The 576,716-nt window shown below is 41.0% G+C and overlaps 1 protein-coding gene and 1 non-coding gene across 4 annotated transcripts; one reads left to right on the top strand and one right to left on the bottom strand.

Annotated features, from left to right (window-relative positions):
* Positions 1–57,201: 57,201 nt before the first annotated feature.
* Positions 57,202–424,757, top strand: LOC136864037 (very long chain fatty acid elongase AAEL008004). Of its 3 annotated transcripts, XM_067140558.2 has the most exons (12): positions 57,202–57,355; positions 138,880–138,895; positions 268,362–268,417; positions 315,397–315,464; positions 336,376–336,566; positions 354,959–355,039; positions 362,805–362,888; positions 389,026–389,082; positions 390,701–390,806; positions 395,302–395,438; positions 402,608–402,775; positions 422,590–424,757. In XM_067140558.2, the coding sequence occupies exons 4-12, from the start codon at positions 315,407–315,409 to the stop codon at positions 422,776–422,778; spliced, it is 1,071 nt and encodes a 356-aa protein (XP_066996659.1). In that variant the 5' UTR covers positions 57,202–57,355; positions 138,880–138,895; positions 268,362–268,417; positions 315,397–315,406; the 3' UTR covers positions 422,779–424,757. The 3 variants fall into 3 exon arrangements, with proteins under 3 accessions (XP_066996659.1, XP_066996657.1, XP_066996656.1); XM_067140556.2 differs by lacking the exon at positions 354,959–355,039 and having other exon boundaries at positions 57,210–57,458; XM_067140555.2 differs by lacking the exon at positions 354,959–355,039 and having other exon boundaries at positions 57,210–57,355.
* On the bottom strand, positions 260,747–260,901 carry LOC136865014 (5.8S ribosomal RNA). Its single transcript, XR_010859414.1, has one exon. It is a non-coding gene; the product is annotated as a 5.8S ribosomal RNA (ribosomal RNA).
* Positions 424,758–576,716: the final 151,959 nt, after the last annotated feature.

The raw sequence follows: 576,716 nt of genomic DNA on the forward strand, positions 1-576,716 counted from the left end.
TGCTGGCCCCGTGGTGTGGGAGTAGCGTGCCTGCCTCTTACCCGGAAGCCCCGGGTTCAATTCCCGGCCAGGTCAGAGATTTTTACCTGCATCTGAGGGATGTTTCGAGGTCCACTCAGCCTACGTGATTACAATTGATTAGCTATCTGACGGTGATATGGCGGCCCCTGTCTAGAAATCCAAGAATAATGGTCTTGCTGACCACACAACACCTCGTAATTTGCAGGCCTTCGGACTGAGCAGCGGTCGCTTGGCAGGCCATGGCCCTTCGGGGTTGTTGCGCCATGGGGATTTTATTATTATTATTATTATTATTATTATTATTATTATTATTATTATTATTATTATTATTTTACAACAGGAGAGGAGGAGCAGCATCTCGCCCAGGCGCCTTCATCTGCTATATTGGACAGAGTTCTTGTGGGGGATGGGAAAATTGCCTGGAGAAGAAGTGGAAGACCACGGAAAATCACTTCTAGGATGGCTGCAGTGGGAATCAAAACCCCTCTACTCAGATGACCTCCCGAAGCTGAGTGGACCCCGTTCCAGTCATCGTACCACTTTTCAAATTTTTCGTGGCGGAGCGGGGATTCGAACCCGGGCCTGCGTGCGTGAAATCTAATCACACTTACCACTACACCACAGAGGCGGACTGTCACTAGCAAATTATTCCAACACAGTGAAAAATAAGTCCAAGACTACTATTGCTGCTGTTTTATTCCTCACAGTCCAAGGTAGACAGTTTGTTTGTTTGTTTGTTTGTTTGTTTGTTTGTTTGTTTGTTTGTTTGTTTGTTTGTTTGTTTGTTTGTTTGTTTGTTTGTTTGTTTGTTTGTTTGTTTTGAACATTATCTGACCAGGTCTGTCTTAGACGTAAGTCCTTTGAGAGGAGAAGTCAATTTCGATTCCCACCCTTGCCTATCCTATAGCGTCTTGCTTCAATATTGCGTGCTGGTCCCGCTGTCTAGGGGTTGTATGCATGCCTGGCACCGGGTTCGATTCCCGGCCAGGCCACTAATTTTTACCTGGACCTGAGGGTTGGTTCAAGGTCCTCTCAACCTACGTGATTAAAATTGGGGAGCTATTTGAAGGTGAGATGGCGACCCCGGTTATGAAAACCAATATTAACGGCCGAGAGGATTCGTCGCAATGACCAACCGTCACCTCTTTATCTGCAGGCCTTCGGGCTGAGCAGCGGTCACTTCGTAGGCCAAGGTCCGTCAGGACTGTAGTGCCATGGGGTTTGTTTGTTCGTTCGTTTGTTTGTTTGTCTTTCTGTTTGTTCAACATTAAGCGAACGTACCTAACATACGGACCACGGCCCTTTCCTTACCTGCCCCAGTTCCATTTAATTATAAGTGTGCACATCAATATTATACCCTGTTAAGACATTGTACCTCAAAGTAAATGTAAGAATAGTGACTTACTCCTTGTCACTGTGAACGCTTCAGATACTTATCCCAGTTCACGGCAGTGTTCTTCTACGAGGGTAACAAGACTTCTCGTTCTCACTACGTAAAAATTACACACCTACGTACACGTATAGTACATATCGCTCATTTGTGACAAGAGTGTCACAACTCAAAATTCATGATTTTTCAGGAGAGACTTGTAAATGTTTAGAAGTGCTATAGCTTATTTAGGTAGATATTTCACAATACTTGTATTGTATAATTTAATGGAATGGAGATTTACAAGTATTATTCTATACAATTATAGCTGAATAAATAGATGTGTCATCTCCCAGAGTCCTTTATAATACCCTCTGTCAGACTTGTGACAGTTTTGCTGCAAAGTTCATAGACAAGTTAAGTACTATTTTCTAATAGGACGTTATTGTCACTAGACAAAATTCGTTTACTTCAAACTGTGTCGATATAGAAACATTGAAATATAAGCAATATACATTTTATGGACATTTCTTAACCATTTAAGAGAAAATTTAAATATTACAAAATACCTTTCCGACTTGTATCTCGTCACCAGAAACTGTCATAGAGAGGCTAGTAGTACTTCGAAATGTAATTTTTACGCACCAAATCCACCAGATCGCTTTTCTTACATCCTCTCAGGTTCAGACATTTTTACAGCTCCCAGGTTACTTAGACCAGTGCCCAAATGCAAATGCTTCATGTCATAAAATTCATCATAGCACTTCTAATTTAAGTGGAGCGATTGTCCAAACTTTCTTGCAGTTATAATCGCCGAGATAATTGTTTCTGGTGAGTATCTATATACTCGCTTTTCAATAGACTTTTAACGTTTCATTCTATCAAAGAGTGGGCTGAATCAGCTTCGTTTTGTGCGTGCCCTGTTATAAGGTATTTGTGCATAATACTTTTAACATTCAGGAACTGGACTGCGTAGAACTACACGGCAATTATACTTTATCGCCCTTAGCAATTGTCAGAGTAAAATAAAAAGCACTTCTCCCTATTTTCGCTATATTTCTCTCTCAAGTATCGAAGTACACACGTCCCCAGTTCATTTAGACATCTATGTCCAATGTTTTCATCCCAGGCATAACTCTCACAGGAGTTGTTTTGCAAATTGTAGATAGTGAAGTTCAGAATATTAATTTCGATTTATAATAGAAGACTGGTATGCCACCTTTCGGCAGTTTCATAACTGCTTGCAACTCATAAACTGCAACAATTGTACTGTATCTTCTGTCACCACTTCTTTATCTGTTCTCTTTTCAACCATCGACGAAGTGTTTGGACGTGTTTCCTGTGGTGTAGTGGCTCTCAGTGTTTGGTATAGAGTCAGTGAGTTGTGTGATTCCTTCTGTTATAGTTTCGTCGATTTTTGGCTGCTTAACATGCTTCCCTGGTTTATCTTCTTCCATAAGAATACCTGCAACCTTGTTCTGTTTCTCTAGCACTGTACGTGTAGGACGACTGTTTATGTCTAAAGTACTCACAAACAATAGCTTGGAGACTCGGACATGTTTGCCATTTAGATTAAAATAAATCGCCATATTATTTCTTCGCCGAGGTCTTTTCCTGCCTACACGCACATATCGACATCAGGGATTGATCTCCTGCATACTGTTCTTAATGATTTGTCTCTGCTTATCAATTTTGCCCAGTGCCCAATATCCAGAAAATAGTTTCAAGCGAACCCCCTCACTGAACTTCGTCGAACATCTTAACATACATCTATCTGAACACGCAGGTTTAATTTTTCTTTCCTCCCTTATATTCTTGTCCTTCGCATTTTGTATGCTTTCGCAGATTTTCTAGTGTCTTTTCAAATATTCTTGCGCCAATTTTTTTCATTACGTTTGTGTTTTGTACCCTTTTTCAATGGACTAGTCAAAATCTTCTTATCACCCTCTCAAACTGGAATTATATTTCCTCCAGGTTTGAGTACTAGATGAGGAAGAAATCCCACTCTCAAAAGCGACCGGTATATCAGTCGTTATGGTATTAACACTAAGACCATCTTCTTCACATATCTTACTGTCTTCTTGCCGCTTGTACGCCGCATCACCAATTAAATATTCGCAGTCATCAGATGATCATTTTCTGCTGCTGCTATCACCGTCTGAGGACGAAGAACCGGATGATGATGATGATGAGGAGAAGGAGAAGGAGGAGGAGAAAGAAGTACTGATGGATGCCATCAAATGTTTAATCCCAGAAGCTGAAAATTTCTTTGTTAGCATCATGAATGACGCCATCATTTACTTCCTGGCCGAAATCTGCAACATTTTCTGAGAAAGGGTGAAACTTCATTGTAATATAAACAAACTGGTCAATCATCGCTATAAAAAATTAGAGTTAACAACATTAATTATACTTGACATACAATTATTTTGCGAAAGTTTTTCATGTACAACGGATTCCAGGGCAATTTTTTCTATCTTCTTTCCTCGGCCTCTCATGATTACATAGGAATCAAATTGATCGGTTGATAAACACCGTCTTATGTAGAAATAGTGTTATCTAATTTGTAACTATAACGTCACACATCAGGATATTACAAACTAGTTTCTAAAAGTCCACAATTTATTTTCAGCAAAAGTGTCATATTCGTGTATAGTTCAAAGCTAAGGTTTCGATTGAATTACAGGATTTGTTGGAGTAACGTCATAAGTAAAGATGGTAGGCCTACAGCAGACGTGAGAGATATTTTGCTGCAAGCATGTCACATTTTGAAATGTGACTATTTCGGCTGGCATTATCTTAGCTGCAAGAACGTCATTCTTTTATCAGTGGCGGTTCGTGAATGAAGGGCTTTTGGGCGCCGCCCCACCGCCTTTTCAAAAACACTTAACATAATTTCACTCTATGACTGATTGCATGAAGAGATTGACAAATGTAGCGAAGTCGAACTTATGGTGGTGTGCTATTCAGTTATACAACGTTATGTTTATTATGTAGGCTGTAAAGATTTCGCTTTATTATTTTCAAAGATATGGCAAAAGCTGTCAGACAGTGGCAGTCGTTCAGCAAGCACGATGTTCTCTCTTTAGTCGTGAGGCGGTCGGTCACTGGCAGGAGAGCCCGTAGTTGGCTTCTAGAGTATAGGAAGTGTGCAGGGTGCGGAAGGAGCCTGGAAGAAAGATATGGGCTAGTCAGGGGAAGGAAAAGTGTAGGCGGGTGTATGGCCTGTCCGGCGGAGCCCGCAGCAATATTCCCACGCCCACGCCTTACATTAACATTTTTTAGAGATTAATTCCAATACATTGTACAAAACTATTAATTCCTTCATACTGACTATTTAAACAATTCATTTCTATAAAGAAACTCAAATAAAGATTCAAAATGTAACCATAAGGTGACGGCACTATTTGTAGGTTGTTCACATTGTTCATGCTTTGAGATTTAGACAAGACGAGAGCGATTCGGCGGTGCATTGTTCATTTGTTTTCGTGAAGGTCGTTTCTGTCGCTTATGATTGTGATCAGTGAAATAGTGCAGTGCCATAGTAGTCGTGATTGCAGTAACTGTTAGCTTGTTAATGCGTGTGTTTAAATGCCATTGTAGTGGCATTGTGGTGCAACAAACTGATTTTCATTCAGCCATTGTCATCGGCTTATTATTATTATTATTATTATTATTATTATTATTATTATTATTATTATTATTATTATTATTATTATTATTATTATTATTATTATTATTATATTTCATCTAAAATATCGTGATGCTGGTCGGTGAAAATAGCCCTGCCAGAGTAAAATACCACGAACCGCCACTGACTTGTATTTGTGACTATCTTGCATTCAACATTCAGCTACCCACTTATGATACATATTGAAATATTGGATTATTTGATATTGGAAGTAAAGAAGGATGTGGAAAAAGCCCAGATGAACTCAACATTTTTTTTGCTAGGGGATTTACGTCGGACCGACAGAGATAGGTCTTATGGCGACGATGGGATAGGAAAGGCCTAGGAGTTGGAAGGAAGCGGCCGTGGCCTTAATTAAGGTACAGCCCCAGCATTTTCCTGGTATGAAAATGGGAAACCAATGAACTCAACTGACACCGCGGACAGAAACCTCTATAGGAAAAATGTTAATGGATGGAAAGTGCAACCAGAGACCGAAGTGAAAAAAGAAGACTGGAGCAAAGTGGACAGAAGAACGAAAAAGGATCTACGGAGAAAGGATGAGAGCTGTTTGGCAACTCAGAAAACAGAATCGTTAGAGCTTTGCGTGATCCATTGGGTCCATAACCACATAATAATAATAATAATAATAATAATAATAATAATAATAATAATAATAATAATAATAATAATAATAGCGGCAAAGTCATTTATGAGCGTACTAGGCTGAATGAGGCTTGATGTTATCGTACAGTAATAGAACGTCCGTCCGCCTCTGCGGTGTAGTGGTTAGTGTGATTACCCGCCATCCCCGGAGGCCCGGGTTCGATTCCCGGCTCTGCGAAGAGCCACGAATTTTTTGAAAAGTGGTACGAGGGCTGGAACGGGGTCTACTCAGCCTCGGGAGGTCAACTGAGTAGAGGTGGGTTCGGTTCCCACCTCAGCCATCCTGGAAGTAGGCTATTTTATTTTACGTCGCACCGACACAGATAGGTCTTACGGCGACGATAGGATAGGCCTAGGAAGTGGAAGGAAGCAGCCGTGGCCTTAATTGAGGTACAGACCCGGCATTTGCCTGGTGTGAAAATGGGAAACGACGGTAAACCATCTTCAGGGCTACCGACAGTGGGGCTCGAACCCACTATCTCCCGATTACCATCCTGGAAGTGGTTTTCCATGGTTTCCCACTTCTCCTCCAGGCAAATACCGGGATGCTACCTAACTTAAGGCCACGGCCGCTTCCCTCCCTCTTCCTTGTCTATCCCTTCCAATCTTCCCATCCCCCGCAAGGCCCCTGTTCAGCACAGCAGGCGAGTCCGCCTGGGCGAGGTACTAGTCATACTACCCAGTTGTATCCCCGACCCAGAGTCTGAAGCTCCAGAACACTGCCCTTCCGGCGGTAGAGGTGGGATCCCTCGCTGAGTTCGAGGGAAAAACCGAACCTGGAGGGTAAAGCGATAAAGAAGAAGAAGAAGAAGAAGAAGAATAGGACGTCCATTCGAACCAACTCAGGTCGTTTTCTCCTACTTCTTTGGTTAATGATGTGCCCTTTCGGCATAAGGAGCTCATCACTACTACGTATATCGAAGCTTGACCATTCTCTTGGCAGTCCCGACATCTTACACTTGATATTAGGACAATATTACTAATATGAGAGCCGGCCTGGGACTCAGACGGTTGAGGCACTGGCCTCCTGAACCCAACTTGGCAGATTCGATCCTGGCTCAGTCCGGTGGTATTTACAGGTGCTCAAATATGTCAGCCCTGTGTCGGTAGATTTACTGGCACGTAAAAGAACTCCTATGGGACTGAATTCCGGCACCTCGGCGTCTCCGAAAAACGTAAGGAAAGTTATTAGTGGGACGTGAAAAACCAATAAGATTATTATTATTATTATTATTATTATTATTATTATTATTATTATTATTATTATTATTATTATTATTATTATTATTATTATTATTATTATTATTATTGTTGTTGTACCGGGTGGTACACCTCCACGCCGCTAATTCAAACTTTGCGCCAGTTGAAACTCCTCTACTGGAGGAAGTCTGAACTTTATCTACTGTGTTAATTTTCTCGTTTCTCAGAAGATGTCACTACTTGTAAATTTTGAAGTTTCTGAACTGGGTCGTTTTCGATGTATTTTTGCTTTGCCTGTAGTAAGAAGTGTGGACATTCTCTTCCAGATGGCACTACTGAAGAAATACAATTATGCACCCTAGTGCGAAGTGAAAGAACTATGTTTTTGAAGAAATTTTGTGTTCATAAGTTTGTTCTTTGTTAAATTTCTTTCAGTTATTGTTTATGTTGGCAATATTAACCCCTTCTTTCCGCCAGGTTTGAATTTAGCCAATCCCGAATTTCTTTAATTAATTTATGACCAATCAGGTGTATCTTCTTCAACTTGGATATGTTGCTTAACCCTAGCCAATAAAATTCTTGTGGGAGGGTGTTCTCATTTCTGAAACGCCTCGAACTTTCCGCGAGGGTTTATAAACTGCTGATTTTCGGGTCTCCGCGCCACTTCAGTAACACCTATCTTTGTGTAAAGTACGTAGCAGGGGGCGGGAAGCGCCTCTTTCTTCGGGCAGCAGTTCAGCCACCAGGTAATGGCCGTTTAATAAATTCTTTTCTTGCTAGCTCAGCAGTTTAACTCTCGGGGCAGGTCCGAAGCCGCTCTACCATGTAACTTTTCCCCTAAAATGTAAAGACACTTAGTATCTATTCTATCTTTTAAACTACATATTGGGATAGAGAGTGCTTAACCCTCTCGAGCTCCCACTCATATTGCATTGAGGTGAACTTATTTTCACAACCGTTTCTTCCTTAACGTAATGTAAATTGTTTCCTTCTAAAAGTCACCTCTTTAGTATGGGATTAGCCCTTGCAGTAACGGCCTAGTGCCAAGTAGGTTTTATAAAGTGTATTAGGAGTGCAAGAACGCCTCTTCTCAAGTTGGTATTTTAGAGGCCATATAATTGACCTGTTTCTTTACTTAATAGGCCTCAGTAGGTTGGATATTTTTACCCCTGTTTTCATGTCCTTCGAGGACAACTTGAAAGTGGAGTTTGGTGTGGCCTTTGATAGGCTCGAACCTAAGAGCAGGTAGCTCTTTCTTAAATTTTGTTTCTGCGCGCCTCGAGGAGGCTTTACGGTGTAATTGGGAGCAAGTGCTCCTGGGCATGATTGGGGTCTTCCGCCCCTTTGTTGAATTGTGTATATTGTAAAGTTGGGCTTATAGCTCAAGAATTGTGTGTCTGGCTCTCGGAGCCCAAATCCTGTAATCATTGTAATTGTACATTTTCGAATTGTGATTCGGCTACTGAGTACCTATTCTATTTGTTATTTCTTAATCTTTAAAAGAAAATATAACCTTGTTAAATTTTATCTTAACTTTAATTTCGTATTTTGGGACCTGTTCACCCCCGCACCTTCTTTCACCTCTGCCGTTCCACAGATACCTCGGAACAATTATTATTAATTTGTTTACCATCCAGGGTTGGTTTTTACCTCGGACTCAGCGAGGGATCCCACCTCTACCGCCTCAAGGGCAGTGGCCTGGAGCTTCAGACTCTGGGTCGGGGTATACAACTGGGGAGAATGACCAGTAACTCGCCCAGGCGGCCTCACCTGCTATGCTGAACAGGAGCCTTGCGGGGCGATGGGAAGATTGGAAGGGATAGACAAGGAAGAGGGAAGGAAGCGGCCGTGGCCTTAAGTTAGGTACCATCCCGGTATTTGCTAGGAGAAGTGGGAAACCACGGAAAACCACTTCCAGGATGGCTGAGGTAGGAATCGAACACACCTCTACTTATTTGACCTCCCGCGGCTGAGTGGACCCCGTTCCAGCCCTCGTGCCACTTTGCAAATTTTCGTGGCAGAGCCGAGAATCGAACCCGGGCCTCCGAGGATGGCAGCTAATCACACTAACCACTACACCACAGAGGCGGAATTATTATTATTATTATGAATAATAATATAAGATGCAATATAATGGATGCTGGGTTACCTCCTCTGGTTTGGCTGGAATTTACTATCTATTAGAGAACAGTGCACATGTGAGTGTTCATGTTACCTTACTGATTGAAATATCTGCAGTACGTAGGATGAAGCTAGTAACTTCGCACGCGAGAAAAACTTCTGAAATATTCTTCCATCTCGTAAATTGTTATGATGAAAGTTTAGCAATGATTCATAAATTCCTGATATCTGGCGTCCGTTATGTGTTAATGGGATATTAAACATACGCAAAAGTGACAAACAACAGGAAATGAGAGTCTAACAATTGAGAGAAAAATAGTAATAATGGAAGGCCCATTAACTGCTAATGGTCTTCAGAGTGGTCAGGCTTCGGAATATTTTACTGAAGGAGTTACTTTACATGTTGTTAATTCAATCGATACCAGATTTTCAAGTATAAATAAATAGATTGAGTTGAAATGAATTTTTCAATCCGAAATTTTGAAGACCAATTCTTGACCAGCTGTGCCACTCGACCCCACATGGCGAAAGGAATTACAGAAATTACATTTCGAACTTTTTGTCAAAATTCACGAAGTGTGGACAAGACAGAAGAGAAGAAAGTAGTAAATAAATACCGAGCGAGTTGGTCGTGCGGTTAGGGTCGCATAGCTGAGGGCTTGCATTCGGGAGATGATGGTTTCGAATTCCACCGTCGCCAGCCCTGAAGATGGTTTCCCGTGGCTTCCCATTTTAACACCAGGCTAATGCCGGAACTGTACCTTAACTTGTTGTTTATATTATGGGTTATGGACAATGAAGTCAACAATCTCATGGGCTTAGCCTGTGCTACAACTGTCTTTGCGTGTGTAGTGATTCAGTAGACATCTGCATAAGGCGAATAACTCCAAATCGTGATTGTTATATAACTCAAGTGCGAGTGCACTACAATAAGCAGCGGCCATTTTATGATTTGGATGAAAGAACCGAGCTTTACTAGTTCACAAAGTTGCGTGGGTTGACTAGTAATCGACTATTACAATAATTATTCGGTGATAGTGAGCTTTACTTGTTTCATATAGATTCTTGGATTTGGCTTCAAAACTGATAGCAAGGAATATAGATACATTTAGTAAACAACTAGGTATTGCAATAATTGTTCAGTGACAGTCTCGCTATAACTGCTCGAATTGCCACAACACAGTTCGATATAACATTCATCTTGCGACAGGACATTACACCTAACAGTTATAGCATGGAAGCGGTAAAATGCTCAAAGTGTAACGTCCCTTTCACAAAGGACGACAACGCCGTGGGCTGTGATGGATGCCCCCTCTGGTTTCATAATACCTGTACCCCATTGGGAGTAACAGAAACCAAGGCATTAAATTCCAAAAAAGGTAATCTACTCTGGATGTGTGACACTTGCAGGTACAGACTACACAACTATGGGCTGTGTAAAACATCTCCGGAAAATGCCGAAGCCATCACAGAAAGCATAAAGTCCTGTAAGCCTGTAAGGAGCTGAAAGAAAAAATGAATGATGTCGCTGAGACTTTGATGCAGAAAATGTCCCTTATTCTAGAAGCTCAGTTACAACAAACGGAGCTACTGACGACAGTAAAGGAAACTGCAAAGTTATATGATGAATCCGTAATCCTAGAGCAGAGAAGCCTTGAAGCTCACAACAATTCTCACTCCTCAATCATTAGAGAAAGGCGGGAAAACACGTTAAGCAAGGAGCAGAACAATCCAGGAGATTGAAAAATGTAGTGTAAATCCGTCAACAGAGCAAGTTCATGACAAATATAAAGTGGAATTTAGGGAGGGATACCAAGAGGTAACTAGAAGGCAACAAGGAGTCAGAAAGGACAGTATTGCCGTTGTGGGCACCATGGACCCTTCAAGTACAGAATTACAAGCAGGAGAAAGACGAGCCTGGCTTTACGTGGGAAAGTTACATCAGGATACCACAACTGATACACTTAAAAGGCATATGCAGAAACAAGGTATAACAGGTGAAGTACAGTGTGATGAGCTGCAAAGTAAAGGCTACGTTAAAGCTTTAAAAATTGGAATACGGTTCGATGAACTAGAATGAACAAGCTCACCTGCATTCTGGCCTAAAGGTGTGCTCGTAAGACAGTATCGGTTTCGGAGTACGAGAACTGAGGGAATCAAACTTGACCTGCAGTAATTATGTTGCAAATAGTGGAAGCCAATGCACAGGATGCACCACACAGATACAAATTAGGACATTACTTTGGAATATAGAAGGCCTGACAAATGCAAGCAATATGCTCCCTGATAACTTCTTCATGACTTACGATATTGCTATTTTAACTGAGACAATGCTAACATATGAATAGTCCACAAAAGGCATGTATACAATCCATAATTTCGCCTCTCAGGAGCATGTAGGCAGACCAAAAGGTGGAATCACGTGCCTATTAAAATGCAATTTCTCACCTTTTCAAGTAATACACTCTTCAGAGCACATCTTGTTTATAAGAACTAAAAGATGTTCAATAGCATGCCTATACTACCAACCACACTCTCCAGTGAATGACATAATAGAAGGATTAGGTACTATCTTAAACAAGTTGGACCCAGATGAACCATTGTTACTTGCTGGTGATATGAATTGTAGAATTGACAAGCCAGACTTTAAAACCACGTGTGTGATGGAATATTTGGAAGAAGAGGGCTTAAAATTAATCAACCAGCGTAATCAATTTACATACGTAGCATATAACGGGAGGAGTACAATAGATCTTGTATTTACGAACATGCAAAACATCCATCCAACGCACCCTATTGCTATTAGAAAACATTTGCCAGTAGTAACAAACTTTAATCTTTTATTGCAAGATGGCAAAAAGAAAATGCCAGCACTCTACCCCATAAGGACACTTGACTTTGCCAAAATACAAGAAGCAAATTTTGAAATAGTACAGGAACTGATCAGGCACGGTATGTTGGACGAAGCTGTTCTAGAATTAGACCGCCAGATGCAGGAGGCTATACAGTATACAGATCCATACAAACGGAAAGCAAAGCCCTGGTTCGACTAAGACTGCTATGTTGCTAGGAAAGAAATACTGAATAAATTACACATTACCTTGAATTCTCCGTCTCCAGAAAACCTTGAAATATACACACTCTCTCGTAGGCTCTATAAGCAGCTAATAAAACAAAAGAAGAAAGAGTACCAAGAAATGCTAGATATAAAGAAGGTAGAAACTGCTGAACGACATCCTTATAAAATACTGATCCCAAGGAAACCAAAATTCCCTAGGGACATACCAATAGAAACCTGGTAAAAACATATGTGTCAAGTGCTTCAGGTTAAAGATACTCGACCGCTACAGACACATTCAGAAGATGAAACTGAGTTTTTGCCTGTAACAGTAATTAATATCGAGGACGCTATACACAGCATGGGAAATGGAAAGGCTTGTGGACCTGATCAGATTTACTACGAACATTTAAAAATGGTGACTCCAATTTTGAAGGAAACGTGGTCTTATTTGATGAACGAATGTCTTAGGAGAGGTAGAATACCAGATAGTTGGAGGAGATCCTACATCAAAATGGTATACAAAGGCAAAGGGGACATGGGAGATCCAGACTCGTACAGAGGTATCGCACTCGAATGCACTCTTTTTAAGGTAATGACCAAAATTCTCACTGATGGGCTAACAACACTTGTGGATCAATATATACCAGAGCAACAGTTTGGTTTCAGAAGAGGGAGATCTACCCTGCAAGCGGTGGAGTGTTTAAAACAAGATATCGAGGAAGCACTAAGAGTACCAGGTGGAAAGCTCCACGCAATCTTTGTTGACTTCTCTAAAGCTTTCGATAAGCTCAATAGGAACATACTCCTGACAAAGTTGGAACAATTAATTGGTAAGAGTCACTACTTGACGGTCATAATCAGAGACATTCTCTCCAACAATACAGTATCTATACAGGATAACATATCAATATCAGATGCAATAGCACAGACCAATGGTGTACTACAAGGAGATCATCTAAGGCCTCTTCTGTACTCAATAATAACTTCGGATGTGACACGATGCATCAAAGATGTTGTAAAGTTGTATGTATATGCAGATGATATGGTTCTCGCTGCAGAACCTGCTGGAGGACCTCAAGAGTCCTTTGATCTTCTGGCAGCATGGGCACATGAAATTGATCTCAGCATAAATGACCAAAAGACTGTCTACATGATTTTCAGAAAAGGGAGAAGGCCAGCAGTGACTGACAGAGTCCATTACAATGGCAAAGAACTAACAAGGGTTAGTCACTTCAAATATCTGGGAGTCATATTCCAAACCAGAGGTGATGTTTTCACAAAACACATAGAGAATAGGACAATCTTAGCATTTAAAGCAGTGAACGAAATCAAAGATTTACGTAAGATGTCAGTTAAAGCAGCGGTACAGCTCTTCAATATTAATGTTGTGCCTATAATCACCTATGGTCTACAACTCGTCTGGGAATACCTAAATGTTAATAGTCTACGACGAATAGAGAAAGTCAAAGCCGCATACTTAAAGAGAGCTCTGGGGCTTTCGAATTATACACTATCTCGACTTGTGTATGTTCTGACGAGGGAATCCTTCCTGATCGAAGAGCTACGCTTCAAGATGTCACTACCATCCACGACAAATTACGATCGTCTACTTACGGAACTGAAGCAGAAAAGAGAAGACATTTGTTTAGATTTCTATGCAACAGATGCTATGACAACGCGGGGATGGATGGAAGCGAACTACGAATTAAGACATACTGTAATTAGATTGGCTGTTCATGGTTTTCACTTTAAGCTTTGCAAAACCAAAACATTTCATGAACCTGAATTCGGATGCATGTGTAAATTGTGCGATCGTGAATGTGATAGATACCACGTCTTAACATGTCCTAATAGAGGGAAATCGTTGATTAAGTTCTGTTCAGAAGAATGAGACCTATGTGGCTTGGAAATGTTAAAATTAATGTACTTAATTACTTGGCCTATTATTTACAACTGAGAGGCTGTGTTGTCTCAGTTGATTGTAAGTTTGTAATCCACTGGGGTCAACACTGCGAACCAGCGTTCAGACCACAGTGAAAGAATCGATGGTGATATATAGAAATAACTTGGGATATATGTGCACTGTCCGGCTCCGACTTCTAATCCCCACGGGATTGAGTGTTAACGTTCGTTGCTTAATTCCTATGGCTCGGAAACTGGGTGTATGTGTATGTGCCATTTTGAACATTAAATTTCATTCTAGATAGGGCCCCATTATCACAGACGCGCAGGTCACCCATGGGTGTCAATTTGAAAGACCTGCTACAGGCCTCTCAGGATTGTACTGCACCTCTTCCTACGCAATAATAATTGTCGGTTACACTGTTGTGGGATTTGTAATAGTGTATGTAACTAGCTGATTATGTCTGCGATGCCACAGAATTTGTAATAAAGTTATTTTTTTTTGTTAGTTGTTTTACGTCGCACCGACACAGATACGTCTTATGGCGACGATGGGACAGGAAATGGCTAGGAGTGGGAAGGAAGCGGCCGTGGCCTTAATTAAGGTACAGCCCCAGCATTTGCCTGGTGTGAAAATGGGAAACCACGGAAAACCATTTTCAGGGCTGCCGACAGTGGGGTTCGAACCTACTATCTCCCGAATACTGGATACTGGCCGCACTTAAGCTACTGCAGCTATCGAGCTCGGTTTGTAATAAAGTAGAGAAGCGAAGCCATGAAGGCCTTTGGTGGAGTGCGAGGTTAAGGTTTCCACTATGTGCGACCTCGACACTAAGTGGAATAGAATAATGAGCTCTATGGCCGGTCGCCTTTGCCCCCAGAAATTAACCTGGTACTCATTTTTTGGTGTAGGTCGAGTGAACCTCCGGAAGACGAAAAATGATTCTCTAATTTTTCGACACCCTGACAGCGAATCAAATTCACGTCCTTCTGAGTGAACCGAATACGCCTTTACCGCCTCGGATAGACAGCAATCATATCTATATATATAAAATAACTTGTCCTGACTGACTGACTGACTAACTGACTGACTGACTGACTGACTGACTGACTGACTGACTGACTGACTGACTGACTGACTGACTGACTGACTGACTGACTGATTCATCATCGCTGAGCCAAAACTACTGGACATAAAGAAATGAAAATTTGGGGATGTCTTCATATTAAGATGTAGGTGCTCGCTAAGAGAGGATTTTTGGATATGCCGTCGCTAAGGGGGTGATAAGGGGAGTGAAATTTTAAAATGAGTGCATCTATATCTCGAAACTTTAAAAGTTTACACATGTGAAAACTGGTATTTAGAATCTTTTTTTAAAAACAAGGAAACACGTATTTTTTTGTTTTCAGAAAATCCCAATAGGAGGGGCGAAAAACGGTGAAAAAGGGGTTGAATGCCTTTAATCAGGATACCGGTACTTATACCTCAGAAACTGAAGATATTACAGACTTGAAAATTGGTACTTTTGATCGCTTTTAAAAATAAAGAAACACGTATTTTTTTGTTTTTGGAAAATGCAATTAATGGGAGGGTGAAAAGGGGGGATGATTTTTAAAATGAGTGCATCTATATCTCAAAACTTTTAAAGTTTACAGATGTAAAAATTGGTATTTAGAATCTCCTTTAACAATAAAGGAACACGTATTTTTTGTTTTCGGAAAATCCCAATAGGAAGGGTGGAAAAGGATGAAAATGGGGTTGAATGGCTTTAATGTGGCTACTTATATTTCAGAACCTGAAAATATTACAGACCTGAAAATTGGTGTTTGGGATCTCCTTTAAAAATAAAGAAAAACGTACCTTTTTGTTTTTGGAAAATCCAATTAATGGAGGGGGGATGAAAAGGGGGCGAATTTTTAAAATGAGTGTATCTATATCTCAAAACTTTTAAAGTTTATAGATGTAAAAATTGGTATTTAGAATCCTCTTTAAAAATAAAGAAACACGTATTTTTTGTTTTCGGAAAATCCCAATAGGAAGGGTGGAAAAGGGTGAAAAAAGGGTTGAATGCCTTTGATGAGGATACATATATCTCAGAAACTGAAGATATTACAGAACTGAAAATTTGTATATGGGACCTCCTTTAAAAATAAAGAAACACTTTTTTTTTTTTTTTTTTTTTTTTTGCTTTTGGAAAATCCAATTAATGGCGATTAAACAGGAGTGACAAATTGGGGTGAATTTTTTGAAAGACTATATCTACAGAATATCTGAGAAACGTAAAATGTTACAGACGTAAAACGTGGGTATTTGGAATCTCCTGTAAATGTAAAGAAACATAGGTGATTTGTTTTTGGAAACCCCACTTAAGGGGAACTAGAAACGGGTGAAGTTTTAAAATGAGAATTTCTACAGTATATATCAAAAACTTAACATGTTACAGAAGTGAAAAATGGTATTTTTTTATCTCTATTAAAAATAAAGAAACGTGCATTTTTAGTTTTCGGAAGTACCACTTGGATGGAGGGAGGGGGGGGGGGGGGTAAATGTGACTGAAAATGGTGTTGAATTCTTTTAAGTAGGCTACTGATATCTCAAAAATGAAGATGTTACAGACGTGAAATTTGATATTTGGAATCTGCTTTAAAAGTAAAGAAACACGTATTCTCGGAAAATCCAATGAAAGGGGGGGGGGTGAAAGAATTGAAAAATTAATTGAATTAATTGTATGAGAATATATACATCTAATAAAAACTAAAGTTGTTACAGACGTGAAAATTGGTATTTTGATCTCCTTTAAAAACAAGGAAAAACCGTTTTGGGGGGGGGGGAATCATCTTGGGGGCCGGGAGTGAAAAGGAGTTAAATTCCTTTCATGAGGACACAAAATCAAAAACTGAAGAAGTTAGAGTCGTGATAATTGGTATTTAGATGATCCTTTACTATTAAAGAAACAAGTATTTTTTCCCGGAAAATTCACTTTGGGGGAGGGGGGGAGAGGAGTGTGAAAGGTAGTGAAAAAAGTGAATTTTTATGGGGATACTTATATTTCAAAACTGAAGGTAATAGACGTGAACATTGGTGTTTAGAATAAACTTAACGGCGGTCATTCATTAATCATTGTCCCAGAGGAGTGCGACAGGCTTCGGCAGCCGGCACAGTTCCTATCCTCACCGCTACCTGGGGTCTTATTCATTCCATTCCTGTCCCGGTTGAATGACTGGAAACAGGCTGTGGATTTTCAATGTACTTATTCTGATCATAAACCGATCATTTTTAATCTTTCGTGGGTTCGTTTTCAAGAGCCATCTTTTACTTTGGAGAACCTTCTTAGATTACAGTAGATTCTTCTGGCATATAAATAAAAATTTAAACATATTTGAAATAAACGATAGGTATAAGATTGACCGTGGAATTGTTCACTTCCGTAATAAGGTCAATAATACACGGAAGTATATCATTCGTATTGCCAGAAGTCCTGCGCACTTGCCTACGGGCGACAATGGTGCTGGTCATACTTTCATCAATGACAATGGCAGCAGATGTAATTTACCGCCAAGTAGAGGTCTTGCATCTTGCTGTGGGGTCCAGGACAATAATAATAATAATAATAATAATAATAATAATAATAATAATAATAATAATAATAATAATAATAATAATAGTAATGTTCTGGACCGTCGTCAAAATGTGCGGATCGTGCTGGAAATGGGTCCTGGACGGGTAATGACTACGATTGTAGTCCGGCCGCCGGTTCAGTACCACCAAGGCACCAAAGACGACACCACGCCGGATCTCCTCAAGGATTTGATCCACATTAAACATGCTTATAGAAAAGATGGCAAAGATTTAGGGACCCAACTGACCGGGTGGAATACCTGGACCTTGCCCGGGAAGTAGGAAATCGATTACTGGAAAAAAGATTAAAAAATGGGAGGAACGTTGCCGTAATCTCTCAGAAAACGAGTCAGATCGCTAATATCGGCAGGTTATATATAAAGCGATAAGCATTAAATTCTAAATTTCAGTATAATACCGTAGCGAAGCACGGGTATCTTGCTAGTTAGTAATAATCGTGTGGCTTCTGCAACCAAGCGCACGCATTTTAAAATGTTTTTGAAAGGTCGCCTGCGTGTCAACTTCGACGTTCCGTTATATTCTAACGGATGGTAGTACCGGGCGAGTTGGCCGTGCGGTTAAGGGCGCGCAGGTGTAAGCTTGCATCCGGAAGATAGTGGGTTTAAACCCCACTGTCGGCAGCCCTGAGATGGTTTTCCTTGGTTTCCCATTTTCACACCAGGCAAATGTTGGGGCTGTACCTTAATTAAGGCCACGGCCGCTTCCTTCCCATTCCTACGCCTTTCCTATCCCATTGTCGCCATAACACCTATCTGTGTTGGTGCGACATAAAGCAAACAGCAAAAAGAAAAAAAGGATTGTAGTGCTGGGCGATATATGGCTGAATTTTAATTAATTTTGTACGTTAAACTCCAAATGTGTCATCAGACATGGCTTTACAGGCCGACATCTACGACATGGATTCCCGAATCGACTTTCTTCCAGCCTTTAAAAATCTGGGTACCTATGCCGGGTTACAACCCACGATTTTGGAATCGGGAGACCAGCACTCTACCACTTAGAGGGTGATGATGCTTGTTGTTTAAAGGGGTCTAACATCTAGGTCATCGGCCCCATCCGCAGAGGGAGCGTGGAGTAGGATAATATTCCTAAACGAGTGTAAATAAAATTTCACGGAATACCACGCTCAGCATACAGGAGGAAGAAATTGACATCAAATTTCTCTCGATAATCCTAGAAAAGATTTATCATGTTTCCACACTCCAAACCAGTGGAACGCCGTGATGGTATCAGACACACAAGCCACTGACCTTTCGTTCGCTATCCTAGAGATTTTTACAAAGATACAGTTTTGTTTTTGCTTTTTACAATTTTGCTCACGGCGACTGTGGGATAGGAAAGGCCTAGGAGTAGAAAGGATGTCGCCGTGGCCTTAATTAAAGTACAGCCTTAGCATTTGCCTGGGGTGAATATGGAAAACCATTGGAAACCATCTTCAGGGCTGCCGACAACGGGGTTCGAACCCCCTATGTCCCGGATGCAAGCTCAGAGCTGCGCGCCGCTAACCGCACGGCTAACTCGCCCGGTGTATTTGTACTCAAAAAATAAAACAAACTCTCATTGCTTATACAGAACATTAAAGGCATTCACATGCCAAGACGAATGTTGCCGACCGGGCGAGTTGGCCGTGCGGTTAGCGGCGCTCAGCTCTGAGCTTGCATCCGGGATATAGCGGATTCGAACCCCACTGTGGGCAGCCCTGAAGGTGGTTTTCCATTGTTTCCCATTTTCACACTAAGCAAATGTACCTTACCTTACTGTAAGTTAATTAAGCCTACCACCGCTTTCCTCCCGCTCCTAGGCCTTTCCTACCCCATCGACGCCATAAGACCAATCTGTGTCGGTGCGAGGTCAAACAAATTATATATAGGCCTACATAAAAAACGATTGTTGCCCAGCCTTCACGTATTGGAGTCTTGCTTGGTTGTTGTAACCGTCTCGTTTTTAGAATATATTTATTGCGCTCTTTCGTTTGTGCTTGACCATAGAAAACTCTTGCATGAAGTTCAAACAATGTCCAGCTAACATATTCTGTAATGACGTGCAAGTGTTTATTTTCATTGCAGCATAGCAGCACGCATCGTCTAGTTCACATGCGCAATATTAACTACTAATTGCGAAACTCGCCCACTGGTGAACGATGCAAATTCTACCTTTATATTCTGCACATCTGCATTTGAATAGCAAGGTGGTCTATAGGTGACAGGAGTTGCATTTCATAATGTTCATAAATTACAGCTCATTAGATAATCAAATTCCGCCTCTATGGTGTAGTGGTTAGCGTGATTAGCTGCCACCCCGGAGGCCCGGGTTCCACTCCCGGCTCTGCCACGAAATTTGAAATGTGGTACGAGGGCTGGAACGGGGTCCACTCAGCCTCCACTAAGTAGAGGTGGATTTGATCACCACCTCAGCTATCCTCGAAGTGGTTTTCCGTGGTTTCCCCACTTCTCCTCCAGGCAAATCCTGCTATGGTACCTAACTTCAGGTCGCAGCCGCTTCCTTCTGTCTTGGTAGCCTATCCCTTCCAATATTCCCATACCAGGCCCCTGTTCGGTATTAAATTGTAATGTAGCCTGGGCGAGGTATTGGTCCTCCTCCTCGGTTGTATCCCCGACCCAAAGTCTCACGTTCCAGGTCACTGCCCTTAAGGTGGAAGAGGTGGGGTCCTTCGCTGAGTCCGAGGGAAAAAACTAACCGTAGAGGGTAAACAGATTAAGAAAGAAAGAAAGAAAGAAAGAAAGAAGAAAATAATCAAAGCAAACTTTGAACTTGCAACATGAGCAGTGAATGAAGAACGAGTCACTGCACTGATAACTGAAATTCACTTCATCAAAATCGGAACCAACGCCTTTCTTGTGATAGATGAACCGCCCAAAAAGCCAAAACCAAAACCCATGGCGCAACAGCCCCGAAGGGCCTTGGACTATTAAGCGACTGCTGCTCAGCCTGAAGGCCTGAAGATGACGAGGTGTCGTGTAGTCAGCACGGCAAATACCCTCGGCCGTAATTCTTGCCTTTCTAGACCGGGACTGCCATCTCACCGTCAGATAGCTGCAAAATTGTAATCACGTAGGCTGAGTAGACCTCGAACCAGCCCTGAGATCCGGGTGAAAACTTTTGACCTGGCCGGATATCCAACCCGGGGCCTCCAGGAAAGAGGCAGGCACGCTACCCCTACACTGCGGGCCTGGCTAGATAAACCGACCAGGACAATCAAATTTCTTCAACGTCTTAATTCAATGCCAGCCCGTGGTCTAGGGTGAGCAAGCCTTCGTCTTATCCGAAGGCCTTGGGTTAGATTTCGTCCATGTCAAGAATTTTGACCTGATCTGAGAGCTGGTGCAAGGTCTACTCAGGCTAAATCAGAACTGTTGAGGAGATATCAGACGGTGAGAGAAGGAAGTAAATGGCCGTAGCCCGTATATTTGGCAAGCATCCTCGGAGTTGAAGTGAGAAATCCAAAAGATGCTTCTAGGATAGACGAAAGCTGGAATAGAATTAGCTTCTCTTCTGAGCTGTCTTAATTAGAGCCCATTCAAACACTCTTGCTAGAGTTTAAAGCCGCAAATCGAATTCGGGCCAACCGAGTTGGAATCAAATATCCAAAACCCAGGACCACATTCAGATCTGCAGTGGATGCATTTTAAATAATGATTCACAAAATTCTCCATAAAATAAACTCAGTCTGTCGAAGTACAGTTTCTCTGTCTTCTAAACTACGTACAATGCACTTCGGATCACCAATAAGAAGCATATTTTCTAGCCACTTTCAACAAGGATCTCAAAAATTGGTTCCTTTAGATGACAGCAGCTTATGTCCTAGGTATTTTCAAAAATGGTCTCAGGATCTGGTCAGTTTTGAGGATAGCAGTATCACTCCTAGATGCTCTTAATAAGCGTCTCAGGTTTGATAGCAGCAGCATCTTTCCTAGACACTCTCTTGAAGCATATCAACGACTGATCACTTTTAATGACAGCAGCATCTCTCCTTGGTACTTCCAACAAGGGCCTCAAGGATTTCGTCAGTTTTAATGACAGCAGCATTTTCCTAGGCACTATCAAGAAGGATCTTAAGGACTGGTCAATTTTAATGACAGCAGCATCTCTCCTTGGTACTTCCAACAAGGGTCTCAAGGACTGGTCAGTTTTAATGACGGCAGCGTCTTTCCTAGGCGCACTCAACAGGGATAAGGACTGGTCAGTTTTGATGACAGCAGCATCTCTCCTTGGTACATTCAACAAGGGTTTCAAGGACTGGTCAGTTCTGATGACAGCAGCATCTTTCCTAGGCACTATTAACAAAGACCTCAAGGAATTTTCAGTTTAGGTGACAGCAGATACTTGCCTGTTCCGAGAAGTGTGTGAAAGGCTGGTCAGTTTTGATAAGAGCAGCATCTTTCCAAGACACTATGAACAAGAATCTCAAAGACTGATCAGTTTTAATGACAGCAGCATCTCTCCTTGGTACATTCAACAAGGGTTTCAAGGACTGGTCAGTTCTGATGACAGTAGCATCTTTCCTAGGCACTATCAACAAAGACCTCAAGGAATGGTCAGTTTAGGTGACGGCGGATACTTTCCTTGCCTGTTCCGAGAAGTGTGTGAAAGGCTGGTCAGTTTTGATGACAGGCTTTAGTTTCGCTTTAGTTTCGCACAAGGTGACCTGTCATGTCAGTGTACGAGAAGTGTGGTCCTGGAACTCCACACCTTCTGACCTTGTCACTCTTGACAAGGGTTACAAGGCCTGACCTGATAGAGAGACAGGTTATTGTTTCGTACAAGGTGACCTGTCAAGTACCTGTACGAGGAATGTAGTCCTTGAACCGCACACCCGCTACCTGGTTAGTACTTTTATGAACCGCTCAAGGCAATAAACCCTACTTTTATGAAAGCTGTCTCATCGACAAGAAATAGGACGACGGTCGCTCGTTTTATTTTTTCCATATACATGAATAATTATTCAACCACACAGGATGAAATAGGCCAAAGCATTTACTGTGACTAGTAATAAAATGAAATGAAATGAAATGAAATGAAATAGCGTATGGCTTTTAGTGCCGGGATGTGTCCGAGGACCATGGCTCGCCATGATTTGACTCCCGCAGGCGACCTGCGCGTCGTGATGAGGATGAAATGACGAAGAAGACGTCACATATTACAAGTCCCCGTGCCAAGGGAATTAACCATTTATGGTTAATTTTCCCAACCCTGCCTGGAATCGAACCCGAGACCCTGTGACCAAAAGCCAGCACGCTAACCATTAGCCATGGAGCCGGACAGTAATAAAACGATTTAGTTGAATTGTATTTCTGTAAAATCAAATATTTTTAAGCGAAGTCGAGCAGGAATCTTATGTCACATGAAAAAAATTGACCAATTTAAAGCTCTTTGTAAGAGTCGCTTTGTATTTTAATATGTTTTACGTCGCACCGACATAGAGAGGTCTTACGGTGACATTGGGATAGACAGGGCAAGTAGTGGGAAGGAAGCGGCCGTGGCCTTAATTAAGATACAGCCTCAGCATTTGCTTGGTGTGAAAATGGGAAACCATGGAAAAACCATCTCCAGGGCTGCCGACAGTGGGGCTCGAACTCACTATCTCCCGCATGCAAGCTCACAGCTGCGCAACCCTAAACGCACGGCCAACTCTCCCGGTATATCTTTGTACTTCTCATGTCAGACAGTCCCTCAAATGACCTCGTGAGTTTGAGAAAAAATCGTTCCAGCACTCAGTTTAACGTAAATTGAAATCCCGGGACAGAGCGAGTTGGCCGTGCTTGCATTGGGAGATAGTGGGTTCGAACCCCACTGTTGGCAGCGTTGAAGATGGTTTTCCGTGGTTTTCCATTTTCACTCCCGGCAAATACAGGGACTGGGCCTTGATCAAGGCCACGGACGCTTCCTATCCACTCCTAGCCATTTCCAATTCCAACGTCGCCGTAAGACCTAAGGTGCGACGTGAAGCAACTTGTAAAATATATTTAAAAATTCTTGGACGAGCCGGAGACTGGGTTCGAGGCGAACTTTGGGATAGAATCAGATTGGATACAACCGCTCCCTTTCCAGCCGTATCCCCAGTTAATTACAAATTCCAGTACTTACCATACACCAGCGCCCAGCCCCTTAACGAGCCTGACTTTTACCCGAAGGCATTCCATACCTTCTATTCCTCAACTTCAGCTTAGTTGATAACAAAAGTTTTGAATATGGCTCCGCTTATTTCACAGACGAGAGGTTTATTGTTCTCGGCTCGGTGCCTGTAATGGGGCTTGACAACACTATAATTTACCATGTGGCGTAGTGCTTACCGGAATCTGTAGTCGCTCAAAAACGTATGAGCGCATGGTATTGTATGTTCCTCGCATATACTATTTTATTTGGCTTAAATTTAATTACTACCAACATACACTAGTGTCCAAAAGTTAAGCATAAGTTGCGAGTAAGAAGGGCAACAGGAAATAGACCGCAAAACCGCACGACATATGCACCTACCAAGATTACGTGTTCGCTCTGTATAGGAAAGGAGTGTTCCCTGCTTTGACTAGCAATCACTACTGATCTGCATTTAGGGAAGATGCCCAGGTGGCAGATTCGCTATCTGTTGTTTTCCTAGACGTTTCTTAACTGATCGCAGAGGATTTGGAAATTTACTGAACATCTCACTTGGAGTTGGAGAGTTTGAGGGAGATAATTAGGATTCTCTCAGAGGACAGGAAGGAAAGTAGGCCTCCCTCAAATAATGTACAGGATACAGTAGGTGTAAAGGAGGGATGGGAAGGAAATGGGGGAATTGTAGAAGGCAGGTGGTCTAATGTTTTAAGGGGAAGGAGATTGCAGGCTAAGGGCTCTGTTCAGGATCAGAATTCAGGACAGGTGTCTGTGAGAAATCGGTACGAGTCACTGCAGGTAGAACAACCGAGGGAACATGAGTAACAGGGAACAGTTGCTGAGATGTGGAAGTAGGAGGAAGGGAAAAGGTAGGAAAAGGAAATGTAGTGCAGTGGAAAGGAAAAGACAGGTGGAACAGGGTCATGGGAGGGAGAAAAGGGAGGAGGAAGTAGCTTCTGCAGCAGTGAGAGAAGATAGGACTGACAACGAGAGGAGGGGATCAAATGAGGTGGGTAGGGTTGAGGCTCTGGTCATGGGGGATTCCATGGTTAGACATGTGGGGAAAGTGTGTGGAGGAAAGGGAACCAGGGTAGAGTGTTATCCAGGAATCGGGTTGAGACAGACGTTGAGGAAAGAAGAAGAGAAGGAAGAGGGAAAGGAGAAGGTGATAGTTTTTCACGTTGGTACGAACAACGTAAGGCAATCAGGTATAAGTACGAACATAGCTGGGGATGTGTGGAATCTGGTAAATGCAGCACGGATAAAGTTTAAGGAAGCGGAGATTGTTATCAGTGGAATACTGTGTAGGACGGACACTGACTGGAAGGTGATTGGGGATTTAAATGAGACTATGGAGTGGGTATGTGGAAAACTGGGAGTGAGATTTATAGATCCTAATGGGTGGGTAGGAGCCAGGGATCTGCGCTCAGATGGCCTTCACTTAAACCGCAGTGGCACATATAAGTTAGGAAACTTGTTTAGAAGGGTTATAGGCAGGTACATTCAGGGAAACGGGGTGGCCTAGGGAGCGGTATTAAGCGAACAGGGAACTGGAAATGAAGTAGGGATGACAAAAATGTTAGTGCTCAACTGTAGAAGCCTTGTAAACAAAGGAATCGAATTAAGTAATTTAATAGATATATACTTACCAGATATTGTAATAGTAGTTGAATCATGGCTGAGAAATGAGATAATGGATGAAGAAATATTCTCATGGAACTGGAGTGTGTAGCGTAGACATAGGATAGGAATGGTAGGAGAGGGAGTATTCATTCTGCTGAAAGAAGAATTTGTAAGCTACGAAAAAGGTAAGGATGAAAAACATGAAATTCTGGCTGTAAGGATCATCTCTAAAGATAATAGGCAACTTGATGTTTTTGGAGTGTACAGACCGGGAAAGGGTAGCGCTGACGCTGATTCAGAATTATTTAATAAGATAATCAGCTATGTTGGAAATTATATGGAAAGGAATGTGATAGTAGCAGGTGATCTCAATTTACCAAATGCCAATTGGGAAGGTAATGCGAACGACAGGAAGCATGAATAACAAATGGCAAATAAGTTAATATGGTAAGGGCAGCTGATTCAGAAAGTGATGGAACCAACTAGAGGGAAGAATAATCTGGATGGTGCTGATAATACCAGATGAGCTCTATAGAGAAACCGACGTAATGGATGGTATTAGTGATCACGAAGCTGTTTCTGTCGTAGTTAAAAATAAATGTGAAAGATAGGAAGGTATTAAAATTAGGACTATTCGGCAGTACCATATGGATGATAAAACAGGCATGAGGGAGATTTTAAAAAGTAAATATGATCGCTGGACAATGGTAAATAAAAATGTAAACAGACTCTGGGATGGGTTTAAAGCAATTGTTGAAGAGCGTGGAAATAGGTTTGTACCTTTAAAGGTGGTAAGGAATGGTAAAGATCCACTATATTATAACAGAGAAGGGAAGATACTAAGAAGTAGGTGCAGGTTGGAATGAAATAGAGTTAGAAATGGTTATGGAAGTAAGGAGAAATTCAAGGAACTTACTAGGAAATTGAATCTAGCAAAGAGGTCGGCTAAGGATAACATGATGGCAAGCATAATTTCTTGCTCATACAAATTTTAGTGAAAAATGGAAGGGTATGTAAGGTACTTTAAGGCAGAAACAGGTTCAAAGAAGTACATTCCAGGAATCATTAATGAAAAAGGGAAGTGTGTGTGTGAGGATCTTCAAAACGCAGAAGTATTCAATCAGCAGTATGTAAAGATTGTTGGTTACAAGGATAATGTCCAGATAGGGAGGGTGAGTAATACTAAAGAAGTATTAAAATTTACCTATGATAACAATGACATTTACAGTAAGATACAAAAGTAGAAAAATAGGAAAGCAGCTGGAATTGATAAGATTTCTGGGGATATACTAAAGACAATGGGTTGAGATATAGTACCATAACTGAAATATTTATTTGATTATTGTTTGGTTGAAGGAGCTATACCAAATGAATGGAGGGTTGCTATAGTAGCCCCTGTGTGTAAAGGAAAGGGTGATAGACATACAGCTGAAAATTACAGGCCAGTCAGTTTGACATGGATTGCATGTAAGCTTTGGGAAAGCATTCTTTCTGATTATATGAGACATTTTGCGAAATTAATAACTGGTTTGACAGAAGGCAGTTCGCGTTTAGGAAAGGTTATTCAACTGAAGCTCAGCTTATAGGATTTCAGCAAGATATAGCAGATATCCTGGATTCAGGAGGCCAAATGGACTGTATTGCGATTGACATACGTAGGCATTTGATAGGGTAGATCATGGAAGACTACTGGAAAAAATGAGTGCTGTTGGACTAGAAAAAAGAGTGACTGATGGGTGACTATATTTCTAGAAAATAGTACTCAGAGAATCAGAGTAGGCGAAGCTTTATCTGACCCTGAAATAATTAAGAGGGGAATTCCTCAAGGATGTAAAGGAGAGGGCATATAACTCTCTAGTAAGACCCCAAATAGAGTATGGTTCCAATGCATGGGACCCTCACCAGGATTACATGATTCAAGAACTGGAAAAAATCAAAGAAAAGCAGCTCGATTTGTTCTGGGTGATTTCCGACAAAAGAGTAGCGTTACAAATATATAGCAAAGTTTGGGCTGGGAAGACTTGGGAGAAAGGAGACGAGCTGCTCGATTAAGTGGTATGTTACGAGCTGTCAGTGGAGAGATTGCGTGGGAGGACATCAGTAGACGAATACATTTGAGTGGTGTCTTTAAAAGTAGGAAGGATCACAATATGAAGATAATTTTGGAATTCAAGAGAACAGATCGGGGCAAATAATCGGTTATAGGAAGGGGAGTTAGGGATTGGAATAACTTACCAAGGGAAATGTTCAATAAATTTCCAATTTCTTTGCGATCATTTAGGAAAAGGCTAGGAAAACAACAGATAGGGAATCTGCCAGCTGGGTGACTGCCCTAAATGCAGATCAGTATTGATTGATTGATTGATTGATTGATTGATTGATTGATTGATTGATTGATTGATTGATTGATTGATTGATTGATTGATTGATTGATTGATTGATTGATTGATTGTAACTTATCCCAATCCCTAACCCCTTCCGATAAACGAATATTTGCCCCAATCTGTCCTCTTGAATTCCAGCTTTATCTTCACATTGTGATCTTTCCTACGTTTAAGTACATCACTCAAACATATTCGTCTACTGTTGTCATTCCACACCATCTCTCCACTGACAGCTTGGAATATACCACTTAGTCGAGCAACTTGGCTCGTTTCTCCCAAGTTTTCCCAGCCCAAACTTTGCAATATTTCTGTAATGCTACTCCTTGTCGGAAATCACCCAGAACAATTCGAGCTGCTTTTCTTTGGATTTTTTCTAGTTCTTGAATCAAGTATTTCTGGTGAGGGTCCCATACACTGGAAACATACTCTAGTTGGGGTCTTACTAGAGGCTTATGTGCCCTCTCCTTTACATCCTTACTACAACCCCTAATTACCCTCATAACCATGTGCAGAGATCTGTACCCTTTGTTAACAATCATATTTATGTGATTACCCCAATGAAGGTCTAGGTACTTACAAGGATCCCCAAAAGGAACTTTCATCCCATCAACGCAGTAATTAATACTGAGGGGACTTTTCCTATTTCTGAAACTCACACTATCGAGGTTACCCTGCAGCCGCTCACAAGCTTGTAACTTATTTATTACTCTGTACAGAATAACATCATCTGCAAACAGCCTTATCTCTGATTCCAATTCTTTATATCATTGATACATATAAGAAAATATATAGGTCCAATAATACTGCCTTGAGGAATTCCCCTCTTAATTATCTCAGGGTCAGATAAAGCTTCGTCTACTCTAATTCTCTGAGCACTATTTTCTAGAAATATAGTCACCCATTCAGTCACTCCAATAGCACTCATTTTTTTCAGTAGTCTTCCATGATCTACCCTATCAAATGCCTACGTATGTCAATCGCAATACAGTCCATTTGGCCTCCTGAATCCAGGATATCTGCTATATCTTGCTGAAATCCTACAAGCTGAGCTTCAGTTGAATAACCTTTCCTAAACGCGAACTGCCTTCTGTCAAACCAGTTATTAATCAAATGCCTAGGTATGTCAATCGTAATACAGTCCATTTGGCCTCCTGAATCCAGGATATCTGCTATATCTTGCTGAAATCCTACAAGCTGAGCTTCAGTTGAATGACCTTTCCTAAACGCGAACTGCCTTCTGTCAAACCAGTTATTAATTTTGCAAAATGTCTAATATAATCAGAAAGAATGCTTTCCCAAAGCTTACATGCAATCGATGTCAAACTGACTGACCTGTAATTTTCAGCTTTATGTCTATCACCCTTTCCTTAACACACAGGGGCTACTATAGCAACTCTCCATTCATTTGGTTTAGCTCCGTCATGCAAACAATAATCAAATATGTATTTCAGATATGGTACTATATCCCAACCCATTGCCTTTAGTTTATCCCCGAAACCTTATCAATTTCAGCTGTTTTTCTAGTTTTCACCTTTTGTGTCTTACTGTAAATGTCATTGTTATCGTATGTAAATTTTAATACTTCTTTAGTATTACTCACCTCCTCTATCTGGGCATTAACCATGTAACCAACAGTCTTTACATACAGCTGACTGAATACCTCTGCCTTTTGATGATCCTCGCATACTCACTCCCCTTGTTCATTAATGATTCCTGGAATGACCTTCTTGGAACCTGTTTCTGCCTTAAAGTACCTATTCATACTCTTCCATTTTTCACTAAAATTTGAATGATCACCAATTTTTCTCGCCATCATGTTATCCTTAGCTGACTTCTTTATAGATTCAATTTCCTAGCAAGTTCCTTGAATTTCTCCTTACTTCCACCCAGCGATTTCTAACTCTATTTGTTTCCTACCTGCACCTCCTTCTTAGTCTATTTAATTATCTGTTATAATATAGTGGATCTTTACCATTCCTTACCACCTTTAAAGGTACAAACTTCTTTTCACATTCCTCAACAGTTGCTTTAAACCCATCCCGGAGCCTGTTTACATTTTTATTTACTGTTTTCCACCGATCATGGTTACTTTTTAACAACTCCCTTATGCCTGTTTTATCAGGCATATGGTACTGCCTAATAGTCCTAATTTAATACCTTCCTTTCTATCACATTTATTTTTAACTACCACAAAAACAGCTTCGTGGTCACTAATACCATGTATTACTTCAGTTTCTCTATATAGCTCATCTGGTTTTTACCAGCACCACATCCAGGATTTCCCTCTAGTTTGTCCCATCATCTTCTGCATCAGCTGCTCTTCCCATATTAACTTATTTGCCATTTGTTATTCATGCTTCCTGTCGTTCGCATTACCTTCCAAATTGACATTTGGTAAATTGAGATCACCTGCAAATATCACATTCCTTTCCATATCGTTTCCAACATAGCTGATTATCTTATCAAATAATTCTGAATCAGCGTCAGCGCTACCCTTTCGCGGTCTGTACACTCCAAAGACATCAAGTTGCCTATTATCTTTAGAAATGAACCTTACACATTAAATGTCATGTTTGTCGTCTTTAACTTTTCGTAGCTTACAAATTCTTTTTTCACCGGAATGAATACTCCCCCTCCTACCATTCCTATCCTATCTCTGCGATACACACTCCAGTTTCGTGAGAATATTTCTGCATCCATTATATCATTTCTCAGCCATGATTCAACTCCTGTTACAATATCTGGTAAGTATATATCTATTAAATTACTTAATTCGATTCCTTTCTTTACAATACTTCTACAGCTGAGCATTAACATTTTTATGTCATCCCTACTTGACTTCCATTGCGTAACCGCAGGGTAAACACAACCATTGCTTGCGCCCCATATTCCCTCAGTCATGTTTGACCTGTTATAGTGTGCGGAGTGTAGCCTCGTGGTGAACGTGACTATATAATGGCACAACGACGCCATTTGGACCCCGTTTTGCAGGGTAGAATACTCGGCCACCTGGAAGCAGGCCAGACACAGACCGAATTCGCCGTATCCTTGAAAGTGTCACAAAGTGTCATTTCCAGGCTTTGGGGACGATTTCGAGACACATGAGATGTTAGTCGTAGGCCAGTACCAGGTCGACCAAGGGTAACCACTCCAAGGCAGGCCCGATAGCTGGCCTTAACCGGCCGACGAAATCGGATTGCACCTGCAAGACAATTGTCGGCGGAGCTTGCAGCCGTCTCAGGGGTTGCCGTTTCCCGGCAAACTGTGTACCGGGGGCTCAGATCAGTAGGTATGTTTGTTCGGCGTCCAGCGGTGTGCGTCCCGCTCACTCTAGTGCAGAGACGGGCCCTTTAACTGTGGAGCCGTCAACATCGAAACTGGACCGTGGAGGCATGTGCTCTTCACAGATGAATCCCGCTTCAATTTACAGGACGATTCCCGTGGCACATTAATCTGGAGAAATCCGGGTAGCCGATACAACCACAGGAACATCGTGGAACGGGACCAGTATGGTAGTGGTGGCGTCATGGTGTGGGGCGGCATCATGTTGAATGGCCGTACGGACCTGCACATCTTCATAGGTGTACCGATGAACACTGTTAACGCTCGGAGATACAGGGATGAGGTACTGAGACCACATGTTCGACTCTTCAGAGGTGCGGTTGGTCCAGACTTCCTCTTAATGAACGATAATGCCCGACAGCATCGCGCTGATCTGGTGGATGAATTTCTCGCTGGGGAAGACATTCATCGCATGGACTGGCCAGCGAGGTCTGTGGATCTGAATCCTATAGAACATGCCTGGGATGCATTGGGGAGGCGAATTGCATTCCGTCAGCCTCCACCAAGGACCCTCCAAAACCATCGCATTGCCCTTTCGGAAGAATGGGATCGACTGCCACAAGAGCTCTTGGATCATCTGATAGAGAGCATGCCACGTCGCTGCGAAGCATGTGTGGCCGTTAGGGGTGACTATACACCCTATTAACACCAGATTTTTTTGTGGAAGACATTGCCAAGTTTTGTTAGTTGTGGTCAAAGGTTTACCTTAGCTATCAGAACCTTTCTGACACAGCTTTCTTTTTGGACAAGTTGTGTAACATATGGTGTGTGATTCAGCTACTGTTTATTCAGCAATCCGTCTGACATTCCTATCAGGTCGTATGGCCTCGTTTACTGATTATGCTTAACTTTTGAACACTAGTGTATAATTCATCTCCCATACTGATACAAATCTGTGGGTACCCACAACAATCATTATATCTACAGATTCAACTGTTTCTGAGAAAAGTGTACCTGTGTAGTATATATAATAGCATGCGCTCATTTTTTGAGCAACTGTACATTGATACGTTATGTAGGTACCCCTCAACCGTATGTACCTCAATTTGCAGAACTTCTATGCTAAGAATATAGTCTGTCCATGACAAGTCTAAAAGTGCGACTATATTTGTGGAGTGTCTGTTCAAAAGGTGCTATTTCTACTTCCAAGAATAAATCAGTATTGCGTTTACATGCATGACAGTAGTTGAATATTTTCCCGACCAGGAAAATGTAATTTCCTAAAAGCTGTATCAATCCCGATCATGAGTACGTCCCAAGTGCCTTTTATTTTCCGTTTGCGCTTTTTCCCGCAACTTTCTTAAGGTGGAAATATCACCTTCTGAACCTACACTCCCCCTTTATTGACAATGAGGGCTAACTCACGGTGGATTCCTAAATAGTTCTGCTATTAGCTCCTGATACAACATAGCCCAAGAGGGGTTTTGTGGTTTCTGATGGTCTCGCGACTTATCACGTTGATGGACTTATCGAGATAACTCGTAAGAACGGGAACCTCAACAATGTACAGGCCCCTCAATTATTACCAGCTTTTGATATCTTGCTTTGCTACATAGAGAGAAATTTCCCTTTACTCTTCTGATGTGAAGGCTCTCCTGACGTATGAAAGTTTTCAGTCAGTGCCTCATTGATGGTCATCACATCACTACTCTCTCCAGTGAGGAATTTGGGGAGGTGCACGCAGACACAGGGGATTTCTCTAGCATAGCGATGTTAACCTTCGAGTATATGTAGAAAAGAAATCCTGAATAACTCTACTATTATTGCATTAACAAATCACTACGTCGATGCATTAGATTATTCTGTTCTCTGAAGTAATACAAAATAAATCCGAAGGAAATGCACCACCTCGTGCGCACACAATGGATGAGCTTTTTCTGAATATTTTGTAGTTACTTTGTATTTCTTTTTAACCTTCTCCTGAATAAATTAGTTTACTATGAGCAATCTGCGAAAGTCCTTGGGGGAGTGGAAAATCATTATTTCTATCAGCGTAATGTCATGTACTTCTGTGTCATCCCCATTATATTTCGGCATTATTATGCTATATAGAATATTCGCGAACTTCATATCGTCGACTCCCATTTACTTTACATATTCAGCACATCACAATACATTATCTGAAAATCCCTAAGTATAAAACTGAGTTTCATTTACCCCAGAACCTCTTTGCAAACCATGTTAGTGGCTTTCCTTTAGCCACATAGAACTCCACATACGAGAAACAGTTCTCTCTCAAGTCGAAAATTTTTAAAAAATGTTTACTTTACTTTTAAAGAAGATTGTAAATACTTATTTCCACGTACGTAACGTCTTCAGTTTTTGAGATATAAGTATCCTCATAAAAAATAATTCAACCCCTTTTATCGGTCATTTTCTCCCCTTAAAAGGATTTTCCGAAAACAAACAAATAGGTGTTTTTTAATTTCAGAAGGAGATTCCAAATTCCAATTTTCACGTCTTTAATATATCCAGTTTTTGAGCTTTAAGTGTCCCAATTAAAGGATTCTACCACTTTTTCTATCCTTTTCACCCACCCCTTAGTGGGATTTTCTGAAAACAAAAATATCGTGCTTCTTTATTTTTAAAAGAGATTCCAAACACCAATTTTCACGTCTGTAACATGTTCAGATTTTGATATATACTATAGATACATTCATTTTAAAAATGCACCCCCTTTTTCAATATTTTTCATCCCCTTAAGCGGTTTTTCCGAAAACAAAAATTAAGGGTTCCTTAATTTTTTAAAAAAAATCCAGATACCAATTTTTACGTCTGTAACAACTTCAGTTTTAAAGATATAAGTATCTTCATTAAAAGGATTCCGCCCTCTTTTCAATTATCTTTACCCTCCTGAAGTGGATTTTCCGAAAACAACAAAATAAGGGTTGCTTTATTTTTAAAGGAGATTCCAAAGACCCATTTTCATGTCTTTTAACTGTTAAGTTTTTGATATATAGATATACGCATTTTAATAATTAGCCCACCTTTTCACTCTCTTAGCGACGAAATATCCAAAAATCCTTCCTTAGTAAGCACTTACACTGTACATTTATCCCCAAAATTTCATTTTTTATGTCCAGTAATTTTGGCTCGATGATGATCACTCAGTCAGTCAGTCAGTCAGTCAGGACACGCGGATTTGTTTAATTGTTGTTATAGAACTTGATTTAAAGTTCATACAATAAATATGGATTTTCAGCTGTCTTCACTAGAAGGAAGAATATTAGTAGAATTATTTGTATTCTCTCGATCATTTGTATCTAGAGGCCAGAAATATTCATTTCAGGCAAGGAAACATGTACAGCCCTAAAAACCTCCCAGTACCGGCTTACACTCTTGCTCATTGGTCAGAGATCCAAGCGAACACATGCACACAAATGAAGATCGAAGATAAATAAGTTGACTTATCGAGGATCAAATTCTCTTGTTTCTTTGTAATACTCGTGTAGCAGAACGCAATAGGCCAGTTTAGAGGTCAGTCTTGTAATATCACCACCAATAGAAATGTTCCTTATGACCACTTTCCGCACACAAAATCTCTATGCCACAATGCACGTATCTGTTTTCGGGCGAGGTTTAATTTTGCTTTCTTATTTCTATAATCCTTTGTCAAAAGTCAGTTTCTAGCCATTAACACGACACTATTTCTGCGTGTATTCTTTTTACCTTGGCGAAATGAAATGGCGTATGGCTTTTAGTGCCCGGAGTGTCCGAGGACAAGTTCGGCTCGCCAGATGCAGGTCTTTCGATTTGACTCCCGTTGGTGACCTGCGCGTCGTGATGAGGACGAAATGATGATGAAGATGACACATACACCCAGCCCCCATGTCAACGAAATTAACCAATTATGGTTAAATTTCCCGACCCTGCCGAGAATCGAACCCAGTAACCCCTGTGACCAAAGGCAAGCACGCTAACCATTTAGCCATGGAGTCGGACTTTACCTTGGTATAGAAGGCAGAGGACGCAGTCCATTGTCTACGCAGCGTTCTTTTTCTTTTTCCAAGTTGCTTTACGTCGCACCAACACGGATAGGTTTTATGGCGGCGATGGGATAGGAAAGGGATAGGAGCGGAGAGGAAGCGTCTATGGCTTAATTAAGGAACAGCACCAGCATTTGCTTGGTGATAAAATGGTAAACCACGGAAAACCATCTTCAGGGATGCCGACAGTGGGTTTTCTTTTTTTTTTTGATAGTTGCTTTACGTCGCACCGACACAGATGGGTCTTATGGCGACGACGGGACAGGGAAGGGCTAGGAGTGGGAAGGAAGCGGCCGTGGCCTTAATTAAGATACAGCCCCAGCATTTGCCTGGTGTGAAAATGGGAAACCATGGAAAACCATTTTCAGGGCTGCTGACAGTGGGGTTCGACCCTACTATCTCCCGAATACTGGATACTGGCCGCACTTAAGCGACTGTAGCTATCGAGCTCGGTGACAGTGAGGTTCGAATCCACTATCTCCCGAATGCAAACTCACAGCTGCGCGCCCCTAACAGCATGGCCAACTCGCCCGGTACTCTATGTAGCGTAGTACGTGGAATATCATAGGACTTTGACTCTTCTGAAGGATTCAGTCGACCGGATCTTACAGTACCTACTGCTTCCCACCTTCCTTCTATATCCAGCTCTGGCGCTGCGTTGTTCTAGCTCTCATTTTACACGTCTATAATATCAAGCACCAACTTAAATTACTTCTTTCAATACGTATTTGTAACGTTTTAGAATTTTGCAGTGCATTTCACTCTGGTCATAAAATATGTCTGTATAATCCTATCGAAGAGGAGCAAGATTAGAGGAATACTGAAGATATTTCATACTACTGTATATTACAAAATAAATTCTAAACTGTATGTAACATATAAGCATATATATAATTCAATGCAAATTTGAATGAGTCTTGTAATGCTGGCCGTATTACAGGATGACACGCTTCCCAAAACTTCATCAGCTAGTTCATAATTGGTAGCAAACGGAATCATATTCGCTACTATTGTACGCAATGCTTTCATTAATGGTATACGTCTTCTCTAATATAAACATAGTAGTGACATAATACAGTGAAACGTCGATATCTCGAAACACTCGAGAGCTAAATTTTATTTCGAGTTATCGAAATTTCGAGATGTAGTGAATATCTCTTTTAGCATGTATAGCACATAATCAAATCATATGTATCTAAGGGCTTATACTGAATACATTATTTTTAACAGTACTTAAAAATATACAAACTCTATTTTAAGGCATCATTTTAATTATAACCCTCATTATAGTAACTTTTTAGAAGACAGAATACAAAGGGCACTAGGAAAGTTTTGCAATACGCAAAAACGGTTGGCTGGACACCCTTGTTATGGTGAGGGATGAAAAGAGAGGTGAAAACCGGTCTAGAAGACAGCAAGGTGCGACCTTCACACCAGTTGTTACCAAACAGTGGGAATGAAAGCAAGTTAAGATGTCAGTGTGGTCTAAAAGTGAATATCGTGCAATTATCCACTACAATTTTGCTCGTGGATTAACTGTTGATCAGTGCCTGGAGAAAATGACTCCTGTGCTGGGGAAAGACTGTCCAGATCGGACAACAATTTTCCGCTGGTACAAAGAGTTCCAGAAGGGAAAATTATGGGGTTGAAGACGATCCTCGTTCTGAGCGACCGTCTGAGTCAGTGACTGAGGAAAACATTGAAGCTGTAAGGAAAATGTTGCAGCAAGAGAGGCTGTTGACATATCGGTAGGTAGAAGAGACCCTCCACATCCCTGCACCAACTATTCATTCATTTCTACACGACAATCTCCATGTTAGAAAGGTTTGTTCCCTTTGGGTGCCCCATTCACTTTCAGAGGAACAAAGGGCACATCGAGTGAAATGGTGCCGAAAAATGCTAAAACAGTTTGTAAATGAGACTTCGCGTAACGTCAATAGCATCGTTACACGTGACGAAACTTAGCTGTATTATTACGATGTCCTAACAAAATCCCAGAACAAGGTGTGCCTGTTTGAAGATGAGGGTACTCCTGTGACTGTGCGAAAGTCAAGGTCAGTGAAGAAAAGGTGCGGTATTCTTCACTAAACGGGGCATCCTGACTCGGGTTGTGCTAGAAACACAGAGGACAGTTACCTGTTACTGCGAAATAGTACAGTGAGACTTGTCTGCCTCAGGTCATCCAGGCTCTCAAGCAGCTCCGTCCAAAGTCACGGCTCAACACTTGGCTCTTGCATCACGACAATTCTCCAGCATATCGTGCTAATGTAACAATGTTTTTTTTTTTTTTGTCAGATCAGGGTTAACTGTGCTTGATCACCCTCCATACAGTCCTGATCTTGCAGCATGTGACTTCGCACTCTTCCCAGAAGTGAAGATGAAGCTGAAAGGGCGGCGTTTTGCATCCGACGAGGAGCTCCTGGCAGCGTGGGATCTAGAGTGTGAAAATGTAACCGAAGAAAAGTGGCAGAGTTGGTTCAGTGACTGGTTTGGACGTGTGGAGAAGTGTATTGAGTGTGGTGGAAATTATTTTGAAAAAGTCTAAAGCGTTCACTCAAATTGCAAAACTTTCCTAGTGCCCTTTGTACAGTACATTCACCGGGCGAGTTGGCCGTCGTGCGGTTAGGGGCGCGCAGCTGTGAGCTCGCATCCGGGAGATAGTGGGTTTGAACTCCACTGTCGGCAGCCCTGAATATGGTTTTCCGTGGTTCCCCATTTTCACGCCAAGCAAATGCTGGGGCTGTACCTTAATTAAGGCCACGGCCGCTTCCTTCCCATTTTTAGGCCTTTCCTGTCCCATCGTCGCCATAAGACCTATCTGTGTCGGTGCGACGTAAAGCAAATAGCAAAAAAAAAGTACATACAGTAGTGAAACAAGAACCATACCTCCGTCAACACCTTTGGAAAAAAGTCTGTTAGTCTCTTCTGTTTGTTACTGTTAACCTTTCCTCCCTTCACTTTGAAACTTCTCGTCAATACCACGCAGATGTGATTCGTAATTGGAGCTTGTCAACCGCGACTTCGGGGGTTGCTTTCTTACGTGACCGGTAATGAATTCACACCCGAGAAACAGTGAGGCTTCGCCGATTTTCCGATCACTAGAAATTTTAGTTTTTCGGTTCCCGTCAAATTAGCTCCCAGCATTACTGTAACCCTTTCCTCACTTAACTGTTCCTCACGAACCACAAATGCCGTATTGCACAGTTAATGTTGTACAAAATTCGAGTTACTAAGTATTTTTTGCTTCGAGGGAGGGAATGTTCTCTTCGAGAAATCGAGAAATTCGTGTAACCAAATTTCGAGTAATAGAGAAATAAATACACGTGAAGAATAGGACAAACAGTCGGGAAATTTAAGTTACTTCGAGATACTGAAAATTCGATTTAACGAGGTTTGACATATCGAGGTTCAACTGTAAATTAAGTTCCCCATACTCTGAAGAGTGGGCCTGCCTGCCGTGCTTGGTTCGCACGGAAGGACGTGGGTTCGAATCCCCGTCAGGAAGTCGTAAAATTTAAGAAACGAGATTTCCACTTCCGGAGGTGCATATGGCCCTGAGGTTCACTCAGCCTACACCAAAACTGAGTACCAGGTTAATTCCTGGGGGTAAAGGCGGCCGGGCGTATAGCCAACCACCCTACCCCCATCACGTGCCGCGGTTAACAATGGTGGAAGCCATTCCTCCAAGGGCCTTCATGGCCTGTACGGCCTGTACGGAAGTGTCTTTGTCTTTACACTCTGAAGAGAAAATGACGTCGTCAGACTTATCTTTCAACATGGGCTGTGATATATTCCAAAAGGTGGAGAGAGCTAACGCACAACTGAAATGAAATGTCGTATGGCTTTTAGTGCCAGGAAATCCCAGGACGGGTTCGGCTCGCCAGGTGCAGGTCTTTCTATTTGACTCCCGTAGGCGACCTACGCGTCGTGATGAGGATTAAATGATGATGAAGACAACACAGACACCCAGCTCCCGTGCCATTGGAATTAACCAATTAAGGTTAAAATCCCCGACCCGGCCGGGAATCGAACCCGGGACCCTCCGAACCGAAGGCCAGGACGCTGACCGTTCAGCCAACGAGTCGGACAACGCACAACTCAACACACGTAAAATAAATACGGTGATGATTTTGCAGTCGTTTCAGTCGTCAAGTAGGAAGGTCGGCAGATTTCAAGCAGGTTCTCTGGCCGTCTTACAAAACCGGCCGTATTACAAGACTTGTCTCTATGCCCCATTCAGCTGAAAGAGGAGGGGTTGTATGTCGTAAAGAAGCCAGTTTCACCATAAGTTCCACGACAGACTAGTCGCATTCGGTTTCATCCCATCACTCTTCAACAGTCCTCGTCACCATGTTATACCTATATAATTTTCTATACATCCTATAAGAGTGAATTCCTAGCTGAACGTCCTGAGCATTTTACAACTCCAACGATGTTCGCCTTTGATCTTGCTGGTGAGAACATTTATTATCACTGTGTTGCGCCATTTTTCATTCTTTGCGCATGCTGCAAGTTAAAGTTCTCTTATTTTTTTGCAATTTGCTTTACGTCGCAGCGACACAGATAGGTCTTATGGCGACGATGGAATAGGAAAGGCCTAGGAGTGAGAAGGAAGCGGCCGTGGCATTAATTAATTTGCTTGATTTGAAAATAGGAAACCACGGAAAATCCATTTCAGGGCTGCCAACATTGGGGTTCGAACCCACTATCTCCCGGATGCAAGCTCACAGCTGCGCACCCCTAACCGCACGGCCAACTCACCCGGTTTTAAACATTTTATAAACATCCATCATGTCCATGTTGTGAAGTGTACCAAATACTCTTTCGAGAATGTGGCTCTTTTACCTCCCGGACATCCATTTCCTGTCGTCCTCCCGTGTACATAGTGAGTCATTAGCATTTTGTTCTCACTATTGTGAGTACTGACACTTTTGAATAGTCCTAACTGGACACTGCACTTGCGACCTCGCACTCAAGTATATTCCTTGTAACATTTGTTCGTCCTCATAATGATGATTTACACACTCAGAAATTATCAAATGAAAAATGAGAGAACTAATGGTTATGGTCTGCAAATAGGTCTTATCTAGCATCTGCCTGAAGTTGACACGAGAAATCACTAAAGATTACTCCCTGGACGGCAAAATCCAGTTATCTCTCACACTTAGGCATTCAAAGCTGAAACTCATACTTAGTCTATCCATTAGTTAATATAGTGTCTGTTAACATCTATCGCATTTCATATCATCTGAAGCTTACGATATCGTCTCTGCCCGCGAACATTAAAGAAGTAGTTTCTCACCGGAAGTTTAAGATGACTTGCCTTGATCGTTTGTTGAATGGATCCCACTGATTTGTTCGATGTATGATGAAGGAATGAATGAACAAATGGACTAAGAGTAGTTGATTTTGTTTAAGCGTGCCTTAAGATAGCGAATTTAAAATAAGAAGAACAATATCATAATTAATTATTGTTGTTGTTGTCGTCGTCGTCCTTGTTGTTTCTGTTGTTGTTGTTGTTGTCGTTGTTGTTGTTGTTGTTGTTGTTGTTGTTGTTGTTGTTGTTGTTCAACCCATCACTGACTGTTTCTCCATTGATCGACATTACTTTTACTCTCCAATAACTACTTTTACGGTTTTGGGAGACGTCAAGGTGCCGGAATTTTGTCATACACGAGTTATTTTAGTCTCTTTATTTCTCTATTACAATAAGGTGAGTCCTTACCATTCCTTACCACCTTTAAAGGTACAAACCTGTTTTCACATTCCTCAAAAATTTGCTTTAAACTCATCCCAGAGTCGGTTTACATTTTTATTTATCGTTTTCCACCGATCATAGTTACTTTTTAAAAACTTCCTCATGCCTGCTTTATCAGCCATATGGTACTGACTAATAGTCCTACTTTCAAGACTTTACTTTCCATCACATTTATTTTTAACTACGACAACAGCAGCTTCATGATAACTAATACCATCTATTACTTCGGTTTCTCAATAGATCTCATCTGGTTTTACCAGCACAGCCAGGGATCTCACCTCTACCGCCTCAGGGGCAGTGTCCTGGAGCGTGATACTTTGGGTCGCGGGATACAGCTGGGAAGGATGACCCAGTACCTCGCCCACTCAAATCAAGTCATGTTGACCTTCGTAAGACACACAATGTTGATTATCTTCATATTTTTCCACTGTCATGCCACGTGGATACTAGGATAGTATGGTTTTGCAACTTTTCAGGCACCTCATCTAATCCAAGGTCCAATATAATTGAGTTTCCTGCACGAATAGATGAATCATAATAATACACAGTATCAGGCAGATTAACGCATACAATCGTGCATAGGAATAATGACCAAACATGTTCCTCGCACTTAAATGAGTAAAACTATCCTAACGTCAATCAATCAATCAATCAATCAATCAATCAATCAATCAATCAATCAATCAATCAATCAATCAATCAATCAATCAATCAATCGTCAATGGTCTGCATTTGGGGCTGTGGCCCAGACGGCAGATTCTCTATCAACTGTATCCCTAGCATTTTCTTAAACTTTTTCGAAGAACTTGGAAATTTATCGAAAATTTCCCGTGATTAATTATTCCAATCCCTTACTCCTCGTCCCATAAATTAATATTTGCCCCAATTTGTCCCATTGAATTCCGCCTTTATCTTCAAATTATGATCTTTCCTACTTTTAGAAGCTCCGTTCAAGCTTATTCGACCGGGCGAGCTGGCCGTGTGGTTAGGAGCGCGCAGCTGTGAGCTCGCATCCGGGAGATAGTGGGTTCGAACCCCACTGCCGGCAGCCCTGAAGATGGTTTTCCTTGGTTTCCCATTTTCACACCAGGCACATGCTAGCTGTACCTTAATTAAGGCCATGACCGCTTCCTTCCCATTCCTAGGCATTTCCTGTCCCATCGTCGCCATAAGAACTTTCTGTGTCGGTGCGACGTAAAGCAACTAGCAAGCTTATTCGTATACTAAAGTCATTTAACGCCATCTTTCCACTGACAGGTTGAAACATACCACTTAGTCCAACATCTCGTCTTCTTACTCCAAATGTTACGAGCCAAAATTTTGTAACACTACACTCCTATGTTGGAAATAATTAACAAAAATTCCCGTGATCCTTCAAATATCTTTAAAATTGCATTAATAAACTGACTTATTCGAAGCCACACTTTTCAGTGTTCACAATGCGAATGTGCTATATTATTTTTCCAGACGGTGTGGACTGTTGGTCTCGGAATACCTTGCTTATGCAGCAATCAATCTACCGTGTAGTTTTCTGCGTGGCTGTTTATGTCGTGACCACAGACAAATTAGCTTATTCTGCAGTCCCTGACGTACAGCATATCCTCTCTCTCTGTGCCCCACCTAACACGCGTGCTGGTTACTACACGTGCTCCACCCTTGTATAAACCACCCCGACCCGGGAACATTTATTTACCCGTGACACGCTGGTAACATGACGAGAAGTCGCTTCGATGTGGGGTAAGATGTGCGAGGCTGTCGCGCATGCGCCTATCTCAAGTCTCAAGGTCTGATAATAAACATCGGTTCCGTCCGCGAAATGAGGTGGTGTCATGAAGTTTCAAAGTGGTAATGCAATTGTCCTTAAGTTATGCAGTTACTAAAATTAATAAGTACTGCACAATGAACAGTTTAATAAGGAATATGTGGGATGTCTCATTGTCTGTCACGACTAATGTTTGTAGCTGGGAGTGTAGTATCTATTACTCGTGCCGTACCTACAAGCTGCCGCGACTTCTCGTCAGACGCAGATAGTACAGTGTGCTCGGAAACAACGTGAACCGGGTATATGTGCTTTAGAGGGTTGGTCATACTGATAAATAATTTGATATTTGTCCTTTTATCAGATGTTGAAGTCAGCCAATCGGATCGCTTCAAGAGCGCAATGAAATGGCCTTTTTGAGGTGGTGTTGCTGAATCTGTACGTGATTTAAGATCGGCTTGAGAGCACCACTCGAAGAAAAACTTCGCCTAGGAAGCGATCTGAACATGGACCTTCGAGCTGACAGGATCACGCCATAACCAGTACTCTACGGAGACCGCCTGAAACCCACGGTGTGTTTGTCTTTGATGCTGATTTCTCGAAGCTGTGACACTTGCACGGAGAGATATTTGCACTGAGATGGAATGTGTTTACATTTGCACAGAACGCCGAACATTCCAGGAAATTACTAAGCATGGGATTTTAAACAGTGACACTTGCACGGAGGCCCAAGGAGGGTTGGAATTCAGAAGCAGGAGAGGCGAAGGTCCACCCGGTATGCAGAGTTCATTACCACAGTTGATAATGTGTGACAACTAGTGTTCGTGTTGAACTGGTGATACCGATAATTGTTCTGGAGCTATGGAGACCCACAATTGTTGACTTACAATGTACATCGGTCTATTGAGGACTATACCGATAAAGACCAACTGACTTATTGGTGGTGCGTAGATTTGAAGAAAGGTAAATGTAAAGGAAGAATAACAACAAAAACAATACAGTTTTAGGCGAGGTAAGTCATGTTTGCATTTCAGATGAAGCGGTGAATGAAATGAGAAAAAGGGTAGTAAATGAAAAGAAGAAAAAACCTGCAAGCGAAACAGACAGTATGATTACCGCATGTCCCCCTAGAAATGACTGATGATGATTGGCTGTGTTTTCAAGAGAGCACGCCTGAAAACCAGAATCTACAGGTGTTCTATGACTATGTCGTCGATCAATAACTGAATAATGAGCATTTGTCAAGGAATATGTGGAACTGTTGTGGAAGGCAACACCTGACCAATAACGTTTGTGAAGGCTGGAACCAATGAATAAACGTACCCCAATATATATTCACTTATCGAGACCCTTCGATATGGCGCAGAGTCCCAAATTCGACAGGATAGTTTCGAATCTCGGCGGAAAACGGAGGATTACATCAGTAGTGAAGATCGATGAGAGAATTTCAAAGCCATTAAGAACTTGAAGTTCATGGTAAACTAACATCCTTTTATCCTTACACTGATAAACTGCAGTGAAACTATAGTTGGAATATTACTGGACTAGTAAATCACGTAAATCATGTAAATATATAAATATTCTGAGCCGGAATAAAGAATAAATTGACTGGATAATCATGTAAATATGTGAATATTTTGAATCGATATTTTAAAAAAAGAAAGACTTGACGAACTTAAATAAGGTGAACAAATATAACTATGGAGAACGCAGAAAGACTACCTTCCCGTGGTGTTCCCTCAAAACGGTACAAAGTCGGCTAAATATCCCTTATAATTTATAAAATTAACAGCTACTTATAAATTGTATCTAAACTCACTACCGTGATTACAAGAACATGATGTACCGGTACTGTACCTCTCTATTAATACCGGAGTATGTGAAAATCGCGGCTTCGTGCAAGTGTCACTCCGTACAAATATCCATCCTACTTCTGACTCACCAAGTACTGTTAGGTAAAGTGAAAGGCTCCGTGCAGGTGTCACTTCGTGCAAATGTCACTCCGTGCAAATGTTCCAACCCCTTTCTCTCGGCATGGCTCTCAAGCTGGTCTTAAGCCACGTATAGCTTTAGCAACACCACCGCGTAGAGCCCACTTAAATTCGCCCGCGCAGCGATCTGATTGGCTAACTTTAGCAGCTGGTAAAATGACAACGGTGCGATATAATGAATTATTTTTTTCAAATTATTTATCACTATGACCAATCCTCTAACGCTCATATACCCTGTTATCATTGTTTCCGACCACTCTGTATAGGACAAGTCTACAGGCTCTCCGTTGTGTCTCCAACGTCAGAATGGGAAAAGCGGGTGATCTCTCCGAATTTTATGGCATGGCGCGTTGGTACCAGCACCTCTGAAACGGCGTGGTTTGATTGTTCCTCTTGTTCCGGTCTTGTGAGCTCATGAACTGGTGTAATGATGGGCAAACAGCGACACGTCGTCCAGTCATGTGTCGAGAGCGGCTCATTGATGCCAGAGGCCAGCGGAGGCTGCTGCGCATTGTTCACTGCGACCGCAGGGACACATAGAGAAATCGTCCAAATGTACGACAGAGGTGATCAGGGCAGCACATAGTTCAGCAAACACTGCTGCATATGGGACTGCGGAGTATAAGACCCAGTTTAATCCCAGACATGACTGCACTCCACCGACTGCAAGTGCATAAAATCGACACAAAATCGACACTGGACTATGGATAATTGGAAATAGATCACCTGGTAAGATGAAGCCAGACTGCTGGTTCAGCACATCGACGGTCGAACGTGTGTACAGCGATTACTATCGGAGACTATGGCACTTGATTGCACTGTTGGGCGGAGACATGCCGGTGTTGGGATTGTTTATGCTCTGCGAGGTGTTTTCATGGCACACACCTGACTCATTAATCCGGTACACCACTCCCTGACAACTGTCCGACATGTGAATATTGTTGGGAGCCAAGTTCATCAGCATCCGTTCATGTCAACAATATTCCCTGCTGGTGATGGCCACTCCCAACAGGACAATGCGCCATGCCACACTGCACTGCCAGGATTGTGAAGGACATGACAGTGAATTCGGTTTAATGCCGTCCAACGGAAAAGCTGTTGTTGCACCTTGTAGTATGACCTACCCCAGGATACCTTGCGTGGCTGCGCTTCTGTGGGCTACCGGTGGACCTACACCGTATTAGGTAGGTAGTTCTAATGTAATGGCTTACGAAAACTTTCTAACAGTAGTAGTAGTAGTAGAATAATTACAACATACGCTTTCTACTTAAATGGAAAAAAATAGCTTACTAGCTGGAATTGCAGGTTCGTGCGCAATTGTACTGATATTAATGGGCACATGAAAAAGTGCAAATAACATTATTTTCAAGGGCTTAAAATTCGAGAGGAGTATACTTCAGCAACTTGTAAAAAGAGTTCCCAAATAAAATGTGACTACATATCACTCTCCACTCGCCTGGCAATGTTCTGTTAATAATCTAGGAAAACCGTTCCACAGCGTTCTCTAATGCATTTTGCTTTCCTTGAACAACGATTGTTTGATCTGGTCAATGACATATTACAGAGTGCTGGAAAAGGAGGGAGGTCCATATCATCAAGGGTAAAACTGCCCTATGAGTGATGAGATTATAATACAACATTTCTTTCGTTCACTCGACAAAACAAAACCATTCGCGACTGAAGCAGTGTTTTCACCGCGCACTCCGGCCGGCAACGATGGCGAAACAGGGCCTACCTAGCGACCCACTTGGCATCTTTGTGACATATAGACAGCAATAGCGACATCCAAAGCTGTAGCGTGAGCGACCCACTCGTCATGTTTTCATTCTATGGGAGCTCTGGGACCACTAGAACTTTACAAGCCTTCGTTAATACTGTATATTAGTTCTCCTGGTTATTTACTGGGACTTCAGGTGCTTCCGGAGACTATAAAGAGTAATCGCAAAAGAGTATTCGCTGTATGTAGAGTTACACATTTTTTAAAGGTGATTTTATTTTTATTTCGTATAATTTGGGGAAACCGGATATGTACACTTAACCGGAGAAAAATTGGCCGTCACAGAAGATGACTTTCTTTCAGAATCCTTTGTTTGAAATAGGAAGAACATATTGCGCAAGTGGTAGGATTCTAAGTAGCATTCCTAATCCATCTACACGCCCAAAACATGTTACTTTCTACTGCTCTAGATCAAGAACCCAACAACATAGTAATTCACCAGTGAGGAACTCAATGAAAATATTTAAAAAATATGGCAATGAGTACAGACTAGATATATTTACAACTACATACACGTCCATACTAAAACAATGTAAACAAATAACTTAACTCTTTTCTGTTCTAAGTTAAAATCTTACTTTGCTGACTCCTATTGTTAAGCTCATAACTTTAGTTATCTTTCTAGTTTCTAGTTATACCATCTACCTCATAATCATTATTTTCTTCGATAACATCACTACCATCATGTATTCGTTTGTTCGTTCGTTCGTTCGTTTGTAATCTGTTTACCCTCCAGAGTCGGTTTTTCCCTCGGACTCAGAGAGATCCCACCTCTACCGCCTCAAGGGCAGTGTCCTGGAGCTTCAGACTCTGGATCGGGGGATACAACTCGGAAGAATGACCAGTGCCTCGCCGAGGCGGCCTCAACTGCTATGCTGAAAGGGGCCTTGTGGCGGGATGAGAAGTTTGGAAGGGGTAGACAAGGAAGAGGGAAGGAAGCGGCCGTGACCTTAAGTTAGGTACCATCCCGGCATTTGCCTGGAGGAGAAGTGGGAAACCACGGAAATCAACTTCCGGGAGGGAATCGAACCCCCCTCTACTCAGTTGACCTCCCGAGGCTAAGTGGGTCCCGTTCCAGCCCTCGTACCACTTTTCAAATTTCGTGGCAGAGCCGGGAATCGAACCCGGGCCTCTGGAGGTGGTAGCTAATCACACTAACCACTACACCACAGAGGCGACCATCATGTATAATTACAGTACTAATGTAATTTTAAAGCCGTTCGTAAATCATTTTAACTGTAATATTTTAAATGAAGCATGTTGGTAAACACAGTACATTTCGTGCATGTCGAAGTGCGCCACACTAAAAAAAATAATTACTGAAATGACATACCCATGTAACATAACTTATGTAATAAAAGTAAACATTACAAACACGCCTGTGGTACTGACAGGTATTCAAGGCTATTTAGAACAGAGTAAACTAAGTCCACAGTAGATCCGTACCTTATTATTGTGTTTTGATAGGTATTAATCAGAAAAGTCACCACTATTAATGCCAAACATCTTCTTTGCTTTCTTCCCAGCTCGACTTTAGAGTCCTTAGGCCGTTGAGGAGATATGTTTAGTGATAATTGAATTCCGTTAATTGTTTATGTAACGTACATACTGTGAACATTAATATTCTTATTTCATTTTCGTAGTGTGTTTCACGCGGCGCAGGGCACAAATGTGAAAACTTACAGGAATTGACGCTTTAAATTTATTTTTCCGGATGCCCCGCTTGTCCACTCCCTTCCCCTACATGTGTTGAGCCACGCAAAGCACACTATTGTATTGTTTACCAACTGCACGGCACATGTAAACAGCTGATACCGTGCGTTCTTTAGTCACGCACTCATGTCTGTACTTCGTTCGCTATAAGAGATTCTGATCATTTCTGCGTACCCCACGCATTATCCTTGGGAATTTTGAATGCTAGTATTAATACTCTTCATTCTATTGCGAATTCAGTGCTCTACATCGCAGGACATAAAAGATATGAATCAGTTATCCCTGGTGATTATCTAAGGGGTGTACGTAGAAGTGAATGACGAATCCTCTCTGTTATGCCTATACATTTTCCGTAACTTATTGTCAGACACTCTGTATATTGTTATAATGTTATTGTTTCTACTTCCCAATAACTACTTTTTGACGGTTTTCGGAGACTCCGAGGTGTCGGAATTTTGTCCCACACAAGTTCTTTTACGTGCTAGTAAATCTACCGACACGAGGCTGACGTATTTGAACACCTTAAAATATAACCGGACTGAGCCAGGAATGAACCTGCCAAGTTGGGGTCAGAAGGCCAGCGCGTCAACCGTCTGAGCCACTCAGCTCGGCGATTTATATATTGAACAGATTCTTTACATTTATTAACCTAATTATTATTAATAATAATAATAATAATAATAATAATAGGCCTAATAGACTAATAATAATAATAATATAAACCTACAAAAGGGGAGAGTAACCTACGGGAAATAATAATAATAATAATAATAATAATAATAATAATAATAATGGCGTATGGCTTCCGGAGAGGCCTGCTGCGGGTCTTTTTCTCGTAGACGGCCTATTAGGCGACCTGCATGTCTGTGAAGATGAGGGCCCTACCTAGGATGATTTGTAATGCTGAATACACCACGCACACCCAGCCAACGTGCCATTGGAATTAACAAATTAAGGTTAAAATCCCCGATCCTGCCGGAATCGAACCCGGGACCCTCTGAACCGAAGGTCAGTACGGTGACCATTCAGCCAACGAGTCGGACACCTACGGGAAAGAAAGAATGAAAGAATAACAATATTATGTTAGTGCTCGCTATTTATGAGGTGGCTGAGCTTCTCGCCCATAGCAGTGTTTCTGTATATCTGGCTCAATATTCGTTTAATTCAGTCTAAGGTCGGCACATACATTAAGTCGGTTTCTGTATTCTGTTTTTATTTGAAGGGGCGACGAAAATCCTTTTTCACAAAGATAGGTTGTTGAAAACGTCTTGACAAATTTTGATGCTTTTTCGGATAATTCGGTATATTAATTTGTCACTGAAGGTGAGGTCCGTAATCGAGTCAAACCAACTACACCGAAATAATTTTAAGGTGTCTGTCACTTGAAATCTCAATAAACTGTTCTTTCTTCGATAGTGAAAGATTATTCTGGTAACTGTAAACTTGAAATTTCTCATAAACCTGAAATTGATCATTGATCATAAAAGTTAGTTGGAAAATATGTTTCAAATTTTGTCTCACAGTTTTTAGGTGGTTATAAATCCTGTTAAAAAACTCAGATTCGTCACAAATACCATTTTCCACTAAAAATGATTCCAATGTTGAAAAAGGTGCAAATTTCTAGTCTTTTATGTAAGTAATCCATAACACCAGGTTTTTTTCTGGAATGCCTCTATTTTTTTCGTAGGCATCAAGAACAGTTAAAGACTTTCTCTGAAGAGACAGGATTAGTTCACTTATTTTAGGAAAAATCTGAAAGGTAGGATAATGCTAGTAACCATGCTTCATCAACAATGAGTGATGCAAAATCAGAATTTTGTTCACTTACGAACAATAACACCTCGTGCCTTAAATGAAGTAACTTTGTTAATACTTCGCCGCTGGAAAGCCATCGAATTTCAGAATGAAGCAAACGTTGTGTGCATTCATCGCGCATTTCATCGCACGATAAGTAAAATAAGAATATGTTTTTTAACGATCGAGCTATAATAAAATTAACTAGCTTTACAGCGCTCTCTAGCACAGTTTTAAATTCTGGTGGCATTCCTTGGGAAGCCAATGCTTCCTTGTGTGTGAAACAATCCACGCAATTCATATCTGGAGCTACTCCCTTGACCATAGAAACAACCCCACTGCGCCTGCGAGTTCCATCTATACAGAAGCCCACACCCTTTTCCCCTTTTTATATAACTATCAAGAGACTGAAATATTCCTTCTCGAACTGTTTGAGTTGGAAAAGTTCTTTCTTTCTTTCTTTCTTTCTTTCTTTCTTTCTTTCTTTCTTTCTTTCTTAATCTGCTTACCCTCCAGGATTGGCTTTTCCCTCGGACTCAGCGAGGGATCCCACCTCTACCGCCTCAAGGGCAGTGTCCTGGAGCTTCAGATTCTGGGATACAACTGGGGAGGATGACCAGTACCTTGCCCAGGTGGCCTCACCTGCTATGCTGAACAGGGGCCTTGCGGGGGGATGGGAAGATTGGAAGGGATAGACAAGGAAGAGGGAAGGAAGCGGCCGTGGCCTCAGGTTAGGTACCATCCCGGCATTTGCTTGGAGGAGAAGTGGGAAACCACGGAAAACCACTTCCAGGATAGCTGAGGTGGGAATCGAACCCACCTCTACTCAGTTGACCTCCCGAGGCTGAGTGGACCCCGTTCCAGTCCTCGAACCACTTTTCAAATTTCGTGGCAGAGCCGGGAATCGAACCCGGACCTCCGGGGGTGGCAGCTAATCACACTAACCACTACACCACAGAGGCGGACTGGAAAAGTTCTACAAAACAAAATATCGTCACGTATGTCGTCACCATGTGCATATCCAACGTAACATATTAAGTGGGTGTCATTTACAACATCAGTAGTTTAGTTTATTTGTTAATGCACAATAAATGAAATGAAATGAAATGCGTATGGCTTTTAGTGCCGGGAGTGTCCGAGAACAAATTCGGCTCGCCAGATGCAGGTATTTTGATTTGACCCCCGTGGGCGACCTGCGCGTGGTGATGAGGATGAAGTGATGATGAAGTCGACACATACACCCAGCCATCGTACCAGGGGAATTGGCCAATTATGGTTAAAATTCCGGACCCTGCCGGGAATCGAACCCGGGACCCCTGTGACCAAAGGCCAGCACGCTAACCATTTAGCCACGGAGCCGAACGTTAATGCACATTAAGGACTCTAAGAAGATTCCTCCTTACCTGCCATATCATTAATTCTACGACCGACAGTGTCATTTGAAGGACGAATGAAATCAATATCTGTTAGTAATTTGTTGCCAAACATAGTTTTCACCATATCTTTTATCGCTGGAAGAAGTAAATCGTCCCTGATAGAATGAGGCTTCCCTATTTTGTTTATGCACAAACTTAAGAAGTAGGATGCTTCTATTGCTTTGCTTTAATCGAAAACATGGACAAAACTTTATCTTGCCCATAATTCAGTGTTCATAAGTGTCGCTGAAAAAATCGGTTAGTTTATTCTTTACATCAACATGCTATGCTTCTAAATGTGGTCGGAGTTTTCCAGGCTTCATGCTATCGTTCGACAATACTTCATAACGCAAAACACACTGTGGTTTCTGTTCGCTTTTATCACCGCTCCAAGTAAATCCTAATTGCAAATACGAACTGTCACATTTCCTGCTCTATCCGTTTTTGAATTAATTGTTTACTTTAACTTTAATAGGAGACCTAACACATTTACAGCACACGTTTCATGGCTAGAATTAGCATCGCATTTACTACTTGTTTTTCTTTTCGAAGTCTCTGTTCTAAGCGTCTCCTCCATTATTAGAGGCGTTTTCGAGAATAAAACGTTAAAACTCGAGTTAACTCACGACATCGGCGGCCCCGGGTTCGATTTCCGGCTGGGACAGGGGTTTTTAATTGTAAATGATTAATATCCCTGGCCTTGGGACTGGGTATTTGTGTCGTCCTTAACGTTCCTTTCTTCAAATTCAACACTCTACACATCCTCCATCCCAATTACACACAGGTTCATATCACATGGTGCAAGTAGGGGCAAAAGATCTCTATAGGTCGATGCCCCGAACAAAGAGCTTTTAATTAAAAAATATATAAAAACTCACGACATATTTTATCCAACTATAACTTAACACTTGTGAAGATGTACTGAGTTTTAATTGAGAGAGCAAAACCACCAGATATGGAAATATGGACAACACATAAAACAACAAGGGAAAGCGGGAGCAATACGCTGTTGTTTACTTCAGCGCTCTTATGTTAGCTGCCCTACCAATTGTTATCGGCACGTACTGCGGTACCTTAAGGCGTACACCTACACCGAGACCCTCGTAAAACGGTCATTAACTTAATCCTTAAAACAATGCCTCTCTATTTAATGCTGACTGGAAGCATATTCAGTGAACAGACTATTAGAGTAACAATGCAGTCATATCCTCATACCCTGGAAATACCAGATTTTTGTCTGGTCGTTCAAATACTCGATTTCCACTTCCGGAGGTGCACATGGCCCTGAGGTTCACTCAGCCTGCACCAAAAATGAGTACAAGTTTAATTTCTGGGGACAAATTCGACCGGGAGTACAGCTAACCTCTCTACCCCCAGCAAGTGCCGAGGTTACGCATAGCGGAAGCCTTTACCTTCCACTCCTCCAAGGGCCTACATGGCTTGTACGGAGATGAGTTTGCTTTGCTTCGTTGAAATACTCACGGCTAGAAACGGCGTATAGTACGAGTTCGGTATCCATTATTATGGGAACAGTTCTTACTAATTTATTACTTACAAGAAAATGCATACCGAGCTCGATAGCTGCAGTCGCTTAAGTGCGGCCAGTATTCAGTATTCGGGAGATAGTGGGTTCGAACCCCACTGTCGGCAGCCCTGAAGATGGTTTTCCGTGGTTTCCCATTTTCATACCAGGCAAATGCTGGGGCTGTACCTTAATTAAGGCCACGGACGCTTCCTTCCCACTCCTAGCCCTTTCCTATCCCATCGTCGCAATAAAACCTATCTGTGTTGGTGCGACGTAAAGTAGCTTGCAAAAAAATTACATGTTTCTTTATTTTTAAAGGAGATTAAACACCAATTTTTACGTCTGTAAACTTTTAAGTTTTTGATATGTAGATATCCTCATTTTAAAAATTCACCCCTTTTTCACCCCCTTAGTGACGGAATATCCAAAATTCTCCCTTAGCGAGCACCTACAGTACATGTTTATATGAATGTAACCCCAAAATTTCATTTCTCCATGCCCAGTAGTTTTGGCTCGGCGAAGATGAGTCAGTCAGTCAGTCAGTCAGTCAGTCAGTCAGTCAGTCAGGACAAGTTATTTTATATACATAGATGATATTTTTAATTCGATTAGAATTTCATTTTAAATTCTGCTTACGGACGACCTGTCCCATCTTCGCGAACCACATGCTGAGGAAAGCTGGTCTAGACAATTACAAACAGTGCTGCTATCTGCTGAGTGTTGCAATTCAGGGAGGTAAATAAATTAAGTGGGGAGAGTTCTGACGTCCTCCTTACACTTGAGCAACCGGTATGTGTGCCACGAGGTGTATGTAGACTTAAAGCTACATCGGTGCGGTACCACTCCTCACATCGTCCGCGCTGCTATGTTGCCGAAGTTATTTCTTTCTCACCGAGCAAGTTGGCCGTGCGGTTAGAGTCGCGTAGCTGTGAGCTTGCACTCGGGAGATGGTGAGTTCGAATCCCACCATGGACAGCCCTCAAAATGGTTTTCCGTGGTTTCCAATTTTCACACCAGGAAAATGTTGGGGTTGTACCTTAATTAAGGCCACGGCCACTACCTTCCCAGTTCTATCCCATACTTGCGTCACTGAAAACCTTCAAATGTGTTAGTGCGACGTTAAACCACTAGCAAAATAACAAAAGTATTTGAAGGTGCTCAAATACGTCAGCCTCGTGTCGGTAGATTTACTGGCACGTAAAAGAACTCCTGCGGGACAAAATTCCGGCACCTCGGCGTCTCCGAAAACCGTAAAATAGTTAGTGGGACGTAAAGCAAATAACATTATATTAAAATAACAAAGTAAAAAAATCACACCCATACGGGACTGATGACTGTTTCGCCATTAACACCAATCTTCTTCTTCTTTTTCTTCTACCGCTTTTCCCACACCTGTAGGGTCGCGGGTGCGAACTGTGTCGCACATGAGGATTTGGCCCTATTTTACGGCCCGATGTCCTTCCTGACGTCGCCATTAACCTCAATGGCGCGTAAATAGTAAAAGCAGACTGAAAAGAGGACTGATAGTGACATGCTATTCGTGGCTAAACATCGCATATGTACCATTTAAATATATCATTACAGTACTTTGATTCCGTATTGGCATGCACCGCCCAACAGCTTGGCCGGCTACAAGCTGCACAGGCTAACACGGACGTCGCTCATGATTGAACTTACATTTCTTCGTCGATTTTCCAGTGAACTTTCACTAGGAGGAAATTTAAAAAAAAACGCAACAGATCGATTTTTGTTTCACAACAAAAATTTCCGCAACTTATTTTCAGACATCCTGTACAAATTACTTTTAATAATCCCATCAAACTTGGTAACTGTGTTTCCGTAGGAATTCAAAATATGCTTTTAGATTTATTATTATGTTATAAAAGTGCAATACAATATGTCCCAAATGTTAACACATAGGTAAAAAATTCGGCTCGTACATACAAGTTAGTGGTCTGTAGGGTTATTTCTAATATTTTACTAGTCTTCGGATTGAAAAAGGTTGAAACTCTGCTCTAGACAAAGTACAGGTCGCCAGAACTAATATGACACCACAATCCCGCAAGACACCGCCAAGTTGATGTTTTGTTTAACACTGTATTGGCCTAGGATGTAAGAAAGGAAAAGCTGAATGTCACACAGAGAAATCTCATACAAGTAATGGAGTCATTTCTTAGACGGGAGTCATGATAGCCGACTGGTTAAGCACTGGCTTTTCACCAAAGCAACCACGGTTCAAATCCCGGTCAGTATCTGTGGAAGTTTCGAAAAGTACGTAAAACAACAAGCTTGTGAGTGTTTCTTAACAGGGAAATGTAACGTATTTACATTATGAATATTCTAGTGTACTGTAGTAGCAAACACCGCTTGTTGGTAACATGTTTCTTTACTGAAATACTCTTCTTCTTCATCTTCTACTTCTTCGTCACCGTCGTCTCCTTCTTCTTCCTCTTCCTTTTTCCTTCTTTCTGCACCGCTTTTACCATGCCCTAGTGGGATCACGGATGCAAACTGTGACGTATCTGTGGACTTAGCCCTGTTCTATGGTCGCATGCCCTTCCTGACGCCAAACCTTTCAGGATGGTTATACTGTATGCACTATTGTGTGTTCCTGTGGTGGTTGATAGTGTGTTATGTTGTGTTGTATTGTTTTGTGTTGTGTGTAAATGAAGAGATGTGTATTGAGACGATCACAAACACCTAGTTCCCGAGCCAGATAAATTGACCTGGCGAGGCTAAAACCCTGATTCGGTCGGTAATCAAACCAAGAGCCGTCTGAAACGAAGGCTGCGAAGCTGACTACTCAGACAAGGAGTCGGACTCTTTACGGAAATAATAATACATTACTGTTTGCTTCAGTTGTGGTAATGTATATATATATATAAGGAGGTGTGTAATTAGGCAAACACAGACATCCAGTCCCCAAGCCAGAAGAACTAACAAGATGACGCTAAAATTCTAAACAGTTTCTGTTACGGGTTTAACGTCATACTGAAACATCGAAGGCTATTCTGTGACGCATGCATGGGAAAGGACTAGGACTGGGAAGGTAGCAGCCATGACCTTAATTACGGTACAGACCCAGCATTTGTCTGATGGAAGAATGGAAAAACATCTTCAGGACAGCCGATAGCGAGATTCGAACTCACTATCTCTCGAATGCAAGCCCACAGCTGTGTGATTCAAACCGCGTCTCCAGCTCGCTCAGTAGCAATTATTATTATTATTAGCTAGTAATAATGTTATTGTTTTTACTTTTCAGTAAATACAGCTTAATAGTTTCTCGGAGACGCCGAGGTGCCCGAATGTTGTTCCGGAGGAGTTCTTTTACGTGCTCGAAAATCTACGACACGATGTTGACATATTTCAGCGCCTTCAAATACCACCGGACTGAGCCATGATCGAAGAAGAAGAGTGTCGGTTATTAGGTTTTGCACACTGAAGTATATTGAATTAACGACCAAATATTTCCCTTGCCCCTATAATACGAATTAATAGTAGTTTTTAACACTACTTTTCGAAACTATAAGTTTTACTCAGAAAAGCGTAAATAGCCCCTTATTAGAATACTTTTAGTCGATCAGCACCCAAGGAATATGCAAGCCACCGAACATGTGGCCGCGCGGCTTGGGTCACGTAGCTATCAGTTTGCATTCGGAAGATAGTGGGTTCGAACCCCCACTTTCGGCAGCCTTGAAGTTGGTTTTCCGTTGTTTATCATTTTTTGCCAGTTGCTTTACGTCGCACCGACACAGATAGGTCTTATGGCGATGATGGTATAGGAAAGGCCTAGGAAGGGGAAGGAAGCGGCCGTGGTCTTAATTAAGGTACAGCCCCAGCATTTGCCTGGTGTGAAAATAGGAAACCACGGAAAACAATTTTCAGGGCTGTCGACAGTGGGGTTCGAACCCACTATCTCCCGAATGCGAGCTCACAGCTGCGCGCTCCTAACCGCACGGCCAACTCGCCCGGTGTTTATCATTTTCACAGCAGGCAAATGTTGAGGCTGTACCTTAATTAAGGCCATGGTCGCTTCCTTCCAACTCGTAGCTCTTTCCTATCCCAACGTCGCCATAAGACCTATCTGTGCCGGAGCGACGTAAAAGAAATTGCAAAAAGAAAGTCAAACTTGAAGACTGGGCCGTAATGTACATAGTTAAATGTCGATAACAGCAAGCCTCACTGGACGTTGCTATTATCTGATTGTGCAGATCATTGTATTTTTGTAGATGTACTGTCAAGAATTCCGAGTCAGGAAGGGGAAATCTCAAGTCCCGATGGCTTGTTTATTCCCAGCGTTGATCGAAAAGACCCGCGCAATCCGTGTCCCACAACCTCGCTGCGCCAGCAGTCGAAGCGTGGTGGGATGAGAGTAACGCATGCGCAACTGCGGGGCGTGCAGCAGAGTTAAGCACTTACCGTCACTTTCACTTGTACTGGTTCGCCCAACAGCGAGTGGTTGAGAAGTGTCAGTCGTCGCCTCGCTTCGAGAACGCGAGCAGCGTACTTTACTTGTTGTCACCGTAGGTAAGACACAGTGAAAGTTTTTATCAGTTTTTAGCATAGTGTTATCCAGAAATATATTTCGTCTTGTTGGCTGCAGACATCCCGTGAACCGCTGTCCGTGAAGGTAAGGAAGAAGCCTGAAGTGTTTGTCAAAGGCTTATGCTGTAACACGCTTATGTCGTAAGGTAACGTGCCACTACCGTTAATGTGGTCCAACTTTCTCCGCGAATTTCCATTTCACTGACCTCACTTTTTTCTAGATTTAGTCGACACCAATATGCTGTATTAAGGAGCAGCCAGTTCTGATGTGTTATTTACCTCCGTAGAACAGACCTTTTTTTCGTGAATGTTATATTTTAGTAGATTTCACTTCTTTCAATAAATACCAAGTTGCAACTTTTCCATTTAATATTAAATATTTGCTGATCTTATCCCAGTTAAATTATTTCGAACTTCGTCTTCACAACTTAAAATTTCCGAGCACCAAAATTGGATAAAACTAAATGGGGCGAGTTTTTCCAGTAAGTCTGTAATTACCACTCTAGGTTTCGATGTCCAATGGAAAAGAAAGGTTCCATAAATGAATGTATAATTGGGGATATCACAATAGGTCAGTCAGATGCGTCTGGCAGAAAGTCTGCATGGTTCTCTTAACATGGAATATAGGCACTAGGTTAACTGGCCGATTGTGTCTAGTCTACAGCCTTTGGCAGAAATGAGGCTGACATAATTCTGAATACCCTCAAATCACTGAAACTGTTTTACTGGGAAGATTCTTAAACTTGTGTTGTTTCTTTGGGTTATCTTGATATTGTTCGTTTCATTACTACTATAATTTTTATTTATTACTTTAGATTCACTACTGCCAACATAACTAAAGAATAAAATTATTTATTTTATGTAAGACATTAATTTCTCTCTGAACAAATTCTTACTACGTAGCCGTCTTCGAAAGTAAACATATTAGGTCTCGTTCCTTGACAGGTGGTTTTTTTTCTTCCTGCTGGCCGTGGGCGAGGCGTGAGTGGGTATAAACATTCTACACGAGTTCTGGGGAGAAGTTCTTGCATTCGAGCTGAGCATGAGCTTGGACTAAGGAATCTGCTCGGAGAAAGCTGTCGGTGTCTGAGCGTTTTCCGCAGGTTCGTGTGAATTGAGAGGCTCTGCTCCCTGTTCCTTTGTAAATGTTAACTTAGGTTTTTTATAACCACATTGTAAGATTTAGAATTCATTCATTCACTCGCACGTAGTTTTGTCCGGTAGACTTCAGTCTGAACACTGAACAGTAGTTCTCCTAATCCCCTATGTATGTTGCTAAATGTTAGGGTGTTAGAAGTGATAAAGCATGTATTTCATGCAACTATATAGTCTATATAACACTGGTTAGGTTCTTAAAATACATAATAATAATAATAATAATAATAATAATTATTATTATTATTATTATTATTATTATTATTATTATTATTATTATTATTATTATTATTATTATTATTATTATTATTATTATTATTATTATTATTATCTATTCACAATATAATATTTTAATCAAATACAAATGTTTTGGTGAATATCTCGCACGAGGAAGCTTTTGTGTGGGCCTGTATACATTACATATATTGGATCATAATGACGTTAGTATCAGAAAACAGTCGTTAAAATAACACGAGTAGAAGTAACAATTGAAACGATAACAGAACTAGAAGTAGAAGAATTCCTCTAGTTTTTGTTAAGAAGAAAGCCATACTTTCCAGTGTCGACTTAGTCAATTGGGACATAAATCTTTCCTGTCTGTCAAGCACACAATTTTAATATAAATTATAACACTATAAATATACCTGTAAAAAGTACAAACTACTATACAAAGAATGACGTGTTTCGTTCTGAGGATGTTCTTGTAGAACGAAACATGTCATTATTTGTATAATAGTGTGTATTTGTTACCGGTATCTTTAGTGTTATTTATATTGAAATGTTGTGTGTTTGACAAAGCTTTTATGTCCCTTCCCTTAATTCCTCTCGACATAACCGATGCTTTTCTCGATGTATTTAAGATTATTCAGTACTATTATGCAATATTAGGGTAGGATTAGCGACATATTACACGTATTGTAATATTCGGTGGGTTAAAATTATCGATGTCTCTCGTTGTATATTACTGTCCAATCGACTTCTATCGACCGCCACAAACTGTTGCTGCCGCCTTTAATGCTACTGTCTAAAGTGCGTGTCCCGTTTGTAAATAGCTACTCCTACTTGCCGCGAAGTTTGTCTAACTTGAAATGCTTTGAGATTACTTATTTACTTGGTAAATGACTTAGTCCCTGCGCTAAAAGGAAATCATGACATTCACGTTAGAATGCATAATTTGAGACTGCAAGTAAACAGAGAAAATAGGACAAATGAAGAACAAGGCTTTGCCCATTGCAAGGGGATAATCAGATAAATCATTTTAAATCATTACCGTGAGGTACGCTCATAAATAATTATTCGAGAAATGTACCTGTTTTCGCGTGCAATGTTCTCAGATAAAGTGAAGCTCGACGAATACATCGTAACTGGCAACCTTGGGCACACGAAAGTGAATGGAGCCGCAGGAGAAATGCGAGAAGATAGCATTACGCAATCTTCTACTTTCCTTTGATTGAGGCAGATTACAACCTGACCTACATTCTAAAAATCTGAACCTTGTGTGTTGTAATATACAGTATCCCAGTCTCTACATCCTAGATACTTTAAGAAATGGTTCGTCCCTTCTTAACGGTCAAGGGCGGAGGGAAGGTGTTAAATGACCTTGGTGATTGTGAGCGATTTATACGCTGTTGTGAGACCTTTGTAACTCATTGTCCCGGGACTTGTTGGTAGGGGTGGAGAAATCTGAGAGAACTTGACTTTAAACAACACCTGTCTGCATCGGAATTTGGACATGGAAATCAAACTGCTTCCCAGTCTAACAGCGGAGTATTTGGTTTTGATCGAAGAAAAGTGGTGAACGACGACTGACCTTGAGATTACTTCCCATAAGGGTGGGTTTAGTTCATATTCTATCCCAGCGTTGATTTAGTCATGCATTTCGACGGGAGCAAACTGAACAAAACTCTTTACCACTCTTATCCTCAATCGCAAATTCAGTGCGCATATATCTCTTATCCTTGGTTCACTTAGTGTTAGCGATTTCGGAAGATGCCTGCAAAGCAGGTTGCTAGCCTTACTAGCACAAGGTCCCAGCGAGCTCAGAGACCACCTAGTGGGCTCTTTAACTCTTGGCAACTGAACAGTAGGAGCGGCCACCATTAAGGATTTCCGCACCTTCCTCTGAAGACGTTGTGCTCTCCGTTAAAGACTGTTAACACAGTTCAACTTTCAGCAGTTCAACATCGGATACTGAAAGTTGAAGGTCTCAGTTTCTTGGAGTTGCAATCTCAAATTCTCCTTTCGTGCATCATTAAAATGTTTTTCGTATTTCAAGTCCGGGCAAAAGTAGGACTGGTACTGAAAATTCAGGCCGCAGCTGTTTTCTTTCCAACACTAGCCTCAGTTGATAATAAATACGTACTATCAGCCGCGTTACACAGAACACTATGCGCTCTCAGTTCTCGCAGGCTGCTTTGTTGTCGTAAGACTCTAAATGAAACTGTAACAAACAAAAAAACACTCTTCGTCCCTTCGGTTCGAATTTCACGGGAAAAAATGCGGTCTCGTAGCTTTGGTGTAGGGCGTGATAGCGGAGTGACATAATTGCTGGTTTCTCACAAAGGTAGCCGCAGTTGGAATCCTGGTCAATGCATGTGAGATGTTTTTAAATAAGTCGCCCTCTGGTTCGGATTCCACGTACAACTGGAGGCTCCGTGGCTATTATCACGATGTCAACAGTTACGTGAAACTAAAAGTGCTTGCTTCCTTCCTTGCTTGCGTGCAGTATTTGGTCATGTAAGACCGCAAGCTTGCTTAATCTTCCGTGTCAAGTGCTGGATGTTTCCTTTTATACATCGTCGCTGCGCCTTAGGCACACCGCTATGTGATGACATTTCAGCTTAGAACTCGGACCAGAACTCTAAGGTTCAGTAATGAATTTTCGTTCTAAGTAATACATGTGCTGCGGATCAGTATTCCTCCCCTCAACATTGTCACATAACGGTACTTCGCGGCCCAACGACGATAAGAGTTAACTTTTTGGCTCTCCATTCTGTTAACCTGAGTTCGATATAAAGCTCTGCCATTAAGGATACAAAATCTACAAAACGATCCAGACTGGATCGGAATACGGCCACCTTTGTTAAGAATTTTATTTGAAACACTAACACGAAAATGTACTTAATAAATTTCTCTTCAACTCGGGAGAATCTCAAAATGTTTAACTTATTGGCCACGGCAGTATTCTTCGCAGTCCTAAACTTCAGCTGCATAGACCAGTGCAGACAATACACACGCAGGTTAACATGGATTTCAGTCCCACAAAACATCTGGGGCAGTTGATCTACGATGTTCGGAGTTTCTAAAATCGAGAACCTACATTTACTAATTCGCTGAATGAAAGATTAACTCAATCAATACTGATCTGCATTTAGGGCAGTCGCCCAGGTGGCAGATTCCCTATCTGTTGTTTTACTAACCTTTTCTTAAATGATTTCAAAGAAATTCGAAATTTATTGAACATCTCCCTTGGTAAGTTATTGTGCCTTGGCCCTACTCGTTCAGTTTCCCTTAGTTTGTAGGAAGATTTCGGCTTATTCAATGACACCTTTTCTGCAGAAGACTTATTTTGGACATTCCAAGTACGTAGCCATGGACTTGAGTGTAACATAATTTCACAATAAATATATACACAATTTGTTTTACATCGCACCGATACAGATAGGTCTTATGGTGACGATAGGATAAGGAAGGTACTTGTCTGGTGTGAAAATGGGAAGTTACAGAAAACCATCTTCAGAGCTGCTGACAGTGGGGTTCGAACCCACCACCTCCCGAACTCAAGCTAACAGCTACGTGACCGAAACCTCGCAGCCACTCGCTCGGTACACAAAATATCTAATAATTTAAGTTCACACTCATTTAGATAGTATTCCGCGATCATAGCGTAATTCTGTCGTAACCATGTCATTATAAACCAGACTTGAGCACAACTTTACCACGAGTGTAACTTGACTTTACTTCGGACATCCTATTGTTGGACCTTCAACTAAAGCACTAGGACATTTTACTATTATCCCACTTCACAGGGGTTATATTTGACCACTTGCATAAAAGCAGATTTTGTAGCTTCTTAAACCCAAACTAATCTGTCCGTACGTAACTCTGATATATTAATTTTAGTTTTCGAGCTTCTCGAACGTCACTGTAGTTGGTGAAAATGAAAATCTACAGCCTGTTTCCAGTCATTCGACTGGGTCAGGTATGGAATGAATGAAGCCCCCATCCAGCGGCGAGGATAGGAATTGTGCCGGGTGCCGAAGCCTGTCTCACTCCTCTGGGGCAATGATCATTAATAATGATTAATGACTTACAGATGAAATGAAATATATTGGAGTGTGTTGCTGGAATGAAAGATGACAGAGAAAACCGGAGTACCCGGAGAAAAACCTGTTGCGCCTCCGCTTTGTCCAGCACAAATTTCACATGGAGTGACCGGGATTTGAACCACGGAACTCAGCGGTGAGATGCCGGTGTGCTGCCACCTGAGCCACTGAGGCTACTGTAGGTGTTTTAAAACTTGACGGAAGGAGTACCTACCTATATCTGAAATTACGTTAGAAAGCAGAGGTTTACCTTCAAATAACGAGTACGTATTTATTTTTCATTCCAAATTGGGCTATAGCTAATCTCTTGAGTTAATTTACCACCGCAGTTATCATAGTCTTATTCAGTATTAGGCCTATTGACCTGTGAGTCTCTCCACCATCTCTTCAGGGTCAAGCAATACATCTCCTGCATCTTGGTATATAGTGTAGGATCTGCCTTGGTATTCTGGACCATTCCATTAAATGGACATGCTGAAGCCAGTTCTGTCTTTACTGTTTGTGTGTCGTCTGATATGGGAGCTATTTTGCGTTCTTTGATGGTTTCTTATTGTTTTCGTGATGTAATCAACTGTAGCCTGCGGTTTTTCTCAAATTTAATCTCGGCTGTTAATCCTATTTCTGAAAATTCCGCTGTAAACTACTACTACTACTACTACTACTACTTCATAAAATGTCAACCAGGATAACTCGTCACCTTAGGATTAACGCCATAATAATTAGTATCAGTCAACTCTGATAGTTGGATTCGAATTCCCCCAATTGGTTTTAGTCATGGTCTGAAATTTTGTGATTTCCACTCGAGAGACTTAAGACTATTTTGCATTCTTTCCTCTATTAATTACGAATACACTCGCTAGTAAAGATAGTGCCTCTTCTTGGCTGGAAGGTCAGCGTACTGGTATTCGGTTCAGAGGGTTCCGGGTTTGATTACAGGCCATTAATGGCGTCCGGTTAATTCGTCTTGCTGAGTGTTCAGGTTTGTTTCAACACATCTCTCTTAACCTACAAACAATACACCACACTACCAACCACCATATGAAGGCTGAATAGTGAATAACTTACATCCTTCAATACATATATAGTTGGCGTCAGGAAGGGCATCAGGCTGTGAAATTAGGCCAAATTCACATCAAGCGCCGACTCCAATAAATTGAGGGAAAAGGCCAGCAAAGAGACTCGTGTATGACAGTAAGATAGGATATCAGAATTTCATCCCCATAAGTGAGCGAGGCTCCATAACGCTGAAGGAAGCAGGTCCTTAGACTATCAACTATTACTGTTAGGCGTGTTTTATAGGGTAATCTCCAATCAGCTAACACGTTTAGCGTAATGCCCGTTCACTTTAAGGTGGTAGTTGAATTTGATAAAAAATATACTGGTGACATAAAACCCCAATATAAAATCCTATACCTCAATCGACCATCACTGATCTGCTGTCGCCCCGGTGACAGATTACCTGTCAGTTGTTTACCTAGACTCTCCTTAAATTATTTCAAAGAACATGGGAATTTATCGAACATTTCCCTTGATAAATTACTCCAATCCCTAATTCCTCTTCCTTTAAATGAATATTTGACCATATACAAAGTTGGGAAGTAATTGAATTACTTGTAACGAATATTTTTAATTTTTACTTGTAATTGTTACATTCTAGTAATGTGTCTGCGCAGGCCCCACTTATTTCTTGTAGATCTCAGTTTATTTCCACAAACGCCGAGCAAGTTAGCCTTGCGGTTAGGGGCGTACAGCTGTGAGCTTGCATCCGGGAGATAGTGGGTTCGAACCCCACTATCGGCAGCCCTCAAGATGGTTTTCCATGGTTTCCCATTTTTCATACCACGCAGATGCTGGGGATGTACGTTAAGGCTAAGGCCGCTTCCTTCCCAGTCATAGCCCTTTCCTATCCAATCGTCGCCATAAGACCTATCTGCATCGGTGCGACGTAAAGACAATTGTAAAAACAAAAAGTATTTCCACAAACCAATTGTGGCGGTTTTTCAGGGATAGTGCTAGGTTAAGATTCTTTTTCATCATTTTTTTTTTTTTGCTAGTTGCTTTACGTCGCACCGACAGATAGGTCTTATGGCGACGGTGTGACAGGAAAGGGCTAGGAGTGGGAAGGAAGCGGTCGTGGCCTTAATTAAGGTACAGCTCCAGCATTTGCCTGGTGTGAAAATGGGGAACCACGGAAAACCACTTTCAGGGCTGCCGACAGTGGGATTCGAACCCACTATCTCCCGCATGCAAGCTAACAGCAGCACGGCCAACTCGCCCGGTCATAGAATTTTGATCGCCTTTTTCTAATTGTATCTTGATTTTTTTCTGTTATGTATTTTCTGTGGGTTTTTTCATCCAAATTCCAGTTTCGTATTTTGGTCCTAGGATTTTTTTAGAATTTGTGTCATGTCTTTAGATTTTTTATTTGTGACCTGCCGCCAGTTACCAGGTTTTCGGATGCATAAAGTGCCTGTGGTTTAATGACTGTTGTAGAGTCATAATTGTGCATTCTTCATATATATTTTTGTTACATCTGTTCCAGATATATATATATATATATATATATATATATATATATATATATATATATATATATATATATATATATATATTTAGATCTTTGCAGTTTAGCTGTACTTTCTTTGCTTCCTTATTAACCCTGCTGATTGAATAATTTCGTCCAGATACTTGAATTTATCTACTTGGGAAGATTATTTTCCAAATTTGGTGATCAATGGTTGGTTGTCAAATTTTGATTTTCACCGATTTCAACGTTAAATAAACGGCACTGGACACATACGGTTTTCACTTTAGAAATTTAAAATAGTTCAGCTAACCATATTGGAGCCTTTTTTAGGGAATCTGAGTGTAACACCTCGAAGACCTCCCTTGTTAGAATTGTGAAAAAGCGCCTCTCGTACGTCGGGTGTAATTATGGCTTCAGGTTGTACCTTGGATGTTAATAGAGGCGCTGGAAGTGTTTTTCACTATCAAGAAAGAAAGAAAGAAAGAAAGAAAGAAAGAAAGAAAGAAAGAAAGAAAGAAAGAAAGAAAGAAAGAAAGAAAGAAAGAACTAAAAACTAGCATAGTAGGGGAATTTATCTTGCTTTGCTCTCCGTGTGTTCTGAGTGTTGCTCTGTCGAATGTCAATCCTGCGTCGACGCGACGGTTCGAATACTTCCGCTGCTGTTTCAGGAGAAAGTACGACGCGAGGCATTGCGTAACCTGTACCGGATAATACACTGGAACCCCTCTCCTTCGTATTAATACGGTAACGCATCTCCTTCCATTAATTACGAAAGATTTAACCTCTAGGCCTTCTTCAAGTTGTCGGAACTTCTTTGAAACACAGAATGGAGTATGCTTCAAAAATTTATTTTAATTACAATCCGTTGTATTATAACTGTTACATGAATTGTTATACAACTCTTCGTTCCCCGTGCGTAGCGGAAGTTAGGTAACCTAAAACATCCCCCCCCCCCTCCCTTCATCGTACATTGAAGTATAGAGCTATATTGTTTCAAGATGTCTGAAGCGCGATGATGATTCCGCCAGATAAATTTATCGCTTTATGGTAAAGGGATATTTTCGTAGCAACAACCTTTCTTTCCGGGGCAGTGGAAGGAACACTCCAGGTGATAGAAAGGCACAGAAGAAATCACCTAGTGAGTTGGCTGCGCAGTACGGGTGATGGTAGGTTGGAATACCACCGTTAAGAACCCTGAAGAGCTGAGAGCGTGATAGTAGAGTAGTATCGTCATTGGCTTCTCACAAAGGCGGCCGCGGTTCGAATACCGTACAATACTTGGGAGACTTTTGAAATGAAATGTCACGTTCTTTTGGTTCGAATTCGAAACTGAAGGTCTCGCAGCTGTGAACACTGTTTCAACAATCACGTAACATTAAAAGCTTGGTTGTTTGGCTACTAGCTTTTGAATGATTTCCCACTTTCACACCAGACTGAAGCTGAGGCATTACCTTAGTCATAGAAACCTTTGCCGTACTATCGTCGCCGAAAACTCGTCAGTTTTTAGTAAGACTTCAAACTACTAGCAAGAAAATAAAGGGGATTCAAAGGGATTCAAATTACTCCGTTATCCGATACAATCCTGACAGTACCATAGAACAGATCAAGCTAGAGGTGACGATTTTTCGTAATACCGATATCTCTCAAAATGCTTATAAAGACTTGTACTTCCGTATTTTCTTGTTTCACTACCTGTAAACTACTTTTTAATGTAGCTTAAACTCAAAATTATGCTAAATTGGCTGAAACCCTAGAGCCTATACTAAAATGCTACATAAATGTGAAATAAGTTATTTTTAAATAACTTATTTATTCTTCTGGAAACTGAAACAGGAGTTTGTGCTCGATTGGACTGCGTGTAAATGCTGTTGGCTCTTATACTCAAATACCAGGAGTTGGCCAACCCGGTTTACAATGTATTTGGGGGTCCTACTAACAGTGTAGATGCTCAAAGATATTTCAGTACATAGTTTAATGTGACAGGACACGATTGACAGAACAAAATGCTCGGGTATCTTCTGTGGCTTCCTTCAACGGTATCACGGATTCATGAACATTGCTCGCGTGCCTTTCGTATGTTTTTTAATGGTGCATCGGTGTAATATATTTCTACGTCTGTTTAAAATACATTTACAATTCCATTCTACTTAATGCATTTTTATGTTACTATTAGCTCTGTGCAAATGCAATTTTAATTGCTCATAAGTATTAAGACATTAACTGTTCATCGGAATTAACACATATTCTATGTATTTCTTAAAAAAACATATCAAATGCTAAATTAGGAATATATAAAGGCTACAGAATGCTAAATGTACAAATCAAAATATTAAATTCTACTTTCAAAACTTTTAAACAATCTCTACCGCTAGTAATAGCGCAGGAATAGCAGCTCTCGAACCAGTTGAAATACATTTCGTCACAATCTACTCCTGCTGATCAATCCAACTACTGATCATGCGTAACATTGCATAACGGTGGAGATTCCACCGGAACCTGAGTACAAACATGACCAGATCGTTACTCATGTGTTTCGACATGCTTGCGAGTATCCTCTAAGTAGGTTAATCTTAACACCGCAGCCATAATAGAAATCGATGATGATGATGATGATGATGATGATGATTCATACTACTACCTACCTTCATATTTTTCGGAAACATAGGTGCCGAATTTTTGGCCTTGTGTTCTTTTACGTGCCGATAAAACTTTTGAACACCTTGAAATGCCACTGGATTGAGCCGGGATGGAAGTCCCAACTTGTATTCGGGAAACCACCGCTCTTCCGTCTGAGTTTCTCAGTCCGGCATTAGAAATCTGGATGACGTAGGACTCTTTTCCTTTGTTTAGCTGTTTCATTCCAAAATGACAAGAGGCTGCCTGGCCAAGGCGGTACAGACGTGCTGTCACCCGGAAGGACGTGGGTTCGATTCCCTGTCAGGAAAGTCGAAAAATTTAAGGAACGAGATTCCCACTTTCGAAGGTGCACATGGCCCTGATGTTCACTCAGCCTACTCCAAGAATGAGTACCAGGTTAATTCCTGGGAGCAAAGGCGGCCTCTACCCCACAACGTGCCGAGGTTAGGGACAGTGGAAGCCTTTACATTCCACCCCTCCAATGGCCTTAATGGCTTGTCGTAAGGTTATGACTTTGCTGTTTTTCTTTCCTTTTTATTCCAAAACTGACGGCAACAAAATTTAAATAAAATTTTCACTGACTGTATCAATCACATTTTGCCTTGTTTCTGCCCTTAGTGGTAATGCTTTTTAATTCATAATAAGATGGCTTAGGACAGAGTGGTTTATGTTCTGGTTTCGATATCGTGGTCAGCAATCCCATGAACTTACTGCGTATGAAGTCCTTCTGGTCTGCGTCGTTTTAATGCCCACATCATCATCTGAATTTGCAATTAATTGTGGCTAGTATTGGGAAGGAAGTGGCTGTGGCCTTCGTGTTGCCACTTCGGCTGCCATTCGTATGCGAGTGTAACGGGAATCCACGTGTAAAGTTTCATAATAGGCCTACTCCGCTTGTAAGACACTTCTTAGTCACGTGGATTCTAGTGACGTATAAAAATATATGCTAAATTTAACATTTTCTCGCCTGGTTGAACAACTCAGACGGTGAAGCGCTGGACTTCTGAGTAAAAAAGTTGGTGGATTCCATCCCAGGTCAATCCGGTGGTATTTGAAAATGATCAAATACGCCACCCTATTATCCGTAGTTGTACACGTACCTTAAGGAATTTCTACGTTGGATGTTTCGAATAAGGAACTATTGGACTATCGAACAATTTCTGTGCGGTTTTGACTGACGTATGTTTTAGATTTTCGTACAATGAATTCCATTTCTTGTGAGATGCAGTGTGGATTCTCTCTTCTGGTATCGGCTAGATTACTTTTGTACCATTTTTCAGTCTGTTTCGTCCTCGAATTTGACGATATTAAAGTGACTGAGATATGGGTATTACTAGTAACACCATTCGTTATGAAACCAATCCCTGTGGTATGGTGCGAAAGGGTTATCCATAGGGTCTGTTGGCGTAAGCTAATGGTTTTTCAATTTGCTTTACGCCGTACAGATACAGATTTTATGGCTACGAGTGGAAAGGAAGTGTCCGTACAGTATAATGTATAGTTTCCACATTTGCTTGGTGTGAAAATGGAAAACCATCTTTAGTTCTGCCGACAGTGGGGTTCGAACCCACTATCTCCTGTATGCAAGCTCCTTCTGTCAAAGAGAACTCTGAGGTTCCCGGCTGGGTTCGAGCCCCACTGTCGGCAACCCTTGAGATGATTTTCCGTAGTTTCCCGTTTTCACACCAGGCAAATACTGGGGATATACCTTAAGGCCACGGCCGCTTCCTTCCCATTCCCAGGGCTTTCCTATCCCATCGTCGCCATAAGACTTACAGTATGTGTCGGTGCAACGTCAAGCAAATTCTAAAAATCTTCCCGGGTTACCTTCCTTTCTTAATCTGTTTAACCCTCCAAGGTTGGTTTTACCCTCGGACTCTACTGCCTCAAGGGTAGTGTCCTGGAGCGTGAGACTTACGGTCAGGGATACAACTGGGGAGGAGGACCAATACCACGCCCAGGCGGCCTCTCCTGCTATGTTGAACAGGGCCTTGTGGGGTGGGGGGGAGATTGGAAGGGATGGACAAGGAAGAGGGGAAGGGAGCGGCCGTGGCCTTAAGTTAGGTACCATCCCGGCATTTGCCTGGAGGATAAGTGGGAAACCACGGAAAAACATTTCGACAATGGCTGAGGAGGGAATCGAACCCTCCTTTCTCACTTGACCTCCCGAGGCTCGGTGGACCCCGTTTCAGCCCTCGTACCACTTTTCAAATTTCGTGGCTGAGCCGGGAATCTAACCCGGGCCTCTGGAGAGTGGGGTGGCAGCTAATTACGCAAACCTCTACACCACAGAAGCGGTCCCCGGGCTACCTAATAATAATAATAATAATAATAATAATAATAATAATAATAATAATAATAATAATAATAATAATAATAATAATACAGTGGTTCATTGCTTGGTGTGCTAGCCGCTTCTACCCTTGATGGCGAGTTCGGTGCTGCCCGTGGTGGTGGCTCACTGAAACCTTCTCCATATTGTTTATTCTAGAGTACATGTAAAGGATTCTAGTGATCATCATCTCTCTCCCCACCACCACCACCACCAAACCTCTGGAAGGCCTTACGGCCTCGTTCATTTTTTTTTTTTTTTTTTTTTTTGGTACTGTCTGTGGCAACCTGCAGTTGCAAGGATACTAAAGTATATAAGTATAATTAATTCGTAATATTATAGGCTGAATTATGTTCAGTTTGCCCCACCCCCCTCCACCCCAATAAAATTCTTGGTGTCGTCCCTGGTAAATAAATCATTAATCATTTCAGCGCCATGTAGCCAATCGTGGCCACGTTTTGTACATTTAGCACATACCAGTAGACTATAATCACCATGCTAAGAAATGCTGGGCTTGATTTGCGCTATCAGGAAGATTAAGGTGAAAATATAAACTCCGTGACAAGAATACTGAACATGATTGTAGATGGTTCTTATAGTAATTGATTTTCATGGCGACGCTAGATTAGTTAAATGATGCTATTGACGGCTGTTCTGCCAGTTGTTCTAGCAGACAACGGGATATATACTAGTAATATTGCCCACTGGAGTTACCTTCACGTGACTAAAATAAGACTGAGTTGTCTCATTTAAATGCCACTGATCTCAGCCTGGTAGTGGAAGGGACGTTTGGTGCATAACTTGATTAACATATAAGAGCTTAGTTGGAACACACAGTCTGCAAATTAATTGTAGATATATATATACTTAATACAGGCCTGAATTAATACTTGTTGTGACCGATATCTCTAATGAAATAACTGTCAACTGTTCATGAAGAGGTGATACTTATAACAATGGAACGAAATCAGCAGTACTCATGATTTATAACAACAATGGCGTGCATATGAGGTATGAGATCACCTTATCAAGCAACATAATTCTCCATTCCGCTTCCGTCTGTTTTCTTACTCTTACGTTAAAGTGCAATCATTTTGTGTTTGGATACTTCGGGGGGTAGGGCCATTCCGGCCCCGCGGTCTATGGGTAGCGAGCATGCCTCTCAACCGAAGGCTCTGGGTTAGGTTCCCGGCCAGGTCACCGATTTTTAAACGGATCAGAGGGTTTATTCGAGGCCTACTCAGCCTACGTAATAACTATTTAGGAGCTATCTGGCGGAAATAGCGGCCCCGATCTAGAATCCAAGAATAACGGCACAGGATTCGTCGCGCTGACCACACGCCACCTCTTAATCTGCAGCCCTTCGGGTTGAGCAATAGTCGCTTGGTGGGCCAAGGCTCATTAGGACTGTTGCACTAGGAGTTTGGTTTGGTACTTGAGGGGGGACGAGGACGGAAGAAATAAGTGTATCAGGTTTGATCACGACGTTACATCAGAATATTACATAATGTTCCAATGCTAGGTTAGCATAACATGCATTTGGCGTCCTATACAAAAATTCTGTATTTACTGATGGAGAGTAACCCTCGCCCAAACTGTTCACCGAGGATCTTTTGATGGATCTGCTCCTTCCGGATCGTTAATACTCTTGTACACAGTACAAGAATCAATCAAGGACTGATACACGTTTACAGTAATTAACTGATTGTTGTTAAATTGTTTTCATTAATATTAGGCGTACTAAAAATGAATCCTTGTCCATGATTTGTCCTTGATTTGCTCCGGATTCCTTCGTTTAGGTGAACACTCGTGCAGTATGCAATGAAGGACCACAGATTCGTAAAAAGAAATTCCTATAAAATGTGGAGACGTCAGATTTGTTTCTATATTCCTCCCTTCTATTTGAAAATACATTCCTGAGTGGAAAATCTTCTCATCTTTAAAATATTCGAAGTGACTCACACCAGGATTACTTGATACGTGAATTTGAAAAAAATTCTAAGGAAAGCAGCACGATTTGTCCTGGTTTATTCCGACAAGAGTCGTGTTACAAAAATTTTTTAAACTTTGGGCTGGGAAGACTTCGGAGCAGGGAGACGAGCTGGTAGACCAAGCGGTATGTTCCGAGCTGTCAGCGGAGAGATGGCGTGGAATGACATTAGTATACTAATAAGCTTGAATGGAGCTTTTAAAGGCAGGAATGATCATAATATGAACATAAAATTGGAACTCAAGAGGACAAAGTGGGGCAAATATTCATTTATAGGAAGAGGAGTTGGTGACTTGAATAATTTATAAATGGAAATATTCGATAAATTACGAAGTTCTTTGAAATAATTTAAGAAAAGGATAAGTAAACACATAGGATATCTGCCACCTGGGTGACAGCATTAAATAAAGATCAAAGATGACTGAGTGCTTGGGATGGCCGCAGTCATGTTACAAGTTAACGAACTTCTTCGGTTTTAATTCATTCATTTCTAATGACTCGAAGCTTTCGCCAGTCTTATCTTAGCCATAGAGTTGTCCTCTCTTAAAAATACACATTGGGTTTGCAGTAGTACTGTTTGTAAACATACGGTGGGATATATTTGAACAACTTAAAAGGTGACAGCTTGAACTCTGTAAGCCCACACTTTACCATCAGAGCCACTCTGCCGACAAAATACTTATTCATCGTATCATAACATCGTCAGAAACCACTTACGTCGAATTCCTCAGTGTCTTTAAGAATGAAAGTGAATTTTCATTTTTTACTTTGACCATGAACATTAATTTGGGGCTATTTGTAATAAGTGTCGTCATGCGGTTAAATTCACATCTTGTGAATTGCTGAGAATTCTAGTGGGACCTTCTAGGCAGCGATCAGGAGTTGAAATAGACTACACGTGTCGTGCGCAGGTCAGGTACCTTACCACTCGGGAATAAATGAACATCCTCAGCCTGTTTGTCATTCGATCGGGTCAGGTATGGAATAAATGAAGCTCCATCTAGCGGCGAGAATAGGATTTGTGCCGGCTGCCGAATTCTCTCTCTCCTCTGGGGCAATGATTAATGAGCAACAGATGAAATATTGGAGTGTGTTGCTGGAATGAAGTATGACGGGGAAAATCTTGTCTCACCTCCGCCTCTCATGGTGAGACTTGTACCACCGAACCCAACGGTGAGAGGCCGGCGCGCTGCCCCTTGAGCTACGGAGGCTCTACCTTACCACTCAGGAAATCAAGATTAAATAATTCTAAATTGTCGGGGTGAGTGGCTCAGATGCTTGAGGCGCTGGCCTCCTGACCCTAACTTGGCAGGTTCGATCCTGGCTCCATCCGGTCGTACTTGAAGGTGCTCAAATACGCCAGCGTTCATGTCGGTAGATTTACTGGCACGTAAAAGGCAACTCCTGCGATACTAAATTCAGGCACCTTGGCGTCTCCGAAATTGTAAAATTAGTTTGTGGGACGTAAAGCCAATAACATTATTCTGGAATATTATTCAGTGGGCCCTATAACAATTAGTCTCCTAGAACAGATTTTTCTTTAATTATGAAAGAGTTAATAAGCTTCTTTTTAACTTTACCGAGTGAGTTGGCCGCGCGGTTAAAGTCGCGTAGCTGTGAGTTTGCATTCGGGAGGTGGTGGGACAAACTGGGGCAAATATTCTTTTATAGGAAGGGGAGTTAGGGATTGAAATAACTTACCAAGGGAGACGTTCAATAAATTTCCAATTTCTTTTAAATCGTTTAGGAAAAGGCTAGGAAAGCAACAGATTGGGAATCTGCCACCTGGGCGACTGCCCTAAATGCAGATCAGTATTGATTGATTGATGTCGGTTATAATTCTTTTGCATGGACTATGTTTCTCAGTAGGTGGCAGATTCCACATTTACTCAGGCTTTAGAAAACTTATTATTATTATTATTATTATTATTATTATTATTATTATTATTATTATTATTATTATTATTATTATTATTATTAACACATACATTGCAAACGGGAAATACACCGGTGGCAATGGTTACTTAGTCATTTAATAATAAAGTAAAGTTAGCATAATTACAAAACAACGAACAAGCAAACAACAAGAGTACAGCAAGCAAATATATGAAAAGAAAATATTTCAAGAATTAAAATTAGTTTTACATTTTAAATCCAGCATCATATACAAATTCACACACAACTTAAGTATTTCCAGCACTTACCACTACTAATTGCAATACTATAGAGATTGAACTTACTACTAGCTTAACACTTTAAGTTAAAAACTACTACCCAACAACAACAACAACTCGAGTACGTAAAGCAACTCCATGTAAAAAATTATTACAAGAAATACTATTAGTTTAACATTCTAAATCCTGCATTATCGTATAACATTTCATACACAACTTAAGTATTTCCAGTGCTTAACACTACGGCCAACGGTACTCTAGGTTGAGCTTACTACTAGCTTAATATTAAAATGTTAATAAAATAATGTTAAACATAATTACCCTACAAGAACAACGGTACAACAAGCAAATCCCTGGTAAGAAAATATTACAAGAAATATTACTTGTTTAAATTTAAAATTCTAAATCCATCATAATTTAAACGCAAAGCACATTCTTAGCAGTTTTAAAGACCTTGCCACTGAATCTAGGTATCACTACATCACGTCAAATTCTATCGAAAATCACACCCAAATGCTGAAGTAAAACTAATAAATAACGAATTAAGTTAATAAACTTAAATTCCAAGGAATACGAGTATAATCATTTGACTGCTTATAAACAGGAAGCGGCCTTATTCCACAGCCTTCTTACTAAATACTACAACAATTCTGAGTGGCTGCCAGTCACAGTTGGCAAAGAAATCTGCAGAAAGGAAAAAAAAAATACCACAAAAGGTGGGCATGCCTTCTGTGCACTCTTCTACGTATCATATTTGTCAATTATAGACTCGCTTGTGAATTAAAGCTTCAGAATTAGATTTCACACATACAGGACTAAAACTTCCGCATACAGTGATCTACGATTTTTGTGAATTTTTTTAGAGTAAGTTAATTGAAAATTACTCTCCCTCAATTATTTTCTATTATTATTATTATTATTATTATTATTATTATTATTATTATTATTATTTGTTGGTATTTTCAAACTAGACATAAGTCAAAGGAAATATGTTTAAAATGTGTAGAAAACTTTGCCCTGTATGGCGTATCATGAACCAGGTATTTTCTGAAGTGGACATTTCTATCCGCGCTAAATCTCTTCACTCCAAACATGATTTAAAACTATAAAAATATTCGATATTGCCGCAATGCTACAACAAAACTACTGACACCAACACTAAAATTATCACGTTGCATGGCGCTCTTATGGATATTCTGTACTCGGACGAAATTAAAAGATTCTGCATTGCATCATTGGATTGAGAAGTGTTTCAAACGTCGTGGTCTTTAAGCTTTGAGAAATTCAAACCTCCCCAAGTGAATCAGTTCATCTAATCCTGATGCAGACCATGCGAAGTTGGACTTCACTGAAGTCCTCACTCATTGTCAGCCTCGCCCATTCTGTGACGTCACTACAGGCTGATAATGAAGTGGCTCAGTTGCGTAGCTATACAGAACTTCCAAATTGCAGTAACCGATTCTCGCTGTTGGGAAGGAGAGGAGAAAGTGCAAAGCAGCGATCAAATTCTCTGCCAGCTATGAGAACGTGGAAGTATTTTTATTGGACAGTGAGGAGGAGAAACTTAAGGATAAGCGCGGTAAATGTATATTATTGCACTGAACTGATAATGTCCCTTCAAACCAGCAATGCAGATACCTCGCATAATAATAATAATAATAATAATAATAATAATAATAATAATAATAATAATAATAATAATTTAAGAAAACTCTTAGCTTAATGTCACTCTGCACGGAATGGGTCTGGGCGGTTTCGTAGAATTAGTCGAAATAATTTTCTTCCAGTTACAGGAATTGCCACTTGCTTGCTTCTAGCACCAGTTTATTGTGTTAAGTGCAACACACGACAGCTCAGAAATTACCTGCACCAAATTATTTACAAATAATTACAGCAAATGCCTTTGTTGGCGGGACCTAGTGTTTTTGCAGTGCACTATGTTTTATGGTATGGGCTAAAGCAATTTTGTTACTTTCATTGACCTGTCTGTCTTATCCTTGGCTTTGACGATATGAAAGTGACTGAGGTATGAGCGATGCTAGTAATGACATTCCTTATGCAACCAGTCCCTGCTATGAATGGGTCTGAAAATGTTGCTCATAGGGCCGGTTGGTGCATGCATTTCAGTGGGCTTGGCAGACTGATATGTAATAGCAACTTCTGGCTCGGTGAGGAAAGCAACGGGAAACTACCTCACTCATTTCCGTAGTACGTCTCTTCAGTGATGCCTAAGCAGTCTGACAGGTGATGGCGGGGCTGTTTGAGGATCCAACCAGCCTTAGGGGGGAAGACCTGAACATACATACAATTACAGCAATGAAAATGAATACCAGAATACATATTTTAGTTAGGAAATGGTACTTTGATGTGTAGTATACCTGAGATCGTATTATGCACAAATTTCGCAGAACAATTAACTTTTGTCACACAATTGTTCGACAACAGTGTGTAATAACAATAAGTTGTAACAATCAGTTAACTCAGCTGCGAACGAGCTCACTTCGCACGGAATTAATAGCCTTATCAATTGTGCGGTTTGATATTTTTCAAACTTTATTTGAACAGTTTTTGATTTAATTTTGTTCGTATATTTTTCTGCGTTATAATAGAATGAGACTTCGGTATCTGTTACAGAGTATAGTTCTGTAGTTGCTGAAAAATGAAACCAGTTAGTTAAGCACGAACATCTAAGTGGTTCATGGTTGGCGCTTCAGCAGCTTAGCCATTAAACCACGGAGGACCGGGCAAGTTGGCCGTGCGGTTATGGGTGCGCAGCTGTGAGCTTGTATCCGGGAGATAGTGGGTTCGAACCCCACTGTCGGCAGTCCTGAAGATGGCTTTCCGCGGTTTCCCATTTTCACACCAGGCATATGCTGGGGCTGTACCTTAAGACCACGGCCGCTTCCTTCCCACTCCTAGGCCTTTCCTATCTCATTCTCGCCATAAGACCTATCTGTGTCGGTGCGACGTAAAGCAAATAGCAAAAAGAAATATATAGGCCTGTTGCTTTACTTGTACCTGCTGTAATGAAAATGATATTAAGCTAGTCCTAGGTCTTACATGTCATTTGATGGGGCCCGAATTTTTATTTTTGGCAGGCGGTGCCGTATTACATTCGTTACCCTCCTGCTTCAAACTGTTGATCAGTTCTGTGTGTATGAACATAAGCATTCCACGGGGAACGCAGTGAGCAGGTCAATCACAAGGTCGTCCCCAAAGTAAAGCATGCCTAATATAGCGATGATTCTCAGCGTAGCCAGACAAATGAGAGAGAGTTGCTTGCTGGCTGTTCCAAGGTAGAGCAGCAAAACTGAAGGAAACTGAGAAGGAAGACAATGGTGAACTCTTGTGCATTGCGGATCGCAACATCGCTTCATTTCAAAACATAAAATGAAAGTTAAATGTGCACTCTGATACATGTTTGACGTATGCGACTTTCTGGAAGAAAGGTGGGTATGCGGTAGAGTAGGGGCAATCTGCGATGGCTGTGATGTATTAAATGGGTAATTGAGGAAAGAATGCCAAAACTATAAAATTACATTTGAATGGGAGATGAGACTGAGGATGGCCCAAGACTGGGGCAGAGGTTACCCTGACCCACTGAATCTGGATAAAAGGCCTTGCTACTGACTGGTCGGAGTCTTGGCCTTTCGAGTTTCGAGGTCCCAGGTCCGATTTCTGGTTGGATCGTGGGATTTTCACCTCTAACTGTTAATTCCCTTGGCCCGTTTGTGCTGTCTCAAAATTCCTGTAATCGCACACCACATAACATTACACTCAAACAAGGTTTCCTGTACAAAACTGATGCCGCTTACCTTCGTCGAATAGTCTTCCTTAGCCTGCAAGTGAATAATAATAATAATAATAATAATAATAATAATAATAATAATAATAATAATAATAATAATATCGCTATAAATTGGGTAACATTTATATCAAATCATCTACTCTAAGTACTGTAATTGAAAACTTTGACGATGGAAGTTGAACGGCACATCCACAGACCGGATATGATATACGTGTGTAACTAAAGATGATAATCAAACCAGAGATAGAAAGCTGCAGAGCTGATTAATAGCTGAAATATTGCACACTTTCTCCATGTGAAGTTATCTATCAATATTATAAATGAAAAGGTTTAAAATCTGTTTACTTGCCAATATAAAACTTCTGACTGCGCGAAGTTGAAGTTACGTATGCTGTTACACTCCCGGGCGATGTGCTAACTCAGAACACAGACTTCTTCGTTTGTAGTTCCAAGTAGAGCTACTTCAAGGAAGTGTGTTCACTGCACACACTAATCTTTCCGACAAACAGTGAAATATTGACACTATTTTAAGTCGTCGTAGACTAGGTTCGTTCAAGGATTGTGCAGTCACAAAGTCAAACCACTACTAAACTATTACAATGCAAATTCCACGTCATTGTTGAGGGTTTGTTGGGCCACTGTCTGTGACATAATAAAGTGTGGAGCAGTAAGTGTCAAACAAGAGGGCAAGGTTGTTAGATTCTTGCGAACTGATCAGTGTGTAGCCTAATTCTGTGAGTAAAGGGGACTGGAGGACAGTTTAGTCCTAAAGCAAGTCAGAACTAACTTTTGTCTTACCTCACGTGGACTGTAAGCTACAGTAGAGACTTCCTCTCCTTCGTTTCTATGATGTATGTTGAGTATTGAGCCCGAAGGTTGGTTTGATCCTCTGCAGCTCCACCAACAGCTGTCATAAATAGCCTAGGCGTTACTGAAGAGGCGTACTAGGAAAATGAGTATGGTAGTTTCCCGTTGCTTTCCTCATCGAGCCAGCCGTTGCTATTACATGTCAGTCTGCCAAGCCCACTGAAATGCATGCACCAACCGACCCTATGAGCGATATTTTCACACCGTTCATAACAGGGACTGGCTGCATAAGGAATGGTATTACTAGCATCACTTTCATATTGTCAAAGCCAAGGATGAGACTGAGACAGGTCAATGAAAGTAACAAATTTGATATAGCCCATACCAGAAGACATAGTGCACTGTAAGCACCTCATCCCGCCAGCAAAGGCTCCTTTGTATGATACTGTAGTTATTTTCAGTTACTGCTTCTGACACATGCAGATGTTTCAGGTTATAGTTCACTGTGCACGATGTCAGCACTCTCGTGTTTGACATTTACAGCAGCATGTTGTCCGGCTCCATGGTTCAATGATCAGCGTCTTGACCTTCGGTCCTCGGGATTCCGGGTTCGATTTCCGCCAAGTCCATGGATCTTAATTTTAACAGTTCATTACTGTGGCTCTAACTTTGTACTGCCCCGACATTCCTGCAACTCTTATCACATACAACAGTGTCTTCGAACACAGTAGCACGAAGTTTCCTGTACACAAGAGGTGCTGCTCAGACTCCACGGAGGGCTGCTTCACAAGGGCTGCACCAGTCTAGTATAGCCTAACGAAATTATTATTATTATTATTATTAGTATTATTATTATTATTTTTATTGATACCGCGTTTTTGTGGATCACAGAGGTGTAAGAAGGTGCGGCCATGAGTGGGTGGATATACGAAAATCGAAAGATTGATTTAAATCTTTTAAAAATTGGCAGTTTTCTTTTCTTGAACGTTCCTCTTGGTTTTTTCTTTTAAATCTTAATACTTTGCCAAGTAATAAACAATTAGTTACAAAAGTTAGCTCGTAATCTAGAAAAAAACCTTTTAGAGAGGTCTAAAACAACCAGATAAATTTACAGGAGAAGCTTGAAGCTCCCAATTACAATTACACCACTAATAAGGTGATCTTGGGCCGATGGCCTTCGATGTTAGGCCCCTTAAAACAAGAAGCATCATCAAGAGCATCTTTGCTCTACAAATTTACACTTAGGAATCTATTTCCGAAAATTCACACTTCCCAGGCCTATCAAAGTCACAACCTACATTTAACAAAATTAAACAGTATTCATTGTCTTAAATGCTCAATAGTCTGATATCTTAAACAAGAAAAGAATGAAATAGTTTGGCAGGGGTAACAAGTACCCATTCCACAAGGCCTTTGGTAAAAAAAAGGTTAAATTTACTGGCCCAAACACTTGCGCTCCTTAAAATTTGCATTAAATGCATAAAGCTCTTTTTGGGCTTATGGCCCGACGTTACAGAGGCTAAGCCTATACTACTGAGGTGACTAGATGGAGAAAAATATTTAAGTTACAGAAATTACAAGGTAGAAAATGTTACAAAATCATAGTCGCCTCAAAATCAAGTTGAGAGGGAATACAAGAGGGAACCTCACTCTCTACTCCCTGATTTCGGTTAAGTTCTTTCGGCTTCGTTTGAAATTTACATTAGGAAATAGTTACCTTACTAAAAATGAAAACCTACAACCTGTTTTCCAGTCAATGACCGGGTCAGGGATGAAATGAATGAAGCCCCCACCTTGCGGCGAGGATAGGAATTGTACCGGCAGCCGAGGCCTGTCGCACTCCTCTGGGGCAATGATTGACTGACGGATGAAATGAAATGATAGTGGAGTGTTACTGGAATGAAAAGTGACAGGGGGGGGGGAAACGGCGTACCCGGAGAAAAATCTGTCCCGCCTCCGCTTTGCCCAGCACTAATCTCACATGGAGTGACCAGGATTTAAACCACGGAACCCAGCTGAGAGACACACGCGCTGCAGTCTGAGCCACGGATGCTCTAAATAAATTTACCTTACTAAAGATTTGAAACCTTCCCCTCGAGCTAGCTTTGAAAGACTATCAGATTCTAAATTGGATCTGGCATTACCTTGAGCTGGTGGACCTCCCGAAGATGGATAAGGCGGCCCCCCGCTTCCGTTAGGAACACACTCTAGACTGGAGCGGTCACTAAGACAACCTGGTCCGAAAAGTGCCAGCTTTTATAGTAGAGGGGAAGGTTCCAGAAAACTCTGGACAAAGGGCCAAACAAAGCCCCAATTCTCATTGGATAATCAGATATCAAAATTTTGTCATTGGTGAACAAAGAAATGTACAGAATTTCTGATTGGCCAACGCCTTAAGTTGACGGGAAGACACAGAAGTGTTGCTAACTTTTGGACATCAACAAACACACTAAACATTCCAGTTCAGGAAAACTTTACATACAACATTTATCTAGAAGTTTAATAGTTCATCTTTACACCAGAGGGCACAACATAAGTTTATAGTGGTGACATCTGTTGAGAAATGTTGAAACTTCTCGTACTAGTTGTTGCAAGGTTCATATTTCAGATGGCATTCTCAAAGGTGCTTAATTTAAATGCGCGGAGCGGGTATACCTCCGGTACAACAATAATAATAATAATAATAATATTATTATTATTATCTTATCACGATATGTAGTTTTTCTTAGCTACCTAAACATACCGTATCCTGGAGTTCGTCTCCTTGGCTAAACTGGTTAGCGTGCTGGCCTTGGGTCACAGGGGTCCCGGGTTAAATTCCCAGCAGGGTCGGGAATTTTAACCATTGTTAAATTTCGCTTGCACGGGGCCTAGGTGTATGTGTTGTCTTAATCCTCATTTCATCCTCATCACGACGCACAGGCCGCCTATTTGCGTCAAATCAAAAGACCTGCACCTGGCTAGCCGAACGTGTCCTCGGACACTCCCGGCACTAAAAGCCATATGCTATATAGCATTTCATTTACCGTATCCTGGAGACCCATTGACGAATATGGCGCCCTTTAAAATACATAATCGCCCTTGGACAAACAGCCTTGCATTTCGTTTTCACAGTCGGGTACTCGGTACTGCATCACAATACATATTACATATATAGGTCTTCACTGTTAACATTTGAACCTGCAACACAGTATCCTTTTGAATGAATTAGGCAAAATAGTTAAATGAATGTTGTAATTAATAATTGTATCCTTAATTTTGAATTACATCGAACACATTTCCCTTTTTTCAGTTCTAGTTTTGTTACGAAAATGTCTTCAGTTGGAATGTATATGCTATAATTTTGGATGTCCCCCGCGAGGATACGTTCATATGAAATATTATCAAAACTTTGCTTACATTTGCAAGTATTTGCAGTATTTAAACCATATGAAAGTGCCACACGTTGGGACGCTCGATGATCTCTTTGATTCCCGGCTCCATGGCTAAATGGTTAGCGTGCTGGCCTTTGGTCACAGAGGTCCCGGGTTCGATTCCCGACAGGGTCGGGAATTTTAACCATCATTGGTTAATTTTCCTGGCATGGGAGCTGGGTGTATGTGTTGTTTTCATCATCATTTCATCCTCAGCACGACGCGCAGGTCACCTACGGGTGTCAAATGAAAAGACCTGCACCTGGCGAGCCAAACCCGCTCTGGGATCTCCCGGCACTAAAAGCCATGGGCCATTTCATTTCACGTCTTTGATGTCTCTGAAGTGATCAACTCCTAGCGTCATCGATCTTTAGGCATTCTGTGGGTAGATGAAAAATTGAACAAAAGTGACAACACTGCCTCAAGTAATCTCTGCCTCCGAATGTCTTTCTTTCCGTCTGTGGACTGAAAATGGCACTGAGATTTTGGGTGTGGTAGGCACTTAGTGACTACGCTCACCGAGACTGCTATAGGCCTACGTGTAGGAAGATTTGCGACACTGCAAAGTTTCCATCTTGCTCTATTTTAGTTTCATCGAGCGAGTGGCTGCGTGGTTTGTCAGCTTGCTTTCTGCAGGTAGTGGAATCGAACCCACTGGACTGTTTTCCGTGGTTTCGTATTTTCTCACCAGGCAAATTGCAAGTTGCTGTACCTTAAGGCGACGGTCGCTTTCATCCCGCTCCCAGCAGTTTTCTATCCCATAGTCTCCCATAAGACCTATCTGTGTCGGTGCGACGTAAATCAAACTGGAAAATAATGATAAATTTAAAAACCTTATATCTAATGAGTTAGGCGAAGATTTTGTTACTGCCATTATAAGGGAATTCCCCAGGAATTGAAAATTAATATCAGCTCTTTTACTGGAGTGTTTTTTCCGTGAGACAAGTCTAGTGGCATTAATAATAATCAAACATGACACTTGTGAAGAACTGACGTAGCAATTTACGTCTCGAAAAATAAATGATGTGAAGTGAAATTTAAATGTCCATTCATCTCGAGAGATGTGAATTGACACCACAGAAAGTCTTAATGTTTCAGGCCAACCAAACAAAGGGCCAATTAGCATGGTAATGCTTTGTACCGGTTCCCAACAGACTTACGGAGCTGAGCCAACCCTTCCGCAGGCAAGTTGCTGGGAAGTTTAATTTAACCTCCATCTGCTCATATATAAACCACATGCTTTACGCTCATTCTCTTTTAAAATTCGCTTAGACAAAACAAGGAGGAAATCGAGATAAAAACCATAATGAAATAGATAACTCAGAATATGAACGCCTGGAAACAACGCAACTTACAAATTTTTCATTCACTTCAGAGAACCATGTTTTAAATCAGGTGACAGGAATTATATTTGGCGGCAAGATATATCAGTCACTACTGATCTGCATTTAGGGCAGTCGTCAAGGTGGCAAATTCCCTGTCTGTTTTCCTAGCCTTTTCTTAAATGATTTCAATGAAATTTCCTATTGCCCAAATTTATCCTCTAGAATTCCAATTTTATATTGTGATCTTCCCTACTTTCAAAGACACTACTCAAACTTATTAGTCTACAAATGTCGTTCCACGCCATTTCTCCACTGACAGCTCGGAACATACCACTTAGTCGAGCAACTAGTCTCCCTTCTCCCAAGCCTTCCCAGCCCAAACTTTGCAACATTTTTGTAAAGCTTCTCTTTTGTCGGAAATCACCCAGAACAAATCAAGCTCCTTTTCTTTGGATTTTTTTTTTCAGTTCTTGAATCAAGTAATCCTGGTGAGGGTCCCATACACTGAAGTTATACTCTATTTGGGGTCTTATCAGAGACTTATATGCCCTCTCCTTTACATCCTTACTACAACCGCTAAACATCCTCATAACCATGTGCAGAGATCTGTACACTTTATTTACAACCCCATTTATGTGATTACCCCGGTGGAGATCATTCCTTATATTAACACCTAGGTGCTTACATTACTTACAAAATCGCCTTCACACGTGCACAACAATTTCCCTGCCTTGTCACTTTGACGGCCGGCCCCTTTATGTAGGGGTACCGTGCCTGCCTCTCGCCCGTAGGCCCCGGATTCGATTCCCGGCCGGGTCAGGGATTTTTCTCTCGACCCGAGGGCTGGTTCGAGGTCCATTCAGCCTACGTGATAAGAATTGAAGAGCTATCTGACGGTGAGATGGCGGCCCCGGTCTCGAAAGCCCAGAATAACGGCCGAGAGGATGCGTCGTGCTGACCATATGGCCCCTCGTAATCTTCAGGCCGTTGGGCTGAGCAGTGGTCGCTGGGCAGGCCAGAGCCATTTCAAGGGCGTTAAGTGCCGTGGGGTTTGGTTTGGTTGTATCACTTTGACATAGACAAACGTATGTGAAAGACGACCGCAGGTGAGGAATACTTGCTGTATCCGGCTCTGCTCAGTGAATCATTTCACTTTCTACAGTGACTCGGCAAACTTCCTTTCAAAGAATGACGGCAGAGTTCTCTCCATGTGAATCGGTGGTCTGGTTAGTGGTCGGGAAGGAATCGAAACCACGATAAAGCATCTTAAGGATCTCGCGGCGGGGGTAAAATCTACCATCTCGCGAACGTAAACTTATGGACAAGTGGCTCCTACCGCCTACGGTAACAGTACACTTAAATTCTCCATTTAAGTCTATTTTATCAAAACTGCCTTCAGTGCAGTGTTGAAATAGCTTAAGTAAAGCTATGTTATAACAGTATATTTAAACAACATTGCACTCTTTTGAATGTTATAATTACTCTTATTGAACATGTAGTAAATTTAATTTTAGGAAAATTAAATGTGTGCACCTAAACCTAATTCTACTGAATGGCATTGTTCAAAACTATTTTTATCTAGTTAAGATTAGTTTTATGCCTTTGCTGGCGGGACCTAGTATTTACAGTGCACTATGTCTTCTGGTATGGGCTAGAGCAATCTTGTTACTTTCATTGATCTGTCTCAGCTTTAACCTTGGTTTTGACAAAATGAAAGTGACTGAGGTATGAGTGATGCTAGTAATGCCATTCCTTCTGCAGCCAGTCCCTGCTGTGAATGGTGTGAAAATATTGCTCATAGGGTCGGTTGGTGCATGCATTTCAGTGGGCTTGGCAGACTGATATGTAATAGCAACTTCTGGCTCGGTGAGGAAAGCAACGGGAAACTACCTCGCTCCTCATTTCCCTAGTACGCCTCTTCAGTGATGCCTAGGCCATCTATGACAGCTAATGGCGGAGCTGTTGAGGATCCAACCAGCCTTCGGGCTGAGGACTAAACATACACATACAAGATTAGTTTTTACTAGAATCTCTTATTAAAACTACCTACAGCAGATCTAGGGTTTTAGCAGGAACATACTTAAGTTGTGTGTGAAATTGTATATGATGCTGGATTTAGAATGATAAACTAGTAGTATTTTCTGTCGTATTTTCTTTCCATGTTATACTGTTATACTCTGGTGGTGGTGGTGGTGGTGGTGGTGGTGGTGGTGGTGGTGTTCGGCAGTTAGGTTTTAACTTTATCATCACCTGTAATGTTAAAGCTAGTAGTAAGCTCAACCTATAGTATTGTAAGCCGTAATATTACGCACTGGATATACCTAAAATGTTAAACTAGTAATATTTCTTGTAATATTTTTTTCTTTCCGTGGAATTGCTTGTGTTGTTGTTGTTTTGTGTTTTAACTTTACCTTATCACACTACTGTAAGTGACCATTATCACCGGGATATTTTCCAATTGCAATGTATTTAATAATAATAATAATAATAATAATAATAATAATAATAATAATAATAATACATTAGAAACTAGGAAGGGCACCGAAAACGTAAGAAAATTCTTGAAAGTATGCCAAGATGAGAGTGCACATGTTTAGCAGTGTTTAGTTCAGAACTAGATGATATGATCATGACTCTTAAGTAGATCTTTCCTTCCAGATAAGATAAATTAGATTCTTGTATTACTACAAAAATCATTAACATAGGTTTTGAAAGGTTTCATACCTCACGAAGGATATCCACTGCACGGATCAAAGGAAATACAGTGAAAATAAAAAATCACGACAATAGTAGGAGTGGTAACTTAATATTCTCCTTGCAGGCATCACCCTTACACATTTCCGGCGAACTGCGCAGCGCAGCGCTGCCGTCCTTCGCGCGGAGACTGAATTATAGGAAATTAAATTGTTTTGGTAACTCTATCATTATTGTGATGGGAAAAGTTTATTTTTCTCCTGTTTATAATGTTGTTGTTTACCTCAGAACATACTGTTCTAACATAAAAAGTTGAATACACTTACGATGGGAAGCACGTGAATACAGACGTAGTCCTTGAATAACTCCTTGTTTGACAAGCACATCTAACGTGGAACGTGAGTTCAGTCAGTTCATATAAACTCATGGGCTGAAGAGAATCTGTGCCGAGCGAGTTAAGGGTTCGAACCCCACTGACGTCAGCCCTAAAGATTGTTTTCGTGGTTTCCCATTTTGACACCAGGGAAATGCTGGGGTTGTACCTTAAGGGCACGGCCGCTTCCTTCAGACTCCTAAGTTTCCTACCCCATCGTCGCCGTAAGACCTATCTGTGTCGGCACGACGTAAATTAAATTGTATAATAGAAAACAATCTACGTTATTTGTCCATGGGTGTTAACGAAGTTTCTAGCGAGTAAAAAAGAAATTGCGCATTTGTATTTGTGTGTTGTGTGTAGCGCAATGGTAAGTAATCTTCCGTAAAATATTAACAGTACAATATTGTAAAGAAAATATTTTGTCAAAGCAATTTTGACGAAAGAAATCTTGCTAGAGAAAGAATGTAGTGCCTACATACATTCGGTTTTTGTCGCAATTTTGAGAGGGGTAATAACATACACACTGCGTAGAAAATACCATTTTTTAAAGTTTTGTCCTTACCTTTCGGTTTGAATTTAATAAACCACAAAAAAACTAATAAACCTTTCAACGTATTGGGTCGTATTCAGTACGTGTAGTACATATCGAAGAGATGTTAAGTGCAGATCAGAAATGACCCAACCGGACACCAGTGGCATCCGAACCCACAACCGTCAGATTTCGCGTCGATTGCTCTAATTGAGCTATGGTGGCCCATGTTGGAAAGGATCTAAGCTACAGGTTTTGCACGTACTTTTTAAGTTTAGAGTACAGTGCAATCGTGAAAATGAAATATTCATTGAATTGGACTAGAGCGGGCGACTTATTCGCACTTTATACAGTAGTGTTGGCAGTACTGAGTCTGGGATTTTAGTAGTCCAGCCCCTAAAAGTAGTTTCAAATTCGTGGTAAAATCTAAAATCGAACCAGTTAAACTGGTGGGATCGAACTACGTTCACTCCGAGAACATATCGGTGGATTTGAATTCAATTTTACATCCCCCTCGTTAGAAAATTGTCGATCTATACCATTCTCTCCTTACATGGGGCAGCACTATATAACAAACCTTGTAGTGTGTTCGGTCACTTCAACCAGTCTCTGTGCTATTGAAAAGACATATCATTGTCGTCTCGAAGTATGTGTTCATTGTCAACACGTTCGTGATATTCGAGACTGACAAAAACTACTTACTTTTGCTAATGGTTTAACGTCGCACTAACACAACAAATGCTTTCGGCGACGCAGGGTTGGAGAAGGGTTAGAATTGTGGAGGTAGCGGCCTGTAGCCTTAAAGTACAGCCCCATCATTTGCTTGGTGTGAAAATGGGGAAACCACGGAAAACTATCTTCAGGGCTGCCGGCAGTGGAATTCGAACCCACCATCTCCCGAATGCAAGCTCACAGCTGCGCGACGCTAACCGCACGGCCAACTCGCTCCGTAAATTAATTCTGAAATGGATGCCCGAGTTATGGTTAAAAACTTTGGGGGTTAACATACATCGAAAACAAGAGAACATTAGGCATCTGGTTTCTTTCTCATCCAACTCCGCGTTGACTGAAAGACAGTGAAATTACGAACGTTGTACGAAGGCGGCTCTACCCAGCTTGCACTCCCAACGTACCTGCGGTGAGTACCTTTTAACTACGAGGGTCTACTCCTTGCTATGGAAAGCACGTGACTGCACCTTCGACCCTCCAGACACTGAGTAAGCAAGCTTGACTTTGTGCCTATACATGCAACAGGTTTTATAATCATGTCGGGTGAATATTAATACATTTTATCCATTACTTCATCACCCAAACCACTGCCTGTTCTCCGTATCCTTTTCTTCATCGTTTAATTTTATAAGATTTTAAATCGGTCACAGTATTGCAAATTTCTCTATCATCGTAGTATTGTACCAAACATCCACGATCACTCGTAGTTCTCAAGTTTCTTCTGTGAATTCACTTCCCACTGGACGTAGGCGATAGTGTTGGTTATATTAATCAATGTTCAGAAGACATTCTTAGCGTGATATCTCCCACTACAGTAGAATAAGAAATACTCTTTTACCATTTAAACACCTATCAACTCATTTCCTTGCAAGTAGTGTAGCGACTAGTTTTCAGTTGATTGATTCACTGAACTTTGGACACTACCATAAAATACTGGAAGTTTCTTGATTAAAAACAATTACAGGCCTAAGGAAATGGCTATTAATTCATCTTTCGACGCTTTACCCTGACAACGGTGGCGTCGCGATCACGGCCTGTTGCATATGGATTTGGTCCAGGTTCACGTCCGGGTACCCTCCATGACTCCAAACCTATACGGAGGGATGTATTCGCGATTGTATATTTCTCTGTGGGTGAAAAGGTGTGTATTAAGAAAACACAAACACCCAGTCCCGGACCCAGTGGAATTAACCAGGTGGGGTTCGAACCTGGAACAATCTGAAAGGAAGCCATCCCTGCTGACCGTTCGGCCAAGGAGATGGACTAAATCTAGTTTCATTTCATATATGGATCACTTACTGACCATGATTCAGTAGGACGAAAAAGTCAGAGCTGTTTGGCTTATGATCTTTGGAGACACCAAATTAACACTACTGAAACTTTTGAGGTATTTGGTTGCATCGTCCCCTCCATATGGAATTTCATTGCGAGAAATTGATAGCTAATTAGCAGAACTGATTTTGCGATTTCTGAGTTGCAATTACTATACTTTGCAAAACGGAAGCTCACAAAGACGATTTTCAGTAAACTGTTCAATATTTAAACACTCCTGGGATTTACAAGGAAAGTAAACTATAGGATTAAAGCCACCGCCGTGGTTTGTCACAGTTTCTGTGGCGGACCCTAGTGACGTCTTTGTACATTATCTTTCAAATCATCTTAACTCTGTTATTTCAATTTTCAATTGTTTTAATGCCTATGCTGGCGATATATATTGTTTACAGTGCACTATATCTTCTGGTATGGGCTAGAACAAATTTGTTACCAACATTGACCTGTCTTATCCTTGGCTTTGGCAACCTGAAAGTGACGGAGGTATGAGCGATGCTAGTGATGCCATTCCTTATGCAGCCAGTCCCTGTTGTGAATGGTGTGAACATGTTACTCATAGATCGGTTGGTATGTTCGTTCCAAAGGGCTTGGTGGACTGAAATGTGGACTGGCTGGGTGAGGAAAGAAACCGGAAATGTCTCGATCATAACTTTCGTAGTAGACCTCTTCAGTGATGCCTAGGCCATCCAAGACAGCTGACGGCGAGGCTGTTAAGGTTTCTATTATCCTTCGAGCAGAGTACTCAACATAAAATTGGTTATTGGTTGGAAATAGGGTATCTCTCTCGCATGATGTTAAGAGCGCGATAGTCTCCACAAGACCTTCAGGAACCATCTTTATTAGCAACTAAATGAGTGGGTCTTGCCCAGCAGATTTTTGAAGGTTAACAGATTCCGACATTAATCATCTGCTGGAACTCTGATTCAGCTGTCCTAAATTTGTCAGGAGGAAGTCACCGTGCCTTTGTCACCGAATGTCCTTCATGATAATACTGTAGAAAACAGTTGTACTTGAGATATTAAAGTGGATGTTTTCAGGTAGCGAGTTGAGAACATTCTTTCGAATGTCGGCATAATTCTGATTTGGTGACATAACATGAACTAGCCTTATGCCGAAACCTTGTTTTACAGCACAATTTATGAAAAACTAGAGACCAAGAATGAGAAAAGAAACGACTTACATGCAACAAAAAATATTAATCAAAATAGCTGAATTCAAAGATTATATACAAGTTAATATACAAAAATGTCACAGGTCCTCCATGCTTCCAACTCGGTAGTTCACCTTGGGCACGATTTTAAGACTAGCTTGAATTGGTCCGGAACTCTTACAGCCTCATAACAAGCTGAAAAGTGTGGGTTAACATCCCACTCAGCCATCCTAGTGGTAGTTTTGTGGTATGCCGCATCAGTTCCGTGCGAAGGAGTACCTAACCCAAATACTCTCAAATACTAGCCCAGTTTACAAGTAGAAATCGGTACATATACCACTACCATGCAATTTCACACACGGAGTACATGGGGCTGGTAACATAATGTTCCTAGTTAATCCATGAAGCACAGACACCACAACGATTACAAAATCAGATTATGATTTCGTTAAGGAAACATAAAGGATTCAAATGAGTATCATAGCCCTTTTTGACCGCTCGGATAAAATAGCGAGCCGTAAAGTAAGTTAATTCTATATTATGTTAGTCCAAGGTGTGTTCTCGAGTCGGATACTAAGGGTACCGGTACACGTAGGACTCATTGGTTGTTTTAGTATAAGTCGGCTTTAACATTTTTAGATGCCTTTAGTTTCCAAATAATTACACAAGATCTATAATTTAAAGTATCCATTTAATCAATGTGTTAGAATTAGTTTTCTAGAGTGTAAGAGTTGCGCCCCGTTGATGTGAAACCTTAAACTGTCTGTATTGAAAATTTGCGTATCTGACTTCGGAGTGACTCATAGAGAAAATAGTAAACTTGCTTATGGTATTCTTTCCAGATATAATACATCTTCTCTAAATGCCAAATATTGATGACCTAATTTAATCATTCATCCAGCTTTTAGAATATTTCAAGATCCATGTCATTACTCCTTATTAAAGGATATTCAATCAGATAAAAGCAAAAGAAACTATAACATAAGGTCGCACTGAAAGTGATTCGCTTCACCTTTATGTGCTCTACATTTGAATAGTACGGGCCCTGTTGGCTCAGTTGTTCAGAACCTTAATTCTGTACAAGATGGCTCACATTTCTATCAAAGTAACCCGTCATAGATGAACATGAAATGTGAACGAAAGGCCAAGTCTTCAGCGCATAGAAAACTGGCAATTGTCAATCGCAAACAGCATAAAAATTGGCGACATTGGCGAAATAGTGAATCTGTTATTCTACTATCCAAAATATTGTTTAATGCTTTCGTCAGGAAATCAGAGTAGAAATAGAGGGAAAACATTCGCTGCAATAGATGAACGGTGGATTGAACTTCCAATAAAGAGTAACCCGTAATGCGTCGCAACTGGCCAAGGAAGCAGAAGAGGTCTGTACAGAAACTGTTTGGGCCGTCCTCCGTACAGAAGACTTCCGTAGTAGAATAGCGAGGAACAAACCGTACATGAATATGAAGAATAAAAATATTAGGTTCCAGCTTGCCAGGGAACATGCAGGTGAGGTAGCATTTGCGGATGTAAAAAATGTAATTTAATTTGTTTTTTTTGTTAAAAATGAAGCCATGTTTTCCAGTGTTGACTTAGTTAAATGTAGCAAAGGCTTTTCAGTCTGTCAAACACATAGCAAATACAATGTAAATTAAAACACTACAAGCATATCTGTAAAACACATACTAACATACAAAGAATGACATGTTTCGTTCTACAAGAACATCCTCAGATTCTATCAAATCACTTAAAATAAGCTTATATATGTACAGTATTGTTTACGCTCGTAAATATATATAAGCTTATTTTAAGTGATTTGATAGAATCTGAGGATGTTCTTGTAGAACGAAACATGTCATTCTTTGTATGTTAGTAGGCCTATGTGTTTTACAGATATGCTTGTAGTGTTTTAATTTACATTGTATTTGCTATGTGTTTGACAGACTGAAAAGCCTTTGCTACATGTAATTTAATATCAGATGGAAGGGTCAGTGTCTGCCTTAAATGTAACATGGGACATCAACAAATTAATCTGAGAACAGTGAAACACGGTGGTTTAGAGGTTTATTGGAAAAGGCATTTAGTAATTGACTAGGATATGTCCGTATTTGGCCATTCTGAGGAAATCTGAAACCAAGCATAGGAAATTTAAAGGACTATTTCTCATTTTACTAACATGATACTCCGAAACATGTCTTAGTCCTCCTGTACTTGAAACATCTCCACAGTCCTGAGATATCAATGTGATTGAAAATTTGTGGACTTTAATAAAAGGAAAATACGTCTGGATCCTATATCTGACAAGAGCGGTTTTAAGAACGCCCTTCAGAAGGAATGGGATGAAACTGAGCCCGCTATTGGGAGTAGTTAGTTCGTCCGATACTAGACAAGGTTAAAGGCGATGGGGAAAGAACTGTGGTAGTCCTCCCGTGTACCTCAAAGATATGAAGATTTACCAACTGTCCCATTTTTGCGGTGATGTCTAAAATGATGTCGGACTGTGTATTAATTGTTCTACATTTATATAGTATTTATTTATATATATAATATTTACTTTTATATGTTGTAATATGTTAATAAATATCTCTTGCAAATGCTGCAACCCTTTGTACGCCAAACTTCTATTTTCACATCAGTAAATGTAAAACTAGAAAACTAGACATGTACCACTTTCACTACGAGTCACTATATTTTTCCGAGCAATAATGAATAATACTGGAAGATATTATATAAACTTTAACTTTCCTCCTTCAGAATGAGTCTTGCCTTAACATTCCACCAGTTAACTCTTGGATTCCTGGATTCAGTGATTTTGATTTTATCTTCATACCCGATTGTCTTCATGAATGTATTTCCTTGGTGGTGATCACTTACTAATGTTTCCAGACTATTTTCGAGTTACCTAGCTAACCCAGAAGTGTTGCCATTGAATTGACAACAAACTACGATTGGACGAAAACTACTTCACTTAACGCTGAAAGACCGTCAAAAGTTTCTTTTTAGAGGGGGGGGGGGGGGGGCGGAGTGGGCCGTATAATTTGCGTGGGTTGAGATAAATTTGGTGCATATCAATGTAGACATGGTCCTATAAGTGAAAACCTATGCTCAGTGAAATCGACCACGCTGTATAGAGTCCAAGGGCATCTTACTAATAACATTACGTCAGGAATAAAACGAGTTATATAAGAAAATGGATTGGTCGGTTTTGATCTTCATCGAAGACTCGGGGAAAAGGTCAATAAACGGAGTAAACTGTCTCTCTTGCCTTTCCTGCCATTGCAGTAGTCTACTAACAGGCGTGGAACTCTTCACTTTTCTTAGGATCCCAGGTTGTCTCTTTTCAAACTGTCTTAGTTACTTCTTTATCTATATCTGAGGAGTTTTCCCAGACAAATTCCCTAAAAGCAATTACACTCTTCAGTATGGTTTTCCGTGGTTTCCCATTTTCACACCAGGCAAATGCTGGGGCTGTACCTTAAGGCCACGGCCGCTTCCTTCCAACTCCTAGGCCTTTCCTATCCCATCGTCGCCATTAAGACCTATCTGTGTCGGTGCGACGTAAAGCCCCTAGCAAAAAAAAAAACTCTTCAGTACACAGACCACAGTATATACAAGTAGGACCGGGTTCAGTAGCTCTGACTGTAGAGCAATGGCCTTCTGAGCTCATGTTGGCGGGTTCGATCCCCGCTTAGCCCGGTCTTATTTGAAGGTGCTCAAATACGTCTGTCTCATATCGGTAAATTTACCAGCACTTAAGAGAACTGACGGACAAAGTCGAGCTCCTCGAGGTCTCCAAATACCGTAAAAGTAGTCAGTGGGATGTAAAAAGAGTACCGTAGCCTATCATTAACAACTGGTAGGCAGTGATAAGTCTTCGTAGCCTCAACTAAAAGGCTCCACATTTTGTAGATCACAGGATTGAATCATGGTTTTCGCAATGGATATTCTGAAACTCCTTGTCGCCTTAATAGAGACGTTGAGCGACTCATGATGATGCAATTAACGTCCTATAACTTAACAAGTTATTCTTGTCACTTAAAGTTCCCTAACGTGTTCCGATTCAGTGCCGAATTAAAACCTATATGGGGCCCATATGCAGTTGAACTCTTTTGGGGCCCCCGTGACAAATACTTTCTACCAAATATTTTTCATCCTCATATTTTTGTAAGACGGCTAATAAAGCCAAACATTGTCAAATCCATTAAGTTTATACTAAAATTCCAGTTACTTTAGATAAACACAGTACTGCATAATATGAACACAATACGGCACTAAAAAACAAAAGAAAGTGTTAAGACCAAACAAACTAACATCACTTTAAACATTATCTTTCCTTGGTTGTTTGCAATGAAATCACTGAGGTAATATTTTATTTATTTACTTGTTTATTTAGATGTCGTATTCAGTAGAAATAATGCCAAGATAATGTAGTCGTTCCTGAGCCAAGTGCGATGTCAATCTTTAAGTATTTTTAATTGAAAAATGTAAGTTCAGCAGAATAATTTCTTATGAGACTTCTATAAATCTTAAATGCTGTCATGACATTTGGACATATCAGTTGCACTTTTTTTTAAATTAGGCTTTGGCACTGAAGGAAATTTGGACAATAAAACTGATCGCAAGGGAGCTCCATTATGTTTTTTTTTTTTTTTTTTTGCTCGGGGCTTTACGTCGCACCGACACAGATAGGTCTTATGGCGACGATGGGATAGGAAAGGCCTAGGAGTTGGAAGGAAGCGGCCGTGGCCTTAATTAAGGTACAGCCCCAGCATTTGCCTGGTGTGAAAATGGGAAACCACGGAAAACCATTTTCAGGGCTGCCGATAGTGGGATTCGAACCTACTATCTCCCGGATGCAAGCTCACAGCCGCGCGCCTCTACGCGCACGGCCAACTCGCCCGGTGCTCCTTTATGTGTTAACAATGGTAATGTGTATAGGGCTGCATGCTTCATGAACTGTATGAAAGACAAGTGCTATATCTCGCTAATCCTACGAGGTGACGAGCAGTCAAGCAGACCTCATTCCGTTTTATGAGGGATAGAGGCCTGTTTTTTCTACATGGACTGACTCATCACCGAGCCAAAACTACTGGACATAAATAAATGCAATTTTGGGTGTGTGTGTATATATATATATTAGAGTGAAGGTGCTCACTGAGGGAGGATTTTTGGATATTATCTCACTTCGTCCCATTTCGTATCATTATGGGCCAATGACGTAGATATTAGGCCCCTTTAAACAACAATCCATCGAGTGCTATTTGCACGCAATCATTATTTTAAAGAAACTCAGCGCTTACCATTGTAATTCAGAAATTACTCGAAATTTTTCGAAAACTTATCCTCATTTCGCACAACCACATTCACTATGTGGCGTCTAAACTTGATCTGTCGCCTGTGGGGGGGGGGGGGTCACGTACGCGACTGTCGAACATGTTGGTGTGTTCTACGACCGGATGCTCTTCCTGACGCCAACACTACATGGAGAAATAAAATCACTATTGCGTGTTTGTTGTGGTTGTTAATGTGGTGTACTGTGTGAATATTAAGACGAGTGATGGGACACACATAGGGCCTACTCAGTCCCTGAGCCAGAAGAATTTATCAGGAGCGATTAAAATCACAGAATCGGCCGGGAATCGAAGCCCGGACCCAATTCGGCATAGTTCACATTAGATGTTATTCGTGTCACACAAGTTCCCTAACATGACTATAATCTGACAAGCTATGACTGCTGACTAACAGAGACAAGGGCGTGTTCGATTCACTATGAAAAACTTGGGTTCGTTTCCCTGTCATGAAGTCTAAACATAGACTTCTGGAGACTCCCATGTCCCAGATGTTCACTCAACTCGCATCATAAATGAGTATCAGACTAATTCCTGGGGGCAAAGGCGTCCGAACAGACTTTATCCCACCATGTGCCGTAGTGGAAGTTGGTTACGGTTTGTCCAGTGAAGCAAAGTAATCATAGAACAGTCATTGTGGCCTATGGATGAAAAACGTGAGTCAGTCAGGCGGAGATGTGCGAGTATACCGCCGAATTAACAAGTGCAAGTGAATGAGTTTAACCAGATATCCACACAGATAAACGTGTAGGTGGACTAGCCACTATTTGGTATGACGTGTGTGTTGAGGAAATATCACTGCTGACGTTGGACGGGAGGAGCTGGTGTTCCAGCCTTGACAATCGGTCTTCTGCACTTGCGTAATGAATATCTTAAAATATAAGTTTTAGCAAGTCTGCCTCCGTGACCTGCTGCTAGCATAGTACCTTCCTACCCGATTGGACTGAGTTAGATTCTTGGTCATGCCAAGAATTTGATGATGATTATCGTTGTTTAAAGGGGCCTAACACCTAGGTCATCGACCCCTAATCGTACGAGACGACACGAAATGTAATGTCTCTTAAAATTCCGAGATTAATCCACTGACCAAAAGTCCAAAACATGATGAAGAATGAATATGAATTTAACATAATCTGCGGATCTACTTCACAATATTCAAAGTTAAAATAATTCTAAGGTCCATCCATTGACGAATTAAGAAAGGCGATGAACAAGGTTTATGAACATAAAAACAATCGATGGATCCGATCCACAGTACCACAACTTCCCATAAAATGACCGAACAAGGGACTGCTTCCAAAACAAAACCCTAAATCGATGTTGCTTGTTCGCTAAAGGGGTCCAAAATCCAGGTCACCTGCCCCTTATAATGGTACCAATCACAAGTAACCTAAGCTCACGGTGTTCCTCACAGAATGTACTTCGCACAGGTAACGCAGTCCTATGGTGTTTCTTACATAATGGCGCCACTCATGGGCAACGCAAACCCATGGTGCTCCTCACTTAGGAGTACTAATCACAGGGACCTGTACTATCCCGTGGTGTTCCTCACATAGTGGGTACTAATCGCAGGCAACGCAGACCTACGGTGTCGCTCATATAGTGGTACTAATCACGGGCAACGCCCAGACGCATGGTGTTCCTCACATAATACTACTAATCACAGATAACGTAAACCCATGGTGTTCCACATATAGTGGTACTAATCACGAGTACAGGAACCCATAGTGACCCACCCACAATGCTACTAATCGCAAACCTACGCTGTGATCCACTTAGTGGCACTAATCGCAATAAAGTCGACCCATGGCGTTTCTCGCGTGGTGGTAGTATAGTGTCATCGTTCTAATTCAATCATCCCTTGGTTGCCTCTTTTAGTCGCCTCTTACGACAGGCAGGGGATTCCGTGGGTGTACTTTGTCTGCGTCACCCACCCACGGGGGGTTCAGAGAAAGATGGAAGGGATCGAAGTATCGGATTAAGAAAGAAAAGAGCCACGGAGGGCGTGAAAATGACTCCCTACGCCTCGAATACTCTAATACGGTCGGGGTCTGAAAAGAGGAGGAGTTGACCAAGCGAGGTCGGACAGGATAGGTGAAAATGAGCCTGGCACAAGTGGAAGCAATGCCAGGACTCAAAAGGGCCCCGTGGTCGCCAACCCACGCTCCTAAGTTGAGCCTCTGGAGCCTCTCCTAGTTGCCTCTTGCGACAGGCAGGGGATACCGGGGGTGTGACATTAAAATACGTTGCACGCAAATATGCACAGGTATATTGATAAAGATATTCTAAGACTTCCTGCATACAGGAATGACGGCTAGTGCTGCATTGGTATACATCTGTAGGAAATTCGTAGTTGCAGTCTGCCAGGTCCGGGACAAAAGTTTGCAAGAAAGAAGAAGCGAAGAATCTTATCTGTAAGGTGCTTCGTAAATGAGAATGCATTAACCTCACGGCTGTACAAAACTTCACATTTTAGCATTAGCTTAATATAAAACTCGAGGGTTGTACCGAGTACCTCAGATGGTAGAGCGCTGGCCTTCTGAGCTAAAGACGACAGGTTCGATCCCGGCTCAGTCCGGTGGTATTTGAAGGTGCTCAAATACGTCAACCTCGTATCGGTAGATTTGCCAAAATGTTAAATCCCGCGGTTCAAGGTAATTATAGAACTCTAGAAAACGTAAATCTAAAGATAATTTGATGTCTCAGTGAACTTGTCCAGGAAATTTATCTTAGCCCTCGAGAACAGCTTGACTGAAGCATTCTTTTTTCATGAACTGGCTGAGGCCCGTTGTTTTGTGTACGCCGGTGGTTTGAGCGGGAGTGTCACGTCGAGATTTCAGAGAAATTATCCGCTGGCATGTGAAACGTGAGAATTTACTTTCCCAGCCTGTGATAATCTCAAACGCTATAGAGTGAGACAACACGGAAAGTTACTTCTTGCGTTCTTTTTAATCCTACCGAGTGAATTGGGTGCGTGGTACTGGCCGCACAGCTATATGCTTGCATTCGGGAGATGGTGGGTCGGAATCCCACAGTCGCCAGCCCTGAAAATGGTTTTCCGGGATTTTTAATTTTCACAGCAGACAAATGCTGTACCTTAATGCCACGGCCGCTACTTTTCCAATCATAGTTCTTTGCCATCCTTGTCACCTAAAAATATTCTATGTGTTGGTACGACGTTAAAGCATAAGCGAAAAAATCCTGCCATGGTAACAATTACTACGAAGTAGCCAATCTCTTGCCACGGGGTGAGCTTTAGACTAATAATAAACTGTATATAATTTTTGTACTGCAGGATGGCTGATGTTTCAGCCTGATGACAACGAACCTGACATGAACTGGTGTTAGTATTAACATTCCTAACTCGCCAACGCTCATTTCTAAGAAAGAACGAAAGAAAAAGAAAGAAAGAAACATTCCCCTTAGAGTTTAATTTGAAGGAGATCCTAACGTTATTTGTAATAGGTTTGTTTAATGTACCTGACTATTTTCGGAGACCATAGTGGTGGTACCTGTTTTAAGTCTTTCAATATAATAGCAATTCCAGACCTATTTTTTGTTAGTAGTTTAAACTACCATTTTAAACTAGAAATAAATTACCTACATTATTACTATTGATATTGAAGAACTTCAGTCCTCAAGTTGTCGGTTATGTCCAACAAATGGGCTCCGACATGTAGCGCATAGCTCAAAAACACACTACCAGAAAAGATCAGCGAATACATTTGTCTTGGCTGGCTAGTAAATATGAAGGGAGATCCAAAACCAGAAATCTTTCCACGTACCAAGCCATGCTGGCAAGTATTTGGGTGGCACTAGGCAATCTTCTAATCAAACATGCCTGTAAATGTGAAGAAAATTGTTTTTGATTAGTTCATTCTCTCCCCCTGCTGACTTACGGCTGTGAAACGCGGACACGGAACGAATTTACAAAAGGAAAACTGAAAACATACCGAAGAGGTATGGTGAGGTCAATGCTGGGTTTTACATGGAAGGTCGGAAGACATCGGTTTGGTCACAGATTAATAACGTCCTGGCGAGAACAGCTATCATAAAATATCGGTAGGTCGCCCATGTTGCTCGCGTGAAAGAAGAGAGATTAACGAAATTAGTATTGGAGTGGAGTACTAGAGACCAACTGAGACCAAGAGGGAGATCGGGCCGATGGGATAAAGATATACAGAAGTTCGCTCGAAGAGAACCAACCAAAATCGTTCCACCTAGAAAGAAATTCGAAATACCTATTTGGACTTAAAAATTCAAAAACTTCAATTAAACTTGGTGGTGGGTGGTCTGTGAATGTATGAGATAGTCCAGAATCGCAGCTTCATCGACTATTTTCTTGTTGAATGCACACGCTACGCATTGGTGAAGTTTCATTTTGTAGTATCGGGATTCCACATCATATCGACAGTGTATTTTTGTTACAGTAGTTATTTTATCATTGAACTAACCTACAAAAAATGTATGCGTGAATATGACAGAAAATTACGATAAAAATTCTTCAGGATTGCAGACAGTAAACGAACCATACCACGCAGCCAGATCGCGTGGTAGTCTTGTATCGTGCGGATGTAAAGAGCTATTCCTCGGTGAAGTAAACTAGTGCCCTCATCCTGTAGTAGTGTAGCTCTTTTCAGGTAAATCTCCAAAGGAGGTGAGCTGCATGTAGAATACCATTTTACCACATACCAGACCCCCTGCCACTCTTAAATCTGTGGCAGTACCAGGAATCAAACCCTGACTTTCGAGGACGGCAGCTAATAGTACTAATCGTTAAGCTACGTAGGCGGACATGAAACAATTGAAATAAGAAAGAGGCTTCACCTCAGTTTCTTCTTAGTCTGCTTCGCGCAACTCATGTATACCGATATGACCAGAATCCTATGAAAGTAGCGTCTCCTATAGCCTTGCAACACGCTAGCTAAGACAGACTGCCGTGGCTGTGACTTAGTTGTGACAAGATCAAGGATATCCAAAATAAAAGAATGTCACCTGGAAATCTCCACAGGCCCGAAATTCAAAAGTAGTAAATGGAAGAAGGGTTATTTCAGATTGGTTTCAACACCTGTACCTGTACAAAGCACCTGTCGGATAGACTGAAATATTACTGCTTTATTAATAGACTTGTTGCGCAGCTGTGAGATAGTATTAGGGAGATAGTGGGTTTTAAACCTTACGGTCGGTAGCTCTGATTTTCCGTGGTTTACCAATTTCACACCAGGCAAATGCTGGAGTTGTACCTTGATCAAGGCCACGGCCTCTTCCTTCCCATTCCCAGCCCTCTCCTCTCCCATTGTCGCCGTAAGAACAGTCTGTGTCGGTGCGACGTATAAAAAAAATTGTAATCGGCTTGACTGTGTAAAAATTACACTTTTTGGTCTTTCATCCTTAAGTTTCACCGGACCTTATCGGAATTAGATTTTGCTATCTCCAGGACAGGAGGCAAGCGGCTAACAATCTAAGTTGTCGGATTGGTATTGCATCTTGTTTATAGCATACGGAGTTATATGTACGTACAGAACTGGTGTAATTATGCATAACTCGTTTGGTTTTGTGACAATCTGAATTTCAATGCAAAGCAAGGAAGAGACATGGTTCGCGATCTAGACATTTATTCTCTTTGAATACACCTGGTGGCGATTTTCTCTAATCTTGAAAGGAGAATAACTATCTGTGCCAATCAATCATCGGGCGAGTTGGCCGTGCGGTTAGGAGCGCGCAACTGTGAGCCTGGGTCCGGGAGATAGTGGGTTCGAACTCCACTCTCGGCAGCCCTGAAGATGGTTTTCCGTGTTTTTTCCTTTTTAATAATGTTATCGCCCCACTAACTACTTTTACAGTTTTCGGAGACGCCGAGGTACCGGAATTTAGTCCCGCAGGAGTTCTTTTACGTGCCAGTAAATCTACCAACATGGGGCTGAGCACCTTCAAATACCACTGGACTGAGCCGGGGTCGAACCTGCCAAGTAGAGGTCAGAAGGCCAGCGCCTCAACCGTCCGAGCCACTCAGCTTGGCAGGTTTCCCATTTTCTCACCAGGCAAATGCTGGGGCTCTACCTTAAGGCCACGGTGGCTTCCTTCCCATTCCTAGCCCTGTCCTATCCCATCGTCTCTGTAAGACCTGTCTGTGTCGGTGCGACGTAAAGCAAATTGTAAAAAATAAAAATAAATAAATAAATCAACTGGGAATGTCCGCGGATCCTTCCCTGGAGGCTTGCTGAAGGAATCTTTCCTAGTCTAAAGGGAAAGCCGACGCTCTTTGCCTAACAATTTGTATTTTGTAACATTAGGAATGAAGTGCTTGGGAACTTGATCAAGGTACCATTCCCATACTCAAACTAGACTAGCAGGGGCACTAATCCCAGTAATCATATTTAAACCTCGGACTCTCATTCTCTCCAGACCCAGAGATCACGTTTGTGATTGCACTTTCCGGAGTTGCAGTACTTCCATTATGACATCTGGGCTACTAGTTTGCATCTCGACAGGCAAAATTCACAATTAAATTTTGTCCACAAATCTGGACCGAATGTCGACGTAAGTGAAGAAACTAGAAATAATACGAAATTACTGTAAATCGGTGGCCACGAAACTGCAAGAATTGGTGACGTAATGAGAATGCTGCCCGCACAACCTGTCTGGCATGCGCACTGGTCTCCTGGTGTGGCCTCGCTGGGCAGACTATATATAAAATTACTTCTTACAATATTCCTAAGCAGGAAACAAACATAGTCGTCATAAGATGTATCTGTACCGGTGCGACGTAAAGCCAATTGTATATCTAAACAAATAAGCGCAATTAATTTTCCTTAAGTTTCACCACCGATATTCAGAAGTGTATTCAATCCATTTTTTTTTTTTTTTTTTGCTTGGAACAAAATTATTTAAATTACATTAAAAAGCTATCAGATTTAGAGGTTAAATCATAAGTAGCAGCAATTAACTGAGCAAGACTGCCATCAATTGAGTTCTTTCTTGATATTTTAATGTTTTCACATTGAAAAAGAAACTGTTCACAAAAATAAGTTTATTAAAACATAACTCCGGCTCTGACAAACTTTTCCGAAACGTGGATATTATTATTGGGATAGTCTCTTCTTAATACTATATTACAAAATAATTTACGCAAATATATGCAAGTATATAAATAGACTTATCACAACGCTGCTAAACTGCTTGTGAAACCAAAACCATTTTCTTATATCTCAAGTAACGTTGAAGGAATCTCATTCTTTCTTAATTAAAATTATATTCATTAATTGGCATATTTACGTGCAATTAAATTGTAACAGTTTTTTTATATGTGGAACAATAACATGTTCTACTTGATTTCGGAATAAATATTATGTTCTCTCGTTATGATCGAAATTAAGTTTTCGTTGATTTCATTATATTTAGGCTTTGAAACAAACGAGTCGTCACGCAGTGAATACTGTAAACATCACATCTAATAAGAGTGAGGATAAATCCACTGCTGTAAGCCCTGTGTGGAGGGAGAGCTTTATTGGAGGAGATGGAGCTGTGTTGTGTTCATTATGCCCAACTAAGTCTTGGGGCAGGTACTCGCAAATACACATTTAACGACCACTGCAGTCATCTGCACAATCTGAGTCCACGTCTGATCTTGCATCAAATTAGTAAATGGGCTGCTGAGCGAGGTTCATCTTAAAATAAACAGAAAAATGTTTGGCGTTTCTAGTTAAGAACACGTCTCACTAGTGCTCTTTACATAAGGAACATGTTACAGAAATCAAGACCTGCCCTTTCTTGGTTTTGTGCTGCGTTCTAGGAGAGGCTAGATAGTTCAAAAGGTGAACGTTACCATGGTTATAGAGATATTCTTTTTTCCCAAATAAGGGTTGTATAACCACAGCGTAACGTAGTTTCTGCATGTAGAGGGCGTGTACTAGGAGCTGTGGACCTTTTCTGGCTGCTTTTCAGCCCAGCCCAGCTCAGCGATATTACTAAGAGAAGATTTGAGAAAACTGCCACATAAATAAAAATTAAAAATTAAAAAATTAAAATGTTCTGGACACTGCATTTTTTCCTTGATCTCTGATTTAAGTATACAAAAGTTGAAAGTAGGTACAGTGATACGACGGGAAAACAGCTCAATAGAATTTCTCGAAACTCGATACAGCGAAACCCTCACTTTGTACACTCCTACAGTCTTGACATCCCTTTTGATTGGACATATGTTGAATACACCGTTTAATACCCTATATATTTAAATGTTAAAAATCCTCTATAAATTGGGCACCTGTCAACTACATTGGATAGCCATTAAATTATAGTTCTGACAGATTCAAAACTACTTTGTTTTGCTGTTTTGTAATGGTTTAGTTCCAATGTTAACATTACCATTGTTATGAGCATTTTTTAAATTTTAAGACAGTCTTGCTGTAATTTGGCTGATAAGTGTAACAATGCAATCGAATTTTACACTGAGTGTGACGGTCCTAGATGCAATTTGCTGAATCCATGGTGCTTGGGTGGACGTGTCTAAAGAAACAATTGTGAAATTTGTTCACGCAGACGTCTCAATTTTTCACTTAAGTTCTTCTTAGTGAATCGTGAGACGTTGGTATTTTTAGTGATTTCGATAATTTGTTGGAAGTTCACGATGATATTCCTGGAACAATTGATGGATGTATATTGTGGGTTTATGCCGCAATGAACTATAAAAATACTCGCAACGCGTTTAAAAGGAACGTTGCCTTTCTTCATCAGAAGGAAACAGAAAAATGAAACATGACTCATCAAAGGTTGCTAAGAGAAAGCAACAAGGAATTTAAAATGCTCCCCTAAGATGTAACAGGGACGCCACTTTAGCCTCATGCTAGACAACGAATAGAAACGGTAAAGATACATTTTCTAATGGTTCTGATAATAGGTAGCCATGATTCACTGAGGTTGTAGCCTGCATCGCGGTTGAAATTATCTGAGTGATTACGTTTTTCAATCGCCTCCCTGAGGATTCTGGGGCGATATTTTTTTATACGTGCAAGACCATCCACTCCTGGGAACATGACATGACCAGGTGTTAAGGCATGATCAGCAAGAGCTGATTTATCAGGTTGGTTGAGTCTGATATGGCTGTTATGTTCTTTGATGCGAGTACAGATCGTTCTCGAAGTCTGCCCAGTATAAACCTTGCCACAAGTACAGGGAACTCAAGATACTAGATTGTTGCAATTTAGGCAAACTGTCCTTAATTGGTCGCAGGAGCTGCCTAATCTTAATTGAAGTTCCAAATACAGTTCGCACAATGTACCTATGTAAGATTTTAGCAATAAGATTCATATTGTTACGTGTGTAAGGTAGGTAAGCATATTTTTCTTAAGACTTCTAATTATGCGTCTGTTTCAGAACCGCACAGATCAAAGCTTTGCTATAACCGTTCTGCAGAATCAAAAGAATGTTTTAATTCACTTTTTTCCTCAGTGCTGACACATGAAGCAGACAACTGCCGTTATTTAGTGTTAAACTACGATAGCTCGTAGACTATTGGTACTTGAATTCTAAAAAATGACACCATTGACATTTCAATTTACCCTAGTTTTCCTTTAACGTCAATAGGCATGATTCCATTTGTAAAATGTAACTTTCTTAATAAATACACATTCTAATGATTAAACTCTGGGTATGGGCTACAGTAATGAGCCGTTGATCGCTCTTGTTTTCCGTGAAAACAGCACATCACTAAGCACCTGTTCCGGAAATATTTGGGGTGCAGCTTCTAAATGATTCACCCTGTATATTATTTGGTTAGAATACAGTGACTTAGCAATATTAAGGGGGCCAAAAGAGAAAATGTATTTCTCTGCTAATATTAGCTGCAGTCCTACGAAAATTTTTGCATAGTTAGTTTTACAAAATATAATTCCCGATAGTTTCTGACCGGACGATGAATAACGGGATATTCGCCATCATTACATTTTCACACACTTCCATATATCTTTGGAAATAGACATAATATAGCTTTTGAGCTTTTGCCGCGTCAAGAAAACGGGAAGAAATTCTTTAAGTTTCGCGGAGACTTCAGGAGAAAAACTCTGTCCACGAGAAAGACTTCTCTAAATGCGAACAGTCATTATTAGGGAAAATTTTCTTCTTAAGACGCGGAGACTTGGCTATATATGGAGACTTAAGTAGTCTTCTTTTCTTGACTCTGCAAAAGCCCAAAGCTATATTTACATGTCGGTTAATACGGGCCGTGAAAGCATCAACGTAACTATCTTAGGAAATATTAGTTCTGTCTAAAAAGTGTACGCAATAATGATAGAAAATAAAATTTCCTATCTTTTATATCTTACATTTTTACCGCATGAACTATGGAAATATTCACGATATTAGATCTTTATTGAGAAGTCAATCAATGGCAAGCCTAACTGATGTGGAAATATTTTTTAGTCGTCATGGTAGCGAACTAATTGGTTGTCGTGGTGATTGCCTTTATAAACCGCAAAATAGCGTAGTCTCCGATCAGGAAGGTAATGAAGAGCAACTATCGAAATGTGAAGGAAGACGAACGAAGCATGATGGTGAAAAATGAATCACCAATGGGGTGCGAGTATTCAAAACCTAGGTATCAAATACCGCAATCCCAGAGTTCGAAGAAAACAATGTAACCTCCTACACTGAATTAACATGACACTGACTGAGGTTCTTTCTTTCTTCCTTCTCTCTCTCTCTCTGCTCAATAGCAATGCTGCTGCAATTAAAAAATAACTCCACAGTTAGTCCTCAATATTTTTTGAAAAGCTCTAATTACACCGATAGAGAATAAACTGTATTAATCTTCGTATGTGGACAGTCTGAAGAGTATATAGAGTACTTACGGATTTGTTGGTGGGTTAGCCTAGAATATGCGAGGTAACGCCGAACGGTTTTGTAAACTATACTTCAATATTTCGAGGCTGAATTCAGTCTGTCCATGACCCACATAAAGCGTACTTCAGTTATTTATCTACAAGGATGGTTAGAAATCACTGCTGACCTTGCAACGTCTGCCCAAATTTCTGATCGTATCGTAGTCTGGAATATTAAAGGATGTGGCAAGGTGAGCAGCAGTTTCATCACAGCCGCAAAAGTGAAAGTCGCCTTCCCTTAACCTCCAGCGAGCTCAAGCCTTGTATTGTTCGGCGTAGGACGTCTGCGGTCATCATTTACCTTGTGTATTCGGGTTTTGGTTACTCTAGCAGATACGATTTCACTTTTCATAATTCACCTTGTAGTATCCTGTTCAGTCGTTGTTGAGAAGGTCAAGGTCAAGTTCAGTCACCCGATAGGAAGCTCTAACTTGTTTTGAGCCTTGCTGAGGGAAGGCTCAGCAGTTAGTCAGTTGACCCATGTCAATGAACAGGTGGCACAATTTAAATTTGAATTTCAATTTCTGCCATCTTGTAATTGCAGAGAGGCTTTTAAATGATTCAGCCGTTCTGGAGTGAAGTTATTTTAAGCAAATTACCAGCTGGTGTTCTTAAAATGAAATGTGCTTGTTTAAAATTAAATGTAAGACCAAAGGTCCGTTTGGCTGTATCTAAGTGTCACTATAACTTAATCAGTTACGGTATTATAAAATAACTTAAAAGAAAAAGAACCGCACATATTCGTTCTGAAAATAGATTTACCACCTAATGTATATTTATAAATACACGTAGGTGTTCGTAATTCTTAAAACATTTCATTAGTATAAATTACGTTGGTGAAATTCTTACACAATATGATAACTGTACTGTAAAAGTTCTTTGAGCCTTTAAGCTCCTTCACTGTATTTAATTTTGTTCTGAATCACTGTAAACAGTCAGTTACAGCAAATGACTTGCTTCACTTTACTGTTCGATGTGGGAGAACATGAAGAGTTTTTGCTGTTAACCTATTGCCTCGATCATGTACTTGATTTTTGTAAACGAATAATTTTAAAAATATAAGTGATAATTATGAAATTCTCAGCAGTAAGAAAGCAGCTGGGAAGGATGGCCTGTCTCAATCACCCTGCAGTCTTACAGTTAGATGTTACATGGTTAACTTTACGATATTGAAGAGAAAATATACAGACATTCTGAACTCTGTGCTCTTGGTATGGTTTTTCTCTCTCAAATAAAGAATCGTAATCCAGAATATGGAATACCACTCTTCGATTCAACCTATTCCTTGCAGGCAAAGGATGATACGGAAACAGTACGAACATTTTTGGTCCAACTGGTGCAATATACCTGATATTTCTCGACCAAATGGTGAGACCAAATGAGTATTATCGATAAGAATTCCTGAATTCTTAACACTTTTGATACTTGACGGGGAATCCTTTCCTAGGTAAAATTATATTTACGGGAACATCAGTCATCAGACTCCTATAATTGAAGAAATTCCAGCATGTATGCTTTCTTTCGTTCAGAGTCCACATTGCATACATTATAGAACGTACGCAAGTTGACTACCCCCTCCCCCCGCTCCCTTCATTATTTACTCATCATGATTCAGGAATTTAATAAGTTAGTCTGTACTGTATATCAAATGCTTAGTAAGATTACTTGTAGTTTTACATAATTAAATGTTCATTCAGTAGCCATGGCCACGGGACCTCTAGTTATACATGGAAACTGAACCATTGAGATGTGATGATGCTGTACTACATGACATCTGTGGTCCATGTCCAATTAATTCATATCCATTTTCATTTCTTATCTGCCCTTGTGTACCGAGCGGAGATGCAGCGGCTATTGAGCATTTCAGGAGACGTGTGGGTTCGAACTCCCGTCGGCTGTCCTGAGAATGGCTCTCTAGTTTCCCTTTTACACTTCTGAGGCAAATGCTGGGACATTTCCTCTTCATAGGCCACAGCCGATTCCTTCCGCCTCTTTACCAAACTTAATTCATTCATTTTTATCTTAATTAGCTTCCCAACAGAGGTTGGCGACGCCGGGCTGAGTGGCTCAGATGGTTAAGGCGCTGGCCTTCTGACCCCAGCTTGGCAGATTCAATCCTGGTTCAGTCCGGTGGTATTTCAAGGTGCTCAAATACTCCAGCCTTATGTCGGTAGATTTACTGGCATATGAAAACTCCTGCGGGGCAAAATTCCGGCACCTCGACATCTCCGTAAACCGTAAAAGTAGTTAGTGGGACGTAAAGCCAATAACATTACTATAATAAGTTTGACGTCAGGAAGGGCATCCAGCCCTAAAACACGCCTTGTAAATTTACCTCCTCGTTCCCGACCTCGCATCAAGAAACGGGACTATGGGTAGACATGCCTGCCTTTATGTACGCAGCTTCAAACCTACTTCCATTTTTTAGTAGAGATTACCTTCTTAGTATCTAGAAACTTTCCCTCAGCATTTTCCTGGGATTCGATAACTATTAATTTGGACTTTCAGCATAAGTTCGTCAACGAAAACCATAGGTCATCGCTTTGGAAGTAATGTCAATCGGTTGAAAAAATACGTACGCTTGCATACTTTCTTTCTGAGCCCCAATTTCATGCAACCAACTCCCACCAGCTCGATCCCCAAGGAGAGTTCTGGAAATTTAAAATTTGTTTAGGGTTCTTGGCGGTATGAGGTTTTTTATTATCAAGTTTTAAATGTCTAGATTGCCTGAAAGTGCCTAAACTGGCGTCTGGGTTTTTGCATGACGACCAGCGCTGGGTTTGGCTTGCTACTGATCATAGAAGCCGCACTCGACTTTCCATTCTGTATGTTTCCTATTCTGTGTTTACGCATGTTAACAAGCAGTTGTTGTCTCGGTGTAACTGTAGGAATAACCATCGTCAGACGTCACAGAAACGACCCTTCCTCTAGCAAGAAGAGATTCTGAAACAACACGGTTCTTTCTTTTTTCCTCTATCGAGTTTGCACATGGCAGTGCGGAAGCTGAGATCACCCTGGAGTATTAAAGATTGTTCAGGACAGCGGAAGGTTATTCGATCATCTGAGTCAAAATAAAGCATGCTTGCAGTTTACATGGTTGTTGATTTCGATATGATAGCCACGGGACCTCGCGTTTTACGCGTTACTTGAACTACGGGGACGAACAATCTGTATAGTAACACCCGAGTGATGTATAATCTCCACTGTATTACAACTTCATTATCTGGTGCACACCTGTCCCTTCAGAATAACATGGCGCTAATTCATTTAGTTTTGGATCGGATGGTCTACAAAACTATCGGCGAGTTAGATGTACTTCATACAAACACGTGTGCCGCTGTGGTGGTCTGCCTTTGTATATTTTCCTTATGAATTTTAGGTTACTCACAGATTGTCATTGATGATTGAAGTTTCATACATTCATCACAAAAGATGAAAGACTATAGAATAGAACAATCTGGTAGGTAGTTTCTAAATGGTAAGTACCACTGCATAGGCCAAGGATTCGTTCAAAGTTGCAATAGGGCGGAAAATACCTCTGTCACGTTTAACAAAGCCGATTGTTTCACTGGCTTGAACTCTGTGGTTATCGAAGGTCGTGTTCGTGAGATGGGTTTCCCACCTGCAATCAAATAAGATGCAATAGCCTAACAAATCCCCTTTGAATAAAAGGGGAAACTCATCCAAGGATTCTTAATTGTTCAGTCGTGAATACTAACATGTTTTACGTTATCAAGTCATCAGTGTGACGTACTTTTCAAAGATATGCTGCAAGGCTAGAACTAAAACCTAGTGTGGTAAAGGAAGCTAGCATTAGGTGTGATCTCTGCATAGACTGAAACTTACCCATGATGAATCGAGGACACGCTACAAAAACAATCTTTACAGACGATTTAACCCCATTTTATCCGACGAAGTAGACTGACGAGTAAAGTGTTCTTATGGAAACGAGTGACCTTCCTAATTACAATCGCACTCTGTAAAAGATAAAATACGCCTTAGTTAATGGCTTACCTCTGACCAGGTAGTAAATTGTCTCCCTGAAGTATTTTATTACCCGTGACGTATACAGTACCTATTTGAATACTGACACCTCTGATGAATTGTTGGTAAGTGTGATAGTGATATGACTAACGTGCGTTATCGTGAGGTGCAGGTAAATATTTTTCTCGTCGCAGTTTTACGAACAAATTTAAATTTACTTCACAATTTACTCAATCGATGATGAATTAACTCATCTGTATCATGAGGTGCTGTTAGTACCCGTCGTGAGTTCATATATTGTTCACCTCGGTCACTGTTGTTTTATATCCGCCGAACTTGGTGTTGTATAGCTAAAACAAAATTGTTATGGTAAAAATTTCTCTCGCTGTTCATGAAAGTTTACCAATATCATTGGTAATAACGAATCATTGAACTCAGCGATAATGTCTGTGGCCCCGGCAAGCAAAAGCCAAAATGCTATTTTTCACAAGTTTCTCCTGTGGTCAGGGAATAGTGCAATGTTCGCTGAAATCTATAAATCACCATTCTGCTTACGGCCAAATGGAAACCAAATTGCAAGGGAAGTCACAGATGTGGCGTTGACTGGAGTCTGCGTTGGGGAGAGGCTGTATTAGTGGAGTCATCCTCTTGTTCTCCTTCAATATGTGGTTTGTGTATGTGGAATCCATGTCTTGTTGATTGTTATATTGTCGCCGCGCAAAATTAGGAATGAGATCTATATAAATCTAAGGAAAATTACCGTAACCTTACAGCGGCAAGTAGAGTTAATAAGTTTCCATACCTTTCATTCTGTAGATGAACTATTTGATTTCTTTCAGACATAAGGGTATCGGTAATATACCGGGTGGCCCGCCTCTTGTGATCTAGTTCTCTGCGCCCCGCTGCGTTAATCCTCTCCCTAATCCGGGGTAATGAAATGGCGTATGGCTTTTAGTGCCGGGAGTGTCAGAGGACAAGTTCGGCTCGCCAGATGCAGGTCTTTTGATTTGACCCCCGTAGGCGACCTGCGCGTCGTGTTGAGTATGAAATGATGATGAAGACGACACATACACCCAGCCCCCGTGTCAGCGAAATTAACCAATTATAGTTAAAATTCCAGACCCCGCCGGGAATCGAACCCGGGACTCCTGTGGCCAAAGGCCAGCACGCTAACCACTTAGCCATGGAGCCGGACATCCGGGGTAATATAACGAGATGTGTGGTTACGGGCTAGAAGACGGCAGGAATCTCGAGTGCCACTTTTAATTCGTTACGGTTATCTCGAATGTACCCGTAAAAAGAGCACAGATACTAAGAACACATACGTTAAAACAGGAGGTGCACACACAGACTAGGAACAGACATCGTATAGGCTGGGAACTGCTCGCTGCATGCAAAGCCTCGCAATAGCTCACTTGGCAGGGGTGGGGTCGGGATATGATCGAGGACGGGGCTCGAGCGTACGGGGGTTTCGAATCCCATGCAAGTAATGTTTTATTTTATTTTACCGCCAATTGCATGGGTTGTGGCTAGATTGCACACTTATTTCTACACTGATTTGTATGTGCGGCTCTGAAAAGGGCTGTTGATATCGTGGCACAGGCTGTGGAGCTGGGTTGGATGAAGTGGTGATGGTCTGTGGCTAAGACACGGGCAACCAACATTCCAGTTAGCTACGTCGTACATATTCCAAGCTTCGTAGGATACAGGTGGAGTAAAGTGTGGCCCATGACTATGATGATGGCGTATGGCCTCCGGAGAGGCCTGATGCAGGTCCTTCCAGTTGACGCCGTACAAGCGACCTCCGCGTCTGTGAAAATGGGGGACCCATCTGTGATGAATTCTAATAATGAAGACGGCAGAAACTCCATCTCCTGAGTCAGAGGAATTGCCCAATGAAGGTTAAAATCTCCGACGCAATCAGAAATCGAATCTGGGACATCTTGGGTCAAAGGCCGGCAGACTAACCATTTAGCCATGGGGCCAGACATTGGAACAACATGAGACGGCAGATGGGGAATTCGCGGAGATACATACCTTCCTTCGAAGTACGCCACGACATAACACAGCATAAGACAACACAAAGCGTATTTACTCCCTCGTGATGTATTCCAACGACGAGTACGTGGAGAAGCTAGGCACAACGTCTGTATCAAGAACTCTATCCGGATAGACTGACAGGCATGACGTTTCGTAGCACGGAAAGTAGTCTGTGTACAACTGCGTCCTTGGAAGGACACGGCCTGTTCAAGAGCCTGTGACATCTGCTCACAATGAAGTTTGTGTTGGACGCTATCCAGCACAACCCTCACACTACTACACGGGCCATTGCACAGGAAACTAATATCGGCCGGACGTCTGTTATACTGATATTGCATACCTATCGGTTTCACCCGTACCATCTACACTTACACCAGAAGCTCCATGGTCATGATTTCGAAGTCCGGGTGGCGTTCTCTCGATGGATGCTAAAACATGTGGACACTGATCCTGCCTCTTTAGCGACCACCTTATTTACGGACGAATCACCCTTCTACAACAGTGGAACCGTTAATCGCCACAACATGTACTACCCCATTGGGTACGACAGGCAGCTTTTCAGGTACAACGGAGCGTGAACGTATGATGTGGCATCGTGGGTAATCACCTCACTGGTCCGCAATTTTTGTAGGGTCATCCAACGGGAGCGACCTATCTGCGGTTTCTCCACGGTGAACTTCACCGTTGTTGGAACATGTGCGACTGCTTGACCGCTGCAGGAAGTGGTTTCAACATGACCGCACGCGGCGGTCGTCGTCCGAAACAATCTGTGCGACGTATAGTGATAACTTACTAGGAAGGGTAGGACCTGGCCCACTAGATCGCCCAATCATACGCCCCTGGATTTTTTCCTTCGGGGCCTAGTAAAACTAGATTATACACAGGAGCCGGCCAATCCTGACCACTTGAAACAGTTCATCGAGGAATGACGATCCGTTACGCCGGAGATGTTGCAACCTGCCAGGTGGTATTTAAATCACTCGCAGCTTTGCATCGATCACGGAGGTCGTCAGTTCGAGCAGGTGCTGCATTTGATGCAGGGAACTGAAATCCTATCGCATGCTTCTTAGCCTCGTCTAAACCAGCTCAATACCCTAATGCCGTGATACCAACGCCCTTTTTTTTCAGGGCCAAGAAAAACAAATCAGTCTGTGTAAACTATTAAGTATGTGACTTTGCCACATCCCAGGCAATTAACTGTGAAAAAAAATACTTGCGTGGAAATCAAACCTCCGTACCCTCGAGCCCTTTCCACCATCATACTAACACCGCACCCCTGCCAAGTGAACAATTGCGATTGATAGTGGCGGTCACGGTTTCTGCTGTATTCTAGCCCGTAACCACATCTCATATTACCCCGGATTAAGGAGCAGGGGCGTAGCGTGGTTCTCTACTTAGAGGAAACTGTCAAGTAAAACATGTTATTGAATTCATTTGCGATTATCGTTAAAACTAAGGATTTTTTAGCTTTTTAACAGTTACTGAATGGGTATGAAAGCATTTAAGTAAAATATTGCTTACCTTACTTCTTGTAAACTAGATACTCTCCGGTTTTTCGTGGATAAGTAAGCAGAGAGATGAGGAAACAAAACACGCCTGTGGTAGAGAGAGAGAGAGAGAGAGAGAGAGAGAGAGAGAGAGAGAGAGAGAGAGAGAAAATCATTCTGAAGTACCGCGAAAAACTACTGAGGTGACAAAGTCGGTTAGTTGTCATAACATGCCAAAATGTTCAAAATGTGAACAGATATCTAGGTTCAAAGATACCTACAAAATTTAATTTTATGCCGATTCTCCACAATGGACCAATTTTTAATTTAGTTCACGGAGAACTAAAATACTCTTAAATTATTAAATAAGTAAACAAATATGGCCTGGGAGGGTCATCCGGTATAGTGTGTATAGGCGTACTATTTTCGGTTTATTTAGTTCTCCTTGAACTAAATTACAAATTGCTACATTGTGGTTAATCAGTATAAAATTGAATTTTGGAATTTTATAGTTATTTGATCCCATTTGAAATAATCGAGAGCATAATATAGAGGGTGTTCCCAAACAAGTGGGAAGTAACAAATGATGGATACTAATCCCACAACAGGACAAAAAGTCCTTATGAATAGGGTTCGTAAGCTTATCACCTAAAGAAATACAGAATATGCAAGCAAATATGACCTAAAAAGGCAAAATATGATTTAAGCATTTTAGGGAGAGGTAGCAAGTATGTGTCACTAACATTAAACGTGTCATAAAGCGATAATACAGCAGACACATCTAATCATGTAGACTGACAGTAGGTAAGTAAATTTTTTTTTACAATAATTCAGTATTATAGCTCTGAGGCGCACTTCTCATACTTTCCCTAAAAAAACCAAAAATGAAGTATTAGATTGCTTTTTGGTACCTGTCTGCGTACAGCATCTCTTTCTCGCCATCATGTCTTCTAAACCTGCTACTTTCCTCTTCCGAGAAAATAAGCAAATAAAGTATTTTGAAATTCAGCGTTTGAAAATAGACTCGGATAAGTGTACCGTACCTTGTTAAAAACGTAGTCTCGATTTGAACTAACATTCTAAAAATATAACCAAATATGAGCAAAATATGACCACAGCAATAAAAGTGGCGGAAGTATGCATTTATATGCAACATAACTTTGCTTTAAACGGGGTCAGCGACCCATCATTCAGTTACTTCGCAGATTACGGCTAAAATTACCTCAGGAGTGAAATGCGACTTTTCCTGAACATCCGAACGTTACTTACGAGCACATGCCCTACTGTCGATCGTTTCCGAGTTGGACTTTCCAACTTTGGACGGGAAGTATTGGTAGGCCTATTAGCCCTCCCCGGCATATACCATATCGGGTAGTTGTCGCCATTTTGGTGTATCGGCACAGATACTGCATACAAGAAGTCCTCAATGAAATTGCCACCTCATTGATTGCCGGACACGTTCCAACACTCCTGATACTGTCCCACACGCTGGCGAAGTACTGCAATATCCGTAACGGCACGCCTGAATGTGTCAGGCTGATTGGCTCAGAAGGTTGAGGTGGTGGCCTTCTGACCCCACCTTGGCCGGTTCGATCCTGCCTCAGTCGGGTGGTATTTGAAGGTGCTCAAATAAGTCAGCCTTGTGTCTGTAGATTTAATGCAAAGTAACTGCGGCACTAAATTCGGCACCTTGGCGTCTCTGAAAAGCGCAATTAGTGGGACGTAGAGCTTATTATTATTATTATTATTATTATTATTATTATTATTATTATTATTATTATTATTATTATTATCATCCCACACATTCCCCATTATATAGGATTACCATACGTCCGCATTTATGCGGGCATGTCCGTATTTTATACATTTAATGTAGCATCCGCGTAAATTTTTAAGAACCGGGCGAGTTGGCCGTGCGGTTAGGAGCACGCAGCTGTGAGCTTGCACCCGGGGGATAGTGGGTTCGAACCCCACTGTCGGCAGCCCTTGAAGATGGTTTCCAGTGGTTTCCCATTTTCACGCTAGGCAAATGCTGGGGCTGTACCTTAAGTTCACGGTCGCTTCCTTCGCATTCCTTTACCATCCCATCGTCGCAATAAGAACAAGGAACATGGGCTCTAAAGCGTGCAATGTGCAATGTATGTAAAATTTTCGTTTTGTTTCTTATGTATATATACATGTTTGACGACATAAAACTGAAATAATGTTGTTTCATGCGGGATTCGTCAGTTCTAAGAGCGTGTTGATAAATCCGATTGTGTCCTCGTTTGGGATTTCAGAATATGGTAACACTAAGCGTATAATTCAAACAAGCGTAGCTCGTAAACGCTGGACCGTAGAGCACATGTCCATAGGGACTTCGTGCTGATTTGGTGTGTACTATTCCCCACCGTCCCGCGAGTACTTCACACATATGTGGGAACACCATGCATATAACTTAATCCCTCATGTTGTATACCTTTCGAAAATACAAGCCGTAAGAACGGTTAATTAATGCTAAACAGAAAAATGTGAAATGTATCTCTTTATTCTAATCGGTGCCTTCGTGGCTCAGACGGTAGGACACCGACCTCTCACCGCTGGATTCCGTGGTTCAAATCCCGGTCACTCCACGTGAGATTTGTTAGACAAACCTGAGGTGGGACAGGTTTTTCTCTGGAAAAACCGGTTTCCCTGTCATCTCTCATTCCAGCGATACACTCCAATATAATACTTAATTTCATCTGTCGTCATTAATCATTGCCCAAAAAGAGTGCGACAGGCTTCGGCGGCCGGCACAATTCCTATCCTCGCCGCTAGATGGGGCTTCATTCATTCATTCATTCATTCATTCATTCATTCCGTTCCTGACCCAGTCGAAGGAATGGAAACAGGCTGTGGATTTTCAATCTACTTCAAGCAGCTATTCTAATCACGTTTAAATTGCAATTCACCTGAGGAGGATATTGAACAAACATCTGACTAGAAATTGGTGCATTTTCTATTGTGAAACGCGAATCTCTTGCAATTCTACCTTGAGAATGTGTACTTCTTTCGGCCTTGATAAATTGTTTACTCTGTCCTAGTACTCATCATTGACACAATCATCACTATTGTAAGAGTGAAACTGTGATTTAAAAAGTGAAATATATATGTTATAGCGTTAGGCGTGATCTGTTGCCTGTTCCATAAGTCACTAGTTCACAAAACTGCTGCTTGATCACTGATAAATGTCTAAAAAGTACTAGATCGTGACCAGGAACAGATAAGTACTCGAAACAATACCAGAGAGTGGTTTACTAGCTCCGTTTATATTCAGTGCGAACAGTCACAACCCACATGGGTTTGCCAGATATCTTTGTTACCCCCAGCTTTTGAGGAAGAAAATTGTTGTTCTGCGAAGTCGTCCTGAAGACGATGCGGCGAACGACTTAACTTCATCTGTGAATCTACGCCCTAGTTTCAAATATGTATGTTACATTTTTTAAACCGGGCGAGTTGGCCGTGCGGTTAGGGGCGCGCAGCTGTGAGCTTGCATCCGGGAGATAGTGGTTCGAACCCCACTGCCGGCAGCCCTGAAGATGATTTTCCGTGGTTTCCCATTTTCACACCGGGGATATGCTGGGCTGACCTATAACCAAGGCCACGGCCGCTTCCTCCTCACACCTAGCCCCTTCCTCTCCCATCGTCGCAATAATACCCGTCTGTGTCGATGCGACGTAGAGAGAGTTCGAAAAAAACATTTTCTTAGCCTGTACTTGCTCCTAAGGCCGCTATAAGCCGTGGGCGACTAGTGGCGCAACTAGTCGCCCGATGTACCTCCCCGCGCATACGGAAACTCACCCAAGTTCGTGTTCTCATACCAGCTTGACGTAATGCGGAAGATAGAACGCAATTGAGTCAGCGATCCGCCTAACCATTATCTTTCTTAATTACCTTGTTTGGTCTCTTGCTGTGGTAGAGTAAATATTTTACTTATTGTGATAGTTTATTTATTGAACATGGAGACATCAAATAAACTACAACAGCAAATGGAGATGGCAAAATTATTTGAGAGTCAAATAATGACCATTTTTGAGGTAGAATGAAAACCGGTGACTTGGGATTCCAGAACTGAACCTTACACTGACAAAATAGAAACAACGAATTATTGGAACAGCATTTTAAAGAACTTTATTACAGAATTCGAAGCAAAACCCGTAGGCGAGAAGAATACTGTCATCCTGATTTAGATCGTCAAACAATGTATAATATAATCCTCTAGTCAGTCGAGAAACAAATATAGGATGTTTTTGCATTTTCCTAACCCTTCGGTTCTTCCTTTTTAATAGAAGAGTATGAAGTAGTTCTTCGTTGGACGCCATTCTCTAAACTGAATATTCCCCGATATGAACAGGCAATTATTCACAAGTTCCGCCACTGATCGCCCGGTACTTAAATCCTCTGGCAACTAGTGGCGCAACTAGTTGCAGCACTAGTCGCCCACGGCTAATAGCGGCCGAAGGTGCCGCTAACTACTCGTAGTAGTGCACCTGCTCTGTTTTCGTATATCGTACATTAAATATTTCTTATCTGGTGACATCTCTTTATTCTTGGAAATGCTTCTTTTAATACTTTACTGTGCTTCTCTTGATTTTTCATCATTTTGCGGTGCGAGTTCGCGACACTCTGCAATTTTTAATAAATTCTTTAGCACAAGGCGGACTTCTTTTAAATAAATTGCACCTAACTGAATATATTCTAAAATTTTATAACTCTCGAAATGCTCAATGTATACAGCCTTGTCCGATTCACTGAGTGTTTGGCTATATAGTACAAATAGTGTAGCTCAAAGCTTCTCTTTCGAAGATGGTGGGTTTGAACCTAAGTGCCTGTAGCCCTAAAGATAGCTTTCCGTAGTTTCCCATGTTCACACCAAACAAATGCCGGGCCTGTAAAACTAAGTCCATGGGCACTGTATTCTTAGTCTTAGTCCTTTCATATAGGATGTACCAAAAATGTCCAATAATAGCATGCCCTGATAAAGTTGATCAGTACAATTAAGTCAGCTGGTATCCGTCTGTGAGACGACTGCCAATCTTTCCCACGGTCATCCCCTCTCTTACGGAATTTATAGTTATTTTTGTGTACCCTGTTATAAGGAAAAATATGCACTCTGACCAAAATGGATTTTGGACATCAAAAATGTAAATGTTTTGAGTTTTCCAGCAACTTGGTTCCTCTTACGGATTCTGTTTCTAAAAAACTGGCATAAATCATATTTTCCTATATTTTAGATGAAAATAGAAACGTGAACTTCATCGGAGCATCATTTTTTTACTATTTTTTTCTTTCAAGTTTTACTGTAACATGCTTGAAAACATATCTTCAAAGGAAATAATTTCAGCGAACAACAGTTACGGTAAAAGTCAGTTAAGGTTAAAATAACAGGAGAAACCAACCCTGCAATTAGACAATTCCATCCAGATTCACATGGGGGCAAGTAACGTAATGTCGTTGTAGAAGAGTTCTGTGGCCCAGATGCCTCCAAAGCAGCTCACAGGACATCTTAAATCAGTTATGTTGTGAAAACAACTTTGTCCGTGTCTAGGGATCATCAAATCAAATCAAATCAAAATCTCTTTATTTGCAAATGAGGTGTCTACCTCGGTGGCAAATGGTACACTAAAATACATTATTGTCAAGCACTAAATTTTAAATTAACAAGAGACAAAGAAAATTTTCCTAGAATACAATATTATACAATTTACGCTAATAATTTTTTCTATTAAACACACACATCATCCTTAATAAATTTATATTGTTTACAAAATTCTACTTATAATATCTTACAAACATAGTCAACTCATATACAGTACGGTATGTGAAATTCTAATAATACTATACAACTGGTATAAGATTAAAATTAACATTGAATTTATTTACATATTTATATTTTACCCATTTTGGAACCTAAGGGGCATAACGACCTGCTGCGTCTTAACCAGAGCCCCTTTTGCCACCACTTTTCAGAGTTCCTGAAGGGCCTTCACAGCTACCGTAGCGGTCCCAGGGCCCTCGAAGTCCCCACTGTACTTCACCCCTACAGGCAGTCCCCTACTTTGGCTGTCCAAACTCCTTAGACCAGGGGATGGAATTAATTTAATCACACACATTTTTTATTTACAATATCCTGCACTGGTCGAATGCCCTCGAACATTTAATTTATTATCTCTGTTGTTGTTTATTCTCTTCTTGAATATCTGTACATATTTTGGAAAAGGATCAGACACTACCCCTGGTAAACTGTTCTACTCCTTCACGCCCTTCCCAATGAAAGAAAATTTACCCCAATCGCTTCTGCTAAAATTCCTTCTAATTTTGTACTTGTGGTCAGTTCTACCAATATAATTATTTTCCAACTGAAGCCTCTCACGGATATCTCTCCATGCTTCTTCTCCTGTATAGGCTCTATATAATCCTATAAGTCTAGTTTTCTCCCTTCTCTTACTTAAAGTTTCCCACCCAAGTTCCTTTAACATTTCTGATACACTACTCTTTCTCCTGAAATCCCCTGTTACAAACCTTGCTGCTTTCCTCTGCACACCATCTAGTTCTTTTATTAGGTATTCTTGGTGAGCATCCCAAACACTGTTTGCATATTCCAATAATGGACGAACCATACTTAAGTAACTTTTTTCTTTTAATTCTTTGTTGCATCCTTTAAGTAGCCTCATTATGACATGCTTTCCCAACAATGTCATAAACTTGACCCTTCCAGTGCAAATTACTTTCAAATCTCACACCTAAGTATTTGCACTTGCCATCTTTTGGGATAACTACCTCATCCAAAGTATATTCAAATTCAGTTTTAAAGCTCCTGTTTGTGAATGTTGTAACAGTTGATTTGCCTCCATTAATCTTCATATTATTTTCTTCAACCCATTCTTGGATACTCTCAAGGTCCCTTTGTAATTCTGAACAATCCTCAATGTTGTTTATTTCCCTATAAACAATTATGTCATCTGCATACAATCTTATTTTCGATGTTATATTGTTCCCTAAATCATTTGCGTATATTAAGAAAAGTAACGGACCGATTATACTACCCTGTGCAATTCCCTTCCAGACTTTATCTTCCTGTGATATATTATTTCCTACTTTGACTTTCTGAACCCTTGAATTTAGAAATGTTCTTATCCAACGTATAACCCTTATGTCCAATCCTATTCCCTCCAATTTCTTTAATAATATTCAATGTTCCACTCTATCAAAGGCTTTGGAAAGATCTATGGCTATGCAATCTAACTGGCCTCCTGAATCTAACTGATCTTATATGTCCTGCTGAAATCCCACCAGTTGTGCCTCACAAGAAAATTTCTTTCTAAATCCATACTGGCTCCTCATGAAAAGTAAATACCGTCAAAAAGCGGAGGTCGATATTTTTCACTGTCTTTTGAAATTAACAGAACTGCGATCGAGCAGAACGACAGCGGAGACTACTCACCTGATAAACTACATTGCCTTACTTTCCTCCAGTTAATTCTGAATAAGGATTGAGAGTTAGAGGATTGTTCCTGATCCCATATATCACCACCACGACTATTGGACGGCATTCCTGCTACACCTTTCATAATAGCATCACAGAAAACATATCCCTGTTCGTGCAACGTTAAACATAAAAAAAGTGGATCTGGTTCTATTATCCTCGTTGGAAGACCTCGTTTACCGTAAACTTGCACACAGCCTGATTGTCAGCATACTTTTTCTTTTCCTGTAATACCCATAGAATCTTCGGTGCTATAATCATTGCAGTCTTTGTTGTTGGATTTACTTGTAAAAAGTTCCATTGAGCTTTTCACTCTTAACGGTTTTTGTAGTCACAGATTTGGTTAGTGCGATTCGGCACTGCCAGAATTGTTAGCTCTATATTCGGGAGACGCCGGCCCAGTAGTGTAGGGGTAGCGTGCCTGCCTCTTACCCTGAGGCCCCGGGTTCGATTACCGGCCAGGTCAGCGATTTTAACCTGGATCTGAAGGCTGCATCGAGGTCCACTCAGTTTACATGATTAGAATTGAGGAGCTAGCTGACGGTGAGATAGCGGCCCCGGTCTAGAAAGCCAAGAATAACGGCAGAGAGGATTCGTCGTGCGAACCACACGACACCTCGTAATCTGCAGACCTTCGGGCTAAGCAACAGTCGCTTGGTAGGCCAAGGCGCTTCAGGACTGTAGTGCCACGGGGTTAGTTTCGTTATATTCGGGAGTCACGTGTGTTCGAATGTTCAGTCAGCCATCCTCGAAATATTTCCCCGTAGTTTCCCATTTTCATCTCTAGGCAGTCCGCTTCCGTAGCGTAATGGTTACTGCTATTAGCTACCGTCCCCAAAGGTCCGGATTCGATTCCCGGTACTGCCAGAAATTTAAGATTGACAGGGGGGCTGGTATGTTATTAAAATGGTACACACAGCTCACCTCGATTAATTGGAGGTGTGCCTGCACCACCTCGGGGCGAGGACACGAGTTTACTTATCTCTAGGCAAATTAATTTATTTATAAACCAAGACGGTAAGATGCCGAATTAAAACAATAAATGAAAGAGTAATGAAGAAAAATCATCTAATGACAAAAGAAGCAGAAGAAAATTACCGGGCGAGTTGGCCGTGCGGTTAGGAGCACGCAGCTGTGGGCTTGCATACGGGAGATAGTGGGTTGGAATCCCACCGTCGGCAGCCCTGAAGATGGTTTTCCGTGGTTTCCCATTTTCACACCAGGCAATTAAGGCCACGGCCGCTTCTTTCCCATTTCCAGCAATGTCCTGTCCCATCGTCGCCATAAGACCTATCTGTGTCGGTGCGACGAAAAGCAAAATAGCAAAAAAAATTAATAGAAAGATAAACGGTAATGTATAATAAAACATAAAGGCAAATGAAAAGAACGAGGAAATTGAAGATTGAAAGTAAAAGAAGAGAAGAATTTGTAGCTAGGCACGGTAAGATAAATACAGATGACACATACGGAACGGTATAGTACAATAAATAAATAAATACTACATTGTGTACATTCGAGGGGACAGCAATGAGAAGGGGTAAAAAAAGAAATATGAAGAAAATAAGCTGGGTTAAGCTACGGAAGAATCGATTAAAGGAAGAAGTGTCAAAGTTCCTGTCGTAAGATAAGGAATTAAGGAGACTTGGAATGAGGATAAACAAAGTCCTTTGAACAAGACAGTCGGGAATACGGAATATGAAGGGGTGGGTTTATCCTGGATTTGCGAGTTGGGCTAGGATGGTGCATTTCTCAAAGCTCGCAAACACTCGCTTATAGATGTACATGTAGTCCACACCCATGGGGTGTACCGGGATTAGCAGCTACAGAACTAACGAGCCAAGCATGTCCTCAGCTCTAAAAACAATTTCGTGTGGATTGAGCGCGAAGTCTGTTACATTTCGGGTCATGTCACCATTCCATATTAACTGGCTGCTCTGTTTCGCGATCTACGATGAATTTTAATTTAGAAAAAGAATGAGCACCTGGCATTGTATGTCCCTCGCATTTAATATTTCTATCACACAATTATTCTAAAAATACAATTCCTCACTTGTAGATACAAAGCTTGTGGATATCTACAACAAACATATGTATATAGATTCAGTTCTTTCTGAGAAGTGTACTTGCGAGCAACTTACTTTTATTTTTACGAGTGTACGTAAGGATTCATAATGTATCCGTATGGATATATTTGTCGTATAAACACGTGGTGAAACAGCCCATTAAAACCATGACTGTCAAGACTAGTGTGTCCCACCAGTCTGCCTGCAGATGCTTCAGTGCCACGTGGTCAGAGTAACATCCTCCTCTGTGTTGATTGGTTTTCATGAGCGAGTTCGTTACCTCTTGTGTCAACCAGCCCCTCAGTTGGTATTGCGAGGCTAAGTGAACCTGATTCCAGAATTAAAACCCCTAGACAGGTCGGGAACCAAACTAGAGGTCCTCAGGTAAGATGCAAGCACACTACTTCTATACCACGTGGCTGGCCTTAATGGTTAAACATTAAGTCAAATTCTAGATAATTTTGTAAGTATGTTACTCGTTCTAAGGATTCACTAGCTAAACACTTACATTAATTCCTCATTACTATGAAACTTGGAATAGTTACATTTTAGCCCAAGTAACTTGACTCTAGTTCAGCTTTACACACTTCATACAGGGACCTTGCTAAATATTCTAGTCTAAGAGTGTTGGCACTCTTTTAACAGTAGAGATTTACATTAGTCATCGATACTGTAAATTCAGTAATGATGTTCTGCACGGAACATCCGATGGCGACTGCGCAAATACAGTACTGGGTAGCCTATTCATAGAATGAAATACGAGAGTTCTTTATGAATACAGCTCGATATTTCTGTGTTGCAATGGATTACCCATATTGTCACGCCTCGTCACCTGTCTACTCGGCTTGCGGAGCCCATGTTTCTATAACAAACGAGAAGTGTATGGCGTTCGATAAGTATATCGACAGGTGAAAGGATACGGTACGCCGTATTTTGAAACGAGGTATCAGCATGTTAGACTCCATATAATATTGTACAATACTGAAGGAACGCAAGTAATACATTCTTTATCTTTATTGGCTATACAGTACGTCGCACCAACGGAGGTCTTATGGTGACAATAGAATATGAAAGGGCTAGGAATGGGAAGGAAGCGGCTGTGCCCTTAATTAAGGTACAGCCCCAGCATTTACCTAGTACGAAAATTGGAAGCCACGGAAAACCATCTTCAGGGCTGCCGACAGTAGGGTTCGAAACCACTATCCCCCGGATGCAAACTCACAGCTGCGCGCCTCTAACCGCACGACCTACTCACCCGGTGCAATACACTCTTCACGGAAAATTGATTCTTAACGCAATGGCTAGAATTGGAGTCATTACAAGTAATTGTGAATACTTGTGTAGAAGAGCGGCTACTTGTGCGTGGTACTTCAGAACTCTATCAGACGTAGTTCTTCCTAAGTACTTTCTGAGAGCATTTGTAGGTCACTCTCTAGCCTTCTTCACCCACATTGGCGTTCACATTGACCTGAATTTGTTCCAGTGCTTGGGCCAGTCTTTCACTTGCAGAAAACCAACTTCAATTTTTGCGATAGTTGCCTGCGAAATCTAAAAGAGATACTTTTTCTCCAATCTACTGTTCCGAGTGCCGCCTTTGGAACAGGTTTCCTTAAAGCTCCATTTACCCATCTCCTACTTCACAGCAGTAGCGTAGCCAGGATCGGCTTATTGGGGGGGGATAGAGTTACAAAATGATAGAACACAATGCTGTTTGTGAGTGTTTGGTGCGCGCATGCAAGACTTATTATAAAGACACTGATACAAGTGAATTTTGTTGATATTCGCATTCCAATAAACTACGAAATCTTACATTAAAATACAGTACATGAACAATACGATAAAGGTCAATAAATTTATAGCGAATGGTATTTTCAGTTTACAATCTCAAATCCACCTTTCGAGGCTTCTTGGAAAGTAAATTCAAGAGATCTGTTGGTTGTACAGTGTCGTCTCTGTGTATTTTAGTTTGTTAGTTTGTTTTTCTTTCTTTAATATTTACATGGGGGTTATCCAACCCCCTGAAACCCTGCCCCTTGGCTACACTCCTGCTTCACACAGATAGTAAAATGTAATGCAATTAGCTAAAACACTCCTATAAAGGAAATATATACGCTCGAGAAACTGACCATATATCTTTCGTGGTAGTTAAATCAATAGTGGATTGAGACAACAATAGAACATAACATATACCTGCCAAGAGGGTAATTTTTTCATTGGGGGGGGGAGGGAGGGAGGAATAAACATATGTTAGACGCCGCGGTCGTCGTTCGTAAGGCCCAGTAACTCAAGGTAATGGCAGAATTTTCTTAACATGCGATAGCTCTGACAGATAACTTGAGGGGAAGGTTTCAAGCCCTTTTATTTTATGTAAATTTCTAAACCTCGTGGATTAAATGTAAAATTTTCGGCCAGTCTGACTCTTTTATTCCCTACCGGGAAGGATGTAATGTAAGGGAAAAAGTGAAAACCCTCTGTTCATTCCCATTCTACTGGGTATGGGGTGACTGAAGTCTCTTATCTTCTAGAATTGTTAACACCTTTTAGGTATTTAAGGTTTCTCATTTAGTCACCCTGGCGTAGAATAGGCGTAGAGTCTGTATCCTTAGGCCATAAGCCCACTTAGGGTTTAAAAAACTTCTAGGAGTGCACGTGTTTCGCCTCGTATGGCCAGTCACGTTATCCCTCTGTAATTACTTGCATTTTATCTTTCACCATGTATCTTGTGTATAGGGCAAGTGATTCCTTCTTGCCATGTTTTTCGGAATCTCACTCCATCAAGAATCTTGTTGAATATTTATGTACCTCAGAACCAATTAAATTATAGAAATGAATGTGTTCAGTTATCAAAATTACACAAAATATATCGGTAACAATGATTAACATTTATTGCCTAAGGTAGGAAAGATGTTCTACACGTGACGTTTATCCTCTCCTGTAAAATGACAAATGTGACTTACGTTTGTTTAGTTCTCAGCTATAGAACGTATAGATCTGCCAGCAGTGGAGTTCGAACCCACTACCTCCCGAATTCAAGCTGACAGCTACGTGGCCCAATCATCATCATCATCATCATCATCATCATCAAAGAGAGAAACTAAATACATCTTCATCTGTACCTAAGAGCTAAACGAACGTTTTTCACATTTTAGTCAGCTGAAGGGCATTTTTGCTGCATTATGACTTAGGCAATGAGTGTTCATCATTGTTCTTGATATATATTGTGTAATTTTGATCGCTGGACACATTCACCAATATAATTTACATTTAAAATGTTTAGTTATTTTATTTCTATAAAAATGACAATGGACTTGCGTTTATAAAGCTTTAAGTTTCATAAGATGTGACACGTTGGTTGGGCTCTCGGGTACAGATTTTTAGCTATGATTTCAAGGGTGAAGTTGTTCTTATGCGTTTGCTTCCATTATCCATTGCTGATACCCCAGATTGCTCCCGACTTAAGATACATATGGAGGCTCCGTGAACCTCAACAATTTTAAGTCACGTGTAACTGCAAGCTTAAATAATTTTATCAGTTCTCGATTCACATGTTTATTTTCATTATCCCAGACATAGTAACTGGATTGTTGAACAGGCCACTGGAAGCAAACAACGTTTGGTTCGTCCAGAATGTGGTTTCACATCGTTTCTTACCGTGTTGTATCCATTGAGAACTGCACATTACGGTGCGTACGGAATACAATGGGAAACTACAGCCGTAACTAACTCTAGAGGACATGCAGCTCTCTGTATTAATGTACTGATGATGGTTTCTTCCAGCGTAAAATACTTGAGGTGGAATAGTCCCCCATTCGGATTTGCGGGTGGGGACTACACGAGAGCGGGCAATCAGGAAGATGGAAATTATCCTACTCATTTCTAGCTTACACGTGCTTCAGCTCATCCTGGTGGAGAACATGAAAATTACACAATCGAAGTCTCCATTAGAATAGATTAGCTGGATGTCTTGCGAACTGTGAACTCAGTTATTACGGATAAGAGGAATGAGTATTATGACCATTGGTATGCTGGATATAAAATTAATACTTGATTTAATGGCAAACTTAACTTTACAGCAAACTCATTACCTTCAGTGGTTGTGGCAATTGCTTTATAGCATAATGCGGCATCGCAACTGATCGTTAAGTAGCTGCCTAGACGAGACCTACCAGGACATCAACAGGATGAAGTCCTTGACGTCCAAGAACAGATCGAGATAAAATGCACAATTAGATGGCCGACACTAACCCTTCTGGTAATTTCTGTCGTTATGCACAGGGTTCGCGAAAATGTCTGCCTTCATCCACCGACTGTGTTTCTGACACCTGGCTCGTCTATGCTACGCGTCGATCGAGTAATCAAATTACACTGATGTCTGAACGACAACGTTTACAACATGTTCCGGCACAATTCTTGGCAGCAACGACACCTTGACTATTACTTGCTCCAAGAATTAAGTGCATAGCTGAGTAGTCTTCTAGACGTGAACGCTGTTATTGTGTTCAACTACGATCAATTCTGCTGTACTTTGTCTAACAGAGCTACACGTTTGACTTACATGCTGATAATTCCAAGAAGGGGCGTTCACATTGAGTGTAAGAGTGCTGAGCCACGAATTCGTCCTACTTATATGCAATATACTGGTAACATGGTCGAAAAATTGTGCTGCGCGGACCTACGTTCACTTTGGTCATCACGTTAAATATTATGTAAGAACAGGCGGAGAGTCCACAGTTGCGTATAATAGTACTGACTCAAAAATGGATACGTCATTGAAGTAACATTTGACTACTCACGCCTCATTTGGCCGTTCCGAAAACAGATCGAGGGATAGTTCCAACCTTAGTCATATTTATGACTTCGCCTATAATGCCCGCTCGGCTCGAACGCTACAGTCCGAGGTCGACGTGCTGACAACGTTCGAAGAAGACCAATCCACCAACACACGGCAAGTGGCACAGGTGCTGCACGCAGGTAAGTGCCATGTCCATGAACAGCAGCTCCATCCATCCATACTATCCAAACACAACAATAAAATAATCTGCAGAAAGTCCAGGCATTACGGGAGGACTACCCACGACGGGTACATTTTTCGCAGTGGTATGTACAACAATACATACTCCAGCCAGCTTGGTGCTATTCACGGATGAATACACTTTTACTAAAGACGGCGTATTAGACTTGCACAACATACTTCTTAGGGAGGACGAAAATCCGCGTGTGCAGCTGATTCGAAATCACCAACACAGGTTCGCTATTAACATCTGGGTTGGGATAATTGGTGACCATATAACTGGGCCATACCTACTGCCAAACACTGTCAGTACAGATCTACCTAACATTTATTAGGGATGTTTTGCCTACCTTATTGGATGAAGTGCCACTAAATGTTCGGCAGGTAATGTGGCTGCAACATGACGGAGCTCAAGCACACTTTGATGTAAATGTGCGGAATCGCCTCAGCGTCGCATATCCAAATCTGTGGTTTGGCACAGGTGGACCAGTTCCATGGCCAGCACGGTCGCTAGATTCGACGCTCCTCGACTACTTTCTGTGGGATAGTATGAAAAGTATCGTGTGTGACACTCCTGTAACGTCAGTGGAGGACCTTATTGCTGGAGTCCACGAAGCGGTTGAAATTGTTCCAAGACAACCACACGTAGTGGGTAATGTGCGTGAGGCTCAGCACTGCAGTGACGTAGGAGATACAGTTCCAACCCCGATGTGCTGCTCATGTTGGGTTTATTGAAGACATGTGGAACGCACACGCCTCTTACACTTCGATGCGCTACAGCGTCCAAGTCGTGTGTTTCTGGCTATGAGTTCCTTCTTGAAAACCGATCACATTGCCTTCCCGCACAACATACTAAGCGTTGTCGATATTTATTTGGGACACCGGTATAAATGATGTTTTGGTTCTTCTTTGCTTTAATTCGTATGTGAAATATTATCAATTTAGTATTCTAAAAACGTTATTTTTCTTCTGAAAAGTTCTAGATTTATAGTTACGTTAGTGCCACACTGTCTTGTGATGTTGCCCGATGTCACAGTGAATTTTTAAGCTATTTAGACATTTTTGAGGTAAATGACACTCTTTTCATGCAATTCAAGTAAATTTACCTTTTTAAACTTTATTTTGAATTATGTGCCATATTCTGGAAAACTTAGTGTGACGGTACTTTTGAAATATTATCCTATTACATTACGCAGCAAAACACAGTACCGAAATTACAAACAAACGTCGCTCTACATTATTACAACATGCATGGTGACAGCAGCACGTAGAGAACTGCTTCAGGACCTAGGGCAGGCTTTCATTCCCCTCCCCGAATGGGGGGGGGGGGGGGAGACAGGCCACCTAGAAGGTAACGCGTTCTCTGGTCAGGAACTGCTTCAGTACAGAATGTGTTGAAATGTGCACCCTCACGTCTCGCGCATTGTTGGGGACTGTTCTATAGATTGTCATTCATGCTGATGAATGCAGGTTGCCGTAAGGACACAAAATGGCCATCTTTTCCCGTAATTTGGGAACATTACTAGTGGGTAATCTGACCAGAAAACTGATTTTCGTTTTCAGTACGCCCCATATGTAGGCGTGAGATCCTATATTTGAAGCTAAGTTACCTCTTTTCAGTTTGCCGAAACTATACCTTGAGTAGAGACAAAGGAGGACGTCATTAAGATAAGTTCAAGACTTAAAAGTTCCTATGTATTGAAACAGTCATAAACAAATGTTCATTTCTAAATGAGTGTACCGAGCTCGATAGCTGCAGTCGCTTAAGTGCGGCCAGTATCCAGTATTCGGGAGATAGTAGGTTCGAACCCCACTGTCGGCAGTCCTGAAAATGGTTTTCCGTGGTTTCCCATTTTCACACCAGGCAAATGCTGGGGCTGTACCTTAATTAAGGCCACGGCCGCTTCCTTCCCACTCCTAGCCCTTTCCTGTCCCATCGTCGCTGTAAGACCTATCTGTGTCGGTGCGACGTAAAACAACTAGCAAAAAAAAAAAAAAAAATAGTGTGATTTGCTAGAATCTGATGTTCTTTCACGAACGAAGCGTGTCATCTTCCTTCTTTCTTAATCCGTTTACCCTTCAGGGTTGGTTTTTCGTTCGGACTCGGTGATGGATCCCATCTTTACCGCTTCAAGGGCAGTGTCCTGGAGCGTGAGACTTTGGGTCGGGGAGATAAACTGGAGAGGAGGACCAGTACATCGCCCAGGGGCACTGTGGGGCGATGGGAAGAAAGCGGCCGTGGCTTAAAGTTACGTACAATCCCGACATTTGCCTGGAAAAGTGGAAAACCACGGAGAACCACTTCGAGAATGGCTGAGGAGGGAAACAACCCCCCCCCCAAACTCAATTGACATCCCGAGGCTGAGTGGACCCCGTTCCAGCCGTCGTACCACTTTTAAAATTTCGTGGCAATCTGGAATCGAACCCGGCCTCTGATGATGATGATGATGATGATGATGATTAAAGGGGCCTAACATCGAAGGTCATCGGCCCCCTCGAACTACTAACCAGTACACCACAAAGTGGGGCTACGAAAAATGTCAACTCTATTTTAATGAAGTTGTTTCTTTTTCAGATTAATACTTTTACAATTAGTCTTCTCCTTCAGGTAGTTTATAAATGTTTTCATTCAAAGTTAGTTTTAGCACACTGAAGAGCGTAAGTTCGTTTTAATCCTGAGAAGGGTACGAATTAAAGCGATCTCCATTTTTTAAAATTTGCTTTACGTAGCACAGACAATTCTTACGACGACGATGGGCTAAGAAAGCGGCGGTGGCCTTAATGAAGGTCCATTCCCAGCATTTGCCTGGTGTTAAATGTTAAATATTACGATAAACAATTTTCAGGGCTGCCCATAGTGAGGTTCAAACCCATTATCTCTTGATTGCAAGATCACCGCCGCGTGACCCTAACCGCACGGCCACTTGCTCGGTCTTCAAAATGTTGCAGAAAGGCAGTATAGACTGTGGCCCCATCTTACTGCTTCCACAGTGGCAGGTTTCCAGCTACATTCAGTGCGCTACTGTTCAGTGTTAGGAGCACGTTCCCGATGTAAATACAGTTTGTTTTTGAGTATGCAATTCAGACGTCCGCTACAGACCCTGGAGGATAAACAGATAAAGAAATATGTGATGAAGAATCGGACACACACTCCCTTAAAATGTTTTATTTGTACGTGATCATAACTTGAACGGCACTAGGGAAAAGTGTTGGTATTTTTTACTTCACATCGTGTATCACTTGCTATGACATTCGTACGCGCTTAATAATATAATAATAATAATAATAATAATAATAATAATAATAATAATAATAATAATAATAATAATATGGTTTGACGTCCCACTAACAACTTTCACGGTTTTCGGAGATGCCGTGGTGCCGGAAATTTTTCCTCGGAAGTTATTTTACGTGCTGGTAAGTCTACCAATACGAGGCTGCTGTATTTAAAAACCTTCAAATACCACCGGATTGAGCTGGAATCGAACCCGCAAACTTGAGCTCGGGGAGCTAGCGCTCTCCCGGCTGAGTAAGAACAAATTGACACAACTTGGAAAACTTGCCAAGTCTGTCGCATGTCTTCATACTGTATACTGAAACAGTTCGAAACACAAACAGAAAACTGTTCCTTCTTCATCTGTGCGAACATTCAATCTCAACACAGGGAGCATTTCATCGCTTACGTACCTTAATGTGAGAAGCTATTAACAATTTACATGTTTATTCACTTTCGAGCTTTCCTGAATCAAAAAATACAGGGTTTGAGACACCATAAAAACAAATTTCTAGAATACACCGTGCATTCTTTTCCCATGGTTAAATATGACTGACAGCTTGTGAGAACCGGGGGATTGACTTATGGAAGGTTTCCCGCTATGCCCTCGCGTATGGTCCAGGCAATCTGACCGTCTCCCAACATGGTCATTCTACTGCATAGCAACGTGCTCTTTGTTTGTTTGTTTGTTTGTTTGTTTGTTTGTAGGCTTTCACCAGTTACAAGGTTCAAAATATAAAATGAATAATGTACACTACTAAACATTAACTGAATACAAACAAAAACACAAATCGAAGAATACAATGAACTACCCAATTTAGATCTGTGGATTGCAAAAAAGAGAAAGTTCGTAATAAAAAATGTTACAACAACAAATTATGTTTATTTGTGCGCCGCCGGGCTCAGTGGCTCAGACGGTTGAGGCGCTGGCCTTCTGACCCCAACTTGGCAAGTTCGATCCTGGCTTAGTCGGGTGGTATTTCAAGGTGCTGAAATACGTCAGCCTCGTGTCGGTAGATTTACTGTCACATACAAGAACTCCTACGGGTCTCAATTCAGACACCTTGGCGTCTCCGAAAACCGTAAATGTAGTTAGTGGGATGTAAAGCAAATTTATTATTATTATTATTATTATTATTATTATTATTTCAGTTAAGTATAATACAGCGTAACACATTGAGTTGTGAAGGTGTTGGCTTAAATCAGACAAAAATACCTTTAGGCTACATCCGGCAGGTATGGAGTTCGCAGAGTCCGCCGTGGTGGGCGTGTAAAGGACTGGACAATTTCGCACAACTATCGTGACCTTTGTATGCAACTGTCCCAAGTCACAAAATCGTAAATACACTAGTATATATTTAAATACATTAGTTTATATCCTGCACATATTTTTGTGACATCACAAACTGATCACCCTGTATACGAGTTTGTTCCTGCAACAAAAGTGCTTTAAATACTTATTTAAATACGGCACCACCATCCCTCAACTGTCAGCTGACATTTTAATCTTTATGTGCACTTTCTCCGGAAACCCCAAGCCAAGCCATCTTCGTGCAGGCCATGAAGGGTCTTGGAGGAGTGGAAGGTAAAGGCTTCTAATCTTAACCTCAGCACTGTGGGATGGAGTAGTTAGCGCTATGCCCGACCGCATTTGCCTCCAAGAATTAACTTGTTCATTTTTGGTGTGGGCTGAGTGGACCTCATGGCCATGTGCCTCTTCTGAAGTGAAAATCTTTTTTAATTTCGACTTCCTGACGGAATCGAAACCTCGCCCTTTCGGGTGAACCGCCTTGGCTGGGCAGCCTCTTCGGAAACCATAATCAAACTCGGTACACTTAAAAAAAGCTCGAAGGAAGACGTGTAAAAAGTTAATTTCCGCCCAAAATATTTGTATGGCACTGAACCTCCAAATGTTTTAGCAACATTTTCTTTTTGAGGGCCCATTTAACAGGGTAGAATGTTTTGGGTACACTTGTAGGTCTTCCTTGTAAGTACTACTGTTATTACTTGTATATTGATTTTTGTAAGTTAATATCTTCCGTGAAAATTGTACCTACAATTGTGGCAGGAATTTGAATTCTGAAGTTCGGTTTGTTTTTATTTACATTCCTGTTGATTACATAAGGGAGCTAGCTGATATCATGTTGAAAAGTGAGTAATGTGTGGTGGTCTTGGAACAAGTAACTTCTTAGATTTGAACCTTCACAGTAGGCCTCAAAATATGCACATTACACGTGTAGGTGCCATGAAAGTGGAACGCACATACGACTGGTTTATAATGGTGACGAACGTTCACTTACAAGAGTAAGGTCACTGTAGCCTGAATTGCACGATAATTATTTTTCTGCTCGGTTTACTTCAGCTGACAATTCTTTTATTCTCCCGCTTATCACTTGAGAAAAATGTGGTGCTTACTGAACGTTATTCGCTTTTAATGCCAGTTAAGGCTCCTGAATCTTTTCCGAGCATTAAATTACGTAGATGGTCTTTTTAATGACGTAGTATGGATCACTGTTATTCTTTCTAGAAAATAAACTTCATACGTTCGAATTTGGCATGTTAGATTACATACTAGCTTTTTTTTTTTACAATTTAAGTCGTACCGGCACAGATAGGGTTTAAAACGACGAGATAAGAAGAGGCTAGGAGTGGGAAGGAAGCTACCGTGGCCTTAATTACGGTACAGCTACATTTGCCTTCTGTGGAAATGGAATACCACGGAAAACTTTCTTCAGGGCAGCTGACAGTGGGGTTCGAACTCACTATCTCCCGAATGCAAGCGGATAGCTACGTGACGCAAACTGCACAGCCACTTGCTCGGCACTATTTTATTCTTGTAAGCGCAATTGATTTTATGGCAGTCCACAGCACTGGCGTATGTATTTGGAAAAATATATTCTTACAACAGAGTGCAAATTACAGAGAAAAAAATTCAAAACATCTGACAATGAAATTGAGCACATTTACAGTATAAAAAGTAGACTCTAACAGAGGAAACCACTTCGTTCGAACTCGGAGGTATTTGGCCCGTATTTGACGAGAAAATGGCCTTTTAAATTTAACAGCCTGTATAACTATCGGCAGTTTGTGTGCACCTGTTGCACTAGTGGTCAGAGATGGGTTCGATGCACGTAAATGCCTCATCTTTACTTCTTCTTTTCTTCCATTTTTGCTAACTTTTATGTATTTCTTTGTCTATGAAGCTTAGGAAATACTTAAATTAAAATGTAAGCTGCATCGTAAAGTCGTTTCTAATTGCCCAAGTCTTTTTGTCGGTTATGTATATAACCAGTGCTGCAGTTAAGATATGAGATAGGGAGAGTGAAAGTCATAGCAAAAATCAACCTTGGACGAGAGTAGTTGGTATGTAATCTGCTTGTTTTCTAACGATAATTCCGCATGGTTAAAGAAACAAACAATTATAAGATAAATCAAAAAAACACGATGCGCCCGCGTGGAAGTCAGTGAGACTGATCAGAGACACTACAGGAACTTACACAATTGTTAAGAGGGACGGAGGCTGTTAAATGTGAAGGATTATTTTCTCGTTAAATGTGGGCCAGTGCTACGGGCCCTCTGACACGTATCTTTATTTTTCACGTAGCTCACAGACGTTTGAACGAAATCGATGGTCCTATAGTTTCGACTTCCACTTGTAAGTTGAAATAACAAAAACAATCGCAATAAAGGTAAGACGCTAGAAATATCACGGGAAGTGATTATAAACATATCGCCTATCAAGCCTTTCTTAAACTTGGTGTTTGTGCATGGCTGAATGGTCAGCGTACTGGCTTTCGGTTCAGAGGACCGTGGGTTTGAATCCCGGTCGGTTCGGGGATTTTAACTGTGTACGGTTAATTCCTCTGGCTCGCGGACGGAGCGTTCATCTTAATACGCCTCTCTTCGTCTACACACAACAAAAGACATCACACTACAAACCACCACAGAAATGTGCTATATCAAATGCATTCCTCCACATAGGGCTGGCGTCAGGAAGGGCATCTGGTCGTAAAACTGGGCTAAATCCACATGGGTTACAGACCCCAATAAATTTTGAAGAACGATGTTCGACAAGATTGCTTAAGACTAGTTATGAGAATTTAGTTAGGTAAGCGCAGTGATTGAGTGTTACTCTTCCCGGGATAATTTTGATTTCTTGGCAGCTGACCGGCTGAGTAGTCGGGAAAGCTCAAGGTCATGGTATCGGATCCCGGGATACTCTGTTGTAGTTGACAAGATTGCTGTGGGTAGGCACGCTGAAGAATCCATTTAAACGATAAATTCAGCACATGGACTCTCTAGTGAACAGCCGTTCTCCATGAAACGTCAAAATGTTTTCATTTAAACTCACGTAATCTATATCAGCTGATGTAACATCACTAATTCAGTGCTATATGCGAGAAGTCGGAAACTCAACCCATATGACGTCCTGTGGTACATTTTATGGTTAGACAAAACTAAAAATGAAATGACTAGCAACAAATCACGCCCAACGAGATTTTACTAGCAAAATATGGCAACACTGTTAAAATTTCACCTGCATCAAATGTCAGGCCATAAATGTTTTGCATCGGTACACAAGCAACCGATGTTATAAGCCAACCTTCGATTTCCTATAAGTGCAATAGGCCTATCTTAAAGCTATTAGTTTAAAACACGTTCTTGTTCATTTCCTACTTTCGCTACGATTGATTTAAGTACCCAGTGTAATAGAGTAGCACTTTACATTTGAGGATTTAGAAAGCGAGTTATAAAAAGTTATAACGCTAAAATACTTGGTTTGTGCGAGCGAAGAGTATATTATTAATGTTAAAGTAGAAGAAAAAACGGCTGCAATTCAATAACTTACAGAAAGTATTAGTGAACCCCCCCTCCCCCGATTTGAATATTAGTATTTTTTATGAAACTACGTGTGTACAACAGAGAATTTAAAATTGATCCTGCATATGGAAGACAAATAATTCTGAAATGTAACTGTTGGTGTATGTTTAACAATTCAGCGAGTCATTTCAAGAATCATGGTTATGAAAGAATTGGAATTCGTGTAAGTCTAATAATTTTCTTGAAAAAGACTTAATAGTCGAAAGTTTATTGTAGAAAAGTAAAATATAATTGTTTTTCCAACTTTTGGAACTCGCTTTAAACACATCGGATACTGCTACAGAACTGTTAAATTGGGATGCCGTCCTATCTTCCTCATTTCCTCGAGCACATCAGCTTACAGGAAAGACGAATGTTTTGTCGCATATTGCATATCTAAATAAATTTCTAGGTGGGATTGGTCCTATTAGCCCAGGTAAATGGCCTTAGCATAAAGCAATCTTGAATGAAATTAGTAAACTCTTTAAGAATCGGGGAAGTAGTATAATGTAACATACACAAGAATTGCGAAAGGCAGAATATAGTGTAGATGGCGATCATTTTTTCAAAATCCTGTTCACAAAAGGATATTATAGGACTTTTACTTTTTAAGTCTTTTTCTAGCTATGGCTCTATAACATTATTGAAATTTTACGTGTAGTGACCGAACTTGAATTTTGTTTGCTGGCTTCCTGGAAAGAACGTGTGAACAGAAAACGAAATGAGATTATGTGCAATTGTAATCTCCTATTCGAAACTGCACATATTGTAATCGCATACGGTACATAATTACTAGTTTTAACATATCCCATTTGCATCAGGTGTTCGGTCTTAACATCTGCACTCTTTTCGAAGAGAGTGTGAATTCAGTATCAGCCAAAATTTCTTATCTGAGAGACTTAATTCATTCATAGTTGAAATCTGTATCTTAGAACAATGTTCTGTTTCTGGTGTGCGTAAGAGACGACCCGCATAATAACCTCGAAAGTTGCGATTGTTAGTTTATATAATGTAAAGTTGTATGTTAAAGATGTATGGATTATATACGTCTGTTAAGCCAGGATGAGTTTGTACTAAATACTATTATTTTAAAATTTGTTTCACGTCACACCGACACAGATAGGTCTTATAGCGACGATGGGTTAGGAAGGGCTTAGGCGGTGGGATGGAAGGTACAGTCCCAGAATTTGCCTGGTGTGAAAATGGGAAACCGCGGAAAACCATCTTCAGGGTTGCGACAGGTGGGCTCTGTGTGCATCTACGAGTTGATATTTATTTTTAAATGCCTTATATTTTCATACGAATCTCCGCATTTTTTATTTCCACTTAACAAAACGTATGTAAATTGATACACAATAATTGATAACTTAGTAATTCAAGAACATAATCATAAGGTCGTTTATTTATCATAGTCTTGATTACATTCAGGCGATGAACAGCAATGTTAAATTTCTGTTCAGGTCTAATACTATCTGAGATTTGTTTTAGGCCCACTCTGAATCCCCCACCTCCTGATTGATAAGAACCTACTCGCCCCTATCTTAAATACAGAGTTCAAAGAAAATCCAACATTTCATTTTCCCGTGAGGATTCAAAAAGTGCTGACAAGACTATTTTAGCCGAACGGACGAACAACTTTTTATTTTTACTTTATAAAAAACATTAGTACTGTTTTCTATCCACTACTCTTCAGTTCCATACTCTCTGGTTGCTGAAAAATGATAGCCATTCTAATTCCTGTCGTTTTTGTTGCAGGTTTCGGCACTTCAAGGTGAGTTGCAGTGTGGTATGTACTAAAAATGACATAGACATCCATCACTAAATTAAAAAGTCAATCACGACAAAATACATTCTCACTTTCTGATATGCACAGGACTACTCTTGCCATCAGAACGGCTGCGTGGCGTGGTTGAATAGGTGCTTGATTTCTATGCACAATATTGCATAAACATATCTCGGCGAAGCCGATTAGCATTTAAGAGTGCTGAGAGCTTAAATACCGAATGCCCATGTCATTACATTTGCGAGAACCTTGCAGAAAACCTTCCCTGGGAAAATTTGCGCGATACAGTCTCTTTTAAAATGGTCAGGCATTAAGGGGCCATTAACCAAATAATAATAATAATAATAATAATAATAATAATAATAATAATAATAATATATACCTATTTTAAGATGGAATTTGCTGTACAGGAGCGAAGGCTGCGTGAGCTCAGAATTTATCAGCTAGGAATAGGGTATAGTCTGCGAAAATGACTGCTGGTACAAACTACTGGAAACAATGGCAAGAGGGTGCTGGGAATGAGATAAAAACTAAGTTAAGCTTTAATTTGGTGTATGAAACTATGTATAAGCTTGCCTCAGATGGGGTCATGCGAGACAGATGATAGTACTGTAAGTTACCTAGGAGAATAGTGGACTCTGCCATGAATGTTAAGAGTAGAGGGTAACAGACTTTACTCCCTTTTTAATATTTTAAAAGACCGAGCTCGATAGCTGCAGTCGCTTAAGTGCGCCCAGTATCCAGTATTCGGGAGATAGTAGGTTCGAACCCCACTGTCGGCAGCCCTGAAGATGGTTTTCCGTGGTTTCCCATTTTCACACCAGGCAAATGCTGGGGCTGTACCTTAAGGCCACGGCCGCTTCCTTCCCACTCCTAGCCCTTCCCTGTCCCATCGTCGCCATAAGACCTATCTGTGTCGGTGCGACGTAAAGCAACTATATATATTATTTTAAGAGGGCCCTTGTAGCTAGTTGCAAATACTGTAGACAAAGCATTGTGGAGGCGCGTCGTTAATTCATAGGCGTGCAGACTGAACCCTGAAAGGAATTGTCCCCTTCGCCGAATGGTAGCGTGCCAGCCTTTTGTCTGAGGTGTCCCATGTTCCATTCTAAGCTGGCCTGTGGGATTTTAATCGCAGATGACTGGTTCCAATAGCTTGGGGGTGAGTAGTTGTATTGCCCCTACACATTTCTGCTATTCGCACACATATATTACATTCCTCCGCTACAACACCATAATCAAAGTACTTCGCTTGCCAGATACAGCCCACCATTCACGAACGGTCTGCCTAGGAATAGGCTACATTCCAGATACAATAGCCACGCGAATATGATAGTGTATTCAGACCTCAGAGGGGCTGCCTGGACCACATTTTCAGTATGCGTAGAGTCGCTGTAAATTGCTACGAGAGGAATAGACAGGTATGTTTGTTTAGTTAATCCAGAAAAGGCATAGGACAGTACCAAGGAAACTGTTATTAGGCCTACTGAGGCATTATAGGTAGGTTATTTCAGGCAATCTAAGGTATTTATGTTGACAGTTGGGCTGCGGTGAGAACTGATGAATAAGTTCTTGTTTCAAAGTACAGTAGTTGCAAGGGTTAGACAAAGCAGTACTATTTTACATTTCTTGGTCATCGTATTCTTGAATTTTCTGTTGAAATGTGTAAAATAGCGAGGAGAGATCCACTTGTGTAGTAGGAAGTTTGGCCTGTGTCAGCGAGTTGGTCTTAATGGCAGACTATGTGGAAAGCCTGCAATCTAATGTTTTGGGGCTTGAAGGAAGGGGCAGCTAGTATGATATGAAAGTTGACATTTTCAAGACTGAAGTAATGTCAGTTGGGGAAAATGCCTAAGATTACTACTAGTAGGAAATTAAAAACTGAACAGGTGAATTATTTCAAGTACTTAGAATGTGTATTTAGCATACTAAGTTAAATTGACTCAAGGTGCAGCAAAACTAATGCAGTGAGCTCGCAGTTGCGATCAACTGTATACTGTAGGAAAGAAGTAAGATTACACTGCACGGGAGTGGAGCTGGGTGGACCCAGGATATCTTGCTGATATGTCGGAAGAAAGACATGAAAATAACGAATGATTGCCGGTAAAAGAGATTGGAAGAATGGCAGGAGGGAACTCTGCATGGGGAGATACAGGTAAAGTTAAAAGTAAAGTCTATGGATGAAGCTGTACGCAGAAACAGGCTTCGGTAGTCGTCATTTGAAGCGAATGGAGGAAGGTAAGTTACCTAGTATAATAATGGACTCTGTTGTGGAGGGAAAGAGAAGTAGTGACCAAGGCTGCGATAGTAATACTCTGTTTTTGAGCAACAGAGATACTGTAAGTGCAAATGTGGAATAGGAGGCGCTTAGTTAATTCAGTTCAGAAGCTCGCAGACTGGGACTCGGAAAGGAATGAGTCTATAATGAATGTGTGCATTTATTATTATTATTATTATTATTATTATTATTATTATTATTATTATTATTATTATTATTATTATTTATAAAGGTATTCTATTATGGGCTTACCAAAGATGTCTTTATTGTCCTCGTTTATTTCCTCGCGTGCTCTAAGGTTGGTTGAAATTGTAGCTAACCATCGATCGTGGGAGGCGTCGTTTTGTTTATACTCGTGATGCATGGATATGGTACTATCTCGATTTTGTTCGTACACCTCTCTCTTTTCAGTTTTCTCTTTAAGTATGGACTTGGGCTGGCTGTTTGCAATCTTTCGGCGGCTTCTCTTGTACCATATGCATGCGACGAAACCCCTAGCACTCGTAAATATGCAAAACTGCTAGACTTGAAGGGCGGAGTTATTAGTAAAAGCATAGAACTGAACTTGTACGAGAATTATTTAACTCGCCTACATGTAAATGGTGAACTTTCCAAGTCACTGCTTTAAAATCACTGATTTTCGTCTCTAGCAGTCAGCTTACTTTATCTGTACTTACCACACGTGCATAAGCTGTCTTTCTATAACTTACCTTCATTTCAACCAGTCTCAATGTAGCAGTCTGTTAATGGTTTTCCTTCTGTTTCAAAGATGGCGGGTTTGATCCCAGCTAAGGTCGGTTGCATTTGAAGGCTTTTTAAATGCAATAAATCAGTGTCATTGGCTTTCGAAAAGTTAAAGAACTCCCGGTGGAAATCCCGACACCCTAGTGACAATTAAAATCTTGATTCGTTCATTCGTTCCATCTCTTTTAGCGTTCAGTCTGCAAGCTTCTGTCGATTAACTAAACACCTCTGCAATCCTCTGTTTGCAACTAGCTCTGTGGCCTCAGCTCCATACCTTCATTACAAACTGTATGAAACATAAGTCTTGGTTTCCTTCTGCTCATCTTACCCTCTACGGCAGAGTCCATTATTCTCTTCGGTAACCCATCCTCCCCCATTCGATCCACGTCACTCTACCACCGGAGTCTGTTTATACAACAGTTTCATCCATAGAGATAATTCCCAACTTAGCATTCATCTCGTCGATCAGAGTACCCTTCTACTATTGTTCCCACCTGTTTGTACCAGCAATCATTCTCACTATTCACTTCTGTCTCTTCCATAGCGACGTTGTCTGGTTAGTTATTATTTATGTTCACGTAGATACCAGCTTATATTCGGGAGATAGTGCGTTCGAAATCCACTGCTTGCTGCCGTGAGGATGGTTTTCCGTGGTTTCCCATTTTCACACCAAGTAAATGCTGTGCTTGGCTACGAGCAATTCCTTCACACTCCTAGACCTTTCCTCCTTTCCCATCGTCGCCACCAGACCTATCTGTTTCGGTGAGACATATAACAGTAACTCCCGTTTAGGCATTCGGATATCTATAATGGACCTATGCACTACACCTTCCTTTAATTTTTTAGTTCTATCTCCACTAGATAGGCACACAGGGATTTGCATAGCATAATTAGTTAAATGTTCGTCTGCTGTGCCTGAGGTAGCAGGATGTATCCTGATGGACCTGTAAGTGCTCAAAAGTGAGAACCGCGTCAGTAAATTTATCACGTTAATAAACCATTTTTAGATGACAAAATTCGTATTCGGGCGTATCTTAAGGCGATTAATTGGTGAAGATACGTAGGTCGAGTCATAAATCATGGCAACTATTTCTTTTCCCGCGAACAGGAGACAACACGGAAAATCTAAGATATGCATTTGGAAACTTACGGTATGTACTTGCGTATGATGCCACTAGATGGTGTATGTAAACAACAGTGTGGGTCTAAGCATGCCCTAAGTTCAGTGTGTGTGAGAGCGTCAGAAAATGGAAGTCAGCAAGCAGGAGCAACGATCGTTGCTTACAACGTTGGGGATGGGAGGTTCTTCCACACCGCCTTATTCCCCTGATCTGACCCCATTTGACTATGATCTAATCCCCAAAGTGAAGAAGCCATTACGTGGACAACGGTTTGCTAACAAAGAGGACATCGTAACAGCATTTAGGAGAGAGGTGTCACGCGTTAGCGATACACATGCAGCAAGTGGTATTCAGCGCCTGCCCCACCGCTGGCAACGCACAGTGGAAACCTTCGAGTATTTCGAAGGTCTATAGCCAGTGGAGACTAGTCCTTCGTACGTACTCTTGTGTATTTGCTGTTTATACCATAATAAAACAATGTTTACCGATGGCCTGTGTTCTGTCACTTTCCTACGAGAATCTCCTGAAGTCGGAATTTGTCTTCAGACACTATGCATAAGTACATGTCCTATATTTCCAATTGCATATCTTAGATTTTCCGTGTTGTCTCCTGTTCGCGGGAAAATAATAGTTGCCATGACTTATGACTCGACCCTCATATTAATCAAAATGATATTGATAATTTAAACAACCTTTCAAAGTTTATCGTCCTAAGGCACGGAAGTGCCGTGAAAGTGGCCCTTTAACTTATCAGAAAACCAATAGCTGTGTCCTCCATTTAATTCTTCTTGCGATTCCAATTGCATCGGGATTTAACTATGTAACCTTGAATGTAGGATGCAAGCGCCTAACAAACTACACTGCACATCCTGTCTGCATTCTTCAGCCATCTGTTTGCCTTGTTTTCAAGTATCGTCTGGCATGGTGTAGCTGCACCTCGGTCATTTCTCCCACTACACCCTTACATGGCTGATACGTACCTGCGGCTGGCTGCGTTCTGACTCTTGTATTGAGTACTGGAGAAGTGCCACTGAATGTGCATAACATGAATTCCGTAAGCTCCTAACGAAGATAACGTCAGGTGGTATGAACTGCTCTGAAAGCACACACCTGATTGTTCGGACAGGTGTAAAACTGCTACCTCTTCAGCAGTGAGCTTTGTGCTCAGGGCCTCTCCCCACCGCTTCATGCACCGGACAAAGTTAAGAATAATAGTAATAATTCAGTCTAAACTTGCATTCAGGACGTGGCGAGTTCGAACCCCACCGTCGGCAACGTTAAAATTAGATTTCGTCGGGCTGAGTGGCGCAAGCCTTCTGACCCCAACTTGGCAAGTTCGAGCCTGGCTCAGTCCGGCGGTATTTGAAGGTGCCTCGTGTCGGTACCGTAAGACAACGGCTCGTACCTTCTCATTCTTACCCGTATCCCTTTGTTCTTCCGCTTTTTCTACATCCTGGAGGGTCGTGTGTGTGCGATCTGAGTCTCACTACACTACGATCAGGTGCTCTTCTGGACTCTGTGTGTTTGGGGAGGGGGGGAGGGGTTTGTGCTGGTTGGTAGTCTGTCACAGGAATTGCCCAGGTGCGGCTGAAATCCCCGAACCGATCGAGAATAGATCCCAGGAGCGTCTGAAACGGAAGTCCTCGACGCTGATCATTAAGGGAAGACGTGTACAAAATCTTTCAAAACCATTTTAAAAAAATTGCTGAAATTACTAGCCTAATATTTTGGGTATTTTTATTTTATTACTACTAATGCCGTTAGGCCTCGGTAGACCATGCGGCCAGCATTTACAGAGTGAGAATAAATTTATGCCCCATACATTTCGTGGTTGAAGAGTCCTATCTTATAATTTAATACTAGTCTGATAAGTATTGGCAAATTACAGCGTATAATTGTGGCGTTAGGTTTGATAACAGGACGGCAACTGAAGTTGGCAGTTAGGTGTTTAACTTCACTAAACAAGAGTACAGATGGTTCTGTTGTTGGGAATACTTCTTACATGACAGTATGTGGTTCAAATCGGCTGTTTCTCCAGGGTCTTCTGGGCAGTGTAGGTTGTCGAAGACCTTGATCCTGTGTAGATGACTCGGATAGCATCCATGGCCCAGACGCATTCCTATCAAAGATGAAAGGAGTCAGAGAGTTGGTTTCAATTTCTTTAACCAGATTTCCGTTGGTATGGTGGAGTAAATTTTAGCATAGTGCTTTCCTCTTATAAGCTGTGATATTTTCCAGCATACAGACAATTCCCTGTAGAACTGTTCTTTGATTATGGGCAGGAAATCAGAATATGGTAACTGTTTGTAAAGGTGGAGTTCACAAGTTGTGGCTTTAGCTAGCAGCCGGGCTGAGTGGCTGACGGTTGAGTCGCTGGCCTTCTGACCCCAACTTGGCAGGTTCGATCCTGGCTTAGTCCGGTGCTATTTGAAGGTGCTTAAATACGTCAGCCTCGTGCCGGTAGATTTACTGGCACGTAAACACTCCTGAGGGACTAAATTCCGGCACCTCGGCGTCTCCGAAGTTCGAAAAAGTAGTTACTGGAACGTAAAACAAATATTATTATTATTATGATTATTATTATTATTATTATTATTTACATAGCTGATTTATCTCTTTCATCGTTATACCAGCGTGGCCTTTAATCCATAGATGTACTTCCTGAGCTGGTTTATAGGAAGGGGAGTTAGGGATTGGAATAACTTACCAAGGAGGATGTTCAATATATTTCCAATTTCTTTAAAATCATTTAAGAAAAGGCTGGAAAACAACAGATAGGGAATCTACCACCTGGACGACTACCCTAAATGCAGATCAGTTTTGATTGATTAATTGATTGATTCTGGGCGGTATAGATTAAGTTCAAAATGTCTAATATATATACTGATCTGTAGAGAGGTTCCAGCGAGAATTTTGTAACTTTGAAAGGGAACAATGAGAGTCAGGAAATATTAGAATTTTACGGAAGTGACGAATTCCATAGCTGAGTGGATAGCTAAAATTTCTGCAGTAACGTTGTCTCTTGAGATAAGGAATACTTTCTTGACACCTGAGATGCAACACTTCGCGCGTCAGGTGCCACGCTCCCTTTTTCCATGAATTGCTATTTGTCATCTTCGCTGAACTCTTCACGTGTGTTTACTCGGCAGTTCACAGTATCACACTTAGGGCCTGTACTACGACAGCCAGATAAAAGTCCGATTTGAATTTATGCGGCAGTTTGCACATTTATCTGGAAGTTCGATAGAATACGTGCGCTACGGCTTTCGTTTATATGCAATCGGGGAGAATATTCTAAAGGTTAGTTACGCCGAAGTTGGAGAGGCAGTTAAAGTGGGATTTTTCTCCTGTCGGGGACGCTGCTGTAACAATAGATGGCTGCACATCGCAACGAATCTAATTTTTTTTGCTATTTGCTTTACGTCGCACCGACACAGATGTCTTATGGCGACGATGGGACAGGAAAGGCCTAGTAAATGGAAGGAAGCGGCCGTGGCCTTAATTAAGGTACAGCCCCGGCATTTGCCTGGTGTGAAAATGGGAAACCACGGAAAACCATCTTCAGGGCTGCCGACAGTGGGGCTCGAACCCACTATCTCCCGATTACTGGATACTGGCCGCACTTAAGCGACTGCTGCTATCGAGCTCGGTGAATCTAAATCTACATGATGCTGTACGAAAAATAAGTTATAATGTAATCAATGTATATATTTATAAAATATATCACGTTGCCTGTCCAGCTATCACAGAATTTTTAAAGATTTCCCAAGCTAGCAAATTATTGCTACTAAGTATATGAGTTGCACGCAAGAATTATAACGGCAAGGTTCCTATGTAGCCATTGTTACGGCGTCATTGCTTGATGTTGACACGCCGTTATTTATCGTTAGTCCCGATAGTTCATTTTTGTAACCTTCTAAACGTACATTTCGTAATCACTAGAGTACGTACCAAAGGTTTGGGTTCTATTCCAAATCTGTGTGGCGCTCTTATGGAATAAAGGTATACGATGTAACTTAGTTCATGGTGATTCGTCGGACGAATGAGGACGTGAAGGAGGTCATATTTCTTCGACTTCACACAAACTTACTACTAAGCACTTACACTACAGTGAGATAAATGTTTGCCACTTATTATTCTGACATTGCCTTCGAAAAACTACCTTATTAAATCAGCACCAATAAATAGAATAACATTTATGATCCTCCGCCACGTACGGTGACATTGATGACGAATGCAAACTTTACTTTCGCCGTAACGCGCATCTTCGCAATTAGTATTTGACAAAAATCAAAATGATATCGTGTGGTAGAAATTATTGATGAGATACATAACCTGAACCTTGCCTTTCTTGCGTCCAGGTAACATTGTCAGATATGTTGTTTTCTACAACAATTTGAGTTTCATTACATACTTAATTTTAAAATGTATTCGTATGTCAATTTCAGTCCTCATTCGTTTCTTGACCTGAACTTCTACATTATAGTCTAATAAGAGTCTAATATTGGAATCTAGTCATACAGTTTCAAAAGGAATAGCGCTAAATAAACGGAAAACACCAGGGAACGGGTACACCACCACGCTAAATTTCGCTACATTTTCAATAACCGTATTGCCAACGCAACACTAAAACTCTCGCATAAAAATACCGTAGATAAAATCCGTTGGTAGGGCCTACTCAAGAAAATATTTAACTTCTAGTTTGCGAAACTGTATCTCGCTGTTTATCTGGCAGTCGTAGTACAGGCCCTTAAGAGTATTGAAGGCTATGAAGAATCATTTCCGGTTAGTCGAGAATGGTGATTACCGCGGAAAGTTTGTTTTCATTTGAGAGGTACAGTGCGAGGTTGCACATTTTTTCCTGCAAGGGAATTACAAAATATGTAATTTTGTGGCATTCAGAGTTTCACATACATTTCTTGTAAACTTGTCACGATGAAAAGTTAATGTTATTTTTAAAAATCGAAGAAGGTATGAAAGTAAAAGCGCCTGCAGGTGTTAAATAACAAAGATCTTAAAAATCGCGTAACACTATTTTCAGGGCCTCACCATTGCCAAGGGAGAGGTACATCAATATGACCAACACTGAATTTTTTAACTTCGGATCTAAATTAACTAATGTTAATCTGGAGTCTGAAACGTGTACTAGAGAATCATCTCTCAAAGGATCTGGTAGTCGTTTTTGTAGACTTCAAAAAGGCGTATGATTCAGTCGACAGGGAAGTGCTATTCAATATATTAGTGGAATTTGGAATTGACGCCAAAACAACAGCAATTATTAAGCAGACTTTAACTGGGACACATTCGAAAGTTAAGTTCATGGGAGAGAACTCCAAGCAGTTCGAAATTAAAACAGGAGTCAGGCAGGGTGATGGATTGTCACCAATTCTTTTCAACTGTGTGTTGGAGAAGATTATCCGGGAGTGGGAAAAAGAACTGGACAGAAAAGGATTACTTAACCAAGTATACATTGGAGGGTCAAAAAGTGGTGTCATGATTAATTGCCTTGCCTTTGCTGATGACGTTGCGCTGCTATCTAGGAATACTGACACAGCAATAGAACAGCTGAATGTACTAAAACTACAAGCAGAAAAAGCAGGACTACAGATTTCTTTCGAAAAAACTAAATATATAACAAACATCAAAACAGCCCCTCGGTACCTGAAGACAGAACACGGTAAAATAGAAAGAGTTGATAGCTTTAAGTATTTGGGTGAAATAGTGCAATTGAAAACAAATGAAAGAGAAGCAAACAACACCAGACGGGAGAAAATGGCTGCGGCTTTTCGTAGGACATATCCTATATACAAGAAGAAAACCATCTCCAGACGAGCTAAACTAAGGCACTACAATACAGTGATTAAAACGGAATGTCTGTATGCTAGTGAGTGCCTCCAAATGACAGGAAAAGCGGGACTGAGAGAAGCTGAGAAATTTGAAAGAAAGATCCTTCGCAAAATAATGGGTCCAAAGATTGTGGATGGACAGTATAGGCTGCGAGGAAGGGAAGAACTTTACCGAGACAATGAAAGGCTAACTGAGTGCATGAGAAAACGGAGACTTAAATTCTATGGGCATTTATTTAGAATGGATGAGAAGAGACTAACGAAAAGGATTTTCACAATACTAGACAGCAGACCTAAAGTGTCGGACAAATGGTTCAGGGAGGTGAGAAAGGATCTCAGACAGGTGGGACTAAATTCGGAAGACATCTCAAACCGAACAAAGTTTAGGTCAGTGATCGACAGATTTCAGGGATTCCATGACGAACCAAAACTTAACCGTGGGTGGACGGACGAAAGAAGACAGGCTGCCAGAGAGAGGATGCTGAAGTTCTGGGCTGTGAGGAAGGCTTCCAGAAACATGTAATTGTTATCTAACGTGGTCTCTAATGGCCGTAAACGAATATATATATATATATATAACTAATGTTTATAGCTTAGTAACAATGCATTTTACATCAGCGTGCACAATTTCATGAATTTTCGTGAAAACCTCCCCTTAAGCCAAGAACCATGCGTCACCCCAACAGCGAGACTGTTGGCAGCTAGCAAAAATATTAGTCATTCTTACTTCTGTGTTTCAACTTTCTTTCTGTTTTGGTCTGTAATGAGAAAGGAATAAAGAATATCAACTTCGCAGTGACTGTGAAAGAGTGTTTAAAAAATGAAATAATAGTAAACGTCTGACTTCGAAAGTGCAAAAAGTGTCAGTAAACCGCTTTCCACTAACAAATATAGTGGTCCCTCTTCCATCTTAGGCCTGGCATGAATCCAATGTGATTAATAGTCGAGGAGAACCCATGCCTTGACTTTGTCTATCCAGTGATGTGACAATAAATATAAATTTTAATTTGTTAAACTAGCCTACTACATTTGTAAGAGCGGCAAATCTGAAGATGTGCTAAGAAGTGTACATACGAATCCATTCGAAAGCTAGAACTTTGAACACTTCTTCTGGAGCAATGGTCCTCCACAATGAAACCTTCTGTCTTGTAATGTTTATTATACACATGTCTAATACAAGCTTTCCCAATACTCTTGTGTTGTTTGGTAAAATGATAGTGTTTTGGGCAATGTGTAGAGAATATTACCATTTGAAGATACTGCAACAATATTACAACATCTTTTCGAATGGAACTTGCATCAACTCAAAAGAATGCTTCTCACACTAAACTATTAATTCCCAGCATCTACCCAAGAATTCGTGTATCTCCCGCGGGCGTAATTAAATCCTCATGCAATTCCTTACAAACCATGGCTTCTTGAGATCATATCTCCACAGAATGTATATAATTACACCACTCTGCTATTGCCCTGAGAAATAAAGAAAAATGGCTCTCCACCTCATGACAGAATGCATTCTTTGTAAGGGAACGTCCTACAGCACTAAGAACTCCTTCCCTACATCAAGTGCTTAAACATCTCAACACTATTAGCCTTTCACTCATCTCGTCGATCTTCCGTAAGCTTCAAGAATAAGATGATTGCACAAACTCTAGAATATAATATTCCCATCCCCCAGTTTCGGATCACCTAAGGCTGGGGAGGGAATGATAATTTATTGTAATCCAAAATTTGTTTTGATGCCTGCATTCTTTTCTTTATTACTATTCATCTTACTACATTGAACATCAAAATTATTAACTATTTCAACCCGATTCCTAAATTATGTTTTAAAGAGACGTTTAAATTATGTTTTAAAGAGACGTTTAAATTATGTTTTAAAGAGACGTTAAGAGAGGTATAGTCCACAACACACGTGTATCTTATCCTCCCTAAGTTGTATTAGTGCTGCTTACTTTTTGTAAGTCTTCATAGGGTTATCCTACAATTACAGCGTACATTTTTTGAATGAATTAGTTGAATGAATGACTACTTGAATTGGTGAGTGAATGATTTCATGATTGAAATGTGTTCGTGCATTAATGAATGAATGAATGAATGAATCGACTCTCTTCTCACCCAGTCACGGATAGCCACCAGCTGGGTGAAAGCATTCTGATTTGATTCACTGATTCATTGGAGTGAGTGATTGAATTTATAAAATGAACTTAAGTGAATACGTGCTCTCAACCTACCACTGCGGAATGCGGCCGTTATGGACAGGACATTCCATTATGAATGAATGAATGAATGAATGAATGAATGAATGAATGAATGGACTGAGTTCCTGAAAAATGTATATATTTCTCCTCTCTCCAGTCATGGGTAACCACCAACTTTGGCGAGACACAAACTCTGTAAATATCCCGTGATACACTGAAAGATTCAGTGACGGATGACACGCCTAGGAAAGTTCCCGAATGAGAGAAGGTAGTAATTTGTTCGTGCCTTGTTACAGTAGCCCCAGTGTTCAAGGGAAAGGGTGAAAAACATAAAAGGGATGTTAACATGTTCGACAATCTACAGAACCGTTATGATCTGTGCGTGAGACGTGAGGGTGCAAATTTTTAATATAATCTGTACCGACGTAGTTCCTCAATTTGCATATTTGTTTAAACATATGCCACCCACACACACATCCTCCATTTACAAGTAGATTTTGTAAAACATAATGCACATTTATGCAGAAAAGAATTTATGAAAAAATAACAATGTTTTTCCTCTTTCTCTTAATTTTTCATATCTTGAATACTAAACATGAGAATACAATAAATTCAGTACCCTGTGCGCTTGTTTGCACAATCAAATATAGTATAAATATTAATGTTACACAGAAATACAATTTTTATAACATAATATTTTAACAAAAACCTGTTATACCCGTTTATTTCCACTAACTACTAAATACATAATTTGATTTATCAGCATGTGTTATCTGTGTGAAACAAGTTTCCACATGATGCTTGAAGTCTCGAATAGTCATTGTAAAATTAATTCTCTGATTACATGCAACAATTGTGTTGACAATAAAACGTTTGTCTTGTCCGTAAATTGGTACCGTTCACATTAAAGTTCCCTCTAACTAGCTCACTGTCATCACTCACATTATTTATAAGTTTGTACAAAAATATTTGTTGTAGAATATCCCTTCTATTACATAATGATGGTTTAAATTTATTTAGCAAGCTTTTGTAGGAAACTTTCTTTCTGTATTGAAGTAGGTGAGTTTTACAATACAGAATGCGAAGAAACTTTTTCTGAACTTGTCCGATGTTATTTATACGGGACTGATAACGTGTTCAAACAAGACAAGCCTATTAAAGTTTACTACGCACAAATGTATTATAGAGAGTAATTAATGTACAGACAGTTTTGTCTCCTCGAATTCGGAACCCCAAAACCTAAAAATCTGTAGGCTTAATTTGCAATTTTTCAATGAGCACTTTGATGGACAATGTAGTATCCATTAAAGTTACACTTTTTCAAAATTAGACCTTTCAAAAAGCGTTGTCGATTTTATATTCAAATAGTAGGCCTACTGTCGATTTATTCATTTAAAAGGTTACTGAGAGACACTTACTGACATTAAAATGATGTTCAAAGAATGTTTGTAATTTCAGTGATGTATGTTTTGCCGCATATTGTGTATAGCTAGGAAACGTTGCTAAAATTTAAAGGAAACTTTAATTTGACACCCCTGGTTAATACACAGAGAATGGATAACCAGGAAGATAACCGATTGATGTAATATTTTCAGAGGTATATGGGAAAAGAAATCTAAAGATGAGTAGTGACGGTATGCATGGGGAGGCATTATAGACTCTGATTTGGTTAGTCTAGGACAGAGGTGCTCACGCTGGGCATTCCGTCCCGCGGGCGCCCAGCAGGCGATGAGCGCAGCGTATGCTATTAAACCAGTGACGTGGCTACGTCACAGGCCGTGAAGGTTGGGCGAAGTTCTCCCAGTCCCTCTCGATTACTGGCGATACCAGAATTTGAAATGGAGCAGAAAACGGTGAAAGAGGGCAGAAATCCTCATTTTCAATTTACGTTGTAAGAAATAAGTTATTTACTTTCATTGCAATTCATGTATTTTGACCGGATACAATAGAGGCCTCCAACCTCAAATGTTTTTATAATGTACGTAAGGAATTCAAATTTTCACTATTAAATTTTAAGAGGTGCTTTAGAAACTTATCTAATATAATACGGAGTTAAGGTGGATAAGCTGTGGCTTGTGGTTGTTTGGGTTTAAATAATCTAAAACTCAGCAACAATCAAATCATGCTTACCGCGAATAAAATCAGTTAGGCTATTTAAAGGCATGCTATATTTATCTGGTAGATATATTTACATTGCTGTTGTACTTTAATCCTGGATAGTAAATACCTATGTCCTCGCTCGTGATGAAAATCCCTCTCGCCTGTTAAATTTTAAATAGCATTTTCAGAAATTCAGTGAACATAGAAATTCACACAACACTAAAACACTGCAAAATCAAGCAGTAAACTTGTTGAATTATGTAACTATATTTACTTTTGCTTAATGAATAACAGGAATTTTACTGTTCTTAAAAATGGAAATGCTATCATTTCCATCCAAGGAATTATAAATCGTAGCTTGTACGCTTAAACCCAGTACCTGTATGGATTGTAACAAGAAAATGTCAAGTTTCCTTGAATGAATAAATATAAGAAAATATAACTCTTTATATCGAGCGCAGTATAAATAAATCCGGAATATCTTGAAATGTCGGTTTATTGCGATTATAGCGCTTTGTTTTAAATACTGCACCTCAATCAGCATTTCTGAGTAGTGGAGGAGAGCTACGCAACGACAAGTGAAACGTCAATGCTCCCTCCCTTGCCTGCAAAGTGTGCTCGTTTTCCGGCTTGATTGTGACGTATTCTTGTTACGAACTGCCCAAAATGTCACGTCAGCCCGGCCGCACTGGGCTAGCCTCAACGGGCGCCCAGCTGAACACCTCTGGTCTAGGAAATACCTCAAGTCTATCTAATTACTGACGGTAAGTCGTATTTATGGGATGTGTATTTGTAAATTATGTATTGTAATATTTTGTTAGTTTTCTTATAATAGAAAATATAAGAGATTTAAACTGCATGTAATACGTATGATTGCAATAAAGGAATACCCCCCACCCCCACCCACCCGGTTGGTCACCCGTGAATTCTGCAATTGGGTAGTTAAATACAACCAATTTGAGATACTATTAGGCACGCAACGTAGAATAGCAACAACGCTGAAAATACTGTAAACTTGTGATCTGACTAGCACACAAGCTAACGCCGCATTTCGCAAAAGTTTCAAGGATCAGACATTTGATTGCAATGTTACTCGTGTGTACTAGTTCACTGATTTCGCATGAGATGAGTGTGTTCTATTTGTATTAGCATTTACCCATCGAGACAATTGGGATTAGGACATGAACGTAGCCAGTGTTCTTGCTGGTGAGAACAGGTGGGAACAATGGCGAAAGTGTTGTAGTTATGAAGGAAAACCGCAACTTAATAGACATGTACGTGCGAACCGATGCTACATTGTTCTAATGTATTGATGGACTTTTGGCCTAATGACTGGCTTAATGGGAACATAGTTTAGTTATATTACATACTAGACAAATTGCACACTATAATACATAGTCAAAATACGTTCGTTTTCAGACTTTTTTTACTAGGGAATTCTGCTCGCTATCATTTACTTTCTTCCGTATAAAATAAGTCTTCGAAATGCACTACATCAATTATATTTGAATGTTTCTGTCTTGTAGAAATTGTGCTAAGATGTAGATGTGCTGGTTGCAGTAGGAGAGTAACGCTGGTACACTTGCTGGTAACGAGCGAGTGACCGTGTGCTTATGGTACCTCGGCTTATGCTGGGGCTGTACCTTAAGGCCACGGCCGCTTCCTTCCCACCACTCTTAGCCATTTCCTATCCCATCGTCGCCATAAGACGTATCATTGACGGTGCGACGTAAAGCAACTCATATCTTTTAGATGCATCCTCAGTGATGTTCATTTTCCCTCCACATTAGCTACAACTTGTAAATTCACAGAACACAGAACTGAGAATACTAAAATCTATAATTATGATGATATATTTTATCATATGCACTTGCCTTATTTGAATACAGTTCATCACATTTCGCAAGTTTCTTCTTCGAAGAGGAACTTGAAGGTGTAGCAGTGTGTAGAGCTGAAGTACTAGGTGAACTTTCATTCCTAACCTCACTCACAACCTCTGATACACCTGGATGAGTTCTGGATTTCCTTTGTTTTTTACTTTCTTGAAAACAATTTTTGCTCTTGCAATGATCAAATGTACTCAAGATCAATAACACACCAGCACAAGAGCACAAAAGTGAAAAAAATATGCAAGTTATCCCAAGAATATCGCACGCACGACGTAAACAAACACAACTGTTATGCCAGTCCCACCAACTTGTGCAGCAAGGTTTCCACTGGAATTTAAATCAAACCACAGCCTTCTAGACCTTACGGTTCTTGAGATATTAAGTGTTTACTGAAAACTGGTTTATGAAATCTTAAGAATGTGCTGTGCAACTAATTAAATGAAATAAAATATACTTCTAATCAAGCAAATTCAGTAAATCATATCCAAATTAATCAGCAAGTTCCAAATCATATTTTGGCATAAAGTAAAAACTAGTTTTTCAACAAAATGGTCATTTATACTCCCCTTAAAGTGGTTAAGACTTATAATAGTGTTGAATGATGTAGAAAGGCAGGGGTAATTCTGACAGCTTACCGGCAGGTTGGCATGAGTTAGAATCTCGTCCTTGCTACTAATTAGGGCTTAATTTCAGTATTCTAGAATAACTTGCACACAGCCTCGAGTACAGCTGAGAGGTAGATTAAAATCACGGTCATCCTAGTTGTAGTTTCCACGATTTTCCACTTTAAAAGGTGAATGCTGAGATGTAACCTTACGTACAGGCCACAGCCTCCCGCCGCCCCTGCCTCCTCAATCCTAGCCATAATTAATTAAAAATACACACACTGTATAGACACAACCTCGCAAGTAATCTTACTTTAAATACGGACAACGTAGGCGGGGCTAATTCGCATAATATCCCAGTTCCAGCACTTACGCAGCGTCGACACTTACTGTGAATAACGGTCTTCCGTACGTTGATCGGAAGAACAATATACGTAACAGTATACGCATCACTGACTACTTTTGCGGCATTGGGAGACTCAGGGGTGGTAGAATTTTGTCCCACAGGAGTTCTCTTACACGGCAGTAAATCTACCGAAACGAAGTTGATATATTTCAGCACGTGAACCGGGTGGACCGAGCTCGATAGCTGCAGTCGCTTAAGTGCGGCCAGTATCCAGTATTCGGGAGATAGTAGGTTCAAATCCCACTGTGGGCAGGCCTGAAAATGGTTTTCCGTGGTTTCCCATGTTCACATCAGGCAAATACTGGGGCTCTACCTTAATTAAGGCCCATCGTCGCCATAAGACCTATCTGTGTCGGTGCGACGTAAAGCAACTAGCAAAAAAAAAAAAACTGAACCGGGTGGGAACCCAAAAACTCTGGCTCAGAGCCAGCACGCCACATGTGATCGATAAATTTTAACCTCCTTTCAATTGCCATGGATGTTAAGAAAGGCCATTGTGTCGTGATTTTTTCCCGCAGGTATTCTTTAGGATGCCAGAAGCCAGTGTCTGGGAGTATTGACATTTAAACGTCTAGTAGTCTAGTGATATTCTGGCTTATCGTCAAGGCGACCGCGCTTGCAACCCCGGCCAGTAGTGGATTATTTGAATATGAAAGGAAAAGTCGAGCCCCTGTTTGGAATCCACGTGAAACCGGAGCTATTGTGGCTATGGTCACAATATAAACAGCCAAATTAAATTAAATTTATTTTTCTTTCATTGTGAGGCATTACATCTGAATTAGCATTGCGTATCAATAGCGAATGCCTTTGCTGGCGAGATGCAGTGTTTACAGTGCACTATGTCTTCTGGTATGGGCTATATCAAATTTGTTACTTTCATTGACCTGTCTGCCTTTTCCTTGGCTTTGATAATATGAAAGTGATGCTAGTAATACCATTCCTTATGCAGTCAGTCCCTATTATGAATGGTGTGAAAATATCGCTCATAGGGTCGGTTGGTGCATGCATTTCAGTGGGCTTGGCAGACTGATATGTAATAGCAATTGCTGACTTGGTGAGGAAAGCAACGGGAAACTACCTCATTTCCCTAGTACGCCTCTCGTTTAAATCATTTGTGTTCTGGCTTAATAGGCCGCTTTACCATCTGTTTATACTAAATAACACAAGGATTCAATCTGTTTTCGGGATGGCAACTAAAAAAGAAAAATATGAGAATCGCTTTAATAGTTTTTTGCTATCTTTCTTCCCCTGCATGCGTTCTTTAACATGCCAGAAGTCGGGGAGTATTGAGATTTAAACGTCCAAGTGCCTTCGACTTCAGCAAGGTTAATATTCGCTTTCTCGGGAACCAGGACTACGACAGACTTGAGTTAGACACAGACAAGAAGAGACGTAGTACAAAGATGGAAAACTCTACGTGAGAAATTAAACAGTCAGGTCAAAAAGATTCCTCAGTTTTATGCCTAGTGAAAATGTTCATGTTGGTAATGGGAAATGCTGCCTTGTTTTGCCAGTGGAAGTTCTGAGTTGGGCAACGCGCGGAGCATATGTCCACCTGTTGAACAACGCAGACCAGGCACATTCCTGCTGAACGGCATTAAGCAACAGACTGGTTTTGTTCTTTAAAGCGTATATTTCTTTTGAGTGGTCAGCGAAGCGGCCATGACCTAATACTTCGCTGGAGAGAGTGAAAGAGCGTACGGAAAGCTCATTTTCTATTCAAATCATTTGCTTCACGCACCCATGATGGAGAGGAGCGAAGGTCGCAAAAGCTTGCAAGCGGCGCGGTCTGTGCGAGGAACAGTCCTGTCTGCACTTTCTCCTGTGTGTGCATTCCAATTGCCAAACACCGGAACGAAGACGGTTAATCTTCCTATACTTCTTGCGTAACACGTTAAAAAGTTGTTGGCCCGCTGGCCAGGTGACTTCATTCGGACGGTAGGTGTAACCTCATTCACTGTAACGTACTCCTCGAAAAATGGGGCGTGATAGTAGTGACGTCACACCAAATTGGTTATGGTTGGAATCCCAACCAATGCACAGGGAATGAGGCGTCTCTGTGCGTCAAGAGTCCACGTAAAACTAGACGTCCTGTTGCTACGATCACTTGGCTTAGGAAGTTCATGACCTAAAAAAGTACAAAATATCCCCTAAAATCTAGCTAAAAATGACCTAAATAGAGTAAAATATGACTTCCCGGTAAGCATTTGAGTGATAGATGCCAAGTATTAGAATATTACCTACTAACATTCACGATGCCAGAAAGTTACTAGCGATGATACAGCAAAATGACGGAGCTAATATAGGTATACATTCATTGTTATAGCCCTGAGGCGCAGTTTTTACTGTTTTTCTAAAGGGCCAAAAAGTGACGTATTAGCATGCTTTTGGTATCTGTCGGCGTACGTTCGTACTGCATCACGTTCTCGGAATCACTTCTTCAAAATCTGCTACCTATCTGTTTCGGAAAAATAGAAAGAGAAATACACCTACAGCAGTATTTTGAAATCCTGTGTTTGAAACTCGACTCAGATAATATGTACCTTGGTAAAACCGATGCCTGTATTTAAACAAAAATGCTCGGAATATAATCAAATGACCTTACAGTACATCACCACTAAAATGACCGAAATGTGACCAAAACGACAAAAACGGCCAAATTATGAATATACAGTACAGTATATGCAACATAAAACTGCTTTAAATGGATCAGGGACCCTCATTCAGTTATTTTTCTAATAAAATGAACCCAGGAAAGAAATGACTCTTCCTTAACATCCGAAACTTTATTATTATTATTATTATTATTATTATTATTATTATTATTATTATTATTATTATTATTATTATTACAGACATTTTGCACATACTCCGATCTTTAAAAAGTAGAAAATATTGAATCGCTTGTGGAAGTAATTTCTACTTTTATGTGAAATAATGAAGCAGTTTAATTCCTTTCCTCTTATAAGATTGGTTATTATAGAGTTATAATGTTCAACAAGGAATTGGATATTAACAAATCTAATTTCATCTTAGGATGTCGTTTTATTATTCTGGTTCTTTCTCTAGTCCGCTAAATAATCCTCCATTGGAATAGGCCTATATGTGCTATAATAGTATGGGGAAAAGTAAGATGCCTTTCCCGTACCCATAAGAGAGAGAATTGTGCCAAGCGAGTGGTTGCGCGGTTTGGGTCACGTAGCTGTCAGGTTACATTCGGGAGATACTGGGTTCGAACCCCACTGTTGGAAGCCCTGAATATTGTTTGTCGTGGTTTCCCATTTTCACACCAGGCAAATGCTGGGGCTGTACCTTAAGGCCACGGTCCCTTCCTCGCCACTCGTAGCCCTTTCTTATCCCATCGTCACCATAAGACGTATGGGTGTCGGTGCCACGTGCAGCAAATTGTAACAAAACAAAATGTAACTAAGAAATTGAAGATAATGAGGCTTACTGTTTAGTATAGCATAAAGTGGATAGCAGGGGAGACCTAAGGTCTCTTCGTTACGAACCACCGCGCCTAGCACCGCCCTTACCGTCGACCCAAGACACCCTAGTCCCTCACACCTATGTGACCACAATTGATCTACTTCCACATGTGTTGGCCCAGTTGGGGCAGCCAAGGTGTGCACGACGTCGTTGTCGTCTGACGATTTGATACTACTTCATTCCATTTGAAATACGTGGTATTTTGCTCGTAAAAAGAATACGTTTGAGGTTCTTCCATAGGACCAAAGACGACAGCACGATTTAAGACACTATCCAGATATTTCCTTAGAATACATGAAACAGATATTCTACATTCGATTTTATCCTAGATAAAAATAAATTTAGCATCGTTTATTATTATTATATTATTATTATTATTATTATTATTATTATTATTATTATTATTATTCATCGGATAAAATTTCAACAGTTTTATCCAAAATAATCCTATATTGTATTATTCAAAGGTGCCGAGCATCAAATGTTTATGGTTGCATGTAGAGTAGGCTACACAGCTCGTAAGTTTCACAGGTTTCAAGGTGCCCCTGCCTAACACATCTACTGTAATATTTCCCGGTTATTCGCAAGAATGTTGGTAAAGCCTGCTTTCAGATAAGTCGATATTTACGCACATTTGATTTTGTTTTATTCTACACTAGATATTAGATTGCTTGCGAGAGCAGCAGCAAATGCGGAAGATCATTAAATGGAATTCGCGAGTTATTTTTTTTATTCATTTTATGTATTCGGTGTTTCATATTTTCAAGCAAGAATAGGCTCTCGGCGAAACACTTTCACGAAATAACTTTTTAATGTTAATATTATTGGCTTTACGTTTCACTGACTACTTCTGCGGTTTTCGGAGACGCAGAGGTGCTGAAATTTAGTCCCGTTGGAGTTTTTACGTGCCAGTAAATCTACAGACACGAGGCTGACGTATTTGAGCACCTTCAAATACCTCCGGACTGAGCCAAGATCGAACCCGCCAAGTTAGGGTCAGGAGGCCAGCGCCTCAACCGTCTGAGCCACTCAGCCCGGCTAAAGCACTGTTTACCACTGTTTACCATTGTTAATGTCGCTTATCCACGATTGACATGTACCACTAAGAAGGGTTAACTACATTCTCAGTACGCACAGTAATCAAACTGGATTGTGTTCTGTTCAGTTTTTGCACTGATTGACAGGCTGGTTCGCTGTACTGAAAAAAAATTAGTTTAGTAATAACAGTTCACAGAAAAGACATTTCCAAAATTATATGAACGTTTGATCATATACGCGCCCCATTGCGTTATTCTAGGGTGCTAGAGTTGGTGCGTAGCTTGGCACGAATGTTAGTGCGAAGTACGGTACCCTGTTTCATACACGACTAGTTTCCATTTTCCCCTGAAGGGCGAAGGCGGGCGATTCAGAGGGTAACGCCCTCTCTCTGACCAGGAGATTGGACGTGTTGGTGACTTGAAGTGGTTAAAAGGAACTGTTAATGTGGAGAAGAAAATATTCGGCCCCTTGGATAAATAAGGCGTTTGTTCAATGAAATTTCATTGCTGGTCGGTTTTGGTTCATGTTGTTTTGCATGATACAGAGTGTGCTTGACTCTGATTGAAGATGGATGCGAAGTGGTATAGTTGATAACGAATGGAGTGTGGATGAATTGATCAAATTTTGGGGCTGGATGATTTTTTAAAATTTCTTTTATGTGGCGGTGAATAGTTCGCGGGTAATACTGTGTAGAAAGCTATTAGAAGTGTGATATATGGATGGAAGAGCAAGTAATTTTTCCCCACCCACCAATCAGAGTACTGTCAGTTGATCACCATAAATATAAAGCAAGAGATAATGTATCCCTCCCAACAAAAATTTTATATATGAATGGTTGACTATTTAAATGGGATGGTACCCTGTTATGACCGCTACGCTTTATGGTGTACATTCATCGCCAACCAGTGCGTGACCTTGGTCGTACTGGCCGGCTCGAATGGGTTTCGGGAGGAGGTTGTTCGTCGTTGGTCTCCAGGTTGGGTCGATGTTGGCGGTTTGACAAACCTGCGAGGTCGGCCACCCACCAACCCGTCGCGCGTCGCGGCGGAGAAGTGTATGTGCTGTGCGTGTGTGGCCAACTCCCGACCGATTCGCGGTTTTTTTTGCGTATTGTTTTAAATTATTTATTTGCGAATTATTTTGTAAAAGTTGTGAAGTTAATTATCTCAAAATGCAATGACATTTGAGGAGAATAGGCAGGTCTGGGAAGAATTCTTTGAAATGTACCGGGCGATTCCTTGTTTGTGGGAAGTAAAATCACGAGTATTCGAATCGTAACCTTATAGACAGTGCTTACGAATCACGTATTAAAAAGTACAACGAAATTAAGTCCGATGCTGATAGAAGTTATATAATTAAAAAGAAAAGTTCGTTAGGGGCATACTTTCGTCGCCAGTTCCAAAAAAAAAGTATTATCTCTCCTAACCATGCTTCTTTTATCTTAATTTCTTGCCGCCAAATTTGATACCCGAGCACATTTTAGTGCAAGATATATAAATTCTTTTGAGAGTGCTTGTAAAATGAGTAATGCATATTAATTTAATAGGACCTATATTGACGAAAATGAGGGTAATTCTTTCCTACAATTGCTGACCCCAATGCCATTTGGCAATAGTCATAGTCGGGACCGCTAGCATTTCAGCCAGCCTTCGCACTAGTTACAAAAAATAGAATTTGACCCTCAATGAGTTGACATATGACTGTGTCTATTACGTTCAAGGAGAGGGTGTGGTTCTTTCCTTAGTTTTTCTCTAGCACATATGCAAGGTCGAGCCAGGGGGGCGCGTGGGCAAGTGGAAAAGCAAGTACCATTCTCTCTGCGCATGTTTGGTTCGTGCTAGGTCTCCCATCCTTCGCTCTCATCTCCCCTCGCTCTTCAGGTGTGTGCTTGTGTTATACTTCTGCATGGTCCGGCTCCATGGATAAATGGTTAGCGTGCTGGCCTTTGGTCACAGGGGTCCCAGGTTCGATTCCCGGTAGGGCAGGAAATTTTAACCATCATTGGTTAATTTCGCTGGCCCTGGTGCTGGGTGTATGTATTGTCTTCATCCTCATCACGACGCGCAGGTCGCCTACGGGAGTCAAATTAAAAGACCTGCACCTGGCGAGCCGAGCATGTCCTCGGACACTCCCGGCACTAAAAGCCATACGCCATTCCATTACTTCTGCATGCGTCTGACCAATGAGAGTGTAAGTTGGTACTGGGTGGTTCTGAGGACTGTACTGACTTCCTTGCCTGAAATTAATATTTTTGGCCACAAGTATTTAATGAACGTCAGTGTGCGTGCAGCTCACCTACAATGGGGGTGTGCCTGAAGAGCTGCACCACCCCGGAACAAAAACACGAGTTTACGTACTGTATTTCAACTTCGCTATGAACTTTCCAGATGGGGGTATTCATGCGGACTGGCGGACCGGTTCGCCAGTGTAAGTCGAGCCAGTGCAGTTCGAGGTGAGGGTTTATTTGGTGGACTGGCTCATCGACTGGCTCGACAGTGAATGGGCCCTTAAACAAGTCTCATTTTTCAGTTCATTGCGGGACTGGGTGGCAGAAGGTACGGTTTTTGTGGACGAGAAATAAGTCTTTCTTAGTGTAAAAGCACGAGTTAGCACACTGACTGTTTGCTTTATAAAACAATATTTTCTTCACATTACATATTGTTACCTAATAAATTTAATAAGCAATTAAATTGAACGTCTTGAGTCTTATATTGTTTTTGAAGTAGCGCACTCAGATGTTAAGTTTTCGTTCAGACTCTCGTTACACGACCATATTTCGTGATATTACACGTAAGTAATACTTCATTTTATTTTATTGTTTATTTATTTGGGAAACCAAAACAGCGAGAAGCCGAATTAGAGTTGCGCAATGAAAAAAATATTTACAATGGAGTAGCACATAGCAACAGAAGTGGAAGAACAGTGAAAGAAAAGCCTCTAATGATAAAAATAGAGAAAAAAGTAAAAACTAACAAAATAATTGTAGACGCAAATTAACAACATGAAGGCAAAAGAAACGAGGAAAATTAAAGATTGAACGTAAAACGAAGAGAATAACTTATAGCTAGGCATACTGATATAACACACAAGTAACGGTATAGTACAGTAAAAAAATACTTAGTGACATTTGTCAAATATGACCAATTTATTTTGAGAGTATTCCTTAATTATTTCATTAAAGGGCGACTCTATGGTACTCACCCCCCATGTTTGGAATCATAAAAAAATGTATGGTGATTCCTGAGACCTGGTAGCAGAGAGGAGAGATCCTTCCTTTTTCCTTGCTAGGGACCCTCTAGTCCGCCTCAAGAAGTATTCTTACTTATAAAGAAGAATTAACAGACAGCGTAAAACAGGGAAATGAGACCATTTTCTTTGAAGCTGTTGGCCTGCTGTGATGAAGGCAATATTCATATTATCTCCGATAGAGCTCGCATTGTGTGAGGCCACAAGACTGGAACATTCGGAGAAAATAAGAAAACTGCCAAATTTAGAATTGTCAACGTGTGCGCTGGTAGCGATCGGTTTATCTTTGATGTGAGCGAGTCTAACGTATCATTCGTGTTTTCAACTTTGTAGGAGTGTCCAGGACAATCTGTGTCATGGAAACAGCTGCCCATGCCGGACCACGCGTTCTCTCAGCACAAGAAAAGTCGTTCAGTAGCTGTTCGACTTTGACAAGCCTGTTGAGCTGCGCCATGTTGTATCTCTCTTTTGCGGAAAGAGTACGAAAGCTTTACGGGTTTAAACAATTTAACCTATAAATTAATGTAATAAAAGTGGTACCACGTGCGGTTATCTTGGCTGAGCATGACCTTGACCGCCCGCAGATATCGACCGAAGGCCATGCGTACACACAGTGTAGAGTGGCATAGGTTAAAGGTAACAAAATATTCTCAGAAGATTTTACTAACTGGAAACAGAGGAATTGCCACTCTTTACCTAATTGTATATACGTCTTTACCTAATATTGCAAGTAGTAGTAGTAGTAGTAGTAGTAGTAGTGGTGGTGGTGGTGGATCTTCTAGTAGATACGTAAACTCTTTCGAAAGACCAAGTGCTTCATTTAAAATCTTCCATTCAGAGACTGCTAAGGCCAGTATTTAACTGCAAGTCAGGCGTTTGAACGCCCCTGAGGTCTTTTAAACATTGTGCGAACTGAAATAAGTCTTGCTGTCCATCCAGTATAATATTCTAGCATTTAAGAGCTTCAGTCGCTCATGCAAACAATAGGCTACTCTTATCCACCGTTGTATTGGAATTTAAAATAACACTACTGCTGGTGCGGAATTATTTGTTCGTAAAAGAGAAATTCATAGACTTTTGGCGAACAGAGGATACCTTAAGGTTCCAAATGCTATGGAGTATTTCTCCCAGATGCTTGGCTATGTTCGGGATAACTTACCTGTGCGAAGAAAGCGTACTCGCGTATGAAATACCTAGAAGCACGATCACGATTAACTTATTCACATCTGCAGGACTGTTTACGTGTAGTTACAAAAGACCTCTCTGGAAATAGCTATAAGTGTAGTAGATATCACATCATAACATGCACGAAAAGAACCAGGACAATTACAGACTATAGCAAAGACTAAAATGTGAAATTTATTTAATGCTCAAACTTGAGTGTACATTTCTCTATTAATTAATTAAAAAAAAAAATAGCTATAATTTTGAGTAACATTTTAAGGTCAAGAATTGCATTAACCTAGTGAGCGTTTAAAATTAATTAATTTATTTATTTATTTATTTATTTATTTATTTATTTATTTATTTATTTATTTATTTATTTATTTATTTATTTATTTATTTATTTATTTATTTATTTATTTATTTATTTATTTATTTATTTATTTATTTATTTATTTATTTATTTATTTATTTATTTATTTATTTATTTATTTATTTATTTATTTATTTATTTATTTATTTATTTATTTATTTATTTATTTATTTATTTATTTATTTATTTATTTATTTATTTATTTATTTATTTATTTATTTATTTATTTATTTATTTATTTATTTATTTATTTATTTATTTATTTATTTATTTATTTATTTATTTATTTATTTATTTATTTATTTATTTATTTATTTATTTATTTATTTATTTATTTATTTATTTATTTATTTATTTATTTATTTATTTATTTATTTATTTATTTATTTATTTATTTATTTATTTATTTATTTATTTATTTATTTATTTATTTATTTATTTATTTATTTATTTATTTATTTATTTATTTATTTATTTATTTATTTATTTATTTATTTATTTATTTATTTATTTATTTATTTATTTATTTATTTATTTATTTATTTATTTATTTATTTATTTATTTATTTATTTATTTATTTATTTATTTATTTATTTATTTATTTATTTATTTATTTATTTATTTATTTATTTATTTATTTATTTATTTATTTATTTATTTATTTATTTATTTATTTATTTATTTATTTATTTATTTATTTATTTATTTATTTATTTATTTATTTATTTATTTATTTATTTATTTATTTATTTATTTATTTATTTATTTATTTATTTATTTATTTATTTATTTATTTATTTATTTATTTATTTATTTATTTATTTATTTATTTATTTATTTATTTATTTATTTATTTATTTATTTATTTATTTATTTATTTATTTATTTATTTATTTATTTATTTATTTATTTATTTATTTATTTATTTATTTATTTATTTATTTATTTATTTATTTATTTATTTATTTATTTATTTATTTATTTATTTATTTATTTATTTATTTATTTATTTATTTATTTATTTATTTATTTATTTATTTATTTATTTATTTATTTATTTATTTATTTATTTATTTATTTATTTATTTATTTATTTATTTATTTATTTATTTATTTATTTATTTATTTATTTATTTATTTATTTATTTATTTATTTATTTATTTATTTATTTATTTATTTATTTATTTATTTATTTATTTATTTATTTATTTATTTATTTATTTATTTATTTATTTATTTATTTATTTATTTATTTATTTATTTATTTATTTATTTATTTATTTATTTATTTATTTATTTATTTATTTATTTATTTATTTATTTATTTATTTATTTATTTATTTATTTATTTATTTATTTATTTATTTATTTATTTATTTATTTATTTATTTATTTATTTATTTATTTATTTATTTATTTATTTATTTATTTATTTATTTATTTATTTATTTATTTATTTATTTATTTATTTATTTATTTATTTATTTATTTATTTATTTATTTATTTATTTATTTATTTATTTATTTATTTATTTATTTATTTATTTATTTATTTATTTATTTATTTATTTATTTATTTATTTATTTATTTATTTATTTATTTATTTATTTATTTATTTATTTATTTATTTATTTATTTATTTATTTATTTATTTATTTATTTATTTATTTATTTATTTATTTATTTATTTATTTATTTATTTATTTATTTATTTATTTATTTATTTATTTATTTATTTATTTATTTATTTATTTATTTATTTATTTATTTATTTATTTATTTATTTATTTATTTATTTATTTATTTATTTATTTATTTATTTATTTATTTATTTATTTATTTATTTATTTATTTATTTATTTATTTATTTATTTATTTATTTATTTATTTATTTATTTATTTATTTATTTATTTATTTATTTATTTATTTATTTATTTATTTATTTATTTATTTATAGTTCGGATTATATTACGTATTAGCCTATATCTTAACTCCTGGGTTAAGGAATCTGCTTCCTAGCAAGTTCCAACTAACGTGTTTCTGAATGTATATGAAGCAAAAGAATCTTTATTAATGCAGTTCTCATCAATTTTACCGTAACTTTAGACTTGCTGGAAGGATTGTTTCGTTCATCGCAGAGCCAAAACTACTGGACGTAACGAAATTAAATTTTGGGGATATATTCATATTAAGATGTAGGTGCTCGCTAAGAGAGGATTTTTGGATATTCCTTCGCTAAGGGGGTGAAAAGAGGGGTGAAATTTTAAAATGAGTGTGTCTATATCTCGAAAGTTTAAAAGTTTACAGATGTAAAAATTGGTATTTAGAATCTTCTTTAAAAATAAGGAAACACGTATTTTTTTGTTTTCAGAAAATCCCAATAGGAGGGGTGAAAAGGGGTGAAAATGGGGAAAATGGGTTGAATGCCCTTAATCAGTATACCAGTACTTATATCTCAGAAACTGAAGATATTACAGACCTGAAAATTGGTACTTTTGATCTCTTTTAAAAATAAAGAAACACGTATTTTTTTGTTTTTGGAAAATCCAATTAATGGGGGGTGAAAAGGGGGAGATTTTTTAAAATGAGTGTATCTATATCTCAAAACAGTTACAGTTTATAGATGTAAAAATTGGTATTTAGAATCTCCTTTAAAAAATAAAGAAACACGTATTCTTTTGTTTTCGGAAAATCCCAATAGGAAGGGTGTAAAAGGGTGAATAATGGGTTGAATGCCTTTAATGAGGCTACTTATATTTCAGATCCTGAAGATATTACAGACCTGAAAATTGGTATTTGGGATCTACTTTAAATGTAAAGAAACACGTATTTTTTCGTTTTTGGAAAATCCAAATATTGAGGGGTGAAAAGGGGGGTGAATTTTTAAAAATGAATGTGTCTACATCTTAAAACTTTAAAATTTACAGATGTAAAAATTGGTGGTTAGAATCTCCTCTAAAAATAAAGGAACACGTATTTTTTTGTTTCCTGTAAATCCCAATAGGAGGGGTGTAAAAGGGTAAAAAATGGGTTGAATGCCTTTAATGAGGATACATATATCTCAGAAACGGAAGATATTACAGAACTGAAAATTTGTATATGGGATCTCCTTTAAAAATAAAGAAACAAGTATTTTTTTTTTTAGTTTTTGGAAAATCCTATTAATGGCGGTTAAACAGAAGTGACAAATTGGGGTGAATTTTTTGAAAGATTATCTTGGAAACGTAAAATGTTACAGACGTAAAAAGTGGGTGTTTGGAATCTCCTGTAAATGTAAAGAAACATAGGTGATTAGTTTTTGGAAACTCCACTTAAGGGGAACCCAAAAGGGGTGAAAATTTAAAATGAGAATTTTTACAGTATATCTAAAAAAACTTAACATGTTACAGAAGTGCAAAATGGTATTTTTATCTTTATTAAACATAAAGAAACGTGTATTTTTAATTTTCGGAAATACCACTTGGGTGGTGGTGGGGGGGGGGAAAAAGTGACTGAAAATGGTGTTGAATTCTTTTAATTAGGCTACTGATATCTTAAAAATGAAGATGTTACAGACGTGAAATTTGATATTTGCAATCTGCTTTAAAAGTAAAGAAACACGTATTCTCGGAAAATCCAATGAAGCGATGGGAGGGGGGTGAAAGGATTGAAAAATTGACTTTAATTATATGAGAATATATACATCTAATAAAAACTAAAGTTATTACAGACGTGAAAATTCGTATTTGGATCTCCTTTAAAAACAAAGAAAAACGCGTTTTGGGGGGGGGAAACCATCTTGGGGGGCGGGAGTGTTAAGGAGTTGAATTCCTTTCATGAGGACACATAAATCTAAAAGTGAAGAAGTTAGAGTCGTGATAATTGGTTTTTAGAAGATCCTTCACTATTAAAGAAACAAGTATTGTTTGTGGGAAAATTCACTTAAGGGGGGGGGGGGAGTAGTTTGAAATGAAGTGACAAAAGTAAATTATACTTATGGGGATACTTATATCTCAAGACTGAAGGTAATAGACGTGAACATTGGTGTTTGGAATCTCCCTTAAACATAAAGAAACACGCCTTCTTTTAATTTTCTTGGGGGGGGGGGGGGTTGGCAGTAAAAACTAACGGCGGTGGGGTGTAAAAGGAGGTGAGACCAATTGATTTTACTGTTCTTAATGTACTTATAAGGATCCTCCGTTGCTCAGGCGGCAGCGCGCCGGCCTCTCACAGCTGGGTTCCGTGGTTCAAATCCCGGTCACTCCATGTGACATTCATGCTGGACAAAACGGAGGCGGGACAGGTTTTTCTCCGGATACTCCGTTTTTCCCTGTCATCATTCATCCCAGCAACACATAATAGTAATAATAATAAGAATAACAATAATATGAATAATAATAATAATAATAATAATAATAATAATAATAATAATGTTCCGGACCGTCGTCAAATATGCGGACCGCGCTGGAAACGGCTCCTGGACGGGTAATGACTAAGAATGCAGTCCGGCCGCGGGTTCAGTGTGGCCAAGGCACCCAATATGACACCACGCCGGATCTCCTGAAGGATTTTATCCAGATTAAAAATGATTATAGGAAAATACGGTATGGCAAAGATTTACGGACCCAACTGACCGGGAAGAATACCTGAGCCTAGCCCGGGAAGTACGAAATCGATTGCTGGAAAGGAAGATTGAAAAATGGGAGGAAACGTGCCGTAATCTAATAGAAAACGAGTCAGATCGGGAATTTTGGTGGATTCTCGCTGAAAACGTGTCAGATCGCGAATTTCGGCGGATTATACATCTAAAACAATAAGCATTCAATTATAAATTTCACTATAATACCGTAGCGAAGCACGGGTACCTTGCTAGTATAGAATAAGAACTGGCCGGATAGGTCATTCAATTGCCGTTTGGCAGCGCTGAAATCACCCAAGGATTCTGTTGTCACAAGTTTTCTGCAGATATCTGAACTAGTCCATTCTCGGTAATTGATGGATGTGGTAAGACATCTCGAACAATCTCGTACGACAGTCTTCGAGTGGTGCAAGGAACGTGCAGCGTACAGTTGCCTTGGCACTTTCTGTTGATCAATTGTGACCTCTTGCAGTTACTTCGATATTCCTTCAACTGGCTACAATATCATAAATCTTATTTTCTTTGAATTTCTCATAGTAACGTATTCCTTTAAAAACACACACACTCTCTCTCCCCATTCTGCAAATCACCATCTAAACGTTATTTCACCAAACACTCTCCTCATTCACTATACAATTACTCACACACATACTCAGCGTTTTTTCTTCTCGTTTTTATAGAAGTATTTGCTCACCCGGATTCGAAATTCTATAAGAATACTGGTTTCGAACCCCATTATCGGCAGCGCTGAAGATTATTTTCCGTGATGTCCCCATTTTCACACCAAGAAAATGCTGGGGCTGTACCTTAAGGTCACGGTTGCTTCCTTCCCTGTCCTAGCCCACTGTCACCATAATGTCTGTATCGGTGCAACGTAAAACAAAATAGCTAAAAAAATCTCTGATAATACAGAGTTCACAAATCACGGCCGAAAATGTACTCAGAGCAGACTGTTACTTTGCATGTGATGCATCATACATACCGTTGCAAGTTCCAGCTACGAAGTATGTCACAAAACAATGAACTATTAAAAATGTTGACGTACGTACAATTCTCGACTCTTGAGCTGAAGAATCGGCGCCAAACTCTGTATTCCTCGTCTTGTTCTTTTAATATACAGTGAATCACACAAGTAATCGGGCACTGTGGTTTTGTGCTATTTTTAGACCTTTATTAACGGAAAAATATAGGAACAATCTTGTCATAAATTGAAAGGGGACACACGTAATAAATAACATAACTGCATTTTCATACTTTAAAACTTAACAAAAACAACATAAATAATAATACTTAAAGAAACATGCCCAATATCGCAGCCACAAAAGTTTTCGGGCGACATGTGAATCACACACCACACCACAGTACATTTCAGTACTTTCTATGAAGTCCCTTTTGCTTTATTCCTTGCTCCAAGCGTTTAGACATGCTGTGAGTGCGTTTTCTCGTGTAATCAATCACTATCAATCAGTCATCACTGATCTGCATTTAGGGCAGTCGCCCAGGTGGCAGATTCCCTATCTATTGTTTTCCTAGCCTTTTCTTAAATGATCGCAAAGAAATTGGAAAAATTATTGAACATTTCCCTTGGTAAGTTATTAAAATCCCTAACTCCCCTTCCTATAAACGAATATTTGCCCAAATTTGTCCTCTTGAATCCCAACTTTATCTTCATATTGTGAGCTTTCCTACTTTCAAAGACACCACTCAAACTTATTCGTCTACAGATGTCCTCCCACGCCATCTCTCCTGACAGCTCGGAACATACCACTTAATCGAGCAGCTCGTCTCCTTTCTCCCAAGTCTTCCCAGCCCAAACTTTGCAACATTTTTGTAACGCTACTCTTTTGTCGGAAATCCCAGAACAAATCGGGCTGCTTTTCTTTGGATTTTTTCCAGTTCTTGAATCATGTAATCCTGGTGAGGATCCCATACGCTGGAACCATACTCCAGTTGAAGTCTTACCAGGAAATTACATGCCCTCTCCTTTACATCCTTACTACAACCCCTAAATACCCTCATAACCATGTGCCGAGATCTGTACCCTTTATTAACAATCATATTTATGTGATTACCCCAGTGAAAGTCTTTTCTTATATTAACACTTGGGTACTTACAATGATCCCCAAAACGAACTTTCACCCCATCAACGCAGTAATTAAAACTGAGGACTTTTCCTATTTGTGAAACACACAACCTGACTTTTAACCCAGTTTATCATCATACCATTGCCCACCGTCCATCTCACAACATTATCAAGGTCACCCTGCAGCCGCTCACAATCTTGTAACTTATTTATTAGTCTGTACAAAATAGCATAATCTGCAAACAGCCTTATCTCTGATTCCACTTCTTTACACATATCATTGATATATATAAGAAAACATAAAGGTCCAATAATACCGCCTTGAGGAATAATCGAGACTTATTTGTCTCGATTTTTTCATTATTCTATACTCTAAAGCTACCCTTGATGTCATTGGCGTGTGTTCACTCTTCCCTTCAGTTCATCCCATAGATTTTCAATAGGGTTTCAGTTCGGACTCTGAGGAAGTGTATCCAAAACTTAAGGGCAATTATACAGCGTCCATAGCCTCACAATATCCGATTTATGTTTCGGGTCATTATCTTTATATAATTTGAACTTGGCCGAAAGCCCTAAGTTTTCAGCACTTTTCGGCAAGTTCTCCTTTAGAATATTCAGGTACTTATGCTTGTCCATTTTACATTCGATGAATACTAATTCGCCCATCCCAGATGAAAATATGGCGCCGCAAATCATGAGACCTCCACCTCCGTGTTTAACTTTGGGCTGCAGATACTTTGAAGCTCTTCATTTGGATTTCTCCAAACCATAGTTCTTATGTTTGAAGAGAACATCTGCACTTGACTTTAATCCACAAAAATTACTTCGTCCCACCAACCAACAGGTTTATTTATGTGCTGTTTTACGAAGTCCACTTTCTATTTCTCTCGCTTACCATGGGTTTCTTCCTGCTCACTCTGCCACTGTACCCTTATCTTCTGATAATTATCCGCACAGTTTCAGGGTGAACTTCCTTCCCATATTCCTGCAGCACTGCGGTAAAAATTTTCGTTGCCTGTAACTTTGGATTTTTCTGATTTTTTTTTTTCTTAATTTCTCATTACTCCAGTTTCCTCTCTTCTACTCAGCTTCCTTGGGCGCTCTGTTTTAGGTTCGTCTTCAGTTCTATCTTTTCTGTTGAATCTTCTTACAATTTCACCTACGGTACTCTTACTTATTTGTAACAATGCGGCAATATCTCTTTCAGAACGCCCTTTAGCATGATGGAAAATAACAAGTCGTCCCTTTTCAAATAGTTTCCCTTTTCCGCCCCATCGTACTGTAAAACGTTCCTGTTTACAGAACAAAAGAACATAATGAGCTTGTTCTGCCTAGTTACCTCTCACTCCCACATGTTCTTGCCTGCACGAGAAGTGCCCGAGTATTTACGTGACTACATAACTAAAATTAAAATTGCATGTACACTGACTGACAGAGCAAATGCAACACCAAGAAGGAGTGGTCAGAACTTTATGCCAATTACAGGGTAGACTGACGTCACTGAGGTATGCTCATGATGTGAAATGCGCCGCTGTGCTGCGCACGTAGCGAACGATAAATGGGACACGGCGTTGGCGAATGGCCCACTTCGTACCGTGATTTCTCAGCCGACAGTCATTGTAGAACGTGTTGTCGTGTGCCACAGGACACGTGTATAGCTAAGAATGCCAGGCCGCCGTCAACGGAGGCATTTCCAGCAGACAGACGACGTTACGAGGGGTATGGTGATCGGGCTGAGAAGGGCAGGTTGGTCGCTTCGTCAAATCGCAGCCGATACCCATAGGGATGTGTCCACGGTGCAGCGCCTGTGGCGAAGATGGTTGGCGCAGAGACATGTGGCACGTGCGAGGGGTCAGGCGCACCCCGAGTGACGTCAGCACGCGAGGATCGGCGCATCCGCCGCCAAGCGGTGGCAGCCCCGCACGCCACGTCAACCGCCATTCTTCAGCATGTGCAAGACACCCTGGCTGTTCCAATATCGACCAGAACAATTTCCCGTCGATTGGTTGAAGGAGGCCTGCACTCCCGGTGTCCGCTCAGAAGACTACCATTGACTCCACAGCATAGACGTGCACGCCTGGCATTGTGCCGGGCTAGAGCGACTTGGATGAGGGAATGGCGGAACGTCGTGTTCTCCGATGAGTCACGCTTCTGTTCTGTCAGTGATAGTCACCGCAGACGAGTGTGGCGTCGGCGTGGAGAAAGGTCAAATCCGGCAGTAACTGTGGAGCGCCCTACCGCTAGACAACGCGGCATCATGGTTTGGGGCGCTATTGCGTATGATTCCACGTCACCTCTAGTGCGTATTCAAGGCACGTTAAATGCCCACCGCTACGTGCAGCATGTGCTGCGGCCGGTGGCACTCCCGTACCTTCAGGGGCTGCCCAATGCTCTGTTTCAGCAGGATAATGCCCGCCCACACACTGCTCGCATCTCCCAACAGGCTCTACGAGGTGTACAGATGCTTCCGTGGCCAGCGTACTCTCCGGATCTCTCACCAGTCGAACACGTGTGGGATCTCATTGGACGCCGCTTGCAAACTCTGCCCCAGCCTCGTACGGACGACCAACTGTGGCAAATGGTTGACAGAGAATGGAGAACCATCCCTCAGGACACCATCCGCACTCTTATTGACTCTGTGCCTCGACGTGTTTCTGCGTGCATCGCCGCTCGCGGTGGTCCTACATCCTACTGAGTCGATGCCGTGCGCATTGTGTAACCTGCATATCGGTTTGAAATAAACATCAATTATTCGTCCGTGCCGTCTGTTTTTTTTTCCCCAACTTTCATCCCTTTCGAACCACTCCTCCTTGGTGTTGCATTGTCACTGTCAGTCAGTGTAGTTAATTACATTTACGGGTACTAGTGTGTGCTATATTGTACGTCAATATTCACCATACTAACTGGACTGGCAATTGCTTCTTTTGGACTTCTAATGCTGGAAACGTATTTCAAATTAAAAAAGATAATAGGGTGGTCGATTACTTTTGTGATTCAGTGTACATGGGTCCAATACACCCTCTGTCAGTGATCGCGCTTAGTTCTATCATGTTAAAAGGCCAGCTCACACTTGGCGATTTTATAGCAGCGAGTCAGCTAGCAACGAGTACTCGCTGTTTAAATCGCTCAGTGTGATTAAAATGTCTCTACTCGCCGTAAGCCCAGCGAGAAGGAAAATCGCTGCGAGAAGAGTTGGACATGTTTAACTTTTCTCGCTGCTAGCCATTCTGATCATCACGCAGCGACTCATCGCCTTGTGTGACAACGTAATCGCTGATGCAGAAGTGTACAGTAGCGAGAAGATTTAGCTGAAAACACCTTATGAATATACTTTCCAGTGTTATTATTTAAAATGAGTAATATAAAGTGGCCAGGTTATCAGATAATACCATTTCTGGAGGTTTTACGGAAGTATGAGGTCCTGTGGGACGTTTCGACGTGTGATTACATGAAAGGAGATCGTATAGATAGTGCTTATTCTAAAATTATCAGTGAATGAAACGAGCTGGGATTTACGATTACGCTAGATGTGGTCAAGAAGAATATAAAAAAACTAAAATACGCATACAGTGTCGCCACTTGCCAAGCATCGTAGTGTTATTTCTAGTTTTGTCCTGCATGAGATCGCCATACGCAATTTCGCATTTTGCTTAACATTAAGTGTTGTAAACGTTTCAAACAAGTCCTCGAATTTGCGAGGGCTCATTCTTAGAACACTGCGGTACGCTTTCGGATCTTCTGCAGAAAGCTCTTGCATTAGTCTGTTGGAGGCTCCAAGCTGACATCCCCCCCCCCCCCCCTTGCTATGCAGTCTCACCCATTTACGTTTTCTTGATTCTTTCGTCAACACTGTCAATAATTCGCGACTGACCTCATGCACTGTAAGTCTCAACAAACGTCTTATAACATTACACCGCAATCCAACGGACGACATTATTATAAAACACCACGAAAATTACACAACTCAGCAAACTAGTCTACTGAAACGCAGAAACACAATGTCATCTATGCTTGTACCTCTATATACTATCTCGTAGCGATTTCACTATCAGCGAGAACTCTAAGCTAGAACTAGCAACGAGAATATCGCCAAGTGTGACCTAGGCTTATTAGGGAAGTGACATGTGGCGTTCAGGGCAATTGGAAGCGTACGTAATCTGTAATAATACAACGAATGTATCTAGGCGTATCTGGAGCTAGAGGTGTGTTTTGACTCGAATAACAAAATTAAACAGGTAATGCTAAAAGTGCATAAGTAACAAGATGTCAAATACAAGAGTATTCATAACCTATACACTATACTGAGAATACAGCTTTTAGCACGGAAATACACTGCTTTATTTTTAATTTAAACTCGCCACGAACCTACTACGGTGGCGTAGCAGGGAGAGAGGTGATACTCCCACGTGGCGCGTCCCAGGTGGCGGATAGGGGGGTCCTAACCGGCTTGCCGGCGGACTTGAGGGAAATAAAATACCTCTCGCGGACCAAACACACTACCCCCTGCGGGTGGGGGACGCACATGTAGAATACACCCGCGGTATCCTCTGCCTGTCGTAAGAGGCGACTAAAAGGGGCGACCAAGGGATGCTTGGATTAGTACCATGAAACTACTTTTGATTAGTACCATCACGCGCGGAGCACCATTGGTCGCTTTTACTTGCGAGTAGTACCACTCTGTTAGGTACTCCATATTTTGTGATTCGTAGCACTCGAGGGGGGTTCAGTGTGGGTTTCCAGTACCCGTGAGTCGTGCCCGTGTGTGCAACACCACAGGTCTGGGCGTTGCCTGTGAGTTGTACCCGTGTGAGCGACACCACGCGTCTGGGCGTAGCCTGTGAGTTGTACCACTATATGAGCGACACCGTGGGTCTGCGTTGCCAGTGATTAGTACCCACTATGTGAGGAACACCACGGGAATGCCGGCGCCCGTGCTTAGTACACCTAGGTGAGGAACCTCATCGGTTTGCGTGGCTATGAGTGGCGCCATTGTGTGAGAAACACCATAGGACTGCGTTACCTTTACGACGTACAATACTTGTGAGTAGTACCTTACTGCTTGGAACACCGTGAGTTTACGCTACCTTTGATTAGTACCGCAGCTCGAGAAATATCATGGTTCTACTTCTCGCAACTTGTACCATACTGAGGGGCCGTAGACCTGGTTTTTGGACCCCTTCAGACATCAAGCATAATCGATTCAGGACTGTGCTTTATATGTGGTCCCTTGGTCAGTAATACTATTTTTATGACCGTTTTTGAGTCGGATCCACTGCTCTTTTGTTTGTTTGTTTGTTTCTTGTTTGTTTTTGTTATTTTTTGGGTTCATGTACATCCATTCATTTTTCATGACATTTTTATTTATTTTGGTCAGTGGATTTTTTGATTTTCTGTTGTCATTTCATTTCGTACCATTAGGGGCCGATGACCTCGATGTTAGGCCCCTTTAAACAACAAGCATCATCATCATCAATTTAAACTCGTTCGTCCGCAGTCTCCCAGTATGTCGGCTTCTTCAGAATAAGTTATGTCCTCTTGAACGTGCGCTTTGTGGCTAAATGTATGCTATAAAGATGTTTCACTGCGCTGTTCTCATGAATTTACATAAGAACAGGTGAACGCATGTGCGATAACATAAAGTGATGACAAGAAAACCAGAACATTCTGGCGATCAACAGCTGTTGATTGGAGGAAGTACATGACCGGACTGGTGATTTGTGTCAAGAACTAAATGGCCATTTTACACCAAGCTCGTTCCAAAAGCATAGAAGTTTGCCCCCTTATTGTCAAAGTCTGTATAAATCTCCGTGTTTTAACAACCCAAAACTATGATAATGAGGTCCTTCCTTTCAGCCGCGCTTTTACTTGGGGACTTGTCTTCAGCCGATCACTTTTTGTCAGGAAGTGTACTTTCTCCAAACGAAAATGTTTCAGAAATATCTGGATATGATTAAGGAAAATGTAACTTTACAAAATCAGGTAAACTTAGTCGTCTATGTGAGATGGTTACATTAGATAGGTCTCCTGGCATTCTAAATAAATTAATATAGTATACTTTTGTTGACATCCCCATTTTGTCTCGGTTCAGCAGATTTGGTCACGTTATTGAATGGTATGCACATTCTTGGAGACAGTCAAATATAAATAAATAAATAAATAAATAAATAAATAGATAAATAAATAAATAGATAAATAGATAGATAAATAGATAAATAGATAGATAAATAGATAGATTAATTAATTACTTAAATTTGAATTAGATTGAGTGTTTGGAGTGACACGATCAAGACTTCCCTATCTATGGAAAATTACACCATGGAAATTCTACAGGATTTTGGAATGATCAGACTACTTACCTGACTGCTTTGCGTTGCAGCATTCAGTTCAAAGGGTCCCGAGTTCAGTTCTCGATTGTGCCGCGGATTTTAGTGGCATCTGATTAATTCCTGAAGGTGATTTTCCGTGGCTTCCATTTTCACACCAGGCAAATGCTAGGGCTGAATCTTAAGGCCACGGTCGTTTCCTTCCCAATCCTAATCCTTTCCTCTCCCATCATTGCCATAAGACTGTCTATGCGACGTGAAGCACACTTGTAAAGAAATATTAATTCCTTTGGCTCGGGGACTGATTATTTGTATTCTTGATACACACCTTTTCGTACACACAAAACCCATGCAATATTGAATACCTCCTTCCATATAGGGTTGAGGTCAAGAAGGGCATCCGGCCGTAAAACTGGGCCAAATCTACGTAAAGTGCCGATCCCAAATAACTGGTAATAGGCCAAGATGAACAAAAAATATCACCTTACACCTCGCTGAGAATGATATAAAAGCCTATGAGGCGAGGAAATTGCACTCTGCTTCCCAGTCAGCAAAGCTTATCAGATATATTCCCTAGTTCTCGGTAGGCCTATTTCACAATGTGGTGTGCGTGCTCTGTTTGGAAAGGACGGGGTTGGAAATGAGCCAACACAGAATTATGAAGATTTTCAGACTGCGGGAAACAAACTCATCTGGCGGTGGTATTAGAATCAACCTGTCTGTCACAGTAGTCTCTTTGTAAGCTACCTGCCCTCTGCACACACAGCACACTGCTCCTATCATAGGGGCACAATCTGCTGAGCCATGGCTAAACCAGAGTACAAGGCCGCCAATGGCAGAAGGCTGTCGCTAAACGAAACCAGCATCTCTATTCGAGCTAAAAATCAAATAAGTTAGATGGATAATGATACCTTGTATTACTTTCCAAGTTTCCATACATACCATATAATGTGGTATGAACACATGTCAGCAAAGACGAATTCATTTTGGCCGCACACTTACGACTAGGTTACCTGAGTTATGTTTAATGTAGATGGCGTACCTCCAAAATCCAACTGGCCGAGCTCTATAGCTGCAGTCACTTAAGTGCGGCCAGTATCCAGTATTCGGGAGATGGTGGGTTCGAACCCCACTGTGGCAGCCCTGAAGATGGTTTTCCGTGGTTTCCCATTTTCACACCAGGCAATTGCTGGGGCTGTACCTTAAGGCCACGGCTGCTTCCTTCCTATTCTTAAGCCTTTCCTATCCCATCGTCGCAATAAGACCTATGTGTCGGTGTGACGTAAAACAAATAGCAAAAAATATCCAATTGTTTTACCTTCGCACCACCGAAGGTAGAGTATATTGCGATTATACCAGAAATAAGACTATTGTTGCTGGATCTAAATAATATTAATCATCATCATAACCTTCTTCACCTTACCCAGTTTTCTTATGGTCCCTGCATGTACTAAGGCAGGAAATAGTTGTGGTCGGGGATTTAAGGTCTCGTGCTCTTCCTGAAACCACCCCATCAACTCCAAGAATTAAACCATGGTCATAGGGATGACAGGCTAGCGGCTAAGCCGCTACACCACCCTGTTCCCCAGTAATCTATATATAGATATAAAATTGGATGTTGGTATGTTTGAAGCTAATAGACTATAAAACCACGGGACCGATTTTGCTGAAATTTTCAGTTTGTTCTTATTACATCTGAGAGGGATTATGAAGTGGTTTGAACGAAATCTGATTGGTAGTTCGGCACTAAGGGTTGAAAAATAAAATAGGGGAAGATGAACAAACCGCAAGACAAATCCGATCAGCGGGTTGCCTACCCAACAGTATGTGAAGATTATGATGTGTTCTATAAAACTTTTTTCTGCTTTTATCAAATAGTGTAGGGGCAGGACACCCCTCCCAGCCCAAGGGGAGAGGATGAAATGTAAAAGTAATCGAAAACAACCGATATTAGTGTCGTATATGCTGAGGTAAGTAAATGTACACAGGCAGGACAATGTCTGTCGGGTTTTGCTAGTGTGTGTGTGTGTGTGTGTGTGTGTGTGTGTCGTCGCTGGACAAAGGAAACCTAAATTCTTCGGAGTAAAGTTTACACAACAAGCCCAAAACTGAGCGCTCAGCAGTGTCTGGAGGACTGTTCCCAGCATTTTCATCGCTTTCATCATTTTCACAGCTCAAATATTTGACCATTAGTCTTCTGTTTCCTTCTCAGGCAATGCAGCAAATCTTAAGAAGACAGATGGAGAAACGTGGTTTTCTCGCGAGTGAAATTTCAGAATTTTCATTGCCTAGCAACATATGGGAGTATAATTATTAATGCAGCAATTACAATAGTACTATATAACGTATACTGTTACTGAAAAAAAATTAAGTGAACAAGGGTATTTTTAAACAAAACAAAAATGTGAGCATTTTTACATACCTAGTCAATGGGAGGTCCAAATTGACACATTTTTAGAATGAATAGTCCGGAAAGGAGACTCCTTGTAGTGGTAGGCAAAATCACTAAATCAAAATTTTTTTTTGTTGAAAATGAGCAGGCTCAACTCATTTCTGAACTGCTCACTCAAAACGGAAACTACGATAAATTTGCGTACCCCTTCAGACCATCCAGCGTACACCTACCACCTTTGAATACCACTGGCCTGGGTGTTGATTATTATTATTATTATTATTATTATTATTATTATTATTATTATTATTATTATTATTATTATTATTAGGCTATTATTTATTGCTTTACGTTCCACTGACTACTTTTATGGTTTTCGGCAATTCTGAAGTGCCGGAATTTAGTCCCACAGGACTTATTTTACGTGCCAGTAAGTCCACCGACTCGAGGCTGACGTATTTGAGCACCTTCAGATACTACGTGACTGAGCCAGGACTGAACTGTCAAGTTCGGATCAGAAGGCCGTCTGATCGACCCAGCCGGGCTGCTAAAGAAAGGTGTATGGATAGGTTATCGTGAAGATTTGAAGTATCACGAGACGTTCGGTGTAGTAATGATTCTGTAACCATGAACGTCTTCTTGAGGCGATAATCCTGTCACCAAACCTGAGCACTAGCTTGAGGTTCACTATCTAACGCAAAACTCGACACTGATCTTACTTTCTCATGCTAGTACATAGTCACACGACTCGAGGAATGTGCACCATCCGGGGTCGAAAGTTGCTCATCAGTCTTATTTTTATCTGCTGGTAATCTCAATGGACAGTATAAAAACACTGTTCATAATTTCTTTCCTGACGTTCAAAACTCTAATTACAGTGAATTATGTATTAATTGCGATAAAAATGTGTTAATTCAATGAATACAGGAAGAATCGTCTAAAATTTGCGGCACCCCAAATATTGTAATCTAATGTCCTATTGACGTGTTTTCACAGGAATGAAGTATTAAAAAATGGCGTATGGCTTTTAGCGCCGGGAGTGTCCGAGGACAAGTTCGGTTCGCCAGATGCAGGTCATTCGATTTGAAGTTCGTAGGCGACCTGCGCGTCGTGATGAGGATGAAATGATGAAGACGACACATACACCCAGCCCCGAGGCAGCGGAATTAACCAATTATGGTTAAAATTCCAGAAACCTGCCGGGAATCGAACCTGGGACCCCTGTGACCAAAGTCCAGCACGCTAACCATATGGCCATGGAGCCGAACAATGAAGTATAACCAAAGGCTCATAATTGTAGCCATACATAGATTTTAAGAATTATTATAATATGTATTTTAGAAGGACCGAGTGAGTTTGGCCATGCGGTTAGCGTCGCATGGCTTCGACCTTTAATTCGGGAGAGGGTGGGTTCGAATCCCACCGTCCCGCGTCGGCAGCCCTGAAAATAGTTCCCCGTGGTTTCCCATTTTCACACCAGGCAAATACTGGAGATGACCTTAAAGTAACGGCCACAACCTTCCCATTCCTACCCCTTTCCCATCCTTGCGTTGCCGAAAACTTTACGTGTCAGTGTGTCGTTAAACCACTAGCAAAATGTGAGGAAGATCCATTTTTCAAACGGAGCAATTACTATTAAAATCAACCAAATTAAAGTGGAGTAAATTAGAATGGCAATGTTTGTTATTGGAGTTACGTCCCGCTAACTACTTCTACAGTTTTGGAGATGTCGAGGTGCCGGAATTTAGTCCCACAGGAGGTCTTTACATGCCAGTAAATCTACCGACACGAGGCTGACGTATTTCAGCACCTTCAAATACCGCCGGACTGAGCCAGGACCGAACTTACCAAGTTGGGGTCAGAAGGCCAGTGCCTCAACCATCATAGCCATTCAGCCTGGCTATGGAGATTGTAGGAAGAATGCTGTTCGTTCTTGTGCTCTGTACGCGACACGATATCCCAATAGAAGTCACACATCTCGACAATTATTTCTGAACCTCTTCAACCAATTACGTGAAACTGGAAGTAAAACGCCTAGAAAACTTAACAGAAACAAACGAGTGGCTGGAGAAGAGGGTAAAAGTAATGTTCTAGCTGCTGTTGCTGTAGATCCGTACGCTAGTTCCCGTGCTTTCGCAAGAGGAAGTAGCATGTCAGGCAAGTGTACTACGCGTTCTCCGAAATGATTTTACGAGTAGTGTTAATTTTTGTACATGGGCATTAGGACAAGATACACCAGATTAATCGTGTATGTTTAGTGATGAAGTAACATTTACACATCATGATCAAATTAACCTCCGAAAATTGCACTAGTGTGAACTATCAGCTCATAAGCCCTTTTTTCATAGAAGGAATACTAGATTCTCAAAAGTATCTGAACCTCCTGTCAGATCAACTTCCACAGCTGTTAGAAGACGTATCAGCTTGATGGCTGTCCAGCGCACGACGTACTACAGCTTGTCTCCACCGATTGTTTCCAGATCGTTGGATTGGTCGAGGGGGACCTGTACCTTGGCCGGTCCGTTCACCAGAATTGACCCCTTCACACTTCTTTGCCTGGGGAAAGCGGAACCTGGGGAAAGCGGAAAGCCATACAGAGACTACACCAGATGATATGAAACGACGTATTACTGCTGCCTGCGCTGAAATTTCTGATGACATGCTAGAACGTGTTTCAGTCCCTACATGACACACTGGAAGCTTGCATTGAAGCTGGTGGTAGTCATTTTGAACACAACCTTTCATGGTCAATTATTTCTTCAGAATCCAAAGAATTTGTTTATTCACATTTTTTTCGTCAGTTGCTGCCACACATGCAGCAGACAACCGCCAGAATTCACAACTATGCAACTACGATAGCACGTAAACTACTTATACAGAATCCTGAAAGAAAACACCATTGACATTAATTTATTCTAGTTTTATTTTGTTAATGTCAATAGGGTCCGCCTCTGTGGTGTAGTGGTTAGCGTGATTAGCTGCCACCCCCGGAGGTCCGGGTTCGATTCCCGGCTCTGCCACGAAAATTTGAAAAGTGGTACGAGGGCTGGAACGGGGTCCACTCAGCCTCGGGAGGTCAACTGAGTAGAGGTGGGTTCGATTCCCACCTCAGCCATCCTCGAAGTGGTTTTCCGTGGTTTCCCACTTCTCCTCCAGGCGAATGCCGGGATGGTACCTAACTTAAGGCCACGGCCGCTTCCTTCCCTCTTCCTTGTCTATCCCTTCCAATCTTCCCATCCCTCCACAAGGCCCCTGTTCAGCATAGCAGGTGAGGCCGCCTGGGCGAGGTACTGGTCATACTCCCCAGTTGTATCCCCCGACCAAGAGTCTGAAGCTCCAGGACACTGCCCTTGAGGCGGTAGAGGTGGGATCCCTCGCTGAGTCCGAGGGAAAAGCCGAAGCTGGAGGGTAAACAGATGATGATGATGATGATGTTGATGAATGTCAATAGGCATTATTCCTTTTGAAGAAATGTAAGTTTAAAAAATACACATTCTAATAATAAAATCTGAGTGTGGGCTATAATTTGAGCCCCTGGTTACACTTCATTTCTGCGAAAACAGCACATCAATAGCACCTTCCAGTTTAGAAATATTTGGAGTGCAATTTTTAGGTGGTTTACCCTATATAGTGCAGTAGATAAATCAGGTATTGTACTGGGTACGGTGCATTGTCTTCAAATTAAAGAGCATCTCTATGTTAACACGTCTGATTGTGAAATGGTCTGATAACTTGTTATTTTTGAGTTTTATAACGGAATGAGAGGAACGCCGTAATACTGCAAGGTACTAGACTAGTCATTTCCTGGACTCAATTTGAATAAAATCCTTCCGTCGCTTTTCTCACACCGTCGAGGGGTTGTGGATGCAAACTGTGTCGCACATGTGGACTTACGCCTGTTTAATGGCTGGGTGCTATTCTTAAAGACAGCTCTAAGTGGAGGGGTGATTGGTAGTTTAGTGTGGTGTGTTAAGTGTGTATAGATTAAGATATGTGTTGGAACAAATACCCGGTCCCCGAGTCAGAGGAATTAAATAGAGTAGTTGAAATCTTCGTCCAGGCTAGGAATCGAACCCGGGACCCTTCTGAACCGAAAGCCAGTTACGAAATACAGTCATACCAGATACGTTTTCTTTTGAAATTGTGTCTGACTTAAATTCGTCCTTTAGGGGGGTATTTGCTTTAGTGAAAGAAATGTTTACTGTCCCAAGTTCAATACGAATGAAGGTGTAATATGAAGGATAGTAAAACTTGAAAAAACATGCAGACTATGCGGTAAACCAGACACTCAAGTTTTCAGCCTGGAGGCTGATTGGATCCTCAAAATAGCACCACCAAAGGTTATGCTGTTGCAAGAAAACTGCAAAGACCGATGGCGGCAGCATAATGAGGCATACAAGGCATAATGAGGAATTAATTTGCCATTGCTTTCCTCGCATGGTAAACCAATGTAATGAAATTAAACGCTGTAGACCTTCCTGGCGGTGCCCCCTCGTTATCATCCATAACTTGCTCATGAGGTGTAAATAATTATCATTCTGCGATGCGATTTTATTTTACGTAAATAATTATCACACGAGAACACGTTCACTTCCTTGTATAAATTACTTTATTTACACGGTAAGTCACAACACAATTATACATACTAGCAAGTGACACTGCAACTCTTAATAGCGGAGTACCCTGAAGTCGATTCTGACAAGTACAGATATAAACAACACTGACTCGCGCACTATAACATACACTCTCTTGAACTCCCCCACTCCACCTCGGAGCCCAACAGTCACTCGCAGTCCATCACTTGCCTTCGAGTCCAACACTTACTCAGTCCTGACTTGACTGTCTCATTGACTGACAGCTCGATATATATATATACTGTTCGATCAACCATCTAGAATTATCGATTTCTGGAAGAGTTCTTACAACACTCTAATGGAACACACTCGAAACCACCGGGCGAGTTGGCCGTGCGCGTAGAGGCGCGCGGCTGTGAGCTTGCATCCGGGAGATAGTAGGTTCGAATCCCACTATCGGCAGCCCTGAAAATGGTTTTCCGTGGTTTCCCATTTTCACACCAGGCAAATGCTGGGGCTGTACCTTAAGGCCACGGCCGCTTCCTTCCAACTCCTAGGCCTTTCCTATCCCATCGTCGCCATAAGACCTATCTGTGTCGGTGTGACGTAAAGCCCCTAGCAACAACACTCGAAACCTCGATCGACCAGCTAGTCGAAAGGGTACTCGAACTTTCGTTTGCTGTTTACCAATACACATAGAAATCTCTGCAACATTCCTAATGTCTCTACATGTATCTGGATAATAAAACCTTACAGTAAGTTTCCAGAACCCTTCATATATATACCAAATTATAGTACAATAAGTCTAACATACAAACATTATGATATTTTCTACCGCTTTCGACTATATAGATTTTGAGGTTAAACTTATACACAATACGTGTAAATAAAGTAATTTATACTACATATTTACAGGGAAGCCTCCGTGGCTTAGACGGCACCGCGTCGGCCTCTCGCCGCTGGATACCGTAGTTCAAATCCCGGTCATTCCATGTGCGATTTGTGCTGGACAAAGCGGAGGCGGGACAGGTTTTTCTCCGGGTACTGCGGTTTTCCCTGTCATCTTTCATTCCAGCAACACTCTCCATTTTCATTTCGTAGCATCTATCATTCATTAATATATCACTTTAAGAGTGGCGACCCCATCGTAATAATAGCCTATATATGATTCATTACATCCCTGACCCGGTCAATGACTGGAAAACAGGTTGTAGGTTTTTCATTTACAGGGAAACCATGTGCTAGTCATGTTTAACATTTAATAAAAGATAATTTAGCATTAATATATTTTAATTATAGTTTATTTAAACAATCATTGAAGGTTTTACATCAGTTACGATGTCGTACCTACGACATAATCTCGGCGTCAACAGACAAAGTTTCGGTCATAGACAGTGAAAGTTCCGTGTTACAAGATATTATATGCAATTTAACTTCGATATCTCGATGTGCCTGCGGAGGCTGAAAATACTTTGTTGTCGAAAATTCCAGGTATAGAAAAACGTGCATACCACTACGGCTCCACAAAAGGAATATCAGCTATGGTGTTATTCACTTCCTAATTTTTGATCCTTTTTTCTAACATCTACAATTTTAATATTATTTGATATCTTATTAACAGCTTTATTTTGCCATAAGAAGCAAGTCTCATGTTAGAATACTTAAAAATTCATAATTTTGAAAATATCTGTAATTTCTTGTTTTTGTTGTAGCAGCACCATATGAATGTTCGCCTACTGAGGACTATCACCCCGTACTGTAAACCGCTTGCTGGGGGTTGCGAAGTGACCTAAAGGAGGGTTTTAAGCTACTGTGGTACGTGGCTACTCAACGTGGCTAGTCAAACAATACTCTGAATAACATGTAGTATGTTTAATTTTGTGTAAGGATTAGACATGAGTTTCTCCTACAGGAACTAATTTATCTGCGGGTTATAAAGTACACATATGCGTAATCTCTGCATATACTTAGTTACAGAAAAAATTTCATATCTGGGCTTGGAATATCCTTCGAGATATGCAAGAATTCGAGTAATATTACTTAGTTATCGAAAATAGTTAACACATGAATTATGATAGGATCCCGTCGGGAAACAAAATTCCTTCAAGACAGAAAATTCGAGTTACAGAAGTTAGAGAAGTTGGACTGTATCTGGATTTGTTTAACCGGTTTGTTGTCGGGTGGAGCAGCTTAACTTTCATATCTACATCGACAAAATGCAGATTTATTACATCGATACCGATTTTCCTATTGGTACACTTGACAAAACAGAAATGTAAAACTAAACTTGATATGAAATGTGGACAGTAGCAGATTCCAGCGATTGTCAGATATTTCGTCCACCGCTCTAGGTTAAAATAACTTAAATTTTTCGAAATGCTTCCTAATTTCGGCACCATTGCTCTTTTTTACATCGCATCCACTCAGAGGGGTCTCTATGTTAATGGGATAGGACAGGGTTAGAACTGAGGCGGCGGTAGTGGCCTTGCGAGTTCAGTCGCAGCATTTGCCTGGTGTGAAAATGGGAAGTCATAGAAAACCATATGCAGGGCTGCCCCCAGTGGGACTCGAATCTACTATCTCCCGAATGCAAGTTAACAGCTACACACCTCGAACCGCGTAGCCAACTCTCTCGGTGATTTAGGCCCCCCACATCCACAGACCATCCACACGAAGCAAATGGCATTCCTCCATTATCGGTTCCTTGTTGCGTATTTGTCGGAATTGGTCAGTCTTCGTGGGGATATAGTGACGTAGGCAACGGGCACCATGGCTAACTGGTTAGCGTGCTGGCCTTTGGTTACAGGGGTCCCGGGTTCGATTCCCGGCAAAGTCGGGAATTTTAACCATCGTTGGTTAATTTCACTGGTACGGGGGCTGGGTGTATGCCTCGTCTTCATCATTTAATCCTCATCACGACGCGCAGGTCGCCTACCGGCATCAAATCAAAGTACCTGTACGTGGCGAGCCGAACATGTCCTCGGACACTCCCGGCACTAAAAGCCATACGCCATTTCATTTCGTACCAACGTAATGAAGACCGCCAGTACAGTGATCATAATCATGCCTATTCTATTTTTGTCGTCCACAAAGCTGATTTATATCATCTATATTGCGGTGGGAGAGACGAGCGTGAGGACTGTCTCGTCACGCGAGGCTCTGTGATCTGATATCCTGTTCGTTGAATGCCGAAATTCCCTTTTCGTAATGGAATGGACACTTTTTTTAAGTGACAGGAATAGCTTTCTACCTTTAATTTCTCTGGCCATGAGCTAGACGCTAGACTAGAATATGCGGAGTACTTAGGTTCACGTTATGTGGTTCACATGGGGTCGTGAAAGATATCCTTATATAATCTCCGTAAATTACAGAAGACATATCCGTACTGGTCTAGTTCAGGGACTTATCAGCACGGCGTTTCTTATGTTAGGAGGATCACCGAGAACTAAACTGCCCTCTGGCCTGGATTGTTCGAAGAAAGATCAGGCTTTTAGGGAATAAAGCACGTACAGTCTGGTATTTCGTGATTTGCTTCTCGACAGGGGACAGAAGGAAATGAAGGAACAGAACTCTTACTAATGAAATGTACACTTGTAAAGACACGGTAAAATGATCACTCTAAAATAGTTTTGTAGTGTTCTAAATCTGAGTTCTCGATGTATATTTTCATTTCATATATCGTTGGTTTAGACCAGGGCCTCTCAAACACCCAAAATCTCACGCGTGCAAATCGAGGCGCAAGAGCTCCGTGCACTATGCATCGGTCCGGCTCGGCTTGGCTCGGCTCGGACCAACGCTTCGTCTCTGGGCTACTCGCCTAAGCTCGGCTCAACTCGGCTCGGATTTGGAGCGCTACGGAGCAAGTGAGAAAGAGGCAGACAGGGGGAGCGAGCGAGAGAGGCGTGGGGAAAGAGAGGGCAAGCGAAGTAGTCTTTTGGACCGTGCACAGTGCATGCCCCAGGTGCATGGTCCCTGAGAGGCCCTGGTTTAGAGGTAAGTGCGCTTTTGGCTAAAGTTATGTTGTTTCAGAGCAAAATATTATAGTGTCTAGCTCGTGAAGAGGTAAAGTGCTTAGAAAGGCGTAGTTTATTTTAGAAGAAATCATCAACTGCATTTCTGGTTCAATTATCACCAGGAAAAAGTCAATTTCTCAGGTTATTAAAATGCCTCTTAGTGAATTTTTAAGTGCCTTTGTCTCACCGACTCAGACAGGTCTAATGGCGACGTTGGGGTAGGAAAAGAACTAAGAATGGGAAGGAAGCGGCAGTGGCCTTAAGGCACAAACCCAGTATTTGCCTGGTGTGAAAATGGGGAAACAATGGAAAGCCATCTTCAGCGCTGCAGACATTGGGGTTCGAACCTTCTATCTCCCGAATACAAACTCACAGCTGCGCGCCCCTAACCGCACGGCCAACTCCGTCGGTTTAGTGAATTTTATGTATAAACCAACGATATGGTCAGTCTGAACACATCTAGTTATTTTGTTGCACATTTTTCACGTTGGCTAACTTTTAAGCGTCAGGAACGGGTAAACACCACTACAGCGTCTGAGTTTTATACATTTGGTTAGACAAAGTACTTTGTTGTTTCCTGAGCATTTTCCCAGTTATCTGGCGTTGGCACTTATAAGGATTAAGCACAGTTTTATTGTCGAATGCTCTTCCTAACTCCGGTGCTGTGGGAGGGATATGTTCGGCATTGCGTGTTTTCTGTGGTGTGTGAGGATGTATACTAAGACCTGTGACTATCACAAACACCTACTCCCCGAACTAGAGATTAACCAAACATGGTTAAATTCTCCCACCCGACCGGGAATTGAACAAAGGCCCCTCTTAACAGAAGGTCCCTACGCTGACCATTCAAACAGCCGGATAATAAAATACCCATTAAGGGACGATATTAGTACTCATTATTGATTGGAGGAGATAAGTTGTTCACCACTGACAGCTGGTCATTACTACTATGTACAGCTAGTAAATCACGAACGTTCGTACGTCTACACAACGTATACATGTTAGTTATATTTCCTCTGTCAGTGAGCAAGACGGCAAGACCTCCGCCGGTGTCATAATGCTGGTCGTAGTTAAGAGAAGAGTGAATAGTTATAAAGCCTGAGTACTGCATACAGAGAATGTTGTCATGCCGCTTTTACTGTTCTAACGTCCACAGTAGACCACAAATCATCACAATTACCCGAGCATCTCTAATACAAGTCTCGTCCTATGACGTGGTAAGAAATGTCACCCCCCCCCCCCCCCAACGTATACCTGCTTTGAGGTATGATCTGTAGGGGGTTCAGATTTCCTGAATCGGCAGTAAGATGAGGTGTTCAGTCTCATAAGCGTCCAGGTCCACGTCAGACTGGCGCGAGAGAAGGGAGCGGGTTGGAGGGACTAGTTTTGCACATGAAAAGACAAGTTATTGGCTACTACAACCAATAAGTAAGTTCTGAAATGCATTCCTCCTCAAGGATGTTTCAAATTTTGTGGCCATTCGAGAATACACTATCCCGGTCTCGTTCAGTTGCCAGCATATTACGACATTTCGTCACTATATGCCACACCGGTTGATGACTGCGACCAACCTCTACGGATAATTCCTGGACAGTCCATTGATGGTCTCCGGAAACGAGACCACTAACGATGTCGATCTGTTCTTGAGGAAAGGACGGCCGACCTGTGATGTGCAAAGCCAGTCACATTGCGACCCTCACGAAACGCCTTGACCGTCCTATACGGTAATGAATTCTCGCCACAAGCTTCACGTAATCCTTGATAACATTCTGGTGCATTTTTACCACGGGTAACTTCGAGTTTAATACACGAACGCTGATCACCTTTCAAAAACACGCTTTAGCGTGGTGAAATTGATACTCTTCACTTCATCGCCAGGCAGCAACCCTCCCAACCGGATACCCGTCAAGTGCCCACAACACATCGACAACAGTGCCACGTGAACGCTCCTATATTCTATACGCGAATGACCGATCTCCTAAAAGTGTCTGCACTACATTACTATTGCTTTATTTACAGCAATAATAATAATAATAATAATAATAATAATAATAATAATAATAATAATAATATAATTTCACTGCATTTCCCCGTGGAAATACTTGCTTAGTAGAATGAAAAGTGAACTTAAAACAAATTGTTGACAGGGCGAGTTGGCCGTGTGATTAGGGGCGCGCAACTGTGAGCTTGCATTCGGGAGGTTGTGGGTTCGAACCCCACTGGCGGTAGCCCTGAATATGGTTTTCCGTGGTTACCCATTTTCTCACCAGGTAAATGCTGGGGCGTTCCTTAATTAAGGTCACGTCCGCTTTCTTCCCACTCCTAGCTCTTTCCTGTCCCCTCGTTAACATAATACCTAACTGTTCATGCGACGTGAAGCAAAATTGCAAAAAAAAAAGTAGTAATATAAAATACACAGCAAACAGTCCCACAAAAACTAAATATTACAAGAAATTATATCGCAGCTAGAAATTTCTCGATCACGAAAGAACATTCATATAAACAAAAAGATGGCGATGTCATAAGGCGTACTAGGCGAGATAAGAAGAGAGGTAGTTTACTTCTGGTTTCCTCAGTGAATCAGCAGCACGACTAACCCTACGACTTTTCACAGCATCTAAATGGACTACTCTTGCTCCGAATAGCATTTCTCAGCAGCTTTTATTCAGTCATAAATTCATAATTCAGTGGAAGCTAAATTTTCTTCTGGCCTGTGCCGAGAGCCAAATGAAAAAATACTGCATCCGTCATGAAATAGCAAATGATGATGATGATGATGATGATGAAAGCAGTTTTCTTCAAGCAAAACTGCTTTCCCAACGCTGATAAAATCCTTGTTCACTCAATGTGTTTTATACAAGTTAGTGGACAGTTGTCTGGTTTACAGTAATAAATCGTGTTTGTTGCTACAACATAGTTCTGTTGACAGACTGCTCTTGAGGACTACTACTGGTGTAGGCGAGACTACCATACTCTTCCACTCTCTCCCTTCCCAGGTACAAACACTTAAAAGCCTATCGAACACTGCACGAAACTTTTGGCTGCTAAAGTGGGAAATTTACTTTCTCTCGTGAGCCAACACGCAACGTTGTAGTAAGGGAAGAATGGTGCGTACAAGAAGTGAAAATGGCACATTTAACTAACTACTCCTTTGAATGGAACGTAGTGAAATGGCCCGTGTTGAGAAAGATATTCCCAAGTGTCAGCCAAGAATGGAGACTGCCGATCAGATTCCATGAAGTTAAACTCAACACTGATATGAATAAGATTTTCCTGTCCAGAAAATGATTTCCATTTGACTTCTGCCCACCTCCTAAATTTTATTTCTCCTACCCGACCTGTCTTGGTCAGTTCTTCTGTTCTCCCAACCCTCATTCTTCATAGGGGCTGCCTAACAAAGACGAGACGTTCTCTGTTCACCCTGAAGAACGTGGGCTGATTTCCCAGCCAGGTAGTCGAAGAATCGGGAAAGGTGATTTCTATTTCTGGAGAGGCACACGGCAATGGGGTTCACTCAGCCTACACCAGCTCTTTACATTGGACCCTCAAGGGCCTCCGTCGCCTCTGTGGTTAATTTGTTTTCCTTACAGAATTTACCTATTCTGTACAAACACCTTCATTTTTCTTTCTTGAGAGACTAGAACTCCTGTTTCCGTCTGCTTATGGGTGAATACTAGGGTGTATCCGTCGTATTCCCTGACTTCCGTAAGATATGACGAAAGATGTGGGTGCCGTTGCTCAATTTTATAGTGCACTTCGTGGATATGAGTTTAGGACAGTTCACAGTACAGTTAAGTCTGCTGGAAAAATTTGCTGCCAATCTTCCTATAATTCCTTTTTCTAAAGATAATATGGGAAGGGGAGAGAGAGAGAGAGAGAGAGAGAGAGAGAGAGAGAGAGAGAGAGAGAGAGAGAGAGAGAGAGACCGCATAACGTGCACCCATCAGCGCTCCCTGCAGCCGGACAATGCGGCCTAATTGCGACCATGAGAACGCCACCCAGACCAGAACTGAGCCACCTCCCGCCTGGACACAACCTTGTTGACACGCAGGATCCATAGCTTCATGAGGCATACGCCACACTCACGCGCCCATCAGCTCCATACAACTGGAACCGGGATTCATCGTACCATACCACACGCCGACACTCTCCATTGCCGATGTTAGCTGGCCTATGCACGTCGTTGAGCCTTGTGTCCAGGTGTCGGCAAAGGAACAAGAGTTGGTCGTCGGCTGGTGAAGCCTATGCCTATCCGTGTCCCTTCCTGGTCCTGGAGTAACCTGATGTAGATGCTATGTTTCAGCAGGACAATGCGCCAGGTCACCGCTCTGTGGTAGCACGCAGGTTGCCTCCTTAACAGTCCTGGTAGAAATGGATTCCTGACTCCCAATATTCAACTGGGGGGTGATCTGACTCACAGTAGCCCGTCGAGACCCGGTATGGTTCTGCGGAGGCGATGTGATGTCCGTTCGTTAAAGACCTGTGGTCTTCCCGTCCGGGAGTTTACGTGGATGGTAACATTCTTTCAGCGACATTGGAGATCCACCCTAGACACTGTTGACCTCCGAAATCCGAATTCGCGTGTAATCTCAGCAATGCTATGACCCATGCGCCGTACGCCGATGATTCATCCCACGTTTCAAGTCTGTGAACTCGCGACGTGTTGCCATCTTCCCGACACTCGTGTCTGTGACAGACTTCTCAGCTACGCCGCAGGTAGCCGCTATTCTCAGGGGTTATTCACGGCTCCTTTTTTTTTGACACCCCTTCCCGTGACTTTAGGCCACTCTGTATTTCACTGAAACATTTTTTTTTAGCTATTTGCTTTACGTCACACCGACACAGGTCTTATGGCGACGATGGGATATGAAAGGCCTAGGAAGTGGAAGGAAGCGGCCGTGGCCTTAAGGTACAGCCCCGGCATTTTCCTGGTGTGAAAATGGGAAACCACGGAAAACCATCTTCAGGCCTGCCGACAGTGGGGCTCGAACCCACTATCTCCCGATTACTGGATACTGGCCGCACTTAAGCGACTGCAGCTATGGAGCTCGGTGAAACGAGTTTTCTTTACACAGGTGCCTCCGTGGATCAGACAGAAGAGTGCTAGCCTCTCGCTGCTGAGTTCCGTGGTTAAAATCCCGGTCGCTCCTTCAGCAACTTCTGCTGGACAAAGCGGTGGCGGGGCAGAATTTTCTCCGGTTAATCCGGTTTTTTTGTCATCTCTCATTCCGACAACACTCAAATATCATTTCATTTCACCTGTCTGCCATTAACCATTGCCCCAGAGGGGTGCGACAGGCGGCAACCGGCACAGTTCCTATCCTCGCTGCTAGATGGGGCTTCATTCATTCCATTCCTGATCTGGTTGAAACTATAATTTAAACAGGCTGTGAATTTTGAAGTTTTCTTTACATAACATCTATCTTGGCTTTTTTCAATTTGTAGTAGTCGACGATAGCTTGCCTGTTTTGATTCGCCATTTCAGAAGCCATATATACAGGGTCTTTCACTCAGTGGGGCCAGCGCAGCGCAGCGGGTAGATAGGCGAGCTGGTCAAACGAGCACATGGCAACTCGCTGAGCTTGGGGTAGAGAGCGCCTGTATGAATCGCATGTAAATAATAAGTACACATAACGCATAATCAAAGTAAAATAATTTCTCACCTTGTCACAGAAAATGTTCAAAATATCCTCCACCTGCATCTACACATTTCTGACTTCATCTAAGGAAACTTTCATTCATACGCATTAGTTCATCTACCGAGATAGCTTCAATTTCTCTCTAGATGCTTTGTTTCAGTTCATCTACAGTGTGAAAATGGGAGTGTTGGCGGCAGTAACTGCAGACAGGATACCAGGGCCTATAGTTTCGGAAACAACAATCACTGGGCAGAGATATAGGAATGACATTCTCGTACCATTTTTTTAACAATAGATGGACAATGAATGTCAGTCTGGATATTTTCAGCAAGACTCGGCAACCGTGCATACGGCTAACGAGTAAGTAAGTTTAATTGAGAACAATTTTTTTTTTTTTTTTTTTTTTTTGCTAGGGGCTTTACGTCGCACCGACACAGATAGGTCTTATGGCGACGATGGGATAGGAAAAGCCTAGGAGTTGGAAGGAAGCGGCCGTGGCCTTAATTAAGGTACAGCCCCAGCATTTGCCTGGTGTGAAAATGGGAAACCACGGAAAACCATCTTCAGGGCTGCCGATAGTGGGATTCGAACCTACTATCTCCCGGATGCAAGCTCACAGCCGCGCGCCTCTACGCGCACGGCCAACTCGCCCGGTGAGAACAATTTTAACAGAGTAATTAGTAAACCATAGTGGCCCGCAAGATCTCCAGATCTTACGGTCTGACACTTTTATTTATGGGAAAAATTGAAAAATACGGTTTATACAACAAACCCTAACGCTGTAGATGAACTCAAACAGAATATCACGAGAGAAATTCAGGCTATCTTGGTAGATGAACTAATGCGTGTGAATGAAAGTTTCCTTAGATGAAGCCAGAAATGTGTAGATGCAAGTGGAGGACATTTTCAACATTTTCTGTGACAAGGTGGTAAATTATTTTACTTTGATTATGCGTTATGTGTGATTATTGACATGAGATTCATACAGGCGCTCTCCCGGCCTCAAGCTCAGCGAGTTGCCATGTGCTCGCCCGACCAGCTCGCCCATCTACCCACTTCGAGTTCAAGACGCTGTATATGTATTTAAAAAAAACGTGTATAAATTAGAATTTCAAGAATGATGTGAGCAAGTCCAGTTGAATTTGGGCGAATATGCAGGTGTGCGGGGGTGGGAATTGTGAATAAATATAGGGTATGAGTGAGGGTATGAATGACTGGGTCTTATTACTATTCAGCATATATATATCATAAATCAAGATAATTATTATTCTACGAGTACATATTTTGGGGCGTAAATATGTAAATTTAAAATTGTCTATAAATCTGTAGATATTCAGTAGTGTTTAAGTAAACATTCGTGTGGGGATTGAGTCACTTCCGTGTATATGGAAATTGCCCTTTCTTCCATCTACTACCCCCTAGATTGAACATGTACAATTCAGGGAAAATAAATTATGATTCCGTTGCTGCAAGGTACGCGAGACTAGACACAAGTGAGAGTTGCTAGTGGGCGTGCGTTCTGATCTCTTGCTTCCGAAACTAAACTGTATCAACCTCGATTTTGTTTACTGTATTCCTTGCAGCGCACGTTACGAATCTCCGTGGCGCGGTCTACATAATGTATGCTCTAGTTAAATCTCAAGTGATTGTACAAAATTAAAAAAAAACACCTTGGTGCTGTTTACATGCACTCGCTAAGAGTTCGTCTGGAGGAATGGCTAAACCTGTCGGTTTGGAGTAGTTTCAAATTAACTCTTTATGAATATTGACAGCATTTTTTAAAAGGAGTCTGTGTGATTACTGATTACATAAATAAACTATTAAGGATGTTTCTTTCCCCTGCGACACCACGCAGTCTAGGTGTCCGCTACGGCAGCGCACTCTGCATTGGCCCACTCGGCGCCTTAGGGAACTTCTCTGCATGCTCCATGTGTTTGTTCCCGCTCAACCGTGTCTCGCGTGGGAGTTAGTCATGTTAAACGTCGGGTTACAAGAAGAGAAAAGAAAGTAACTACTAAAAACGTGGTTCCGAAGAAGTAGCCCTACTGTAAGACTTCTCTTACAGTCTAAAAGTACGTTGCTTAATGGCAAATTCTATTCAATTATATTGTATTCTAAAGAAACTTTGTGGGTGTCTGAATGTAGCGTACTGGAAGCAAACTTCACAGGTATCACATTTAAGCACCCTTAAACGCCAATACCTAGGCCTGCTTGGACGTTTCCTTATTGAATTTCCGTCCGGTTCCATGGCTAAATGGTTAGCGTGCTGGCCTTTGGTCACTGCGGTCCTGGGTTCGATTCCCGGCAGGGTCTGGAATGTTAACCATAATTCGTTAATTCCGCTGGCACGGGCTGTGGGTGTATGTGTAGTCTTCATCATTTCATCCTCATCCCGACGAGCAGGTCGCCTGCGGGTGTCATATCAAAAGACCTGCATCTGGCGAGCCGAACTTCTCCTCGGATACTCTACCGGGCGAGTTGGCCGTGCGGTTAGAGGCGCGCGGCTGTGAGCTTGCATCCGGGAGATATTGGGTTCGAATCCCACTGTCGGCAGCCCTGAAGATGGTTTTCCGTGGTTTCCCATTTTCACACCAAGCAAGTGCTGGGGATGTACCTTAAGGTCACGGCCGCTTCCTTCCAACTCCTAGGCCTTTCCTCCTTCCATCGTCGCCATAAAGACTTATCTGTGTCGGTGCGACGTAAAGCCACTAGCAAAATAGATCTCCCGGCACTAAAAGCCATGCGCTATTTCTTTTCTTGCGTCAGAATTAGCCGTTATCTGTTTGCACTACACTAAAAATTATGTATTTCATACAAGCATAAGTCAATCGGTTTGTGTGAAACTGGTCAGCTTGTTGCTCTTAAAACTGGAATTGTCCCTGGGAATCAAACTACTTTCTGATGCTGTTCCATTGGGCTACGGTGTCCGGTTGATCATGGTTGTTCTCTACTCGGCATATCCTAGACACGACCTAATAAGCTTAGTTTATTTCAGTAATGGTTAATGTTCCTTCAATTGCTTTGGCTGTTAAAGGAGGCTGGAGTGTCAGAATTTCGTGTGGTTAATCACTAGCAAATGTCACTGGCCTCGGTCGGGATCGAACTTGCTATCTTGGGAACAAAAGAACGATGACCAATTGACTGCGCCAATGAGGTCGACTCTTAGAAGTAAACATACGCGACTATGGCCCTTTAGTCTTTCAGTAATGAGGGTGGTGGTGGTGGTTTTAAGAGGAACTAAAACTAGGTAACCACCCTCTATATAACACTAATCAGACGGAAAAAATGGAATGGATCCGACAGTTCGAAAAGCGAAGGCATCGGCCAAAGAAAGAAAAGGGCCACGAAGGGCGTGAAAATGACTCCCTAGGCCTAGGGAATCTAATACCGTCGGGGTCGGAAAAGAGCTCGAGAGTTGACCGAGGGAGGTCGGATGGGATGGATGAAAGTGAGGAGCCTGGCACAAGTGGAAGCAGTGTCAGCGACTCGGCTAATGGCTAATGGCCCGTGGTCACCAACCCACGCTTCTAATTTGAGAGCTCCGGGGCTCCTTTTATTCGCCTCATACGACAGGCAGGGGATATCGTGGGCATTATTCTCCGCCCCCATCCACAGGGCGATCAGTAATGAGAAACTGAGATTAACAGATGCACCGGCACTAACAAAGATAGCTATGTGGGATTGTCTCTAGATTCTCGGACAGCCAGACTTCATATCCCAGTCAATATAAGCGAACACCTTAAAATGAACTCTCGTTCATTTCGTTTGTATTCTATGTAAAACTGATCAATGAATTTAGAGCGAAGAGAAATATTTCAATCATTCGTCAATGTTCTGCAGTTACGGCTGTCGCCCAGGTGACAGATTCTCTATCAGTTGTTTACCTAGACTTTTCTTAAATGTTTTTAAAGAATTTCATTGAACATGTCCGTTGATACATTATTTTCATTAATCCAATCCTATGTTCGTCACCCTACAAATTAATTGCCTCTGTACTCTTGAATTCGTCGCGGCCACCAAATCAGGCGGTTCACAGAAATTACGCTGTTGCCAAGGTTATGTAGCAACTGGCGAAGAAATGTGTAACTGAACAAATCATTTCGGAGTGCGAGGCAAGTTGTTCTCTCTCAAGCTCCTGATGCTACTTCATACAATGTTTCAAAACAAATTATACTAAAAGCTTCAGAAAACACTGCTGTTTTCAGTGGTATTACTATTTTCCATATAATCCAATTTAAATAATTATTAAAAATAAATGTTGAACGAGTAAATTTAAATTCGTAGAATCATGTATTGAAAATTTCAGTAAGCGGCCAAGTTTTTATTACTTCAGCCAATAAAATTTTGTCTGCGAGAAAAATGTAAAACAAATCGCCTGACTTATATTTTTTTATCTGAAGCTTATTTCCGTGAGTCTTGTAGTTTTCCTGGAAAATGGTCCGGAAAGCGATCTTGTAAATTTCGCAAGCTGAGGCAGTTCGGGGCGCGCGCGCCAGAACAGGCTGCAGGACACCGTAAATACTTTCGGGTTACATATTAATTTGTATCAGTTTTATTACATTATAACTTCAAATATTTGAATACTGTATATTGTACTGAGTAATATAGAAAAAACTACTTTAAAGAATAGGTTTACATTAATTTACAATGAATTAAGAATCTGTTTCTAGCTACAATGCAGTCTATAAGAGTTCTTAGTCACTGTCATCACTCATCTCACTATCTGTCGAGTCGTCATTTACACTGATGTTGAATGGCTCCATTCTTTCGTCCGTTACTATTTCCTTGGAGGCCCAATCGTCTGTTGGAAGATTTTCCGCGGGATTGAAGCACTTTTCCGAATCTGCAACAGTCACACGGTCGATGGCTTCTGACGTGAGTTTTTCTACGTCCTTTATTTTGAATGTCTTGTTCCTCTCTGCCACTTCTCTCTTGACTTGAGCCCAAATCCATTCAATTGGGTTGTATTGGCAATGGTAGGGTGGCAACCTTACTACCTCATGGCCCTAAGAAAGAGCTAATTCACTAAGCTCGTATTTTTTGTCCTACTTTGAAGGGAGCAACTTTTGGAAGTAGTTCAGCTCCAGTTTCTTGCACACTAAAAGGTATGTTTCTCTTCAGCAACCACTCTTGAGTTTCTTTCTTCTTCCAGCCTGTATTAGGTACTTTTTCAAGTAAAGCTGAATGATAAGGAGCATTGTCCATAACTATTATAGACGGTTCCTCCAGACTTTATAGCGGTCTTCTACAAACCACTTTTTAAAAGGTGCCTGGTTCATTTCTGAGTGGTGGTCCAGGCTATTCTTCTTTGATAGGAACACCCACTTACACCTTTATTACCACCTGCGTGGCAAACAATCAATCTTCCACCTTTTCCAGTGGGCACATTCAATCCAAGTTGCCAAATAAACTGCACGAGCTACGACAAAGCAAAGTCACCTCCGTACAGGCCATGAAGGCCCTTGGAGGGTTTCCACCATTAACCTCGGCACGTGATGGGGTAGAGTGGTTAGCTCTACGCCCGGTCGCCTTTGCCTCCAGGAATTAACCTGGTACTCATTTTTGGTATAGGCTGAGTGAACCTCAGGGCCATATGCACCTGCGGAAGTGGAAATCTCATTTCTTAAATTTTATGACTTCCTGACGGGGATTCGAACCTACGTCCTTCCGGGCGAACCGAGCACGCCTTTACCGCCTCAGCCAGGCAGCCCCTGCTTCCATCCTTAGCACTCTTGTATTTGAAGCCTAAGTTGTGCAGCAGTCGTCGCACTGGACGCACACTTCCACTATATAGAACCTTCTCTCTTAGCTGTTTACGCATTTTTTCCACTGTAGGAAATTCCCCACAGTCGTAAAATTCGAGCACAGTTCGCCGAGCTACATCGCAGTGAAAATCACCAAGCACGCTAAGCTTTTTCTCCCTTAGATAGTTTTTCCTTGGAGATGAAAATATTCTTTGATTGGGTGAATATTTCAATTCATTAACACATCTCTGGACCGAACGAAGGCTAACATTACACATGGTTACAGTCAATTCTTGGCTTTTCTTGAAGTTCAGTCTGCAAAATATTTGAGTCGGCCAACTTCTGCACGTATTGCAATACATTCACAGTTTACAGATTTTGTCTGGCTGGCTAAATCCTTTTTAAACCCTTCCAACAGACGACGCTTCAGAGGAGTTTCTTGTTCGTTTCTCGCACTTCCTTCGTCCTCTTCATATAACAGACCAGAAGAAACTCCAGGCTGAACACATTCACTATCCATATTTAACTGCACTTACGGTGCGAGCTCAACAGCTTGGAGCGGACCAGCACTCCACGATCAGCGTTGCCAATCCGTGCTCGGAGGTAAGCGACTCTCGACCATCTGTCCCTTCGCCGTTCGCGTTCCCATATCTGACGACAGCACAATTTTCCTCACCCGCCTAATTTGGTGGCCGCGACAATAGTTAACTAGCTACGCAGTACGGTTCTCTTAACTGTACTCTTAACGTCGTCCGCCTCCGTAACGTAACGGTTAGCACTATGAGCTACCGTCCTCGAGGGCCCGGGTCCGATTCCCGGTAATGCCAGAAATGTAAGAATGGCAAGAGGGCTGGTATGTGGTAAGTGGTACATGCAGCTCACCTCCATTTGGGTGTGTGCCTGAAAAGAGCTGCACCACTTCGGGACGAGAACACGAGTTTAATTTTTACACCATCGTCGGCAGCCCTGAAAATGGTTTTCCTTGATTTTCCATTTTCACATCAGGCAAAGACCGCAGATGTACCTTTATTAAGGCCATAGGCGATGCCTTCCAATCCTAGTCCCCTCCTGTCTCACTTATTGGTATTTGGTCCCAAATGGACCACACACTGATTGCACTCAACAAAATAGACTCCAGACGACAACAATAACACTAAATAGTACATAATGCAGTGTACAGAGATTGTGGTTAAATATTGTTCTTCTTGATATAAGTTTCTTATAATTGGGTATACACAAGAACCTCGTTTACCGAGCTCGATAGCTGCAGTCGCTTAAGTGCGGCCAGTATCCAGTGTTCGGGAGATAGTAGGTTCGAACCTCATTGTCGGCAGCCCTGAAAATGGTTTTCCGTGGCTTCCCATTTTCACACCAGGCAAATGCTGGGGTTGTACCTTAAGGCCACGGCCGCTTCCTTCCCACTCCTAGCCCTTTCCTGTCCCATCGTCGCCGTAAGACCTATCTGTCGGTGCGACGTAAAAAAACTAGCAAAAAAAACCTCGTTTATCCAGCCCTCATTAATCCGGACCTCCGGTTTATCCGGATCGAAGATAATAAAAAAAAATATTTTTACTTGTACAGTATTTCTTTTACGGCGTCGACTCTTCTTGAATGTCTTTTCCGCCAAGGAAAGTTAAGGATAAGAATTGGAAGTAATTCGACCACGGTCTATCAAAGGTACAGTCCCGGCATTAGCCTTGAATTGAGAATGGGAAACCATGGAAGAACATTCCCAGGACGATCGATGTGGAATTCGAACCCACGCTATTCTGAATGCATCGCACTATTAATTCACTGATGGTGAATTCGAAAATGAAACCGAAGCTCCATCAGAAGAAATAGTATCTCGTGGAGAGGCAACAATGCAGCTGGACAAACCGATGGCCTGTTTAAAATCCTTGACTGAAGCTACACCGGCAGAACTGTTGTTAGTAAAACGTCTTCGTGATCGTGCTGCGCGCAAACGCTATACAAGCATAAAACAGAAAATCTCAAAAGTTTTTAGTGCATAAAACAGTCGTAAATGTACGAAAAGTGTTGTGATACTTTTTTGTACATTTGAAAACAGGTATTACTGAACAACTTAATAGATTATATAACATGCAATGTATTTGTTTTTTTAATTTTTCCGGATTATCCGGATTTCCGATAATCCGGATTTCCGACAATCCGGATAAGCGAGGTTCTTCTGCACTTTATCAGAAGAAGACTAGGAGAGTACTGTAGTGACACTTTAGCACTTATATTTCGACTAATTCGGTACCCCCATGGGTGGTACGCAGACGAATACACCCACGGTATCCCCTACCTGTCGTAATAGGCGACTAAACGGGGCGACAAAGGGATGATATTAGAACCATAGGATTACTTCTGATTAGTACCATTGCGTGTGAAACGCCATGGGCCGACGTTACATGCGACTCGTGCCACACTTTGAGAAAATACATGGGTCTACGTTATGTACGGGCAGTACCATTATGCGAGGAACACTGTGGGTCTGAGTGTTGCTTGTGATGGAGATCGTCGTGTGTATTCAACTGTCCAGTGTTCAGAATGGGTCTACGTTCCCTACGGTTGGTGCTACTTTGTGAGACACCACGGGTTTGGCTGGCGCCCGTGATTAGTGCCACTATGTGAGGAAAACCATGGGTCTGCGTTGCTTGTGAGTGGTGCCCTTATGTGCGAAACACCATGGGTTTGTGTTGTCTACGAGTGGTGCCATTGTGACAAACCATGGTGTAACTGTTCCCTCTCGTCATAACACTTGGGGAGATGAAAGTTATTATCTTGGGACACATGAACATCAAATAAACTATTTGTGGCTTGCCCGCAAATTGCCACGCAAATAGAAACAATTAACATTCCATGGTTCCCCATTTCTCTATGTAATGTTTGGGCGCCATGGTTACAGTTTTAAATAAAACTGTAAACCAAAATTTATATTTACTAGCATAGAGACTTATACTAAAATCACAGGGGTAGGATTTTAAATAATTAACCATTAAGTATCGCTTAAGAAAGAAAATTAACGCAATATAAAATACAAATTAATTTATTATACAAAAAAATGAGATGAATCGGAAAAGTTCCTTAAAGCGTGGAGGGATTTAGAATTTAATTTACTGAATTTACTATTGCTTGCTTTATCTAATTGAAGCTCACCAATTGCAGCTTCCGTTGAAGTCGTCTGGTTTCCGTGGTTACTCGTTCTCTTCTTCTCGATGTAGAATTTGCTCCATGGGCATCCTTCCTTCCTTCTCTGATGTAGTACGGGCTATCTGGACTAACACTCCCTACTTGCCTAGTTTTTAAATTAGACATTGGCCCTATACTTGTAAAAACTGATCAGCTTTGATCGTATGAGGAGAAAATTCAGAGATATGAATTTTTCCATATTAGTAGAAATCTCAATCCAACTGAGCTATACTATTTATACGGTACAGACTTGTACCAAAATTCCGTAGACTTGAACTAAACATAGTTCTTCGTCCACAATATTTACTGAATATCACACAAGCCATAAGCTTGTTTCGTTTCTCGTAGATCCGATAACATAACCGAAGCGACAACACATTGTACAAAAGTAACTATGTCGCGGAACGACCACACACTGTTTCAAATATCAAATCATGTCGTACAAAGTAGATGTTCACAGTAGAAGTACTAGTGATGGAGTATCTAGTTAGGTTGTAAGGTCGTAAGGTCCCGTTCTCGTGTTGAGAATCAGTATATATCCGGGCTCACCCCCACTCTTGGTAACAGTTCAATCTCAAAACTCATATACAACGAAGTATCTGATTCGATAGATCGAAGCATCAACTCCCCTTCTCTCTTCCTCGACAAGTCCAGAAGGCGTGGCGATGATATAGCTGACCAGCTTGCAAGCCTCGCGCACGGGTCGCTGTTTACTAGCCTTGGTCATACGATAAACCCATGACTCACGCAAAATCCCAAGCTTCAAGAATAACCCTCCGTATACACAAACATGAGATGAAATGAAAACAACTATGTCTCAACATATTGACCGTATTTACAACATAATGAATTCTTATCCTACATAATATAATAATTTAAATACTAAAACGATGTTGTTATATATACAATATGATTCCAAAAAGCCTTGATTACATATGATTGACGTTGAATAAATATGTTATTACAAATAATTGCCGATGGCGGATAAACTTGATATCAAATGATATCGCGTAAAATATTATATTAAATTAGTAGGGCTGGAGAAGCCTGGACGGTTACAATGGGTATACATTACCTGTGATTAGTACCACCATGTCAGACTCTCTGGCTGAATGGTCAGCGTACTGGCCTTTGGTTCAGAGGATCCCGGGTTCGTTTCCCAGCCGAGTCGGGAATTTTAACCTTCATTGGTTAGTTCCAGTGGCTCGGGGGCTAGGTGTTTGTGCTGTCCCCAACATTCCTGCAACTCACACACCACGTATACCACTATCCTCCACCACAATAACTCGCGGTTACCTACATGGCAGCTGCCACCTACCCTCATCGGAGGGTTTGCCTTTAAGGGCTGCACACGGCTAGAAATAGCCGCACCGAGCTCGATAGCTGTAGTCGCTTAAGTGAGGCCCGTATCCAGTATTCGGGAGATAGTAGGTTCGAACCCCACTGTCGGCAGCCCTGAAAATAGTTTTCCGTTGTTTCCCATTTTCACACCAGGCAAATGCTGGGGCTGTACCTTAATGAAGGCCACGGCCGCTTCCTTCCCACTCCTAGCCCTTTCCTGTCCCATCGTCGCCGTAAGACCTATCTGTGTCGGTGCGACGTAAAACTAGCAAAAAAAGAAATAGACGCATGAAATTATTATAGTACCACCATGCGAGAAACATCGTGGGTCTGTTACCTGTGATTAGTACCACTGTATGTGGAACACAATGGTTCTGCTTTCCTAGTGATTAGTACACTTGTGAAGGGCCGGTGACCTGGGTTTTGGACTCCTTTAGATGAGCATCATACCAGTAAATACGACCTTATGAACTGGATACGCTGATTGTTTTTGTTTCGCGATCATTTTTTTTATTACCAATAGTTTTAGATTCTAGTCAGTGGATACATTTTGAAGGTTTCATTTTCCATTTCGTTGCACCTCCACGAACCTACTAGGCTGGCGTAGCAGGGGGAGGGGCAGTGGCGGCTCGTGAAAAAATCAGCCTACGTGCTACAGGAAAACCACTGAATAAGCTTTCTTTAAGTCTGCATATTGCCATGATGACCAACATACTTCAAACCTGTTAATAATAATAATAATAATAATAATAATAATAATAATAATAATAATAATAATAAAGCTTTTCTCACAATTTATAACTCAGAACAAACAAGAACAAAATTACATTGTAATGCAGGAAAACATTTAGGGCCAGTCAAAGATTCTTTGACTCACCAACGAATTCCTTATTTTTGATTCCAAAAGGAAGATGGATATTTTAATAAGCATTGGTTGGTTTCCTTAATAACAACATTATCATTGCGATAGATTGCCTCCACTTACGCTTTACTTTCGAGACTGACGTTGCTTTCAATCCCAGGCGATACTAATCTCTAGTGGCAGAATCGCTAACCACTTACCACGTTCAACATCAGGGTAGCAGGAAACATCGTGCAGTTCTACCCCCCTTGCGGGAGAAAAAGTAACTATTGACGGGATCAGTGAAAGTTGAGCCCGGTTTATGGTATAGTCCACCGGCTACGGGGTGTGTTGCAAGCTTGGCTGCGCCTGCGTATTGCTTCCTTCAGGCTACAGGCCAGAGCTCATTTCAGATGAGCACGGACTAAGTTTCCCGGGAGAAGAGAGCTAGGTGTTCAACAGATCTTGTCCTGATTTTCACCAAACAAAATTCATACCGTACTCAAAACAAAGAAAAGGCACCAGGATAATTGTACTGTACATAAATAATTCCGTACAGTTCCAAGCTACGTGCTGGAGCCCGGTAGCACGTATTGACCGGCCGCCACTGGGGAGGGGTGATACTCCCGGGTGGCGAATAGGGTGGCGAATAGGGTGGTCGTAATCGGCTTGCCGGCGGGCTTGTGCGAAATAAAATGGCTCTCGCGCACCAAACACCCAACCCCTGGGGGTGGGGGACGTAGACGAAGAATACACCCATGGTATCCCCTGCCTGTCGTAAGAGACGACTAAATGGGGCGACCAATGGACGATTGAACTCTAACCATGAAACCACTTTGATTAGTACCATCGCGCGGGGAACACCATGGGTCGCCTTTACTTGCGAGTAGTACCAATGTTAGGTACACAATAGGTTTGTGCTTAGTAACAGCAGAGAGCGGTTCACTGTGGGTTTACAGTACCTGTGATTAATACTAAATGCGGAACACCACGGGTCTGGGCGTTGCCTGTGATTAGAACTCACTGTGTGAGGAACACCACGGGAATACCGGAGCCTGTGATTATAACTATCTGGGGAACACCATGGGTTCGTGTTGGCCATGAGTGGTGCCATTATGTGAGAAACACTATAGGTCTGAGTTACCTGTGCGACGTACACTACTTGTGAGTAGTACCGTAGTGTGTGGAGCAACATGAGAAATACGATGGTTCTACTTTGATAGCAATAAGTACTATTATGAGGGGCCTTTGATCTGTATTTTGGGCCCCCTTCAGACAACAAGAATCATCCATTCAGGTTTGTGCTTTGGAAGCAGTCCCTTGGTACTGTAAATAATACTATTGTTTTAAGATAGATTCTGGGAAGGTGGGGTTTTGTGGGTCGGATCCACTGATTGCTTTAAGTTGGTTGAATTGTAGTCAGCGAATCGATTTTGGAATTATTTTTAACTTTCAGTATTGTGAGTTGAATCCGCTGATTATTTTTAATTCATATTCATCCATTCATTCTTCAAGTTTTGAATTCTCGTCAGTGGATGCATTTTAGACTTTTAATTACATTTCGTACCATTAGGAGCCGATTACGTAGATGTTACGCCCCTTTAAATAACAAACATCACTAATTCGGTAAGGAAAACTTCTGTTAAAAACTTGCAGTGAAGAAAATGTATCCACAAGAACAGTTAAGTGTCAACATTAATTGGCAATATATGCCTTCGGAAACTGCCGTGGTTAAACCTCATACGAATTATTAAAATTATTTATATATATTCATTGAGTTCCAGTGGGAAAACCATGGGTGCCGTTGGGTTTATTTAATCGTGTCAGAAACATACACTATACTTAAAATTATACCGGACAATAATAAATCTGGTACTATAATCATTAATCATTTCTGATGATGGCAGGTAACGATCTGATTTAAGCTATACATAAATATAAAATTAATTCAATGTGGTGTGACCAATAAGCGGCTAATTTACATGCTTCCTTGGTAGCATCGATCACATTCTGGAGAGAGCAAGTAGTTGGACACAAGTTACAAACAAGAAGATGGTTCATTGTCGTTTTTTTTACAAGATTTCCTCGTACTTTCTTAGCAGCTAAATCACATTCTTTTCAATAAAAGTTGAGTTGAGTTACTTTCTTCCACTTTTTCATACCACAATAGCGCAGTTTCTAATGCAGTAAAATCTTCCCCATGACTTGCTCCATCTTCCTGATGTAGGCTTTCATCCATTCAGACATCCCCACTTCTTGCACCAGAGAAACAATTTCATCATCCATCATCACAATCATCTAAGATTTGAAAACCTGGGTCACTGTCACTTTCCAACCAAGCTTGTGTGTCTACTCTATCACAGTCGGAAAATCCAGCAATTTGGGGGAATAATTCATATGTCACTTCATCCAAATTTTCATCAATAGTGTGTGGTCTTAACGGTCTCTTCTACCAATTTATTCCATACAATTTGAAGATTCCTTGGTGTTAAAAATGTTCCACCCAACAGCTATCATGTAAGAGCTTTTTTGAAAGTTATCACACACACCTAATCTTCTGCCAACAGTAAACTACGTACTTTTTTCATGTAAATCTGCTTAAGCTTTTCTATTACCTCTTGATCCATTGGCTGTATAAGCGCCGTAACATTAGTGAGGCAAATATATCTTCAAAATACTCATCTATCACATTAAACTGATCAACGTCTTGATGAGATGGCGCATTTTCAATAAAAGGAGCACTTTTCCATGGTTTTCCTCTTCCTTGAATCTCTTCACATCCGGAATAAATTGATTTCGATATCAGTCATAATATAATTCTGCATTCATCGAAGCACTTCATTGGGCCTTGTAGCATACAGGAAGGCATTTTTAAATTCTTAAAGCAAAGCGGTTTTTCTGATTAGCCTATCATGGGAGGTAGAGGATGATTACCACTAGCATTTGCGCGCGCACACCATAATTGTTACTCGTTCTTCACTGCCTTTGAAGCCAGCTGTCATTTCTCTCTTTGATGCCAGCGACCTACGCGGTCGTGACCTCCAATTCAAACTCATTTCATCAGCATTACATAAATCATCTTGTCTGAATAAACCATAAGTATGCCGCTTCTTCCATTTTTCATCAGCAGCTGATCACAGGTTTCTTTTTCTCTCTTTTTAGACCCTTCTTCACTATCTAACTTCGATGCATAATTCAGAATTTCACCTTTTCGGTTCTTCAAAACATAAATTGTGGATTTTCCAACACTGTTAGTTTTCATTAGACACTGCACACACTCACATTTATACAGTATATTAATGATCTCCAACTTCTCAATCGATAAAATATTGAGATTTCGTTCTTCCTTTTTGCCACACGTTGAAACCATTTCCACAGTACGCACACTCTTCTACCAGCTTGAAGCATTATAGAGTAAACAAACGGTAAGAGACAAGAGACAACAAATGAAAACAAGAATAGACTCGCTACTGTAGGCAGCGCTCACTTCCGCATAATAGGAGCGCGTGCATTTAGTCTTTTTGGCTCATCCGGATAATTGACGTTCCGGTTGTTTGACGTCCAGATAAACGACGTTCTACTGTATTCATCATTTAGAAAAAGTTCGCTATTTCAAGCAAGCATTGCTACAGGAACATGCCCCTATTGTAATGCATTTTAATAATACGAATAAAAAGCAGCTGGTGGGTTTGATCCAAGCTCAGTCCAGTGCTATTTGAAGGTACCCATACAAGCCAGCCTCGTCTCAGTAGATTTACGAATACGCAAGACCTCCAGTGGAGCAAAATTAGATACCTTGACTTCTCCGCAAACAGTAGTAGTTAATGGGACTTTGATAAACTGCAGGTAAGACATGAAAATATCTGGTTCAAACGGGAGAGAATAATTGTTTGAAGCCGAGCGAGTTGGCTGGGCAGCGCAGCTGTAAGCTTACATGCGGAAGATGGTTGATTCGAACCCACTACTGGCAGACTCGAAGATGGTTTTAGTGATTTCTCATTTTCACACTATGCAAATGCTGGGACTACTTTTAATCAAGGCCGCTTCCTTCCCGGTCCTAGCCCTTTCCTATCCCATCGTTGAAAATCTATTAACGTGACGGTAATCTGCAAGCAAATGTAGTGTTGAGTTGTATTGCTACTAAAGAGGTAAAGTTAGAATTGAATGCGTAGGATAAAGTAAGTTTGTATCTTGTCGTTGATGCCATAAAATCTGACGAGAGGTGGATTGTGATTTCCTCAGAGCAATGGATCCTGTCGTAGAGGACATAGGAAGCAGAAAAAGGCTGACGATGGGTGACCAGTATTTAATTTTTTCATCGTAAGAGGCATAGAAAAAGTTTTCGTGCTGCTGTGAATTTACTATTCGGGTGCTTTTTCATATTGAAGTTGTACAAATACAGCAGTCAATGGAAATGTTAGTTACCGAAATGTTTGGGTGGATTACATTGATTTACCATATTCTGGTAAACTTTGTTGATAAAAATAATTAATCGTTAGTTCTTTACCACTTTGGTTATAACGAAGTATATAAAATATATTTCATGATTGTTATGAATGCTGAAAACTTAACCGTACGATTTCGCAGCGAATTTGTTACCATAACGCAGCGAACATACTACCGCTGGGGGCATTGAAGTAGTGAGAAACATGGTAGGTAATAAAATACTAATTAGCGTACACATATTTTTTACGACGGCTTTAATGACCAACTTAACATAAACCCACGCTCCTGAGCTAGTAATACGTGCACGGCTTCCATCCTCCTTGACTAAAATGATTAACAGTCGTAATGTTGATCATGCGATTAATAGAGTAGAATTTAATGGCCTATTCCTAGTAATGTGATAGCCGGCATTCCAGAGAGTCTCTAGCCGTTCTTCGAATGTAGAGGTCTGAGGAATTCCAGCTACGAGTTTAATATAAACTTCCAAAATTCAGAATGTTTATAATGTTATCTAATTGAATGCATTTAGTCTTCACATGGACAGATACTCATCAGCATAACTTTATTTATCTTATTTTCCAAACACTATCTACAATTTACGGACGGGAATTGAAGGGTAAGCCCCACATACACAGCTCGAGGAAGATGAAGTTCATTAACTTCGTCAATTGGCAGTTCACGCATTAGTTCACACCTCACAAAGAAAATATCGCATTCTTCTTGCCGAATGCTACCTTAAACCCTTGGTACATAACCGATGTACTACGAAATGAAATGGCGTATGGCTTTTAGTGCCGGGAGTGTCAGAGGACATTGTTCGGCTCGCCAAGTGCAGGTCTTTACCGATGTACTACGAGGAGACCAGATGAAAAATTAGCTGTCTGCTTCCACTGCAAGCCCCAAAATAAAACCCTGAATAAGCAGTAAGTGATGCTAGTCGCCAAAAGTTAGACTGTGCACGCATGCATAGAAATGATTTCCCAACATAATCAACACTGCCCCACTCCAGTAATAGAAAGGAGGGTGGGGAGTGAAGGAGTAGGGTTGAAAGCCACTCTAGTACTGAAAAGGACGCGAAGGGGCTGAACGGGTAGTGCTGAAGACGCAGTGTGTGGGTGTTGCTATGTATCCACCACTGTGCCCATTTTAATCACAACAGTCTTGTATCGGGCTGTCTACCTGCAGCAATGCTTTAAGCGAGGAGGTGAGGGGACGTCATGCTTTGTTTATATTGGGACTTATGAGTCCAGTCCCACAGTTGGGTGACAAAAATGGGACATGTTTTCTGTAAGTGAATTAAGCGTGGTGAAAATACACTGACTGACAGAGCAAATGCAACACCAAGAAGGAGTGGTCAGAACTTTATGCCAATTGCAGGGTAGACTGACGTCACTGAGGTATGCTCATGATGTGAAATGCGCCGCTGTGCTGCGCACGTAGCGAACGATAAATGGGACACGGCGTTGGCGAATGGCCCACTTCGTACCGTGATTTCTCAGCCGACAGTCATTGTAGAACGTGTTGTCGTGTGCCACAGGACACGTGTATAGCTAAGAATGCCAGGCCGCCGTCAACGGAGGCATTTCCAGCAGACAGACGACTTTACGAGGGGTATGGTGATCGGGCTGAGAAGGGCAGGTTGGTCGCTTCGTCAAATCGCAGCCGATACCCATAGGGATGTGTCCACGGTGCAGCGCCTGTGGCGAAGATGGTTGGCGCAGGGACATGTGGCACGTGCGAGGGGTCCAGGTGCAGCCCGAGTGACGTCAGCACGCGAGGATCGGCGCATCCGCCGCCAAGCGGTGGCAGCCCCGCACGCCACGTCAACCGCCATTCTTCAGCATATGCAAGACACCCTGGCTGTTCCAATATCGACCAGAACAATTTCCCGTCGATTGGTTGAAGGAGGCCTGTACTCCCGGCGTCCGCTCAGAAGACTACCATTGACTCCACAGCATAGACGTGCACGCCTGGCATGGTGCCGGGCTAGAGCGACTTGGATGAGGGAATGGCGGAACGTCGTGTTCTCCGATGAGTCGCGCTTCTGTTCTGTCAGTGATAGTCACCGCAGACGAGTGTGGCGTCGGCGTGGAGAAAGGTCAAATCCGGCAGTAACTGTGGAGCGCGTCTACCGCTAGACAACGCGGCATCATGGTTTGGGGCGCTATTGCGTATGATTCCATGTCACCTCTAGTGCGTATTCAAGGCACGTTAAATGCCCACCGCTACGTGCAGCATGTGCTGCGGCCGGTGGCACTCCCGTACCTTCAGGGGCTGCCCAACGCTCTGTTTCAGCAGGATAATGCCCGCCCACACACTGCTCGCATCTCCCAACAGGCTCTACGAGATGTACAGATGCTTCCGTGGCCAGCGTACTCTCCGGATCTCTCACCAATCGAACACGTGTGGGATCTCATTGGACGCCGTTTGCAAACTGTGCCCCAGCCTCGTACGGACGACCAACTGTGGCAAATAGTTGACAGAGAATGGAGAACCATCCCTCAGGACACCATCTGCACTCTTATTGACTCTGTACCTCGGCGTGTTTCTGCGTGCATCGCCGCTCGCGGTGGTCCTACATCCTACTGAGTCGATGCCGTGCGCATTGTGTAACCTGCATATCGGTTTGAAATAAACATCAATTATTCTTCCGTGCCGACTCTGTTTTTTCCCCAACTTTCATCCCTTTCGAACCACTCCTCCTTGGTGTTGCATTTGCTCTGTCAGTCAGTGTATATATGGAGCTTAACTGTTACATTATTTATAATATGCGCTGTCAATATCGTTCATCCTACGGCTTGATCATTAATCCATTGCAAACAACATATATGTAAATCATGAATCATAATTACATCAAAATCATTGTTGAGTAGGATGCCGTAATAGATATCTCATATGGGGGTTCGGCGCTTATTCATATTGATCATATATCATATTATATCATTTATGTTGATTTTTGTATTTCGCTTAGCTCCAGCTGAACATAAGATTACTAACTCATGAGTAGGTTCTCACGACAGTTTCACCACAATGTTAAAATAATCGTAATAGAATAAAATATACCCGAGACACAGGCGTCACGTGCAATAGTAATAACTACGAAGGAATGTGTAGGATTTCTATCAAATAATACTTAAATATAGGATGGCTGGTTTATTACATAGGATGTGCTATTTTTGGAGGACAGTCTACATTGTTGAAGATAACATAAGAAGAATGGCGGTATTTAGTAACAACAATTGGGTATCTAAACAATGACCTTTTAAAATGACCATGTCCGTAATTACAATTGCATTTACAAATATTTAATCGTTAGTCCATTTGAAATTTCGTATAGTCTAATATTGACTCAATCATAAATAATAAATCTTCAAATAAATATTTATTTACAAAATTATTTAAAACATTGCCATAAATGGTGGTTTAAATATCACCTTAATCATTGATTTAATGCATGTCACCATAATATAAGTTAATCTCGATTTTAATTGAAAATAACATGATTGAATTTGGATATAAATCGGTCCGAATGAGTTTGAGTTGGTTAATTCTAGTCTCCTTTACCCGCGGTTCTAAACAATCTTTACATCGGCCAGTATTCGCCTTCAGATTATCACTTCAGCAATTATAAATTAACGTTAGCCGGGCTGAGTGGCTCAGTCGGTTAAGGCGCTGGTCTTCTGACCCCAAGTTGGCAGGTTCGATCCTGGCTCAGTCCGGTGGTATTTGAAGGTGTTCAAATACGTCAGCCTCGTGTCGGTAGATTTACCGGCACTTAAAAGAACTCCTGCGGGACTAAATTCCGGCACCTCGGCGTCTCCGAAAACCGTAAAAGTAGTTAGTGGGACGTAAAGAAAATGACATTAACATTATTAAATTAACGTTAATTCAATGGCAGAAACATAAAGATACTCATAAAATATGAAAGATATTCCCTTTCTCAAACAACATACTCAATTCAATGCAGAAATAATGTGAGATCAAAGATCGATTCGAAGAACATAAACAAATGTGGCATCAAGTAAAGAATAAATCATCGCAGCATGCTGATAAAATAAGAATGTGGAATCATCCTAGAATGGATAAAGTACATCCCAGAATATTGCAATCTAGCCACACTGGATCAAATCTCATGCACAAACATCAGTAATACTGCTGGTGGTTACTTCATCAATTCTGGTCAGATTCTGGTGGAAATGAATCTGTAATAAATAGCAAGAGCAGAACTCGGCATACGGTTTCTAATATTCATTGATAATATGGAAGATTGCTTCATTCTATTACCTTTATTTCATTGCTACAAGCGACCTATTCATTTCTGTACTCGAAGACTCTATTCAACAAATACCTCTTATGAAATATCAATGCAACATAACACGTAACTTAAATACCACGTCATTTCACTAGCTCGTAGACTCATAAACACGTAGATTCAATACTCGTAGACCTTCAGAAATACGTAGATTCAATAACTTGTCGACCTAAGATACAAAGGTTCAATAATGTGTAGCTAACACTGTCCTCGATTCTCCTTTAAAATAAGTTACCGTACAAATCTGCTAAATCTGCTGAATACTCTGAAATAGAATAATTGCTACTCTCTACTCAGCAATAATAATACCAATATTATTACAATAGATTCATAACCGTTGTTTCGAAGATTCTAATTTACCTGACCCGTTTAACACTGAAATTAATATTACTGAAGACTAAAATCCAGAAATTTGAGTGAGATCTAGATACATGATCAACATTAAATGTGGCTTGAAATTGCTGATTGAAGATATACTATGTCCTACGGTACCTTTATTTATTTGAAGATATATCAATCTCACATTCCGAATATTCTTTCTGTTCTGCCGGTTGTAAATGATATGTACACAAAAAATCAAAATAAAGAAAATAACCTGAAAGAGAATTCTGTATTAGTGAACATAAAAGTAAGGACTTGTCTTCACCTGATCCCGGCGGAGGCGGCTCTACGGAAGTATTAACACTCCATCTTGGCGTTGTCCTGGTGCCTTGCATTGTTAATTCGTTTTGATGTAACACACACTAAAGAAAATACACATATTGAATTTCGCGCACTGTAACATAACGGTATATATTATTCTTGGCCAAGCACGCATACATTACAATTAATAAAATCGCTAAAATAAAACATTTATTGCAGCAAAATAGCCATACATCAGTGAAAGGTGTTATGACAATTCAACAATTGCACCATTGGTCGCATAGTTGCAGAATCCTAAGTGATATCGTTCATATAAATGTCCACATAATGTACACTTGCACGAGTTTGACGGTTCGTGGTATGTTGGGTTTTCGCAGATGACATGGTGGAATCCATGTACTGCAAGTCTTATAAACACGTGCCTCGTCTCAAAATTTGCTGCTGTCCATGTACGGTCGATCATGGTCCCAGTTCCATAGAATTCCGTGGGAACTTATTCTCTTTTCCTTATTAGTGTTCTTAGTAGGTTCTCCGATGCCGTTGTGTTAGGTAGGGGGTACATTGTCCTTAAATCCTCTGAGGAAAGCTTCCCGCGCGAGAAGGTAGACTAATCTGGATCTTGTTGTTTTTGCCACTCCGATTGCTCTTTTGATGTACGTTGCTTTAACTCTTTCCAGTGTTGCTAAGTTATTTTCATTCAGGTGTGTCCATATAATTTCAATCCCATATGTAAGCATTGGAACGATTTTCGATTTGAAGAGCGCCATTGCTGTGTCAAGATTTAGTGTTCTGATGAAGCTTATTTCGTTTATCGCTCTAATTGCTTGTGTCGCTTTCTCTATTGTGTGCGTAGTGAAGCATTTCGCAGACGGCTGGAATGTTATCCCTAGATATTTGTATTCTTTCGTGATAGATATTATTTTCCCTTCTAAAGTGATTCTTGTCGATTTTGGTATTTGCCCTCTTGATCTGAACACCATCATTTCCGTCTTCTCGGTGTTAATTTCGAACTTGTGTTCAATGTACCATTTTCCCACTTCGTTTATAGTGTTCTGCAGTTTCTTTAAGCTTTTTGAACCAATCACTATCATCCGCATAGGCTTATGCTGCTACATCTTCATTTTGTGCAATTTCCATAATGTCCTTCGCTGCCAGGATGAACAGCAGAAGGCTTAGTGGGTCCCCGTGGAGTACACCATTTGTTTGAACTATTGGTTCTGAAAGGTCTAGGCTGTCCGAAATCAGTATCTTGTTCCATTCATTTATGGAGTTTATGATTCTTGTCCAGACGCTGTCTGTTCCTAGAGTTTCCTCGAGCTTCCTTTGTACTAATGCTCGGTCCAGGAGATCAAAGGCTTTTGTGAAGTTTATAAAGATTGTATAGTATTTTTCCTTCCCATATGTTATTTAGCAGTAGTTTACGATCGTAAAATTGTAAATGTCAAATGTCTCCGTTAATATTAGCTGTATCGAAAAGCTGTCCAAACTAAAACTTGTGTTAAATAAAACGACTGATATTTGTGTATGCATGTTTACCCCACTACTGACGACGGAGATTGCCACCATTAATAAATTGTTTACAAACGTCAAATTGTCTCCAGTTTTGTGGAAAATGTATACATAACAAAAATTATAGAAACTCTTAATTTCCAGTCTTTCATATTGTATACATTCCGTACGAGCTGTTATAATGGAGCTAATCGTGAATTTAGATTGTTAAATTAAATCAATGGCGAGCATCGCTCATGTAGAAATATTGTTCAGAAACAATCCTACGTTCTATTTAAAGACTGTCTGTTATGGAGCGGTTGAATGGGTGGTTATATTTCTAGAAAACAGAACTGAGAATAAGGAAGCACAGGTGTGTGTGTGTGTGTGTGTGTGTGTGTGTGTGTGTGTGTGTGTGTGTGTGTGTGTGACTGGAATCGCAGATAGGCTGTTTGCGAATGATGTACTCTCATAGTAGTAAATAAGTTACGGGATTGTGAGAGATTAGACACACCTCAACAATGTTGTGAGATTGACAGCAAATCTGTCTCATTTCGACAACATTAGTGTTCCGAAAATGTTGCAAACTTCGAGCTGGAAAGACTTGGAGAGTTAAGTGGAGCTGCTCGACTAAGCGGTATGTTCTGTGCTGTCGGTGGAGAGATGGCGTGGAATGACATTAGTAAATGAGTACGCTTGAGTGGAGCTTCTATAGGTTGGAAACGTATGAAGATAAAATTGTAATTCAAAAGGAAAAATCTGGACAAATCTTCATTACAGGAAGATAAATTTCAAAGTTCTTTGACATCACTTAAGAAAGGACTTGGTAAACCATTGATGGGAATCTGCCACCTGGGTGACAGCCCTAAATGCAGTTGGTTGGTTGGTTGGTTGGTTGATTGACTGGATTGATGCCTGTCGCTGACGAGTTAGTTTTTGTAATGGCAGCATTAGCCATCTGGCAGCGATGAGTGATAGTAGAAGAGAGAACACAACTCAACTAAAAACAAGCGTTGACTAGACGTTCCCAATGAACTGAAAGTTAATTCTCGACGTCGGAGGTAAACTAACGTAAATGAAAAAACAACTATTTTGAAGTTTTTTATCGTATGTGACTTGTTTTTGTATTGTCTTCTTACGGGTGCACTATTGCACGTGAATGTTTCGCAGAAATAGATGTGCTATGTGATAGTATCGTATGTGCAAGGAGAACCCAGCGATAAACAATGGTAAATGATCATACAACAGCTCAACTTTACGCCGTCCGCCGCTCTCCTTACTGTACTTGCTATTACGATAATTCAGCATAGCCAAATCTACCTTAAAAGTAGCAAAATATGCGCCTCAGCAGCTTCTTTCTTCTGACCTGGTCTGCTTAGTGAAACGTCACTTACGATAGGCTTCCTTTGACGTCCAGAATTATGGTCTGTTTCAGTCGGATAACCGTTAATTTTAAAGAAATGGTAAGGTCATTCAATTAAATCGACATATCATTAGGATTTGACAATCTGGCGTCTGGCTTATCGGTGGATACATAATTAAGTCAAATGAGAAATATGTACACTTCCTATAACGTTTTATAAACTTTGATGGGTTGCACTGTGTGTATTTTTCCTGTATGCAGTGGTTTTCCTTAAGTTAATTGCATGTGGCGGCTCTCTTGCTTCATTCAGTAGTTAATCATGGTTCTGTTTCTGGGTCGTTTCACTGCCTTAACGAAGGATTTAACATGGGAGCGAACTTATTCACTTAATATGATTGTCAAAATGGTGTGCGTGTTGTAAATTACCTTGTGCCTGTGTATTTTTATTGTACAGTATACTCAAATTGCTTTCTACTGCAGAGTATTGGCTCATTAGTTTTGTGGCTGCGCCTTATTCTCTCGACACAATTTGTGCTGCTTTGTATCCAGCACACGCGATCCTAATAATTATCTTACACTAAAATGGCAGTATCTTGAAAGGTTTATAATGCCCAAGAAACTAGGGCAAGTCAAGGCTAGCAGTTTCATGCTAAAAGTAAGGTCCATACTCATCACTCTTATATAAATGCAGATATAATCCAGGTGCTCCAGCAGATGTTAGCTTAGTTGTGGAGGAATATAAATAATAATAATAATAATAATAATAATAATGGCCTCGATTGATATAAGTATGTAGTTCTGTTATTAATTTTTCCCACGCGTCCTTGAAAATTAACATTTTAACCTTCATTTAGGCCTATGTAAAGAAACTTTTCGACTCTTTCAAGTAAGTCTGATTCATGTCAGCAACTTTGGATTTATTCCAGACAAAATTTTGTGTCTGTCAGAGTACGAGTACAAGAAGTTTAGTAAAGGAATTTAAATCATATACACCTATTGAAGTGTCACAACAAGTAACTTGTTCATCGAAATTTTAATTTTCTAGCCATTGTCTATGGTGAAATCGTGTGTATTGATTAATCCTAAATACTAAACTTTAATTTGCAGTGTGTTCAAATTCCTGGAGTTTTTCATTTTCCGCGTGACTTACGTACATTATGGCCTAATTACCCGAAACTTCAACATAGGAACCAGCAATATTGTGGCTGGTCCTTTTCGTTGTGTACGTAACATCTGTAATACTGTATGGGTTGCTTGGTCACAGTGGTGTAAGTCAAAACATTATCAAACTGATTAACAAGTAACGTAGTATTCTTCACACCACAACGTATTCATTTCACAAGTGAAGTGTATAATGCACAAATCTACCGACAGGAGTTCTAACAATTAAAAACATTTTCCTCCACGTTTTGTCTACTGAAGCAAGTCATCAGTTCTGTATTACTACTGCATGGTTGAGTCAATCTACGCGTGCATTAGTAAATTATTTTCCAAAATTTGGAAACAATGGCACCGTATCAACTACGATGAGTCGTAAACTTTTCAGAACACCTGAAGGATATACAAAAGGGAAATAAGCCAAGTTAAAAAGAAATGCCTCTCAAAGCTGAGTAAGTGGTAATGGCAAGCATCAAGACGTTGCTTAAAAACATGAGCATGTTAAAACAAAAAATAGTACGACTAAAGTACGTGCTTAAATTAACTAATGGTAAAACTAGATTTTGCTAATTTATTGAGTAAAACAAACAGAAAAGAAAGACTAAATTATGTTTTCACAACTTTGTTTCGTTTCTATTTCCAAAACTAATTAAATTCGTTGTATGTAATATTACTATAAGCAAGTAATGAATATGTTAATGGACATTATAGTCTGAATAATGTTGTTTGAGTCATCAGTCCATAGACTGGTTTGATGCAGCCCTCCACGTTATCCTACCCTGTGCTAAACTTTTCATTTCTACAAAACAGCTGCATCTTACACATGCTTTAATCTGCTGGTCATATTCGTACCTTGGTATAATCCTACCTCCTACACTTCCCTCAAAAACCAACAGAACAACTTCTGGGTGTCCTATCATTATACCCCTTCTAGTCAAATTTAGGCAAACTGATCTCTCACAAATTCGATTTAGTATCTCTTAATTCGTGATTAGGTATATCCATCTCGCCTTCAGCGTTCTTCTGTAACACCACATTTCAAAAGCTTCTGTTTTTTTCTTTCTTTCTTTCTTTCTTTCTTTCTTTCTTTCTTTTTTTTTCCTTCCTTCTTCCTTTCTTTCTGAGCTTGTTATCGTCCATGTTTCCAGATCATAATATTACTGTATATTTTAGTCCGTCCGGATCCTTGTCTTATGTTCAGCGTACTGATCTTGGGTTGAGAGAGCCCTAGGTCCGATTCCCGCCAAGGCTGAGGATTACTTTTTTGCGGGGACTGGATGTTTATGTTCGTCTTAATACAATTCTCTTCATTTACATACAACACACCATACTTAACACGCAATAGTAAGTATATCCCTCCACATTCGGTTGAAAGAAAAATGAGGATAAAGGAATTACTACATATATTAATTGCACGTCTACGTGACCGATCAACCGATATGTGCTAGACATGACCTAGAGTATTACTAACGATCGATAACCACTCCACCTTGAGATTTTCCGATGATATTATTTCATCTGAGGCTGCAGAAGATATCGAGAAGTTGCTGAATGGTATGGACAAAGTCTTGTGTAAGGAGTACAAATTGAAAATAAGCGAGTCCAAAACAAAAGTAATGGAGTGCAGTCGAACGAAGGCAGGTGATGCGGATATATTAGATTAGCAAAATGAAACCTTAAAGGAAGTAGATGAATATTGTTACGTGGCAGAAGTAAGGAGGAAATAAAATTCAGACTAGCACAAACAAGGAAGAGCTTTCTTAAGAAGATAAATTTGCTCTCCTCAAACACTGATATAGGAATTAGAAAGATGTTTCTGAAGACTTTCATCTGGAACGTGGCATTGCATGGAAGTGAAACATGGACGATAACTAGCTCAGAATGAAACAGAAGCTTTTGAAATGTGGTGTTACAGGAGAATGCTGAAGGTGAGATGCAGAGAACGAATCACGAATGAATCGATACTGGATCGAATTGGTGAGAGGAGATAGATTTGGCCAAATTTGACGAGAAGAGGTAGAATGATAGGACACATCCTAAGATACCCAGGACTTGTTAAGTTGGTTTTTGAACGAAGTGTAGGCAGTAAGAACGGTAGGGGTAGACTAAGGTATGAATACGACGAGCAGATTAGAGCAGATGTAGGATGCAGCAGTTACGTAGAAATGAAAAGGTTAGCACAGGATAGGGTGGCATGGAGTGTTGCATCAAACCAGTCTATGGACTGATGACTCACACACCCTCAAACAACCACTTCACTTCCTCGCTGTTAGAATTTTCCTCGAAAAAAAAATAGTCCTTTGTTCGAACGTTCTCGCAATGTGCCTCGCAATAAAACTCCCACTACATCACAAAATATTGCAGTAATAACATACCAGAATGGTACCTGTTAGAGATTACTAATCACGCCCTAGTTTGTGATCCATGGACAAACGTTGACCAGCCTAGTAAGACATCCTGAACGTTGATGTGAAATGGGAGTAGACATCTCGGACATACTGAATCATCGCCCTCCTTGTGCTCAGGCGGCTAGAACGATACATTCCATAGATGATCCCTACCCCTTTAGAGGAGAGATCCTCACAGGGACAAGGAGTAAATAGGGTAGCGTTATGCTTCACAGAATTTAGAGTTCAAAACATATTAAACAAAGCAAAACGGAGCCCCACCTCCATTTGACAGGCAAGGGACTCCTTGAAAACAGCTTGGTACAGAATTTGGAATTTGATGGGGAGCTGTCAACATTAATGCTGCTTATGGCACAATGTAGAACTGGCTGAGTCAGCAAAGAGGACATGTCTGGATATGTTAGGAGTTAGACATTCGGGTAATGGGAAAAAATGAAATGGCGTACGGCTTTTAGTGCCGGGAGTGTCAAAGGACATGTTTGGCTCGCCAGATGCAGGTCTTTTGATTTCACGCCCATAGGTGACCTGCGAGTCGTGAGAAGGATGAAATGATGATGAAGAACGACACGTACACCCAGCCCCCGTACCAGCGAAATTAACCAATTATGGTTAAAATTCCCGACCCTGCCGGGACCCCTGTTACCAAAGGCCAGTACGCTAACCGTTTAGCCATGGAGTCGGACGGATAATGGGAGATAACGAGGAAGAGGTGGGAGGTTATAAAGTATTCTTCACGGGTGTTAAAAATAGAAGAGCAGAGTGTGGGGTACGACTGTTCATCTTGAGCACGTAAATGAAGGAATGATGTGGGTAGATTTAGCTGTTGTAGGAATTAGGACGAGAGGTGTCTGTTTTCTCATGCGAGTGCAGATGAAGTTGATACGATTTATGAAGCACTGAGTGACATCGTAATTAGTCAACAGCAAGAATAGGATAGTGCTAATGGGCGATTTCAATGCGCGAGTTGGAAACAGACTTGAAGGAAACGAAAAGGTGATAGGCAAATGTTGGGAAGATGTGGAAACCAGTATGAATGGGAAGCCTTAACAAGACTGTGTTCGTATAGGATTAGCAGTAACGAATACTCTTAAAACATGATATCCACCGCTACGTATGGGAGGGTAGGGGTAACCGATCCATAAGACTATATTATAAACTTCGAATTCAGGAAAGCTGTTAGGAATGTGCAGGTTTTCCGGGCATTCTTTTACTGTAGAGACCACTGTCTGATATGTAGTGAACTATCGCTCTCTAGGCCTGGTATAGAGGAAATGAAATATGTCCGCAGGCGAATAAGGGTAGAAAATTTCCAGGACGAGGTAATTAGAAGTACATGGATATGATTGGTGAAAAGATTCAAACAATAAAACGTAAGAAGGCGTTTCAGAAATGGCTCCAAACAAGGACTGATGCAGACAGGGAATTGTACGCATGTGAAAGAACAAAGGGAAACAAATAATTGTTCAATCTAAGGAGTCGCGGGAAAATTTCAGTAATGATCTTGAAAGGATAGGTCAAGCGGCAGGGGAATCGGTTCTTGACAGTATTGAAGAATTTTAGGAAGGGAGGGAAAAAAGGAGTAATTGTTTTGGGTAAATTGGGTGAACTCATAAATCCCAGAGAATCACTGGACAGGTAGAAGGAATATTTTAAGAATCCAGAAAGTCTACGATAGGCGATTTGGAAACCATTCTGGTGTCTAATAAATATTATCAATAGTGCTCAGGATAAGACAGGCAAATTCAATATAAAACCGAGGAAGACGTTAGGTAGATTCGAGCAAGATCAAAACCTACTTGGTATAAAACTGTCTCTCAGACCTAAGTTCTCAATCCACGAGATAATTGGGATTAAAATTGAAACACACCGCAGAAACGGGAGAACAATACTGTGTTTAAAACAACTGGAGTGGATGTAACTCGATGATGCAAATAAGGTAAATGTAATGGCACGATAGGGATCGAATGGCTATAATATGTTAAGAGGATCAACATGGAATTTAGGGCGGGTAAACCCCCTTTGAACGAGCGCGGTAAATGAGTCTGTCTAAAAGAAAGGGAAGAAACAGGATTAAAACTACTATCTTAGTGTAGATTAATACACAAAGCAAAGTGTTCACTGGCAATTTGGAAACAGAATGTTGCGATCACTGGTAAGGAATTGTCAGGGCCATCTCTTTTGCTTCTCCTATTAACTTGCTCATAAAATAAACATTTCATAGGTCGTTTTGTTCTCTTTATTCTTAAGTTACTGTTGATAACGTAATAATAGCCATGGGACCTCCACTTTTACGTTCAAACCTTAGGGACGTGAATTTTCAAATCAAAACCCCTACATGCAATGCCAGGATTAAAATAATGGCTGCCTTAGTGAGAAGCCTGGCCGGCCCCGTGGTGTAGGGGTAGTATGCCTGCCTCTCGCCCGGAGACCCCGGGTTCGATTCCCAGCCAGGTTGGGAATTTTTCTCTCAATCTGAGGACTGGTTCGATGTTCACTCAGCCTACGTGATTAGAATTGAGGAGCTATCTAACAGTGAGATGGCGGCCCCGGTCTCGAAAGCTCAGAATAAGGGCCGAGAGGATGCGTCGTGCTGACCACACGGCCCCTCGTAATCTGCAGGCCTTCGGGAAGACCAAAGCCTTTTCAAGGGCGTTAACTGCCGGAGGGGGGGGGGGGGGGGTAGTGAGAAGCCTGGACATTAGTTTATCTAGTAGGCCTTGCCGGTGAGAACCACGTTACGTAGTAACAAATGTACAGCTCAACTGGAAGCCGATCATTCGCTCCTTAAAACATGGTAATGCTCCGTTGTCAACTTAATAACGCGATGAAAACTCACCTTGATTATTATTGATATAATCTTCAGGTATAGGTAAAAGATACAAAGTTCACTAAATCAGAGTAGCATCAGGTTCAATTAATTCAAAGTTACTTAAAGCTTTTCAAAGCTCTGATGTTAAGGGTAATATAAAGTCTCGTAAAATAACTTTACTACAATCTCTCTTATCTGCACTAAAAACCTACCTTCCACACTGCAGCTTCGATGCAATAATTCTCGCAGATACTCGAATACCTCTGCATTTGACTTTTCCATTCTTTTCAAGAAAGTTTTAATTATGTGAATCTTTGTGGGGAGGTAGAAACACTGGCAGGAAGCGTCTTAACGGTAGCTTCCTCTAGTTAATAAACGAATTCCTAGTTTCTGAACTGCACTAAGCACTCGGGTAACTTTTAAATCTCATATGCCAATGAATTTTAAATCTTCACGTGTGAAAACGGTATTACTTTGCTTCTATTCTTATCACTCGGACTGACTAGATAAACGGCCAGCATAGCGGCGTTCGGTATAGAGGGTCCCGTGTTTGATTCTCGGTCGTGTATGAGATTTAGCCACATATTAATTCCTCTGGCTCGGGGATTATATTTTTTCTCAATACATCCCTAATTTATACACAGAAGACATCACACATCTACACAATGGCAGTTACCACTGGGCCGATGATATAGATGTTAAGTCCCTTAAAACAGCAGTCATCCAATCCACTACAGAAGCACGTAATACTAGGATACATCCCTCCATATAAGGTTGACGCCAGGAAAGCATCTGGTCGTAAAGCTGGGTCGAATCCACATGTGACAACACATGTGATGATGATGGATGATGATGATGATGATGATCATCATCATCATCATATTTTAAATAAACAGTGCACCCAATGGCTACAGAACACTACCGTCAGAAATGTCATTATTTAACAAGTCGGAAAGTATAATTTTACGTCACATCCGCGACATTTGACTTAAAATCTCTCACTGGCCGGGAATCGAACTTTGGCTGGTATGGTGATTTGCCAGTGATAATTCCACTCACGCTTCTTTTTCATTATATAAGGTAAACACACTGCACATTCGTTCAGAAAATAAATAGTAAAAGGGATGATATTTAACACGAAAAATATAAAATGCTTATATAGGAGGAATGTAGGCTTAAACCAGATAAGCAGAATAAGATATTATTTAAACTTGCTTTACTGTACGTCACACACACAGGTCTTATGACGACGATGGGATAGGAAAGGAAAGGGCTAGGAGCGGGAAGAAGCCGTACATACAGCCCCAGCATTTGCCTGGTGTGAAAAATGGGAAAACACGGAAAGAACATATTCAGGGCTGCCGACAGCGTTAACCGCCAACAATAGGATGCGAACCCACTATCTCCAGAGTGCAAGCTAACAACTGCGCGACCCTAACCGCACGGCCAACTTGCTTCGTAATAGAGATTGCAAGTAGGGATATAAAGATGGTGTGTGCTGCAGTCACTCAAATGCTCAAGATTGCTTTTAAATCCTTTCTTAAATAACTTGTAGATATAATGCACCGAAGAATTGTACCCAAATTTTACAAAAAATGACTTAAACCTAAACTGGATTTTTGGGTACCAAATGATTGTTAGAGATACTTGAAACTACAAGGAGTCGTGGCAACGAGGAAACTAAATTTATCATGTAAACTGAAAGTGATGTTTGTTATCGAAAGGTAAGTTTCCACAAGGAAACCACAATCCAGTTTCACTTGAGTGCGAATATGAAAGTATTCATGCTCTAAAAGCCTTTCTTTCTTCCTTATTTTCTTAATCTGTTTACCCTCGGACTCAAGTGAAGGATCCCACCTCTATCGCCTCGAGAGCAGTGTCCTGGAACGTGAGACATTTGGTCGGAGATACAACTGGGGAGGAGGACCAGTATCTCGTCCAGGCGGCTTCACCTGCTATACTGAACAGGGGCCTTGGTAAAGGATGGGATGATTTTGGAGTAGACAAAGAATGGGGAAGGAAGTGGCCGTGGCCGTAAGTTAGGAACCATCCCGGCATTTGCCTGGAGAAGTGGCAAACAACGGAAAACCACTCTGGGGATGGATAAGGTGGGAATCGAACCCCCTCTACTCAGTTGACCTCACGAGGCTGAGTCGAACCCGTTCCAGCCCTCGTACCACTTTTCAAATTTCGGGGCAGAGCCGGGAATGGAATCCGGGCCTCCGGGCGGTGGCAGCTAGTCACGCTAACCACTACACCACAGAGGCGGACTAAAGGACTTTTGAGTAGTGAAATGACCAGCATTTTGTCAACTGTGACTTTTCCAAGATTCTGGCGGCTAGTGACCCGTTGAGGCACCTTTGCAAACCTCCAGTGCAGTTTTCAAATTTACTCGCAGATTTTTTCAAGATGTGACTTTTGGATTAATATAAAGCCTCGTAATATTTTTTTTTTTTTTTACTGGGATCTCTATCTGCTGTCTAAGAAGTCTACTTTCTGCAATGCAGCTGCGAGACAATAGTTCTCACTCAGGCATGTCAGTAACTCATTTAATGTAGATTATATAGTTATGATTCTCATAGATTCCTATACTTCAGAAATGTATTCAGAATGAGATAAACGACCTGCTTTTTAGAAGAAGTTATTTAGTTAAAACTCTACGTGAAATTATCAACTATCTTCAAGAAATAACATAAGAGATCAGTATCGCCGCGAAGCCAAGTTTTATGTAGATCATATTAAATTTTCTTTGGTGAGAATGTTGTAACCGGGCGAGTTGGCCGGCGTGTATAGGCGCGCGGCTGTGAGCTTGCATCCGGGAGATAGTAGGTTCGAATCCCACTATCGGCGGCCCTGAAAATGGTTTTCCGTGGTTTCTCATTTTCACACCAGGCAAATGCTGGGGCTGTACCTTAATTAAGGCCACGGCCGCTTCCTTCCAACTCCTAGGCCTTTCCTATCCCATCGTCGCCATAAGACCTATCTGTGTCGGTGCGACGTAAAGCCCCTAGCAAAAAAAATGTTGTAATACAGGCTGAATAGCATCAGTCACACTGAATCTTTTGTCCTTGAACAAAGTTCACACACGTAAAGCCGGTATATTTTCAGAACTTGTGGCTGTTATTTGTTGTGAACGAATCGGACACTAATGTTGTTGAGGAGAGTTAAAACTTCGTCGTCCTTAGATGTTCGGCCTCCCCTGCTTGATATTGCACTTGGTTATCATTTAAGTGCTGTCCAGCTCCAGCATGGTTAGCGTGGTGGCCTTTGGTCACAGGGGTCCCGGGTTCGATTCCTGGCAGGGTCGGGAATTTTAACCATCATTGGTTAATTTCCTTGGCACGGGGGCTGGGTGTATGTGTTGCTTTCACCATTTCATCCTCATCACGACGCGCAGGCCGCCTACGGGAGTCAAATCAAGAGACCTGCACCTGGCGAGCCGAACCCGTCCTGGGATCTCCCGGCACTAAAAGCCACACGCCATTTCATTTTTCACTTCATTTAAAAGTGCCTACCCTTAAATGACAAATACGATATAACCGTATAATTGATGTCCCTTAGTTACATATCGTGGGCCGGGCTCTGTAGCTCAGACGTTTATACCGCTGGCCTTCTGAGCCCAACTTGTAAAGTTTGATCCTGGCTCAGTCCGGTGGCATTTCACGGTTCTCAGATACGTCAGTCTCGTGTCCGTAGATTTACTGGCGCGTTAAAGAGCTCCTGCGGAACAAAATTCCGTCACCTCGGTATCTGCGAAAACCGTAAAACTAGTGAGAGTAAAATATAAACAATGTAACTATGATAATACTAACATTCAAAATGTGTTGCGCGGGATCTTCTCAAGGGGTACGCAAATTTATCGTAGTTTCTATTTTCGATGACCATTTGCCTGTTGTGAAAATGTGAAATAACGGAAAACCACCTTCAGGGCTGCTGACAGTGGGTTTTGAACCCATTATATCCCGAATACAAGCTCATTGCTCTGTAACCCAAACCGCAAAGCCACTTGCTGGGTCCAGAATCCTTTACATGTACAGTAAATAATATGGAACGTTTTCAGAGAGCCACCACCTCGGGCAGCATCGAACCCACGATCAAGGACAGAAGCACTGTACCACATCATGGATTGTTATAGCTGTGTCTTGACCGTATTGATTATTTTGCAGACCATGCAATCATTAAAATGAATATTCGCTGGAAGTTCTATCGATGGCGAATCCCAACGAGTAATAGCGGCCACTGGTAAGTAAAGTGAGGAGAAAAATGCAGAGTTTGTTGATGGAATCTGATAAAATACCCTCAGTGCACATTTACTGTGCTGCAAAGATAACGGAGAAACTTACAAATTTCGAACGTTTGTATTTTTGATAAGACCAGTTTATTTCAAAAAACGTTAGTGTTTATTTGTAATCTCTGAGCTTTAAAATTAAAATGAACAGGCAGATTCATTAAAATAATACTTTTAAAGATATAAAAAAAGATCGATGTAACTATTTGATAGGTTGGAGATATAAGTATTGAGACTTTACAATGATAGCATTCAGCAATTCCTTTGAATACATATGCCAGAACGGTGAAAACTAAACCAAGGACAGACACCGCAGAGCAGTCTAACGACTCACCTTCCTAGTCCTCATATCATGCAGGTTTTTCTGCTCCCACAAATGTGTGCGCTAATAAGAAAGGTAAGTTGCATGCAATGCAATGTAATGTAAGCCTCGAGGAGTCGGGCCCCGCGGTGTAGGGGCAACGCGTCCGCCTGTCACGCGGCGGCCCCGGGTTCGATTGCCGTCCGGATCAGGGGTTTTCTAATTCTAAATGATTAATATCGTGTCGTCCTTAACGTTCCTTTCCTCACATTCTACACTTTACAATTCCGCAATTTCCAAATGCACACAGTTTCCTAACATGTAGTGCAAGTAGAGGCAAAAGATCTTTCTAGGTCGACACCCCGAACAAATAGCATTAAAAAAATGCTCGAGGAAAATAGCAGAAAATACCTGCAATTAGCCAGTAGCAATTATTAAGTAGTTACATTTTATTTGTACTTGTAGGCTGTTTGGTCGTTGTAAATAATTAAGTTTTTTTTTAAACTCCGCAGTTTGCACAGAGTATGAAGTAAGGCCGGATTACCGAACATCTTGAGGCTATGGACACCCTACTTTACACACTTAGCATCCCAGCTAATCGTGTGAGCCATGATCACGTGCAGAAGGTAACTAAAGAAATGTTGGCCTTGTGTACTGCGAGAGAGAGAGAGAGAGAGAGAGAGAGAGAGAGAGAGAGAGAGAGAGAGAGAGAGAGAGAGAGAGAGAGAACTGCTATACCTCCCAGAGCAATCACCGAGCACTCAAACTAGTTTTATCCCTGGAGACTTGGTAAACAGTCCACCGTACTTGCTGCGTGTGTACGAAATAGATTTTAATGCATGTGGCTGTACTCTCTTCCCGTTTCTGTGCGCAATCAACAGGGGCAAATAAATCTACTACATTATTTAATTTCATTTATTTTATTTTTCTGACCTTGCCTAAAGTGAGTTTGTTTTCCGAAAAATACTGAGTTCATATGCGATCCATAGAAATGATTTGCAAGTATGGCAACAGAATATTTTTTTTACTGAGGTCACAGTATCATCTTGAATAAGTTTTTTCCTAATTTAGATGATGTTTTTCCACTCTTCAAAAAGAAACCCACGGTAATTCTTCTCGAGACGAAAAGTAGACTTAAGATTTGATATGAAATGTATCTGAAAAGAATGGTATACAGCAGCTGGTAAAATCACCTGGTCGAGCACCTGACGTCTCGAAATGAACAGTTGAATCAATGATCCTCACAACTTTCTCAGACTATTGGTGGCAATAATGTATGTTCCCTTAGATCTGAAGATGAAAACCCCTTCTAGGGTATCCTTGACTCCTCTTGTTTTCACGAGCAGCGCTGTTCCACTTTCTTACTCCCTTTGCTCACTGTTTGTCGACCTGAAATGACAAATGTTTTTGCTTAAAGCAATACGCTCGAGATATCTTGGCCAGCTGCTACATAAACTTAATATGTGATGTGTGTGTGATGACTTGTAGGATTGTTGGATTCGTATTTAGTATTAAATGGAGATAGGATTGAGAAGGAAATTAGTGGTCTACACAGGTTGTAAGCCTACAGTCAGTCCAAAAAGTATTCGTACCCCTTGTGGGTGGGGGCGGCAGACGAATAATGCACATACGGTATCCCCTGCCTGTAGTAATAGGCGACTAAAAGGGGCGACCAAAGGATGATCGAATTAGAACCTTGAGACTACTTGTAATTAGTACCACCACGCGGAGAACACCATGGGTCGCTTTTATTTGCGCGTAGTACCACTATGTTAGGTACAAAATAGGTTTGTGATTAGTAGCAACAGAGTGCGTTGCAGGCTTTTATAGTACCTGTGATTAGTACCCACTATATGAGCGAAACCATGGTTCTGGCTTGCCTGTGATTAGTACCCACTATATGAGGAACACCACGAGATAGTGCGGGGTCCCTGTAGTTAGTACGTTATGTGATGAACACCATAGGTTTGCGTTACCTGTAAATGGCGCTGCAAGGTGCGAAACACCATAGGTCTGTATTACATGTGCGAATTTCATTACCTGTGAGTAATACCATAATGTGTGGAATACCGCGAGTCTACGCTATTTTTTATTAGTACCACAACATGACAAATGCCATGGTTCTACTTTCGTAGCAATAAGTACCTTCATGGGAGGCGGATGACTTGGATTTTGGACCCCTTTAGACTAAACGCTTACCGGGCGAGTTGGCCGTGTTGTTACGGGCGCGCGGCTGTGAGCTTGTATCCGGGAGATAGTGGGTTCGAATCCCACTGTCGGCAGCCCTGAAAATGGTTTCCGTGGTTTCCCATTTTCACACCAGGTAAATGCTGGGGCTGTACTTTAAGGCCACGGCCGCTTCCTTCCAACTCCTAGGCCTTTCCTATCACATCGTCGCCATAAGACCTATCGGTGTCGGTGCGACATAAAGCCACTAGCAAGAAAGACTACACGCATCATCGATTCAGTATTGTGCTATAGAAGCAGTCCCTTGGTCAGTAATACTATTGTTTTACGATAGTTTCTGTGAATGTGAGGCACTGCGGGTTGGATCCACTGATTGTTTTAAATTCATATTCAGTCATTCATTCATTCATTCATTCATTCCTCATCCTCACGTTTTGAATTCTGGTCAGTGGAGGATTTTGGACTTCTAATTTGTAATCACATTTCGTCTCAATTCGTACCATTAGGGGCCGATTACCTAGATGTTAGGGCCCTTGAAACATGTATCATCAAAAGTATTCGTCTACTTGCTGTTTTGCGAATGAAACCTGTCTATAGACAGTAATAATAATAATAATAATAATAATAATAATAATAATAATAATAATAATAATAATAATCGTATGGCCTCAGCTACCGTGTGCAGACATTTCAATTTGACGCCATCTGGCTGTCTGCTCGTCAATTTCGACGTTCCGTTTTACTCTAGGCCCCCACTAGATGGCAGATCGAGTAAACCGAAACTCTCTTGGGCATCTATGGCTGAGATTTAATGAATTTTGTCGGGTAAACACCAAATGTGTCACCAGAGATCTTTTACATGCCGACATCGCTCGACATGGAGTGTCGAATGGACTTTTTTCCGCCCTTCAAAAATCCGACTACCTCTGCCGGGTTTGAACCCGCTACCTTGGGATTCGGAGGCCGACACTCTACCGCTGATCTACAGAGGCAGCTACAGTAAAAAGCCGGAAATAAACAGAAAAAACAAATTCAGTTGGATGGCGCATAGGTCAGTACATCATATATATATATATATAATAAGAGTTTTGTCTGTACATTGCTCAGAATTTGAAAAGAATGGTATTTCTGTATCGGCCATGCCCACAGTAACAAAGAAATGCACTTTTTACTTTTCCGTAATTTCTGTCTGTCTGTACACGCATCGCTAGAAAACGGCTGAAGAGAATTTAATGAAAATCGGTATGCAAAGTCGGGGAATAAGTCGCTACAATCTAGGCCATAAATAATTTTATTCACGCTGAGTGAAATGGTAGTGATGGGGAGGGCCTAAAGTTTAACTTTCAAATATTTATTAGTGATCATATCTTAATAAAAATTGGTATAAAAAGTCGGGGAATAAGTCGCTGTGATCTAGGCTATAAATAATTTTATTCACGCTGAGTAAAATGGTAGCTTAGTGGAAATTCTAAATTTTAATTCTCAAATATTCATATTATTAGTGGTCGTATGGATAAATACTACATAACCAAAGTTATATAGAATTATATTTTCGACCATTTATGTCTTATACATTGTTACCGTACCGGCTATGATAACACAGATATTCATGAATTTGTATTTTTGTTGCTAAGTCCATATCAACGCCGAGCCACGAGAAAATGGGTTAACAGAATTTAATGAAAATCAGTATATAGAGTCGGGGAATAAGAAACTACAGTCTAAGTTATAAGCAATTTTATTCACCCAGGATGAAATTTTAGTTTAGGGGAGGGCGCCTAAAATGTAATTTTTAAATACCTATGTTATTGGTCCTACCGAAAAATACTACAAAAGTTATAGAGAATACAATTTCCGATCATTTATATTTTATTCAGTCTTACCGTACCGACTATGATAAGAGCAGTATTTCAGAGTCGGAAGAAAACTAAATGTGAAGGCCTACAATATCGAAAGCGCATAACATTGATCAACAATAACATTACATTGACTATTGTTTGTTTCGATGTTCTTTGCCTCTTATGCTGCCTCTCAACTCCGATAGATGGGATTACTGCTGCGTACCGAGTATAATAGCCTGACTGAATTTTGGTGGGAAATAGTGCCATTCCTCTGATTCACATTTTCTGATACAGATGGTACGTAATACAATGGTTCTTCATAGTATTCCAGCTATTCGATTCCTACTTTGACGCGCTGTTTGAATGAGCAGTGGGCATTCTTAAGGCAGAGGCTCACTTAGTAGTAGTAGTATGGCATGGTCTAGAATAACAATTTAGGCCTATTCTAAATTATAGCACTACAATTCACTAAATAACTCAAAATTCAACCCTGAAAAGAGGCGGTTCTTAAGCAAAGTTTCTTCCTCTTCACTTTTATTAAATTCTACATTCATTTCAGTTTTATTCTAAATTAGCAGTGAAGAGGGGGGGGGGGTTCTCCTCTGGCTTGGAGGAAATATTTGCCTCCACATCAGATAGATTATTCCGCCACCAGTGTAGTGAATTGATATTTTCAGACTCATCGGGTACTACTAGGAAACAGATTAGTAAAAGGACATAGTTTTTACCCTTGGGAGTCGCCACTATCGACCCCCTCCCCGCCGAAAAGGGACGAAGAGTGTTCACGGCTCACGACTGTCTGCGGCTTGGTCATTCCAGCTCTGGAGCTTTGGACTGTTAGATCGGCAGCTTAGTCCTGTTCGTTAAAAATGAGAAAATGTGTGGTTTTTCATTTGGTTGAGTATATCATATGAAAGCATTGCTTCTGATCGCGCCATTCCTACTGACGTTATTGTAATGTCTGTTCATATCAGTTGGGAAAACCACTAGGACAGTCTTTACGAGAACGTAAAAAGGCAAGTGGAGAGTGAGTGTCTACCATTATAATGAAATCTCCCCAACCTGATTGTGACTGATGGTATGCAGGCGGCTCTACCATTACAGTGAAAATTCCCTAACTCAGTCTTCATATGAGAAAATGTGTTTGGTGAAATGCCCGTCGCGTTTCTAGGGTAACGTTAAGAGCTATGCAATTTCATACAATCTTACTCACAACGTGTACACTACCTAACCTAGAATTTTGTATACAATGTAGAATTCCGTAGCGAAGCACGGGTACATCAGCTAGTTATTATATAAAACCAAAAACTATATTTGAAGTGATAACAAGAATAGGAAAACGTAAAAGCTCCGTTATTAGCTAGTTCATAAAATATTCACCTACGGTCGGAACGGCTGTTTGTAAACGCGAGATCGGGGGTAAACGTCACTCGTGATTCACGCACGTGCTGGTGTCCCTCTTCCGCAGCTCAATAAAACATGTTGTCAACGGCTCTGGAGTACAGTGGGTCGGAAAGGTAAAGAGACGAGCGTAGCGGAGAGGAAACTCATCCTACGCTTGCATAATCGGTGCAAATCGTCCTATGCGACTGCGAATCTAGTGGGCGGACCTCTACCAACGATCAGTGGTGGATCGCTTCTGCACAACAAAAACATTCCAAAACCGGCCGCGGAATGGTCGTCCTCGGGCACTGACCGATCAAGATGAAAGATTAATTACGCGAGAAATCAAGAAAAATCGAAGACCTAGTGCACCGAAGTTGGCTGGTGAGAAGTACAAAGGAATGTGTTCACACAATAAGGAATACCTGCAAACAAGATGGGGTATAATGGCCGGGTAGCTCATAAGGAATGTAGGGTGAGTGCAACGAATCACAAGAAGTGGCTTGCTTTCGTCAAAGAACATGTGTTTAAGAACAAGGACTTCTGGAATAGTCATATTTTCGGACGAAAACAAATGCAACATATTTAGGTCAGATGGCGGGTGAAAGGTTTGCCAGAAGAATAATATGGAGGTGCAACCGCAGAATCTTGTGCCCACAATGAAACACCCTCATGGTGTGGGGGGTGCACGAGTGCAGCAGGTGTTGGACAATACATAGATCACAAGATGTACATAAATAATTTTAAAAGAAAAAATTGAACACTAGTGCCAAAACTTTGGGTCTGCAAGGCATGTACATCTTCCAACAGGACAACGATCCGAAGCACACGGCTCTAAATACTAAGCTGCGTCTATTATATAACACCACAAAACAACTCAACACACCCCATCAGAGGCCCGATATGAACCCAATAGAACACCTGTGGAAAGCGCTGGAAGATATCAGGAAATGGCGAATTTCCAACAAGAATGACTTCAAACAAGCTCTGCAAGGCGAATGGGACAAAATTCCATCGTCCACCACCGCTAACTTGGTCCGCCCCATGCTGCGAGGATTGCAAGCAGTCATTGCTGCAAAGGGAAACCCAACCAAGTATTATTTTCCGTTATGTACGGTATGGGCGAATATTTTATGATCTGGGAAACACGTGCATTTTTAAGTTTTGTTATGTTTATCGCTTAGACTGGTTTTTTGTTTTTTGTAATAAATAGACCAATGTGCTACTAAAGTGCATCGATCGTTTGCTTTTTTTTGTCTTCCCATGCCCTGTAGACATGTTTCTTCCTCAAAAATGGAAATAGACTTATATACAGTGCGTCCAAAAAGTGTTCATCTCAGGAATTGTAAGGCCTTGTTCCCAATAATACAACATTCGAAAACGGAGCTCGATAGCTGCAGTCGCTGAAGTGCGGCCAGTATCCAGTATTTGGGAGATAGTAGGTTCGAACCTGTCGGCAGCCCTGAAGGTAGTTTTCCTTTGTTTCCGATTTTCACACCAGGGAAGTGTTGGGGCTGTACCTTAAGGCCACGGCCGGTTCCTTCCCACTCATATCCTCCTGTCCCGTCGTCGCCATGAGATCTACCTGTCTGTGCGACGTAAAGCATCTTGTAAAAAAATCATTCGAAAAGTTTATAGTGCTCTAAATGCTTATGTTTCTGTGACACAGGGCTTCTGTCGACAACTAACAAGCCACTGTTACAAAATCTGATATAAATGGCCTCCAATTCCTTTGGAGCACCTGAGTCTCCGATCCATGCTTTCTCGCACTTCTTTAAAAAGTATTAATGTTGTTAATCGTTCAGAAAATACATGCTATATCAGATTACTGTTGGCAAGAGATAAATCAATCAAAAAATCTTGTTGCATGATAATATAAGGCAAAAGTAATCGCTTATTAATGACGTGATTTGAAGTCGACCTCGTATAGGTCCTTTTGCTAATTATACAAGTTAGCAGTTTTGTAATAAAGAGCTGAAAAGAGAAGACACGTTAAAAAAGCGATTGTTCAGAAACAGTTGAAGAATAGGCTATTAATTTTCGTAAGGAACCTTGGTTTAGTCCCCCTAAAGATTTTCCAGTTATATTTTCTGCAATACTCGTTATACTGAATACTTTATTTGCAATTAAATTCAGTTGATTTAAAGAGAAGCACTGAGTAATAGCACAAGAGTTGAAATTAGTAAACTTATTCACACGAACACCCGCTGATCTTCAGATTCTTCTCTTGGCGAAAGTACAATATCGTGAAGTCTACTTTTAATTCGGTGTGGAAGTGTTGACAGCTTTCCAAGGGCGAAGAACACAGCACCAGTCACTTTTTTAAGTTTCTTGAAGAACGTCTTAGCTTGTGTTATGTGTTCCAGTCCGCAATCTGCTGAAACCACTCGTAGTCCTACATATTTTCTCAAATGCACTGTTCAAACTCTTTCAGAATATTTATATCGGGGATGTTCAGAATTCCCTGAGATAAAAGAAAATTCAGTGGTTGAAATCCAGTGATCGAGCAGGCCATTCAATAGATCCCCTTCCCAATCCACCTTTTAAGGAAAACATCCGTGGAACTTACGATGAGCTGGAAAACCATGCATGAATTGCACCCATTTTATTACGTCTGGAAACACATCTTACAATAAAAGCTTCAGTTCATTTGACGTCCTGCTGATGGATAACGTCGCCTGTTCAACGCAAAGGGTAGACATGGGGGTTGATAAAGACCATCACTCAAGGTTCTAGCTGCAGTAATTCGAATTAACTTGTCAAAGGCCGACGCAAGGACGCCCTGACTATCCGTGTAACTGTAGGGTTTCGTACTAGTATTCATGTGAATTTCCTTTTTGCATGTTTTGTCAGAACTCATCCTTAAATGACACGGATATTTATGCATCCTGTATACTAAGAATTGAAGAGGGATGTCACGGAAGAGGATATACACTGGACAGACTAAGTAGCGCACTTGATTAGGTATTCATCTCCTATGCACAAAGTAGAATAATAGAGTACCAGCATAATGCGGGAGTCCCTCGTCAGTAGATTTTACTCGTGTCATAACTTTAACTGGCCAAATACTGACACTGTAAGTTAGTTCTAGGGCCGGACCCGTGGTGTAGGGGTAGCGTGCCTGCCTCTTACCCGGAGACCCCGGGTTCGATTCCTGGCCAGGTCAGGGATTTTTACCTGTAGGCCTACCTGAGGGCTGGTTCGAGGTCCACTCAGCGTACGTGACTAGAATTGAAGAGCTATCTGACGGTGAGATACCGGCCCGGGTCTAGAAACCTAAGAATAACGGCCGAGAAGATTCGTCGTGCTGACCACACGGCACCTCATAATCTTCAGGCCTTCGGGCTGAGCAGCGGTCGCTTGGTAGGCCAAGGCCCTTCAAGGGGTATAGTGCCATGGGGTTTGGGGTAAGTTAGTTCTTATTATGCCGCCTTTAATTGATTCTTCCTTAACTAAACGTCGCTCATTTCCTTCATGTTCCTTTTTCCTCTTCTCAATGCTGTCCGCTCTATTGTACATAATGTACTGCACTATACCGTTACTTATGTGTCATAACTATTTATCTTACAGTGCCTAGCTAGAAGTTCTTCTCTTCGTTTTACTTCCAATCTTCATTTTTCCTCGTTCTCTTCTTTTGCCTTTGTTTTGCTGTTAATTGTTGTCTCTATAGTTATTGTTTTTAATTTTCTTCCGCTACTTTTGTCATTAGATGACTTCTCTTCAAAACTCTTTTCTATTTTACATTTGCATTTTGCTACTAAATTGTAAATATATATTTCATTGCGGTTTTGGTTTCATAAAATATAAATAAATAAATAAATAGCTGTTAGGTACGTTAAGCAAGTAGTAGCAAATAAAATACTGCGTACAAATGTCGGTGAGTTGGCCGTGCGGTTAAGGTCGCATAGTGGGTTCGAATTCCACTGTCGGCAGCCCAGAAGATGGTTTTCCATAGTTTCCCATTTTCGCACCAGGCAAATGTTGGAGCTGTAGGCGTGCCTTAAGGGCACGGCCACTTCCCCCATAACTGCGTCGCCCGAAACCTTCTAGCTGTTGGTGCGACGTTAAACAACAAAAGGTAGCAAAAGTAATTATAGAATGTTCCGTTGTAACCAACCAGAGGAATGCTATATTTAGAACTCTGGAAGGTCGTATAAAGAACCTTATTACATTTTTACTATCAGAAACAGGTTTACACAACATAACACGATGTTTTATTACACCAGTCAAAGAGAAACCAGCAGTGGGGTGTCCTTCGTTATTGAAGGTTAACAATCTCTGTGTACTCTACCAAGCCATCGCCCAGCCCATCTTCCCCCCAAAGCTATTACACAGGTGAGACGGGTTATTAATGCTTCATTTTATGACCTTGGAACATCGCAGACATCATTCTAGTAAGAAAGTGTGTGTGTTTTTATTGGACCACGAAATATTTTATTAGTAAGACAGTAACACGTGACGATACCCACAGTTTGATGCTGATTCTTCTGTAAAAGTGTCCACTGTTTAATACACGTGTGTCCAATATACACTTTGCCAGTAAACTGGAGTAGTTCTATCAGGTTAGAAACGTCACACAGAGTACAGTAGTAAACGTGTTATTGGGTGCTGGAGTACAGTGCTAGTAAGTAGCATGTGACCTCTGGAGTGCCCTGGTACAGGTTTCTCGAGTTGACTCCCTATAGGCGACCTGCGTGACTGAGTACGGAGCCCTACCTAAGATGATTTCTCCCGAGCTCGATAGCTGCAGTCGCTTAAGTGCGGCCAGTATCCAGTATTCGGAAGATAGTGGGTTCGAACCCCACTGTTGGTAGACCTGTTTCCCTATTTTCACACGAGGCAAATACTGGGGCTGTACCTTAAAGCTACGGCCGCTTCCTTCCCTCTCCTATCCCTTTACCATCCCACCGTCTCCATCTGTGTCGGTGCGTTGTAAAACCAATTGTTTAATTTCGTGTAGCTATTTCTAGCCGAGTGCAGCCCTTGTAAGGCAGACCCTCCGTTGAGGGTGGGCGGCATCCGCCATGTGTAGGTAACTGCGTGTTATTGTGGTGGAGGATAGTGTTATGTGTGGTGTGTGTGTGTTGCAGGGATGTTAGACAGCACAAAAACCCAGCCCCTGGGTCACTGGAATTAAGCAATGATGGTTAAAATCCCCGACCCGGCCGGGAATCAAACCCGGTACCCTCTGAACCGAAGGCCAGTACGCTGACCATTCAGCGAACGAGTCGGATAAATCCGAAAAAGTATATATCATCATTCCAATACTTGTTTGGACATATGGTGTTGACCAGAGGTCGCCCAGTAAAGTACAGTAGAGTTCTCGTCCCATTTGCGATCACTCTTATCAATAAGAATATGACTAACTAAACTCAGGTTCCTGTGAGGGGAATTTCCTACTGAAAGACTGGTACAGGGAGACAACTCTGAAGTAACTGGCGACAACTACGTGTTAGGATTCTGATATTGAAACTCGTTAAATTACTTTCTTTACCGCTTGAGTCCGATACGTTAATATCGGGACAGACAGAGACGAAATAGGACTCAAATGTACCTTTTGTTCATGGTTACCAGATGGTTGTGGATGTAAAGGCGATCAAATTAGTTCAAAAAGTAGGACAAAATGCGGGCGTATTAAAACAGTTGAATTTTACTTTCCAAATTCAAAACAAACATTTTTGCTGCGTAACATTTTGCTTCCTCGACAGTGAGACCCTTCTTCAAGAAATTGTAGCTTATCTCAAACTTACCGGTAAATTTACTTTCTTTTCCCCAATATACAATAGGGGATATTATTAAATGATGTGCAAACTGTATGGACGGACGGACGGACAGACATTATAAACTGTTATGCCTATCAGGGTTTGTCTGCAAACCTCTGAATTTACTAAGCGCTGCCACAAGTCTCTATTTGTAACTAGTTCTGTGGCCTTGTTTAGTTCCATACTTCACCCATAAGGCGAATAGGCTCATGGTAATTTTATCGATTTAATAGGTTTGGATATATGAATACAACGTACAGTGAATTCAGTACAGGCATTTTGCTGGAAGGTGACAAAGGGACCTCCCAAAGTTCAAGATTTTCCTTCGTACTTGGCTATAGGCACGTTTAGTACTGCACTTAAGTCATGAAGGCCTCCAATAAAAAATTAATGAGCCGCCTGGTGACAACTCACTGAAGATTCTCACGAAAGACCGGAAATGGCGAAACAAAGGAGCCACATCCAGAGTAGAGACGGGGATAATGGATGGAAAACAAGAACAGAGAGATACCCAACACCCCTTGACACAGTGGTTCAGTTCAACCAACACTACGTCAAAAGGGCCGTAGGCAATATTCAACCAACAAAAACATTGCAAATTTCAACCGCCCAAATGACAGAATAAAGGCAGTTAGTTCGTTTTCGAGACGAAATACAGTGCTCTTGACCTCGAGTAATTAGGAATAATTTTTCTGATAATTCTAGTGCAAAATTATAACCTGGATAATTAATTATAAGCAACTACGTCGTTAATGTGTGAATTGAATTCGTCCAAGAGAAAGTTCGAGCTACCGTAAGTCGTTAAGTAATCCGCTAGGAGACATTACACCACTGACGCTTATTATTTTATTTAAATGTGCACGAACGATTCTAATAATTCTTTGCAGCTGTGCAATGGCACCAACTTTCTTAGTCAGGGACGACATTTTATTTATTAAGCCATAGACGTCATAGTCAACAAATTGTATTAACTGTATTAATCCGCCACCCCCGTCTTCAAAAGTAGTTCCGGGGCGTGGTCAGAAAAACTCACAGCAATCGGTTACTATCAATATACCTGCGAGATTCGTCCATCACTTTGTGTCATCCGCGCCGTAGTGGCCAGCTTTGTGTATGAAAAGAATTGGATAAACATATCGGAAGTAATTAGGACCAGCGCCATTCTACGTCACCAACACAACGAACATTTGAATGGATGAAAACTATAACGGTATAAGTAGCATTTTGGTCATTCAGAGAAAAAGGCATTTAAACATCTTCAACTCTCATATAAAGCATGCTATTAGTAGTTATACCACCCATCACTAGAGCGCAGAATATTACTGCTATCACTTGTATCTCTTTGCTGGTGAAAGGATACATCCTCCCGGAGTTACATCCTGCACTTAACTCATTTTTTAAAAAATGTCACTTATACCGTTATGGTTTTCATCCATTCATTTGTAAGTTGTAATTTATAAACTTTAATCAGACTTTCAACGTTAAATAATTAAAGCTGGATGAAGTCGTATAATTGAATTAATAATTTCAAATGCTGAAAATTGAAGGTAGCTTATTGCCAGAAAAGTTAATATAAAACTGTATCAATCGAAGAGAATAGTTAGTGAATGAAGATTGTTATGATGTAGGAAGCAGTTCGGTTAAGAGAGATTCATTAAAGCTACATTTTCGTACCAACAGAAGGGAAGACGTTAGCCAGTAATACACATTGCTGAAACGAAGGTGGTCAAGGACACATTCAAGAGGCCATTCCAGTTCAGGCCCCAGAATGATTACACGAGACTTTGCCTACAAACAGTTAACGGTAGCCGGATTAAAATATTACAGAGTGAGGTAATGCCTGAGCAGCTGACCAGGAAAGAAGGGTTTCGACGATAGGAACCATTTATTCCAGAGAAAAACGTGATTTATAATGTAATTGTAAAATTAGTTTAGTTATTGCGTTAAATATTTTAAGCTTCAAGAATATCGTGTGATAAATTGATGCGTGTGAGTAGCGAAATAAAAATGCATTCTATTGGGGTATTCTCCGGTTCCTGTACCGTGCTTACGGCCTCAATCATGGGCTAACTTCGACATGGATAAGGAGGGCCAACTGAATGCAGTAATCAACCGTTTGCCAGCACAAGATAGAGGAAATGTTCAATTTTAATTTTTTGTGATTAATGTGGCGGAGATCAGTGCGTTGTCCGCATGTAGGGTAGAATTATATAGAATCCTCGTGTGGGAGGATTATACGGTTAATTATATCAAGTAGAAATTGAGTTCACGTACAATAATAATAATAATAATAATAATAATAATAATAATAATAATAATAATATAAAGATGCTCCATGTGGGAGATTGGAACAATGCAGTTTAACTCGATCAGGATTTGAGTGTTTTAATCTAGCATAAGGAATGAGATGAGATTACTAGTATCCGTGTCATTTTGATACTGATTTCTAGTAATCAGAAGTATCCGACACCGATCAGTGGGAATAAAACAGTATTATGATGATGATGATAAATTTATCATGAGCGAATAGTAATTTAGCTGAGGTAGCTTAAGATTTTCTGGTATAATTTGTGTGCATAGTGAATCTATGAGAGAATGGAGTATAATAATCAAATGTCAGAATTTAAGGAAAGGTTAGTAATTGTCCGCGAGTTTGAAAGTTAGAAGCAAAAGCTATTGTGTAGGCAATCAGATTTTAGTTATAGTAAAAGTAATGCCGTGTTTAGTAAAATACGGGTTCCATTGCTACCTTGCAAGAGGAAAAAAGATCTGTAATACTATAGACGTCCGATTGGAAGATTGAATACACAATCACAATTATGAAATGATATCCCAAGTGTAATTAATAAATTAAACGCGCGGGAAAACGCCGGAAGGGCAATGCCGTGAAGAAAATAAATGAAAATCGTCTTTAAAGAATAGGAAGACAACCTAATTCAAGATAATTAGCTCGATGAATCGGAGCACAAATCTGTGGATAAAATGAAAAAGGTGATAGAGTTGTTGAATACGCAAATAATTATCAGGGATAGAAAGACATAAAAAGGAATGACAGGTGAAGTCATGATTTCAAAGACGAAGGTGCTCGTAAACAGTTGTGGGAAAAGTGGACCAGTGAAAATGAGATAGGCCTACATAAGCAAGGTAGCAATGGGATAGGAACAATGTAATGTTTATTAAATCATGAGACGAATATAGTAAAATTTTAGGAGGATATTAATGTATGGATTGATTGCCGACAGCAGAACCTCGGTGAGTAATTTTAAAAAATGTAACCATGTGAGCTCCAGCATTAAATACTGCGATTTAATTTGTGCTTTTATTGACTTGATAACTTGTTTGTCATTGACCAGGAGTGTAAAGATTTAATTATGTTACTGCTATTAACATACTCATGAAATGTGGTGGAGACATGAGCTACTGGTACATTCAGTGAGATATAGTACAGAGTCACTAAAGATGCCAGTTAACAAAACCACGTTACGTTATCTGATACGGCTATACGGTGGTAGTGAGATTGTCGCTGAGTTGTGTTCGAATCAGAGTAGGAAGGTTGTGAACATCATATGTTGTACATTCATTGTAAGATATTATATTTCAGGATAATGTGCTCTTGTTTATTTTATTTAAATGAACACTATGTTAACTGTGTTGTGTATATTTGTATATATAATTTCAGTGGTGGTTTTATCCTTTAATTTAGTAGCACTAAGGAAGGACAATCCGGTGGTCATGGTTAATGAATTGCAACATTTTTCTTTAAATGAATGACATTTCAAGTAAATCGCAATAACCACTAAACTGTAACTAGAAAACATGTCATGTCATTGAACCGACCTTGATAATTTAACTTAATGTCACCTAGAATGAATTCAATGAACCCGCAATGGACATCTGGATATAGAAGTTGAAATTAGTATAACTGCAATCATGGGAATTCGGAAACCTTACTTCACTTGACTTTACAGTATATCACAAGTCATCTCCAGGTTCTTAGTTGCAAAGAGTCGTCGATTTTCAGTCAGCACGTTGCAAAACATCTTTCCACATCAACGGATGTTTAGGGTTCATATTAGGAGTGAGATCCACCTCTTCAAAAACACTCATCACTATTTTCTCCTTTCAATACTTCAAATCTTTCACATAATTTGATACCTGTGGTTTTTCAAGCACTACTTTTATTTTTTATATCTTTGCAGATACGGTTCTTAAATATGTATATATGATGGATGAACTGATGATTCTAATTGAGAATGAGAAGTAAAAATGTAATCGAAAGAAGGTAACTTGCAAAACAAAGCCGTTAAGACCTAATAAAAGGCTAAAAGGACCAATAAGCCAAAAAACGTCGAAAAGGCACAAAAAAGGACAAAACCCACAATTTCCTGGCCCATAATACCCAGAATGAACATGTATTATATTGGGCCTCGTCTTCGTACACTCGAGGAAGAAACGTTTTTCAACTTCCGAGCCCAATATCATTTTCTACTAGCTTATATCCGGTTATTATATTATGAGGTTGGTAGTAGAATTTCGCCCGTCATCACGTAACCGCAATATCCCAGGAAGTGCTCGCAGATTCTCCTCAGAATGGAGAGTGTGGTACAGTTTCACGGCGTTACGTAGCGGTGATATTAATCACGATGTTACCATTGTATTTTGAAATATGAATCACCAGCTATTATTCTTAGGACTGGATTGTTCATGCTCTTTAATTACGGATTGCATAAATCATGGGAAAGTGACTTCTTGCGTAACTTTTCCGTTTACGACTCTAACGGAAAATGGAAAGGAAACTTTTAAACCCTTGTGCAAAGAGATGGAAATATTCCCGCTGTAGGCTTCACCAATCACAAGTCGTTCTTGACCTTCATGCGAACTTGATAAGTTTGCATTGTGGGAGGTCTTTCCGTCCGTCACTGCTGGATTTAAAACTAGTCTAGTACCTCCGACCGCAAAACTGTAATTAAAAGCAAGACCTCATTTATTATTTGGTTACTGTAGTGAAAAGTACACATACACCGTAATCAGTATTTGTCTATTGCATTTGAATTGAATGAGAACATTCATTCATGCATTCATTCATTTATTCGTGAAAATCTCTCAAATTTCGTGGTTATCCGTGTCTGGGAGAGAGGAGTGTTCATTTATTCATGCATGCATGAATAAAATTCAATAATAAAACCATTCATTCATTCATGCATGCACGAACACAATTCAGTCATGAAATCATTCGATCACGAATTCATAGTGTCGTTCGTTCGTTCAAAATGTATGGGTTAATTGTTTGTCCTAAATAAATACACGTTCAAGAAGGAACTACAAATTTAAAAGTGGATTGAAATGGTTAATAAGTTCAATGATAATATCTAATGTAGTAATAGATAAATAGTAATAAGGAAAAAAATGCATTAATCAACTTATTTTAGATTACATTAAGTTATTACTCTCTAGTTCATTACATTCAGTATTTGTCTAAGAATGATCTACCCCATCTGCCCTCGTCCGATTGTACTTCCTTCTACTAGTGCATTCCGAACTACAAGGGGTTAGCTAGCTTTGAGAGTTGCTTGTCGAGTGTTCGGGGTTTCCCCACACATGCCGCAGATACAATTATTCGCACGAGGGCAGTCTCATGCGTATACTGTGCAAGATGTGTTAAGACCGATTCAATGCTCCGACAACCTTCCTTTAGCAGGAAGGAACCGTGGACGTGGAAACGACCGTTAAGATGACTAATATCATAATGTGGAATGGAGTTTAATATCCTTGCCACCGAGCGTGTTGTCCGTGCGGTTAGGGGTGCGCAGCTGTGAGCTTGCATTTGGGAGATAGTTCGAACCTCACTGTCAGTAGCCCTGAAGATGGTTTTCCGTGGTTTCCCATTTTCACACCAGGCAAATATTGGGGCTGTACCTTAAGGCCACGACCGCTTCCAACTCCTAGCCCTTTCCTGTCCCATTGTCGCCGTAAGACCTGTCTGTGTCGGTGCAACCTACCGACGCAGTAGGCGAAGGTTTGTCACAAATATCGTTAAGCAGCCCAGACGAAGTCCTGTCTACCACCATAAATGTTCAGTGGGGAATCAATGTGATCACTCTGACCTTGGAATTTCACCAATACTTTGGAAAGCAGATTAAATTAAAATAAATTAAAATAGGCCTAGTACATTTCCCTATTATTGCACGAATTATAGTAAAACGGGATGGGCGACATTTTGGGCGCACCGTAATGTTCGGCTTGCCCTCAACTTACATCGGGTTCACCGGGCGAGTTGGCCGTGCGCGTAGAGGCGCGCGGCTGTGAGCTTGCATCCGGGAGATAGTAGGTTCGAATCCCACTATCGGCAGCCCTGAAGATGGTTTTCCGTGGTTTCCCATTTTCACACCAGGCAAATGCTGGGGCTGTACCTTAATTAAGGCCACGGCCGCTTCCTTCCAACTCCTAGGCCTTTCCTATCCCATCGTCGCCATAAGACCTATCTGTGTCGGTGCGACGTAAAGCCCCTAGCAAAAAAAAAAAAAAAAAAAAAAAAAACTTACATCGGAGGTGAAAGCATGTTGTTGTGTTAATCTATCCAAGCGTTGATCCTGTGTCGTAGCCGTCGCCGCCCACCCAAACGACCATCGTTAACACAAAAGCAGAATTGGCTCTCATCGTTCGCCATTCGACCCCCTAGACATATCTTTGACACCACTGGAGATGGGCTGCACGATGTTGAGGCGTGAGCGCGGTCAGTCCGGTGGGAACCGTGACCACAAACAAATAGATCAACCAAACCTACAACCTTAAGACGCCTGTACATTGTAGACTTTTCCCGCGAGAGCTATCTAATGAAACTCGACGTGTACACATTACTTACAGTAGAGCTCTCGGGAACTCGCGCTCGAAGCTCTACCTGGTGTCGCTTGAGAGAGCGACCACGTGTAGTTTACACAGATTTCGTAAACTAGGTAGACTGATCTAGATCTATTCACGCAGTTAAATAGACCTCACGCTCTAGGAGCACAAGTATGACAGTATTTTTAAGTTCGTGCGAGTGTTAGGGGGGGGGGGGGATGAGGTGAGTGGAGTGCGTAGGGGGGGGGGGGGGGAGAATGACTTACCAGTTAATTGAACTTAGTCACAGCCGGAATTGCCTAATTGTTCATTAAAAGTGTACATAGACCTTCAACCAAAAGTTGATTTAAAAATGTACATTTATATCCGACTGAATTATTTTATCTTACATACCTGTAGCGAGAAATGTCACTGGGTCTGTTTGATGGTGAACTTTCTTTTCTGAGGTGTGTACGCTGTTTTTAAAAATATAATTTGTGGGTAATTAATGCAAGCAAACACTGGAATTCCTCATTAGACATTCCTACGATATTCACATACGAATTCATGTGGCCGTGGCCTTGAGGTACAGCACTAGCATTTGCTGGTGTGAAAATGGGAAACCACGGAAAACCATCTTCAGGGCTACCGACAGTGGGGTTCGGAACCCACTGCCTTCCGGATGCAAGCTGACAGCTGCGCGTCCCTAACCGCACGGCCAACTCGCCCGGTGCGCACCTTTCTCTGAACAGCGCAAACATCGATGCACTGCTGACATTTCTTGTCTAACGTGTTGCACAATTCTCCGGCATGTCCATCTGTGTCACGGAGACTCGCACACACGATACGTGGCTACGCCGGTCTGCATACCAACAACGTCCAACACAACTTGGGACCACAGTTCACCGCTGAAAGCGACACGGTACTCTCTCTTTAGATAATGACATGCCCCAGATCTTGGACGATCAACTCTGTTCTTCGTTCAACAGCACTACACTGCCTATAATCTCACGTGTGTTCTTACTACACTCATTCTCATTGAAGATAGTATCTTCCGTTACGGTATTAATAAACATCTCGGATATGTTTAGGCTTGGCTTAACCCAATTCTGGCCCATGCATTCGAGATTTTTTAAATGGAGTCGTGTGCCTGGGTTCTGGTTCCACGCAAAACTAGGGCTCCCATGGTTATGTTCTTGACATCAAATGTCGATTAAAATACAAGCTTGTTTGCTTGCTGAACTCTAACTATGAGGAAACTTTGCAAAGATGATTTTGAAGACTCTTTAAGAACTATGAAGACTATGACGGCGGCACGTACCCAAACGGGGATGTACAGGGCGTTCAGATCCACCCCGATGTATCTCCCAAAAGTTTAAAAGCATAAATTTGATATGTTCCGATAAGTGCGTTGAAAATTAAGTTTTGCAATAACTGCAAACGATTGAATCTGAGTGTTTATTTTCGTAATTTCACGAATATTAGCATTCGAAATAATATACATAATTATTCACTATGTATTGCACCCATAAGGCGAAAAGGGCACAGTACGTTTTATATTTTTCGATAACTGTTAGCAGTAAATCTGTGTCCACTTTAGTTCTCCGCTGGATAGGCTTAAAATATGCAAACCAGTAATATTCTACAGTATATTGGACCCCATGCGTAAAGAAATCCAGGCTATGTCTGTCGAGAAGAATCTCATTTCAAGAAGAAATGTCACGCACTCACGTCGTGGGGTTCCTCATCTCCGTCGTGGTTAATGCCGGCTAAGCAGACGGTCTCATTTTTCTGCTCATTATGCCAGCCGGAACTGGAACGCACATGTCTCATGTCTTAAACTATAAGTGTTTCTACCTTTCTTCATTCTGTGCTTCTTAAAATCACCATGTAACAACGAAGAGAGAGATTGAATCGGATGTTACGATGCACCTACCTTCCAGCAAGCCGGGCTGAGTAACCCAGAACGGTAGAGCGCTGGCCTTCTCAGCCCAACTTGGCAGGTTCGATCCTGGCTCAGTCAGGTGGTATTTTAAGGCGTTCAAAGAAGTCAGCCTTGTGTTCGTAGATTTGCTAGTACGTAGAGTTACTGCAGAACAACATTCCGGCAAATTGGCGTCTCCCGAAAACCATCAAAGTAGTTAGTGGGACGTAAAACTTAATAATATTAATAATAATACTTCGGCTTTTTGGCTGAATGGCCAGCGTAGTGGCTTTTAGTTCAGAGGGTGCGTTTCCCGGGATTTTAACCACGTCTGGTTAATTCCCGTAGCTCGGGGGCTGGGTGTTCGTGTTCGTCTTAATCCTAATCTTCATTTACATACAACATAACACACTACAAATCACTATAGAAACACACAACAGCAAATACATTTTTTCACATAGGGTTGGAGTCAGGAAAGGCATCCGGCTGAAAAACTGGGCTAATTCCATACAAGGTGCCGACCCAAGTAATTGTCAAGAGGTCAGCGAGGTCAGAGGTTAATTCTCAACAAAAATCCGTAAATTTCTCTGAAGTGGAGCCCCATAACTGTTTAGGGACCACCGTTGGATTGAGTAGTCCTACCTGCCTGAGCACAAGGAGGGCCACAACTTAGTATGTCCGAGAAGCCCACTCCGATTACATAGTAATTAGTATCCTGACTCTCAGGACGTATCCGGCTCCGTGGCTAAACGGTTAGCATGATGGCCTTTGGTCACAGGGTTCCCGGTCCGATTCCCGCCAGGGACGAGAATCTTAACCATAATTGGTTAATTCTGCTGGCATGGGGCTGGCTGTATGCGCTGTCTGCAGTATCATGTTATCCTCATCACGGTGCGCAGGTCGCTTACGGGAGTCAAACCAGAAGACCTTTATCTGGCGAGCCGAACTTCTTCTCGGACACTCCCGACACTAAAAGCCATACGCCATTTCCATTTACTAGGACATAACTACAAGAACTGCACGAGCATGATGATGATGATGGTCCTACGTACCACAAACTACGGTAATTCTACGGTTTTCGGAGACTTAAACATGCCGGAAATGTTAACCCAGTAGATATTTTACGTTCCGTTGAGCATCGATACAAAGCTGGCGTCTTTGACCCCTTGAGATACCACCGGGCGGACCTGTAATCGAACCTACCACCTTTAACTCTCCCATCTAGAACCACTCGAAACAAATACTAAAACCATACTCCATGGTGAAACAGTCCAGAGGGTATGGCCTACCCAGCAACCACTGCTCAGCTCGAAGGCCTGCGGATAATGAGGTGGCGTATGGTCAGTATGACGAATCCTCTCGGCCGTTATTCTTGGCTCTCTAGACCGGGGCCACCATCTCAGGCAGATAGTTCCTCAACTGTAATCACATAGGCTGAGTGGACCCCGAACTAGCCCTCAGATCCAGGTAAAAATCCCTGACCTGACCGGGAATCGAACCCGGGCCCTCCGGGTAGGAGGCAGGCACGCTACCCCTACACCGTGGATTCGGCAATCTAGAGGCACTCAACCTGGCAAAATACTCGATCTTAACCATCCGGAAGTGGTTTTCCACGATAAAATCGGACAAAATGCGGATCTCTCCCAATCTCCGCTGGCATGAAGCAACAAGAAGTCGTTATACAACGAGTACAAAGAATGTACACAGTTGATCGGTTCCCTAAATGTAAACTGGCGATTTCATTATGTAGTCACGTCCAGTGTGGGAGACATTCATTGCCTATTCAGTCTCCGATAAGTGTTTCAACATAATACGTCGTGAAACTATGACTGCCCCTTTCGGCCCATAGCTCAGATTATAACAAACGTGTAGTCACACTTAGGGACGCCACCAGTATCAACTCCCCAAGATTTGCTCTTCCTTTGCGTTCAGGTAATGGTATAAGGAGCTGGAGACCTCATAATTACAGTGGAGGGTGAGTGAGTTGATTGAGTTTATTGATGATTTTACATGCCGCTGAGGCCGAAAGGCCCATTTATGCAAGTTCACATACAGTTAAATAAAAGGTCTGAGAATGCAAACTTTACGTAACATTGCTGGGAAGAATAGCTCGGATGGTTGAGCGCTGGCCTTCTGAGCCCAACATGTCGGGTTCGATCCTGGCTCAGTGCAGTGGTATTTGAAGGTGCTCAAATACGTCAGCCTCGTGTCGGTAGATGTACTAGCATGTTAAAGAACTCCTCCGGAGAAAAATTCCGGTACCTGTGCGTCTGCGAAAACCGTAGAAGTAGTAGACATAAATTCAATAACATATTTGTTAGGCCTATATTTAATTCAAACTAAAACTTTCTTTTTACAATTTGCTTTACGTCGCACCGACGCAGATAGGTCTTATGGCAACGATGGGATAGGAAAGGTCTAGAAGTGGGGAGAAAGCGGCCGCGGCCTTAACTAACCTACATCCCCAGCATTTGCCTGGTGTGAAAATTGGAAACCACTGAAAACAATATTCAGGGCTACCGACTGTGGGGTTTGAACCCACTATCTCGGATGCAAGCTCACAGCTAAGCGCCTCTAACCGCACGGCCAACTCGCTCGGTGAATTTGTATTATGATTGTGCCTGAACAAATAAAAAATACAGTGAAATTATACAAGATTTGAAATTAAAGCATTATTAACACTATTTTTGTGATACAAGTGTTGAGAAATTGTAGAAATAAAAGTATCGTTTTAAGAAATATCCGGCTTTTTGTATGGGAAACGAAAGTTTGTTTTCTAAGCACTTTTCGTACTCCTCCAAGAAGAAAGATCTTAAGGACTGTTGGGTTTAGTTTGCAGTGCCTATTAAAGATGTATGATGCCGTGTAAATAAATTCATTGTTAAAAATTAGTGGTACTGTGGATGAGAATTTGAATACTAGTCTTTTTAAACCTATTAACTCTGTTAAGAATGGACTCTGTACGTTTAAATCTATACTGTATATAAAATAACATGCCCTGACTGATCCATCACCGCCGAGCCAAAACTACTGGACATTAAGAAGTAAAATTTTGGGGATACATATATATTAGGGTGTAGGTGCTCACTAAGAGAGGATTTCGGGATATTCCGTCGTTAAGGGGGTGCAAAGGGGGGTGAATTTTTAAAATGAGGATATCTATATCTCAGAAAATGAAAAGTTTACAGACGTAAAAATTGGTATTTGGAATCTCCTTTGAAAATAAACACGTATTTTTTTTTGTTTTTGGATAATCCGATGAACACGGAGTGAACAGGAGTGACAAACGGGATGAATTTTTAAAAAGATTATATCTGCAAATTATCTCAGACACGTAACATATTACAGATTTGAAAAATGGTATTTGGAATTTCCTGTAAAAGTAAAGAAATATATTTTTTCGGAAAATCCGCTTAAGGGGAACTAAAAAAGGGAAGATTTTTAAAATTAGCATATCTACAGTATATCTCAAAAACTTAACATGTTGCAGACGTGAAAGTTGATATTTGGAATCTCCTTAAAAAATAATGAAACACGTATTCTTTTGTATTCGGGAAAAACCCTTAACGGGGGAGGGGGTGAACGAATTGAAAAATTGAATTATTTGTATGACAATATATAGTCTATACCAAAAAATCCAAAGATATTAAAAACGTGTAACTGGTATTTGGTATTTCCTTTAAAAATAAACACTCATTTTGGGGAATGGACTTGGTAAGGGAGGGGGGGGGGAATGAAAACGGAGATTAATTCCTTTTACGATAATACACACATCTCATACTGAAGATCTTACAGTCGTAATAATTCGTATTTTGAAGCCCTTTTAATGAAACCGGTACAGTTTGTTTTTGGAAAATTCACTTACGTGGGGGAGTGTGAAAGGAAGTGAAAAAAAAATTGAAATATTTTTCTGGAGAAATTTATATATCTCAAGACAGAAGATTACAGACGTGGAAATTGGTATTTGGAATCTCCTTTAAAAATAAACACGCATTTTTGGGGTGCGACGAAACTAACTTAACGGGTGGGGGTAGACTGAAAAAAGTAGTTCAATTCTTTTCATGAGGATACTTATATCTAAAAAACTGAAGATGTTACAGACGTGAAAATTGGTATTTAAAATCTCCTTCAAAAATAAAGAAACATGTATTTTTGTTTTCGGAAAATATACTTAGATGGGGGTGGGAGTAGGGGATGGACTGATCAAGAAGTTGAATTCTTTTTATGGGGATACTTACGTATATCTCAAACTGAAGATGTTACAGATGTGGGAATAGGTATTTGGAATCTCCTTTAAAAATAAAGAAACGTGCATTTATTTCTATTTTGACTTTTTCTCACATGTACAATTCTGTGTAGCATGGTCGTCTCAGCCCCAAAAGGTAATACCACAAACATTGTTTACAGAGAATTTCTGGGGTAAATGAAACTCTATTTTTGGGTGAGTTTTTATACTTTAGGAATTTTCAGATAATGTCTTAGTACAATGCCGAGGAACGATTACTTTGATCAAATTATGAAATCCACGCGAGCGAAGCCACGGGTAATTGCTAGTACATTATAAAAGTAGATTATAGTCGTCGTTTTAAGAATTTTATTCGTAGTGACAGCTGTTGAGATCTCCTGATGTTCATGAAGTTTCAGGTATTGCAACTTCATGTAGTAAGGGCACCCCTGGAATTTGTAACGTAACAAACGCATGATTTCTACACTTTGTTTAGTGTTCCAAGTTTAATATAAATTCTTACATACAACTGAACCATAGTTAATGATCAGGAATATCAGATTTTGAACAAGTGGTGCATTTAAAACGATGCATGAATTATAGTTGCCAGGCAATTTCTGGGGCTGTGTAAATAGTGGCCATTTTATTCCCACTCCTAGACCTTTCCTGTCCCATCTTTGTCATAAGACCTATCTGTGTCGGAGCGACGTAAAGCAAAGTGAAAATATACCAGTATGCGATTCTGTCGAAAATTAGACCTACATTGTAAACTCTTTCACTGTAAGAGATATGTCTCTAGAATGTTTATGGCTGAGAGGGAGTCGAGGAGTTCGGTGTCAACATTGCATATAAATGAGGTCTTTCCAATATTTCATTGGAAGTTGTGACTTACGCTCCATTCGATCAAATAATGTTATCGTTTTTACGTCTCACTAACTGCATTTTCCGTTTACGGAGACGCCGAGGTGCTGGAATTTAGTCTCGCAGGAGTTTTTACGTACCAGTACATCTATTGACACGAGGCTGACTTATTCCAGCTCCTTCAAATATCACCGGACTGAGTCAGGATCGAACCTGCCAAGTTGGGGTCAGAAGGCAGCGTCCTAAACAGTCTGACCACTCAGCCCGGCTCCATGCGATCAAGCGGGAGATGTCTTGATTAAAGTGCTTTATTCGAAGTAGTGGGACTGAAGAGGAAGAGTGTGTCTGTTAACCTATGTTCATGTGTTGTAGTTTCTGTACTACTCATGTACATATTTGTCCTTTGTATTCTCGGCTGAAGTAAGGGACCCATTAACTTCACTGGACTAAATTCTCGGAGCTGATCGAGAGAGCGTAACATATCTGAAGGGTACATACACGTTCCATTAGACTCAAATAACTTGTTCTTTTCCAAACACATTTTTAAAGGGCATGCTACTTCTGTTTCGTCTTGCGCTGCTTGTGTAACAAGGAGATTACACCGCAGTCTGCTAGCAAATGCTAATTTTACAGTTCGCTTCCGTGGTTAGAATTCTACGATTAGGTTAAATGCGGAAGCATGAGAGACCAACCGTGAACGAATACAGTCACGAATAGTTACACGTCTCGTGCACTAATAACTCTAGAACAGCCTTGCTTCTGAGTTAGGGCGTTACCAAACAATCTTCAACCAATTATTTCCAAGGTAGACTTTATTAAGACAGAGTTCCTAAACTGGTGTTTTCAACAACAACTCTGCGAACATCCGTTGCTCATCCTTAGTGGACGATATTGTTAGTTTCTTTCCAAACGACTCCCGTCCAACAAATTTCTCCTCGCAGACCCGAGGTTTGAACCCCAGATCCGAGCTATCTATCCTGTTGGACAAGATAAGATCTCTTCACCGAGCAGATTGACCGTGCAATTAGAGGCGCACAGATGTGGCCTTTCATTCGGGAGATAGTGGGTTCGAACCCCACTGTTGGCAGCCTTGAAGACTTTCCGTAGTTCCCCATTTTCACACCAGGAAAATACTGGGACTGTATCTTAAATCCACGGCCCCTTCCTTCCCACTCCTAGCCCTTTCCTGTCGCATCTTCGCCACAAGACTTCTCTGTATCGATGTGACGTAAATCAAATTGTAAAGAAGAAAAATCCCTCTTCAGTCGTTAAACATGAAATTACTATACATACAGCAGATTACCCAATTAATATAAGAATCTGATATTTGTGTTATCAGTCCATAGTGATTTCATGCGACTGTGGTTTCACATTTTCACACCAGGCAAATGCTGGGGCTGTTCCTTAAGGCCAGGGCCAGTACCTTCTCAATCCTAGAACTTTCACAACCTTCCGTCGCTAGAAACCGATGTGTCCGTACGATGTTAAACCAGTACCAAAAGAGAAATTTGATACAGCCTTCCATGCCACCCTGTCCTGTTATCCTCTTCAACCCTAGTAACTTCTGCATCTTACATTTACTCTAATCCGTTTTATCATATTCATTCCTTGGTCTCCCCTGTACACTTCTCTAACATCAAAGAAACATGTCACCGAGCTCGATAGCTGTAGTCGCTTAAGTGCGGTCAGTATCCAGTAATCGGGAGATAGTGGGTTCGAGCCCCACTGTCGGCAGCCCTGAAGATGGTTTTCCGTGGTTTACCATTTTCACACCAGGCAAATTGCGGGGCTGTACCTTAATTAAGGTCACGGCCACTTCCTTCAAATTCCTAGGCCTTTCCTATCCCATCGTCGCCATAAGACATATCTGTGTGGATGCGTAGCTTGATTCAGTATAGTGTTATTTGCGATCCGATGTACCTGTCTCATCTTAAACATTCTTCTGTAACACCATATTTCAAAGGCTTGTACTCTCTTACTGTCTTTACCGGTTCCCCATACTTCAATTCCATATAATGCTGCATTTCATACAAGTCTTCAGGAACGTTTTTAATGCACATATGACCGAGATGAGGAAATTTAAGAAAGGCCTCCCCTACTTGGGTTGGTCCCGAATTCTTCTGCAGTCGGGCCAGTCGAATTGCAGTGGGGTCTCCTGCCAAAAGTACAGTACCTACTATAAAACATTTGGTACCTCAAAAGTAATCACCTGAACTGTTGAGACATTTATCTCGCTGGGTGATGAAATCCGATGCCCAATTGAAAAAGCTGGCGGACTGTCGACCTGTATCTAGTGACACGTCATTGTGTGATGCAAACAGATGTCCATGAATGCCTTTCAGCTCCACAAAGATGTAAAAATCGAATGGGGAGAGATCAGAGCTGTTGGAAAGTTGTTGAAGAATTTCCCACTCAAATCTCTGGAGTGAATTCCTGTTGGTAATTACGTGGCGGGCGTTATCATGAAGGATAATGCCGCATGCCCGGGCGTTTTGACTTGATAGTGCGCCTCAGTTGTTACTACGCGTCTTCATAGCGCTGTGTGGATTGTGGCTGAAAGAAGACTCGTGGGCATCGGATTGCATCTGATGACGTATGTGAGTAGCTATAGACGTGGTTCCGTCGACAGCCCGCCAGGGGTTTCAAGAATGTGAGCGACCGTTTCATCGCCCAGTGAGAAAAATATCTTACAATTTTGATTACTTTCTAGCAGGTAACCTGTTTTAATTTGACTGTCCCCTTGTGTCATTTTATATGTTGTGCTAGGTCACGTTATTACAGAAATAGTTTGTATCTGTACAAACTTCATAGTTTTCTTCCATCCAAACGCTGAGACAATGCTATAATTTCATCGTATTTGTCTTTAGTCCCTGATAAAATTTATGAATATCAATCCCAGGCCTCGATAACAAAGGTTAAATTCTTACGTGACCCTTTCTTTTGATTCACACGTCTAGGTGTATGCCTTGTTCTTGTTTAAAAGTTTATTTAGTCATGCATTCTACGCCCATGCCTTCTAACCGACCCTCCATAGTCGAACCTGCCCTGACGGACACCTTCCTTCAGTGGACCCCTCCCTATATAGACATTCATCCATGGAACAGATTCTTTTTTTACGTCAGACTCGTGATAGATAAGCCCCGTTTACGCGAAAACTTCAAACCCCGGACAGCGGGCATTGCTATTGTCTCGCCCTCCTGTCTTAAGCGGACACCTTACACGTTCCACGACAATTTCATTCACCGGGCTATTTATACTATTTGGAGTCCAAGGAAGAGGTTAATGTACCAAATAATCTTGTTGGATATATTAAGTTAATCCTTCTGTACAAGTCTCTTTCCAAATCGTTCGTTTTGGTCGTCTTCCAGTTTTAATTAGTGTACATGCCGACAATTAGTTGCCAAGGAATGCCACCAGTGATTGTTTATTCATAACTTACGAATGGATTTTCCAACTCGGCGTGCATCCACGAACCTACTACGCTGGCGTAGCAAGGGAGAGGTGATACTCCCACGTGGCGCGTCCCAGGTGGCGGATAGGGGGGTCCTAACCGGCTTGCGGGCAGACTTGAGGGAAATAAAATACCTCTCGCGGACCAAACACACTACCCCCTGCGGGTGGGGGACGCACATGTAGAATACAGCCGCGGCATCCCCTGTCTGTCGTAAGAGGCGACTAAAAGGGGCGACTAAGGGATGATTGAATTAGAACCATGAAACTACCTTTGATTCGTACCATCATGCGGGGAACACCATGGGTTGCCTGTACTTGCGAGTAGTACCACTACATTAGGTACGAAATAGGTTTGTGATTCGTAGCAGTTAAGAGGCTGGCCTGGTGGTTTCTAGTACCCGTGCGTCGTACCCATGTGAGCAACACTGCGAGTCTGGGCGTAGCCTGTGAGTTGTACCGCTATATGAGCGACACCGTCGGTCTGCGTTGCCTGTGATTGGTGCCCACCATGTGAGGAACACCACGGGAATATCGGCGCCCGTGATTAGTACACCTAGGTGAGCAGCCTCTTCGGTTTGCGTTGGCTGTGAGTGGCGCCATTGTGTGAGAAACACCATAGGTCTGCGTTCCCTGTACGAAGTACAATACTTGTGAGTAGTACCATTTTGTGTGGTACACCGTGAGTCTTCGCTATTTTTGATTAGTACCCCAAGATGACAAATACCATGGTTCTACTTTACTCGCGACATGCGCCATTCTGTGGGGCCTTAGACATGGATTTTGCACCCCTTTAGACATCAAGCATCATTGTGCTTTATAAGTGGTTCCTTGGTCAGTAATACTATTATTTACGATCTTTTTCGAGTCTGATCCACTGTTTTGTTTTGTTTGTTTTTTGTTGGATTCATGTCCATCCATTCATTCTTCATGAAATTTTTAATTTTTTTTTTTGGTCAGTGGATGAATTTGTACTTTTTATTTCATTTCGTATCATTAGGTGCCGATGACCTCGATGTTAGGCCCCTTGAAACAAGAAGCATAATGATCATCATCACTATTCATAACCCAGATTGTCGCCAATAAGTTTGAGGTCAGGTAGAGAAAGAAGACTTACGAAGAGACTTGCATGCTCCAACTGTTGAGTCAGCAATAAGTACCATAGCATTTCAAACGCCCAGTAAACAAGAGTAACAAGGGAAGAACATGTTTAGATCTCGACATTTCGTTGGTTCAGAATAATAAAAATAAAGATGTATGCTTATATTTCAGGTACAGTTACCGAAACTCTAGTTGTATACACTTAACATTTCTCGATTTATTGAACTGAATTACATTATGTAAAAGAAAATGCTGAGTTGGTAAACAGATGTGTCAGTATTTCTCTTAATTTGCTGAGTTAATAAAGAAAAAGCACGTCAAAAAGTTACTTTGTTGGGTTAGTGTTAAATGTCGTGGCACTGATCGTTCAGGTTGTATACCTGTAACTTATATCCTTGTACTTTGCTGTTCTCATAAACTCTTATATATTATACTTCCCATTTCTTACTGCCCTGGTCTTACCGAATGAATCCATTCTAACGCGGGCACTTGGCAAGGTTGATACTCAAAGAAATGAAATGCGAGCCTTGCGGAGTCTATCACTAGTCTGTAAGGACTAGCATATTCTGTTCAACAATTGTTAACGCGAGTGTCTTCGAGCTTGACTCCCCTCCCACCCCCCCACCCCACAAAAATGAAATGTAGAGTCGGGAATTAGTTCTTACCTAACCAATTCTACAAAGAAACTAAATACTGTAAATTGATACAACATAAATACAATTAAAATTAAATGCTTCATACTGTACATATGTTACCCAAATACCTGCACCCAACAATCAAGTGAAATAAATTGGTAATAATAATCGTATAAGAGATAGGAGGAAATGTAAACTGTAATAAACATAGAACGATCACAGTTGCGAATAACACGCGAGGTCAGAAAGTGTACAGCACATCATGACTGTAAACAAATATCGCACAGATGGCGAACGTACGACTGTACACCAGGTCTCACCGTAGATAAAAGCACGCACCGCTCTGAGGCTGACTAAAAGTAAGAATAAAAAAAGGTAGATGTTCTTTGCCGTTAAAATATTCGATTAACTTCGACAACCTCGTTCCAGCGAACACCTCCCGTAACGGACATTTCCCATAGAACTGACGGTGTCCGCGGAGGAGAGGTTGGACTGTATAAGTAGAAATTAATTTCGGTGTTTCCGAATACACTTTGCAAATTTGAGTGAAAATAGTTTACTTTTTTAATAGTGGAGGAGGGGATAACGAATAGGATATTACGCTTGCGTCAGGTAATGAGGATAGGACCTACAAGTAGGCTTATCGTTACACTAACTCAAGACAGGTTTTAGTGGGGCGATGGCACTGGTAAGGAAGTGGCCGTGGCTTTAATGTCCCGGGATAAGTGGACCCTCCCAAACACCACATTTCTCGGCAGTGTGAACCTGCGAGATTCGGTGCTGGGTTCTTCCCTGTTCGCTCGCCGCTACTAAGGGAATCCTTGTAGGTTTCTTTTCCTCCGCTTAATAATATGCTTACATTCAGCGGGTAGTCTCGCCTGCTCTGAGGTCGTGTTTGGTTTGTGCGTGTCGCACAAAATGTTCGGTCGCTGCACACACAGCACACTTTTGAGCTTGGTCGCGGGGCAAGGGCGGTGAACCAGCGCCAGCAGACACAAAGACGCTGCGCGGACCAACCCTCCCGTCTCACACACTCTCAGTGGTGGTGTCGACCGGTCCAGCTCCACCGGGGTGAAGCTCTTTTCAGGAGACGCGGTGGCGGGCGTGGCTGCACGAACCGCGACGCTCCCACCCTTCGAACGCAATGTCGCGTTCAGTTTTAGAGCAACCGACCCTCAGCCAGGCGTGGTCCGGGAACGGAATCCATTGACCGCAATGTGCGTTCGAAATGTCGATGTTCATGTATCCTGCAGTTCACATGTCGACGCGCAATTTGCTGCGTTCTTCATCGACCCACGAGCCGAGTGATCCACCGTTCAGGGTTGTTTTTTACATTTTTCGATCGTTCTCTCCACGGTGAGTGGAGGAGAAGCAATCATTTTCATGGGTTTCTCGTCACAGAGCTAAGAAGTGTTTCGAGCATGGGCGTTGCGTTCATTTAAAACCTGCCCGCCGTGCCGAAGCCGCCACGGGTCCCCTCGTGTTTTCCCCGCTCCACTGAGCGAGGGAGGTAGGTACCCAATGCCGAACGTCTGCATCGTAGGAGACGCGGCCACGCGGACCGCGACACTCCCGCTGTCGGCGACGGCCGGGGCCGCCGCTTACACAGTACGAACAGGACTCTCCTGAGCTCGCAACAGCGAGCTCCGCAGGAGTCTCGCTCCTCGAGGGAGCCTCGCCGGAGGAGAGGACCGCGCGGGGCCGTCCGGCTCCTTCTCGAAATGTTTTTTGATAAAACAATTTCGGTAATGATCCTTCCGCAGGTTCACCTACGGAAACCTTGTTACGACTTTTACTTCCTCTAAATCAAGTTTGGTCATCTTTCCAGACACATCGGAAACTGCGCGAAGCAGATCCCGCGCACCGGTCCGAAGACCTCACTAAATCATTCAATCGGTAGTAGCGACGGGCAGTGTGTACAAAGGGCAGGGACGTAATCAACGCGAGCTTATGACTCGCGCTTACTGGGAATTCCTCGTTCATGGGGAACAATTGCAAGCCCCAATCCCTAGCACGGAGGAGGTTCAACGGGTTGCCCGGTCATTTCGGACTAGGACTACGCTGATTCCTTCAGTGTAGCGCGCGTGCGGCCCAGAACATATAAGGGCATCAGACATGTTATTGCTCAATCTCGTGCGGCTAGAAGCCGCCTGTCCCTCTAAGATGTGTTGTCGCCGGTAGCACGAACGGATACCGGATGCGACTATTTAGCAGGCTAGAGTCTCGTTCGTTATCGGAATTAACCAAACAAATCGCTCCACCAACTAAGAACGGCCATGCACCATCACCCACCGAATCAAGAAAGAGCTCTCAATCTGTCAATCCTTCCGGTGTCCGGGCCTGGTGAGGTTTCCCGTGTTGAGTCAAATTAAGCCGAAGACTCCACTCCTGGTGGTGCCCTTCCGTTAAGTTTCGCTTTGCAACCATACTTCCCCCGGAACCCAAAAGCTTTGGTTTCCCGGGAGCTGCCCGCCGAGTCATCGGAGGAACTTCGGCGGATCGCTAGCTGGCATCGTTTATGGTTAGAACTAGGGCGGTATCTGATCGCTTTCGAACCTCTAACTTTCGTTCTTGATTAATAAAAACATACTTCGTAAATGCTTTCGCTTCGGTCCGTCTTGCGACGATCCAAGAATTTCACCTCTAACGTCGCAAATCGAATGCCCCCGCCTGTCCCTATTAATCATTACCTCGGGTTCCGAAAACCAACAAAATAGAACGGAGGTCCTATTCCATTATTCCATGCACACAGTATTCAGGCGCAGCCGGCCTGCTTTAAGCAGTCTAATTTGTTCAAAGTAAACGTGCCGGCCCACCTCGACACTCAATGAAAAGCACCGCGGTAGGATTTCATTGGGGTCCGCCTACGGCGCTCAGGAACCGCACGCGGATAACCACGGCGGCCGCGCGCTTTCGACTCGCCACCACCGGTAGGACGTCCCACGAACCTTGCCAGTTAGACACCGACGAGCGATGAACCGACAGCGTTGGACACAAATCCAACTACGAGCTTTTTAACCCCAGGATTTGCCTGCTATGAAAATGAAATACCATGGAAAACTGTTTCAGGGCTGTCAACAGTGGGGATTCGAGCCTACCATCTCCCGAATGCAAGCTTACAGCGACACTGCACATACCACGCTTCCAACTCTCTGTACGAATAAGCTCTTTCCCATGCAAGTCGATGTTCTGTATGTAGAAGGGGGAAATTATTTGATTACCAACTCATGAACTTCTAGCCTGCGCTACAAAATCACACCCTGGAGTAAGATACTCTCAAGGAGAGGACCAAGTGAAATTATTCACAAATTAAAGTAACGCCGAACTGGCGTTCTACCTCTTCGTTATATACAGTTATGCCATTCTTTGTTCAGTTTGCAAGCTTCTGCGAATAAACTAAGCGCTCCACACCCCTGCTTGCAAGTAACGCTGTAATCTCAACTTGAGCACCTCTCACAGTGAAATACTTAAAAACAAGAGTCTAATAGTCCGCTAGATCTCCCTCTGTTTCTCCTAAATTATTATTATTATTATTATTATTATTATTATTATTATTATTATTATTATTATTATTATTATTATTATTATTATCCTAGGTAACGTACGTTCTTCATCCTCGTCTCATGGGTCTACTATTGAAGCAATTACATATACGAAGGTGGATCAAATATAAACTGTATTTTTGTTCCTGAACATCAACAGTTGATAGGACTGGCTCCGCGCTTCTGCTATGCGTAGGCGGGACCGTTAGGAGTGGGGAGAGCGTGCTGTTAGATATTTCCCGCCTTTTTGTCAGTACGCTAACGATGTCGGAGCAACAAGTGCACCCCTCCAATGTGCAACGCATAATTATAAAATTTCTTGCTCGTGAAGGAGTTACAGCGGCGGAAATTTGCCAGAGATTCACTGCACAGTTCGGTGATCACATTGTCAAGGACGAGAGCGTGTACAGCATTGCAGACTAAAACATTCTTGCCGTTGGACAATGGCGACGATCGACGGGCGACAGGATCAGAAGTTTCAGAACAAGTCGGATTCAGTTATGAATGCTGGCAAGCAATCATCACAAACGGCCTACAGTTTCGTAAAGTGTGTTCCAGATGGGTTCCTCGCCTTTTGACCGAAAATCTGAAGTTGAGACGTTTCGAGGTCTATCAGAGGCTTACAGCAAAGTTTGTGGAAGAAGGTGATGCATTTTTGAGTCGAATTGTCACCTGCGACGAAACATGAGCCCACCACTACACTCCCGAATCCAAACAAGCTAGTAAGGAGTGGCGGAGAAAAGGGGAGGCACCACCAGTGAACGCCAAGACTCGACTGTCAGCTGGCAAGGTTCTTGCAACAGTTTCTTCGATCAGCGAGGCGTTTTGCTGATAGATTTTTTTGCATGAGCGACGCACAACCAATTCTTACTACATCGAGCAAGGCAAGGGTTGCATATCGCCGTAAAAGACGAGACGAACCGATTCGACAGGTCATTCTCCTCCACGACAAAGCTGCAGTATGGGGCCGCACAGTCTTCGCGCTACAGGAACTGCACTGGACTACACTTGATCATCCTCCTTACAGCCCGGACTTATTTCCCTGCGATTTCAGTTTGTTCGGACTGCTTAAAGAAGCTCTAGGAGGGCAACGATTTGAACACGACGAGTGTGGATGACTTAGTGCGCAACAGGCTGGTGACAAGATCCTTTTTTTTAATATACGATGCGGGCATCAAAAAGCTAGGACAAATGCATTTCCGAAGCATGGAATAATAAATAGTAATTGTCTTGTGTTTTCAAGAAATTTAAATAAATATAATCCCATTTATATTAGATCCCCCCTCGGCATAGCCTAAGTCATGAAGTTCAATTCTACCTTTCCCTTATCTTCAAAGTGCGTTCATTCCTACCATAGTTCCCACTCGTTTTTTCCGTACAAGCTAAGTGGCTCAGACGGTAGAGCGCTGGCCTCCTGATCCCCACTTGGCAGGTTCGAACTTGGCTCAATCCGGTGGTTTTTGAAGTTGCTCAAATGAATGTCTCGTGACAGTAGATTTATTGGCATGTAAAAACGCTTGCGTGACAAAATTCCGGCCCCGCTGAGTCTCCGAAAACTGTCAAAACAATAACATTATTATCGTTACCTTAATGTCCATTACATTCATGTCATAAATGAGGTCTTGAGTTTGGCTAGTGTTCACCACTGTACAGTAAAATCAGACTGAAAATAGGCTATAATTTAAGGATAGCGGTGTCTGCGAACACTCTTCCTTCTTACGGACATACAGTTGATCTCAGCTGTGAACTCTCATTCTTACAAAAAAAAAAAAAAAAAACTATCTCATCAAATGTATCTGGACACCCCTATGTAATGCGGAAATGAACCCTAGACGTCACGAGAGGCGGACCCGCCAGTATAAAAGGAGGCAGGGAGTATTTTGTTGTCAGCAGAGAAGCAGTAACTACAGACTGGGTCGGTCAGGAGAACTCAGCGACTTCGAACGTGAAATTGTCGTTTGATGCCATCTGACATTGAGAAACAAATCCATCAGGCACATTTTTTTTGCTAGTTGTAATTACGTCGCACCGACACAGATAGGTCTTACGGCGACGATGGGACAGGAAAGGGCTAGGAGTGGGAAGGAAGTGGCCGTGGCCTTAATTAAGGTACAGCCCCAGCATTTGCCTGGTGTGAAAATGGGAAACCACGGAAAACCATTTTCAGGGCTGCCGACAGTGGCAGGCACATTTCAACCACCCTCTGTGGGTAGGGGACGCAGATGATCTCACCACGGGATCCCCTGGCTATCATAAGAGGCGACTAAAAGGGGCCCCAGGGGCTTTCAACTTGGGAGCGTGGGTTGGCGATAACGGGGCCCTTAGCGGAGTTCTGGCATTGCTTCAAATTGTGCAAAGCTCACTTTCATCTATCCTGTCCGACCTCCCTTGGTCAACTCTTGTTCTTTTCCGACCCCGACGGTATTAGAGCATTCGAGGCCTAGGGAGTCTTTTATTTCCACCCCCTTCGTGGCCCTTGTATTTCTTTGCCTGGTACTTCATTTTTCGAAGTGTCGGATCCCTTCGTTCTCCTTTCCCCCCTCTCTACCCTCTGTGTGTGTGGGGGGGGGGGGTGCAGGCGTAGTCTACACCCACGGTATCCCCAGTCTGACGTAAGAGACGACTAAAAGGGGTGACCAAGGGATGATGACATTAGAACCATGAAATGACTTGTTATTTGTATCATTACGTCCGGAACACCATGGGTCGATGTTACTTGAGACTAGTACCACCTTGCGAGGGTGTAAATTATATAGCAGCAGTACCATTCTGTGTGGATCATTATGGGTCTGAGTTGCCTATAGTGTAGTGCCACTGTATGTACAACACCAAGGGTCTACGTTGCCTGCGGTTAGTACTACTATGTGAGAAACACCACGGGTTTGGCTGGCACCCGTGATTACCACCATTATTTGAGGAAAACTATTGCTCTGCGTTATCCGAGAGTATTATGTGGGGGAACACTATGGGATTGTGTTGCCTGTGGGCGTTACCATAATGTGTGATGCAGAGTGGGTCTGCATTGCCTATGATAAGTACCACTATGTGAACGACCCCAGGAGTATACGTCACTTGTGATTAGTTCCAAGTGAGGCGCCCGTGATTAGTACACCTAGGTGAGGAGCACCATGGGTCTGCGTTGCCTGTGAGTGGTACTCTAATGTGCTACCTGCGAGTGGTGCCATTGTATGTGATATACCATGGGTTTACATTACCTGTGTTTAGTACCACCATGCAAGAAACACCATGAGTCTACGTCACAAGTGATTAGTACCACTGTAGGAGGAACACCATGGCTTTGTTTTACTAGAGATTAGTACCATTGTGAGGGACCGGTGACGTGGATTTTGGAACCTTCTAGATAATAAGAATCATCCCAATAATTGATATTGTGAATTGAATCCACTGATAGTTTTTGTTTCACGATCATTTTCTCACCATCATTAGTTTCAGATTCTAGTCAGTGGATACATTTCGAAGTTTTAATTTTAATTTCGTTACACATCGTACCATTAGGGACCGATGACCTAACTGTTAGGCCCCTTTAAACAACAATCACCACCACCACCACATGTCAACCCTTATATCTGCCCAAGTCGACTGTTGATGTGATTAAGTGGAAACGGGAAGGAACAACCGCAACTAAAGAAACCAAGCTGATCTCGTGTAATGGACAGGGACTGGCGAGCATTGCGGAAGGTGATTGTAAAAAATCACAAATCAGCGGAAGGAATCGCTCGTGAGTTAGTGCTAACAGCAGTCCAGCCAGCACAATGACTGTGCGTGGGGAGTTAAAAAGAATGGGACCGAGCTCGATAGCTGCAGTCGCTTAAGTGCGGCCAGTATCCAGTAATCGGGAGATAGTGTGTTCGAATCCACTGTTGGCAGCCCTGAACGTTTTCCGTGGTTTCCCACTTTCACACCAGGCAAATGCCGGGGCTGTACTTTAATTAAGGCCACGGCCACTTCCTTCCACTTCCTAGGCCTTCCCTCTCCCATCGTCGCCATAAGACCTATCTGTGTCGGTGCGACGTAAAGCTAAATATCAAAAAAAGAATGGGGTACAATGGTCGAGCTGCCGCTCATAAGTCTAATATTTCTGTAGTCAGCGGTAAGAGACGCGTGATGGAGTGTAAAGAGCGACGCCACTGGAGAGTGGATGACTGGAAGCGAGTACACCCTGTGGCAATCCGGTGGAAGGGTTTGACGGTTGCATGTGTAGTACCAACAGTGAAGTACGGAGGAGGTGGTGTTATGGTATGGTGTGGTTTTTCGTGGTTAGGGTGTGGTCCCCTTATTACGCTTATGATAACTCGAAATTCGGAAGTATATGAATATATATAAAATCATTGTGTACTGTGTACAGTAGAGGACTATTTCAGATATGATTATTTTTATCAGCATGGCATAGTACCCTGCCATATATTATCGGCACACTTTATCTTGGTGTATTTACACCCTAGTGCTCCATCGGTCGACCTCGGCAATCTTCGAGATTCGTACGGGCAACCTTTGAAACACAAACTATGAATCGCTTAAGCATCGTTGTGCGACATCTAGCGTGCACTTTACGTACTAATACTGTTGTTGTTTACACAGCAAAGCCAAACTATTGAATTCAGGCTAGGAACAAGATTCGCATCGAGAAATGTTATATAATGTGTATGTGACATAGTTGTTGGCTTAAGATAATAACGGTTTAGAAACTTCATACCGATCGATCATATTCTCGATTCAATTCAGATTTCATTTTCATTCAGTTGGCAGCACTATCGGAACCGGGACAGCTCCCTCCTTACTCCTCACCCCGTACACAAATGCACCAAGATAGTGTGTGCCGATAATAGCTGCATCTCTGAGGCTATGGTTTGTGGCCAATAATATTCCCGAAATGGACTGGCCTGCCCTGTCCAGATTATCGACCTGCACCCAATGAAACACCTTTGAGATGAGTTAGAACGTAGACTTCGCTCCAGAACCCAGCGTACATCACTACCTTCTCTGGTTTCGGCTATTGAGGACACATTGACACCTCATTGAAAGTGCCCCCAGCAGAGTTAGTCGTCGTAAAGACGAAGGGTGGACCCACCCCATATTAATGCCCAATAACAGGGAACATGGCACGGTAAACTAAAGTGTAATTTCAGGTTCGTGTCCGGATGATTTTGATCGGGTAGTGTATACGAGACAAAACAATTCATATATAGCTCTTTGATCAAATGTTTTCTTCTTTTCTTTACAGAGTGAACGTACACCTGCGTAAGGTTGGACTCGCGGTAACAACACATTACGAATTAGGTAAGTGTTCTATAAAAAGAATCTCTTTTGTTGTGAGTTTTATTTCTTAATATTAACCCATTCAGTACTATTGTTCTCAAACGAGAACACTACTTCATTTTATCTGAAATAAAGTTAGCATTTTATCCCTGCATTTTATGTTGTACGGTAGCATTCTTCTCCATTATGAGATGGAACGGATGTGTCCTACATAGAAAAGCTGTAAAGTCTAACAGCGCATTGCCAGTCTATTTTCAGCGCCTGTTTGATGTTCAGTACGTCAGCGATTCCGCTGGTGGGATCCTCAACAGCTCTTCCATCAGCTGTCATAGATGGCCTAGGCATCACTGAAGAGGCGTACTAGGGAAATGAGGAGTGGGGTAGTTTCCCGTTGCTTTCCTCACCGAGCCAGAGTTGCTATTACATATCAGTCTGCCAAGCCCACTGAAATGCATACACCAACCGACCCTATGAGCAACGTGTTCACACCATTCATAGCAGGGACTGGCTGCATAAAGATTGGCATTACTAGCATCGCTCATACCTGTCACTTTCATATTGTCAAAGCCAAGGTTGAGACTGAGACAGGTCAATGAAAGTAACAGTATTGCTCTAGCCTATACCAGAAGTCATAGTGCAGGGCTGGGTGGCTCAGACGGTTAAGGCGCTGGCCTTCTGGCCCCAACTTGGCAGGTTCGATCCTGGCTTAGTCCGGTGGTATTTGAAGGTGCTCAAATAAGTCAGCCTCGTGTCGGTAGATTTACTGGCACGTAAAAGAACTCCTGCGGGACTAAATTCCGGCACCTCGGCGTCTCCGAAAACCTTAAGAGTAGTTAGTGGGACGTAAAACAAATATTATTATTATTATTATTATCATCATTATTATTATTATTATTATTAGTCATAGTGCACTGTAAACACTAGGTCCTGCCAGCAACGGCATTCTTTCCGGAATAAGTTCCCATAATCCACAACAAGGATTTAGGAAACTGTCTTTGATCAAGGAGATTAGGCAACTTAAATTTAGATAACTTATACTTCTATCCTCTGTCCGGCTACTTGGCTCAATGGTCAATGTAGCGACCTTAGGACCCCGGTTTAGATTTTCGACCGGGAATTTTAGCTATATTTAGTCAATTCCTCTAGCTCGGGGTTTGAGTGCATGTGATCATCTTAGTACACCTCTTAATTTACCCAACACATCACGATACCAACTACCATAGAAGCACGCAGTGAAAATCCACAGCCTGTTGCCAGTCATTCGACCGGGTCAGGTATGGAACTAATGGAGCCCCCATCTAGCGGCGTGGATACGAATTGTGTCGGCTGCCGAAGCCGGGGCAATGATTAATGAATGTCAGATGAAATGAAATGAAATATTGAAGAGTTTTGCTGAAATGAAAGATGGCAGTGAAAAGCGGAGTACCCGGAGAAAAACCTGTCCCGCCTCCGCTTTGTCCAGCACAAATCTCACATGGAGTGGCCGGGACTTGAACCACGGAACCCAGCGTTGAGAGGCCGGTGCGCTGCCACCTGAGCCATAGAGGCTCTACAGAAATACGCAGTAATGTTTACGTGAGATGCGGGATCTTGTGTGGCGAATCAAGAGTAGATCACCTCAGAATAACGGACTCGGCCCTGAACGGCAAGAGAAGTAGAGGCAGACCAAAAAGGCGATGCTCAGACTTGGGTTTTAGTGATAACAAGGTAAGAGGCGTAGAACTAGACGAGAGCACACTGGTACATGCAGATAGGTGACGTAGAGAAGCTTATTTCTTTCACAAATGCCGACAGAATGAACTTTGACAGGCTTAAGCTGTAATGTATGTTCGGTATTCGGCCCGAAGGCTGGTTTGATCCTCTGCAGCTCCGCCAACAGCTGTCATAAATAGCCTAGGCGTCACTGAAGAGGCATACTAGGGAAATGAGTGGGTTAGTTTCCCGTTGCTTTCCTCACCGAGCCAGCAGTTGCTATTACATATGTCTGCCAAGCCCACTGAAATGCATGCACCAACCGACCCTATGAGCGATAGTTTCACGCCATTCATAACGGACTGGCTGCATAAGCAATCGTATTACTAGCATCATTCATACCTCAGTCACTTTCATATTGTCAAAGCCAAGGTTGAGACTGAGACAGGTCAATGAAAGTAACAAATTTGATATAGCCTATACCAGAAGACATAGTGCACTGTAAACACTACATCTCGCCAGCAAAGGCATATGGAAATGACAATGTGTGATTTATTATTATTATTATTATTATTATTATTATTGGCTGAATGGTCAGCGATGACGGTGACTCCTGTCAACATCATGTTGTACTCCACGACAGTTGACCCTGGCGATAGCGGTCTCCCCCCTCCCCCCTCCCCGAATCTACGAACGCATGGTACAGTATGTACTCTGCACACGGTGGCTCATGGAAGGCCCGTTGCCTGCAGGACTATGGAGAGAAAAAAGACCATGCGTATGATAAAATCTGGCCGCGATCATTCGCAACGAGATCTCTTGTCTTACGCCGTCTGGATTCATCTGTAACTTAACGGCCAGCATGCGACGTCTTAACGACATTGCAGTTGTGTACCACACCGAACTGTCATTCGCCGGGCGACCATAGTATCATATTGCCCAAACGAGAGCTCTTTCTGTAGTTTTCTAAAAGTATAATTCATTTACTTATCAGTGTAGGGTATACTGAATATTAATTGTAATATGCAATCCAATACATTAGTCCTCGGGACGTAGTAGTTGTTTCGTATTATCCTACATATTAAGTTATGCTCTGCTACGGTGCTGTAATTAAACTATATAGCAACGTTTACTGTGGGCAACATTCTGAAGTATTTTTCCAACTTTCATTAGATTTTTTTAATCTGATAACATAGCGATGGGAGAGGTAATTATTGTTTCATCATGCCTTTGCTGGCATGACCTAGTGTTTACAGTGCACTATGTCTTCTGGTATAGGCTAGATCAATTTTGTTACTTTCATTGACCTGTCTCTGTCTTATCCTTGGCTTTGACAATATGAAAGTGACGGAGGTATGAAAGGTGCTAGTAATGCCAATCTTTATGCAACCAGTCCCTGCTTTGAATGGTGTGAAAATGTTGCTCATAGGGTCAGTTGGTGCATGCATTTCAGTGGACTTGGCAGACTGATATGTAATAGCAACTCTAGCTCGGTGAGGAAAGCAACGGGAAACTACCTCACTCCTCATTTCCCTAGTACGCCTCTTCATTGATGCCTAGGCCATCTATGACAGTTCATGGCAGAACTGTTGAGGATCCCACCAGCGGAATCGCTGACGGACTGTACATACATACATGGGCAAAACTTATCAGACACTCTGAAGAAACTCGACATACATGTGGAGGCAGGATTCTTTTATGCTACCTGTTGCACGTCACACCAACACAAAGGTTTTCAGCAATACTAAATACAAAGGGCTAAAAATAACTTAATGTTTTTCTGCTAGTCATGCCGATGGGAATACCTGGATAGAGTTTGTATTTTCTTTCTTTCTTTCTTTCTTTCAGCCCACCCTCTACAGACTGATGACTTCGAACGATGATGTCGCCGATTAGATCTAAAACTAATGAATTCCCATATGCATAAGATTCTTTTTAGGGGCTGCCTGGCCGAGGCGGTAAAGGCGTGCTCGGTTCACCCGGAAGGACGTGGGTTCGAGTCCCCGTCAGGAAGTCGTAAAATTTAAGAAACGAGATTTCCACTTCTGCATGTGCACATGACCCTGAGGTTCACTCAGCCTACACCAAAAATGAGTACCAGATTAATTCCCGGGGGCAAAGGCTGCTGGGCGTAGAGCTAACCACTCTACCCCATCACGTGCCGCGGTTAACAATGGTGGAAGCCTTTACCTTTCACTCCTCCAAGGGCCTTCATGGCCTCTACGGAGGTGACATTGCCTTTTTTATAAGATTCTTTTTAGGACGTGAAACTAGTGCTCAATTAAATATTTTTATTTCTTTCTGTAAGCTCTGGCACTCGGAGAGATAACGCCCCCGTTAAATTCCTCCCGTTTGAAACATCCCAATATGTTCAGACTTCTTGGGTGAGCTCGCTGCGCTACCTGAACCTGCTGTAAAACGTTCAACTGTTTTTCTGTCTGGACATTCTGAATGGAAGTGCTATTGTGCTCGAGCTGATGAAGATTCCTCGACCCGGCTTTCACGTACACAGCCGTTAAAGGGCAATCTCCTTTGCAATTGAAGCAAATTTCTCAACATTCGGAGAATAATTCGCTCAATTAAAAGTTTCGCAACATTTGAACTCGCGACCATTCGCTGTAATACATAGGCCCGGCAAAGAATCTTTCGCACTTGCGCAATGCATGCCTTATACGTCACCATGCAAGCCTGACAGACGAAGCTTCTCTATCAAGTGAAAGGTGGGTAACTTACTGTGACGTCTGCAAAGTATGAACAGGAGTGACATAACACTTCATACCGGTGACTACACAGTTTGTAACTACAAATAATGATTACGTATAGTTTCGTCCGAAAGCGAAATTCGTAGAAAAATACGGGCTCGTCCGCGACGGATTTACGAATCAGCAAACAGTATGAGTTGTTTCTTGAAAGCACGGGGCGACGCAGCGGGACCAGAAGGGATTGAACGCAGGTACCTGATTGAAGCCATTGACCTAGTGACATATTGATGAGTCACACCTTCAACTACTCCAAGTCCGGCTCCATGGCTAAATGGTTAGCGTGCTGGCCTTAGGTCACAGGGGTCCCGGGTTCGATTCCCGGCAAGGTCGGGATTTTTAACCATAATTGGTTAATTTCGCTGGCACGGAGGCCGGGCGTATGTGTTGTCTTCATCATTCATCCTCATCACGACGCGCAGGTCGTCAAATCAAAAGACCTGCACCTGGCGAGCCGAACTTGTCCTCGGACACTCACGGCATTAAAAGCCATACGTCATTTCATTTCAACTACCCCAAGGGTGGAGGACCCATCAGGAGGGCGCAAGACGTTGACCATTATTTGTATCTGTGCTTTCAAGAACTTTCTCGCACTGTAAACCTTCCTTATTTGTGCTAGTCTGCATTGTATGTCCTCCTTACTTCTTCCGTCGTTATTCTATTTCCCCAGAAACAAAATTATTCTACTTGGGCCTAAAGCTGAATTCAACACTATTTGGAAGATGTTGCAGAACGTTGGGCTTAACAAGGATGTCCAAATACAATCAGGAAGTTCGGAACTCCATCAGGATGTATGCTGCCTTAGCGTTCTTAAAACCAACGGAAATGGAAGAATGGATTCGTATCCACAGTGAGGCAGAAGAAAATGAAAAATTGACAATTTTTATATTACATTGTAGACCAGTGGTCTGGAAATCTACAGGTTCCAGTTGACATGTGAAACTGTAAGAGCCGGTGAAACACTGGAGCAGTCAAGAGATATATTTATTTAAAAATGTATTTCTTCATCCAAATGGATTAATGAAGGAAGATGCCTATGAATGTTGCATAAGCGATTTCACAAAGCTCTGATATTAGTTTATTATTAAGATCTTTCCTACATTTATATAATCTGACAAAACGGCAGCTGGTAAAGAAAAATTAGAACTAGGCTTTAAGTTTTAAGTCTCCAAAAACCGTAAAGTAGTTAGCGGACGTAAAGCCAATAACATTATTATTAAATTTTAAGACAGAGTGCGGTTTTTCCTTGGAGCTGTTAAGCATTTTAAACATCCCATAAAAAGTAAACAAAAAATCCATTAATTATTTGAGAATCCATGAACTCCGTGGGTCACTTATGAACCCCTTGTCGTGTTTTCAGAGTGAGGCACTATACGGCAGGCCTTCCTCTTTTCTCAGAGGTGCCGTCATTTTCTCTCGCTAGTGGTTTAATGTAGCACCAACACATCGAAGGTTTTGCGGCAACGCAAGGATGGGAGAGGCCTAGGATTGGGCGAGTAGCGGTCGTGGATTTCCATTAAGGTACACCCCCAGCATTCCCTGGTGTGAAAATTGGAAACCACGGAAAACCATCTTAAGGGCTGTCGACGGTGGGATTCCGAACCCACAATCTCCCGTATGCAAGCTCACAGCTACGCGACCCTGACCGCACGGCCAACTCGCTCGGTCAGGTGCCAACTAGAGGGAGCCACTCATGGCTAGTGCTAGCAATGGACCTTATTGGACCGTGAACCTACGCAATGAACAATAGATTTTAAAGCTTCATTAAACACTGTTTGGATGATAGCCTTCGGACGAAACTCCACTCGATCGGGTGGCAAGCCGAACCCTAAGCTGCTTGATCCTGGAATTCGGACGAAACGCTACGACACCACAAACAATATCCGTAATTTTGCAGTAAATAAACTTTCTGAATGGGAGTATAAATAATCATGATTTATTATGCGAATGTAGTTCATACTCCAAAGTACTAATGGTGTAAATCATGGAATGGCTTGTGATGAGGCTAATGTAAAGATGTGGTAGTTCTCTCCACCACTGTGTTCTTGTAGCTTCAGGTTCTATTTAGTCTCTCCAGAGTGCAAGGTTACACCTTCTCGATGTTTACCACGCTGCCAACTTTCGCGATGGACCGATCCAGTACGCGAAGACTTCAGTCAGTCCCTCATCCCATACTCAGTACTTTTATTCATCCAAACCTATGATCGTTGCTGGTTTGTAACTTCGTGCTAGGGTCTTCAGACACTTTCATCAACAACCTTATGTACTTGATAAATACGAGGTCATTCGGACAAACTGTGTGGCTGTAGTGTCTTTGGTAGTGAAGTCTCCAGAAAGTGAACTGGGAGACCCATTTCTAAGAAGACTAGGAGCGGAATTTTAACCCACTTCTCTTATTTGTTACGTAAACTGTTCGTCCCTCAAACATTCTAAATTCGTGGCACTACTGGCGAATCTATCCCACTCAGACGTCAAGGAAGCACAGTGTTAGTGTACCACTCAATTTCTAGATCACATGTGTATTATTAGCTGCCACAAATAGGAAAACGTCCTGTTTTAATTACTGGGTTGATGGGGTGAAAGTGCCTACTTTACGTTCCCAAGATGTTAATGTCAGGGAAGATTTTCATTGGGATAATCGCATTAACGAGGTGTTAAGTTAGACGGGCGGTAGAACGTTGGCCTTCTGAGCTCGACTTAGCAGGTTCGATCCTGGTCCAGTCCGGTGGTATTTGAAGGTGCTTCGAGAAGAACAGAAGAAATGATTTATTTTATATTGTGGCAAAATAAAATAACTTAAGCACTAACGAAACTGATGAAGAGTAGGACACATTGTTTTTCCTAGAATATGTAGCATTATGTATGTAGGAGAAAGAGCGATGATTTGTAGAATGGATATAACTACCAGGTTTAAGTATAGACTAATATTTAATGGAGTCCTTAGAGAGATAAAAGAACGGAATTTGATAACTGAAATTGAAAAACGGAAAATAACATTTATTGGTCACATTCTACGGCATGAGTTGTTCCTTTGTAACATAATTGAAGAAAGAATTGCTGGAAAAAGAGGAAGAGGACGGCCCAGAGTGTCTTCTTTCAAGAACCTCCTTCTGAGGATGAAGTGCAAGACCTACGCTGTGTTGAAAAGACTGGCTCAAGACACATCTGTGGCTGCAGCGACAAGGCTTAGCCTTTAGATGATGATAATGATATAGAATGGACAAATAGTTATAACAAGGGTGATCTAATGTGTGTAACAAAGAATTGCATTGCAAAAAATGCTCTATCCGCAGTTTCAGGTGATCAGGAACAAGGTAATAGGATTATTCTATTCAATTCAATTTTGAAAGTGCTGAAATAAATCAGTCTGGTGTCTGTAAATTTACTGGTACTTAAAACCTCCCGCGGGACAATGTTCCGCCTCCTCGGCGTCTCCGAAAACCATAAAAATGTAGTTAATGAAACGTAAACTCAACATGACTCCTCCTATTAAATAAAAGTTGCCGATCTCAGGCGCCTTCAAGAACTCCGGAACTCTCTGTCAAGCTTGTGCTAGGCACGTTACATGCACCACCTCCGAGTAAAAACTTGAAGAGAATTAGCAACTTTTACCATATACGGTGCAGCATCGGTCAATAACAAGAGTAAGCTGTCATGTTGAATACCACTGAGGTCTATTAGACCCGAAGACCTGTCAAACAATTTGCTAATTGTTGAAACCTTTACATTTTACAAGTGTTAAAAACTGATTAGGAATTGTTCCCCTGACCCATCATCTTCCGCTGTACTTACATCATTTGCCTCACAACGGCCTAGTGAGTCCGTACCTTCAGCCATACATAACAAACAAAAAATCCGACAATGTTTGCCTAATTTCCTACATTGTTCTTTGGTAGCGTCTATTCACGTAATTCTTCCTTAATGTTGTGGAGTCTGATATAGGCTTTCCAGTAAGTTTTCCTAGGAGAGCGCGTAACTTCGGATTATTTAGTTTGTTCAATGTGTGTAGGCCTAGTAACTGCATAAATGAACGCTTTCGAGTCCTTCGAAGAACGGCGAATCTGAAGAAGGGAAATCTTCTAAGTAACATTTCATGCGCTGTCCTTTTATCTTCAAGCAGCTGTAGACTTCGAATGGTTTTGTTTGTTTGTTCACGTGTTGGTCTGTAGTAAACTTCTTTTCGGCTATCGATCTTACTTCGCGCAACTTGCAGAAAAATACACTGGCAAATAAGTTTAAATCACAATACCTAGAAGACATTAGTTTAGAGGAATACAATTTAGGCTAAGCAATTGTCTCGATAACATATTTATTTGATTATGGTTTCCAGATCACAGCTTAAGTGTGCGCGAGAAGAAATGTCATGGTGGTGCACTAATAACCACTGTAGTCGCCACAATTTTGAATGAAAGCATCTGCCACAGCCTGTATATAATCATACAAGAAAAGTATATACGCAGAAAGTAAAGGAAATCAATGCACAGATGCATAGAAATCGGGGCGAGAATGACCGCTGGGGTAATCACAAGACGCTAATGTAGAGAATACTGACCTTCAATCGGAATCAAAACACAACACATACGAAACTGTCGCTTGCTCACTAATGCGAGACTTGTGGCCCCATCCGATGCACGCTATCACGTTTTAAGTACACTTCGGCCACGAAGAACACGAACGTGGTGAAGGCCAGGAGAAAGAGTAATGATGGCTGTATACAAAGACACGTGGCGAAGCACTAGGAGTGTCCTTGATGGAGAGATTTAGTGGGGGCCCGCGGTGCCATCCGGGTAGAGTCAGACCCGGCTCGAATTCGGTTGCTGTCGTAGATGTCGAAGCCAGGGCTCCGCGACCGCTTCTGTTTCCACTACGGCTCTTGCCGCCACGACTGAACCGTGCCGCTCTGGTGGGCTGAGTAAACTGGAATCCGGAATCTTCCCCCATCGCGGAATAAAATTTCATAACATACGTCCTGTACAGTTATGTACAGTAGCCTCATCAGAGTATAGGCATATGATCTCTTACCATTGTCCAAGAATTCCCAGTTGGAGAGGAACCATCAAATAGTTTGCACGTCGTAATGCTCTCGTCCTGATGGAATCTGCACAAGGAGAGCTTTCAGAGTTTCAGCCAATCGGAATACGCGGTCTTCTTCAGAAAGTTCCAAAGCCTTCGTGTAAGTTGCTGGGACTAGTTGCCGCCACCGATCAGGGCGTTCCGGTGCCTGGTCCAGAGTTTACCAGGTCTCATCTTGGGATGTCGCGTCCAGTGCTGGTGGGAAATCTCCAAGCCGGGATTGGATTTGTGCTAACTGATCTCGAACTTGGCGTGACTCCTCCTGGAGAGCGAGGAGAAGCGCAGTGGTGTCCAGGGGTTGCCCTGAAGTAGCCGTAGCCGCATCGGGTTGTCTGATACGTGTGGGACAGGAGCTGGTAGGTATACGTGTAGACTCTTCCTTGGCCTACCACTGCATTCCACTCTCCCATCACAATTAGATTCTCGTCTCATTTTACACATTGTATTAAATAATTTCTCTCCACATATTCTTCAGATTTCTTATTTTTCAGTCTGCAGAATATCTGGAGAAATTGTAATGGGGGACGGAGATGTGCTGTTCTCCCCATCATACGTGCTCAGTCTTCTGTGTATGAGAGGGGACAACAGGATGCGCAAGAACAGTCAACGCAAACGAGAATCATGTAAGACTCCAACAGGTCTTACGCAACCGATCATGTAATATTGGGCCCTTATATCGCAGAGGATGCTGCACAGAATACAAAAAGCGGTGAACAGAAACGTCGTCCGTTCGTACGGAATTTGCGGAGTTTTTGTCGCGCCAGCAACTTACCTTCTCCAAAGACAATGGATGTAGAAAGATGGAGCTACAGCCCACAACGCGGGAGTCTCTTACCTTTCTGCAAAGACATTTCGGAGATCGTATAATTTCTCATGGAACTCTATTCGCGTACCCTTCCTGCGATCAGAATCTCACAGCCCCAGATGCGTACATATGGGGCATGTTTAAAAACCAGTTTTCAAGACAGATGGCCTATCTACAAATATTTCCGAATTAATTATATTTTTGTAACAGCAAACTTTGATCATCAACGTGTTGAATAAGCTTTAGAAACGTTACGAACAATGTGTGGCATGTGATGGAACATATTTTGAACACATACTTCACCAACACAATTAAATAACATTTGTGTCATTCATTTTGCTGCATAAGGTAGTAAAGGAAGGTATCTTCTGTCTCTATTCTTCATCGTTATTTAAGGAGAAATCATTTACGAACCGCAATTTTCCTTGGTCTTTCCCACATCACCGGATGATGTAGCCTACTTCTCGCTCTACACAGCAGTTAGCTGATTTGAAATACAGCCTGTCAGGATGAGTGGCTCAGACGATTAATGGGGTGGCTTTTTAAGCCCAAGCTGGCAGGTCCGGTGTTATTTGAAGGTGCTCTTACGCCAGCCCCATGTTGGTAGATTTACCGGCACTTAAAAGAAATTCCGCGAGACAAAAATTCTAGCACCGCGGATTCTCCGAAAACCGTAAAAGTAGTTAGCGGGACGTAATAAAAGTTTTTATGAAATATCGTTCACTCTGGAGCATGGATGAATTGAAATGGCGTATGGCTTTTAGTGCCGGGAATGCCCGAGCACATGTTCGGCTCGCCAGGTGCAGGTCTTCTGATGACACCTATAGGCGACCTGCAGTTCGTGATGAGGATAAAATGAGGATGAAGACGACACACACACCCAGCCCCCGTGCCAGCGAAATTAACCAGCGATGGTGAAAATTCCCGACCCTGCCGGGAATCAAACCCGGGACCCCTGTAACCAAAGGCCAGCACGCTAACCATCTAGCCATGGAGCCGGACTGGAGCATGGATGAAGTGGCACTAACAAGGGAACTCTCCAAAGTGTTACCTCCCGATTCTGTTACAATTTTATATGCCAGTAGTTGAACTAGTGCACATTCCAAAAGTGGAAACAATGTGTGCCCAGATTCTTCTTCTTTTGTACCGGCTTGTCCCACATCTGTGGGGTCGCGGGTGTGAACTGTGCCACACATTTGGATTTGGCTCTGTTTTACGGCTGGATGCCCTTCCTGACACCAACCCTATATGGAGCGATGTAATCACAATTGCAAGTTTGTGATAGTTGGTAGTGTAGTGTGTTGTCTGAATAAGAGGGTGGTGTTCGTACACACACACCCAGTCCCTGAGCCAGAACCAGACTCGATTATAATCCCCGATCCGGCCAAGAATCAAAAGCCAGGACCCTCTGAACCGAAGGCCTCAACGCTGACCATTCAGCCAATGAGTCTGTGCCCAGATTAATATTTCATTCTGTTTATTTAACGTTGTAAGTTCGTAATCACAAGACCTATCTGTGTCGGTGTGACGTAAAACAAATTGTAAAAAAAAAAAAAACGTTGAACGTGGTGTAAATACGAGCAGTGTCGCGCCGTGTAATAGCGAACATAGGAATGAGTCAGAGGAGTGTCGGCCGACCTCGACGCCGACGGGGCTGAGAATACAAGAGTAGCTTGTGAAACACGAGTAGAAAGAATAGAATAGTAGTCTGCTGGTACGGTAGGATTTGACTCCAAGATATCGAGAAGCGAGTACCGAGCAAGTGGCTGTGCGGTTTGGGTAACGTAGCTGTCAGGTTCCATTCGGGAGATTGTGTGTTCGAACTCCACTGTCGACAGCCCTGAAGATGGTTTTCCGTGGTTTCCCCATTTTGACTGTACCTTAAGGCTACTGTAACCTTTTGCTATCCCATCCTCGTCATAAGACCTACCTATGTCGGTGCGATGTAAGGCAGATTGTAAAAAGGAAGGTACCGAACGTTACTTTTTCGCTCGGATGTGTACCATGCGGACAGTAACCTTGTAGTTTTACACGTCTGTTGATATCATGATCATAGCCACAGGACCTCAGGTTTGACATGGAATCCAAATCAGAAGGGCGTGAAGTTTCATATTAAAATCCCACATGCATTGGACAGGATTCGAAATGTGGGCCGCCTTCGTGAGAAGCCAGTAGCGATGCCACTCGGCTGTAGCCTGTAATGATTTTACTAATAGTAATCTTTTTTTAATAAATTATCATCGCCACATCTGGAATGGAGCTTCCATAGGCCCTAATCGCAGAAATAAGAATTCACAACGAACATGTGGTTGAACCCAGTCACCACTCAAATTTGACTCATCTGTCCCAACCTTGCCATGGCCGCTCGCTACTGGACGGTGCATCTCCTCATGTATTTTCACAACTTTCAACGTTGAGTAACATTATTAATGTGGGCACGTACATGTTTCATTTTTCAAGTGTGCAGAATGACTCAAAGGTCCGTGAACACTTGACGAGGCAATACTTCACGGAATATGGGAGGTAGAGAGGTAATAACTGGCACATGATTGGTATGACGTGGAGTTTATCGACACCAAAATAAAGTACACAAAATGGCCAACAGATGTCGCTTCATACGATACACATGCAATAATTAGCATAACAATCGAGGTTTAGCATAGACTACGTTCTTTATAACACGTGCTCAACATGTCAGGGGCAATGTTGTGAACAGTACTGTACAGCATATCGGGCCGATGACCTTCGATGTTAGACCCCTTTAAACAAGCACTGTACATCATATCCATAGGTATGGTATGGTGAGAAATTGCCGTCGGATGTTGTCTTTTAGCATCCCTAATGAAGTCGAACGATCGCGTTAGACTTGCGACTTCAGGTAACCCCACAACCATTAATCACACGGATTGAGATCGGGGGACCGGAGAGGCCAAGCATGACATGACGCGATTGTAGGCGCATCTGACGCTCTCTACTACTACTACTACTACTACTACTACTACTACTGCTACAATGTGGGGAGAGGTGGGCCTCGTAGACGGTGGCGCCGTCTCTCAGGCCGGGAGATTTGTTACGGTGAAGGAGATGTGCGGAGACGGTGAGGGCGGCCGTGGCCTATACTAGGAACTGTCCCGGCATTCGCCTTAGTGCAGGAGAATGGAAAACCACTCTCAGGACATCCGACTGTTGGGGCCAGCCATGAGGTCCAACCCTGTCCCGTCTCCCGTGGAGCCATGGTAGAGCCGTGGCCACCCGTCCTTTGCTCGGTTGGCCGGTCGGAGTGCAGAGTGCAGATCAGCCGTTGCCACTTTAAGGGCCGAGACCCACTCTGCATCTACTGATGACGCCCTCTCTCACGGCAGCTCCGTTTATACCATGTACTGGTCTCATGCAGCATCAATGACTTGTTGCTGTCCAGTGCCATCTGTTGACCATTTTGTGTACTTCATTTTGGTGTCAATAAAACCCCACGTCATGTCAATCGTGTGCCAGTTATTACCTCTCTACCTCTAATATTCCGTGAATATTGCCTCGTCATATGTTAACGGACTTTTCGATCATCCTGTACATTGGCTCAGCTACCTACACTAGAAGTGTAAATGGAATAGCAGTGTAACACCTCGAATATTTCCCTTGTATGCCGCTCGAATTTAGTGGCACAGTACGTCCATGTCTCTTCATTAGATAGTGGCTTCGATCCCGGCTGAGTTTTGTAGCATTCGAAGGTGGTTTAGCCCTTAACTGCTTAAGTGGAATTTCTGTTTCGTTCATACCGACGTGTGGTCACAAGGACCTCCTTCAAGTGGCTGTTAGTGAAACAAGGGCAAATGTTGGATTTTATTCCCCATACCTTGAGCGAACCAGAAATGAACAATTAAGATATGTTTGGCAGCAAAATGTAATGGATACTGATAGAGCTACAAAACTTCTTCATGAAAATAAATGAATTTGTTTTATGGTATAACTTTAAGCAATAGTAGCCCGCGCCTGTTTTCGCGTGAGAAGTACAGTGCATCAGCGCTACATGCGAACAGTATACGAAACTCGTCAGTATGAGCGTAGCCACACGCATGCCAGTCCCTCGAACAGACTCAAAGAAAGTCTAAGTCCAAATTTTCCGGTAGCAGAGTCCTTTCCTCGAAGTTTGACTTCGTCCCCGTGCGAGTAGGAGGGGTGATTTTTCCGTCTTGTCTCTCCTCCTTGCCCGCACTCAAGCGACCTGAATCTGCCAAAGAACAAGCGCGTGTGGTCCCACAATCGCTTCCTAAAACAGTACTAACGATCGAAAAAACATTGTAGCATATATTGCTGAACTTTATTAAATTCTATTTATTATTATGATTAATAATAATAATAATAATAATAATAATAATAATAATAATATAATGGAACTTACAAGCATAATGTGCAAAAATATACAATGAACATACAAGTTAAAATAGAGAAATAATGAAACTTGGATGTCCACTGCACTTGGTGTCAATTCATGCAGAGCCCGTAAACCGTCCTTACATGCTGACAGTGGACAGCTCTCAACAACATGAAGCAATGTCTGCTTCTCAGCACCACACTCACACGCAGCATTTTCACAATATCCACACTTTTCATCATGTATTGGCACCTGCCGGGGCCTGCTTTGAAACGGTAGAGTTTTGACCACTCATTTCGAAGATCGAAACCTGGCACTTTCTTCGTTGGGTCTTTAATAAGGAAGGCGTTGGTGGGTGGACATTGTTCCCATCGCTGTCTACATTCTGCTGTTACACTGAATTTTTCATGGGAGTTTAGATCAGTACAGAGTGGACTCCGGGATTTTAACTTCATCACAGGTGGAACTCGTAAGGCATTGACAAGAGTGAGTTCCTGTGTGCTAAGGTCTTCTTGAGCAACTGTACTTTCACTGCTTTTCTCCTCGGACCTGAAGGAGCAAGGTTTCCTAAAACAGGCAGCCACTGAGTAGGAGTGGACCTCACTGTACCAATAACAACTCTCATGGTTTCATTGAGCTGTACGTCAATTCCACCCCCTGTGGGTGGGGGACGCAGATGAAGAATACACTCACGGTATCCCCTGCCTGCCGTAAGAGGCGACTAAACTTCGGAGTGTGGGCTGGCGACCACGGGGCCCTTATCTGAGTCGTGGCATTGCTTCTACTTGTGCCAGGCTCCTCACTTTCGTCTATCCTGTCCGATCTCCCTTGGTCAATTCTTGTTCTTTTCCGACCCCGACGGTATTAGAGCATTCGAGGCCTGGGGAGTTTATGTTCACGCCCTTCGTGGCCCTTGCCTTTCTTCGTCCGTTACTTCATTTTTCGAAGTGACGGATCCCTTCTTTTTAGATCTACCCTCTGTGGGTGGGGGACGCAGACGAAGAATACACCCACGGTATCCCCTACCTGTCGGAAGAGGAGACTAAAAGGGGCGACTAAGGGGTGATCGCATCAGAACCATGAAACTACTTGCGATTAGTACAATCTCGCGGGGAACATTAAGTATCGCCTTTACTTGCGAGTAGTACCACTATATTAGGTACACCAGAGGTTTGTGATTAGTAGCAGCAGAGAGTGGTTCACTGTGGGTTTCCAGTACCTGTGGTTAGTATCATTTGAGAAACACCGTGGGTCTACGTTGCCTGTGATTAGTACCACTATATGAGCGACACCGTGGGTCTACGTTGCCTGTGATTAGTAACCACTATATGAGGAACACCACGGGAATACCGGCGTCCGTGATTAGAACACGTAGGTGAGGAACACCGTCGGTTTGCGTTGCCTGTGAATGGCGCCATTATGTGAGAAACACCATAGGTCTGCGTTACCTGTGCGACGTACAATACTTGTGAGTTGTACCATCATGTGTGGAATACCATGAGTCTACGCTACTTTTGATTAGTACCCCAACATGACGAATACCATGGTTCTACTTTACTAGCGATAAGTGCCATTATGAGGGCCCGTTGACCCGGATTTTGGACTCCTTTGGACAACAAGCATCCTTGATTCAGGATTGTGCTTTAGAAGTGGTCCCTTGGTCAGTAATACTATTTTTACGATAGTTTTGGGTCGGTTCCATTGATTGTTTTAAATTCACATCCATCCATTCATTCTTCATGCCATTTTTTTTATTTTGGTCAGTGGATGATTTTGAACTTTCATTTTGTCATTACATTTCGTACCAGTAGGGGCCGATGACCTAGATGTTAGGCCCCTTTAAACAACAAGCAAAAAAAGTACTTCATTCTTGCTCGAATGCACGCGGTTTTCACAAGAGCGCAGTACTCGTCAGCGGAGTATTCTAGAGAAAGTGAAGCAGTGCCAAGTGTATTTGCATCTGCACCCCCAGTTGCTGCCCAATAGTTTATTTAACAGATTTACTCCTGTACTCGGCTTCTTTGACAGATTCATGCAATGCTGTTTGAACGACAAAGATCGATCCAGTGTGACAACCAGATATCTTGGGAAGAAGTTGTGGGAGGCTCCTGTTCCTTTAAAAACCACGTGTAGCTTCCGATTAGCTTCCATGTTATGCAAGTGGAATGCTGTTACCTCCATTTTACTAAAATTTGGCTGGAGTCTCCATTTGTGTAGTCACACATGGTAGCTAGGTCCTCTATAAGTACATCCTCACAGTGTGCCAAATCCGTACTCTTGAGTAATTAAAGCTAGATCGTCTGCAAACTGTATCTTCTTTGAAGTTGTTCTTGGCAGGTCATGGATGTAAAGATTGAACAATATGAAGATAATACTGACCGTTGAGGTAAACCATTAAGAGATCTCCACCTGCTTCTCTCACCGTTCAAAAATACAGCAAGCCGGCGGTTGGATAACATTTTGTTTAATAAGCATGCTAGCTTCTGACAGGGGATGACTTCAAGAAACTTGAGCAACAGTCCCTCTCTACAGACCGTGTCATAGGCTGATGTAAGGACGACAAAAGCTGCAGCAGTCCTCATTTTTTCTGCAATCCTGGTTCAATCTCTGTTGTCAGTGTTAACACCTGATCACAACAACTGCGATTCTTTCTGAAACCTCCTTGTTCAACTAGTATGACTCTTCCTATTGCTTCCTGGATACGGTTACGTATCATTCTTTCGAACATTTTGTAGATTACGCTAAGGAGTGAAATTGGTCGATAATGTGAAGCATCAATTCTTTCTTTTCCTGGTTTCAAGACTGAAATTACTTTGGCTTGTTTTAACAGCTTGGGTAATTTACCAGTTCGTAGAATTTCATTGAAGTTGACTAACCAATGTTTTGTTCCAGGGCGTTTGGCCTTCAGAAACTCAGGATGGATTTCATCCAGACCAGCAGCTTTATTTATCTTGGTCTTGGATAGAGCCTCGTCCACTTCTTCAGTACTGAAGTCACAGGAATACTCCGGATGCGATTTCAACTGTGATCTTCTCGTTCCTAGTTGCTTCTTAACACTCCTTGCGTGTACCTTATCCATCTTCGCTCTAGAGATTTCTGTCTGGAGGCAATGATGTTTGGGTTCATTGGCAAACTTCTGCGTTTCATGGTAGGGTCACTACCAAGTTTCCTTATGAGGTTCCAGGCTTTAAGACTGGAGTGTGTGAAGTCCATCTCTGCTGTAGTTCAGTGCCACTTCTCTCTCCTAGATTTATTTAGAGCTCTTAGCAACTCATCAGCTGTTCTGACATACGGTGGTGTAGACCTGATTACATTCTTCTGACCATTCTGGTATATACGTCTTACGATGTCCCGGGGAATGAACTTCCTCGCATTATCTTTTTTGGCCTTTACAAATCTACTGTACTTTTCAGGAACTGGTGGTATCCACTGTATAGTGTTATCAAGCCCTTTGGCAAATTTATCCCACTTTGCTAGTCTAAAATTCCAACGAGGTTGTGGTATTGAAGACGCAAGAGGGATCTCAATGCCATAGTGAATAATCACTGGCCTTTGTTGACTGTGAGGAAAGAAACCGATTACCTTTCCTTGTACCATGTGTTGATTCTCAGGAGTTGGCCGAGACACTTTTGCACAGGTCAGGAGAATAATCCTTTTGCCATCTGCCAGAACGTAATGTGCCAAGATGTTTAGAATTGTGGACGAGTTGTAGAGAGTTTGCTTCAATCCAACTATTTCGCTTGGACCCACTGTCATCTTCGAATTTGTATCCCCATGCTGGGCTGTGACTATTGAAATCGCCGAAGTTCAAAACAGGGTGATCAAACGCTTTTAATGAAGGGATGTGCTGACTTCTGGTGGTTTAGACATTCACAACTGTAATGCCTGAGATTTCCACTACCAGGACAAAGATATCTGTTGATCTGTCTTATTAAACAACGTTAAAATCAGTTAAGTGGGATCTGGTGTGAGATGCGATCTCATAACGTTCATAATTTATTGTCCCAGAAAGATTGTAACCATCTATTTTTCCTCTTCTGAAGAGATCTTCACTGTCACTAGTGTGTTTCCTGTAGTGCTATAAAATCCCCGTTGTTCTCCCAACTTAAGACGAGACAGATACTGACTCTTTGGTGGTGATATTGATTCGATATTTAAGTGACAAATGCGGAGATTGTTACTAAGTCTGATCGACATGTGTTCTAGTTGGTCCTGAAAAGGACTGTTAATGGATATAGTACTTGCTATCATCTGCTTGTACTTGTGGTAACAGCGCCTTCGTGGAAGAATCAGCCGGTGTACCACCGTTGCCCAGGTAATGCCCGAATGCCTTATCTAGCCCTCTTCGGGGAGACTCCTTCCGTGTTCCCCAATTATATTCCTAACTGTGTAGTTCATTTTCAGAAGGTATTAGAGGTTTATACAAATTGTTCCGTGTACTGTATCTTAGCTTCGGTTTTTCAGACCGAGTTGGACTTGTGAGCGCCCTTAGTCTCGTGCCCGAAATACTACATGTTAAAAAGAGCAATTTTGACAAGTCGTTTGTTTCGAAGAAAATTCGTACGAGCATTTGTATTGGAAACTTAATTCTAAATCCTGCATGCACACATCATTTTGTTTTACCAGTTATTTTGGTGTCAGTCTAATAAGGCATGCGCCGAAGCACTGAAAATATTTTTTTTTTCGAAAAACAGAAAAACTAAACTTATTTTTATGAAATTTAATTCTGTGTAGACCTACACTAGATATGACTAACCGCTCAGGCAGCGTATTCTTTTTCGTGTTTCTTGCTTCACGGTCTCTGTTGCTGCGTGACCCCCTTAAGAGACAGCATGGTAGTTAGTAGTCGGTATGCTAACAGAAGGTACCAGCCATAAAGCTGACACATTTGAGCTCGACCGGTAAAGAAGTTTATAGGTGAAAGGAGGGCAGAAAGACAACATGCATTCATAATTCTTCTAAGGATAATAAACCCCATGGCGCAACAGCCCTAAAGGGCCATGGCTTACCAAGCGACCACCACTCAACCCGAAAAAGTAAGGATAATGTAAGCAGAATATTATAAAATAAACTCTGAGAAAATTTGTAATGGATCAATTCTTCCTCTGAAGAAAAGTATTCTTCTTTCTTCCCCTACCGCTTTTCGTATACCTGTGGGGTCGCGGGTGCGAACTGCGGCGCACTTGTGGATTTGACCCTGTTTTACGGCCGGATGCCCTTCCTGACGCCTACCCTACATGGGGGATGTAATCCCTATTGCGTGTTTCTGTGGTGGTTGGTTGTGTGGTATGTTGTTTGAATATGATAAGTGTGTTGGGATGGACACATACACCCAATATACCCAGTCCCCGAGCCAGAAGAATTAATCAGAAGCGATTAAAATTTCCGACCCGGCCTTGAATCGAACGCGGGACCCTCTGAACCGAAGGCCAGTACGCTGACCATTCTACCAACGAGTCGGACCCTCTGAAGACAAGTATTCATTCTCCTCAAAGCACTTTACACTCTTTTTCTGAATACTCCAGATTTAGCCTACAGCTTTCTTACATTCGTAACACAGGCAATTTGTCTTTCTTTCTTTCTTTCTTTCTTTCTTTCTTTCTTTCTTTCATTGGAGGGAAAACATGCCTTTATAACCTATCCTCAGTTGAATCCTTCACAAGCAAATCTGCTGTGATCGTTGCTACAGACTCTTCAGCAGATTCAGCGAGGTCCCGAGGAATACTCAGTGTAGTCTTCGGCTTGCTATGGCATTACCACGGATCAGGCATCCTCGTTCCAGTAAAACATTTAGCAGTTAGAACTCACATTGAACAAATGACAGTATGCCCTTCCACTCCATTCTGACAGTGAACCATTTATCTGGATTACGAAGAGGGAGGGAGGAGAGTCGTAATTACGCCAAACGCGTACCTGCACCATAGCCCCTGTACTAAACAAAAAAAAAAAAACAAAAAAAAAACAAAAAAAAAGTTTTCGTGTATAACTCGGTCACGCCCTCAAAACCTCGGTGAAATGTTAAAGCCCGTCCGATTATCCATGCTAAATACAGTAAATGTTGTTACATAACCCTCAAGGAATTGAGAAAAGCTGCCTTTCTGTATGCTGGACGCGCAGGGAGATGAATATAATTATGCTTTGTGTAATTAGGTGGTAAATACGCCAATCATCTATATTCCCCTTCCTGTAATGCAAGGAAGTTATTACTGGGAATGTCGTAACTCTGGAGAGGTTTACGTTACTAATTTAATACTAGTACTTACACTTGGAAAAGTGGAGTGTGTTAATACCAGTACTTTCGATATAAATATATTTATGGGAGGTACTAGACAAGCCTACTTGCGTCATTAGGGCTTCCCACACACCATGTGCTTGGAGCTTAGTGTTACGCGTACTGGCTTATGGCAGCAGAATAACGACTCTGAAACACTGACCGGTGCGAAGAAAGGATTGGTTGCCAGTCAAATCATTTCATTAAACTAATGAATAGGGCCTGCATTGCAATTGGGAGATATTCCGGCAGCATTGCTTACTTACAGTAGCATAGGAACGAAGTTAGTTTAAATCCTGCACAACAAGAAATACAACAGAATTGCAAGGAAACATTGCTACAAGAAACTGTATCAAAACAAAACTCCACTTGATACGGAAAGAAAAGTATTAGAAACCGTGAAGAAAAAAAGCATTAAAATACATGAAAATTTAAGATTACTGAAGACTAGTGTAAGATAATTACATTCAATTTGTCGGACTCGAAATGTTTATAGCCTATCAGCGCCTGAAGAAGCACATTAGACTTTAACTGAATTTGTAATATTTCAAATATCTGTGGCTTGGTTCTAAAAGGGCCATTGTCAAAAAAGCTGTTTTTGAGCTATGAGCATTTGAAGTTTTGCTTATAGTTTTCCAATTATTTTTTTTCAACAACTAACTTTAAATAACTTTATACCTTCTTTGTGGAAGTCACCTTATTAAACGCTAATTTTTTCTATCGTATTCTTTAAAAATTGCCAGGTCTCTAATCTTTATTGGTAATCTAACATTATTGGCAAAGGCTTATTTAATTAAACGTTAACTGTTCGTTTAGTACTTAACAGAGACATTGGCCCTTTTAACATGTTGCAAGCCAGGATAAAACGCGTTTGTATCAGTTAATATCTCGATTTCGATTTTAAAAAATGACATTGGCCCTTTTAGAACCCAGCCACAGATAAAACTTAACGTAGAATATTATTCGAATACTGATATCAGTGTCCTTATGACAAGCCTTGCTTGCGCGCACAACACACGCACAAACACCTTCATTGTGTCCTGTCATAATTTTGTAACAATACACCCCCCCCCCCCACACACACACACACACACACGACCACTACCATCGGCCGATTCTGGCTACGCTACTGAGTGTGGACTACATTCCTCGTACCATACATGCTCGATTTTACCATCTTCAAATTACAGCTAGAGTATTAACAAAGTTAATCATGGAAATTATACAAATAAGTTTAGGGTACCTCTCTCTTAGACAGAGGGTTTGACAGTGTTAAATCAGAAGAGGTAAGTTTTTATTAGTTCACAAATTTAGAGATCAGTCTATCGAAGCATGAAACACAAAGTGTGATTTACTCAGCATTGAGGGTGAAGTTAACATTTTTGCTTACCCACTTTGCATCAATGGGACAGTAAGGTCATATGTCCTCGCTGAGCTTTCCATATCCAGAACTTGGTAGCGATTAGTGGATGCGAGATGAGAACCCTATAATGTTCAGCTGTGGTTTATGAGAACTTTGAGGTAACTCGTCGCCCCCTTACGGTATCTAGCACGTCTTTGGTTAACTGGAGTGGAAGTTGTTCATAGTAAATAACTGGTTCTACGTCTCACTAAGTTCTTTTACGGTTTTGGAAGACGCAGAGGTGCCCGAATATTTAATTGCCAGTAAATCTTGTTAAGCACATACCACCGCACTGACCCAGGGTCGAACCCGCCGACTTGAGCTCAAAAAGCCAGCGCTCTACCGTCTGAACTACTCAGCCCGGCAATGTTGTTAAATTCTGATTTTAAAAAAATTAATGCGTTACTAAATCCTGGACCTCATAGATTTGGCCAATGCTCCAGTTTAACCAGGGGACCGTGCTGGCCTTACGTCAAAGGGGTCCCGGGTTCGATTCCTGGTTAGTACGCTCGGGGCTTGGGGTGTGTGGCTTCTTCAGTATTAGTTCATCATAGGTAGGGCCCAATTCTCATTGACGCGCAGGTCCCCTATCAGGCTTCAGCTCTAAATACAATGCACCAGGCCCCTCCAAGGTACCCAAGGTAGTTAGAAGTAGGGATCTCGCGCGGGTCTCCCCACTAATGATGGGATATTCATTTTACTGAATCGATCCATTTGATTTCGTCCACGTTACAGAATCGATGCAGAGATCCGATTCACGGCACATTAGAAACACGGTTCCTATTATATATGTGTAGTGCGTACTGATAAGACAGCAACATCATTCAATGCTTGCTGCTGCCATCTGGTCTTCTTTCTATGAACTGGTTTACTATGAGTCATCTACCTTTTAAATTCAGGTTTCTCTTGCAGCTTCCTCTTCACGTCAAGTTTTGATATTACAAAGCATTTCGCCCACATGACAACGCCATTAAATAAGTTTTTCTTTCTGTCTATATAATTTTGTAATGTTACAACAAATAATAAACAGGATTTTTGTGAAACCGCTCCAATCATTTGTGCGCACCCTGTATCCCTGGCCTGGGGACTGATTGTTTTTGTTTGTGTTGTCCTTAACGTTCCTTTCCTCACATTTAAAACTCTACACTTTCTCCATTCCAATTACACGCAGGTTCATATCACATCGTGCAAGTAGAGGCAAAAGATCTCTATAGGTCGACGCCCCGAAAAAATAGCATTTAAAAAAACATGAATTCTTACAAATTTACTGTTGTGCATGCGTGAAAGGGCCCAGATGAACCTTTCCGTGTTGATTTCTGCCGATGGTTTCTCAGTGAAGTGGAGTCGAGACTTTTGGATACTCGGTTGTTAATTTCTTCAGATGAGGACATTTCCAGCATCTTCTTTGATGTTTATCAACAAAGGACAATCCCCCGCCAGCCCTATTTTCAATATTTTCCGGATCAGTTTTATTTTGCCCAGCCGGTATACAACGGGTAAGATACAAATTTATGAAAACACTAAACTCCCTGATAGAGGAACGTGTGTACTACTGTTCTCGTAAATGTGTATCTTTTGTTCGACAGATTGTTACTTAAGAAGTGAAGGAAGATCTTCGAGAAATGTCGAAATAATAAGCAGCTTTTCTCGTTCCAAAGCAAAGCTGAGCCATCTCCGTATAGGCTATGAAGGCCCGTGAAGGAGTCGGTTCCATAACCTCGGTACTATGAGAGAGTGGTGAGCTATATGTCCGGCCGTCTTTGCTCTCTGGAGTTGTTTGATGTAGGTGAGTGAGCCTAGAGGTCAAGTGCCTCACCAGGAGTGGAAATTTAATTCCTATATTTTCAATTTTGACGGGGAATCGAACACTCCTTTACCACACGGCTAGGAAAGCCCTCGTTTTCTTTCTTATTTTAGATAATACCAGTTTTCCATGATCTCGGAAACCACAGATCCGGGAGAGAGTATTGTGTTTTGCAATCTTTTCTTATATTTAATACATGCAGTACACAAACTATCCTATAGACCCTCTGTGGTTGGGGGACGCAGACGAATACACCCACGGTATCCCCTGCCTGTCGTAAGAGGCTTCTACAAGGGGCGAACAAGGGATGATTAAGAACCATGAGACTACTTTTGATTATTACAATCACGCGGGGAACGCCATGGGTCGCCTTTATTTGCGAGTAGTACCACTATGTTAGGTACAAAATAGGTTTGTTAGTAGTAGCAGCAGCAGAGGGGTTCACCGTGGGTTTGAAGTACCTGTGAATAGTACCGTTATGTGAGAAACATCATGGGTCTGTGTTACTGTGCGACGTACATTACTTGTAAGTAGTACCATAATGTGTGGAACACCGTGAGTCTACGTTTCTTTCGATTAGTGCCCCTACATGTGAAATACCATGGTTCTACTCTACTAGCGATGATAAGAGCCGTTGACCTGGAGTTTGGACCCCTTCAGACAACAAGCATCATCCTTTCAGGATTGTGCTTCGGATGCAGTCCCTTGGTCAGTAATACTATTGTTCTAAGGTAGTTTCTGGCATTGCGGGTTGGATCCACTGATTGTTTCAAGTTCATAATAATTGTTCATCGTCGTCGTCTTTTTGAATTCTAGTCAGTGGATCGACTTTGGAATTATTAACTTTCAGTAATGTGAGTTGGATCCGCTGATTATTTTAAATTCATATTCATCCATTTTGAACTCTGGTCAGTGGATGAATTTCGGCCTTTTAAATTGTCATTACATTTCGCCTCATTTAGTACAATTAGAGGCCAATGACCTGGATGTTAGGCCCCTTTTAAACAAACATAATCATCATATCCTATAGCATAATTATAAAACACGAAGAAAACAAATAAAGAAGGGCCCAGAAAACATAATAAACTATTTTAACACATAAAATTTTAGAACATTGTATGGCATGTTGTGTATTCAGTCCGAAGGCTGGTTTGTTCCTCCTCAGTTCCGCCAACAGCTGCCATATATCTTAGGCATCACTGAAGAGGCATAATAGGGAAATGAGTGAAGCAGTTTCCCGTTGCTTTCCTCACCGAGCCAGAATTTGCTATTACATACTAGCCTGCCCAACCCACTGAAATGCACGCACCAACGGACCTTCGGAGCGATATTTTCACACCATTCATAACAGGGACTGGCTGCATAAGGAATGGTATTACTAGCATCACCCATACCTCGGTCACATTCATATTGTCAAAGCCAAGGATGAGACTGAGATCAATGAAAGGAATAAATTTATTCTAGCCCACACCAGAAGACATAGTGCAATGTAAACACTACATCTCACCAGCAAAGGCTTTTTAGAACTTGATGGTAATCAAAAAAACACTTCTCAGACCTGCTATAGAGGTCAATCGGATACTCCGGAAACGTGACCCCTCAAAGCGAGGGTCACCACAGTAGTCATCCTCAGTCCCTGCATACCACGTCCGACATCTCAAATTACATTAACAGAACATGGAATTTAAATAGAATATTACAATTCATTTTTAATATGCTAAAAGTCTATTATTATTATTATTATTATTATTATTATTATTATTATTATTATTATTATTATTATTATTATATGAACTAGACGTTATTGAGGTCCTGTAGCAACAGCCCGAGGTTTGTAAGAAGTGTATTAGACACCTCTGTCTAGTTATAAATATACAAATCAAATTCCATTACCATTTTTAATGGAGCGACCAAAGCGTGTGGTTGATAGATAATGGGTAACCTGTACTCTCGACAGGAGACTGCCAACGACAGACTGGCATCCTTGTTTCTAGATTCCAGTTTGCTGTTGATTAATAAAGACAAAATGTTTACCTCCAAAGTGTTGACTCGGCAATATCCTGTGGCAGAGCCTCTCAAACGCCCAAAATCTCACGCGTGCAAAAAGAGACGGAGAGGTCCTGTGCACCGTGCAGAGGTCAGACTTGGCTCGGTTCGGGCCAGTGTTTTGTATCGGGGTGACTCGGCTAAGCTCGGCTCAACTCTGCTCGGGTGGTGCAGCGCTACAGAGAGAGTGAGGAAGGGGGAGACAGGCGGAGGGAGCGAGACAGTCGTAGGGAAAGACACAGCACTATTGCTGAAAATCGAGGAGTTGAGGGGGGGGGGGGGTCTGCACTCTGGTCAACCTAACGAAGTCTTCTTTTGCACCGCGCATTGCACCCGTGCATGCTCCCTGAGGGGCCGTGCTGTATTGTGACAATATTCGAGCGAAGGAGTTTGAATCGAATTTTTAAAAAAAGATCGTTATTGATTTTATGTCCTAACTACTATTGCGGTTTTGTTTTTAGACGCAGAGATGCCGGAAGTTTGTCCCGCAGGAGGTTTTACGTGCTAGCAAATCTAAAGACGACAAGAGACTAACATTTGAGCACCTCACGTACCATCGGTCTGAGCCAGGATCGAACCTGCCAAGTTGGGCTCGGAAGGCCAGCGCTCTACCGTCCGCGCTACCCGCCTCGGCGATTGAATATTTTTATGGTAATACAATGAACGGTGAATGTCTTCAGTCTTAAGATACATGATAGAAAATAGTAGTACTTGCCATAAATTTTTGAATTTTTCTCGTAATTTTTTTTTGGTGGATAATAAACAGATCAATTAATCGACGATCTGTAACAAGGCGACACAAGTCGTTTAAGGTATACGTATCGAAATGTGGAACTGTTGTACGAAATTTGGTTCGTATCTTTTCTAGAAATTAGGGGGTTGTTTACGACGTAAAATATGAGACGTTAAAGTAAAATATACAGTACTTGTATGCAACGTGAAGAACTTTTCTTTCCATCTGCTTTACGTCACACCGACACAGATAGGTCTTACGGTACGATGGGAGAGGAAAAGTGCTAGGTATGGAAAGAAAGCTACCGTGACCTTAAGGTATAGCCCCAGCATTTGCCTGGTGTGAAAATGGGAAACCACGGAAAACCATCTACAGGGCTGCAGACAGTGGGGTCCGAACCCACCATCTCCCAAATACTGGACACTGGCCACATTTAAGCGATTGCAGCTATCGAGCGTGGTCTAGATGTTTTAATGTCTGCCCGTAGTGTAGGGATGGCATGCCTGCCTACCTGATTCGACTGGGACGAAGTTCACCTGGCCTCGTGAGACCAGTTAAGAAGCTGTATATGAGAGAGAGAGAGAGAGAGAGAGAGAGAGAGAGAGAGAGAGAGAGAGAGAGAGAGACCTGGTCAATACTGCTGAGAAAAGTCACACTGACCACGTAGCACTGAAATATGTGCAGATTTTCAGAATGGGCAGCATTCACCTCTGCGGATCCTTGTTATTATAGTCCAATATTTAGAGAACTGACATGCAGTTGGTACACTAGTGTTTCCTTTCTTGATTCGTTTGAGGAGCGCGTTTGAACTTAATAGCACTCTCTCTTCATCCTCTCGCTGTGCACCTTTTTACCTTGTTCAGTCCATCCTGTATTTAGTCGGGTAGGCTTCGCAGAAAATTTCTGCTTGTGAATTAAGACTCTAAATTTTATTCTATCTTGAATGGTTTTTTCATTAACGCCAATTTAATTTAGGTCTTCACCGACTTCATTTACCCAATTATTGTGATTCTTCATTGATAAGGCTAAGTTTAAAGTTTTGTTTGTGAGCCTGCTATTATCCATTCTATATGAGGGACCATACAATTGTAATCGTAGTTTCCTGATTGTATCTGTGATTTGTTTTCCGTAACTTGATCGATTTCAAGTGATTTCTTTTCCGTCCTTTGTGATGAGCATTCAAGAAAAATTACTGCAGGTAGTTTGTTGAATACTTAGTTCTCGCTAAAGCAGTTTCCATTATAACTGAATTAGGTTGATTATAGTTTCTCTTCAATAAATTACGTTCCTCATCACGACTGAGCACAAAGAATCATCTCCAGACGTAACATCCAGACTAAAAGCTTTCTCTGGTAATTTAACTCCCACTGAAACTGGCGTAGACTTTCGATCATTCCTCTCTCCTTATATTTCAGTAGCTGTACAAGTGGAACCAGGAGACTTTGAATCTTATCTTTGAAGAAACCTTGAATTGTGCCTTATTGAAAGTAGGTTATTCGCATATTCAAGTACTCTGTGATTGTCTCATATGAAGTATTACAGGTCGTACGCGTTACTATTAAATAGTTCCCAGCGGTAAAATACTTGCTCGAACATTACATAGAAAGTCATATTTATTTTCTTGTACTACACGTGTATAACTACCACGGAGTGTCATTCAAAATTGGGCATGTTAGTCTCCGACGAGGATACTGGAATAATTGTTAGACCATGTTTCGGAGAGAACAGTCCCTCCAGTCGAAACATTTAGCTTATGCTGATTCTCCTAGTGGATGTAATGGATCAGCTGCACTCCTTAGTCGACCAGTTATGTCCGCTCTACGGAAAAACTGGGAAACTAAATCATTCGGAAGGCATTATTCGAATCCTGGCACTAATTACTACCCAGAGTATCCACGTGTTTTTTTACACACATTCCAGGCCCGGATATATCTAAAAGTTCCTATCCGCATCGGTGGTTGAGCGAGTGTCCAACTCTATCCCGGCCGTGGTGGCTAAATTTTGAAGATCAGGTAAAAATGTTGACATTAAATATTAGCACTTTAATAACTCCTAAGTTATCGGAAAAAATAACTCTGCCAGACACACAAAGTAGAAATCAGCTTTCGTTATTAGACTGCAGTGGGGCGTGAAAGAAGAGTACATCTTCGCTGGATTCTCACTAAGGAGGTAATGGTTCAAATCCCTGCATAAGAACGTGGTATTTCTGAAATGATATCACATTTCTATGATCCAGATTTCACGAAACTATGGAGGTCCCGCAGTTATGAACCATATATGTAGTCACGTAAAAATAATAGATTGGTTAGATACAGCTCTCCATGTTATCCTATCCTGTGTTAACATTTTCATTTCTCCGTAGCTACATCCTACATATACTCTAATACGTTTGTCATATTCATGCCCACCGAGCTCTGTAGCTGCAGTGCTTAAGTTCGGCCGGTGTCCAGTATTCGGGAGATAGTGGGTTCGAAGCCCACTGTCGGCAGCCCTGAAGACGGTTTTCGGAAGTTTCCCATTTTCACACAAAGGAAATGCTGGGGCTGTACTGTAATTAAGGCCACGGCCGCTTCCTTCCCACTCCTAGGCCTTTCTGTCCCATCGTCGCCATAAGACCTATCTGTATGGGTGCAACGTAAAGCAAATGGTTAAAAGGTCATGCCTTAGTCTACTCTAAAACGAACTGAAAAAGTCCTGCACATTTTACGATGTGTCCTATCCGTTCTCTCTCTTCTGGTCAAATTTTGGCTAGTTCTCACATCAATTCTATTCAGTTCTCTTCATTCGTGATTCGATCTGCCCATCTCAACTTCAGCATTTCGAAAGCTTCTGTTCTCTTTCTGAGCTAGTTGTCCATGTTTCACTTTCATACAATGCCACTCTCAAGACGAAAGTCTTTGAAGTATCTTTCTAATTTATATGTGAATGTTTGAAGTGAGCAAATTTATTTTCTTGAGAATTTTCTTTCTTGCTTGTGCTAGTCTACATTTTATGTAGACCTACACCTTTTGTCATCGTTATTCTGCTATCCAAGAAACAATATTAAACTACTTCCTTTCAGACTTCATTTCCTAATCTCTCTTTTTTGCATCACCTAACTTCGACTAAACCACTCTACTTTTGTTTTGGATTTATTTTCATATTGTATTTTTTAAAGACTGTGTTCATACCATTCAGCAATTTTCCAGATATTCGGCAGACTTCATAAAATAACTAACATAGGCAAATCTAAAGAGTTTTGAATTCCTCCATGAGGAAGATCCTACCTATCCTACCATAGCCCTCGTTAAAATATGGGCACATCTCTCCCCTTCTAGCTTCAAGACCAAAGACCTCCTCAACCACTAAAATCAAATCCGACAAGATCCAGCTGCCCAGTCCTCTAAGAACAGTCACAACTAAGACGTTAGCTTGAAGCGTGCAGCATCTGTGGTATAAGTGAACGTTCCGCTACCAGTATGAATCAGTCATTAGTGAATCCACGCATCAGCTGAACTTCACCCTCCGGGTTGTGCAGCGGGTATACCAACGTTGCGGGATGGAACCCCGGCACCGCCGGTGTCCTGAATACAATGACGGTATATTTCAATTTAATCGAAAATTCAGGCCTTGGGACATCATCTTAGATCTTGAACAGTAAAATAGACGTTAATAAAAAAACTGACCGGTAAACCATCTGTACGTGTTAGATTGCTCCAGGCAGAATTATGTAATAGCACAGAACATAAAGCCATCGTTGTAAATGAAGACTTCATGTGGCCATTAAATATTTTACTATGTTGTTCACCCACTTAAAAATCGGTCACTTTGCCGTTACCTTTCACATCACATTCTACTTCAGTTGTATATAAAAAACAATATTCATAATAATAAATGTGACATGAAGTGGGGCCCCTCCCTAGAGTTAGGCAACACTTTAAACACCTGAATGACACTGGCTAAGTCCGCTGGACTGAGCTCGATAGCTGCAGTCGCTGAAGTGCGGCCAGTATCCAGTAATCGGGAGATAGTGGGTTCGAGCCCCACTGTCGGCAGCCCTGAAGATGGTTTTCCGTGGTTTCCCATTTTCACACCAGGCAAATGCCGGGGCTGTACCTTAAGGCCACGGCCGCTTCCTTTCAATTCCTAGGCCTATCCGATCCCATCGTCGCCATAAGACCTGTCTGTGTCGGTGCGACGTAAAGCAAATAAAAAGAAAAGTCCGCTGGTATTTGAAGGCGCTCAAATACGTTAGCCTTGTGTCGGTAGATTTACTTGCACGTAAAAGAACTCCTGCGTGACTAAATTCCGGCACATCGGCGTCTCCGAAAACCGTAAGAGTGGTTAGTGGGACGTAAAGCAAATAACATTATTAATATTGTCTAAAATGTCACGATTAACGGGTGGAGATTTAGATAATAGGTTAAATTCCAATAGTTATGAACGATTTTCCGAAACTACCTACCTGTATCACATTTGTGATCGAGCATACATGATTACTAAGGGTAGGGTAAACTTGGCAAATATGGGCACTAAGGTAATATGGGCAGATTTAAGAAATTCTTCATTTTTCACGCAATGGTAGCGAGTAGAAGCATGCGCTCTGCTAGGTTGGTGATCGTGAAGTGTCATGCCTGCTCAGTATGTTAAAGGTTGTCTTCTACTGTGCTAACGGAAGCTGAAAAGAACATGGTTTGAGGTAAGTAGACCAGTCTACTCTTCCAAAATCGAGGCGTTATAATAACTCGGTTAATTTACTTAAGGCACTACACGCAAAATAAGTTTATTTTTCAAGAAATATTACTAGGGGTAGCTTGCAAGGTTAGTGTAGGGTATGTTGTAGCGAGAGGATACGCGCTTGGGAGTTAGTTCTTTCCCATTAATGCCAACTTCTGAAATGTGGCACTAAGGCAAAAATGGGCAGTGACATTGTAGGTAATATGGGCATCATCAAATTACATTGTATTTACGTGACGGGCTCTGAGATAGACTTATTCTTTTTTATTTCTATGGCAATCTGTACGTTTTCATGTTAATCGATTAATATAGCACGTAGCTATTTCGCAAAAAAGAAATATTTTTTCCTTTCTTTCCAGATTATGATGCAAAATGGGAATGAACGAGCGGGTATCCGCCTGAAATGGGATAAAGAGAATATGTCACGTGTTGTAATAACAGTAAGAAATTGCGACTGTAATCAGTTACAAGCATCTAGAACTTATGTGCCTGGACAAACTTAAAATTCTCGAAAAAAAAGATGAAGGATTTGAATCTGCTAAACAAGCCGGCCAGAATATTTAATGCCGACGAGTGAGGACTCCAAATGAACACGAGGGGTGGCCATGTTGTATGTGAAAAAGGAAAAAATTAGTCCAGTCCAAAACTGAAGATGACTAGTAACCGGGGAAGACGTAAGTGTTCTGCAAGAGAACTTGCAAGTGAAGAAAATCTGGCTTCAGCGCAGAAAAGGGGGGCCTATCGCAGGAGTCAGTAGAGGAGGTTTAGCCACAAAGCGTAAAGCCATACGGAGCAACAAAGTTTCCTGTATTTGTCCTGTGTGTAAGGGGAATTATTATGATGAGAATGAAGGGCAGAAGTGGTCTAAGTGTTGTGGTTCATGTGCTAAGTGGTTCCATGAGTAGTGCGTAGAGATGGAAGGCGATTCTTTCTATTGTGATGAGGGCAGTTAAAAAAAACTTTGTCAGTATTTATGACTCAGAGTGCTCTCATGTGACTGTTTCTGTTAGATTAACCCTTTTACTTTTCATATTACACATAGTTTTGACCAGTTTTATCTTACATTTTCTAATTCAATTCAAGTGATTCCGAGTTGATAACTTAATAATGGTATTAGTTCTACTTCCTTGGTAGCATTTGTTCATGATCAGTGTTTAATTATAATATATATTTACCCTTATTTCATTTATGTATGTTCAATACAACCACCTTGTTACAATACAAAATGAATATAACCATATCAGTGGCTCTAATTGTGATTTAATAACTTGTGCCCATATTACCTTAAGAGTTTGGCAAATATGGGCAGTTGCAGGGTTTGCTGCGAAGCTGCACAGTATGTCAACCACTATGGGATAGAGGCTAGTTCAAGCTTTATTCGAATGGAAATAGTTGTAAGTTTTCAAGGATTTTTTACCAGGAAAATGGAAGTTGTTTTAGTGCTCCTTTTCTTCAGATATACCTTATGGTGCCCATATTTGCCAAGTTTACCCTACAGCTCTTTAATGTGGCTGTATTTCATGCACGAGCGTGGATCGTGGTTTCCCTTGTTCATTTTTTTATATTTTGTGACTGTTTTCAAAATGTAATCTTTTGCATTTTCAATCATTAATTTCCCCCCTTTTTAGTCAAAGTAGTCACCGGGCCTTCTACCCCATTAGATTTTGTGATCATAGCATGGGATTGCTTGAGTGGGTTTAGCATGCCCTTCCGTGTCTGGCCTGTTTTCATATTGAATATTTAAATTAATTTTCTCTTTGCCTAGTACTAAGAGCTGTTGCTCTTGTTTTGTTCGGGAGTTCAGAGTTGCTTCCCTGTTGAATAAGAGCGGCGAGCGTTAAGGGTCTTGTTTAGGTAAAGGCTTATAAGCCTTGAGAGTTTCTTTTTCCCCTCTGGGAATAAATTAAGGTGCATTAATTTTGATTTTGGGCTCTTTTAAATCGTGAAGGTTTGAAGTACGTTCTCCCCCTGGAAAAGTAAACGTACAGATAATCGAACGGTATTTTCTTGTAAAGACTCAAAAGGTCTTGGTACAAAGAGGGGTATTCTTGTAAGGGCTCCAGGGTATTGGTGTGATTGGGAGCTGCTTCTCCCCAGCGACTTTGAAGCTTGGTGAGCCGATTGTTTTTCAGATATTTCGCTTTATTTCGTTTTTTCTGATTTAGAGATAAAGAAAACAAAAGAGAGAGAAAAGATAGGAAATACTCAAAGTTTAAATTTAAATCAAAAAGAAGACTGGTAAACCATCTGTACGTATTAGATTGCTCCAGACAGAATTATGTAATATTACAGAACGTAAAGCCATCATTACGTTAATGACGACAGTTTATATCATGCGGCCATTAAATATTTTACTATGTTGTTCACCCACTTAAACATCGGTCACCTTGCCGTTACCTTTCACATCACACTCTAGTTCATTATTTGTCCAGCTCTTCGGCTCTGCCGCTTTTCTCAATCTCTTACCCTTGTGGTAATAATAATAATAATAATAATAATAATAATAATAATAATAATAATAGAACCACAATTTCATCCCCCCAACCCTGAACACAGACAAACGTCTCATAAACTACTGTACGCTACCCAGCCAAGCAGAGACCAAAAAAGGTAAAACTTGCTTCTTAAAGGACAAGACTATTTTACTTCAAAAACATATGGAATGATAAACTCCATGGTGGTAAGAGAATACCTCAAATTTCATTTAAGAGGGACACTGCTGAACTATTGGCCCAGAAATAGCGCGAAACCCGAAAATGGGATTTGTGTGCCTGTGCATACCGTATTGCAAGAATTGGGACACGTGGTGATATCTTCCTTTTTCATGTGCAACCATTTAAAAAATTCCCCTGAAGATGCTTAAATCACGCCTGTTATTTTGAAATCATTCATAATTATAATACAATTAAGCGTTGTAACGCAAATAAATGACTGTCATATTCGCTGGAGAGTGTCTAAGGGCAGAAAAGGCAAAGGAAGTGGAGGTGCCCTTTTAGACAGTGAGAAACGATGAGGTGAGACGAAACGCCTAACCTCACTAATATTACTCCTGAATCAGAAACTGATAATACGTGGCTCTCTCAGTGTAAATTATTCTTAAGTAATTGCTTCTTGAATTCAAACTGCTCCCTGAGTAACAATTCTAATTTGAATTGCCGTCAAATTTGGCACACAGGAGCACTCGTGCATCAATTCTGACGTAATACCATATATTAATGAGAATGTTAAAAACATAAGTAATGCAATGTACTTCTTCTTCTTCTTCTTCACTTCTAACGCATGTAACTGTCAGAATAGTAAACTAAATTGTGCACCTAATAAGTTTTGAAAATAGAAATTTCTTCTTGAAAAATGCCATAATTTCGGAAATATTTGTAAGTGATATGTTACCGCATTCTTAATTGAAGACGTAGTAAACTCCCAACACTTCGTGTAGAGGACTACGACAGAAAATAAGTTTCAGTAGAGTGTTTCCTTAACGTGAGATGTTAAGGAGTTTTCGCAGAGATGATCACTACCAGATTTTTGAATGAAAAAAGTAACTAGTTTCCTAAATATTTTTAGAGTGAGAGAGTGTAAGGGGGGCGCAGACGACCTTATTCTGCTAAATAAATCACTCAACGCTTACACGTTTAAGAAAACAAAACCTGCTCAAGAATCTTTTCAATCTCACGTCACGTTGAGTGTTAATGTGTGGAAGTTTGATTGGTGCACTTTATTTTTAGGTTTCCCCGAAAGTAAAAACCACATGGTGTAAGATCAGAGCTTCGAGGGGGGGGGGGGGGGGGAGACTTCACTATCAGCCTGTTTTGAAACACTTAACTGCAGTTAGACTCAGCTGCTGTATGCCTTGCTGAATCCTGCTGAAACCAAGCATTATATCGCTCCTCGTAAGTTACTCTGCGAAAAAAAAAAACACTAAAATGTGTGTGACGTATCTCTCTGAATCCACGGTGTCTGTCAAAAATATTGGGCCGATAATCTTACCTATGAGGTCCCTGCGGCCGGCAGCATTTTAATGTGAAAGCCCTGTAATTTGCCCTCACGGTATCCCGAGCACCTAAAATTAAGAATCATAGCCCACTTGGAGAGTTCTAGATTGGCGTGAACAACATGTTCATTAAATAAACAGAAGCCTGCCAGCTGCGTAGCTCAGGTGCTTACTACTACTACTACTACTACTACTACTACTACTACTACTACTACTACTACTACTACTATTCAATCGGATTACTACTACAACCACCATTTTCATTACAAAGTTACGCCTTTTGTAAGGCTAATGAGATTTGGAAATTTGAAGGTGATATACGGAGAAGGTGAGAGGGTTCGCGGCCGTGGCCTACACTAGGAACTGTCCCGGCATTCGCCTTAGTGCAGGAGAATGGAAAAGCACGGAAAACCATTCTCAGCACAGCCGACGGAAGGGACCAGCTGGCCGCTGTTAAGCCGAAGCCCACTAGACGTGGTCGCACTTGCTTCCTGTGTTGTTAAAGGCTGCGAGATAGAATTCGGGAACACGCTGTTGATATTGAAGGATGGTTAAGTGAGACAGTGTCTAATGAAATGAAATGTCGTATGGCATTTAGTGCCGGGATATCCCAGGACGGGTTCGGCTCGCCAGGTGCAAGTCTTTCTATTTGACACCCGTAGGCAACATGCGCGTCGTGATGAGGATGAAATGATGAAGAAAACGTATACACCCAGCCCCCGTGCCGCAGGAATTAATCAATTAAGGTTAAAATCCCCGACCCAACCGGAAATCGAAACCGGGACCCTCTGAACTGAAAGCCAGTACGCTGACCGTTCAGCCAACGAGTCGGACAGTGTCTGATATATCCTCGTGAACACATTTCCAAATGCTGCCATTCCGATGTTTGACAGTTTCTGAAAGGACGTTAAAGACAGTATTGTCAGCTAGGCTACTGCGAGCCGTTCTAGAAAGCGCTTCTTTTTCTGATCATTCTGAATCTTTTTTGCTCTGTTTTGTTTTTGCTAGTTGCTTTACGTCGCACCGACACACAGGTCTTATGGCGACGATGAGATAGAGGTCTAGAAGTTGGAAGGAAGCGGCCGTGACCTTAAGGTACAGCCCCAGCATTTGCCTGGTGTGAAAATGGGAAACCACGGAAAACCATCTTCAGGGCTGCAGAGAGTGGGATTCGAACCCACTATCTCCCGGATGCAAGCTCACAGCCGCGTGCCCCTGACCGCACGGCCAACTCGCTCGGTCATTCTAAATCATCTTTGAATTGAAAATGACTTTCTTAAGTAAACTATAAGCTTACGTATAAAATTTGATACATTTGTGCTAATAATATCCAGTACCCCTTGGTTAGAACCAAATGATAGGCCCTACCCTGAAAATTCGAATCATTTGGTAGAATGTTCGGTACGTTCAAGAATGAACTTCTCCAAATGAATCTAGGCATTCTGACCGCAACTTTGCAGATTCGATCCTGGCTCAGTCCGGTTGTGTTTGAAGGTGCTCAAATAAGTCAGCCTCGTGGCTGTAGATTTACTGGCACGTAAAAGAACTCCAACGGACTAAATTCCGGTACCTCAGCGTCTCCGAAAATCGTAAAAGTAGTTAGTGGGACGTAAATTTTTTATTATTATTATTATTATTATTATTATTATTATTATTATTCAATTAATATTTTATCGGGACGCCCAGAAACTATATAAAATGCCAAACAAATTATCGAATACAGATAGCCCTTCTATGAACTTCAGGTTCTCTTAATGAGGGTAATACAGCAGAGGATCCCCTTCCAGCAGACAAAGGTACATAATTTCCATATAAACACGATCCTCCTTGAGCTGGTTCCAGTGTTTCTTTACGTGCAGTAAAATTATGTAGTACTTTATTTAGTAAGTCCACGTCACGTTGAGTTTTTCAGTGAACAAAGGTTAGTCTGTAGAAATAAAATTGTAATTTTGTCCGACTCTTCAAAGTGTTGCCTCAAATTTCGTTTTTATTGCAGAATAACCATACAGAAGTCAAGAGGGTCAGTTCAGTATGTGTATGTACTGTATAAAATATTACGGGAAAATGGCGAGACAGAATTTCTCGAAATCCGGTATTTATGTATGGGGAAAGCGGGGTATACACTGGCGTAGAAGTATTAAGACGGCCAAAGAAAGGAAATATCAAGTGTCTTCATTAATGTTAGCTCTATCGAAAATCTGTAAATGATTCAGGTTATAATTTCCGATATTTTATGTCCCATACGTTTTCTCTGTCCGGCGAATAATAACGGAGATATTCGTGATAATTATTTTTTTATACAAATCTCTTGCTTGGCGATGAGTATAGAAAACATTGAAATGAAATGTCGTATGGCTTTTAGTGCTGGGATATCCCAGGAAGGGTTCGGCTCGACAGGTGCAGGTCTTTCTATTTGACCCCCGTAGGCGACCTGCGCGTCGTGATGAGGATGAAATGATGAAGACAACACATACACCCAGCCCCCGTGCCATTGGAATTAACCAATTAAGGGAATCGAACCCGGGACCCTCTGAACCGAAGGCCAGTACGCTGACCGTTCAGCCAACGAGTCGGACATAGACAAAATTGACTACCGTTAATAGAAGTGTAATCTCTCTTCTGCTGTAACTCGCTACCGCTAGATGACATTTCTGCTGAAGGGATGATACAGATAAGTCTTCTACAATAGTAAAAGAAATAACCAGCTAGTCTATGATAAAATTCTAATTTCAGTATTGAATAAGATACTTGGATTTCCTCCGACTAATACGTTATTTGAAATAAGAAAAACTCAGTTATTTGGCCATGAAAATGTATTGTAGGCCTCATATTCATTTTAAATATACCAATACAATTTACTTTAACACAGTTTTAAGATTTTGTATTCCGTGGTTTCCCATTTTCACACCAGGCAATTTTTTTTTTATTTTTTTTTTTTTTTTTTTTTTTTTTTATACGGGGGGCCCCCGTAGCCCGCTCCCCCGCCGTGACCATCGACTCAATCTACATGGCCTCCGACATGCTATTAATTTCTAAGTAGAAAAGAGATAGCTGGGTAGAGTGGGAAGTGATACAAGGAGTATCTGCCTGTTTCCATGTCAGACACGTTACCAGGCGAGATTGTGTTAGGTATATGGTGTTGAAGTATGGTATTGAAGGGTCAGGGAAAAACCACATAGGCAGAAAGAAGAAAGAGCCTACATGTAAAACCTGACATCTTTTGATAGCACATGCAAGGATGTGGGCTGGAAAAAGACCAGAGGTTGTGTTAGTTAGGAATATGTGTCATGCAATCATAACCATTTACCTAGCTTTGTCAATTATTATGGGGATCAGTCCTACTTGTCACTGCCTGGTGCGGCTCGGGTCCGCTGGCGTCTGGGCTTTGGGCCACAGGTTAGTCCCTTGGTCCAGCAGCCAGCAGTCCCTGGTGCCAAGTCTCCTTTTACGGAGAAGGGGATTAGTGCCAAGCCTTACTTGTTGTAAGGGGCATCTTCTTTCCCGCCTGATGACGTCCCTTCTTTGCGGTGTTGGTGTCACACACTTGTCTCTGTAAATATATACACAAATATACACACATCCTGTTATATATACATTATTACCTTTCTTCTGTAGAGTGCGGGCCGCTTTTCCGCTCTCGTGTCCTGTAGAACAAGTACAATTACAATTGCAATTAATAGATTAATAGTTAGTGGTATTAGCAGGGGTTGGTTTTTCGTCCACTCCTTTGTCGCTGGTGGGGGCGAGGTTGGATGGGGCTGTACCTTAAGGCCACGGCCGCTTCCCTCCCACTCCGATACCTTCCCTGCCTCATCGTCGTCATACGGGCTATCTGTGCCGATGCAAGGTAAAACCAATTGCAGGAACAAGTCAGTACAAAATGTACCTGAACCATTTCCAACACTCTGGTTACAGCTTGAAATTAGTAATAAACTCTACGTGCCGCGCTGAGTTGCTCAGACGGTTGAGGCGCTGGCTTTCTGACCCCAACTTGGTAGGTTCGATCCTGGCTCAGTCCGGTGGTATTTAAAGGTACTCAAATACTTGTCGGTATATTTACTGGCACGTAAAAGAACTCCTGGGGGACAAAATTCCGGCACGTCGGCGTCTCCGAAAACCGTAAGAGTAGTTAGTGGGACGTAAAGCCAATAACAGTATTATTAATAAACTCTACCTATCCCAATGAAAAGGCTGTAGCAGCACATTCATTTTGGTCACTTCACCACAATGGTTAAACGCACCCGTTTTGAAAATGGAAGATATGTGGTCTGAGTTTCAACATTCACAGAGTTCAATCAATCAATGCTGATCTGCATTTAGGACAGTCGCCCAGGTGGCAGATTCCCTATCTGTTGTTTTCCAAGCCTTTTCTTAAATGATTGCAAAGAAATAGGAAATTTATTGAACACGTCCCTTGGTAAGTTATTCCAAACCCTAACTCCCCTTCCTATAAACGAATATTTGCCCCAATTATTTCTCTTGAGTTCCAACTTTATATTCATATTGTGATATTTCCTACTTTCAAAGACACCACACACACTTATTCGTCTACTAATGTCACTCCACACCATCCCTCCGCTGACATCACGGAACATACCACTTAGTTGAGCAGCTCGTCTCCTTTCTCCTAAGTCTTCCCAGCCTAAATTTTGCAACATTTTTGTAACGCTACTCTTTTGTCGGAAATCACCCATAACAAATCGAGCTGCTTTTCTTTGTTTTTTTCCAGTTCTTGAATCAAGTAATCGTGGTGAGGGTCCCATACACTGGAACCATACTCTAGTTGGGGTTTTACCAGAGACATATGCCCTCTCCTTTACATCATTACTATAAACCCCAATTTCTCTCGTAACCACGTGCAGATGTCTGTACCCTTTATTTACAATCCCGTTTATATGATTACCCCAATGAAGATCTCTCCTTATATTAACACCTAAGTACTTACAATGATCCCCAAAAGGAACTTTCACCCCATCAACGCAGTCATTAAAACTCAGAGGATATTTCCTATTTGTGAGACTCATAGCCTGACTTTTTAACTCCTTTTATCATACCATTGCCTACTGTCCGTCTCGCATCATTTTTTTTTTTTTTTGCTAGTTGCTTTACGTCGCACCGACACAGGTCTTATGGCGACGATGGGACAGTAACGGCCTAGGAATGGGAAGGAAGCGGCCGTGGCCTTAAGATACAGCCCCAGAATTTGCCTGGTATGAAAATGGGAAACCACGGAAAGCAATCTTCACGGCTGCCGACAGTGGGGTTCAAACCCGTTATATCCCGGATGCAAACTCACAGCTGCGCGCTCCTGATCACACGGCCAACTCCCCGGGCTCTCACAACATTATCGAGGTCATTTTTGCAGTAACATTTATTACTCTATATCCGTAAAGATACTTATCTCTGATTCCACTTCTTTACTCGTATCATTTGTATATAAGAAAACAAAGGTCCAATAATACTGCCTTGAGGAATCGATCTCTTAATTATTATAGGGTCAGATAAAGCTTTGACTACTCTAAATCTCTGAGATCTATTTTCTAGGAATATAGCCTCCCATTTTTGACTTTAATTAACCTACATTAACTAGGTAGATCTTTTAATTGAAAATAGTTGCTAATCAGTAACGTAACTCGTAGTTCAGTCATGAATAGTTGTCAGCTGTCAACCTTGCAACTGTCTCTGACTGATGCGAGAATTAAAACAATTGCAGGTGTTCACCATCCCTTCTAAATTGTGTAGATTCTTTCTTTTCTTAGCAGTTTAACGTCGCACAAACTAGGGTAGGTTATTTGGGGACTACGGGAATGGACTGCTAGGCCTGGGAAGGAAATGGTCGTGCACTTGAGGTACAGCCCCAGCATTTATTTAGTTTAGAAACGACGGAAAAACCATCTTCAGAGCTGACTGTGATGGCATTCGAAGCCACCATCTCTCGAATGCAAGTTCACAACTAAATGGCTCGTACTGCGCAGCAAATTATGTCGTTAGGTCTGTGCTTTTATCATTTTTAACTGTAATGGCATTAAGAGGCGCAGATATGCCGGAATATCTCCTTGAATAGGATTAAATTACTGTACCTGTAAAATTATTCTAACGGGTGCCTTTGCAACTTATTCTTAAATTATGATCAGTGAAGTCTAATTTCTAACTCTAAATCGTTAACTCAGGAAAAGAGTGCTCCTCTTAAATAACAGTGCTACCCGGCTGTTAAATAACTTAAGACTGTAAAGTCATCTCTGTGCTGGCCATGAAAGCTGCTGGAAAATAGGCTAAAGACTGTCACTAGCCGTAACTTCAAAGAGCGTGAAAGTGGCAGCAAATTCACACTCACTGTCGGCAGCCCTGAAAATGGTTTTCCGTGGTTTCCCATTTTCACACCAGGCAAATGCTGGGGCTGTACCTTAAGGCCACGGCCGCTTCCTTCCCATTCCTAGCCCTCTCCTGTCCTATCGTCGCTGTAAGACCTATCTGTGTCGGTGCGACGTAAAGCAAGTAGCAAAAAAAAAAAAATAACACTGTTACTTTCTACAATGCCCTTGTCAGCGCTGGAATTCAAACTACTGTTCATAAAAAATTCCCCATACTTGTTCACTTACACTCTAACCTCTACCAATGTACCGCCGTTCTTGTCCGGGAACCAATGCTCCCCGACTTGAGTGCCCGCCACTAGACCGGGTCGTTAAGAAATGCCATGAACTGTACGTGCTGGAAGGATAAATATCCAGTGAACACTGGCACACTCTGGTACTGTACGCGAAGACTGGAATGTGCAGGGCGCATTTTTCTACCACTGGGAGGCTGTGAAACTATTTTCATTGTATAAATGTGTAGACTCGACGAATATAGCTCGTCCTTTGCCAGTTGCTGAGTAATATGAATGAATTAATTAATTAATTAATTAATTTAAAATTCCGGATGCCCTGACGTATCCCTGCGACGGCGGGTTGATGTATATACGCTGGCAGAAAATAAATCCAAACACCATGAAATAAGGAATGTAGAACACGGAAGATTTGGCAATATATTTGTCGAGGTAACCTATTCAATTGGTTGAAGGTACAAGACTACAGATTGATATCCGCGCGAGAAAAGCCATCGCAAATGTGCCATGCTGGTCCATTAATAACCGGTGTAATCGCCTGACTATTGGATGCAGGCATGCAAACGTGCATGCATTGTGTCGAAGAGGTACCGAATGTCAGCTTGTGGGATGGAGTTCCATACCTGTTGCACTTGGTCGGTGAATACAGGGACGGATAATGCTGGTTGTGGATGACTCTGGAGTTGTAGTCTAATTATGTCCCATACGTGCTCGATTGGGCACAGATCGGGGATCGAGCACGCCAAGGCAACATGTCGACACTCTGTAGAGCACATTGGGTTAAAACGGCGGCATGGGGGCGTGCATTATCCTGTTGGAAAACACCCCCGAAATACTGTTCATGAATGGCAGCACAACAGGTCCAGTCACCAGAAGGACGTACATATCTTCAGTCAGGGTATGTGGGATAACGACGAGTGTGCTCATGCTGACAAAGGAAATCGCTCACCTGGCCTCCTAACCAACACACAGCCATCTCTAGCACCAAGGCAGAGCCGGCTTTCATCGGAAATCACAACGGACCTCCAATGAGCTATCGCTTGACACCACTGAAGTCGCAGACGACGGTGGTTTGTGGTAAGTGGAATGCACGCCGCAGGGCATCTGGCTCGAAGCTGCCCTTAAGGTAACCTATTTTGAACAGTTAAAAGCATCACTGTGGTGCCAACTGCCGCTCGAATTGCTGCTGCAGACGCAGGGCGCCACAGCCATACGCCGAATACGGCGGTCCTCCTCGGTGGTACCACGGGGACGTCCGAAGCCCGGTCTTCTTGCGAGCGTACCTTCTCGTGACCACTGCTGCCAGCACGCATGCACAGTGGAGACTTTCCTGTTAAGTCGTTCTGCAATAACGCGGAAGGAAAAGACACCTTCACGTAGCCCTGTCATACGGCCTCGTTCAACCGCAGTGAGCTGTTTATATTGGTCTATTATCCGCCGTAAAGGCATTCTTGACCCACTCCGTCCAATCTCGCAGGTAACTCTCTCTCGCTCAGTACAGCCCGTACTTAAAGCCAACCTGATGTGCAAGGACATGGGGCCGCTGCTAGCGCCACGCTAATGCAATTTGAGGGGGAATTTGAATCAGCTTCATGTTTTAGATGTATACAAACTACGTTAATCTAGCACAACCTCTTCTTGGTGTTTGGAAAAAAAATTCCGCCAGTGTATTAACGCTAGCGGAGGGCATTTCTTGTAAGAGTTTCATGTGGCACTCTGGTAACTTTTGTTGCTGTTTTTTCATAATCAATGTACAATGTACAGTTGTAGAAAATGACTTCCACCATGGAAATAGTTTCCGAACCTATCTCCGTGGAATATTTTCTACTACGTGTGAGGAATGCGTCTTGACAATTTGGCTTATCTTATTGTTATATCCTGCATAAAACAACTGTTCTTCTAGGTCTTTCCCCAATCACTTGGTATCGGCTGTACATGACAATTAAGCACTTCTTTACGGCCGGTTGCTCTTCCTTACGCCAAGCCTATGTGGAAGGATGAATTTACTATTGCGTTTAAATGTGGTGGTTGGTAATAGTGTTGAGTACTGTATTGTATTGTGTAAAAGATTGTTGGAAACAACGTAAACAGGTCATACCAACGTGAGAGGGGTGATCATACTGATAATTTGAAAAAAAAATCTGTATCTCAAGCCGATGTCACTTTATCAGCTGCTGAACTTCGCCAATCAGGTCGCTTCGCGGGCGAATTCACACGAGCTTTCTGAGGCGGTGTTGCTAAATCTGAACGTGGCTTCAGACTGGTTTGAGAGAACCAATCGAAAAAAAATATTCGCCAGTAGAGGAATTTGAACACGTACCTCCGAGGTGACAGGATCGCGCCAGTAACACACGGTGTGTTAGTGTTTGATGACGATTTTTCGGCGTGTCCCTCAAGCCGGTCTTAAGCCACGCGCACATTTCGCAACACCGCCTCGCAGAGCCCATTTGAATTCGCCCGCGAAGCGATCTCATCAGGTAACTTCAGAAGCTAATAAAGTAACGGCGCGAGATATCGATATCTTTCTTTCCAGTTATTCATTAGTGTGACCAAATCTCTAACCCACACATACCCGGTTCACGTAGTTTCCGACCGCCCTGTATATTTGATAAGAACATAAACGCCCAGTCCCCGAGCCAGAAAATATAACCAGGCGTGGCTAAAATTCATGATCCGGTTATGAATCGAACCCGGGTCCTCTAAACCGAAGACTACTCCCATCCTTTCCGCTCCAAATTACTCCACGAGTTAAGAAAGTTGACCCCTTCCTGGGTGAGAGAAAAATAAGTTATGTAAATAAGTGACTATGGAATGAGCCTTTGTGTGCTCCTTCATCGCAGAACTATCGCAGTTATAGGTTCCAAATCTCGGAGTTTTCAAGATGAAATTGAATTCTAGAAATGCACATTGATCAGTAGGCATCAGCTCATAGTGCGGCAGACCTAGACACTTCAGGTATCTTCAATAATTGGAGCATAATACCTCAACCAAGAACTTGGATGGGATCACGTTATACAGATAGATCACTTGAATTGTTTACTAAATATTCATCTCGTGATCATGATAATACACTAATGTAATGTTAATGGTTTTACGTCCACTAGCAACTTCTTAAGGTTTTTGGAGACTGCGAGATACTGGAATTTTGTCCCGCAGGAGTTCTTTAAGTTGCTCGTAAATGTAAGCACGAGACAAGCCTATTTGTGCACCTTAAAATACCACCAGGATCGAATCCACCAACTGGAGCTCAGAAGGCCAGCGCTCTTCCGCCTGAGCTACCCAGCCCGGCTCGTGATCGTGAGTCAAGTGCAATTTTACGTAGAACGCCAGCCAAGAGAACAGAACAGAACATAACATAACATGACATTCCATTCGAAACTTAGAATCCTTTATGGTGTGTTGGTGACGATACTAACTTTCGCAGTTAAGTAGTTCACGCATTACCTAATTTTACTTCGTCGCTGTCGATAGCTTCAATTCCCGACCCATATCGCGAAACGGGACTTAAAGGTAGACATAGAGGGTACCTCATATAAACTAAGACCGAACGCACGGTGTTCGTACTCTGCGCTACGGCAGCTGCCTTAGCCCAACTTATGTCGCGCGCGGCCGCCCTGCTTTAAGCGTGTATACAATGTTACATGAAATCTTATCTTACAAAATATGACGGAAGTGCCGTCCTTCGTGGGTTATACATGCATTGTACCTGGTAACACCATTCCGGCTGACGCGAGCGAGTTCTGCCACTGTAATATTTCTGATTTCATTCATATTGTTTTCTTTCAGTTCCTCCAATGTGCGAGGATTTGTTCGATACACCTTTTCTTTCAGTTTACCGCACAAGTAAAAATCACGCTGTTAGATCTGGAAAACTAGTGGGAAATCGACCAGCACTAATCACTCTGTCTGCAAACACTACCGCGATTGTAAGAAGGGACTCTTCTGCTATATAAGCAGGGGCTGCATCTTGTTAAAACCACCCACGCGAGTTTTCTTCCGTTAACTGATGGAAGAAGGCCGTCAAAATGTCATCTTGGTTACCTCTCTGAATTTACTGTTGTCTCCAAAAAATAGGCTCAATTATTCGTCTTGCACTAACAGCACACCAAACGCCAACCTTCCTATCATAATGAGGAACTTCATAAACACCATTAGGATTTTCTGCACACCAATAGTGAGAGTTATGACTGTTCACACGACCATTAAGGTGAAACCAGAACTTTTACAATAACTGTCTCACCATGTTAACAGCTGACATTGACTGGCGATTGGTGCAGCCAGGTCAAATACGTGCAGGCTGCTTGCAAGGTCAAGAACTATGCGCGCGCCTCCCATACTGCAGCTTACAGATCCGAGAGTAAAAACGCCGCTTCGACTGTCTTTGTTGAAATGAAAGACCCTGTGCATACTGTCGATGGCGTCACTGCAAACTGCGTTCGTCCGAACTCCGACCTTCTTTATCACGCCAAAATACAAAGGAACTTAATCTTCAGCCGATCAGGAAAATTAAGAGACTCGCGGATCGTGCCTTCTATCGTGGCGGAAGTTCCAGATTTTATCAACTTATTAAGCATACTAAAGAACTAATTTGTTTGGATTTTGCTTTCATGTTCGTCACTGAAGGATTCTATATGCTTCAGAAAGACTAAAATACGTAATGGTATAAATGTTAGCATAATACTTTTTAAATGCCTAAAACCGCAATGTTTTATAAGGGTTTTTTATTTCCTTTCAGAGTAGCTGCAATGGCGCTTTTCATCACACTATACGACAACTTCCATGACATAATGGAGAAAAATGGTGGTAAGTAGCAGTTATTTATTCAATAAAGTTCATCCAATGCTACCTTAGTACATACAGTACATAGTAGTACTTACTACTATAAATCATGTAGCAGTAACCTCTTTGTGTTGGTTGCAGCCTTTCAGTAGGTAAGTGCGATTATTAATACATACCCTCTCCTCGGTGACAGTTGGGAGGGGTAATGATTAAACTAAGATTTTGTAATATTTTTTCTGTACCCAAGAATTTTAAATATAGATGAGATCAGACTGGGGCTTGTACTATTAAGTTATCTCCAAAATGCCATAACCGTTGTCCAGAAATCTTTGTTGTGGAGAAATACATTGATGAACTGTATCAGAAGGTAACCTACAATAATCTTTTTTTGCCGCTTTTCCCACACCTGTGGGTTCGCGGGTGCGAACTGCCTCGCACTTGTAGATTTGGCCCTGTTTTACAACCAGATGCCCTTCCTGACGCCAACCCTATTGCGTGTTTCGGTCATAGCTGAAGGAATCGACGGTGGGTGGACTTGTTTCAAATGCAATCATTTCCTAATACCAAGTGACAAAGCTGATTTGTTTGTTATATTTATACGGTGTCGTAAAAAATAATGCAAACCTCACACTTCTGTACATGTGGTCTGAAGCTTTTGGATGCACAGTGGCCAAAAACAGCTTCGAATTCATATTGAATTGCTTATGATTTGACAACAGATATACAAGAGCCGAAAGAAAATCGGAAGACAAATTTGCTGAGATTCATGGACTGTAGGATATTCATTCACCTCTGTTCCCAGTACTACGCTCCGCCACAGTATGTTGAGTTTCAGGGGTCGTCGCCCGTTCAGAACGTATATTCAAAGTTAACCGGACAAATATGGAGTAAAACTGTGTGACGCGCATCACAAGTACCGTACATCAGCAAAAAATTGGGGTACCGCACATTCATTTCCAGCCTAGTACGTTCTGACCCTCACAACTAGTATTCAGGGTTTAACAGAAACGTAATTGTTCATAATTGGTTCAGCTCTTCGGAGCTGTAGTATAAACTGTCCTAGAGAGATCTAACCATGGTGGAGACGATGAGAAAATGAAAAGCCTGATATTCTCCCAGTTATAACTGAAGCGAAGAAAAAAGTTGTTGGTACGTCCACATGGGCCTTCCAAGAGGACATGTTGACTTCATAGGCTACATTCCTGGGAAGAACAAAAGTGCAATATTTTCATCTATGCATAGAAACAACCACATTGATGAGGAAATTGAAGCACCTGAAACACCACTCTTCTACAATGAAACGAAGGGAGGAGTCGGTCAGTTTGATCACCTGTCATTCTAAGACTAGCTAGACTAACAAACAGGTCGCCCTTACGAGTCTTCTACGGGATGTTCGATGCTGCACCAATGAGTATGCTATTTTCAGATGCAATTCTAAAGACGGGAAGATGAAACGCTGAGATTTTCTGAAAATATTGCGCTAGGACTATTTGAAGAGCATATGAAGACTATAATTGTAAATCAGAGGCTTCCAAGGCAACTCGGAAATGACATTCGCCAAGTATATGGTTTTGCGAGGGAGCTAACCGAAGTCGCTACGCCATTTGAGCGACGACCTGGACGATGCGCTTTGTCCCCGAACCAAGACTGAAAAGGTGTAGCATCTTGCTGTCCTGTCCTAAAAGCCTATATGCAGAATGTGGGGATAATGTCTATGAAGACTGCAAGCCATAAAGCACCGATTACTTGCATAGAAAATGTCCAGTATCAAAACAAACAAAAGTGCAAATGTGTAGTAACAATGCTACGTAAATCATTGTTCGGTATTACGGTTAATCACTTTCTTACGAATTTAATATGCACAAAAGTAATTTCCTTATACACTGACTGACAGAGCAAATGCAACACCAAGGAGGAGTGGTCAGAACTTTATGCCAATTGCAGGGTAGACTGACGTCACTGAGGTGTGCCCATGATGTGAAATGCGCCGCTGTGCTGCGCACGTAGCGAACGATAAATGGGACACGGCGTTGGCGAATGGCCCACTTCGTACCGTGATTTCTCAGCCGACAGTCATTGTAGAACGTGTTGTCGTGTGTCACAGGACACGTGTATAGCTAAGAATGCCAGGCCGCCGTCAACGGAGGCATTTCCAGCAGACAGACGACTTTACGAGGGGTATGGTGATCGGGCTGAGAAGGGCAGGTTGGTCGCTTCGTCAAATCGCAGCCGATACCCATAGGGATGTGTCCACGGTGCAGCGCCTGTGGCGAAGATGGTTGGCGCAGGGACATGTGGCACGTGCCAGGGGTCCAGGCGCAGCCCGAGTGACGTCAGCACGCGAGGATCGGCGCATCCGCCGCCAAGCGGTGGCAGCCCCGCACGCCACGTCAACCGCCATTCTTCAGCATGTGCAAGACACCCTGGCTGTTCCAATATCGATCAGAACAATTTCCCGTCGATTGGTTGAAGGAGGCCTGCACTCCCGGCGTCCGCTCAGAAGACTACCATTGACTCCACAGCATAGACGTGCACGCCTGGCATGGTGCCGGGCTAGAGCGACTTGGATAAGGGAATGGCGGAACGTCGTGTTCTCCGATGAGTCACGCTTCTGTTCTGTCAGTGATAGTCACCGCAGACGAGTGTGGCGTCGGCGTGGAGAAAGGTCAAATCCGGCAGTAACTGTGGAGCGCCCTACCGCTAGACAACGCGGCATCATGGTTTGGGGCGCTATTGCGTATGATTCCACGTCACCTCTAGTGCGTATTCAAGGCACGTTAAATGCCCACCGCTACGTGCAGCATGTGCTGCGGCCGGTGCCACTCCCGTACCTTCAGGGGCTGCCCAATGCTCTGTTTCAGCAGGATAATGCCCGCCCACACACTGCTCGCATCTCCCAACAGGCTCTACGAGGTGTACAGATGCTTCCGTGGCCAGCGTACTCTCCGGATCTCTCACCAATCGAACACGTGTGGGATCTCATTGGACGCCGTTTGCAAACTCTGCCCCAGCCTCGTACGAACGACCAACTGTGGCAAATGGTTGACAGAGAATGGAGAACCATCCCTCAGGATACCATCCGCACTCTTATTGACTCTGTACCTCGACGTGTTTCTGCGTGCATCGCCGCTCGCGGTGGTCCTACATCCTACTGAGTCGATGCCGTGCGCATTGTGTAACCTGCATATCGGTTTGAAATAAACATCAATTATTTGTCCGTGCCGTCTCTGTTTTCCCCCCCAACTTTCATCCCTTTCGAACCACTCCTTCTTGGTGTTGCATTTGCTCTGTCAGTCAGTGTATGTTGAATAAATGTTGTTCGATGCCTAAATTATCTGTGGTTCTTAAGTTTAGAATTATTGAGAGGTAACTGGTGTCATTTTGAGTGCGACTACCATGAGACAGCCCGTCGCATTCCCTAGCTGCTAGTGTTCTGTTGACTCTGATCAAGTATCGATTGAAGCGGTATACAATTCTAAACCAGACTGAGAGAACGTCTTGCTTACATTACTTCCCTATCAATGTTTGCTCAGCTGTTGCCGAAGTCTCGCTGTAACTAGCGTTCTCCTGTCCCCCGTGACATGTTTACAGAGCACTTGCACACTTAGCTTAGTTCGCTCCTCCTTTTGTGTTAATACTTGACTGATATATGCTATTTACAGCTTTTTAAGACCTAACATTGCCACACACATGGGCCATGAGTAAATTCAGAGTGGAGCAGATATAGGTTTCTTTTCTCTGACGAGGGAGTTAGCGTATGTGGTTAAGTGTAAGAGAGGGCCAAGGGCCCTAACCTCGCCACTTTTAAATAAATAAACAAATAAATAATGCGTGTAAGAAAGAGAGATACACGCATGAAATTTCCGGCCGCCCCGCCCTCTACCTGCTTCCCGCCGCGAATTCCTGTCTATGCGGTGCTTAAATGAGCAAACTTTGACACCCCGAAAAGAGTGATGAATGTAAGACTGGGAATGTAATTTTGATATGGTTGAATAAAGCATTCTTACTGAAGTCGTTGTACCAAATCTTAATCAGATCGGAGACTTGCAGATGGAAGACTTTCCTTGTAAGAAGTACAGAACCCCGGAAACTTCCAAAGGTCAATCATCCGCCTGGGCGGTGTCTAAAATCTCGGGTCGGACAGTGAAATAGTCATAATCCAGCTAAGTCAACAAATGTCTAAAGAAATACAAGAGCACAGGACAACAGAAATGATTGAATATTATACAGATCAGTAATGAAATTGAACCCCTTGTCGATGGTGTGAGCGTTAAGGATGAAGTAATAAATCGATCACCATTGAACTACATATAGTAATGTCGCCCACGTGGCAGATTCCCCGTAAATTTATCTAATATTTTCTTAAATTATTTCAAAGATTGTGAAAATATATCGAGCATCTCTCTTCGTAAATTATTCCAATAACTAATTCCTCTTCTATAAACGAGTATTTGCCTCCTGTCATTCCACGCCACCTCTCCACTTATTGCTCCAAATTTCTTAAGACCTTAATTTCCCGCCAACTTCGCTGACGAAGTCGAGGGAGAGTTTTTACTTCGGGTAAAGGAGACTACTTTAGAAACAGTGCTCTTACAACAAATAAGGGGACTGACAAATGCAGATAGTTACATCTCATCACATAGATAAGTTGGGCCTTTCACAGCTAAATTTCCGGATGATCGTGTAATCTAGTCTAACACCGCCGTAAACTGCCAAAACTGTACCACATCAAGTGACAGAAGGTAACGTGTTCTTGAGACTAACAATTATTAGTCTAAACCTGCAGCGTGAACTCATTCTGTATATGCAAGAACTTCATGCTTCACTGTGAAAAACGCTGGAATGATCATGCAATACTGATATGCAGGAACTTCCAAACTTCGATACCTCGAGGCCGGGAGCGACTCTCCCAACAGTCGGTGTTTGTGTTGTCAGTGGACTTGGGACATTTAGTAATCTCGTTCCAATAGCGAGCTGTGCGAAGAAAATTCTACAAGGTCATCGAAATAACAATGGCGAACAAGGAACAGGTGAAAGTAAAATCAAATGAAACTGTGTATTTTACGAAACTTTTCAAGTAGTTAAAGTCCGGTTTGAGCAGAGTTTTCTCAAATAGAGGATCCTGTGACAAATGAGTGCGTTAGTTCTGTCCAATGCCTGCAAAGTTTTGAAACATTAACTTACAAAAGTAGTTCCAATTCGTCTCTCAGGACACTTGTGCCAAACCCAAACCTAAAAGAAGACAGACAATTTTGAAGGCATGTTTACTTTTCTGTGCCCTCGATTTAAGATTTTCAGAAGGGCTTCATTAACCTGCCAACGAGCTGCCCAGACTGGGAGACATGTATGGCGTTGTAGCTGCCGAGGACATAATGCCATCAAAAAGCACAGTTTAATGTCAACTTTGCTGACGAAGTCAGTCGAATTTTCACCTCGATTAAAGGTTATTCTTAAGAAACAGTGTTCTCTCACAACAGATAAGTTGGCCGACAAATACATGCAGTATAATCATCTGACGGTTAACATCTCGCCATATAAATGTATGTTGTGTCTTTCAAAAAATATTCAGTTCACAGCTAAATATCCGGATAAACATGTTACCTGTTAGAGAGGAATTGGTAACAAACATGGTAGAGCTCAATATGCATAAGAATTAACAAAAGAACATACTTTTGGTTCAGACTAAAGGGTGAATATTAAATCGCTACTCTCAGATTACAGAAGGCTAGCCTGGTCTGCCAATTGCATTACTACCACTCTAAAGTACATATTGGACCAAAGAAGGGAAGAGATATTGTTTGGGAACTCTTCATAGAGGTACATTTGGCTCTGGAAGCATACAAGTGTACCTTGACTCCTTTGCGAAAGAGTGGTTTGATAACAAAACTAAAATCTACTATCTATCAACACAGAGGAGGTGGAATAGCCGTGTTAAATGACGAAATCTCTTAATAACTAATACGACGGTATGCACAATATTACTAGCCAGTGAAAAGAAAGGATCTACACCGGAAGACTTCGACCAAGGCGTTTCCCAATAAGTGATTTGTTTTCTAAGACCTTTTTAAAGAAATGGTAGGGAGACTGGAAAGAGAAACTTCCTGCTCTTCATTTGATTCTCTAGTGCCAACAGAACTTGTTGAAATATCGGAAGGAAACAAAAGGTAATTGTTTGGTCGATTTCTGATTAAACAGCAAGCCTCTGATATGAGGCCTATCTACAGGGTCATCCAATTAACCGCAGTAGGGCGAGACTGAGACCTCGGCTGGAAAGCCCTCTTCCCGCCGGCCGGGCAATACGAGAGCTAGCTAGAGTGACTGCCTGATGAATTCTAATGCACTTTAAAGTACGAACCTTTAATTTGTCGTCATGTAGATGTTCCTCATAGAGCAGATTAGGTTTTCCGGCACTCCAATATCAGCCGTTTTGAGAATTTACATACCCTCGTAAGTGAAACCACGCTTCGTTTGAGAAGAGAATGAGATTGGAATAAATTTCTCATTCATCCACTTTAACATCCATTCACTAAATCTAATCCTACACACAGGAATACCCGGTTTAAGTTCTGCAGCACATTACATGTATAGGGTTTTAACTTACGCAACTTTGTAGCCCGTTGTACGGAAACGTAAAAGAATGTTTGTTAAAAAAGATTGCTAAGAGATTATTTTCCACTTATTCTCACTTCACTTTGCACACAGGTGTTTCTCACTGAAACACGGAACTGCGTTGCGAAACAAAGCCAGAACAGTTTATCCTCTCAGGGCTCCCTCCTTCCTGCGTACCTCGCGGCTTGGTCACTCCCAGCCGCAGCTCCGGGTCCAAGATAGTTGGATGACCCAGTATAAAAGGTACGACCTGTAGCTACAGTATTAACTGCATTATGTGGGTTCGTACCCCCACTGTCGGCAGCTCTGAAAATGGTATTCCGTGGTTTCACATTTTCACACCAAAGAAATCTGGGGTTGTACCGTAAGGCCACGGCCGCTTCCTTCCTACTCCTATCCTGTCCCATCGTCGCCATAACACCAGACTGTGTCTGTGCGACGCAAAACCAATTATTAGAAAAAATCCATTACGCATATGTGATGTTTCATGCTGTATCCCTTTCAGACCGAGTACGCACAATTGTGCGGGTTCGTATTTTAGTTATCCCTGACCGTATTTGATGTTTTTTCGGCGCTACACCGGACTGCAGTGATTGTGCAGGACACGTGGCGTGTATTTCAATTGATTTTAGTATGCGCTTGACCGCCAGGGCGAAGGAAGAAGAGTTTTAAAAGCACAGTTGATCGGCGAGATGGCAGGAAGCAGTAGTGCCGAAAGTAAGTATTTATTTACTGCGTTTATATTAATCTAGAAGCTTTACTGAATACCGGAATATATTCAGTGAAGTGTGTACATTGGTTAGTGAACGTAAATTTTGATGCTACACCATCGTACGTGATACGAGGTTTTGAATTTTGAAACGTACAATTGTGTGGGTCCTGTTTTTCGGATGTTAGTTTTTATTTTGTAAAATAAACTATTAATATGTGTATTGAGGAGCATTTTAGTCAGTTCTTGACGTACAAACAAAAATTCACACCTCCAGTTTTCTTTCAGGTCTGAAAGGGGTATGACACTGAAACAGAGCGTGTGATCTGGTACGCCTTAACCTGGAAGCGAGTGATACACAAAATAGTAGAATTTTTGTGGTTACCTTTCCGCCATATAAATATATTGCAGTCTAAAAAAGAAGTTTATGTTGATATGGGAAGAGCTATTTCAGAAGGTTGTTAAGTCATGTAAGTTAGCCTAAATGAGATATAATAGAACTGCAAAACTTTAGCTCGTATGTTAAATGATAATTTTCAGAAAATGAGACAAAAGAACTGTCGGTAGGAATGGCTTGCGGCTCCTGTAGTAAACCATAAATAAGCAGACGTGCTTCTGCAGTCATTGACGTTAATACTGCAGAAAAGAAGTTACTTAGTGGTGGGGAAAACGTGAGTGAACAAATATTTGAGATTAGAATTCTCAACTATATCTCCTCGTATTTTTGATAACTAAGGGCACAGTATTATTGCTTATACTAGTTGAAACTTGTTCATATACAGGCAGATCTTAGATTTCTTAGATAATTATTTTTTTTTACAAGTTGCTCTACGTCGCACCGACATATATAGGTCTTGGCGACGATGGGCTAGGAGTAGGAAGGAAGCGGCCGTGGTCGTAATTAAGGTAGAGCCTGGCGTGAAAATGGGAAACCACGGAAAACTATCTTCAGGGCTGCCGACAGTGGGGTTCGAACGCACTATTTCCCGAAAACTGGATACTGGCCGCACTTAAGTGACTGCAGCTGTCGAGCTCGGTAATATGATGTTATTCTACTTCCTAAATTCGTCAACTGTAGCATGCTTTTCATGGAGTTTGAAATTTTCTTACAATTGTTGCTCGTGACACTTAAAAAATGCAGATAGATTTACTTCCATGCTTTGAATAAGTTTTACCGTCGTTGGCTAAAATATCGAGGTCCACAAGAATGTTACTGAAACATAGTTTTAGATAAGTCTGGATATTTTCTCCATTTGCACTGACCTTCAGGCGGATGGCTCACTCACGAACAGCGTTCTTGAATAGAACTTCCGCCTGTTGCTAATGTTTCCCTGGGTACTGGCAAGTGTATTAGCAGTTTTTGACATTCCCTGACGTGTTCACCTAACACGGGGTGATCCTGACCGCCGGTCGCTGGCGTGTGAAGAGTTCTAAAACGGTAAGTCCCGAGCGAGTCGACCAGAACAACCTCTTACGCTGCATCTCGGAAGATGACTCATCCAAAAAAATTGAGTCTTAATTTTTTCGTGATTAGGACTAACCTTTGGTCCACTTGAACCAGACTTAGTATACAATAGAATACTCCCTCCCCTCCCCTCACCCGAAAATTGGGTGGCAGAAATCATTTATTGTTCTCCAATATAATTTGGTAGATGCATATACAACATCAAATATTTACAATTTAAACGTATTCACTATTTCAATCTATTTCTAGATATTTTTTAATCTTCCAGGTTATTTTGTCCTAGACGTAAACCTCGTTATATAGTCTAGGACATGCATGTATGTTACCTTCCCTAAGTTATATTAGTGCTTAATTTTTTATCTTTTGAATGAATTGAATAACTGGAAGAATGCACGAGTGCCTAAATTTAATTCACGTGCAGTTTAATAGTTAACTTGATCAAAAATGTATAGCGACCCTAAAACACAACAATTTATTGTTGTATTTAATATCTTTACACATACACGTAATTATGTATTCTTATTTTATCTTTTTTCGTCCTCTTAATTTCTTTTCCCACGTTCCTCTTATGATCATACAAAGTTTTGCTGTTTTCTTGGTACGTTCCATTCTCAATTTTTTTTTTGCTATTTGTTTTACGTCGCACCGACACAGATAGGTCTTATGGCGACGATGGAACGGGAAAGGCCTAGGAATGGGAAGAAAGGGGCCGTGGCCTTAATTAAGGTACAGCCCCAGCATTTGCCTGGTGTGAAAATGGGAAACCACGGAAAACCATCTTCAGGGCTGCCGACAGTGGGGTTCGAACCCTCTATCTCCCGGATGCGAGCTCACAACTGCGCGCTCCTAACCGCACGTCCAACTCGCCCGGTATATTCATTAATTTAGCAATGGTGTAAAACTCATGTTCATTATCGATTTTACTTATATCCTTTCCATCTACATATTTCTCTTACATTTCCTGTTCCTCTACAGTCTTTTAGTAAGTGAGCAACTTCCATGTCCTTATTGCATAAAATGCAGAGATTTTCCTATTAGTTTTCTCATGTGCACCCATGAGCCAACAAATTATCCCTCTCATTTCCCTTTTTCTTAACGTTTCAGTCCTTACCGTCATATTCTCACTTGTTTTACAAAATTCAACCAGTGATCTCATGCTGTTACAGTCTGACCTTATTTTTTGTCTTCCAATGTGTCTCACTCTCTGAACCACCGTTTTACACAATCCCTTGGCATTTCTTGATAAACTTCTTTCCCAGTAGTACCCCATTCCTATGTCATTCAGTAGCTTCTTCACTCCATCCACCCCATAACCCTAATTTTAGTGTTTCATTTAGTGCTGGTATTTGTTAACCTTAGAATTTCACCCCCTGCCCCCGTCTTTAGCCCCCACCAGTTTTACAATATCCAACCCTATACTCATACCTTCACACATCTTTCTCACTGTATTTGCAGTGCAGCTTGGCAAATTTACTTACAACTATATGCAATGTTAAAGTTCCATCTACTCCCCATATTTCTGCTCCATACAATAACTTAGTTTTATTTACTGAATTAAATACATTTTTCTGAACTCCATATTCGATGTTCGGCATCTTTTTATCCAATATTTTTATACTATCCAGAGCATTTACTCCCTTTATTTTAGTTCTTGTCTGTTCTGACCCTCTTCCATTGCTGCTTATGATCGTCCCTAAGTATTCAATTTTTTATAAACTTCTGTTTTCTTACACCTCCACGACTGTCCACTTTGAGTTCCTCTTCTTTTACACGTCATAACTCTGATTTTCTTTGGATTGATTTTTAGACTCCACTCTTTACAGTAATTGTCTATCCCATGAATACTGTTTTGCATTTTGACAGCGGTTAATATGAGCAGCAGGATATCGTTTGCGAAGAAAAGACCCTGAATATCTTGGTTCTCGAGACATGGACATGCTCCTTTCTCAAAGCCTTAGGGATGGAACATGTCATTAATAAATAGAAAAAACAATATTAGTGATAATTTGCAACCTTGTTTGAGACCCAGTTTTGAAAAAGTCTCTCCCACTACTACCCAGTCTTTCACTTTGATAGAACATTTAAATTCCTCATACGTATTTTCAATTACCCTTATCTTCCTTGATATTCCGAGATGGCTCAACCTATAGACAGCTCGTCTAATCAGAGTCAAAAGCTTTCTCTAAATAGATTGCCGTGATGTACAATTTGCCCCTTTTCTTCATGTATTTATCCATTAATGTTTTAACAACCATTATGTTGTCACTAATCCTCATACCCTTCCTAAATCCTGGTTGGAGTTCTGACAGGACTGAGCACCGCTCTGCCCAATTCATTAGTCTTTTTGCCAACATCTCTCTCTATATAAAATAGTTTTGTTTGTACATTACTCAGAATTTAAAAGGAATTGTATTTCAGTATCGGTCGTGTCCACAGTAACAAGGAAATTGACTTTACTTTTCCGTAATGTCTGTCTGTCTGTCGGGAAAGGCCTAAAATTTAATTCTCAAAGATTTGTTATTTGTTGTCCTGTCGATAAATATTGAATAACTAAAGTTATATAGAACTAAATTTTCGATCATTTACAGGAATGTCATACATTGTTACCGTACCGGCTGTTAGAAGAGATATTCGTGAATTTGTATTTTTGTTGCAAAGTCCATATCAGCGTCGAGCCACGAGAAAATGTGTATCGTAAACAGAATTTAACGGAAATCGGTATGTAGAGTCCGAGAATAATAAACTAAAGTCTAAGCTATAAACAATTTTATTCACCCTGGATGGAATGGTAGTTTAGGGGAAAGGGCCTAAAATTTAATTCGTGTATAGGACCTACCTGTGTTATTGGTCCTATCGGAAAGTACTACATAATGATAGAGAATACAGTTCGCGATCATTTGTTTTGTACAGTTTTACCGTACCGACTATGATAAGAGTGGTATGTATTTCCGAGTCGGAAGAAAACTAAATGTGAAGGGCTCCAATATCGAAAGCTCAAAATTGATCAACAATAACATTACGTTGACCATTGTTTGTTGTGATGTTCTTTGTCTCTTATGCTGCCACTCATCTCAGATAGATGGGATTACTGCTGTGTGCCGAGTAAAACAGCCTGCTTGAATATTTGCCGGAAATAGCAGGGGAGTTAGAAAATTTTTTCCCTAGCATACCATTCCTCTGGTTCGTGCATTTTCTGATCTTGCTGATACGTAACACGCTGCTTCATCATACTATTCCAGACGAGTAAAAGGGCATAGTTTTTGCCCTGGGACTCTCCAATCTTCGTCCCCCCCCCTCACAAAAAAATGTGTTCACGGCTCATAGCTGTCTACGGCCTGGTCATTGCAGCTCTGGAACTTTGGACTGTTAGATCGGCAACGTACAACTGTTAGTTAAAAGTAAGAAAATATGTGATTTGTCATTTGATAGAGTATTTCATATGATTGTATTGCTTTTAATCGCAACATTCTTACTGGCGTCATTTCCTCTTTCTGAGGATGTAAAAAGGTAGGTGGAGAGTGAGTCTGCCATTATAATTAAAATTTCCCAACTTGATTGTGACTGATGGTAGGCAAGAGGGCCTACCGTTACAATGAAAATTCCCTAACCCAGTCTTCACATAAAAGACGACGTTTGATGACTTCCCCGTTGCGTTTCTAGGGTAACGTTAAGGACTAGATAGTTCACAACAGATCAGATAGCGGTCTGTATAATCAAAAATCCCTGGAATATCCGCACATTCCTTAGATTTCCTCAATTCAAAGTCTGTTAAGATGTAGTCTATTATATATCTTGTGCCCCTACCCTCCCATGTGTAGCGGTGAATAGCCTTATGCCTGAAGAATGTATTCGTAACTTCTAATCCCATACTGGCGTAGATATGCAGTAAAAGCTTCCCATTCTAATTAGCTTCTGTATCCTCCCCACATTTACCCATCACCTTTTTGTTTCATTCACTTCTTTTTCAAACACACTCATTGGAATTGCCCGTTAGCACTATCATATCCTTGCTGTTGGCCCTGACTATTACGTCACGCAGTTCATAAAACTTCTGTACTTCATCCTCATCTGCACCCTCATATGGTGAATACATTGATAAATTTCTCCTAATTCCTCCAACAGCTAAATTTACCCACATCATTCGCTCAGTTACGTGCCTAACATAAACTATGTTGTGTGAAATAGTACGGGTATTGCTGATGAACAGTCCTACCAGTAAATCTGTCCTTCCCTTTTTAACACCTCTTAAGGATACTTTACAACATCCTCTCTTCCTAGATACCTCCCTTTGAACGAAAATCATTAACGCCTAACACATCCAGACGCATCCTCTTTGCTGACTCAGCCAGTTCTACTTTATATCTTTCTTCCATACGCCAAATTAACATTAATAGCTTCCCGTCGAATTAAATTTCGTTCGCAAGGAGTACCTCGCCTGACAAATGGAAGTTATGCCCATAGGTCCGAGACTTGCTTATAACGTTCTGAGCGTGCTCCGTGAAAATTCTATGAAGCAGGATGCTACCCTACGTACTCATAGCTCCAGTGAGAATCTCTCTTCTAACGGGTTAGGAACCACCATTGGATTGTATAGTCCTAGCCGCCTGAGCACAAGAAGGTTCATGACTATGAATATATCAGATGCCCAGTCCTATTCCGTAGCAACTGGTAACCCGACTCTCAGGACAATTTACTAGGCCACTCAACCATTACACAGGGTTTATGAACTAGGGCGTGACTACAGTAACCCACACCACATATAATAATTGAATATTAGCTATTGGTCTCAAGACGTCAAAATGTACGATGCCCCAGTTCAATGAGTTGTACACCCCACGGTGGGCTCTGGGCGCACAGCTACATCTAAAGTAAAGTCTGCAGTATTTCTTTACGTTCTTGTATGCTTTGGAGGTCAGCTGAAATGGGTTCTGCGGTACCTGAATGATGGACAGTATTCTCACCGCACACGCCGAGTCCAATTGGCAAGCGGCTGTCCTCTGTGTGCAATAGAAGTTGGGTTAACGGTGTCGTCATAGGAATGGGAATACCCGTGCGTGCCATCTATATTATTTATTCGATAAGATGTGCCTGTACTGTACACACTTCAAGTGAATGAAAACTGTACCTGGAATATCGTAAATGCGTGAGTGCGGCCTCGTGCATGCCTGGCGTCTCAAGAGGGGTTGTCATATATCGCATGTTGGGAGAGGAAAAAGTAAAATGAGGCCCATGGAACGGTCTTAGCTTGTACACGCGTGCTCAAAAATGGTGTCCCGACATAAACAATCAACACTGTCACACTCCAGTACTGATAACGAGGGAAGGGAGTGAAGGAGTAAGGTTGAAGGTCACTCAATACCGAAAAGGAGAAGGGAATGAACTGGTAGTACTGAAGGCATAGTGTGTGTTCATTGCTATACATCCACGACTGTGCCCATTTTAACCACAACAAAATCTTATAGCGGGCTGTCTATCTGCAGAAATGCGTTAAGCGTCATGTTTTGTTTATATCGGGAAACTATTTCTGTGCATGCCTGTACACTTCATAAAGAGACTACACCTTTAGAATACGTAGCCCTATATCACCTTGTGCACGATTCGCACAGCGTACTCAACTCTCCCAGCAAGGCACATAATTTCCGCACGTCATTGTCTCGCATATTACTGTGGTGATAATTCTACGAAATTTGCTATTGTGTTAGTTCTTCCTCAGTGTTACTTGGTATTGCCTGCTGCGGCCTGTCAAGAGATCTAGGCTGGATGTCGTAGTGACTTTTATATGCAGAGGTCTTACCGCACTCCGCGGAGATCTACAGCATACAGAGAAACTCTAGGGCAGTTTCTCTGTATGCTGTAGCTCTATACTTGCTTGTATACTTATGAAACCCGCGATCGGAAGCCTTGATAGTTTTTCGTTGTTTCTCATCTCACCAGAAAAGTGCCGAGGCTATACACTTATTAAGAGCGTGTTTGCTACTTTATGAAGAGCATAAGTGACACCGCCGCTTGCTTTCCGCTAAAGCGGCCGTGTCTCTAATCCCAGCCGATGCGTATGAGTTCTTTGAGTAGAAAATTCACATTCGAATGGGTTGGATTCCATGTAAAACTGAAGGTTCCGTGGCTATGATCACGATTCTAAGTCGATTAAAACTGTAAACTTTCTTGCTCGCTTGCTACTTTTCTAATCATAAACCTGCCGCATCGCCGCCGAAACTTGTTTTTGTTCATGCGTCTGTTACAGCCGGATGCAGCCCTTGTAAAGCGTCCACCTCCGATGAATGTGGGCGACCTATGCTGTGTATAGGAAACTGAGTATTATTGTGTGGTGTGAGAGTTAGAGGAATGTTCGCGACAGCACAACCAACCTGATGCCCCCCACGACCCAGCTAGGAATCGAACCGGAGGTTTCGAGATCCTAAGGCCAAGATTCTGACCACTCAGCTATGTAACTGGACGCCGAAAACCTCTAAGTTTGTGTGACGTTAGACATATAACTAATACAAACGCTATGGGACCTCCTCCTTTTTTGTGAAATTACAATCCACCAAACGTGACCTTACTTTACAAATCTCGCAAGCATGTACGGGTTTCGAACGACGGTCACCTTGGTGAAAATCCATTGACAATATCACTCACCTTACCCAGAGTGCAAATATTATTATTAATAATAATAATAATAATAATAATAATAATAATAATAATAATCGTTTTACGTCCACTAACGTTTACAGTTTTACGAGACAGAGGTGGCGTATTTCAGTAGCTACAAATACGCTCGGATCGATTCCGTTAGCGTGAGCTCAGAAGGCCAGCTCTCTACAGCCTGAGCTACTTAGCCTTGCAAAGTGCGAAGAGGTAGCTGAAGGATTACCTTATAACATTGATTTCCAGCCTAATGAGGGATGTATATTGTCCTCGGCGAGAATAATATAGACTTACAAATAGTGTTCGAATGCCATTAACCCAATGTACAAATCCTAGCGCTGGTAGTGACATTCTTCCCGGGATTTTCCTTCTCCCACAGGTTTAGTCCTGATAAGTGCAAGGACGCGTATCTCAGGCCTAGGGCTAAATAATTCGTTCTGCACAACAATACCTTACTCCAGAGTGTGATAAGTAATCGGAGAGCATCCATTAATATAAACATACGGGACTGATAACCATTAATCCCTTTCAATGGAAATTGGACTTCTGAAAAAAAAAAAAGGAAAACGCCTTGCTGCGATTCCGAGTCTGTGTTAAACTAAGTGGTCGTTTACCGTAACATACCGGGTTTTAGCAGTCCCTACACGTTTGTAACCTAGTTAATTTAAACAACGCCGGCCCAGAGGTCTCGCGCGGGGTTGAGTCTCCCACTTACCGGGAAGATCTGGTTAGATTCTCGGCCAGTACAGGGTTATTTACTGGATCGAGTAACACTCAGCCTGTGTGAAAACAATTGAGGAGCTGTTTGCCTGGGAGATAGTGACCACGGTCTTCAAAACAAAGAATAACGGCAGAGGATTCGCCGTGCTGACCACGCTTAATTACAGGTCTTGGTAGGGTTTTAGCACCATGGAGCTTGTTTGTTTTCTTATGAGTTGTTATAGCTTACAGATTGTAGGCTCAACAACGAGTGACATTACGTGAGATGTGTTGAGTTAAATTGCTACTACTACTACAACAGTACTGCCCAATAGTACTTACATCTTCACAGATGGTTCCCAATTCGATGACACTGTGGGATATCCATATTTACTGCTAACAAACAGGAGAATGTGGTATCTTCAAACTACCACCCGAAACCTCTATTTATACAGCGGAAATTTTAGGTATATGTGCTGCACTTCGTTTTTTTTTTTTTAAACAAGCGATTCGATTCCGCTCTCATCATTACGGATTCCCAAAGTGTTGTCAAGAAATTACAAAATCTCCAGTGGAATCTCCAAACGCATGGTTACTAGTATGACATCGTGGAGCGTACTTTTAACATCTACTCTTCAGGTTGCTCCGTAGCATTTCTTTGAGTCAAAGGACATGGTGGAATTTTTGGCAATGAAAAGGCTGACGTACTAGCCAAACGTTGTGCATCGGAATGTCTACTTAACGCGCTGAAACTCCTACGGATGGAATTTATTCCCACTATTCTACAAGAAATTCGTCACAAGTGGTCTACGAAATGGGGAACATCTCAACTACACAAAGGTAGAGCTTATGCTCTCGTACAACCCAACATCCCTCCTAAGCCATGGTATAAGTTCCATCGGTCACGAGTCAGTAATCCGAATGAGGCTCAATCATGGATCATTCCCTTCACATCTCCATCGCATAAGAGTTTTGTTTTCACCACGCTGCCGATGTCAGTATGCGGAGGATGGAGATCTCAACCACTTAAGTGTGGCCTTTATGAAGCTTCTCGAAACCACTTTCTGTCTGAAATATGTTATCTACAAGTGCCGTTCCCGACCAGTGCTGCATTGGTGTTGCAAGGTGAAAACAATTCAGTTCTCAATGCTGTGATGTTCATTTTGAGAACCGCGGATATAAGCATTCGATTTTGTGCTCATCACATTGTTGCCAGTGTTTTGTTAGTTCTCTCCCGGAAGTGAGATTGTGTTTTTTTATGTACTTGAAGATTGTGGACGATTTGTTTTTTTATTTCTTATATGTACTTTGCGCTGACAATTCATGCGTGTGTGTGTGTGTGTGTGTGTTTTCATTGTACATGAAGGATGACCAAATGTTGTCACAACAAAGGTCAATTAAATAATAAAAAATACTACTACTACTACTACTACTGGAAGTCTCCGTGGCTCAGACGGCAGCGCGTCGGCCTCTCACCGCTGGATACCCTGGTTCAATTCCCAGTCATTCCATGTGAGATTTGTGCTGGACAAAGCGGAGGCGGGACAGGTTTCTCCCCGGGTACTCCGGTTTTCCCTGTCATCTTTCATTCCAGCAACACTCTCCATTCTCGTTTCATAGCATCTATCACTCATTAATATATCACTTTGGGAGTGGCGACCCCATCGTACTTGTTACGGAGATTATCCGTAGTAGTTAGAGGTGAAAGAAGGTGCGGGCTGGAATAGGTCTCAACTACAAAATTAAAGTTAATTTAAAACTGTAACAAAGGTTATATTTTCTTTTCAAAATCAACAATTAACAAAGTATGACAGGTACCAAGTAGCAGATCAACAAATTAACAAATTAGTTTGTTACAAGATTTGGGCTTCGAGCCCCAAGTCTAATTCCTGAGCTCTCAGCTCACAACCGCAATTGCTGAAGGGCAGAAAACCCCAAAGTACGAGGAGCACTTGCTCCTAATTACAATGTTAAGAAAAAGAGCAGACCCGCTCTCAATTTTACAAGCCTATCAAAGGCTACAACAGACTTCATTTCTATCTGCCCTAAAGGCACACAAGGAAACAGGGGTAGTTAATACCCAATCTACTGGGCCTTCGCAGGAAGGAAAACAAAACGGGTTAAGTAAATGGCCCAAAATACAAAATGAATGGAGGCGATAACTTGCACTCCTACACCAAGTTTGTCTAAAACCTATGTGGCGCTAGGCCGATCATACAGGGGCTAATTCCAAGCTAGGGAGGTGACACGTATGAGAAAACTTTACTACATTAAAGAAGAACGGTTATGAAAACGTAGTCGCCTCCTTTTTCAAAAATGAAGGGGAGTTCGAGAGGGTGAAGCACTCTCTATCCCCGCTTTACAGATTTGTAATTTATAGATAGACAGAAAAGAATTTACATTTTAAAAAGGTAAGTTACATACTAAAGGTTTCGAACCCTCCCCGAGAGTTAAACTGCTGAGGTAGCAAGAAATGAAGATGTTAACAGGCCATTACCTTGTAGATGAACTGCTGCTTGAAGAAAGATGCGCTTCCCGCCCCCTGCTACATATTCACACACTAAGAAAGATGTTACTGAAGTGGCCCCGAGACAAAAATCAGCAGTTTATATACCCTCGTGGAACATTCGAGACCTTTCAGGAATGAGTAGACACACCCTTTCGCTTTTATTGGATAGCTGAAAGTTACACATCCACATTGAGAAAGAAAGACACTATTGGTCAGAAATTATTTACAAAAATTAGTTATTGGTTAAATTCAAAACAGGCGGAAAGAAAGGATAACTGTTGCCAACCCCCAAACCACAGAACAAAATTTAGTAAAAACAAAACTTATGAATGCTAAATTTCTTCAAGGAAGTTCATTCCTTTACACCAGAGTGCGTTATCAAAGTTTTGGTAGAGACATCTGTTAGAGAATGTCCAAACTTCTTGATACGGAGCAAACAAACACAAATCAAAATAGACACAGTTCAGAACACTTCAAAATTACCAAATTTACAGTAGTGACGTCTTCCGAAAAACCGTTGAGTTAATTCAGTTTGTTAAAGTTCAGGCTTTCTCCCGTAGAGGAGTTTCAACTGGCGCAATATTTGAATTCGCGGCGTGGAGGTGTACCGCCCGGTACAGTACTAATAGCCTATATATCGTTCATTCATCACTTCCCTGACCCGGGCCTCAAAAGTGGGTTCTTCAACGTGCTATTAAATCTACTGAACGGACCTCTCTCGTTCAAGCACTCTTAAACGTTAACTGGATTCGATCTCGCAACTTTCAACATAGGAACCCTGAGCTACGCAGCTGGTCAGTGTATTGGTAATGTGTGACGATGTAGAACTGTTGTCATATGATGGCGTAGGGTTCAAATTCTTATGCTGTAATCTCGGTTAGTAGGAGCATAGTGTTCTCAAGCCTTCACAACTGCTTTGTAAAACTATTTGCAAAAGTACTAGAAGTACTGTATTTTGTAACCATTACAATTCGTGTAATAATTACGACAAAGCTGGAGCGCTGGCAAAATTCTTGGAATTTTGTGTTGTTATTGTTGTTGCTATTATTATTATTATTATTATTATTATTATTATTATTATTATTATTGTCCGACTCGTTGGCTGAATGGTCAGCGTACTGGCCTTCGGTTCAGAGGGTCCCGGGTTCGATTCCCGGCCGGGTCGGGGATTTTAATCGCTTCTGATTAATTCTTCTGACTCGGGGACTGGGTGTATATGTCCGTCCCAACACTCTCCTCATCATATTCAGACAACATACTACACTACCAACCACCACAGAAAAACGCAATAGTGCTTACATCTCTCCATAGAGGGTTGGCGTCAGGAAGGGCATCCGGCCGTAAAACAGCGCCAAATCCACATGTGCGACGCAGTTCGCACCCGCGACCCCACAGGTGTGGGAAAAGCGGCAGGAAAAGATTATTATTATTATTATTATTATTATTATTATTATTATTATTATTATTATTATTATTATTATTATTGAGGCCACAGCACTAGTTGCAAATAGAGGATTGTGGGAGGCTTGCAGACTGAACACTAAAATGCATAAGTCTATTATTATTAATAATAATAATAATAATAATAATAATAATAATAATAATAATAATAATAACAAATACATCACAATTAGAAAATACCCCTGTGTCAGTGATAACTTACATTAGTGTGATAATAAAGTTAAAAATAATTACACAACAACAACAACAACAAGAATACAACACGCAATTCCATGCGAAGAAAATATTACAAGAAATACTACTAGTTTAACACACAAACACTTGTTTTGGTTTGTTTTGGTTTGTTTGTTTGTTGCGTGGTTCGGGGAAATGATCGGTTTAAACCCTCATCTCGGCAGTTCCGAAGAGGTTTCCCTTGGTTCACTATTTTTACACCAGGGAAATGCTGGGGTTGTACCTTAAAGTCGCGATCGCTTCCTTCCTGGTCCTGTCCTGTCCCGTCCCGTCCCGTCCCGTCCCGTCCCATAGTCACCTCAAGACCTGAGTCGAAGCGACGTAAAACCAGTAGCAAAATATTCATTCATTCATTCATTCATTCATTCGTAAGGTAGGCCTACAGCTACATTTTGCACTTCTATCACCTGTAGTCTACTCTTTACTATCTACAGAAGAATGAATGAACGAACGTAAACTCAAATAATAAGAGTGCAATTTACTGTGTTATTTACTTACGGATCTGAGTTCTAATGTGCGTTACTGTATTTGCTTGTATTTTGAATTTTGCAATTCTTGTAAACAAAGTTGAATGATCACTGTGCTTTTCTTTCTGTTTGTACAGACCCTCGCACGAGCAACTGGCCTCTGATGAGCAGTCCCTTCCCCACACTCCTCATCTGCTTACTCTACGTCTACTTGGTGAAGGTTATCGGCCCACGACTAATGGAAAACCGCAAGCCATTTGAGCTAAAGAGAGTCCTCATCGCATATAACCTATTTCAAGTGTTATTCAGTTCGTGGCTTTTCTACGAGGTAAAATATATCCATCGTCAGTTTTCTTATTTCAGCAGGTATTTCTGCCCGTTTTCTTTGTTTTAGTAAATGTGCTTATTTTCACCCCCACCCCTACCCATGTTGTAGTGGTATAAAGGTGTAAACAGTACGATGCTTCTGCTTTTACCGGAGTATTTACAAGGTGGTGAACTACGGAGCCTTTCTCACAAAATCCTTAATGTCTTAATATTGGCCAGAAATAGGTCTCTCCACCGAGCTCGATAGCTGCAGTCGCTTAAGTGCGGCCAGTATCCAGTATTCGGGAGATAGTAGGTTCGAACCCCACTGTCGGCAGCCCTGAAAATGGTTTTCCGTCGTTTCCCATTTTCTCACCAGGCAAATGCTGGGGCTGTACCTTAATTAAGGCCACGGCCGCTTCCTTCCCTTTCCTAACCCTTCCCCGTCCCACCGTCGCCATAAGACCTATCTGTGTCGGTGCGACGTAAAGCAACTAGCAAAAAAAAAAAAAAGTCTCTCATTAAAATAAAATTGTATTTTGAATTTCCCGAATCCAGTGGCTCTAAATGGTGATAGTTGTGTGTGTTTTGGGGAGAAATATGACCTAACAGGGAACTCTGTATCTTCCAGTTACAGTAATTCTTTAACATCTTTCAGCTTCTTTCTGAACGGACTTTTTATTTGAAAAGAAAGGAATAATGTCGTGTCCATTTTGTCACTGTTTCAAGGAACTGATATTGGGTAGGCTTATCAAAAAAAAAAAAAAGAAAGAGAACTCAACTCGAATGTGTTAGTGGACTTGTGGTGGAATGACTCAGCTTCCCAAGACTCTCGCTAGTACAGTGTTGACTTCTAAAAATATTGATGTCCTCGGTCAGTGAAAAAGAAAAGTTCATTTCCTTACGGGAATGCTGTTTGGTTTAAAAACCTAGACAGGCATAACTATATAAATAAGTTTTGTCTGTGCATTGCTCAGAATTTCAAAAGGATGGTATTTCTGTATCAGTCGTGCCCACAGTAACAAGGAAATGCACTTTTTACTTTTCCGTAATTTATGTATGTATGTATATGTATGTATGCACATGCATCACGAGAAAACGGCGGAAGAGAATTTAATGAAAATCGGTATAAAAAGTCGGGTAATAAGTCTCTACAATCTAGGCCTTTGGCCACAGGGGTCCCGGGTTCGATTCTCGCCAGGGTCGGGAATTTTAACAATTTTATTCACGCTGACTGAAATGGTAGTTTAGGGGAAGGCCTAAAATTTAATTCTCAAATATTTGTTATTAATGGTCGTATCTTAACGAAAATCGGTAGGGGAAGGCGAGGAATAAGTCGCTACAATCTAGGCCATAAATAATTGTATTCACGCTGAGAAAAATTATAGTTTTGGGGAAGGCCTACAATGGAATTCTCAAATATTTGTCATTAGTGGTCCTATCTCAATGAAAATCGGTATGCAAATTCGGGGAATAAGTCGCTATAATTTAGGTCATAAATAATGTTATTCACGCTGAATGAAATGGTAGTTTAGGGGTGGGCTTAAAATTTAATTCCAAAATAATTGTTATTAGTGGTCGTATCGATAAATACTACATAAGTTATGCAGTATTCTATTTCCGATTATTAGTCTTATGCATTGTTACCATACCGGCTATGATCAGAGAGATTCATGAATTTGGATTTTTGTTACTAAGTGCTTATCAGCGCCGAGTCACGAGAAAATGGGTAAACAGGATTTAATGAAAATCGGTATGTAAAGTCGGAAAAAAGGAACTACAGTCTACGCTATAAATAATTTTATAAGACTCCCTAATATCACAGAGTCGAAAGAATACTAAATGTGAAGAGCTACAATATAGAAAGCTCATAAAATTGATCAACAGTAACATTACATTGCCCATTGTTTGTTGTGATGTGCTTTGTCTTCTGTTGCCACTCATCTCCGATAGGTATTGTCCGGCTCCATGGCTAAATGGTTAGCGTACTTGCCTTCGGCCACAAGGGGTCCCTGGTTCGATTCCCGCCAGGGTCGGGAATTTTAACCATCATTGATTAATTTCTCTGGCACGGGAACTGGGTGTATATGTCGTCTTCATCGTATCATCATCATCATCATCATCATCACGAAGCGCAGGTCGCCTACGGGTGTCACGTCAAAAGACATGCAACTGGGGAGCCGAACATGTCCTCGGACACTCCCGGCACTAAAAGCCATACGCCATTTCATTTCCGATAGATAAGATTACTGCTGCGTACCGAGTATTTTTTTAACATTTGCCTTACGTCGCACCGACAGAGTTAGGTCTTATGGTGACGATGGGATAGGAAAGGGCTACGAGTGCGAAGTGAAGTGGCCTTAGCCTTAATTAAGGTACAGCCCCAGCATTTGCCTGGTGTGAAAATGGGAATCCACGGAATAACATCTTCAGGGCTGCCTATAGTGGGGTTCGAATCCACTATCTCCCGGATTCAAGCTCACAGCTGCGCGTTCCTAACCACACAGCTAACTCGCCCAATCGTGCAAGTGCAACAGTCTGCCTAAATACTGGCGGGAAGTACCTGGGGAGTTTGGTAACTTTATTCTTTAGCATGCCATTCCTCTGTTTAATAAATTTTCCGATACTACTGGTACATAACACACTGGTTCATCATAGCATTCGAGCTATTCAATCCCTACTTTGAGGCACTGATTGGAATGAGAAGTGTGCATATTTAACGGAATAATGGCAGAGAAGTGTTCACGGCTGTCCGTGGCCTGGTCATTCCAGCTCTGGAACTTTGGACTGTTAGATCGGCACCGTAGTACTGTTCGTTAAAAACGAGAAAATGTGTAGTTTTTCATTTGATCGAGTATTTTATGTGATAACATTGCATTTAATTGCTACTTTCCTACTGACGATTTTGTAATGACCTATGCTGACTTCAGTTAGGAAAACCACAGTCAGTCTTTCTGAGAATCCCGTAGCGAAGCACGGGTACATCAGCTAGTTTAATAATATACCAGGTGAATCAGCTGCCCCTACCAGTATTTTGTTCTGCAGCCCAAAAATCATATCAGATCGTCGTGAAGTCTATACTTCTCTGCTAGCTGATCGTGGACCGTTCGAAAAATGACATCCTTGCAATAATTTATTGAACACCAGTCTCTACCATGTTAACTATACCCTCATCATGTGTAGAGATCTGTACCCTTTATTTACAATCCGATTCATGTGATTACCCTAAAAAAGAGCTTTCCTTATATTAACGCCAAGTTATTTACAGTGATCCTCATAAGGAACTTTCACCCCATCAAAGCATTAATTAAAACTGAAAGTACTTTTCTATTATTAAAACTCTCAACCTGACTTTTAACCCAGTGTATAATCATACCATTGCCTGCTGCCCATCTCGCAACATTGTCGAGGTCTTTTTGCAGTTGCTCACAATCTTGTAACTTATTCATTAATTACTCTATAATCCTCTTATCTGATCCTACTCCCAATTAAAGAAGGAAATCCCACGTTAAAGCTATAAAACATACATTGTAACTTATGACAGAGAAACTTGATACATTTCATTGTTCAACCTTCTGTTGAACAAGAGAACAGCATTTGTGCTGCTGTGGAGGTATGGAAGATGTGTAATATAAAACTGCTAATCTGTGGAATTAATACATCGCAAATACCGGCACTGTACTAAATACTATCAACTTTCTAGCCAAAATAGCTTCAAAATATCTTGCTTTACATGATTTGGTGAAAAGTTCAGTAAATCAAGACTTTCATATTACTTTAAAATAAAGGCGCTATCTTAAAAACATCTTAATAGGTTAAGACATGTGAAAATAGAAATGTAACTGAGCTCACATTAACTAGAAGTTTGCTATTAAATATTGAAACATGAAAAAATGTCCAAGCACCATTTGACTTTCTGCTGTTGTGCAGATGACCTCGTACTGTTGACACTTTAAGATATTACTACATTAATTTTAATGTGTGTTATTTTCCTGTTCTTAAGTTTGCTTGGTTTATTCTTGTGCATGTTCTTTACCTGTGTGTAATTGTAAGTATTGTAGATACGTACTGAAATGGTGGTGGCCTCTTTTTGGAAGATAAAATTGTACAGAAAAGTGTAAATTCCGTATTTTAAATGTGAGGATGTTTGTCGTGAAACTGAACGCAGTTTGAAGACAACTGCCCTTGAAAATCAAACTGCCAATGGGTGAAATGTATCCATCAAGGGAACGAACATTTAGCCTACTTCTTAACTTGAAGTCTAATAATAATAATAATAATAATAATAATAATAATAATAATAATAATAATAATAATAATAATAATAATAATAATGTTATTTGCTTTACGTCCCACTAACTACTTTTACGGTCTTCGGAGACGCCGAGGTGCCGGAATTTTGTCCCGCAGGAGATCTTTTACGTGCCAGTAAATCTAACGACACGAGGCTGACGTATTTGAGCACCTTCAAATACCACCGGACTGAGCCAGGATCGAACCTGGCAAGTTGGGGTCAGAAGGCCAGAGCCTCAACCGTCTGAGCCACTCAGCCCGCCAACTTGAAGTCTAATGCAGGTCTTTCAGAGCATGTAAACTCCAGTCGCACACCTTGCACTATACTCTAACCTTTACAACATAATACACGAAAACTGTTGTTTCTTTTTTTTAATTAAGGGCCGTTCTTTGTTATAAAAATAACCAAACATTTTTTCAAACCACATTCATTTTTAGGTTTCACACGCGTTTCTCTTTCTACATAGTTGTCCTGTTTATTTAGGCACTTGTCATAACTTAAAACTAAGTTTTGAAATCCCTCTTTAGAGAAGCCTGCCACCTGCTTTGACAGCCAAGAGTTAACGGCCGTTTTCACTTCTTCATAGTCGTTGAAGCTCTTACCGCCAAGATGACATTTCAGCTGCCAAAAAAAAAGGCGGAAATCGCTCGGAACAAGGTCAGGCCTATACAGTGGGTGATCCAAAAACATCCCACCTGAAAGAGTCAATCAGTTCCTGAGTCTGGACAGCAGTGTGGGGCCTTGCGTTGTCGTGAAGGAGAAAAAATCCCTTTGTCAGCATGCTGAGTCTTTTGTTTTGAACCGCACGTCGGAGACCTAGACACTTTGAGGAAAATTCATTGAGAAAGAGTGGTTATCGTGAATTTTCGTGTCAATTGCAGTCGCCAAATCTCCTGTGATCACAAATGGTTGACCTGAGCATTCTTCGTTATGAACATTTTCACGGCCATTTTTGAACTCTTGCCCATTTTCGAATTTTACCTACGTTCATTGCATACACCTCGCAAAGCTGACGATAAATGTCTGCAGCCTACATGTTTCTTGCACTCAAAACATATTACAGACCGTATCTCTCACGCGGAGGGCAACTCAGTAATATTGAACATATTAAAAATGCACAGTTCAATGTATAGGTTAGGTTCATAGCGGCAACGGACTCCTGTTTGTTCACAAAGGATGCTGGGAGGTAGCGCGCACGCTTGTTGCGGAGAGCGCGCCAACTGTGGGATTAAAATGAAACGGCCCTTACTTAAAAAAACATACCTTGTACAAGTAATATGATGACTTGGCCACTCACTGGTGGGTTATACAAGAAAGTATGTCAGTGGTCCCGTTCCTTAGAGAATGAAAATTGAACGATAATATGACAAAGGGAAAGAAAACCTTGAGATTCGTTAAACGAACCGTAACTGAAAGCAAATACAGTAGATAATACGCGACACTTACGGATTTAACCTTGTTAAAATGGGAGGCAACCTTGTTAAAATGGGAGGCAATTCGACGGTGGCGCTCCTAGTGACTTGACCTGAAAAGTCGCGCTAAATTCAAATATCAATGGAAATGCATATACGAAAATGGATAAACTAATTACGTCCAGAAAGAAAGTATTATTGAGATATTAACTTAGAAGTTGCTAAAGCAATTCTGGATAAATGAAGAATTATTTAAAAGGTTATTATTTAAAGACTGAAATTAGACATACAAACAAGATGTCAAATGGACTGCTGTGTAATGGCTTGATCTTTCATTTATGCATTACTTTTTTTGCTTTAGCATTCCTGCCTGAACTTTTACGGTTAGATTTGTCTTTCTTCTCATTTAAAAAACATTGTATCATCACATTAAGACACTTATCAATAAAAATATCGGCACATTTCTTACACACATGATGCAATGAATTAACATTTAAAAGTTGGACGATTTTCTTCTTAACATGAAGCCTACTAACAGTAAGAAAATCTATAAAATCCCGGCTTTAATCTGAGAAGAGGGATAAAAGAAAGAAAAGTATGAAAATGTTGTCGATAGTGATGCTTTGGGGAATATTTAATTACAATTAGAGTAAAAATGTAACATACCCTTGGCTGTATAGTCGAGGATTTCTAAATTCGCTGGCCTGGAAATGATCTGACCAGATCTTATAATTCTTATATAAGCGTAACGTCCCTTCTTTCTTGTACACTTATCTAAATCACTTCTGTGACATTTCAAAACCCACAGATCACACCTACAACACATCGGTATTAAAGGTTAACTGCTGCACTATACAATAAAATATGCTTATTATATTTTAAGCCAGTTATAATATGGGTCAAGCAGGTCAGAAAATTATGAAGTACTATAAAAATCTCTTTGTCACTGGAAGAATATATATACAGACACAATATTACTTACATTTTCTTGTCACGAGGGAGGCGAAATAAAGACCGCGCATTCTTCTCTACTTCATAGTTACTGCAGCCAAACACAGCACATACCTTTCCCCTCATGTTCAGAGGAGATATCAAGGAATGACACATGCTACTATTTAATTATGTCAACTCACTGAAAACGCATAAATAACACCAAAAACTTAACACACAAATACACGTGTTCTTATGACAATCAGTAGTTCTCAGGTCTACCTGCTAGAGAGAGCTCTAATAGCTGTCCCTCGATATCTGAGTGTCGCGTATTGTCTCTACAGTATTTGCTGAAAGCTTACGGGTTAGGACAACTCCTTCAACTCTGATAGAGAAAAAAATATGTTAAAAGAGGGTAAGTAATTGAATGTCAGTCTAAAATGTGAGCATACATAAATGATACAATCAGTTGTGTACTAGTGTTTTCAAGATTTATACAGACAAGAAGTTGATAATTTACCTCACGGTACGACCGCACATCTCAAGAACTCGTAGCGACAGGGTTGCCACCAATCTTTATTTTCCCAGGATTTTCCCCACTCTGAACAACATCTCCACTGTCCTGGATGAAAGTCTTTCAGAACTTGAAAAGGTCCTGAATTCAGTTTATCCAAGAATTAATTGTATACCAAATAATGGATGTTACAGGATTTAATGAGTTCAACGAGTGGAAAAATTGTCAGTCACACTGCTCATGCTTTGAAATTATTACTTATTTAATGGTTTGTATTGTGTTAACAGCTTGATGCTATCTTCTGTCCATTGTTGAGTGCAGATCATTAACTTAGCAAGTGTGCATAGCATTATATTTGTATTGGATCTAAATTAAATTGCAAAGATATTAAAAATTATTTTTGAGAACATGTAGGAAGTGCTGATGGTCAGGGTGATCAAGACTGAAGTAGTGTGTATGAATATTCCAAACTAAAAGGCTAATACTCTGAAGCTTGGGTAAGTAACTTCAAATTGTTAGAAACATATATGGATGAATCGGGTGCAAGGTGTAAAATGTGTACCTAATAAAAAAAATTGTGGTACATGGAGGACTAATTGATATTAAGCTGTATTCCAGCAGAGTTCGGTACTTAAGTGTAAATGAGTTTCATTAAATGAATAGTTATAATGTTAAGCTGAAAGTAGTCTTAAGTGAAGAAAAATAAGAGCTCTGGTAGTACTAGTAAAAGTTTACCCTTGTGTTAGGTACAACTTGTCAAATACCTCTCTAGAATGCAGGTTAAAAATTGCCCTTGGACCTTAAGATTCAAGCATACCTAAGGAGTTTGATGTTTTGGTCACATTAAAACAAAAATTACCATGGATGTGTTAAGGCATTGATATACTGATTGATGGACTGAAGAACGCATTATTTGGAGGTAAGCTGCACTTTTCTGTGTCGAGCAGTACTTCTAACAAGGGAAACGGAAAAATTGTATCCAATGAATGAATTAATTTAAATTAGATCAGTTTAAAGGTTCACAGTATGAACATCCTTTTTGATTTTAAAGGTAGTCTTGGTAAGCACTGAAACTCATCGTCAGATGAGTTTAAATTGTTTTCCCCTCTGAGTACTGAAATGCTCAGACAGATTATTGTAGCATCACCATTCCTCCTTTCAGGAAAAATACAATTGTAGTACAGGTAATGGATTTCCTTCTATGCGTAATTCTTGAAGAAATTGAAATTCGCATGCTTTCTGCCATAAGGGAATGGTTTTCTCCTTGCCTCTTTGATGGCTTTTACAAAATCACTTGGAATATATCTGTCATGATCTTTGAGTTTACATTCTATGCAGGCATGAACACTGCCAAATTCCATTTGGCTGTGCCCATGAACAAGATATTTCTGCTCTATTTTGATAACATTTTGCAGAGAAAGTGCATTAAACATCATCGCTGTATAATGTGATAGCAAGTTTTGCTTCTAGACAGTGGTGTTGGAGATAATCTGCAAGACATGTTGCAAATGCAGAAACTACCAGATCACCATTCGATTCGTTCCATCAGTAATTTGTTGCCTGATACATTGCAACATTGTATATAGTACGAGTAAAGTTGTGGATAAAGTTCCTGCATGAACAAACGGGCAGGTTTTAAACAACTGTAGATCCATCATTAACATTTATGGCACAATTTTTTCTCCGCATCTGCTTTATCTTTGTTCTGTTGAGACCTAGTATTTACAGTACACTAGGTCTTCTGGTATGGGCTACAGTAATTTTGTTACTTTCATTGATCCATCTGTCTTTGGCTTTGACAATATGAAAGTGACTGAGGTATGAGCGATCTTAGTAATGCCATTCCTTATGCAGCCAGTCTGTGCTATGAATGGTGTGAAAATGTTGCTCATAGGTTCGGTTGGTGCGGGCATTTCAGTGGGCTTGACAGACTAATATGTAATAGCAACATCTCGCTCAGTGAGGAAAGAAATGGGGAAACTACCTCAATCCTCATTTCCCTTGTACGCCTCTTCAGTGATGCCTAGACCATCTATGACAACTAACGGCACAGCTTTTGATCACCCATCCAGCGTTTGGGCTGAGGACTGAATACACACACACATCAATCAATCAATCACTCAATCAATCAATAAATCAATTCTCAAAGATCTGCATTTAGGGCTATTGTTCAGGTGGCAGATACCCTATCAATTGTTTATCTAGCCTCTTCTGAAACAGTTTTGAAGACCTTGCAAATTTATCGAACATTTCCCTTGATAAATTATTCCTTTCCCTTACTCTTTGTTATAAATGAATGTTTGCCCCAGTTTTTCATTTTGAATTCAAACTTTATCCTTATATTATGTTCCTTCCAACTTTTAAAATCTCTACTCATGCTCGTCTACTAATATCATTCCACACCATCTCTCCACTGACAACTCGGAACATACCACTTGGTTGAGCATCTCATCTCCTTACCTGCTAGTCCTTCCAGCCCAAAGTTAAACATTTTTGTAACACTACTACTCCTTTGTCAGAAATCAACCAGAACAAATTGTGCTGCTTTCCTTTGGATGTTTTCACGTTCCTGTATCAAGCAGGTAAGGTTGCCTAATTCCATGACAATTTTTTTTCAAATGTAATTTTTTACGATTATTTTTCTGTTTTCATACACGTGGACTACAGTTGTCGAAGTTCGCATCATGGTTCACCTGCCTGAAATGTATTAAGGTTACAGGATGCATTATTTTTATGTTACTCAATTTAATTCATAAACATGTCACTGTTTCGTAATACCGTGATATGTGCCCTAATTCTGTGGTAGTGGTATCCTTATTCCGTGAGGTGTTTCCTTATTCCGTGATACTTACATAAATAACTAAATGTTATATATCAACTGAACTTATAATCATTAAAAAGCGACTCTATAACTGAATTGCAGTTTTGTTACAAAATACATTCAATTACACACACACATATATATAAAAGAATCATACAAGGAATAAAATGGATGGTCAACTATGTTCCAAGTAATGGTAATTCACACGCCCGAAATATGTTTTTCTCACAAACAACTAATCTTCGCATTGAGAACACATGTAAATGTCTTCGTCAAAATCATCAGGAATATCTTCACATTTATTGTGGTACCACCTCAAACAGAAACAACACTGAATCCATTTTGCACCGGTGCCATTTTTTAAGTCGTGAGCGTAATCTCTTTCACAAATGGAGCAAGTGGAGTTATCACTCGAATGTTTCTTTGCACTACGCATTTCCGAAGTGTCAGGACTGTGAGAGGGACCAGGTTTAGAGTTCTTCGTGGAAGGTAGGTCTACGCCTTTAGTTTGGATTTTGGCCGACTGTGCTTTCCTACGAGTGGTGGGAACATTGGATGGGTCGCAGGATGGACATTGTAGGCATGATTCACCTCCACTGCTTCCGTTTGAATTTCTATCGGAAACTGTAGACGGGACAGTAGCCTCAGGAGAAATAGCATTCCTATTAAACGGGCAAATGCCAGTTTTTCGGAAACCAGCTCTGATTATCTGGGGCGTGAAGCTCTTTTCGTAGCTAGGGTTGAACAGAGAATGGAAGTCGTATCGACTTGGAGTTTTCCCAGGGTTGCTTCTCACGTGTCCATCTATTTCATTATTCCAAGCAGCTTTCAATGAGCGATAGACACTAACATCAAGAGGCTGTAGAAGATGGGTCGTGTGTGATGGAAAAGTGATGATGATAATCTGGTTTTCATCCACCAATTGTAAAACCTCTGGTGATAGGTGAGTAGCATGCGAGTCCATAGTGAGGATGGTCGAGCTTGAGGAAAATTATTAATGAATATTTCCAACCATTTTACAAAAAGCTCGCTTGTAATCCAACCTTTCTTGCTTACTGCGACCATTGCATCAAGGTGAGCACCTTCCTATAAGGCTGGAATGTTCTGCACTCCTTTGAATATAACCAGAATTGGACCAGATTTTCCTGCTGCTTTTGCACAGCACAGCACTGTAGTTGTCGTTCCTTTCTCCGCATAAATACGCCTATAGATATATTTCTTACCTACGCTAGTGACAACTTTGGATCCTGAAGTTACAAACATTAGACCAGTCTCATCACAGTTCCAGATCTGGTGAGGTTTGTCCATGAGGCCATGTTCTTTAAGAACCTTCTCCAGTCAGTCATCATTCATTAAAACAGGATTTGCACACGAAGCACGATATCTCGATAAATTTTCTGGTCGTCTGAGAGATTGAAGCGTTCTCGAAATCCTCGATACCACTTTTTGCCAGCAATCTCCTCAACAATGAACCTCTCTGCTGACCCACGTTGTTTAGCAAAACAATACGCCAGTTTTCTCACTTGCAATACTGCCAATCCAAACACGATCACCTGCATTCATATTATATATTTCGCCAATCTAATTTCTAATTCTGATGACAGAGCAAAGGGTCTGCCAACTTTTCCAACTTCGAATTTCATCAAACTGTTGTTGCTCACATCAAAATGTTCACTACCTTTCATTACATTGTCTTTGAGAGTAGACCAAGGCACTTTGAAATATTTCGAAGCCCTGTATATAGACCAGTGTTCCTGTAGAACTTGCTTGACAGCTAGTTCCACAGCCTGCTTTTCATACTTTTTTTCAGAAGTAGGCTTAGTATCTCCTGCCTTAGAGATGTGCGATTTCTTGGTTTTACCCATAACGCCTCCCTTGTTAGTTGTAACTGAAAATAAAATAAATGTAATATAGACGTGTGTAGGCTTGCATGTAGGAGTTCATCATGTACTTAATGTTACAATTTTAATTTTAGGTTATAACATTTTCACACACCTGTAGTGGAGTAAATTCACCTTGAAATTCATATTGATGCTAAATAAAATTATACGTTTACGAAATAACATATTCTATTCCAATACACAGCATTAAAAGGGAATTATGTGTAGGGAGGTATACTCTGACGATAACATGAATGAGAACAAGGCAGAGAAAACGAAAATAAATCACGAAACTGGAAAGAGTTTACTATTCTATAGAGAAATCTGTGAGTGAAACTAATAACAGTTCTGGAAAGCCTACATCTTTATCTACCGCACAGACATAATATCAAAACATATATTGTTATATTTACCTAATAATCTTGATTTGCGAACTTACAGGCACACAGGACAGAAACACAGCTATTTTCTCACACCTGTTCAGAAATGACGCAGTAGGCCATACACCACACCCTCGATCCAAGCGCTGGTACTCACGTTTGAAAAGGCTAACTTCACGCCATCTCTTGAGAGTTCAGACAACGTGATCTAGGGATGCCTATTGCTGCGATATTCAATCGCAGAAAGTATCAAGGAATTAAGGCTACCACGGAGATAGGCAACCTTACCCTACTGGTGTGGGTTCCATACACTGGAGCCATACTCTAATTGCTGTCTTACCAGAGGCTTGCAAATTTACAAATGTAATAGTGCAGACGAATGAAGTCAGATGATGCAGGAAATATTAGATTATGTAATGAAGTCTTAAGGAAGTAGATGAATATTGTTACTTGGGTAGTAAAATAACTAACAGTGGCAGAAGTAAGGGTGACATAAAATGCAGAGTAGCACAAGTAAGAAAGGCCTTTCTTAAGAAAAGTAAGCTCACTTTGAACATTGATATAGAAATTAGAAAGATGTTCTTAGATACTTTTGTCTGGAGTGTGGCATTGTTTCCAAGTCGAACATGGATGATCTCTATCCCAGAAAGAAAGAGAATAGAAGCTTTTGAAATGTGGTGTTACAGAAGAACGCTGAAGAGTAGAGGGGTAGATTGAATCATGAATGAAGAGATCCTGAATTTGTGAGAGGATATCGATTTGTCTAAATTTGACAAGAGGGGCCGATGACCTAGATGTTAGGCCCATTTAAACAAGAATCATCATCAAATTTGACAAGAGAAGATAGAATAAGACACATCATGAGACACCCAGGACTTGTTCAGCTGGTTTTTGAGGGAAGTGTAGGCAGTTAAATGGCAGGGGTAGACCAAGGTACAAACAGATTAGAGAAGATGTAGGATGTAGTAGTTATATAGAAAGTCCGGCCCCATGATGTAGGGGGCAACGCTTCCACCTGTCACCCGGCGGCCCCGGGTTCGATTTCCGGCTGGGTCGGGGGTTTTAGTTGTAAATGATGAATATCCCTTGCCTGGGGACTGGGTGTTTGTGTTGTCCTTAACGTTCCTTTCCTCGCAAGTAGGGTCAACAGATCTCTATAGGTCGACGCCCTGAACAAATATAATTTTTTTTAAAAGTTGCATAGAAATGAAAAGATTAGCACCAGATAGGGTAGCATGGAGGGCTGCATCAAACAAGTCGATGGACTAATGAAATAATAATAATAATAATAATAATAATAATAATAATAATAATAATAATAATAATAATAATAATAATAATAATAATAATAATAATAATAATAATAATAATTCATTCATTATCATTATAGACTGTTATGCCTTTCAGCGTTCAGTCTGCAAGCCTCTGTGAATTTACTAAACGTCGCCACAATCCTCTATTTTCAACTAGTATTGTGGCCTCATTTAGTTCTATACCTCTTACCTTTAAATCGTTAGAAACCGAGTCTAACCATCGTCGTCTTGGTCTACCTCTACTTCTCTTACCCTCCATAGCAGAGTCCATTATTCTCCTAGGTGACCTATCCTCCATTCGCCTCACATGACCCCACCACTGAAGCCGGTTTATGCGTACAGCTTCATCCATCGAGTTCATTCCTAAATTAGCCTTTATCTCCTCATTCAGAGTACCATCCTGCCATTGTTCCCACCTGTTTGTACCAGCAATCATTCTTGCTACTTTCATGTCTCTTACTTCTAACTTATGAATAAGATATCTGGAGTCCACCCAGCTTTCGCTCCCGTAAAGCAAAGTTGGTCTGAAAACAGACTGATGTAACGATAGTTTCGTCTGAGAGCTGACTTCCTTCTTACAGAATACTGTCGATCGCAACTGCGAGCTCACTGCATTAGCTTTACGACACCTTGATTCAATCTCACTTACTATATTACCATCCTGGGAGAATACACAACCTAAATACTTGAAATTATCGACCTGTTCTAGCTTTGTATCATCAATCTGACATTCAATTCTGTTGAGTTTCTTGCCTACTGACATCAATTTAGTCTTTGAGAGGCTAATTTTTATACCATACTCATTGCACCTATTTTCAAGTTCCAAGATATTACACTGCAGGCTTTCGGCACAATCTGCCATTAAGACCAAGTCGTCAGCAGAGGCCAGACTGCTTATTACATTTCCACCTAACTGAATCCCTCCCTGCCATTTTATACCTTTCAGCAGGTGATCCATGTAAACTACGAACAGCAAAGGTGAAAGATTACAGCCTTGTCTAACCCCTGTAATTACCCTGAACCAAGAACTCATTCTACCATCAATTCTCACTGAAGCCCAATTGTCAACATAAATACCTTTTGATTGATTTTAATAATCTACCTTTAATTCCATATTCCCCCTGTATAGCGAACATCTTCTCTCTCGGTACCCTGTTGTATGCTTTCTCTAGATCTACGAAACATAAACACAACTGCCTATTCCTCTCGTAGCATTTTTCAATTACCTGGCGCATACTGAAAATCTGATCCTGACAACCACTCTGTGGTCTGAAACCACACTGGGTTTCATCCAACTTCCTCTCAACTACTGATCGCACCCTCCCTTCCAAGATACCAGTGAATACTTTACCTGGTATACTAATCAATGAGATACCTCAATAGTTGTTGCACTCCTTCCTGTTCCCTTGCTTATAGATAGGTGCAATTACTGCTTTTGTCCAATCTGAAGGTACCTTACCAACACTCCATGCTAATTTTACTACTCTATGAAGCCATTTCATCCCTACCTTCCCACTATACTTCACCATTTCAGGTCTAATTTCATCTATTCCTGCTGCTTTATGACAACGGAGTTTATTGACCATCCTTTCCACTTCCTTTAGCATAATTTCCCCATCATTTTCCTCCTCCCCATGAGCTTGGCTATTTGAAACACCACCAGGATGATTTCCTTTTACATTGAGAAGATGTTCAAAATATTCCCTCCACCTCTCCAGTGATTCCCTGGGATCTATTATGAGTTCACCTGAATTACTCAAAACACTGTTCATTTCCTTTTTCCCTCCCTTCCTGTCCAGAAAGGTTTCCATGCTGCTTGACCTAGCCTTTCCAGGTTATTACCAAAATCTTCCCATGACTTCTTTTTGGATTCAACAACTATTTGTTTCGCTCTGTTTCTTTCATCTACGTACAAATCCCTGTCTGCCTCGGCCCTTGTTTGGAGCCATTTCTGATAAGCCTTCTTTTTACGTTTACAAGCTGCTCTCACTTCGTCATTCCACCAAGATGTTCGCATTTTCCCATCTTTACACACAGTTGTTCCTAGGCATTCCCTTGCTGTTTCTACTACAGCATCCCTCTATGCCACCCATTCACTTTCTATATCCTGAACCTGCTTACTGTCTACTGTTTGAAACTTCTCACTAATCATATCCATGTACTTCTGTCTAATTTCTTCGTCCTGGAGATTTTCTACCCTTATTCATTTGCAGACAGATTTCACTTCCTCTACCCTCGGCCTAGGGATACTTAGTTCACTACAGATCAGATAGTGGTCTGTATCATCGAAAAATCCACGGAAAACTTGTACATTCCTAACAGATTTCCTGAATTCGAAGTCTGTTAAGGTATAGTCTATTATGGATCTGGTACCCCTAGCCTCCCATGTGTAGCGGTGAATAACCTTATGCTTGAAGAATGTATTCGTAACGGTTAAACCCATACTAGCACAGAAGTCCAGCAAACGCTTCCCATTCCCATTAGCTTCCATATCTTCCCCACATTTACCAATCACCCTTTCGTATCCTTCAGTTCTATTCCCAACTCTCGCATTGAAATCGCCCATTAGCACTATTCTATCCTTGCTGTTGACCCTGACCACGATGTCACTCAATGCTTCATAAAACTTGTCCACTTCATCCTCATCTGCACCCTCACATGGTGAATACACGGACACAATTCTAGTCCTAATTCCTGCAGCTGACAAATCTACCCACATCATTCGCTCATTTACGTGCCTAACAGAAACTATGTTGTGTGCAATGGTATTCCTGATAAGGAGCCCTATCCCAGACTCTGCCCTTCCCTTTCTAACACCCGTCAAGTACACTTTATAATCTCCTATCTCTTCCTCGTTATCTCCCCTTACCTGAATATCACTTACTCCTAGCACATCCAGATGCATCCTCTTTGCTGACTCTGCCAATTCTACTTTCTTTCTTCCATAAGCCCCATTAATATTGATAGCTCCCCATCGAATTCCATTTCGTTCGCCAAGTTGTTTCCAAGGAGTCCCTTGCCTGTCAAATGGGAGTGGGACTCCGATACTCCCATAGGTCCGAGGCTTGCTTAAAATGTTCTGAGCTCGGTAAATTCATGAAGCAGGATGCTACCCTACTTGCACATAGTCCAAGTGAGGATCTCTCCTCTGACGGGTTATGGACCACCGGTGAATTGTATAGTCCTAGGCGCCTGAGCACAAGGAGGGCCATGACTCAGAATATGTGCGAGATGCCCACTCCTATTCCATAGCAACTGGTATCCCGACTCTCGGGACCACTTACTAGGCCACTCAGCCGTTGCCCATGGTTCACGAACTAGGACATGACTACAGTAATCCACAAATATGAACCACCTAATAATAATAATAATAATAATAATAATAATAATAATAATAATAATAATAATAATAATAATAATAATAAAACATTGTCCATTAGGAGAATTTTATTTTACTATTTTACATGTGAATTTGATTATTGGGATAAATATATTTACTGGTAGGGCCTACTAAGTCCATTGTGCAAATGAATTAGAAGGTACAACCATATATTTCGCAGTGTATGTACTTTCAGTATAATCTTAACACTGTTTTTTCCCCTAAAGAATAGGATGAGGAAAGAGTAAAAGGATGTGGATCTTTTATTTTGACTTGTATTTCGAAGTAATTATAAGAATCTCTGTTTTGAATGTGTTCCGTTAGACATCGGTAAAAGGCCAATTCAACTGAACCACTGGACTAACTTGTGAAAATCTATTGTAGCCTATCCTTGGAAAAAATTCACCCCACAAATACAACCCCAGTGCAGCAGCCTGAGATTACTTTTCATTATAAGTGATTGCAGAAGAAAATGGGTGCATTGGATATCTAAGGAACAATAAAATTCATTTTACCTTAGTTCTAGTGAAACTTTCAAATCTTACTATCATAAACTACTTACAATAAATTACTGGTATATAAACAATTGTAGAGAAGAAAAGTATAGATAAACATTAGAATCCTCGGGTATATAATACTTGAGTAACCATGAAAACTATTCCTTCTGCTGTTCAGCAGAGAGATTGTCCAGCAACTTCAGCAGAAGCCTAATCTAGGTTAAATTGCTACTGGATTTGAAAACGGTATGTTCTAAAATGATTTGCTCCTGTTTCTCATTAAATAGTAAACAGATACTGGCTATTGGTATGTAATGCAGCTGCACAAGATGATGTATTGCAGCAAGCTGGATACTTAACAAAATCAATGATTGACGAATTGATGCTGAGGTTAAGACTATAAAAGGACATCAGGCGCATAAATGAAGAAAAAGGAATCTGGGCTCCTCAGAGTGAGTGTATCAGATTAGGAGAGAGATACCATGGTTGTTGAGAATGAGGAGGTTGTGGTATATCTAACCAACTTTCCACCAAGTAGCTACCTTGCTATGAATGATTCTTTGTGAAACTTCATTTACATTGTTTATTATTTGGCAAGGAACAGAGGTACTAAGTATTCTTAAAGGCAGAATGACACTCCAGCTTTTTTTACATTATTGTTGTGCATTCTAGTGAAAAGTTAAGGTAGCTTCTCTCAAAGCTTTAAAACTTGACGATTTTCCCTTTCATTTTTGTGTAGGATCTTGCTGTACTACGTAGCATTTGAATCATAAAAGCCTTATCCGTAAATGTTATTGTTCACAGAGCATATGGTATCCATTTTTAACTAAATTTCTTGAACTGATTTATGTACTTATTGTGTTAATACAGACAAGCATTTCCTTGGTAGTCATCTAGAACCGTCCTTTCAATAGTCCCAGAGTACACCATAACATAACTCTGATCAATGCAAGCAGACTTTTACTATCTCATTGTGAACTCTTTCACTTCTCAGTGCCTGATGAGTGGCTGGCTGAAGGATTACAGCTTCCGGTGTCAACCTATTGACTATTCAAACTCTCCTAAGGCTGTTCGGGTGAGTCTGTGTGACCCAGAGGAATGGCTGCATAGACCAGCTACAGATCATCTTTAAACTGTAAACCATATTTGAACAGCATTGGAAGTTTTAAATCAATAAGAAAACCTGCCTGGCTATCGCTGCATGGCACTTCAATCTTGGAATATCTGTACCTGTACAGATAATTGAAGGAAAGGGTCAAATGTTCTGAAAGTAGGTAGTTCTGACCAAAACAAGAGAATATCTAGTGAACATATAATATATCCTGAAACAGTTATCTGTAGATATGGCCCAGTCTCTGCCATCAATCAATCAATTTTAGTTTGCAAATGGGACAGATCAAAAGCAAAAAATACTTAAATGTTTCCAAGTGCTAGGGACTGCCTAACAGAGGTGGTTTAACCTGGAAGGACATGGATTCAGTTCTCGGTCGGGAAGTCTAAAATTTTGGTAAGAGATATCCACTTCTTAAGGGTACATTGCTCTGAGGTTCACTTAGTCGAACAAGAAATGCATACCATGTTAATCGTTGGCGCAAAGATGGTAAAGCATGAAAATAACCACCCTATCCCACTTAATGCCAAGGTTATGAATAGTGGTAGCCTTGACCTTTCACTCCTCCAAGGACCTTCATCCCCTGTAGAGAGATGGCATTGCTTAGCTTACTGCAATTACTACATGCAGTAATTATATAAATGTTAATACATTATTTTCACTATTTTATAGATACAAATTGCATAACATGTAGTAGGTCTACATCTTCCTCTTGCTAAATAATTGCATAGTCTTATGCCTGTGTGTTCTGCCATGTTCTTACCTTTACTATAAATTTACACACATCTTTGAGAGAGGACTCCAGATTTTTCATTCTTACCCACAAATTATTTTGCTTTGTTTCTGAAGCATACCCCAATTCAACTCTAACATGGATTTAGTGACTCATCTTTCTTGTCCTTTGTTATCTCATAACATCCATGTAATCATATGCAGTGATCTAAATGCTCTCTTACTACACTTTTTCCACATATCATCGCTAGTTATATTTATTTCTCCCCCATCGTTTGTCTCTTATGCGAAGGTTCTAGGTTTGATTCTTCTATCGAGGTGGTGGGAAGTGGTTTGCTCGACCTCTGAGACTAACCGAGGAGTTGTATGTAGCTTGACAGGACTAGTCAAGTGAGCCAAGGAATATGGCTTAGCCTGCAGTGTGCAACGACATCCTATCAGGCTGGGCAGCAGTTGCCTTGGTAGGCCAAGGCTCTTAAATAACCTATTAGTATATAGCTATATGTAATAAACCAGCAAGTTACCTGCGGCTTCGCTCGTGTGGATTTCGTAATTTGAAAAAGTAATCATTTCTAGGTACTGTACAAAGACATTACCTGAAAATCCCTGAAGTATAAAAACTTGCAGAAAAATAGTGTCATTTACCCCAGAAACTCTTCATAACAATTTGTGGTATTGCCTTTTGGTGCTAAGATGATCAGAACTGTACATGTGAGACAGTCTTCTCTCTAGTTGAAAAACAAAACGTGTTTCTATATTTTTTAAAGGAAATTCAAAATACCAACTTTCAAGTCTGTAAAATCTTCAGTTTAAGAGATAAAAGTATCCTCTTGAACTGAATTTCGACTCCTTTACTTATTGTCACTCCCCCCCTTCCAAGTCTTTTCCAAAAACAAAAAACTACGTGTTTATTTTTAAAGGAGATTCCAAATACCAGTTTTCACATCTGTAACCTTCAGTTTTTTGAGACATAAGTATTCCCAAAAAATAAATGTTTTTCGCTTGCTTTCACCCTCTCCCTTACGTGAATTTTCCGAAAACAAAAAATTGTTTTATTTATAAACGAGCTTCCACATGCCAATTATGACTGGAACATCTTCAGTTTTTGATATGTCTCCTCATAAAAGTAATTAAACTCCTTTTCAACCCCCTCCCCCCCCCAAGTTGATTTTCCCCCAAAAATGCACGTTTATTTTTAAAGGAGACTCCAAATACCAATTTCCATGTCCGGAAAAACTTATTTTTATTAGATAGGGCCTATAAATATCCTCATGCAGATAAATCTATTATATTTTCAATTCTTTCACCCCCCACCCTGTAATTTGATTTTCCGAAATCGAAGAAATGTGCATTTCTTTACTTTTAAAGGAGATTCCAAATGCCAATTTTCACATCTGCAACATCTTAAATTTTTGAGATATAAGAATCCTTATACAAATAATTGAACTAATTTTTCAATTCTTTCACCTTCCCCCTTAAGTGGATTTCCCAAAAAGAAAAATATGTATTTCTTTATTTTAAAATCAGATTACAAATACCAATTTTAACACCCTCATCTCCTTAGCGACGGAATATACAAAAATCCTCCTTTGGTAAGCACCTACACTCCAATATAAATGTATCCCCAAAATTTCATTTTATGTGCAATAGTTTTGGCTTCACGATGATGAATCGGTCAGTCAGAGTTATTTTATATGTATAGATGTTGTTTTGCTAGTGGCTTTACGTCATACAGACACAGATAGGTCTTATGGCGATGATGGGATAGGGAAGACCTAGGAGTTGGAAGGAAGCGGCTGTGGCCTTTATTAAGGTACAGCCCCAGCATTTGCTTGGTGTGAAAATGGGAAACCATGGAAAACCATCTTCGGGACTGGCGACAGTGGGGTTCGAACCCACTATCTCCCGCATGCAAGCTCACAGCCGCGCACCCCTAACCGCACAGCTAACTCGCCCGGTAGATGTAGTTGTAATGTGTCTTCTGTTGTATAATTTGTGTCTATTAAGAAGAATAGAAATGCCTTTTTTTTTTTTTTTTTTTTTTTTTTTCCCTGATGTTCAGGCAGTAAATTCCCCTCCACCCTCACTGCTTTTGAGAGAAAGTTATAGTCTGCATGAAAGTTTGTATGAAGTCTTTCATGAAAAGTTTTGCCATCTTCTGCACTGTTATTTTCTCAATTTTCTGAAGTATTAAGAGCAGTAGTACACTATTCCTTAAATGGCATAACTAGTTTCTTTACACTGATAAATATATTTACATGGTAAAGAACAACAAAATTCTACTACCTTAAAAGTAACCTTGTACTTGTGTCTTAGTACCTGGCAAAAGTAAATAAATGAAATATAAATAAGTATTGCACATATTTACACACATTGCAGGTTATTTGTTCCTTGATGTCCCTGAATAGGAACAAATGAAACGTTTAATTCAATTCGTCATGGAAATGGTGAACACTTTGTTTCATTTAGTAATGGTAAAGACTGGCCCATATTTCGACAGACAATTGATCCATATTCACTGACTATATTATTTTCTTGTTTGGTCATTTTAATCTGTAGTGAAAGTTAAATAAATGTCTTAAACGCCTTCAATATGTTCTTTCTTAAGGATTTCACATTATTTCAGTAGGCTTCATTACATTCTTAGGATTGTGAGAACTCCAAACATAACCATAATTACATACTTTTATTCATTAGGTGTACATATAAAAATTTTAACTTGGAGACTTTTGTAAGAAACCTACCTCAGTAAGGAGGAAGATAATGGTGGAAGGCAACAATTTACCAGAAAAAACAAAAAATTAACAGATTTAGGAGTAATATGGAATTGTATTATTCAAACATTATTTGGTGTCATTTCATGGAGAATCTTCCAGATTGGCTGTTTGATGTTCTTTTTTACGATCCCAGCAGTGGCCTTGCCAGATAAGTTTCTGCCTTCCATCATTTTCTTTGTACTTTAAATTAGACACACTATTATTAAAATCAATCTCTCATGGACATTGTCCCTTTAAATTGATATTGGAAAAGGAAATTTCATGCATTTGAGTCTTTATTATTTGAATTACAATGGAAGGTTCTGAAAGGAAAATGTGAATAATGTAACTTAGTGTAACATTTTAAGCCATCTTATTTTTCTTTGTGCAGTAGTTTCTTGTTATGTAGTTTGTAGTTAAAATCTTTTTTACAGTAGGTCTACTTGTTACCTTTTCCTATCTCCTGAAGTAATACTGTCTTTATATTGTTAATTCAAATTTTTGGTATATTTCATAAATTCCTTAACCTGTTCACTTTTGTGTGTTATCTCAAAAAGAGTACTGCAGGGATTCTTGAACAATGCTTGCTTGATGTGGATTACCGGTACTACCATGCTTGTTGATCTTTCAGATCTGCTTTGTATTGATGAGATTAATTTATGGTGTGCATGGTCTAGATATTAACCACACATAGTTGATTAAATTAAATTTTGATGGGTTTCTTTGGTGCTGGTTTCAGGTCTTTTGGTATTGCATGACTAATTCTGCTAATCTTGATGTACGGTACTTAACAAATCAATGGGAAAGATCTTGTGTGCATTTTACCGGTACCTACCGTAATGTAACTTCTAGTTATGGACTGGGGAGGAAAATTATATGCAGTATACTGAAGTGTTAAAGTTAAAGAAAAGTTGGCTTAATGCATGAAGTGATGCTTGTTACAGTGGGGAGTTTATTTTCTGTAAAGTTGCATTTAAGTATGGTATTTTTGTTAAGTTATGATTTATTTATGTAAGTTCCAAGAGGTGTGAATGATACTTATCATTGGTATTTCATTGTAATAGTTGTGCATTTCCCTGATCTGTATTTGTAAACATAATTGATCTCTTGAATACTTGTCCAAATAATGTTCACATATGTTTTCAGAACATAAAAATTAATTTTGTCTGATAATGTAGTCTCTCTTCTTGTGAGTGCTCTTCTAATTAATTGGAGATAAGTACTCTGGCTGTGGATTTCAGAAAGGTATTACTCCAAAACTGGTGTCTCATTGAAATGAGAACTCATGGAAGAGGCAATGGGTACATGGATATATGCTTTTAACATGCTAAGCTACACTCATTGGTGTAGTTGTACATACTATCGAGCATAGGAAAACCAACATGCTATGTACAGCTGCAAGTGAAAGTATACAACAGATGTCTGATCGCACAGCTGTGAGCTTGCCTTCATGAGATAGGTTTGAATCCCACAGTTGGCAGCTGTGAATATGGTGGTCTGTTGTTTCCCATTTTCACACCAGGAAAATGCTGGGGTTGTACCTTAATTAAATCCATGGCTGCTGTGTGATATGACATTAAACAAATAGAAAAAATTATCTGAAAGCTATTGTAACTTTTCAGACTGAGAGGAGGGGGAGAGAGCATATGTCAGTACATGGGATGTCAAAACAAATGTCTATTCATTAAAACTGGTAGTACCAAGCTCGATAGCTGCAGTCGCTTAAGTGCGGCCAGTATCCAGTATTCGGGAGATAGTAGGTTCGAACCCCACTGTCGGCAGCCCTGAAAATGGTTTTCCGTGTTTTCCCATTTTCACGCCAGGCAAATGCTGGGGCTGTACCTTAATTAAGGCCGCGGCTGCTTCCTTCCCACTCCTAGCCTTTCCTGTCCCATCGTTGCCCTAAGACCTATCTGTGTCGGTGCGACGTAAAGCAACTAGCAAAAAAAAAAAAAAAAAAAAAAAAACTGGTAGTATTCTAAAATGTATTCTACTTATCTTTTATTACAAGATGTTAGAATCATTCCGTATTGACGGTTTTCACTTTACAATGGCGAAAAATGAAAGTATCCTCCTATTCAATACATCATATATTCCGTCATTAGACGGAGTAAACAAGTTCAGACATGTTACGGCTCGTTTGAGCCATCTTCAGTGAAAAAATTAGGGGGGTTGGAATAATTTACATAATGAGTTGAAAAAATGCTAAAAAACATAATGAAAGCGCAAATGAAAAAACAAACAAAAGAGAGCCTAGACGGAAACAAAATAGCACAAATATACAATATTTACATCAATATGAAGAGTGCTAGTAGTGCTACTATCATTCATTTCCATCTGCATCATTTGTTTTCTCATTCCCTTGTTTCTTAGGTTAACACAGTTTTTTAGTATCAATTATTATTTCAAATTAACTCCTGTTTCACTGAATTTTGTTGCAATAAGTTGTTTTTTACTCTGCATAGTGATGTAAATATTGTATATTTGTGCTATTTTGTTTCCGTCTAGGCTCTCTTTTGTTTGTTTTTTCATTTGCGCTTTCATTATGTTTTTTAGCATTTTTTCAACTCATATTATGTAAATTATTCCAACCCCCCTAATTTTTTCACTGAAGATGGCTCAAACGAGCCGAAACATGTCTGAACTTGTTTACTCCGTCTAATGACGGAATATATGATGTATTGAATAGGAGGATACTTTCATTTTTCGCCATTGTAAAGTTCTACTTATCTGTTTCTTTCTCTGTACAGGAGAGTAGGGTACAGCCAAATATCTAAGGTTTGAAGCCAGATCACACAAACTTGTAAAAGTCTGATTGGAAAAAAGGATGTATACTGTAAAATCAATCATATTTACCCTGTAAGCACCCAGAGTAAAAACATTAAAAACAGATAGGATTACCATAAATATCAGTTCAACAATACCTAACAACCAGGGGCAATTACCTCTTGCGTTAAAGAAATTTTCAATCTGAAGATAAAACCATATTCATTGAAATATAACTTACAATTTTGTGAACCATATTTTGTAAGTAACTAGTACAGACTACTTTAAAAATGCATTTTAACATCTTGGTTATTTTGCACAAAAATTGCACAAGTATACTTTCAGATATCTTTGTGTTTTTTTGCTAGTTGCTTTACGGCGCACCGACACAGGTAGGTCTTATGGCGACGATGGGGCAGGGAAGGGCTAGGAGTGGGAAGGAAGCAGCCATGGCCTTAATTAAGGTACAGCCTGGTGTGAAAATGGGAAACCACAGAAAATAATTTTCAGGGCTGCCGACAGTGGGGTTCGAACCTACTATCTCCCGAATACTGGATACTGGATATCTTTGTGAGCAGAGTTCAAAAGGAAGATAAGCTTTTATATAAATTTTAGAAACTAGGCCTCTTACATGCATTTGAACACTTTTAAACTACAGTATAAACATTGTTTATATCAATTGGAAGCTAGCTAAATACATGTGGTGATGCTGAAAAAATTGTTTGTAATTACCCCCGTATATGCCAAGATGTTTCCTTGTTATTAATCAATGAAATAGGAGCTTTTACAATATTAAGATGTGAAAATGAATGCAAATTTTATACTGCAGGTACGGTATTATTCATGTGAAGAGAAACTTGCCTTTTTACATAAATGCTGCAAAATGTTATAAATGACATAGAAAACACTTCACCTTCTGACATCTTGCCATTAACTCACGTTTTGAGTTGTGCTGAAGTTATTACAACTACTCCTGTGCAGAGAGCAGCACCAATTAAGTCACTGTCATGATAACTGTTACTGGTGAAATTCTGTGTTCGACAATAAATACTCTGCTCTCCCCTATCTCTCCAATCTATTTAAAACTCTTGTTTTTATCAAACCCAAACAGTCTAGGCCAGATTCCAGCAATAAGAGATTCAAGAACCAAGTTTCACCTATATGGACTATTTTTGATTTGCCACCCTACAAATATAATAATTTTTGTTGTCCTTAATTAGGACACACTTTTAAATCATGAAAAAGAAAAAGGAATTAAAACCTTGTAGACTGCTATAGATATAAGTATCCCCTTGTTTTAAAATAAAATCCCTTCCATTTTAATTTTGAAAAAGTGTTCCTGAAATATTTGTTGAGTGCTTAAATTAGTAGAGATTTATAAATGTTATTAGGTAACGGTTACTTATGCAAATGAAGCTATTGCAAGAGCTGCTTGGTTATGGAAGCATGTGGTATATATTGGCGTTTGTTTGCAGATTAGCATGTCAGGTTGGCTTACTGGTCGCTATAATTTCCGCTGTGAACCAGTCGACTATTCAAATCACCCCAAGACACTAAGGGTGAGTTTCTAATCCATTTAATTACTGCAGATTTTAAATATTTCTGTAATTGTATGAATGAATTCAAGATGTGTGTTCTTCAGAGGAATTGGGTCTTTTTTTTTTTTCCATTCTTATGCAACCTTATTTTGCTTTAATGCTGTAATTTACATGGTGAGTACTGCATAGTATTCTAGAAGCATCTCTTTCATTATTAGCATGTATTTAAATGAGAATGCATATTTAAAAGCCTTAATGCAAGTGCATCATCCTGCGTATTGTTACAAAACCATAGAATTGCAGCTTGATGTAGCTTGGCTAAGCTCAGTATTACTAACATTCATCTAGTAACTACTCTCTTCCTCAGCACAGATTTGAGAAGTAGCTGATAGTAACAAGACAGTTATATTGTTATGGCATCTTCTTGTGGACAGATATGAGTAAGACATGCATTGTTATTATTGGCAGAATACATTCTTGAAAGTGCTTCCTTTACGTGCTTGATATATTGTTTTCAATTAAGATATTTTGATATTCTCAAAATCCAGAAGTGAAATGCTTAGTATTTTAATTTTAAAGGAAGCAGTTAATATGCCAGTCTGAGGGAAATGTACTAGTTTTGGTATATTATAAAGGAAAAACTTTCCTTTGAAGTAGAGATTTGAAATGTCTATCTCATGTACGATAGCTGAAAATGTGATCAGAATACATGAGGAAATCCCATTCAGGCTTTTGGTAATGTTACAGAGATTTCATGGTGGACAGAGGAGGAAGAAGGTGCTGGCATGAATGGGTCGATATAAGACAGTCAAAAGATTAATTTAAAACTTTAAAATGAGATATATTTCCTTCTATTTTTTGTCTTTTCAGATGTTAAATTTTAACAAAACGAAATTTCAGGGTACAAAACTAGCTCTTTAGCTTAGGTACAAAGTTGGAAAAATCAACAAATTGCTAAATAACAATCTGAGCTTACAGCTCCCACATTTACAATTTTACTTGAGCACTACTGTTCCATTCACACAGTAGTCAAGGAGATGGATCTCCCAATTTCTTTTATACCCAGGTAAGAGCCTCCTTGCTCTATAAGTTTGTCTAGGAGACTACTCTCTAAACCTTATAACCTTTAAACATTATAGCACCGGGCGAGTTGGCCGTGCGCATAGAGGCGCGCGGCTGTGAGCTTGCATCCGGGAGATAGTAGGTTCGAATCCCACTATCGGCAGCCCTGAAAATGGTTTTCCGTGGTTTCCCATTTTCACACCAGGCAAATGCTGGGGCTGTACCTTAATTAAGGCCACGGCCGCTTCCTTCCAACTCCTAGGCCTTTCCTATCCCATCGTCGCCATAAGACCTTCCTGTGTCGGTGCGACGTAAAGCCCATAGCAAAAAAAAAAAAAAAAAAAAAAAAAAATAAACATTATAGCCTTCCAAAGGCACCATTCAACTTTTACATAAAATTTACATTTTCAAAAAATGTTCAGGCCTAGCAAAGGCACAACCTACATTTTACAATTCAAACAGCATTTACTGTCTTAGATGCTAAACAGTCTAACATCTTAAAACATTAAAGGAATGAAAATGTTTAACAGGGTTATAGAGTACCCATCCTACCAGGCCCTTGTGAAAAACAAGTTAAGATACTGGCCCAAAACTCAAAATGGTGAGGAGGCAGACACTTGTGCTCCTTGAAAATGGAAATAAAAGTTTAAAACCCTATTTGGGCTTATGGCCCGAAGTTAGAGGCTAATCCTATACTACTGAGGTGACTAGATGGAGAAAATATTTAAGTTACAGAGATTACAAATGGTTACAAAATCAGTCACCTCAAAATAAAGTTGATAGGGAACACGAGAGGATATCTTGCTCTCTATTCCCTGATTATATTTAAGTTTCTTTGGTTTGTTTGTGATTTACATTAGAAGTCTGAAATTTAGAAGTTTGAAATTTATATTTTAGCAAATTGAAGTTACATTATTAAAGATTGGAAACCTTCCCCTTGAGCTAGCTTGCAAAGACGATTACTTAGTTATACCAGGACTGCCATTACCTTGAGCTGATGGACTTCTCAACAATGGATGAGGCACCTCTGCTTCCCTTTACAAACACATACACTAGACTGGAGCGATGAATAAGACCACCTGGTCCAAAAAATGTGCCAGCTTTTATACCCAAGAAGAGGGTTCCAGAAAGCTCTGGGCTAAGGCCCGACACCCCTAATTTTCATAGGGTAATTACACACAAGACAAAGCTTATTGGCTGATGATTTAATATACAAAATTTTCTATTGGCCAACATCTTAAGTTGGTGGGAAGAAGTAGAAGAATAGTAAACTGCAACACACCAAAAACAAAAAATAATCAATTCAATCTAGGAAACCTAGGAATACAAAATTGTTAGTAATCAATCTTCACACAAAAGGGCATAACATAAATTTGTAGTAGACACATCTGTAGGGAAATGTCCCAATTTCTAGTATTAGTTGTTGCATGTTTTAGTTGTAGATGGCATTCTTCAAGGCACTTAATTTGAATGAACAGGGCAGGTGTACCTCCTGGTACAGGTATAATAATAATAATAATAATAATAATAATAATAATAATAATAATAGAGTGTGGCCTCCGGAGAGGCCTGGTGCAAGTCTCCCAAGTAGACTCCTATAGCTGACCTGTGCATCTGTGAGGATGGGGACATAGCTGTTATGAATCCTAATGCTGAAAATGGCACAGACAAAGAACTTGGAACCCCTTGGATCAAAAGCCAACATGTTAACTAATTAGCTATGGAGCCACATGTCTCTTTGGTTTTGTATCGCTTGTCCTTTCACAGTAAAAATCTATATAGACAGCCAATTCAGCACCAAAGAGCAAGGACTAAATTGCTGAGAATCCACTCTTTCAACTGTGTTGAGAACTGACAAAAATTTGGAAATGACTTTAGAGGAGGGCTTTTTTAAGAGCAGTTGTGGTCTAAGATGCAAGATCTGAAAGTTATACTGTAAAACATAGGTGCACCATGACTCCCTGCGGCACCTTGAATGACGTTGAGGGGCACCATGGAGTTTTCCATATTAGCAGTGAAGAAAACAGCTGTGTAAATTTTCAAGTGAAATTTAAGAGAAAAAAGGAATGGAGCATTTGCGGGAATTGGATTATGCATGAGCTTGCCTTGGAAACCTGCACAGTATTTTTTATTTGAATGAAGCTCTGCAAACTGTCATAAATGTTGTGAACTTCATTAAGAATTGACCCCTTAAAGCTAGATTTTTCAGTAAAATATCCAAGACATGGGGACTGAGCATATCTGTTATAGCAGCACTCGATGGCTTTCCAGAGGAAATGTATTATCGTGCGTTTTTGAACTTCAGCAGGAAATCAATTCCTGTCTAGAAGTGAACCAAGTTGGTGCCAAGTGTTTTCTGAACACTGACTTTCTGTTGAAAGTTGCCTGTTTAGGTCATCTTTTTGCAAAATTGAACTCGATGAATAAATCACTGCAAGGAAGTGCAACCCACTTGATGCAGTTCATTATGAAGTTTCAGCCTCCAAAAAGAAGCTTCTTTGGAAGAGGAAAATGGAGAGAAATGGACTGTTTTCCATGTTTGCAGCATTTCATAAGAGAACATAAAATAAGACTTTACTGCAGATATTGTTTCCATAACTGAAAGACACTTGTCTCAATTCATTGTTTATTTTGAAACTTGCTTTCCAAAAACTGGGACAGGTATCAGTGGGTCCGAAATCCTTTCACTAATGATGGCCCTTTGGACTTCAGTACTGCAGAAGGGGAAGAAATGATAGACCTTTCATCAGATTCTTCATTAACGGTAAACTTTCCATGCATGGCATTGCCAAAATGTTGGTATTCTGTAGGACAGGAGTTCCCAAGCTTTGTACACAAAAAAAATATTTTGAATCAAGTTTAAATGTATAAACTAGCATTTGATCATTTACGGAAGAAGAAGAAGAAGGAGAAGAAGAAGAAGAAGGAGAAGATCTTAAATTTATTTAGGTATTCACATTCAGTTCAACAATATTTTATGTAATGATCATTTTCATAATATTTCATTAGTTTCTTTATTCATTGATATGGTGAATTGGGATACAATACTTCTTGTAATTGTAAGAAAACACAAAAGGTAGTGTTATATTGTTTTATTCCTTGAACTGACATCACTGATGAAGGGAATGATTTTTCCCAAAACATGTATGGTGAAATAGTTTTCTATCATTATAAGGTGTATTGACAAAGTGGACTCGAGTAAAAACCATTTTAAATAGTTCTTTAATAGATTCAGACAAGTCAATACAGGATTAAACATAATACCTATTTTGGTTAAGTTTATAAACAAATAATGTCTTAGTGTGAAGTATTGACATGGTAGTCATATCGACAACAAATCTGCTCCATTTTCTGCAATTGTGAGTGGGACAAAAAAATGGATCTGGATAGTTATCTTAGAGGGATTTTGTAGTGATCATCAACTGTTCTAATGATGTGTCAAGAAAGGAAGGTAAAAGTGTAATCAGCTTGCTGAAAAGAACTCTATCTTCACATACTCACACCAATGTTATAGCTGTGAATCTTCCTCATAATATGATCTAATGGAGAAATCGTGCATAAACGTATCTGTTGAAAACACTAATGTAGTGATTACAAAGGTATGCAAGTATTTTCAGAATGTTCATTTGTTAAGATATAAGTGGATTGGATCGGGTTATGTACATTAGGCATGGAAAATGTCTAAATAAGCTAGATAAGGATATCTTAAGTTCTGAAATAACATTATTGAAATGAATTTACATAAATAAGTAGATGGCATTCTAGTACAGTCGTCACTTGGGGAACAGAACCAGGGAAACTGTTAGAAGAAACTGAATCTGAAATGTAGGTTCAGCAGGTCTATTCGGAAACCATTAAGTGTAAATTAAATGTTGAGTATAGTACTTATGAGAAAATATTTAAGTTAATTTTTTTAAATATGATACTGTTATCATGTTTCTTTTTCAGGTAGTTCATAAATTTATTACTGCCATTTATTTTTGGCAGACTGAAGAACTTAAGTTGTTAAAAGGAAAGACTTGTTTCTTATAATTTCTTATGAATTAGGCTGCTCACTCCAATGTATTTAGTGTATATTTTTCAACCATTGTAATCCTGAAATTACCATCCATTACCAAATATTCCCTCGGACTTGCCTATGACAACAAAAGAGAAATTTGGTAACAAAAAAAGAAAAGAAAAAAAGATACTGGAAGAGTGGAATACTTATCTAGTTGCTTAATGAACGCTTTCACACTCCCATGCTGTCACTCGCTGGCTGAATGGTCAGCATACTGGCCTTCGGTTCAGAGGGTCCTGGGTTCGATTCCCGGCCAGGTCGGGGATTTTAACCTTCATTGATTAACTCCATTGGCTCGGGGGCTGGGTGTTTGTGCTGTCCCCAACATCCCTGCAACTCTCACACAACACATAACACTAACTTCCACCACAATAACACGCAGTTACCTACACATGACAGTTGCCGCCCACCCTCATCGGAGGGTCCGCCTTACAAGGGCTGCACTCAGCTAGAAATAGCCACAAGCATTTATTATTATTACTCCCATGCTTAAATGGAATTTTCTCACAAATAATGTTTTATAAGATACTTGAATTGTGACATCAGTTGCTCTGTGTCAGAACATATTCTATACCAATGTTTGGTTCTTGGCCTTGTTTTCCCACTAGTGTTGGAAACAAGGACATTTTATCATTTTGGTTGACCCAGAGACTAGTAAGTCTGAGGTGAAAGCAGAGAAGCCCTGCAAAGAGCCTTCTGTTAGGATTACATTTTAAGGTAGGTTTTTTATTCAGTCACAAAGAATTATTTGTAAACATAAGTTAGATAACCAGTTGCATGACTGTTATGATTCACTCTACTGCTCTGACCTTTGTCCAGGTGTGTTGAGCTTCTCACAACAGTTCGCTTGCTCTTGCGGCTGGTGAGACTCTCAGCATACAGAAGTAAGTCACTGTACTGCAGTGTGCGTTCTTACCTATTGTTACCTTGCTTAAAAGTATTGTGATTTACAATGTTACATCACACTACTTACAGTATGTCCTGAAAAATTTAAATGTTTTTTACATATGCCCTGCTGTCCCATATTATTGCAGTACTCATTCCCTTCACCTGAATATTGGATTCCTCCTGAATTTTGTTCTAATCATCCTTGAGTTTTCTTGACTTTCCAGAATTAGCTTTATCCCCGAATGTTTTCTCATTGCTGGAAAATAAATGTGGATTAAACATTTGCAAGCTAGACATTACTGTTCAAACTATTAATAAAAAATTAGTGTAGTGATGGAAAACTTAAGTTCATTCTGTTGCTGCTGCATGGGTTGAAGCCATGCTTAAATTCTTGCCTGTTGTACTTGGTGGTTACCAATAAACCCTTGTAGAGGAAAAAGTTGACATTAAAGAAGATTACAAGTATATTATGACCTGGAGGTGTGACGAGTGAAGTTTATAATAGAAAATGTGTTAAGGTGGCTAACAGAATAAAATTTTCTCTATGAACATCTCTTTATCAAAAAAGAGCTGGAGATCCTGCATTGAAATCCTATGAAAGTTGCTATGGTACTGGAACTTTTCTGGGGATAAAGCTGATCGTGGAGATTAAAGGCAAGACTACCAAGGATATCGAGGACAAAATTGAGGAGAAATCTAATATTCAGGCGACTGTCATGGGAACACTGACTAATAGTGTTCTGTAAGATTAACAGTGCCTAGGAACTGGTTGGGTGGAAGGGATTAGAACCATTCAAGTAAGTCACAATTCTCTCTAATGTAAAGAAAGGAAATGGGGATTAAAACAGAAGTACGAGATTCAAACTGTTCCATACCCACTTGAAAATTCCACAAAATAAACATCAAGGTCCAGATCGTGATTAGGAAAGGCCAAAGCAACAAGCCCTGAGCTAGAGATGGCCTCTTAGGAGTGAGATAATAAGAGGCTAACCTAAGCACACAATAGATAGATAGATAGATAAGAAATGGGTGAGCCCTGTCTTCGCAGAGCTCCACACGTAGGTCTATGAAGACCCTTTGTGCCCCTTGAACGGGTTTGCCTAGTCCAGCCCTAGTGCTCCTATAAAGGATACCAGTGTCTGGATTTTGGCATTCCTGATGTCCTCCAGGCTCACAAAGTGTGAGCCCAGGTATCGATGTCTAGTGCTTGCAAAAGCCTCGCACTGACATAACACATGCGCGGACGTCTCCTCCTCCTTACTGCATCTTCTACACATCGGATCCTGGGTGATTTTCATGATGTGTAGGTGTCTCTGTAAGGTATTGTGGCCTGTTAACAGTCCAACTACCATTCTCATTCTGGTCCTATTCAAATTCATTAGGACCTTTTTATAGCTTTGACTAGGCCCTTTGATAAGTTCACGTGCCTGTCTTGCTATGGTTAACCTCTTCCAAATATCTAGGTGTGACTGGTTTATCCATTGGGATATTGCCAGTCTCACACTTCGGAGTGACACTCCCAGGAAGGGCTCTGGTCCTGTGAAGGAACCCATTGAGCCCTGTTTCGCTAGTTTGTCAGCTTCTTCATTTCCACTGATTCCTGTGTGCCCAGGAACCCATAATAAGGTAACTGAGCTAAGCTCACACAGCTGATCTAACATCCTTTGGCATTCCCATACCAGTTTTGATGTTTTTTTAACTGCACATAGTGCTTTTAGTGCTGCCTGGCTATCACTACATATAGTGATGTGTCTTCTGTGTCCAGGCATATTCCATATATTTAAAGCACAGGCTAGTATTGCGTATACTTCAGCCTGGAAAACAGTAGCATATTTACCCATAGGAAGGGAGAGCCTTGTCTTAGGCCCTCAGACCCCGGCGCCTGTGCCCGCCTCCGTCCGCGAGCCATCTGTGTACCATGTACAGCCCCCAGACTTAAGACGGGCCCCAGCGTCCGCGGCCCACTCCTCCCTTGTGGGTATCACCACTGTGAATTTATAATTCAAATTAAAGCTAGGCTTCATCAGATCCCCGATCATCATTGTCGTAGGGCAAGTCTGGTGAAGCCTTGTAAGAACAGAGGCATGACCTCTATTCAGGTTTTTGAAGGACCATCCTCCGAGTGACCAAAGGCGATAGGCACTCATTCCCGCTATTACCTTAACATATAAATGTAAGGGGGGAAAACCTCGGATGGCCTCCATTGCACATAATGGTGTAGTATCCAGTGCCCCTGTTATTCCTAGACATGCAAGTCTTTGGACACTGTTTAACTTGGTGCTCACAGTTTTACTCTCTGAGCCTGGCCACCAGACTATAGATGCATAGGTGATCGTGGGCCGTACAATGGAGATATAGAGCCACTGGACCACCCTAGGTCTTAGGCCCCAAGTCTTCCCGACGGCCCTGCGACAGGCCCACATAATCTTGCGAGCCTTATCCACCTTATGATCTAAATGTTTCTTCCAACTCAGTCTTGCCTCAAGGATTACCCCTAGGTACTTAACCGAGGTTGTCTTAACTAATTTTTTTCCGAATAGGAAAGGCTCTGACAGTCCGTCTAGCCTCTTCCTCCTGGTAAATACCACGGGCTCCGTCTTATCGGGATTAACCGACAAGTCTGTCTCGTGACACCATCTTTCCACCCTACGTAGAGAGCTCTGTACGAGTTCGGAAACCGTACTGGGGAAATTTCCTACCGCCATCAGGCTTATGTCGTCTGCATAGCCTTGGGCGTATATTCCTCCAACATTTAACCTGGTAAGTAGTTCGTCCACTACCAGACACCATAATGTTGGTGATAATACTCCTCCCTGTGGACACCCCCTGTCTATATTAGCTCTCAACATTACAGCGTTGAGAGTAAACAGAACTTGACGGCCCTGCAGTGAGGCCATAAACCATTTTATGAGCATACTGCTCACTCCTCTTCTCTCTAGACTACGTTCTATGGAGCCCAAAGATGTATAGTTAAAGGCCCCTTCTATATCTAGGAATACAACCATAGCAAGTTGTTGCTGATCCAAGGCACTCTCCAGCCTAGAAACCAGCTGGTGTAGTGCCGTCTCAACCGACTTCCCTCGTTGATATGCATGTTGATGAGAATGCAGGGGAAAGTCTCTTAATACTTTCTCCCTGATATGTCTATCCACCAGTCTTTCCAAGGTCTTAAGTAGAAAAGACGTTAGACTAATGGGTCTATAATCCTTAGGTCTAGTATATGAAGACCTTCCGGGTTTAGGTATAAATACCACCTTCGCCTGACGCCACAAGGAGTACACGTACCCCATAGTGAGACAGGCTCTAAAGATTCTGACCAGGTATGGTATAAGGACCCCCCCCCCCCGCCTCCTGAAGAAGCGCCGGGAAGATCCCATCCACACCTGGGCTTTTCTAAGGGGCAAAGGATTCTAATGCCCACTTAACCCTTCTTGGGGTAACAATCTCTGTGGCTTCCCTCCAGCCACTTTTATCGGGTCTGAAGGATCCGCTCGATTCTACCTCACTATTCGTGATTACCGAACCTGGAAAGTGGGCATCAAGCAATAAGCTCAGGGTCTCCCCCTCTGTGGATGTGTATCCACCAGAAGGAATCTCCAATGAGCCCAGCCTTGCCCTTCTATCCAAGGTTAAAATTTTATGAAGCCTTGCCGCTTCATGTTGACTTTCAATGGAGTCACAAAATTGTCTCCAAGATTTCCTAGAAGCCTTTTTGACTTCTGACTTGTACCTTCTTTGTGATTCTTTGTAAGAATCTAGGCTTTCTTGATCCTGAAGTTCCCTGTATTTATTCCAGAGCCTTCGTGTATTTCTCCTCAGGTGTTCAAGATAACTATTCCACTTGAAGCTTCCTGTTACTCTTTTTGTCTTAACAATAGGGCAATTTAATTCATAAGAAGTAACCAGTGTCCGTGTGAGAAAACTCACACTGAGCTCCAGCTCCTCTTTGTTTTTAATTATATTTGAGGGTCCTCCCTCCAGTCCCCTCCTCACGTCCTCCCTAAAAGATATCCAACCGGTTCGTCTAGGGTTTCTGTAAGACGGGATCTCAATGGAGCCCTCTATATACAACACAATGTGTCTATGATCTGACAAGGAAGGCTCCAAAGAGACCTTCCAGTCTTTAAATTCCTGCATGATTCCCATGGAACCCAGGGTAAGATCTATGATCCCTTCGCTCCTATTATTAATGAAGGTAGGGGTATCACCAATATTCATGATCTCAAGATCAGTTGTACATAGAAATTCTATGAGGTGCTCTCCCCTTCGGTTTGTATTTTTACTTCCCCAAATGCTATGATGAGCATTGGCATCACATCCTACTACGAGGTTTAATCCTTGTTTCGTACAGTATATCACCAGTCTCTTGAACTCCTCCGGCAGGGGTGGAGATTCAGAGTCTCCTGGGAAATATGCAGAACAGACAACCAAGTCTCTTGGCTGTCCGCCCTCTTCATATCTCATTAGGACTGCTACTAGGTCTCTAGTAATGAAACCCGGTATAGCCCAAGCGTTATGATCCTTAACTAGTATACATGCTCTAGGCTTCTCCTCTGCTATTCCACTGAATAGAGTGAAACCTGCACATTTTAGTCTTTGCTTGTATGAAAGTAATCATTCTTTACTTTCATAGAATACTTTACATTATGCGGTCTCCGGAACTTGCAGCTCCGTCTCCCGCGATGGATCCTGGGGCTTGGCTGGCCCCGGTTTCTGTCCGGGTTCCAGCTCTTCGCCCCTGCTGGTCTCGGTTTTATCTGTGGTGGGGTTGGTCCTCTGCTTGTCACGCTTGGCCTCCACTAATGTGAAGGTAGCCACATGCACCCCGCAGATGATCTTCTTCCCCACCACTTTCTCCACATCCCTGGAGTCCATGCTGACCACAAGGCGGACGCCTTTCTTCTCCTCCTTGCGGTCGTAGACCCTCCAGCTGGCGGGATTTAAGCCATGGTTCTGGCGTGCCATTCTTCCCAAAAGGACGTTATTGTCCTTTGGTTGTCCTGGTATCCAGACCATGACTCTCTTGTTGGAAAGGAGTTTGTCCATGCCCACAATTGTGAGCCTGGCTCCTTCCCACGGTTGTATACCTGTAACAAGGCTAGAAAGCCATGCTACAGTTTCATTGTTCTCCGCTATGATGACGGCCGCACCCCTTGACAGATAGCAGTCCAGGAACTGAGGCTTAATGGGCCCCTGCTCCGGAAGCTCGTCTATCAGCTCTTCCACAGCTTCCACCTGTTTCTTGGATAGCTGCTGGTCAGGATATCCCACAGGTACTATGACCATCCTGATCCCAGCTTTAGCTATCCTGGCGTACTCCACTTTGGGTCTCTTGCGGGTCTGCCGATCTTCTTCTGGGGTTGCCCCCCGACAGAAGTCGTTTCCCCGCTGGCATCTTGGTGGATGGGGTCCTCTGTGCCCTAGAAGCAGAGCCCTTTTCAGGGTCCCGCCTCTTGTGCCCATTGGATCCCTCCACTGTTGTCGCTGTTGTGGTAGTAGAAGTCCCCTCAGCCCCAGGAGTTAGGCCTTCTTTGGCCTGCTCCCGGGCCTTTAAGGCCTTCTTGTATCTCCTCTTTTCAGTGCCAGAGCGCTGCTTCTTCTGAACCTGCAGATTGCCCACCTCTTGAGTGAGCCCTCTAACTGTTGAAGTCGAACTGTCCGAGGGTATCTCCGAAGAGTCCCCTTCGGTTGTTGTTGTGCTGGTATTTCTCTCGGAGGCCCCAGAAGAGCTCTCCGGTTTATGGGTGGCTACGGAACTCATGTAGGTCCCACGAGTAGCTAGGGAAATATGTCCGCCCAGGCAGAGCCCCGCATACCTGGGTAAGGCTACTTACTTCGAGAGGGCGCCAAGTATCTCGAAGGCTCCGTTCAAGACACATCTCCCATGTGCCATGCACCCCATCGGCACGGGTTGCGTTACACCTTAGGGTTGGGCGGTGCTTTAGCTTCCTCCTCCTTGTATGCCGAACGGTTACCCAATAGGGCTCCATTCGGCATCGCAAGAAAGGAGCTACTAGTCCCCCTCACCGCGAAGAGGATCTTCAATTGAAGAGGGTAACCAAGGTTAGCCCCCTACAATTGTAGAAGCACACACGAGGGGGAATCACACAATAAAACCCAAAATTTATCAAAGGTTGATTTATTGAATGAATAAAAGGAACTCAGAATGAAAATTAATCAATATTAAGGAAGAAAAACATAAATATCAAAAAAAAAAAAAAAAAAAACATATGTGGTCAAACTTTGCATTAGGCTTTGGAACAGCATCTTCTTTTTAACATCATTCCTTAGTAGGATGTACCATTTCACAAATGGCGGGACTACTTAGGTGCATTCAGATCATATTAGTAAAGGTAACACAACACAAGTGCTCGTACTGAGCAGACCTACCAGAGCCAAGCACCGCCAAGCAGCAGACTAGCTGCCTGAACGCTAGCCACATCACCGTTACCTGCGAGATTTACGGTACAACAGTACCCGCCAAGCTCAAGAACCCAGCTACCAGCGAGCCCCCAGCTCACTTTGAATAGGCCACCTGCCACACAGCCTATTCAAGTGCAACAATCACCAACTGCCAGCCAAGAATAGGCAGAAACTGGCAATGCCTGCTACTTATGAACTAAGCTGGCAAATAAGCAATTTGTCAGAGCCCTCAGTGTGGTCACTGGTTTGGAACTCGTCCCGTTGCGACATGGTAAAACTACACTTGTTCTGACCGTGCTCACTGAGCGAGCACCTTACAGGGCGCTGGTCCACGAAAGAGTTTGACCGCTTCCAGTGCTTCACAGCACCCCTGACCCCACCCAACCACCGCCCCAACCCTGTGTCGGGACAATTCTGGTTGACAGAGTAGCCAGGACCCCGACAAATCCTACATTTCCCAGCCATGAGCACAGATTCCAGCTTCAATTATAGCAATTGGTCCTGGAAATCCCTCAGCAGTCCCAAAACAGAACCCCAAACCCCTCCACACTATGAAACTCCCTACCACTACGTCCGGTTTGATTTCTGATTTCCCACATCGGAGAAATATGAGGTTATAATCTTACTGCTCCATATTCTGGGTCCAGTACCCCTTATGAGACACACCACAATACAGTCCCTACAGCCTATACTAGAAGACCTCATTGCAGTAATAGAAGAATCACACATTAACCTACTCATGATCACTCCTAGGAAAAACAAATTCGCTGCCACCATCCTAGAAACCATCCAAGCCGCCGGCCTACCCACACCAATACTGATCAACCCAGTCTGCTACCAATCAGCTCCAAACTTCACTACCGAAACCTACCCAGAAACGAATCATGCCAGCTCCCAAACCAACCCTCTACCACCCTGACCACTATCACCGCCACCCATGCAATCCACCCAATCCCAGACCAACCCACCGCCAACCCACTGACACAGGTGTCAAAATCCTGCTCCACAGACATGCACACTCAAAACACCACAGCAGACTCGAACCCAGACACTCATACGCACATCCTCCATCACCCAGTGTTTTAATTGCTTAAAACGAAATCATACAGCAGCTACCTGCTCTGATGTCGCCCGCTGTAATCGGTGCGGCGGTTTCCACCGCCACACAGATTGCAAGGTACCATGGGACCAGGCGAAGTTCACCTACTGCCACAGCAGCCACGTCGCTTCCTTTCCTGGCTGCCCCTTTATCAAAGAAGCAATTAAGGCACATTACAAGCAGTCACGCCACCTACACACTAATCCAGCACCATCCCCACTACTCAGCCTTACACTTCCACCCCCTCCACAACAGAACCCACGACCAGTCACTACTCTGTCCGCCCCACCTACCTCAGACACAAACACCTTACTTCAATTATTGCTGAACCTACTCCTGACCAACTCAGACTTACACACCCAACATCCACCCCCTTGAGCTCAAGACTCACCCAAAAGGAACCAAACCCACCAAGTACAGCCTAAGAGCCAAGAGAACCTTCACTTCTTCAAAAAAATGGTACAGCTTAACAGTCAACCTACATCCTAATACAGCCAAAACCATCAATGAAAATAAGCACAGCCGCACAAAACAGAAATGCCTCAACCTTCAACAAAGCACTGGAAACAATCCAGAAGCAGAGGCGGGAATTTCACAAAAATTGCAATTTCAAATTCTGTCATTTCTAAATTTAAAGTATCATAAATATCTGGTACACATGAATATAACTATATTCTAGTAAACAATCCAGCAGCATGGCCTGGTTATAGCAAAATAACACAGAGCATGGTTAAGGTTTGGCTGGATGACCACCCGGGCCCTGCCCTTGCCGCTGGCACAAAACAATTTAGAAATATTATTTAACATCTAGACATGGTCAAAAACTGTCACGAACATTACTTTAATCCTATATTCACTTTACTGTAATTATAATACAGATGTTACTCTGACCTATTATTATTATAATAATTATTATTATTATTATTATTATTATTATTATTATTATTATTATTATTATCACCACAACTCTAAAATTTATTATTCATATACTTGTTTTTCACAACAGGCCAGCAGAGGAGCGCAAATGCGCACCGGTACTGGCACCACACTAGGCACCCCCTTGCCCAAACAGTAACTTCTGGTTAATTAGTAAAAGTAACACCTTGACTTACATTACAACATCAAAAAGGTCTATCTTTCCAACAGATCCTTCGTCCCCACACTACACAAGCAACAATACAATCATAATTAACTCTCTCACGCATCAAAGAACAGCCTCAATCAATTGTTCTCATTTCGGTACTCAAGGAACAGGTAAAACGATGACCAAAATCCTGACCAGAGAAATAAAAATCAGGGTGAGAAACGAGAGCATGAGCATAGCTCCCAAGAAAGAAGAGATAAAAAAAATATACCCACCATATTGAAAATATTAGAATAAAAATCAATGAGAGGGTTACAAAAAGGAACTGGGCATGCCAAACAAAAGGTGGAGGAATAAAATAAAAACTAAGATAAAATACAGTGGTCGATATACACCCCGGTAAGCCACCCATTCACACACGCTTGCATGCCAGCAAACAGGCTCAATAAACTGCAACTGAAAAAGAAAATGGTTGCATGCATCCATTAAGGGTCCAAACCAAGCAATGTATAACACAATAGTCAGAACAAGGGTTCCCAAATAGCACGGTATGTGTGCACATAAATATAATTCCAGAAACGGGATCAGAAAATCCAAATACTCTCCTCAAGCTTCATCAAGGTCTTATTCCGTACAGAGTGGGTGATACCTCACATACACGAGTTACAAGTGGTACAGAAGATGAAGTTCATGCAAGAAGCACACACGTGTAATAAACTCGCGGACCATATTGTCGTAGAAAACATATAATCACACAAGACACAGAGAAACACACCCTCCATTCATATTGTGAAATAATGAGGTGTATATCAAACAAATTCAAGACATAAAGCAAAGCAAATGGTCAAACAGGAGGTAATGAGAAAACACACATATAATAATTTTTAAAAAGTACCATTACCTTGAGTTTTCTACATACAAAGACAAGACAAGACCTTCTGAAAATGCAAAAGGTGATTGAATTTCATTTTAAATCCTATAAAAATACTTTTATACAATAAAAATGCTGCGCTGAGATGCATGGAGCTCATCGTTTTTAACCAATACAAACAAACCAGTATAAGTCGGAGAGAATTGTCGACTATCCTGTGGAAAGGTAAAACCTTCCACGACAGAAGTGGTAAGGCTGCCACATGGAAGTTACAATGTCGTCACAATCGTGAAGCTGTATGAAGCCATTACATTTCATATACATAGCTCGGGCAAAGACTAAAGTAACGCCAAAAGAGAAGCCAGACAGACATGGCTCGAAACTAACCAAAGTGGAGATAAATTCAGTGAAAAAACTTGGTTGGCAACAGTGGAATATCAGGAAATGTTGGATTTATTCTTTTGGGAAGAATGGAGGAGATACTGATGCATGGTTTCTGAGGCACTAATAAGTCTGAGGTGAAAGTGGAGAAGCCCTGTAAAGATCCTTCTGGTAGAATTGCCTTTTGAGGTAGGTTTTAGATTTTTATCAGTCTGGTTGGTGCAGGAAATGGTGAAAATGCTGGTCATTGACAGACTTATGAACGTTTTCTACGTAGCCAACAAGGTGATTTGCAACTGCGCTGGAATAGTCCTCGACAATCATTCTGCATTTACAATCGATCAATCAATCAATCAGTCAATCTATCTCTACTGATCTGCATTTAGGGCAGTCGCCCAAGTGGCAGATTCCCTATCAGTTGTTTTCCTAGCCTTTTCTTAAATGACTGCAAAGAAATTGGAAAATTATTGAACATCTCCCTTGTTAAGTTATTCCAATCCCTAACTCCCCTTCCTATAAACGAATATTTGCCCCAATTTGTCCTCTTGAATTCCAACTTTATCTTCATATTTTGATCTTTCCTACTTTTAAAGACACCACTGAAACTTATTCATCTACTGATGTCCTCCCACATCATCTCTCCACTGACAGCTCGGAACATACCACTTAATTGAGCAGCTCATCTCCTTTCTCCAAGTCTTCCCAGCCTAGACTTCGCAACATTTTTGTAACGCCACTCTTTTGTCAGAAATTGACAGGAAAGATGGTAATGTTTAGGTTAGTTATTAAGGTTTACCGTGGTTAGGGTCTCTGCGACAGAAGAGCTGGAGATTGAGGTTGTTCCTAACTCCTTTACTAACTTTATAAACATTTAAATCTGAATTTAAAAATGAAAAATATGAAAATTAATATTCATTAAATAAAATACTCAATCGCCGGACCTTGTACTCGCACTTAGATCTTACCTGATTACTTACACATGCGTTATTTGATGGCGCCGGCTACAACTCAATGGAGTAATAAGAGAATGAGATTCTTAAATATCTCTAGGGTGTGGGGTAATAAGCTTACTTTTGACAACATACCATATATGTTCTGGGAAAAGGAGATTGGCATTTGGTTCCCCCATTAAATTTGAGGTTACGTAATTCTACTCTAGAAATAAAATGATAAATTAATTTGATAGAATGAAAATATATCCTTTTAATTGTATAGAAAAATAGTAAGTCTTGCTGCGATAAAACAGATGAAAATATGAAATTATGACATTGCTACTGAAAGAAACTAGGCATGAATTTGAATTCTTCTTGACTGGACATTTAACAATTATACACGAAATTTATCCCTTACTGGTTCACTTGACTGTACCTTCAACACTTTGAGTGTAAGTATGACGTATTCCTTTGATCTGGTGTTTACTGTAGATGTATCAAACCCAATTTCATGATGTATCCTTTTTGTTTCGCTGACTACTAAGTATCCACGTGACTGCTTCTTCTCCATCCAGATGACTTCTTGGTAAGTCTATCCTTCCAACTGCACAGACGGACCAACTGTGGCCTCTCCTTCCATTTGACTCCCTCACTGTTCACTTATCCATTTGACTTCTTCACTGTTCACCTTCTATTCAACTAATGACCGACTGAGGCCTCGCCATCCCGTTGACTGAAGCTGTAAGACTCTGGTCCTAGTATTTATAACCATTGGTTGACACACCTACGCAATCTCCAGAAATAACTATGATCTACTCCCACCCTGCTCAAACGGTTTCACACTATGGTAAAACCGCCTGCGGCACCCTGGGTTTCTCAAACAAAGTGAGCTCACCGCTAAATACGCACGATAACTGAACAATGACTAGGCAGTTACTCCAGCAGTATCTTGCAAAATTACAATGTCACAAGTTATTGCACACACTACATCCACATCTGATATACCGCAACTCTTACTGTACATGTTTTTAGTGTTAATCTACACACACGTTTATACGTAACAATTTGACTACAATCACGCAAGCGACAAGCATTGCAGAATTGAACACTAATAATAATTACAATAATAGTAATCTCACAGATAAAATAATACGGAAATAATAATAATAATAATAATAATAATAATAATAATAATAATAATAATACAGATATCGTCTTGTAATGGGATTTTAACCGTTACAAGATTGTTAGAATTGTGCCAAGAAATTTCAGGACCATAAGCTGGAAAAATACAAGGTACCAAAAGAGTGTTCTGTTTCTTAAATGAAATAGATTATAATATATAATAGTGAAGAACTATGGACTTATTTTCTGACCACACTTCTGCATTCATTGTCAACACACACTAGAACCTCATTCAAATGTAGGATTTTTTGCAGAAAGTCTCACGTGATCTTTTCATTTATCGTTGCTATATTCAGCTTACAAGTAAAAAAGTAGTTCTTTTTTTCATCTCTTCTAAATAAATCCTGTATAGGAATATAGGAACATGATTAGCAACACACAATAAGATACACCCGGGGACAGTAGAAAAGTACTGGAACAAGGCATGAAAATTGAGACTAGGACAATCCAAAAATCTTCAGATAGAAGGGCTCTCTCCTCATCAGTTACAATTCTCCTTCATACATTCTTTCTCAGTCTTTCTCAGCTTGTCTCTACTTTTAACTTTATCAGGAGGGTGGGCTTCCATACTTGCTGAGGGCCATTTTGACAGATCTCATTCTTGATGTAGGTAGTGTGAGAAAAAAGGAGAGGCAGAAATGAAAAAAAAAATGGCAAAAAGGAAGAAACAAAGACAGATGAATACAAGTGGCAAAAAACCAGGAACATAGGATAAACATAAGGAGAAGAGGAACTTAATGGGGTCACTGTGAGGAGTAGAAAAGAACAAGTATAAAATTGAGTCGTATATACAAAGATGGGAACATGAATGGATTAAGAAGTTCCTTCAATTTCTTCTTACTTCCACAACCATCTCTAGCTCTGTTTCTTTCCAACCTGCACCTTCTACTTACAAGCAAACCTTCTGACCATCATCATCATCATCATCATCATCATCATCATCATAGGTTGTTCTGCCATCCAGCAGGTCCAGTCATGGCTGTGACCTCCATATCTCTTGATCTTGTGCCCTTTTCTTCACTGCTGCATAATCTTACTTTCTTTTTCTAATGCTGTCTAATAACTGGTATAGTCTCCTTCCTCTTCCTAGTTTTCCTTTTATCATCCCTTCAATTGCTATTCGTAGTAAGGTGTTGTCTTAGATTATGTCCTATCCAATATTTCTTCCTATTTTGGATTACGGACATCATGCTCCTCTCTTCTCCCACTCTCTTCAGAACTTCCTCATTTGATATTTTATCTTCCCACTTTACTCCTTCAATTCTTCGCCAAATCCACATCTCAAATGCCTCTATTCTTCTCTGTTCTTCCTTCCTTAATGTCCATGTTTCAGCACCATATAGAGCTATACTCCATACGTAACACCTTGCAAGTCTCTTCCTCAGATCTTTCTCTAGCGGGCCACAAAGCAGTTTTTTCTTCTTGTTGAAGCTTTCCTTGGCTAAGGCAATTCGAGCTTTTATGTCTGTTATAGAGTGAAGGTCTTCAGTCACAATACTTCCAAGATACTTAAACTAATTCACCTGACAGGACAGATAAAAATATAGAATTTTCTCACATTTGTTGGCTCTCATTTACATAATACACCTATATGCAATCCTTTTAATGCAGAGCTGAATATTTTACAAAAAAACAGAATGCAAAAATTGTAACACATGCACTTCTTAGTTAGGGAACACCTACCTATGATCTGGTCAATGTGCAGTGGTGTACAGTTCTCATATTTAAAGGTGCAAGAGTCAAAAGTGGATGAGAAGTCTTTCGAAGAGAGTGCAACTTGGCTCCATAGTTTTGAAACACACAATCACAACCTACATAACTGAATGGCAAGTTAAAGAAGCGATTCAGGCATTTAAAACTGACCGCAATTTATTCATTAGGAACATTAATAGTAAGTAAACTTGTGTCCTCATCTGAGGTGGTGCAGGTCTTTTCAGGTACACACCCATTGTAGGTGAGCTGCATGCACCATTTCAACCACATACCAGCCCTCCTGCCATACTTAAATTTCTGGCAGTACCGGGAATTCTTGAATCAACAGTCAATGTGTTTTGGAAATGGTTTTGTTTCCTTTCTCATAGTCCAGCCAGAACCCAACCATACTGGTGTTGAGCCCTGAGGACAGCAGCTAATAACACTAACCATTACACTACGGAGGCGAACAGGAACATTAATGAGAATCAGATATACAACGCAGAGGAATATGGCTTTAATAAGGAAATTGCAATGGGAAGAACTCAGGTGGTTAAAGGTGTTCTAGAGTTAATAGGTGCAACCACACACACACTTGTACACCATCATGCCTTTGGTGTTAAAACCAGGAAAACTAATGCCTAAATTATTTAATTTTATATGTGCCCTATGGTATAAGTAAAATATTTGAGGAAAATATGTTAAAGGCTGAAAAATTTAATTGTAAATTGAAATTTGTCAGGGAAGATGACAAAAGCGTTGCTGACTTCATTCTTGAAAGAAGCATTCCTTATTCAAGTGCATGGAACTGACTTCTTTTGAACTCTTACACTGTCCATAATGACACAGAAAATGTATCAAAAATTCTCTAGAATGAAAATCATGGCCCCAGAAAGCTAACAATTAAGATAATACGTGCTAAAACTACGTATGAACTCCAACCTCTAGACAGAGAATTTTTTTCTGTATGTACAAGTATGATACATGAACTATCGCATCACTTTAATTTTGATTAGGCAGCAGACACCTTACAACAGTGGGACAAGCATCTTGAAACCATAATCCTTGGTATTCCAGCAGTTCATCTCTCTGCGATTTGAACACTCAACACCAGTATGGTTGGGTTCTGGCTGGACTATGAGAAAGGAAACAAAACCATTTCCAAAACACATTGACTGTTGATTCAAGAATGTGAAAGGACTAGGTAATACATGTGAAAAAGTGGCAGTTATTCAGTGTGGTTGGTATACAGTGAAATTGTTTTTCCCACTTTCTTGTGGGATACCATTAACTCCAGGTTGCATGTTTAGGACTTGACAACATTTGGAGATATGTGTAATATTCCCAAAAAACTTCAATTCACATAAGAAATGATTTCTTCATACCTAAAACAAAATATCGCCCCTTTTATTGTTACCGTAAACTGGGGTTACTTTGTGACAGTTTTGACAATTTCTTCAATATAATTGGAATAATATCGTTATGTATTAAGGTTTTTCTATATTGTCGTATGCTTCCTGTATTCATGTTTTGCAACAATTTTTATACGTGTATTTGCATTTAATCACCTAATATTTCAAGAAGAACTTGTCACAATGTTACCCCGTTAGGTGGGGTTACTTTGTGACACCATCTTTTTACCATTGCATTTCCATGTTTGATGCAGATGTCACAAAGTTACCCCCATTAACTGGTTACTTATAACTTTGGCTAAATATAAAAGCAGAATTTCTTTCACAACCATGATAACACAACACACTGTATATTTTTTAAACCCTCAGATATAACCACTTGAAATATTTGCATCATTCAACAGAGAATAATTTACAAACTGTTTACTCTGTGCTGTGTTTTGTGAGTTCTGGAATGTCATAGATTTAAAGTTTACCCCTTTGTATGGTTGGATTCATTTTACAGCATATTTCGTCATCTACGTACTACATTTCATCCTTGATATCCGGCTACTTTACTGTGCTATCCATAGCACTGACAACTGCACCTTGCTAGTATACTTTCGTTAAAATTCCTGGATAGTACCGTACTTGATTTAGAATATTAGTTACACGTGTTCCAACAATCTTGTCATAGGATTCGAAGATACGATTTTCACGAATAGGAAGTTCTTCTGAGTCAGAATTAACTTCTTCATGCAATGAATTGTCTTTCGACTCGGTACGAATGTCATCATTGTCAATTTTACTTAAATCCTCTTTTTGGGTGTCTTTAATGAGCGCGTTGGTGACACTACAGCTAGGAATCTCACCTTCAGTGGCAAAATCTGAAGCTGTCATACCTCTTCCAGGTGGCACATCTATAAATCTCCCCTTTCTGAAACCATAATTTGTTACCTTATCTCTTTTGAGATTCAGGTGCTCAATAAAACTTACTTACAGCTTGTTTCACAGCATCACCTTCTACATCAATTGCCCTGTTGTACATGTGCTTCAGCATTTCTTCATGGCTTAAATGGCAAATACCACATTTCCTGTATCAAGAACATAGATTATTCAGATAATTTTCAAGTAGTTCTCAATTAGATCTTAACAAGAGATGCATATTCTTGCTTCGGTATTGTGGAACGTTTTCCAACTCCATATTACTAAAAGAGGCAATTTTAGAACACTGGGGTTATTTTGTGGCAGAGCGATTGTTGTCACAAAGTTATCCCTTAAACTTCTCTTTCTTTTATTTTGACATTACTGAAAGAAAGCTCAAAGCAATCGTGCATGTTTATCAAGAAACATGAAATTGTGATTTCCACTAACTTTGATGTGTGTACCTCATTAAAGTTTTCTGTTGCAGACAAAAGTTTCCCGCTATTCACAAAATCATGTGCTCAGTACAGTACACAAAAGGCTCTCTGTTGTCAACAATTTAACACTTAAGACATTATCACTGTACACACAGGTTGCAGCATTATTGAGGAGTGAAAACATGTACTGTTTATTGTCAGATGATCGATGCATATCCCGCAAAATAAGAAATTATTATTTGGCGCGCACCTGTCACAAAGTAACCCATGCAGTCACAAATTATTGTTATTATTTCTATTATTATTGTTATTATTGTTGTTATTACAAAGTACGAAATGTTAATAGATATTATTAGATGACAATAATAATAATAATAATAATAATAATAATAATAATAAAAGTAACTCCAAGTAATAATACTTTTGCTGCAAAAATTTGTATAACCACATATTTTGAAGTTGTGTACATGTTGGAAGAAAAATATTTCTTTTTTTTTCTCTTCCATCTGAAGGTTTGATTGTAAGTCTTTTACTTCTATTATAATGGGCTTTTACCATTCCATATCACCTTAGAGGTCCATTACCTGTTTTCACATTCCTCACCCATCCCACCATCCACTTCAAATTCTCATCCTGTAAATTACTGTACACGTTCAAAACAATTCGCTTCAAATTCCTACTTAATTTCTTCACACTTTTATTGGCTATAAAGTATTTTACAGGTGACAAGTTTTAACAGCAACATGACCCACATGTTGCCCACAGCTGGCAGCCATTGTGGATACAGTATTGCCAACAGTTCTCTTTGATCCATCTTCAATGCCATAAAAATTAAGTGAACGAATCGATAAGTTCTAACAATGGAATGAACTTGAAAAAAGCTTACAAAGTACACAATGCAATTGGATATTAAGCTCACGTTAAATAATTTTATATAGTTTTAAAATTACCTTTGAGAACAATAACCATTCACAGCCATCTACATATGAAAGATAGTGTTGGTAACTAACCCAACTAACATAAAACTTTGCAATATTTTCCAAATTTTTACAGATGAAAATTTTTAAATTGGCAAAGTCAGTTCACCAAAATATCTAACCAAACTGAGGGAAGCTCCTGACTTCAAAAATAAGCAACAATCTTATGAACTATTTACTGCTACAGAAGCCTCTTCACTGACCAACAGCCTGGCTGACATCAAAGGAATTCTTTTAGAATTTGCTTTATGTTGCACTGACACACACACAGGTCTTATGGTGACAATGGGATAAGAAAGGTCTAGGAGCAGAAAGGAAGCTGCCATGGTTTTAACTAATGTACAGCCCTGGCATTTGCTTCGTGTGAAAATGGGGAAACCATGGAAAGTCATCTTCAGGGGTGTCAACAGTGGGATTCAAACCCATAATCTCCAGAATGCAAGCAGACAGCTACATGGCCCAAACCACACGGCCATTCACTCTCTGATGTCAAAGGGACTGTTTAGGACGTGAGTTGACTTGCAGTATAACTATGGACACGTTCAACAAGATGATCTCTAGACATTACCAGACAGCAATCCATCTGGAAGCCGTATATGCAGCTGAATGTTTGAACCTGGCAAAATAGCGTTGGTCAAGAAGTTGGAACTGGTAGAAAGAAAAATTCTGAGGAAGATACTGGGACACTAAAGAACAGAGACTGAAGCATACAGTTAGAAACGAAACAAAAAATTGTACCTCAGGATGGAAATTATCTTGGGCTCTGTCCAGAAGTGAGCCATGTTCTTTGTACAAATCTACAGAATGGACCCGGGAAAAGAGGCCAACCAGGTAGTAAAGATTTTTTTTGAACTAGGAAAACTGAATCTGCTGGCATCAGGAGGTGAAGGACCTGAAAGAAATGAGAATGCAGGGAATGGAAAATTGCAACAAGGAAGCTTACAAGTTGAGAATAAGGAACAGAGTTTTCTTAGGGAGTTAGATCCTGGACCTTACCACAGGAGATGAGAGGAGGAGATTGCAGAATGAAAGAATGGAGGAGTACTGGGAGAGGACCAAAGTTCCAGAAGCAGCTGAAATTGAATTAATATGGTCCTCAGTTGGCCAAAACATAAAGATGCCGGTGATTCAAAAACCTGCCTCCTTAATTCACTCTAAACAAGAACAAACGTCACAAAATGTAAATTATGTGAAATTTCAGGGAGGCAGGTATTTGCCAATGCAAAGCCATCTCTGTATAGACAATGAAGGCTCTTGGAGGAGTGGTAAGTAAAGGCTTCCACTTTCCGTAACCTCAGCACTAAGTGGGATACAGTAGTTAGCACTATACCCGGCTATGTTTTCCTCCAGGAATTAACATGGTACTCTTTTGGTGCAGACTGAGTGAACCTCAGGACCATGTGCCACTCCAGAAGTAGATATCCAGTTTCTAACCACAATCCTTGGCATCCCAGCAATTCACCTCTCTGAGATTTGAACACTCGCACCAGTATGGTTGGGTTCTGGCTGGACTATCAGACAGGAACCAAAACCATCTCCAAAACACAATTGACTATTGCTTCAACTTCTTGATGGGGAATCGAGCCCATGTCCTTTTGGGTGAACCGAACACCCTTTCACTGCCTTATCTAGGCAGTCCCTGGTATTAGCCAATAGGAGACATTTCATATACTTACACATAAAATTGAGGTGCCTTTTGTCAGTCCTTAGTGTTGAAGCATGGTTGCTCTTGCTAAGTTAACTTTCAGAATAATCGGTACCTAGTACTCAACAGAAAATCCACTAATATTTCATGATCCTAAGGTTGTAGTTTGATGGTTTGGTATACAGCCAGTACAACTCAGTTGTTCATTTTTTTTTCCATAAAACTATTAATGCTGTCCAATAACCAACATGATTTTTGAACAGAATATTTGTTCTATTAACAGAAGAATTAATGTATGACATGTACGAGAAACATCTTGTACAGTTCAAATTTCATTGAGTGCGATTCCTGATGAGCTTTATGACAGACTAAATAGTGAAGAGCTGTGGCTTCTTTGATCTTTGAACCTAATGTCGTAAGACTTTAATGTATGGAGTACTTTAAAAGTTGGTTTATTTGTAAATCCAGTATGAGCATTACATGAACTTCAAGAAAAAGAAGGAAAAGCCAATATTTCACAAGAAGAGATTTAATTGATAAATGTTCCAGTGTCTGTCCATGAACTGTTAAACATTTTCATAATTTGTGAAAAGGTAAGCTATCATTTATACGAAGGTTTCATACATTCTTGATAGTATGTATATGCATCTGTTCTTCAATCACCAGTTGTAGTGACTATGAACTTGCAAATTTGTTAGGAGTAGCAGTAAGAGTTAATTGGATATTTGGACTTGTCTCAGTATTCATTCTGGCTGGCACCATAGAACAGCAAACGGAAGGCACAGCAGAAAAACAAATAAGAGTGAACAAGGAAAAGCAATACTTCTCAGAGGGTAAACAATCTACAAGAGTTCAGAGTAGACTACAAACATTATATTAGAATCTTGAGTGGTAAGCAGTAAATTCAATTGGAATATGATTAAAAGTTTATTTTTGACCACAAGTAGAAACTCATTTTCAGCATGTCAGTAAAAGCATTTCCTTTTCCAATTGAAAATGAATCCCTAGTAATATTATCTTGCTTGATACTGTATGTGTATTTTGAAGTTTTTGTGCATCAATATTTTATTTGTAGACACCATTCTATTTACTTTTGTCTACTTTCAGATGGTCCATGCATGTTGGTGGTATTATTTCTCAAAATTTACAGAATTTTTTGACACGGTAAGTTGTAATAGATTTGTATGGCATGTAATGTTATAGTTTGTTGAAATCTTCTCACTACCACAGTTTTTATTATTTTGAATTTATAATTTAACAGAATTGCATGGTTTCTTAAATTGGGTATATGTACTGCCCACATAATTTTCATATATATTTTCAAACTCTGTTTTTCCATTCATGTAGTTTTCTTAAAATTATGAAAATGTAGCACTGGATGGAAGGGTTTTAATGAGTATGTTCCTTAAAAATTGTCTGTCTTATCTTTCAAGTCATATGAAATTTCTTCTTAATACCATTTATTGTACTTCAAATTGCCCAGAAGTAAAATTTCAATATGATGGGAGGTTATTAATATTACAGAAATTATATCCCAGTAGAACAAAAGAATGATGCACATTTGCTATGGTGTATTTTTTATCAACCATATATATTTTAGGGAGTTGCAAAACCAGGAAAGGAAATTTTAATAGCCAGAATGAAACAGTCCTTGAAATATAAACAACTCTGGATTATTTTAAAAGTTCTTTAAAACATTTCTGTATTGTGCAAAATAAAAATAACTAATAATAATAATAATAATAATAATAATAATAATAATAATAATAATAATTAATTGCAAGCCTCTGTGGCTCAGGCGGCAGCACACCGGCCTTGTGTTCCTTGGTTCAAATCCTGTTCACTCCATGTGAAATTGTGCTGGACAAAGTAGAGGCAGGACAGGTTTTTCTCTGGGTACTCCAGTTTCCCTGTCATATTTCATTCCAGCAACACACTCCAATATAATTTCATTTCATCTGTTATTCATTAATCATTGCCCCAGAGGAGTGCGACAGGCTTCAGCAGCCGCCACAATTTCTATCCTCGCCGCTAGATGGGTGCTTCATTCATTCCATTCCTGACCTGGTCGAATGAGTGGAAACAGGCTGTGGATTTTCATTTCAGTAATAATAATAATAATAATAATAATAATATTTTATTTCTTAAATGGTCCTCTTTTCCTTTCTTTCCAAATTAATTTTCTTCTAGCAGTTATCCTATGGAAAAAATATTATGACATCTCAATTGTAGATGTTTCTTCCTTCCTTCAGAGAAATACCTTTCATGGTAATGGAGTGATAGCAGATAAATTTACTATATTGCAGTATTCTTTCCACTTTATCCCAGTCAATGATGCTGTTACTTAGGAAACTGGTGCAGTAGAGATTTTGTTATGATGCTTTTGTACCCCTAAAACTAATTATCAATTGCTTCAATGCTGGAGAAACTACCTCTTCTCAGTCCATTAAAATACAGCAATATTCTAATCAAATCCCAGTTGACAAGACTACATTTTAAATGTTTGATGGAGGACTTAGTGGTACATGGGAATGGAATATGTTTAGTCTTCTTTTCCAAATTCCTCTTTCCCATTCAAAGGTCAAATATCACATTTAAACATTCATCCATTGACTTTCTTAATTTCAGAATTTTCTGTGATACAAACATACTTCGTAGTTGAATTGAATTGCTTAATGTTTTCAAAGTACAAGGAAGGATATAATGATACTAATGTAATTTTCAGGTACTTGTTAAGGCTTTTCAGATAGTACTATCTTACAACAATATTGAAATGTTTCAGTTTTTCTTTGTGCTCCGCAAGAAGAACAGCCACATATCAACGCTGCACGTCATCCATCATGGTGTCATGCCGATGAGTGTGTGGTTTGGTGTAAAGTTCACGCCTGGTAAGAATGCTTGTAGAAGTATATTAAGTTGCCTGGAAATTTCTAAGCATTTTGAGTCTAAATGGAACCAATAGTATGGATATAAGAAAAACTACTTGACTTGTTAAGATTTGACAACATACTTCAAAAAATGAATGTTTTATGCACAAAGTTTCCCTGAGGCTTCATCTATACTATTTTCTTTTAAATGTCCAGCAAGGCATTGAGCAATATATAGCTGCCCTCAGCCATCGAGACTCCAGCATATACAGGGTGTATTGATGATGATCATGATGATGGTGATGTTGATGCAAACTTTCAGGGGTGATGGAGGACAGCAAAGGAATCAATTTGAGATAATGAACCATAGTCTGAAAACGTTAAAGTGAAAAGTTATTTATAATCCAGGTTGTTTAACATCCATCCGTTCTTAGCAGTTCAAACTGTACCACGGATATTCGAACGGGTATGACAGAACTTCGTGCAACAATGCCATTTTGAACATCTGTTGTAAATGGAGCAGCTTGTGGAACTTGAAATACAATCAATCAATCAATCAATCAATCAATCAATCAATCAATCAATCAATCAATCAATCAATCAATCACTACTGATCTGCATTTAGGGCAGATTCCATCATTTCCCATTATCCACCTGTAGCCAGGTAGGGGCAAATATGGTTGCTCTCCACTTTCTTCACTCTTTCCACCACTCCTCCTCCCACACTGTGTCCCAGTCCAGGTTTCTAATACTGCATTGGATTGTGTCCTTCCATCTCAATCGTGGTCGTCCGTGGCCTCCCCTTCGTTGCATTTACATTTCTATCTCCTTTTTTAGCATTCTTTCATCACTCATTTGCTTATGTGCCCAAACCATCTTAATCAGCTCTTCTCTATTCTATCATTAATTTTTTCCACTCCAATTTCTTCCTGGATTTTCTCATTCCTTATTTTCTCTTCTGTACTCTTCTGTATCATACTCCTCAAGAACTTCATTTTGGCTGCCTGTATTAGACTCTCATCCTTAGTCATTGTCAAAGTTCACCACATCAAACTGTTCTTGAACATTCATGTCGTCTTCTCCCCAAATTACAATATTATCTGCAAATAACATGTTCATTTCTCTTCCTCCATATGCTGCTTTTGCGGTTTTCATGTCATCCCTTACTATTGTAAACAGGATTGGTGATAGAACACTTCCCTGTCTCAGCCCACTAGTGATTTTGAACTAACTTGTCCTGCCAACTTGTGTTTGCATGCAACTACCACATTCCTCGTACATTGCCATGAACATTTTTATTACTCCCTGTCTGATTCCTTTTTGCACCAGGCTGTCCCAAACTTTAGTTCTGGGAACACTGTCATATGCCTTTTCAGTGTCAATGTCATCGTATCATTCCCATATTCCCATTGCTTTTCCATTAGTTGTCTCAATGAAAATGGGCTTTATTGTTGACCTTCCACTTCTGAAACCAAACTGATTTTCCTTTATCTGATTTTCAACCCTCAACCTTACCCTACTTTCCAGTATCCTCTTCATTATCTTAGCAACATGGGATATCAGAGTAATTCCCTTGTAGTTCTTAAATATTTTGTTATTGCTTTTCTTGAAAATTGGGATGATTGTTCCTTTTTGCCAATCCTCAGGGACCTCCTTATTCTCCCAGACAATCCTGAGAGCTTGGTATGTCCACTGCAGGCCTACAGGTCCAGCTGCCTTTATCATCTCCACTGAAATGTCATCTATTCCAGCAGTTTTTAAATTCTTCATCTTTCTTACTGCCATTTCAATTTCATTCATTGTAATTTCTTTATCCATTTCTTCAACTAATTGCATTTTCTAGTGGTCCGTTGAATGACTGTCATTAGTTCTCATGTTCAGCAACTTCTGAAAATACTCTCTCCATCTATTTCTTATTTATTTTGGCTTTGTTAATATTATACCACCTTCATCCTTCACAAATCTGGTGTTTACTTGATCTCTCTTTTTGTTTCTTAAGATACCATACAACAATTTCTTGCTGACCTGCATATCATCACCCAATTTCTGTGTGAATATGGCCCAGCTTTTCCTCTTTTCTTCCTCCACTACTTTCTTGGCCAAATTCTTTGCCTCCACATATTTTCTTCTACTTTCTTCAGTCTCAGATGTTTTCCATGCTTTCCATGCCATTTTCTTTTCCTTCACTTTACTCTTCGCCCTATCATTTGACCAGTGTCTCTCTGACTTTCACATTTCCTGATGTTCTACCACATACCTTTTCTGCACATCCAACCTGTGCTTCCCTAAACCTTTTCATTTTCAACATTCCCCATCTCCGTCCTGGGTACCAAGGATATTATTTCCCTTTGAAATTCTTCTTGTATGCTTTTCTTCTTAAACTTCCATATTTCAATTCTTTTCTCTCTTCTTAGTGGAGGTTTTTCAATCTTTCCCACTTTCAGTTTTCCTATCTCAACTCTATGATCTCCACCAAAGGCTTCTTCAGGCATGGCTGTAACATCAAAAACGTTCTTCCGGTGTTCTTTTTCGATTATGTAATCAATCATGATCTTAGTTGGTCTGTCTCCTCAACCATACCTTGTTATCTTCTGACTGTTCTTCTTCCTAAACCAGGCGTTTCCAACAATCATTTGGTTCCTCGTGCAAAAATCCAACAACTCGCCTTCTGGATTTACCTTTCCATATCCAAAGGGCCCTACATCATTTTCCTTTCTTTGTCTTTCCATTCCAACTTGTGCATTTAGATCTCCCATCAATAGCACTTCCTTATCTTCTCTCTCTCTCCACTTCCTTTAAAAAGTCCTCTAGATGTTCATCTAAGCAACCCGTTTGTGGGGCATACAACTGGAATAGATCTTTTGTGCCATTTTTAAACTGGAGACTCTTCACCATCATCCTATCACTGACACATTTTGTAGACTCCACATATTCTTGGATTTCTTTTCTAAATATGATGGCCACTCCATTTTTTGCTTCAGGTCCTCCACTGTAATGCAGCCTGTATCCTTCTTTCAGAGGAATCTCTCCTATACCACTCTTCTTGGTCTCACACAGTCAAAGTATGGCTATATCTTTTTCTTTCATGAAGTCAACCAGTTCTTCTGTCTTTCCCATCAGTGTCAGGACATTTACTGTTGCAATCATGATGTTTGATGCTGGTTGCCCACTTCTCACAGTTCTCCCAGCACCCAAAAAGCTGTGCGTCGCGTTTAGCAGGGGACGGCCCAACCTTTTCCGAGGCACCATGTCTGCTTTATCCATATAGGCTATTGTAAAGATGGGCTCGCCACACCTAAAGGCATTTTATACCTACTGCCAGGTTCTGACTTAGGCTGCCCCTAACATGGAGACAGATGCCTTTCGTAGGCGCTCCTCTGGAGTACAGACGCTATGGGTTTGCCTCTTCTGCTATCTACACCGTACTGGAGTTCATCTTCTCCGCTGTAGATGCTGTTGAGGACTTCACTCATAACCCAGGGCAGGGGCCCTCCATATTTATGACCCCTGGAGAGAGGGTGTCCCAGTATTTTAAAGCCCCCAGGAATTGGGCTGCCTGTTGGTCCGCAGGTTGTATTGGGTATTTGAACCAGCCCAACATACTATAGGGGCCCACTATCTGCCACCTGGGGACGTGCTCTGTAGGGGTCAGATTCCCCTGGTTACATTCGGAAGTTAACCTCATCCACAAAGGTTGAGGTTATTTGGAGCTTCTTTGGGATTGTGCAAATTGCAGCATAAATGCTTAATTTTTAATTTTTAAATTCTTCACAAATAAACTCCATTGAATGGAAGAAAAATAAACTTTAATTTCAGTAGTTTACAGGTGTTTTCAAAAGGAATAGTTAATGTGTCAGGAGGCAGTAATGTGGATTATTTTGAGTTAAAAAAAAAAAAAGGGCCATATAAACATGTGTGTGTGTGTGTGTGTGTGTGTGTGTGTGTGTGTGTGTGTGTGTGTGGAATTATAGCTGTTTGTGTGATACACATAGAGCAAACTTACAAATCAATAAATGCACGCAAATAACTTAATGATGCACAAACCTACAATCTCTGGTTTAGGATGGATGAAGAGCAAAATCTACATACAAAAAGAAAAAAGAAAAAAAAAATAAAGAAACCACAAGAGATGAGTCAGTTGCTTGCGTTGTGCATAGTTCTGCCCTCATAAATGAACAGACTATTTCAGAGGAGCTTCACATTCCATTACCCAGAGAGCCAAGAAGTGCGTTGAAGTTGGTTGAGGGATTTTTGAACACATACTATGAACTGTTAAAATTATGTAGGGTTCTTGCATCAATAAATTCATTAATAAATAATTTGTGCATCTTAATATTTTAAGGTTGTTCTGGTGACATTTTGTACTCCGAATAGTCCATAATACTGCCTCTCTCTATATGTAATATTCATACTGAAATTCCCTGTATTATAAGAGGATGCTGCGTTATGTCATGCTGTAATTTTAAGGTTGAGTTCTTTCTGGGCTTTCTTATGTTATTGTTTTTCTGTTTTCTAGGTGGTCATAGTACATTCTTTGGATTGCTGAATACATTTGTGCACATCATAATGTATACTTACTATCTACTGGCTGCAATGGGTCCTAGGTACCAAAAGTATTTGTGGTGGAAAAAGTACTTAACAACATTCCAGATGGTAAGAATTATATCTTAGATGTAGCGTTCTGTTTACTTTGTTTATTATTACAGATAATTGTGTATGGCAGTTGGCTTGGGATGCACTGACAAAAAACAAATACAGACCAGAGGTGCAATTAATGAAAGCTTAACACAGAATATTCTAGTTACGTAAAGAGCAAGATAGAAGGAATAAAATGGTTTGATGTGGAAACAGGACTTTGGCAGGGAAGTCTGTCTCCCCAAATTCTTTGTCAAAAGTGCATAAAATAGATGGGAATAAACACAACTAGCACCTTACGGTTTGCAGTTAAGATGGTGATAAAGAACGAAAATGAAATGGAAATAAGTTAATGTATTAAATGAGGTGACGGAAGAGTGTGGAATGAGAATAAACTTAGAGAAGAGTAAAACAATTTCTAATCTCTTTAACTCTGTTCTTTCTCCTCTTTCCTACATTACCTCTACAGGATTTCATCTTGACTGCCTGAACTGCACTCTTGTCTTGTTTTGCTGTTGTCCATATACCTACTGCATATGTCAATATTCATATATAACACATATAATACAGCATTTCCTTTGGACGTTCTTGATTCAACAGTATATCCCTCACACTCTGGTAAAAGGTGTTTGCTTGATGTACTCTTTCCAGTCTCCTCGGTTATTTTCCAGTCTTCTCTGATCGCACTTTCCAAACTTTTCACAACTTCCATTGGTTTTCCATTAAATACCTCTCTTCCTTCCTTTTCATTTCTCCTTTCTTTATTTCTTTCTTTCTTTCTTTCTTTCTTTCCTTCAAAAGGATTTGGGTTTCAAAACTACAGAATAGGATAGAAACAGGCAACCTGAAATAGTATGGACACATGTTACAAATGGGAGAAGATAGTCCTTAGGAAGTATTTGCAGAGAAAACCAATGGGAAAGCAACCACAAGGAAGGCCTCAAAAGAGGTGGACAGATAAAGTGGAGAATGCAAAGAGAGGAGGAAAGATTGAGAAGATATTAAAAGCAGGAAAAGTGGTGGAGAGACAGACATCGGAGGCCCTTGATTTGTTGCCCAGACCTGGAGAGTAGTAGTAGTAGTAGTAGTAGTAGTAGTAGATTGAAGGTAATATGCTAGTGTTGCTTTTATTTGTTATTGAAAACGCACACACGCCGTGAAATAAGAAATCATTACATTACATTTACATTACTTTTCTTTGCTATAAGCTATGATGGATTTGTCTATTCCTGCATTTTATTATATGATATCTATCACAGAGTTCCAGGCATAACTCGCACACACATGCGTCGTTTGGTTTGTGATATAATTTATTGCGACACACCTTGTGGTGAAAACCATTGATCGCCAGTCTCGTCACATGTCTCATAGCATGATTAGCTTCCATCCAGGTCCTGTCTTGCATAGCAGATGTTGCATAGAAGTCCTTTGGTATGTTGTTTTTCTTCTCATTCAGATCTTGTGTAAGCTGTTTAAAGCTGGTACTAGCTGGAAGTATGAGCTTGCATCTCAGATCCTCTATTAAGGTCGTCTCCCTGTGAGCTTGCATCCGGGAGATAGTAGGTTCGAATCCCACTATCGGCAGCCCTGAAGGTGGTTTTCCGTGGTTTCCCATTTTCACACCAGGCAAATGCTGGGGCTGTACCTTAATTAAGGCCACGGCCGCTTCCTTCCAACTCTTAGGCCTTTCCCATCCCATCGTCGCCATAAGACCTATCTGTGTCGGTGCGACGTAAAGCCCCTAGCAAAAAAAAAAAAAGTCGTCTCCCTGGTAAGCTCATACACTAGCCTCGATCTTGCATTCTGCGGGACTCCTAGAATTCTCTTCAGGTATCTGGCCTTTACTCGTTCCAGTTCTTCCAGCTGTTTGTATGTGAGGTATTCTCCCACTAATTCTAGGCCATATGTCAAAACCAGTAGTATCTTCATCCTAAACAGGTCCATAGCTGTGTTGATCGATAGTTGCGTGATGTTTCTGATTTCATTCATAGCTCTAGTAGCCGCCACTGCTCTAGATCTTGTATGTAGTCTGAAACTCTTTCCCGTCGTTTGGATTGTGATACCTAGGTATTTAAAATTGTTAGCCCTCTTGAGTAGTTTGCCATTGCATTTGACGTTCTCTGCTTCAGTGAGTCTTCCTCCCTTCCTAAACATTACCAATTCAGTTTTCTCTTCGTTTATCTGGATGTCGTTTCTCTCCGCCCATTCACATAGTGTGTTTTATCGATATTTGCAGTTTATCTATATCTGTCGCTGCAATGGCCATGTCATCAGCGTATATGTATATGCTTGTTCCTGCCATTCCTTTGGCGACATCGTACGTAAGGACATTAAACAGGATAGGGCTGAGTGGGTCACCTTGGAGGACACCGTTCGTCTGCGGCAGCCAGTCTGATATGCCTATTCCATCATCTATCTGTATGTGATTTTCTGCCAGTATATTTGATATCAGGGTCGTTGTGCTCGTTCTCCCAATTAGTTTCTCCAGTTTATCTATTAGTACCTTTCTGTAGACCATATCAAAGGCTTTTGAGCAGTCATCAAAAGCCACATACAGTTTTCCTTTTGGCCTTTCTATCATCTGCTTTATTTGCTCCAACAGGTTTTCTACAGCCAGAGTCGTGGACGTTCCCTTTCTAAAACCAAACTGTCCCTCTGGTAGAATGGGTTCTAGCTTCTCTGCCAGCCTATTGGCAAGGATTCCTGTTAAGAGTTTCAGTGATGTAGATTCCAACGCTATTCCTCTATACACGTTTGGGTTTTCTGTGTCTCCTTTACTCTTGTATAATAATTTGATTGCTGACTTTCTCCATTCGTCTGGTATGCTTCCTAGCTCTAAACATTTATTTAGAAGGGAGGTCCATATTGGTAGGTATTCTTGTGCTGTTTTCTTTAAGTATTCACTTCTTATTCCATCTATTCCTGGAGCTCTGTTATTCTTCATTTTCTGTAACGCTCTCCCAGTTTCATCCGTGGTGAAGATCTCGTCAGCTTGTGGAGTCCTAGGTGTCTTAATCATGGGTCTTGTTTCTTTTGAACAGATTACTATTCTTATATGATCTATCCATGTTTCCATGGGTATGTTGGGCTGTATTTTCTGCCTTTTCGGTCTCAAAGCTCGATAAGGGTCTTCCTTTGCCTCCTGTACCATTTTCTTATGCTCTTCTTCCAGGTGTTGCTTTTTCTTCTTTCTTATTAGGTTCTTGTATTTCTTTCGTTCTCGTTGGTATTCTTTGGTGGTTGCGCTTACCATTTGTTCCCTAGTTTTATGTAGTGTTTTCAGTGTCAATTTTCTTTGTTCATAACATTCTCTGTCGAACCATGGCCTCGCCTTCCTATTTGTATCTTGTGTGGTGGCCCCATTTATTATAGTTGATTTCAGCCATGTAGCGGCCTCATCAATATTTCCTGCTCTTATTGCTCTTTCAATCTTATCTTTTTCTTTCATTTTCTCTTTAATTTTTTCCATGTCCAGGATCTTGCCAAAAGTTATATTTTGTCTTTGTTCTAATTTGCTAGTTCTGACGTTTTCTATATTTAATTGTACTGGAATGTGTTTAGGGATGACTGCTTCTTCTTTTTTCACTGTGGTAGCAGGGTGTTTTGTTCTAAAGCCCCTTGTGATTATTAGATCTATTGTGCTAGCCCCGTTATGTCCTATGTATGTCCAGTCCTCCTGTCTGTTGTGTATTGTAAAGCCTTCGTTTGTTAGATACTCCATTACTTCTTTGCATTTTCTATCTTGCCTATTTATTGCACAATTCAGATCTCCCGCAATGATTATCTTATCCATACTTCTACTGTGATCCAAGGCCATCCCTAGTTTGTCTATTATGTCTGTGGCAGTGTGGTCTGGGTTGAAGTAGACTGCTACTATAACTCCAATTCTTGTCCTGACAACCAGCATGTTTTCTTTTCTTAATAGTAGTTTGAAGGGGGCCAGTTGTGGTTTGATTATGCCTAGCACACCGCCCGCTGGTCTTCCTCTTCTCATACACTGTATCGCATAGGCATGAAAATCGTAAAATTCTGGGATGTTCAGTTCTGTGTCCTCTTTTACCATTGTTTCTGTGAGTACTCCACTGTCATAATCGGCCATGATATTTCTCGGGAGCAGGCTCAAGACTCCCCTCAGGCCCTCTACATTCCATGTTATTATATTAATATTAATCCCTGGTTGCCGGACCTCTGAACTTCCAGGATTGCCGAAAGGGCCGACATATTACATCTTCTGGCCAGAAGTGTCCATCGTAGACTGTTTCTAGGTCTTGCATTGGAATGCATATTTTGAAAGCTCTGCTTCCTATTTTGTCATTCACTAGGTCACAGTAAATTTTCCCTTTTACTCAGTTTTCCTGCAGGTATTCTGTGATAGCTTCCTCTGTCGTATCTTTGTCCAGTTTTCCCACGTATAACCAGGCGTATTGTTCCGCTGCCTTTATTTTACTTTCCCCTTGTCTCATTCCCATTTTTCTTCCGTTAATTTATTTTCCTGTCTCGTTTCCCCGTTGTCTGTTCCCGCCTCTCACCGCTGTTGTCCACTCCCTATCCTGGTTTTCTAGTTTAGTTTCATCATTTACAGGTGTTCTAGGCTGCCCTGTTGTTTGCTTCCACTCTTCATCTTCTATTATATATATATTTAAATGTCGTTGGGTCGTTCTTGCTGGCCCCTGCGCTCTTGTCTTGTTACCTTTGTCTCTGCTACGCCGATTTTCGTGTTATCAGCTGTTACCTGTAATTGTAGCTTACCGTGCATTGGTACTTGGGAAGTGGGGGATTTGGTTTGTTCGCCCATGCTGCTTTGAGGGAGCTGCACTTCATCTTCATTACAATATTGTAGTAGGTCCCGACTGTGCATAATTTTCATCTATTTTAGAAGTTGCAGGATTTCGTATGTCTTTGTTTTCTCTTGTTTGGCAGTAAGGGCCAACTCGCACTTTCAGTGTTTTTGAGGTGGTCTGTTAGTATTTCGGCTTGTTTCACTTGTACCTCAAGTATTAATGCTAGTTTCGTTAGTAGGGTCTCACTAAGTGCATCATTAGATTTAACATCTGCTATTTCACATTTTATTTCAGATTTATTTGGGATCATGTCCATTCTCTGGGCCAGGCTCTCTATTTTGTCCCCTCTCACTTGCTTGTTAATTATCTCATGCTTGCACTTTTCACACATCCATAGTAATTTTCAGTTTTTACGTTTCAACATTTCAAATTCACCTACCGTCATTAATGTGCACTCCTTGTGATGCCGTCTTTCGCAAATCCCATCACACTGTATAGATATATCTTCCTCCCTCAGTCTTTTGTTACAAGTTCCGCAAGTTACCACTTCGGCGCTGCGCACTGCAGCGTCCATCACTTTCGTACTATCGGAGCGAACTCCTTGGCTATAAGTTCCTTGAATGCAAGATTCTGGTTTCCTTTCCTCACTGATGTGTGGAAACTTGTCACACGATTATCCTGACCGCATACTCAAAGTAGTTCAAAAATAGCACTTGTAGCACTTGTTGCATAGATTCTGATGCAATTGTTCTTATACAACACCTGAACTTCACTTAAATTCACTAATTTCTCCACGACCTAATGTCTTCTCTCCTTATGTATGACTGTATCGCGCCTGTCCAAAAAACAAATAGAAATGTCTTCAGCAATTGTTGGATGTTTGTTGAAGTAATAGACTACATACTTGGATTTTACACAGCATGACTTCAAATGCAGTATGCTTCTTGAGAAACCTATGTGAAATTAGAGCCATATTGCTCTTACCCACAAAGGGTTATGTTTAGTGTAAAATATATCTTAAAATAAGGTAACAGTGTTTCCTTTCCTCTCAGCAATCATCTTTCAGAATACATCATTCCAGAACGTTTTTTAACCCTGTTCAAAACATATTGTCTGTCCATTATCTTGAAGTGACTTTACTTCCAGCATTGATTTTGAAAAGCATCATTTCTTGGTAGTTCTTCCTTATGACAAGCAACCAGTTTGAACATCTTGCAGAGTATTGTCCAAGGTTTTCATTTAATAATTATCTCTAATTGGCACTGTAGGTTGCTTGCTGTACCTTCTAACCATTTTAAATGTATACATACATACATACATACATACATACATACATGCATGCATGCATAAATATTCATTATAGACTATTATGCTTTTCAGTGTTCAGTCTCAAAGCATCTGTGGGTTACCTGTACACTTCCACAATCCTTTATATGCACATGTTTTTGTGGTCTCATGAAGTTCTATACCTCTTTATCTTTAAATCATTAAAAACAGTCTAACCACTGTCACCTTGGTTTCCTTCTGCGTGACCCCCACAACCGAAGCCAGTTTATAAGCACATCTGTTCATAAGCTCATCTCATCTGTTTGTACGAGTAATTATTTTTCTGTAAGTCATGCCTGTTACTTCCAATGTATAAATAAGATATGCTGAATTCAGTCTGCTTTCACTCCCTTATGGCAAAGTCATCCTTGAAAACAGTTACAGGACGATAATTTTGTCAGAACACTTCTTTCTTAAGACCTTTCATCGCAACTTTGAGTTCACTGATTCAAGTCTTGCCACACATTGATTTGATTTCAGATCTTAAAGTACTGTTCCAGTTTTGTATTTCCTATATTCAATCCTACATTTCTTCCCAACTGATATCAGTTTAGTCTTGAATGTGCTAATTTTCATACCATACTCGCTGCATCTCTTTTAAAGCCCCCCAAAGAATTGGATAGCAGGCTTTCAGCACAGTTAGCCATAAAGACAGTCATTGGCTGTTCACTGTATTTCATCCCTGCAATGTTATACCGGTAACTCTTCAGTAAGTGATTCTTGTAAACTGTGTACAATAATGGTGAAAGATGACAGCTTTGTCCAACCTCTGTAAATACTTTGAACCAAGAACTCGTGCTACCATCAGTTCTCACTGTGGCTCAAATTTAAACAGTTCACGTATAGCAAGGATTACAAAGACATTGTATATTAGGGTGCAAATCATTTACAATGGTTAGAATTAATTAAAATTCTTTGTAAACAAACGTAATATTCTTTGTTGAATATGACCGTATAAGTTAAGAGAGCAAATTGATAATGAAATAACACCACGCATGCATTGTACCAATATCTTGTATAATAGTGCCTTTCCCAACAAACTTCCTCTTTGTGATTTACTGTGCAACTTTCTGTTTGCAGGTTCAGTTTGTCGCCATAATGGTTCATGCATTCCAGCTACTTTTTATTGATTGTAACTATCCTCGTGCCTTTGTCTGGTGGATTGGAATGCATGCAGTAATGTTCTACTTCCTCTTCTTTGATTTCTACAGGCAGGCATACATGAAGAAGCAGGAACGTAAAATGAAGGTAATGAATTTTTTTTTTTTTTTTTGCTCTAGTTCTTAACTGTATGTACTCCAATAACTTTTTTACAATTTATGTAATTTACATCATAGTACACTGAACGATTTTATGCTACAGTTTTTGAGTAATACATATAATCAAATCTTCCAAGACATGGTGATAACTATTGCTTTCAATTTCTAGCTTCCAACTCTTCAAACACATTGTCAAGAAAAAAATCAAACTAGTCAGTGTGAGAATATCGAACAATTATAGGATTTTCATCATTAGAATGCACTTGTCTAATTCTTGTTTTGCTCATGAAAGATAAATTTTTTTACTATTTTGTTTTAAGTCGCACCAACACTGATAGGTTCTATGGCGACGATGGGGTAGGATAGGCCTAGGAATGATGGCCTTGGCATGAAAATGGGGAACCAACAGAAAACCTGTTTCAAGGCTGCGGACAGTGCGGTTCGAACCCACAATCTCCCACATCCAAGCTCACAGTTGCGCACCTCTCACCGCATAGCCAACTCGCCCGGCTGAAAGATCAATAATATTCAAGAAAAATAGGTAGAAAGTCTGTATGTGAAAATTTTTACATCAAAAAATCAATCTCTTTATTTGCAAATGAGGTGTCTACCTCGGTGGCAAATGGTACACTAAAATACATTGTCAAGCACTAAATTTTAAATTAACAAGAGAAGAAATTTTTTTTTTTTAGAATACAATAATATACAATTTATGCTAACATTTTTTTTCTATTAAACAAACAGATCATCCTTAATAAATTTATTGTTTACAAAATTCTACTTATAATATCTCCTATACTTACAAACATAGTCAACTCATATACAGTATGCGGAATTACTTCAAATAATACTATGCAACTGGTATAAGATTAAAATTTACATTTATTTACTTTTTTTTTTACCCATTTTGGAACCTAAGTAGCTACTTTCTTGCCTTTACCATGCAAAGTATGTTCCTTTGGGGAAAAAAAATCCATATAAAATCTGGAATGAAGAAATGAATACCTACATTATACTATCAAGAATAAGTCTGCGATTGAAGGCTTCTCAATCTAGCAAGAGGTAGTAGGAAAACAAGAAACATGAACAGACTACTCATTGTCGACGTCAGTCGCAACAACGTGTCTGTTGTAGACGTGAGAATGCAAAGAGTTGATCTTTCAGCTCCTAGAAAAATTCTGCAGTGCATGCCTTATGCACTTTTTGTTACTGAAACTGGTTGATGTGCAGTTTCTTCAGCTGTCTCTTGAATTAGGAGTTCATATAATATATCTAATTACATTTCTTGCCTTGCTCAAATGTTCTGTACATTTCCTTAATTGAAAACAGATTTTGTGCACTTCAAGATGTGATCTTTATTCATCAAATAGTCGGATATTCCTCCACAGCAAAGTCCATCTTTCTAGTAATTTAAAATTCCATCCATGTAGAAGTGGTGCAGAAGTCTTCCAATTACATTTTAGCAGCATTAAAATCATTAATGATAAATGAAAATGCACAGCCTGTTTCCAGTCATTTGACCAGGTCAGTAATGGAATGAATGAAGCCCCCATCTAGTGGCGAGGATAGGAAATGTGCCGGCTGCTGAGGCCTGTTGCACTCATTAACCCTCAAATGGTCTATGTAAAAGACTGTTACGGTCACACGATTTTCAGGATTTTTGTATACTTTCACTAAAAATTCTTAAAAATAGGTTTTAAAAGGAAATCACTCAGTGTAATACATTTTTATTAAATCGTATCATAGGCTATTGAAATAAATATATTTTTGTTTTGTACCTTTCATTATATCTTTACAGCCATCCTGAGTTTCCAAAAAAGTGTTCCAAAATGATATTATCAAAATGTTTGCGCCCATACCAGACACTGAAATACTCGACTTACCCGAGAAAGTCAAATCACAATGTTCACAATTTTATGCACTTCAAAAAATATAAACACTTTTGATGTTATATACACAAATAAAGATACGTATACATATATACATAAGCACTAGAACGCCTCCGTGAAGTCACTCAGAGGAGCTACCAGATCTAGACTGCTCTCCTTTTATTCCTCTCCTTTCAGGACTCCTAAAGTGCTGTAAATTGTGGTAACACTCCCTGTGAACTGCATAGTTACAACCTGGGCACAAATACCGGGTCCTTCCTCTTTTTTGTTGGTCCACAAATTGCACATAAACGTTCCAGCTTTCCAGGAAGTCTGTCAATGTCACTGCCATTATCACTCATATCACTCGCGTCACTCATTATTTCATCCAACATTTTCCGAATGGGACTTGAACCTAAATTACTCGCCATTTCCGCAAATAACTGATAAAAACAGCGCGTACAACAGAAAGACACCGTGATGCGGCAAGGCGCCATATTGTACTGCGCAGTTAAGGTAGCGAGCCTAATGGCTGAATTTTAAGACTGCGCAGTTCATTTAAATGGCGGTCTACAGCCTAGCAACTAGAGTAAAAAGAGAAACTGGAATCTGCTGTTTAAAATGATACTATATTGTGCCCTTGCAAAGGCACCAAATGCGGTGATCTTCTTTCTTCATATGTGCGCCGGCTGCTCCTGTAAATAATGACATTTAAATGATACTCACCGCTGCATGTAGACTCTTCTTTCTCAGTCGTGGTGCGTCCGAAAATATCCCACGGGTTGATGGCCACACATCGATCTGGGAATGAGGAGATGAAAAGATGGGGTAAACTAAACTATAAATGACGGTACCCAAAGACTGAATTAAAATTTAAATAAATAAACTGATTTATTGAACAAAGTGCAAAGTGCCAAAAATTGAAAATAAACTGGAGAAAATAAAGTGAAATGAAATAGAAATTAAACAAAAATAGAAGATCTACCTTCCAATAACTCAATTATCTGCCTAATAAAATTGACTGAAGGTCGATCAAATTTAAATTATTCCAGATTACGTCGACACTGTCTCCAAGACGCTGACGTGAATAAAATTCAAAAACACTGGTCAGAAATACCACCTCATTTGAAATACTGAATTTTGTAATACATTTGAAAATGTCTACCAAAATAAACTTGCGTAGTTGAATAATTAATTGGTTAAGTCATCAAATCAACACTGACTCAGAGGTGTTTATCAAATATTTAACACATGTGACTCAGTTGGGAAACACCCAACTCTAAATACTCATGGACTGCACTAACCATGTGTAACAAATAAGAGAAAGAATTTAATAAAGAAAACAACCATGAACATTGTACTTCATCTACCACATAACCATTGCCACATTTTAAACTACTCATGGTTGAAACAAGAAATATTGAAATATGAACCTGAGTGTTACAATCACTCATTTAATTATTTAAACCACACTTGCATGACTGTGATAGCCTGGACCTCTTAAATATAAAATTAATTAGGCCAAGTGCCTCATGTTTACATCTCAAATGAAAGCGATCCCTTTACATTATTAATTTTACTCCATTTGCCGCTGCCTGCATTTTCATTACGAATTCATATTTTGTGGTACCACCACTAGATGGAGGCAGATCCCATCTCATTTACCTCATTCATTTGCGGCACTTATAATACAACTGGTTTATTAAAGATCGCTTCATTTTCCTAATTGAAACGTAGTGGATTTCTAAGGCTTGGTAATTACTGAATGTCTGGTATGAGCATACCACTACTATAGTTTTGACTATGAACTAATCAATGATCTCTTATCCTAACACATGAAATCTTATTTACATAAATGAACCTGTTAATGGAGAAACACTGCTCCAACAAAAAAAATTACTGAAATCAAAACTAACCTAACTACACTTGCTTATTTACATCAATCAAATACAAATAATTCACGTATGATCAGATCCTACAAATAAACGGTGAAAGAGATACATAAAGAAAGAATACCAACAAAAATCTAGATCCCAACACCGCTGCCTGCTGAAAATTGAAAAAAAAAAAAAAAATTGCGCAAATATATCGGAGTCTAAAGAAACTTTTACCCAGCTACAAGTAACAAAATATTGTGAATTTGATGGCAATCTTCTAACCTCAGACGAAAAATGTCTGGCCATGACACTATTCAGCCTCTATGGACAATAATTACTAGTATTACATGTCATCCATGATTCTACATGACTGTCAAAATACATTTTTTTTTTTTTTCAATCAATACTGATCTGCATTTAGGGCAGTCGCCCAGGTGGCAGATTCCCTATCAGTTGCTTTCCTAGCCTTTTCCGAAATGATTTCAAAGAAATTGGAAATTTATTGAACATCTCCCTTGGTAAGTTATTCCAATCCCTAACTCCCCTTCCTATAAATGAATATTTGCCCCAGTTTGTCCTCTTGAATTCCAACTTTATCTTCATATTGTGATCTTTCCTACTTTTATAGACGCCATTCAAACCTATTCGTCTACTAATGTCATTCCACGCCATCTCTCCGCTGACAGCTCGGAACATACCCCTTAGTCGAGCAGCTCTTCTTCTTTCTCTCAATTCTTCCCAACCCAAACATAGCAACATTTTTGTAACGCTACTCTTTTGTCGGAAATCACCCAGAACAAATCGAGCTGCTTTTCTTTGGATTTTTTCCAGTTCTTGAATCAAGTAATCCTGGTGAGGGTCCCATACACTGGAACCATACTCTAGTTGGGGTCTTACCAGAGACTTACATGCCCTCTCCTTTACATCCTTACTACAACCCCTAAACACCCTCATAACCATGTGCAGAGATCGGTACACTTTATTTACAATCACATTTATGTGAATACCCCAGTGAAGATCTTTCCTTATATTAACACCTAGATACTTCCAATGATCCCCAAAAGGAACTTTCACCCCATCAACGCAGTAATTAAAACTGAGAGGACTTTTCCTATTTGTGAAACTCACAACCTGACTTTTAGCCCAGTTTATCAACATACCATTGCCTGCTGTCCATCTCACAATATTTTCGAGGTCACGTTGCAGTTGCTCACAATCTTCTAACTTATTTATCACTCTATAGAGAATAACATCATCCGCAAAAAGCCTTACCTCCGATTCCACTCCTTTACTCATATCATTTATATATATATAAGAAAACATAAAGGTCCGATAACACTGCCCTGAGGAACTCCCCTCTCAACTATTACAGGGTCAGACAAAGCTTCACCTACATTGATTCGTCACTCTGCTCACATATTACCTCGTGCTTTAACTCGCATATCTGCCGAGCATCTACTTTCCCTGGAACTATTTGAAACAATACAGGCTTCTGCCTACAATCATAATCCATGTCGTTACATATTTAACACACGTGATTCAATTATTCATCTCTCAATTCTATTTATTCCTCATTATTCTCGACGTAGTAACTCATAATACGGCCTCCCTCATATCCGGCGGGTGAAATAACTGTCGTTCACATCTCTATTTCTTACGACACTGTTCATGACATGGTCCAAATATCACATTTCCATTATCAACGCAGATCATCAGGGACATTATTCACTTAGCTCAATCTTTAGATCATTCTCTGCTTCACATATCACAAAATATCAGAGCTGACGTATCAATGGCTTCCTGTCACTAACTGTTTACTAAAATGACGAGATTGCCTCTCAAAAACATGGCTATTAAAAAAGTGTAACTGCAATTACACACAGAAATAAATATTTGCGTGTCCACCAAATCGTCGCAAAAATACACGGTATAAGAGCTACCGGAAACGGTCATCTGAATGATTACACAACATGAAACAAGCTGAATGCGCTAGTAGCAAAAGTAAGCATAAAAAATCAACAAGGCGGCATATACAAAATCATAACTTCAACAGAAATATCGCTCATAACTAACGTTATAACATGATATTATTATTAATCTGCATTTCAATCATTTAAATCTCATACCATAGCATTCTAATCTGTCAAAGTGACTTACTACAAGATGATCCAGAAATAATATGCAAACACATCTACGTAAAGGAAGTACGCAAATAACCCTAGCTCACACATTATTATTATTATTATTATTATTATTATTATTATTATTATTATTATTATTATTATTATTATTATTATGTGAATTATTTACAATTCTATCTAACAGTCTAAGCTACATTTGATCATCGATTGGTTCATAGTCCTACATATTTATTTATTCATTTTGTTGCTCATTACCTTAGTGCTGGAGGCAGGTTGGATCACCCTCCGGGCTCTGTCATGATGAATTAGAATTCCATCTTGAAGCTGATGTGGTATTCCGAAATATCACACACGCATACTTGATACATTTTTATAAAGGCATTACACATGTTCACATTTACCTAAACACTCGCATTTTCTAGCACTTCAATGAAGATTATACAATAGCACTGCATAAACACCTGACGTGAAGTCGAAAGTTTTCTCTCCGCTACCTGCCTGGCGTCGTGCTGTGGCTCACACACCCCTCTCAGTTTGTTTGTTTAAGGCTTACCGGTTGTTCACCTCTTCGGAACATAACAGTGTAGTCAAGGTCTTAACATCGCGGCCTTCCATTAATGAAACAGTCATTCTCCTCCCTGTAACTGCTTTAACTAATTTCTCCCCCGTAACATCTCGCTTGCCATAACAGTTCATTGAAAGTGATGAAAACAAGCTAAAAGTACTGTTTCCAATGATGTGTGGAGAAATTGTATACTAATCGTCCTCCAAAATAAAAGAATAAAATGGCCTTTCAACAAATATCCAAACTACACGTGGATTAGAAAAATTTTATGCAGTTACATGTTGCGACATTTTTCCATTGTCCCTCTCGGTTGGTTGTGTAAGTTCATTTAAGGCAAGTGTTAAAAAGTGTAGCTATTGCCTGATTATCTCTGCATAAATTCAAATAAATATAAAAGTTTGTTAAAGTGTTCATTTCTCCTGAAATATTACTCTCAAGTACACTGACTGACAGAGCAAATGCAACACCAAGGAGGAGTGGTCAGAACTTTATGCCAATTGCAGGGTAGACTGACGTCACCAAGGTATGCTCATGATGTGAAATGCGCCGCTGTGCTGCGCACGTAGCGAACGATAAATGGGACACGGCGTTGGCGAATGGCCCACTTCGTACCATGATTTCTCAGCCGACGTTCATTGTAGAACGTGTTGTCGTGTGCCACAGGACACGTGTATAGCTAAGAATGCCAGGCTGCCGTCAACGGAGGCATTTCCAGCAGACAGACGACTTTACGAGGGGTATGGTGATCGGGCTGAGAAGGGCAGGTTGGTCGCTTCGTCAAATCGCAGCCGATACCCATAGGGATGTGTCCACGGTGCAGCGCCTGTGGCGAAGATGGTTGGCGCAGGGACATGTGGCACGTGCGAGGGGTCCAGGCGCAGCCCGAGTGACGTCAGCACGCGAGGATCGGCGCATCCGCCGCCAAGCGGTGGCAGCCCCGCACGCCACGTCAACCGCCATTCTTCAGCATGTGCAAGACACCCTGGCTGTTCCAATATCGACAAGAACAATTTCCCGTCGATTGGTTGAAGGAGGCCTGCACTCCCGGCGTCCGCTCAGAAGACTACCATTGACTCCACAGCATAGACGTGCACGCCTGGCATGGTGCCGGGCTAGAGCGACTTGGATGAGTGAATGGCGGAACGTCATGCTCTCCGATAAGTCACGCTTCTGTTCTGTCAGTGATAGTCACCGCAGACGAGTGTGGCGTCGGCGTGGAGAAAGGTCAAATCCGGCAGTAACTGTGGAGCGCCCTACCGCTAGACAACGCGGCATCATGGTTTGGGGCGCTATTGCGTATGATTGCACGTCACCTCTAGTGCGTATTCAAGGCACGTTAAATGCCCACCGCTACGTGCAGCATGTGCTGCGGCCGGTGGCACTCCCGTACCTTCAGGGGCTGCCCAATGCTCTGTTTCAGCAGGATAATGCCCGCCCACACACTGCTCGCATCTCCCAACAGGCTCTACGAGGTGTACAGATGCTTCCGTGGCCAGCGTACTCTCCGGATCTCTCACCAATCGAACACGTGTGGGATCTCATTGGACGCCGTTTGCAAACTCTTCCCCAGCCTCGTACGGACGACCAACTGCGGCAAATGGTTGACAGAGAATGGAGAACCATCCCTCAGGACACAATCCGCACTCTTATTGACTCTGTACCTCGACGTGTTTCTGCGTGCATCGCCGCTCGCGGTGGTCCTACATCCTACTGAGTCGATGCCATGCGCATTGTGTAACCTGCATATCGGTTTGAAATAAACATCAATTATTTGTCCGTGCCGTCTCTGTTTTTTCCCCAACTTTCATCCCTTTCGAACCACTCCTCCTTGGTGTTGCATTGTCACTGTCAGTCAGTGTAAATACATGGCTCACTCGGATGCCAACAAGTGTCTCTGATCGTGTTCCTACCAGACTCAGAATTCACAAAAGAAAACGTTCACACAAGACTGAACTCACTCCGTACAAGACTGAATTAGACATCAACACGTCTGGATTAAACACCAACTAACTAAAGATTCACCACGCTGCTCGTTGGTTTTGTAAACAGTTCTCCCCCCACTTCGAAAATAGTTCTGTGGAAGGGATGTGGCGTAGTAATCTTGCACTTGGGACCGATTTATCATATGTCCGTAGGTTAAAGCTTTAAAAAATATGTACAAAATCTTCCTAATTTCGGTCTGACTTGTTATATTGCGCCGTGGGAAATGATTACAGGGTAATCCATACGACGGCGTGCGTCATCGGCGTTATTTTCTTCCTGCGAATGGTCTCTTCCCGCCATGATGGTTCAGTTCCTGGGCAATACCACTCTTCCGTGTAAAGTTAAAATTTTCTTTATTAACCATTAATTAATCACACATTTGTACGGATAAATTTTCAAATATTATTAGGAAGTCAGGACACTGTTTTTCCACAACTACTCCGGGCTCCAAATAGCGAATTACTGGCTGTAGATTCCCGCTATGACAAGACATTTAAATTTGCAATTTTGTGATTGGCTGAGACGTTCACGCTCTCCGCAGCATGGATGCTTCCATTTTCTGCCAAGGGTTGACGGGTATTATCGTTTTCTCTCTTGCACTTCTAAGTAGGTCAGGCTCAACGCGTGATTTTCCCGTGAGAACAGAGTAGAAAGTTTCCACTCCTTGTCGGCACCATAAACTTTATTGGATGTACCACTTAGGCCAGGTATATGCTGTTCGTGCCATGAGAAAAGTTTTGCGGATCTCCTTGCCGTCTGACCGGCGCCAGAATGTTGCTTTGTGACTGCCAGCTTTCACAGCCTACTGTTGTATTCCAATATGCGAATTATTCAACTTTTAATTCATGCAAAATTACGCACATTCGCTTATGGGTGCAATATAGAGCACATTTGTGTGTTACTACGCTTAACGAGAGCGTATCTAATGAACGGCTGCAAAATGGTCGATGTATCATCGTTGACCACAACAACTTGTACAAAAAGGGCGATGCATCATCGTTTTAACCATTTGAGGGTTAATGCTACTCCTTTCAAATGAATATTCAGATATAAAGACCAGTGGAAAAGATGTCAGTGTTGTGTGAAAATAATGGACATTGTTTAGCCCAACCTACTGTACTTGTCTCTGAGCCCGCTCACAACTTTACTAGAGGTGGCTCTACCCATGAAGGGGAGAGAGAGGACATGGAAATCACTCCTGTATTCATTCAAAAATTAGTTTTGGCAGACTGAAGAACCTAACCGTTACTTGGAAAAAAAAAAAGCTTAGCATGTGCCTGGTGTGAAAATTGGAAACCACAGAAAACCATCGTCAGGGTTGTCAACAGTGGTGTTTGAACCTACCATCTCCCGAATGGAAGCTGACAACTATGTGACCCAAACTGCAGAACCAACTCTTAGTAAACTGACTATTGTTGTTAGACAAGAGGTGCTTTGTCTCCTCTGCTGCCATTGATCTTTGCTAGATGGCATTACTGCTGCAATTATACAAACCTGCCCCATCAGCGACAGGTACGACAGCTAGTACCATACAGTGCCGAATGTTATCATATATGGCCATAGGTCAGTATTTTTTCGGAATATATTTCAGAAATACAGATCTCTGAAGGAAGCTAGGATTATAATAATATAGTAGTTTTCTTAACCCTCTTGCACTCAGCTTATATGCAGGGGTTTGCTCTAAGCAGCTCAAACTAATATTGGTGATTTTGCAACCAAATTACAAAAAAAAATTACACTTAAACTATTTAACATATTTTAAAATAAAGTAAATCACACTAGTATAGGAAACTATGAGCATTTCTGTTGGAATGTTGTGGTTTTCTCATAAAAATAAAATGTCATGTGTATATAGTTTTAAGGAAAACAACATTGAGGTTATGTGTTGGTAACTCATATGATTTTAGTCGAGTGGTTTATCATAGCTTACTTTTGTTCTTTGCTTGGTGTGTGTGATGCTCGGTTGTAGTCAACAGCTCGTAATAAATGGATGTGTAAGGAAGCTGGTGTTTCAACTGTATAATTTGACAACCTAAACCGGTGTAACGAGCAGAAATGAAGATATATAAACAATTTTGGAAATGAATTTACCTTGGAGGTATTGATATTGGGAAAGATGAAAAAAATTATTAAACGTTGAAAATATTTTTTTTGAAAAATAATGGTTTTCAATTGCAGAAAGATCAGACATTACTAAGATTACTTTCAAACCTGACTGGAAGAACATTTAATTCTTAAGAATTTGATATAAGTATGATGTATGTGCTGCAGTTCACTCATAAAGTATGACACAAAGTTATTCATTGTAGATGTAACAGTCATCACTGTCAGGTTCTTCATGGTCTGATGCGCGGTGAGCAGCTGTGATTGTGCAAATATCTTCAGGAGTAAAATTGTCGCTTCACACAAAACGGAAATCACTTTCGACAAAGTCACTATTACTGTGTAAATCATCTAAAAATTCAAGAATATTGGAATCATTCGGCCTTGAACATGGTCCAGCTATTACGAGAAAAAGATCACTCAAGCACGTGCAACAGTGGAGTAGTGAGAAGATGAATAATTATAGTTCGGGAAGTACAGCGAACACATGATACACCATGAAAAGACACAAACTCTAAAGTAAATTGATAGCATGATCAAATTTGTGTAAGCATAACACAACCAAAAACAGATCCACGCAATAATAACTTCGAACAACCACAACATAAACATTCGCGGTCAACATATTTCATTTGTCAAAAGTTAAAATATTTTGTAGGGCTAGTGGATGTATCTGTTGAGTAAAATGCAAATTCAAATCTTTTACTGTCACGATGATCTATTACCATTTAACAGTCGCAGAAATTATCAATATCCCTAAATAGGACAGAGCCAATGTATTGGCACTGTGAGAATTCTCGCCATAACCTCTGATAGATAGATCAGCATGCTGAGTGCAAGAGGGTTAGTTTAATACTTATACACATGCAACTGGACAATGCAGAAGAAATAAGTTAGAACCAAACTGCAACATGGAACTGTTTGTCCTCCATGTGTGCTGCCTCCTGTTAAAATCTTTTGATTCTGTAAAAAAATCTGCAGTGCATGCCTTATGCACTTTTTGTTACTGAAACTGGTTGGTGTGCAGTTTCTTCAGCTGCCTCTTGAATTAGGAGTTGAAATGTTAAAAACTGTTAAAAATGGGAATGAACGTGAAGTCTCTTACTGTAAAAACTGTATTATAATTAGTCAATTGTTGACTGCAATATTTGTAAAGAGACAGGGAAAAATTGATCCTTGCCCGTGTGTGATGAAGCAAAGAGATTTGGTGTATTTATAGAAGAGTGTGATGTACATTCTTGGATTGCACAGTGCATATTTCTGCCTGTAAACCTGAGCCAAGTATAAAGGAGGCGGCTCTACTTGTCACAAGGCAGTACAAAAGGCAAATAATAGAGTAATACCTCTTTATGTACAATTTGCAAGAGTTTATTGGAACAACTATTTACAATTTCCTGTTTGTCTAGCAGGGATTTTGTCAGATATGTTTGGTAGTGCGATGATAGGATGGAAGGTGTAGAGTGTCAGACATATCCCATAGTGTCCTTTTTAAAAACCTGGCAACCTTAATTATCTTGCACTACTGAATTGGATTGGTACCATCAGCTACAAGATGGTTTAGCAAACACAGTGCATGCCAATACCACACACATGAACTAGCTCAGCTAACCACGTTGTTGCACATGGCACTTGGAAACATAATGACGAGCTGTGAGAGCGCAGTGCATCACAAGCTAGTACAAATTGCAAATAATAAAGGAGTAATACCTCTTTAACCTTTCTTAAGAGTGTGCACGGCATATGCTGTGCAATAATAACAGCTGCATCAGAGTACGTATTTGACAGGTAGACAACCTCTGGGGAGTGAGAATTTTTTAAACAATTACAATAAACTTAAACTTTGAGAGACTTTTAGACACATGAAAACACATTTTGTATCAAGAAAACACTGTCGTTTCAAAACTTCTTAAATGTATGATACTGTTCAAAGCAGGGATGTATGCAGAGAGACACTTCACAAGTAGAACACTTGTACCTAGTTTCTTTCCTCTCCTTTCCTGATCAGGTAGTGTGTTTGCATACTTAGCATTGCCTGAGAAGTTTATGCTTCTATTATTCACTTTGTGGGAGTGTCGTCATAAAATGGCGACCTTCGAGGCAAAACAGATCTCCAATTGGGCGTGAAACATTCCTTTCATTCTTAAGTTAAATGTTTCTCAAGCAGTTGTCATGAATACCTATATTCAGTTATATTTACAAAAACCAAAAAGATTTACAGCTACGAAGAGCACAAACAACTATCCACATTGGCGGCAGTCGTAACACTAGGCTGTAACCTACAGGCTGAAGGCGTGCCAAACTCTTAAGCTGTACTGAGTACAGGGTATACTCATTCCCGTCAGAGATCACCACCATACAGAACTAGGATTTGTACAGCGACACTATTCAAATATCTGAGAAGGTTAAAAGAAAAAAATGCTGCCAGATGTCATTAAGTCAGTAAGCACTTAAGTCCTTAGTATAGCCTAAAGTGACAAATGCTCTGCTCCCTCATGTGGAACTAAACGGCAAATGCCGTGCTCACTCTATTGACTGTCCTTTGGTACACTCGTCAATAGGTTAAATAACTTAAGCTTAGCTGGCCCAGCTGGTGGCATCTTGTAAGGGCCCCTTGCCACGGTTACGGCGAAGTTCTTAACGGCAGCTTCAGAACGGTGCAGTCGGTGAATGATGCATTCAAGTACTCAGTCTGCTGCCTTGTAGATGAAGTAGAGGACTACTTAAGTCTAAAGAGTTCACCTTTAACAGAAATGTCAGAGGCTTGTCCATTCCTATATACAGCCTTCTCAACGTAAAACAATATCTTTCTGGTGATGTCTCAAACAAGAAGTCGGGTGGTGGAGAACAATGATGTTGGTGAAACTCCACTTGAGGAAGTGGAAAGGATGGTCATATACTCTCCATAAAGCAGCAGGAATAGATATTATATCTGAAATGGTGAAATATAGTGGGGGAAGGTAGGGATGGAATGCCTTCATAGAATATTAGCTTGAAATGTTGGTAATGTACCTTCTGGTTGGACAAAAGCAGTAATAATTGCAACTAGCTATAAGCAACAGATTGGGAAGGATTGCAACAACTATCGAAGTATTTTATTGATCAGTATACCAGGCAAGGTATTCACTCTCACTTTGGAAGAGAGCGTGCGATCAGTGGTTGAGAGTAAGTTGGATGAAAACCAGTGATTTCAGACCACAGGAAGACTATCAGGACCACATATACAGTATGCACCAGCTGACTGAAAAATGCTACGAGAGGGATAGACAGTTATACCTTCTCTAGATCAACCAAACAAACATATGACAGAGTACCATAGGAAAATATGTTTGTGGTACTGGGCTAATATGGAATTACTGGCAGATCATTAAAAGCAATCGAAGGCAGTTATGTTCATAATAGGGCTGAGGTGAGAACTGAAAGTAGAAAGAGTTTGTGGTTCAAGGTCCTTACAGGGGTAGAAAAGGGTGTAATTTTTTACCTTAGTTGTTCATAGTTTATATGGGCCATCTACTGACAGGTATAAAGTGGCAGATAGGGATTCAATTAGTTGGAAATTGAGTGAGCGGTTTGGCCTGTGGCAACTACTCTATCTTAAAGGCGTATTGTGCTAAAAGCTTGTAGTCCAATATCTTTGAACATGAAAATAGGTGCAATGAGTGTGATTTGAAAATTAGTGTTCAAGATTAGTGATGTCAGTAGGTAAGAAACCTAAAAGGATTTAATGTGAGGCTGGGAATACAAAATTGGAACAGGTAGAGAATTTCAAGTATTTAGCATGTGTGTTCTCTCAGGATGGTAGTATAGTAAGAGAGACTTAATCAAGATGTAGCAAGGCTAATGCAGAGAGTTCGCAGTTGTGATCGACAGTATTCTGTAAGGAAGTCTGCTCCAGGATGAAACTATCTTTACAACGGTCTGTTTTCAGACCAATTTTGCTTCATGGGAATGAAAGCTTGCTTGTCTCGAGATACCTACAAATGGCTGGGAACAATGGCAGGAGAGTACTCAGAACGAGGAGATAAAGGATAAGTTAGGAATGAACTCTATTGATAAAGCTGTATGTATAAACTGGTTTTGATGGTGGGGTCATGTGTGGTGAATGGTGGAGGATAGGTTACCTACGAGAATAATTGACATTCATGGAGTTTAAGAGAAGTAGAGGGACACAAGACTACTATAATTAGACTAGATATCTAATGATATAAAGACTAAATAGGGTCACAGATCTACAGTAGAAGTCCGTTATAGCGAGAATTTTTAACGGCAAAAAGTTTATTCGCTATAGCGGATTGTCATTACATAAGATTTTTCGTAAAAGTCGGGAGGTGGGGGACTGCTCAGATTAAAATGGGTATGAGAAGTCAATCGGTGCGTTTAAAACTTGCGTTTTCGCATAAGATATCCACGCTACAACTTATTTGTTAGTTATTTCTCGAACTCTGATACTATGTGAACACCTATAATATACAGGGTTATTCACCTACGATGTTGTGATGTTTGGAGCATCACAGCATGTACAAAACTGTAATTAATTGGAAAGATGTATATATTTAATTAGTGGTAGGTAATTTTTAGTTATGTTCATATATAGGGTTTATAGTCATCCATTTCACATCATTTAATTTCTTTGTATCATGGCTATAACATATTCTGAACGAACAAATTCTCTAGTAAGGTATTACGTCACTCGTATTAATAGCTTGGAGTAAATTTCCAGTAGCTGAGGTCAGGTGACCGGACTCACCATGCTAATTTGAGCCCATTACCAGGAAATGTACATCATCAAGCTTTCAAGATTCCTTACCCTTTCCATATTCTGAAGAGACAGTTAAGACTTCGATAGATGATTGTTCAGCAATGGCTCTTACTATTTTGTCCGAGAGGACACCAACGGAGTAGGGATAAATAATCTGCAGAATTTGACACGGAGAAAGAGGAAAAACAAGAGCATGATCCTGAAACTCAACGAAAAATCTTAGAAAGGCAATAACATCACTGGTGGAATTGACAGAGAACTTCGAAATACCTCTGAGCAACATTGCTAAAGGATGGGGCAAACTGCTGAAGCCAGGTGACATAGTAGGTAGAGGCCTAAGTTGCGGAGAGGCTGTTTCAGAAGGTGCATTATTCAGCGAGGTATGACGTTCGGATTCATTGTCTAATGGGGCAGAGGTTTGTTGAACTCCTACAGATTTCCTATTTTCTTCTCCTTTAGAAGAGTCTTCCTCGCTAACTGAGTTTACCAGAGTGGGTTGGTCGGTTTTGGGGGGTACAGCTCCAGTTAACAATAGGGTAACCTTGCTGGACAGATCAGACAGGTTTTCGAGAAGAGCACTAGCCTCCTTCCCTTGAATGTCCTTCAACTTTAGAGACAACAGATCGTTAACTCTATTAGAAAAATGAAACAATCTAGCTTGCACACGTTTAAGTTGATTTGGAGAAGGATCATTTTCTTCAAAAAAACTAACTACGGATGCTAGCTCAGTAGTATTGTCAGTGATCGTGGAGAGAGTCGTCAATCTCTTTCTCTCCCAAAGTTAGGATGGAAATGGGCAAATCAAGGGAATCTTTAAGCTTGTTGGTATCTACCGCAACCGAGCCTCCAGATTGCACATTTCTAATCGTTAATTCATAGATTAATTCCTCCTTGCGCAAATAGCCGGGATGGAGGACATCGCGAGGGCCGGGCATGATGACAGACATTTCACAAATGTAGAAAAATTGGAAAAATCGCAGCGACGGAGAAAATTGTTAGAGTTCAAATCAAAAGCAATGTTTAGCCATCTAAAAGGGCTTAAATGAGACCCATTCAACCATGCTCTGCTACCACTTGATACGGAGTTATCCGTGGAAGTCAGAGGTGAAAGAAGGTGCGGGCTGGAATGGGTCTAACTACAAGTCCGAAAGATGAATTAAAAATTTAAATAAAGGTTATACTTTCAATAGACAACAAGAGTTAACAAAAGTTTACATAGAATTTGAAAACTTAACAAGTCAATCAGGTTCAAGACCAGAAAAGCAAGGTTTTAGAGACAAATTAATGATCTGGGCTTCAAACCCCACCTTTTACAATCTGAGCTCTCAGCTTACAACCACAAAATACCAAAGGGCAGAAAACCCCTAATTACATGGAGCTCTTGCTCCCGCTCCTAGAGCCTCCTAGAGGCACCTTCCAACATACCAGAAAGAGCTGACCTGCTCTCAATTTTACAAGCCTATCAAAGGCCACAACAAACTTTACTCCTAACTGCCCTCAAGCCACAATTACAGTGAAACAGGGGTATCTTGTACCCAACATACAGGGCCTTCGCATGAAGAAAAAGAAAAAAAAGCAACAGGTTATGTTACTGGCCCAAAGTACAGAGAGGACTGGAGGCGTGAACTTGCACTCCTACATACACATTTTAAAACCTAAGTGGCGCTAGGCCGATCACACAGGGGCTAATCCCTATCTATGGAGGTGACTAGTATAAAAGATAAATTTAACACATTAACTCTCTTGGTGCCAGGCGGTAGTGCTAGCATCCGCCCTTTAAATTGCCAGAGCCGATCTGGTCAGCCGTTAACAATCCAGTCGGAAGTTGCCAGAGCCGATTACATCGGCCGGCTTAAAATTCTGTGATATACGTAATTTTGAGGCAACCTATAGTGACGTGCATACTTTTGTTACAAAGGGGCTACACGTTATTGTGTGCCTGGCCTTGCTTTGGCAGTTCTTAGAGGGTGTTGTACCTTTCACAAGAGTCGTTTCCTGTGTTTACAAATACCGCTAACCGGTCAGTAAGAGATTGCTCCTTGCAGTGAGTGGATTTGTGACAGGAAAATGGCATGTTGTTCACGTGATAATTTTTCAGCAGGTATTGATGACAATAAATTAATGCAGTATTTAGAACAGTGCAAAGTTAACGCCGATGATTTATCGGATAGCGATAGTGAATTTAGTTCAGAGAGTAGCGACGAAATTATACCGGACACGTCCGCGAAATCACCGCAGTTAAAGAAGAGACATTTAATTGTGTCTAACAGCACTAAAGCTACTCTGAATATGGTGATAGATGAAACTAGTAATAACGAATATGATGATGTCTCTAGAGAACATTTTGTGGAAATTTGTCTCACTGAACCCGACAAAATTCCTCAACCTCCTGTCTCCTTCAAGGAAGTTCTTGGACCTAAACATGCCCTACCGTCTGATTCTCCGCCCATATCACACTTCAATTTACTTTTCACTTACTCTCTGCTAAAACTTAGTCACATATAGTCCTCTATCATTACCTAAATGACGGTCTCCGCGGGCCAAGTGTAGCGTGCGTGCCTTTCACCCGGAGGTCATGGGTTCGATTCCCGCCCAGGTCAAGAATTTTTGCCTGATCCTGAGGGTTGGTTCGAGGTTTACTCAATCTAAGTGACCCTAAGTGATTGCAGTTGAGGAGATATCTGAGGGTGAGAGGGCGATCCCAGTCTGGAAAACCAAGAATAATTATTGAGAGGATCCGTCTCACTGACCATGATTCACCTCGTAAACTGCAGGTACCAAACTGAGCAGCGGTCGCTTAGTAGGTCAAAGCAAATCACGGCTTTAGTGCCATACATTTCTTAATTTCGTAAATTCTGTTGTATTGTAAAATTATTTTTCTAATATATACTACAACCGAAAACGAGAACTATTTTTTCTGAAAACAAAAACTATAATATCAACTGCTATTTTTTACTTATTTAATAATTCAGAATTATTTTAATACTCTGTTATCCGCACGTAGAAAATTTATTGTCAGTATTTGCCAAACATCGATACATACAAGGGAATTTTATCGGTGAGTGAAAAAATTGTCTTGTTTTTATTAGTGACATATGTTTGAATTTTTATTTTTTATGTTTTTATTTTTCTCGTTCAAATTAGTTATTCTATAGAATTGTATTTAGAAATACATTATACATAATTACGTATATTCTTTTGTATCGTAAATTATTTTTTCAAAGTAGATATTGAGAGAGAAAGTGCGAAAATATTTTTCTCTTCCTAAAAATAAACGTTTTCGACAATTATAAATCAACAATAAAACGTCTTTGATTCTTTATATCACTCCAAACTAGTTTCTTATTCTACGTAGTCGGTATGTAGAAAATTTCATGCCGGTATTTGCTATACAGCGGTAGATATATGCGAATTTTAAAATACATGTATTTCCACTGAAAACGGCCTGGCACTTTACAGTAGTAGAGTGGAGGCGGAGCTCTGGCCTCTTCCAGCTGATGGGGAGCGGCCGACCAGATCGGCTCTTGGCTTCAAGAGGGTTAAGAAGGAAGAGAAAAACGGTTATGAAAACATAGTCACCTCAAATTCAAAAATGAAGAGGAGCTCGAGAGGGTAAAGCACTCTCTATCCCCGCTTTACAGTTAAAGAGATTGTAGTTTTTACATAGAGTTAAAGGGGATTTACATTTTAAAGAGATGGGTTACATATTAAAGGTTTCGAACCCTCTCCGAGAGTTAAACTGCTGAGCTAGCAAGAAATACAGATGTTAAAAGGCCATTACCTTGTTGAAGAACTGCTGGGTACAATAATAATAATAATAATAATAATAATAATAATAATAATAATAATAATAATAATAATAAATGAGCCGATTGGGTGTGCAGTTCGGGCTGTCTAGCTGTTAGGTTGCATTTGGGAGATTGTGGGTTCATGCTCCACTGTTGGCAGTCCTGAAGAGGGTTTTCATGGTTTCTAATTTTCACACCTGACACCTGCTAGGGCTGTATCTTAAGGCCATGGATGCTTTCTTCCCAGTCCTATCCTACAGTCCTCATAAAACCTCTGTCATTGTGATGTAAAACCAATAGAGAGAAACATAAACACATTTTTGATTTTCAGGAATGTTCAAGACTATTTTTTACAGCTATTGTGAAATGTGCAGTAGATTTTGATTAAATTTGTTATATAACAATGGACTGAAATATTAGTTTCCATTACACTCTTAAGGGGGTATTCACTACAGTTAGAAATTAAGTTATTTAAAATTTGTTATAGAGAAAAAGGTTGAAATATATTGGTTTTTCTTATGCATTGAACAAGTCTTCACCACAGCTGAACAGTTTGAAATTGTCACAAAATGAAACTGAGACTGGAAAATCTGGCTGTAAGATTATTAGAAATAGAAGATAGAAAATGTACTCTTTTCTTATTCTGTACAAAATTCAGCTTTGCTTTGCATTTGGATAATTATGACCAGCTGTATCTTAGGGTTTATTACCTTCTGTTGCAGGCAAGTCAAGCAGCAAATGGTCATGCAAATAACACCACTGGACCAAAGGAATCGGCATATTCAAATGGCAATGGAGTTCTCACAAATGGCTATGCTAAGACGAGAGCCGCAGATTATTACATCAAGGCAGATGATGAACTTCATCTACGACCAGCTGCAACCAAAATTAATGAAAGGAGTTGCAAGTAACCCCAGTGTTTTAGTTAGAATTTGTTAAAAATTCATGTACAAATCATTAATCATATTTGTTATAATGCCGGAGAGGATGGCTACTGTGACAGTCCTGCTAGTCCCATTTGGTGATGGGCTGGGTATTGTTTGCCCTGTGGCAAAAGATTTACATGTACACCTGTTTAAATGGTTGTGTCAAGAGTTCTTTACTTAGAATGAAAATAGACTCTGTTGTTGTGATGACAGGTACTTCCATTTGAATATTAACAGTGACATACTGCTCTGTTAGTTGAAAATTTCATCCAGGTAGTTTTGCAAGCAAATTTGGAGATGGATATGTGTGAGGTAATTGGAGATAAGAAGCAGTAACCTGGTAATTATGAATTTTTAAAGTTTTTAAATTTGTTCATATTGTATTATATTTGTAAAAATACAAGTTTTATTATTTGTTTGTTAATTCATTCATGTAGTTTCAAAATACTCATTGTTCTGATAGGCTGTAGTCTGATACCTCTCTGATGCCCTCACCTGTTCTGTTCCCTAGAATACTTTGTTGCATGAGTCTCTATGACTTTGATTCCAGTCCCCTATAAATAAATAGGGTAATCAATTACTGTACACTTAGTTTTCACTTCAAAGTTCAATTACTGTGATAAACTCTAATTTAGGTATAGGTTTTCAAATAAAACGAATATTCATAGCAAAATAAATATGTGCATCTTAAGATGTTTGAAAACTTGCTTATTTGGATTCAAATCAGGCATCCCTTAGTACTGAAAAAACACAGCCTTGTTTCTCAATTTACCTTCCCAATCACCAACAGCAGGAACAAATAACTTTTCCAAGCGTAAATGGTACTGTATCAACACGAGAATCTGGGAAATGTTTCTTCTTGTTCACAAACCAAGAGGTTATTTTGAGAAGTCATTTTGATAGTATTAATTCTCCTTATTGGACTTCACTGATGATAAATACCTGGACTGATTAAATATTAAGAAATATTAAGATTTGCATTTTTTCCGTTGGAAAATCTTTTTGAAAAATCCTATAGTTTTATATATTTTTCAGACTAATGGTATATCTCGAAAGCACCATTCTGTTCTTTCATTTGTGTGGAAACGCTCAAAACTGGAGTTCATCTCACCTATGTTTACTTACTGATTATCTTTAGTGAATATAGGGTTTATTCTGGTTGAAAGTAATACCATTTGAATTATATCTAAAAATACTTTCAAAATGTCACATACACCACTTTCAGTGTTTAGAGTGTACAGTACTCTGTATGAATAAAGTAAAACCAGCTGAATTTAAAGTTACAGTTGAAGTTAAAATGAAAACGAAGGCAAGAAAACTCTGGAATTGTTAATAGAGCAGATATTTTACATTTTCTAAAGTTTTCTTTTCCTTGTGTGCAGAGTAAAATTTTGTTGCTGTTTGTGAACAAATAGCATTATAGGTGTGGAAATGTTAACTCCAAGTTAAACCAAGAATTGGGACTTGAAAAAGGCCAGTAGCCACGCAACTCTGTGGACTGTCTTACAGATGGATTATTTCATTTGGTAACCAGACTGCTACAACTATTTCTAGTGTTTCAAGTGGTTGCATTGGTAGTTATGGTAGAATTCAATGATATGAAAGAGATTTTTTTTTTTATAATGCTAACTTGATATGGAAAACATCAGGTTAATGTTAGAAATATTGAGTGAACACAAATACCCAAAAGTCTTAATACAAAACTCTTTATATTTTTTAGATAACTATTGGCAATTTATATTATAAAAATATCTTTAATCAACAGCTGTTTCATTTTTCTTTTCAAAAGCAACTTATTTGTAATTACTTAAATAAGGCAGTGGAGTTTATAAAAATGATCAGATTTCAAATCAGCCTCTCCTAAAAATAAATGTTGAATTGATGTACTTACTGGTACTCTATATCCTTGTCTGATTCATGTGTATCCAAGTGGCATAACATTGTCTTTATTTACAAAACAAAACGATTTCATGTTTAGTTGAAAGTGAATTTGAGTTTTATAACTTCTCATTTATTTTGTGTAATCCATGAAAGTGTTGAAATTCTTAAAACCTTGGTCCACATTAGTGCTAATATTATTTGATAAACATTCATTATGCTTTCAAGGTCAGGACATTAGGCCCACTTCCTTGAAATTTTTTGTCAGTCTTATTCCAAAGATACCTACATTATTTGCTATTGGTACTGAATTTGCATACTCTGCAGTTGTGTACCTAAAAGTGCCTTTGATGATGCTAGAACTACTGGAAAAGTTTATACTTCCTAAACATAAGTTATGGTGTAAATATGTTAGTTTCTCTTCTCTGCAGAGTTTCAAACCCTTAACCAAACAGCTGTTTAATTTTTCTCAATGGTCTTGCTTTTCTATTTGACTTCACTTGAGTGGTTCTTCTGCACACTCTTATGAACACAAAGAAGCTTGGTACTGGTACGTACTGTATAGGATGTAAAAATAAAAAATAAAATATCAAAGAAACAAATTGTCTGATAAGAATCTTTCAATATTTGAAATTAAACTGTATTTATGTGAAATTTCTATTGGCCCATAGTATTAACAATTTTCCCAGTGATGTTGAACCTAAACATGCAAGCATCATGTTTTTTGGAAGTTCCGCTATATTGAGAATGATGACCTGTGTTCTCTACTTGAGTCACACTTCTAGAAAAAAGTAGTCTTTTGCAACAAACTGTTCTCCCTCAATGTTTTTTTTCTGTAGTGTTCATATCTTCATTTCTGTTAATAGTTTCTTTTACAATCTTTTAGGCTAGCATTCTTCTTTCTTTTCCAGTTCAGAATGCTTCTTAATTTCATTTCCTTATATTTTAATTTAAACTGTGAAAGTAAGTGTTGTAATTTTAGGAAGGCAATTTCAATATTTTTAATAGTGCCTAATGTAGAGGAGAAGCAGTGTCCTTAAAGCAAGTACTTGCCTCTGGAGCAGTGTGTGTCTAGAAACACTTCTTTTGTAATTTTATGATTATTGGAATCCAGAAAAATTTGTTTATAGAAATTCTGAAGTCTCATCCTAGTAAATATTATTAACAAATACGTTGCAATTGTGAAATATCCTGATGACAATGATCTCTTACAGAATTATGATAATAAAAAAATTTAAAATATAATTACCCAACAATAAGTAATTCCATCTTCAGCAATTCCATGGAAAGGAAATATTACAAGAAATGCTACTAGTTCAACATTCTAAATCCAGCATCATCACATATAAATATAATCAGAATTTCCAAAATTGATACACAGCTTCTCTGGGTCTCTTGCATTCACTCATTCACTGTCTATTTCTGGACTTTCACGAATTTGTAGCATTCCAACATACTGGTACTAATATAATAATTTTGTGGCCAAGGACTTCAAACATCAGGTTACGAATTTCAATCTGACAGGCAAGACAGTTAACACAATCATTACCTTCATTACCTTTTTCAGTGTTAACACCTACAAAAACCAGCTCGGCAACTTGTTCCTCTAGATTTTTAATACGTAATTTTGGCGAGGAACCAATATAGTAGGGTGAACATTTGCTTCCAACAAGAGTTATCACATCACCCGAAGATTGTAACCAAGATCAGAGAACTGCTTCTCAGCTAGACGTAAATTTGCAATGACTTCTTCACGTTCTGCAAGCCATTTTTCTGCAGTCTGCAACTTCTCACTTGCTGTTGATACTTCATCCAGCTGCTTTTTTGCTAGTGTTAAAGCTGCCACTTCTCCATCCAGTTCTTCCTGAAGTCTAACCTTTTCAGAATGCAGATTTTCTGCTCATTCCTTTTCCTGTTTGAAGGCAATTGACAGGTTTTCAATCATTTTTTTTCCCAAAGTTTCCGTTTTTCCATGCTTAGTTTCAAAATATAGCTTGTTATTTGATCATCAATTATTTAGATCCTGTTTTGGAAGTTTATCAGTTAGCAAAGCTACAAGTGGAATTAAGTTTCTGGGAAAGTCAGTTTCTGGTATGTTAATAATTTGTTCATAAATTTCTATCAAGTTAGGCTCCATAGTCATTTCTAAATACTGAGCTTTGATTATAATTTCTGGCTTAAAAGATTTACAGTAGCCGGGTTGAGTGGCTCAGACGGTTCAGGCGCTGGCCTTCTGACCCCAACTTGGCAGGTTCGATCCTGGCTCAGTCCGGTGGTATTTGAAGGTGCTCAAATACGACAGCCTCGTGTCGGTAGATTTACTGGCACGTAAAAGAACTCCTGCGGGACTAAATTCCGGCACCTCGGCGTCTCCGAAAACCGTAAAAGAGTAGTTAGTGGGATGTAAAGCAAATAACATTAGATTTAGTTTGAAGATTCTGTAAGTTCCTTAGAATTAATCTGAATATTAGTTAGTAATTTATGGACTGTTTCTGAAAGGTGTTTGCAAGTTTCCTTCTAGGATTCAATATCTGATTTTAGAAAGACTATTTGCTTCTGCAATGCCTCATTTTCCTGTCTTAAGAGGACATTTTCATCTTTGAGCTTTAATTCATGATTTTCTCTACAAAACTGTAATCTTTTGATCAATGCAGATATGCAGGATATGGTATCAGTATTAGAGTAAAATTCAAAATAAGATGACAGCAGAGTATTAATTTTTGCATTATCATCTTCCATAGCATGAAGGATGGCATTTACAATTCAGTGACTCTTTCAAACCCTTTATTTCAAATTGCTTGCTGTTGAGTCTCGTCCATTTCAGCCTGGACGTTATTTACAGCTGTCATTAAATCATCATTGTTCTCTCTCAACTTTTCAATTTCTGAATTCAAGGGCTCTAGTTTTTCCTTCATTATTGTGTTTCCCTATTTTAATTCATTTAAATGTTTTATTCAATTTTGAATTGTCAATGGTACAATTTTTAAATGCTTTGAATTTTTGGAAAAGAAACTTAACAGCTAAAACTAAATCTTCAGCAGAATTTTGGTCAGGCATCTTATAGTCGCTGGAAGCCTCTTTTTCAAAATCGTGCAGGTGTCTTTTAAGTGCGTCCAACTCTTTTTTGAAGATTTGTAGACAATTTCATTTTCAGCAATCTGTCTGTTTTTTGTTTCTCTCAGAGTTTAAACAAACCTCTTCTTTCTTATCTTGGACATCATGTTTTAATTCAACAATTTCTTTCTTCATGTCTTCATTTTCCTTCCTCACTTTAGCAAATTCCATTTATTTTCTAATTTGAATTTATCTTCATTCAATTTCTGAGGAGTGTGGAGTTTCTCTAAGACAACAGTAAATGCAGTAACTATATTATTCTGATGATCCAAACCAGGTTCCACGGCTGAAAGTTCGAAGATCTTTCTGGTATCAATCTCTAATTCTTCTACACACTCTGAGTAACGACTTTGCCTCTTATAACATTTTCACCTTTTCTTGCTTACTACTTAGAACATTCTGCAAATAATTACATTCTTCCTTCTTTCCTTGAAGAATTAAATTTGTGTTGTTTCTGAAGAGCTATACTCTCCTGTTTGAAAAAGCTCCTTTCTTCTTCTAACAGTGCTACCAGCTCAGGAACAGATGACGAGAGTTCACTAATATCTCTGTCTACCTTTTCCATTTCTTTTACAATTTGCAATTTAGCATTTAGGACAGGGCCTCTCAAACGCCCAAAATCTCACGTGTGCAGAGCGAGGCGCAAGAGCTCCGTGCACTGTGCATCGGTGCCGCTCGGTATGGCTCGGATCAACGCTTCGTCTCTGGGCTACTTGGCTAAGCTCGGCTCTACTCGGCTATACTCGGCTCAACTCAGCCTGGATTTGGAGCGCTACGGTGCAAGTGGGGCAGAGGGAGACAGGCGGAGCGAGCGAGAGAAGCATGAGGAAAGAGAGAGTAAGCGCTATTGCTCCAAATCGAGGAGTGGGGGTCTGCACTCTGGTCAACCAAGCCAAGTCGTCTTTTGCACCGTGCACAGTGCATGCACCACACGCATGCACCCTGAGAGGCCCTGATTTAGGATATCTTTTAGACTTTGTCCATCCTTCATAAAGCACGTGTGTTTCACAGCTAAATCACTGTTCACTTCGTCATTGACGAGATACAACATTAATTCTATCTCTCTGATATCTGATTTCAATACTGTCCTTTCTTTTCTAAGAGAATTATTTTCAGCACGTAAGCCAGACACTTCTTCTGTTATTTCCCATGACCTCTGAAAATTTTTAATTTACATATCAACAGAGGAATCTATCAAGAGGTCCATAAAGTTCTGTAAAGATTTCTGGACTGTGATTACCCCTATTGCCACCTATGGAATTGACATCGTATGGGAGAAATTAACAGCAAATGACCTAAGAATTGAAAAAGTAAAGGCAAGATATCTCAAAAAAGCAACCGGGGTAGGGATTTCAGCTCTATGAAGATTGGTATACCAGCGAACAAAGGAGACTAAGATTTGCACAATGAAGATTTTTTACTTCCCGAATAAAGACTGTGTGTGCTCTTTGTGTGGGAACAGATGTGAACAATATCACCTCCTAAAGTGCAAAAACAGAACGAAATCTGTGACTCAGTATAGCATAGACTGATCTTAGATACACTTTATGCTATTTAGAGTGATCCTTATTACTATTAATATAACAATTTCTCATCTTGTGGACTACAGCCTCAAAAGTTAAAATTCTTTACACATAAATTTATATTTGGACTTCATTTAGACAAAAGCTTCAGTAGAAAGAAAATGACTTACTCAGTTCTGAAAATTCTTCTGCAAGTGATTTATGGTTTGAATAATTATACAAGTAACTGATCTGTGCATTATTGGATACTGGTAACTAGTTTAGCACATAGCACATTAGTTTGATAGACAAAAGAATGTTATGCAACTTCCAAATGAAAATACCTGTTTTTAAAAAGAAACCTCTTGAAATAGAACTAAAATAATTCAAATTCCAAAGGAAGGGCTCATTCTTAAGACTTCCCAACATGCTTTCCAAAAGGTAAGGAGTGCATGCTGAAATGGAAGGTGACTACCTGGTTTTGCTAGTTGTTTTAAGCCACAACTGGAGTGGTGTCAATTTGACTTGCTTTGGATTGATGGTTTTCTGAATGCTGCTGCTACACGGGTTCCAGTCATATCAGTTAAAACACATTTTGAGTATATTGACTACTATAACATGAAAAATGAAATTTTGTTATACCACTTTGGCTCTCAGCAAGTGATTTATTCTTCATTCATAAAATTAGAGATCAGTCATTTCACTTCAACAATGTTTGTTTGGAATAGTTGTTGTAAAGGGAGGGCTAAAATTGAAACTGTATCATTTTTGTAAATTTCACATGTCTAGATGATTAATGTAAGCATTTTCTAATCTAATGTGTTTTTGAAGCCTCTTAAACACAATTTTTGATGAGTCTTCTGGACAACTGTTCTTCTCTCTCCAGTGGCGATGTTGATATTGCTTTATTTTTACTGCAAGTGCCTTACGTTGAAGCATATTTCCAGAGGAAAATTACCCTGAGAGTTGAGGAAACACATGTACTCCGGATCACTTGTCAAACCATTCAAAATTGTATGCCACAAACATTGTGCATATTAAATGTGTAGCTCATTATTTAGACACAGATTGTGTTATTTGAAAGATGTTATTTTTGATGTGAGAAATTAATGCTATGATGATAGCTGCTGTGATAGGCAATAAAGCCACTACCTTGCTAATTTGTGTGCACTGTCATATTTTTTAAATAAAATGTTTAGATTGCCAAAGAGAAACCAGAAGCAATTGTTCATATAAAATACAGTATATTAATTATAATACTGAATGTCAGTATATGTAATAGTGGAATATTGTTGGCTTAGTGAGAAAATTGCACAACTCCATTTGTGTAATATGCCATGTACATTTAATGTCATTGTAGTTCCATGCTACCAAATGATAGCTTTAATCTGTTCTTTATGTCGCAAGTAGAGTTGCAAATTTTCTTAATCTAATAACATACCTCGCTGCAGATGCAAAAAAAGAAAATGCACAGATGAGATAAAATAATTATACTCTAATATTTTATGGAAGTTGCCTTTAATTTTTTCTGAATAACATTATCTACAATACTACTATCCTGAAATCGGGCAAGGAAGACGTACATAAAACATTTTGACATAATAGTATTGTTATTGGAAATAATTGGTTTTAATTACCGTATATCATCACTCAGAATAGTCCTCCACAAACTTTTTGGGACTCATCCCCCTTCTGAAGCAGTAAACTTTGTGCGCCCCTCTTTACCCTAACCTCCCTCTCATTGCTCATCAGATTGCATAAAAATCCACCTTACGGGAAATTCTGATAATGGTGGTGGTGGTGGTGGTGGTGCTGGTGATGATAATTAGCAGCCTGCAACAGCAAATTATGAAAGTTAAAACCACTATGGTTGTTTTTAATGCTTTCTTAGGAACTGTAGCATGCTTTCTTTAGGAATCTGAAATTTACTTTGTTATTGTTCGTGATGCTTGAAGTCTATAGGTTTGCTCAAAGGCTCTGAATGTTTTCTCTGAAAATTCTCTTAAATTTCGCAGATATCAGACTATAGTTGGCTAAGATATCTAGGCAAAGAACACACAAATATTACTGAAACCTAGTTTTCAATAATCTTTATATTTGCGCACTTCTGTTTTTGTTGAATAACTAACCTTGCAGGTGAGAGCTGAAGCAGATGTGGAAGGTGAACATTCAGCTAAATTTGCATCCAGGTATTTTCCTTGAAGAACAGGCACTCGATGAAACGCTTCCATGGGATAGTTTTTAACCACTGTGAATCGGCCACTTGTCCATTATTATCATGATGAACTTGCCACTGAAAAATAATCGGCCTACTCGAAACGCACAGAAATCCATCAGTATGACAGTGTACTGCATATGCAACCACCATTGTGCCAAAGTGTGTTCACTCGGTCTTTGCACTGACTATAAGTTAAATTCTTTCAGTCCAGCCGCACGGTGTAGGGGATAACGCGTCCGCCTGTCACCCCTGGTTCGATTCTGTCCGGTCAGGGATTTTTAATTATCATCATCATTTGTTCGCTCCAGCAAGCCGGGTGCGGTTGTGTACAAGCCGCCTCAAGTTTGTTCTATCCATCCACAGATGCTGCTCATATATGCGACACCTGTTCACATCTCTAATTTCAAGGTCCTTCATTATCTGTTTTTCCCAAACACCATGAAGTCTTCCTCTTGGTTTCTTCCTGGGAATATTGTGGTCAAAGTATGTTCGAAGAGTCCTGTGAGAGTTCGTTCTTTTCATGTGAACATACCATTGCAATCTCTTCACTTCTAGAGTCTCCAGCAAGCTTCTTTCCAATCCAAGCTGTTGTTGGATATCCACATTCCTTTTTTATCCATTTTTGTCTTTTGTAGACAAGAACAGAGGAACTTCATTTCTGTTGCCTGAAGACGACTCTTTGTTGGTCCAGTAAGTGTTGCTGCTTCCAGGCCGTACGTCAATATAGGTACTAGATATACTTTGTACAAGCTGATCTTGGAAACCAACGGAAATGTTTCATCCTAAAGTATTTGACGCACAGCATGATAGAATTTGGAAGCTTTCTGTATTGTTGCTAATTTCTTGATGTATGGTATTGTCGGGTGACAGGACAATACCTAAATACTGGAAGTTGTCAACAATATCCATCTCCTCATCTCCAATTCTTAGATGAACAGTTGGAGAGTTTCTACTCATCACCAAGCCAACTGTCTTCATTCTGCTGATTTTGAGACCTAAGGTTGTAAAAGCTTCATGCCAGAGATCTAGTCTAGTTTGTACTTCCGCTTCTATCTCACCCCATACCATTACATCAGCAAAAACTAGGGCATTAGTTGTTGGATCCTTTCTCTTAACTGCTTTTTAAAACTTCATCAATTATGATTATGAAGATAAGTTACGAAACTTAGAAGGGTTATAGGCAGGTACATTCAGGGAAACAGGGTGGCCTAGGGGGTGTTAAGCGAACAGGGAACTGGAAATCAAGTAGGGATGATACAAAAATGTTAGTGCTCAACTGTAGAAGCATTGTAAACAAAGTAATCGAATTATATAATTTAATAGATATATATACTTACCAGATATTGTAATAGGACTTCAATCATGGCTGAGAAATTACATAATGGATTCAGAAATATTCTCACGGAACTGTAGTGTGTATCAGAGATAGGATAGGAATGGTAGGAGGGGGGAGTATTCATTTGGTGAAAGAAGAATCTGTAAGCTACAAATAAGTTGAGGATGAAAAAGATGAAATTCTGGGTGTAAGGGTCATCTCTAAAGATAATAGGCAACTTGATATATTTGGAGTGTACAGACCGAAAAAGGGTAGCACTGACGCAGATTCAGAATTATTTGATAAGATAATCAGCTATGTTGGAAATGATATGGAAAGGAATGTGATAGTAGCAGGTGATGTCAATTGGGAAGGTAATGCGAATGACAGGAAGCATGAACAACAAATGGCAAATAAGTTAATATGGGAAGGGCAGCTGGTTCAGAAAGTGATGGAACCAACTAGAGGGAAGAATATTTTGGATGCGATGCTGATAAAACCAGATGAGCTCTATAGAGAAACCGAAGTAATAGATGGTATTAGTGATCACAAAGCTGTTTTTATCATAGTTAAAAATAAATGTGAAAGAAAGGAAGGTATTAAAATGAGGACTGTTAGGCAGTACCATATGGCTGATAAAACAGGCATGAGGGAGTTTTTAAAGAGTAACTATGATCGGTGCAAAACGCTAAATAAAAATGTAAACAGACTCTGGGATGGGCTTAAAGCAGTTGTTGAGGAATGTGAAAATAGGTTTGTACCTTTAAAGTTGGTAAGGAATGGTAAAGATCTACTATATTATAACAGAGAAGTAAAGACACTAAGCAGGAGGCGCAGGTTGGAACAAAATAGTGAGAAATGGTTATGGAAGTAAGGAGAAATTGAAGGAACTTACTAGGAAATTGAATCTAGCAAAGAAGTTAACTAAGGATAACATGTCGAGCATATTTGGTGGTCATACAAATTTTAGGGAAAAATGGAAGGGTATGTATAGGTACTTTAAGGCAGAAACAGGTTCAAAGGAGGACATTCCAGGAATCATTAATGAACAAGGGGAGTATGTATGCAAGGATCTTCAAAAGGCATAAGTATTCAGTCAGCAGTATGTAAAGATTGTTGATTACAAGGATAATGTCCAGATAGGGGAGGTTAGTATTACTAAAAAACTATTAAAATTTACCTATGATGACACTATTTACAGTAAGATACAAAAGTTGAGAACTAGAAAAGCAGCTGAAATTGATAAGATTTCTGGGGATATACTAAAGGCAATGGGTTGGGATATAGTACCATATCTGAAATACTTACTTGATTATTGTTTGGGTGAAGTAGCTATACCAAATGAATGGAGAGTTGCTATAGTAGCCCCTGTATATAAAGGAAAGGGTGATGGACATAGAGCTAAAAATTACAGGCCAGTCAGTTTGACATGCATTCCATGTAAGCTTTGGGAAAGCATTCTTTCTGATTATATAAGACATGTTTGCAAAATTAATAACTGGTTTGACAGAAGGCAGTTTGGGTTTAGGAAAGGTTATTCCACTGAAGCTCAGCTTATAGGATTTCAGCAAGATATAGCAGATATCCTGGATTCAGGAGGCTAAATGGATTGTATTGCGACTGATCTATTTAAGGCATTTGATAGGGTACATCATGGAAGACTACTGGCAAAAATGAATCCTATTGTACTAGAAAAAAGAGTGACTGAATGGGTGGCTCTGTTTCTAGAAAATAGAACTCAGAGAATTAGAGTAGGCAAAGCTTTATCTGACCCTGTAATAATTAAGAGGGGAATTCCTCAGGGCAGTATTATTGGACCTTTTTCTTATATATATATATATCAGTGATATGTGTTAAGAAGTGGGATCATTGATAAGGCTGTTTGCAGATGATATTATTCTGAAGAGAGTAATAAATAAGTTACCAGATTGTGAGCGGCTGCAGGGTGACCTCGATAGTGTTGAGATGGACGGTGGACAATGGTATGATGATAAACAGGGTTAAAAGTCAGGTTGTGATTTTCACAAGTAGGAAAAGTCCTCTGTTTTAATTACTGCATTGATGGGGTGAAAGTTCCTTTTAGGGATCATTGTAAGTACCTAGGTGTTAATATAAGAAAAGACCTTCATTGGGGTAATCACATAAATATGATTGTTAATAAAGGGTACAGATCTCTGCACATGTTTGAAAATGAAAACCTACAACCTGTTTTCCAGTCATTGACCGGGTCAGGAATATAATGAATGAATCATATAGGCTATTAGTACGATGGGGTCGCCACTCCCAATATGATTTAGTAAGGACTGATAGATGCTATGAAATGAGAATGGAGTGTTGCTGGAATGGAAGATGACAGGGAAAAACGGAGCACCCGGAGAAAATCCTCAGCTACGTCCAACACAAATCTCGCATGGAGTGACGGGGATTTGAACCACGGTATTCAGTGGTGAGAGACCGACACGCTGCCGTCTGAGCCACGGAGGCTCTGCACATGGTTATGAGGGTATTTAGGGGTTGTAGTAAAGATGTAAAGGAGAGGGCATGTAAGTCTCTGGTAAGACCCCAACTAGAGTATGCTTTCAGTGTATGGGACCCTCAGCAGGATTACTTGATTCATGAACTGGAAAAAATCCAAAGAAAAGCAGCTCAATTTATTCTGGGTGATTTCAGACAAAAGAGTAGCGTTACAAAAATGTTGCAAAGTTTGGGCTGGGAAGAATTGGGAGAAAGGAGACGAGCTGCTCGATTAAGTGGTATGTTGATATAATGTTGATTCCCATAGGGAACATGAAATATTTGTCCTGAATGAGTATACACTAGCCTTGCATCTTGGTAGGTGTGCTAAGTACAAACTGATGAGCCCAACTTAGCACACGAGGGAAAAACGCAGGCAACCAAGAATGAATTAGCTGGAAAATTTATAATGTCCAATAACGGACCATTATATTGGTATTATAAGTGGTATGTTCCGAGCTGTCAGTGGAGAGATGGTGTGGGAAGACATCAGTAGATGAATAAGTTTGAGTGGTGTCTTTAAAAGTAGGAAAGATCATAATATGAAGATAAAGTTGGAATTCAAGAGGACATATTGGGGCAAATATTCGCTTATAGGAAGGGGAGGTAGGGATTGCAATAACTTACCAAGGGAAATGTTCAATAATTTTCCAATTTCTTTGAAATCATTTAAGAAAAGGCTAGGAAAACAGCAGATAGGGAATCTGCCACGTGGTCAACTGCCCTAAATACAGATTAGCAGTGATTGATTGTATTATTATAGGTGGTGAAAGACAACTTCCTTGCTGGATTCCACTCTTCGTTTCAAACTAACCTAACCTTCCATCCTGGACCTGGACACAACACTTGGTTTCATCATATAATCGTACTCGTGCTATGATGTCATCGGGCACTTTCTTATTTCTTAAACATTCCCATAAATGCCTGCGTGATACATGGTCATCTGCTTTCTCGATGTCCAGAAAAACAGTTATAAAGTGTTTTACCTTTCTCCCAATACTTCTCATAGAGCATTCTGGTAAATAGTAAATGATTAATATCCCTGGCCTGGGGACTGGGTGTTTGTGCCGTCCTTAACGTTCCTTTCCTCACATTCAACACTCTATACTTCTGCAATTCCAATTACACACAGGTTCCTATCATATGGTGCAAGTAGGGGCAAAAGATCTCAATAGGTTGACGTCCCGAACAAATAGTATTAAGAAAAAATTATTTCAAGAATAAAATTTACTGTATCCACCTATCCAATACAATACACATTTTATAGTGATTAAATTCTACATGAATTACATACGTTTTAGGTACATATTTAGCCCTTTTTGGGCATCTTCAGCTTATTGACAATCTTATCATAAAGTCTAAGGCCTTGTTCGAGTTAAACGTTTGAACTTAATACTATATAAAATGATCTTATTCTAAACATTTTTTGGAAAAATGTTTTTCTTTAGATGTTGTGTGCATGGGTTTAAAATGTGTACGTTGAATAAAACCAAAATTTGTGACATGAACACAATAAAAATTATCTGCATTTAACTAAAAATGCCCACAGCAAAAAACTGGATCTTCATCAGTTATTGGATGAATCCTTAGGTTAATAAAGTTTGTAAAAATTATGTTCATCCAAAGGTGTTTTCTAATCACCTATGTCGTATGTTTGGCAGCAACAAAACCGAAACTGTGGTATGTTGTCAATCGTGCAAAGCTTGAATATCCCATGTGGGAAGAAGCGAGGTTGGATGATACTATTATTTAAGGAATTTAGTGTAATTATTGGTTAAACGTCGTGCATGTTGAAATTGTCAAATATGCTTCATAGGCAGCTGCTCCTCTAACAAAATGCTTCCTGGATTCTTTATGCCGTTCTTGTTAGACTACTGTTCTCGTTGATTCATTGTTCTATCTTGAAATGGTTTATGAATATTGTTCATCCAGACTGTTAGATGGATCGATCAGACGCAACCGGAGCAGGTGGATCCATCTAACGTCAGACTAGATGAACAATCTAAATCGGCGAGAACAGTAGTCTAATAAGAACGGCATGAAAAATCCAGGAAGCATTTTGTTAGAGGAGCAGCTGCCTATGAAATATATTTGACAACAGAATTTCAACACACACGATATTTAACCCATAATTATACTGGAAATCCACAGCCTGTTTCCAGTCATCCGACCGGGTCAGGAATGGAATGAATGAAGCCCCTATCTAGCGGCGAAGATAGGAACTGTGTCGGCTGCCGGAGCCTGTCGCACTCCTCTGGGGCAATGGTTAGCGCACGGTACTTATAAGACAGTAGCCGACAGATGCCGGAGTGGGGAGATCCAAATTTAAAGTTTATCCTGGTGTCTTATACATTGCAACATACAAGGCCAAATTTAGTCTAAATTAATTCCATTTAAGAATGAATGGTATACGTGGATTCACAGATGCTAAGTCTATCCTTGGAATGAAACTGTTTCTTCCTGAAGCTGATCCCCTCTGAATTTTTGCATCAATGATATTTTTGTCTAGATTCCGTAGATTGTTTTGTTCCATTGCACAAACCAGTTTTAGTAACTTCATTAACATCGTTGCACACTATGGAGCCAATGATAATGGAAGTTATTTAGTCACCTATCAAACTATTCAGAACCTACTGCTTGATGTTAACTTGTCATTCCTTGGGAAAGAAAAGAGAAAAAAATTACTACTTTGGAAAACATTGTGCTCTCAGTTGGATGAAAATGAGAACCGGGTGAATCTCAATACAATATGTTTTTAAATCTGGTCTTCTTGAATCTCAATAGTGCCATTTGGCCTAGTTCTCAGTTTTTGAGTTTTAGAAGCCATTCAGCAAGTTAATGTTGGGCCATAAATTAGAATATTTAGTACTTGACTGGATAACACATGTTCTATAACAGTGAGGAATTGCTGCCAGGTACTGTTTGAGATCTGCACCTGGCAAGATCATTTTTTTAGTGAAAGGTGATTTCTTGTTCATTATAAGTAGCTGACCTACTGATGAAAGAGCGCCAGGGGAAGGCATGGTTGTCTCATCCCATGTGATTAACTTGCTCTGTCTCATTTACTCTGCTTCTTCAAACATTCTTATGTTCGATGTAGAGGGCTGAGAATTGAAAGTAATTACGGTCTCTTTCCTGCGACTTATCTTTACTCAGTTCATTTTTCTCCAAACACATCATTATAGCTTCAAATGTTTTTCTGTAAATGCATACTTTACCTTTGCCACTTTTGCCTTTGTTTACTCTTTCCATCTTCCTCGTGTAGTTTTAGTACGTTGGATGATCGGCTGGGTTAAAATTAGTTGATTTAACACACGAAATTCATACAGATTTGATGATTGAAAATTTTCAGGTGTGACTTCATGCCTTTATGAACGTCATGTTCTCCCGACGGATTTGTGATGAAGTGGCCGATACAGCAAATGCGATGGTATAAACTAGTGATGGACAGACTGAGACAGCGTCTTGAGATTTCTCGAGACTAGCGCAGGCACTGTTTCTCACTAGAAATTTCGAGAAATCTCAAGAGCGTTGTCCCCGCATTGTGTGGAGAAGAGTGCCGTAGGCCTACAGGTGGACAGAGCTGAGTGTTGTGTGTACAGAGTATGCGAAAGGCCAACTAGAGGCTTTCTCCATTCTGTAAATACGTGCCAACAAGTGAATACGGGTTAATTTCTTTAATTTCTACCGAGATTTATTTTGATGCAGTAAAACATAAAGGATATGCATTCTGGCATTGTATGCATCAGTAAGTAAACAGATGAGTAGGCTAAATACAGAAATTGACAGCTACTGTAGGTGTACATAATTATCACTCATAATTCATTAGACTTCACATTCAATATCAGTTTGATCAGTGGTTGTGTTTAGACATTATGGTGATGAAGAAAATAATTCCTTAAAATGTTAGATTATTCGCGTCCCAATTAGGTACTTCGGTATATGAAGGTGCCCAATGTGTAATTGTCTAATTGTACGCAATAACTTAAAGACTACGTCCAAACTGTGGATAATTGTTATTTTAAAGAGATGCCACATAACACAGCCCGCTGTGTTATTTGTTCAAAAGAAATAAAATGTGTCGGCAGAAATACTTCGGGGATGATTCGGCACTTACACACACATATCAATGAAGGGGAATAGTCGCAGAACGCCTCCGGCCCCGTCTGCATCGCAAGAAGCTACCCTGTCAGCAACAAATGCGAGGTAGGTATCCAGGTACGTAGACATCCTATCTACAGTTATTAACAAATTATAAGGGTTATTCAGCTAAGATGTTCACCTGAAATAAGTCTTGAACCGTTTAAGATACTGGCATTCTGTTTTCACTTTCGTTAATGGTATTAAGGGGCTCATAGTTGAACATGCAGTACTTTTCCAAACTTGTAACAAAGTGTATCGGCACACACGTTTCCCTATGAGAACTGCTGATGATATACTATCCAGCTTACACTCGTAGTTACTGTGACGTCGCACAGCTCGCAGCACAGGAGAATCACCTCGAGACCGTTGCGCATCACCCCTGGCAAAAGAATTGCAGCGAACTCAGGCAATTTAGATTACACGTTCCACTCGTGCGTAATGGTGGTTGCATATGCAGCAAGGCACATCTCGCCTCATCTCAAGTTCGAATAATGCACGCCTCTAGTATGCAGGTGGGTGTACATCCTATATACAGCTATTCACAAATTATACAGGGTTATTCAACTAAGATATGCTGCCTCCATGGCACAGGTGGCAGCGCGTCGGCATCTCACCGCTGGGTTCCGGGGTTCAAATCCCGGTCACTCCATGTGAGATTTGTGCTGGACAAAGCGGAGGCGGGACAGGTTTTTCTCCGGGTACTCCGGTTTTCCCTGTCATTTTCTATTCCAGCAACACTCTCCAGTATCATTTCATTTCATCTGTCATTAATCATTTCCCCAGAGGAGTGTGACAGGCCTCGGCAGCCGGCACAATTTCTATCCTCGCTGCAAGATAGGGGGCTTCATTCATTCCATCCCCAACCCGGTCAATGACTGGAAAACAGGTTGTAGGTTTCCATATTCAGCTAACATGTCTACCTCAAATAACTCGTGAACAGTTTAAGATACTGTCATTCTGTTCTCATTTTCGTTAATGGTATTAAGATGTTCATAGCTTAACATGCAGTAATTTTCCAGGCTTTTGACCAAATTTATTGGCTCTCACGTTTCCGTATGAGAACGTTATTTCACTTGATAACTGCTTATGGTATACCGGTACTATAAAGTTTACACTCGGAGTTACTGGGACATCCCACAGCTCACAGCACAGGAAAATCTGTTTCGAGATCCTCGCGAGTCTCGAGACCTGTGACATCTGTCTCGAGCGAGAGCGTTGCTCATCACTGCCGCTGAGAACCTATCATATCCTATGGACTAACAGGCTGGGGACTGGATTTGTTCTAATGCACTAGTGCTTCTACAGTAACACCAATTAAAGTGGCTTGATGCCAAATAGATTATATTGAAATATTACAGAGTTCACTGTACACAATAATACATATATACAATTATGTACAAGTGGTAAAGATTCTTCTTGCTGCTAGGGAACTTCCTACTCTACACACATTTGAGCTAATTAAGCAGTCTTTGGTTCCCTATCTTCACTTCACTTATTACTAGTGATGCTTATCATACGGGATGGATGGCTTCCTCGATGTCTTATTTCTTCGTGTTACGTGATTAACCTTCACTCTCTTCACACACCTCAACCGAAGAGAATGCAGCTCTGTTGCCCTTTAAGCGTTAATGTTTGTATGGGTTCCTAGGTGTTGGACACGGTAGCTGTACTGGATCTACTCCTTCTGTGGTTACCTCTTCCCAACTGTCTGCTTCGCCATCAGTAAAGTTCTTTATCCCCGCTGGAGTCTGATTGAATGCTCCACGCTTCCCCATATGTGGCTTCTGTAGAGATTAGCGAACTACTTGTTGGTCACTTCGAGACTCTCTTCGAGACCTTCAATTCGTCCTCATTAAGAACAACCAATGTTCCTCTACAGTCGCTTCCTCTTAGTGTCTCTATACTGCAACTATATGTTTGTGAGGATCGGATCCTTGCCCAAATACTTGTACTGTTCCCTGGTCGCCTGTTGCTACCTGACAGGCTTTCCTTTCGTACTCGCGGACTTGACTAACCCGCTCAAGTGCTGTTCCGACCCTCTACTCTAACATCCAAGTTTAGATGATTTCCCGGCCTTGAATACGTTTCAACAGTGACTTAGTGTTCACCGATTCCCTGACTGTAGGTTCTGACTTCGAGTTCTTACTTGATTATCGTCTCGCGGTCTGACCGGCTCACTGTCCCGCTGGACTTCCCAACTGACTTTCTGCTCCCGACTTCTGCTCCCAACTCTCACTCCCAACTGATACAGACTGACTTCCTAACCTTTTGTTACCTTCTTAAGTCGCCTTTGGTGTTCTCAAAACAACCGCGCAATGTCGACTTTGATCTCCTCGTGAGTCTGATTTGTCGTTTTCCTGTTGGTCAGTAGCATCCCTTCCCTAATAAAGTTATAATCTCTCAATTGTTCCGGAATCTTGAATATCTGAAATTTTTCTGTCTACGTGTCTCCTCTAAGCTTCATTCTGTTGCCCTTTGACCGTGTAGCCAACATAAGGAAGTTACAAACATCCTGTGCGTACCTTAATGTTTCATCATGCCTAGCTGGTTTCAACTTCTCAACGCTGCATTGTCTTGAGATTTCCAATATATGTCTTAAAATTATTTCCCTAATATAAGCATAATAAGTGCGTCCGTGGCTCAGGCGGCAGCGCGTCGGCCTCTCGCCGCTGGGTACCGTGGTTCAAATCCCGGTCACTCCATGTGAGATTTGTGCTGGACAAAGAGGAGGATGGACAGGTTTTTCTCCGGGTACTCCGGTTTTCCCTGTCATCTTTCATTCCAGCAACACACTCTATTCTCATTTCATAGCATCTATCGGTAATTATTAATCATTTTGGGAGTGGCGACCCCATCGTACTAACAGCCTATATCTGCTTCATTCATCACATCCCTGACCCGGTCAATGACTGGAAAACAGGTTGTAGGTTTTCATTTTCAATTATAATACTCTTGACACTTTCAACTCTTAGAAGTGGCATTTTTACTACCGAGTTGTGACACACTTGGATTGAATTTCCTCTTTTTTCTTTGATTTTTTGACTCTTATTTTACATTACTCTTTGTACTGGGAGGTCGCGGTTCGACTGTAGGTCGGACCGTTTGCTCAATCGTGTACGGACTGCGGGCGGCGCCGTGTCAGCGACACGACACACCGTGACGTAACACACGTCTGGCGCAGTCTGCGCTAAGTCAATGGTGAAGACGTTGCAATAGGTGCGTTCATTGTCTCCTTTAAATTATCAGTGTTGCCAGAGATGGTAAAGGTTTCAACCTATCGTTGCGAAGTGAGGCCGTACATGGTATCTCGTTGTTCAAATCAATCTGTGTGTGGTACGTGTGGAAGAGAAGCTCATGGCGTGGAAGAGTACACACCCCCGAACAAGTGTACTAAGTTCCGTGGCCTTCGTTCTCCTCGAGATAAAGCTGTCCAGTTTTTCTCAGTGAGAAGATGATCCAGGTGATCAAGAAGCTGGATGGTCTCTCCTACCAGGAAGAACGCAGTAAGTTTAATTCCGTGAATGCCCTTTCAAATACACTGGACTTAGCACAGAGTATGAGGTTCATCAGTTGCTTCGTCAACACCTACGAGGATTGTTGCGCCCAAGGTAGCAGTTGCTCCTGTGAGCAACACTGCAAAGATTAAAAGTTCGAAGGTGTGGTCTATTCTGGCCTTTGACCACACAGAAACCTGTGCCAGCTAGATAATCTAAGCCAGCACAGCAAGAGGGAAAGGCCAAGTCTCCCTCCCCCAAATGGTCAGCGAAAGCAGTGCCCAAGCCGGCGGAGGCGGCTTCGTCCACCGGGGCTGAGAATACATCTTCCACCCCATCTAAACAAGAAAAAAAAGCGGGGAAGGTTGATTCCATCACCACTCTCCTACCCCTCCTACGAATAGGGAAATAATCCCTTCGTCCGGAGGGTCTATTTAAGTGCCAGTAGATCAACTTGCTGGAAAACCAGAGCGCTCCCTCCTAGGAGGAAACGCCGCTGCTGAAAAGGGTCCAATAGTGATGGACAAAGCTCTCGCTCGAGATTCTCGAGACTATCACGAGACCCTCCAGACCGATCTTCCTGTAGTGTAAGCTGTGCGAAGTACCAGTAACTACGAATGTAAACTTGATAGTATATTATTGGCAGTTATTGCGTGAAATAACGTTCCCATATGAAAACTTGAGACAATAGATTTTGTCAAAAGCCTCGAAATGTTCTGCATGTTCAACTTTGAAGTCCTTAATACAATTAACGAAAGTGAAAACAGAATGCAAGTATTTAACTTTTCACGACTTATTTGGGGCGGACATCTTAGCTGAATAACCATACATAATTTGTGAATAACTGTAGATAGGATGTACACCTACTTGAATACTCGAACCTGAGACGGGGAAGATGTCCTTTGCTACATATGCAACACCCATTACACATGAGTGGAACGTGCAATTTAAAAATGCCCGACTTTGCAAAAATTCTTTCAGCAGGGGTGATGGGCAACGCTCTCGAGATCGATTCTCGTGTGCTGCGAGCTGTGCGACGCGACGTCCCAGTAACTACGAGTGTAAGCTTGATAGTTATCATCAGCAGTTCTCATAAGGAAATGTGTGTGCCGATAAATTTTGTCAAAAGCCTAGGAAAGCACTGCATGTTGAACTATGAGCTCCTTAATACCGTCAACGAAAGTGAAGACCGAATGCCAGTATCTTAAACTGTTCACGAGTTATGTTAGGTGGACTTCTTAGATGAATAACACGTATAATTTGTTAATAACATTTTATTAGGATGTAAACCTACCTGCATGTCTTACAATCGTTGTGGCAGGGTAGCTCCTTGTGATTCAGACCGGGCCGAATGTGTTCTGTGAGTGTGACAATGCTCTTCATTTATATGATCTGTTTTAAGTGTCAGATCATCCCTGAAGTATTTCTACCGGCGTATTTTGCTTCTTTTGATTAAGCAACGCGGCGGGCTGTGCTATGTGACATCTCTTCAAAATAACCGACATCTACGACTTACGTTGCATTTCGGACATCGTCTGCAACTTGTCGCGTATAACTAGACACAATTTTACAGTCATATATCGAAGTACCTAATTATGACGCGAATACTCTATAACATTGTAAGGAATTACTTCCTTCGTCACCAAAATATCGGCAAACACAAGCAGTGGTCATATGTTATTGAATGCGATGTCTGATAACGATGTACACCTACCTGTCGAAAGAATTGGAGCAAACTGAAGCATTTTAGACTGCACATTCCGCTCATGCGTAACGGTGGTTGCATATGCAGCAAAGCGCATCTTGCCTCGTCTCGAGTTCGAATAATGCACGCCTCTGGTATCCAGATACGTGTACCTACAGTAGCCGTCATGTTGCGTACTTAAACCACTCATTCGTGCACCTACCAGTGCATACAGTGCCAGAATGCATATCCTTTATAATTATTTTATACTGCGTCAAAATAGACCTCAGTAGAAATGAACGCCTATAGTCGCTTGTTGACATGTATTTAGAAATTTAGAAAGCCTGAGGTTGGCTATTCGCATACGCGGCACAAACAGCATTCAGCTCCGACAAGCTGTAGACCTAGAGCACGCTGTTCGCCGCACAATGCGGGGACAACGCTCTCGAGATTTCTCGCGAGAAATAGTACCTGCGCAAGTCTCGAGACATCTCGAGACCTCGTCTCAGACTGCCCATCACTAGGGCCCAAAAAGCTCAGGGGGTGCATCTTATCTCCATCTCAGGATGGATATGTTAGTGTAGGTTAGAATGCATCTCACCACTTAAAACTTAAGACCTTTTCAAGTACTCCACACTCTCGCAGTGTTCTACAGTGGGATTGTAACGGTTATGACAAGCATCTTAATAGCCTGCACCAGCTAGTCAGTCAGTTCGTGGCTAGTTTAGCCTGTATTCAAGAATCTAATCTCAGACCAGGTCGTCATACGGTCTTGAGAAATTGTCGACTATACTCTACTGAACGGTATTATGCCAATCGGGCTTCCGGTGGCATTGGTATATTCATTCATTCTGACATCTATATTGAAGCAGTTACATTCAGAACCCAGCTTGGAGGCAGCGGTACGTGTTTCGTTGCCTATCAAAACTATAGTTTGCAATAATTTCCCACCAGGCCAGCCCCTTAATATCAACGATGTAATTGACCATAAGATCAGCTCCCACCTCCTTTCCTCGTATTGGGTGATTTTAATGCCCATCGCCCATTGTGGGGCTCTGAAGTGCGTTGCCTCAGAGGAAGGGAGTTGGAACAATTAGGAATAGAGCTGAATGTACGCATTTTGAATACAGGAGAACCAACACATTTCAGCGTAGCGCACAGTACCTTCTTCCGCAATGACATTAGTCTATGCAGCCGTGCACAATTTCCCCTCCTTTGGTGAGGTGTACACGATTACCTCTGTGACAATGACCATTTCCCCATTATTCTTACTTAGTTTAATCAGAAATCCATCGAGACTCCTCTTTGATGGATTCTTAAATATGCTGCTAGGCCAAAGTTCACATCACTAGCCGTCTTTGACGATGTGAATAGCCAGAGCATAGAGGATAATATGAATTATATCACACAGGTTATTGCTGCTGCTGCTGCTGCTGCTGCTGCTGCTGCTGCTGAGTAATCCATTCCATCTTTTTCTGGGACTCCTCGGTGAAAACTCGTTCGTTGGTGGAACAACGAAATTGCAGCAACTAAAAAAGAACGATGTTACGTTTATAAACTCTATCGCAGGCAGCCTACTGTGGCCAACTTGGTGATGTTTAAAGAGCTGTACGCTAAGGCGCGAGTTCTTATTCGACAGAGAAAGAAAGCTTCGTGAGACAGATATGTGTTGTCCATGACATCACACACACAGTCATCTCAAGTGTGGACTAAACTTACTCATTTCGGATTTGGAAGGATCGTCCTCAGTCCCGAGAATTCCCATTGCAGGCAGTACCGTCACTGATCCATCCACGGTTGCTAACCATCCACCAAGTCATGTCGCAGATGTGTCTGGTTCCAGGAATTACCATTCTGATTTACTGGCTCTGAAGCAGGGGGCAGAATGTCGTCATCTTAGATTTGCCATTCTGTACCTTCAGAAGACTACTAACAAGCCTTTTACGGATCCAGGACTTGCGGGCTGGGTATTGGAGTGCTAGCACCAGAATCCCATTGTTGTGGTTCCCAAGCCACATGAGTGTAGCAAGAAAAGTTTCCTGATAGGGCTGGCAAGTAGGCAGTTGCCTTATAAGTTTCCAGCCAGTGATATTCGTTCTCATCTCAGACTTACGGTTATGGCCCGTTGGGAGATCGAGTGGCAGGCCACCCCTCTTCAAAATAAGCTGAGAAAGATAAAAGGAACTATTTAGGTATGGAAGAGTTCCTTTCGGGTCTCTCGGAAAGAAGCAATGGTAGTATGTCGTCTTTGGATTGACGACTGTATAGCAACGACCTCCTACATACTCAAGAGGTAGGCCACCCAGCTTGTACTTGCGGCAGTCAACCTACCGTGTTACACATCCTAACGGAGTGCATGGACCTGGCCGATCTGCTCCTTAGTATAAAACTTCACAGTTTACCATTTACCTCATCCTATGAGATGACTAGCAGTCAGCTGATCTCTTCTTTCGTTTTGAGGGATAGTGGCCTGTTTTATCGTGTATAAAAGAGAGTTTTATATCTGCTTTTAATTATTGTTAACTCCCTCTGTATTAACCCGTTTAGACAATTGTGTATTTTGATGTTTCTTACTTTTTAATATGAATGATATATAACTTTTCACTTGAAGACAGTGTCTTATTCTATTTCAATCTATTTTCATAACATTTTGTAAAAAGTAACTCAAATTAACTAGACTTTCTCAGCCGCATAATTCTCTTAAAATAATATACGTTTGGCAACCAGTTTCTCCTGCAATATCTTTCTATGTTTATTAAAATGGAAACCAGTCTTGGAAAATATCTGTTAACTTCAAAACGGGTGTAGCCAGTATGAAGAGGTATTTCCTGACTAAAACACACAACGTGGAATATCGGCTCTCGTTGCAGCGCCCGTATTCTAGAGGATTCCCTGTACGCTGAACAGAGGCTTTATCTCCACAGCAACATCAGCGCAGCGTTATGGCTTCTGTTGTTTGCTGCTGCTACTACGATATTATACGATACCCATACCGAAAATACATCAGAAGATGAGGATGTGCATTGCTCACTGGCTGAAGTATGATATACGGCTTGATGTATCGGTCAGTATACCCGTACACTCTTGTCGTCAAATACTCCACTGCGCTTGTCGCAAGACGTGCATCCGTGAATGGCAATGTTTTGAACCGAGGGTCGAGAATGATCACTGTGGTAAAAAGGAGATTGGTTTCAGGGTCACCTAGCTTTATAGTTACAGGTTCTCGTAAATCGCTCTCGAATTGCCGTGCTCTGTTTTCCAGCCGAACGAAATTGCCCGTGTTTGTTCAGAAGAACTAAAATACATGAGCAGAAATACGTCTGGGATGATCAGGCACTTAAAAATTCATACTATCACGGAAGGGGAATCGTCACAAAGAACACCTCCGGCCCGTTCTGGAGCAGCTACACTGTCGACAATAATCGCGAGGTATCCAGGTAGGTGTACATCTTATCTATGGTTATTAACAAATTATACAGGGTTATTCCGCTAATATGGCCACCTCAAATAACACGTGAACCGTTTAAGATATTGATATTGTTTTCACTTTCGTTTATTTTATTAAGTTGTTCATAGCTGAATCTGCAGTACCTTTCTATGTTATCAATATCTACTGAGATATTGGTAATAACCCTGTTTTTAACCCTAAAACCGGCAATGTTAATTTCTGTAGCGGCAGAAATGTGTGATGATTACCTACCAAGTGGAATCTTATTTTCATCCTATTGTGAACAATGCTTCATAGCACTGTTGCCTATCGTTGCAAAAAGCTAATAAACCACTTCAGATGGTAGTACCAACTTTTGTGTGGGGATTGAGAAAAAATTGAGATTTCAAAATGGTGGTATTGTTATTTCACGAGCAATGTCAAAATTCTACCTGCACGATGAAACAAGAAACACAAAATCAAAGATATTCAAAATGATGCCCATACCGCGTGATCCACCAGCCCCTTGCGATCCAGTTTTATGCATCCCTTCACATTTACTACAATTCTTAAAGACATCAGCCCCTCTCCCTAAACCGGGGTAATATAACAAGAAGTGTGTTTACGGACTAGAAAACAGCAGGAATCGTTAGCGCCAGTATGAGTTCATTATGGACACCTCGAATGAACCCGTAAAACGAGTACAGATACTCAGAACACGTACCTTAAGAATGGGGGGGACACACAGACCTGGAGCAAGGTACTATATAGGCTGGAAAGTGGACGCCTAAGGTCAAGTGTCGCAGTAGGTTACATGACAAGCGGACGGGGGGATGTATGATAGTGGACAGTGCTCGAGGTAGGAGGTTCGAATCCCACATGAGAATTTTTTTAACAGCCAATTGCCTGGGATGTGGTAAGGTTGCATACTACAGTAGATAGCTTCCAAGGACTGATTAGTTTATTTGACCCTGAAAAAAAGTACGTATCGTTGCGTTGTGTATGGTGCTGGGTTGGACGAGGATGAGAAGATGGTCTGTGGCCAGTTAGCTAAGTCGTACATGTTCCAAGCTTCGTAGATCACAGGTAGGGCAAAGTATGCCCCATTGGAACGATAACAACATGCGATGGCAGGTAAGTCTGTAGCTGCGCGAACTCCCCTCTTTTGAAGCAATTCACAACACAAAGTTTATTCACTAACTCGAGATGTATTTCAGCGACATGTATGTGAATATGTTGCTTATGACGTCTGCTGACAATGAAGAGGAGTAGTATAGGTATGGAGGTACTAAAACAATGGGAGCTGAATCAGCATATTTCCACAAGGTAATTGACTCCATGACGCCATGATCACGTGACCGTGGCGTCACATTGCTTACAAACAAAGCCACATGCTAGGCCATGTGCTTTTGACAGCTGTCAGGATGACAGCGGTCATCTTGACGAATCCAAACCTCACTTTTTAAGCACGTGGGCGTGGCTAACCTCACTGCTGCCATCTTAACAGGTCCTAACCTTACTTTTTGGCCATGTGGGGGGCACGGAATTTGATCAAGTGAACGTGGTTAACCTGACAGCTGTTATCTTGACAGGTCCTAACCTCATGCATTTGTTTTAGCGCGGAATTTTTGAATTTGTGTGCATGGCTAACTTCACTGCTGTCATCCTAACAGGTCCTGACCACGTGCACTTGTTTTGGTGCGAATTTTGAACAAGTGAACGCGGCCAACCTCACTGCCGCCTTCTTGACAAGTCCTAATCTCACTGCTGCCATTTTAACCACGTGGCCGCGGAATTTGAAAAGTGACAGCTGTCAAGATGATAGTTAACATCTTGACAGGTCCTAAACCACGTGCACTTGTTGAACAAGTGAACGTGGGTGTCCCCACTGCTGCCCTCTTAACAGGTTTTAACCTCACTGCTGTTATCCTAACCACGTGGGGCGCGGAATTTATACAGCAGTCAAGATGACAGCTGCAATCTTGACAGGTCCTAATCATGTGCACTTGTTGAACAGTGAACGTGGCTAACCTCACTGCTACCATCTTGACAGGTCCTAACCTCACTGCTGCCATCTTAACTAGGTGGGGGCGCGCAATTTGAATAAGTGACATCTGTTCTTTTTTTGCTAGTTGCTTTACGTCGCACAGACACAGATAGGTCTTATGGCGACGATGGGACAGGAAAGGGCTAGGAGTTGGAAGGAAGCGGTCGTGGCCTTAATTAAGGTACAGCCCCAGCATTTTCCTGTTGTGAAAATGGGAAACCACGGAAAACCATCTTCAGGGCTGCCGATAGTGGGGTTCGAACCTACTATCTCCCGAATACTGGATAGTGGCCGCACTTAAGCGACTGCAGCTATCGAGCTCGGTAGTGACATCTGTTAATATTATAGCTGGCATCTTGACAAGTCCTAACCATGTGCACTTGTTTTGCCGCAGAATTTTGGAAATGTGAACGATCCCTACAAACCTCTGCTATTATCTTGACGGGACTCAGCCACGTGCAGGCACGGAATTTTTGAAAAAGGGTACTATCCTAGCCTTACTGCTATTATATTGGCAGGACATAGCCAGGGGGCCTAACCACAGAGGATTATAGTTTTAAGTCTAGCTGCCCTTCTCGACACCATTTTAGAAGGGCCTAACCTCAGAGGATTAAAGTGTTAAGGCTAGCTACCCTTCACGACATGGCCCTTCGCGTCACCATCTTGGAGGGGGCCTAGCCCTCAAAGGATTATAGTTCTAAGGCTAGCTGCCCTTCTCGACATGTCCCTTTCCGACAACATCTTGGAGGGGTCTAACCTTACTGGGACCATAGTTTTAAGGCAAGATGCCCATTCTCGACACTATCTTAGAATGGGGGCGTAAGGACTCTAGTTTAAGGCAAGCTGCCCTTTTCGACAGCGTTACGTTACGGAGGTCAGCTCAATCCCTTCTCACAGTTTACCGTTATCTGACACAGTTTTACGGACAGATGCCCTCCCCTCTACTATCATCTTGGAAGAAGCGTAACTACAGCGTCGCGAAGGCTTTTCCTCTCTATCCGATACGTCACCTACCCTCCTGAACAAGATAAAACATGTTGTTAATCGGAGGGAGCCCAAAACTGTACCTTCGCTAAGGCTTTGTCTCTATCCGACGTGTGACCTCCCCTCTTGAACAAGATAACACATGTTGTTAACCAATCCTGTTACAGAGGTCCGGAAATGATGTGCCCTCTACCAACAATATGATTTTTGTATTTAGAACATATAGTCTGTTGATATCTTACAGTAAAGATTTGAATAGTCAAGCATACATTCCCCTATATGTTTTGAACAGAAAACTTACCTTGATTATATGATAGGAGAAAGAGGGTGCACGGTATCTTGTTTATAAAAACAGAGAAATTGACACACAGGCAGATGATGATTGCATGGGAATAAAACTACCTCTCTCTCCTTATTTTGCGGATATAACGTCAACTTTTGTGACGCAAACAGAATTAAAAAGTCGTGGATGCGAACTCTCATCTCTACCCTGTTCTTATTGATTAATGGTAGAATAAAAATTCCTTAATCCTTACTTCATATGCTGCCTACACATGATGCATAACAGAGTTACCGTTACTGAAACTCTCTGATGTGTAAAATAACAACAGACTATACAGGTTAACAAACTCACAACTTCCTTAATATTATACGCACACAACGATCTCTATCGTAAAACCGAACACACGAAAAAATACAGAATTGATTGTAAGACAAGCAAATGCTGTGATGTAGCCCATACACATATACATTTTATCACTACGCGCAAACACAGTTCATTTAGCAATTACATTTTGATTATCTGAGATAATTACATGTGAAAAAGGAAGGGAGTGGGTAGTAATACATACCCTTTTTTTCTATCCAATAACGTTGTGAGGTTAGCATAGGGCTTTACGTCTCCATCCGACAAACAAAAACTATGAACAGCATCCTCTCGCTGCGGAGAAGATTTATACATAGGCCTACACACACACACACACACACACACACACACACACACAGACACACACACACAGTATAGCATATACTTACTCTGTTACGCTGAATGGCTTGGACAGCGCTGTCCTTTACAATACTTGCCACCTTCTAATGCAAGTCAATAAATAAGGAGAATCGAAATAGCATCTTCTGCTGGCCCATAGTAAATACCAAGCAAATGCTGCGACTGTATGTTTTGTCGATATTCGTTTAGAATTTAAAACATCTCAAAATATCCCAGCAAACACAACAGCCTATTGTCTCATTATTTATTTGTGCAATGATACTTACCATCTTCTAACTAATATTGTTACAAGACAATCCCTGTTTTGACTGGGAATCGAACATGTGAATACTATCTTACTTAGTTGTGCAACCACAACGCTGTAACCATTGACAGGAGGGCTTCCCCCAGCCAGAAATCATAATTACAGTTTTGCTACTGCAAATACTAGGACTGTATGTTACAGCACCCCAACAGTATTGTTCTGTCTTATCGCGTTGACAGCGGCCGCTTGGTAGGCCAAGGCTCCTGAAGATATGAATTGAAAAATACATACACAAGTTTTCGGATACACATCACTAACCGTGTGGCAAATTCGCTCGATATAGGCGCGTTGCAATGACAATATTACATAATGCTACTAGAACATTAACAGTATAAAGATATGCTTATTATTACACTAAATGCAAAGCTTACAGCTACACGTCTCTAACCGCGTAGCCGATTCGCTCGAGGGATACCGTGAAAAATCTCTGGCCAGGCTATAAATCGAAGGCACGCAGCATAAAAATATTACTAAGATCAGAGAATACATTTTAATCGTAGATTATATTGAAGAAAATATACATACACTTACCTTTAAAGAAAACAATAATCAGTACCATCATTCATAGTGGAGAGATGTAAGCTCGAACGTGAACACGCATCACAGTACTTACTTTAAAACGTAACAGAATGTTGTATTGTAAGGATAAAGAAATGGAGAAGTACAGTTGTACTTTCTCTTAAAACAATAATCACTACTATTAATGATAATAGAAGATGGATGTATAGTTGTACTTCCATACGTGGTTTCACATTTTCACTCTACGCAAATAGAAGTTACGAATAAACTATCCCCAAGCACACCCTTTTAGACGCCTCTTACATGAGTTTTTAAATGATTAGGATACTAAATTTTTGATTGAAACATTTTGAGCTTATTGTGTTGAACACTAGAGACTTTTATGTGCTTACTGCAATGTTCACATTACATAGGGATTACCGAAAAACTTCATATTCTGCCATGCGATAATAGCATACGCTTATATTGATATAATTAGTTCGGCATAATGGGTAAATGGGTTAGTCATAGAAGTTCCCGGGTTCGATTCCCGACAGAATTTTAACAAAGCCACCAACATGAAAAATTACTACGAACACAACACATTTTAATCGTTTATGAAAGAAAATATAAATACACGTACCTTTGAAGAAAACAATAGTCACTACAATCATTCATTGTGGATAGATGTAAGCTCGAACGTGAACACTCATCATAACCTGGCTAGGAATCGAACCCGGCCTTACGATCTAGTCCATAGTAAATAACAAACAAATGTTAGGGCTGTGTGTTACAGCACCCGACAATATTGTTCCGTCTCAATAATAATAATAATAATAATAATAATAATAATAATAATAATAATAATACCCGTGTGGGGATTTATCGGTTACCTACATCGGGCGCGTCCCATTGGAATTGGGGAAGCTCGCTGGCTCTGCCGCCAGCAGAGTCAGAGGGTAGTAGGGAAATAAAATACCACCGTGAAAAAAAACTGGTCCCTTGCCAGGGTTACGGCGAAGACTAGTAAATGGCCAGAAAACATCTTGAGGCAACCTTTAGGGCTAACAACCCTAGTTGTAAAAGGATGGGTACCCGTCCAAAGCAAAGTCAAGTCAAAAAGCATGATGGCACAACATTTCAAGAAACATACCCCAGGGGGTAAATCTTCGGATAAATCCCTCGTCGTGAACGCCACGGCGCACGAGTCTCGTTCGGATTCTGGGGGAGACTCGACATCATGCAAGAGACGAGTCGGAGCGTCTCGGTGTACCCGGAAGAGTCAAAAACTCAGGCCAAAATCTAAAACCGTTCCAGCAACTTTCAACATAAATTCACTTACACAAACTGGCAAGCTGAAAACCCTCACCAAAGCCCTTCACGAAAATCAGATATCCATAGTGGCCCTACAGGAAACAAGGTACCCAGATGAAGAGATTTTTGAATCTGAAGGCTACCGATTTTTCAAGAGCAAAGCGCAAAGAGGAATCCTCAATGGAGCTGTGATGCTTGGAACCGCGTTTGCTCTTAGAACCAAGATCCTTAAATCGGTTGCAAATTTCGAACCTGTGAATGACAGATTGTCTATACTCACAATTAAATGCGCGAACAAAACCTACGCCCTAGTTAACGCACATGCTCCTACAAACGATAAGAACAAGTCTGATCCAGACGAAGTTGATAATTTCTGGGACCTACTGGATGAAAAATTGAACAAAATCCCCAAACACCATGTCAAGCTTCTTTTGGGTGACTTCAATGCCCAACTAGGTCCTGAGCAGAAGTACAAGAAAGTTATAGGAAATTACCCTGCTCACAAAAGAACCAATCCCAACGGCAAAAGACTAGTGACCATTTGCGAAAATCACAACCTGCAGGTCATGTCGACCCACTTTCGCCATCTACACAGAAAGCAAATGACTTGGCGTTCTCCCGTCCAAGCTCTCGGAGAGTTCCAAATTGATCATGTTGCGATCTCCAGGAGAAACTGCCCTGACATTATGAATGTCAGGGTAAAGAAAGGCATCAATGTGGCCTCAGATCATTATATGTCTCTTATCAAATTCAAACCAATTCCCGCAAACACAAGGAAGACAACCAAACAGATCACACGCTTCGACAATGATAAACTTCGGCAAAGGGTCGAGGAGTTCCAGGAGAAGGCTAGACCAAATGACTGTGACTTTAACAACGCCAAAAGTCTCCTTGTTGAGGCCGCCAAAGGCGTTGCAGAAATCAAGAGAAGCAAAAAGCATGCCCGGTGGAATAGTACCTGCGAATTAGTCCTCACAGAAAGACTCAATGCGTGGAAACAGTACAACTCTACGAAATCAGAAAATTATTGGGAAACCTACAAAACCCAACGTGCCCAAGCAGCTAGGGTGTTCAGAACTGAGAAACGTAAATACGAAAAATCTCTCATTGAAAAGATAGAACAAAACTTTAGGAAGAATGAAAGCAGAGAGTACCACAGGGCCTTCAAACGCAAACTCACTGGCTATAAACCACCATCTCTATGCTTTGAGCGAACGGACGGCACACTGGCGACGTCAAATGAAGAAAATTGCAGCATTCTGGCAGATTACTTCAAGAATTTACTTAATTGCTCCAAACCACAATGCGCCATTGAGACCAAAGAACCCTTACTCAGGTACCCAGATTCCAGACCACCCGACAGAGATGAAATCAAGCGCCACATTGCCCGTCTCAAAAATAACAAAGCGCCGGGGGAAGACTCAGTAGTAGCAGAACTATGGAAATATGCCCCAGAAGAATCACTTGATATCTTGCAAAAGCAAATAGAAGAAATTTGGAACAAGGAGACCCTACCCGAAGATTGGAAAATAGCTTTGATCCATCCATTACACAAAAAAGGCAGCATGAAGAACATCAACAACTACAGAGGAATATCTTTGCTACCCGTGACTTACAAAATTCTATCACTTGCCATCCTGGAGCGTTTGGAAGCACAAGTCGAACATCAAATAGGTGAATACCAAGGAGGGTTCAGAAAAGGTCGCTCAACAGCTGAACAGATCCAAAATCTCAAAACGATCATCAGATATTGTACACTAAGGTCCAAGCAGTATGTGTCTGTCTTTGTGGACTTTAAGAAAGCGTACAACTCCATTGACCGGGAAGTCCTGCTAAACATCTTAAATAGAATTTGGAATTGATTTGAAACTGCTGGCATTAACTAGAGACACCCTGACCGATACAAAATCCAAGGTGCAGTTCCAAGGATGTCTCTCGCATTCCTTTGACATCAAAACAGGAATCCGACAAGGTGATGGGCTATCCCCGATACTCTTCAACTGTGTTTTTGAAAAGATCATCAGAACCTGGCGGGTGAGATTACAGGAAACCAACTACAGTCCATTGAGAATAGGAACCAAATCCAAGGGGATCGCAACAGACTGCGTAGCATTTGCCGATGATATTGCTGTTCTCTCAACCGACATAGAAACCGCTAGACCTCAAGTTGAAATTTTAAAGGAAATTGCCGAACAAACTGGTTTGCAGATATCGTTTGAGAAAACAGAAGTAATGACTAACATCAAAGAGGCTCCACCAAAACTCCATACAAAATACGGGGACATCACCCGAGTAGACAAATTCAAATACCTGGGTGAGATCATCATGAAAAATGGACTGGACAAAGAAGCACTTCAGGAGCGAGTACGCAAACTGGAAATAGCCTACCAAACATCCCGCACAATCTACAACAAAAAATGCCTTTCCCAAAACACCAAGATACGTCACTATGAAACAGTTCTGCAGCCGAAACCCTGTCTCTAAATGCCAACAAGGACTCCTTGAAGAACTGGCGAAAAGAGAACGCAAAATTGTGAGAGGAATCTTGGGATCAAAGTACAGAAATGGAATCCATCAAAAGAGATCCAACAAGGAAGTCTACAGCAAAATAGAGAAAATTACCGACACAATCAGAAAAAGACGGGCACGATTTTACGGTCATCTGAAAAGAATGGACAGAAGAAAGTTAACTAAAGAAATCTTTCACTTTTTTGATTCAAACCCAAAACCACAATTCTCTGGTTTAGAAATACCAAAGAAGACCTGCAAATGCTACATATCTCAGCTGAAGACGCCTTTAACAAAGATCTCTTCCGCAATAAAATATTGACGAACGGGCTAAACCGAGACGAGCAACCGAAGAGAAGACACGGTGCCCCTTGGACAGAGGAGCGTAAGCAGGCCCACTCACAAAGAATGAGGAAAATTTGGGCTCTAAAGAAGGCCAAGTTCAGTGTCAAATGCAACAAGACTTAACGTGGTCCTTGATGGCCCCAGCGAATTATATAATAATAATAATAATAATAATAATAATAATAATAATAATAATAATAATAATAATAATAATAATAATAATAATGGCTTCTTATCCTACTATCTACTTTTACGGATTTCAGTGGATGGCGAGGTGCCAAAATACAAAGCAAATGCTAGGACTGTATCACACATCACCCAACAATATTGATTCGTCTCCTCGGTAAAATGATTTGCGAAGTTACTATGCAATTGCTGGGGAGGTTACAAAGCAAATTCTAGGACTGTATGACACATCACCCAACGGTATTGATTCATCTCCTTTAAAATGATTTGCGATGTTACTATGAAAATGATGGGGAGGTTAATCTGTAAAAGACAAGGGACCTATCTCTTCCGACTACACAATCACATAGCCACTGAGCATTCTCAATCACAGAACCTTGAACTCTCTTTGAAGTAAACAACGGGAAACTACCTTACTAATTTGTTCTTTGTATGCCTCTTCTCTTTTGCCTCAAACACAGTCGTGTGCGAAGAAAAATAATTCTACATCGAATTGTGTTAAGGAGATGGATTTGCTCCAATTTACTCTATGAATAATCATAATCACAGATATTAAACACATTATATAGCACACGCTCGTAACATTGTCTTCTAATGTAGTGAAGATCTGAACGGAAAAATACAACCTGTGACAATAAAGTTCGGTGAATTAAGTCAGAACCGTCGATCCGGCAACACTGGCGACACGCAACGCTGCACTTGTGTAGCAGCAAGTTTTGACCACCTGTTCCCAATGTTTTTCAGTTGAGCATCGTGTGTGTGCCGTGTAAGACCTGTTTGACACAGTGTGTGTTTAGTACGTTGGTTCTGAACCGCGAACTGGAACATGAGCGACCAAAAGGTCAATCTACAGTTTTGTTTTAAGCTTAGAAAGACACCGAAAGAAATGCTGCGATGCTGGTACGCGTTTATGAAGATCAAGCACTGTCCTTGAAGTGTGAGTTGTTCGCCCGTTTTCAAGGAGGCCGGGAAAGTGTTTCTGACAAACCCCGTAGCGGAAGACCGGCGACCGCCGTCAGTGACAAAAACATTGAGAAGGTGAGGACATTAATCACGAACGATCGGCGATTAACTGTGCGCATGATAGCGGATGAACTGCAGATTAACCGTGAATCCGTGCAACAAATCGTTACCCAGAACAGTCAAAGAGTTCATGGCAAAAAGAGGGAGTGGTGCAACTTGAAGATCCTTCATGTAATCAGTGACAAAAATGGAAGGAATCCGAGTCTTCCGAAATTAAGTTATCCACGAAGGGCGTGGAAATGAGGCCTCGAATGTTCTAATGCCGTCGGGGTCTGCAAAGAACAAGAATAGACCACGGAAGTTCGGATGGGATAGCTAAAGTGAGGAGCGTGGCATAAGTAAGTGCAAGCAATTACGAGACTCACCTAAGGGTCCGTGGTCGCGAGCCCACCCTGCCAATTTAAGGACCCCTGGGGCGATATCAGTCACCTGTTACGATAGGCAGGGAATAACCCGGATGTATTCCTCCCCCCCCCCCCACCTCCACCCCGCAACAGGCGGTTCACAGAAACGAACTACGATGCACACACTACGCAAAATACAGTAGGCAACTATATACATCAACAGCAATATAAGGAAAGAAATTACGTACAGATATTACGTGGAAATCTTTCCTTTATAAGAGAGACAGCTATAAACAAAGAAATAAGATACACGTGCGGTTGTGTGCTACACAGTCACGGTGCTCCTGTGGGGAAATCTAACATCTACTGCGCAACCAATCTGGGCCACCCGTGAGTCACAGGCAACAGCTACTTCGTTGAGCTTCAGCAGTCTATATCATCCATGTCGATAAGCATAACCGAAATCAATATTGCTCCGAGCAAAAGGAACTTGACTGCTTGATGGAATTCACACTGGTGGCGCTTAGTTCTTCTCTGTATTACATTGTTACTTTCTAACTGAGATTGTTAACATATCTATGTGAGTGTACATGTCAGTTGTTGCGTTTAAAAATATCTGAAATAGTGTTTCGTGTTTCAGAAGCGTTGCGACGGTACGTTAATTTATTTCCACTTTAGAAATTTTCGGCTATTCTAATTTCATTGGGAACCGCTGCGTCTGAAATTATCTTCTGGGCGGGGTTTGTGGTTGTTATTTGGAAGCATTTTGCGGCCTTTCCCTTTCTTTTGCCGATATCTTCATTCTTCGAAGTATCCGATCTCTTTCAATTTCGTTCTGATTAGTGATAAGGCAGGATTGTTGTGGAGTTGTCCTTCCTTTTGAAACAATCACCAATACGGCCATTTAAATTCTGTTGCTGATTGCGATTTTCAACCCCTTTGTGGACTTTATCTTCCTTTTCCGATATCTTCATTCTTCGAAGTATCGCATCTCTTCATATTTCGTTCTGATTAGTGTTAACAGAAGATTGTTGCGCATTTGTACTACCTCTCGAAACAATAATCACAACTACCTCTATTTTGTTGACTATCCTGCCTTCCCAGTTTCTGCTCTGGGAGGGGTTTCTGTTTTTGTTATTTTCGAGCTCATTATGGCCCTTCCCTTTATTTTGCCGATAACTTCATTCTTCGAAGTATCGGATCTCTTTCAGTTTTCTTCTGATTAGTGTTCATAGAGGATAGTTGCCCCGTTGTACTTCCTGTTAAAACAATAATTACCAGCACCACCGTCATCACCAGAAAATAATCACCACCACATGCACTTTGCTGCCCATTACAGAGTTACTGATTGGGTTTCGACACTTTTGTGACTGTTCCTTTGACCATGCCTGCTAGGAAGCGAATTAACATTGGACGGTCCTTATCAAAAGCTAAAAAAGTGAAGATATTGAGGGCTTCCGAGACTGCTTCAGACCGCGAGGCCAGACTCAAGGCAGACAGACTGAGGAAGATCAATCACCGTGATTCGGAGACTGCTTCTGAGCGCGAGGCCAGGCTTAGCTCACAGAGAGCACGCCAGTCCACATCTAGGGCGTCTGAGACTGCTTCAGACCACGAAGCCAGACTCAATGCAGGCAGACTGAGGAAGATCACTCACCGTGATTCGGAGAGTGCTTCTGAGCGCGAGGCCAGACTCAGTGCAGACAGACTGAGGAAGAGCACTCACCGTGATTCGGAGAGTGCTTCTGAGCGCGAGGCCAGACTCAATGCAGACAGACTGAGGAAGATCACTCACCGTGATTCGGAGACGGCTTCTGAGCGCGAGGCCAGGCTTAGCTCACAGAGAACACGCCATTCCACATCTAGGGCATCTAAGACTGCTTCAGACCGCGAAGCCAGACTCAATGCAGACAGACTGAGGAAGAGCACTGACCGTGATTCGGAGACTGCTTCTGAGCGCGAGGCCAGGCTTCGCTCACAGAGAGCACGCCAGTCCATATCTAGGGCTTCTGAGACTGCTTCAGACAGCGAGGCAAGACTCAGATCGTAAAGATTTAGACAGATGCGTTTAAGAGAAACAGAATCAGAGGATCAGCGGACGGCTCGAATGGAGCATGACAGAGAGCACCATTCCCTCATACGCGAAAACCTAACTGCGGAGGAACATTCTCAGGCGTTAACACAACGACGAAGTACCTACGCATCGTTAAACGAAATGCAAAATGTCCAGCAGGAAGAGAAAAGACAACGTGCAGCAGAAAGACGTACATCAGAGACCACTGATGAATATCTCAGATGGTTAGATGAAGATAGAGTGAGACATGCCAATGTTAGAGAATTACATTCAACGTCAATTGAATCTAGGTGCCCTAATATGATTCCATGGCATGAAAAGCAGCGAAGTGCATATGCTTATAACCCTCTTATCGACTACCATCCAAGTGCCCATATAGGGTCTTTGAGTAAAGTGTGTCCTTTCTGTAGGGCTCTCAAATGGAAGCAAGGGCCAGAAGGAATGTGCTGCTCTTCTGGAAAATTTACATTAAACCATCTAACTCCTCTACCGGAACTTCTTATTTCTCTGTTAAATGGGACACACACTGACTCTCGCCATTTCCTTCAGTTTGTGCGAGCCTACAACAGCGCATTCCAAATGACAAGCTTCGGAGCTACTAAAGTAGTGGAAGGAAATTTTATGCCAACATTCAAAATTTAAGGACAAGTATACCACTTAATAGGTTCATTACTCCCTGCAAACAATGAAAATTCTAAATATCTTCAAATGTATTTCATTGCAGACCACAAAGCAAAGGTAGATCAAAGAACAGTAATAATACCAAATTTAAAAACCCATTTAGTTAATGATTTGCAGGGCATGTTACATGATGTGAACCCATATGTCAAGGAACTGAAGACAACTATAGAGACAATGCCGGACGGTGACACCCACAAGATTGTGATCCATGCCGACCGAATTCCTGCTGGTGAGCACAGAGGCTGTTATAATCAGTCGACAACAAACGAGATAGCTGTCTTATCCCTTTCAGACCGTGTACGCACAATTGTGCGGGTTCGTATTTTATTTACGTCTGAGCTTATTTGACGTTTTCTTGGCGCTAGACCGGACTGCAGTGCTTGTGCGGGACACGTAGCATGTACTTCAGCTGTTTTCATTTAGTATTTGACCACCAGGGGGAAGGAAGAAGAGTTTAAAAATACAGTTCATTAGCAATATGGCGGGAAGCAGTAATACCTAAAGTAAGTATTTATTTATTGCATGCATATTAATCTAGAAGCTTTACTGAATATCAGAATATAATCTATGAAGTGTGTAGATTGTGTAGAAAACGTAAATTGTGAACTTTCAACATCGTACGTAATACCATGAGGTTTTGAATGTTGATACGCACATATGTGCGGGCTAGGTTTCCTTACAGCCAATGCCTGCAGGAGTGCTGGTTGCTGTCGCAAAAAGGACTGAGAAAGAAATCTCGTACTCTACATGAGAAGTGTAATGTATAAGATTTTAACTTTTTTAAATCGTTCCACACTGTAAAATAAAACAGTTGATCATGTACATGTGCATATTCACATGTACTGAGTTGAATTTTTTAATTTTTTATTTTTTGCAAGTAGTGAATGAAGTCCTGACACGCACAATTGTGTAGGCTCTCTTTTTCAGCCGATAGTTCTTATTTTGTAAAATAAACTGTAAAAACATGTATTTGAGAGCATTTTAGTAAGTTTGTGACGTTTTGACACCTCCAGACTTCTTTCAGGTCTGACGACAAGCTGCTGCTGCCAAAAGGGCAGTAATAGCAAAACTCTTCCTCAATGTAGAAAATGTAACGTTTACTTGTGTTTGAACGAAGATTTAATTGTTTTAAATTATTCCCCACTGCAAAATAGAACATTTGATCATGTACATATGTATATTCACATGCTTTGGGGTTATTTTTCTTTTTTGTAAGTAGTGAAGTCCTGACACGCACAATTGTGCGGGTGCTCTTTTTCAGATGTTAATTTTTATTTTGTAGAATAAACTAAAAATATATGTATCTAAGAGCATTTTAGTCCGTTTTTGACGTACAAAAAAAATTCACACCGGCAGTTTTCTTTCAGGTCTGAAAGGGAGGTTGGACACGAATGTGATAAGCGAGACATCGTGCTTCGGACAAGAGACCAGGGCCTGAGACGAATATCTGAAACCCACCGATCATACGACGCTCTTCAATATCCCCTGATGTTCCCTCGTGGAGATGATGGCTACCACTTCTTACTGTACCACGTAGACCCACGAACCGGAGAACTAAAGACCTCTCTCAAGAAAATATCTTCTCTTCAGTTTTATTCTTATCGTATAATGATAAGACAAGGCGAGGTAAACTACTTACATTGTTACCGTCAACTGTCCAATCAATTCTGGGTAGACATGTATGCTAAAATAGAGACTGAAAGGTTAGTCTATATCAGAACACACCAAAGGGAATTAAGGGCAGAGAGGTACATTCACCTTAAAGACGCCCTGAGGAAGGACGAGGGTAACATGGCAGATTTGGGACGGTTAGTCATTTTACCGTCCACTTTCACTGGAGGACCCCGATATATGCACGAGCGATCTCAAGATGCACTCTGTTATGTGCGAAACTTTTTATTACAGCTACAACTAATCCAAAATGGGAAGAAATTGGTAATGCCGTATATAATGGTCAGTCAGCGAATGATCGTCACGACATTATTACACGTGTATTTCACATGAAATTAAAATCTCTCATGGACTTACTAACCAGAGAACAAATATTTGGGCCAACTCTTTGTTTTATGTACTCTGTTGAATGGCAAAAGCGTGGCTTGCCTCACGCCCACATATTATTATGGCTTGAGGACAAGATACGACCCGTCGATATTGATAAGGTTATTAGTGCTGAATTTCCAGATCCTGATAAAGATCCACAGCTTTTTAACATAGTTAAATGTCACATGGTCCATGGACCATGCGGATCTTTCAACGTAGGCTCACCATGTATGAAAGGTGGACGATGCTCAAAACGATACCCACGAGCATTCGTCAATGAAACTGTCACAAGGAACGATGGGTACCCATCCTACAAGCGCAGGAATCCTTCTATGGGTGGCTTCACTGCACGCCTTATGCTAAATGGACAGGATATGGAAGTGGATAATAGATGGATAGTGCCATACTGTCCTGTTTTGTCTAGGGTATTCAAAACACACATCAATGTTGAATACTGTAGCAGTGTTAAGTCCATCAAATACATCTGTAAGTACATCAACAAAGGAAGCGATCAGGCAGTCTTAGGTTTGCAAGACAAAAATGATGAAGTGTGCCAGTATCAGAGCGGAAGGTACATATCCAGCTCAGAAGCAGTTTGGCGAATTCTTTCATTTCCTATCCATGAAAGGTATCCTCCAGTAATGCATTTAGATGTTCATCTACAAAATTTTCAAAGAATTGTCTTTACTGCAGAAACGGCTCATGACATAGTAGAAAATCCACATAACACCACCTTAATGGCATTCTTTAACTTATGTCAGACAGATGATTTTGCTAAGACACTGTTGTATGAAGACGTTCCCTCTTACTATACGTATAACAAACAGCAAGGTACCTTTGTAAGAAGAAAGAAAGGAGTACCTGTGGTGGCATTTTCGGGCGTTAGAAAGCAGCACATAATTAGCCGAGTGTATGCAGTCCATCCTAATAATTCCGAGTGCTTCTATTTACGCATGCTTCTGTTCACTGTCAGGGGACCAACATCCTTCACTGACCTTCGCACCGTCAATGGCATACTTCACCCTACATATCGGAGTACATGCAAAGCCCATGGATTACTCCTGGATGACTCTCAATGGGAAGAGACACTGAAGGAGGCGATAGTTTCACAAAGCCCAGCAAAACTTCGCCGGCTTTTTGGCATATTGTTAGTCTTTTGCAGTCTCTCTGATCAGTTGAATCTGTGGAACAAATATAAGGAGAGCCTAGCAGAAGATTTCTTACGACAACTTTCGCGCTGTAACGACGGTACTGCTCATGAAATGATCGCCCATGTGGAAGACAGATGTCTTCAAGACCTCGAAGAATACGTTCTATCGATTGGCGGTCAGCCTTTGAACATTTACGGCCTTCCTTCCCCTCAGATCTTACAAACGTTAAATGCTGACTATCTCAGGGAAACAAATTACGATAAGGAAGCGTTAAGGTCTTTTCTTCTATTAAATTAACCAAAACTTACAGATGAACAGACTGTAGCATATCGGGAAATATTAAACTGTGTTAGAAATAAGGAAAGTAGAATGTTTTTCTTAGACGCTCCGGGCGGAACTGGAAAAACATTCCTGATTAACTTACTGTTGTCTAAGATCAGACAGGATAGTAAGATTGCTGTAGCAGTAGCCTCTTCGGGGATCGCAGCCACTCTTTTACCCGGTGGCAAAACTGCTCACTCGATGTTTAAAGTGCCTATAGATCTTGACTGCACAGAGTCACCAATATGTAACATCACAAAACAAAGTAACATATCCAAGGTTCTGCAAGACTGCAGTCTTATAATTTGGGATGAATGCACTAAGGCTCACAGAAAGGCGATTGAAGCAGTTGACCGAACGCTGCGGGACATCCGAAACAGTAATAACTTCTTTGGAGGTGTCCCTAACCTCTTTTCTGGTGATTTTCGTCAAACGTTACCGGTTGTTCCAAGAGGGAGCAGAGCAGATGAAGTGAACGCTTCATTAAGGAGATCATCACTTTGGCCAAATATCAAAAAACTGTCCCTGACACAGAATATGAGGGTACATCTAGGTGGTGATGAAAACATACATACATTCACTGAAATATTGTTGTCGATTGGGAACGGCTCACTGGGAGACAGTAACGGGATCATTACTCTTTCTGATGAATTTTGTTTGTCGCTTTCTAACCGTGAAGCTCTCATTTCATCGGTGAACCCGGACGTAGAAAATATTAGGAGCAAACCCATCTCATGGCTCTGCTGCAGAGCGATCTTAACTCCAACTAATGAACAAGCGGCGTACATTAATTCGACTATCCTCACAATGTTCCACGGCGAGGAGACAGTTTATACGTCTGTCAATCAAGTAATCAACTCTGACGACGCAGTTCACTATCCTCCTGAGTTCCTGAATTCTGTAACGGCTCCGGGGCTTCCATCGCACAAAATTACCTTAAAGATCGGCGCACCAATCATACTCATGCGCAATCTCAGCCCACCTAATTTGTGCAATGGGACAAGACTTCAGGTAAACGCCCTCCACAAACATGTGATAGAGGCAACTATCATGACTGGATGCGGTGAAGAAAAGTCAGTTCTTATCCCGCGGATACCACTAATCCCAACCAACTACCCGTTTGAGTTCAAGCGTCTGCAGTTTCCAGTCAGCCTCTGCTTTGTGATGACTATTAATAAATCCCAAGGCCAGACGTTGAGTATTGCTGGACTTGACCTCAGATCACCCTGCTTTTCCCACGGGCAACTGTACGTCGCATGTTCCCGAGTCAGCAGCAGCAAGTCCCTGTTTATATGTGCACCAGAAAATAAAACACGAAATATTGTTTATCAAGAGGTTCTTCAATGACTCTGTTCTTCCTTCGCTTCAGTACGTGTACTGGTGACAAATTAAATGAAATTGATCCCATAAACGAATAGACTCCGAATTATGGGAAGATCATCAGCGTTACTTAATTTTTCCAAGCACACTATTGATTATCTGGAAGTAGAAATGGGGGCATGCCAACATAATGAAAACTGGCCAAATCGACACTGACTGGGAATAGGGAAGACCACCTAACGTTAAAATGGGAATTCTCCGAATTGACTGCGATTGGCCCCAGGCAAGGGGATCTGCCCTTAAAATGAAAACTCCCGAGCTTGATTGACACTGGTGGTAGGCAAGGGGGACTGCTATTATAATTAAAACTCCTCAACTCGATTGTGAATTGCAGTAGGTAAGGGGCCTCCTATTATAAAATCCTTCCCAATTCGACTATGACTGGAAATAGGAAAGGAGATCCGCCGTTATAATAGCAACTTCAAACTCGACTGTGACTAGCACTGGTAAACTCTACCAGCATTGATGATGAAAACTCCCCATTTTGAATGTGACTGGTAGTAGGCAAGGGGAACTGCCACAATAATTAAAACTCCTCAACTCGATTGTGACTCGCAGTAGGCAAGCGGGACTACCATTATAACCAAACCTCGCCAATTTCACTATGACTGAATATAGGAAAGAAGGCTGTGGCTACCGACAGGCAAGTGAGCCGGCCATTATAATGAAACCTGCGCAAATCCATTGTGACAGGCAATAAGAGAAAGTATGCCTGTCATCATAACTAAAGGGTGTATTCTGCCCGAAGGCAGGTCCGAACCTCCGCAGAGGTGTGCCTGAGCCGGAGTTTACGTACGGTAGGGTGGCCAGTCCCTTTCCGCTCCTCCACTCCCTTAACCCCCACCAACAGCGCGTGGCAACCCATCCAAATCTTGACCACGTCCAATGTTGCTTAACTTCGGAGATCTCACGGGATCCGGTGCTTCAACACGGCTACGGCCGTTGGCTGTCATCATAACCAAAGCTACTCAAATCTACTGTCTGTGGCGGTAGGGAACCTTCCACCTCGACTGTGACTGGCAATAGTCAAGAGGATCTGCCACTGTAATGAAAATACCCCACGTCGGTTGTGACTGGCAGAAGGTAAGGGGGCCTGCCAATATAATTTTAACTCCTCAACTCCAATGTTTTTGGCAGTAGACAAACTGGAATAATATTACAATGAAAACTGTCCAACTTCGTTGTGACTGCCAATACGCAAGGGGGCCTGGCAATATAATCAAAACACGATAACCGGAAATAGGAAAGAAGATCTGCCGTTATCATGGGAACCCCCAAATCGACTGGGTTTGGCAGTAGCAAGGGGACCTACTTTTATAACCCACACGCCCGAACACATTTTTGATTGGTAATAGGCAAGAAGGCTTGACATTGTCATGAAAAGTCGCCAACTTGATACTAACTGGCCATAGGCAAGCGGAAATGTCATTTCAATGAAAACTTCGCAAATCAACAGTGACTGGGGATAGCAAAGATGACCTATAATGATAATGGGAACCTTGAAATTCGATTGTGACCGCCTGCCCACCAGTGGGCCTGCCATTATATTGAAGAACCCTAAATACATTTCGCTAACAGTAGACAAATGGGCCTTCTTTTCTAACCAAAACTTTCCAACTCATCTGACTGGGAATAGCAAAAATGATCTACCGTAATAACGGAAACCCTCCACCTCGACTGTGACCGGCACTAAGTAAGCAACCGAGCTCGATAGCTGCAGTCGCTTAGGTGCGGCCAGTATCCAGTAATCGGGAGATAGTGGGTTCGAGCCTCACTGTCGGCAACCCTGAAGATGGTTTTCCGTGGTTTCCCATTTTCACACCAGGCAAAAGCCGGGGCTGTACCTTAATTAAGGCCACGGCCGCTTCCTTCCACTTCCTAGGCCTTTCCTATCCCATCATCGCCATAAGACATATCTGTGTCGGTGCGACCTAAAGCAAATAGCAAAAAAATAAGTAAGCAGAACTGTCATTATAATTAAAACTCCCAACTCGACTCTGACTTCTACTTGAACTCCCCAATTGGACTAATACTGTCGGTAGACAAGTCCGCTTGCCATTATAGTTAAAACTCCCCAACTGATTATCATTGGAAGAAGGAAACAAGATATCCCATTGTAATGGGAACTCTCCAACTCGACAGCGACTGGAAGTACTCACGGTGGCCTGGCATTAAAACGGAAAAACTCCATCACGTTTTTGATTGCTAACACCCAAGGCCACCTGCGATTTCATGATACTTCCCCAACTACACTATGACTGGAAATAGGGAAGGTATTTTCATTATAATGGCACGTTCCCTTTACTACTGTCAGTCGCAGTCGAGTTCGAGTGCTATCATGATGCCGTGTCATAAGAGGCGACTACAAGCCACCTCAGGGGCTATTAAGTAGGGAGTATGGGTTGGCGATCGCGGGGCCTTAGCTGAGTCCTGACATTGCTTCTGTTTCCTTGTGCTAGGCTTCTCACTTTCATCTATCCTTTTCGACCTCCCTTGGTCAACTTTCGTTCTATTTCAACTCGCACGGTATTACGTGTGGAGGCCTGTGGTGTCTTTCATTTTCACGCCCTTTGTGGCGAGGGGGGGGGGGGGGTGATATATACAAATAATCGAAAATAGTGTCGAATCCATAGATTTCGGGGTCGCTGAGATGAATACTGACACTTCGGATTTTTTAAAGTTCAACTTCAGCCCCCTTTGCGGTGGGGGCGTACAAATATTACCTACTATGTGGAAAAAGTACTGTGGGAGCAAGACGCCCCTAGAACCCCACGGTAGGGGAGGTGAAATATAATATATATATATATTAATAAATAGGGAACATGCATGATCCGGGGTTTTAATTAAAAATATGCTAATCTGATTCAAAATTTCATGCAGAATTCAAAAATGTGATCAGAATGTACAAATAATAACTCCAAACGTGATAAAAATCTACGAAAATGTCACGTCACGCAAGCACGCGATCTTATTGGTCTGACGTCATAGTACAGGTTGACTGAATTAGCAGACGAAGTAACACATAGTGTGCTGTGAGAAGCAGGATACACTTCGCGTATTTCTACTTTACGTTAGTGTCTAGTATGGTTAAATTCGAGGTCTATACATTGGATAATAATCTGAGTGGTATATTTTAGACTTAAAATGAATCCTGCGCAGACAGTGAGGCAGAAAACTTATAAATGGTGTAGAGTTCCGATGTGCAATAGCACATCGCATACCGTACCAAACAAATTGTTTATAAATGTTCCAAAGACGCTAAAACGAGGGAGAAATGGATTTTGGCGAGCCGGAGAAATGCTGGTGATATATCGGAAAAGTCTACAGTTTATTTTATTTTATTTTTTTTTGAAGATTTTAACGTAAGATGAATTTGTTTGAATTTTCAAATCACTTTTCCATGTCAGCTGTTCTAGTGGTAAAACTTTAAATTTTAATGTATGATGCTTTATTTAAATGCTTCAATTGCATCTTGGAATATGAAAGTAAAAAACAGTGCATTAAATAATGCTGATTATTAAAGTATTCTCCAAACCTAACCTATGTTTTGGGTGATCCATGTCAAGATAATAAATCAAAGGGGTTATGGACCATTTTGACAGCTCTAATTCTACCAATATATCTTGGCATGGGACAGTTATGTATGTCTTTATTGAAGAGCTTAATTGGTAAAGAAATTTAGGCTATATCTAAATACTCTATAATGTAACAAAGAATAGGCGTGTACATCATGAAAGGAAACAACGTGAATTTAACAAATGTATAACTCTACACAAAACCAACGCTTGTCTGTTGGGGTCTTATAAGCTAACAATGCTCAATTATAATAATTATCATAATATTAATGAAATAAATAACATAATTGCACACAGGTGAAAATAGTGATGTAGGTGTTTAAAATATTATCCAACTTAGCCTAAGTTTTAGGTTATACAAGCCAAGTCAATAAACCGAAGGGTAAAAATACCGCGCGAGTTGGCCGTGCGGTTAGGAGCGCGCAGCTGTGAGCTCGCATCCGGGAGATAGTGGGTTTTGAACCCCACTGCCGGCAGCCCTGAAGATGGTTTTCCGTGGTTTCCCATTTTCACACCAGGCAAGTGCTGAGGCTGTACCTAAGGCCACGGCCGCTTTGTTCCCATTCCTAGGCCTTTCCTGTCCCATCGTCGCCATAAGACCTCTATGTGACGGTGTGACGTAAAGCAAAAAAAAAAAAAAGTAAAAGTCACAGCACCCAAAGACATTCCTGTATTGAACGACTAAAATGTCACCGGGACACTTTTCTTTCCTGATATGCTCAGCTTGTTAAAAGCCAAATGTAATTAACGTTATTGGCTTCACGCCCCGCTAACTACTTCTACGATTTTCGGAGACGCCGATGTGCAGGAATTTAGTCCTGCAGGAGTTCTTTTACGTGCCAGTAAATCTACCGACACGAGGCTGACGTATTTGAGCACCTTCAACTACCACCGGACTGAACCAGGATCGAACCTGCCAAGTTGGGGTCAGAAGGCCAGCACCTCAACAGTCTGAACCACTCAGCCCGACTTGTGAAAACTAGATGAAGTCATATTTATCTTTATCATGTTTAACTTTTTCCCTCCACAAAGATATTTAATTCTCTTTCATGGGCCCTGGAAGTGGGTAGGCCAGTTGTCCCAACCATAAATATATATTTTTTTGGGAATGATAGATTATAGCCCTATAGTATTATGATCTTTCTTTCCTTCTTTCTTTCTTTCTTTCCTTCTTTCTTTCTTTCTTTCTTTCTTTCTTTCTTTCTTAATCAGTGTATCCTTCAGGGTTGGTTTTCTCTCGGACTCAGCGAGGGATTTCACCTCTACCACTTCAAGGGCAGTGTCCTGGAACGTGAGACTTTGGGTATGGTGATGAAACTGGTGAGGAGGGCCATTACCTCGCCCAGCAGCCTCACCTGTTATTCTCAACAGGGGCCTTGTTGGAGGATTGGAGGATGGGAGGATCGGAAGGGATAGACAAGGAAGAGGGAAGGAAACGGCCGTGGCCTTAGGTGCCTGGAGGAGAAGTAGGAAAATACGAAAAACCACTTCGAGGATGGCTGAGGTGGGATTCGAAACCCTTCTACTCAGTTGACCTCCCGAGGCTGAGTAGACCCCGTTCCAGTCCTCGTACTATTTGTTTTCAACTTTCATGGCAGAGCCGGGAATCGAAACCGGGCCTCCGGGAGTGGCACACATTAACCACTACATCACAGAAGCGGACTAGTACTATAATGCTACCTATATGTTTATGTTAGTGCTGAAATCCGATTTCTTACTTTCCTAATGCTGAAAGCCCGAAAATGTAATGTTATTCTTTAATAGGGGAATCAGTCTAGAAGGAAATGTTGAAAGTGATGTGATATCTATCCAGGTTCGTTGTTATCCTAATACTATGGGTTACAGTACATTGCACGTATATAAAAGACGCCACTTACAAACTTGCTTGTTATCCGCGAATTTCTGCGGCCACAAAAGTCACATTTTTCAAGAATGATGACATCTACACATGGTAGATTGTCTGACTGTGCTGTTTCGAACCTTTCTTCTGTCATTTCGAAGTTATTCGCAATCGTGAATAATAAACAATCGGCTTTTAGCAACGGCTGATGCACAACGGCTGGTAGAGCTCCATGCGGTACTGGATCGTGACGTCACAGCGCGCAGCTTACGTCAGAGGCCGTTTCACTCGCCTTGCGGAAAGGCACTATTAAATATTTTTTTAATGGTAGAAAACAAGGCAACATACCACAATGTAATACGTTTACGTACTATTTCATTGGTGTACTTTTCAAAAAAAATATTTTTGAAAATGATGCATGTTCCCAATTGAAGTCGCTTTGGAGCGATCTATACACACTGTAATACATATATATAAAAATTAAGGTATTAAAACGGGACCCACCTAAGGGTCCGTGGTCGCGAGCCCACCCTGCCAAGTTAAGGGCCTACTCACTGCCTTTACAGTTATTTACGGAGGAATCCGTATACAATGTAGAGCAGGGCCTCTCAAACGCCCAAAATCTCACGCGTGCAGATAGAGGCGCAAGAGCTCCGTGCACTGTGCATCGCTGCCGCTCGGCATGGCTCGGATCAACGCTTCGTCTCTGGGCTACTCGGCTAAGCTCGGCTCAACTCGCCTATACTCGGCTCAAGTCAGCCCGGATTTGGAGCGCTACGGCGCAAGTGGGGCAGAGGGAGACAGGTGGAGCGAGCGAGACAGGCGTGAGGAAAGAGAGAGTAAGCGCTATTGCTCCAAATCGAGGAGTGGGGGGTCTGCACTCTATTCAACCAAGCGAAGTCGTCTTTTGCACCGTGCACAGTGCATGCACCACGCGCATGCACCCTGAGAGGCCCTGATGTAGAGTACCGTAGCGAAGCACGGGTACATTTGCTAGTTTCAAATATTGTACATTGAAATAACACATGATTTGCATCATACAATAGGCAACCTCTCTCTATATATATATCAGTATTCAGAGAGAAAAACGTAAGCTTGCATCCGGGAGATAGTAAGTTCGTATGCTACTGTCGGCAGCCCCACAAGAATAGTTTTCTGTAGTTTCCTTCATACAAATCCTGGGGGGCTGTACCTTAATTAAGAACATGGTCGCTTGCTTTTATTTCCTATCCGATCGTCGCTAGAACGGGAGCTGGCACAATTCTTATCTTTGCTGTTAGGTGGGGTTTTTATTTTATTTCGAACGTGGCTATGTGACTAATATATCGAACACGCAAATGAGATATTCTGAGTTATTTAATAATGTTATTGGCTTTTCATCCTACTATCTACTTTTACGAATTTCGGTGGATGCCGAGGTACCGGAATTCTGTTATATTTGATCATCTTTAATTACCACCGGCCTGAGCCAGGATCGAACCTGCTTAGGTCGCTCCAAGATATTAGCAGGAAGGGACTTGCTGCTATGCGGTGAGAGGATATGTAATCTGCAGGTCATCGGGCTGGACAGCGGTCGCATGGTAGGCCAAGGCCCCTTCGGGAGTTTGTTGTGCTATATGGTTTAGTTTAATTTCATTATTACGAGGGGCGTACGAACAGGGCTAGTCAGAGAAGTGAGAAGTTTGCTTGCCAGAACATAAATAATCCATTATTATTATTATTATTATTATTATTATTATTATTATTATTATTATTATTATTATTATTATTTAGCAAGTACGCACCGACACAGATGGGGTAGGAAAGGTTTTACACAAATATAGAGCTACCCTTAAAAACACTATTAACCTGAGAGGACCCTAGTTTTAAGGCAAGCTGGCGGATACCCCTTCCCAACACCATATCGGAGGTGGCAGGGTAGTTAGATGCATCCTTTCCCATTACTATCTCGCTAGATCCCCCTTTCTATGGTTTCTTATTTTTCAATAGCGCAAGGACGTCGTACTTTACCACATTAAAATACTATCAAATTGAGCTGTGAAGATAACGTCAGAAAGTCGCGATGTCAACCCTACGTCCGGTGTGCACATTGCTGTATTAATAGTGATCTCGGTAGATGAACTTTGAACAACATGGATATATATATATATATATATATTTCTGCATGCGATTGAATCTCCCCTCTCTGTCATTAAGTAGAACAGTTTGCAACAAGTTCGGTTTTTCTAAAGGTAAAATAATCTACTATCGTTACAATGTTGAAGTCTCTCTTCTCACCACCACCATCACCGTTAGCTCAACAATTCTTACAAAACGCCCAGGATTTCGACTCGACGAACTATGGTGTGTTCTCTGCAGGGAAGAGATTCGGCGCCTGGAAGATTTATCCGATACGATTCCTTTCAATCAAGAAGCTCTTCCGAACAAACAAATCAAGTGCGAACTAAATTTCAAGAGGTGTTCGGAACCCTAAAAAAACCGAAGGGAAGGCAACTTACCGGTACGACAACGGCACGACCAGTGTTAATACCATTAGCAACCTGTCTGACGGAGATGTTTAAAGCGATAGCAAAGTTTCAAAGAACGGACGGTGGATACTTGTTCGAGAATCTGTTACAGAGCACTACCATTTTGAAGACAAAGAAGGGACTTACTACTTGTTCAGAGGCAAACAACGAGGAGAAACACCTGATCGACGTCTTTCTACAATGATTGCAGGAATGGTGGGAGAACGTCAAGGGAGATGTTCAATGAATTTCTAATTTCTTTGCAATCATTTAAGAAAAGGCTAGGAAAACAACAGATAGGGAATCTGCCACCTGGGCGACTGCCCTAAATGCAGATCAGTAGTGATTGATATCGCTTGAAGAGTTTTACGCTGCACATGCAAAGCCTTACTTTATTAGAAGTAACAATCCCAATAATAACAGTAAAGAACGCATTAAGATACTTGCTTAAGTGTGCGGACGTGGTTCTGCTTATGGGTCTGCAGTTCGACATGTATCCGACTACCCCGAAGGCAACGACATTCGACACATCCATGATTGGTCGTTCTACAGAGGACAATGCAGGTGTAAGTACTGTAGATCAGGGGTTTCTGCATTGTTAAATGTTCAAAGGGCAGGAGTCGGTCAGTCCATGGCTTCTCCCACCTCGACTTATTTAGTCAAACCATGTACCTCAGTTCGTGGCCCGGACGGAACTTACATCTACTCTGTAGAACATGCCAAGTCCAAGTACAGGTTGTCTCTTCACTTGTACGACAGAGACATACTCCAGGACATCAGACCAGCGGAAGAATGGAAGAATTCATTATCCCATATGACGTTACATTTCGAGGAGACGGACGACATGATGTGGCAGGCTCTTCAACACCTCCTAATTGTAGCGAACGGGTTCATTGAAGAAAAAGGAGGCAGTTCGTTCATGATCAAGACTCCGCCACCCTTCCTCTAGTAAATTTTATAACCAACGGTTAGAAGTGCTAGAGTAACTTAAAGAAACTTTTCCACGTTTCACCGGAGTGTGCTGTGTGTAGTACATTCATGGTTTTGAAAAATAGTGATCAATGCTAGAGTATTATATATTTCTTAAAGAAACATTTCCATGTTCTACCGGAGTGTGTTGTGTTGAGTAGGGAGTGGTTACAGACGCAGTTTAAATTTGTAAATAACGGTAATTAATGTTTTCAAAAAGCTATGCATCGTTTTCCAGTCTGAACTTGTGTGTGTTTTTTATACTGTTAAAGTTGTTTCACATTTTGTAGAAAAATGTAGAACAACCGTATTGGATGGCAGAGGATGCTGTGGCTTAACGACATGATTAATTCAATATTGATAAAATTGTAAGTGTTTTCAATAATATGATGAATATATCATTTTATCAGATATCAGTGCTTTTACTTGATAAGACTATATGGAAGAAAACCCGTTTAGAGATGGTAAGTCTACCAGGTGCAGGTAAGAATTATTTCAATGTATAGACAAGAAAAGTGTTCCACCGATCAATACTTATTTATTGTGAATGGATTATTACACTAGTACCGGTTTCGGCCTTTCATGGCCATCATCAGCTAGTACATAACATTTATAGTCATTAGACTAGCAAAGATGTCACGTTAATCATCCGGATGTCTAATGAAGAATGGAAGTAAAATATATTGCAGTATTGTTATGTTAAAATATCTGTGATTAAAGGTGGTGGTGATGGTTACAATAAATTAAAACCTATTGAGTGTACATGGATATTAGTACATTAAACACATTAAAACATATAGGCCACAGTATAAAACACTTGAAAAATTATAACACATTAAAACATAGTATATATTTTAAAAACGTCTATTAAAATCTATTAAAATTTGAGTTCATGTTATGTAGCATTCATTCTTCAATCTTCTTGTGATTCTTGTGCTTATTTAGTTGTATTAGGTGATCATCGAGAATGTTCTATGGCTGATATACTTTATATTGATGTGTTGTAAGAACTCTTGTCATTAAATTTTTTTGAAAATTGAGTACTGTGTAATTCAACTGTTGATGTACTCCAGTGCGTTTTATATATGCTGCGAGACAGGGTTTGGTTTTGGAGCAGTTGGTGGTGACACCTCTCTCGTCTATGCACGTTATGTGTATGAAGGAATGCCTGGTGTATGTATGAAAATGAAAAGAGTACTTACTATTGTTGTTGTTGTGGAGGTTGTGTACCGATATGTTTGGAGACTTGCTGTGTTCTGCTACGGGTACGTCTGGGGCTCATGTTAGCTGTGGGGAGGGATGTAGGTGGAGGGGAAGGAGGAGTGACTATTGTGGAGGTAGGAGCGGGGTTAGGCTTGTGATTCGTCGGTTTGTTAGGACGTGTGTTTACTATTTTGAGATAGTCATTCTTTATTGCAGGAATGGGTTTACCAAAGATGATGCTGGTTTTCTCTGTAATGTCGTTAATGTTTTATTGGGGTTAGCGTATTGGTCCAGAGAAATATAGAAATCTTCGGTTATGTTGCGCAGGGCGCCCTTACAGTTTGTTTAATATCGTCATGTCATTATTGATGTCTGTGAAACTATGCTTAGATTCTTCTACATGTTGGCCTATTGATGAAACATGGTTGTGTTTTACTGCATTTATGTGTTCATTGTAGCGGATGGGAAAGTTTCTGCCTGTACGTCCAATATAACTTGTGTCACAGTTGTTACATTTGATACGGTAGACACCTGATTGGTTGTATTTATTATTATTATTGACTGTTTTGGTGTTGTGTATAGTGTTGGTGCTATTGTGTGTGGTTTTGAATGCTATTTTCAGGTCGTGCTTCTTAAAAATATTAGTTGTAGTATATATATTGGTGTTGTTGAAGGTAAATAGGACATAATTTTTTTGGGTTTGTCTGTTTTAATTAATTTAGTTTTAGGTTGGGATTTTATTTTGCGAATAATTTTGTTGACCATTTCTTTGCTGTATCCGTTATGATTGGCTATATCGTGGATTAATTTTAATTCATTATTTTGATCTTCTATTGTCATTGAGATATTAAAAGCTCCATATATCATGCTATAATAGGCTGCTCTTTTGTGTGTGTTAGGATGAATGGAGTCATTTTTTATGGTATTTAAAGTGTGTGTGGGTTTCCTGTAGATCTTGTAAGATAAGTGGTTGTCGTGTCTGGTTATTGTCAAGTCCAAGTAATTTAAGGTACGGTTATTTTCGGTTTCTTTAGTGAATTTAATTTGGGGGTCTAAAGTGTTAAGTTTGTCTAGTATAGTATCTGCATCAGTGGATCTATTGTCTATAATTACGAAGATATCGTCGACAAATCAGCGCCAAAAATATATATTATCTATTTTATTGATTGATGTGTGTTCTAGGTGGTCTACGTATATTTCTGCTAATATTCCGGAAGCAAGAGATCCCATAGGTAGGCCTTGTTGCTGATATATGGTATCATGAAATCTGAAGTAGTTATTGTTTATGGCGAATTTGAGTAGATTCATGAATTCTTCAATTTCTAAGGTGCACAAGTTGCTATGGTTTTTTTTTTAGGTTAGATTCTATTATTTTGATTGTTTGTTTGATAGGAATGTTACCGGGCGAGTTGGCCGTGCGCGTAGAGGCGCGCGGCTGTGAGCTTGCATCCGGGAGATAGTAGGTTCGAATCCCACTATCGGCAGCCCTGAAGATGGTTTTCCGTGGTTTCCCATTTTCACACCAGGCAAATGCTGGGGCTGTACCTTAATTAAGGCCACGGCCGCTTCCTTCCAACTCCTAGGCCTTTCCTATCCCATCGTCGCCATAAGACCTACCTGTGTCGGTGCGACGTAAAGCCCCTAGCAAAAAAAAATAGGAATGTTAGGGTACATGTTTGTTATATCAAATGAAGCAAGGGTGTGATGTTGTTCGATCTTTAGTTCTTTGGTTCTGTTGCAAAAATCTATTGGGTTTTGTATTGTTTTGTTTGCTAAAAAGGAATAATGCTTTTTCAAAATGTTTTGAATGAATTGTGATAATTTATAGGTTGGACTGGCCCTATGGTTTATAATCGGTCTCATGGGTACATTTTCTTTGTGTATTTTAGGGTAGGCTTTTGCGGATGGTAGGTAATTGGGGGTTCATAGTTATAAGTTTAGCAGATTCTGTTCCGGTGAGAAGCAAGTGTGTGTTCTCGAGTAGATTTTTTAAATTCCTTTGTATGTTATTGGTTCGATCTCGGCGTTTAACTGAAGAAGTGTTTTCTTGGAAACATTCTTTAGTCTTTGTTATGTATTCATTCGTATCCATAATAACCGTAGTGTTGCCTTAGTCGGCTTTTGTTATTAGTAGATTGTTCTGTTTTATTTTGTTTTTGAGTTTGTTTAGGTTCGATTTATTGGCGGTATTCATATTTAGGTTATTATTGTGAGTGTTATTGATGTATTGTGGGATCTTTCTACTGATTTCGTGTCTAACTTCGTCTCGTATATCGTATGGGATTTTCTGTAAAGCGCATTCTGTTTCGGTAACGGCAGTTATAATATTTTGATAGGATGATGCATTACCCCAGTTGTGTTTGGGTCCCTTGCTCAACATAGCCGTCTCTACATCGTCAAATGCTGTTAGTGTGAGATTTTTTATGGGTGGGTGGAATTTATGTTGGGAATTCTTGTTAAGATTTTCAATTATGGTTAGTGGTTTCGGTTTGCTTTGTTGTTTCAGTGTTTCCAGTTTTTGTTTAATGTATTTTGTTTCTTTATGGATAAATATTCTATTTTATCATTAGAAATTTGTTGAAAGTAATTCCAATAGCTATGTGGGAGTTCATGGGATACTTTGAGATGTGTTGAATAAAGTCCATTATTGAGATGTTGTTTCTTGCGATATTTTAACATAACAGCACTGCAATATATTTTACTTCCATTCTTCATTAGACATCCGGATGATCTAATGTAACATCTTTGTAATTATGTCTAATGACTATAAATGTTATGTACTAGCTGATGATGGCCATGAAAGGCCGAAACCGGTACTAGTGTAATAATCGGTGGAACAGTTTTCTTGTCTATACATTGAAATCAATCAATACGGGAAATGAAACTTATAAATAGTAAAAAATATTTCTTCATATCAGTGTGTAACTTTCGTATATCATATTGAACTGCTGGAATTGCTTCACAGCATAATTCATTTCTACTAAATAACGAATACAACACACGAATTTTAATCTATATATATAAAATAACTTGTCCTGATGACTGACTGACTGACTGACTGATTCATCATCGCCGAGCCAAAACTACTGGACATAAAGAAACGAAACTTTGGGGATACATTCATATTAAGATGTAGGTGCTTGCTAAGAGAGGATTTTTTTGATACTCCGTCGCTAAGGGGGTGAAAAGAGGGGTGAAATTTTAAAATGAGCGTATCTATATCTCAAAACTTTCACAGTTTATATATGTAAAAATTGGTACTTAGAATCCCCTTTAAAAATAGAGAAACGTATTTTTTGTTTTCAGAAAATCCCAATAGGAAGGGTAGAAAAGGGTGAAAACCCGGTTGAATGCCTTTAATGAAGATATTTATATCTCAGAAACTGAAGATATTGCGGACATGAAAATTGGTATTTGGGATCTCCTTTAAAAATAAAGAAACATATTTTTTCTTTTTGGAAAATCCAATTAATGAGGGGGGGGGTAGAAAAGGAGTATGAATTTTTAAAATGATTGTGTATATATCTCAAAACTTTTAATGTGTACAGATGTACAAATTGGTATCTAGAATCTCTTTTAAAAATAAAGGGAGTCATATTTTTTGTTTTCGGAAAGTCCTAATAGGAGGGATGAAAAGGGGTGAAAAATGGGTTGAATTCCTTATAAGAGGATACTTATATCTCAGAAACAGAACATATTACAGACCTGAAAATTGGTAGTTGGGATCTCCTTTGAAAATAAAGAAACACGTATTGTTTTGTTTTTGGAAAATCTAATTAATGGGGGTTAAACAGGAGTGGCAAATTGGGGTGAATTTTTAGAAAGACTATATCTACAGTATATCTCAGAAATGTAAAATGTTACAGACATAAAAATTGGTATTTGCAATCTCCTGTAAAAGTAAAGAAACATAACTGATTTGTTTTTGAAACTCCAATTAAGGGGAACTAAAAAGGGGGTTAAATTTTAAAATGAGCTTTTCTTCAGTATATCTCAAAAACTTAACATGTTAGCGAAGTGAAAAATAGTATTTTTTATCTCTATTGAAAATAAAGAAACGTGTATTTTTAGTTTTCTGGAAAACCACGTGGGTGGAGTGGCAAAAGTGAACGAAAATGAGGTTGAATACTTTTAATTCGGATACTGATATCTCAAAAGCTGAAGATGTTACAGACGCGAAATTTGGTATTTGGAATTTCCTTTAAAAATAAAGGAATACGTATTTTTTGTTTTCGGAAATCCACTTAAAGGAAAGAGGGAAATTGAAAAATTAGTTGAATTATTATTATGAGGATACTATTAGCTCACAAACGAAAGATTTTGCAGACGTGAGAATTGGTATTTGGAATCTGCTTTAAAATTAAACACACACTTATTCTTTTTAAAATCAAATGAAGTGGGAGAGGAGGTGAAAATTGAAAAATGAATTGAATTAATTGTGTGAGGATACTTACTTCTCACAAAAACTAAAGCTGTTACAGGCGTACAAATTGATATTTGGATCTCCTTTAAAAACAAAGAAAAGAGCGTTTTTGAACGAAATCATTTTGGGGGGTGAGGGGGTTAAAAGGAGTTGAACTCCATTTATGTGGACACATATCTCAAAAACTGAATATGTTAGAGTCGTGATAATTGGTATTTAGAAGATCCTTTACTATTAAAGAGACAAGTATTTTTAACGGGCAATTCACTGAAAAGGGGGGATGTGAAAGGAAGTGAAAAACGTGAATTCTTTTTGTGGGGATACTTATATCTTAGAACTGAAGGTAACAGACGTCAACACTGGTATTTGGAATCTCCTTTAAACATAAGGAAACACGCCTCCTTTTGGGGGGAATATCAACTTAACGGCAGTGGGGTGAAAAAGGAGTTGGGACCAATTGATTTTACTGTTCATAATGTACTTATTCTGATCATATACTTATCATTTTTAATATGTCCTGGTTTCGTTTTTAAGAACCATCTTTTCCTTTGGAGTACTTAAAGTTATATTACAGTAGATTCTCCTGGCATATAAATAAAAATTTAAACACATTTGAAATAAACTATATGAATGATATTGAGCGTGCAATTGTTCACATCTGTCAATAATTCACGGAAGTGGAAGTATATCACACGTGTCGCCAGAAATCTCGCGCACTTGCCTACTTCCAGAAAATCTAAATAAATGTCGGCTAGAATTCCCGAAGCAGGTGATCCCATAGCCAGTCCATTTTGTTGATAGATGGTTCCATCGAATTTAAAGAAATTATTGTTGATGAGCAGTTTCAGAAGAGAAATAAAATCTTGTATTTCTAATTTGCTGAGAGAGCTCTGTTTAAGTTATCTTCAATAATGGAGAAAAGTTTGGTTGTGGGTATGCTTGGATACATACACTGACTGACAGAGCAAATGCAACACCAAGGAGGAGTGGTCAGAACTTTATGCCAATTGCAGGGTAGACGGACGTCACTGAGGTATGCTCATGATGTGAAATGCGCCGCTGTGCTGTGCACGTAGCGAACGATAAATGGGACACGGCGTTGGCGAATGGCCCACTTCGTACCGTGATTTCTCAGCCAACAGTCATTGTAGAACGTGTTGTCGTGTGCCACAGGACACGTGTATAGCTAAGAATGCCAGGCTGCCGTCAACAGAGGCATTTCCAGCAGACAGACGACTTTACGAGGGGTATGGTGATCGGGCTGAGTAGGGCAGGTTGGTCGCTTCGTCAAATCGCAGCCGATACCCATAGGGATGTGTCCACGGTGCAGCGCCTGTGGCGAAGATGGTTGGCGCAGGGACATGTGGCACGTGCGAGGGGTCCAGGCGCAGCCCGAGTGACGTCAGCACGCGAGGATCGGCGCATCCGCCGCCAAGCGGTGGCAGCCCCGCACGCCACGTCAACCGCCATTCTTCAGCATGTGCAAGACACCCTGGCTGTTCCAATATCGACCAGAACAATTTCCCGTCGATTGGTTGAAGGAGGCCTGCACTCCCGGTGTCCGCTCAGAAGACTACCATTGACTCCACAGCATAGACGTGCACGCCTGGCATGGTGCCGGGCTAGAGAGACTTGGATGAGTGAATGGCGGAACGTCATGTTCTCCGATAAGTCACGCTTCTGTTCTGTCAGTGATAGTCACCGCAGACGAGTGTGGCGTCGGCGTGGAGAAAGGTCAAATCCGGCAGTAACCGTGGAGCGCCCTACCGCTAGACAACGCGGCATCATGGTTTGGGGCGCTATTGCGTATGATTGCACGTCACCTCTAGTGCGTATTCAAGGCACGTTAAATGCCCACCGCTACGTGCAGCATGTGCTGCGGCCGGTGGCACTCCCGTACCTTCAGGGGCTGCCCAATGCTCTGTTTCAGCAGGATAATGCCCGCCCACACACTGCTCGCATCTCCCAACAGGCTCTACGACGTGTACAGATGCTTCCGTGGCCAGCGTACTCTCCGGATCTCTCACCAATCGAACACGTGTGGGATCTCATTGGACGCCGTTTGCCAACTCTGCCCCAGCCTCGTACGGACGACCAACTGTGGCAAATGGTTGACAGAGAATGGAGAACCATCCCTCAGGACACCATCCGCACTCTTATTGACTCTGTACCTCGACGTGTTTCTGCGTGCATCGCCGCTCGCGGTGGTCCTACATCCTACTGAGTCGATGCCGTGCACATTGTGTAACCTGCATATCGGTTTGAAATAAACATCAATTATTCGTCCGTGCCGTCTCTGTTTTTTCCCCAACTTTCATCCCTTTCGAACCACTCCTTCTTGGTGTTGCATTTGCTCTGTCAGTCAGTGTATTTACTATGTCGAAAGAATGAAGGGTATGGTTGGGAATATACAAAATATACAAAAATAAATTGCAATACTTTTCCAAACATCCTCATGTGGGCCAGATATGTTGACGACACATTTGTTATAATGGATGAAGAAATCAAGAATGCGACCTCTACCCTGCAAGAACTAAACAATATTGACCCCCACATCAAATTTACACTTGAGTCTGAAAATAATAAAGTAATTAATTTTCTGGATTTAACTATCCTCAGAAATCCATCTGCTCTTTCATATAGAATTTTCAGAAAATAGACACAAACTGCCAATACTATTCGTCAAGATTCCATACACCCTCAAACACACAAACGTGCAGCATATAATAGCATGGTTCATCGTGCATTCACGATACCTATGTCTAAAAGAGACCTCAATAGCGAACTCAACACTATAAGAGCAATCGCCAAATTCAACGGTTACAGCAGATCATTTATAGAACAGATAATCAATAAATTTAGACACCGGCTCAAGACTACTCTCACTAAAGAAAAACCTATAACTAACGTTTCATCTACTTTTACATTCAACAACGGTATCCATCAAATCACCAATGTTTTTCGAAAACATAACGTAAAAATCTTCTTCAGAACTAATAATAGGACCTCAGAAATTATACATAATTCAATATCAGTCAACACCTCTAACAGATTTTCCTAATCTGGAGTCTATAGATTCACGTGTATCGACTGCAGCGCCTCCTACGTGGGACAAACAGGACGCAACTTCATAACCAAATATTCAGAGCACGTCAACGCGGTAAGATATAACAAGTTTTCTGCTATAGGCCAACACATTCACGACTCTAATCATAAGTTTACTGATATAGAACATGATTTTGAAATACTTCAAATAGCAAACAAAGGGCCAATTATGAACATCGTCGAAAATTGTTTCATTCATTGCGATCAATATTTCAACCCTAACTATAATTTAAATGAAATTTCCGAGAAAACTAATATTCTTTACGATCTCTTAATTAAATGGCTAAGAAATATTAGACCACCTAAAAACAATTCGATCTTTCAAACCATACGCAGTACATATCCACATCATTTACCCCCACTACCACATCCTTCCGCTCCACCTTAGCTCCGTGACAGTTGCTCCGCCTCTACCCCTCCCCTCTCCTCCCTTACGCCTCGCCCCTTAACCTTATAATTGCATCCATCAGTCCAGCTCTGTCCGCCTATCACTCAGGCTGCTCAAGGTGAGTTCGTTTCTAGTATTCTCTGGTTTTTCTAGACTTTTCTTTTTGATCTTTCCTTCCGATCTTTTGCCTAATTTGACTTCTAATTTCTTTCCCAGGTTCCTCAACCCATATTGAAGTGGGAATTAATTCTTTGGATCTTACCAAGTTCATGTTTACGTTTATTTTCCGGAACCAAACTACAGAACACACATAGTGTCAACTTCATATGACAATAAACCTCACAGCATAATTTAACAGTTTTAGAAAACTAAAGTTATATATAAGCTGGACAAACCGCCATGGGTATACAACAACGGAGTTATCATTTTAACGGATTTTAAAATGGAATGCAACTTCATCTACCATATTTTATTTTATATTCATCTGTGCAAATGTTATAGTGTGTTTTTAAAGTTGTTTTAAAATCATATTTCATATTCATCCATGCAGATGTTATAGTGTGTATAAAGTTGTTTTAGGGTTTTATTGTGTTTGCCCGATTTGACTTTGTGGCTGATGATGGCACATATCTGGTGCCGAAACTAGTACCTCATTTGAACGATATGTGATTCTTTCACATTAATAAATATCTTTGTATTGAATAGGAGGAACCCTCTTAATTTTTAAATATTTTACTGATAAAAGTGTCAGAAAAGCCGAATTTGTTGCAAGCTTTATGGAGTACAATATAGATATTAAATAAGAATACTAATTTTATTTAACATTACCTTTATTTCCTCTTACAATCAGGTCTCGGGTTTGATGCTCTAGAGCCAGGTCAAGAAGGGCGGCTAGCCATAAAACTAGACCTCTCTGAGTTTAGACGTCTAAGATAGTGTCGGCAAGGGGCATGTAAGGATAAAATAGGGGTAGCCATCTAACTGTAAAACTGTAAGGAGGAAGAGAAAGAGGAAGAGGAGGAAGAACGTGGCTAAGTCCCGTCGGAGGAGGAGTGATTGAGCTGACCTCCGTAACTGTGAGGAGGAGGAGAAGGGATTGGGCTGACCTCCGTAACGTCACGCTGTCGGATACGCTCCAAGATTATGTTAGTTAAAGGGGCCCCCTCCAATATGGTGTTGGATGGGGCATGTCAAGAAGCGTAACTAGCCTTAATTCTCTGAGGTTAAGCCCCCTCTAAGATGATGTCAAGAAGGGCAGCTAGCCTTAAAACTATAATCCTCTGAGGTTAGGCCCCTGGCTATATCCCGTAAATAGCAGTAAGGTTAGGATCGTTCCCTTTTCAAAAATTCTGCTCTACACAAAACATGTGGCAAAGTCCCCGTCAAGATAATATCAGTGGCGTTATAGGGATGGAACACTTTTTCAAATTCCGCGCCCACATAGTTAAGATGGCAGAAGTGAGGATATGACCTGTTAAGATGGCAGCAGCGAGGGTAGCTACGTTCACTTGTTCATGAAATGCACGTTGTTAGGACCTGTCAAGATTGACACTCATCTTATCAGCTGTTTCTTTTTCAAATTCCGTGCCTCCTACGTGGTTAAGATGGCAGCAGTGAGGTTAGTCCCTGTCATGATGGCAGCGGTGAGGTTACCGACGTTCACTTGATCAAAATTCCGCGCCCACGTGGTTAGGACCCGTCAAGATAGCAGCTGTCATCTTGACAGCTGTCAAAAGCACGTGGATTTTAAATTCCGCGCCACCACGTGGTTAAGAGGGTAGCAGTGAGGTTAGGCCCTGTCATGATGGCAGCAGCGAAGTTAGCGACGTTCACTTGTTCAAAATTCCACGCCCATCCTGAGAGCCGTTACTTTTTCAAATTCCATGACCCGCGTAGTTAAGATGGTAGCAGTGAGGTTAGTGACGTTCTCTTGTCCAAATAAGTTGGGTTAGGGTCCGTCAAGATGACAGCTGTCAAAAGTACGTGGCTTTGTTTACAAACAATAACACGTGGCGGTCATGGGGTCAATGACCTTGGCCGGGAACAATGAGCTCGTGGGAAGATGCTGATTCAGCTCCTATTGTTTTAGTACCCCCATACCTATACTATTAAGAGGTCGCGTTTAATACTATCCGGCGTAACCCTCATACTAGCACACGGGCCACTGTACAGGAGACGAACATCAGCCGAGCGTCTGTTATGCGGATATTGCATACCAACCGGTTTCACCTGTACCATCTGCACTCTCCATGGTCATGATTTTGATGCCCGGGTGCGTTCTGTCAATCGATCCTACAGCATGTAGACAATGGCCCTGCTTTTCTGGCGACTCTCTAATTTACGGACTATGCACGATTCCACAACAATCGAACCGTTAATCGCCATAATATGCATTACTGGAGTGTGGATAATCCCTAATGGGTGCAACAGACAGCTTTTCAGGTACAGTAGAGCATGAATGTATGGTTTGGAATCATGGGCGATCACCTCATCGGTCCCCATTTCTTTGGAGGCCATCTGATCAGCCAACGCTTCCTGCGATTTCTCCAAAATGAACTACCACCGTTTATGGAACATGTGCCACTCCTTGATTGCTGCAGGATGTGGTTTCAACATGACAGAGCTCCACCGCACGCGGAGGTGGTCGTCCGGAACCATCTCCATGCAACGTATCTTGATAAATGGATAGGAAGAGGAGGACCCGTCCCCTGGCCCGCCAGGTCGCCCGATCCTACGCCCCTAGATTTTTTCTTTGGGGCCACGTAAAACAACTGATGTATGCTCAGGAGCCGGCCAGTCCTTGTCACCTTAGCCCATATCTACCCAGTGCACACATTTGTGTGCATTATTATTTTGAAAATATATTTTATATATGCTCAAGTAATTCTCAAATGGTGATGTCATCATGTCAGGTTGGTACCATTCAAAAGGCGGGAACCTATTGTTGTCTCAGCTCATGTTCTATATAACAACATTGCAGTTGTAAACAGTAGAGTCTTCTGTCGTCATGTCGGGTCCTAAAATGAAAGTAATTTATTCATATATTCTTGCTGTTTCCAATTAAGAACCTTTGTGTTATATAATCTTGAGAGTCCTAACTCATATTCAGATATGCTATAATATTGATATCTTCTAGTTATGAGGTGTTAATTCTTATAAGATTACTAGCGCACACATTTGTGTGTAATGGGCATGGGAGGGATGCGTATTTTTATATAAACTGTTTTCGTATTTCATCGTGTTTTATTGTAAGACTCTTACCACGGTAGAGGTGCTTCAAATTCTAGAAGATGATAATACTTTGTTAGAGGCTGATATATTTATACAGCCCCCAGAAAATGATATGTTGAGCGATGAAGATGGTGATGATGAAGACCAGGATGGAATGTAAATCATTTATGTGGAAATCAATTGCATGGAGGAGCAGAGTTCGTTGGGAAGAGAGTAAATCAAGAAGGTCAAGTTGAGATAGAATGTGGCGGATAACATGGCAGTGTACTTGATGACAAGGTAACTAATACAGCTGGTGTGCCACATCTGCCTTCTAGTTATGATGTAGTGGGTTCTAGCCGAAAACGAAGCATAGGTGGGTTCAAATGGGAACATGGAGACCTAGCTGCTTAGACTGAACGTACATGGGAATCGCCAAACTGGATACACCATGATAAAGAATCTGAAGATTTATTTGAAGTATTCTTTAATGATGAGGTTATTTAATATATTGTAGACAGTACAATAGCTTATGCTCATTAATCCTGTAACATTTCTTTTTCACTGAGTACTGAAGAAATGAGGATATTTTTAAGTGGTTATCTCACCGCTTCCCGTACAAGAATGTAAGGGCATAGCACAAGCGATTTCAAGAAATAGTTTTGAGCAAATTCTTCGCTATTTTCACGTTTGCAACAATGCACATCTTGATCACAATGATAAATTTGCAAAAATACGTCCTCTATGGCCCATGCTCAATGAAAGATGGCATACTTTGGTCGCCATGGATGTAAACAACGCATCCATGGTAAACCTGCCAGGTTCGGATACACGATATGGTGCATTTTAACAAGGCTGGGCTATATGGTACAAAGTGAACCATATCAGGGAGCGTCTACAGGAAATATCATTCCAGAATTAGGAGTTGGTGGGTCAGTAGTTTTGGATCTACTCAGTGAATTACCAGTAAAGTACAATTTATATTTTGACAATTTTTACGTCCATAAAGCTGCTAGTGCACTCAAATGATCTGGGTCATGATGCGACAGAAGCTATCCATGCGAATCGAGTATAAAATGCGCCACTTCAAGAAACAAGTGCTGTGAAGAAACTTCCACGTGGATCATATGACCAAGTGACAGATAAAGAACGGAATATCACGCTTGTCAGATTCAACGACAACAATGTCGTTACAGTAGCTTCAACTAAATGTGGTGTCCATCCATTGGGAAAATCAAAAAGTTGGAGTAATTCAGCAAAGAAATACATTTATATCGACACTCCAGCATGTTTCGTTAAGTACAATACTTTCATGGGTGGCGTCGACAGGGTTGACCGAAATCTTTCTTCATATAGAATAAATATAAGAGATAAAAAATGGTACTGGCCGCTTATTGCTTATCTTCTGAATGTCTCAATGAATAATGCCCGGCAAATCTACAGGCTTACAGCAAAAGGAAGACAAGAACCTCTAGATCTCCTCGCTTCCACAAGAAATGTTGAGGACATACATGGCTAGGTACAAAACACTGCGTCATAGGGCTGAGCGGTCGCCTATTTTAGGGAAATGGAAGATTGGAACCGAAGTGCGTCTGTGTACAAATGTCATTCATGTGCTGGAAACCAGTGGCACCATCAAACGCTCTGGAGAATGTGGCAAAAAATACTCGCAAGTACGGTGTGGTATGCAATGTAGGTTGCCATATTCATTGCTTTGCGGCCTTTCATTCATAAATTCCCTTTCTGGCCAACTTTTGTGATGACAGTGTAGTATTATTTACTTGATATAGTGACTTCATCTTTCTCAGGCTAACATGTGTGATGACAGTGTAGTATTATTTACTTGATATAGTGACTTCATCTTTCTCAGGCTAACATTTGTGATGACAGTGTAGTATTATTTACTTGATATAGTGACTTCATCTTTCTCAGGCTAACATGTGTGATGACAGTGTAGTATTATTTACTTGATATAGTGACTTCATCTTTCTCAGGCTAACATTTGTGATGACAGTGTAGTATTATTTACTTGCTATAGTGACTTCATCTTTCTCAGGCTAACATTTGTGATGACAGTGTAGTGTTATTTACTTGATATAGTGACTTCATCCTTCTCAGGCTAACATGTGTGATGATAGTGTAGTATTATTTACTTGATATAGTGACTTCATCTTTCTCAGGCTAACATTTGTGATGACAGTGTAGTGTTATTTACTTGATATAGTGACTTCATCTTTCTCAGGCTAACATGTGTGATGACAGTGTAGTATTATTTACTTGATATAGTGACTTCATCTTTCTCAGGCTAACATGTGTGATGACAGTGTAGTATTATTTACTTGATATAGTGACTCCATCTTTCTCAGGCTAACATTTGTGATGACAGTGTAGTGTTATTTACTTGATATAGTGACTTCATCTTTCTCAGGCTAACATTTGTGATGAGAGTGTAGTGTTATTTACTTGATATAGTGACTTCATCTTTCTCAGGCTAACATTTGTGATGACAATGTAGTGTTATTTACTTGATATAGTGACTTCATCTTTCTCAGGCTAACATTTGTGATGACAGTGTAGTGTTATTTACTGGATATAGTGACTTCATCTTTCTCAGGCTAACATGTGTGATGATAGTGTAGTATTATTTACTTGATATAGTGACTTCATCTTTCTCAGGCTAACATTTGTGATGACAGTGTAGTATTATTTACTTGCTATAGTGACTTCATCTTTCTCAGGCTAACATTTGTGATGACAGTGTAGTGTTATTTACTTGATATAGTGACTTCATCTTTCTCAGGCTAACATTTGTGATGACAGTGTAGTATTATTTACTTGATATAGTGACTTCATCTTTCTCAGGCTAACATTTGTGATGACAGTGTAGTATTATTTACTTGATATAGTGACTTCATCTTTCTCAGGCTAACATTTGTGATGACAGTGTAGTATTATTTACTTGCTATAGTGACTTCATCTTTCTCAGGCTAACATTTGTGATGACAGTGTAGTGTTTTTTACTTGATATAGTGACTTCATCTTTCTCAGGCTAACATTTGTGATGACAGTGTAGTATTATTTACTTGATATAGTGACTTCATCTTTCTCAGGCTAACATTTGTGATGACAGTGTAGTATTATTTACTTGATATAGTGACTTCATCTTTAGGCTAACATTTGTGATGACAGTGTAGTGTTATTTACTTGATATAGTGACTTCATCTTTCTCAGGCTAACATTTGTGATGACAGTGTAGTGTTATTTACTTGATATAGTGACTTCATCTTTCTCAGGCTAACATTTGTGATGACAGTGTAGTATTATTTACTTGATATAGTGACTTCATCTTTCTCAGGCTAACGTTTGTGATGACAGTGTAGTATTATTTACTTGATATAGTGACTTCATCTTTCTCAGGCTAACATTTGTGATGACAGTGTAGTGTTATTTGCTTGATATAATGGGTTTTATCATTCTCAGGCTAACTATTTTAATAACAGTGTTGATTTATTTTATTTTATTTATTAATTGATTTAGTATAAGTGATTCTTTTGTGGTTCCCATCTAAATAATTGCATATAAATGGTAAAAATTTTATAGTTCCAATCACAGAAAACCCATACTCTCCCATGCCGACTGCACATAAATATGTGCAATCAATTTTTTGCTTTCTTTTGCCCTGTATGAAATGCAATTTAAAATAATCAATCAATCTATTTTTTTACATTTTTAATAATATATTACGTCCTAGCTTAAAATTAGAACAGAAATATCCTTGGGCAGAAATGGGTTAGACAGCTCATCACCGAGGCATGCCGATCCGTTTCGGCAGAGATGTTGCAACTGGCCAGACGTTCCTTACAACACCACGCGCAGCTCTGTATCGACCTCGGAGGTCGTCTGTTCGAGCGGGTGCTGCGTTAAACGACGTAGATAACTGAAATCCTGTCACATGTTTCCTAGCCTCTATCAATCCATTTCCATACCAATGGCCCTTTTCAGGGCCAAATAAACAAATTAGTCTGTGAAAAATACCGGTGTTAAGTATACAACCTTGCAACATCCCAGACAATTGGCTTAAAAAAATACTTGCATGGGACTTAAACCTTCTAACCCTCGAGCATTGTCAACTATCACACATCCTACCACACGCTAGCCACGTGAGCTACTGCGATACTTGACCTACGGCGCCCACTTCCCAGCTTATACTGGCCACGGACCATCATCTGTACATCCTCGTCCAACCCAGCACCATACCCAATGCAACGATACATACGGTCTTTTCGAGGTCAAAATAAACAAATCAGTGAAGCAAGGGATCCCGCCTCAAGGGCAGTGTCGCGTGAGACTTTGGGTCGGGGTATACAACAGGGTAGGAGGACCAGTATCTCGCCCAGGAGGCCTTACCTGCTATGCTGAACAGGGGCCTTGTAGGGGGATGGGAAGATTGTAGGGGATAAACAAGGAAGAGGGAAGTAAGCGGCCGTGGCCTTAAGTTAGGAGAAGTGGGAAATCACTGAAGACCACTTCGAGGATGGCTGAGGAGGAAATCAAACCCCCCTCTACTCAGCTGTCCTCCTGAGGCTGAATGGACCCCGTTCCAACACTCGTACCATTTTTTAAATTTCGTGGCAGAGCCGGGAATCGAATCGGGTCTCCGAGGTTGGCAGCTAATCATGCTAATCACTACACGACAGAAGCGGACTAGTTGGGTACATGACAAACAAAATTCATGACAATTTTTCTTGTAGAAATAAATTTTATTAAGCCTTTTATTTTTTGCATCTCATTACTCATGATTTCACGGTAAATGCTCGACACTTCCCTGGTACCGTACTTCACTTCCTTGGTACTCTATTACTGAAAGTTATATTCATTTACTATTCAGTAAATGTGCTCTGCCATATTGGGATTCGAACTCCAGTGGTCTCAGGGCAAGGCACTGGAGTGCGAATGCAGAACACTTGCGGTTCGATTCGCGGTCGGGCTAACATATTTTACCGAAGAGTAAATGAATATATCTATGAATAATAAAGTACCAAGGAAGTGGGAAGTGCAAAACAGCCAATAGAAACCAGTTGGATACAACACCTGCTTAGTAGGTGCCATGACGGAGACATGGACGGCTTCAGAAACTTAGAAGCAAATATCTGAAACATGGCGGATGAGAAAATATGAACTAAGCAATTCTGAAAAACGGCAATGTCAGAAAATGGTTCAGAAGGAATACGATATGAGTAAGGTAAGGTGTTCAAGGGTTGAATCGCAAATGGTGGGTAGCACTTGTGAAGTAGGCAACTCGCATAGCAAGGGTCAAAGATCTACTTTTAAACAAACTGACATAAAGGGGACGTTTATGCTGCAGCTTCGCTGCTGGCAAATGGATGCTCGATCTAGCACCTCGCTGCTCGCCATGGAGCTATTACCCTGCAGCAGTGCCGTTGCTCACGCTGCTCGCAGCTCTCATTTGTAGTCAAAAATTCAGAACAGTGGAACTGATAGTTAAGGATGTTTGTATTTTGCGTAATGTGATTACATTTATAGAGGTGCTGAACACTTTGACTACGAAGACGTACTTTCAAGAGCTACCCCGTCAAGAAGGAACAACGTAGCTCCAGCTGAAGCTTTAGAAGTGCGGAATGAATTCAGAGTTCTTTAACGAGTGAGTCACAGGTTTGTTGGCGAGTAAATCTTTCAACAATTTGGCGTGTTGAATGTGTAATAAAAAGTGTAAAATGCCTTGCCTGGATTTTTCAGTGCTTTCCTACTGCGGGAGTTGATTGAAAAATGAAGTCCGGCTCCATGGCTAAATGGATAGCATGCTGGCCTTTGGTCACAGGGATTCTCTGTTCGATTCCCGGCAGGGTCTGGAATTTTAACCATAATTGGTTAATTTCGCTGGCACGGGGGCTGGGTGTATGTGTCGTCTTCATCATCATTTCATCACCATCACGACGCGCAGGTCGCCTACGGGAGTCAAATCAAAAGACCTGCATCTGGAGTGTCGAACTTGTCCTCGGACACTCCCGGCACTAAAAGCCATACGCCACTTGATTTTTAATTGAAAAACGAAGTTACCAATGCTTCATTTCGTAATTCAATAGTGTACTTTTGAATAATGTAAAATAAGGGATTATGGTGTACCTCATTTTGACTTTAGTTAGATCTCCTAAACAAAACGTATTTACAGTTTTAAGAGATAACTGTCCAACCTACATGAAAATCGAGGTACCGTACTTCATATAAATCACCTGCTTGTAACGATAAGAGGTCCCTAACTAGCAAGAATAAAAATAAAAACAAAGTTGACACAATCGTTCCGGATTCTTTTGCCAATTCATTCCACAGATTGATGATGATGATGATGATGATGATGATGATGATGCTTGTTTTTAAAGTGGGCTAACATTTAGGTCATCTGCCCCTGATGGTGCGAGATGAGACGAAATGGATTAAAAATTATAATTAACCCACTGACTAGGAGTAGAAAAATGATGAGAAAAATTATTATGAATTTAAAATAATCAGTGGATTTAATTAGCAATGCGATTTTTATTTGTTTATATATTATTATTTTTCTCCATATCTACAGTATTTTCTACCTTGATGACCCTTAATGGAGAAAAATAACATTGCCCAACCTAGGTATATTCCTTCAACTTCTTATACTCTCATAAAAACAATAATATGAAAATAATAATAATAAACGTACATTACAATAATAACAAGGAAAACGAATAGGAATAGTGGGGCCCTCCAGGTAGTGCTAACTGCGAGGTCGAGCCTGGTGATTACCAGATATTTGGTGGAAACCAGAAAATCGCAAGGCTGCTCACGATATCAGTAATACTATGGATTAATAGGGGTAATAGCTCCGACCGGCCGTGCTTACAGCCGGTTAGAGCCTAGTGAATACCAGCTAATTTAGCGATTGACATAGGAACGTGAGGCTGCACACGAACCACCCAGTCTCTCCCCCAGGTAGGCCAATGATCTGCCTCCTCTGCCCTGAGTGTGTCAACAAACCCAAAATTTAAACGACTATCCTCAATGCTATTGTAATCCCTTAAAGCCTAATCTGTTCTACTGAGGTTTGCTGACACCCTCACAACTTGCGACACCCGCCGCTATGTATGTGGGCAACTTCCTCTAGCATTTCAATATGACCACTTCTTTGACCTGGTTGTGTCAGCATGTCTAGCATTACATTGTACACTACATGCTGAGACAACCATAACATTTCGTTTACACATTCTACTATCTCGGGGCCGTCCTAATTACGTTACCAAGTCCGTAAATTATCAACTGTTGTGTCACTACCTCTCTTACCATCTCTCTTTCCACCACATTTCCTACATATACTAACCATAATCACATATTAATTTATACCATCACCCAACTTATTAACCACTAAATAAGCTTATCGTATACCATGCATAGTCACTCCATCGTTCTTCTAAGCAACCTCTCCTCCCAGTCACCTCACCGCTACCTCTCTTATCAAACAGACATACAAAGCCAGACAAAGTCCACATTTCAAATTATCGCCTACCTCCTCAATTGGTTTCTCTTCCATTCAAATTGCTCATAGTCAAATTCCACACTTAAATTCCAATCACATATCCCTCCATTTTTACCATATCATACCTATAAATGCAATCACTCTTTCCTCCATCATACCACCAAATCTTCCTCTTACATGTAACAGAGCCTGAACCGCCATCCACCCTGTCATTTCCACTTTTATCACTCACACATCTATGCAAATACTAATCATGCTCCATCCGACCTTGTGCCCTCACAACTTATCGTACCAGCTATATCACAGAATCTCTCCATCTTCAGCTCTTTACCAACCATTCTCCACTCACCTTCCAACTATATCCTTCTCGCTTTTCCTTAAATATCAACCTTCTTATAGCTCCACCACACCAATTCTTAATCATCCTCCACATTAGCTTATACCACCACTTCTTTCTCCTTCAGTAATCACCAAACCATATCTATAGTTTAGACACTCTTATCTCACACAGACCACTAAATCTTCCTTTTACAAATAACAACATATTTCCACCATTCTCACATTACAATTACTATTGACATCAACCCACCTATTGCCAACTAAGTAAACTTTCCAGTTCACTCACGTTCAATACCATTTTATTCCGAATATAGATATCAACAACCACTCATATCATATCAAGCTCACTAGACATTACAATTACAAATAGCATACTATCCCTTAGATTCCATGCCACACACTTATGTTGCCATTTCCACCTCTTAAACATATACCATGTCAACCTCACTGCACTTTCAACAATCACCTGTTAATTGATGCCATCGTCACCCTCCAACCACCTTCCAATTAACCTTCATTATGTTACCAATCACATCATCCACCAACTTCCTTTTCACAATCGCTCTCTTACCTTATACCGGCCATACTCTGAGCACTCTATGGCCAACCTCCCAGATACAATAACAGCACTTATCATTACTCACTCATCTTACTCTATAAATCCCACCCCATCCACCTCTTATACATCATCACACTTTTCTTTTCACCCATCATAACAAACCATCAAAAACCATCTTGCCATTCTACATACATCAATAACAGTAGTACAAACAAAGCACACACCACCATCAACCAACTTTACCCATAAATTACTTACTAGCTTTACTTAGATTTTGACTCCTAGTTACTATACCTTCTTCTCTTTTATCTCTCTTCCCCCATAATTCTTTTAGGCTCTTACTTCTCTCTTTATGTAGAACCTTACTTACATTGACTTTCTCACTCTTATTAACTTTATCACTCTGCACAACACATTCACTCACTTGGGCTTAAACAGCCCTCCCCACCATACTCTCCTCTTAATTCACTGTTCACCTCTCTCCACACTTCACGCTCCTGATTCATGCGTATTTCTCTACCTCGTTCCCTGGCCCACATTTTCCTTTTCTCAATGTCAAACCAAAACTCGTCGAAACTTTGTTGCCTTCTCTTTCTTTCCTCCGGACTCAATTCCACAATAAGACCACTCAACTCACTGTTTCCCTTGTTCGCACTGATTCTTGAACTTGCCTTTTCATAATGTCTGTCTTCTCCAGCACTCGTTTCAACCAGTTTTAAACACACTTCCAAAGACTGAAGTTTCGGCAATGTCCAATTGCGGGTCCACTTACCATTGGACACCACCAGTGTCTGACCCTTAATATGTGCCCGCAGACCTTGCGTTCTTACCCTAACCACATGTTTCTTCAGGAGTTTAAAATTTTTATTCCCTTCTCTTCCCTAGTCCGGCTTAATCCATATTTTTCCTTCTGTAAGTTTCCGGCGTTTCTGATTACTATGTCCGCCATTAGTGATGATAGCAGCGTTACCTTTATAGGTCTGCGCCCCCTCATCTTGCCCACCCTCTCAACGCCGCCTGTATCTACCCCACAAAAGTTAATTTTCATTATTTTTGTATTACATCTACCACCTTATAGATAATGTCCACTTTTGCTTCTCCCTTATCTTCTTTTAGACCGTACATAAATATGGTTTTCTTCTTCCGTTCTTGATTGTGGGGTGCTATTTCCTTCTTCAAATACATTACCTCCTCTTCCATATTTTTTATTTTCTCCCTTAGCAATACTATTACTCCCTCACTTTTTTCCACACTTCCTTTAACTTTGTTCGAATTTTCCTGGATCCACAGCCTCGTCTTCTCGTGTTCCTTGACTTGCTCTTGAATCAACTGCTTTAACTGTTCAAACGGGCAGAGTTCCTCAACTACCTCCTACATGTAGGCTAACTCGTTGAAGACCTACCGTTTCCTTTTTAATCTTTATTTTAGCTTCTTTCTAGAACTGAATTGTTTAAACAGTCAGTATAATGAAATTGTTTTGTAAAATGATTTGGAATTAATCTCTAACAACAATTAATGTACGACGTAGGGGGGGGGGGAAGCTTGGGTACGTTGTAAAGTAGTTGGCAATGTTGCTGAGGGCTCCGCCCTGACAAGCCTTTATAGTTCTTGCAGGCTCCTCCCGCACCCCGCACACTCACAAAGTCTAGTGACATACTGGAGGCTCTCCTGCCACAGACCGAGCGCCTCAAGACCATAGAGAAAACATCGTGCTTGCTCGACAGCAGCCACGGTCTGAAAGCTTTTGTTATTTCCTTAAAAATTGAAAAGCAAAATGTTTACAGCCGAAATATGAAAGATAACATTTTATAACTGAATAGCACACAACACAAGTTTGACTTCGCTACATTTGTCCATCTCTTTATGTAATCAATTACAAAGTGAAATAACATTAAATGTTTTTGAAAAGGCGGCAAGGTGACGCCAAAAGCCCTTCATGCACGAACCGCCATTGGTAATCAGCATCCAACAAGTCTCCAGTACATTTCCTTAAACTTACGTCATTTAAATAAATAATGTTGATAATCAGAAAATACGTTGGAGTCCGCTTCTTTTATTATATTTATTATATAATACCTTATCTTCTAAAAGCAAAATGTTTCGAGCACTATTGTTTTTTGTAAAAGGTATGGGAATACCCTTTCTTTTAATCAGTAATAATGTTTTGTAAATAAAATAAAATGTTGCTACCTTAAACTGAGATTATTTTTTTAAATAGTGAGTGGTACACTTTTTTCTTGGAGGGCTGTGAACTTCGAGAAAAAAACTAAATGAAAATCTGGTGTTACCCCATTTGACTCAGACAATATTGGTGATATCACTTTGGAAGAAGCCGAGGAAGCAGTGCACCAAATGAAGGATGGAAAATCAGTAGGCCCTAAATAAGTTCCAGTAGATCTGTGGAGGAGATGTGGTGATAGTGGAATGAAGTATTTGCAAATTTTGTTAAATAAGATCAAGAACGATGACCCAAAGCAAAACATGTTTTGGGAAAGTGTTGTATTTCCATTTAGCAAGAACAAAGGTGTTTCAAGGAACTGTATAAACCACAGAGGCATTACACTCATGCCACATACTCTAAAGATTTGGAAATGAGTAATCATAAATTGTGTGAAAAAGTTTGTTCAGGCACAGATACATGCTAACCTGTGTGGATTTGTACCAGAAAAGTCCACTGTAGATGCAATTCAGGCCATGAAGATTTGGGTAGTTAAACACAGAGTAGCCAAAGCAATTTCTGCATATAGTTTTCATCACTCGTGGGAAAGCATTCGATAAAATACCATTTGAGAATAGAGTACCAAAAGATCTGATGTGAGCATGGCATTGCGGAATATTATGTGAAATTGATCCAGGATATATACAATGATCCAAGCACCCATGTGAGGTACACTGTTGCAGGTATATCTAAACCTTTTCCTGTCAAAGTTGGTGTTCACCAGGGCAGTGTCCTAAGCCACCTCCATTTCAACATTGTCTTGAATAATCTGACAACAGGGATCACAGACACACTACGCACTTCTTGAGACGTTACTGTTTACTGATGATGATGTGGCATTAATGATGGAAAACAGGGTATTGCTTCAGGAGGTACTTGGGAAATGGCAAAATGTGCTAGAAAACAGTAGACTGAAAGTGAGACATCAGAGACCAAATATCTTCACTGTACATCAAAGATCTCGTGTCTTCAATACCAGGTATTTTGCTTGACCCCCAGTTACTCCCAAAATGGAGAAGGTTTAAATACCTTGGCACCTTGGTGGAAAAACTGGGTGGATGGGAATTTGCATGTATTCTGTGATAAGAGGATGCCACTGAAGCTTAAAGGGAAGCTCTACATGACAGTGGTGAGACCTTCATTGACTTATGCTTAGAAATGCTGGACTTCTATGAACACCAGAAGCATCATCTTTACACCACAGAGATGAAGATGCTGAGAATATCACCAGGAGTTTCAAGGAAAGATCATATCCTAAATCAGTACACCAGAAGCACGAGACAGTTGTGGCAAAAGATTCAGCGTGAGTGGGTGTCAGGATGAAAACTATGTATCGAGAAAGGCCCTTGAATTTCAGCCCCCAGGGTATGAAGAAGAAGAAGAAGAAGAAGACTTAAGAACAGCTGTATCTTAACAGATGTGGTGACAACAAATATTTTACAGCTGCACTGATGATGAAACACAAGCAGCTGTCAACAAAAAAAATGCAACTAAATTCCGCTAATGCCGGAGGATCTGCAGCAGCAAAATACCGAATATCTCCTGAAGCAATACCATATTGTCACCAGAATGTCATCAATGAAGATACATCGATGACAAAGCGAGGAGGAAGAAGAAGAAGATAATATAAGTGTATGCGGCATAACCGAAAATTATTTGTTTTCCTTGTCATTGATGCAACATCTGAATATAGGCACGGACAACATTGATAATGTGCACAATAACAATCTTTTATTTAACCATTACATCATGTAATACTCAGTTTCAGTACCATTAAGTAGAGGCACATATAGGCATCAAACTAGCTGCTCTTTTTAGTAGTGAATTTCTAAGAGGTGAAATAATTTTTATTGCTCCAATTATTGTTCACATACTGATGTTGATGTTGAAAGAATGTTTGCAGCTGCTGCAAGTGGTTTCATGTCATCAGGAAAGGCTACCACTCCCTCCACTCACATAATATTCATGGAATCCATCATTTGAAGTTATAATGCTCTCGTTGTGTCACCACAGAAGTAGACATGCATGAAGATGGAGCAGTGAACATATGATTACTTATGTTTTCACCTAGTTTTTGAAAGACCATTTTGAAAATTTCTGGTCACTTTCCTCATTTCTAAAGTAACTCCTTTCAATTCCAATTATTAACTGCACCAGGATTTCTGTATAAACTTCCCCTGGATTGTTATTAATTGATTGTAACACATTATAGTTTTCCGAGATTAAATGATGAACCGAGACAAAGTGATATTATTTTCTTGCCTTTTTAAAGACATCAAGGATGAGCTGCAGAATCCACAAACTGAGGTTTTAGGACTAATAAAACCAGGTGCCAAAACTGAAGACGTCCTTTCAAGTTGTGATCCTGTGTTAGAGAAGCACAGTTATGTGGTGATCGTAAGTGGTACAAATGACATTGCTGTAAATGAAGGTGAGGAACTAATTACGACCCTCAGAGGTAAGATTTCCAAACTACCTGACTCAAAAGTAATTGTAGTTAATGTGCCACCCAGGTATGACCTTTTAGAGGACTCGTGTGTGAACAAAGCTGTAAATGATGTAAGTATAAAATCAAGAGATTATGTAAGAGTTTTAGAAATGTCTATGTAGTAGATACTTTAGGTCATGGCAAGCAAATGTTCACTAGGCATGGGTTACTTCTGAATTGTAATGGAAAAGCAACTCTCTGTAGACAAATTGCTACAGTTATCAACAGAGATCTGCAAACTAATCTGCACTTAAGAAAACCCATATCACTAAACTTTCACATACAGGGAAACTTGCCAGAAAACCCAGATCCTTAAATCAAGATCTATGTACAAGGATCTGGGTTCCAGGGAAGTTCCCAACTCATAAGTCAAATGTTACCCAATTGCAAGAGTCAAGTTTTAGGGAGGAAGGGGGTCTGAGATTGCTCTTGGTAAACTGTCAGAGTGTAGTAAATAAACAATTAAAATTCGGTACATTGATGGAATCTTGTGAGACGGATGTGGTGATATGAGTGAAATCATGGTTGAGAGAAGGGGTGGGTAATAGAGAAGTATTTCAAGAAGGGTATGCAGTCTATCGTAGAGACCGAGGAGATAAAATGGGACGGGGGTGTTTATTCTGGTGAAGGAAACTTATTGTTCACATGAATGGCTTACTGATGAAAGAGATGAAATATTAGGGACAAAATTAGTTTGTGATAATATGAAGGAGGTGGGAATTATAGGAACATATAGGCCTGGAAGAGAGGAAAGAGACATGGAAATATTTGAGAAAATAATATATTATACTCATTAAAACAATAATAATGATATGGTAATTGTACCGGCTGGTACAACTCTACGCCGCACATTTGAATTTCCACCTGAAAGTAATCCTCTACAGGAGAAACTCTGAACTTTAACAACTGTATCAACTCATAAGTTTTCTCAGAAGATGTCACTACCGTAAATTTTGTGATTACGAAGTTGTCAGTACTGTGTGGAGTTCAACTTGTTTTGTTTCTATTGATCAAGAAGTGTGGACATTCTCTTATACATGTCTCTACTAAAAACCTATGACCATGCACCCTGGTACGAAGTGGAAGAACTTTATTTGAAGAAATTTTGTATTCATAAGTTTGTTCTTTACCAAATTTCGTACTTTCATTTGTGGGTTGACAATATTTATCTTTTCTTTCCGCCAGTTTTGAATTGAGCCAATCCAGAACTTCTGTAATTAATTTTTGACCAATCATGTATTTCTTCTCCGACTTTGAGTGTATTTTCAAGACGGACCAATAAAGAAAGAGAGTGTGGCTTGATTATTTATGAAAGGTCTCGAATCTTCCACGAGGGTATAAAAACTGCTGATTTTCTTGTCTCTCGGCCACTCGAACAATATCTAGCATAGTGTATGGAAGTGTAGCAGGAGGCGGGAAGCGCCTCTTTCATCCGGCACCAGCTCTTCAACAAGGTAATGGCCACTTAACATCTTTATTTCTTGCTAGCTCAGCAGTTTAATCCGTGGGGAAGGTCCGAAAACTTTATTATGTAACCTATCTTGAAACGTGTAATTTCCCGTCGCTTTTGTAAAACTTCACATATCTTTAACTTTAAATCGGGGATAGAGAGTGCTTTACCCTCTCGAAATCCCCTTCATGTTGGATTTGAGGTGACTACGTTTTCGTAACCGTTTTTCTACTCTTCCTTAATGTGTTAAATTTATTCTGTATACGAGTCACCTCCATAGTTTGGGAATAGCCCCTGATTCATCGGCCTAGTACCTCTTAGGTTTTAAGAAGTTTCATGTAGGAGTGCAGGTTCACGCCTCCATTCAGTTTTGCATTTTGGGCCATTAACTTAACCTATTATTTTTCTACTATGGCCCAGTAGGTTGGGTACGAGATACCCACGTTTCATTTGATGTAAGCTGTGCCTTGATGGCAATTTAGTGTAAAAGTCTGGTATTGCCTTTAATAGGCTTGAAAAATTGAGAGCGGGTCAGCTTTTTCTAGTATCTGGATATGTGCCTCTAGGAGTCCTGACATTGCTAGGTGGGAGCAAGTGCTCCATGTTATTAGGGGTTTTCTGCCCTTTGGTAAATATGTGGTTGTGAGCGGAGAGCTCAGAAATGGTATAAAGTGGGACTTGTAGTCCAGTTTGTTAAATTATCTCTATATCTTGGATTTTCCTGGTCTTGTACCTGATTTGTTAACTTGTTATTTGTTAAACTCTGAAATTATAAGTGAAACTTGTTAAGTTTGAAAATATAACCTTTAATGCAATTTTAATTCATATCTCAGCTTTGTAGTTAGACCCATTCCAGCCCGCACCTTCTTTCACCTCTGCTGTTCCAAGGGTAACCCCGTAACAGTAATAATTGGAGGAGATCTAAACTTGCCTGAAGTTGAATGGAATGGAGCTGCAAGTGAAGCCCATGAACAGAACCTGGCAAATAAGTTAACTTGGGAGGGAGGATTTACACAAGTCGTACAAGAACTGACTCGTCTCAATAACTTGCTAGAGGTATTCTTGGTTAAACCATGGGAAATTATTGATAAAACTGAAGTAATTGAAGGAATAGGTGACCATAAGGCTGTAATAATGGATGCAGGACTCGTACCAAAAATGCTTAATAAGAGGGTCACACAAGACAAGAAATTATACAGAAAAACTAAAGTTACCTAATGAATTTGGGACTTACCTTAAATCACAATTCAGTTGTTGGTTAAGTGAAGGGAGTAATGTGGATACACTTTGGGCTAAATTTAAAGGAATCATTTGGGAAGGAGAAAAGAGATTTGTACCTGTTAAGAAGGTAAAATGACCTCAGACCATGTTTATTATACAAGGGAAATAAGAAAATTAAAAAGAAATAGTAGAATAGTAAACAGGAAAATCAAAGAGGATAGGGTTAATAGAGAAACTAGAAAACAGCTAATGAGGGAACTGAATAGAGTGAAAAAGGAAACAAAAGAGAATTATATAAATGGCATATTTCAAGAGGGTAATGACCACAAAGGGAAATGGAAAAAGCTGTATTCATATATTAGGAAACAAAAAGGAAAAGGAATCCAAAATTCCTATAATGGTGGGAGAAGGGGGTGAACACTATTTAACAGATACTGAGAAAGTAAATCTATTTAGTAGGGAATTCAGAGATTCAGTAGAAGATTGTCCGGAGTTGAAAACCGTAACAGAAGATAGGGAGGGAGAGACACATAGGGAAACAAGAAGCTTCTCATTCACAAATGAAGATATTTTCAGAGAAATCCAGCTGCTTCAGCAAGGAAAAGCAGCAAGAAGTGATCAAATTACTGGGGAGGTATTAAAGACAATGGGGTGGTACATAGTGCCTTATTTAAAATTTCTCTTTGACTATGTTATAAATAATAGTGTAATACCAAAGGAATGGAAAGAATCTATAATAATTTCAATTTATAAAGGAAAGGGTGATAAAAGGAAACCAGAGAACTACAGACCAATCAGCTTGACCAGTATAGTTTGTAAAATACTGGAGAGTTTAATATCAAAGTACATCAGAGAGATATGTGATTATAAAAATTGGTTCACGAGGAACCAGTATGGATTTAGAAAGAAATTTTCTTGTGATGCACAACTGCTGGGATTTCAGCAGAACATATCAGATCAGTTGGATTCAGGAGGCCAGTTAGATTGCATAGCCATAGATCTTTCCAAAGCCTTTGATAGAGTGGAACATGGAATATTATGAAAGAAATTGGAGGTAATAGGATTGGAGATAAGGGTTATGCATTGGATAAGAACATTTCTAAATTCAAGGGTTCAGAAAGTCAAAGTAGAAAATAATATATCACAGGAAGAGAAAGTTTGGAAGGGAATTGCACAGGGTAGTATAATCGGTCCGTTACTTTTCTTAATATACGCAAATGATTTAGGGAACAATATAACATCAAAAATAAGATTGTATGCAGATGACGTAATTGTTTATAGGGAAATAAATAACATTGAGGATTGTTCAGAATTACAAAGGGACCTTGAGAGTATCCAACACTGGGTTGAAGAAAATAATATGAAGGTTAATGGAGCCAAATCAACTGTTACAACATTTTAAAACAGGAGCTTTAAAACTGAATTTGAATATACTTTGGATGAGGTAGTTATCCCAAATGATGGCAAGTGCAAATACTTATGTGTGAGATTTGAAACTAATTTGCACTGGAAGGGTCATGTTGATGACATTGTTGTGGAAGCATACAGATCGTTACATGTCATAATGAGGCTACTTAAAGCATGCAATAAAAAATTAAAGAAAAAGTTACTTAAGTATGGTTCATCCATTATTGGAATATGCAAACAGTTTTTGGGTTCCTCACCAAGGATACCTAATAAAAGAAATAGATAGTATGCAGAGGAAAGCAGCAAGATTTGTAACAGGGGATTTCAGGAGAAAAAGTAGTGTGTCAGAAATGTTAGAGGAACTTGGGTGGGAAACTTTAAGTAAGAGAAGGGAGAAAACTAGACTTACAGGATTATATAGAGCCTATACAGGAGAAGAAGCATGGGGAGAAATCCAATAGAGGCTTCAGTTGGAAAATAATTATATCGGCAGAACTGACCACAATATAAAATTAGAAGGAATTTTAGCAGAAGTGATTGGGGTAAATTATCATTCATTGGGAAGGGCGTGAAGGAGTGGAACAGTTTACCAGGGGTAGTGTTTGATCCTCTTCCATAATCTGTACAGATATTCAAGAAGAGAATAAACAGCAACAGAGAAAATAAATGAAATATTAGAAGGCATTCGACCAGTGCAGGATATTTTTAAAAAAATGTGTGTGATAAAATTAATTCCATCCCCTGGTCTATGGAGTTTCGACAGCCGAAGTAGGGGACTGCCTGTAGGGGTGAAGTACAGTGGGGACTTCGAGGGCCTTGGGACTGCTACGGTAGCTGTGAAGGCCTTTCAGGAACTCTGAAAAGTGGTGGCAAAAGGGGCTCTAGTTAAGACGCAGCAGGTCTTTATGCTACTTAGGTTCCAAAATGGGTTTTAAAAAAAGTAAATAAATGCAATGTTAATTTTAATCTTATACCAGTTGTATAGTAGCCTATTATTAGTAGTAATTTCACATACTGTATATGAGTTGCCTATGTTTGTAAGTATAGGAGATATTATAAGTAGAAATTTGTAAACAATATAAATTTATTAAGGATGAGGTGTGTGTTTAATAGAAAAAATTGTTAGCGTAAATTGCATAATATTGTATTCTAGCAAAATTTTCTTTTTCTCTTGTTAATTTAAAATTTAGTGCTTGACAATAATGTATTTTAGTGTACCATTTGCCACCGAGGTAGACACCTCATTTGCAAATAAGGAGAATTTGATTTGATTTGATTTACATTTATTCAAGTTAAAATGGTGAATTGAACAATTGTTCAGAGCTTCAGAGGCTACTACCACTCTTTAATCTTCTTATTCTTCTTCTTCTGCTCCTCCTTTATGGGTCCTCTAAATATTAGTTCCTAATTAGCATTGACCTCTAAGATCTTTTGCTACCATGTTTTTACTTCATTCCCACTTCAATATACCTGCTCCCTTCACAAAGCTGCAGGTTGTTCTTATTGGGTCTTCTTGGATTTTTTCTCTCTCTTCACCTGGTGTTCCTAGAGTGGTGAGTCTGATTCTACCCAGCGCCTCACATTCAAAAAGTATGTGTTCTGCTGATTCCTCTGCTTCACTGCATTTCCTACATATATTGCCACTTATTACTTCAGTTCTATGTAGGTGTTTTTTTCAGATGGCAGTGTCCTGTCAACAATCCTACTACCCATCTTAATTTTCTCTGCTGAGTTTCAACAGTTCTTTAGTGTGCTTCTTGTTTGATCCTTTTCTCAGTTCCTTTGTAAGCCTGCATTCTGGAGTACTTTTCCAGTTCTCCATTTGTTTCTTTTGTACTCATTTTCCTATGTAGGGTTAGGCTTGTCCATAGAAAATCCCGCATACAGGTTCTGGGCCTAAAAAATATGTTTCTGCTCCTTTCCTGGCCAGTTTATCTGCCTTTTAATTTCCTTCTGTACCCACATGCCCTGGTACCCATATTATTTTGACAGTGTTGTACTTTGAGAGCTTCAGGAGAAGTGAACGGCAGTACCAGAAAATTCTGCGTATTATCCGGACTGCTTCTAGTGCATTAATGGCCCGCTTGGCTGGCCGTAAAAATGAAAATGTTCTTATTCCTATAGTTCATTTTCAGATTTTCTTCAAGAAATGTTGTGATAGCTATCACTTCAGCTTGAAAGACTGTAGTGTGTTTTCCCAGGCTCATTTGGATTGATCTCTCAGGTCTTACCCCATTGCTCCCTCCTCCTGTGCCATCCACAGTCTTTGAGCCATCAGTCCACCAAACTATATCTTCGTTTTCAGTATTCCATGTGTTGATATCCCAGTTTTTTTTTATTATCTGGGTCTCGAACGGTTTTTTTCAAAATTGTACTTTGGTATCATGTGATAAGAAGGCATGTGTAGAACTTTCTGTGCTATTACTCCATTTATTTTAGTGTCCTAGATTAGGTCTTTGTGCATTCCAGCACTCTGATGGTGCCAGTCTATATGAACTCATTCCAGCCTGTCCTTTTATGAAATTGCGTTGTGATGGTAGGTCTAGCAAAGTATTCAAGGCTTCTGTCGGCGTAGTTCTCATAGCCCCAATTATGGTTATGCATGCCATTCTCTGTAGGCTATCCAAACTACTGCTGACTTTCCCTTGACTTACTTTCTGCCACCAGATGATTGCAGCATAGACCATCAACGGTCTAATGATCATTGTGCACCGTATATCCACGTTACCATTGATAGTCTTAGGCCCCATTTCTTCCCGACGGCTCTTTTACATGCATACAGCAAGTTCTTGGCAGGGTTATGTTCCTTTCTATATGTGGATTTCAGGTTAGATTTTTATTTAACACTACACCTAGGTGCAGTGGCTGTTCTTCCATACATATATCTTGTCCAAATAGCTTCAGTGATCCCTTTCCCTCTAATAAAGAGATTTTGATTTGATTTTGATTGACATTTATTCAAGTTAAAATGGTGAATAGAACAATTGTTCAGAGCTTCAGAGGCTACTACCACTCTTTTAGTCTTCTTCTTCCTCCTCTTCTTCTTTGTTTCATAGGGCCTCTAAATTTTAGTTCCTAAGTAGCCAAATTAGCCATTTACCAAATGTCAATTGGGAAGGAAATGTGAATGAAAGGAAGCATGACCAACAAATGGCAAATTAGCTAATATGGGAAGGACAGCTGATTCAGAAAGTGATGGAACCAACCAGAGAGAAAGATATCCTGGATGTGGTGCTGGTAAAACCAGATGAACTCTACAGAGAAACCAAAGTAATAGATGGTATTAGTGATCATGAAGTCATTTTTGTCATAGTTATAAATATGTTAGAAAGGAAGGTCATAAAAGTAGGACTATTAGGCAGTACCATATGGCTGATAAAACAGGCATGAGGCAGTTTTTAAAAAGTAACTATGATCAGTGGAAAATTGTAAATAAAAATGTAAACAGACTCTGGGATGGTTTTAAAGCAATTGTTGAGGAATGTGAAAACAGGTTTGTACTTTTAAAGGTCGTAAGAAATGGTAAAGACCCACCTTATTATAATAGAGAAGTAGAGAGGCTAATAAGGAGGTGCAGATTAGAAAGAAATAGAGTTAGAAATGGCTGTGGAAGTAAGGAAAATTTGAAGAAACTTACTAGGAAATTGAATCTAGCAAAAAGGCAGCTAAGGATAACATGATGGCAAGCATAATTGGCAGTCATACAAATTTTAGTGATAAATGGAAGGGTATGTATAGGTATTTTGAGGCAGAAACAGGTTCCAAGAAGGACATTCCAGGAATAATTAATGAAAAAGGGGAGTGTGTATGTAAGGATCTTCAAAAGGCAGAAGTAATCAGCCAGCAGTATGTAAAGAATGTTGGTTACAAGGATAATGTCCAGATAGGGGAGGAGACTAATGCTAAAGAAGTATTAAAATTTACATATTATAACAATGACATTTACAATAAGATACAAAAGTTAAAAACAAAAAAAGCAGCTGGAATTGATAAGCTTTCTGGGGATATACTAAAGACAATGCGTTGGGGTATAGTACCATATCGGAAGTATTTATTTATTTATTTATTTATTTATTTATTTATTTATTTATTTATTTGCTAGGGGCTTTACGTCGCACCGACACAGATAGGTCTTATGGCGACGATGGGATAGGAAAGGCCTAGGAGTTGAAAGGAAGCGGCCGTGGCCTTAATTAAGGTACAGCCCCAGCATTTGCCTGGTGTGAAAATGGGAAACCACGGAAAACCATCTTCAGGGCTGCCGATAGTGGGATTCGAACCTACCATCTCCCGGACGCAAGCTCACAGCCGCGCGCCTCTACGCGCACGGCCAACTCACCCAGTGAAGTATTTATTTGAGTGTTGTTTGCTTGAAGGAGCTATACAATATGAATGGCGAGTTGCTATAGTAGCCCCTGTGTATAGAGGAAAGGGTGATATACATAAAGCTGAAAATGTATAGGCCAGTAAGTTTGACATGCGTTGCATGTAAGCTTTGGGAAGGCATTCTTTCTGATTATATTAGACATGTTTGTGAAATTAATAACTGGTTTGGTTTTAGGAAAGGTTATTCCACTCAAGCTCAACTTGTAGGATTCCAGCAAGATATAGCAGATATCTTGGATTCAGGAGGTCAAATGGACTGTATTGCGATTTACCTGTCTAAAGCATTTGATAGGGTGGATCATGGAAGACTACTGACAAAAATCAGTGCAATTGGACTAGACAAAAGAGTGACTGAATGGGTTGCTATATTTCTAGAAAATAGATTTCAGAGAATTAGAGTAGATGGAGCTTTATCTGACCCTGTAATAATTAAGAGGGGAATTCCTCAGAGCAGTATTATTGGTCCTTTATGTTTTCTAATATATATAAATGATATGAGCAAAGAAATGGAATCAGAGGTAAGGCTTTTTGCAGATGATGTCATTCTGTACAGAGTAATAAATAAGTTACAAGATTGTGAGCAACTGCAACGTGACCTCGATAATGTTGTGAGATGGACAGCAAGCAATGGTATGTTGATAAACGGGGTTAAAAGTCAGGTTGTGAGTTTCACAAATAGGTAAAGTCCTCTCAGTTTTAATTACTGCATTGATGGGGTGAAAGTTCCTTTTGAGGATGATTGTAAGTATCTAGGAAAGGTCTTCATTGGGGGTAATCACATAAACGGGATTGTAAATAAAGGGTGCAGATCTCTGCACATGGTTATGAGGGTGTTTAGGAGTTGTAGTAAGGATGTAAAGGAGAGGGCATATAAGTCTCTGGTAAGACCCCAACTAGAGTATGGTTCCAGTGTATGGGACCCTCACCAGGATTACCTGATTCAAGAATTGGAAAAAGTCCAAAGAAAAGCAGCTCGATTTGTTCTGGGTGATTTCCGACAAAAGAGTAGCATTACAAAAATGTTGCAAAGTTTGGGCCGAGAAGAATTGGGAGAAAGAAGACGAGCTACTTCACTAAGTGGTATGTTCCGGGCTGTCAGGGGAGAGGTGGCGTGGAATGACATTAGTAGACGAATATGTTTGAGTGGCGTCTTTGAAAGTAGGAAAGATCACAATATGAAGATAAAGTTGGAGTTCAAGAGGACAAATTGGGGCAAATATTCATTTATAGGAAGGGGAGTTAGGGATTGGAATAACTTACCAAGGGAGATGTTCAATAAATTTTCAATTTCTTTGAAATCATTTAAGAAAAGGCTAGGAAAACAACTGATAAGGAATCTGCCAGCTGGGCGACTGCCCTAAATGCAGATCAGTATTGATTGATTGATTGATTGATTGATTGATTGATTGATTGATTGATTGATTGATTGATTGATTGATTGATTGATGGAATTTTCTCCTTCTTATGAAAGGGACCAGAGTTATCTTGTTCGGATTGACTGATAGTTGTTCTTCCCGACACCAGTTCGCCAGAATGTTAAGTGATCTTTGCAGGAGGTCCTGGATAACACTCATCACCTTACCTCGTACCAGAATCACTATGTCATCTGCGTATTCTTATGTATAAAAACCCTGTTCGTTGAGCATAGCTATGATTGTGTTCACCATGAGGTTCCATAGCAGAGGCGAAAGAACTCCTCCCTGAGCACAGCCTCGGGTGGCGCTAACCGTCAGCGTTTCTTCAAACAGGATTGCTTTTATCTTCCTTCCATCTAACATGGATTCAATCCATTTGACTACGGTTTTACTCACCTTGCTCTTTTCCAATACTTTGATCATAGAGTCGTAGGTTGTATTGCTGAAGGCTCCTTCTATACCTAGAAATGCCGCCAGTGCAATTTCTTTATATTCTAGGCTTCCCTCTAGTTTACAAACCAACTGGTGGAGTGCTACTTCAGTGGATCTGCCAGGTCTGTATGCCAACTGATTTTCATTTAACGTTGAATTCAGTTGCACCGTCCTTCTGATGTATGTATGCAGAATTTTCTCCCTTGCCTTCAGCTTGAAGGAGGTTAAATATAATGGTCTGTATGCTTTGGCTTGGGCATAATTTGCCCTTCCAGGCTTAGGTATGAATACTGCTTAAGCTTCAGACCATGATTTTGGCACGTACCCTAAAGCTAGACTAGCTCTGAAAAGGTCCGTCAGGGCATTGACGTGTATCTCCCGTCCTTCTTGTAGGAGTATCGGAAGTATCTCATCTGGCCCCGGAGCCTTTATAGGATGAAACATGTCGATTGCCCATTTTACATGGTTGTTTTATTATTCTGTTGTCACAGTTCCAGTCTGCTATTCGAGCTCCGGTCTCTGTTCCATCCGTTTCTTCTTCTGTCATCTCCTCAGCCTCAGGAAAGTGACACGCCATTAGTATCTCAGCGTGTCCCTCCCCGCCTGAGTAAATGACCCATCTGGTTTCTCCAGTGTCCCCACTTTATTCATATGGGTTGCTTTCAGAACCTTCTGGAGCCTTGCTGTTTCAGTGCGTGATTCCACTTTCTCACAGAACAGTCTCCTAAATTACCTTTTTGCTTTCCGTATCTCTAGGTTATACTCAGAGAGTTTCCTATGATATACGTCCCACATATTATTTCTAGATGATATTCTATACAGCATCCTAACCTCTTTTTTTATTTTGGCTAGTTTGTTGTTCCACCACCTTACTTTTATGGTGTTTTTGTTTTCCTTGGGAGGACAGTTGTCATGAAATGACTCTATAATGGACTCTTCTAATAGTTCCACTGTCTCATCCAATTATTTCTGTCCTCTCACGTTACCTGGATTTTTTTGTACAGCCTTCCCTGGAACTGCTCTGTATCTATCCCATTTAGTTCTTTTTGGGTCTCTGTACATCTCAATCCCACATAGTCTCGCATCTATTGCAAATTGGATGTGCTGGTGGTCTGCCAATTATGGTTCCTCCAGCACTTTCCAGTCTTTGATAAGTTTAGAATATGTGTAGTGCTTAGTGTAATGTCTATTACCTCCCTACGATTTTTATTTATAAATGTAGGCTTGTTTCCTAGGTTCAGTATCATCAACTCAGTTCCAATAATAAACTCTAGTAAAAACTCACCTCTTGCATTGCAGTTCATGCTGCCCCATGTCGTGTGGTGTGAATTTGCATCTGCTCCAAGGACTAGGTGTTCTCCTTTCCTCTTTGGATTGCAAATTAGGTTCTCAACTACTTCTGATGTGGGCAGATAAGTTGAGTCATAGGGGAGATATGCGGCGCCTATGGTTATTTCCCTGGGTCCCTCCCAATTTCCAAGTTTAATCTTGGCCACCGTTAAGTCCCGTGAACAGTGTTCCTGCAAAATAAGACATTTCAGTTTCCTGTTCACAAGAAGACATGTTATGGGTATTTCCGACATTGTATCGTACATCAGCTTATCTCCAGATTCCGCCAGTCCTGCTACTCTGCCCTTGACTACCCAAGGCTCTTGAATAAGGGCCACGACAAACCCCCGGACTTGAACTTCCTGGCGAAATTGGGCACAGCTGATATTTTATGCTAAAGATTGGCCGGAAGGACCTTCAGCACCATCTTTATCACCATTGGGTTTTGTTTTTCCCCTGATGACCTGAAACTTGATCTGCCCGAGTCCGAGCTTAGCCTTAAGGCTTCTCTTTTTTAGCTCTTCAAAGTCTCGTTCACCAAGGGCTAAGACGACTGTCCTTCCTGTCTTGTCCATTGAAGTGGCATTCAGCACTCTCCACTCTTGCGTTAGAAGTTTGGTATTGTGCTGATTGATTCTGACAAGAACACCTTCCACTTTCATTTGTCAAAAGGAGGTGAGAACTTGGTGATGACCTTGGTCGTGTTCAGCATCTTTTTTGCGTCCGCCACCTCTAGGGTCTCCCGTTTCCATGGGTTATAATTTGATACTGTCCGCTCCAGCCAACCTTTCATTTCTGAATTTGCACAGATCAGTACCATAGCTCCACTTTCCAGCCTTTGTGACTCAAGGAAGCCTGGCAGACATCTGTCTGACAGCGGCTTCATTTGTGCTATCAGAGCAGATGACAATTCAGTCACGTCTTCCTACTTGAGTTTTCCATCTGGAAAGATCTTAGGTATTATTGCGAACTTAACTGACGATAGTCTTTCCGAAAAGGACATGACTTTTTCTTCCTTCTGTTTCTTGGAGAGTGGTTTTGTAGCCGAACTTCCGACCTTGGCCTTTTTGGCGTAGTCATTTGCATAGCGTCTCGCCGATCCCTGTTCCTTGGCTTCTTCTTCACTCAAGTCCCAGCCGCTATCTTGACTTCTTTTTTCTCCTTCTTCTTTTCCTTGTAGTAGACACTTGTGCAAGGTGGTCTATGCATCCTATTTAGTTTCGATGCCGATATCTTCAGGTCTTTCTCAGTGAAATCTCCTGTTTCCTTTTGTCCAGAAGTCTACTTTCCTGTTGTTCTTCTGTTTCTTCTTCAGATTTGGATTCGACCTGCCCTACTGGCACTTCTGTCTCCATATTGTCCTCTTGGGCCTGCCTCTGGACCTGTTCTTCTGGAACTTCCATAGCTTCCCTTGGTATTTTTAAGTGGTTCATTTGGAATGTCCATGGTTCCATATGATGTAGGGTTTTTGCCCCTTCTAGGGTCCTGAGCGGCGTTCTCACCATCCGTGATGAGGCATTCCGCCAGATATTGTCCTCTCACAACTCAGTCTCTCCGTAGGAGGCGCCACGCCCCTCAGTTGTCCATCCAGCAGTCCTCTCCTGGCCCGAACCCGACGAGGTTTATTCCACCTTCAGTAGACCTACTCACGTGGTTCCCACTTGGCATTCCCATGACTGAGTTCACAGCCATGGGTTCCCCCTAGGTTGGATTCGCCCCGTTCCCAACCCGCGGCTCGTTCAGGCTAGTAGGGCAAAGTGATGTGTTGGTTCCAGTACACCACAGTGGGCTTTCACCCTCAATCACCAGCACCCACTTCACCTGAACCACCGTATCACCCATGCGGAGGTAACACGGATGTCTCTCTAGCATGTGTGGGTGAGGTTTCCACTTCCAAGCCTTGGCTTGGGCTAGTAACAACACTCTTTAGTCATAAGAAATGCCCAACCTCATTTATGATTTGAAATAAAACCGTCTTACTAATAAACGGTGTATAACTTTTATACAAGGTTTATACACCGTTTATGTGAAATTCGTTACTAATAAACCGTGTATAAGCCTCCTGTGTATACATCTGTTATAATTATTCATTGGATTGCTTATACAGACCAGGACCCTTGTATAAGCGTTGTATAGCAGTGAGTACCGGAAAAAGAAACGAGTGAGCAGTTTATTTTCGTGGTATTTATTGTCTACAGTAATATAATCGAGGTGAAATATTCCACTTATCCATTTAACATTGAAAGAATGGACGATAACGTTGATGATCTTCACGATATTTTAAACATAGAAGACATACACCGTTCAGAGGTTATGGACGCTAGACATCTTCGTAAAATAAAACACTTTAAAGAGACGGAATGGCAATGAATAACTATAAAATAAATTATGGTTGGGCGTATTTTTGTGTAATAATGTGTTACTGCTTAATAGACTTTTGATATTGCGAGTTTATTATACATTATCTGACCCTACAAAGATCTTTCTCAAAATTGAGTACCTATAAAATGGGACATATACCTCGAGATAAAAAATGGCATAACTTGAAAACCATACATAATATGATTTCCTTACTTTGTAGTTGAATACCCAGAAATATGATGTATAAATGCCTAATAGAAACTTTTTTGATCAAACCTTTCTTTTAAGCTACAAAACAGATTTTCGTTTCTCCTGAAAAGTAAGGATTTTGGAATGTGTACCCTTTTCAACTCGCCGATTCAATTACAATTGCTTACGTTTTCCGTACTACCCCAGTTAGGAGCTTTTGATCTTAGCTTTCCCATTTCTTTTTTTGGCGTTCATTACACAAGCAAGCTGAAGAAATGTTGATATCAATATAAGTCAATTTCCAGCTGTCTCATGGAATGACAATGAATAACTAAGTTATAAAAGAAATGATTGTTGGGCGTATGTTTGTGTAATAATGTATTACTGCTTAATAGACTTTTGAAATTGCGAGTTTATTATACATTATCTGCCCCTACAAAGATCTTTCTCAAATTTGAGTACCTATAAAATGGGACATATTCCTCGAGATAAAAAAAAATGGCATAACTTGAAAACCATACGTAATATGATTTCCATACTTTGTAGTTGAATACGCAGAAATATGATGTATAAATGCCTAATAGAAACTTTTTTGATCAAACCTTTCGTTTAGCTACAAAACAGGTTTTCCTTTCTCCGGTAAAGATTTTGGAATGTGTACCCTTTTCAACTCGCCGATTCAATTACATATGCTTGCGTTTTCCGTACTATCCCAGTTTGGAGCTATTGATCTTTTCTTAAGCCTCTCCATTTCTTTTTTTGGCGTTCATTACACAAGCAAGCTGAAGAAATGTTGATATTAGTATAAGCCAATTTCCAGCCGTCTCACTTAGTGTTGCAACTGCCCTTTCGATATGCCGTGCTACTGTGCGACTTTCCGGAAAGTTTTGCTCGTAGATAACCAGCAGAAGCGATCATAAAGGCGGTGAACGTGCGAAATACGCCAGTGAACTGCAGGAAGAGATGCCTACGCCTTGGAACGAGTGTATACGTGCTGTATAGTAATACAATGCGTATACCTCGTTTATTAGTAAGAAAAATGTAAAACGCTTATACAGGGTTTATTCACTGTTTAACTAAACAAGAGTTAAACAACTGTATAAGGACTTTTTATTAGTAAGTCGGAAAATATATTATTGCTGATTTTATCTTAAAAGTAGTTTTTGGTATATTATTTAAGTATGTAAATATACTGTTATGTGAACGCAGAATGTTTAAATATTGAAAGGAATGCTACAAAGGGTATATTTCATACTGCACTATAACTCTGGTAATTTGAACTAATTGGAGCTAATGCTATCTTAATTACAAATAAGTGGGATTACATAGAATTGAGAACAGTACAAAGGGTACTGCAGGGGCACATTTTTAATGAGAAAATGACAAATTAAACAAGAGGGTCCAATATATACTTGCGTTACATATGGACTATCATCACCAAGTTTAAAAGATATATTACTTTTAAATTTTAAATAAATTGTCCAGAGGTTTTTTTTAGTTAAGTTTAGTTTTTGAGCGCCAATGTCGCGCTATCTTCTAAGACGCATACTGTCAGTCAATGTAGCTGCCACTTGCTAGTCAATGTAACTCAATGCCACATGTAGCATTTCTAAATTTTCGGTGTAGGTCATCACTGGTACAGTTTCATCACGCACTTATTCATCGCCATTGTCTTTAACAGGTTCTTTCGTCATTTCAGTGATTCAAACATTAGCCAAGGTTAGGAGTACTGTTTGCAGTAACGGCTAAGAAAGATCATAATATGAAGATAAAATTGGAATTCAAGAGGACAAATTGGGGCAAATACTCGTTTATAGGAAGGGGAGTTAGGGATTTGAATAACTTACCAAAAGAGATGTTCAATAAATTTCCAATTTCTTTGAAATCATTTAAGAAAAGACAAGAAAAACAACAGATAGAGAATCTGCCACCTGGGCGACTGCTCTAACTGCAGATCAGTATTGATTGATTGATTGATTGATTGATTGATTGATTGATTGATTGATTGATTGATTGATTGATTGATTGATTGATTGATTGATTGATTGATTGATTGATTGATTTAGGTTCAGATAGCAAGTGATCGCAGAACATCTGTATAGAGTGCGAAGAGGGGAAGAATGGGAGAGTAGTTGACCTTGAAAGAACTAATCACAGTCCAAGTTACAGGATAGCCGGCGATGTGATAGGCTCGAAAAACAAACATGTTTGAGACCATCGATGTGGCGAGGATAGCAGCGAGCAGGGCAGCTATGAGCCGAGCTCGAGGGTAAAAGCACCGATTGAGATCCATTAGTTTGTTTCATCATCGTCTAACGTCAGGCAGCGAGGTTTGGCGATGTGCCAGCAGCGAAGCTGCAGCATTAAGACAATCGCAGTCATTTCCAGTTTCACTGATACCAACGCGGATGTATATTTTCGCTCGCAGACTACTTCATTACATTTCTTGTTTGAGTGCCTGTATGTTTTATGTTTTTCATCCCGTAATTTTCCGTGCTGACGACACTACTTAGTGATATCTAAAAGACAGCCGTTGTACATTTTATGATTTTATTGAACTTCTTCTATAATCATCTGTCCATATAGTAATTATTCTTATCGTGTAAACTTCAGATACAAACCGTAATTAAAGTATTCGTTTGTGAACGCAGATATAAATCACGTACAGAGGAAAAGAATCGCCAATACCTGTTCATGTGGGCTTATACATATATATGCGCGTGTGTGTTAAAATATGCAATAATTGCTCGCGGTGATTTCGGAGGTTTGACATCTTATCCCAACCGATAGAATATCCCTATGATAAGTGTAAGCATCACGGAAGCCTATATCAAATATGGAGTTTACCAGATGTGATGAGGTAACAACACGTCAATGAGTTTTTATCCTTAAAGGATTGGCTAAAATCTATTGATTTACGTGTGAGGCAATGGTCAGTAGTTAACTTCCATGGAATCACGTGTTAGCTGAAGGTAGTGGATGAGGTGATGCACAGGAGTAGGTGACTCAACCGCAACACGCTCTTTTACGCATTTTATCCCCTTACCAGAACACTAGGATCTGATTATGGCTTCTGATTTGTAGTCATTAAATTATCACGCTTCCACATTGTTAGGAAGGTATTCCGGTATTATTCACAGTGAATTTATAAAATTATTATATATCCTCCCAACCTCCTCAGTTCTTGCAATCCCCGATCGATTCAGTGACCGGTCGCCATAGACTGAGGAGTGATGGGTTGCCTCCTATACATCTTACATTCACCTCTACGTTTCTATTTACCTCTTTCACCCCTGAGGTCTCACTTCATTCCAGTATTCATCATCTAATACACACACGGACCCCCTCTTCCAACATTGACCGTCTATAGTACACAGTTAAGAATTATATACTGTATTTGATACCCCATTACCCCGTCATTTCTCATCAGTCTCATCACATTCAAGTCCACTTCGTACTCTACGTGTTAAAAAGAAAATTGTTCTTTTACCTTGAAATTTCTTTCCAGATATCCGTGTTCAAGCCTGGCATATTTGTTTTTACGTATCCATGTGCTAGCTATATTCGGTATAAATTAAACTGAAAATGTTTTCCTTACAGGCCTACCTTGCCATTTCATTTTACAGTTCCATGTTTTCCAGGATTGTTCAAAATTCTGCCGAGTTCTTTTCATGTATTAGTGTTTCTTTTTTATTAGAGTCGAAATTTAAAATAATAATCATATTTTCGTCATGACTCTTTTGTTGTCTATGCCCCATCAATACTAATGTGAGTAAAACACTCTTTGTGGCGTTGTGGCGTTCAGTTGTGATATAACATCTATCATCTCTCTTTCTGTCCTTATGTACTCCGGGATGAACTAAAAGGAACAAACGCTTTAAAGAAGCCATTTTGAATGTAAATAATTATTTCAACTTGAATGTACCACGGCCCGAATTTTCTTAAGCAAATATATAATGTACATAACACTAAACCCTCATGACAGTGGCATCTTACTATCAACATCCTGGTATTGTGATCTACCGTTAAACGTAGGTAAGTCCGTAAAGAAGACAGCACAGATAATAAAACATAAATAAGAGGATTTGAATCTGAACGTAGCGAATGCACTGCAAACTTTTACCTAGGGTTAGACCTGGGAAATATTAGGAGAGAGAATCTAAAGCATTAGCACCATTTCACATAAGTAAATAAATATCTCCTAGTGGGAATGTGAGAGGAGCGTGGGTAATGCTAGCGCGCTGGCGCGGTGAGGAGACAGGAGTACAGCACAGTCTTGTAGGGACTTGGTGAGTTACTATTTGTGCGGGAGGGGGGAGGGAGAGATATATCAGCGCGCTCTCGTACCGTCTTCGTGAGTTACTACAAACAAATATCCTGCTAGAGACATATCAGCACCCACCTACGCGGTGACTTCGTGAGTTACCGTAATCAAATGACTATCAGATCCCACTAGAAATATAACAGTCCACTCCCGCTACGTACTAAGAAGAAGAAAGGAGAGGTTGTGCCGCCTAGCAGCTAGTTGGTAAAATGGCCAACAGATCGCACACTAGCAGTTAGTTTACTGTTTTGCTGCGAATAGAGCCCCTGGTCCCTTTGAACCGAAGGCAGTCATTCAGCAAAGGAGTTGAACATTAATAATAATAATAATAATAATAATAATAATAATAATAATAATAATAATAATAATAGTTACGGGGTTACCCGTGGACGCAGAGGTGAAAGAAGGTGCCGGGGTGAACGGGTCTAACTACAAAGTCAAGAATGGAATTTAAAACTTTAACAAAGGTTAGATTTTCTTTTCTTTTTTTAGAATTTCAAAAATCAACGAATAACAATATAACAGGTTCCATAGGAAAGTTAGTAATGAGTCAAGTAAAATACTAGTACGGTAGTGAATTCTACAAGTCCCGGGCTTCAAGCCCCTCGCTTACATTTCCTGAGCTACATGCTCAAATTTACAAATATCATAACTTTACTTAAGGGCAGAAACCCGCTAATACATTGAGGCCTTGCTCCAGCAATTACAATATCAGGCCTCCCAGAGGCACCTTTACAACACTTGAAAAGAGCTGACACGCTCTCAGTTTTTCAAGCTTATTCAAGGCAATATCAGACTTTACAATTACTTGCCATCAAGGCACAATTTACTCAAATGAAACGGGGGTATCTCGTACCCAACCTACTGGGCCTTAGCAGAAAAAGAACAGGTTAAGTAAATGGCCCGAAACACCAAGTTGAATGGAGGCGTGTACTTGCACTCCTAAACATGCATTCTTAAAACCTAAAAGGCACTAGGCCGATGAAACAGTGGTTATTCCCAAACTATGGAGATAACCCGAATAAGAAAGAAATTTAAAACATTAAGGAAGAGAAAAAAAATCAGTTACCAAAACGTAGTCAACGCAAACCAAAATGAAGGGGAGCTCGAGAGGGTAAATCACTCTCTATCCCCGAATTACGGTTACAGATTTTATGAAGTTTTTACATAAGCCGGCAGAAAATTACATTTTTAGAAAAGTAGGTTACATGGTAAAAGTTTCGGACCTTTCCCGCGGGTCAAACTGTTGAGGTAGCAAGAAATAAAGATGTTAAACGGCCATTACCTTGCTGAAGAACTGCTGCCTGATATAAGAGGCACCACCCGCCTCATGCTTCACACACGCACGCACTCAGATAGATGTTGATCAAATGGCCAAGAGACATAAAAATCCGCAGTTTATAAACCCTTGGGGAAGTTCGAGACCTTTCATGAATAATTTAGCAACACCCTCTCAATTTTATTGGCTAGCATAAAGTTACACACCAAATCGAAGAAGAAGCCTGTGATAGGCCGAAAATTAATTACAGAAATTAGGGATTGGTTGAATTCAAACCGGGCGGAAGGAAAGGATCAATATTGTCAACCCACAAATGAAAGAACATAATTTAGTAAAGAACAAACTTAAGAATACAAAATTTCTTCAAAAAGGGTTCCTTCACTTCGCACCAGGGTGCATGATCATAGTTTTTTGTAGTGGCATCTATTGCAGAATGTCCAAACTTCTTGATAAATGGTAAACAAAACGCGTAGAATTTATACAGTACTAGAAACTTCACAATCACAAAATTAAGGAGGTGACATCTTCTGAGGAAAAGTTTAAGTAGATCTAGTTCGAAGTTCTGTGTTTCTCCTGTAGAGGACTTCTAATTGGCGCAAGATTTAAATGTGCGGTGTAGAGGTGTACCTCCCGGTACAATAATAATAATAATAATAATAATAATAATAATAATAATAATAATAATAATAATAATAATAATAATAATAATAATAATAATAATAATAATAATAATAATAATAATACTTGTACGGGGAGGTACACCCCAGAGCCGCGAATTCAAATTGAGCGCCTAAATGAACTCCTTTATTGGTAAAACAGTGTAACTGAAACTATACCAACTTATAACTTTACTCAGAAGATGTCCCCACAGCAATATGATGTAATTTTTTTATTGTACAGTTTCCTAAACTGTGTGAATTTCTCTTTGTTTTGTTTGCTCTACGTCAAGAAGTTTGGACATTTTTCCACAGATGACACTACCAAAAAACTATGATCATGCACCCTGGTTCACAGTGAAAGAACTTATAATTTAAAGAAGTTCTGTATTTCTAGGTTTTTGTAACTGATTGCTGTTCATTTATTTTTGGGTTGGCAATATTTCCTTTTTATTTCCGCCAGTTTTGAATCTAGCCAATCACTAATTTCTGTAATTAATTCCGCCCATCACAGGCTTCTTGTTCGATTCTGAGTGTTACTTTTGAAATCTACCAATAAAATTGAGAGGGTGTGGCTAGTTCAGTCTTGAATGATCTCGAACCTTCCCTGATGGTTTATAAACTGCGGCGTTTCTCGTTTCTTGGCCAATTAATCGACGTTTATCTGAGTGTGTGTGTATGCTAAGCAGGAGGCGGGCGGCTTCTTTCATCGGCAGCTAGAACATCTACAAGATAATGGCAACATAACTTTATTCTTTCTTGCTACCTCCGCAGTTTAACCCGAGGGAAAGGCCCGACTCTTTAGTTATGTAACAAGCTTTTCTAAAATGTAACTTTCTTCCGGCTAATGTGAAACCTTCATAAAATCTTTAACTGTAAATCGGGGATAGAGACTGATGTACCCTCTTGAGCTCCCCTTCATCTTGGTTTGAGGCGACTTCGTTTATAACGGTTTCCTGCCTGTAATATGTTAAAGTAATTTCTATACGAGTCACCTCAGTAGTTTGGGAATAGTCCCTGTTTCATCGGCCTAGAGCCCCTTAGGTTTTCTTAGTGTTCATATCTAGGAGTGCAAGTATACGCCTCCATTCAATTTGTGTTCGGGCCATTAATTTAACCTGTTATTCTTATTCCACGAAGGCCCAGTAGGTTGGGTATTTAATACCCCGTAAAAATAAGTTCCATTTGTAAATGGTGGTTTGAGAGACCCGAGATTGGTGTAATGTTGCCTTGAGTAGGCAGTATGGAACCGAGAGCCTGTTAGCTTTTTTTCAAATTTTGTAATTGTAAAGTGTGCCTCTGGAAGGCTAGATATTATATTTCGGGAGCAAGTGCTCCATGAATTAGGGGATTTCTGCACTTGAATAAATTTGTGCTCTTTGTAAATTTGAGCTGGGAGCTCAAAAATTGTGAAGCGAGGGGCTTGAAGCCCAGGATCTGTTAAAACCACTTATCTTGTTTTTTCCTAGTCTTGTTTTAAGATTATCACTGTACCTGATGTTTCCGAAAATATAACCTTCAGTTTAAGTTTTAAATTCATTTTGTAATTGTAGTTAGACCCATTCAAGCCCGCACCTTCTTTCATCACCTCTGCGTTCCACAGATACCCCGGAATAATAATAATAATAATAATAATAATAATAATAATAATAATAATAATAATAATAATAATAATAATAATAATAATAATAATAATAATAATAATAATTGTACCGGGTGGTACACCTCCATACCGCTAATTCAAACTTTGCGCCAGTTGAAACTCCCCTACTGGAGGAAGTCTGAACTTTATCTACTGCGTAATTTTCAAGTTTCTCAGAAGATGTCACTACTTGTAAAATTTGAAGTTTCTGAACTGGGTCGTTTTCGATGTATTTTTGTTTTGCCTGTAGTAAGAAGTGTGGACATTCTCTTCCAGACGGCACTACTGAAGAAATACAATTATGCACCCTAGTGTGAAGTGAAAGAACTATGTTTTTGAAGAAATTTGGTGTTCATAAGTTTGTTCTTTGTTAAATTTCTTTCAGTTATTGTTTAAGTTGGCAATATTAACCCTTTCTTCCCCTTGTTTTGAATTTAGCCAATCCCGAATTTCTTTAATTAATTTATGACCAATCAGGTGTATCTTCTTCAACGTGGATATGTTGCTTAACCCTAACCAATAAAATTCTTGTGGGAGGGTGTTCTCATTCCTGAAACGCCTCGAACTTTCCGCGAGAGTATATAAACTGCTGATTTTCGGGTCTCCGCGCCACATCAGTAACATCTTTCAGTGTGTAAAGTACATAGCAGGGGGCGGGAAGCGCCTCTTTCTTCGGGAAGCAGTTCAACCACAAGGTAATGGCCGTTTAATAACTTCTTTTTTGCTAGCTCAGCAGTTTAACTCTCGGGGCAGGTCCGAAGATTTTCCACCATGTAACTTTTCTCCTAAAATGTAAAGACACTTAGTATATAGTCTATCTTTTAAACTACAAATTGGGATAGAGAGTGCTTAACCCTCTCGAGCTCCCACTCATATTGCTTTGAGGTGAACTTATTTTTCTCAACCGTTTCTTCCAGTCTAGCGTAATGTAAATTGTCTTCTCGTATAAGTCACCTCTTTAGAATGGGATTAGCCCTTGCATTAACGGCCTAGTGCCAAGTAGGTTTTAAACAAAATGTATTAGGAGTACAGCTTCGCCTCCTTTCAGTTGGTATTTTAGAGGCCAAGTAATTTCCTGTTTCTTTACTTAATAGGCCTCAGAAGGTTGGGTAATTTTACCCCTGTTTTCATGTCCTTGGAGGACGACTTGAATGTGGAGTTTGGTGTAGCCTTTGATAGGCTTAAATTTTGAGAGCGAGCTGCTCTTTCTTGAAAATTGAGTTGTTGTATGCCTCGAGGAGGCTTTACCGGGTAAAGAGGTGCAAGTGCTCCTAGGCATGATTGGGGTCTTCTGCCCCTTTGTTGAATTCGGTATATCGCTAGGTTGGGCTTATAGCTCAAGAATTGTGTGTCTGGCTCTCGGAGCCCAAATCCTGTAATCACTGTATTTGTACATTTTTGAATTGTGTTTCGGCTACTGAGTACCTGTTCTCTTTGTTATTTCTTAATCTTGAAAAGAAAATATGACCTTGTTAAATTTTATCTTAACTTTAATTTCGTATTTTGGGACCTATTCACCCCCGCACCTTCTTTCATCTCTGCGGTTCCACAGATACCTTGGAATAATAATAATAATAATAATAATAATAATAATAATAATAATAATAATAATAATAATAATAATAATAATAATAATAATAATAATAATAATAATAATTTATAATACTATTTATAATAATTATTTAATATATTATAATATATTAATATATTAATTTTTTCCTACATCTGTTGGGGTTGCGGGCGCGAACTGCATTGCACATGTGGATTTTGCCTTATTTTACGGCCAGATGTCCTTCCTGTCGCCAACCCTATACTGAAGGATGTAATCACTATAGCATATTCTCTGTTGGATAGGGCATTGAGTGTATTGTCCGAATATAAAAGGAAAGTGTTGGAACAAGCACGAACACCCACTCCCCGAGCCAGAAGACTTAATCACACAAGATCAAAAATTCTCGACCAATAATAATAATAATAATAATAATAATAATAATTCCACTGCTTTTTTCCTACATCTTTGTATGGTCGCGCGCGCGATATGCGTCGCACATGTGTATTTGGCCCTATTTTATAGCCAGATGTCCTTCCTGTCGCCAACACTGCATTGAGGGATGTAATCACTATTGCATATTCTGTATTGGATAGTATTATAGTGTACTGCCTGAATATAAAGAGGAAAGTGATGGAATAAACACGAATACCCAATCCCTGAGCCAGAAGATTTAATCACACAGGATTATTTTTTTTTGTGCAAGTTGCTTTTCGACGCACCGACACAGATCTCCCGAATAATGGATACTGACCGCACTTAAGCGATAGACTAAAAAATCTTCGACCAATAATAATAATAATAATAATAATAATAATAATAATAATAATAATAATAAAACTTGCAACAACTACTTCAAGCAGTTTGGACATTTCTCTACAGATGTCTCTAGTGTAACGTATGTTATGCCCTCTGGTGCGAACATTGACTAGTAAAATGTTAAAGAAACTTTGTATTCTAAGGTTTCCTAAACTGAAGTGATTATTCTTTGTTTTTGGTATGTTAAAGTTTACAAGACTTCTACCTCTTCCTGCCAACTTAAGATGTTGGCCAATAGAAAATTTTGTATGTTTATTTTTCAGCCAATAAGCATTGTTATGTATCTATTTAATTATCCAATGAAAATTGAGGGTGTGTCGGGCCTTAGCCAGAGTTTTCTGGAACCTTCCTCTCGGGTATAAAAACTGGCACAGGTTTGGACCATGTTGTATTATTGATCGTTCCAGCCGACAGATAGTGTGTTAATAAAGGAGGAGAGGGTGCCTCGTCCATCGTCGAGAAGTCCATCAGCACAAGGTAATGGCAGTCCTGGTTTAGCTAAGTGTTAGTTAGTCTTTGAAAGCTAACTCGAGAGGAAGGTTTCCAATCTTTAATAATGTAATTTCAATTTTCTAAAATGTAACTTTCAAACCTTAAATGTAAATTTCTAACAAGCCAAAAGAACTCAGCCGAGATCAGGAAATAGAAAGTGAGATACCCTCTCGTGTTCCCTATCAACTTGATTTTGAGTTGACTATGATTTTTTAACCGTTTTCTGTTTGTAATCCCCGTAATCTCCATCTAGTCACCTCAGTAGTATAGGCTTAGCCTCTGTAACTTCGGGCCAGAAGCCCAAGTAGGGTTTTTAGCTTTTCTAATTTCAAGGAGCGCAAGTGTCCGACTCCTCAACATTTTGAATTTTGGGCCAGTAACTTGAACCTTTTGTTTTTCACAAAGGCCTGGTAGGATGGGTACTCGATACCCCTGTTAAATGTTTTCATTTTTTTTTAATGTTAAGGCGTTAGACTCTGTTAAGCATCTAAGACAGTGAATACTGTTTGAATTGTAAAATGTAGGTTGTGCCTTTGATAGGCCTGGACATTTTTGGAAATATAAATTTTATAGAGCAAAAACGTTCTCTTTATTAATGTAAAAGTTGAATGGTGCCTTTGGAAGGCTGTAATGTTATAAGGTTTGGAGAGTAGTCTCCTAGACAAACTTGTAGAGCCAGGACGCTCTTACTATGGTGTAAAAGAAATTGGGAGATCTGTCTCCTTGATTATGGAGTGAATGGAGCAGCAGTGCTCAAGTCACAATTGTAATTTGGGAACTCTAAGCTCAGATAGTTAATTGGCAATTTGTTGATTATTCTGCTTTTTCCAACTTTGTATCCAAGCTAACGAGCTAGTTCTGTACCCTGAAATCTTGGTTTTTTTTCCTTTTCTTACCGAATTGTTTTGTTAAAATTTAACATCTGAAAAGCAACCAAAAGATGGCAAAGAAAAAAAATATTAAATTTAAAGTTTTAATTAATCGTTGATTGTCTTAGATCGACCCATTCATACCCGCACCTTCTTTCACCTCTCCGCTCCACAAAACACGGTAATAATAATAATAATAATAATAATAATAATAATAATAATAATAATAATAATAATAATAATAATAATGATAATAATAATAATTCTACCGCTTTTCCCTTCATCTGCTGTCGCGGGCGCGAACTGCGTTGCACATGTGATTTGGCCCTATTTTACGGCCGGATGCCCTTCCTGTCGGCAACCCTATGTTGAGGGATGTAATCAGTATTAAATGTTCTGTGTTGAATGGTAGTATAGTGTATTGTCTGAATATAAAGAGAAAAGTGTTGGAACAAACACGAACACCCACTCCCCGAGCCAGAAGACTTAATCACACAAGTTTATAAAATCTCGACCAATAATAATAATAATAATAATAATAATAATAATAATAATAATAATAATAATAATAATAATACCGCTTCTCCCTACATCTGCGGATCGCGGGCACGAACTGCAGCAATGTCAGAACTTAGCTAAGGGTCCCGTTAACGACACAGTAGGCTTAACACCTGACATGTAATAGCATCTTCTGGTTCAGTGAAAAAATGGACGATAGCTCAAATCAAAGCGAAACACACACTCCCTACTTATCCCACAATAGTAATAATAATAAATTGGAAGCAATGCCTGGACTCAGCTAACGGCACCGTTAACGACACAGTAGGATTACCACACTGATGTGTAATAGCATCTTCTGGCTCAGTGAAGAAAACGACGATAGCTCTAGCTATATATAAATCGCTGAATTTACAGAAGCGTAACACATAACACTGCTTAAATTTTACTATGAGCACGGTTGATGTTGAATACACGCCATAGCCTAGTGAAGAAAGCAGCGGAAAAACGACGCATTTACGGAAGCATAACACTTACACAGCCTTTATAAACGCGTTTAATTCTACACACACACACACACACACACACACACACACACACACACACAATCACTTTTTAGTATTTAATATGGGCCTACTTACCTCATATTACCAATATATTACTTACAAGCAGAAAAGGGGGATTAATCGTGTTTTAAAATGTTGCACGTGGACTACATTCAGTTGTCTTAAGAAATGAATGCATCTCAACATATTGCTCGGCGTGAGGAGCGGAAACGGAAGTTTCATGTTTCATCAACGATGCATTCCTTCGACACACATAGCGCACTGAATGCTCACTGATGATGCTTGAATCAATTACGCATACAATACTGTGCGAACAGAAACATAATTTAATAATAATAATTAATATATACTATTAAAAACGTTTTGTTTGTCCATTCCTTGTCCCGTATCTCTACGGTGTCGGGTTTGTGGTGAGATGAATCTGTCAAATTGATTTTTATAACCGGATGCCCTGCCTGTCGTCAACCTTATCAGGGAAGTTAATAAGATGAAATGATTGACATGATATGTGATCGTAGGAAGGGAAACGGTAAGACCCAGTAGCCTTCTCCTGTCGAATAGCAGCAAGAGGTCTGCTCAAGGCTTCACATCTCCATCCGACAGGCAAAACACCAACAACAGCGTTATATGCCCTCGCTCCATATGAGCACTGCGGAGAGGTTTGGAATTTAATCGACGCTTTTGGCACGCAATCTTGTGATTAGATATTGAATACCACTAACTCCCTTACATGCCCGCCAACATTTAATAGACAAATATTTCGAGCAATGGGACTCGAACCGACTGTCTACGATGTCAGACTGTTTAGACTTCAACGCCTTAATAATCATGGCCACTAGGCGTGTGAATACTACTTAAAACCTTAACTGTTAAAAAATCGGAATAATCCTGTGATAAAATAAAATTTATTTTCTTCTTCATCTCGTGGTAAACGCTTTGTAGTATACTTTGCTCAGTTTTACAGCCAGTTGTCTTTTATAACGACGCCCTGTGGGTGGGGCAGTAGAATAACACACACGATATCCCTGCCTGTACAAAGAGGCGGCTAAAAGGGGCTCCAGGGGCTCTGGACTTGGGAGCGTGGGTTGGCGACCACAGAGCCATTAGCTGAGTCCTGACATTGCTTCTACTTACTTGTGCAAGGCTCCTCACTTTTAACTATCCTATCCGACCTCCCTCCGTCAACTCTTGCTCTCTTCCGACCCCGACGCTATTAGGTTTCCAAGGCATAGGGAGTCTTTTATTTTCACGTCCTTCGGGGGCCCCTTGTCTTCCTTTCGCCGATACCTTCATTTTCGATGTGCCAGATACCTTCGATTATTCCCTCTGATTAGTGTTATATAGAGGATGGTTGCCTTGTTGTACTTCCTCTTAAAACAATAATCATCACCACCAATAGCACCACCACCAACTTCCTAACGAGACAAAAATAAATGCGGAAAGTTAGGGTTAGAAGGCTAGCGCCTTAACCATCTAAACCACTCAGCCTGGCTATTATTATTATTATTATTATTATTATTATTATTATTATTATTATTATTATTATTATTATTATTATTATTATTATTATTATTATTATTATTATTATTATTATTATTATTATTGACGAAATCCTTAGCTTTATAGTCAGCGTTCAAGCCATCGCTTCAGATGTTACTGGGTTCGATTCTTGTCTAGGTTAGAGACTACTACTACTAAACGTTTTCATCTCTCCCCTGAAGGGGGAGGCGGGCCTCTTAGAGGGTAATGCCGTCTCTCAGGCCGGGAGATTTGTTACGGTGAAGGAGAAGTGCGGAGAAGGTGAGGGTGTGGGCGGCCGTGGCCTATACTACGAACTGTCCCGGCATTCGCCTTAGAGGAGGAGAATGGAAAACCACGGAAAACCATTCTCAGGACAGCCGACGGTTGGGACCAGGCGGGAAGTCCGGCACTGTGCCCCAGGCCCGTCTCCCGAATGCTGAGGCGTAGAGCCACGGTAGAGCCGTGGCCAACTTTCCTCTGCTCGGTTGGCCAGTCAGAGTACAGTGCATATGGGACAACAACCCACTCTGCATCTACCGACCTGGGTTAGTGATTATATTCTCGTTTGATTAAATCTTCTGGCTCCAGGACTGACTATGAGCGTTTGTGCTTGTCCCAACATTTTCCTCTTCGTATTCAGACAACACGCTGTACTGTCAACTACAACAGAAACACGTAATAGTGATTAAATCCCTCCATATAGTGTTAGCGTCAGGAAAATCATGCGGCTGTAAAAACAGGAACAAATCCATATGTATATGACAGTCTGCACCCGCGACACTGCAGGTGTAGAAAAACTGTATTATTATTGTACCGGGCGGTACACCTCCACACCGCTAATTTAAAATGTGCGCCTGTTGAAACTCCTCTGCTGGAGGAAGTCTGAACTTTATGGACAGTATTAATTTTCAAATTTCTCAGAAGATGTCTCTACCTGGAAATTTTGGAGTTTTTGAACTTTGTCATTTTCGACGTATTTTTGTTTTGCTTGTAGTAAGAAGTGTGAACTTTCTCTTCTAGAGGACACTACTGAAGATCAACAATAGTGCACCCTAGTGCGGAGTGAAAGAACTATTTTTTTTGGAGAAGTTCTTATTTCAAAAGTTTGTTTCTTGTTAAATTTCTTTCTGTTATTGTTTAAGTTGGCTGTATACCCCTCTTTTTCCCCTTGTTTTAGATTTATCCAATCCCGAATTTCTTTTAGTATTTCCGACCAATCCGATGTATCTTCCCCCAACTTGGATATGTTTCTGTACCCTAGCCAATAAAGTGATTGTGGGCGGGTGTTCTCTTCCCTAAAACGCCTAGAACCTTCCGCGAGAGTATTTAAACTGCTGATTTTTGGGTCTCCGGGCCTCTTCTGTTCCATCTTTCAGTGTGTAAAGTACATAGCAGGGGGCGGGAAGCGCCTCTTTCTTCTCCAGCTGTTCAACACCAGGTAATGGCCTCTTAATAACTTCTTTTCTTGCTAGGTTGGCAGTTTAACTCTCGGAGCGGGTTCGAAGCGTTTCCACCATGTAACCTTTTCCTAAAATGTAACCAATCTTTTCATCTATTCTCTTTTAAAGCTGCATATTGGGATAGAGAGTGCTAACCCTCTCGAGCTCCCACTCACATTGTTTTGAGGTGAACTTATTTTCTCAACCTATTCTTCGTTAACGTAAAACAAATTGCTCTTTTCTAAAGTCACCTCTGTAGTATGGGATTAGCCCTTGCATTAGTGGCCTAGAGCCAGATTAGGTTTTAAAAACAAGTGTATTAGGAGTGCAGATCGCCTCCTCTCAAATTGTTATTTTAGAGGTCATGTAATTGCCCCTTTTCATTTAATAGACCTCAGTAGGTTGGGTATTTTACCCCTGTGTCTATGTCCAGTGAGGAAAACTCGAAGGTGGAGTTTGGTGTGGCCTTTGAGAGGCTTAAAGTTGAGAGCGTGTGGCTCTTTTGAAAATTGAGTGTTGTATGCCTCGTGGAGGCTTTTCAGTGTAATTTGGAGCAAGGACTCCTAGGCATGAATGGGGTTTTCTGCCCCTCTGTTGAAACTTGTGTTTGGGGTAAAACTGAGCTGATTGCCCAAGCATTGTGAAGTCAGGGCGCGAAGCCCAAATCCTGTAAATATTGTAACTACCCTTTGGACTTGCTACTTTGTACCTGCCATGCTTGTTATTTCTTTGTTTTTGAAAAGAAAATATAACCTTGTTAAATTTTACATTAACTTTGATTCCGTAGTTTGAGACCCGTTCACGCCCGCACCTTCTTTCACCTCTACCTACCACTAAAACACGGTAACAATTATTATTATTATTATTATTATTATTATTATTATTATTATTATTATTTTCTTACTACTTTTATCCAACTCCTTACCTTAATAGTCGGCGTTGAAGTTTTCGCTTCAAAGGGTTCCCGGGTGCATGCCTTCGCTTCAGAGGGTGTCGGGCTCGATTCTTGTCCGGGTTAGAGATTTTATTCTCGTTTGATTAATTCTTCTAGCTCGGAGACTGAGTGTTTGTGTTTGTCCCAACCTTTACCTCTTCATATTCAGACAACACGCTGTACTGTCAACTGCAACAGAAACACATAATAGTTACTAAATCGCTCAGTATAGAGTTAGGATGAGGGAGATCATCCGGCTGTAAAGACAGGAACAAATCCATATGTATATGACAGTTCACACCCGCAACCCTACAGGTGTGGGAAGAGCGATAGAATTATTATTATTATTATTATTATTATTATTATTATTATTATTATTATTATTATTATTATTATTATTATTATTATCGTCCAACTCATTGGCTGAATTGTCAGCGTTGAGGCCTTCGGTTCGAAGGATTCCGAGTTCGATTTGCCGCCGAGTCGGGGAATGTATTCTCGTCTGATTATGTCTTTCCTCTTCATACTCGGACAGTACACTATACTACCAACCAATACTGAAACACAGAATAGTGTTTACATCTTTGCATACAGAGTTGGCGTCAGGAAGGGAAGCCGGCTCTAAAACAGAGCTAAATTCACATGTGCTACATAGTTCGCTCACGCGACCCCTAAGGTGTGGGGAAAAGTGGTAGAATAATAATAACAATTATTATTATTATTATTATTATTATTATTATTATTATTATTATTATTATTATTATTATTATTATTATTATTACGTGGCCTTCTGTTTAGAGGGTCCCGGGCTCGATTCGCAGCCGGGAACGGTAACCTAACATTACAAAGTCACTTTACCGTATCCCCTTAGAAGAGTTCAATTACAGACTCCTCTTCAAAGACTTGAACTAGTGAAGCTAACCTAACCTCACCCTTACCCTTACAAAACGCTAACCTAACTTTACACACATACTCTTCTCCTCTTAGAAGACTCCATGAAATTTATGAACGAGTGAACGAGGTAAGATAACAACTGACAATGTAGGGCGCGTGTTCTAAACACAAATATGGGTTGTATGCATTCAGTGTTGGTGGGTGTTTTACCATATTGCTTACTTCGACGAAGTAGGCACAACCATACATATTACTCTTAGCCGTTAGAGTGAACAGAAAAGTCTGTTCCCACAGGCGCGCATCAGAGTGCTCTGTGTGATATAGCCTTACATGTATCAGTAAATCTATCGACACAAGGCTGATATATTTGACCGCATTTACATACCACAGGACTGAGCCAGGATCGAACCTGACAAACTGAGGTCGGCAGCTGTAAGCTTCTATCCGTGAGATAGTGTGTTCCAACCCTACTGATATCAGCCATGATAATAATAATAATAATAATAATAATAATAATAATAATAATAATAATAATAATAGGAGGTACTACTACTACTACTACTACTACTAATAATAATAATAATAATAATAATTAAAAAGTACCCCTGTGGGTGGGGGAGGCAGACGAAGAATTCACCCATGGTATCCCCTGCCTGTCGTAAGAGGCGACTAAAAGGGGCGACCAAGGGATGATCCAATTAGAACCATGAAACTACTTGTAATTAGTACCATCACGCAGGAAACACCATGGGTTGCTTTTTTTTTTTTTGCTAGGGGCTGTACGTCGCACCGACACAGATAGGTCTTATGGCGACGATGGGATAGGAAAGACTTAGGAGTTGGAAGGAAGCGGCCGTGGCCTTAATTAAGGTACAGCCCCAGCATTTGCCTGGTGTGAAAATGGGAAACCACGGAAAACCATCTTCAGGGCTGCCGATAGTGGGATTCGAACCTACTATCTCCCGGATGCAAGCTCACAGCCGCGCGCCTCTACGCGCACGGCCAACTCGCCCGGTGGGTTGCATTTACATGCGCGTAGTACCACTATGTTAGGTACGCAATAGGTTTGTGATTAGTAGCGACAGTGTGTGAATCAGGATGGGGGTCCTGCAGTACCTGTGATTCGTACCCCTATATGAGCGACACCATGGTATTAGCGACACCATGGTTCTGCCTTACCTATGCTCAGTTCCCACTATGTGAGGAATTCCACGAGATAGTACGGGTCCCTGTGATTAGTCCCTTATGTGAGGAACGCCATAGGTTTGTGTTGCCTTTATAGGTTTGCGTTGCCTGCAAATAGCGCCGCAATGTGCGAAACACCATAGGTCTGTGTTACATGTACGCATTACACTACCTGTGAATAGTACCATAATGTGTGGAATACCGCGAGTCACTCCCTGCGGGTGGGGGACGCACATGTAGAATACACCCGCGGTATCCCCTGCCTGGCGTAAGAGGCGACTACAAGGGGCGACCAAGGGATGATTGAATTAGAACCATGAAACTACTCTTGCTTCATACCATCATGCGGGGAACACCATGGGTTGCCTGTACTTGCGAGAAGTACCACTAAATTGGTACGAAATATGTTTGTGATTAGTAGCAGTAAGGAGGCTGGCCTGGGGGGTTTCTAGTACCAGTGCGTCGTACCCATGTCAACAACGCGGATCTGTGCGTAGCATGTGAGTTGTACCGCTATATGAGCGGCACCGTGGGTCTACGTTGCCTGTGATTATTATCCACTATGTGAGGAACACCACAGGAATACCGGCGCCCGTGATTAGTACACCTAGGTGGGGAACCTTACCGGTTTGCGTTGGCTGTGAGTGGCGCCATTGTGTGAGAAACACTATAGGTCTGCGTTCCCTGTACGAAGTGCAATCCATCTGTGGAACACAGTGAGTCGTCGCTACTTTTGATTAGTACCCCAACATGACAAATGCCATGGTTCTACTTTACTCGTGACATGTACCATTCTGTGGGGCCTTAGACGTGGATTTTGCACCCCTTTAGACATCAAGCATCATTGTACTTTATAAGAGGTCCCTTGGTCAGTAATAATATTATTTACGATATTTTTTTTTAGTCTGATCCACTGGCTTTTGTTTGTTTTTTGTTTTTTACTGAGTTCATGACCATCCATTCATTCTTCATGACATTTTTTATTTTATTTTGGTCAGTGGATGAATTTGAACTTCTTGTTATTTCATTTCGTACCATTAGGGGCCGATGACCTCGATGTTAGGCCTCTTTAAACAACAAGCATAATCATCAATAATAATAATAGTATCGGGCGGTTCACCTCCACGCCGCTAATTCAAACTTCTGCTTCTCCGCCACTTAGGCCCCTTCCTATTACGTCTCCTGGTTTCAGCAGTTTACCCCATCCATTAGCTATGTTGCTTAGAGGTATTTCTAAGTTTTCGGTTAACTCTACAAGTGATGTAATTTCATTCTTAAGGTTTTTAGTTGAGTTTCAGGATCATGCCCTCGTTTTTTCTCTTTCTGCTTGTCAAATTTTGCAAATCATCTATCCCTATGCAATTGGTGTTCTCTCAGACAAAATAGTAAGAGCCATTGCCGAACAATCAACTATTGAAGACTTCCACGCCCACTTACTAGCTAACTTCATTCCGGCTAGGGCAAGGTCCTCACTTATTCAGAAGTACTATTATCGAGTACAGAGACTGGATGAAAATCTTGCTGATTTCATACAAGACATTAAGTTCTATACCAGGGTGTTTGCTCTTCATTTTCCTGAAGATCAGATTGTACAGGCTATTGTAGAAGGTATTTCACCACCTTACCGATCATACTTGTGTTTTGCGTCGCGTCCGCAAACTTTCGCTAAGCTACAAGCTATGGCTGTATCGGCTGAAGGAGTTAGATACGCCGATTCCTTGCGTGTTGCGAAAGAACCCCCTCCTTCTTTTAGTAATCCTCGGCCTCCACCTCGCCGACCAGTCACACCCCGTAAATGTTATGCTTGCGGGTCGCCTGACCATCTTCGGAACAAGTGCCCATCAATCAAGTCTAGTGGGACAAGGAATGGAGCAGGGTCATCTCAAGGCTGTTTTAAATGCGGCGCGTTCTCCCATATTGCTAAGAATTGTCCTAATACCAACAGCACCCCCTCTTGCTCAACTTCGTGTGCAACTTCCAACAACAATCAAAAGTGACTAGTGGCTTCGGCTGAGTCGACTAATCCATCTTCCCGAGGCTCAGCCCCTGGTAAACAGGTCGAAAATTCAGGGAAAATTCAGTCTTCAAATTTATCTTTTGAATGCCCTAAAGAATGTCTTAGGATTGCGGCGGATACCCCCGCACCTGTGCCTTTTCTCAAAATTGAGTTAAATAATGAGCCTATAACTGCTCTTTTAGATTCAGGCAGTGTTTGTTCTATTGTTTCGGCTGAATGGTATTCGAAATTGAAATCTATTTGTAAACTTCATCTTCTGTTCAATATGTTTTGGCTAATTCTTCTCCATTAGAAATTTTAGGCTCCTTTTATGTCAAAATTCGTATTTTTAAATTTACTTGGAAAGTTAAATTGTTTGTGGCCAAGCACTTGTCTTGCCCCATTATATTGGGAGCTGACTTCATTTCTCACACTGGTCTTGTGCTCGATCTTCAGAGTAGGTCGTGCACTTTCAAATTTGCGTCTAATTGTAAAATCCCCTTATTGAAATGTAATTCTGCATCATGTTCATCTATTTCGCCTACCCAGGATGAGATGTTGTTAGACCTTAGACATCTACCTGAGAAACAGGCTGATAGTATTCGTAAATTTTGTCAGTCGTTTCCAGAGGTGTTCTCTGATACCCTTGGTGTTACTGACCTGATCGAATACAAAATTGAGGTCACGGATTCGATTCCTGTCCGTTTTCCACCTTATAGGCTATCTCCACCTAAAATGAAGGCATTGAAAGAAATCATCGATCAAATGTTAAAGGATGGTATTATTCGGCCCTCTAAGTCAGCGTATCCTTCACCTATTTTTCTAGTCCCGAAACTCCAAGGTGGCTTCAGGCCGGTCATTGACTATAGGGCTCTCAATCGGAAGGTAGTGTTACAATCTGTGCCCCTTCCTGACCTTCATTCTTGTTTTTCATGGTTTCGTAAAGCTAAATTCTTTACCATCTTGGACCTGAATCAGGCCTATAATCAAATTCCCCTAGCTGAAGAGTCTAAACATCTTACAGCGTTTGCCACGGATTGGAATTTGTATGAATACAACCGCGTGCCTTTCGGGATCCCCACGGGAGCAGCTGTACTCACTAGACTGCTAGATAGGGTCTTCTCCGACATCAAATTCGAGTACTTGTACCACTATCTTGATGATGTCGTCGTATTTTCGGAGACTTTTGAAGAACATCTAGATCATCTAAAGGAAGTTCTCAATCGCCTTCGTAAGGCTGGGCTAACTGTGAAGTTGTCCAAGGTAGCTTTCGCTGATCCTTCCATGTCATTCCTAGGGCATATTGTCTCGCCCGATGGTGTTGCTGTAGATCACTCTAGAACACAAGCCATCCGTGATTTTAAACCTCCCAAGGACATCAAAGGGATCGCCAGGTTCATTGGTATGGTGAACTTCTTCAGGAAGTTTATCCCTAACTTCGCTAATAGAGCGGCGCCCTTGAACCTTCTCCGTAGGAAAGGCATCAAATTTGAGTGGGGACCTTCTCAACAGGCCGCTTTTGAAGATCTTAAATTAGCTCTGTGTAATGCCCCTCTTTTGGCTGTGCCCGATTTCTCAAAAAAATTCATCGTCCAAACCGACGCGTCGTTCTCGGAGGTAGCTGCAGTCCTTCTTCAAGAGACTGAACTAGGGAGGCGACCCATCGCCTATGCATCTAGGACTCTATCGGCTCAAGAAGCCACGTATTCCATCTATGAGCTCGAAGGTTTGGCAGTCTTATTTGCCTTAGAAAAGTTCCGTCTCTATCTGGAACATGTCAAATTCGACTTGGAGACGGATAATCAAGCCTTAAGCTGGGTCTTAAGTAGGCCGCGTCGTACTGGTCGCCCGTTGGGCTATCCGAATCTCGGCATTCCAATTTGACGTTAGGCATATCAGAGGTACTGAAAATGTTGTTGCAGACGGACTCAGCCGTATGTTTTCCAACGACGTCGAGACCCATGAACCGGTCGATAGTTCATCACCTCCCGAGTCCATACTATCTGAGGGTAATGCCATCTTAACAGATGCTCCCATGCTCTTTAGGGACATTGAGAAATACCAACGTGAAGATCCGACGCTGGCTCCGATAATGGAAACCCTTTCTTCCGGGGAACACGTGGTCCCTTATGTACTGAGGAATGGTGTTCTATGTTGCCCTTCGAGGCATGATAAGATGATGAAAGTTGTCGTTCCAGCTGTTCTTGTACCTATGATCTTTAAGTACTATCATGAGACCCCATTAGGGGGGCATTTAGGCATCTTTAAAACTCGTGAAAAGATTCGTGAATGGTTCATCTGGAAGGGTATGGACGGTGAAATCCGTGAACTAGTAAAGGCTTGTAAATCCTGCTTGCTTAGTAAACCCACCATGTCTACCAAGGTAGGCCTTTTGTCTTCTCATCAAGCGTCGCGCCCAATGGAACGCCTGTACATTGATTATGTAGGACCCTTCCCCCAGTCAAAGGGAAATGCCAACAAGTTCATCTTTGTATGTGTAGATGGTTTTACAAGATTTTCCTGGTTATTTCCGACTAAGCTGGCTACCGCTCAGTCCACCATTACTTGTCTAAATTCAATCTTTGCTTCTTTTGGTCCGTGTCAATATATTGTGTCTGACAATGCTAAGGCTTTCACATCTAATTTATTTCGTAAATTTTGTTTTGACCTGTCCATATCTCATGTGACAACTTCTGCTTATTATCCTCAACCATCTCTGTCTGAACGGGTTAATCGTAACCTGAGATCCGCGCTTATTGACTATCATCATGAAGATCATTCTAGGTGGGACACGTCCCTGCATTGGTTAGCTTTTGCTTTGAACTCGGCTGTCCATGAATCACATAAATTTACTCCAGCTGCGCTGATGTTCAAGTTTGTTCCCAACTCGCCGCTCTCTAACCTCTGGTCTTTGAGTGATATTCTACCTGAGACAATAGGTCCAGATAACATTAAAGATCTTTGGAAGAAGGCGAAAGCCAATCTTAAAGTGTCTCATGAAAAAGTTAGGGAATGATATGATCGTGGACGGAGACCCACCAATTTGAAGGTAGGCGACCAGGTGATCGTCAAGAATTTTGTTCCCGCGGGCAAGCTTGCCCCCAGATTTCATGGGCCGTGTACTATTCTCGATTTCCTTACACCCGTTACCTTATTGCTAAGCAATCCAGCCACCGAGAGGATATTTAGGGTTCACCTGTCACAGGTGAAACCGGTGTAATTTCTGTGCTAACTTGCTTCATATAATTTTGAAAGAAATATGAAGGTTATATTTTGTTTGAGGGGTTTCACTTTTAAGGCCTTCTGCCCTTGGAATCTGTTTCCCTGTAGGTAAGCATTTTTGTAAACCTCCCCCGACCAGTTAAACTGCCATCCTGTCCTTGCCATGGCCATTACCACGCTCCCGTCTCCTGCTCAACAACACACAGTGGCTTTTAAATGAAATAAATATTTCTACGCCGCTGGCCCCTCAGTTCCACCACAAAGACTGTACCCTAAAACAACTATGGTCCAACAAAATTCTGCCGCCGAGCTTTAATGTTTCAGTGCCCCCGCAGCAGCGCGGCGCCGCACCGCCACTGAGGTGGGGTAAGGGCCCGCCCCTCTCCAGTGAGGCCAACCAGGGTACGGCGAGCCGGAGTCCTCCTCCCGGCCAAGGCTGATGTGCGGCGCACAACCTGCAACTGGCCCGCGACCTGCATGTTCGCCGCGGGCGCGGCGTGCTTCAACTCCACTACTCCTCTCATAGTGCGGGCGAGTGGTATCTCAGGGTACTTGAGAAGTCCTAGCGGCCTCCTCTGGACACAAGCAGCAGCGGCCGGTCTGGCCGTCTAACTTAATCAACCTTGAATGTACTCAATCAGCTACATGGACATTTAATATCAACAATTACTACAGTTTTGAATCCAACTGCAATATCTGGTGGACTTAGACAATTTTTCCTCAACTTTAAAAACTAAACGTTTCCTTCTGAATTCAACTTCTACAAGCATAAAGACTTTACATCTAAAGTAACTATAAAGAATTTTGAAACTGGATCCAATCATTTTAAGAAAACTTGTCGGCAAATACTTCCGCAATTAACTTCTATATCAACATCATAACTTTGACCTTATTTTGAAACAAAAGTTTATGTTCTTCTGTGTTACCCCTTGGAGAAATTTTGGGGGGGGGGGGAGGTCTGTACCGGGTGGTACACCTCCACGCCGCTAATTCAAACTTTGCACCAGTTGAAACTCCTCTACTGGAGGAAGTCTGAACTTTATCTACTGTGTTAATTTTCAAGTTTCCCAGAAGATGTCACTACTTGTAAATTTTGAAGTTTCTGAACTGGGTCGTTTTCGATGCATTTTTGTTTTACTTGTAGTAAGAAGTGTGGACATTCACTTCCAGATGGCACTACTGAAGAACTACAATTATGCACCCTAGTGCGAAGTGAAAGAACTGTGTTTTTTGGAGAAATTTTGAATTCATAAGTTTGTTCTTTGTTAAATTTCTTTCAGTTATTGTTTAAGTTGGCAATATTAACCCTTTCTTTCCGCCAGTTTTGAATTCGACCAATAAGGAATTTCTGTAATTAATTTTCCACCAATGATGTGTTTCTTCTTCATCTAGTGTAGGGGTTTTCGTTGTTAGCCAATAAAATTCTTGTGGGAGGGTGTTCTCATTTCTGGAACGCCTCGAACTTTCCACGAGGGTATATAAACTGCTGATTTTCGGGTCTCCGCGCCACTTCAGTAACATCTATCAGTGTGTAAAGTACGTAGCAGGGGGCGGGAAGCGCCTCTTTCTTCGGGCAGCAGTTCTACCACCAGGTAATGGCCGTTTAATAACTTCTTTTCTTGCTAGCTCAGCAGTTTAACTCTCGGGGCAGGTCCGAAGCCTTTTTACCACGTAACCTTCCTCTAAAATGTAAAGACACTTGGTATCAATTCTATCTTTTTAAACTACAAATTGGGATAGAGAGTGCTTAACCCTCTCGAGCTCCCACTCATATTGCTTTGAGGTGAACTTATTTTCACAACCGTTTCTCCCCTTCTAATGTAATGTAAATTGTCTCCTTCTATAAGTCACCTCTTTAGTATGGGATTAGCCCTTGCATTAGAGGCCTAGCGCCAAGTAGGTTTTAAGTAAAGTGTAGTAGGAGTGCAAGATCGCCTCCTCTCAAGTTGGTATTTTAGAGGCCATGTAATTGACCTGTTTCTTTACTGAATAGGCCTCAGTAGGTTGGGTATTTTTACCCCTGTGTATATGTCCTGGGAGGACAGCTTGAAGGTGGAATTTGGTGTGGCCTTTGATAGGCTGGAACTTTGAGAGCGGGTTGCTCTTCCAAAAATTTTGATTTCTGTGTGCCTCGAGGAGGCTTTCTTGTGTAATTGGGAGCAAGAGCTCCTGGGCATGATTGGGGTCTTCTGCCCCCTTTGTTGAATCATGTATATCGTAATGTTGGGCTTATAGCTCAAGAATTGTGTGTCTGGCTCTCGGAGCCCAAATCCTGTAACACTGTAATTGTACACTCTCGAATTGGTTGCTTTGCTACTCTGTACCTGCCATTCTTGTTATTTCTCGATTTTGATAAGAAAATATAACCTTGTTAAATTTTATCTTAACTTTAATTTCGTATTTTGAGACCTGTTCACCCCCGCACCTTCTTTCACCTCTGCACATCCACAAAACTCGGTAACAATAATAATAATAATAATAATAATAATAATAATAATAATAATAATAATAATAATAATAATAATAATGTTATTGGCTTTTCATCCCGCTATCTAGAGTTATATCCTCCTGATACGAACTAGTAGAACTAGTAGCTTATAACTACCTCCTCATCCTGCTCCTCATAGACCTATACTTCCTCCTCCCTGCTCCTTACAGAACTACTATGTCTATAAGGGGGAAGAGAAGGAGGATGAGGAAGAAGTCTATAAGAAGGGATAGGTTGTCATACGCTACTAGGTTTATTAGGAGGAGGATAAGGAGGAGGAAGTCTATCCTCCTTATAGAACTAATAGCTTATAACTACCTCCTCATTCTCCTTCCCATATAGACTTAGACTTCCTCCTCCTTATTCTCCTCCTCCTAATAAATCTAGTAGCGTATGACAACGTATTCCTTCTCATAGACTTCCTCCTCATCCTCCTTCTCTTCCCCTTATAGCTTTTGTAGTTCTTCCTCCTTCTCTTCCCCTTATAGCTTTTGTAGTTCTATAAGGAGAGAAGAGGAAGTCTATGTCTACGAGGAAGATGAGGAGGTAATTATAAGTTATTAGTTCTATAAGGAGGACAGAACTCTCTGTTAGGAGGAGGAGGATATTTAGATAGATAAGATAAGGAAGTAAAAGTAGAATATAATGAGCGGAAAGTACAAAGGTTACTTATAACCTTGCATAAGAAAGATAGATTTCAAAGGAAATGCGTTAACACTCACATTCACATGACAATCAGTTCCACTTACAACAGAGGGTCAGTTGTTGTTATTGTCAGGACAAGGAGCAGCTGACTGTCGTAGCGGAAGGACATACGTGCCTCTCGCTCCACACTCTCTCTCCTTGCCAGGGGCTCTGTACTTCTCAAGTATCAGCCAGGCACTTGTACTTATTAGTACATCTTCGAAGGAGCATTGTCAGGGCTGTAGCACTTTTCAGTGCTCGCTCTTTCTTCTGTTTCAGGATTTCATACAGGAGGACCAGGATGGAGAAGCCGACTCTACCAGTGAGACTGGTCGACTACGACTACCAGGGAGCTGTCGAGAAGCTGCTCGACGCGCGCGACGCGACGGATGTCCCCAGCTATGAACGCCCGGGACTGGTGGTGTTCAACCGGCAGGGGGAAAGAGACTACCAGGGGGCGCTGCACGTATTCGACCGCCTCAATGCGACTGCGGAGTTCATCGGAGAGCCCTTCCTGCCGACCATCGGCCTTATTTCTGCTTCCTGGGCGATCATCATTCGCCCTAACGACGCAGCCAGCTTCAGGGTCTACGAAGGCGCGCGTCCCAGCAGTTCCAGGTTGCCCGGCTACCAGGACTCAGGGAGCACCTGGACGTCTCGGGCTACCAGGAGGCAGCCTCGCAGACGGAGCCAATGACCGAGGACGACGGCGGCGCTTCCGAGCGCCGCGACGGCGCGACTTCAGTTGGAAAGCTGTACTTTACGAAGTACACGCAGACCAACAAGGCGCCAACCAGGGCGCAGTGGTCGCAGACGCAGGCCTACCAGGAAGGGCCTGTTACCCGGGCGCAAACCAGGAACGCGCCCGTGATGGTGGAAAGCAGCAGAGCGGTGGAGAAGGACGCCCCCTGGCGTACTGAGACTGCTGCCCAGGTCCAGCCTGCCTGCACGCCTGTCGAGTTGCAGACCTCGATGTGCGCCCCCAGGACAGGGAACGCAGTCGAGTGTCAGCACCGACCGACGCCACCGCCGCCGCCAGCCAGGAGAAAGAAGAAGATGGCGACGCAGCGGAGCCACCAGCTACCCCGGGGTCACCAGACCGGGAGGAGGGCCACCAGGACGAGGCCTCTTCCCCCGCCGAGAAGCAACCCCTGGGACCGACCGACGCCGCCGCCGCCGCCAGCCAGGAGAAAGAAGAAGATGGCGACGCAGCGGAGCCACCAGCTACCCCGGGGTCACCAGGCCGGGAGGAGGGCCACCAGGACGAGGCCTCTTCCCCCGCCGAGAAGCAACCCCCGGGAAGAGGAAGAAGACGACGCCGCACCAGGAAGCAGAAGGCGACGCTGGCTCACCAGGAGAGGACCGCCAAGCCGCAACCCAGGACTGCTCCCAGGACCGCAGTCGACCGAGGAGCCAATCAGGACAGGACCTCAGCGGGCAGCGGCAGTCAGGTGAGAGTAAAACGTCCCCCTCAGCAGCTCTTGCAGTGTTTCCGCTGTCTGAGGTGGGGCCACCGTCAGGTCAGCTGTGGGCTTGAGGTGAGGTGCAACCGCTGTGGTGGTGATCACCACTACACGGCCTGCGCAGCACTTAGAGACGCGCCGGTGTGCGCCAACTGCTCGGGGGGCCACCCGGCCTCCCATCGCAGTTGCCCTGTCTACCGGGCCATGGCGCGGGCAGAGAGGAAGGAGGCCCGGCGCCATGACCCACCCCCTTCCAGGAGGCCCCCGCCTCGGCGGGTTTGGCCTCATTCTCCGGGATCGGAGACTGGGTACGAGGTACCCCAAGGAGGTGGAGTCGTGCGACGGGAGCTAGTGGTACTCGACGCATGGCTCCGCAGCCGGCAAGGACCGCGCTAGTCACAGCAGTGCCCAGACAGACTGATCCCCAGGCGATGGAATGGCAAGGAATTCGTTTATGTTTTGTGCATGTTACCTGTTCCTAACTAACACAACCTCTGGTCTTTCTCCAGTCCACATCCTTGCATGTGCTATCAGAAGATGTCAGGTTTTACATGTAGGCTCTTTCTTCTTTCTGCCTATGTGGTTTTTCCCTGACCCTTCAATACCATACTTCAATACCATATACCTAACACAATATCGCCTGGTAGCGTGTCTGACATGGAAACAGGCAGATACTCCTTGTATCACTTCCCACTCCTCCCTGCTATCTCTTTCTTCTTCTTAGAAATAATAGCATGTCGGAAGCCATGTAGATTGAGTCGCCCCCCCCCCCCGAAAAAAATTTGTTATTGTCAGTTGCAGTGTAAAAACTGCACATCATGTCTACCTAAGTGTGCATGTTAATATTGAAACATACATTTTATGTGTGATATTTGTGGTGAGAATTTTTCAAGATAAGACAATTTTCAGCGACATATAGCTGTTAAGCATAACTTCAGAATATTCGCATGGATATAATGTAATGCTACATTCAATAGGCGTGATAATCTCACGTCATGTGAATTCTAAACACATTTGCTCAAGTAATCTTCTAATAGAACGCTTAAAAACTCTGTCCAAATGTCGACAGCGTAATATAAAGAAGCGTGACCCTATGATACGATATCATCTCAGCCTACTACAGTGTGGGCCGATGACCTTCGATGTTAGGCCCCTTTAAAAACAAGCATCATCATCATCATCAGCCTACTACAAGTTCTGTTACTAACCACACACCTCCAGATAAAGAGAAGCAAGAAAGAGGAGATGCATAAGGGGGAGGAGGAAGAAGAACTCAACGTTCCTAGTGCAAACAACTCAAGAAGAGAGGCAACATGAGGTAGAAGAAGATAAAGAAGAAGATTTCAGCTCTCCTTCGCTATCAAACCGAGTTAAGTTTTTAACTAGAGATGACATTGCAGAAGCACGTACTACATTAAACCAAGTTCTTCAGTTTCCTACGCATCAACTGTCTGCATGTATTCACAATTAAAACAGCAAGACTCTGATACCCTATGCAGATATAAGATACTGTAAAGACCTCAACTTGCTCATTGAACGTTTACAATCCATAAGAGATGATGGTTACACAGAGTATGCAGGTCTTTAACCGTCAAACGGATTGCGCTATACCGCAAGCAGTCACGGGAGTTCATGGCTCCTTGAAAACGTGGTCTCGCCCGGTGGACATAGTTATTCGTGAGATTTGACCTCGGGACGTGCCATCGACGTCGAGGATATATATTACTACACGGGTTTCCCAACAAGGTCTGCATTCATCATGGCATCAGTCTAAGTTACATCGGTGTGGTTTCGTTGATTCCTTTATCCCCGGGGTTCACCCAAAACACCAGCAGGTTTTACCCCAAGAGACTTTCCTGTCTTCTAGAACAGACATCTGTCATCATGGATACAATTACCACCAGTAGTATCACTGCCCCGACATCCGCTATCACTTCGATAGCAACCACCACTGCCGTACTATCATCATCTCCATCTGTGACTCCCTCCCAAGCCCTTGCGACGGGCCTCATGTGTCCCGAGGTACTGGAACCGTTCACGACGTCGTCAGGAGCAAGTCGTAATATCCTGTGAATATAATATGCCGTTTTTCGCGCCATTCTATGATGAAATGAAATGGCGTATGGCTTTTAGTGCTGGGAGTGTCCTAGGACAAGTTTGGCTCGCCAGATGCAGGTCTTTTGATTTGATACCCGTAGGTGACCTGCGCGTCGTGATGAGGATGAAATGATGATGAAGACGACACACACACCCAGCCCCCGTGCCAGCGAAATTAACCAATTAAGGTTAAAATTTCCGACCCTGCCGGGAATCGAATCCGGGAACCCTGTGACCAAAGGCCAGCACGCTAACCATTTAGCCATGGAGCCGGACATTCTATGATAAATAGTGTCATAAATAGCATGTTTTGCCCAGTACGGGGGACTAGTGGCTGTCTGCTGGCTGGTGAGACAGGGGTCTCATTACGCGCACTTCGAGAAAACAGGGCTTACTCCAGCCAGTACTTGAAAAACGCTCTCTTTCTATGGGAGAGAGAAAAGAAGAAACAAGTGGCACGTGATCCAAGATTCAGGTCAAAGGGAGTTTCTTACCAAGTTGTGTCAACCAGTGAAACAGTAACTCTCTGTGAGTTTCCCTGCAAACCCATTAATACCAACCTACAGCCTTCAGTTGTTATTATTAATAATAATAATAATAATAATAATAATAATAATAATAATAATAATAAAAGAGATTCTGAATTATGCGACGGATATTTACGAATAGGGACTCATCTGAATCAGGAACTTTTAGACTGATTTATATCAAAATGTGTTCTACATAATTAGTGTGTCATCAACTACGCATTGTGTAAGGGTGTAGCAAATTGCAAACAGATGTCAAGGGCTTGGCCGCGTGGTATAAAGCCAAGATTCCCCACGGCATGGCGTCTCTTACAGAAAAATATCTGATGATGCTTTGGAGATTATGATTAAACCTACGATGCGATCAGAATGAAATTTCATCAGTGGAGAGAAGAATATTACAGCTATCATTTGATACCACAACCAACGTTGAGAAGCACGTATTAGCGGACCGATGTTTGAGAAACAGGCGTGGCTTGCCCCTTCCACCAGCGCCAGCTCATTTCTTATATAAAATAAATCGCTTTTGAAGCCAGTTATCCAGTTTCTACTCAGTGTTTATCCAGTTCTTGGTGCAGTCTTTGTTTAGCGGTATATGCAGACTTTATTCAGTGCAGTTTTAATGCAGTGTATTCGTCATACTGTGTGGTGTGCAGATATCTGTACACAGTGATCTATGAGGCACAGTGTTAATTATCGACCTGCGTAAATTAATTATTCAAGTGCTACGGAGTGGTGCATTATTCACTCATTGTGAAGTTTAATGGCGTGTGTAAGATCACGCAAGTATAATGAAGCAGGTATTATTGGCCTACATTGAACCGTGTGGCAAGTCGGCGACATTAATTTATGTACAGGTGGATGTGCACATAACGTAATAAGGGCATGGTCAGACAGAGAAAGTGAAGTGGCGTAGAGATACGTATAACGTCATGACAACTGAGTCGGGAAATAAACTTGATGAAAGAAATAGCGGCTTATGTGTGAAAATAATAATAAGATGGGCAGCGTCTGCTAAATACCGAAAACGCAGTGAGTAACATGTCCTACGTGTAGTAAGTGCCGTGAATTAGGCAAATATAAGATCATTAACATGCAAGGATGAAATGATGATGAAGACGACACACACACCCAGTCCCCGTGCCAGCGAAATTAACCAATTAAGGTTAAAATTTCCGACTCTGCCGATAATCGAATAACAGTCCAGAGACAGTGTAGGTGAACGTGTGATGCATCAGTATCTAGCTGAGTGTTAGTAACTTTATATGCTAATGAGAGGAAATAGGTAATGAGCTACAGGGCAATATCGTTACTGGGCTAGTACACTCGAGCCTATGAGTGATTCTAGTCTCATCGAGTTATAGCATGTGACATATAATTAGCATAGCTGTAACGAAGTCATTTCCTCATTTGCATATGTGAACGAGCGAGATAGTCAAATCCAGGAAGAGTCTACAAGCTGTTTGCCTGTGTCCCATCCCAGCGCGTCAGGGATCTTCTAGACCATCCGACGCCAGGTAAAGATCCAGACAGCATGAACGTGACCCTGAAGCAGACGAACCCAGGATCCTACTCTACTGAAGACATAGTGATGGCAGCTTAAATTTCTATGGATGAACCTGACAGAAGAAGACTGATCACAATGCTGATGTGATAAGTACACTTCAAAATTTTTCACGCGAAAATCGTCCGGCTCCATGGCTAAATGGTTAGCGTGCTAGGCTTTGGTCACAGGGGTCCCGGGTTCGATTCCCGGCAGGGTCGTGAATATTAACCATAATTGGTTAATTTCGCTGGCACGGGGACTGGGTGTATGTGCCGTTTTCATCATCATTTCATCCTCATCACGATGCGCAGTTCGCCTACGGGTTTCAAATCAAAACACCTGCATCTGGCGAGCCGAACTTGTCCTTTGACACTCCCGGCACTGAAAGCCATACGCCATTTCATTTCATTTTACCTGAAAATCATATCATCCCTTAACTGTAAATATATAATTTATGCATGTAAATAAATTGTAGTATGGGTAGCTGCCAAAAGCTGTTTCAGAGCGATTGTAGTTACCTAGTTTATTATTTTATAGGGAAGTTTCTTCTATGGTTGGGAAACCATTAATTTTATTTGGCCCTGGGGAAAACTAATGCATGGCGTAGTTACAAGATCCTACTGTAGAATTGATTAAGTGTGAAGTATCGTAATGGAGGGGGTAGTATTCATTAGATTGTTCTCAGCTACCAATAATTTACATATTGTTATGAATCATCAAAATGTTCTCAAATCATGTCTTTACACTTCACACGTAATGTAGGGGATTCCCCCAACCCATAGTTTTAAGACTACTGGTCAAGATGTTGGAGACACGACAACGGGGTGCGAACATGCGATATTTAGTACGCGAGTGTTACAGGTAATTTGAATTTTCCCGAAGGATAGATTCTTCTATATAAATGTGCATATTGTACCAGGGAAAATGTCTGTCTTTGAGGCGCTGACACTAGGTTGAAGAGCATGGACTGTTTCTGAGGGTGTGGCGTGAAAACATTGGAGTTGGTACAGAGAGGGGTATTAGTTCATTGAACTTAGATTTTTTTAATAATATGATTTTATTGCTCCTTGAAGACAAATTAATATCACCTTTCATACAAGTTGAGTTGAAGCGTCGTAGCAGGCTGGAATCTCCGGACCCTGGGATGGTTGCTGGGCACGCCTGGACAGGAACCACGCTCGTCCTGGATGTGAAGTTCTCGACGTTCTGGAATTTCTCGAAGTTCTTGAGAATTTGAGAGTTCTCAATTCTCCAGCGCACACGTTCCGGGGTTCGATCTCCCACGACAATGTTGATGAAAGATGAGGCGTGATTCACATACAAGTTCCCCGTACGGCATTCAACTTACTTGTAGCACTGTTAAATAGATTGACCTTTAAATTATTGCGTTCACTCATTGCAAATGAAATATGGCAAGTGTTACTAAAATCTTGATTCAAACACCTCGCTGAATCGTTAATGTTCATAAATTGTCACTTGAAAATAGGACGATTGAACTGAATATCTGACCTGGAGTTAGATGTTAGTCGAATTAATACTTGAGAAAATAATGTGTAATTTATAATGCCAAGTTCATGACATGAGCTTGTTAACATTGGCATGGCAGACTAGAATGTTCTATTGGGTCACTAATCATTGTCATCACAGTTCTTAATTCACTGATCTCGTCAGTTTATGATTAGAGCACGATATTAAGCATAAGATGCACAGTTTATGCAAGTTCAGGACACATTGGCACGTTTTGTAATAATGAAGTAAATTAAATGGTACTCGGAAATGTCCTATTCCGTCGATAAACAAAATTAAGTGATCATTAAAGTAAAACTGCACTTGGAAAGAGTCTAACACCGTCCATGAAAATTGATTACGAAGCATAAATTGTGAGTTCAATTATGACACTGAAAAGTTCTATGTTCCCTCGGAACATCACGAGAGGAAAACACAAACTCAGATATGGCATGGGTACTCTATGTTTTCACAGTCTGTTACGATGACACAAGTTTAAACACAAGTCCAGAAGCGGCACTCGGAAAATATTTCATGTTTCCACAATGTGTTATGAAGCATAAGTTCGAACGTAATACTCTGAAATACTCCAAGTTTCCACAGTTTGTCATGAAACACAAGTTCAATGTGGTACTTGGAAAATTGTAACATTCACACGAAAGTTTTATGTTTCCACAGCTTGTCGCAAAACACAAGTCCAAATTAGACACTCGGAAAATGTCTTTGTTCCCAAAGTCTGTTTACGAAAATACAAGTTCAAATGTAGCACTTGTAAAAGTTACGACACTCACGAGAGAAATTCTAAGTTCCTTCAGTTAGTCACTGAAACACAAGTCCTAACATGGCACTTGAAGAAAATCAAAGTTCCAACTCTGTTGGAACCGAACACTCGAAATGCAAAGATTCATCCGACCATAGGTTCGGTCCGCACTCGTAGCGCTCCACCCGTCACACGTGTCGCAGAGACGGTGGAGTAACATGCACTGACTCTGTAGTCCGGATCGCCCGCCTTTTATACCAGATTGTGGCGAAGCATCTAGAACGTGGGTATTATCCACCCCTATAACTCCTAAAGTACACGGTGGAATTTCCTACGAATTTGAGAGGTTGCGTCTATTACGATGGCCTCCACGTTGGCAGTGACAAAATAACAACATTTTAAAGATAAATAGACTTTTGCACATGTGCCGGGACATTACCATATATGGTCACGCTTGGCCGTGTAGAGCTCTCTCGACGAGCCTACGTCACGGCTGAGTACGTCAGCGAGTAAGGCGGGCTGCCCATCTTCCGCCTCGCGCGAAGTTCAACACACATACTTCGAACATCTTTCCCGTAGCAGCGTTTCCGGTACATGCCCCCCCCCCCTCTCAGGGTAAAGAAAATTCGATCAGGATTCGATACCTCATCAGTGTCACCAGTGAAGGAGCCGCCAACCGTCTTTCAAACTCAGTAGGTGCCCAGCAACTGGGCTCCACTTCACCACTTAAAAGTCTTTCACAACCCAAACAAAAGACTCCTCTCCATCCACCCCGACACAGTCTCTTCAGCTGTGTCATCAGGGGGGTCGACCAAGATATTCCTGAATGCGAGATCCTGGAGGAACTTAACGCCGAGGACGTTCCCGCCAGGAAAGTTTTCCGAAAAAGAACGCGTCCGGGCCGACCTTCATGGCGCCGGTCTTGGTCCCCACCACCGAAGATCTTGATAGACTTCTATCCACAGATGTTTCAACATATCGCCAGCGCCACTGAGTGGAGCCTTCAAACGCTCCTCCTCCGCAACCTCTACACTGCGAAAGGTGTCTACAGTACAACGCCAAAAACGTCAGACTGCAAAGCACCAACACCTATCTGCAGACACTGTTCGCAGCAACATCCTACCCCAAAATGCCCCAACACCACACAAACCCCTCACTGCAACACGCATGGTGAATCACATTCCACCTACTCCCGCCTCTATAAGGCCCGTCCTCCTCCCCCTGACAACCGAACCGAACTCATCGCCCCCGTCAGAACCGTTGGCCCACCTACAGATCTCACTTGTTCACAATTCCCTCCTCCTACCATCGAATATATCGTTCGCTTCACGATCCTTACTCTCCTCAACCTATTCCCGTGTCACCGACCAATAATCCTCTCTCAATTTGAATCAGCGGCCAACCAGACTTTAAACCTCCAATTTGTCACCATCCACTCAGGCCTAAACTCCCATTTTCAATTCACCCGTTTGGAGACTCTTATTTGATGGACTGTTGACCCAAACGTGTGAATTCCACCCTCCTATCTCCATTCTGTTCGTAAATATTCAGTCGTTTTCCTCCAACCTTCTCCACCTCCTGACTCTCATCCAACAGCACCCAGTCCACACCATCTTACTCAACGAAACCATGCTCCGCCAAAAATACCAGCCCATCTTACTGGATACACCCTTCATCGAGCAGATGTCCCTGATGACCGCGGAAGAGGGGGACAAGCAATACCTATAAAAGGTTCCCTTCCCACTCGCCTCGGCGTTCTCCCCATTCCCTTAACTTTCCAGAATCCATCGCAGCCAAACTACATTCGCTCCGCATCCTACATCTCGCTACAATTTACACGCGATCCAACCAACCCCCTGACTAGATTACCTCACTCACCTCAGCAGAACCTTTCCGCACTACATTCTTCTTGCCGAACTGAATCTCACAGACAGTTCCGTTCGAGAAATGCACAGCCTCCACTCCCTCCTCAGTGACATCGATTCCTCCCTTATCCCACTCCCTGGCCCAACACGCCCCTCATCCCAGACCACACCTGATTCAATTATCACCCATAACCTTCTCACACATCTCATCAATATTACACTCCTTCCCAGCATTGGCAGTGATTATCTCCCTGTTCTTTTACAAATCCCCACTCACCACCCATTCTCAAACACATCTCCCTCAACCAGTACCTAATTTCGCTCGAGCCAATTGGAATTCATATCGCTCTGCCCTCTCTAACACGCTCCCACACTCCCCCGCCCCTGATCGACTAGGCCTCAGTTCATACACTTCACAATCTCCTGCAATCTTCTATCACCTCTGCTTTCCAAGCCAACATCCCCACCACATTACATTCCCCTTCCAAACCGCGCTTCCCGCCCAAATTTCTCCATCTCCAGAATCTTTCCCAGTTCTATCTCCAGGATTATACCTGCACCCGTGACACCTATTTTCTCCGCCTGCACCGCCAACTGATCCGCGCATTACGTAACTATCTTATCGCTCACAAACGTCGCTCATGGTCTAAAAACTGTACAACCATGAATTCCCTACATGCTCATCTCTCGCAATACTGGCCTCCTCGGTTAGCACAGCACCCCTACCTTCCTATAATTCACCAAGGGAAGGCTCCAGCTAACACAACGGAAAATCTGGAGATCTTCTCTGAATATTTCGACTGGCGCTTCAACAACCAAATCTCCCAACATTTCTGCCTTGCTGATGCACCACTCTATCATACCGTTCAATCGTCTCCTGAACTCATACCCTCTGCTGAACACACACCCACCCCTCACCCTCTCAATTCTCCCATAACCCCCAATGATATTCATATCGTTCTCTCCAAAACTCGCAACACCGCCCCCGTCTCCGCCAATATCAGTTACCACCATATACATGAAGCCCCTCCCATCCTCTTCACCCTTATAGCCACCCTTTCCACTTTCATCCTTCACATTGGCTTCTACCAACCGCCTGCTCTTGTTTCCCAAATCCGGTAAATCCCTGTACGACCTAGCCGAACTTCTAGGTAAAATCCTGGTCTGCCGCCTCCACTCCCACTTGTCGTCCAATCAACTTCTCCCGCTTTCCAAAAGAGGTTTCCGTTCCGGCTTATCCTCACACGATCAACTCCTCAAACTCATCAAAATAGCCTCCAACAACCTCAACTAAAAAAGAACCATCCTTCTCATTACTGTCGATAATAATAATTTCGTGTGGCTATGTCTAGTCGAGTGCAGCCCATGTAAGGCAGACCCTCCGATGAGGGTGGGTGGCATCTGCCATGTGTAGGTAACTGCATGTTATTGTGGTGGAGGATATTGTTGCGTGATGTGCGAGTTGCAGGAATGTTGGGGACAACACACCCAGTCCTCGAGTCATTGGAATTATCCAATGAAAGTTAAAATTCCCGACCCGGCCGGGAATCGAAACCGGGACCCTCTGACCATTCAGCCAACGAGTCGGGCATTAACTTCGATTTCAACAAGGCTTTCGACTCTGTTTGGCACGCAGTTCCCATATTTAAACTTCACTTTTTGCCTACCCGCTACCTACATTCGCCTCATCGCTTCTGACTTCTCCCCTTGATTTGCCAGGATATCAATTAATCGTGAACTCTCCTCTTCATTTCCCATGTCCTATGGTGTTCCTCAAGGCTCTCCAGTATCCTCCATACTCTTTATCTAGTTCGTAGCAGATATTCCTCAACAACCCGCTCCCATTGTTACTTCAATTCGTGGAAGATACTGCAATCCTAGCACCCCTTCCTTTCGTCACTAGCATGAAAAACCTCCTACAACATTACCTTGACTCCTTCCTATCCTGGTGTGACAACGGGCATCTCCTTATAAACCGCTCCAAAACCCAATCCATCTCAATCCGTCGTAGCCGCCGTCACTTCTCAGTGACCCGTAACCCAAACCCCCTCCGACTCACCATCTGAGACACCCCACTTACCCCTCAACCCTCCCTCACGTGCCCTGGTGTAACCACAGACGAATTCCTCACTTTCCGTCCGCATTTCCGTTCCATGAAAACCAAATCCTCCCGTCGAGCCCAGTTGGTTCGTCGGTTTGCCGGGAGCAAATGGGGTGTCAACTCCAAACTCCTCCTCCTCCTCACCCACACCGCCTTCATCCGTTCTGCCATCGTCTATTGTTTCACCGCCTGGCTTGCCGTTGTCAACTCCCACCCTATCCTCCTTAAACCCTTCCTATCCATGGAATGCCGCATAGCCTGCAACGCCCTCCGCCTTCCTCCACTCTTTCACACCTCTGACCTGTACAGCATTTTCAAGTTTCCAAACTAGATACTTTCGTCTCCATTCTCGCTACCCGCTACTTCCAACGTTCCCCTGACTGTAACAATCCTATCCTCTACCTCCTTCTACAAACCCCTCTCAAGACCCGTCTTTCTATCCGCACCCCACTCCATATCCTCAAATCCCTTCACCCGGCCCCTCAACCTGGACAGCATGTGGGCAATTTCTCATATTCGTTGTTATCACTCATCTTTTTAAACTAATTTATACTTAGTGTCGTGGTAATTAATACGTAGTCCCTTAATTTATGTTTATCCAATATAGGTCATAAGTAAATGCTTCAATACTGTTTTCTAATGTAAAGTTTATTTATTTAAACCTGGGGTGCGCGTGTTAGCTCTTTTATAATTCACTTTTATTCTGTACTAGGCTCTGATAAGGAAACATAAATACCTACGCACGTTTTTCTTCTTCTGTTCCTAACTATGTAAAATTATATATATTATATCCATATTATATTATCTCTATTATATCTATATCTAATCTCTGTAACATTATATCCTTATATCTACCGTATTTTTTAAATGCAATTTTTTCGGAGCGTCGACCTAGAAAGATCTTTTGCCCCCACTTGCACCATATGTTAGGAACCTGCGTGTATTTGGAAATTGCGGAAGTGTAAAGTGTTGAATGTGAGGAAAGGAACGTTAAGGAAGAGACAAACACCCAGTCCCCAGACCAGGAATATTAATCATTTACAATTAAAAACCCCTGACCCGGCCGGGAATCGAACGCGGGCCACCGGGTGACAGGCGGACGCGTTGCCCCCTACACCGCGGGGCCGGACTATCTACCGTGTTAATTAACTTGTGCTACTCATGATGTTCGTATCGCAGCTATCCATAATGTCTGTAAAAAAGGCCTAAAACAATGTCAACCAGATGCCCTACATTATACGTGAAAATCTACAACATGAAACAAAAATAAATACACAAAATAAATCAATAAACACATAAGCCCGATCCTCCTATGCCTGCATTATCTAGGAATCGTAATACAGAGTAATCCTACCCTAGCCTCGAGACCATCCAGTACTTCAACACATCCTCAAAACAATAATACTTTACTTCCCCGTCTCCCTCTTCCTCCAGTCTCTAACAAGCCCGTCCAATACCCTGGCTAGGGAGAGGGCGACACCCTGCCGGTGGCCCGTCTCACCCCTTCAGGATGGGGAATGAAAACATGGTAAAAAAACAGAGTGTGAACGGGAGGTTGTAGAAATAGAGCAAGAATTACGTCGTGTGGGTATTATTGAGTAATAGCTGTTCAAAGGCGCACATGAGTTACAACAACGAGCTCATTGCACCTACCGTTGTAGACGTGACATCACATGTAGAAAGGATGAACCGAGTCATCCGGTTTTGTTATCTGTTTTTACAGTAACTCATTAACTTGCTGTCATAGTGTGCCTCAACACTTCTTCTTTCCTTAGCAAGCTGATGTATTCTTCCGCTCTCACATGCACACACGCTATTCACTTGTTATGTCTAGCGGAATCTAATACACCTAGCAGCGTATGACAATCTTTTCCTCCTCCTCACAGACATCCTCCTCTTTTTCCTTTTTGTCTTAGTTCTATAAGGAAGGAGAAGTGTCAAACTGGCAAGCTTCGTTCATTTACCGAAAATAAACATGTAGATGTTCTTTTATGTTCAGAACACAAGAGATTTATGCTGACCTTTCAAATCTTTTCTGATCATTACAAAATACGTGTAGATTTGAAATTTTTGAGCAAGATAAGATAACAACCGACAATGTATGGCCGAAACACAAAATATATGTTGTATGCTTTCAAAATTGGTAGGAGTGCCGCCAGTTTGTTCACTTCCGCTACTTGGTAGAGGATGCATGCTCACCGTTCCCCCTCCACGCACACCTCTCTTCTCCTATGAATAGGTTAACATAACATCAAAGAATGCTTGTGATTAAAACACTTACAAAAAGCGCGTGTCTGTCATTTTGTTTGCATGCGCTAACAAGCGGAAAAACAGTGAACTAACTGCTAGTGCGCGATGTGTTAGCCATTTAACCAACTAGCTGCTAGCCAGCGCAACCTGTGCAAACGTTTTCCCTTCTTTACAGTACCTGATAATTATTCTGAAAGGAACTGAACACATGGATGACATCAAGGTAGAATTGAATCAACTCCTTTGTGAAGCATTGCATGCATAGCATAATACATTTTTAAAAAATAATTTCATAAACAATAAATATTTTGTTTAATTTGAATGTTGCAGGTGGCGAAGCATGCTACCTCTTCACAGTAAGATATTAAGGAGTACAACAACCTTATCGGCAGCATAACAAAGACTGTAGTATAACCGGTAGTAGTTTGCTTAATTTTGTAAATAATTACACAATAAATATTTCATTAAATTTAAATTGTTCTACCTATAGCTTTCCTCTTGCCTGCTCACATTTTTCAAATGTTCCTTTATCGTCACTATTTTTTTTATGAAAATGTAGGCTGTAGAACTTCTAGTTCTCTTTTTAAAATCAGCAGAATTACCAGTAGACTCGAAAATTACTCTTCATTATATATTGTGCTAGTGTGCGATCTGTTGGCCATTTTACTAACTAGCTGCTGGACGGCGAAACCTCTGCGCTTTTTTTCTTAGCCGCGAGAGTGGACTGTTATGTTTCTAGTGGGATCTGATAGTCATTTGATTACAGTAACTCACGAAGTCAACGCGTAGGTTGGCGCTGATATGTCTCTAGCGGGATCTGATCGTTATTTGTTTACAGTAACTCACGAAAGTCGACACAAGAAGCGCGCTGTTGTCCCTCTAGCGGGATATTTGTTTGTAGTGACTCACGAAGACGGTACGAGGGCGCGCAGATATTTCTCCCCTCCCCCGCGGCACACACAGTAACTCGCCAAGTCACCGCGAGACTGTACTGTAGTCTCCCCTCTCCTCACCGCACAGGCACGCTAGCATTCCCCCAGTCATCGCACATCCCCCACCCGCATGACCACGGTATAAAGTCTCGAGCGGACATGAGCTCCGGGAGCTCTGGTTGGAAGGATCGCTTCTCCACGCAAGGTCTCTTTTTGTTCGGCCGGGTGATTCCACACCTCTACTATTTCACCCCGCCGATCCCAAACACGCATAACGGCCTGATACCTCGTTGGAAGTCGGCCTCCCACCATGTATACCTGTATCATCGAAGAAGTCAGCCTTGCTCTCCACAACGACGACATCCAGACCGCCCTCTCCGGAACCGGCGTCCATAGCGCCTCACGGCTGTATGATGGCCCCGACCCATCTCCCGATGTACTTCTGCATTTCGCCTTTGAGGACGACCGCAATCGCCTTCAAGCAACCGGAGCGCTCATCCATGGCTGCCGACACCGAGTGACCTTTACTCCATCATATATATTAGCCCAGCTGCCAGAAGATGAACCTGCTACGCCTGTTACAACTGCTTCGCCTGTCGTAACCTCACCCCCTCCTCCATCGCCACCGTTGTTCCCTAGTCATACCAACCCTGTTACCACCACAACTACTACCACCACCACCCCCACCTCTGCATCCACCTCCCCAACCCACCCTACTACCACTACAACTCTATCCCATCCTTTACCCCTTATGATGTCTACACTCCCTAACCCTCCCACCACTGATCAACAATGACCACAGTGTATAACCTCCCAGCCACCTGCCGAGCGAACAAACACCGGGACATCAATAAACATGGCCAATCCACCATCACCACCACCGTCGCCCAACCGTACTAATAACTACAGCTGTGTTGCTTGCGGTGTGGACCCAAACATTCCTACTGACGACATCGCTACTCACCTCCGTCAGCAAGGACTACCCGTACAACGAGTGTTTCGGATACACAAGGCTGATGGTCCAACGTTTTTAGTTCGCCTCCACCTGCCGACGCCCGAAGACATGAACCAACTCATCACTCATGGGATCAAGCTATATGGCCGTCACCATCGTGTGGAACCCTCCCGTTCGCCTCCCCAACCTTCGACCCGATTTAACTTTCCTCGTCACCGACCCCGGCCGGACCCTCCTCCTGTTTACCCATCTCCACCAGTTTGTCCTCCCCTTCCTCCGACTGGTTTCATCCCCCCAACCGTCCCAACGTTTGAACTCCTTCGACTTCTCATCACTTCACTTAATAACATGACAGCCACCCTTCATCTCTTTACCTTGCACCTTTACCCCGGCACTTCCTTCTACGCTTCATCTCTCCCCATTACACACCCCCTTATACCTCACACCCTTTCGTAAATCATATATGTTTTATGTATCATGTACTTATGACTTAAATAAAGCAATTGTGTAATACCAGGCATAGGCACAATTCCTCTCCCATCCCCTACCTCTCCACATCCTTTACCCACCTCCTTCTTCCATCACATCTCCCCAACCCGCCCGCATCTCTTGGCCAGAGAGAGGGCGACAACCTCTAGGTGGCCCGTCCCACCCCTTCAGGGTGGGAAATGAAAGCATTTGATAGATAGATAGATTGAGCTCCGGAACGGAGGAGGAGCTTGACTGTGCTAGCGAGAACACCTACGTGTCTCTCGCTCCGCTGTCCCTCTCCTCGCCAGGCGAACTGTACTTCCTAAGTTCAAGCCAGGCAACTGTACTTATTAGTACTTATCCGAAGGAGCATTTGTCTAAGATGAGCACTTTTCAGTGCTCGCTTCTCCAATTCAGGATTTTATTTCAGGAGGACCAAGATGGAGAAGCCATTCATGCCGGAGAGACCGGCGGACTGCGACTGCGAGGGAGCCATCCAGAGAGTACAAGAGGTGCTGAGCTCGAAGGTCGTCCCCGCCCCCCAGATGTTAGACTCCCGGCGCTGATGGTGTACAGCCGGTGGGGACAGGAGACCTACCGGGAAACGCTCCGCGTACTCGATGTTCTAACTACGATTGTGGAATCCATCGGACAGGAGTCTATCATGGAGCTCATCGGCGAGGTGATCCCTGGCTGGGCGGTCATCATCCGCCCTAGGGACGCAAACCGCCTCATGACCTACGAGAAGCTGGCGTCCACCTTTTATCAGGTTGTCCTGCTACCAAGACTCATGGAGCACCTGGACGCCTCAGGCTACGAGGAGGCAGCCACCTAGACGGAGCCGAGGACGACGACGGCTTCCCCAAGCGCCGCGACGGCGCGACCTCAGTTGGACCGCTGTACTTCACGAAGTACACGCAGACCAACAAGGCCGCCAACCAGGAACGTCGACCACCGGCCAAGGCGAAGTGGACGCAGACCCAGGCCCACCAGGAGGGGCCGGTAACCCGGGCGCAAACCAGGAAAGCGCCTGTGACCGAGGACGGCAGCACAGCAGTGGAAAAGGACGCCCCGTGACGTTCTGAGGCTGCTGCCCAGGCCCCATCACAGTTGCCCAGTCTACCGGGCCATGGCGCGGGCAGAGAGGAAGGTGGCCCGGCGTCATGACCCACCCCCTTCTAGGAGGCCCCGCCTCGGCGGGCTTGGTCTCATTCTCCGGGATCGGAGACAGGGTACGAGGGACCCCAAGGAGGTGGTGCTCTGCGGCGGGCCCTAATGGTACTCGACGCATGGCTCCGCAGCCGGCAAGGCCCGCGCTAGCCACGGCAGTGCCCAGACGGACTGATCCCCTGGCAGATGGAACGGCGAGACTATGGTTCATGGCTAGCTGGTGCATGATACCTCTTCTCAACGAACACTACCAATGGACATGTAGGCTATTTCTCTTTCTGCCTCTGTGGTTTTCCCCTGACCCTTCAACACCACACCTAACACTACCTAACCAATACAAACTCTTGCCGTGGTAGCGAGTCTAATTCGGAAACCGGCAGATACTCCTTGTATCACTTCCCACACTTCCCTGCTATCTCTTTCTTCTTAGAAATTAATAGCATGTCGGAGGCCATGTAGACTGAGTCGATGGTCACGGCGGGGGAGCGGGCTACGGGGGCCCCCCGTAAGAAAAAAGAGCTCCGGGTCGAGGAGCAGCTCGACTTTTGGAGTGAAAGGACGTACGTGCCTCTCACTCGCGCTCTCTCTCTCTCTCTCTCTCTCTCTCTCTCTATCTATCTATCTATCTATCTATCTATCTATCTATCTATCTATCTCTCTCCTCTCAGTGGCTGCGGGTAGTGTTATGCCCTACTGCGAGACCGTCGAGAAATTCCAGATGGACACACACTCGTCCCAACCGGCTACCGCCTCTCGGTGCCTATGGTTAGATAGGGACTGCCGTGAGTCAGAGCTCCGTTCGTGTCTGACCAGCCTGCGCTCACTAGTTCGCTCTAGTTCTTCTTCACAACTTCACAAAAAGGACCAGGCTCATTCTTTCGAAAGAGAAATTTGTCAATGAGCCTGATACCTCACAGACACTCAACAAAAATCAAGAACTTCTAGAACTGACGGAGAATAAGGAGCCGCCGTTATTACGGCACTCTGACCACTCTACGGCCATCAACCCGTCAGCGTAGGGCACAGCGCAGTTCTCACTGCGCTCCTCCCGCCCCCAGGATAGCAGGGCTGACCAGCCCCATACCATCATACCGGGATATCTTTAGGTATAGTTTACTTAAGCTGTCCCAAGGGAGCCCCTCACCAGCAACAAAAGGGCACAGTAAGTCACTAATGTCCCTCGCTCCGGTCAATAGCAGCGAACGGACTGTGACAGTGGAGCAGAGAACAGACCTCAATGCTGATTATATGCAAGTAAACCTGACACAGGACGTTGGCATAACGGGGCGCGCTTTGCGGAACTTTGCTCTCACCACCACAACCAACACAACCACCACCACCACCACCACCACAACAACACTGCCCACTCAGCAGGTCAGTTTTCGGGCTGAGCCCCGAAATAGGAGTAAGCCTCATTGGGAAAGCGACCAGGAGATTATGACGTTATGTGCGAGAGAACGGGAACCGCCGCTAAGCCCCGAAATGCCGGAGCACACACATGGGAAGTAGCAGTCACATGACTCCTTTGAGCCAGTGACTGCTAGGGAAAACACAAACTGGAGACTACCTCTCCCCCGACACAAACAAACCATTAGCGTCTAAGCCAAGGGCCACCAAACCGGACACCGGGGAAACAAGATTAAGTCTTTCCAACCCGTGTGATGAGGCTGGCACCCTGGGTCGGACCAAGGTAAAGAACAGGGCTCGGCGGATGGCGCCACTTAAAGTCCAACCCCCACCTAAGCTGGTAAATCCGACTCTGACTCCGATAAAGCCAAGCTAGTGATTAACTTCCAGGAAGAATCCCTGCTGGCTGACTCTGAAAATCCAGAGGGAGAGGAGCCGCGCACACACGAGGTGACCGAAATCTTGGACCCAGCCACCCAGGAGGGAAACCAGGGTGACGGTTTCAGGAAGGCAAAGGGGGAAAGAGAAGGAAGGGGAGAGGGAAACAACCCAAGCCCCTGAGCCGCAAAGCCCAGAAAGGCGGGGCTCACAATCATAGTACCCGAGCCGATAGCTCCACAGACACCTCCATAAACTCAATACAGTCAGAACCAAAAAAAACCGCTGAACACAGCATACACGAGGCAGACACAGCAGAAACTACCTCAACCACCACAACCAACAAAACCACCTCCCGTAAGGGGTCAAACCCCCGCCCCTTACGCTATACACCAACGACACAAAAACAATAGAAATGGATTGAACATTTGCAATCAATAAAATTAAATTATGGTTTCCTTCTAGGAACCTTATTTTAGATACTTGATAATTATAAATGGAGCTTCTCAAAAAGCTGAGTAATGAACAGAGAAACTATTACTTCACAAGGCCGAGAGTAGATGCACATGAAGCGATCCGGCTGCACATGACAAGCTTTGTGAGCTACGAAATCGCTATCGGCGTGTTGAGAGGGCAAAATATTAAATTTGTACGAATATTGCCCAACAGTACAATGAAGCAATTCGTGGAGAGGACGCCGATAAACAACAGACATAATACGAAGGATATCGAGTTTGCGCTGCAATCGCAGAGTATCCCCGCATTCTACGTGGCGCGGATGCGAACAGGGAGTAGGCCAGCCAAAGGCCACCTATTCCTAGTTACTGTGGCGGACGTCCCAGGAGGGGAAAATTTGCGGAAAATGCTACTTCTGTCGAATATGCTGGTGACAGTCGAGCCGTACCGCTCCCCAGCCACTGGCCCCCAATGTGGGGTGTGCCGGCGGCACGGGCATTCAGTTGCGGCCTGGAGACTGGATCTCAGATGCTGCAGATGCGCCACCCCCCACTTATCTTGCGACTGTCCCCACGGCAGCGACCCCGCGTACTCTCAGTGCGCTAACTGCGGGGGAAACACGCGGCTAACTACAAGGAATGTCCCAGCCGCAGGGAATACGAAGCCGCACATCGAGGCAAAGGGCAAAAGGGTGACAAGCGTGGCGAACTTAAAGCGTAAGCAGGCCCCTCAGGCAAAAAGGACCCTTCAGGTCCCACAGGTCCCTCAGGCAAAAAGGACGAAAAACAAGGCCCTTCAGGCAAACCAGGCCCATCAGGCGGAGGCAAGCACAATTTGCAACCTCACGGACGGAGGGTAAACACAACCCAGGACCCTCAGCCCAACCACCCCCACCACCGTCCCAGGTAAGATCTCCAAGAATAACAGAAATATGAAGGCCCAGCCCACTACAACAACCAAAAGGCAGGTAAAGCCGACGCAAATTGTCCCCGAGCTGCCTCAAGTGCCCCCTTTGGCCAGCTCCACCCCCCCCCCCCGCAGGAAACTTGCCGCTATCAAACCAGCACCCGCGACACTACCCCCGCCGCTCCCAACGCCCGACTCCCGCACCACACTAACCTTACCCATCACACCAACTGCACCACGAAAACAAAACCAGGTACTGGAGCCAGCAGGGAACGTGGCAGGAAGGGCGTTCAAGGAAAGATTAAACAAAAGTCTGAAAACCATCTTCCCAAACTTGAACCTCACCCCAATCATAACCACTGGAGTTATGATACTAAACATGCTGGCTGCGGCCCTGTCACTGCCCTGCCGAATGCGATCTCCGACCTCCTGACCCAAGATGCCTGAACACCCAGCGATGATGCTGATGATGATGATATTATTATTATTATTATTATTATTATTATTATTATTATTATTATTATTATTATTATTATTATTATTATTATTATTATTATTATTAATAACAGCACCAACACGCAGGGACTTCGAGTATTAATATAGAACTGTCAGGGCGTCAGGTCCAGAAAATACGAATTCTAAGCCTTCCTAGCCGCGAACTTCATACATGTAGCACTCCTAACAGAAACCTACTTCCTACCGGGGTTGAATTTCAACACGAGATGCTACAAAGTACACAGACGCGATAAGGCCAATCGAGTCGGAGGGGTGGCAGTTCTGGTAAGGGAAGACATCAAATATATGGAGCTAGATTTACCAGAGCTGGTCGAACTGGAGACATGCGGAATAGCCATGCCAGTGCGAGGAACACTCATTAATGTCATATCGGCGTACGCCGGGCCGAAAAACCTAAACACACAAGACATAGAAGCAGTACTAGGGCTAAACCGAAACACAATACTAGCAGGAGACCTAAATTCAAAACACGCCAGCTGGGGCTGCCTGAGACCCAATGCAAAAGGCATAAAGCTGTACAACCACATGTTAACCCAGGACTACATGGTAACAGCCCCCAGCGACGTTCCTAGCACCAAAGGGACAGGTCTCTGACATATTGGATATAGCCCTACTGCGACATATTCCTCAAGGGCATAGCATAATAGTGATAAACGATCTAGGGTCGAGGCACCAACCAGTGCTATTTACACTGAATGCGAACCCAGAGGAATATAATAACCCCAAGCGCCGGCTCAAATAGAAAGCAGCCAAATTGGGTAAATTCGAAAGCGAACTGGACTCAGTTCTACAGGTAACTGAGGACACACAAATAGAAAGCCCAGCTCAAATCGACGCCGCAGTCAGAACGCTAGTAGACGCGATACAGGCAGCCACAACAGCGAGCATCCCGGCGCACAAACGCAAACATAACACAAACATCGTGATACCGGCCCACATTAAAGACCTAATACAGAAGCGCAATCCACACAGACGCAACCGGGTTCGATACCATCGCGATGAAGACCGGAAAATGTAAAACCACATTAAAGCCGAAATCGAAACTCAACTACTGCAACATAGGTCGCGGGTCTGGAACAAAAAAACTGAGTACGTTTGACACGAACACCAGACCGTATGGAACTTAGCGAGATATTTCACGCAAGAACCACACATGATCCTAACAATCAAGGGACCAAACAGGGCCAGTATACGAGAACAGAGATAAAGCAGAGGTCATAGCAGACTCTCTGGAAGCGGCTTTTACACCCAACGAGGAACCGTCCGATCCCGCTTGCACTAGGCGAACAGAGGCTAAGGTAGCGGAATTCCTCGCAAACGCACCTAATACCGAGGTTAAGAGGACTAATATACACGAAATTAAGTGGTTAATAGATAATCTTAACCCGAAGAAAGCACCCGGCCCAGACAAGGTCCAAAATATAATAAACAAGAAATTAACTCAGAGAGCCCTCACACTACTCACAAAGATATAAAATGTAACGTTCCAATTGCAATATTATCCATATCAGTGGAAAAATGCGAGGATCCTTGTGTTTGGGAAACCAGGCAAGTGCAATACTGACCCAAATAACAACCGACCCATCAGCCTCCTGGACGCCCTCAGCAAAGTATTTGATAAAATACTGCTGAAAAGGCTAATAGCACATATAAAGGAAAAAGGAATCATCCGAAACGAACAATTCTGTTTTAGAAACGGCCACTCCACCCCGCAACTGCTTAGCCGGTTCATCGAACAAGCTACCATCCGCGTAAACAAGCGGAGGGACACGGGCACGGTATTCCTTGATATCCAGAAGGCATTTGAAAAAGTATGGCATGAAGGCCTATTAGCTAAACTAATATACTACGAATTTCACCCAGGGTACATAAGATTAATTAAGTCGTACCTGGAGGGCCGAGAGTTTCAAATGGATGTTCACAACACACTGTCAAGCACGCGATCGATTAGGGCAGGTGTAGCCTAAGGGTCACTAATAGGTCCAATGCTGTTCGTTCTATTTACAAACGGCATGCCAACAGCGGAACTCGCTACCACACACCTCCACGCTGACGACACTTCCATGACAGTACAACACCCTCAGCCAGCGTGCACCCGGAAGAGGCTACAGGTAGCACTACGAACTCTCGAGCCCTGACTAATTAAATGGCGTATTAAGGTCAATATTGACAAATGCCAAACTGTATTTATTACTAGAAAGAGCAGATGCACACACAGGCCAGCCAACATTAAACCGCTTAAGCTATTTAATCAAGATATAGCATAGCACGACAAAGCCAAATACCTGGGAGTAGTCCTAGATAGGAAGCTAACCATGCTAAATCACATTAAAGCCATCCAGCGAAAAACACACATACGACTAATACAGCTCTATCCTATACTGAACAAGAAATCCAGTATTGACACGAAAGTAGCAACTAACATATACAAGGCCTTAATTAGGCCAATAATCACGTACACAGCCCCCGTATAGGGGCCACACTGCTATGACGAACCTGGATAAGCTGGAACTAATACAAAATAAATGCATTCGAGCAGCGGCTAATTTCCCAACTGACAAACCAATACGCCACCTACGTGAAATTGCGAAAGTCAGTTCGATAAGGCACCACATACGAAAACAAACACTCCGAATGTACATGAAGTCATGGGGTACCGTAATAAGATCAACCCACTAATCAGTGGAATAGGACGCTACGACGTCGTTCTGTACACAAAATACCCCACTCCGAAACACATTCTGTTCAGCCACAGGATTAACAGGCCGGAGGTCGCAAAACACTCCCCCCTCATAAGCTGACACCCACTCACTACTTCTCACCACATAATATTTCGTACACGCCCCACACTGCAAATACTTGTATATTGTGCCCTATAATGTTTTTGATTCCAGTCAGGCTAATGCCGAATTCGAACCAAGAACATCATAGCGACCCATGCATCCAAGAAAAGATGTATGTACGGCACATGTCTTACCTTACAGGCGTATCCACCATCCGCAGCTCAGTAGAACATGAATCAGGGTATCAGGGTATAAAATATGAGGGCATAAAGATAACATAGGTGGATACGATATGATGCAGGGTAAGATAAAAATCCTACCAAAAAAATTATCTAATAGAAACATCGCTGCATTCAAAGTTTTACAATCAGGGATTTATTACATAAAATTACTAGTTACAAATATACGAGCTTTCAAATGTGACTGGGGTAAAGATAAGGTTGAGCTGATGACTACCAGTTCACTGCCTTCACGAAACAGCTTTGCTGTAACAAGCATGATACAATTGTGTAAGTAATGAAATAAAGAGAAAATGGATATCTGCTGAAATACACATCTAAGAGTAATTTCCATAAAATTTTACTATGCCTCGTACCATCGAACCCCGGTGCAAACAAATATAAACACATAATGTACAGTGCCCTGACCCGGTCTCGATCCCTGGTCCCATGAAGAGCAAGGCGTTGAATATTCATATACAAACAATATAAAGAGGAACACAACCAACTTGTCCAGGGGTCAACATCAAACGGGCAAGCGTTCAAATAAAGCAGAACAAACAGAATTAAAATCTCTCCCTGCGTCAAAACATCAAGGTCGTCCTTTCCCCTTTACACACTCGACAAGCTGCAGACAGCAATATAACCGAGTTTCAAGATTGTGACGTCAGGCACAATAACCCTCACCAGCAGTGCACTCGACAGGCAGCAGTCCACACAATTTATGAGCTCAGCTGACTGACTTGTAGCTGAGCGCTAAGAAACTTCGCCTTTCAAAGTATCTCACATAATCTGGCTGCTAAAAAGCGCTCTCTTAAATACACATGGGCTACACGCCCTCATCTCAATATCACCAGCAATACAACAAATCTTATTTCCGCCTCCCATGGGCTCATCCTTGATAATACAAAGGCACAATTCAGTACGCTATAGTCACATAGCCATAATAAGGCATCTCAAATGCATCCAATACACTCTCAAACTGTGCTGGGGCTCTCTCATATCAATTCATACAGTCAGCTACATGCATAATGCCCACATCTCTCAAACATACGGACTCGCTCACCCTGTCAGTAAAGCTAGGTGAGTTACGGGGTAAATCCTGATCTCAAATACACAACCTACGTCTGCAGAGACATATGCCTAAACGCTACACAATAAACAGTGCCTGTTTGTCAGACTTACCTAACATGACCAAGGGAGTTCGACCTGACCCATGAAGATTACACGTACACTAATATAACACTATCGAAATTAAATATAATCACACCAACAAGGAATATACAACCTACTACCTACCCTAATGTACGGGGTTCGAGCTTGAGGCCTAGCTCTTTATTACCAAGAATTTTCCTACCATAAACTAACCTGTTGGCTGACGCCCCCCCTGTTCCTATCTAAATTTAAATGACATGCTTGAAACAGAATTGGAAAGCTCTGACCTTATATGACTGATGACATGACGGAGCGGCCCTTCCTGTGGACCACTGAATTTACCACAACATGACAAACTGCGACGCTTGCAGCAGATACCGGTGAACGGCTGGAGTCATTCTATCTTGCGTGAATCCTTCTTGTGGCTCCTTAGATGGTTGGAAGATGTCCCCTTCGATGTCGCGCTGATCAGGTACGCCCAACGTTCCTGGGTCGATTCCCGATGTCGTGCCGGCTTCAGCTCCCGTTGTGGCTTCCTCGCAATGAAGATGTAGAAGCTCGTTCTGGCTTGATGCAGGGGTAACTGAAAACAAATTTACTTATTACAGACTGTCCAGACTCGATGCCTGTTTCCACTAATATCGTGCCTCACACGTTACATTGAACAAGTTTTGTTCTGAATTTTAAACCTGGTACACTATAGTTTCTTCATCACTCTTAGTAACACTGTTATTTTATTCTTTCACTCGGACAACATGTCGTTGTGCCAGAACTACCCTGAGCCTACATTTATTCTAGCATTACGTCAGTTACAACTTGACCTCACAGAAATATGAAGCTACTAGTTCTTCAGTCTATTATAGGCAGTACCTCATCTCACCACAGCAGATCAACACAGGTAATATCAAGAATTCACCTGAATATGCAGGTAAATTACTTACTTTCTTACAGATTCAGTACTGCTAGTTGTATGTGCAGCTCGAAGATAAAACGTTGTTCTAGGTGCCGACTCGCAGCATGACGACTTCGTTCAAGCAGCCTTACGGTCAGAGAATGAGCTGATGTGCCAGGCGGCCTTGCATTTATAATCAGGTTGGCGTAGCCACGCCGCTTGATCGCGTGTAGGATACGCGCGCCCGCGACTCGAAGTTTTCCCGCACAAAGCACGTCAAGTACCCTACTTAACGAATGCATTTATGATTACAGCCATATTGCATATCAAAATTAAGCACAAATTATGCAGGTTGCAATTCTTGTATCAGATCCAATGCATCTCTTTCGTAACCAAAGATATTAATTTAATTCCTTCTTCCCTCCGAAAGTTAGTTTGCTGGGATCCGGGAAGCGTCCCCAATCTTCATTAAGAGACTTGGCTTGGGACATAACTCCCTTTAATGAGGCTCTGGAGATTTTCATAATGACGCTCTGGCTCTCTTCCCACGAGAAAGCTTCTTCTGGAATCTTTTATGAAATAAACTATATGACAATGACTTCCTTGGTGGTCTCAGGTAATCCCAATATCTAATACTAAAATCTCTACTATTGGTCCATGAACTGTATGGTTCAATATATATATACATGTCTATTTATTTATGTATGTTACAGCCCTAACCACCACAGGGATGAAAGGGAGGAAGGATCGAGAAAAGAAATTGAAATTACGAAGGCAACACAACCATATAACAAGAGACGACTCAATCCACCAACGTCCCCGTCAGTAACACGGGAGTGAACAGGAAGCCCACCACTAGAAGCTACATACTAACCATACTATTTACTATGTCGTTGGTTTCCAGTTATATATTTCCAGTTATTGTTTTCAGTTAGATAGAACATCCAGGACACGAGAGAGAAAGAGCAGCCCGCACTCTTATTACGATCGAGATGTGTTTAAATGTGCATATGTATAACTAGCTTAGAATTGTTAAAGATTGCAGTGACAAGTGTGTGCCAACAAAACTGCAACAACGGGGCGTGACCGGGCGAAAAGAAGAAGCCGCTTACCCCTTCTACTTAAAGGAGACTTGGCACCAGGTACCGTTGGCTGCTGGGCCGAGGGACTAACCTGTGGCCCAAAGCCCAGACGCTAGTGGACCCGAGCCGCACCCGGCAGTGACAAGAAGGACTGATCCCCATAATAATTGACAAAAAACCAATCCCCATGGCACTACAGCCCTTGAAGGGCCTTGGCCTACCAAGAGACCGCTGCTCAGCCCGAAGGCCTTCAGATTACGAGGTGTCGTGTGGTCAGCACGACGAATCCTCTCGGTCGTTATTATAATAATTGACAAACGCAAGGAAAATGGTTATGATTGCATGACACATATTCCTAACTAACACAGCCTCTGGACCACTCCAGCCCACATCCTTGCATGTGCTATCAAAATATGCCAGGTTTTAGATGTAGGCTCTTTCTTCTTCCACCTGTGGGGATTTTCCCAGACTTTAATACCAGGCCTCAACACCACCTTACCAACACAAACCTTGTCTGGTAACGCGTCTGACGTGCAAACAGGCAGGTACTCCTGTAGTACCATTCCCCCTCCTCCCTGCTATATATTTTCTCCTTAGAAATTAATAGCATGTCGGAGGCAATGTAGATTAGTGTCGATTGACACGCGGGGGAGCGGGCTTCGCCCCTCTCCGAAAAAAGCTCCGGGTAAGCCTTCTCGTGAGAGGAAACGACCATGCCTGGCTAAGAAGGCGGCAATATTTTTTGTTGAGGACCGGGAGGTGGTCCTCTGGGAGAGGAAAAGAACAATCCCTCTCTCACCCTTCCCCTATTTTTGGTAGGGGGCCGGGAGGGAGGGGAGGACCCTCTCCACCCTCCCAAAAACCCAAAACCTCGGTCCTTAACCTAACCCAATGAGGTTAGGTTAGCGCCCGTGATTGCAGGTTAGGTTAAGATTTGACATCACAATGACGACATTGACCTGACGTCATTTTGCTGACTCAGTACAAATTCAAGTTTCCCGCCAAAAGCGTGGGAAAATGCCGACTCAGCACCCATTATTTTAGAACATACTTTGTCCTTCTACTCACTGCAACTTATAATGGGTGTATAAAAAAGAGAATGTATTTAACAAACTTGAAAATTTGTTGAGGGAAACATCTATGAAGCACAGTGGCTCACTAGTATTAGTTTGTAGGCTGTCAATATGCGTCACATTTATGTTGTCCAGAATGGATGTTGCCCTCTCACACAGCTTCACGGCACTCATCTTTACGAAACCAAGCCCAGCATTCAGCTTGCAAAACTTTGAATAGAAATTCCCCCTCAAGAACAGTCCAACCTAACAGAACCACAGCCTTCAGCAAAAGTATTGAATGTTTTTGTTTTCAGACAGTTGTAAAAAACACATTAAGATTTTAACAGATACTAACCTGTATTTTATGTGTTACTATATACAACAATCAGATATTGTTATGAAGATTTGCATTCAACTATAATCTATCAATGACAAATCTTAAGACCACAATGTATTTTCGTATGTGTAAAATACGTGTTATGGAAGTTGTATGTTTTTTATTAGACTACAGTTTTTAATTCAAGATGCATGCATAATAATGTGACAATATTGTGATAAATTTTGATCAGAGCACATATAGAGGACCAGATACCAAGAATATCCAGTACTTTTCAAAGTTTAAATATATATTCTTCGTTCTCTTTTAGTTTTTTGAACTTTGATGCTCAAGATGTCTCCCAATGAGGACGAAATAAATACCACGATTGAATGTTATTCTGAAAGGAATAAATTTAATTGTAAAAGTGGAATTCTCCTAAAAGTAATATAACACTTGTTGACCACAGCCCATCAACTGATGCGAATGGGTTAAATTCATTATTGACTGACAAAATCAAAACTGTACTGGAAGGGTATAAATTAATTATGACTAATTCTTCAAACCATCAAAATTACACATTATGTTAAGGATGGCATGGCGTCAGAATACAATGTCTTTGCAGTGACAACACGCAGTATATTGTCATTCATTTAGACTTTAGAGTAAGCAAAAGAGTGTGCGAGACTCCAATTCAATCCGAGGAAGAGCTCGTTTCACGGGTGCTTGCAGCTCCGTACTCTCCACGACACGCCTGGGATCTTTGAACGTCCACGACAGGCAATGCCATGTCATTGCAGAGCGTGTATTGAAGCAGGAGGATGCACTCTTCAATAGTTTCATTAAAACATTACAATTAAGTAGACATGTAATAGTTTTATTGTCAACCACCTTGAAATGTATTTCAAGTATTGTTTTCTGACATCTCGAGGCCAGCAGCCAAAATCTAGAGCATCTTATAGAACCTCTGAGTTAAAGTGAACTGTGCTGTGCTCTCTACACCCATAATGAAGCTATTTTCATCGTAGTAATTTTTTTTAATGTGAATAAATTAACTCCATCCCCTTTGTCTATGGAGATTGAACAGCCGAAGTAAGGGACTGCCTGTAGGGGTGAAGTACAGTAGGGACTTCGGGGGCTCTGGGACCGTTATGTAGCGATGGGCACTCTGAGACGAGGTCTCGAGAATTCTAAAGATTAGCGCAGGCACTATTTCTCACGAGAAATTTCGAGAGATCTCGAGAGCGTTGTCCCCGCATTGTGTGGTGGGCAGCGTGTCGTAGGTCTACAGGGAGACGGTGCTGAACGTTGTTTGTGCCGAGTATGCGAATAGCAAACCACGCGCCTTCTCCATTCCGTAAATACGTGTCAACGAGCGACTAGGGCGTTCATTTTTTTTAATTTCTACCAAGGTCTATTTTGACGCAGGTATACAACGTTAGGTAAGTTATACAACGTTATCAGACCCGACATTCAACATCATATGACCACTGCTTGTGTTTATCGATATTTTGGTAACAAAGGAAATAATTCCTTACAACGTTATAGAGTATTCGCGTCATAATTTGGTACTTCGGTAAATGACGGTGCAATGTGTAATTGTGTCTAGTTGTACGCGACAACTTGAAGACGATGTCCGAAACGCAACGCAAGTCGTGATTGTCGGTTATTTTGAAGAGATGCCACATAGTACAGCCCACTGTGTTTGCTCAAAAAGAAGTATAATGAGTCGGCGGAAATACTTCTGGAATGATCCGGCACTTATAAACACATAATATCAATAAAGAGGAATCTTCACAGAACACCTCCGTCCCGGTCTGCATCACAAGAAGCTATCCTGTGGACAGCAATTGCGAGGTATCCAGGTAGGTGTACATCCTATCTACAGTTCTCAACAAATTATAAGGGTTATTCAGCTAAGAAGTCCACCTGAAATAACTCGTGAACAGTTTAAGGTACTGACATTCTGTCTTCACTTTCGTTAATGGTATTAAGGAGCTCATAGTTCAATATGCAGTGCTTTCCTAGGCTTTTGAAAAAAAAATATCGTCACACACGTTTCCACATGAGAACTGATGATGATACTATCAAGCTTACACTCTTAGTTACTGGGACGTCGCACAGCTCGCAGCACAAGAGAATCGGTCTCGAGGGCGTTGTCCATCACCCCTGTAGAATGAATTGGGACCGGGCGAGTTGGCCGTGCGGTTAGGGGCGCGCAGCTACGAACTTGCATCCGGGAGATAGCGAGTTCGAGCCCCACTGTCGGCGGCCCTGAAGATAGTTTTCCGTGGTTTCCCATTTTCTTTAATCTAGGCCCCGGCCGCTTAATTCCCACTCCTAGTCCTTTACTATTCCATCGTCGCCATAAGACCGACCTGTGTCTGTGTGACGTGCCAATTGTAAAAGGAATTGGAGCAAACTCAGGCATTTTAGATTACACGTTCCACTCATGTGTAATGGTGGTTGCATATGAGCAAAGCACATCCTTCCCTGTCTCAAGTTCGAATAATGCACGCCTCTATTATCCAAGTACAGTAGATGTACATTCCATCTACAGTTATTCACAAATAATACAGGGTTATTCAGCTAAGATGACCACCTCAAACAAATCTTAAACAGTTTAAGGTACTGTCATCCCATTTTCACTTTCGTTAATTGTATTAAGAGGTTTATAGTTGAATATGCAGGCTTTGGACAAAATTGATTGGCTCACACGTTTCCATATGAGAACATTATTCCACGCATTAACTGCTGATTATATACTATCAAGTTTACATTCTTAGTTGCTGGGACATCGCATGGCTCAACCGTAAGCAACGGCTCAACAGTAGAGGAGAATCGGTCTCGAGATTATTGCAAGAGTCTACAGATCTGTGACGTCAGTTTTGAGAGACTCGAGCGAGAGCTTTGCCCATCACTACTATTATGATGGCTGTGGAGGTCTTCAGGAACTCCGAAACGCAGTGACAAAAGGAGCTCTGGTTAAGACGCAGCAGGTAGTTATGCAGGTTAGGTACCAAAATGGGTACATAAAAAGTAATGTAAACTTAAATCGTATAGCAGTTGTATAGTTTCATTTGAAGTGATTCTACATATTGTGTATGACTTGATTATGTGTGTAAGTACAGACGATATTATGAGTAGAATTTTGTAAATGTAAATGGATTAAGGATGAGCTGTGTGTTTAATAGCAAAATTGTTAGTGTAAATTGTGTAGTAGTGTATTTTAGAATGATTTTTTAAATTTAAAATTTAGTGCCTGATAATAATGTATTTTTGTGTATAATTTGCCACTGAGGTAGACACCTCATATGCAAATAAATTGAATTTGATTTGAATTGATTTGTAATATGACAGAAAGGAAGGTTGTAAAGATAGCACTATTAGCCCAGGTGGTACCATATTGTTGATAATGTGGGTATGGGAGTGTTTTTAAAAAGTTAATATAATCTGTGTAAAATGGAAAATAGATATGTAAACAGTCTGTGGGATGGGTTTTAAAGCAATTGAATCAATTATTTAAGAAAGGGAAGATGTCCAAATTGTTGATTTTTTGAAAATAGCAGGTTAACATTTTACTTGTCCTGGTACACCTCTTCACAGAAGAAATGGCACTTATCCAACTAGTAGGTACCATGCTGATATTTAAGGTTGAATTGTATGTGGTTTAGAACTCATTTTTAATCTTGTCCACACGTATAACTTTGTTGGTAATCCTTGAGTACGATAGTTCTTGCGAATTTCAAACTTTAGGCCTAATTGCAATTTTCATTTCTATTTGTGCGTGATAATAACCTATTGTAAGTAGGATACGACTGAACGTAGTTTAAAAACTGTTGTAGTGTATTGTAGTGACTTATTAGAAATTAGAGTGCTTATTCTATTATTTTGAGTAGCCTTGCGAATTTAAAACTTTAATTGTACTTTCCATTTCTGTTTGTGCTTTGTAATAACCCGTTGTATTATAATTTGGATAGGTCTGAAGTCGTTTGAAATCATTGTAGTGTATTATAGTAGGTATCTTATTATAAATTAGTGTGTTTATTCTATTAGTCTACTGTAAAATATTTGTGTAGTATTTGCAGTAATTAGGGTAGACGTAACTGCAGTTTAGAAATGTGCAGGCCTAATTCTTGCATATTACTTTCGGTTTATAGTAATTAACAGCAATTTTCATTCGGTTAGGGTATTGTAGAAAAAAATCGTACAACTAAGTAGTACTGTAGTGTAGTAGTAGCTTATATTAATTATCTTGTTGTTGTGTGATCTTTGTGAACTATCCTAGACAATATTTCTTTCCTTTCACTTTTATAGGCAATATTTCCTTCCTTTCATTTTTATTTTACACAGAATAAGTTATTTTATGTTTTCCTTTTCTTCTCATTATTCCGTAAATAATGGCTAGGGAGTGCAAGTGTAGGAACTGTGGATATGGCCAGGCATTAAGGAGTATGAAGGAGGAGTTCGAGAGTTTGAGGGAGATAATCAGGATTCTCTCAGAGGACAGGAAGGACAGTAGGCCTCCATCAAATAATGTACAGGATACAGTAGGTGTAAACGAGGGATGGGAAGGAAAGGGGGGAATTGTAGAAGACATGTGGTCTAATGTTTTAAGGGGAAGGAGATTGCAGGCTAAGGGCTCTGTTCAGGATCAGAATTCAGGACAGGTGTCTGTGAGAAATTGGTGCGAGTCACTGCTGGTAGAACAACGGAGGGAAGATAAGAAAAAGGGTACTGTTGTTGAGATGTGTGGAAGTAGGAGGAAGGGAAAAGGTAGGAAAGGGAAATGTAGTGCAGTGGAAGGAAAAGACAGATGGAACAGTGTCATGGGAGGGAGAAAAGGGAGGAGGAAGTAGCTTCTGCAGCAATGGGAGAAGATAGGGCTGACCAGGATGGGAGGGGATCAAATGAGGTGGGTAGGCTTGAGGCTCTGGTCTTGAGGGATTGCATGGTTAGACATGTGGGGAAAGTGTGTGGAGGAAAGGGAACCAGGGTAGAGTGTTATCCAGGAATTAGGTTGAGGCAGATGTTGAGAGAAGGAAGAGGGGAAGGAGAAAGTGGTAGTGTTTCACATAGGTACTAATAACGTAAGACAAACAGGTATAAGTACCAACACAGTTGGGGATGTGTGGGATCTGGTAAATGCAGCATGGATGGAGTTTAAGGAAGTGGAGATTGTTATCAGTGGAATACTGTGTAGGAGGGATACTGACTGGAAGGTGATTGGGGATTTAAATGAGACTATGGAGTGGGTACCGGTATGTGGGAAACTGGGAGTGAGATTTCTAGATCTTAATGGGTGGGTAGGGGACAGGGATCTGTGCTCAGATGGCCTTCACTTAAACTGCAGTGGTACATATGTTAGGAAATTTGTTTAGAAGGGTTATCAAATGAAATCAAAATCTCTTTATTTGCAAATGAGGTGTCTACCTCGGTGGCAAATGGTACACTAAAATACATTATTGTCAAGCAATAAATTTTAAATTAACAAGAGACGAAGAAAATTTTCCTAGAATACAATATTATACAATTTACGCTAATAATTTGTTCTATTAAACACACACATCATCCTTAATAAATTTATATTGTTTACAAAATTCTACTTATAATATCTTACAAACATAGTCAACTCATATACAGTATGTGAAATTACTTCTAATAATAATATACAACTGGTATAAGATTAAAATTAACATTAAATTTATTTACATATTTATATTTTACCCATTTTGGAACCTAAGTAGCATAACGACTTACTGCGTCTTAACCAGAGCCCCTTTTGCCACCACTTTTCAGAGTTCCTGAAGGGCCTTCACAGCTACCGTAGCGGTCCCAGGGCCCTCGAAGTCCCCACTGTACTTCACCCCTACAGGCAGTCCCCTACTTGGGCTGTCCAAACTCCATAGACCAGGGGATGGAATTAATTTAATCACACACATTTTTTATTTACAATATCCTGCACTGGTCGAATGCCCTCTAACATTTCATTTATTTTCTCTGTTGTTGTTTATTCTCTTCTTGAATA

Source organism: Anabrus simplex, chromosome 2, assembly GCF_040414725.1.
Source record: "Anabrus simplex isolate iqAnaSimp1 chromosome 2, ASM4041472v1, whole genome shotgun sequence".
Classification (NCBI taxonomy): domain Eukaryota; kingdom Metazoa; phylum Arthropoda; class Insecta; order Orthoptera; family Tettigoniidae; genus Anabrus; species Anabrus simplex.

Excerpts from the sequence above, each read along its gene's own strand:
- LOC136864037 (XM_067140558.2), top strand. The coding sequence starts at position 315,407 with ATGGCGCTTTTCATCACACTATACGACAACTTCCATGACATAATGGAG. Across the intron at positions 336,567-354,958 it reads GTTCGTGGCTTTTCTACGAG|TGCCTGATGAGTGGCTGGCT; the intron begins GTAAAATATATC and ends TTCACTTCTCAG. Across the intron at positions 402,776-422,589 it reads AGCAGGAACGTAAAATGAAG|GCAAGTCAAGCAGCAAATGG; the intron begins GTAATGAATTTT and ends CTTCTGTTGCAG.